This window comes from Synchiropus splendidus, chromosome 18 (genome assembly GCF_027744825.2).
Source record: "Synchiropus splendidus isolate RoL2022-P1 chromosome 18, RoL_Sspl_1.0, whole genome shotgun sequence".
NCBI lineage: Eukaryota > Metazoa > Chordata > Actinopteri > Syngnathiformes > Callionymidae > Synchiropus > Synchiropus splendidus.
Genome location: NC_071351.1, coordinates 12,701,357 through 13,149,545, shown reverse-complemented (window position 1 = coordinate 13,149,545; position 448,189 = coordinate 12,701,357). Strand labels below are relative to the sequence as shown.

The following is a 448,189-nucleotide window of genomic DNA, read 5'->3' as shown; positions in this document are numbered from 1 at the left end:
TTTTCACGGAATTCATTGTGTGAGAAACTCAGTACTGTCGACTGTAGTGAGCACACAGCCACGGGTGAGAAAAATTCTTCTTTTTTTTAAACGGAAAAAGTGTGAAGAAGAGAGTCAACCTTGTGACTCGTAACAAGAGTGTAATAAACAGCATCTTCTCACTCCCGCTTTCACACTTGGTGATCAACTCCACCGTGTCTGTAGAGGACGGGAAGAAGGTGTCACTGTGTGGTGCTGAGGAGAATTTTCTTTTTGTGTCGCCTCTGTTTCTATGGCAACGCAGCTGTGACCTCCAATGACCCGTAAAGAAGAAGGGAAAAAAGGATGAGAGGTGAACGTGTCATTTATCGTCAGGTTGTCTGATCCATCAAACGCACCATATTTGACCCGGTCAAAAAGAAAAGAGGTCAGAAAAGAAATATTTTCAATTGACTTTTGTGTCAATTCCCTGGTATCTTAGCAGACACCACTGACCACCACTACCCCGATGTGACTGTCAACTCAAAAATTCAGATTAACTTTTGAACAGTCTGGATTTGGAGCTGTAAATGAAATGTAATTCGTGGCCTCCAGCGCTTAAAATGTCAACATCTGCTGAGGTTACGAAGGTGTTGAGACCAGTAACCACTTAAAGAGCAAGTCAACAGCGAGCATCTAAATCTTAGGTTAGTAGATCATGTGTCAAACCGGAGGCCCAGGGTCAAATCCGGATCAGCATATTCTTCAACGTGGCCTGCAATGCTTTAATTTAATTTAATGTGCTGCAATGACTTAGTAGGAAATAATACGTTTTTCCTGTCAACTGTCTCTCCACAAGGGTGCGCTAAAAATTGTTGCTGAATTTGAATAGAAATACCACAGATTTCAGTAGGATATTAAGATATAAACATGGGATGTAATAACCAATGGGCGGTTGCAAGCATGTATAAAAATATTCAGTTGTTGGGTTCGGAGCCTATTTTTTACAGAGCAGAAGTTTAGTTACAAAACGTTGATCAAACCACTATATTGTGTTGTATCTGAGATCGAATCCACCCACCTAAAAACATTGTATTTATATTTGTAAAATACTGCATTTCAGTTCAGTCTTTCCCTTTACATGCCACTTATCCGTTTGGAGTGGAAGTCATATTGAAATGTGTAATTTTCAGTATTGACACTGCGTCGAGACAACAAGACACCAAGGTAATATCTCTGTCTCTTCATGTTTGTCCCTTTCCTTTTTTTTTCCAGTGCCTGCACGCCGCCTTGCTACCTGTGCTGCGCCGGGTCTCGTTGTCTCATTATCAGGGTGACATTTGTGCAGCCCTGCAGAGCCATCTGGAATCATCCCACACACATGTGAGAGAAACCAGCCTGGGTTTGGGTCTGACTCACATCAAACAGCCTCTCTGCCCACACACACACACACACACACACACACACACACACACACACACACAAACGCAACAACATAAACACTCAATTCAGACAACCTAAATAAAACCAGAAGCCTTATCTGACATTTAACAAAAAAGGTGAAAGTGGAGTTTTAGAAAGAAAATCACTTCGTGAGTTTGAATTTAAAGAAAGTTTCCCAAGGCTGTCTGCTCAAGGTAAAGTTTATTTGAGATCATGCACTTAACATTATGTTTAAAAACATGGAAAATAAATGCAGTACTTTAACCTAATTTTTCAAAATGACCTTAAATGTATCAATAGAGTTCTGAGGCCATGGATCATAAACTGAAATCTGATTTGAAATGAAATGATGGTATTCAATATTGCATTTTACAAATGACATGCTGGACACTTTTCTCAGTGGAGGCGAACAATTCTCGGAGTGCATTATCCACGCAGGTGGAAGCAGGCCCCTGACTGCCACTGTGCTGTTCATTGACATGCTAACACCGCTGCATGCAAGGTGGGCTCCCTTCTTCTCTCTTCCTCTGCCCTCCACTCCTACCTACACTCATCTATAATTGATCGCTCCCACTGTACCAACTTCATTTGCTGCCCGTGAATAATGAATGAGACATGCAGTGGAGGCACTTTTTTTTCTCTTCCTCTCCACTGGTTTGATACCCGATTAGCCATTTACAGCGTATCTGTGCGATCCGTGACCAGGCCTGGTGTTTCCAATGTAGGTGAGCTGAGTGGAGAACTGCTGCCCTTGTGGCTCGGAGAGACCTGAGGGGGTGAACATGCGCCCCGTCTCAGCCCCGGGGCCGAGAAACTAGTCATCGGTAGCTGAGCAACAGGCACGTGCCCTCTGTGGCTTTATGATGTGATTCATGTGAAATTGTTGAGACGCCTCGTGGAAATTAACCCTGTGGTGAGTGATCATTTCCCACTGTATCCTGAAGTGAAGTGCACTGACACGCACATCATTATCATCAGCATCGCAGTGCTCTTGTCGGCTCTATCTTATGAGGTGATGCCATGTGACCCCTTTCACATCAGCCACTCACTGCAACGGACATCCATCACACTTGTTTTTGACATGACTGCTGACACTTCATGGTCCCATTGTATGCCTGTGGCCTTGTCTATATCATTGTTATCATTGTATTGTTGCCTAAAATGACAAGCAAGTCTCTATCAACTTGCCGTGCTTCAGTCAAATCTGAGGAGTCCCACAAGTGACTCTCGATATCCACACAATTTCTAACCTTTGACCCTCACCGTTATTGAAAAAAATGTCGAATTGCGTGTTAAATTATGCAAAATTTTCAGACCTGCTGTTACATTTTCTGGTTGTTATAATTTTTATTTAGAAACTGTAAATATAGTTATTTCTATTACCACCTTCTAAATAAAAATGAATTTATATCAAAAATATAGATGTATATATATATATGTGGGTGTGTGTGATTGTTATAATTTTTATTTAGAAGCTGTATATATAGTTATTTCTATATCCGGCTTCTAAATAAAAATGAATTTATATCAAAAATATATATGTATATATATGTGTGTGTGTGTGATTATTATAATTTTTATTTAGAAGCTGGATATATTTGGTTATTTCTTTTGCCAGCTTCTCAATAAAAATGAATTCATATCAAAAACAATATATATATCCACTTCTAATTTTGAGAAGCTGTATATAGTAAATACTGAATATAGTATATAGTTATTTCTCACAAATGAGCCCCAGTGGAACTTGAATAGTTAACACATTACAATAATAATATCTAGATGAGTGGTCATACGGAGCTTTGTATTCCAATGATGAGTGACACCAGACGCTGCTATGACTGTCAACAACTAGTCTGAGTCAATAACGTTTTTGCATGATAAAAGCATTTTCCTTTGGATACTTCTTTCAAACACCACAAGCCGACACAATTCATCTCCCAAACAATTCTAGAGGAGACACATTGTTGCGCATGTGTTGTGGGTTTGGAAAAAACTTGCAGATGACAGAAGGGTCCTTGTTTTTGGAGACGGAAAGCAGATGAGACAGCAGCTGCTACGAGTCTCTTCAGCCAGGGAAGATGAGTGTGTTTGAAAGGACGGCCATAATGATAATGGTCATGATGAGGTGTGGGGGTGTGGAGATGGAGGAGGAAGGAGCGAGGAGATGATGAGCGTGAAGATGTCTGTGACTGCGAAGAGAAAAAGGCTGCTATGGAGCTATACAGCGATGCAGTTCGTACCAAACTCAGCTGCGAATTAAAATACATTTGCAAACTCAGAGATCGATCAAGATATGTGTTCAAAATGATACTTCTTTTTCTTGCCCACATGTCCAGAGCTGCATCCAGCAAAGGAGACACCATGTGGCTGCCTATGCCTGAGCTGCCAATGGGTTATGAGTTGGAAATAAAATTACATGACATCACATGCCTTCAGTTTCACAGTAAACCTCCAAACAATTCTATGAGTCACATCACCATATTCTACAAAATTGACCAGTGTTGGTAGAGAACTTATAGTTGCTGAATAGGACTCAAGAAACAAAAGCTAATGCCCCTGTTGGGAATGATTCTGAATAAACTTGCTATCAATGACTATGTTTCGACCTTGAAAGTGCGCTGCATGCAGTGTGTCACGCTCTTCACAAAGCAGACCTAAGTAGTTTGTGGAGAGAATTCTCATTTGTTCTGAGCGGCTCATTGGAGATAATCGAGGCGGCAGAATGGGTGGTAACGTGTCTACACACTGTCGGGAGATCACTGATATGGTGAGGCGCTACTGAAGGTTATCAAGACTCTTAAGGTAATCCGACAAGTTTTGACATTGAATTGTCGAATCTTTGGCGTTTTTAAGCCGGCTATAAAAGTGATGAAGGAAGTCCCTGAATGTTGAGCTTGTCTGACTCAGATGCATCTTGATCTGTTGACGGAAGAGAGTGGCAAGAAGAGGCTGAGGAGGAGAAGAGGACACAAGAGAGTGCGAGTGCGTAAGAATAAAAGAGGAGCTGGAAGGAGATGTGGAGAAAGCAGGAGGGATACGGAGGAAGAATAGATGAGAGAGAGTGTTAGAGAGATAAATAGAGAAAGAGCAGGAGGAGGAGGAGGGGAGAGTGTAAACAGCAGAAGGTTCACTGGGTTCAGTGTGCAGTACAGAAGCTGAAAGATGGGCGTCAGAACTCAAAGCCCAGGGGGCTGGATAGTGGTGCGTGACTCTCATACTCATGCATACATTCACACTCACACACACTCGCGCTGAGAAACGCTCCAGTTTATTCCAACAAATCTCTGGGTGGTAAACACAGCAGGACCCTCTGAGAAGTGTGTCACATATATACATATATATATATATATGACATATGACATTGCTGAATCGCTCCCTGAATGTCACGTCCTTATTAATACGCCCGACCACACAATTCCGATTTGCTGACTCACAAAATACATCAGATATTACACAGAGAGAGGCTTTGACATTTGCCTTCTCCAGAGGTCACATACAAATTTAAACAGCGTGGTTTTATTATTCTAAACAGGCGCAATGAGTAATATCCATAAGAAGACACTTACTTCAGCGTGGTGAGGCTCGGTGTGACGAGTCAAACTGATACTGTCAGTCATGCACTTCGAGCAGTCTGTTCTCTATACATGAGTCACAACTTCGCATTTAGACACAGAAAAACACCAAACACAAACTTGCAAAACATCAAACACACACCACGGTCTACTCGCACTTTCAAGCTCGTTCATCGAGAGAAAGACTTTGAAAAGCCGGTCGAATGTCTTTCTAATATGAAACGCTTTCACAGAAGGCTGTTTGAACTTCATCAGACAGAAACTTAGTGGATATAATGCATGAAGAGATATTGTTTTTTTACGCTTCAGACTGGACATGGAGACACTTGGAAAACATGAGAGGGGAAGGATGAAGGGTAAGGAGGATGGTCAAGATGTGGTAACCCAGCAGCACTGGCAAAACAAAACAACACTGTTTTGTTTTGCCAAAGTACTTGAATACAATGATATCATGAATATACTAGCAAGGTTTAATGGTCCATCATTTTATAATGAGATTACATACTATACTTGAGAACATGAGGGCATTTATAATATATATACATTAAATCAACAACATCAAAATTGAAAATATTTTCAGTCCCATAATGCACTGCCACCCCAAGAGTTAGACTTTTAAATGTCTTCTATGACTTAATACTAGTCGATTCAATGACTATATATATATATAGTAAGTGGCTTATAGTGTTTTTTTTAATGTGTCACTTAACACTTAAATATAATAAAAATAATCTCCAACAGCATCGTACGAGTCCATTTAAGAATCACTCAAATTTGAATATATATTTTCAGGCTTTATGATTTATAGTCGCTGCGATCTTTAAATGTTCTGTACCATGCAAAACAAGCACGAACCTTCAGGACTGTTCACAGTTAATTATCACCTTAGCAGTGCAGAGAGCAGCTCCATCTGAGAACAATGTGTCTGCGAGCAGGCAGCTCCTAAATACGGTCTGACGGCAGAACCAGGGTGAAACACGGGCAGCCAGGTGCGCGTGTTCTGTATGGCACTTGGATGTCTGTTGCCATGGTGACCCTTTAGAATATCCCAATGCAGCGATGTGATATTTTTAATAAACTTTGATGGCTTTGACTGTCTTGTCTGGAGCTGCTGAGAACAAGTGAGGCCTCTTGTCTGCTCAGCTACCCAGCATGGTGTGAGATGATGGAAAAAGGAACGCGTTTTCATGTAAATTTAAAACACACACTGCCTGATAGCGACTGCTGTATGTGCACATACACATGAGTATATTTACCACAGTGTGACTCACAAGCCACATCAGACACAGTGCTGCAGAAAAGTGAGACAACACAACACTGGTTTTGAGAGGAAACCAACACTCACTCAAACAAACACACACACATACCCACACAAACTGTCGCTGGAAAGCCCCTTTTGTGTGAGCAAAAATGTCCATTAAGTGGTGAAAATGAAATGAAATTCAATTTTCTTATGTCTACTTTCGGTTGGTGACGTCAAATCATCAGATCGTGCATGTGTTCATGTTCACCTACAGTTGAACCACGAGGGCGGAAAACACTGTGATACACAATTGCTTCCAGCAGATGCCACTGTTGTCTCAACATGAAAGTGAAATGTTTGCACTGAATTGACTTTCATTTTAGGATAGTTAAAACACACTTTAAACATCATGTACATAAATGAATTAAAACAGGAGAAAATGTAGAGTATTAGCTGCAGTGTGACGTCACCCGCAGTTCAAAACCTCTCATTAGGGCGGTGGAGCAGTCAGGGCCGGATGGTAAGCGACGATTAACAGTTGCTGTTTGGAAGCATCTGTTTGTCATGTTTATCTTAATTACAAACCAGTTCTCACGAGGTGCGTAGGCCGCCTTGTACGGCCATTGAAAGATCATGCAAGAACACTGAAGATGCTACAGAAACAAGAAACTCAATGCACTCGCATCACGAATAAGGTTGAAAAATCCAATTTATCACAGTCATTTTTGATGTCATATGCACGATGCATGCAGTAAAAATTTTGTCAAATAAAGGTTTCACAAGGTTAAGCAGCACAATGGTGACCCTTTAACTTTGAAGTGAGCAAATGATGAAACAAGGGAATTTAGGGATTAGTTATTTCCCTGTGTTTATTAATGTAATGATATATTTAAAATACAGCTGAGATACATGCAAAGCTTCCTGGATGTTTGTTGTCATGAGCTTTGCATCATTTTAAAATGCTTATATTCATGTGTTTCATTCCAACATTTTCAGATAGATGGGTTCCATCTGGCCCTCTGAGGTGCAACCGATTTTTTGCAACCTGACATCTGTCCATTAAAATTCGATTAACATAAAGCAGACCAATTATGAGTCGCTGTGACACCTCTGTTTTTATGGTGTGCCAAGACTGGCCTTAACAAAGAGCTCCCTGCTTCAGCCGTTTAAATGGTGCAGCACAGCATTTTTGTGAAGTGATTCATTTAATACTGGAGTGTCAAACCTGTGAGGGATCAAAAAAAAAAGGGATTAAACCTCAAAGATCACATGATGGCAGCCGCCTGTGGGAAGCGAGGATTTCAGAAGAGTTGTATAATGTCTTCAGTGAGTCTGCAGGAGCTTTGTCTGCCCAAGAAACTCAGTGATTAGTGGAGAGAGGATTACCTTCACTTCAGCTGGCAGAGCAATTCCCCCTTCATCAGATAGTTCAGTGTCTTGGCGAGGAAAAGAGAGCGCTCAGAGCAAAACCCTGCGGCATGGCTGTCTGGATCTGGAAGGATTGAGCTGCTCTTTGGGTTCATTATTGGAGAGCAGTTTGATAGAGAGCAGCAACATGATGTGACTTGTATGTGTTCCACACAAAACCCCATGAAAATGATGCCGATTTTGTTCAAGCACAGTGGGATGGGCTTATTATTTTCCTCCTGCGGGATTCTGCTCTTGACTCCTCATCTTGACCCCTGTTCTGTCACCACTTGGTACAGGCTGCTTTAGCCTGGATCACTCACCCCCCATCCTTAAGCTGCACAGCTCCCAATAACCCTACTCAGCCTCTCTAACAGTGTATGTGTGAGTAGGAGCGAGGGAGAGGGAGGGAGGAAAACAGAGAGAAGTGGGGGGTAGGAAGTCAGCGAACACAGGCAGTAGGAAATAGCACAGGAAGCAGAAGAAGAAGGCTGATGTGCTGTGAAAAGCCAGGAGATGCAATGACGAAATGAGCGACCAGTAAAGACACCAGCGTCCCGTCCTGGAGTCGTGACAGGGGGGTGGCTGCGAGACAAACTGAAACACAGTCGGAGGAAGTCACTCTCAGCAACAGACCCACGTCACCGGATCATGTCGTCCACTGGGTCAGGCAAGCACAACAAACGTCTGGCATGTGAGTACTGTATGAGAGAAGAGAAACTGACTGATGCAGAATGCGAGTCATTATTTTGTCGAATTGTATATTTAAATGTATTTTAATATCAAAAGTATCAAATGATGATGAACCCAACTTTTCCCAAGGAAGATTTCCGCCACAGATTTGGTGCTCCGTGTTGAGGGCTAACTGGAAGTGTTGCCTTGATTCATCTAAAAGGGTCCATGGGCCGTGATGGAGGTCATCTTTGCATTTAGCTGCCGGTGAAGTGCTCTAATGGCTCTCGGCATGGAGATGGGAATGGCCTGGGAATAAGAAATGTGATCAGGTGGTTGCAGAAGCAGGTGGCCAGAGAGGGTTCAAGTGAGGGATGAAGACATGAAAGTGAGGGGTGCAGACACTCTCCAACAGTCTGGATCTTGAGTATGAGGTTGCATATTTTCACTACACGTATCCACTCAGGCGAGGACAGAGTGGAACAGAGAGTAGGCGAACATTGTTTATGCCACGTGGATCTATGTTTGCACAAACAGGTCAGGGGTGCCAAGGCGCTAATAGCCTTGAGGGGGAGGCGGCTGGTGTGGCGCAGTGATCTCACTCATACATGATTTATGCTTGATAAACCGCTGTGGCTTGGTGGCTGAGTGCAGGTGGTGATTGAGTCTGTAAATAAAAACAGAGCTGGGAAGTTCGCTGTGATTGACAGGTCATCACATGAGGCCCAGCCATGGCACCCGATTTTCACGGCTTCTTACAAATACATTTCCACGAAAACAAAACAATGATTGTGAGTGGATTTTCCCTCCAGGGAAGTGAAGACATGTGACTGTGTTCAATAGGGACATTTGTTATCTCTTTCTCTGGGGAACATCTTTCGCTGTTGCGCTGCTTCTCACCGTGCAGAAGTGAAGACGTGTTTCATGCCTTCTATGATTCATAGCTGTAGCAGTTGTAGTGTAGCTGCATTGTCAGTTATAGAAGGGTGATTTGAGCCAGTAGTAGTGGTTGGGTGAAATGACGGCGCTGCCCATGACACACAAGTGCGCAGTGCTGGTGTGGATGAAGCAGCGGTGACAGCAGAGAGGGTTGGATGAAGTGAAAGGATTTTGAATCCTTGGAGCACAAAGACCTGCTTTGAGTTTGGATTACTTCACAGGGCTGTCGGATGAAAGCGGGCGAGAGTCATCATGTGCCTCAGCTCAGCCTCTGCATCATGAGTTCTACACGTCGGTGCACTTACGTGTATGTGCGACTATACCTTGCTGCCGTCGTGAAAGAGAAATCAAAAGCAGAGCCCTTATTTACATGCGGATCAGATGAGTCGACAGTCACAGTCCAGACTTATCCCCCACATCACTGGCGTGAAACTGCACTGGCTGCTAGCATTGCATAATGTATTTTCTTGCTTGCATCCTCCATGCATGTTGCAGTGCAGTAGTGTGTGCAGTGGAGGGATTGTTCCAAGGTTATGTAACTGTAAGCCCTGGGTAATTATGACCCAGTGTGAGTCGGAAACAGCAGGGATTTGTCAGATCACAAGAGGAGTTTTACAGCAGGAGCCCAGTCGTGAACAAAACGCCCAGATAAAACATATCCATGACTGAAGATTGTGCACCCAGATTAGCCTTATCATGAGATTATATGTCGAGTTAAACCTCTGAAGGTGTGTTTTTGTTGATGAACAAGAGCACAATCCACTAGTGAGGACACCCAGCACTCATAATTCAAAAACCCATTACATTATTTGAACTTATCTGTGGATTATTTCCGTAAAGAATGTTGGATTACAGCAGCATTATTTTCCTGGATCAGCAGATTAGACATCCCAGCACCATGATCTTGCAATCTCTTCCAGCGACTGTCCGGCTTTAAGGATCTACTAGTCTGTTTTTAAGTTTCAGTTTTTTTAAGTTGGTTCGGAAACAAGACAAGGTAGGTTAATGTGGACGGGCCTCTTTGAGTGAGGACGCTGCCCCCTCAACCTTGATGAATCTTGTGATCTTTTTGTCAAGCCTGTTACTGTTCTTCCTCCACTCCTCTGCATTGGACTCTCAATGCGGTGCTGTTTAGACCTTCACTTCTTCTAAAGTTTGCCTCCATCAGACTGCCTCTGGACCTTCAGACGAACAAGAACTTACTGAGTAACTTCAGTCAAAAGAAAGGGATTTCCCCTTGGAGATTCTGAGTGCAATCTCGGTCTGGCAGCGGCCACGATAGTAACATAACCTTCTCTAATTTCCATGGAGTCCTCCTACACATCTTTCACAGCTGCATCGTCGAAAATTCAGAGGTTATCGAGATGAGTCAGCAATTTACATGCATGTATTTCTCCTACGCCGGAGTCGACAGATGGAGACGTGTATCTGCGTGGGTCGGCGGCATCCACTGGCAAGCGGAATTAGATTTTAAAAGGAGAGATTGAGAACGCGGGTGGAGGATGACAACCATGCTGACCGAGAAGGCCGACAGGCAAACTTAACTTTACATAAACTCTGTTGATCATCAGACTCCTCATCGCCGGTTAAGAAACAGAGATTGTTCACTTTGTGTGCCTCAAGTCTCTCCCTGCTGCTGCGGAGCGATGGTTGTTAAATAATGATGGGCACTGACAGGTGGCACTGGGGTGGAAGGAGATTTAATATTTTTTGCTGAGAAGTCAGCAAAATGCCAGCTTCAATTGACAGAACTAAGAAAAAGGTCATGGGTCTTCAGGACATTCTGTTCTTTCCAGGCTTTTGCAGCAGCTATGGAGAGATTCAGGAAACATGGCAAAGAACTGACCTCCGTTGTGCTAGTTTTAAATGCAGTCCATTGCTTTTTTGAATTTGCCTCGGGGTAAATACCGACTCCTTCAGTTTCACCTTTGACACCAATTAAATCCAACATGTTTTGGACGGGTGAAAAATCATTCACTGCAGGCTTCACTGACATCTCAAGCTCAATTAGGAAGAATTATTCACTATATATCATTGAACACTAAAGTCAACATCTTTCTCGTGTTGACTGGAAAATACTGTCTTAGCTTATGATCAAACAATAATACAGATTTACTCATTTAATTTCTCTAGTTCTATACTAAGATCTATGGCTTTCGAGGTGTTGCTCAGCATTTCTTGCACATACATTGAATCACGACTTGTTTTTGTCGAACCAAAAAACGCAAACCTTCCATTCACATTTCACACAGCAGGCGCTGGAACTGAACCACCCGTGTACAACACACGAACAAGCCGTGACGTGAGCCAAAGTGTCAGCTGCAGCAGCCCAGTGGGGTGTGTTCATGGGAGGTTGCACAACAACACTCGTCATCTTGATGCTGGAGGGTGTGTGAAGGGCAGACCCCACGTTAGAATCATGAAATCCTGCTGTGTCTGTGCAAAATGGCATTTGGAATATGCACATTATATATTGGCCACTAGAGGGCCCACCAATACAATGCTTTATTTTTAAATCAAAGACATGAATTTTTGACTGTTAATGCATTCTTTTTTTCTGAGCAGCGGACACTGATCATTCCCAGAGAGTGTTGGACAATGAACACCTGAAGTTAAAAGAGAGACAGCGCTTTTTTGAAGAGGTCTACCAGCATGATGTGGACAACTACCTTCCCTCCACTCACCTGCAGATTGACAGCAGGAAACGTGAGCATTACATCATCACATCCAACATTTGCTTCATCTTAAATCTTTGATTTTCTGCCTTTGCAGCCCCCATGGGGAGCATATCCTCCATGGAGGTGAACGTGGATGTGTTAGAGCAGATGGACCTGATGGACATCTCGGACCAAGAAGCCCTGGATGTGTTCCTCAACTCTGGCCCAGGAGCAGATGAAGGAGCTCTGGTCTCTTCGATATCAGGTACATGGCTCAAGACTGAAAAAAAAAGTTTCAGATTTTGTTTTAGATTATTTTGCGGCCAAATAAATCCCTGAATATGATTCCCGCTTACAGTTGCGGAGGAAGAGGAGGATGAAGACGAGGATGAGGATGCCGAGGTTGTCTACAGAAAGTGTGAACCTGTGAAGAGACAAAACGAAGTTCACCAAGTTCACAAGTCTCGCGTGTCGTCGACATCTTCTGGTTCCAGTGACACCAGCGGGGGAGGAGCCGACACCCCAGTGATCCAGTCAGACGACGAGGAGGTGCACGCCGATACCCTCCTCCTGACCACCATCCCCCAGGCCCGGGATGAAGACACAGAGGATGAGGACGACGAAGAGAGATGCCTTGTCACAAAATCCTAAAGACTCACCTTGTTGACTTGAAACAGTGTCTCTCCAAGAAACCCGAGCATGGTTTGCTGTGACGTCTGTGCTGTAACTTCTCAATCAACGTGTGTGTAAAGCCTCTCTTTACATCTATTTTTTTTTTTTAAATAGGAAGTGAATGAGAAGCTTCCGGATCTGTGGCAAGGAACTTTCAAGTTCGCTTGCATTCACATGCAAATAACTGGAGAGGATGCCTGAGTCATCACTCAGCCATTGTCACGTTATGTTTAAATCTGACTGCCGGAGGCGAATATGAGCAAATACTCCATGTGAAAACAGAACTATGTTCTGTTGCAGACTTACTCAGAAATCCACAAAATCCTGTTCAGCTCTGACCGGCTTGTAATTGAAGGTGGTGCGGAAAGATTACCATACATACAAAAACACAACTCTTTTAATGGGTTTTGTGAAACGGAAAATAATCCACAAAACAGGATCTATAACTGCATGAATAAAGTCGGATATCTTTAAGATTTAGAAGGCGATCATTGGTTAAAGTGGATGATGCACAAAGAGGTAGTATTTCCAAATAAATCGATCCATTTCATGACACAGTAACAGGACTTCATAAATGGCTTGAGACCAAAGCTGAGACGCCACCACGTTCTTTCAGTTTGACTGGGCAAGACTTCAACATGCGTCCACAAGTGAATCCTTTGAAATGAAACAAAGCGTGTGTCAACTACTTCATCGAGCACGTTGAAGTGGCCTCGATTTTCCTTGTGAGTCTAACTTCCTCGGAACAACTGAATGGGTGTGTTATTGTCTTTTGAACAAAGTCCACTTCTAAGTTATTAATTATGTTGTGCTGTGGATTAAATCATAAGGTCAGAGCGATCCTGACTGACGGCTTGAAAGAGAAATCCAAGGAGGGATTAGCGGCGTGAAAAATAAGTTGTTCTTCAGCGTTCCTTCTTCATGACACATCTATGCAAACCCCACTTTGAAGTTGATGGTTATGAGAGTTTTAAGAGAGGAAGTCATTTTATTTTTACATGTTTCATTTTCATCTGTTCTGTCCATCTTTTTTTGGACGATTAACTTGCCAACAACAAATGGAGACCATATGTCGACAACACACAACTGTGGAGAAATGTTATTATTGTGTCATTACTTTGCAGGAAAGTTGAGTAGCTTTTTTTTTGGTGACAGTTATGTACAGTACTACTGGTTGTCCTGTCATTTATTGGTGCCATTCAAGTGTGTGTGTGTGTGTGTGTGTGTGTGTGTGTGTGAGTGTGTGAGTGCTTGTCGAGAACAGCATTAATTATTAGTCATTAAATGTTTCTAATAACTGTTATCTGGAACAAAGATGTCATCTGCCTTCTTGCTTGAGGCACTCGTAAAACAAAATAAAGTAGTTTTTTGCCCATGGTTATTTTTTTATTCAATATAATTTGTGGATGAATTTTGTTGTCAGAGTGTGATTTATTAATAAACAACTATGCAACCTATTAATGGAACTGTAGTTAAGTGTTTTACAATTGGATGTCTTTGAGTGAACGTTTTTATTCGTGTATATATATATATATATATATATGTGTTATTTTTAATTTGGTTTTGATTTAGTTTTGAAAAACACACACACTATAAATAAATACAAATAAAACGTATTTAATATATATACGTTTTTATATATATATATATGTAAAAGTACACTTAAAAAATAAAGTGTGCTCACTTGCACATATATTAAGGTTTTGTTGTCATCCTCCACATTTTCCAATACTGGCTGATAGAACAGGTTTGCAAGTTCACGAAAAAATGCATGAGCATGCTGTAGCAGTTCCTTTCTTTAATACATGAATATGTTTCTTCTGAATTTCATTATTATTCTGATTATTAAATGAATTAATATTTTATTAAGATGTATAAGTATTATTATTGAAACAAAAGGATGAATCCATGCTAAGACATAGAAAAAAGTTCACATTGCACTACAAACATAAATAATTTCAAAAAATAAATAAAAATAGAAAAAAGGACTTTTAATGCGAACAACAAAGATTTAAATGTTTCGTGTTTTAATAGTCAAAAAAAAAAAAGTACATAAATTGAATTTGTTTTTCTGATTAAAAAAACAAAAACATCAAAAAACAATGACAAAAACAAAACTCATAGGTCAGGTGGGTTGTTGCGACAAAGTAACGCAAAGTTTTTGTGTTGGTTAAGTGGCATTTTGTGCCACTAACAGGGAATTTTCGGTGATGTTTGAAAAGATGTCGCCAGGGGAAACAAAAATCGAGCTGCTTTCAACTTGCTTCATGAGCGAATTATTGCCTCAAATTCGCGACAGACTCAGACGACAACTGACAAAAACCTAAAGGTGAGTCTAATGTATTATTCATCAAAAGTTAATGTTGGAAAATATGAGAAATGTTGATCTGTATCGTGCATCACTCTTTTTTAAGGCCTGGTCAGTGCAACCAAACCATTTTCAGACCTAAGAACAGGTATGAATTTAGTCGCAGTTTTTGCCAACATGTCTAAAGAACTTGAATTTTTAAAAAAGTCAATAATAACACTGATAAATTGCACCCTTAAAATAACATAAAACATAAAATGCAGTTATTAATAAACATGAAGTTTTAACACGATCAAATCTCCATCATTCATAATGTATTTTAGTTCTGGGGAGTTTCCAAACAAAACCATTAAAAACAAAATCACATTCCTTAACAGCTCACTCTGTTAAAGCAATCGTTCTGTGAGTGTTTACACACACATGCTGCCAACTCGGGATGCATACTGTCAGGACATGATCAGCCCACACAGAGAAGACCTTTCCACTGTCATTACCTGCCAAGCCGCCAAAAAAAAACAAAACCAAAAACATCTGTTCTACGGTCTTTCCTTGCTCTATGCTGAAGTCCTGAATATATTATAGTGTTTTTTCCCTAGGAGGACTACGGCTACACTTCATTGTCTTTGTTGTCATATCAAAAGTGGGAAATGTATTGTTGTTATACTAGAAAACGTGTCAGTGTCCGCTAACCGCTTTATTGTATGTCCAAAAGTGTAGTATCGACTCATCCAGCCAAATGGATTCCTGCCTATATCTGCTAGCCATTTTATTTGTATGGTGATAACCACATAAAATTCATTACAATTGTATTCATGATCTGACTTGCATCTGCTATCACAGCTGTTTCTGTGCGGTTCTGTCTGGTACACGATCATCCAGCTTGGGGCCACTGAGGGATCCAGTCCAACATCGAGGACTATCTTGTTGCGCTGAAGTCTTTCGTCGCTTTTATCACAAAAGAATTGTTTTACGACTTTTTGGTGATCACTCTTTGTTTGCTCATGTTTTGAAAATGCTCAGAGCCTGTTGTACGGGGGGATTACGCATCAGGAAAACTGCACCTTGGTGTACTTTCTTCCTGTGACTTGTCTTCCGTCTGTGAAGCACTTTGAACTGCGTCTTCAGCCGATCTCTTGTTTCTGGTTTCCTTGCAGTCTGCAGTGACGCAGCTCCTTTCATAAGGTAGATAATAGCCTAGCAATTTTAACATGCAGTTTTGCAACTATACGGTTCATGGCAGGATGCACAGTAACCCCCTGCAAAGACATTTATTGCTGTTGGCTGTCCGCGGTCTTTCCGAAATAAAAGTCCACATGTGGACTGTGTGACCGGACTGAGACCCAGTTTTTCTTTTAAAAATAATATACCACAACGACGAAAAGCTGTGTTAAGGTTTCACATTGTGTATGTTTTTAAAGGGGCCCTTTTGTGTATAATTTCATGTCTACAGTAACTGACTCTGACATACTGGTTGAGTCGCAAAACTTTAAACAGAAAATACTAAGTTTAGTTTAAATAGATTTTTTTTTAGATCCTTGTCAATAGTTGAACACCTTTTTTCCCATACCAGTGTATGTTTCATCTCAATGTATATAACCTTTAATGCATGCAAAGGTGTGCAAGTCCGGGCTTCTTGGATTCATGTCTGAAGGTTATCGTAAAGGAAAAGAATGTTTGTGAATCCCCCACTCTGTGTTTAAAACAGGTCTGGTTTTCAAATGGCCTCTTCAGGTCTTTATACGTCTCATTCGAAGAATTAAAAGGCTTTTTATTTTGTCCTTATGAATCTTTAATGTATTTCTCTTGAGCAAGCATTGCAGTGTCGAGAAAGGATTGCTCAAAGTTGAAACTCGAGCTGCCCTTCCTCGTGATGTCAGCAGTACATAAATTAAACACTGTAACCTGATAGTTAGTGCTGCGGGCCTTTTCGAGTTTCATTTCAAACACAGAGCAAATGTTTACGTTCTCTTAAGTCAGCTCTTGTGAAAAAACGACTTCTGGAAAGGTCTTGGTTTTTTAATTTTTTTATTTTCAACATAATGAAAGCAGCATTCAGATTTGCAGAATTTGACACATCCATTCCCACAATGACACAAACCCCCTCTTTGTTCGATGCAGAGGAGCCTACCTGCTCTCAGCAGGTAATGTGGGCTGTCCTTTTGTGAGATAAAGCTCCTCTGAACTTGAGAAACATACCACTGAGTTCTCGCAATCTGAACCAGGATGTGGACTATTTCCTTGCTCATTTTGGTAAGCACATTTAAATTTATGTATGAAAACATTGTATGTGATTTTTTTTTCATTTTATTTATTTCAACTAGACATGATTTATCATTTAGCCACTTTCTGTACAGTCAAGTTGTTTTTGGCTTTACGTGATTTTGCACTGTACTGTGTGTTATCATTGGGTAATTCTGAGCCATTTCGCTGGATCATGTTCCTCGCATCATTGCCGAGGGTTAGAGAAAAGCAAGTTTGATAAAGCAAGCTGACACCCATCAGAATAAACATTTGTGTGAGCGCTAGTTTATAATGGAATCCAAAATTCAATGGTACGTTAATGCAAATACTGTATCTGAATGTTCATGTGAGCACAAGTGAAATGAGTGAATGAGTTAAGATGCTTGGGCTTATCTGCTCTATAAAACTACTGGTAATCCTTGTGGTTCTATAATGGGACTTGGGGGTTTGTTTCATACTTGGTCTGACTGCAGTTTGTATTCCAGTTGAGTTGTTCATGCGCTAGGAATTGTTAGAAAAGAAGAAGAATAAGTTGAACACGTATTGCTCTCAAAAACTATGGCCACATTTTACTGACCTGGCACAGCTCACCACATTGTTCGATCAAGTCATCAGAAGACATTCAGATGCTTGACATGAGAAGTCCTCTCATGCACGTACAGTGCTGACAACATTCCATACTAATGCTGCGTTCTGTCAGAATTGCTGTCATGTTTACTAGTTGAAGATTACAAGTACGGATTTTCCACTGGACATGTGAACGCAATTGCTCTCACTCAGTCATGCTGTGCCAAAGGAGTGTTTTTTTTTTGTGTGTGAAATTTGGATATATTCATTTTTTTTTATCATCCAGTGCATCCGATTTTTCATGCGTAAATATATTATACAATGTATTTTAAAATACATTTAAGAGTGGGAAGGAATCCCTTGAAAAACCCAAGGGATGCAACACTCTCATGTTTTAATGTCTTATTCCATTTCAGTTAAATTTTCACCGTAAGCATAAGCACAAGATTATTAATTTACAATTCTACCCAATGAATTTGGCTCACACCTGCATCAGACTTCGTCTTTTCCCTCTCTCTACTCTGTGCCCTTACGTCGAGCTTGAGTTTTCATGAGATTAGATTTACTTTTCTGTTTTGTTTGTCTCCCACAGTGTTGTTTATCAGCGCAGGCAGAATCTCTCGGTCGCCGCGGCAGCCGGTCCAAACGGGTAACATCAATGCTCTTGAATCTGCGAACTTCAACCTTCATCTTCAAACCAATATGTTCCTATGTTTCCCGTCCATTTAGGAGATTCTGTCGCGTTCCAAAAGAAGGTGGGTTTTGTCTACAATTGAAGTTGTTGAAGAGGATCGTGGCCCGTTTCCAAAAAAGATATCTCAGGTGACATCATTTTCAAAACTGACACAAGCAGGAAGGAAAAACAGAGACTTACCAAATATGTGTCTTTGTGAATTAGATGTTTAACAACAAACTGGATCGTGACAGCACCGGCCACAGCTTTCGTATTATGGGGATGGGAGTGTCGCAGCCACCCCTGGGAGTCTTCAGAATCGACCCACACAATGGAACGGTCTTTGCCCTTCAGTCCATCGACAGAGAGTTGCATGACAGTTTCCACGTGAGTTTCATTGGATCACTATTTGGTGATCGTGACCTCTCACTTGCATATGCTCTTGCTCACAGATCAAGTTTGACATTTTGGATGAAATGGGAAATCTAATGGACAAGGAATTGGCTTTTGACGTGGAAATTAAGGACCTGAATGACAACGCGCCGAGATTTAAGGATCCTAAAATGACAGCAAACGTGAAGGAGAACTCGATTGAGGGTGAGTTTATTTGGTCTTCTTTGTGCACTCAAACTGGCTGTCCCACTGGATTCAAATCAAACAACCATTTAAATATTAGTTGAAGATGACAAGTAAAGCAGAATGAGGGTTTTATTTTAAAGATGCAAGATAAACTCCCTGTGCGAAGTGGTGTTTGCCCCCGAAACATAAGAACTGGTTGCACCACCCTTTGCAGCAACTACTGCTATCACATTGTATTTTACGACGCTGTGGAGGATTTGTTTTTTGGCACTCATCTTTTTTAACATGAATTAGGAATTTTCCATGGGAATTTGTGGAAACAAACTGGGAATATTTGAGCATAAACATAAGCAGATTGGAGCTGTGAGAGCCCCGAGCCCCAAACCCAAGCTTGTGTCTTCCTGTTTTTGATAAAAATTGCATTTTGTTTTTGCTACTTCTGTTGCTCATAAAGTGTCTGTGCTTCTGTCCTCTAAAGAGGATGCGCTTGCAGTAATTAATGTAGAAGACAGGGATCAGCGAAACACCCCCAACTCCACTGTTGTCATGAGAATTGTACGACAGGAACCGAAAACTCCTCCTATCGGCCTGAAGCAGATCAACAACGACATGGGTCAACTTACTTTTACTGGATGCTTCAATTATGACGTAAGGCGAAGTTTTGATCTTCAGACACAATATCCATTGGTGTTTCTTTTTTAAATCTAACTTTCACCACTCAGCAAATCAAAAAATACGAAGTAACCGTGGAAGCCAGGGATAAAGGTACGCCGCCCTTGTCCTCCACTGCTGTCATCACTCTGAACATTGTCGACGCCAACACTCACCCAGCGCAGTTCAAGCAAAGAAAGGCGAGCATTTATTTCATATGATTAATAAATGAATTTTCGAGGCACTTCACGCTGAAAACGTTTCTGGTTCTGCAGTATTCAGGAAGCGTGATAGAAGGGGAGACCAAGGACGAGATTTTTCGAGTTGGCGTTAATGACAAAGATGACCCAAAAACACCTGGGTGGGAGGCGGAATACACCATCATTCGAGGGAATGAAATGGAGTACTACAAAATTGTCACTGATCCAGAGACCAATGAAGGTATTTTGGGTGTCATTAAGGTAATATATATAACAGCACATGTCAAAGTTGGATGGAAACATTTGACAGCAGCATTGATCTGATGTGTGAATGTGTTTTCAGGGAAAGGATTTTGAGCGCACCAAAAAGCACACGTTGGAAATTGGGGTGAGAAACAAGGAGCCCTTGTTTGTTTGTGGGAAGACGATACCACGCGGTGCACCTCGTCCCTTCGACGACATCATCAATGTCACCGTTACAGTCATTGATGCCAATGACGCCCCAGAGTTTGGCAAAAAATTGGTCATAGTGCATCAGAAGGAAGAGGAGGAGCCTGGGAAGGTGCTGCTTACTCCAAAGATCACGGACGAAGATTCGGATCTTGACCAAGTCAGGTGATTCTTTCCCTCTTGCTCATGTGTGTCAGGGACAGTTAAGTTGTCAAGCGACCACATTTGAGGCCTACAGTAGATTGTAATAGTTTATACCTCATGACTTCAAGTGACCAAATGTGCTTTTAGATTTCTGTTCAGATCATCTTGCTTGATGATGGAAAACCAATGCTAGAGTTGATAGTATCCAGTGTTGTCCGCCATTGTTTCAGTTGTGTTCTCAATGTGATCAGATTTGTGCTGCTGGAGGACCCGGCTAAGTGGATGACCATTGATAAAAAGACGGGTGCCATGAAAGCAACGAAGAAGTTGGACCGAGAATCCCCTTTTGTGAAGGAAGGCGCTTACAAAGTCCTAGTTGGGGCGGTGGATAATGGTGAGTTTTCTGGCTCTGTGACGGACATGCTGGGCTCATTCATTCATTCTCTTGCAAGGTGAGCCACCAGCGACGGGAACGTGCACGGTCCTTGTTCACCTGATGGACATCAACGACAACAAGCCGCGGCTGGCGAGCAACGTTGTGACCTTGTGTGCGAACAAGGGCGACAAAGTCATGGTTGCTGGCAACGATTCAGACGCTCACCCTTACAGTGGACCCTTCACTTTCTCCTTGTCGGGGGATGACGAGGCTCTGAAGCAGCGATGGAAACTTCAGCCGTCCACAGGTCACTCTCTTGACACCTTGTTTAACACTGAACATGGAAGCCTGGCCGGGAGTTAAGTAACGTCTGCGTAATTTTCACCAGGCGAGGAAGCTGGGCTTATTAGTCTCAAGTCTCTGGCCTATGGAAGTTACTTGGTGCCACTAGAGATCGAAGACCAGCAAGGCCTCTCTGCAAAGGAGACCTTAAAAGTGGTGGTGTGCGACTGTCAGGATAAAGATGTGTGTCGTGAGAAGCGTGCAAAGAAGCCCTACCTTGGATCCGCTGCTATCGGAATACTCTTTGCAGCACTGTTTCTGTTTCTATGTGAGTCCATGTGAAATTGTGTCAAAGTTTCAATGCATGGCTTTTCTCAAGCTTCAACAGAAGGACCTTTCAGCTGTTCTGATGATTAAATCCAGGATTTGTGATGTGACATCAAGAGTGACAAGGTGTTTGTTTGACAGTGTTGTTGCTTGCCCTCGCTTGTGCGTGTGGAAAGAAGAGTTTTGCGCACATGCCGATTGCAGAAGGCGAGGGCAACCAGACCCTCATGAAGTACAACCAAGAGGGAGGGAGTGCAGCAGTCAAGGTGAAGCATGCTTTCACTATTCTGAAATTCAACAGAAGAGGGTTGTTCCTGACACACTTCTGTTTGGTAGGATGATGCCAGTCTTTATTTGATTCCTCCGTCTGCTCCCACACTTGTGGATGGAGTCAAACTGGGCACCGTTCAGGTAAATCACATGCGATTTGTCTGGTGCGCTCTTGACTATCATAAACCTGTTGCTTTGCTCTCGCAGAAAATTCAGTCACATCCATCCATGAACTACAACTTGTCAGCACAAAAGGTGAGCATAAGCTTTAGGGTAAACAGTCAATATGTTCAAGAGCAACTGCAGGAGCAGAATTGTTTTGCATTTTTATTTCTAAACAGCTTAATTGTCCATGTTTGAGTGCTTCTTCACCAGTCAAATGTCACAATATTAATCTTAAAAAGAAGGTTCTTTGAGCTCAGCTGCTTCTGATTGTTGTTGCGCTCACAATTTTTAAAAATAGAAAGACTTCCAAAAGACCCTAAGTGGTTAAGTCTGACAAGTTGATCATTTGCTGTCGTGTCGTTTTCTGCGTCTTGCTCTGTTGTGACATGAATACTATTTTCCCCTGCAGTCAAACTCCATGTCTGTTAGCAGACAGGTTTACCGTGAAAGTTCAAGAAGCTACGGGCAGAGCATGGTAAGTCACTTTTTGTCACTGTTCTCAGTGGACAAAAAACGTTCATTCACGTTGTGTCGCCACGTTAGCCGCTAGAGGACATTATTATTAGGTGGATAATATGATCAACACTTGAGTTGGAAAAACCTTCCACCGGTGTCAGAGTTCTGAAGTGTTGCAGAAACGGTGACATAAAGCCGATGTCAGTGGAAAAGTATTGATGTATTGACTGAACTTTCAGAACTCGGAATGGACCAGATCTAATGGCCAGATGGTAAGTTCACTTCGAGAACTTTTTGATTCCAAAATGAAATTGCTTGAAGGTGTTACATTATTGTCATTAAATCTCATTTCAGTACTCTGGATGGGCTGCAAACAGATCAAACACCTTGCAAGTAAGTCAGGAGGAACGTGCTACTGCACTGCATGAAGTTTCAAGTCTCCCTGCTGACTTACCCGGTCACCCCCTTCTGTCATGGGTGAACCTCTTTGGTTGTCCTTTTTCATCCAAGTAGTCCAACTAGCCTCGCAAACTCTCAGATCCAGGAAGAAGTCTCAGGGATAAAGTGGAGTAAATTAATGTTGCAGTTTTGTTCAACTGACAGGGTTCATACGGGGATCATTGACTCACAGTCATCAATAGTTTGTGTCGGTCGCTTTCACCTGTGTGTGAGTGCCAAGAATGTTTTTATTTAATGACGCATTGCTCACAACGTGACTTGATTCTTCATTTCAAAAGGATACAGTGGAAGCCACTGGCACTTGCTGCGTGGATGAGTCATGACCAAAAACACCTGTCACTGTTGCCGTTGAGACAGATGGCTGAAAATGACAAAATGAAACTCACAAGTCCGTGACCCAGCATTTTCACCAGCACAGTGTGGGCAAGGTGATGGGTTGAAAAGATAAAAAAGTAGTGACAAAATGTCAAAAAGAGTTATTGTTTTCAATTGCAATCTTCATATTCAAGCCCTTACATGTTGCTAATTCTCTTTGGAACAGGGGGGGGCATGGAGGAACCAGTCGCTCAGCGCTCGCACCAACCACCACATTTCAGACTTCCTTGACCGGGTTTGTCATTTTCTGTTTTACTGCAGTATAAATACAGTGTAGTACACGCTGTAAGTTAAACTATTTACAACATGTGCTCTCACTTATTGCTTCAGTCATGACAGATGAATTTAGCTTGTACGAGGCACCAGGTCAAACACGCACACAGTTTCCTCCATGAAGATAAATAATCTGGATGTGAGACAAAAAGTCAATATTGAAAGAAGATCAAATGACACAAGGGGTACAGGGAGGAGATGGTTATTTTCAGATCACAGTCACGAGAGAACTGATCCTTCTGTTTGAGTTTATCTTTTACATTGAAGTCCTGTCTTGCTCCGCAGAGGCTGTACACTGTTGACGGACAGCTTGAGGAGCACACCTCCTACAAGCCGTGTGAGTACTCTTACGAAGGACAGGGGAGCAAGTGCTACTCTCTGGACGAACTCTCGCTCAGTCACCTGGGGGACGACCTGACTTTCCTCAACGATTTGGGTCCCAGGTTCAAGGCCTTGGGCAACATCACTCAGCAGGCCGTTGCAGAAAAGAAAATCAAACTGTAACCATGTCCCAGCTGAAAGTGACTGTTGCTTTTGTTGCGTGGAAACGTGTCACACACCTGGTGAAGGAGGTTAGAATCCATTCTGAAATCAAATGATGGCTTAATCCGATTCAGTGGAATCAATGCACTGTGCAAACTTTTATGCTCTACTTAATTTCAGTTGTTAGAAGGGAATTAAAAACATGTGGGTGTGGAAAGCGTGGCATCAGTATTATTTTGATAACGTCTCAGTCACAAATGTTTTTCTATAGCTTGGATGAACAGCTCCGTCGGACACGCCAGGCTGTGTTCAACTCAAAGAAACCCCGAGTGACTCTCACACTACTGCTGAGAGCATTTACATAAAGCTGCGTTGGGGCTCGACTTTAGTGTGCATTGCAGAGGAGGGAGTGGTGTTGAATTGTGGGAGTGGTGCATGTGATAAATGTCAAGGAGCCTGGCAGGAAACATGTCAACTCAGTTCACTGTATCTACAGGGCATCAACTGACTCTCACACTATAATTACGCAGGTGTGTAGGCAGTTGTGTACATGCAGTGATGCATCATATGAAATACACTTGATCGTTGCCGTGGTACGCACAACCAAACCGTGCTTCACTGACTGCAGTGGGGCGAATCAGGACAAACACTTTGCTGTGATTTACTGTCGGAGATGAACACAATACTGTGCTTCTGTGCACTTAAGAATGGCATCTGCACTTGTTGCTGTATATAGAGTCTTAGTTTATAATAGAGGTTTGTTGGTGGGGGTTTGAGGGAACAAAGCTAGCCTTGAAACAAAAACTGTGACCATCTAAAATGAGGTGACATGAGACATCCAAACAAGAAACGATGGCTCTTGTCATCAGCAGTAAATATTCATGTGTGATATGAGCGACGGCTGAACATACCTTGGCCTCAGACAAACCTATAATTTGTCGGTGTCTCCTCAAATTGCCTGCACTGTTACAGCCCTGACATGCTCTGTGCCAACGACAATAAAGTTTCTGCATGTCGAACAGGTTCGTCTGTGCGTGTGTTTTTCAGTGGATGCTGGAATTTCCAGCAATTGTCTTTTCTGTCAGCAAACCAAGTCATTGAGTTCTTGAATGGTCTCCAGACTTTCCGCTCTTCATCTGACACTTGAAATGAGTTGGAATTGTAGCTCTTGTGATGCCTTGCCAGCCTGGCAAGGCATCACATCACTTGTCACTGCTCTTAGTTAACACGATTTAATCATGATTGACAGGAAGACAAGCAGATGTTTGGGACAGGTAATAAGAGCATGAAAATACTTGGTGACTCTTGAGAATTCTTGTCTTGCGTAGGCATCATTGATCTGGTTCAGAGTTTTGGCATTGGTTGCAGCTCAGCCTGGGTTGATCTGAATATGAGTATTAACTGGACAGCCTGAGAGCGTCTATCCGTACAGCATGTCAATCCAAGTGAGCTTTCCCATGCTACTTTTATAGCTGAGGCCCCAGGGCCAACCAGTGTTGCCACTGTTACTTGGAAAGAACAACTACTCCCTTAAACTCCTTCTTTGGTGCCTTGATGTTAAAGTTATTTTCCTTTACATGTCAGCGAAAAAAACGGTTTCCCTGAACTGACAACTGTTTTTCCACCAAATACTGGCAGGCAACCAAATATGTTGTGGTTGTACCAGTGTTGGCGACATTAAAAAGGAGAATCGAAATGTCAAGGTCAGTGACATGTTTGGTGTGGTGTTTATTCTTCGGTGTGTGCGCCTCGCCGCTCGACCTTTGGATCGTCTTAGAAGGAGAAGTTTGTTTGAACAGTGACTGCTCCCCTGTTGAGTTCCAGCTTGTCGCCTGGCTGGCGCTGTGTTTGTGAAGAATGCTGGTAAGTGCTGAGAAGCAATCTTGCCGATCTCATCAGGCCAACTCGCCGTCTATCTGTGGATTCAACGGAAAAGGAGGAATATGACTTCTCAGGAACTGAAGCTTGCTCAACTGGTTGGATGTTTGTTTAGCGCCATTAAAGAGGTGTGTGGCGCCAAGCTGACAATGTTGACAGTCGTTACACTTGAACAATAAAGGGTTTCAGCGTGTGGGAAAAGGTCCATCTCAGGTCGTTGGTTTTCTCCAATGATGGCTGCATCGACCCGCCACTCCTTAATTTTGGAAGCCCATCCGTGTTTGCTTTGTTGGGTCACAAGACAATGAAAACAAATATCCACAAATATGTTAAATAGAAGTGACAACTGCACACTTAAGTATCTAAATATTCAACACTGTTACCAATGTAGGGAGTCCAAATCTGAGGTTGTAAATGGCTCCCAGGAAAATTCAGAATCCAAAGCAAACATTGAGAAGATTTGGCTCTTTGTTTGGTGTCATTGCTTATTGATCATTGAAATCTTAAAATTCATGACCGTCACAGCTGCATGCTTTATTTACAACATGCTCGGATTGTTGCTCTGCTCATCATACATGTGAGACGCATGAGCGAGGAAGCAGTTTGTGACTCCTCTAACAGTATTTCAAGATCAAGGAGAGACCACTCTCGAGGTCCTCACTGCTGTTGAGGCTCCACTTGTTTCATTGAACCATTGTTGGAGAACATAAACATTATTGTCATATTTCTGTCTCTCTTCTTGTCAAATGTTTTATGATGACAATATCGTCTTAAAATGAAAAACACTGCTGCAGGTTGACTGTGTACACGCAACTGTAGAGAACATCGTGTTCCCAGAGAAAATCCATAAATCTTCACGGACAGCTGGGTTTTCGTGTTCTTGGTGGTTTCTGTGGAACATATATAGAGGCTCATCACAGCATCTCAAGAGCAGTCTGATACGATTATGAGTAATGATCTTTAATACAAAGTGGTTGTGATGAAGACTCCAACTGTTGAGTCTGAGGGTGTCATGGGTTCCTCTGCAGCGTCTCTCACCTCTTGACCCCTGACCTGCTCCTTCTTAACTATTTCAAACCAGCCAATCAGAACCTTCCAAAGTTTCCCGCCAATTTTTTCACTTCCCGCCCCTTGCTTCCCCTCTCAGCCAATCAGCATCAAGCTTCTTCAGCAGCTCACCTGCTTTGCGTTTGCTCATTACGCTCTTGAGTTTGAAGCCACCACAGCCTCTGCTTGACTTGTGGGTTCTTTGTTTCCTTTCCCACCTGTCGTGTATTTGACCTGACTGGACCGAGCTCTCGAGGATCCCTGGAAGCTGAGCTAAGTGCTTTGTCTGGTCAAGCTTTTCTCATCTCAAATGTCTCCTAAACTGCACTCGACTGACTGACTGACTGACTGAAATGACTCATCATAACCTCCGTTGACTCGCAACACTCGGCGTGAACGTCAAACCGTTACCTACACAAGCGAAATATCAAATGAAGCTTCATTTGTTGTTAGTCACGTGATTTCTTCCGCTTTGACTCGCGCACCGAAACCGTGCTGCGCTGTCACTGGTGTTGATTCTTCTTCATCCTGTTTGTGTATCTGCTGGAAGATGTTGGCTAGTCTCCCTCTACTCCATAGCTGCCAGTCTGCTTCCTGAGAGACCAACTGGACCAACTCTCCCCTGCCTCTGGACCACCAGGCTCTGACGGTCACACCAGACAGCTCACCTCACGCTGGGTTTATCTCTAGAATTCTTCCTGTGAGGCTAATCTGTGCTGCTCTCTAGCAACCTCTAGATCCTTCAGTAAAACCTCCTGCATCCACTGAAGGTTCTTCTCTCCAACATCCCAGGAATCAACGCTTCGCTCGTTCTCCTCAGTGACTCCAACACAGGTGAGTCCACCTTTCACATTCCTTCCTTTCCTCAAACTCTCGGAGCGAACAGCCCAACTGCTTTTCTTTGCACAGCTGCACCGATGAAGTGAAGGTCATCCTCCACAGCTCTCAGCTGAGATCTGGATCATCTGTTGCTCCAGAAAGTATCTGCCTTCAATTCAATTACTTGTATTGAAGTTGGAGTAGAGTAAAAGTACTGAAGCAAGTGTCCTTCAACCTACAGGCTCAAGAGCACGCTGGAAGAACCCAACACTGATGCAGTTCAGGATCCACTGTGGTTTGATCCTTCACACACTACCAGTACTAGTGTCTCAGCAGCAGACTGGTCTCTCCCTCTTCTGTCATTGCAGACGCCCAGGTCAAAGTTCAGCTGACCAAACTGCTGGGAGATGACTTGAGGCACCTGGGGCAATATTCTGTTCATTTCCACAGTGAAACTATTATTCGAGTTTCAACCTGATCTATTTCCAGGAGTCCTTGGATGTGAGTCTGTGACATTCATGGGGAGTGAAGAGCGCCACCAACTGCACTCTAGCAAGACCAAGGTGGAGTCAGCTGGGAAAGGAGACTTTGTCCCCATCAACAACACATCTGCTCACCGACCTTCAGTGACGTATGATGTTGATGCTGTGAGAAGTTTTTCTTGCTCATGTCAGCACATTTCAGATACTTGATCTTCAACACCTGTTCCTTCAGTGACTCTGGACTGCAGCCAGTCCTGGATTGGTGACCTGAACCTGGAAGTTCCCAGTGCCTTCAACGCCATCCAGGCCGTCACTGCTGAGTGTGGAGAGCAACAATGTGGTGACCTGCATCATGGAGTCCTCAGGAAACTCTGTTCATTTCCACTCTGATTTGAGCTCATGTTTATTTTCAGTTCTTGGACCACTCGCTCTACTTCTCAGCAGTGACCCAAGTCTCACTCCAGACCTCCTTGGTGGCCTACACAACTGCCAGTCTGCTTCCCATATGACTGAGTTCGAAGCTAGTTCTCAGCATCAAGACAAAAATAAATAAAACAATATCTGTATTTTCCTCCAGAGAAGGATCAGGATGCTGGAAGGTGGCAGTGAAGGTGAGTCCATCCTTGCTTCCTCTACTATTCTGTCTCTTGTTCCTCTATTTGGACGGTGGTCCACACATGGCTCCTCTCACGTCTCTTTGTTACAGAGGAACAGGTGGATCCAAATGGAGTCCTGTTTGACTGCCAGCTTCAGCAGCAGCTTCTGTTTGAATAAAGGACTTTGATTCTGAGGTGCACAGGTCTGTTACTGTGGTCAAATGTCTTCATGTGTTTATCTCCAACCACCCAGTACTGGAGTATAAATCCTCACTTCAGTTGCTTCTGTACTCCAGTACTGTTGTGACAGAGTTGGTCAGGTTTTGGTCCACTTGAGGTAATACTATGATCCATCTAGAGTGGATGGATCATAGTAGACACAAGATAATCTTCAAACCTTCTGCGTAATGACCCGGGTCACTGAACTCTCCAAAACATCACCTGTGTTCCACTTTGTTTCTTCTGTATTCAATGATTTGTGTATCAATGATATCAAAGGTTTGTGTCCCAGAGACTGAGCCTTGTTGAACTCCACTCTCATAGTTCTGGTGCTGCTCCATCTGTTTTAAGGTCGAATACAGTTGTAGTTCTGCTCTGTTCCTCTTGAGCCACAGCCATTTTCAACACAACACACTCATGAGGTCGACCTCTTCAGTTACTCCCTTCATGCTCTCAGGTGTTCAGTGAAATTTTTTTTAATTTTTTTTTATATAAACACTAACACCATTTCACAACTCCTTACACTGAAGACTTGATACTGTATTCAACATAGCTACTCTCTTCCCTCTGTGGTAATATTGTGCTTTTCTGTTTTAATGCCTCTCACACCTTCACATCTTCAAACATGGTCCTTGAGACTCTCCTCTAACCTCATCACCACAGCAAACAAGAGCTCAGCTCTGTCCTCATCCATGTTCTTCACTTCCAACAATACTATACTTCCTCTGACTACTGACATCGACTTTCTGTACATTGACAACTGCTGCAACTCTCTGACCTCCATCCTGTCTTTAGCAAAAACCCGCCTGTTGAATTCTCAACACTTCAACTTATGACACTGATTCATTTATGTAATTTTGCCTCTATTTTAACTTCAATACTGTTGCTGCTGGAGTTTCCCCAGCCTCGGATCAATAGTAACGTAAATTTGTCTTTGAACCGTACTTGTTCCTCTGTACTTGTGCATAACACATGACCATTTTGGGGAGGTTCTTATCCTCCTCTATAATATCTTGTGTAAAACTGAATTGTGAGTCAGCTTTTAAATCTCGATCATTGACAATGTCATGTCTCAAAAATAAAATCAGATTACACTCAAATGTTGAGGTTCAAACTGTATCTCCTTAAACATGTATTTACAGTTAATTTCATTTCAAGATCTGAGTCATGAATGACTTGTCATTTTGGGGAGATGAGAGCCATTGCTTTGGTGGTCTAAATAGATGCTTCTGTGCTGCTTCTATGTACTTCTGATGCTCCTCCCTGAGTGCCAAGTCTTAACCAATAACTATGTTCAAATTGTATTTTTCTGTTGAAATAAAGTTCACTTTATTGCTGTGTTTCAGATTGACTTGTCATTTGTGTACAGTGGGGTTCATGCGCATCTCAGTCTTATAACTCCAGTTCACTTCTCACTGGCTTGACCCATGAGAACACAGAACCTTTGTACTGTTCCAGAGTTGTCAACGTCAGTTCAGATTTTCATTCAACTCCCCTTCACTGATAAGTTTTCAATGTTACATGCTGTCGAGTGGGTTGAAATAAATGTTATTTGTCCATTGTTACCCGATGTATTTTTATCAACGCAAGTGGCCAGTAATGCTTCCTCATCTAACCATTTGTTCGCTACCACAACCTGACATGGGTACTGTCAGGAGCACGTTTGTTTCTCCTCCGTTCTCGAGTTGTCTGCTGTTCTCTGGATTGGTGTGGGTCAAGATGTACAGTAAGTACGTAGCAGGGTCTGAGTCAAAATATTGAGTTTCTGAACAATAAAATTGACATTTGTTTTCCTTCCAAGTGAAAGGCTGAAGGCGTGTCAGGGCAGTGCGCTGTGACCCTTCCGACCCATCCTGTCTTCATCATGGTGGCGCTCCAGCTGAAGCACCCTGCACGTGGCCCCGGCACAAAGTGAAAGCTTTGAAGTGAGGCAGCGACCGTCGTCTGAAGTGCGCCCGCTCTCTTCCTTAAATGACAGTGCTCAACTGTGAGACATTTCATTTATGTATTTCATGTTAAATTTAATGAGTGTAGTAAGATCAAATGGACAGCAGTTGGCAGTATTCCAACAGGAGTCCAATCAGACTCAGTCTTGGTCATGTGACACCTGGCGTATGGAAAAGCAGCAACGGTGTCACAGGCGTAGCAAGCATGTTTGTTTATTTTAATCTGCTCTGAAACATTGTCAATGCCCTATGTGACAAGTTATTTGACACTTGGAAATTTGTCAACCCAGAAGCAGCTCCTCACGCACACTGATGCATGACGAATGGAGGATGAACAAGTGTGAGTGAGGAGTAATGACTGACAGTTACACAATCGTAAACCTACTGATGACATGTCATTCGCGCAGAAGTGTCATGACTCATCTCTGTTCTTTGAGCCTTCAGATCAAGTCAAGATTAAAAAGTTGTTTGATATTGGACTGAAATAAACTACTTTCGTAACTTTAATACCACATGGCTTCTTGTTGCATTGCATACAATATCAGCCAGTTACAGCTAGGTGTGTAGCCAATAGCAAATCCTGTTAGAGGGAATCACACGTATTCATAGAACTGAAGTTACAATAGGTAACTTCAAAGGAGGACTTGTACTGGCCAATCAATCGATACTCAGGCGTGAGGCGGGACCTCAGAGTGGCCGTAACCAATAGCAAAGGCCGTTGCATCTATTCATAGAAGTTACATTTCGGTAAGTAACGCATCCAATAATTTTTGCCCCTCAACAATCTTTTTTCCAATATTTTTCCAACAGTGGTTGTGTGTAGCTGTGTAAAGTTGTCTGTGTGAGGTCCTTCATGAACTTCCAGTTCCTTTGAAGTTTTCTCATCTTGCATTTTCTGAGTCACATACTTGAAAGCCATCGGCTTGTGCAGTTATTTTTCCCCACTTCCTTTGTCAGTGAGTTCCACGTTTTCACTCCCACTACTGTCGTGTACATTTGTCTCTGTGTGGTTCTAGCATATGGGTGGAAGAAGCTCCCTCTTCTTCTCTGCTCCTCCTCATCGGGAGTTAGTTTACAACAGTCTTTGGAGATGATCTGCGACCTCTCAGGTAGCTGGAGCACCCTTGCTTTAGCAAACAGTTCATTGGTCTGTGATCTGCCTTGTACATGATTCTATCAGCCTTCTTCTGTTCCTGAAGCAGTGATCTTGTGTCACTTTGATAGGTGTTACGCCTCACCTCCACTCCGTAGAGGAGGTGTGGGAGTACAGTAGGGTGTGCTCAACAATCTCTCATTCAAGTAGTGTTTCTTCATTGTATGTTTGTACAGAGGTTACAGATGTTCTCTAACCTTGGCCCCATGTCCATCATGTCCTTGTCGACCGCTCCGCTCTGGAACATGGATCAGAGGCTTCGTCTCTCCCTCTCTGGCTTTTCACCAGCCCTTTATTCTGAGCCTGCACTTGCTTGTGTTTTTACTCTTCAGGTACGTGAAGACGTTGTGGATCATCCTGGTTGCAGTTCTTCTCGTAGGTTTAATGGACGCAGTATCCAGGAAGTTGGCTGCCAATAGTCTGTCATATCACCTTCGATCTTCACAGAAACCGACCTGGTGAATTGATAAAAACCTGTTACTTGACTGTCCTGTCTATATTCTTCAAACACCGCTGCTCCACTCCAGTTTCCCAGCCTGTGCTAAATGAATTGAACTGTCTGACTTCACTTTCTCCTCCATTCTTCGATGGTGATGGAGCGACTTCCTTCTCTGTGCCCTGATCAACAAATGCTGCAATGAATCAGGAACTTTAATGTTCAAGTTTTGAGTGAAAATAAATCTTTAAAAAAAAGTGTAACCACTGGCAGCCCTGACTCATAAGCTGCAGTCTTCTGGTGAAGTGGTCCGATCCCAGCAGAAACGAGCACCGCAAGGCTCCGATGGTTTCTACTGTTTATGAAAGCAAATGTTTTTTTTTTTTTTTACGAGGGGTAGATACGAACACTTCAGCCTGATTTGGAACAGGAAGTTCAGGGGGTGGGAATGCAGCTGAGTGATTTGAAGCGATGGTGCCGGTGTCATTGAGCCGCCTCTGTGTTCCAGCAACAGATAAAGAGAAAGGAACTGCGGTTCCAAGCACCTCGCCAAACTGGTTGGATGTTGTTGGGCGTGAGGTGCCAACCTGTCAGTGTTGACAAGTGATGTTGAACATTAAAGTGTTTTGGTTTGTTGTGTGTTCTGTCATGACTCAGAAGTGTTCAGACGCTCTGTTTCGATGTCCGTACTTATAAAAGCACCTTTCCCCACACACTATCTGGAACATGGGTCGCTGACCTTTTGTGCTTCAAATGATCATTGAGATACCTGATAAAGCTTTAAACATGAATGTGAGGTTACTTTGAGATGGTTGTTGAAAGCTGAAGATTGTCGAGCAAAGAGCGCCATCTTGTGGACTTTAAAAATAAGGACACTGTCCCAAGATACAGGTGATGTTCACATGGTGAACTCTGACTCATCCAGTCACTGTCAGAGCCGTCTCCGTCCTGCCGGGCTGGACACCTGTCACGCCCGTCCTTGGTGACTCCTGACACTCCAGGTCGACCTTGGAAAAGAGAGTGAGACGTGTTGATCTCCATGACTTCACTGAATCACAGGTGAAATGTACAGCGCTCAGTCAGCATCACTTGAGAATAGAAACCCTCATTCTCATCAAAGCTACATCTGAATCACCTGAGTGTCGCTGCCAGCAGACGATGGCGTCGGTTCTCTGCAATTCTACATGTTGACCACAAGACGAGGTTAATCCAGTGAGTGGCTTTGGTTGACTGAATGTGCAGGACAAACCATAATGTGGAAATCTGGATGAACGCACAAAGGTCAGGCAAGCAGAAACCGCCTGGGTTCAAATCCCACTCATGTCTCAGTGAAGTTTTCCAGGTGCAGTTGTTGGAGAGAAACGTGCTGGCAGCCCAGCGTGAGGTGTGAAGGTGAGCTGGTGTAGTGGTGGCTTCAACCGAGTCCTCAGCAGGCAATGCAGCAGTGCTCGTACGCCTCGATTGGTACCGAGTTCGAATCCCACGCTCCCCCGGTGATCTGGATCGGCCGTCCTGGGCGCAGGTCGGGGTGGGGGCTGTGTCCCCACCTCGGGGTTCAGCTGGGTGCTATAAGGGCTTATGACAAATACTTCCATCCTCCATTGGAGTTTTGAGAGGCTCTGACTGTAAAGATCGGTTGAAAGACCCGCCGTGACTCAAATCTAGAATTTAGTTTAACTTTATTTCACAGCATGTAACAAGGATTTTTTTTTTCCCTTCACATAAGGAAAAATTATACCAATTGATACCCAAGCATCCCAGAAATGACCAGCCATGACTCAAGTCTAGAATCTTTTATTTAACTTTCATGAAACAAAGTGCAGTTTGGTCATTGGAGGGGAGAAATCTGTGGATGACAACCTGCTTCAAACATGTTGATGGAGAAAGATAAGCAGAGGAACAGTGCGTTAGAGACATGACAAAGCAGCTCAGCCGATATTGAACAAATGAGACACCAGGAAGATGCTTTAAACTCATGTTAAACTACTCACTGAAAAACAAGACCAGAACCGACGAGTTCAAACCGGAGACCAGACTTGACAGTGAGGAAAAGTGCTGCAGGAGTTCTACACAAAGTCCATGGCAGCAGTGAGAGAGGAAGTATGCTGAAGCATATGAAGGCAGAGGTGAGGTGGAGGGATGAGACTGAATGACTAGTGAATACATTTCAACTGCAATGAAGCAGAAGAAATTCACAGGCAGTTGAGTTCTGTAGAGACAGATTGACTTTCTTGATCCCAGGCTGGGAAACTGAAAGTATAAAAAAAAAAACACATTGAATATAAACAGGATCATAGAAGGAAGTGTTTTAACTCAACAGGCAGCTGGAAGATCACATGAGACACTTCAGTTCATTCAACTGTACAGAACAAAATGCTTAGAAGCAGCAGGATGAAGAAACCAGGACTTAAACAGGCATCAACAATACAGGGAAGGAGAACACGTCAACGTGCTGCAAGCATTAATACATTTGCTGAGAGGATGTGTAGCGGAAGTGCACCATAGTTGGAGGACTTTAGGATCATCAGGAGCGTGTGAGGGTAGTTCAGAACATGAATGAGTACACATGAAACCAGAGCTCAGCTCTTGTTTGTTGTGAGAGATTGGATCAAGGAGGAAAGTCATAAACGTTGCTTAGAGGTGTGATGAGAGGAATAGAGACAGATGCAGAAGAAACTACATGAACAGATGACAAAAAACAAACACGCAATTCTGTTCTCTTCAGTTCAGTTTCAGAACGCTGAAGACAGCACAGAGGTCAGAGAGCTGCAGCAGTTGTCATTGTCCAGAAAGTCTGTCAGCAGTCAGAGGAAGTGACTGTTGGAGGAAGTGAGGAGTACGTGAGGGTAGTGAAGAACATGAGGACAGTGCTCAGCTCATTTGCTGTGGTGAAGAGGTGAGAGGACCATGATGTTACTATGAGGATGGGATGAGAGGACAGGTTGAATGCAGTAAAGTCTTCATTTTCAAAACAATTCAGACATTTTGCTCTGGACACCAGAGAGGATGAAGGGAATGAATGTACTTCAGTGTTGCTCCAAGTCTGAGACCAGGAAGCTGTTGTGCAAACCCTTTGTTTCGGAGCCAGAGGTGACCTCATGTGTGTTGAAAGCTGCTGTGACTCAAGAGGAACTACAACTGTATTCAGACAACCTTAGAAGCAGATGGAGCAGCACCAGAACTGAGAGTGGAGTTCAACTAGGCTCAGTATTTGGGGCCCCAAACCTTTGTATCTCATTGATACACAGTAATAAAACACTGGATACAGAAGAGACAAAGTGGAACACAGGTGATCTTTGGAAGAGCTTAGTGACCCGGGTCATCACGCAGCAGCAGGTTTGAAGATGGCAACCGGACCCAGGTTCAAACAAGTGGAAATGGATGGATTTAATGAGGATAGTGTTTTTAAATGCTGAATCAGCACTTGAGTTTTACACTTGAACACAAGACATTGATAAACGTACCATGGAGGTCATGTGCAGAACCCACGGTATTACACCACCAGAACAGGTAGACTGATCTGTATTTACTATAGTCCATCCACCCTGGATGGATCATAGCAGTACTTCAAGTGGACCAAAAACCTGACCAACTCACAACAGTACTGGAGTACAGAAGCAACTGCAGTGAGGATTTATACTCCAGTACTGGGTGATTGGAGGTAAAAAAACAAAAAAAAACAAAAACACATGAACTGTATTCAGACAACCTTAGGAGCAGACGGCGCAGCACCAGAACCGTAATGAATCGTTGGATATAGAAGAGACAAAGTGGAACACAGGTGATGTTTGGGAGAGCTCAGTGACCCGGGTCATTACGCAGCAGAAGGTTTGAAGATTATCTTGTGTCCAAGACCTGAAACCTGAACAACTCCGTCACAACAGTACTGGAGTACAGAACCAACTGCAGCGAGGATTTATACTCCAGTACTTGGTGGTTGGAGGTAAAAACACGAAGACATTTGACCACAGTAACAGACCTGTGCACCTCAGAATCAAAGTCCTTATTCAAACAGAAGCTGCTGCTGAAGCTGCCAGTCAAACAGGACTCCATCTGGATCCACCTGTTCCTCTGTAACGACAAAGAGGTGTGAGAGGAGCCATGTGTGGACCACCGTCCAAATATTGAATAACATGAGACAGAACAGTGGAGGAAGCAAGGATGGACTCACCTTTACTGGCGCCTTCCAGCATCCTGATCCTTCTCTGGAGGAAAATACAGATTCTTATATTTATATTTTTGTTCAGATGCTGCTGAGATCCACCTAAGAACTTGGTGGTTTAGGAAGCAGCACCCCAGTTCTGTAGGCCACCAAGGAGGTCTGGAGTGAGATTTGGGTCACTGCTGTGAAGTGGAGTGAGTGGTCCAAGAACTGGAAATAAACATGAGCTCAAATCAGAGTGGAAATGAACAGAGTTTCCTGAGGACTCCATGATGCAGGTCACCATATTGTTGCTCTCCACACTCAGCAGTGACGGCCTGGATGGTTGTTGAAGGCACTGGGAACTTCCAGGTTCAGGTCACCAATCCAGGACTGGCTGTAGTCCAGAGTCACTGAAGGAATAAAATGTGCTGACATCAGCATGAGCAGGAAGCAACAACATCCTACTTTACTGTGGAAGGTCCGTGAGGAGGTTAATGGGGACAAGGTCTTTTCCAACTGACTCCATCTTGGCCTCACTGGTGTACAGTAGGTGGCACTCCTCACTCATGAATGTCAGACCCACGACGTCCAAGAACTCCTGGAAATGGGAGATCAGGCTGAAGCTCAAAGTTGCCCCAAGTGGCTCCACATCACTGCAGACTTGAAGTCCACTTTAATTCCAGTCTGTTGGCGAGTAAACCCATCAAGTCCATGGTCGTCTGCAGTAATAAGTTCAAGCACTGGAGAAGCAAGAGAAAAGGATCTTCTCACTCAAAGGTGCTGAAAGTAGCTGAAATATTTCCATGACATGCAACCAGACCTCAATGCACTCAGTTCTGGCTCAGGTGACTGAAGATGGTGCATGATGCTCACCAGCATCACGAGTTTGGTCAGCTGAACTTTGACCTGGGCATCTGCAGTGACAGAAGAGGGAGAGACCAGTCTGCTGCTTCGACACTGGTATGTAGAGTGTGAAGGATCAAACCACAGTGGATCCTGAATTGCATCAGTGTTTGGTTCTTCCAGCGTGCTCTTGAGCCTGCAGGTTGAAGGATACTTGCTTCAATACTTTCTTCTAACTTCAATACAAATTTGAAGCCAGATACTCACCTGGTGCAACAGATGATCCAGATCTCAGCTGAGAGCTGTGGAGGATGACCTTCACTTCATCGGTGCAGCTGTGCAAAGAAAAGCAGTTGGGCTGTTTGCTGCAAAGGAGTTTGAGGAAAGGAAGGAATGTGAAAGGTGGACTCACCTGTGTTAGTCACCGAGGAGAACAAGTGGAGCATTGATTCCTGGGATGTTGGAGAGAAGAACCTTCAGTGGATGCAGGAGGTTTTACTGAAGGATCTAGAGGTTGCAAGAGAGCAGCACAGATTAGCTTCACAGGAAGAATCAGTGAGGAATTCTAGAGATAAAGCCAGCGTGAGGTGAGCTGTCCGGCGTGACCGTCAGAGCCTGGTGGTCCAAAGGCAGGGGAGAGTTGGTCCAGTTGGTCTCTCAGGAAGCAGACTGGCAGCTGTGGAGTAGAGTGAGACTAGCCAACATCTTCCAGCAGATACACAAACAGGATGAAGAAGAATCAACACCAGTGACACCCAAACGCAGCACGGTTTCACAGCACGAGACGAAGCGGAAGAAATCACGTGACTAACAACAAATGAAGCTTCATTTGATACTTCGCTTGCGTAGGTAACGGTTTGACGTTCGCGCTGAGTGTTGCGAGTCAACTGAGGTTATGATGAGTAATTTCAGTCAGTCAGTCAGTCGAGGTCAGTTTAACAGACATTTCAGCAGGAAAGTTTGAGGAACATGAACCAACTTTGTTCAGCTTCACTCCGACACACAGCAGCTACAAACACAATGAGAAAAGCTTGACCAGACAAAGCACTTAGCTCAGCTTCCAGGGATCCTCGAGAGCTCGGTCCAGTCAGGTCAAACACACGACAGGTGGGAAAGGAAACAAAGAACCCACAAGTCAAGCAGAGGCTGTGGTGGCTTCAAACTCAAGAGAGTAATGAGCAAACGCAAAGCAGGTGAGCTGCTGAAGAAGCTTGATGCGGATTGGCTGAGGTTTCCTGCAGAGGCGGGTCTGGGGTGTGCGGCACATGAAAAATGGCGGGAAACATTGGCAGGTTCTGATTGACTGGTTTAAAATGGAAGGAGCCATTCGGAGATACAGGACAGGGGTCAAGAGGAGACCCCTGTCCTGTATCCAAGATCCAAGATCATACTCAGCTGGTCGTCATGTGACCTGCATATTTTCAAAGGCACTGACATCATGGTGGAAGCCTTCAGTGAAGAACAGCATTCCTTGAGTTCCCAGTGGCTCAAATAGCATCAAGCTTTCACACGTGCGTCATCAGGATGGACCTTCTTCCAGTTGGAGTTTAGTCTTCATCACTTCCCAACCTCTGCCCTCCAAGAGGCTCATCAAACTCTCCCAGACTGGATTGGGTGTTGGAAATGCAGGGTTTTATTTGTTGCTCTCCACTGAAGCAAGGCATGTTTACACATGTCAGTTTATTTGTACCGGGGACAGTGAAGGGCAGACTGAGTATTTTTCAAGGAAAATAACACACAATTACGGCCCTTTGTCGACAATTGGAGGGTTACAAAAATGAAGGCAACAGTGGGACATCAACAACAACCTCTGTGTCACAATAGCAATCTGAATTGACACGTCATGAACGCAGCAATTTCACACATTAAATACAAAGCGTCATCCAAGTTACTACATGGCTCTCTGCTGCCATCGTATGGCTAGTAAAGGTCACTGCAGAAAAGCGGGAAAAAATTTATTCGACGCAAGTCATACAAAGCATGACACCGAATTCATATGTGATCTAATTGAAAAAGTTAAAACAGTTACAGTAAATTGAGTTTACATAAATTGCAGACATAGCATCTATTTCCATCACCTGCGTTTATTACCACCTCACGATCGGGTGTCTCCCTCTGCCCCCCTCTCCCTGCACATAGCCATCGTACAGCTGTCTGAGGTGCAGGATGAGCTCCTCTGTGTTCTGACCCGTGAGTGCAGACACGGGTATGACCTTGTGGGTGACCCTGCTCTTCAGACTCACTAAATTGTCCCTTGCCTCTGGGAGGTCCATCTTATTGGCGACGATTGCTTGAGGCCTTTGAGACAGTCCAGGCTCATACTGGTCCAGCTCGAAGCGGAGTTGGTCCAAATGAGTCCATGGTTCTGGAGCCGACAGGTCCAGGACAAAAAGGAGGAAACGGCAACGTTCGATGTGACGCAGAAATGCCATTCCCAGGCCGCGATTCAGATGAGCTCCTTGGATGATGCCGGGGATGTCGGCAACTGAGCGCAACAGAAGAAGGGTTCAGTTGGAATCGACACTCACGAGGACCTGAAGCACTCGGTTTACCTGCGACCTGCTCGTGATCCCGGTACTGCACGATGCCGACGTGAGGATTGAGTGTCGTGAAAGGGTAAGCAGCCACCGCCGGCCTGGCATTGGAGATCGCTCGCAGCAGCGACGACTTCCCTGCATTTGGAAATCCAACCTGAGGAGTGTAGTTTTCAGAATTAAATGTTGAAGACACACCAGTAAGAGATGCACCTCTCACCAGGCCTGCATGTGCCATGGTACGCAGCTCCAGCTGAAGGACTCTCTCTTCCCCTGCTTCCCCAGGAGTCGACATCACAGGAGCGCGGTTCTCGTTGGACAAAAAGAATCTGTTGCCTTTCCCCCCAGCACCCCCAAACACAGCGACATACTCCTGGCCGTGTTGCGAAAGGTCCACAACAGTCTTGCCCTCCTCCTTCACCACTGTACCGACAGGGACCTGGAAGTTGACAGCATCACCCACCCAAGTGCTCCACTTCATCAATCACTTGGTTCTGGTGGACTCACACTAATGTAGGTTGGGCTGCCGTTCTTCCCGTAGCAGTTCTTGCTCCGACCCGGCTCCCCATCTTCTCCTTTATACATAGGGACTATCTGAGCCAACGACTTGACAACTCGGCACGCTGGAAAAAAAAACGGATTCGCTCAATCGACCGCAACACACGGTCATTTGAAACTCACCTTTGATGATGACACTCCCTCCATCTCCACCGTTGCCTCCATCAGGTCCCCCCCATTCTTTCCGGGGCTCACTGTGGAAGCAGCTGGCGCCCTTCCCTCCGGATCCAGCCACAAGCGTCACCCGCCGGTGATCCACAAAGTGTCGGGTCTTTTAGGAAAAATAAGGAATAATAACCACAAAGATATCAGCCTTCATATGTGAGTGAATGGAAACAACCAGAACGTTATTGATGGTCTCAGAATAGGCAACAACCCCCGTAATAAAAGCCTCATAAACCGCATCTAAATATTCCCTTAAGACTTAAACAGACCCTGAATAACTTGAACGAAATATCAGATCAAAGACAGAGTGCTCCTTTGCCAATGGTGCTGCAGTAGGATGGACGAATGAAGGTTCAAACTGAAACAGTAACAACATGCATATCATGATTTACACACCAATTTCTTCTCTGACAGTTGCTCTTTGCGGGATCCTCGGGCTTTGGCTCCAAGATTCGCCGAGGTGCAGAAGCGTCCGACCCGATCGGTGACAATCACTCTTCCCGCATATGAGGATAAACAATCGCCCACGAAGACACTTCTATATTCTCCCCTCACCCTCTGAAACAGTTGTCCAACTACAGGATCCACGAACACTGAGCGAGAACACTTCACTCCAAACATCGCGGCGGTCCCAAAACTGAAGACAATTAAGCTTCAACACATCGTCCTCGCTGGAAAAAAAAACAATTATTCAAACACCTGACCATCTTTAAAAGTGCTCATGAAGGACATGTGCGGCTTCAGTAACGCTACTTAGACTTCCCTGGCAAAACAACTACGGGAAGTCTGACGGGACAATTATAGGTTTAAAGAGCGCTTGGCACTCTGCTGCCACCTTCCGGCTTGGAATCTGTATGAGCGCGAGCAGCCGAGACGGAATACAACACGATTCGACTACAACTCGGGGCCCACAAACGAGGAAAGTGCTTCGAAATAAAGTGTAAAATAAAATCAAATAAAATAAAATAGAGGGACACCACTGACAGATGACACATCGCTCATTGAGAACAAGGTTTATTTTGTATAACAAAGTAACCAAATTTACAGCATCAGACATGAAGGCCCAACAAGTACTTCAAAATATGATACAGCGTTCTGAAACAGCTCTCAAATGAACAGTGAAGGATAAATAAATGAACAATGGTAGTCGCCTTCATGGCACAGAAAACTTTTCATAAATACTATGGTACTGAATCCAGGCTTCTCTGGGTGTGGAGGAGCAGCAGTTCTGCTTCCAGTCCAGTTGTTCATGACACCAAAACAAACCCTCCTCCTGAAAAGCTAAAGAGTCTCATGCTGAATCCAAGAGGGACCAGCACCAGTTAAGAGGCTCTGATCCTCATCTCGGACCCTCCACTTAAAGCCAAACGGGAAAAAATGTTTTTGTGAACTTGTGAATAGATTTTAAAACCAATGCAGAGAAACCTGTCAGCTGCTTATAATAAACATTTCAAATACAGTATGTTCAGAACCACTCTGTAATGAAGGACACAATATATTTCAGTGCTCTGAAGCGGTTGTCACGAAACCTCTCTGATGAATTATCCCTTGTTTTAAGTAAACTACCTTATCAGATGTTTCCAGTGTGCTACCACTTTAGAAGCAACAAGTAAAAAAGAAGGCCGAACTCTGAACCTTTATGAGATACATTTGAGTCCTACTAGGAAGACCTACAACCCCGAATTATTTATTTAGATTCAAACTAGTAAAAGCCAAGCAACACCTTCATAAGGCTTAGCTGAGGCTTTAAGATCCAACTGATCCAACAGAGCTTCCATCAACGGTCACACAGGTTATCAGGAACCACTGTGCTGAGTTGATTTAAAGAGTGAACGCTGAGTTTTTCTAAGCTGCATTATTGCTGATAGTTCCCATACTGACCCTGCAACACAAACAAACAATATGTAGAGCAGATGATTCTACAGGAAACATGGGTGAGAGTCCTACCTGCTCATATGTGTAGGACCTTGGCGCCTGCGGTCCAGAACCAGACCCTCGATAGGATCCATACTGTTGGTTTGGGGCGGATGGATAATGGGAGTACTGCAGAGATCCACTCTGGCCTGGTCCTACAGAGAGAACATGACACGTGAAAACATCAATCTTAATGCAAGGAGAGCGGCTCCCACCGTATCCCTGTCCGCTGTAGCCTTGAGAGGCGAAGGGCTGCTGGCTGGGCGGCTGATACGCAGCGGGCTGCTGACTGTACTGGGGGTTACCTGAGGTCAATGACAGATGAAATGAAGCTGAATTGAACTGAGAAAAGCAACAGCCAGTACCTCCTTCGTAGTAATGTGACGAGTCATCGTAGGGCCGCTCGTAACCCTGCTCTCCGTACGAGCACTGCTGATATGAAAACTCGCCGGGGCCTAAAGACATACCACACCATATTTATTTATAAAACACTTCAAAAAGCAACACAAAATTGTCACCAAGCGGTGTACAACTGTAAAATCAGACATTAAAACAGACATTAAAAACAATAAATACATCAAATTGAAACAGGGCAGATTCACAAAGAATTACTAAAAAGATCAACTGTGCACTTGTATAAAAGCCAAAGAGTAAAAGTGTGTTTTTTGTGTTTTAAAAGTGGACAGTGATGGTTGCTGTCTAACATGGGGAGGGACGGCATTCCATAGTCGGGAGGCACAGACTGAGAAAGCCTGGTCTCCTCTCATCTTCCGCTTAGTTTAATGTACCTCCAGGAGCAGCTGGTCAGCTGACCTCAAGGACCACGGTGGAACGTAGCGGGTGAAAAGCTCCACAGAAGAACTTTAGAATCAATTCTAAAAGTCACAAGCAGCCAGTGGGGAGAAGCTAAAACATGGGTGACGTGTCACACATGACAGACGCATGCTCATTTCGGGGTGAAGCAGCGTTGCGTGTTACCTTCAGGATAGAACGACTGGTTCAAAGGTTCGTTGGAGCTTTTGATGGATCCATACTGGTCTCCGTAGAACTCATCCTGGCCCACATACTGCTGACCAGAACCTGCGACACAAAGCTAATTGCTAGCTGATATAAAAAGCCATGAAAGCTTCGAGGAACAATGAAGACCCGGACCACACAATTAGACTGGCAAGGATCTGGTGAGGTAGGAAAAGTTCCTATTCAAGGCATGTTCTAGAGAGAAGATACAGTGATAGAGACACACCCTCAGCAACGGTCCTGTCTTCCCCCCATCACGTAATTGTTTCCTCAGATCTGTGACATCAAACAATCTCACCACCAATGTGCTGAGCCAGCAGTGGCGTCAACAGCAAGGCTGCAGAATGAGAACCTGTGAAGAGACCACTGTAGCTCCTGATAAGGATTCCACTTGTTCTTGTGTAGCAGCGCGGCGACATGCCCGGCTTGCACATCCGGGACTAAACATGACAGGACAGGCTGGAGCTATTATTAGGTCCAACAACAGTGACGGACAGAGGCGAGGACCTGCTGCGAAGCCTGGCTGATTGATACTTCAAGGTCATCAGGAGCACCTGAACAGAGCCAAAGGACTCACAGCCTCCTGAAGCCATATGCATCAGGGCTTCTGTTCAACTGATGCAGCTGATTCTACAGGTACAAATACTCTGCCAAATGACACAAAAGTGTCCCAGCTACTAGGGGTGACACGCAGGGGGGCAGTCCATCACAAGACACATGAGAGCAAACCTTTTCAGTTTGGTTTGAAATCTTGAAATTTGAGTAGAAATTATTCCGTTTTTAATCATCTTTAAGTGTATGTTTTTCCATTTATTATACATTTTATTTCACCATCCCCAGGCTTAAGAATTGCTTCTTGAGTGATGAATTATTCATACTGAAATTAGGAGAAAAACAAAAGTACGCGTGAGCAGAACGCTTTGATCCTTTGAAGTGAAACGCCTCACCCTGCGTGGCGCGGTACGTTCCTGTGCTCCTCTGACCGCTTCCCTGAGCCATCACCGACTGGCCCGGATAGAGGGCTCCGGCCTGAGCGGCTGAGCAGTGAGGACCCGACTGCTGGTGCAACATGGAGGCTAAAAAGAATCGGAGTGCAGAGGAAGGAGTGGATTAAAGCTACTAAATGACAGAAAAGACTGGAGGAGAAACAGGGAATTGAATGTGCTGATGCGTCAAAGCACAAAAAGGCACATTCCCTGTGGGGTTCTGTTTCAGATGCATTTTATTTAAACACGCTCCTCTTAAAAATAACATTTGCCAGAACAGCAGCTCAAAAATAAAGCCATTATATTGAAAGGAAATTCACAAGTGATGCACAAGTTCAGTCTGCTCATCCGGTCAGGCGGGAATGCACACAACCACACAAGCTTTCAAGATTTGTGGTGGCCATTTGTGACTCCATCTTACCGTTACTCAGCTGACTCGGAATCATGGACGCAGGGGGCACGCCGGCGAGCATGCTGTCATTCATGTTGCTCGCAGAGAAACCTCCACCCATGTTGGACGACGGAGGCTGGTGAGAAAGCAGAGAACTTCAGGCTGCCAGTTCACGCCTCATGAAGACATTCGGCTCAGACTTTGAGGTCTGTGTGTACTCACCGCAGGTAGAAGAGACTGTATGTTCTGATTGGAATCTGCCATCGTGGCCAAGTACACAAGGTTCCGGTGCAAGAGCTGCTGATATCTGCCCCAAAATAAAAAAGTTATCCAGGTGCCTTGTCCTGAAACACATGAGCCCAGTGCTACTTACTGTGCACAGTCAGCAGTCTTGCCTTTGCTCTGCTGCTCCATTATACACTGAATTAACTGGTGATTTTCGTCCAGCATCTGTGAGGAAGAAGACTTCTCTTCACAAGGTCGCATCACTTGTCAAAGCTGCCCTGGATTCTCAAAGCTTCATCACGCCTCTGATCATTTTTTCTGGGTCAGCTATTTTTTTTTTACTTTGAGTTGAATTAGAGCAACTATTTTAATCATCCTAAAATGAATTGAAAAACGCTGCTCATATCACCATGACAAGAGATAGGAAACTTAAAGGAGATATGTATTCCATCCGATCGGACTGAAAAGTGATTATTATTATTATATTCCTCTGTTAAAGGAAGAACAGCAGGTGAGTGTATTTCAATAACTGACATCCATCACCTCAGGCGCACGACTGTTTATTCAAACAAAAATGCGATGTTAACTCACCTTTTGAATGGCCTGAGGAGTCACATCCGCTCTGCTTCTTGGACGCGCCGGAGACAGCGGCACCGACATGCTGACATGTGGGAAATAAAACGGCGCTCTTTTTTTTTATTAACTGTTTTTAGCCCTGTGTTTGGTTTCTCGACGGCGCGTCCATTCGCAAGTGCAAGGGGGGGGGCACACTCGATGTAAGATTTTCAATGAGGATTTGCTTCCTTAAGAGCGACGAAAATACTATAATAATACAATAATCAGTATATATATTTCTTCGCTCATGATACACTGCAACTTGATTGACTCAATAAGGAAAAGAGCAGACGAGTACTGTGCCCCCTCGGGGGAAGTGGTTGCGTCCAGAGTCGCCTCCTGAATCCTCCGATTCAAGAGGGAACAGCCTTCAAGTGGTGGCGATCAGAGCCTTAAATCATGTCTTTGATATTTAGTATTAGGACGTATTTACGGTCAAAGAATCTAAAACTGTATATATGGAGTTGAAAAAGCTCCTCAAGCTATTATAAACGTACTTGTGGCCATGCAACCATCTGAATGGATGAGAGTGGAATTATTGTGGTGAATGTAAAGGATGATGGAAGGAAAGAACCAACTACAACTCACTGCCTTCAGTAACCCCCTGAAAATATGTCTCTCTTTAAAGTACATCTAAAAATATCAAGTTTATTCATTTCAGTACAGATCCACACACTTTCATGACTCAATGTCTATGTTTATATTCTATTATTTGGTTCTCCACCAACTATCTTCTTTGCAAAACAAAGAACTTGGACTCCTTATGGACAATTTCAGTTTTACTCATAATTCCATGCAGTGTTTAGAGGCTATGTACAATATAAAGTAGAGAATCCCAAGCAAACAGCTTTTCACAGACGCCCATTCCTGGTTCTCTGTGTCAGTCTGGCAGCTCCCCTGCCTCTGCGTCCGCTATAGCCTCCTCTGAAGATCTGGCTCCTCACAAAGCGTCCAGGCACCCCAAAAGTCTCCAAGTTCCGCTTCCTTTCCTCAGCCCACGTCAACCTGGAGCGATTGTGCCGTTACATGTGGATGTGAGCCACTTACACTCACAAAGTCACGTGTTTACCTGACTTTATTATCAGAAGAGATTTTGTCAAAGAAGGATTTTGCCTTGTCGTAGTAGCAATTTGGTCCCAAAATGTCAAACTCAGAGTTTGGGTCGGATTCCTCCCTCTGGGTTTCCAACAAGTCAGCGTTTTCATCTACAAACAGAACCACTGTTAGCCACAAAAATCACCTCTTTAAACTACCGACACCTCAGTTAGTCTAGCAGACCGTTCTGCTTTGTGCCGTCCCTCTCCACCATATTCAACTCTTCTTTGATGAACTTTGCATTCGAAGAATCAAAATCGAAATCCGTGTCAAACTTCAGAGTGGCAGATGAAACTTTTGGGGCCATCAGCTGACCTCTGCGGGGCCGACGTCGGCGTGCTCCTGTAAGTTTGTAAACAGTAAACAGCGGACCAAAGACTACAGCCACGGAAGGCGACAGTAACCTTGTCTTGACGCAGGCGGCCTGTTCTCATCACTGGGTCGAGCACCAGACATGCCAGGTCCAGATCTCACTTTTAAGAGATGAGATGGAAGCTGAGGAACTTTCAATCCCGAAAAGAACTTGGCGGCTGCTTACTCTGAACTCTCGCGCTTCTTCTGGGCTGCGTGGTCTCCATTGTGCCACGTTGAGGGTGGACAGGTCGCTGGAGTTGAAGTCTTCTGTCCCAGTGCTGCTCTGGTGACAGAGCCACACCTCTCTGCTGCCTGTCCACCTGTTGTGTCTGCACAGCCTTCTCCACCATAGGCCCCCGCCTCACCTGCATGCCTTGAGGGAGACATTCAAAACACCACAGCTTCTCCTCTCACTTGTACACACTTACCGAGGCCAAAGGCCGCGGCGTACTGCTGACTGAGAAGAGCGGCCAGCTGGTTGTACGGAGACATCCTTAGGGGCGAGAAACTTCCATGACTACTGTCAACACAGGGAGCAGCCACTCTAGAAGACTAGAGGAAAGGGTTCAAGTGACACTACAGTTTGGGGAAGTTACAAAGTTACCTGAATGATAGCAGGGTCCAGAGGAAGGCCACGGTGTGGAGGCTCACACAGAGCTATGTCTTTTATATCACTCCCCCGGAAGGTAATGTACTCATACACGTCATCTTTAGGTGGGGTGGGGATGGTAGTGGGACGCCCCTCAGTCCCAAAACATTTCACTGAAACAAAACCAGCTCCAGTCGGTTTCCGTGCGTGGTAACTTCTTGGCTGCTTGCTCACCTTTCGCCAGCACCACGGTGGAGTTGACTTTGTCCAGCGTGTATAAAATCCCCTCGTAGCGATTCTGAGCTTTGGAAATTAGCCGCATTTTACAGCCGATGTACGGCATCCCGGAATTCATGGTGGCAACTTGCTGAGCAGCAAACCCAGTGAGGAGACAGGACGGGGTTGATGAGTTTAAATCCACAGGTGAGAGGAAGACGCGCCCACTCAACGCACCTGTTCATAAAGAGGCGGCCAATCAAACACGTTTGATGTCATTATTTTTGTCATTTACGATTGAAGACACCTCATTTTATCAATAACGGCGCCGCAGAACTCTGTTAAAGCCCCAACAGTGGTGTTTAAAAACCAAAATAGTGACGCTGACTTGACTGTCAACACGCCTCGCTGCAGGACCAAAACATCAGCGCAGGTTTGTATCTTCTCCGGGAGCCAATCAAATCGCTGCCCGTGTCTACGTCACAACAAATCCATCCAATCGGCGCATGCGTCTGGCGAAGCAGCGTCGCTAGGCAAAGATGGCGGCAGGCTCCGATTTGGAAGATGTTTTCACCGCTGCACAGCGATCGAAAAGTACCGAGTGATGCAACTTCACCGGCGAGTCGACCACGTCAGAGCAAAGGAGTGACTTTTTCCACCCATTCGCGTCATTAAGTCCGCTGCCTTTAGTCTGTGTGATGTTCAAAGCATCGCAAAAAGCACTTTGAAAACAAGGAGCCAGGTAAGGCTGGAGCTCATCTCAGTCTGCCAGCTTGTCGTTGCTTTCCTGACTTGTTTTTAAGTGTTACCCGGTGTCGCGTGTAGTTCAGGGACTCATGGTTGGAGCATGGATGGACCGAACATGACAGCCACACAGATGACGAGCGGGTCGTCTGTGTGTTGTCAACTGTCACGGTGACGGCTGAAGCGCGGACCGGACGGTTGTCACCAACGATTCCGTAAGCGTCGACAACTTCACCGGCGGACCCGTCCTGAGGACTTCAGACCGCAGTTCACCACAGCAGACCCTGGAGCCTGAACCGACTGGCAGTCTCGTGAGACCCCCGGTCCAGACTGCCTCCACCTACGCTCTGGCGAACCGAACCGAACCCATGCACACCCATCCCATTGTGCCTTCCAGCGTTGCTATGGGGACGGCGCCAAACGGGAGGAGCCCGACTGTCGCCCAAAACATTCGGACCTCCGCTGTCCCTGTGAGTGTAATACAAGCCGCTACCCCCCAGAACGTGGGTCCGAGACCAACCCTCGGACAGCGGAACGCCACAAGCATCCAGCTGCCTCCAGGTAATGTTGAGAAAAGGACTCTGTTTGAGTCAAACAGTGAAGCAAATAGAACTTGTCAGGAACTTTTCTTGTGCGTGGCTTCAATGACGAGCATTGATAACTGTAAGAGAACTTACAATTCGAATCAATCATGAAGCATCAAGATGTCATTTTGAAGAATAATGAAATCAAACGTGTGATATTAATACCACTGTTTTGATGGTTTAAACTGAAAAAGTGAGCCACACAAAAATAGCTGCACTTTCTCACATTTAATTCATGGTTACATTCAAACAATTTTTGGTTTTTTTATGTGGAGTTGCTGCATTCTGAAGAAAGGCTTGAACAAAAACGAATGCTTCAAATGAAAAACTATTTACTTAGAAGGGCAGATCGAGGAATGGAGTTTTGATGACTAATATTTGAACACCAGCGTCTCTGCGACTCGCCGGTCTTGAAATGTGAACCTATTCCCTCCTGGATATTAAAAGCAGATCTGAATCTTTAAATCGATATATTCTTAGTCATCAGTTAGCCACAGCTTATTGTTGTTGTTGGTCCATTGCAGGCATGGTGCTAGTTCGCAATGAAAATGGGCAACTGCTGATGATTCATCACCAGGCCTTGGCTCAGATTCAGGCGCAGTCTTCCGGCACGATGACACCCCGACCTGTTGTTCCCACCAGCCCGGCCCAGATGACTCCCCTACAGGTGACCTGTGAATTCCTCTTAGAGAGCTGCTGTTTCTCTGCACTTCTGAGGTTTTTTTTTTCAATCCTACAGACACCAAATTTGTCACCACATGTCCACTCCACCACCCACACGGCGATCGGCAAACAAAGCTCTCCAGCACCACTGCAGAGACCTCCCTTACTCCAGGTACGCCCTGGTCGACCACCACTTATTCACTGTTGAGGACGTCAAATCTTGAGTGTTTGATGGTCATCTGAATGTAGAACACAGTCATGATGGGAGGAGGAGTCCCGCCCACCAGGCAGCTCCCCGGGGCCCCCGTCCAGCCAGGCTCACCGGGAGAACAGAGGGTTGGACCTGCTCCACCAATACCAGTCACAGCTGTGAGCGTGATCCGGGCTTATTTGTGAATATTACCACATGTTTCAAAAGAACGGCAAAGCAAAGGTCTCTGAAATGTGTTTGCAGGAGACGCTGGAGAACGTTAAAAAGTGCCGGAAGTTTTTGTCAACGCTCATCAAGCTGGCGTCAGGCGGAAAACAGTCGCCGGAAACCATCGCCAACGTCAAGCAGCTGGTCAAGAACCTGCTGGTGATTCTATCACGTGAGACGATGACTCCCTTTTAACGCCTTTTTATTGAGCGTATGCTTGTTGTGGAACTCAAGGAGTCAAAGCTGGAGCCAGAAGAGTTCATCAGCAGCCTTTACAAGGAGCTCAACTCTCCACCACAACCGTACCTCGTGCCTTTTCTCAAGGTGAGGCAAGCTTGTGGCACCTTGTTAACAAAGAAACTATTTCAAACGGAAGTGATTTTCCGCTGACCAGCGGAGCCTCCCAGCTCTGCGGCAGATGACCCCCGACTCTGAGGCCTTCATCCATCAGAGCTTGATGCCTCTGAGCAGCACTCAACCTCCCGCTGCCACTGCGCCGCGCCCCTCTCTAACCACGGCCGCCACCAGCGACTCCGCAGCCATCAAAACCACCGGCATCAGGCTCACGCAGAACTCTCACAATAAAGCTGGATTGGTGATTGTCCCGCTTGTTCTTTGCTGCTAGATTTAGCATGATGCATTTCCACTCTCTCCATTTGGGTGCAGATTGTAGCCCAGCAACCTGGGGCCATGCTGAGGCCGCAGGTGCCGCTGGCTCAGTCGTCTATGTTAGGACCACCTCACAGTCGGGTCATCTTGGGTCAACAGCCCACGGTCCATCAGTTACATTCAGGTAACAATTCACTTTTATCTTGATCAACTTTCACGGTTTAGAGACGTCTAGCCAATGAAGGTGCTGGCATCTAGTGGACGATGCGAGGAAGTGCGTTTACCTCTAACTAGAGCGCTTGTCTCCGTCAGTTCCTGCCTTGAAGTCGCCATTCGGAGCCAGAGTTCATCTGGTTGACCCAGGCCCTCCGGGCGCCGCTCCCAACGCCAAGCCGAAAGATCCCGCGTCATTCAAGTGAGTCACATGTTTATTTCCCTGAAAACGTTCACACATGCAGGTTTTAAGTAAAAAAAAAAAAAGTTCAGAAAGTGGCTTTGTAGGGTCAATTATTGATGAATGAATTTGAGTTTAACGTTAAAATGATAGATTTAAAGTCATAAAATGTATATGTGGTTGTTTCTACAATTCACACTTTTTCCTCCAGAGAGGATGATGACATCAATGACGTGGCCTCCATGGCAGGAGTCAACTTGTCGGAGGAGAGTGCTCGTATCCTAGCAACCAACAGTGTGCATGTCGGGGCCGTGACAAGATCCTGTAAGGACGAGGCCTTTTTGTCCACATCCTTCCTCACACGCAAGGTTCTGGAGATTGGTGAGGCAGAGCTGTGAACACGCAACACCCCGCAGCGTTCTTCTCCATCCTCATTTCATAATCATCCTCAAGGAAAGCGCTTTGGCGTCACCGAGGTCAGCTGCGACGTGATTAACTTGGTTTCTCACGGCGTGCAGCAGAGGCTCCGAAACCTGCTGGTAACGGTGTCTCGTGTGGCTCAGCAGAGAAACATAACCTTTAAGGTGATGTCTCATGTTAACAATGTTGGAGGGCCTGAGGTGGACAGTGCTCCGCTTCATTTGTCAGGAGGACGGGGAGCACGAGCAGAGCAGCGACGTCCGAGCTCAGCTCAAGTTCTTTGAGCAGCTGGATCAGATGGAGAAGCAAAAGAAGGAGGACCAGGAGAGAGAGATACTCCTGAAGGTCGCCAAGGTAAGTGAAGAGAGTTTTGTCAGAATACAGCCAAAAATGAAGTCCTTTCATGAACATTCAAATGCCTTTCAGTCTCGCGCACGCCAGGAGGACCCGGAGCAGCTCAGGCTGAAGCAGAAGGCCAGAGAGGTGCGAAGCTGAATTCAATGTTTCTGTTCTGGAGGAGCTCTGAGCACGCTGTTGTTTGAAACCCAGATGCAGCAGCAGGAGCAGGCTCAGATTCAGCAGAGGGAGGCGAACCAAACGGCGCTGGCGGCCATCGGCCCCAGGAAAAAGAGGCTCATTGATTCTCCGTTCCCACGATTCAGCGCAGAGGTGTGCTGTGAGAATTCACACTTGAAAGAATGCAAGAAAAAGACATGTGTTTTGGTCGGCAGGGCGCGGGGTCGAGCCCCACCCGGCGCGACAGCCCCGGCAGCGGAGCCTCCAGACAGTTCACCCGGCAGCGCATCACTCGAGTCAACCTGAAGGACCTTCTGTTCTGCCTGGAGAACGAGCGCGTGAGCCGCCACTCGCACCTGCTCTACAAGGGCTTCCTCAAATAGCACCCCGGAGCGGGATGCCAGCACTGATCCCTTCTTTATCGCCCTCTGCTGAGCGATGGAGGGAAAAGTCACCATCAGCTTTTCTCCTCTTTTAGAAGCCTCTTCAACCGTGAGACCTTTTTTTTTGTTCATTTCCAATGCAGAAACGGAGCAAATGTCATTACCGGAGCCTGATTTTGAGCGTGCCCTTCAGCGCGCTCGCACCCAGACACACTTCACCTGCACTGCACTCAAGAAAAATCTCTTTAACTCGACTGAGTGCTCAGAAAAAAAAACCTCAGTGTGTCTGAGATGTAGCTGCAAATCCCAGTGAAGTGATTCCATCTCAGAAACATTCGTCCTTCAGCATACTGATTCTCAAGAACATCGGCGCCGCAGGACTCAAACAGTGCCAATATTTTACTGAAGTTCAGAACAGATATTATAATTTATCACTATTTATACACAAATGAAACACCTGTGTGTTTTAAAGATGAACTTTTGCTGCATGGCCTTGGAAAGAAACTAAGCCATATGGATTAGAATGTTCTCACCATCTCTATATTTTGTCATACCAATACTAAACACAACTATTGATATATCTTTTACTGACTTTATACGTTATTCATATTTTGAATTTATAGGCGCAATTTCAAAATTGATGCCCGAAGTATCGGCTGTTTTTTGCACAGAGCTACTTTAAATATCGCTGCCAAGGTACCTCTCTTTTCACATGAATGAATGTAGGATTATTTGTGTATTTAAACACACAGTATGTGACTTCAAAAGCTGCAATAGTAGAGTATGAAGAACTATAATCCAATTTTAATATATTCCTTTTTGTTTTCTAGTGGCACTTTTCAAGATCATCTTGCAACATTGGAACATAAAAAATATTTTCTGCCTTCTACTGTTCATATATGACAGATACACAGCAATACTTTGCACATTTGGCTCACATTTGTTTTATATGTTGATACCTGACTTTTGGAATGTATTTTTGAAAGAGATTGAAAAATATAAATGAAAATAATTTATTTGCTTTCCTGTCTCAGTGTGTCTGCAGTATAGTGCTCTTGGATTTATTTTAAAAAACGGCAAAATGTTTTACTCACCCCTGGTGTTGGTGTTTTGGGGGAAGGCATGCTGGGAAGACTAGGCATTTCCGGAGAGGAGCTAGGTTTTTGGGCCTCTTTTGTCCAACTGCTGCTCCCATGACTCAAGCTTCATCTAGAAAATACATGGAGCCAGTTAAACATCGACATAGATGAAGATTAATAAACTCATTCAGTCGCCTTGTCTTGTAATGAGCACCAAAACCTCTGCTATGGAGTGATGAATGGTGGCAGAAGATGAAGCTGTTCATGGCACTATAGTTACACAATTCCATTATCATTATTCACTTCCTGCACTTGCGTTTTATGGGGGATTCTGGAGTGATTTGCTGCGTGGAAGCCTGACTACTTTACGTCTTCCTGGCAGTGCCGCCGCTCTGGCGTATAACTCATCAAAAATAACACACGTTTCTTGTCGAAGATGTCAACAACAAGGACACTGTTTTCACTATCGCACATTCACAGTCGCTCAAGGCGAGTGCTGAACTTCTGTGGTGGATTAATAGTGGACTGTGACTCATGACTGCGTTTGGATGCGCGTCACTGCACTGCACCATCTGTCCACTAGAGGACTCTAGCGCGCCACCTTCAACTACTACCGCACAACAACTACTAAATAGTATCTTCATTTAAGTTCAAGGATTTTTCATGTTCCAACACAGCGTTCCATTGTGTTTTGATGTTTGCATCAGTTCCTTCCCCCTTCGGGATTTAGCTTCTTTGACTATTGACACAGATACAGCGCGCCGCTCATCACCTTTCTTAAAATTTGGCGGCTTAAAATATGAAAATAAATCGACAAATAAATGCATAAGAAAGAAGTGATCGCTCGGATTCTCGCGCACATGCTTGCCTAAACCGTTCTCCGTTTTATCAGGCAAACTTTGAAAAACCTTCTTCAATATGAGTCTCCATTCTGTGTTTGCTTTTGTTTCTCTGGGACACCGAACTCAATTCCACAGTCTTGTTTGATTTTGCATAATAAGGCGCCGCCTGCTGCTCACAGGATAATATCCTTGATTGACAAGCGAAAGAGATTAGTTTTTCCCCTTTTCTTTTCAAATACGGAAGAGAAAAGTTGGACTGCATTCTCCTTGATTTTTGCACTGGAGACTTTGGTGACAATGAAAGGAGGAGGAACTTCTACAAACACTCATAAAGTGACTGACTTTATTTGTAACTACACTTGTTCCGAAGCTTCATGAAGCAATGTCATCATTATCAGAGCTCAGTAGGTGGCGCTGTTGCCTTCAAAATGAGGCGCGCTTCCATTAAACTAGTCGCACAAAGCCATTAATGACAGTGCAGACACTGTCATCTAGTGATGAGAACTGGGCTCTGCGACCGTATCAAACTGTGACAGAAACGCCTGTGTATTTTCTCCAAACACAGACTTAAGACCGTTCTGTTCATCTGGTCCTGGATCAGCCCGTTTCACTCTTCTCTCTCGATGTAGCTGAACTGACGGTGTAGGTACCAAATGTGTCCGACCTGCCGCGGAGTGATGACGTCACATCCAGCATATACGATATATATATTTTTTTTTATTCGATATATGTTTTATTGAGCCAGAGGACATTGAAATAAAGGATTTCAAGGCGATTTCTGCCGCATGCGTAGCATTTATTTCCACAAAATGCGATGTTTGTCATCGAATCGTCTGCGAAGTTTATGTCCGTTCTTCTCCGCCGTCTGCGGAACAAGGCGTCGTGATCGGCTGACATGTACGGAGCTTTGTTTTTCTTTGATACCGGGCAAGAAATCACAATAGTCTCCACATATTAAACACATCCAGATACATTTTTATTCATTTGCCAGGGAAAATATGCATCTATGAAGGAGTGTTCAGCTCTACTTCCGCGTTAGCTAAAAGATTCGTCGTAATTTGCTGACACGTACGGGATATTGTTTTTATTTTATATCTCACAAAAATTACAATTAACCCCATAGTAGTCACTTATACACCCCCGGATATATTTGTGTTAATTTACCAGAGAAAATGTGCATCGATGAAGGAGTTTTTCAAATCTGTCCTACCACTTCCGCGTTACATGTACGTGACATGCACGGAGCATTGTTTTTATTTTGTATCACACAAAAATCTAAATCGACTCCACAGCAGATAATTATGTACATCTGAAGGTATTTTTAGTCGTTTCTTCAACAATAACCCGTGCGTGTCAGCCAGTCACGACGCATCTTTTAGCTAACGCGGAAGTGGTAGGACCGATCTGGCAGGGGTGAAAACACCTTCATAGATCCATACTTTCCCTGGTAAATGAATTAAAAAATATCTGGGGGTGTATAAGTGACTACTGTGGAGACAATTGTGATTTCTTGCGCGATATGAAAGAAAAACAATGCTCCGTATATATCAGCCAATCGCGACTCCTTGTTCCGCAGACTGCAGAGAACATAAACTTCGCAGACGATTCGATGACAAACATGGCATTTTGTGGAAATAAATGCTACGCATTTGGTAGAAATCACCTTGAAATCCTTTATTTCAATTTCCTCTGGCTCAATAAAACATTAAGAAAAAGATATTGTATATGCCGGATGTGACGTCATCACTCCGCGGCAGGTCGGACACATTTGGTACCTACAACGGATTGAAGCAGATGGAAGAAAGAGCTGAGAAATATGGCCGAAGGACGCTTCTAGGAAGAGGCAAGTCTGGGCCTCTTCGCGGAGACTGCTGCCCTTGAAACCCAAACCTGTATTAGAAACGCAAAGAGAAAAGTGACATGAGGTCAGAGTTCACCCAGGAAACAGCATGTAATTGCTCAACTGGAGTTGACTCACGTGTCCAGGTGAAGCAGATGAAGCTCTCTCTCGCCTCGAAATGAGGTCAAAGCTGAGTCGACAAGAGACGAGCAGCGAGAGGATCACTTACCGCAGGTCGGTTTCAAAGAAAATGTGACGGCTGCCTGGCAAAAAAAAAAAAAAAAAAATGAAGAGAAAATTCATATCTGAAATTGAATTTGGACGTCGGAGCGTTGAAAATGAACAGATCGTGTCAAGATTCTCCATTATCTCGCCGCATCAAAGACGCCAGATTGATTTCAGAGTTAATAAATCAGCGGCAGGGGAAAATCCAGACTGTCCTGACATTCTCCAGCTATCAGCTCGCAACAGTGTGTGTGGGATTAAATCACAAATAAAGCTCTTTTTTTCCACTTCACACTGGTATCTGCGCTCCATAGACAGCCATTATGAGCGTTTTAGACTCGCACTTTTCAATCCCAAAATACAAAAGCTATGATGTTTAATAAAGCAGCCAGTTACGCAGCTTCGCTTTAACCCTTTTAAGAGAAGATTTCATTTGATCAACGCCTTATTAGAAGAGATTTAAAGTCGGTGCGACCCTGGAGGTTACTGTTGGATATGAATAACTTGACAGCCTGTCAGCAGCAGCTCCCTTCTGACTGAGATCTGTCCTCCTGGTGCATCATCCAGCTCGCGCGGGGGGCAGCTTGAAAAATCGGCACCGCAGCACATTCCCTGGAATTTACAAATGGCAAGACAAAATAAAAAAAAAAAACGACTCGCCTTGCATCAGTGATGCGACGTTGCAGAAACCAACACGCTCCAATCTGTGTTTGGCCATATGCAAAGTTATGGATTCCATTATTCAGCTGGTTCCGGGGGAAGATGGGGGCGGAGGCGGGGAGAGCAGAGGGGGCTCCCTGGAGGCTGGGACTCAACCACCACCCGCATCCTCCGCGCTTAATTGAACAAATTAGCGGTGAGCAGCTGTTACCTGTTACAATGACCTGCTGTAATTTTATCGCCGTGGACAAGAGGTCTGACAGCATCTGCATGCCGCATCTGTCAGCCGCTCGGATTAGCTCACCGATTCCTGCGTTGGATGTATCATGACAAACATAATTCCCTCAACATCTCTTTTTATGGATTCTACAAATGGCCGCCGCACGCCGAGCATGCCAAGTGTTCCATCAATTACAGCCACGCTCGGCTGCCGGCCCGTCCGCTCGGCTGCCTCCACTTTGTTAAACCACTTTCCTGTGGGGAAGGGAAGGACTTCGATGTGAGTCAGAGGCCAAACGCTCTTTTCGAGATCAAGGCCGTGATCATTGTCGGAGCGCACCACCCTGGTTTGACCCCAGGTCTCGCCAGACGCCGGGCTTCGCCCTCAACCAGCCACTCGGAACCGCGTCAGGCTGAGGAGAACTTACTCAGAAATTTGTGTGTTTTACCTCAAACGCAACAGAGCCTAAGCACTTTTCTGTGTGTTGAAACACATTACCATAATGGATGGTCATAATTACAGATGAAAAGATGGGATCAAAAACATTTAATGAAGTAGACAGAGAGAGAAGGGCTCCATCAACTACCATGTCTGAAGTCACGGTAAATTAAGTTCACTTAGCCCTCAACGTCATGTGAGTTCGCGGTAAGTTGCCGCCGTGGAAGTGACATAACAAAGTTGGAAACACATGTATCATCGCTCTTGACTGTTATGATGACAGATGAGTTTGAACAAAAGCGGCTGCATGTGAAAACACACACTCGTCACTGAGCTGTTTGTTTAGCTCGGCTGTAGAGGGAAGACAGATGTGACTCACAGAACAAAGAAATGTGAAGTCACGACTCAGTTATTCATGACTCCTGCCCCAGTGGTTGTACACACAGTTCAGGGAGAGGCTCTCCGGCGGGTCCGTGATGATCAAGTCACACAGTGAACTGACTCTTCAGGAGGATGCACACGGAGAGCAGCGTCGTTCAAGACTGTTCTTAAGAGTCAGGAAAGGAGAATTTAAAGCGACTTAATGGCAGTGTGGGTCTTAGGAATGATGATCGCTTCTTAGATCATAAAGCATCAGTGAATCCAGGAAAATACAATGTCGACCTGCCAACAGGCTTTTAGCTCGGATTTTGAAACAGGGCGTCCATAGCCACGCCCACAAGCCACGCCCCCAACCCATAACTCCACCCCCAGCCCATTCCCCTCCACGACACACCAGGACGAATGTTGTCCACTAACATAACTGGCTGTGTAAAAAAAAAAAAAAAAAACGCTGTAAACAAATATTTGTACAAAAGTAACTTTATAAAACCAAACATATTGCGTCAAATATCACAAATGTTGTCACAATAACAAATTCATAATGCAGAAAACGCCTGGGGGTCTGGAGGTTTCTCGAGCAGCTGCAAAGTCAAAATCAGCAAATCCACTTCTTCTTCTTCTTCTTTCGTGATGATGGCGCCTCTTCCTCGCTCTCCTGATGTGATGAAGGGATGGACTCTCTCCTTCTGACCCTGAGTAATTAAAAATAATATTAATTAGTCCTTCTACATGCGATCTCATAAACAGTTTTGTTCATCTTCCTTCATATCGTGATGCAAGACAAGCACAGAGATGTATCAGCTGTGAATCTGTGATGGTTTTCTGAACTTTCACACATTTAAATATTCAAATAAGAAAACAATTCTGACCTGTTTTTCCTTCAGGAAGAAGCTGAGTGTTGTCTGTCTTGTCTTTTGCGTTTTGGAAGAGTTGGTTTGGAAAATGTTTTATAGCCAATACATGGAAAAGGACAGCAACAAGTGTAAATATTTCTCTCACAAGTTGTTCATATGTTGTTCGGCAAAGGCTGCATAAACCCCCAACAGCGCTGTCGGCATATGACTCATCTGATTAAAAGACTTTCAGTTCGTTTTGTAAACAATTGTTTAAAGTTTTAAAGTTACCCGGCTTTTCCTCTTGTATTCAGCGTCAAACAGCCAACTGAGAGCGTTGCTCTTCCATGCTGCATCGACCAATGAAAATGCGAGAGTTGCAAATCGCGGGATGTGAATAACCGCGAGATTTGGCCGTAAACAAACATGGCGTCCGCGGTGGCCAAGGTTCTCGGGCTGGTGCGCAGTTGAGACGCAGGGAATTTATCATATTCAGCGAAATTACTGCACGGAAACTTCCTTTTCATGGAAATATGATGAGACTATGATTGGGGCATTACGCAGGCACCGATAAAAAATTCAGGGCGTCCGTCTGAAAGAGAAATGTGCGTCCAATTTTTCACGTTTTGCAGTTCAGTTCAGTTCCTCGGGACGCCCAGACGCCTCTCTAACTAAAAGCCGACCTGCCAACATCAAAAATTTCACTGTATAGTTCAACTGAGATTTTTGTTTTTCGATTATATAATTGCTATTTTCGCACTAAAAATGACATTCTTTTAGTCACACTTCGTGCGACTTGTTGAGGCTGAAAGGCCAACAGTACGACTTTAAGTTCAGCACCACCCATGGTTGATTCCCAAGTCAAAGAAATTCCAGAAGGAAAGCGCATGGCGTGATGTCATCAACAAGCGACAAGACATGTTTTCGAAGCCGGAGTCATTCTTTTGTAACTGTTACATATGAAGTCATATAATACACATATTAAAAGTTATTTTTTTCTTAAAACATTCTGTTATTACACTGTTGTCACTTGATAACAAGTTCACAAACAATGGTCGCGTCAGTCGATGATGAAAGGCAAAGACACCTGGGTTAAATTTGGCCACCAAGTGGTGAACCACGTCATAGCATCTGAATATCACCTGCAGCTACGGCTCACGACTGATACTATTCTTTCCTGAAAACCTGGTCTTCAGCAAGAGATTAGCGCTAATCGTTGCATCATGGCTGCTGAATTTTTTCCATTCTGCGGCTTCGACATGGGACAGCAGCAGAAGATGATAAAGCAGGAGATAATGAAGGCCCTCCATCAGGGCGACGTCCCAGGCAGGTAAGTGCTGGCAGATGGTCAGATCCTGTTGACAGTGTGTGTATTTGAGAGATAGATGGCTTCTCTGTGAATCGCTGTGGAGTATAATACGATTTTGACACGAGAATGGAATCTAAATCTGATTTCTGACGCTACTATGGGCCCAGAGCTTCACTCCTTTATCTCTGTCCCTCACCAGCCGTAATGTGGTCAGCTGCAGCGCGTCTCTCTTGGCTGTGGTTTCCCTGACCCAGGAGGAAACACTATCTCCTCCGATCTCAGCTTTTAGATGCCTCTAACCAGATTATTAGAGTTTCCTGAGCAAGGTTTTGTCAGCAGGCTCAGGATACAGGGCCGACTGGTGACCAGAAGAAAGGCCACTTCCCCCACTTACTTCAGTTTGACCCCCGATTCCTGAAGAGGCCGCTTCTCCCACACAGATGAGGGATTAGTCGAGGGGTTCACTTCGGGGTCGCCCCACTGTGGAGAATAAGTCAAGGCTGATGTGAGCCCATAAAGCAAATATAGCATGATCATTTGTTTATTCTGAAAAGCGTGATTCAATGGTACATTTATACTAAATGCACGACGGCTGGATGACTCACCAAACATATTTCCGGCACCATCTCTGTCTCACAGCTCGCCTGCTATGTCTGGGTCCAGAGGCGCTCCACTAAAACAGCCATTAGATGGAGACCCAATCAGACTATTCAGCTATTCTCTCGCCCTCAGGCCATTAGACATAAAACGAAAAGCGTTGATGGATAGCACAAGAAGCAATATATGATGATGTCGTGAGTCACATTTGTGCGCCTGCTGTTTTGTTCCCTGCATTCTTGTGAAATTAACCCCTAAAAGTTGCTTTGGAAAATCTTATTTTTCCGCGGCGGTCGGCCTTGAAAGGAACGCCTCAACAACCATCAGACTGCTCTCTGCGTCCGATACCTCACTGGACAGAGTCCATGTCAGCTGTAAACCATCCACATCAAAATCCATACACAGTCGAAAAGCAGCATGAAGCAGTTTGGCTAACCATGTGACTGTTACCGGCACTAATCTATTCTGACCTGGCCTGTCAAGTCGGCAGGTCACCCAGCAGGAGCGCGGGAGCTGCCATCCTTTTACACTTGGATGCTTCCTGGTTTGAAAGAGACATTTGAGCGCATTCTGTCGACATGTATGTGTATTGATGCGCTCCGACAGGTCAATCAATGAGGAGGAACGGCCTCTTACTGCTTCTGCGTCCTGCTGCGATGAAAGACAGGGGATCCTACTCCAACTTACCGTTTCATTTCAATGCTGACCACTGATGTTTATCGAGTTTGGCAGCGATTCATTCCGGAACTAGTTATGTGACGCTTCAGTACATGATATTTCTAACTATTTTGGAATCCATCTGAAGTTTATTTTTGGTACTTTCATTTCATCCCTGGTATGAAGGTGAACACACATATTATGAGCAAAACATATTGTGAGATTAAAACTAATAACACCTCATATTTTTAAGTGTATTAGACAGAGCTTAGATGAGACACATGACGCAGTAAACAGTAAAATATCACGCTTAAACTGAACGAAGCAGCAATAATTTGACTTGAAACGAAGGTAACGCTCGTTCGTTGTAGCTGTTTTATATTCAATGTCCACTTGGTGGCACCATCATTGCAACTTAAGCCTCAACCATGTAGCTAACTTTAGCGCTTAGTGGAGCTCCATTTATCCATCGCTATTTTTTTCATGGACAGTAAATCATGGTATTTGACAGGACAGCTTAGTACGGATTTGTTGGATGTGACATGCATGACTTTATTTTTATTATCCCGAGATATTTTTTTATCTCGTGATAAATTTTATCACCTGATAATTTGTATCTCGAGATCATTTTTATGTCGGGATAATAAAAAAGTCATGCATGTCACATCCAAAAATATAAACACATGCATGTCACTTCCAGGGCTCCGTAGTTTAGCAACTAAATTGGAAAAACAACTCAAAATATGCGACGTACTTACAGGTGAATAAGTCGATTTGCTGCGTGAGAAAAATCCGAACTTGTCGCTCGCGAAGCAGTGGACACTTCCGGTGTATCTACGGTAACCCCGTATGGCCAAAAATATAACCCAAAACAGTGCAAGCGCAAAATAAATAAAACTCCAACAAATTCAACAATTCATAATGGTTTCACACGATTAATTTAAGACAACCTGACATATTGCAAAATAATATCAGTGTGTTGCCTTTGTATTGCTAACGTCCGGTACACAAACATTTACTAAAGTTACTTCTGAATGCGACGACAAACACAGAGTGACTCACATTATTCTAGAATCTACTTTCGAGACCTCGGATTTCTCTTCCCACGGACACCTTTGTGGCCGAGTGGATGTGTCGCTGTTGCGTGTCATCGTCGTTCTTCTCAGGTCATTTTCATTTCTGACTTCATTTACCGATTTCAAACTCAAGCTCTGGTGCGGTGTTGCTGGCTGAATACTGCATTCAAGAGCGGCTCAGAGGGTCATGCTCCCCAACTGAGGTGACTTCCACTTGAAATGTAGTGAGGAATTTGTCACTTAATTGTTGAGGTACTAAATGTACTACAAATTAAATAAAATACAGGAGCCTGATAAGGAAGGGGACATTTTTATTTTGAACACACGATGCCGAGTCACCACCTCGGCGTCTCTATTTTACAAGGTTCATCTGCAAGGCTGCGCATGTACAGTATTTGGAAACCAAGAGAGTGGCACTATAAACACGCTCAAAACAAACAGCTCCTCACCTTTTTTTTTTTTACTCTTCTCTTTTCTATTTTTCTTACAAAACAGTACAAACAACAATACAAAATATTTGTGCTGTCAACAATTTACAAAAGAAATCTTTAGGCGTCAATACTGTGCAGTTTTTTTTTTTTTTTTTTTTTCTTTTCGTTTGCAACTCGGTAGCTATGGTACACCAGAACCGGTTCTGGACTGCAGCCTCGGTCATGCGGGCTGCGATAAACTCTTCTTATGTTTGATAGAACTCATCTCCCTGTTATAAAAAAGACACATGCAAAAAGCTTGAATTGTACAATGCACTGTTGCCTAACTTGGTCGAATGAGCTTCAAGCAGAGTTTACATTATGTACATCAGAGCTCCACTGCAGAGCAGCGTCCAGTGCGAGAGCCCGGAGTGATGTCATCAGCCGCCGTCGACTGCAGCGGTGCAGTACGTCTCTCTCTCCGTTCAATCATTTGTTAATTCCCTCCCAAGCCTTAGTGAAAGTACATGGAAAAGACAAATGGACCACATCTGTCACCAGAAATCTCTCATTTCTCCTCACAAATTGCCTTTAATGGAGGACACAGATGAGCCGTAGCAGTTTGTCATAGTAAGTCATTGATAACATTCAACATTGTAATGGCACTGTGTCATACGCTTCACGTTTGTTTCCAGTTTGGCACTGAACGCCTGCAAGGATTTGAAGTCTCAGATCGGGGCGGCCTTGGCTCAGCCACTGAAGGAGAGCGACTATCACACCTGACTATGTACAGTATGTCAATATACAGTAAGGCCTAGAGGCGTAAGAGTGTGCTAGTATCGACTCTACAGGATGGAGTGGTGGGCTCACTCACGTGTTGACAGCATCTGACCAGTGGCGGTGAGAACATGCCTGCACCTCAAGCATCACTTCACTGCTTGCGCTTGCTTGTTCAGTGAAGCTGGTTCCCTGCTGGACACAATCACGACTTAAACCTTAAAACTAAATGTATTTTTACGAACAACAAATTCATATTTTATGACAGCGATTTGGAAGACTAGTTGATTTCACGCATCTATTTATGCATTTTAACTATAAAGAAACCTTAATATCCGATTATCATTTTGTTTAAGAATAATTTTTAACTTGAAATATTTCCTCCTTGTAGACCAACCTTAACCTGAGACACTGAGGTTAAAGATTTCCAGGGAATCATCTGAACTCTGGAGTTCCGCAGGGGTCAGTACCAGGCCTCCTGCGACTCACTGATGCTTGAAGTGTCAGCGTACGCTCAAACTTGAGCCACTGGAAAGACGCCACTAGTCAAGCGATGCGTGAGACGTTGCTGAGAATGACAACGCTAACCTTGAACAATAACATGAGTATGGCTGTACGCAGTCAAATAAGCATTTGTTTTTAATGGCTTTCATCATAAAAATGAGTTTAAAAAAAAGAAAAAAATTTTTTGGGAGGCCTCTCCAAATCCACAAGTGTATGTATTGCATACTTCAGCACGGGCCTGACAGCAACCATCAATTTTAATAAACAATTTTGTCTCTGTTCTAAGTGCTTCAACTGTTGCAGTGCATTATGGGATTTGAAGGATGAGTGTGGAAATAGTTTTCACCACTTGGACATTAGTTAGTTCATGTCATGTGATGAGTCAATCTTTTGGTTCTAGCTTTTGGATTAAAGATGCGTGAGTTTCAAAATAAATCCAGCAGCAAACCTGGTGACAAACTCAGGCTTCACCTCTTCTCCATACTGTGATTCAGGTGAAACGATAACGCACTGCTCAGCTTCACTCTCCTCTGCGGCGCCGGCCGACAGCTGCGATGGCGAGAATAGGTCTGACTTAAAGGGTCGGGGTAATGAGAGGGCGTGCGAGCCCAGAGAATGGCAACCAATCCTGAGTTAGCGGCAGCCTGTTAAAATATGCACCACTGAAGGCACTTTTTTTTTTCAGACAACAGTGCTTCTGTTCTAAGTAATTCAAGTTCAACAAAGAATAAGCCAGTAACCTCCACGCAGGGCCGACTCTCCAATCCCCACCCTCTGTTTTCCACTCAAACAAAGCAAGCTCGTACAAAAGCTCCAGTCAGGAGGCAGAGGGGGTGACGATGAAAGAAAAACCTTCACTGTAAAGAAAGACGGAGAAAAGAGGAGATGTAACATCAGACAAAGTTCACAGCGGCTCACAAGGAACAGAAAACCGGAACGTGAACAAAAAGCCTGCAGCTTCTGTGTCAGTCAGAGCCCGGGTGCAGAGCAGCCACTGGTGTCACTGGACGGCTCGGTGGGTTGCGGTCAGTGTTTGTGTTTTCAATATATGTTCAAAGTTCGGCTCCCTGTTTGGACAGACAGGGCGTGGCAGGCTAGCTGACGGGGGCGCGAGTTCGCGTGCGGTGGATTTAATCGTCGTTCCCTCCACCGTACATGTCGGCCAGCTTTTTAAAACGAGGACCCCAGTCGTTGAGGTAGTCGTAGTCCTGGTCCCCCGTGCTGGACGAGTTGAGGGAGCTGACGGAGCCCGCGGTGGAGCCGCTGCCTTCGTAGTCGAACACCAGCAGGGAGTCATAGGGGGGCGCTGTGGGGTCGTTGTCTGCTGCTCGCAAACCCTGGAGAGGAGGAGGAAGTGAGCACGGAAATCACACAAATCAAAGATAAACACTGCTTTTTTTGTCGATGATGATGGGTGGGTGAGTTCCATCCACGCCTACATCATCTGGTGCAAGTTTGTAGCTTCAGTTTTTGAGTGTAAGTCTGAGTAAAACATGAAGAAAACACAGTCCATTTCATGAAAAGCTAAAGAATTTCCAGAGGTCATATTGTGTGTGGCCCATCTGAGACCTGCTTGTGCTGAATAATAAGAGACATACAGTGTTTTTGTCAAAGCTTGAATGAAGCTTGTTGGACATGCTTTCTTTGTCATACAACACAAGCTGCAGAGTTGAATCAATGCTGGAATGGTGGAATTTAAATGGTCACCAAAGCATGGAAACGCTGTGAGAGCAACATGTTAGAAGGTATCTGGCCTGCTGGGCTTCGGGTCTTGACTCCAGCTGTTGTTGTGCAGCTGTTCATCATGAACGAAGCAAAGAAAGTGCACTTTTGAGCTGCAACCGTTTTCTTTTCTCATTTTGTTTACATCCTTTTGGTCAGGAAACAAGAGTCTAAACATAAACGTCACTGTTCATGATGTTAGCATTTAGCTCCTCTGTTGCTAGCGACCCTGCAACACGAGAAACATATTTATTTTGCCTAACCTACACCAGCCTGTGAGCACCATGGCTCCTGACATCAGTGTTTTCAGTGAGCTTCACATTAGCAATTTCTTTGAGCCAACTGTAGCTCTTGAGGGCCACATGCAATGACTCATAAGTCATATTTGGCCCCCAGCAATTGAGTTGAAGACCTATGTTTGAGATAGTGGGCTGAAAACAGAGCATTGTTATTCAGGATATTTCAGCGTCATCACTCCCATGTGTCTCAGTTGTGTCACACAAAAGGCGGCGGGAAAAAAAGAACCCGGCGAGAGCCGTCTCCTGGAGTGACGGAAAGAGGTCTCGCACAGCCGAGGCCACAAGACGATGGCGAGACAGCTTCCTGACAGCTGTGTGAGCGGCCGCTCGCAGAGCGTCCGAGTCAGCGAGTATCAGTATCAGCCAGCAAGGGACACTTGCTACAGGTGTGGTGAGTGGCAGCGACAAGGGAGGCGACCGCATGGCTGAATGTTCAAAACCATGGCGGCACTTCTTGGAACAAAGATCGATAAATCACTCAACATCAAAGGATGGAAAAGAAATATTGGGTCAGCATTGGAAACGGTAATTATTTTTATTATTATTTTGAAAAGACACCTTCTAGTTGAGCTCAGCTTTTATTCTTGGGATAATGAAAGAAAAAAAAAATCATGAAAGATAATTTTGAGGAAAAACCCTAACCCTAACCAGCATGAAAAAAAATAAAAAAAGAAAATTAAATAATATTTTAGGTGATATTCCTATATACCTAGTGTATAATAATAACATAAAATAAATAAAAAGGAAATGCATAACAATAAAACAAGAATATAATATATATATAATAATATATAATGTAAACATATACAGATAATATATTTATACATAATAATAAATAAGAATTACAATATAATGACGACAACAATATAAGAACAAAAATAATATCTTTCATAAGGGATCACAATTTCACATATTTTCATGAGTAGTTTTCACGATAATAATCGTAGTAATTGGAATAACGTGAGAGTTGAAAACAATTGACAGTCTAATTGTCATACGTCAAGGTCCTTCTGCTTCTGGCGAGGACGGAGAAAAAAAAAAAGACAAAAGCTACATTGAGAAATACAAAAAGATCAAAGATAAATGATGAAATTATTGGACATAAAAAATACATTTAATTTTGCTACATTTTCTATTTAGCTCCGTTAGAAAACACAAGGAAAATAATGAAAATAGAATTCAGTAAAAATCAATATTTCAGACTGCAAAACAAAAATAAAAAACAGTGGAGGTCAATAATGTTTTGACGCCCCTCCATCACTCCATCAGTTTCTCAGAACGCCAATAGAGCCCCGCAGGTGAGGCGCTGGAGGGAAGAGGACTTCCTCCGCTTGACTGGAATACAAAGAGAAGCTTCTGCGAGGAATCTAAAATGTCTGAACCCTCGGGGGTGCGGTGGGAGGAAAGCTCCAAATGTTTGTTTTGTATGTGTTTTACCAGACTGCTGAAGCGCGATTAGGTGAGTGTATGTTTGAGGAGAACGTGTGTGTGTGTCAAGGTTGGGTGGACCAGAGCCGAACAGCTGCCAGCGGCTCTGGAGTGTGAACGCGTTGTCACAAGTCTGTCAATCAGTATTTTCTCGCCTCACTGTGCCAAGTGCTGCGTGTGTGTGCGAGTGGATACACAACTGCACAGTGAGTGAGCTGTGACACTCTGTAAAACTTTGTTCCGTCGCAAGGGTGCGACAACCATCAGTGAGTTTAGATTCACCTCGTGGATGAAGTCCCCGATGTCTCCAGGGTGAGGAACAACAGGTCTAATAGGGTACTGAGACTCCGGGATGATGGGTCGTTCATCTACCCTGCGAACTCCAGGAGGTTTGCTGATGATGTGCTCCAGGGAGTCGGGCTGCTGCAGCTGGCTGAGGTCATAGTCCTGTGTGGGTGCGGAGGAATACAGATGTGAGCAGGAGAGCGCACGCGTGCGTCCCGTCGAGACCTCACCTGGTCCTCTTCTCCACCTCCCTCCTCGTCATATTTCAGGATGTTATCCCGCACGTCGTCTTCTGGGTCGATCAGAAGCTGCTTGGTTTGCCGCTCCTTCTCTCGCCGCTTGATCCAGACAACAAACAGCAGCACCATACCTGCAAGTAGTGATGTGAGGTTTCATGAAGCAGCGCACTGGAACACTGAGGCCACCAGATGGCACTGTCGCTGTCAAATCCAAAGAAACCTCACCTCCTTTCTAAACCAAAAGCAGCATCTAGTGGAGTCCTAGTCATCACTTCTCGTCCTTTCGACTTGGATCATTCCACAGCTAAATTGGGGCCACGTGGTCTGGCCCTTTGCAAAGCCAGTCTCGGCCGCCCACCACTCACAGTCTGCGCTTCGCTTTGATAAAAACTGAACTGCGTCTCATCTGAAAATGTATTCAGGTGACGAGCGCGGTGATGAAACCTGCTTCAGAGCGGATGACCTTGGTTCAAGCGCCGTCACGACTTCTCCACTCACTTTCCAATGATCTGATCTTCAAATTAAAAAACTTCAAATCCAGACTCCTGTTTTCACTTCAATCATACCACGCACTGAAAACACCAAACGGATAAGCTGCTGTCGTCTGTGGAAGAGACTGTTTGCTTGTTTTAAGCAATTTTCCAAGTAATGGGGAAGATAATTGTTTCCTGACAATGGCACGGAGGTCTGGCTTGTTTTGACGGCGGTGGAGAAGATGGATTGGCCGCGGCGAGACAGGTGTGACCAGTTGTGTTGCACATCACAATTTTCATTCCAAAATATCTCCCTGCCAAGCGAGAACGACACAAAAACAAAGCAAAACACAGTTGCTTTTTGGGTAAACTCACTCAGCCTTCATGCACCAGCGAGTTGGATATTAAAGTTTGTGGTGCGGCAGACAAACCCACAACAGAATCGACCGCATTCAGGAATATTTGGACTCCATTTCAACCTATAGAATTCTTCAAACTTTGGCTCTTTGCAATTCATAAACGGTACAGATCTGGTGGATATTTATCGGGTTGCTGTGCTTGAGAGTGCTTCATCATTGGTCTGATGACTTACACAGCAGAATGATGATGCAGATGAGGATGGAGATGATGGCGCCGGTTCCCAGGCTGGCCGCCGCCACCGCCCCGACAGTGGTGCAGTCTCCGTTCTGATCGCACGGACACACCTTCACCTTGATGACGGACCTGTTGGAGAGCGGCGGATTCCCAGAGTCCGACACGAATATCGGGACCTCGTACACCCCGGGTTCCAGATAGATCTGGTAACTCAGACCCAGGCGAGCGTAGTTGCCTGAAGAAAACAGAATAGCTCAGAAATATTGATGCCAAGTAGATAGTTTGGAGGAGGCTCCCTGACTCACCGTTGATCCGAGATATCGTCCAGTTACGGCGGACGCTGCTGGGGGAGTGAGGCAGCTCGAAGACAAAGGGTCCAGCGTTGGGGTCCATGTCCGCATCAGACGCAGTGATATTGACGCCATTGGCGTTCTTGTTCATCTGCTCGCAGATCTGAGACTCCTTGGGCACCAGCGCCGGCGGGTTGTCGTTAATATCTATTAGATATATCTGCAGCGTGCCGGTGCCGCTGGCTGCCGGGGAGCCTGGGAGCAGAAACAAGGAAAATAATATCATGACGGGAGGGGAAGATGACAAGAGGAGATGTGCGCGGTAAGAAGGGACAATTGAGAAAAAGAGGAAGAGGAGTTGAAGGGCAGCAGAGGGAAGTGAAGTAATGAAAAATAATACGGAGAGACACAGAAACGAGCGGGAGATACATTGTTCATCCGGACTAGAGGTATTATAGATATGTGAGCTGCAGAGCTGAGGTGGGACTTTCGCTCCCAGACGGAAATAGTTCCGACAGTTGTGCTCGCCAGCTCCTCCTTTAGCCATGAATGGAGGTGCTCACACAAGGTGAGCGAAGGAGCAATAACGATGAGTGTAACACAATCGAACACACAATGCAATATGGATTGTTATTATAATCCACTAATCTGTCAGTTAGAGTTTGGTCCAACAGCTCCGACATCTGAAGAATGAATTTAAGGGCGATAGATTGGAGGGAAATGACTGCGTCTCAGCTCCTGGCTGCCTTCAATTACAAGACAATTTTGGGCCTGGTGAACTGGCGGAGACTTTTGTGATAATCGAGCGCCCCAGGGGCCAACGGCAGCCAGAGATAAGTGCAGTGTCATTTACAGAGATTTATGCTAAGCCGAGAGATCCGCCAATTAATTACGGCAACAAAGAGAAGGCTTGTGACGGACGGAGAGATATCGGCGCAGGTTATTTGCGCCACTTCATGACTAAGGTCGCTTTATTTAGAGGGACGACGGTAAAGACCAGCCCTCATGATAAAACTATAAAACAGATAGTCAAGAGAAAACTAGAAAAAATATTGTTTTCAATTTTTCCCATCACACTCTGGCTGTTTATCTTCGTCCCTTCTTTCATTTGGCTCCTCACATGCCACTCCTTGGAAGGCTAGTTGACCCTTAAACCCCTGTCTAAACAGTTGCAGAGCTTTTGTTTCCACTATAGGACCTCCTCCACAATCCGACCATCACTCCAGGAACACATTTCCCTTCCTTCTCCAATGGCAAAAAACATGGTCTCAAACCTGAGGAGCTGATCCTCTGCCTGAGCGATTCACACTCAGCTGGTAGACCCTCACTCAGATCATCAAGAACAGATCCTCTCGAGTGCCCGAGGACTGAGCTCAAGACCAGTCCAGCGAGAACAGAGTCTTAGTGAAGTGAAGGTTTCAGAAAGTTTGAGGTGAAAGGAGGATTGATTTTCTTTGGGCATGTGTTGGGAAGCCTGGCGAGTCGCAGGGCAGGGGCTGGGCAGCAAACAGGTCTGGTACAATGCAACGCAAGCTGTGAGAATTCAGATCCAAGCAGGTTCACATGAAGCCAGGAACACATGCTTGGAGAAAACTCTTTTTCAGTGAGAGGCAACAGCAAACCAATGAGACACAGCAGCGCTGGACAAAAGGAGGCTGCAGTGGTCGATGCTGCTGTCCCAAGTGACACCAACATCAGAAAGAAGAAACACGAGCGGCAGGAAAAGAGTGAAAAGAAAGGCTTAGCTGAATTCTCTGAGGTGATCTGAACACACGGAGCAGAGACCCTTGAACTCAGAGGACATCAAACAGAAGCAAAAAAACATCTTATGTATCTGCTCCTGATGCATTTTTTTGGATCAGTTAAATGTTGTTGTCGGATGCGAGGAAACCTCACTAATACGCTTTGAAAAAAAGCACACTTGTCTGCAGTGCTGTTAATCCCAACATGTATGGTGGACGTGTGGAAGCAGCTTGTCGTGGTTGATAGCAGAATTATGTGAGCTTTAACCAGCTAAATAAATAATTATCTGGACAAATTCCTCAAAAAGGATTTGTATTAAGTTCTTTTTTGGGATGGATTAGAGATGAGAGGCGCAGTCAAACAACGCGCACCACAAGAACACGCGGACAATAGGGAAGGTGTTACAATAGACAATAGACATGTCAGAAGGGTCTGATGTCGTCAGATTGTGGTGAAGTGTCGACATGAGGATGTGCTGGCATCGCCGGCGTACAGCCTGTCAATGACTCTGACTGCACTTTCTGAGTCACGCCGCTTCTTAACATAATCCTGCTCGCGGGATGACAGCTGGCACTCCAGCGCCACCCACATAGTCAGATTGCAACACAAACATAAACATGCATGGAAAATGGCTGGCTTCTGGTTTTCTGGCAGGAGCGCACGGGCGAACCGCGCCAAATCTCGGGGTTATTGTAATAGAGCTGCAGGAGAAGGCAGCTTGATGACGATGGCATTTCTTTTTTTTTTGTTAAAGAGCCTTTAAAATGATGCGGCCAAATGTTGTCAACTTATAGAGAGGATTGAAAGTGTGATATGCTCTGGGTTTATTTTCACGAGGAGGGTATTTGAGAAGTGTAAGTAACCTGCTTCAAACAATACAACGGCAGTCAATAACAGTGGAGAGACCATAAGGCAGCTCACTTGTACAACAACCCCTCAATATTTCACTCATCCATTGAAAAAAAAAATGCTGAATAATAAATGTCTATGCGTGAAACTCATCATCTCTGGCATTTTCATGTCAACTAGTCATGAGAAAAAAAAAAAAAAAGCAGAAATGGATTGGATTCTTCTTTTACAGTTGAAAAATCCAGCAACGCTTCTTGTATTTTTTCCCATTTGCAGTGAGTCAAATTAAATCTGAAAATGTGTCTGGGACAAGAGGACAGAAACAGCTGCAATAAAAGCAATAAATAATTTCATATCTGTACCATACTCTCACATCAGTGAGGATGATCATTCCCTCCAATTCAAGTGCTGGCCCATAAAAAAGGAACTGTCCCAGTCAAGGACACACTTTGAGCGTAATGAAATTTAAGTGTATGCAGACTCTTAATGTGCTTTCTCCTCCCAGCCAGCAGCTTTGAGGATCAGCGCTGTTTTCAAAGGAGCACATTTTTTAATCCAATTAAATCCATTTCTGATTTGTTTCCCCCCTCGGTGCAATTTGTTTGGGCAGGTGTGAACACAATAATCACATTCAGCTGTCGACAAAAACATCTGCACGGAGACACTTAAAGCCCGGATCGCTTGCTTTCGGGGATCTTTTAAGATGATTGACAGCCACTCTCTGCGACACGGACTGGATTTTATAGACTTGTGCTGGAGTTAGACACGCTGCTCATTTTGTGGTTAAATCTGTTATAAGTCGAAAAAGTCAGAAAAGTACGAGGTGTAGTGGAGCCCCTATGTTATGATCTAAAACAGAAACCAGGACAGAAGATGTGCCTTACCGTTGTCTGACGCCAGAAACGTTGCTTCATATATATTATTTTTCACATAAGCCGACTCGCGGTCGAGGATGGCTGTGGTCACGATCTGCCCGTTGGTCCTGTTGATGGACAGCCAGTCCGCAGGGTCGTTCAGCTTTGAGTACCTGCAGAGAAACACAAGCGCCTGAGCTCGCGCGGCAAACAAACATTCTCCCCCAGGAGCGTGAATGTACACTTCTAATGATATAATCGGCTTGACCTTTCGTGTTTAATTCTTCATTGACTTGGTGAAGCCCGCGGCTCCAGTTAATTTCCCCTCATTCTTCATTCGTCTGTCAGAGGAAAGTCAATTATGTTTCTTGTTAACAGCTAACATTTTGCATCCGGGGCCTACAGGAGGAAACTTCTGAACATCAGACATGAAAGAAAAAAAAAAAAAAAAAAAGCTATCAGTGCTCTACAGTTCCTCCAGTTAAAGGCCAGAGATCATCTCTAGGATTGAATCCACTTCTACCTCCGATTTAACTCTTCTTGTTTTTTCTTTCACGATTCGGGCATCCTCCATCCTTTCAATTCTATCTGATATCCCTCAACCTGGCGACCTCACCTCATCCTGCTGTGATTTGTATTCATACATTTTCTTATCCCCGTCTGAATCTTCTCATCCTCCTTCCATTCCCCGCTGTGATAGAGTTCATCAACTGCCACCTCTGTGGGCTGCAATCTCACTTTCAGACATGTGCAACAACAACCGTAAACATGTGACCCTCCTGCCCCCACGCAGTGAGACCAGCGCACTGCTCACATCCTATTCACTGAGAAAGGCCGTGTGGCTGTGAAACACACACTCCCAGCTTTCATCCATTCAAATTGAAATAGGTTCGACCTCCACCTTGCTTTTATACTTATTGAATTACAGTGAACTTATGATCTGAGTTGTTTTTGTGTTGAATTAAAGGCTTATTTAGAAAATCAAATAGGTCTGGAGCTGCATGTACAGCTTGTCATCTGGCTTCTGTGAGTGAAATTAAATTGGATATTTCTTCTTATATCATGGGGTTTAGGTGGCTGCCATGCCGACCTGCTCCCACTTGTCATCGTCTACAGGTTCGGAGACGGAAGCTCAGCCCTGAGGGAAGGGAGAATATCAACTGGGAGATGTTGAAAATGCATAACAATAAAGAATAAATCTTGATTTCCCCTTCTTTTCTGGGGTTCTACTGATGAATTTATTTTTGCAAATGTGGAAGTCTATGAGTTATGGAGCGCCTGCAGCCATAAGATAACCCCGGACACATGAAAGCTACCGCTGCGGTAATGGAGACAGGATGCGTCCAATCGGAGGTGGTGCTTGATCTCAGATGAAGAACAGTGTGAGGAAAAAAGATCACAGAGTCGAACATTCCCACACTCCCAGGGCTTTACGCCGGCCACTGGTGGGCAACTAAATCACCACAATCAGTTTAGCGAGATCACCACGGCGAGCAGATTGGATAAAAAGATGAGCCACGCTGCCTGGAGATGGGGAGGCAGCGGCAGACAACATCCAGACCCAGCAGCCCCTCTGAGTGATGTGGTGTAAAATCCTACTGACAATGGATTGATACCTATTGCCGCCCTGTATCAAAATAGATTGCTCCCAGCGTTGCTTCGACAAACCTTAAAAAGGGAGCAGGGTGAAATTACTTCTGTCCTCAATAATAGGCAATAAAATACCCGGCAAATCCATTATTTCCTGCCACACTGCATGAAAAGTCTGTCTCTTTCCGCATGAAAGCACCCAGGTATTCACCGAGAGAAGAGACTTGTGTCCAGCGATGTTAAATGACATCTCCTAAACAGAACTGGCTGCAGATGTGATAAACCTATAATGCTCCGGATGAGAAGTTAAAATCCACAAAGTTGAGCTGCGGTGTCGGATTAGTGAATGGTTGAACGTGAATGACTACAGAGAGCCTTTTAGGGTGATTATTTTCATATCAGAAATTATACAGTGGCTATTGTCAGGATGGCGTGAAGCAAGAGCCCATCGCCGTGTTTTAATGAGGTGTAGCACCTTGTTAGAATGGGAAGCAGTTTTGAAGTGGTAAAACTGTTTTTGCTGCTGTAGAAATTTCACTTCGGTGCCTGAATATAAGGCGGAAGACTCAGTCCTCAGTTTGTTATTAATGAATTCACCGTCTTGTCTTGACGTAAGAAAAATGTTCTCTAAAAATGTGTCGGCAGGACGTAAATGGTCCGATCTCAGAGTGTCCACTCCACCTTATGTAAATATTTACCAGCACCCTGCTTCTCTTGGAGGATTGAACCTTTGACAGGCGGGAAAACTCTCCATTGTCAAGCCAACCTGCCCAATTCGTCGACACCATGTTGGCAAACTGAGGTGGAAAAAATGTCAAACCACTTCTAATTCTAACATTCCTACTCCCCATTACGGCGGACTGGAGATAAATGTAAACAGCGCTAGCTCATACTTATTTATTATTATTATTATTTTTCAAAATCTAAACATTTTAGCCTGCAGTAAATTCAAACATATCATCTCTTTTGAAACACTGTTGGACAAGAACCAATGACTGAGTCAGGAGATTTTAAGGTTGCAACTTAGTGACTACAAAACCTCTTGAACCTAAACCAAATTAATCCGCAGTGTAGTGACTACGGCATCTATTTTCTTAAGTTCGATGACCTTTATTTCAGAGACAATTTATGCACGAGTGTGAGTCTAAGACTCTTCTGCTTAATGAGGTTCTTCGTCAGTTTGTTTACTGACTAACAGACTGTGCCCAGAGACTGTGCTTCCCAAATTCAACGCGCAGGAAATAACCATTGCAGGAGCATGCTCAGTTTGTACCTGGGCTCCACCAAGACTTGTGTGGCACCATAAGGAAAATAATAATAATATTCAATATGAACCTGTAAAGCTGCGGGGGAAATGAGAATTTCAAAAACAAAAGCAGAAAACATGGTCCTGTTCGGCCTCATGAGGGCAGGATTGGTGCCGCATGTGGCTGGTGCCACAACTGAGTGTGAAAATCATAGTGATTTCAACCTTCCCCTGAGCCCACGTGGCTGTGAAGAGACTCCTTATTAGCTAATAACCTGACCACCTCGCATCCCTGCATTTAATCCTCCTGCATTATTACCTTCCTGAGCGATTCTTTACCGGAGACGGTTTTTCATCATTTGGGCGCGGGACGGCATGTCGGCGCGGGCATCTGGATGTATTAGTCCTGGCAGGTTAGTGATCTTTGCAAGCAGCGGGGAGACGTATGACATTTATTTTTCAAGCCCCCGACCCTGAGGATGAAAAATGCATGGCTCGAGCCGCGCCAAGGTGGTTTGGGTAATCATTTATGCCAGAATTTCCAGTTCTGTGTGCCGACCTTTCTGGTCAGGTGCCTGACAGGTGATGCATATACTCCCTATACCCCCCCGCCGCGCTCATGTCCACATTACATCCCTCGCATCCCCAACAAGACTTCTAGAATCGCTCACTTCTTTGATGAGCACCTGTCAAACTCGAACCTTGACTTGCAGCCAGTTGGCAAACCCCAGCTCCCACCGCCTTTCTCCCCTCACACCTCAGGGCTTCTCTCACCTTCCTTTTACAGCGCCTCGCGTTCGCTCTTTTACTTACCGCGCTCTGTCACACGAAAAGACAAGCGACAAGAATTTCACCTCTCATAAAGTCAAATTTGTGTCTCACCCGACGTCCATGCAAATGTGTGTCGGTTAACTGTTTGATTGAAGGCGGGCCCTCCGGCATCCCAGTTGAAGTCCTGACAGCCGGCGTTTCACACAAGACGTCTTGAGAATGAAACCCAAAATGTCTGATTCTCAGCACAATTACGAGGGCTGCAGTGACGGAGCGAGCAGCAGTGATTAGTGTCCCTGCCTAAGAGTCAGTAGCTGATAGCTTTTATGGAAATTGAGTCATGCAGGCCGACTGATACTGATCCCATCCAGATGTGTCCAAATGAATGAGGTGGTGGATTTGCTATTCCTAGAGTGAACGAGATTTGAGGTTGTCCTCCTAAAAAATGTCGAGCTTGAGCTGGGGTTTTCATCCTCTTAGGGAATGTGAGACGCAGGAAAAAAAAAATCACATTACAATTGTCCAGTGCTTATTTTAATGGATGGAATTTACTCGTGGCTTACTGGCAGCCGCGGTCAGGTGGGGACGGAACTGGATAAAATACATTTGGGAAGAGGCAGATCTTATAGGTGATAGGTTTGTTTGGATCCCGATTTGACTATATGTATCGGAGTGTCCACTAAACACTCATTTCAATCGCACCAGAAAGGCTTCCTTTATATCCAATCAAAACATCGTACTGTAACTAGAAAATTTATCGTACGTGATATACGACCAATCTCCACAATGACAATTCTGCATCTCACGATAAATTCGACAAACACGCGACTCACTCGCTGTATTGGACTAACACACATGAACATGGCGAGACCGTGATGGTGCGCCGCACTCTCCAGCTCCGCAGCATTTGACAGCCGACACCACTGTGTGACAGTTGTGGAGAGTGTGGTAGCAGTTTCAAACTTATTTTTAATACAGGTAAGCTATGAAACACCACGGTGAAAATAGTTGGATATCGGACGGACATCCGCTCCAGTATTGGTGGCGGCGTCCTCTTCCGCGTCCCCATTAGGGTTCACTGAAAGAGGACACACTCTCACAGGCAGCGCTAATGCTACAACCCGGCATCAGTTAGATAAATAAAGCTGGCAGAGCAGACTGTCAGACACCAGCGGCTTCGACCAGAGACGTGACACATTGAATTTCTCATTATATTTGAACATAAACAAATAATGAGGTTGGAGACAAACTCCACAAATAGGTTTCATCATAAAACGTTTCAAGAGAGACTGTAGCATGTCCAACACATGGACATTTATCACCGAAATTACATTTATCACGACAACTTTTTTTCTCCATAACGCCCATCCCTATACTGTACATAATCTCACATGTGATGCAGCCACTTTGATAGTTTGGGGTTTCAAATAACCCTGAATAACCTCTAAAACTATCATATTCCAGGAGAGTCTCCCCTCCTGCTGTTCTGTGCACCGTGGCGGTGTTATTTCTGGTGAAGTCACTTTCCATTTGCACAACAAACACCCCCAAAATCTGATCCCAACCGTCTTCATACGTGGTTTTTCATTCACTTTCAGACATCCGGACCATTAAGGATTTGGTGCCAGTGTGCTGTCCGGCTGACAGCAGGAAGGACGAAAGGCCTGCTGGTCTTTTTAAAGTTAGTTTACATCTAACATCAAGAGAAGCTGAGTACAATGAAAGAACACTGCAGGTGGGCATAATGCTGTGTCAGGGGTTTGGGCAGCAGCCAGCTGGTCTTTCTTTTCATCCTCTCGTACCATGTGTGTCTCGGTTTGTGCATACATCTAAGACTACAGCAATGGAACACACACACATCTGACTACCTGAGGGGTTATTACTCCCGATTAACCTTCATACCTTCCTTGCTCAGATATATCCACTGGCTCATAAACTTTGCACAGTAAGACTTTAAGTGACCGTAAATGCCACGTGAGGTCTCCTAGTTGAACTTCCAAACACTGGGCAATACTACGCAGTCCTTTGTTGGATGTTTAAATGTTAGGTGGAACAAGGTGTGGCCGCAAGGGGCCCGTTCTCACCTGCAAAAGGGTTGATGCTGGATCTTCTTCGCGACTCAAGAGGAGTTTATTATAGCATCATCTTTTGTCTTTAGATGTTAGCAGTGCACACGAGCAGGGAAACTAAGCTGCAGCCATGTATGTAATATACATGGCTACAGCTCCACTATTAAAGCAGCTGTGCAGACAAAGACTGCTGTTCTGAAATGGGCACCGGTGTGGCTGTGCAGAAGGACTCCAGCGAGGACCGGACTTCCCACTGATTCTTCTAATGAGCATCAAACGGACTCCTACCGTATTATTTGCTGCATCTGCAGTCGGTCCGGATCAGAGGCGGAGAAGGTTGTCAAACTGGTGCCAGCAGGGACTCCTTCCTCAAAGCGAATGTGTTTGGGGTTGGTGGGGAAGTAAGGGGGCTCGTTGACATCCTGCACAGATATGGTGACGCCGGCTGTGGACTGCAGCGACGACTGGATCCCGCTGGCCAGGTGGGCCTGGTTGGACACCACCACTGTCAGCATGAACGCCCGATTCATCTCAAAGTCCACGGGCTGAAAGGAGAGAACTTCAATGAGATCGTCCACATGTCTGAAACATTTCCAAAGAGGGACTAAAAAAAGGCAGAATTATTAAATATACACAGCAAAGCATGACAAACAAACGCTCTGTGATGTCCCCTGGCATCACATCATGTCTCTAAACACACTCGCAGCTGAAGCAGAACCAACTAATCTTCTTCATGGAAGTGCGTTGATGAAAGTCAAAGATATGGATTACCTGTTTCCCTCTGTGTCGGCGTATTTATGAGCCCCGGTGTGTGTGTGTGTGCGTGTTTGTATTCTCTACGGGGCCCTTTGCTAGTTGACTCTAACCCAGAGTGACAGTTTCTTGCTCTCCTAATGACTACATGATCAGGTTCAGGTGACAACAACAACAAAAGAAGATGCGCCTCTCGCTGCTACTCAGCCTCAGTTCTATATTAGTGAATGATGTTCGCTGCCTTAAAACTCATGGTGTCTGGTCCTGACGCTAGACAGCGAGGCTTGTTAGTGACATAAAAAACTAGTATGTGATCTGGAAGTGATGCCTCACTTTGGTCGGGAGAAAGTGTTTCGACCGCCTTCTATAGTGAATTCTACTTGACTGCCTTTGTCATTTTACAACCATGACGTGCGAAAACCAGACACCCAGCCTGTCTCCTCCACTTCCGGCTCATACACTAAGAGGATCAGCAAATTCATGAGGAGCAGATGGAAGTCGGCGGGTCATCTGTCGCTCACAAAAAAAACAAAAAAAAAAAAACTTCTGGTTCTAGGTTTGAACCCTGATCTACTTATTGTGAGTCACTTTGGATCAGTGTTTGCTAAATGACATGCAAAGTAATGTAATTGGAGTGTAAGATTGGGATTTGATCTGTGTGTGGTCCCAATCTGGAGCATGTCAGAAAAAAAGACAATCTTCCAATTGTTTCTGTGTATAAAGTTTCCACAGCTTATTAGTTATGGCTGATGGAGACGATCAGAACCAGGATGTTGGAAGACATTTCGCGCTGAATATAAAGTGAAAAAGAAAGTTTAAAGCTATTGTTCAAGAGACCTGAGAACAGACAGAATTGTCTGCTGGAAATTTACATTCCCGTTGAAAATGTGTGTAGGAAATATAGATAAATGTGAGCAGACAGAGATGTGAGTATCCGTGTGCGACCCCGTGGTGCAGTGGGAGCCCATTTACAAGCGAACCACGCTCCCGGCTCTTTGATCTACAGCCAGTGGGATTCAGAGCACGCCGCGGTCTGGAGTTTTGCTGTGGGCTTACCCAAACACACATGCACGGTCATATATGCAGCCCGAAGGGAAACAAGGGCTAAGAGGTCAATAACACGGCTTCCTTCTCTCGCCCATGAGCCATCACGCCTTGGATTTCCTCTTGAATCGCTTCACTCATTCCTTCCTTTTAGCTAATTTGTGGCGCTCCGACCTCCCGTCCGCGTCTCACCTCTGCCAGCCAGCCGTCTGTGATCGCGGCTCCCCGCCTGCTCCGGCTTCAGTGACGTCATGATTCACGTTTAAGCAGGCTGCTGCTTCTTTGTTTTTCCACACTTGTTTGACTTCTAGTGAATCTATTCCAGTCTGCTCTCCAGGGAGCACTGAAAATGTGCAACATGTTCTGGCTAAAACCCCATCTTTTGTTTGCGGGGATCCCACATGGCAGATTTTACACACTTGCTAAAAGCTGCACCGTGTTGGCGAATAATTCCAATGAGACACTGCCTGTTTATTTGAGACACGCTCCTCCCAGGAGGCGTCCCATCCTGTACGTATCGCACCCTCCCCCGGGGGCGCCGCCGTACCGTATGGCGACGGCTGACTTTTACATCCAGAAGTGAGATTAGAAAAGGCAGTCATCTAGAGATAATGAAGAGAAACAACATGCCAAAGCTAAAGGTGCAGTGGGAAAATAGAGTATATTATTGTCAATCCCAAAACATTATCACACAATATAAGGCGGTATTCAGAGGCATCCGGGAATAATGATGCCGAGTCCTCCGGGTCAGGACCATGAAGACGTTTTCCTGAAGTGCAGGATAATGATGGAGCCACTTACAGATTCACGGCAGCCAGTCATCTCCCATGTATGAGGCAACACGCACATGGAAAGAGACAAACCGAAGGCATCTGCTGGGCGTATGAGCAAACATGTATTTCACACTGATGAAAATGGTTATGCAAAGTCCCGTCACATCCGCTCGCAATCAGAGACACGGTTCTGTTCAGGAGGGAATTCACATGGGGCACCTCCAACCTGCGCTCATCACTGCTTACTTGTCACTTCCATGTCACTTCCATGAAACTGCTTAGGATTCAAACTCATGAAATCATACTACACTCAAACAGTTTGAGCCTTATGTATCGCCGATGTGTCATAAAAAAAAGACTTAAGGAGTCATTGAAAAAATATATAAATATAATTAAAATAACAAAGGTGGCAAAAAAAACAGAATAACTGAATAGCAGCTATGTAACTTTAACAATGCCAAAGTCAATATAAACAGCACAATGGAAGTATTTTCGCTGAGAATGGATGGAACAGCGCTTCATACACAGTCGCTCTTGTCCACTGTAGTTGTATCAAATTAGCACATGGCTGATGTACTTTCTGACCATCTCCCACTTAGTGGTCGAGAACAGACTTTTGCAGAAGATAAAGCGTTCATACGGCTGCTTTTATCACGGCAGCAGGGGCATTATAAGCAGATAAAACTCGTGTCTGCGTAATTCAGGAATCAATATCTAATTTGCTACAGCATGTATCCAGCCATTTAGTTTGCTTCTGTGTGAGTGTGAAGCGTACGGCGCGGGCGATCCCTCAACTGGACATGAAGGTACAGCTGAAAGTCAAAAGCCCCATCTGTCTCTTCCAACATGGTTGAGGCCACCTTCCTTTGTTTCCTATCAGAGTCAGCCACTGAAAGTGCGGTAGACGTTCGAAGCCACTCTTCAAAATCATATTCTAGCCGCACAAAAAAAAGGTCATTTAGAGGAGTTTCACTTAGGAGTTCAAACACATTTCACACGGCTGCAGTATCTTTGAATTCCACTGAAATTGGTTTGGCTTTTTTAATTAAAAGTTTTTGAACTCGTGGCTCATAAGAAAGTGACTAATTTCTCCCAACTGTCATCAGTGTTTTCCTGTGTGTGTCGTGCTTCCAGACATTGGAGCCAGGAAGTCGTCTTTTTTGGGGAATGATTCAATATTCACTTGCACACATGGACTCTCCCCAGATCACTTCTGTAGAAGGAGCCTTCACAACACATTTCAGAACGAAGATCTGGTTCTGTTATCGTCCTACCTTGACTACAGTGATCATGCCATCATTGGAAACCGGGTCTGTTCGGATGGTGAAGTGTCCATTAGGATCCCCGCTGATGATCCTGTAGATGGCGTTCCAGTTGGGGGAGTGCGGCTGGTCGGCATCGATCACTGTCAGGTTAGTCACCACCACATCCACCCGGTTCTCCGGGACCTCACCGGAAAACTGTGGAGGTGAAACAAGTTCTTTGACTTTAAAAACGTCTTTTGTGTTACCGCAGAGCAATTTACAAGACAAACATGGAGACAATATAAAGGTAGTTAGCATCCAGCTTTTTAAATTGTATACTTTCGCTTTTGGCTGCTGGGTTTTGGCGCACAAACATGTGCTTTGTCCTGATAAGCTGCAAGTGAGTTGAAGTGTGTCAAGTGTCTGCTATGGAAGGGATTTATCAAAGTCAGACAGGCTGAGTGGATGTGGACTTCAAATGAATCCAAAAAACACACCAAAACATCACCTGTTTCCAACCCAAAAAGGCAAGGCACCACGGGTAAACACGTGTCTTTAAATTGTCTCGGGAGCATGTCGCGGCGAATCGTTGCCATGTCACTGCGAGTCGCAGGCGCAGACTGAGCCGCTTATATGAGTGTACAGTATCAAAGAGCAAAGCCTCAGACCAAACACCCAGAGGTGTCATAACAGCCTGCTTGGTAAACCTCACATCACCAGAACACAGCTGACAGCAGTGGGAAGATTAGGGGGGCTGTGCAAGGATAGCAGCTCCCAGACTCAATGACATTCTTAAGACAACAGATAAGTCCTGGTGGTCCTGATTCCTGGTCGCCTTGGATAAGACGGCGTGCCGTTGTAAGTCTGTGTCATGCTGGGTGTGTTTTGCACTTTATTACCGCCGTTTTCAATTGAATGAAATAAAACGTTGTGGCTCTCGAGAGCCGGAGACCCCCGGAGTCTCTTCTTTCTTCAGCTATTGACTGAGGGCAGGTGTTAACCAGAGCTGATGGAAGCCATGAAGGATGCGCCACAGCTCGCCTTGTTTTTCAGTCTCTCCTTTTATTGCTTTATCGCGATGGGAATTTGGGATTTTCAGGTATGATTTTTTTTTTCTCCCTCTCCGTCAAAAAGCTTGGCAAAAAAGGAAGTTGACTTTAGCGCCGCCGGATGGCTCCCTTTATCTCGATGTATCTGTTCAATTATTGAAAAATCTGATGACTTAAAATGGGATACCAAACCTTTTAACCACTTGAGGTACATGTATGTGGCAGTCCCGGGTCCAGACATTGGACACCGCTATACACTGCACTTCTTTTGTCAACCATCTGGATAGTTTTCCCCAAAAGGACACAAAGGATTTCAGCAAGGATTCTTCTCATAGGATGTCCCCACAAACCCCCATCCAAAGCCCCCCACCCCCTCTCCACCAAGGTCCTCTGCCTCACTGACCCCAGTACTATCAGTGTACATCTGAGCTAGTTTCTCCATCTTTAAGGCCCAAATCATCCACGCCGCATCACAGAATTTTGAGCAATAAAACGCTTACTCATCTACTTTATCATGCATCCTCATGCTAACCCAAGTATTCTTCACATGCAGAAGTGTAAAGATGTAACAGAAAACATGGACACTCTTCCATTGTCACTGTGAAACATTAATCTTAAACATTAAAGTAGGACTCCACGGACCTTTTTATTCCAGGGACACGCCGAAAGATCTATATTGCGGCCGCTAAATATTAGCATAACAGCCAGCATCCTCGACCAAGTGGCTTCTCAGAAGCTAAAATGAGTGATTTATGACCAGAGATTGCTCAGCGCGTCTTGGCTGCAGAACCTCCTCTGTAGTTTATCATTAATATCCGCCATAGTATTAACTCTCTCCTGCAGCGATGATGGAAATGCACTTAAAGACGGCCCAATAGAGTTGGAGGGTATTAATCTAATGCTGGTCACAATCATCAATATGCCGCCATAATTTGGGAAACTTAATGTAAAGAGGGCGGGGGGACAGGAAAAAAAAAAGGGGGGGGGGGGATTCAGGAAGCCTCTGATTTACAACAACATGTCTCCGCTTTATCATTGCCGCTGGAGAAAATAGATCCTGAGGACAAATAATCCTTCATTCTTTCTCCTCTCCCCATTATTTGCTCATCACTTTTCCATCCCTACATTTGTCATCCCTCTCTCTCTCTCTCCACTCTGGACTGAGTGGTCACCTCCTCTTCTGCTCAGCCTTTTTCTTTGTAATTTCCTCGTGCAGCGGCTCTCCGATGAGCTCTGCTGATGCATGCTAAATGCCATCGCTAACTCCTCATCGCTGGGGTTTTTTCAAAAACGTGCTGGTGCTGCGACTGTCTCACTCACTGTGCTGGCCCCGCCAACATTATCTGCTGAGTCTCCTCGCAAACATGCGTTTAATCCGACACCTGCAGCACCTACCCTGCTGCAACACAGTGACGCCGCCGAGATATGACGCACTTGGTTTATGACTTTGTCACAGCCAAACTGCACAGAAGCGCACATTCAGAGCTGGACACGCACCGGGCACCTCTTCACTTCTGGAGAGACGTCACTCACTCGGCAACCCCTCCCACATGCAGCGGCCACACACATAGAGGAACAGCGCACCTGCAGCAGACACTCTACATTCACTCCTACAAAAGCCTATTTTAAGGCTTGGAACACATTGTTTCTTTTTCCATTAATTGTAATGGGATAAATCGATTCAGATTTCAAACAAATCACTTCTAGAACGTTCGTCTGGAAGGGATTGTGGTGGAGAACCAACCATCTCACTCACTGTGCTGGCCTCCGGAACATTATCTGCTGAGTCTCCTCGCAAACATGCGTTAAATCCGACACCTGCAGCGCCTACACTGCTGCAACACAGTGACGCCGCCGAGATATGACGCATCACCAGCAGCACATTGCTAAGACATCGAATTAGTACCCCCCTGCCACTAATGACCTTCCGTAATGTAATCATTATTCACAATATCACCATCATGACAACAATCATTAACACTTTGCTGGCTCTCAGATTCTGCGCTGATGGAAGTCGATGATATAGATTAGCAGGTCTGAGTGTGTGTCAGTGTGTGTTCTCATTCTGTTGCTCATCTCTGGCTGCCATTATTTCCTACACTTTATCCATAAAAAGACTCCTTCTAATCTCGAGTCTAAATCGCTGAACAAGTTTCGTTTTTGGAGCAGTAAAATGATGTTAATTGTTGCAGTACATTATGAGATTCGTGCTTCAACTACTGGCAGTGTTTTTACAATAGAGAGTCAAGAGAACCCTCACAACAGCTGCCTGAAATACCGCAGCCTGAGGAGTGAGGTGGAAGGTGTGGAGGGATGATACAGCTTCAAGGTGCATGCTGGGGTGCCAGTTCCCCATGCGCCCCCCTCTGCGATGCTACCAGTGCGTCGCTGCACAGACAGCAGGATGTGCTCCGTGGCATTTGCTCCAAACACCATGATAACAAGTGCGCTTTGATATCCGCACTGACTATACTGTTTGTCTTGACAGAGAAATATAAGGGCGTCTTATAATGCTATGGAACATTTAAATTCCTGGCATGATTTAAGTGCGACTACAGTATTTTAAGGCAACAAAATTAATACGATTAATTAAATTATTATTTTTTAAAATGTAATTTAACAGTTTGCTCTCCAGACAACATGGAACCTTTGCAAGTGCACGCGTTCCACTGATCACACTGGAATCCCTGAACTAGAAGCAAACAAAAGCATTCTGTTTGCTCTTGTTCAGGGATGTTTTTCTCAACAAAATGGCCAGGGTTTCCACTACTCTGAATGTACTTGAAATTTTTATAAAATTGAAATTCTTATACAAATATTTTCAAGACAATAAAAGAGCTTTAGTTTAAATAAGGTGATATAAAAACTTGAATATAGCCACCATCGTGATTTATTGTCAAACTAATGCAAAATAAACAATATTTTGTTGTGTAAAAGTATGTATGGGTCCAACATTTGATTCAGTAATATACCATACCAAAATGTGGCTTCTTCTGGCAAATATTCTTATTCCATTAAACTGCGATTAATTGAGATTAATTCATCGCAAATAATCTTATTGACTAGATGATTTTTTTTAAATCATACCCAACCTGAGTTCAAATAGGAAACTATCACAGAAAAAGAGGAAGGCTGAGTGACTGAGAGTGACATGTAAACAAAAATGTATTTATTCCCACTTTTCAGTCTGAATTTCTCTGCTCCTACTGTAATATTCCCTTACACACAGTTGCAGACACACTGAAGCTTGAACTCACAGTTTTGGAGGTCAGCATGGGCGGGTTGTCGTTGATGTCTGTGACAGTGATAATAGCAGTGGCGGTGTTGGACAGACCGAAGTTCAGGTTGCCCTCCATGTCGGTGGCCTGCACGATGATGGTGTACTGGGACACTTTCTACAAAAGAGAAACAACGGAGTGAGCATCAATCCAGCAGTCCGGGGGGTTATTTCAAACACGAGCCGGGCGTCTATTAGCGAGCTGATCTGAGGACTATACGCAGACTTCCCACCATCTGAAGCGCCGCGATGAAGGCTCCCCTTGGGTCTGCCTTCAAACGCATCTCTTATGCGGAGCCACTTACGGGCCATCGTGGAGACAGTGATCGAGCAGGCAGAGATTAATAGAGTATTTATGCGGTAAAAAGGCGGAGTGATGGATGTCGGGAGGCTCCTTTTGAACGACAGAATGCTTGACACCGGAGAATACGCTTGCTTCTTTTCTTACATTTTCATGTACATGCATCTCCCATGGCAACCGGCTCCCACTCCTTGTCCCGTGGTAGCTAATGGGCTGGAGGAAGGATGGAGTCTGGGTAATGCGTCTTGTCACCGAGAATCACAATTACATTCCCGGAGTCTCTCTCAGCTACTATTCACTGAGTAAATATCCCAATGAGGCCACGTCAGGTGGATGAGACAAGCAGCTCTCCTGGCTTCCTCTCATCGTGACGCTCCACCAGACGCTGAACTCCAACCTTGTACACGCTCCCTCATTAACACGGATAGACAACATGCTTGCCACACACACACACACACACAGACTCGCCTCCTCCTCCCTCTGTATCGTGCTCAGCAGAAGCGCGAGCTCGGCCGCTCCATCAGCCAATGAACAGCATGTACACAACACTCACACTAATTAGACAAGGGAGTAATTATGTAGAGCTCCTCACAAACTCTCACTGTAGCCAAAGCAGCGTACCCAGCTTCCTCTGGAGGACTGAGGGCTGTTACTGTCAACAAGCCTTAAAGAGTCCACAGCAAACCTTTAGAGAAGAATCAGCGTGGGAGTGTATGAAGGCGAGGAAGAGATGCCTCAGAAGTATAGAACAGATGAGAGGATGTGAGACAGCAGGGGATGCAGCTCCGGCATGAGGCGAGGAGTCCACCAAAAATAGATGCTTTTTCATTTTTTTTTTTTTTTTTGGATTGTTTGTTTGTATACATTTCAAAACCTCAGTCCAAAGGAAGAGACTTGGAAAGTTTCAGAGGCCCAAAGTGCAGACCAGAGGTGTGACATCTTCCCGGTGAATTTTCCGAACACGGCAGAAGTTTGTTTTACAACTTGTCGCGGTCCTTGTGAACGCCTTCAAAGCAGAACGTGCGCCTTACAGCAAGAGACACCAGAGGGAAAGATCTTCTCTGCAAATGCTGATTTATATGTATTATTCATTTCATTCATTTTAATATTGCCTTGTATTTGTGAAACATATATCACCATAAATAAACCACATTCACATGTGTACAGTGGTACCTCGGTTCTCGACCACAATCCATTCCAGACAGCCGTTCGAGAAGCGATTTGTTCGAAGTCTGAATTGATTTTTCCCATTACAATGAATGGAAAAAGAAACAATGTGTTCCAAGCCTTAAAATAGTCTTTTGTAGGAGTGAATGTAGAGTGTCTGCTGCAGGTGCGCTGTTCCTCTATGTGTGTGGCCGCTGCATGTGGGAGGGGTTGCCGAGTGAGTGACGTCTCTCCAGAAGTGAAGAGGTGCCCGGTGTGTGTCCAGCTCTGAATGTGCGCTTCTGTGCAGTTTGGCTGTGACAAAGTCATAAACCAAGTAACGCTCTGTCCCAGACTCGCCTCATCCCTGTCCCAGCTCCAGCCCACAACAGGACATCAAACCCTGGAGTGTTGAGAGCGAGCACCTCCCCTGTGACACTCTACCACGGTCCAGTGTGGAGACAGGAAAGGTTTTACACCTCAATATGAAGAAAAGCAGTCAGTAAATGTAGCTAACGGGACACGTCTGCATACAGAGGCTGTGTTATACACAAGAACAAAGCGCGTCGTGGGTCAGCTGATTGGTCCGCGCACGTTATGGTTTTTCCAGCTTTTTTTGGCGGCGTTCGCGTTCTGGATTTTATTTCGAAATCCGAAGCAAAAAAATCCCGAAAATTTTGTTCGAACTCCGATTTGTTCAAATTTCGGGACGTTCGAAAACCGAGGTACCACTGTATTCGCAGCATACTGACCTGTTAAAAATATTCATTATAAAGTAGTTATTTGCATCGTGTTGCTTTGCCTCACAATTCCCCCAGATTTACAGTAAATGACAAAGTAACGGTTAATCCGTATGCAGATAAAAAACAAAAACAATCATTTAACCTATAAAATGATGCTCATTTTACTGCAGATATAATCATAACAACTCAAAAAATTTGCGAAAATTCTGCATTATAGCCGAGGGTACAGTGGATGCACAGAAGGGTCGGACTGAACTTATCCATTTATAAGCTCCTTCTGCACCAAACAGCTCCACTTTTCCCATCTATTTAGGTATACTGCCGTCATTAGACAGGTTTTGCAATGTACTTTTTAAATAAAGGTGATTCAATCTCACACATTTCCAGACACTAAACAAGTGAACAAGACCACTTGAGCACGATGTGTTCTTAATAGGTCTGTCAGCGACGACACCTTGGAGGGAAGATAAGATATTTTCATAGAACAGCTGTCACATCCCGCCGAGAGCGTACAGACATTTTGTGTCACCGTTTTCATGGCTCCCGAAGCAAGGTGACCGATTGAGGCAATTTACTGTAAAACGTGTGAGGGGACAAATTGCAACAAAGCACTCTAAAGTTATTGTGAGTGTCATCAGGAAGAACAATGTTGGCCATTGAGCTCTGTTATCAAACCATTTGACCACACTGGACGCGGGAGTGGCGATTATCCTGTCTGTTGTGCTGGACTCACCTCTCGATCCAGGCCTGGCGCCACCGTCACGATGTCTCCCGTCTCACTGTTGATGGTGAACATGTTGGGGATGGGGCTGTGCGGCGTCTGAGACAGGATTCGGTAGCGTACCATGCCGTTGGCTGTGGTGTTGTCGTCGGCATCGAAGGCTGAAAGATGCATCACGTACGTCCCTGATGGAGAGAAGATTTTTGACCTTCATTCAGAGATACATTTAACACAATTCAAAATTCAATTTCAAATCCAAAGCAGAGAAGCGGGAGAATGTCAATATCACTTCTTTGAGCTGGAGAAGAAGGAATTCTTCAGTTTCTCATCAGCTCCCGTTCCATAAGTCGGTCTTTGTTTTCTCCTGCACGCTCTCATAAGCGCTGGATGGCTGCCTGTCAGATATCTATTCATCTCCCGCTTCTCTCTGCACTGTCTGTCTCGCAGCCAATTCTAATTGCCAAAGATAGTGATATCATCCTAGTGACAGCGCCTGTCCGAATGTAATTGTAACGGCAGCTCCCGTTTTCAAACTTCATTACATTTCAAAGCAACATTTGTCTCTGACTCGACCAGAGGGAGCAGGAGCGTGGTCTCCCAGCAAGACCCGAATTAAAGCAGTGAGGGAGAAGAAGAAAACCGGAGGATAGGCTCCATGTTTGGGATTTTTCCAAGGCATCCTTGTCGTAGCGATGGAGGGATAGAGAGGAGGATGTGATGAATTTCATGTGTCACACATCGGCAGGATAATTTCATTAAGCTGCACTCTTAGGGGGTTTAATATGGGCCCTTTGTACGGGCGTCCTAAGCTGTGCCTGACAGGATTAGGTCCCCTAAATGACTCCTTAATTTGCAAACTAATTCAAGTCTGTAATTGGCCTTCCATGGAAACCACTGGAGCTCTAAACTCGGAAACTCTTCCTTTTTATGGTTATTGTTCGGCTGAATGTCATGCATGCCATTGAGGGTTGTAAGTGTTGGGCAGGAGGGAGACCAGTGCAGTGCGGAGGGAATGAGACAGAAGGAGAGATGAAACGATAAAATGCAGGGCGGCACGACTCTTAAGGCGACGATAAAGTCGACATTTCATCTGAATAAACGTTCAGTTTGGTGCAATTACCTCAGGACTTGCCAGTGATCTGTTTTTTGTCAGATTATTTTTGGCTTTCAACAGTTTAATTCATTCAGTCACCGCTAATCTTCCGCTTATATCTCTATTAAACCAACAAAGTATTTTAAAATTTAGGTTACATCACTTAATTTACAGTAAAAATGTACATGAAATTAAATATTTAGTGGGCTGCATGTGACTCATGGTAAAGGGCGAGACGTAAAACAACAGCAGCAGTGTGACAGCGGGTTAAGAGACCGATCCTAGCTAATGGTAAGACACGCCCACAATGCAATGCAACAACAGATGGAATGCAGCAAACTGGCCAGCATCTGCATCTATTCTCTCTTGGGCCATTCTAAAGCTAGAATACTGACAAAACTAAGGAGCTATGGAAGCAACAATATTGTGAGACCATGCAGCTGCTCTCAAGGAGTATAAAAAAGTACACTGGACCAAACTAGAGGCAGATAAGAGGCAAAATAATAAACAGTGATCATCTTTCAGATGGAAAGTATGGCGTTGACAGAAGGCTTATGAAAAAATGTGGAAAAGAAAATATGATTTATGAGCGCTACACACTGAAATTGCGTTCTGTGCAACAACACGTAAAGAAGCAGTTGTTTAATATCTACTAAATTATTGCAGCACCTTAATACCAGACTTAACCGCATTAAACGCTTACTTTCCCAGACTCTGCAGAGCGACAGCAGGAACCCTTGTGTTTTTATTGTCCCGGAAGCTTCCAGCCACATTTTCCACTGGTATTTCCAGCAATAAAAATAAACTCCTTGAATTATATCATATAAATAAAACGGAGTTCCCACCGTAAAATAAAATGATGTACATTATAGAGACACAATTGACAGAACTCTCATCTCCATGATTCCTCAGCCCTGAGGTGAGGTGATAAAATGACCCAGTGGTGCTACAGTGTGGTACATTTAATCCTCAATCTTCTCTCCAGCCTCCTCTCTGGTTTATGGTCCCTGCTGCACACCAACAAATGAAAAGCCGCTGCTGGAGACTGATTTCCTTGTCTGTCTGTTAAATCAAGGGGAATGGAAAATCAGCTATTGCTTCAAAGATTCAGCAGCGTGGGGGTGATTTAAATGGCAGAATGTACGGTAAAATTAAAGATAAATCTGCCACTTCAAGTCCTTGAGTCAACAAAGGTAGCCGCTGTTTCTAAATATCTGACGGCTCTATAGACAAAAAGTTCACTCAGCAGACCTCCATTACCTGGTTTGGAGCCTTCGTCCACCGAACCATTGTACACCTGGTTTTTGAATTCCGGTCGGTTGTCGTTCATGTCGATAACAAAGATGTACAGATCAATAGGGTTTTCCACTTGGTTGCCGTTCATGTCCACAGCATGGGCTCGCAGCTGGAAGACAAAAATACATCACGACCCTTAAGTATCCGCTCGATAAAGAGAGAGCAATAAGCTGGAGAATAACGATGAGTTCCATTCTTGTGTGACACGACGCCTCTTTTTTTTTTTTTGCGATCGATTTCCCAGAGCTGGTGTTTGATGCAGAAAAAACAGATTTTGTTTATTTAGCATATCTGTGGTGAGGCGCAGACAAGCGAGACAAAAGGTTGATCACACTTTACTTGGAGCTGAAAAACTTTCCTGGCCTCTGCATATTTTTTTGTGGAGAGAGAGAGAGAGAAAAAAAATCAATGCATGCATAATCTAGATGAAACAAACTATGGTTATGAATGCTAGGGGAAAGTTATCGATGGAAACCAGAGCACAGATGAACCCACTGAAGGCTCCTGAAAGAAAATAAAAAAATCGGGCAGCGTAATTTCCGGACTATAAACAGCTACTTTTTTCTTGCGGCTAGTATATGAATTTTTAGAGACTAAAGAGCTGCCAAAATATTGAGCGTTGTCACATCAAACATCACAAGCGTTTTATTTGCCTTAAAGCATTCGAAATGCGCTAATTTCGCCTGCATGTCCTCAGCTCCGCCAACAGAACCGATCTCTTGGAGGACCAGAGACAAGAAGCAGCAGTTGAAACCGAATGTGGTGTCAGAACTTCAGATACGGAAGTGAAAACAGCGCTTTTTAAGCGCCTAAATGTCAGTAAAAGATGTGAGGAGTTCATGATTTAAAGTTCAGAACATTGCTTTCTTGAGTCAGTCTCGAGGCTGGACCCCGTTTTAAAAACTAGTGATCCTTGTGCGTTTTTCTACGCTGCAGACAGCACCGCTGCGCCCTCTAATGTACAAGATCTAATTTCCTTCTTAAATTTAGTGGGTGCGTCTAATATTCTGGTGTGCTCTATAGTCCTGAAATTACGGTATATTTACTGTACAGTCAAAACAGCCAGGACAAAAGTGGTCTATTTTTCACTGAGCTAAAACCTCATTCTCACAGTTCTTAACATCTTTACAAAAGCTTCAACTGTTGCAGTGTATTATGGGCCTTTAATAATCACCTGCGGGCCTTGAGTTGGACGCTCCTGTTTCAGGGGCCACTCACCCATTTTAGAATACAGTCAGAGCTTGAATGATTTGTCAAGATCTGGGGAAGATTTCTGGCCTCTCTGGAAAAGTCCAATTACCCATGTTCCTCAGTGGTCGGCAGATTAGGTGCCTCTTGTGGCAAAGCAAAACCAGATCAAGTGATGGCATGTTTTATCAGCCAGGGACCAAAGGATTTGCTGAAACTTAAAAAATCTCATCTTGCTTTACTGGTTTATAACCGCAAAATAAACATTCCAGGTTCTTACACTCATGTTGGGTTTCATATCGAAGACGCCTGCCAAAGATTGGGCAAATTCTAAGAAGAAAATGTGACAAAACAGTAACAACATAACTTCCACCCCCCCCAATGGATGGTTCCCTTTTCTTATCATCCCAACTCAATCCGATCACACTTCCAACAGAAACAGCGATTTGGAATCAGCCTGTCTAAGACACTCACTCACACCTACTGACTCTTCTTGAGGGTATAAATCCATTTTTCATCAACTGTGTGGTCAGACATGAGCCTTTACAAGGAGAAGTATAATTTCCTGGGGAATCTGAGAACCTTCTCTTTATTCTTCCTTTCTTTTTTTTTTTGGAAGGAAGAGAGTCCTTAACTCTCTTCCGTCTCGGTCTTCAAAAGCAGTCAGCTCATCACAAATTCAGCTCAGTTGTGCTCAGATCAATCAAATCAGAAACTTGGAATTCTACCAAGGACTGGACATAAACTTGCTAAACTCAATAAATAGAATAAAATATGTCCTGACAACTTGAAAAAAAAATGTGTGGAGGAAAAGTACAGAGGATAAATCACAGGAGGAAAATAGTCCCACCAATCTGACAGCGATTGTTATTCTAGTCATAAAAAGTGGTAATTTTAATGATGTAAAATGAGTGAAGAGAAGAGAAAATGTTTTGTGAGTGGCGAGAGCTTAAGCCAGAGGAGACTTGGGAAGTCAAGCTGCGACTTTAATTTCAAAGCATGTGCTTTCTGACGTATCTGGGTTCAGTCGCTGATGAGACAAATCGATTTGGAAACCGTGAATTTCAGAAGAAATCACTTGTTTACTTTTAAATCATCTTTGAAGCTTGACAAGACTGTTTTTTTCCGACCAGAAAACAGTTTGTTTTTTTTCAGCATTTCCCATCAGGGGTTGCCATAGCAGGTCGCTATCATAACACCATCGCACTGCGCTCTCACGGTGGTCTGTTTCATTTTGGGGTTCATTGGAATAAAAAAAGTGGTGACAAAAATGTGCTGTAGATATTCCCAATAACATCAAAGCCTGTTTTTTTCAATTCCGGTAGAACGTAGATATAGGACTGCAGGAAACCCCCTAAAGCAAAGGTGTATGAAGCATGTACACATGCTCTGTTTTCATGATACAATGCTTTGATTTTAGAGCTCAATGACCTACTACATCTTCACAGTTTTTAGGGGCCATATATAGCACATTGCCGGGCAGATTGGGCCCTTGGGCGTGGGGTTTGACACCACATAAAGAACGCCCCACAGAAGACTCCGCGAAGGAAATAAATGAGACAAGCATCTGCACTTGAACTGAGGAAACCGAACGTTTTCATCTGACTGATTGGAAAAGTGTTCCCCGTCCACTGCAGGACCTTGAGAGCCAGATAAGTGAAATAGACTGCAGGCTCATTGTGACAGGAAATAGAATAAGTAACATCCTCCCAAAGGCTCCTCACTCTTCTCCACCGCTCCCATCCTTCCTTCCAAACCCTCTTCCATCGCACACCTACGCTGAAATTGAGTCTACAGGTCTCTCTGGGGTTAATTTGACTTTACTTTCTACCACTGCATTGTCTGATCCGTCTCGCACCCAATATCTGTGCACTACCCATCAGTTCTCGCTGCAGCGGCCGGAGAGCCAGCACGCTTATCTCCAACCCCCTCGTCCCACCATCACACACGCTCCCACCCCTTAATTCAATAACAGCAGGAGCTGGAGATTACCGCCATGTTTAAAGAACTCATAGCGTAATTCTCCGTCCACATTAAAGTTATTATCTGAAAAGACTGAGAGGAGAAAACACTGAGGTGTCATCGTGATAACAGCAGACGCTCCAAGGTTTCTCTCTCATATCTGGTATTTACACCGCCCGGAAATACACAAGTGGCACGGTAACTTTGTAACGTCCTTGCTTGAGTTTGGGAGTAAATAAATGAACACCACCTCGCGAATATGACTCATAAATAAATTAAAGGCAATCACTTTTCTACTTGATTAACATCTCAAGTTTGATCCCACGACTCATCTGCATTTCCAACGTTCACCATCCGGAATACCTCGTCCGCACTTGACACGCCTTTTAAAAACACATCAATGAGATGCATTTTCTCCCACAATTCACATTTCTTGGGCATTATTTAAACCGACTTGGAGGAGCTGAAATGGGAAACATGGCAGCAGCGAATCCTCTCAATGCAGTGTTTTCGTATAAGAAAGGCTTTTTCATGACAGCATCTGATGCCTTTGTGCTACTTTTACTTTGTAGTTGTGGCAGCAATAGCAGAGAAAGCCTCAATTTTTCAGGCTGCGGGCATCTTCTGCCATTAGTCGTGGTGACAGACCTAAAAATGCCACTTAAAGTCAGATGTGAAAACCTGGCTTTTACTTCCTATTTGCATGGGGGCATCACCCGAAACAGCATCTTTGTATGGAGTCACAAGTCTATATGTTGTAGATTTCACTTTTATTTTTTTTAAATTGCATTTCCCATTTCCTGGTTTGTACATCTTACATTTTTAAATTGCATTCTTGAATACTCTTTTTTTGTGTATGCCTCTTATTGTCATACATTCATTGATAACTATAATGCAAAATGTCCCAAAAAAAAAAACATTTATTGTCACAGATTAAACAGGAAATAAAAGTCACTTGGATGCAGCGTGTGTTATCTCATTTACCACCATTTTTTGTAGGATATCGGGCCAATTTCTGAGCCCAGCTCGGTGATAAATAGCCTGTGGAATGATGAAGCGTGAAGTATAATCATAGGTCACGGTTTGAACACTATCAGCCAGGATGCTGCATTTGTTGTGGTTTAAATTAGCAAGCTTTGGGCCAAATAAAATGATGTTTCAGGCTTGTTTTAACCCCTGGGCCTTGAGCTCTAAAAAGCTTACACATGTATTGTCACAATATTCTCTATTAATAAATGTATAATAAATAAAAAAAATTATAAATGTCTGTTTTTTTCTGCATCTTTTCAAGTAATTGTGTAGAAAGCGTGGCGCCCCTCAGACCCCCAAATTATGACAGGTGTACCCCCACTCACGTGGTAAGAGGAGCGATGTTCCCGGTCTAAGGGTTTGGTCACAAACATTTTCCCAAGCACTGGATCGATGTTGAACACTTCATTGGGCGGCTGATCTGCTCCCACTCCAGTGATGCTGTATCGAATGGAAATGTCTTGGTCCTGATCCGAACGGATCTGTGAGACACAAGCAAACCACGTGTTCAGCCGATCCAGACACATAAGTCAAACCTTGATACAAAGCTCAAAGTAACTTAACAATGCAATATTTCTTTGATGAAATTCACACACTTCAGTAGGCGATTCAAGCTATGGTACTCAAGGATTCCATTCGCGCCGCCGTGAGGAGAGCGGTGCATTCTGCTTTGCAGAACTGAACTGCCTCAAAAACAGACATTTTTGAGTTCAATAATTTCTGCCGAGGAAAAGATGATGGGAAAATCTGCATACAATTACACTTGGCTTAGACGGTCGGGTAGTGCCCCAAATAAAAAGCCCAAAAACACAGGAAGTGGATGGAAATCAATTTGAAAATGACATCATGAGATGCTTGCTGTGCATTAGCGGAGAAGGCTGCACGACAATAACAACATTTGCAGGGAGGCAATTCAGCGCTGGGACAATAATTGTTTCATGGAGGCTGGATTTGAGGCTGAGATTAGAATTATTTAATATCTGTGAGAGATGGGAAGTGGAGGGCTGATTTACATGAGTACCAGTGTTGGAGTCAGGCACTGGTGTTTTCAGGGACGTTTTAGCTTTGAGAGGTGGCTGCGAGAAAAGAAGAACACGTGTCAGATTGCGATGTTATTTGAATAATCCATTAGGGGGAATTATACTTTCAGGGCGACTGGGATGGCTTAACCTGAGCTGTCACATATAAAAGACGGTTTGTCAGAGCGTTATGAAAAAATGATTTAAGGGAGCGTAAAAGAGAAATGAGGCAACAAAAACGTGAAAAGATTTAGAAGATCTAGTTATAAACATTATGAGGAATGGTTGGCGGGGATCTTGGAAATTACAATACAAGTAACATCCGACTTACGACCGAGATCAGTTCCGACCAACCGGTCGTAAGTCGGACTGGACAGAAGTGGAATGCCATTCAAAATAGCCGACGCGAGGGTTATAGGTGCTACTGTAGTGGTAGATGGCTGTGTGAGAGTGAGATGCTGGGATACTGTGCTGCGGTGCCAGACATTGAATAAAAGACAACAAACAAATAAAATAAAAACAATCTGCTGGCATCTGCTGGCCGTGGTCATAAGTACGGGTGGTTGTAAGTCGGTGTTACTAGTACATTACATGCCATTAGCAGGGCCAAAGTGGTGCACAGGCATCATTATTGACGCTCAAACCTCTGTTGTGTTTGTCAATATTTTGGAAAATTGACACCATCAACACACATGCTCAGCTCTTGTTTCCCATGCAGATGAAGCAGCAGACCAGATTTGGCCCTCGGGCCTGAGGTTTCACCACCGCTCTGTCCCTGTCTGTGTTTGGCATGGCATACTCAGGACCAGCCACTCTGATCCTTCTCGCTCCTCTTCACAACTTGGGGCCACAGCCAAACGCTGAACACATTTTATAGACCATGAATTTAAGTTGAAAGCATAAAGAGAATCATTACCAAACAAATTCTAAATCCAATTATTGTGCGCTGCAATTGCAAGAGAGAAAATCTCATCAGAAAACGGAGCCCAATGAGAGCTGTAAGTGCAGTGTATTATGGGACTTGGATGGTCGAGGGGTGTCATTGCTTTTCACTATAGCGAGTCTGATGCCTTCGGGGTCGATGAATTTGCATTAATGGAACCTCCAGCACTTTGATAAAACTTGGTTTATCGTTCACTTGTCTGATCTCTTCAAGTGAAATGTGAGAGAAAGAATTTGCAGCGTAACACTCTCCTGGCTGCTGAGCGTGTCGGGAAAGGCTCCCAAACGTCTTGCTTCTGTGTGCTCTTATATGAGTGCTAGCTGGATTCAGGACCTGTTTGAGACCCCTGGGGAGATTGAACTATCACAGACTAGTTTGTGAGTATAAAGTAATAAATCGATTGCAATAATCTGTGCCTCAGTGAGTTTAAAAGACGAGTTAATCCCAGCGGAATTACCGGCCGCACCTAAACAAACACCAGCCTCCTAAACAGCACATAACTTGAAGCAGAAAGTAAACTTTGTAATAGCCATTAGAGCTTTGCACATCACCGAGGATTTATGCTTTAAGCTCCAGACAGTGTTTTGTATTTTAGTAAAATGTGGGAGCAGGTGAGGTTAACGTGCACCCATGAGGACCACAAGTATGTGCTGAGACACATTTTAAGAGCTTTCTTTTGTACAAACTTGCTGAATCGGTGGACGACGAACTGCAAGTCGGTGTAATGTTCCACTGAGCTCAAAACCAGACGAGCTCCCTCGAGGGCCCGAATGTCTGACCACAGAAAGAGTGTTATTACATATTTCCATGCGGCCTGTGGTGTTTTATAAATTTAAACTGCTGCATAATTTGCTTCATAACTAAACGTTTTTTGTTTTTTTTTTGCTTCAGAAGCATTCCTTCCTCCTCCTCCTGCGACAATGTTCAAGTGGTGAAACATACTTGTTTTTCTTGGCTTCACCATTCACAGTCTCCTGGAGTGATTTATTCGGCGCAGGAAGTGGGCAGTTGCATTGATTCGGTGCTCGGGACGGATTGTGAGGGAAGAGGAATCGCCGGGAGCAGCTCATTACGGGGGAAAAGTGAGGGAATGAAAGGGGCTTAGTTAATTTTCTGAGGCCATAAACTTAATTAAAATTCCCAACAATGAACATGGTGTTTCAAAATGTGACGTAGATTGTGGACATAATAGAATATCAGGGCGTGTTAACCTCCGTACAGTAGAAAACATCTAACTCACTTTGCGCCGCAACTATTTTCAGCGAAATTTTGCTATTATTCTTCTAAGAACTGTTGTGCTGTGTGTTTGCACCCATTCTCATGCACCTCTAGTTCAGTCAGAAATAATTAAACAAAAATAATTGTTGCAGAAGATGAATCTGCCGTGGCATTTCTATCACCATCTTCTATTCATCTGGGGATATTGTGACAAGTAGGATTGGAAAGTGATCCTGAGGACCAGGATTTACGCCGCCATTTTTGCCTGGATTTTGTAGAACATCAGTCACTCAGAACGTCCAGTTTGGGCGCGATCATTGTAGTTTAATTCATCCCCGACCCACTACAGGACTGTAAACATCAAAACCAGACGTGCGGGCAAAGACTTGCACACAAAGTGAAGCGTCTTTTGAAAAGACTCTCCTTCTTTCAGGCACCAAATTAGACACACTGCGGTTTGACACAGCGGAGACCTGCTGTGAAAAGAGTTGGCGCCGCGACACCGACAACAGCAACGCAAGGACACCGCTTATTAGACAGGTGTCATCCCCACGCCGCCCGGTGTCGAGGACAAAAACACATCACTCACGCCGACTGCTGCTACTACTGTCCTTTATCTCAACATCTCAAATCTCTCAGCGCCTCTTGAGGGGCTCAATAAGTTGAAGACGCTCCATGCAAATAAGTTACAGCTGATATTCCTTCAACTCATCCTGTGAAACCCCCAGTCATCCAACAGCCACACAGCTGGAGGCCCAGTAAAAGCCTGCGTGGCTGCAGCATGCTGACTTCAGCTACCTCTCCTGTCGCATTAGCAAATACAAGCCATCATTACAGTCTCCCACACTCACTCCACCCCAGCTTTTCTCCACCCCTCTCCTTGTCTTGCCTTTCCTTTGCCCTCCCTTCTTCCCTTAACTCCCCTGCTCTCATTTCTACTCCTCCCCCTTTCCTCTCATCCCGCCGTAGTTTCTCTCTCCGTCTTTACGAAAGGTCTCTGCGGAGACTGAAGGCATGCATGAAAAATAAAATTACTTCAATCCGTTGGCCTTGGCAGTGGTGTATAAATCCTCACCAGTTAGGAAGTGATAGCTCTCTATAATTCCATTTGGGTTTTCCCCGCCCCCCTGATTTCTCACCGTTCGCTCGGAGCGGAGAGAGATTCAGCCGCACTTCTCCACAGTAATTCCAGCCAATTAGCTTTCCCTCCCACAACGTTCACCGAGGCACTTTTAAAACTGTGCAGCGGCAGAATCTCCAGTCCAATCACTTCCTGCAAACTATTTGTGAGCTTTGTTGTCTCACACTGGAGGATGCTATTGAAACGGCTAATGTGCACGACCTTCGCGTGAACACTTTTTACTGTCGGGGGAGAGAATAAACGTGGCGTGAGCTGAGAAAATGTTAGCATGTCGGAACTGCGACCTCTCCACCAGTGTTGGTCTCTTTCCCTTGAATGACAAAGACGCTCAAAGCAAGACTAGTGGACGTCATTCAGAACTGCAGCATGGACACAATGCGTTCAAAGTTCACAAGAAAACATCTAACTCACTTTGCGCCGCAACTATTTTCAGCGAAATGTTGCTATTATTCTTCTAAGAACTGTTGTGCTGTGTGTTTGCACCCATTCTCACGCACCTCTAGTTCAGTCAGAAATAATTAAAAAAAAAGAATTGTTGCAGAAGATGAATCTGCCGTGGCATTTCTATCACCATCTTCTATTCATCTGGGGATATTGTGACAAGCTCCGTCGCTGTCATTTCCCCCGTATTTACGCGGGAAATCGAGGAAATGTGTTGAAGAATTCCCAGCATGAAAGGGACAGACCGTCCTCTTTTCATACAAGCACGTTTCATCTCCACATTTTCTAACATAACACATTGTGAATTTTCATGAGCTCTAACAATCGCATACATCTATTTTCTCCTTCCCGCAAATGTCTTCTTTTGTGTTTCTTTTTTCTTTCCACACTCATGTTTTACAGATGGGAAGAAAAGAAGTAATGATGAACAGCGAAAGGAGAAGCCAGCTTGACAGTCGTGACTGCAACACCCGGCATCAGAAACTAGACAGCGTCGTAATGACCCATTTGTTGACGGATCAAAGTTGTTCCCTTCATTACTGACAACTTGTCTGCCTCTTAAGGAGATGGTATCGCTGAGCTTAGCCGCCTTCTGCCTGGCAAAACTGTATCGAATGAGAAATTATCATGCCACAGGGTCTGCCGGGAAAAGAGATGGCGAGGGGCAGGAAACAGAAGCGGCGCTTGCTGGGGTGTGGAGGAATTAATTCTCGCTTTAATATTAATGGAAATGCTTGAAAGTATTCAAAGAACTGCTTAGATTTGAGATGGCACACGTCTGTTTGAACATTAGTGGGAGGAAAAAAAAAATCACTTATTTAAAGTCAGATAAAATGTGCTGCATAGTTGTTACTTAAAATTACAATTGTCCATTTTTATATAGCTGAAGAACGTTTTTATTGATAATTTACCGGATTAACACAAGGGGGGAAATAAGTCTTTCTGAATGAAAGCAGTGATTTGTAAAACAGTTGAAATGGTCCTAAACCCTCCCAGATATTTGACACTTGGGAGAGTGAGGTGATCGATGGGGAGGTGAATGTGAGCCGGCTAGATTAATGGTTTTTAAATGACTGACCCCTTTCGCTTTTGAATTTTCCTTTGCTCATCCATCACATTTAAAGCTGCGCTTTTCTTTGGAAAAACATTGCGGTCAGGAGATAATTCATTGGCTGGCATTATGGACATGACATGTGAGGGAAAGCTCAGCAGCTGCAAGTGTCTTACTGGATACGGATTAAAAAAGCATTTTCAGTGTTTTTTTTTTTAAAGGTAACTACAGTTAGAAGTGGAAAAAACAAAGTTCGAAGGGGTTTGTTTACATTGGTCAGCTTTCATTTGCTAGCATTAAATCAAGGGTCAAACTCATGGCCTGGGGGCCAAAGTGTAAAACTAATGTAAAGTGCCCCAAAAACTATAAGGATGATCAACGTCAAGAATTAATCTGGAAAATTCCTGAAAATTAGTTGCACTTAAAGGAAAATTTGAAGACTGATATTTGCGTTTCAAGAAGTAAACAAGACCTGCTACTGTGTTGTGAGTCCGTGGTGCCTTTAATAGTTATTACGGACACTAATACAGGATCAAGCTCACCAATAAAAAATGGTACTTACAGATGGTTCAGTAAAAATGAGATGAGACACATCTTGCTAGACGGCGTCAGTTATGTTCGTCGTGTTTGAGCTTTTCGGTCCAGTTAGCCTTGTGTGCTGCGGTCAATTCCTGTTGAGTTTTTGAGATGTTTTTTTTCGTCTTCCTGTGTGCGCTTCGTCTGTCTTGTTTGCATCTCCCCATTGGATGAGCAATTCTAACCTTCCTTGAGAGCACTTTTGACCCGTTTTGTTCTCACCATTATTTCCCTCCCTGTGAATCTGAACCTCTCCCGCGTTTGGGTCCTTGCCGAGACTGATCACACCCACAAAGTTCAATAGCCCTGTTGTTGCTTCTCTTCCAGCTGATCAGCTACTCAAGTAGTTTCTGTTTTTAACAAAAAAGTGTTGGATTCCGCAGCAAAAATGCCTCGAGCGCTACTTACCACTCTTCTCTTCGATTTCTCTTTAAAAGGAACCTCAGTGAGTCCTTGGTGAAGTTTACTCTCCTCTACAACAGAGAGTGAAGGGAAGAGACAAAAAGTCCCAGCAAGCACCAGAATATTGGAGCTCACCAAATGTAGAACCAGCCCGAAACATTTGCTCTGATCTCCAGCTCCATGCAGCAACAGCAGCGTCCAAACTCACCATCAAAAACGCAACTCAAACTAATAGTTTCATCGATCTTACTCCATTCATTATTGAGCATTTCTGATCGCTCTTTACTTTGAAGCGCAGATGAGTCATCTCTGTCCAGTTTGACAATTACTCACATAACTCGGAATGCTGGCTCCTTTTAAAGATATCACAGCCAACAAAAGAAAAGCCTCCAGCCAATTTTTCTGTCTTAGTGTTCTGGGCTCTTAGCCGGAATTTTCTTCATAAAGTTTTGTCTTTTGTGTCGATAAAGTCTTGTCAGTTGGCGAATGCTGTGAACTTAAGACAGTGATAGCTTCAGTTTATGCGTTTGGCTTTGACCCAGCACGGACTGGAGGGGCATTTCAGTGGTGAAGGCGCGCAAGATGGTTTACCTCCTCAAATCATTGTCATCTCTCCATCATTACAAAGTAAATACAGTACCTCCAGTCATGTCTGGCCTTTATGTACAAACAATTTGGCAACTTGGCTTCTGAGGAAACACATCTTGGCAAGACACAATCCTTCAATCTTCATTCAAACCTTCATTTGATTTGGTTTGAAGTCGGTTCAATGGACACAATCTTGGACGGATATTTCCCTAAAGATGGCTCCAGTCAAGGTCGCACCAAGGCTTTAGTGGGGGATTTATCTGCTGTTTTTATTGATGTGTTGACAAGTGTGAGGGCGAGTCATTAAGGAGGCCTTAAGGGCTCTGATATACCATTGTGGTGTCTGATTTAGGTAGCTAAACTAACACACAAAGTCCTCAGTCTAAATCCAGCCTGTGTGTAATGCATCCATGCGAGGGTCTTAGAAAACAACTGGCTTCTTGTTGAATTAAATGGGAGCTCCAGTGTGTGACGTGTCTATTAATATCCCTCTGCTCCTCACCACACCCAAAAAAATATTTATAAAAAAACATGTTGACTTCAGAGAGATAATGGAGAGAAAAAAAAAACACTGCATACCAAGGAGTAGACCAACAGCAGCAGGACATGCTCCTAACATTTTGATCTTAAACTAAGCAGAGACAAACGTAAGATTCAAAGAAGAGAAATAAAGACATGATCGGCAGCACGCACTCGTGTATCGATCAGGGCACTCTATAAGGACGTCATCCATCGCCACCTGACAGCTACAAGCACTTCAGAAGCTGAATCTTAGATAATGGTCAACAGCCATTTTTTACTGACTTCCATCCCATCTGTCTCTCCGAATGATTCCTTAATCCAGACCATTAACTTGCACTCAGGAGCCACTCAAAACAGGCACTTAAGGGATGGTTTCCATCTTGTGCCACCTCAAAATTTGGGAGAAATCAGTCCATCTTAACCAGCGCGAGAGGCTCTGGGTAAGAAAATAACAATCCCCCGCTGGTTTCTTATGAAGTCTGATTCTCACTTGAACACTTGTAACACCTGTTTCTGGTTAGAATTGACTCCTTTGGTGTCAACTTCCTCCTCCTCCGCTTTGAAAAAAGTCGTTGAAGAACTTCTGGCTTCTATCAAGGACAGAAATGATTAATAAATCTTGCTATATCGCAGCTTTAATTTAATATGATGTTGTTTAATGTCTCATATTCATACGAGTCGCTTCCTGTTGTCAGGACCCCGCAACATCTATTTACTGTATTGACTTTGTTCCCTCGCATGCTTTGACTTGTTACTAAAGACTGATGAATACGTTTCCATCATTACCAATTTATTTACCAAGAAATGAAGCTTGTTGAAAGTGCATCAAGGCAACCTTCCCTTGAAGGTAATGAATGCCGTGCGCTTTCTTGAATTCAAGCACGGACTGAAGTGCCTGAAAAAGTGTCGCAACTTTCATGAATCCCTCTGAGATCAATAGAAATCTCTTCTACTTTCTTTCAATGCCATCTGTCGTGACACGTACATAACCACACCTGCGCATGTAAAGGTGCTATCCACTGGAATCACTTGTAGATGTAAATGCTAGAGAGCTAATCTGCTTTTTAGCATGCGTCGAATTACTTTCATCTCCATATATATGACTTATTTGGGGGGTAAGGAAATCAAGATTTGAGCACAATGTTGAGACCATTGTTCTGGAATGAGCATTTCCAACAGCATGCAGATTTGACTCACCGAGTGTTGTCGACGGAACAATACATAAAGGAAGACTGATGTCAAAGCAGCCAGCTATGTGTCAAACGCGAAACGTGGGCTTCCCATATTTCAAGCTCTGTACATAAGCCTGTTTTTTTCCCCTCACAAAAAGATGCCTCAGTGAGCAGGACGGTACGAGCAGTCTGTCAATTTCAGACAGAAATTCCCTAAAGACTTAAAAACATGACCTTTCATGACTCTGGATCCCATCAAACAAGCACGCCACGTCCAAATACAACAACAAGCAGTAACAATCAGAAAAGTGCTCCGGCACGCTACAGCGAATCAGACAAGAAACCAAGGTGTTGGACAACAGGCCCCAGAAAAAGGCTGCCTATCTCTGCAGAGACAGAGCTGCGGAGAGAAACAGTTCTGAGGCTGCATATCTCAAACCCACTCCATCTGTCAAACACACAGCGAAAGAAATAGGACAGCTTGCATGTTTCGCTGCGAGTCAGCAAAGCAGAGCATTAAGAGTTTTCTTGTGGCATTTTTAAAAACACACACACTTGAGCTCAGACTTTGATGGAGTTGTACAATGTCTGAGATGCAGGTCTGGCGTGATGTTGAATTTATTTTTGTGACTCTAAAAGCATGTGTGAGTTGCTCACACTGTACAGCTGTTTAGTCCACTACTTTAGTCCAATGTCCACTAAGACATTGGTCCCAAAAACATACAGAGGATCCTCATAGAGAATGTGAAGGCAGACCGCCTTAAGAGCACTGTGAGAGTGGAGCGGGACCTGACAAGCTGTCTGGATTTCAGGGAAGTTATGTGGAGCAGCCATGTGCGGCAGCTCGCTGGTCTCTCTACGTGGACCATGGAAAACGGAATGGCTTCATAACGTACAAACCTGGTAACATCTGAACCCTCCAACATCTTTAAACACAAGTGAAAGACAACAAATTGTCTACGACACAGTACTGCTGTATTTCCACTCATAAAGTTGGGGCGAAAATAAATGCTTCTCTGTTGCATTAAAGGCTACATTTCAGAAGATAGGAAATAAAGACAATCGATAAGGACGACAAATGTAGGGCTATCATTTTGGCATTTGGAAATATGAAGGAGACTAAATAGGACAGTGATGATGGATGTGATCATTCTGGTGTCAAACATTATTATACAGTACAGCCTGTGTTTTTCAAATTGATTTCCACCTCCAGTCAAAACGAAGAAAAAGAGACAGACTGGAGTTGTTCTTCGAGCAAGAACAGATGAGGTCATCTGACAAGTCACATCAAAATTAGCTTTTATTTTATTTTTTTCCAGCGTTGACTTCATTAGTTCTGGAGCTGTTGTTAAAACTGTAAACCCTTCTACTTGGCAGCAAGAAACTGGAGATGAACGGATGCCAAAATGGATGTGTGAAGTTAACTCAGTGGTCTACAGCTGAGTCAGCCGCACAGCAGTTGCGATGACGAATAAACAACTGACTAAAAGCGAGCTCGGATTACAAACAGCGAAACATAATCTCACGTCCAACTGCTCCACAATATTCTAAATGGATGGATCTTAAATAATCGGTCTCTGTCCATCGCTTTCTCTTCCTGCTTCGGTTTGTTTTGTGAATCCGCATGAGGCAAGTCCTCACTTCATCAGTCAAACTTAAGCTGCGTGACATCGGCAACACATCGACGGCGGACACATTTGTGACAGTGGCATTTTCTAATCTAAAAAAAAGGGACAAAAGAAAAAAAGATGCAAATTCGATCTGAACCAGCTTAGTCGATGCGGCTCAAATGAAATTGAGAGATAACACCGTCAATACGCTTTGGTGTCAGTTAAACGGCGGCTGAAATGACGTAGGTGGGATTATTGAAAGACCTTCCTCTACATTAGTGGAAATAACACAGAGAAATGGGAGTTAAGAAGTAAATGACTTTTCCAATTATTACAGCGCTGAAAGAAGTCGGATCTTTAATAGCACAGACTTACAGCAAATTAGAACGACCATTCTTCCTGCTGCTAACAATGGAGCCACGCGCTCTCCTCACTCCCTTTTCTTCCAGCAGGAGAGAATTAAAATCAGGCAGCCATTGTGGGGGCAGACAAAGAACAGCCGCACCCCCTCCAATGGCTGAGTGAGACTTGAGCGCGCGGGCTACTATCTCAATGTTATCCCCTAATGCTGCTCTCCACCAGCTTTTATGCCACTTTCCTTTCATTGAAGGTCTGATTAAATTGTGAAATTGGTAGTGTGATGGATGCATTCACCACTTCTTCAGCCTCCCGCGGCTCTGACAATGAAAATATTAAAAGCCCTTGTTACTTTTTCCCTCTTTTGACCCCCTCACTCCCTGAAAATTCCATCGGAATAATTACTGCTGAAGATTTGTCGGGCTGATAGATGGTATCCGAGCAAGGCGTATTAGACCATGCTGTTGCAGTTTTCGCCAACCTTTTCTCGCACTTCCTTTTGTCCACACTCTCCCATAATTTTCTTGGAGAATGCGCTTTATCCGGAAAACCCGGTTTTCAACTTAATTGCAAAGTTGTTTCTCTCTTTTTCTTCACTTTAAATACACTGATCGCATTTAAAAACCACTTAGTGTATAATTATACCACGACTTTGTCTAAGCAGTTCTAATGACGACTGTGTTCACATTTTTCAGTCTGTAATTCGAATAAATTAAATGTATTTGTCAAGCAATCCCTGAACAAATCATGTTTTCACTGGATATTTTTTTAATTATTTTTTTACTGAAACTATAATTTTCACAAAAAACCCACAAAAAAACAATGTGAAAAAAAATATATATACAGTGGTACCTCGGTTTTCGAACGTCACATAATTCGAACAAATCGGAGTTCGAACAAAAAATTCGAGATTTTTTTGCCTCGGATTTCGAATGAAATCTAGAACTCGAACGTCCCTGAAAAAAGCCGGAAAAAAACATAATGTGCGCGGACCGACCAGCTGACCCACGACGCGCTTTGTTCTTGTGTATAACTCAGCCTCTGTATGCAGACGTGTCCCGTTAGCTACATTTACTGACTGTTTTTTCTTCATATTGAGGTGTAAAACCTTTCCTGTCTCCACACTGGACCGTTGTAGAGTGTCACAGGGGAGGTGCTCGCTCTCCACACTCCAGGGTTTGATGTCCTGTTGTGGGCTGGAGCTGGGACAGGGATGAGGCGAGTCTGGGACAGAGCGTTACTTGGTTTATGACTTTGTCACAGCCAAACTGCACAGAAGCGCACATTCAGAGCTGGACACGCACCGGGCACCTCTTCACTTCTGGAGAGACGTCACTCACTCAGCAACCCCTCCCACATGCAGCGGCCACACACATAGAGGAACAGCGCACCTGCAGCAGACACTCTACATTCACTCCTACAAAAGCCTATTTTAAGGCTTGGAACGCATTATTTCTTTTTTCATTCATTGTAACGGGAAAAATCGATTCAGATTTCGAACTAATCACTTCTGGAACAGCCGTCTGGAACGGATTGTAGTTGAGAACCGAGGTAGCACTGTATATATACAGTATATAGATAGATAGATAGATAGATAGTTTCTCGAAAGAGCATTTCAGTCTCGGATCTGGACCTTCAAGCGAAGAACCATGAAGAACGATTGTAGATGAAACAAGTGGCGGGTCCCAAATGTAGAGAGAGAGGGGTGGGCAAAAAGGTGTTCAAGCAGAGCAGAGCGCATGTTTGATGTCGACTGGAAGCCCGACAATGCGTGCCGCTCCCTGCCAATCGTAATGTTGCCAAGCGCTGCAGCGGCGGGGCCGGACCTCGCTGAGCTGCTGTTTTGAAGAGTAGCCCGTCCACATACATATGCAGACAAACTGGCTTGTACACACACGCACCACACAAACAGCATCGAAGTGTGTGTCAGAATGCTTCCCAGGATGTTCTGGCTCCAGCTAACCGAGCAAGGGAATCAGCTTGGCAAACCCGGGCTCAGCACGAGTCCAGCTGTCACACTGACAAATGAACCTTGGAAGAGTGAGACACGGATGTTTGTGCAGCCATGCATATGCGTGGTGAGTCCATGTTGATCATATTTCTGTAGCATAAGCATCTTACAAAAAAAGCGTTATCTTTTAGCTTCACTGCTCATATAGAAAAGGATCCATTGTTTCCGCAAACAGCAGATGTGGTCAAGCAATGAAGTGAAAGTCAGTTACAACGTAAGGTGTTGCTATTATTCTCATAAAACAGTAAAGTGGTTTTCAGGCTTCAAAACTTGTTCCAGGAACATTCTGAATACAGAGCTGCAAATCACCTTACATAAAGAAGTGTTATATAAAAAGGCCTCAAATGAACCGTAACATCGGCCTCTGTATGCCGCGGTGCCAAGCGGTGTGCGGTGAGCAGTGCATCACGCTGGTTTTATGAACAACGTCAGATGCTTTAGCTTTTATTGGGTATTTGGAGGAAATGTCCTTTTCTCCTCAAGAAAAAAAAGAGCAAATAAAAATGTGTAAAGTGGCATTAGAGATTATTGGCCAGAGAGGCGAGAAGTGAGAAGCCGCGATTGGATGAGCGATAAAACACTGGCGACTTTTTATCTGGCGCTAAATTGTTTATTCTTGGGGAAGATTCATATCGAAATCTCTCTGTGCAGAGAAGGGAACTAGTAAATGCTTTCACAGGACTCCACTTTCAGGGGAATGTTTAAAGTTTTGTGAATCACACTGGAAGACTGTCACCTGGGAGAGGCTCAGAGTAGAGCAGGCATGGCCGCCTTACTGAGCGAGGATGTCCCTCGACACGCCTTACACCAAAGAGATACCCGAGCGACTCTTAAGCTGGATGAGAATTACCTCTGCTTCACAGGTCATTCATCAAGACTGACACGCGAAACTACACTGGCGCTATTACTTGTGGACGACTGTCAAATTCAATCACGCAATGGGGGAAACTTAAAAACAAATAAATGGATACAATTTCCCTTCATTACAGAGTATATATCTCCTTTAACAGGACTCTAAACAGTGTGATGGATTTAAGCATCTCTGTGGTTAGTTCTAAAATGCACTCCATCACCCCGACTTTGCCTCTTTTCACAAGAGACTGAGAGTCTTCCCCTCCCTTACTTCCTTACAAACACACACCCGCTTTCCCATATGCATGTATTTTCCTTTTTTTTGGACATTTATCATCCCTGCTGTCAAACAGCAAACACTGTTGTCTTCGCGCACAACATGACTGGCAATAGTTTGTGGTGGAATCTAATTAAAACTATATCCTTCAATCCTCTGGTGGGCCATTTACAGTGACTCAGAGGGCCGGATTTGACACCCTGGCCTTGAATTTGACACCCGTTCGAGGGAAATGTATCTATAATAAGTACTTTGCACTGCTTAGTAAACCGATAAAAGCAGCTCAAGGAAGTTTTGCTTTATTCGCTTAACAAGTGTGAGTCAAAAATAAATATTCAAGTAACATCCGACTTACGACGGGGGTCGGTCCCGACCAACTGGCCGTAAGTTAGATTGGACATAAGTCGAATGCCATTTAAAATGGCCGATGCAAGGGTTACAGGTACTGCTGTATAGGATACACAATGTCAATCTGTTGTGTTTTTATGTGTGAGAGTGAGATGCTGGGATACTGTGCTGCTGTAGCTGTTGTGCGCGTTGCCGGGCTGCGACGTGCTGCGGTGCTGGACATTGAATGAAAAAAATAAAATAGGCATCTGCTGGCCGTGGTAATAAGTACAGGTGGACGTAAGTCGAGCAGGTCGCAAGTCGGATGTTACTTGTAAATGATATATATCTATATATATATCTGATGTTGCTATTTGTTAGTATTAAAAAATTCCACTTAATGTCAGTGTGAGCCACTTGAAGATCTATGGAACAAGCTTCTTTAAAAAAAGACCAAAAGTCATCCCACAAATGTCCGGCATGGTTGCGAGACATGCATTGCAGGACTAAAAAAAGTCTCCATTTGTGCAAGGTTTGACTGCTTTTTTTTTTTTTAACCCTTCTTTCTGATAACAATGAAGGTGTTTCCAAGGTATGTGGCAGGCACTCGGACCTGTAGGCCTCTCCTGTTTCCTCAGTCTACCACAGGTAAAGCTTAAATGTCACCCATATGTTTTCTTCAAATCTCACTTGGCACGAAGAGGGGGTGCCCAGTCAGAGTCAAAAATTGCGGGCCTCAAAACTGCATCGCCAGGACCTCAAATAGTCCGCGGGCTGCAAGTTTAGGTCCTCTGTACTACTCATTTTTAGCATCCTGAGAAGAAGAAGCCTGTAATATTAGCGAGACCTTTCACCTTCACCTCCATCCTGATGCTCTTCTTGATAACGGAAAGCCTCAAACCTTCTTATTCAGACGCTAAAAGAGCAAACTTTCACGAGAAGAAGAGTTGATCCAAAACAATATTTTCTGCTCGACAATAGCAGATGGCACTTTTTGGGGGCATTCCCATTAAAGCTACAGTCAGGAACCATTTTATTTTGACCAGGATCTTCCCACTCAATCGAGCGCTGAAGTTCATCACCCCATCAGGCTCTGACAAAACTTTCTGAAGGCAGTGAGCTTTCTGTCCGTGTAGTTCTTTATCACACGCTGCGACCAGGCGAGCGGCAGAGACTCTCCCCCGGCTCACATTATACATGCACACATTGCTCTTGACTTCTATTTTATAGTAAATGGCAGCGTAAACAGGATTACTCAGTCGCAGGCCTCGATCTTGATTTACCTCCAGTTCCAGCAGAAGACAAGAAAATGGAAAAATATAAGCACATTAAGAAAGATTAGGAATTTACAACACACGACTTGCATCCAAAATAGCTCCAATTAAATTGAATCTCGTGCCCAAGGACTTTTCCACTTGTCATTACTCCTTTCTTCCACTGCCTGCAACTCCGCAGCCTTGTTTTAAATCAGATTTCACTTTGTTTGTTTGCCTCCCTGACACACATGCACAAACATTATTGAGCAGAGGTGGGCGGAGGGGATTACCCGAGAGTGTGACCGCAACGTCTGCCTGTCTTCCTTCCTCTTTGGCTGTTTTCCTGCTTTATCTCTTTGCATTATTTCCCTCCTTTTTTTTTTTTTCCACTTTCAATCTGTCCTTCTGATTTGACTGACCTTGTCTCCTATCGCCAACAATCACTGCCACTCTGGCCCCCACTTCATTTACAGTCCCCACCTCCCAAAGTCCCCATCCGAATATCTTTTTTCCAATTTCACTGCACATTATTTTTTCATGTCTTCAGAGAAATGGAGAGTCTTGACTCTCCTTCATCCCACTGATCCACCGGGTCACTCAAGCTAACCTTCAGGGAACTGCAGAGGTTGTTTGTAAAGCTTTTATCTGCCTTGTTCATAAAGTCCCCCCTCATCTCATATTGAAGGCCCCCGAACTGCTCCTCTTGACTCGTGCCCGACTTTTGAAAGACGATATACTAGTGAATTCAAGATCAACTCCACCCAGAAGGGCGCACACATACAAGCGTCAGATCAGGAAGAAAGTTGGGAGGCTGTTGTTTAAACATGTGTCTCCGAGTGAGTGGGCAGCCAGGCCAGGCTTTTGTGGCCTGTTTGCTTTGCTTTAATAAATCCTCGGAAGAAGCTTTGGCTCGCTGTAGGTGGAACAAGTCCTCCTTACAATTATGTGAAGCTCCTTGTCGCTACATATTGTGGATATAGATTTATTTTCATCTGCTGATGAATATTATAGTATAATATACTCTAGAATTCTGTTTATAATGAAGCTATTTCACCATATGTTCATATTCAGATCAGAATAGAGGGGAGGGAAATGCCTAGTAAAGAATAGCAAGTTGCCAAAAAACACTTTTGTAGTTGAATTTTCCTTACTTTTCTTTATCAATTGTCATACTTTACCAAAAATAATTGAGAATGTAAACGTTAAGATACTTTTGCTGGTTCCCTTAAGTGTCCCTGCAATGTTTTATGAATATAATATATGAGTAAAAAGAAATAAAATGTAAATATATTGTGAGAGAGACATTTCTATGCACCAAAGTTTGGAAACCACTGCTAAAAAGCACTAAAAAGTCAAGATCTAATAATGAATAATGTTCTCTGATCCCAATGTAATGCCATTTTTCCTCATACTATGAGCAGGTGGCGAGTCAAATATGACTTCAATTTACTCACCATCGTGCAAAAAAAAATACTTTTCCCCTTAAATTTAATTTCTTCTCCACATAAACAAGTCACAGCTTACAATAATAATTAATAAAATGGACCCGTTTTTGCAAATTCTGTGGCCCAGTTCCAGTTGGAAAACAAGCCCTGGAAAGCTTCCACTTATACTAATAATTTTGATATATACAATGACAAATTGGGAAAGACCGAAATGAATATGAGCAAACAAAACAATGTAGATGGTGGAGACGCCAAAGAAGCATATCTGGTGTATCTGAACAGCCCCCGCAGATGGAGAATTATTTGTTCTGGAAGAAAACTTGCAGATGGTTTTAGGAAAGGAAATACCTCTGCGAATACGCCGTGCGTCTGAAATCAAACAAAGAAGTAAGAGTTTAAAACTATCCAAGATGTGTTTGAGAGTAAAACAAACAGCAAATGGAATGCTGACAAGAGTATTCCGGCTCTCCCTCGCGAGCCGATCAAGGTCTGGCTTCCCTGTTTTGCTTCCTATTCGCACTCTGCAGGAGGTTCACCCGTCTTTGAAAGAAGCCCATTGTCTCCTCTTTTACTTTCATGACTCGGCGCCGGGTGTGGGGGAATGTGTAAAGTCGTCATTTTGGGACAGGAAATTTGTAAATAAGTGTTAAAAAAACGTCGAAGATTGTATCACGACCTGTGTTTGTACTGTAAGTACAGTATTTGTAGGTCAAAAAAACAGGCAGTAAGAGATTTAGTGTTGTTTCATTGAAATAAAATTCTACATTTATGTCAAGCATAGTGTTTTTTGTGACCCATAAAGATTCCAGATCAACTGGTAAAGAATGTAAAAGTACACTGAGAAACCAAAAGGTCCAGGAAGATGGAATAAATGATAGGATGGCAAATAGCTGTGCTTGAAAAAGACGCGTCTTTTGGGTGTCGATTGTGAAGCAGAGCTGCTTCCGCTGCCATTTTGAAACACAGAAACTTCAAATTCCAAAAGTCAAGGACGATTCAAGTATTAATTCTGCCTGGGCCGCCACTACCACACTTTGATTGACACGCCAGCACTGAACTCAAAGCAAGCACCGCAAATGACGCTCCATGTGGGCCTTGTGATTTCAAGCTTCCCTTCTCTGAACCCTCCTGCTGAAAACCACGTCAGAAAAGAAGCTCCTGTTTCTTCAAGCTTACTTCTCTTTGCTCAGCGATTCAGCTGAGATGCAACCAAACAAAACCCCCAACAGCTCGCACACAAAAGCAGGACTGAGGCACGTGCGATGCTGATCTTTTGTTTGCAGACTGTGTCGGACAAGTCATTCCACTCTGTGCCTGTGTATGAATATGTTTGCTTGTTTGTGATTAAGAGTGTTTGTGAGTTTACGCCTCAGCGCGAGGAGGAAAAGCAGCGCTCTGGAAAAAAGACGTTACAGTTGCAGGGGGATTCACGGGGAGGAGAATGATCAGGTGCTGAACAGCTTGGAAGTCTATCAGTTATCTCCATAAATCCCATTCTTCGCCACTGCTGTCCTGAGTCGTCTCTCTATTATTTAACAAGACATAGAGCGGTTGTTAAAACGGCCTTTTTATGGCCATTTAGTTCATGGCCGACCCATGGAACTGACAGAACACACTAAAAGTAAAATGTACTTTGACCTCTTGGGTCCTGTCAAAAGGCTCGCCCTGCAAAAACCCTTTGAATTTTGTGCATCTTAGCTTGGGTTGACAAGATATCTGAGCGCCTTTATACCACCAATTCACAAGTCAAACCAAGTGACTACAACAAAACTATGTAAATATAATGTGTCATAAATATCATCAACTCATATAGAAAAAAACAGTTGGGAATAGGATGACATTAGACAGTGTACAAATAATATTTATGCCTTGCTATATTCACACCTGTGTCGCTGTGAAAGTTGGGCTCCAATTGGTCAACGCACCACAACTTGTTGCCGGAGTTCAGGCACAATGCGGCTCCAAATGTGTCGTTGGTTGCGATCGTGTCTCCACAATGACATATAAATCACTAGCTTTTGTCACTTATATTGCATTTGATGGCTGTGAATATACCTTATTTTACTTTTTCTTTATGCTTGTGTTGCGGGGGAATAAATGCAGGCAGCAAATTGCGAACCAATACATGGCAAATTCTTCAGAAATTGATGTCCTCAGCATCAGCTGGGGTGTTACAGTCACGTGGGCAACAGGATTTCACAGGATCTCTGGTCATCGCCGTTTTTTCTTCAGGCTCTAAAACTGTGGTTTCATCGCAGCTTGCTCCTTTCGCTGGTTGTTTCTAATAGGCAAAGCGAATTGGAGGAGAAGGAGGGGGGGTAGCTGAGTCTTTATTTACCCCTGCAAAAGAAATCAATGGCTCTCCTGCAGTCGGAGAAGTGTGGATCAATGCAAGGTTTCAAAAAGCCTCTGTGAAAAATCAATGTCCCTTACATGCTATTGATGGCTGTATCGCTGCAGAAGAAGGGGACCGACAAAGAACACCTGTTTATTGTGAAAAATTACCCCTCTCGTTTTGCTCGCACTCTTCCTCTCGGTCTCCAGCAATTGTTTCCTCCGTGTGCTCTCTCCGCTGGCCCCCGTGACGTGTTGGAGCTCCGCATCACTCAGAGAAAAAACGTTTCCATAAAAGGCTGCTGTTTAGCTCTTACCACCGCGCGGCGTTCAATTCAATTAGACCCAGCGATGGGGACTGGAAAGGTCAGAAATTTAGCCTGCGAGTCGACTCAAGTTCATCACACATTGATGTGCAGTGAAAAGCAGGGGCAATTATTTCCACGCAGCTATTCATAAAAAAGCCGTCCACGTTTCTCTGACGGCTATAAAGAGCAGGGGAAATACAGATCTGGCTTTAGTGATGTGCTCAACATTTCCCTCAAGCCATGTCAGGCCATGAGCTCAGAGGCCAGTCACTAGAGCCTCCGCCCCGGCCTGATCAAAGTGACAGCGCTGCCGACCAGAGGGTTGCAGGTGAGGGCTGCTGTCACCGCCTGTGACGTCCACTTGGTCAAGGAGAGGGGAAAAGCGGCAGGATGGCGAGAAGACCACTGCTTGCATGTCACTCAGTGCCATGCCGGATGACAGAGAAGCCCATTAGGAATGGGACTGACTTCACAGGCCATTAGAGGAGGCATCACACAGCCTCAGCACACAAAACACAGAGTAATGGCACGGGGGAGACGGGGAAGAGACGCGCAGCGGGAACTGTTTACAGCTAACTTTGTATAGGGAGATGGCGTTCTCAAATCGCTCCAACTGTGAATGTGAAATGGGAACTAGATTGAGAAATCGCTTTGACATTTTAACGCTGTGGAAATGTTTAATATGAAGAATAAAGGAAGGCTCTTATAGTGCAGCAGGGGCGGCGGTAAATATCCAGAGAGTCACACTATATACTGGTAATGTGCCACAAAGTCTGTTCACTTGCCTGCAACATGACTCCAAAAGTAATGGACATATTTTTACAATGTTTTTCAGGACAGGTCAGGAATGGTACGAGGAATACGTGAATATATTTTGGGGCTGATGCATAGGTTAAAGTGTTCCAAAGATTCCCCCATTTACTTCTCTTAATACCGTAAACACAAAATAATATAAATCAATGTTAAGGTGTCTCCTCTGAATATATTTAACATAATGAATCATCGCGTTAAAATACATGCAATGCAATGATATCAGTTTGGGCGGAAATGAGAGGCTTATTATATAATATTCCAGGGCCTTTAAAGTTGATATATCTAAAAATATGTAAAAAAAAAAAATGAAGAAACTTTATGGTACCTGAAGAAATGATTTTCTACAACAACAACAACACAATAATAATAACAATAATAATAATCACAACAATAATAACAATACTACTACTACTACTACTAATAATAATAATAATAATAATAATAATAATAGAAGTAAAATTATAGTAATAGTACAATAAACAACCACATTTGATCATAAAAAATGATTAAAAACCACCAACAAATCCAATAAAACAATAACATCAGGGAAAACAAACCTAAATTTGTAAAAAAATAAAAAATAAAATAAAACAAAAATAGTATTACATATTTTATGTATTTTTTATTAATTTTTTCCCACTTTTTTGAATGAATTTCATGAAAAATCTATATTTTATATTGGCTAGAATTACATGAGATAATAAGTAAAAATCATCTAAAATATAAATCATACAGTGCTGTAATAGGTCGCTCATATCACAGTCATTGCCACTGAACTACATGAGCACTTGTATGTGGGACATAAGATCATGACCAAGCTACAGACTGTTCAACATCATCACTAACTTTTAATTGAGTTGACTCTGGGAGAGTTTCCATCCTGACACCGGAGTTCACTTCACTTTTGCACAACACCAGGTGCATGATCAATGAATGCAAGCGCGGCATCAACTAACTTGTCGCCTCGGATTCTATTGATATTGTTCAAAACCTGAGAACTTGTTTACTCAGTGAAGCGACACAATTGAACAGCTTCCAATTCCATGGAAAATAGTCCCATGAAACGTGCGGTGGACACCCACTCGCTCAGCGTGGGAGCCACTGCTATACATAGCTGCGCTCAAAACGCACGTTCCCCACTCATCGATCACTACGATGAGAGGTGGTAAACATCTTAACCTTTCTCAGAGCGTGGATAATCTGGACATCCTCTCAATTATTATTTTTTTTTTTTCTCGCAGGAATATGTGGAGGAAATAATTAGCAGCGCACAGGATTTCAAGAGAAAGGAAAGCCTCAAATCCCCAAAGTTGAACCAACGTGGACTAAACAAATAAACAATAAGTACAGCAAAATCATCCCCATGCCATCCACTTTACAGAGATGTCTCCTTGTTAAAATCTCCACTTCTCAGTCTGGCCTTTCCTGCCCTCCAGTCATCATTAGAGAGACGGGCGCCCGAGAAGCCAACGGAGGCATCAACACGCATCACTTCTCTGCGGCTCCAAACACTTTCACCGATCCACCAGCCCCTGACGGACCTATTTACTGCTCCAAGTGGATTGTGTGTGTCTGTATGCTATATTTTTAAATGCTCCTTTAAGTATTCTCTCTGTTTCATTTTTGGCTGCTCCTCTTGCCCTTCTCTTTTGCTCAGGCAACTTCAAAGACAGTGCAACTTTTGACTGGACGAGCAATATTGGAAATTCAGAGGGAAAATAATGGTGAACATTTCTGGAGCAGATTTTCTTTCTAAGAGAAACTAAACTGACTCTTTCGTCTTTACAGGAAGAGTTTTGAAAGTTATTTCAAGCATCTCCCCGGAGCTTTGATGAACCAGTGTTGGAAATAAAGTTTACACTCGTTACAGAGGAGGTCAACAATGAGTTGACATTCAGGATAACAAGAGGAGGAAAGCAAGAAATGCTAACCAGACTGTTGTTCAGTGAATCAAAGTCACTATTGTGCGCTGAAATTTGTTCGCATGAGATCAAAGGCAAAGACTAAATCCGTTTCTGGACCTGGTAAATAACCATTCTGTGGTGCAAAGATGTGACCATAAATTCATATTCTTGTACGCATCGATCACGCTCCATCACAAACACAGCGATTATTAGACACCAGGAGCTTCGAACAAATCCCTGTAGTAATCCCATCGCCTGAGTCATTGATGCAGCTAATGAAAACTGTCACTTACGCTGACAAGCATCTGCGGGAAGGGTCCTCTGGAATTCTCTGCCACGTTGATGGGTGGGATGACCCAGTCCCTCTTCAGCCGCCGCAGACCTTTGGACCGGCCCAGACCGGAGGTTGGGAACCTGATGACGGCAGGCGGAGCTCGGGCCGACTCCTGCGCTTCTGCTGCCGCTCCATCTTTACTGGTGACCTGTGTGAGAGTATTTGGATGATGTATTTGGGATCAGTTAAGGTAGATTCAATTCTCAGTGACTATTGTTCAGCCATGCAAACCTCTATTTTGTTCACACTTTATTATAAAGCTCAGTTCATGAATCAGTTTGCTCGCAGAGGAACTCCAAAACTTTAATATGTCGTTGAGTGCGCATTTTTTCCTCACAATTTTTTAAAAATTATTTCGCTTCATTTTTTCCCTTTTTTTTTCTTACTTTATTTACATGCATTGTTTTATAACGTTGGGGGAGGTATGCACTGTCTGAGTACTTTCGCAGTGAATAGAATGTTGACAACAAAACAATAACAAAACAGTTATAAGGCAACAGATCAGAATAAAAATAAATAAATATGACTGACTGATGATTGAGTGAGGGACATTAATTTGCATATTAACTAATTATAAAGATGAAAAATCCATAAAAATTGATATATCTATTTCAAAAAGTATATCAAAATCCGCCATGACTTTTTATGCTAGTTCCCCTCGTAGGCTAAGGAGTTCTAAAAAGCCACAGAGCCCTGCAGAGAGGTCAGACTTGTGTGTTTGTTTATGCCTGCAGGTGTGTTATATGTTCATAAATGTGACAGTAAACAATGGAGTGTGCCATTTACCACAGTGATGAAAAGCTTATTAACAGAAAAGCCAGATTTACAACCTCTTTTACTAGGCGGCTGATGACTGATTCACAGACGTGCACCTCAATCATAAAGCATCTCCCCTTCACGCCATCCCTTTGGGAGGGAGGGACAAAAAAAAGACCCCCACAAAACTGCCCTCCGGAGAGGCGTTTGAGTGAGAGACTTAAAAAGACACTTTGCTCATCTGCGCAAACACGCCCAGGAGCCAGGAGAGATGCTGTGATCTGTAATAATTGGCGCTATAGCGTTTCCGTGCGGTGTACATTATCCCACATTTTCTGAAAACAAACTCAAGTCATTTATAATACAGCGAGAGCGCTTTAATTTACCACCTCCGGCTGCAGAAGGCAATAGACTGTGCTGGATATAATGTGTTGCACCTTACGTTTAAATATAGTGCACATACTAATGCTGATGTGTCAAGGTTACGGGCAGTTTGTTATCTCCGCTCGTACTTTTTGGCAACGCAATAACAGTGTCCTCAGGGCTACAATACATGCGTTATATGTGAGTGATATATAGGTTATATTAAATAGACAGTCTGGGGATTTATTCCGGGGGAAATATGAACAGGCTGGTCGAACCATGTCAGGATTTCAGTCACGACCATCATGGCTTAAGCAATGCATCGGTTGCGTTCGGTGTTTCGGTCCTGTTCCCTTGAGCTATCCTCTGCTCTTCCCTGCCCTTCTCTCAGAGTGTTATTGTTTTTCTTCCAGTCAGTTGATCCTGACAGCTTGTCTCAATAACCGTGATTCCTCAAGCACTGAACTCGCGTGATGGAGCACCAGCAGGTAAGACAGCAGCACGGCAAGTCGCTTAAAAAGTGGTGCTTACTCTGCAGGGAATGCAGATATTGATGAACAATTTGCTCATGCCTGGTAAACACATAGATTCTAAAAAATGCCTCTTTAAAACAAACGTTTTTAGCGCAGTAAAATTCACAATGGACTCAGTCAGATCCAGTACCTGATGTACTTAGGGTGGAAGTGAGGCAGCGGCCTCTGACTCTAAAGTGTGCATTGTAGTCTATGAAGTGTTTTTGGTCGTGGTCTCTCTCTCTTTAAAAACTGTTTGTTCATGCACAGCCAAGGTCCCTCAGAGGGTTGTCTTGTATCTGCCAACAGAAACAATGCTTTCAAGGCTGACTTCATTAGACAGATGCCCAGGAGGAAATGCTTTTGAGGCAGCTTTAATGGAAAAGTGTCAAGCATCACAGCATATGGTGAGTTTGTGTTTGTGTGGATCAGCGGCGGTGCAGGGCGTCAGGGAGCCGAGGTGAAGGTGGAAGGCTTAATCCTGTCAACCAGCCATATTTGTATATCACATGTAGGGATGGTTGAAGAATAATTTCTCTCACCAGGTGTTGTGATTTGCATGTACAATGTGAACCAATTCATTGTGTGCATTGTATATTGTTTTATTTTGTCTTTTTCCCCTCATGTTGATCAGCTTTTGCAGCATGGAGCTACATCTTTTAGTGCCATTGCAGCGACACTTTTGGGCCATTGTGGACATGACCCCAGCTGAAACACCTGCATTCGCATAAATTGAGCTTTTAGCCACAGAAAACGATTCTTTTTGAAAGCTCTGACATCTCTTCAGGCTTTTAAACGTCACACTACACCCTACAAAACGCATCATTTAAGAGCCCTCTGTTGCCCATCACGCTTCCACCACTGAATCCTGGACTCAACCCTGCCCAAATATGCCACTTTAATCCTGTGTCATCTAACCCTTTGTCACAGTGATATAACTAGAGCTGTTAGCATTTAAGGCTTCACATTTTGGTCTTTCCAGTAGGGGAGCTATAAGCTGCTTCCAGACAGACCAGAGTATGTTTCTCTGTGGCTGCAGCCTTCAGTCGTGCCACATGAAACAAACAAGCGACGCAAACATAAATACCGTCGTGTTTGCGCTGGTGTGTGACACGCTCTCTGACACATGCACATGATCCTTTAGCACACGGTGTCCATATTCAGAGGAGCCACCACACGCCTCTGTGCACAACATTTGCCGCCACACCAGGATGAGACAGATGTGAGCCGGGGTCTGCACAAATGTTTTATTCTTCCTCGGAGAAAGTGAGAGGTTCGGTGGTGACTACAGGGAACTGTTGCCCTACATCCCACCAGAGCGATAAGCAGAGTCGCAGCGAGTCGTGCTCGGGATGAAGCAAAGTGGGGTGAAGCGAAGCAGATGTGACCTAGCAACCCTTCTGTTTCCTTACTAGGTTATGCTTCAGATCTTTTTAGATACACGTGCCATCAGGTACAGGGAGCTCCTGAGGGAAAGAGAAGAAGGACCAGCGCTAACCTTTGAATCTGCAAGTGGCTTTATGACTGAGATACAAAGAGCATGAATCAGTCTCACTATAAACATGACGTGTTTATTTCCATGCTTTCATAAGGCTGTGTATCCTTATTATGTAGTTATTACTGTGTAATGGTTAATGGTTGGTTCACACCAGGAGTCATTATTTTGGAATATTTTATGTCTTTTGTGCTGACTGTCTGACTGAGCTTATTGTGCTCAATGACATTTATAATATTAAAATTGAATTCCATCCATAAATAAAGTTGATAAATAATACAGTGTAATAACAAAAGTAAACATTCTCAAGCTTTGGTTTGCGGCGATGAGTTTCCACACACATCAATCTGCTCTGTCTCGACTAAATAATTGTGGCCAGCAGTTTCAAACAGAAAAGACAGCAGCGGAAATCTAATAAAAAAAGTGCCCGGCGTGGCCTCAAAGATCGTATCCCCCAAACATAAGTTTTGTATTTATGTGCCCTGGTGTTATGTGAGCTGAAGTCATGCAGTGTGAAATACATGCAGAGACCCCCACAGACCCCTCCCTCTCCACTGCCATCAGTCTCAGCCAGCTGGCTGCGGTGCCAGTCGTTCCCCCATACCACAGTCTCCCAAAAACCCTGCACACTTTGATATCAGCCAGCCCCTGGCTACCCAGACATCTGGAAGTTATTATTCAACAGGAAAAAAAAAGGCTCCACAAAGCACCATTTCCATAATGAAACATCATTTTTGTTTCAGTGCCCTACTTTCCACTCCTGCAGGATCCATGTTTGTTGCAACGTGGAGCGTTTGATTCCTGCACTAATCGCCTCTCTGCTCAGATCCAGAGGACATTCTTATTGCTGGACTCACTAAAAACACTTCCAGTGAGTCGCATTTTGGAGAGTCACATGATAGATGTGTGAGGTTAAACATTTCTCAGCCAGGGAAACCACTCTTTGTAAAGTCTGCAGACAAACTCAAGGTCCTAAGGTGAAGTTTAGGCCTCAGTGTCGGTTCCACTGTCGGGAATTGGTGTTCAGTGAAAGGTAACACCTTCCCTGCCGCAGTTCTCAAACAAACGCGCACTTGAGTCTATGCTCCCTTTTTTTTAAATGGCGGAGCGGATTTGTCAGAACTTGAAAGGTCCTATTGAAGAGAAAAGCATTTATAGTAGAGGGAAATAACTGATAGCTTATAGCGCCTATGATATTGCCGCACATTACTTATTTTTAAACATAAATATTCACTGATAAATCCATGTTACATGAGTAGGATAAGTAACAATGTAGCACCTCAAGTAAGAAACTTTGAATTCTCAAGCATAAAGGAGGGTTTACTTTATAGCAAATTCAGTTTAAAACTCACCTCATTTTGTTGCGGTGATGGTTGGTCGATCACCGCCAGCTGGACCACGGTCTCCCAAACATGCGTGTGGGGACCGCTGGCCACCACCTTAAACTGCACCGGTTCACCCAACATGGCTCCATCTCCCTGGGCGAAGATCGACCCGTCCCTCCGGACGCTGAAGTCGGGGTTGCTGCTCTTGAACGTCACGTCTTCGTTCCCCATGCAGTCATCGAACCTCACTATCAAGAGAACGGAGGGAAAAAAACACATTAAAGATAAAAACTTTTCATGAATCCCGCACAAACTGTGCTTAATCACGAGGGAAACAATAAGTGTTTTCCTCCGTAAACATTGTATATTAGGCGAGCGAGATTTCCCGAGAAGACAATGGTGTTAATGACGCTCTCCACTGAGCTGATTGCAGCCAAGATAATGAACTGGTTATTAGCACAATGATGTTTTGTATAGAAAAGGAGGCATCATTAGCACACAAATGTGTGGAAAATATCATAGCTAAACGAAAAAAAAATCATTAGTGGAACTGCATGTAAGACGATCCTCAACACTTATTTCATTGGAAAACTATACACTGTCAAAAGGGAATTTGTCATTGTGGCTCCTAGTTTTGCTTCTTGTGAAGATGGTCAGAAAAAAAGAGGCCAGAAGTGGATAAATTTGACCTTTGGTGTTGAAGAAAGTCACAGCGAAGAGCTCCTCTGTGGCATTACATTTAAATATGGCCAATGAAATGCATCAGAGCTCATTCAGAGCAAGGTCTTTTACAGTGGAATTCGCTGGGCAGGCGAGCGCAGACAGCAGGCGGAGAGATACATGGGAGGTGAAACGGAGACTGGGTGGTGGAGTGGACGGGCCTTGGCATTGGAAAACTGGCTCAGTGAACTGGCATTTGCTCACACAGCCACATTGGAATGGATGGGCCGCTCAGATGGCTGTTTAAACAGGTTAATTGGGCCGGACTCCCGAGAGATCACGACAGATGGATGGAGGGATTGAATGAGAGAAAGAGAGTAACAAAGGCAGAGTGCCGGAGCTCAAAGTAGGGTGGTATCAAGAGATGGGTGGTAAAGGGCTGCTGATCCCGTGCTCCGCGGGGAAGTCTGTGGTCACAAAACTGACACCCTGCGTTTGGCTGCGTGTTGACATGTCCGTCCCTCATGACTCGGCAGAAGGGATTAGACAGAGAGGGGTGCGTGTTCGTCGTGCCAGACCAACCTCACCAAATCCTTCAGTATTGATAAGCTAATGCCTCACCCTGTCACACCAACTCAAATCTTAGCACTGCAGCTACAAGGATGACTCTCAGAGTTCTTGAAAAAAAAAAGCCCTTTGTGGTCAGCGACAGACAGGAGGATGCAATTAGCACTGAGCAGCAGGTAATTACCCGTTGGTACTGTTGTCTTTCAAGTGTTCACCCCGCCATGTTGTGGGAAATGATCACAGAGTAAAGCATGACTGTGAAAACACTCAGGTTTAACCAAAGCAGCCTGGATTGAGCCCATTAATCCACTGGAGTCCACGCCAAACTAGGATGTGTTAAAACATGAAGAGGACACATATGAGCCCAGCAACATGGAGCGGAAGAAACAAACAAAAAAACACACGCATAGGAACAGGTCATGAATAAGGCCATCATTGGTGCCTTCCTTCAGATGTCACTTGGTAAATATAGGCCCTCACGTCATGAGGATCTTGACTCATGGAGCTGAAAGTTGGTGCCACCCCACGGCTTAACCCAGGCCCTATTGTTTATAAAGTCCGCTGCAAGACTATCCATACTTTGCGACACAGCGTTTTGTCGTAAAGTGTGAAGCTTGCAGACGAAAATGGTCAAACAAACGTATCATTTCAATTGCTATGTTAAACCCAGATCTGAGTAAACCTTCCTGGTTCTCCACAGAAAGCGACTGCTTTGCTCTCTCCTCCATTTCAAACCTTGCTCAGTAGCATCTCAGCTACGTCTCAACAGTTCATTAGTATTCGACTAACCAAGACATACACGCTGGACCTCTAATATCTGCCAGCTCTCGCAGTGAGAAGAACTGGCTTGATGCACCAGCTAGCACCAGAAGCCCAAACACACGCAGCATGTCGCTGTCTGCTAGGCGGACACCCAAAATCAAGTTGGGATCGGCAAAGCTTGTGAAATGTAACAGGCACTAAATACAAATGAGAAGAGAGCAGCAAAAAGTTTCTTCACGGAACACAATTAAATAAATAAACCCCCTGGCACTGTCTCAAACACTTAGTGGCTCAAGCTAAGATGAATCTTCCACAAATGAATTCAGCTCCACTTGTTGGAAAAAAATCATCAAAATCCCACGCGATTGCTTGTTTGACATTGATCAAAACAGCAACTATTAGAGAGACGTGAGCTTAAAGTCAACGTATTTATCAAATACCAGTGAGGCATCCGAGTGAAACCAATTCCAATCACAACAATGCTTGGGATATTGAGCCAAACTTTTCATGCTTTTTCAGCGGCGAGCAGTGGCAAGTTTCAGAGAGACATGGGTTCCACATTTGCACACCACAACTCTGCGGGTAGGTTGAGCAGTGACAGCAGCGTAGCAGCTTCTCTCAGCTGAGTGTAACCATTCACTACGGTCTTGATGAAACAGAAACTCGGGTTTATCTTTGAGCTCTCGATGTAATGATGTTTTGTTTGGCCTTTAAGGGTCACGATCTGTCCCCCAGCTCTGCATGGAACCCTGTTTTGGGAACAGCTTGGGCGGAAAAATGGAAGAAAACACTGCTGTGGGTGTGACAATGTGTGTGTCACAATGTCGTGTTTTGTTGTGGTCCTGACGGTTGTATGTTTCAGGCAGCTGCTTGTATTAAAAACAATTTTGAGCTCCAGTTAATCGTAGACCTGGACCCCTTCAACTGCGCAACTGAAAGGCGATACAGGAATCAGATGCTCAATAATCTTGTGGAAAAACTCAACACAAATATATGTGTTGTTACAGCTAAGATTTTAGGAAAACAGAGTCGCTCTACAGGAAGTATAGACAAGCACTTCTCACCAGAAAATGGAGTGAAATCAGCATGGATCAGAGTCAGCAAAGTCAGAGCTGTCAACAGGAGAACAGAGACTGGCAGTTGTACGAAGGTGAGCAGTGATGCTGGCAGGTGCAGAGCTGCTAATCTCTTTGAAGGCAGATGGTCTCTTTCATAATCGTTCGGTTCAGCCTTTACAAATTACAAGGCTGTGGTCTTCTGAGCTTGTGTGGCAGATGCTGAAAAGTAGAGTTGCCAGTTGAGACACCCGGTGAAGTTTCAGCCAGACAGAGCAGCCAGATGATGCACTGGGAAGAGAGGATTTGGGAGGGAAGATGATAACTGTACTTTGTTTAGGACATTTTTACCCCGTTTTCCGCAACTTTTTCTGTGTAGGTGTTGACTGGTTTTAGTAAAAGGAACCTTGAGTTATAATAGGCTTGTTCCTGTTCCTGAAACAACCCATAGCTGGCACCATTTGGCTCCATTAACAGATGATAATGGTGGTGTAAGAGATATGTAAGTGGAACTGGTTATGAGTCTCTACACACCTAAGTGTGCTTTCCCATCATTATGGCAGAGCCAATATGGGCCTCAATGTTGACCCAAATTGGATCTAGTTTTTGGCATGTTTTCATTTAATCTCTTGGCCTGCTGCTTTAAACATCATTTGGCCCCGGGGCCTTGAGTTTGGCACCTGCATAGCACAAGGTAGAGACCTCTGTTTGCCTCTCCATGTTGTCAAGCTTATACACATTATTTCTTTGCCGCATTACATACAGAAAGATGTCAGTTTCAGGTCGCTGTTTTCCAACCATTGCCTATAAATTGTCGATCTGACTCAACACTGCAGCTCAAGGTTTACCTGGAAGCTCACTTACCCTGCCTGTATAGCGACTATTCCACATGGGAGTAGAATAAAACATGCAAATACACGACAATAAAGCAAGCGTAAGGCCATAAAATCAAAGGAACCAACTTTGCCTTTATTATATTGCTTGCCCGTGAGCATCAGATACGCTTGTTGTAAAGAAAAATGCATTATTTTCATATTGTTCCTAAGCTTCCCCAAGGAAGCAAACAGCATAAAATTGCTTTTCTCAATCGCTGGAAGGGAATAAAAGCTGTATTCCTCAAATCTAATCAACATCTCTCCATCAAAACTTTACTGAGATATTCTGTGTTTCCAATTGCAGGGGTCAGAATATCACCCAGGAAAAAAGCCGCCCGCCCCAGGCTTTAAACTGAGGAGGAACATACAGTCCACGAGCTGCATGGCGGATAAAACCCAGGGCTTTTCAGGGGAGAGAAAGAAGCTCAATCTCTGCTTTTCTCCCGTGAAAGATGGTGGTTAGTTTGTGATCCCTGAAATCTGAGGGCTGGTTCAGCACCCTGACGGTTGAACTGTGCAATTAGTGGCTGTGAAGTTTCGCACAGATGAAAAGTCTGAGCTAGAAGTTCAAGAAACGCGTGTAGGAGTATCGCAAATCTGTTTAAAAAAAATAAAAAAATCAGAGGCATTGAATGGTAATTACTATCCTCAAGCTTTGACAGACGGACGTGTTGAAAATATAACCACACATCACTTCCAGATTTGAACGTTCCTTCCTTGTTTAAATGGACTGCGAAATGCAGTTTCGCCCCGACGGTTGAAGCAAGACGCCGCTGCTTTTTTGTCAAATAAAATCAGTCTAATGTGGCAGTGAACTGAAGAGGAGTTTTGTTCGTTGAAAATGTTTCAAGAGCAGCGCATATTTTCTGTTTTTTTGGAGTTGAGGTGCAAGAGAGACCTGCATCCGTGGGCGTCCGTTCAGCAGCGACGACCATGAACAAGAGCAAGCAAAGAAAGTTTGCTATTACATGTAATAAGAGTTTCTGAATCCACTGTTGTTTCTCAGAGACAGAAAGAAAATAATCCTTTTTTTTACGGTATTCTGTTCACACTCATGCCGGGAGGCTTTTCCACCAGGGTGTATTGAGAAATAAAACATGGATAAAATGCATTTGTCTCTTCAGATATTTCCCATTGTAAAATGAGCACTACTTTTTCAGACCATGAATAATGAATATATCATACAGTATCACAAAAACCCCAAATGAATCAACCAAAGTACAACCAGAGTGGCAGCATTATGAGCAGTTTGAAACATAGTTGATAGCAGTGAGCTCAAATGGGCAGCAGGTGGCAGAAGTTCACCCATAAAAACAAGATGATGCATCATATTCAGTTGAGGTAAAATATAGGCTCCTAAAAGTAACTAATATATACTGTATATACAGAGCATATTTACTGACAAAGGAACTGCATGGACACAATCTGATATTTCGTACTCAGACTGTCCGCACAGTTTAAAATCCCCCCCTGAGGCTGTGAAGTACAGGGATGCTTTGCTGCAGGTGTTTGATAAGGTCCACACTGATATGACAGGTCTGTCAGGTAACAACCGCACACTGGCAGATACCCTTAAACTATTGCTTTGAAAACACACACACACACAGTGTGTAGGGAGCACAAGCGCTTGGGCTGTAGGAGGCAAGCAGAGAAAAGCTCCCAGAGGTACAAACACAGACGGCAGTGAATCAGACCACCCCCTTTTTCCCCCTCAAATCCCTAAAAGAAACCCCGCTCCAAGACGTGTTCTGCAAACTACTGCACATACATCAGCTGTCAGACACCCAGAAACGCCGTGCGTACCATGAATGCATCTCATTGATGCGCATTCCAGCAAGAAAAAGACCCAGAGCTCAGTTGGGAAAGCATGTGGTAGCAGACATAAATATGCACCTGCACATTAGTGGGAGTTAAACGTGAGCATTTAAATCGCTTAGAGTAGCTTTTGTGTGTAGGAGCGAGATAAATTTGCACTGCTAGCAGGTTGTCCTGACAAGTCCTGTTAATGAGAACATCCGACTGCCGAGGCTGCTGGGCCAAACAGAGAGAGAGAGGGAGAGAGCGAGCGAGCCCAGGCCCGGCGATCATCTGCTCGGGCTGCGAGATGACACGTTGGGGTTGACGCAGGAGACTAGAAAGAAGTTGCACAATTAGGCCAAACCATCTGCAGAGAAACTGTGAGTTTGTACAGTGAGCGGGAGCTAAAGGCACAAGAAAACTGGCAGCAAAAACACTTTCAAAGCTTAGTTTGTATCATTTAGAATAGTGGCGTCAAACCCAAAAAATAGAGTCGTGTCAAGATCGATCCAGCTCGGTGGCACTGTTTCATGAGGCAAAGTCATCCACAACTCAATCCATACCAACTTTAAATCGCATGGCTTATCCTCCCTCAGTCACCATTCCCATTTACATGCATCAGTTTTAGGATTTTTTGGGGGTTAATTATTGACATTGAGGGAAAAAGGAAATGCTTCAGCACTACTTTTCATGATTTTATTGCAACTCTAACTATGTATTTATGGCCCATATAAAATGACTTGACGGACCGAATTTGGCACCCGAGCCACGCTTTAGACACAGGATTCCACATAAGATGTCTGATATATAACTATATAGTACAATAAGAACTTCAGAAGTTGCAGTGCATTGTTGGCCCTTAAAAAAAAAGATTCCATTGTGACCGACATTTTTCCTCATTTTTTACGCTTTATTTTTCATATTTATCTTTCTTGCTTTTGGCTCCAACATCAGTTCTGGCAACTGACTACAGTACAAAGGTCTGATTGTGTGCTCAACAATTTGGGTGATCAGGCATGTAAAGCGCCCTGAAAATACAACAAAGCACATATGGAATACAAGTTGGAATGAAATGTAAGTGCATGCAAACTACACAGCAGACTTTGAGTAACTGAAACTATGAGACTGTAAAGTTGCTTCGAGCAAATCTGAAGCTACAGGACTTGTGGAGATAAAAACAAAGCACTGGTCAGCGACTGTGTTGCAATGCTCACCATTCTCCACTTGCTTAGCACATGACAAGTCCTGGTTGTCAAGCAAGAGCTTGAGCTGAATTCATTTTGATGAACTAACAAACTGGCAGTGGTTGACTCACCTGCACCTGGCGAAGGAAAAGCAGAGGCAGCTGTCTCTTGGTGAGACGACGACTCACGCAGATAGGTTTGAAATTGGACCGAGTTGCTTTGCTGTGTAGCATTACCATGATTCATCTTCACAAAACTGCGAAAGCTTGTGATAATCGCTTTAGCTAATCCTTCAACGCTTCGGGCAAACAAGCATGACGAGAGTGACAGGGTGGTTCTTTTAACACGCTGTGAGTGAACTGTGGGATGATGTGGGGGCTGCAGTTTGACTTATTTATTTATTTATTTATTTTTAAGTGCACGCACAGAAATACATCCTTTATTAAAAAGATTTTGATGGGTCCAGTTTCCGTTAATATTAAGTCTTATATAAGTGTCCGCCTTCAGATTCTTCAGCTCAAGGGGAGGAGTGTGCAGCTTTGTTCGGGTGTCGGACTCACGCAAATTCAAAACAGCCTGTCTCGGGGGCAGGAAATATGAGCCCAAATAGGACGCGATATTCATCATTTATCTATTAATTCTTAAGGTTATTCATTAGAATGGTTTAGTTTCAAGACACATAAATCATACTCTGGCACGACCACTCTGGTTTCACTGCTATAGGCACAAACATGCATCCTCTTTTCCATCTTAATCTATCCTTTTTGAGGGAAACAATATCAACATATATTTTTTTTTTGTTGCCTGCTGGGGACAATATGGAACGGTTTGGCCCACAAACCTTGAATTTGACAGAGGGTTTTAATTCAGTAGATGTTTTAACTACACAAATAATAATTTGGGCTGTTTATAAGCAGCTTCAATCGTTGCAGTACATAATATGAAAGGGAAGGTGTCCGAAACCGTGGTCAGGCCAGCAATGTTGGATGGTTTGGAAACAGTGGCACCAAGGAAAAGACAGGAGGCAGAGCTGGAGGTAGCAGAGATGAAGATGCTGAGCTTCTCTCTGGGAGTGAGCAGGATGGATCAGGAAGCAGTAGATCAGAGGGACAGCAGGTGTTTAGGAGACCAAGTCAGAGAGGCTAGATGGAGATGGTTTGGACATGTACAGAGGAGAGAGAGCCAGTACATTGGGAGGAAGATGTTGAGGTTGGAAGTGCCAGGCAGAAGGTGGCGAGAAAGACGTGGTGGAGGGGGGCATGAGGTTTGTAGGTTTGAGAGAAGAGGAAGCAGAGGACAGGGTGAGATGGAGGAAGATGATCCGCTCTGGCGACCTCTAAAGGGAGAAGCCGAAAGAGAAAGTAGACGAATCGTTGCAGTGCATTATGGGCTAGTGGGCTGTTAATAAATGTCCTCTTCACCAGGGATACTTTTCCAGTCAGAAGTAACTGAAACGTGACTCCCTCCTGATGAAGACACGCAGTCCTTGTCCTGCAGTTAAGACGTTCACACCCAGTCACGGCTACTTTGCTTGACGCTGCACATCTAACTATCCATTCAGAAGTTTCTCCGCTTCAAAACGATAGTGTGTTTGTGCTTTATTGGCTCGGTAATAACTTAGCATCTGCCTGAGATCTGATGCGCAGCATGGCCGTTTAGCGCCACAAATCACTTTCCAGCAGGACCCAAAATAAATGAGGCTCATGCAAAACCCATGGAGAATAAATTTCAATATTTGCTTCTTGTTTTTCACCCATATAACAGCAGTGATAATTATCAGCTGTTAAAGCTTCACTGTCACATTCCCCTCCTCCTCCTCCTCCTCCTCCTCACCCCGAGGTTCACCAGGGTCCTGTGCTTCTGCAGGAATGATATCCATCTTCAAAAAGTTCTCATTACACCCTCTTCGTGGAAAACTTTTCCCTTTCGCTGCAATTACTCACAGCTTGCCCTAACTGTGGTGCGGATGGAGAGAAGCAATTGAGGATTCTGACCACTGACACTCAGGACACAGTGTGAAAGCTCTCACGGCCTATTATCTGTGTGTGAAAGGATCAAACAGCTGAATCAAAAGCCCGTCTCTTCTCACCGTTCAGATGACTCCAGACGAGAAATATGCACTCTCGCTACCGCAACCTTGTAGTCCTGGCTCCATGCTATTGTCCTTGCACCCCTCTCTCTTTTAATGTGTTAAAGGATAGAGCTTTAGGCCAGGACTGACAAAATGGCACCATTATTTTAGCGTTTGCAACTGCCCACGCGTTCGCTCTCATTCACTTCACAGCTAGCCTCCTGGCCTGGAGGTAGAGATGGCTCATGTTGGCGAGAACAGAGATCCTCCATACGACCCTTCTTTTGTCATCTTCCTTCTCTGCGGCTGCAGCTGGTGTCCACTCTTAGCATAATAGTAACAAACCCAGAGAGAAGAACAAGTGACCTCACATATAGGCGGTGCTTTATAGGTCGTATTGGAAGCAGAAAAATGTGCTTAAATAATCCAATCTTAATGGCAATGGAAACTCCTTTAGGCTCAACAAAACCACCAGATCTCTGGGCTTGTCTGATGAATGGAAGGTCCCCCAGCACACACACACACACACACACACACAACGCCAGCGATCCAAACATTTTGAAGTCTGTCTTCACTCAAACATCCCTTTCAAAAACGTCGCAGCAGCCAGGGCAGCAAAAGTGACTGGCATTAAAGTGTCGCAGCATCAAGCGTGGGCAGGAATGAGGAGAATAGGGCACAGCAGTTGCAGCCCTTGAATCCAGCTGTGAAGGCTGAATCATTTGCTCTTTAATGGCAATCATAACTCATTGTGCAGTTGTAATGGCTTCTACATTAACAGTGTGGGAGCTGGCTGTGGCTCATCTGTGCCTAATGCACTATAGCCACAGGCTAAGAGCTCTCATCAAACACTGTTCAACTGTCACCGACTCCTTCTAAAGTCTTCTGTTTACCTTGTGGACTCTGAACATCCACATTACAATGGAACTTTGGTAGGCTTCTTTTTTTTTGTGGGGGGGGCGACAAGTACTGAGGGACCAGCAGGAACTATTTTCACCCACTAAAGGTTATATTTGCTCATTATTCTAAGCTGAGAAGGACAGGGACTTGTCAGGGAGCAGAGCTGGTTCACATTCTAATGAGGTGATCTTGTGGCCATGTCCCGGCCACACACTGGGAATGTGTCAGTCTAGCCCAACGTTGGGAAGGCTATGGAGCAGGTGAGGACCAAATTTGGACCTTAACTAGAACGTGGAGTCAAAAAATTCATCAGCACGCTCAAGATTCAAGAGTTTATTCGACTCGTAGGGTGAATGAGTTTCTGCATTTAATGCGAGAAACTCGGAAATGAATGGAACATTTTGTTTTTTACTGAAAAAAGTGGGTAAGAGCATCCATCGATAACACAAATGCGGCCAAAAAGGGGCGCAATATTGCCTGAAACAAACTAAAGTAATAGCGGCGCATCAAAATGTTCTTTACTTCACTTATGCACTCACATAAAAAATACGAAAATCTAAATACAGATCTGGTTCTAGCAAAAAGTGAGCTCTGCTGTCGCTAAGATACACATGAGGTGGCGAGAAGCCACTTATGGCGAGGAACATGGGAACATCAAAATTGATCAATCTATGTCGTGAATTTCCCGTGTTGGGCTCAAAATAGGGTTTTAAATATTTTATTAAGGGCAGTCTGTCCCATAAGCCTGCTATTATAAGATAACAGAGATGGGAGCTGGCCGCGGTGCTGAAGCAACACCTGCAAGAGCCGCTCCGTTCAGACGTTTTACTTTCGTTTCTTTTACATAGAATAGCACAGGTTATTCCAAGGACTTATATATAAGGCAATTGGACTCAGGATGAGAGCTTTAGAGAGATTTCCCTGGATTTTTTTTCAGAGCAAAAGACGGCAAAATCTCAAAAATGAAATCCAGCCTCTCAGTAAAAACGTCTGACATGCATCTTCTTGTTATTCAAAGCCATCTGAAGAAGATTATGACCGCTGGTACCAGCAATATTCAAGTCCAGACATCACCATCTTCCCGACTTATTGTATTTTAGGAAGCAAGTTGCAATAGGAATTAGAAGTAAAACCAGCGTGAGGTCAGAGTTCTTGCTCAAAATTGTACTCACAACAGAAGACTCCATTGTGTTCTGTTACTGTTTCTAGTTTGTGCGATAGGTCCACAAGAGGTTGAGCAGCCAGAAATATAATGAGCATGTCTCAGCGGGCAGATACTGGCTCGGATGTACAGTAGCAAAACATGGGTTGATACGTTACAACCACAGACAAACAGTGGGAGCAGGAAGTATAAATCGTTCTCATATCATTGATCTGTCCTTTCACTGTCGTCACACAGCAACACTGTTGTTGCTTCCAAGAGTGCGCTGGGTTGATGGAGGGCTGCATCAATACCTGCTAAATTAAGACTTGTTTTTAAAGGGAAAGCAAAGGGAAGCATCTATAGAGTAATGATACAGAGGTGAGTGTCAAAACACCTCAGGAACAGAACACTGATGTCTATACTTGATGCACCAGGTGTCAGACTGAGCACTGCGAAAAATCCATCCAATATAACTAGGGTTTACCATCTAGTGTCCAATAGAAATGCAAGTAATGCAAATCCAAACACGCCAAGAGCAGCAGAAAACTTTCTTTGAACTTCTGTTGCATACAATTTAATATGTCTTCGGAGGAGTGATGGACGGAGGAGGCTGGATACGCGGCCTATCTGTGGGTTAGATTGTGTAGGAGACGTAACCAGATTGAGGCGGCAGCGCGTCATTATTCAGAATAAGAGCAAGTGGGAAGACGCTGAAGACCAAATCGGATGATTGAGAATCTCTCCGTCTGCTGGAATGAAACCAGGAGCCAGACCACATACATTAGGGGCGTTTTCAACAGAGGTTCCAGTTAACAAGTACATGCATTTATTGGAAATGAGGATGATTGTGTAAATGACAACATCTGCAGGAAGCAGCTGGATTGAATTAAGTGTTGGTTGGTGTGCTGCACATCTGCTCCCGGCTATACCATGAGCTTCGACTGCAGCGTGGATCATTCTTTTAATGCCCCATATTCAGCTGCAATTGCTTCCCACCAGGATCAGCTGGTGTGTGCGAACGAGGCAGCATGACAGAGCTGCGCCTCACACACCCTCCAGGGGTGACAAATATTTTAGTGCCAAAACTGGTGCCTGTCAGGCTCGATCTCGGTGTTATCTACACTGGAAAAACACCCACCGGGGTCTGCAGGTATAAATGGCAAATTGATTGATACAGGCAGAGTGGAAATGTCATGGCGGCAACAGCGAGCTGCCCACAGACGTGCCTGACTCTTCATTGACAATCGACCAATTTACCGAGAACAGCATCTCTCAGCAGAATCCAAAATTTGCTTTTTGACAGGCAGAGACAATAAGAGTGCAAATATAGGAAGACCTCCGCGATGCTTTGCTAGCGCACTACGCCATCTTAGACTAGCATCAAGCTCCAGACACTCACGCTGCTACTGGCCTTCTTTTAACTGTGCTAATACACATGGGAACACCAATTATTAGTCATGAAATTGAAGAACAATGTGGAAGAAATAAAAGCTGTATGCTAATATAAGCTTTACTCATGAAGAGATATTTTGGTGAAATATCATCATGAGTGATCATGAGTGTTATGTGTGTTTTAGTTGTGTGTGTGTATATATATATATATATATATATATATATATATATATATATATATATATATATATATATATATAGTGGATTAGAGACCCTTGATAAATATCAAAGAAAAAACACAAGAAAACACAAAAACAGTCAGAATCCATCTTTTTCCAACTATACTTACCTGTTATGACATCAGTCTCGACTGATCTTGAATAATGCGAGTCCACCCAGTCCAAGGCCGAGACGAGACAGAGTGAAAATGCATTCAAGACCAAGATGAGACCCTAAAAAAGTGGTCGTGAGACCAAAAACACTGAATTGATATTTTCAACTGACTCAAAAACTGATGCACGAAGCAGCTTTCCTGCCATCTATAGACCCCAACACCTCACCGGGGTGGCATCCAGTGGAAAAACCTGACATGGCTCTCCTTGAATTCAAAGTATCACCTTTCGGCATGTCTTCATCAAAAACCTATTAAAAACTAAAAGGTTTATCTGTTTATCTTAATGGCGGTTTTGTGTTGTACCTCTCTTTATGAGAGGTCATGTCTTTCTCAAGCTAATGCAAGGCCTGATAAATAGCTCATTGTTACCACTGGTTCCGAGAGAGCTCATGGTTCTTACGTCTACCATGAACGTCAAAAGGTCAGCAGTGTCAAGGTGCAGTCTTTCCTGTCTTTTCAGACCTTTATACAGGTAGCCACGTGAGGACTGTGTTCAGACAACTCTTGCCATTAAAACATTCCATATATATATATATATATATATATATATATAAAACTCAAGGCCCACCAATTGTCATTTTAAGTGGAACTCAAATCTACCTCCCAGATGATTATAATTCGAAGTAAAGCAACGCTTCTTTTCATCTATATGTTGAACACGAGAGATGAGATCACATTCATTCCTCACTTGTCCTTGTCCCAGCTACCGGCTACACCAGAACAATTAAGTCTGGCGGCAGATGATATCTGAGCTGCACATAATAAACTGAAGTAGATAGTGCCTGGCCTCAGGAACAGACATGAATCACAGCCCTTGTCTGATCCACTCCTCTGTTCCTAAACACAGATACACAAAAGCACCATAACTCACAAGAGCAGAGGACAGCGCACTATCTTTAAGCAATTGTATTTTTCTTGTAGATGGGCTTGTTTATGGATGACCACTAGGGGAGGGAATCATACCGCTGCATGATTCCTTGACCATTTTCGGGGTCACGATTGCATTCAAAATCGACTTGATGGTTTCTTCTCATGATCCAATATTATCCGCTTTGCAAGTGTGTGCAATGAAACTTGAGTGGCATGCTAAATAAAGGCACGATTTCTTAGTTTAAAAAGCTCGATAGAGGGAAACTAATGACACGTAAACACCGAAACTTGAATTTTCATTGGAGCAAAAGTAGCTGGCTCTTTAGACGTCCCTTTCCCAACATGCACAAACTGGTTTGCGCGTATTGTCGTCCAAGCAATAATACACGATACACAGTTTAAATGTTCACCAGTCTCTTGTTTCCTTCTGATATATTGAATTGTATTCAGAATAACAAGGTATTTTAGAGAGCATTCTGAAGTCAGGGTATACGTACCTGTGTTCGCGAGTAAAAATACACACTCGCATACAAATCAGGGACTGAATTTTTAATGCGGTAAGGTTGACGTTTTCACAAAGCAGCCAAAAATGATCCCAACAGAGATCTGGAACAGAGCTGTAGTCTGTGGTTCGTGTCTGACAACAACACTTCATGAATAGAGTAATGTCTCATTGCTGTTGTGAAGAACTCTTTGTGTTACACCCCAGAACTCCCCACAGTGTTGGCGGGGAAAAGCTGCAGTTGTAGACCTGTGAACTCTGTCATACTTTATTGAAAATGACATGTACTTTTAGCACGCATGGCTCCCAGGCTTCCTCCCCAGCGCTGTCAGTTTTAAACACACTACTGGGAGCGTTCTGTGGAAAAACAGCAAAAACAAGGTTTTCATCTTTGAAACTGAAAGAAAGCTACAATAGATTTTTTTTTTTTTTTTTAGCTGCAATTTCATTTAATCTCAGCATCTTTATTTGGTGAAACACTGGCCTTGCAGTAGCCTTACGCTAATACGCAATTTAACCTCCTGCTTGTTTAGAATATTTTTGACAACAAGGTTTCACCCTCAACTATTTGTTTCCTTTGCTGTTTACATTTAGAACACACCTCAGTACCCCAAAGGTTCCCTTGCTCTCTTACCATTTTGATGTAGGCGACACCTCAGCGCCCTCTACTGACAGTCAGCCAGTGCATCCTCATTAAATGAATAGTTGAATCCGAAAAAGGGTTTTAGGGAAAACAGCGCTGGTTATGTAGATCATGTTGACAGGACACTCCTCATCGGAGCCTCGCGCCTGGCCGCTGGCCCAATATTTGCTGACATGACACCGCGGTGAAGGACACTCTTGCGTTGGTGGGGTGGTGATTGATGTCACCAGAAGGAATCCCAAATCTGTCCAGGGGCTTGCACTTGTTAAATCCAGCCTGGCAGCAGAGAGCTTCACTTCAGGGACGCGATTTCCATCTTTCCAGATCCAACCCTTTATCGGAGCCTACTCCTCCACGATATAATCCACAAAACCAGCTCTGTTCCCAGGCCACTTGGGGGAGTGGGCTTTATCAACGCAGGTGCTCCGACTAGAGGGAAAGTCGGAGCAAAACTCAGCCTCGATCTGCATGAGTGTTTTGAACCAAAATGCAATTATAGAGAGATTAGTGCTGATGAGACTCTGAGCCTTGAGTGAAAGAATCATACACACACAATTTAAGGATTAAATCAGACAGTGGAAAATTGTGTGAATCTGTGTGTGTCCACCCAGCCGTGTTTACGGGCCTTCCTGCATCACATTTTCCTTCCCACTCAAACGTCTCCTGGATCGTAGTTGAGACACTTTCCGCTCTCTACTTTTTAAAGTGAGGTGGCCATTTAGGAATCCGACTGGATGACCAACCAGAAGCCCCCCCCAGTCCCTCCCTCCCTCCCCCGGTCTGAGATCGCTCTTTAGTTGAGTGAGGCATTTTCATGTGTGGAAACTGTTTCCCTGACCAGGAATGGATGTCAAATGTGAAACACAGAGTGGGAAATAAAGACTCAACATGTGAAATAGAGGTTCATTACCTCCAAGCAAAATAACTGAAAGCATTCTCAATGTATTTCAACTGTCAGGAAATGTTCATAGTGACGTCATGAATTTTGGTGGTGGCTTCCATCACCAAGAAGGTGTTGAAGGATTTGCCACAGGCTTGTATGACAGCAGCTCATACAGCCAGCTTCATTCAGAACAAGCAATAAAAACATGGCTCATAACATTGTTGCACAGTTGGCAGGTTGACAAAAATGTTGCTGTGTCAACACAATGACAACACTCTAATCATAAAGTCATGTGATATTAGCTTCTAAAGTATGCACTGTCACAGTACTTTTACAATAAAACACATTTTAAAAAAATGTTCAGAAAAAGATCTCTGATGACTCTATATTCATGGTTCTTTACGAAAAGCATTATGCAAAAAAAAAAAAAAAACACTGAAAGCAATGCGACTGTATATTTATCACAATATTTTACGTATTTTTCCTTCTCATATTTCACAGCAAGGTTTTCCTCAAAAGTCCAAACCATATTCTAAAATTATTACCCCAATTTTAAATTGAAATATTTTTCCCATACTACTGTCAAATTTCTAGTATCTTTCCATACAATTTTTATGAACTATTAACAAGCCAATAATCTTTCATTAAAAAAAAAAAAAAAAATAATATTCACCCTTTCATTCAGCCAAATGAAAGAAACAATGAAGAGCAAGATCAGGACATAAAAAGTAATACATTTCATTTCATTTACAGGTCCGTGAATTATAGGTGGTGTCAGGATTCAACGATTAAAACGTCCTGACAGGCAGTAATTAAACTGGCAGAGCCGCGGTGATCTTCTTTGCCAACCGGCGAACATTTTGTAACTATGACGCAGAAATTGCAGGTCATTTTTGAGGGGTGAGTCATTCAGGGTTGCTTGAGAGGCTCGCTGCCAACCTGCTTAATAACTTCACCAGAACATGGTGTTCAAAAAAATAACATCAGGCCAAGCTTTTTTCAATTTAATCGCCAAAAAGCATGCGCAGCTGGTGAAGCCGGAGCTAAACATTTAGTCAGTCTCCACTCACCAGCATGTTATTGAAGTTCCATTTTCCACTCCGACTTGACCCTGTAATTTTGGTTTAAATTATTGTGTTTTTTTTGCTTTACCTATTGCATCAAGTGAGCCGCTCCACCGCTGCGTCCAGCCCCAGGTCGATGGGCTGCGGACGGAGAGAGAGACCTCTCGACAGAACTGAGCAGATCTTCCAGCCAGCCAGCAGGGATGCACATCCTTACAAAGGATTTTTGTGATGTGAAATAGTATTTATTCAGCACGGCAAAGGTGCATGTTGTGCCTCAGGCGGATCCTGTGAGCGGCAGAGGAGCGATCTCAACTCTATTTGTGATGTTTAAAATTCATCGCTGTTCAATTACAAGCCGGCTGATCAATAACGGTGAATTATAGATAGAAAACCGGCGGAGGAATGATCCGTCCTTCTCGCAAGACATTAGCATAATATGCTAAAGACGGTTTCATCAGACAATCAGGGTGGAATTTACAAATGAAACTCCCCGCAGACCTTCTTTCAATACACATGCTTCAGCTCAAACAAGCCAGGAGCGGCTCTGACTGGAGGAGGCAGGAAGATGGAAACAACATATGAAAACGATTATTCTCATGCTGAGGCGTTGTTGACATAAACTGTCAGAAGAGAGTGTCGACAAATTACGCGAGCACAATTCTCTTCTCCAAACTCTGCCACGTCTTTGAAGAGAGTGCTTTGTTCACTTGTGTTATTACATTATCAGCTGACACACAATTTGTTTGTCAGTGCTTCCAGAAGAGAACAGCGATGCGTGCTACACACCTCATTCCCATTTTCATGGATTCAATTAACAGGCCAAAACCATTTCTGTACCTTTTCCCTGTCAGTTATGTTTCCAGTGCGTCGCCCCAAAGTTGGCTAGTTTCATTTAATACCACACAGTCATACCTCAAATTGAACAGGGAGTGTCCTTGAGAGACCAACACAGCATATTTTAAAGGCTAGTACTTATATTTCAGTGGCAAGAGAACGTTTTTATGATATGATATTTCAAGGTGAAACATTTGCAAGTTTTACTCAACTATTTTTTTCTACTGAAGAGCTGCTATTTATATTTATTTCATGTTTGATGGCAGAATGATAAAATTTAAGTTGAACCTGTGCACACAGGCTTAAACATCTAAGACATGTGAACTCACTGTGCTCTGGTCCTGGAGTTTTTTTACATCTATATTTCCGTGCCCATTGGTGCACTGAAAGATGCTTAACTTTAAATACAATTAATCTGTGTTATTTGCATCACTTCAGTCCCAGTCCTGCTTTAAATATTGACGGTAGGCTGTTGCTGTTTACTACGTCACTAATGCTGCTCCTTCAGTGACAAAAGCATATCCTCAGCTTGGAAGTATGGAGCCATAGGGATTAGATGGAAGACCGTGAGCTTTCATTTCTGTGGTTCTGGCTGCAAAGAATGGTGAGCCACAAGCTGATCAGTTTTATGTTTAACGGTTTTCAAAGACCTTAAAATGCCCCTGAAAGAAAGAGCAGTACTCAGCAGCAAGTGAGAACCAAAAGAGAAAACAGAGGAAGAGACAACAAAGGGAGGGACGGTGGCATATTCTGCAGCTATACATGAAGCAGGGGATGAGGCTGAAAGATGCACATGGATGGGTCATATGAGGAAGGCCAATCATTTGAGGGCGGATATACCCTTTGTGCGAAATGTCTGGCTGGGTTCCTCTCAGTGGCAGCTTATTAAAGTTTCATGCTAAAATGAGTCAATATTAGAGATGACATTTTCAGGGTGAGCCCGTCTGGGGCAGATGAAGAACTATGATGAGGATGGGAGGAGAGAAGGGATGTTAGAGGAATACACTGTATGAGGAGAGGAACAACAGCAGTCAAGTTCGGAAGTCTCACACATCATCTATATTGTCAGATATGTATGTTCATAACTCAAAGAATTTTTCAAAAGGTAAAGTGCAATACTGATGATCTGCACATGAGATCAGGGAGAAACTGACAAAACGTTCTTTTTGAAAGCTCATCATCGAAGCTGAAGGAAAATTCTAGGAATATCAGAGTGAAAAAAGGGTGAAAAATCTTGAACCTTTCGGAATCTCACGAACAGCTCTTTATGTCAGAGCTGAAACGGTTCACCAAACAGGCAGTTTGAACTGGAAGCCACTGTCGACACGTTACACTGGGTAACCTTCCAAATCCTGCGTTTTAGAAGACAATAAAAAAGCGGGAACAAATCGCTCAAAAAGAGGCGATGGACAAAGGGAATTTCAAAAGGGGCAGGATGAAACGAAGGGGAGCAGAAGTGATTGACAAAAGAAGAAAAGCGTGGAAGAGATTCAACGATGAAACGCTTTATTGAATGTTAGAAGTGGATGAGAGGCACATAAGAGGAGGAGCAAGTCAGAGAAATTGCCACCCGCAACAGGTTAGAGGGCCAACTTTCCACCGCACACCCTTTTGTCAGTTGGTGCTTTCATCATTCCTCAGAGGGCCCATACCTTCAGAGGGCATGGCACACAGCAAAGTTTGTAAGACTCCACTGATCACATGAAAGGAACACATCGGAAAATTAAAGGACACATTAACAACAAGACGCCACATGAGTCACGAGGTAGAAGCGCTCTTGAAACAAAGGTTCCTCGCGCCCTAAAAAGTGCAACGATCCACCGATATCTTTCAAGATGATGTTCCAGGGAACATAAATAAATCAGGCCTGCTTTTATATACGAAGCGTTTGATCTGTTCGTCGGCTGGTCCAAAATAGCAACTGCCGCTTCGTGCTGCCTTTAAATTCAACACCTACAGTCAAACCTTATGTAGCCAGCACACATCTAAATACATCCTCTCCTGGTGAGTTTTGTTATCAGAGAGCTGGATATGGTGGCGCACAACAAACACTTGCCCTCCTTTTTCCTCACAGCAAAAACGCGACAAAGTGACACGACGGATAAGATGAATCCCAAAACTATTTTTATCCCCCAAAAAGAGGAGAATTGCTGAACAACAAGGAAAGAAATTGAATCACTGCTGATGAATAATGTTTTACACTGCTATCCCTCTATTCAATTGAATAACTTCAATATCGGCATCTGCCCTTTGAACTTCCGAAGTAGCAAGTGCTCGGTCTCTCTGCTAATACCGCTTGAAGAATCCCTTGTTTGACTCATTAGTTCTTCTGAATCGCTTAGCGTCTGAAGCTGGCTAACAAAAAAAGGCCAAAACTGCTGTGACTGGGTCCTTCACAAAGCCCCAGAGAACAATCGCTGCACATGATTATTATGTTTACTCTAAAGCGCGAGTGGTGGCGGGGGAAATCATCTAATTTTCCCCTTCAGTGCCAACTTATCTCCTTCCCTGTGTTGCGCTCCCTCATTTACCTTTGTTCCCCAGATTATAGATATGGAGCTGCTTTCAAAGGGCTAAGTAGTCGACATAAATCTGGGTAAAAACTTATAATTCGGGTGAAACCCAGGGGGGTGTATAAAGCTCTCCCATGGCCTCAACATTTAGTTGAGTTGCCAAACTGGTTTGAGTATTGAGCGACTCACATAGCACGCCTATGAGAAGCTCAAGATGGCGGTCGTAGCTGCTTTTTGTGTTGCACTGAAGTGCAACATGAGAAAGTATAAAAAGGCTGAGGAGTAAAAGAGTAGGAGAAAGAGTTCACCATGCAATGCATGTGTTGGTTAACCTCGCTCTTACAGCAAGGATGATTAGTCTCACTGGGTGGTCACTCCTCGACGGAGAATCACGCACTCCATATAAACAAACACACAAGGCCATTGCCCACCTCCCACTCCCTTCACTGGGTTTGGTGAATCAGCCAAGCAGGAAGAGATGGGAGCACTAAAGTTTGTGGACCTCTAACCATTGGAATTCCATGAACGAGTGTATCTGAAGTTTGTTTTTTTTTTTTTTTTCTCCCTCCCTCTCTCATCATAGCTCGCCTAGGGCGGCAGGGAGCTTTTCTTACTGAAGCTGACACACCAGAAGCTGCAGTGAGCCCTAATTGCTTCACGGCCTTCATGTGATATATTCATTCTGAACATGGATATCTCACTGAGAGGAATTAGAGTTTGAAGAGGGGTTGTTGACGGTGTCCACACGCAACGACGACGACGCAAGTTGGCGGCGAGTATTCACAGGCACACAAAGCAGACGTCTAAACAACAGGCAGAAAACATGGTGATCTGGCCCGATAAAATCCTGCATTAACTCAGATTATAGAGCTGTTTGTAAGACGACGGCAAACACTCTCGCTGTGAAGAATTGACACATTTTTCTGGTCAGAAATACCCTCCATATAACACTGCAATGCAAAGCAAAACACTTTCAGGACTGTAGTTTGCAAAGAAAAACCACTCAGCTGCACTCAGCTTTGAAAAGCTACTTGAAATTGAAAGGGCTTATTTAAATGGTTTAAGGATACACAACCATTCACGCCACAACAAACACACAACGCAAGCAATATATAGATAATAGATACCTTAGTCAGGGGTAAGTACTGCACACCCCGCCATGTTAATTACTGCAACGAAGAAGAACAGCATCTGACAGACTTATTAATAATAAAACACTGACTGCAACCTGGAATTCTTTCACCCCGAAATAGGATTTCTATTAAAGTAGATTGACCTATGCTGACTCGCTGCCACTTTGGCACAGCTGACTACAACTCGCTGATACATGAATAATTCCCAGCGGACATTAGCAGTCAGAAGTAGGGCAGAGGATTCGGTGGAGTGCCACACTTCCCCAATCGGCGCCCTCAATCTGCTCATCAGCAGCCAGTTAATATTTAATTACACAACCTTCATTTCACACCAGCCGGCTCCAACTTTGAGTTAGAGGTGGAGGTTGTCGGGTCCACTGCGACTCATGCAGAAGGGGGACGATGGAGTCACCAAAAGAAGGATGAACACGAAGGAAGGAGGCGGCGGAGTAACTTAAAATCAAACTAGAAATGATTTCGCTGGAAAACTAAATTAAGATGAACAATTATTGCTGTTAATAAGAATAATAAATATTATTATTTGCCCTGAGGGTTGCTGTTTACTACAAAGAAAAAGCTTAACAGCAACATAACTGACAAAGCTGCGAGGCAATGAGTAAAGTATTAGCAAGAATGAATCGTAACATGAAGCCTTTTGGTCCATTCCATATTTTATAAATCGCAAGGAATCTTCGCCGGAACATTAACAATTTATGCAGGAACCTTTTTATAGTTCATTGCCCTTGAGATTTATAATATGATTCGCATTAAGACTTCAAGGAAAAAAAAAACTTGAAGATCTAATAAATGACAATAAAAAAATTTAGCTGCGACTGTCCATTAAAAGAGGCGCCGCTGCGTTCAAACATGTCAAATGTCACGGGACGTGATTCACTCACATCGAGAAGTGAACAGTCATCTCCATTCAGTGTGAGGACATTTTCCTTGGGGTGTAATGAGAAAGTGATACTAGATTTGTGATGAATGATGACCAGCACTCCAGGAAGTGACAGATGATTCGAGCCAGAACTGCGCATAGCTGTGCAACAATTATGAAGCAGAGATTAATGAAGTCCATTGTCGGAATGTTCTCGATCAATTCACTGACCAGTCTGACTGTAAAACAAGAGCAGTCACCCATTTGTGACCTTGATTTATGAGCGACATCCCCCACATCATTGTTTCCACTTTCGACCCAGATCAAGTCCCTGGATTTGCACGAGTGATGGCGTGGTTAAAGATGGATCAAGAAGGTAAAGATTTCATTCGTTTTTCAGCCCAAGTGCTGCCTGCATTGTGAGGAACAAAATAGCACGCACCTGAGATATGCGTGGAAATAAGGGGCGATAAAAAGAGAATCCTTCAAGACAGAGGTTTCTCCTCTACGCTCCGACGATCCCCATTGAAATTGATTCCTATTCCTCTGGAGATCTCCCACTGTTCCTCTTATCCTTCTCCGTCCTGCCTCTATTACATACCTGTCCGGAGAATGAATGATCTACACATTACCCATGAGTACCACTGACCGCTACACGCATCAGCAACTTCCAGCGATCGGGGACTAAACAGGCACACCACGGAGAAGCAGGTGAGGAAGACAGAGATAGAGAGAGGAAGCTGTGTGTGGGAAGGCAGACGAACAATACAACAAGGAAGCAAAATGCTGGGTGTTTTCTTTTCTGATGTGGTCAAGATGCATATGAAAACTCTTATTTTGACTGTCCCTCTTCGAATGAAAGCCCTTAAAGAGAGGCAATAAAGACAGATCGTGGAACCTGTAATCCTTTCCAGAGAGTTCCTCGCTGATCTCCACGGGGAACGGAGTCACTGCAGCGCGTGAAAAAAGCAGAAACTCTAATGAATGGAGCCCTTTATGTGGGCCTGTATCGCAAGGTATTACCGACTGAGTGGAAGCGCAACACACCCAGAGCTTTGTTTCAACAAAGGTGATCCCTGGAGGCACGGAGTGGAGGCCAGGAGAGTTGGGGAACAAAGAGAGGAGCTCATCCTTGACTGGTCTCAGCGCTATAAGGAAGCCCTCAAACACCACTGACAGAAGGAGCATTACTGTGGAAGGAAGCAGTAAAATCTCACAATAACAACATCCACTGGGAGGCATCAACCTAGTGAAACTCTACTCCGCTTTTATGTGTGTCGATTATGGGACTGAAATGTGTCTTTTATTTGGGGAATTGAACCATTAGATGCAATATCACAGTTTACAAGAGGGGGGGCTGGCGCTGGAGCTGATCCTAGCTGACCTTGAAAGGTTGAGCCCAAACTGGTCATGAGTACAGAGTGGATAGCCCAGTATTTGGGGATAGGAGGTGGAGCTTCAACCCAGGATTCGATGCCTAGAGTAAAGACGTTATGCTCCACAAAAAGACTGAGACATGTTCAGAAGTGGATGGAGATCACCCCCTGGACAGAGGAGCTCTTTGCCACACATATATCAACAGAGGAATCTCCTCAGTAGTGAGGTATTGCCTCAGGACTACTGTCACCGATGGGCTTCAACGTTGAGCAGTGACTGAAAAATACTCCTGTGTGGATCACCCCAGTCATCTCTAAGCGACTCAGAGCAGAGATGCTTTCTTACATCAGTCTGGAGCCACCTTAAATGACTAGAAAACCCATGCATACAAAGCAGATAAAAAAAAAAAAAAACCTGCCTAAGTGATGACATTATTAGAATCTGTTCCTGTAATTGTTGCAGCGCCTTCCTGTGCGTCAGTACTGCAGGCAGTGGAGAACTGGAGCCAGTCTCAACGCTCAGTTCCTCAACTCAGCAGGCTCCGAGAGCAGCTACGCTCCCCCGACGCTGCCTGATGGCTTTAATTGGTCTCCGCTGGCTCCAAGCGTACGGCGAGATTCCTCCTTACTAATAAACTCAGCTTCAACCTGAGGGATCCGTCCTGACTGCACAACCATGCATACACTGTAAGTAAACTCGCGGTATTTAGCTTACGCCTACACACACGGGTCTGTCTTTGAATTCACCCCAGAGCTGTTCGCACTTGCACCAGCGCCTGTTACGTTACGACCATTTACAAATGGACAACAATGAAAAAATTAAAACAATGGCCTGGCGTTTTCATTTCTAATACGCATTTTCAACGGCCACTCCGCTTTCTCCTTCCCAACCACGCAACAGTAAATTTAAATCAAATTTCAAGTGCAACAAGTTAATCGGATCGATGGTTCAGGGCCTAGGGGATTGGGGGGCACATATACATCGAGACCCGCTCGCAATGTCGGGGTGAGAGTACATGAATCGGATCAATACATCATTTGCTTCATGTATATTCAGCAGGAATACATTGCATGTGGTGAAATTCAATAAAATCTGGACATTGATCTGGCAAGTGAGAGAACAACAAGCTAGTGCCTGACTGTAGAGGTGTGTAGGAACAAGGGTGGACAGGTCAATCCCACAGTTGGCCAACGTGGCGCCAGCTAATTCCTACAGAACCACCTGTAAATGGTAGTATTTCATTGGACAGCAGATTCCGTTTCATTGAACGCCAGTAAGCTAGTAACACAAACTGTCCTGAATCTCGACCGACTCACAACACAAGGAGCGGTCCGATTCCCCTTTTCAAACACAAATGTTAATCTGCTTTCCCCTTTTTTTAAACCAAAATTTTAGTCAAATCTCTACTTGCTTGACTTTAACATGCTTTGTTGATGTAGTTTTCGCTATGCCTTTTGTTTATTATGACTAGTGGGCCACATAAAAAAATTCAACAGGCCGGATTTGGCCCATGGGCCGTGCGTTCGACACATGGCTCACAGTGAAGGACTTCAGAGGAGTGCAAGAACACTTCAATGGAGCCCAGTTTCTAATTGAAGGCATTGCACTGCGATTGTAAGAAGTGCAAAAAGACAATGTTTGACTGACAAGTTCTGTCCACAAAACAGAACGCTTTGCCACCAGCTGACATGCTAATTGCTGCGTTCTGCGCTCATGTTTAGCATCAGATTCATGGAAGCGCCGTAGGTATCACGTACAGTCGGAGACCCATCTAATTAGAGCCACATTTCCATATGGAGCTCAAACAGGAGCGGCAGGTATTGCATTCCGCCGGTGCTAAACAGTGTTTGATTTCATAGATTTCCCCATGAATTATTGATGTTTGCCGTGCAAACACTCCAAACTTGCTCCCTCTGTGCTGGTGGATGATCATTTTCTTCAGTCAAAGTCATTTCCTCGACCACTCCTGATGCAGGTAACACCTTAAATTGGTAGGTTTTGCTCAGCAAGGCTTTCAAATTCGCTGAGTGTGTTGTTTGGTGTTCCGCTCTTTTCTTTTTGAAGAGCTGCCAGCTTTGTGCTCAATGAATGTCTGCTAAGAAAGTCGTTCCTTCATCTTCCATTTCAAGGTAGATACTTTCACTCCTCGGAGCAGAAAAAGCAACAGTATATGAACAAGATGAAGGCTTGCAACTTAGGGCACGGACAAAACACGAGCATCAATCCATGAGATCAAAGCATAAAGAGAGACTGGCAGTTGCCTGTCTACTATAAGACATAAACATGTCTGGCCTTTGCTGCTGCCCTCCGAAGAGAAACGCTAAATCAGTGCTGCCGGCGACTGGTTCGTGCAGAAAGAGCCCAGAGATTCCAAGAGGAAATAAAGGAGTTCCGGGAGCTCCCCAGGGGCAGTTGCGAGTCCCGGTACTTGTCAAATGAGGACTTCGCTGGTGCCATACAGCATGATCCACAAACACACAAACCAGCTGCTTCAATTTCGTGTTGGAGGCGCCGCAGGGCTCAGCATCATGACCAATGTTTTCCATCCAGACCCAGCGCCACTTGTTTTATAGTCCTTTATCCCCATAATAACTTTGACAGGTTTCATAAAAGTGTCGAGAAGCCCGGCTCACAAGTCACCTTAAATCAGGCTAACATAGCACAGCATAGCCGCTGAGAGTTCCTCAAGTTGAGAGAAGCCGCTGCTTTTCCTCTTGTTTGTCTCTGTTACCACTTTGTACCAAACAAAACTCTGCCACATCGGAACAACAACCCCGCTGCCCTGATCTGGCTCCTCACCTCTCACCAACCTGATTGAGGAGTTGCAGTATTAACCATGAAAAATAAAGGTGTGTTTTCAACGAATAAACAGAGCAGCTCCAGAGTCTGCAGACAAGTGAAGGGTTGACCTCAGGGCCACCTGAGAATGAATCAAATGACCCTGAAGAAGATGAATGGGCCGTGGCTCGGGATCCACAGCAAATATAAAGCACAAGTTCTCCTGTACCTCGCCTCCATTTTTTGAGCCATCAACGTACCGAGGATGATTTATTTACTCTCGTCTTCCAATCCCTGTCCGCACCCCTCTGTTTTAGCCTGCTGAGCCAATTGAAGCAGGCCAAATCCCTGTTCCTCACCGTCCAACATGGATGTTGTCCTGCTGGGTGCAATATGCCACCCGTTTCTCTGGCAGTGCCCGCCTTGTCGAGCCAGCAGCCCAACTGTGGTGTCTTGTCAGTAAACAAACAAAGGTGTATCATTCATCTCAAAGACTTGGAACAGGTATCCCGGAGACTTCAAATTGGACATTGTGGCAAAAATGGTTCTGATGCTTCACGGCGGTGTTGACAGGCCTCTTTCAAGCCGAGATTGACTTTTAATCTCTAAATCCTTGCTGTGATCTCTTGTTCTCAACCAAAGGAATAGCACTATTTCACTGCACGCTGAGGCAGATATGTCCTGAAGGTTGAAAACGACAAATGCCTGCAATATAAGTTCTATTCTAGTTCACTAAAATGGTGTGGCATCATCATTTCATGATCTATGAAGGCAGAAATCCAAGAACAGACTAAAAATGCCAGGATGAAATCTATTTCCAACTGGTTAAGAGAGTTTTTAGAAACCCACAAGCATGTTTTAAGAAACTCACTGTCGCCAGACTCCAATTCCTTTAGCTGAACCAAAGCCGTGCCAGATGAAGCATGTAAATAAAATGAGACAAACGTGATAAATTATTTATTCCATCTCAATTTCCTTTCCATCTAAATGAGCCTGGACTAAATACATTACACAAGTCTGCATTAAATAAACCTGGATTAAACAAGATTGAATTAAACAAGTCTGGATTGGAACCCACATTTATACAAGCCTGGATTAAACAAACCTATATTGAACAAGACTGAATTTAAAACTAGATTCAATAAACCTGGATTACACAAAACTGAATTAAACAAACCTGCATTAAATAAACCTGGTTTAGGAAAACCGGAATTAGAAAAAAATATTGAATAAACCTGGAATAAAAGAAACCAAGATTAAATAACACTGAATTAAATAAGCGTATAAAATAAATCTGGATTTAACAAGACTGAGATTGAATTAAACATGCCTGGATTAAAAAATAGAGTTGAGTCAATACATTTAAAAGAACTTAAGAATAATAACTAAACTTAAATAAACTTAAAACAACTGAGTAAACAAGCCTGAATTAAATAAATCAGGATTTAATTAAATAAACTTGGAATAAAAGAAAATGAATTACACAAACATGCATTAAATAAACCTGGATTAGAAAAGATGATTGAATAAACCTGGATCAAAAGAAACCACAATTAAATTAACCTGAATTAAATATAAGTGGATAAAATAAACCTGGATTTAACAAAGCTACATTAAAAACTAGATCCAATGAACATGGAATAAACAGGCCTGGATTAAATAAACCTGGATTAAACATGGCTGAATTAAACAGGGATGGATTAAATAAACCAGCAGGACTAAACATAATGGATAAAAAAAATGATTCAACAAACCTGAAATTTGTGATTTATTTTTTTAAAGTGTGAAAGAAATTCACATTCAAGACATGAATGATGCCAATGAATGATTCTGTATTCTTTCATATTGAGCTCAGCCAACAAGAGGCATCGTTGTCCTCCTGTCCTGTAACTCCATGAGCTGCACATCACTCGCAATGAGACACTCTCAAACAAACTCTTGAGATTCAAGTCCAACCAACAATCGTTGACATTTAAATTTGCTGTTGTAACTCAGAGATGGTGACGGGTAAAAGATCATGTTTTAATAATGGCTTTTGTGTCATGCACTCCCCTCGAGGTGGTTTAAAAAAAAAAGATAATGAAAGGCCAAAGTAATCATTATTCCCCTTTGCAGGGATCGGAGGAGAAACAGACCTAGTTAGCGACACAGTGTTGAAGAGAGAAAAGAAGCTGGACCATATAAGGCAAACCAATGACACTTGGGAGTCTCCAAACACTGCAACCATCCATGGCATCACTGAGTCCATTAGTCTGGCATTGACGCTCCGAACACGAGTTCATTCATGACTTAAATGAAACGGCAAAACATTCATCTCCCAAAGCAACAAAAGACGTGCTGAAAATATTACTATTCTTTTGACTCTTTTTGGGATGATATGCTCGGAGAATATTTGTTGGTATTTCTCTTTGCAGCAACGCCATTTCGCGTGATCAATCCAGCGCAGTGTTGGAGGAGAATCTCAGTGAAAGGAAAAGAGGGTCTTGTAGGGACAATGGTGGAAGAGGGAGTCTTAACTGGTTCTTTGAACTGCTCGATGAGATGTTGCGAGGAGGCGCCGAGCTGTGTTGCTCTTTTTTAAAGTGCCATCAACTTAATCCAGTGATAACCCAGCCACTGAGGGACGGGGCTGACTTCACTGGCCGTCATCGCTGAGCTGACTCGAGCTCACCTGACCTTATTCACAGGCCGAATTGAAACAGCCTGAACCTGTGTGTCCGAGGCGGCCGAGAGCAAAGAAGAGATTGAGCTGACAGAGAATTTTAAATGAGTTTAACAAGCAAAACAAACAATCAATTGGCTTTTTCTAAAGAGTCCCGATGGCGGAGCACCGCTGCCCCAAGTGTCTGACTCAGGTGGATCCAGCATCGACACCGACTTCTTCCCTGCCACACAAATCAGCTGCAAAGATTTTTCCTCATGAAGGATTCCAATGTTGCCTCTCGCCAGCACAGGTTTTTGGCTGGCTTGACTACAACCACACATCCCTCAGGGACGGCCCTTGACAAGTGCGATTCAGTTCAGGCCATTTGATAAATTTATAGCTGGCATTCTGAAAATGAAATGAGAAGGATGTCTTCAAGACTGTTTCTTGTGCAGGTGCCATAAATATCCTTCATTTGGTGGAGTGCATGAAAGTGCTGGGGAAGGAATTGAAAGGTGGTAAGTGAGATTCCTCCAAAGCAGAGAATTATCAGAGGATGAGTATTTATGGCGTCCAGGATCCGACTGCTTTCTTCCTTCAGCTCATATAGTCTCTCAGAGAAACTCTCAGCAGGTATTTAAGCAACATCAACTGGGGATACGACAAAAGCACTCAGAGAGGGCAAACCTCCACCGAGCAGCTCACATTTGAAATCTAGTCTCAGTGGTGAGTTTGGGGCTATTTTAAGCACCAATTGAGTTGTTTTGTCATATCAAGCCAACTCTTCTGTCTATTTTCACGTCCTGTAAAGTGCTTTGGTCAGCACTAACGCTGGAAATGTCGTATATGAGTACAGTTAACCTTGAATTTGGACGACTACCGGAATTATCATTGCTGAAAACTGCATTACTTCACATCCCCGATTTGCCTCACAAGAGGGTTGCATGGGCTCCTTGGCAAAGGTAATAATAATAATAATAATAATAATAAATAAAGGACATTTTATTTCACAAAATAAACCGTGAAATGACAAGCAATTGAAAGATAAGACGCACATTACACATTACATGCTGTTTTAAAAGAGCAATGGCCAGATCTGAGGTGAACATTTCGATATCTGAAAACAGTTTGGAAGAAACACTGGTGAGTCTCTTGTGCAAGCAGAGTGGGACAGCAGCGAGGGAAACTTGTTTTTTTACCCATTTTGACACCAAAACCATGTGTTTGGCTAAATTTAGCTTCCAAGACGAACATTATAGAAGGTAAACAGATGTTGATTTCTGTTGAGTTACAGGAATCAATGCAAGAAGGAAAGTCTGAAATGCGCACACATTTTAGGTCACATCTGTTTGGTCACATTCAACAGCCGCCTCTACTTTGAGCATCTGTGTTTCTCTCTTTGAGAAAGAGCTGACAGATGAAAACTGTCATATCACAATCGCAATCATAGGAACGTTGTAGCTCGTGGTCAAAGCATGAAATCAAAGCGTGCGCTGTAAACAATCCTGAATGTATCATTGAAAGTGGATGTAGAGCGTTTTCTCTTGCCCTACAACTGGGAGAATGACACAAGAGCTTCAGAGTCGACGGCGCCACCATGACAGCCATTTATAACAGCGAACGTTTAGCCCTGATACTTGCAATGATGGGTTGATATATCCAAACAAACAGATTGAAATAAGATGCATTGGATATTTACGAAGGCAGAAGTCCGACAACAGGCCTGACACTGGCTAGCCAACGCTAGGGAGCAGTAACTCACTCCTGGGATGATGTGGCCATATTTATCTTTGGCACATTCAGGAGCATATGTGAGCGCGGCAGAGGAAGGGATGATATACACCAAACAAGCCACCGCCCCCTCCTCCATTCATCAGAGAGCAAGGCTTTGGCAAGGCACATCACTTACCTTTATAGGGCTTCCTGACAGCACTGTACACTGCATAGTCATCAGATACTGTCGGTAGGAGCCGCACTAGTGTCGGGGACTTATGCAGCACTGACAAGGAAATTTGGATTGAAAGAGAATTTGGAAAGTCAAAGGTTGAATATTTATCAGTTCATTTATCTGTGGCCTCGAATGTCTGATCATTTGACTAACTTTGTTGTCCTGAAAATGTTCAATTTTATGTCTGTTCTATTGAAAATGATTTGCCTTCATATCCCACTTTATTGGTCAATTTTTTTCTCATAGTATTTTGAAAATATATTAAAAAAAATAAGGCTTAATGAGGTTCACAATTCTAGCTAACAGACAGGTGTTCAAATACTTATTTGCAGCAGCATCATACAAATAAATTGTTAAAAAATAATACATTGATTTTTTTTCAGATTCTGTCTCCCACAGTGGACAAACGCTTAGTTTCCACACTGTATTTGCTTCCAAATTGATTTTTAAAAATGACAAAAAAAAAAAAAAAACTGACAACACAGATGAAAAGCAAAGATGTTTGTTTAAAGGTTCTAAACACATGACTTTGGGGTGAACTTTCGTGATTCCTGGAGGAGAAAATGCATTTATATATGGACCAGTGGCAGAACTATTCTCTGCCTACAAATCTTTTTCAGGCACCGACAGTGTGTCGCAGGCACCAATGATTCATTCATTCTCATCATGACACAAAGCTCAGTGGCGGCTCAACACTGGACTGTCAGACTCAGGTGTGTGGAAAGCACTTGAACTCAGCCTCAGTGCCCGTGTGTGTGTTTGTGGCACGGATGTTTTGAAATGACTGAAATTGTCTCTTCTGAACTACTGATATCACTCTGCATTTTTTGTTTACAGCCCAACCACCTTTAAATAATCTTGTTCTTTAAAGTGGCGCTGTCCCTGGTGCTGAAATCCAGGTGGGAAGCCGAAGTCAAATAGTGGCTTCACACCACTATTTTCAATGAGAACTTAACAACCTTGAGAAATCAGAACTCATGTTCATGCAACATATGAACGCCACACAAGCACGGGGGAACACTAAAACTACACACGGCAAGGACACACGTTCACTCGAATCCCTGCGAGATTCTTTCTTACAATTGGGTTCAGCTTTGATTTAAGCAACTTTGATCATAAAAGAAGGGAGGGAACCTCTGACTTTCATTATATCCAGGAAGAGAGCTGCAGAGCATTTGGACTTTCCACCAAACCACATCGAAGACCGCAGCAAAGACACCACAAAACCCATCATCTAAGTAACCGTTGACAAAAACGTCTTTTTTAGCGAAGCGCAAGTCTATTTTCCAAAATCTAAATAAACGCGGCGAAGACAGACGCTCACCTTTCCTCACCTCATATTTCAAAACTGAGGAAAGTGCAGGGTAGTCAGGGAAGACAACATGAGAACACACACAAATGTAGACTGTGATCTCCACAATAGCTTGTTTGCTGCATAATTCCGCTTGAGTGTCGGTGGGTGGATGTGATTGACACCGCAATCAAACTTCTTTTTGGAAGCGAAACAAAAGACAGGATCAAATAATCACCATCAAAGATTTTCTTGTAAAATTACAAAGGCGCCCAGGTAATAAAGCCTTCTCTTACCTTTCTGTGATGACACGGCGGTGTCTGGAGATGAAAGAGAGAAGAAAGTCAGGGAAATGGATTCAACAGCAACACGTTTTGTTCTGGGTAAAATATACAAGAGGCTTCATGGGAATTTGTGCACAACACATGCATGTTTGATGATCAAAGGAACTGCGTAGATCATAAATTAGATATATCCTGACACCAAATATTAGACAAAGGGAAATAAAGTGAATGTACCTCAAACATCCCCACTGTGTTTAGAGAAGTGTCTGGAGCTCCCTCAGATTGTTGTTGTGGCCTCCTCACTGAGTCCCCTCACTACCTTTAATAAATTCAAACACTTTTTGACAGCTTTATAGTTTGCAGTCCAAAGCCTGGACCGCATTGTTCAGCTGGCTATGAGCCCAAAAAGCCCAAACCGCGGCGACACTGAAGAGTAATGATTGAATCCGGGTGGATTTGTGGCACACTGGCCTGCGAAAGCCTTAATCCTAAGCTTTGCCTAATTGTCAGCGTGAATATGCCGTCGGTGTTTATCAAATCACGACAGCGCGCACTGGACAGAGCATTTAGGGCTTTACACACTTTGTTATGCGAGGTGTTAAGAGTGGATTTTAGGAAATATTGAGGGCGTAGTTACAGTCCGATTGTCTGCTATGCAACTCGTCGGAGGCTTTTGCGAGTCCGGTCTAATCTGAGAGGCTTTAAATAATGAGTTAGTGAAGCACTTCCAAGACCCTGTGCTCTCAACCTTATCACAGAGAGAAAATCCTTGGTCCATTTCTGAGTGGACCAAAAGTCTCTTGACTCTTAGGTGAATAAATGCAGAGCTGCTTCTTAGTGTATGAACGCTGAACGGAAAAAGGATGTATTTGTTTAGTGGAAGATAAAGAAGATAGCCACCCTATATATATATATATATATATATATATATGTATATATATATATATATATATATTGTACAGTACAGTGGAGGCAAAAGTTTAGACACACTTCGTATTCAATTGCACAACTAGTTACATTGTGGCAGAAAAAACTATGAAGGAACACATGGAATTATGTAGTAAACATAGAAGTGTGTCATTACTCAAGACAAGTTTTATATTTTAGATTCTAAACATCCACCTTTTCCTTTACTTATGAGCTTCATGATGTAGTCACCTGATAAGGTTTTCCAACAGGTGATTAAAATAAAATAAAATAAAATAACTGAAGCCTCCTGCTATCATCTAAAATATGAAACATATTTGGAGTTATTCAACATTTTTTTCTTTGCAACATAATTCCATACATCCTGTGTCATATATCTGATGTCTTCAGTAGGTATCAATGCGGAAAGTAGTAAAGATAACGAAAAAACATAAACATCAGAAGGTGTGTCCAAACTTTTGGCCTGTAATGTACAAAGTTGAAACACTCGCTTCTGCAACACAATGAAAGTGGGGCTCCATAACTTCATAAACTACATCTCTACTAGGAAATGCTTGATATTGATGTTCAACTAAGGACACTAAACAGTTTTCATGACTACAAGTGAGTGGCAGCATTTGAAAAGGAGGGCTAAGTGGTGCGAGTTTGCAGTTAAGCAGCTCGGGGAGGGAACGTCGATGATGGGTGGCTTATGTGGATTTGTAGCATAAGTTGCAGGAAATATGGGAGCGACATGGCCACGTGCAAGGCTTTGAGTATCTCCCTTGCTGGTCGATATGACGGAAATATTGACATGTCTTGTTATCAAAGAACCAGGAGGCTCATTCAATGAATGTTAACATAAGTTAGAAATGCAAAGAACTCACTTACACTATGATCTTCTTTATTTTATTTACATTAACTAACTTTTTTTTAGCATTTGAGACTCAAACTTTTTTAGTCAAAATCGAGCACAAGGAAGCCAGACAGCAGCGGTCAGTGGAGACAGCTCATTAGCTTCACAATGCCTTGGTAAGCATAAAAAGCACTTTAAAATGAACCACAAACAACTGCTTGTATCCGATATTAGATAACCTGCACGCGTCTGTCTTTGAGAGAGGGAGGCATCAAGATGAACTTTCATGCACAAGATAACAAATCCAGGGTTGTTGTCAGACTAACAAAACTGCTGCGTTGCGAGAAAGAAAATGTACAATAAGTGTCTGTCAGCATGTATTCCGTCAGCACTCTTTTCGCTGTTTGGCACATTGTGAGCCATCTGTCGGACGTTTGCGTCAGAAAACAAAGCATCTTGTTCGGAAATTTCCTCTTTCATGTCAAGCACTGCTTTTTCCTTTTTAAACGTGTGGGTTTATATCAGAGAGACGAGCCTTTATTTCCACAGCATGTTTGATCCGGACTCACCTGGGGATGATCCCCATTCACCCTTCAATATCACCTGTTGAGCCGGACTATCTGCGCTGATGAAAATAGGCAGCTATTAGAAACCTGACCTGTGAAGTCGAGACCTCGCCGCCAACCTGCTCAGCTCAGCTTTTAATTACAGGCAGATATTGGGTTCAATAAAAGTCCCATCATGAAGTGAGTGCGAGCTTATCATCAAACGACAATTGAAGAGGACTTTAAATGAAAAAAAAAAACAAAAAAAAAAAAGACGCCTTGATGAGCTTATAGTCGGCAGTGGTTGAAAAAAGCATATTCTGTTTGTCATATTTTGCGCTTATTATTGTGTCACTCAACTTTCAAAGCGTTGTGTGTGATGCAGTGAGAGCGCCGTTGGTAAATTCCTCAACTAAGGCGCAGATCTCGACTTGTAAAGGTTCCTTTTATCCTCCGATCTTTCAAATCGATCGGCTTCAAAGAGCTCCTTCCTGCAGGAAGAGTTTTAAGTTGTGTGTTGTTGTGTGCAATTTATTTAGCCTCGAGGAGATTTTGGACTTCAATGCAATCCTTTGCATGACTTGGTAACCCCTTTGGTGCCGTCTGCTTTTGAACCATAATCCCTTCACACCCAAAATTAACTCCTACAAGGGCATGTGGAGTTCCTTCTCAGCAGAGAAATCTGTCTCTGGAACTCCCTTTGAGCAGGACGTCAATACAAACATATAGCTAGAAACACTTGAACTGCTGCACTGCAGGATGGGACTAGATGTGGGAGCGCTTTCTTGAAAGTACCTCCGGCACGGTGACATCATTTGAGCCGACCAAAAACCTACACAAACCAGTTGCCATCACAACCGACGTTTGTACACAGCAGGCGGAAGAGCCGAAACAAAGATGCGCTTCTCAGAGATGAAGAACGGAAGACAAAACACAATGGTATGTTTTAATTCGTTGAGAGCAGCGCTTGCTCTTCTGCTACCTACTGCACAGGGAGTACTGCCTTCTTGCTCATTACGTACTAATGAGTTGTCTATTAATGAAAATGGAAAGCATTTATTTTGCCGGCACAAAGGGTTCAGCTGGATTAATTACTGCACTACAGCAACAAAATGAAAACGGTAAGTGCAGCATCACTCTTGTGTGGCACATTACCCATTAACCAACTGTTATCAAGGCCTGGAGAATGGTGCAGTGACACAGTAGGAGCACAAACTATTTGCAGAGGCACCAAAAACTTGAACCACCTTATGGATATTCTGCTCACGCTTCGCCCTTTGCTTATTTTGCCCTTAACTTTTCTGTTGCGGTCAGGCAAACAGTTGTTTTCCAGTTCTACTCCCAAATGTGCCACAGATCGTGTCATAAAAACCAGAGTAAAGCAAGCTTGTATCTGCAACACATTGTCATGGCAACTGCTTCACATAAATCCTATGAAACGTACCTTGCTGTTGGATCAACACCAATAATCTCCCAAGCCTTTTCTCAAGTATTTTTAGGACCTCAATTGACAGCCACTCTAAAGGAACTGGATCCAAGCTGAGCAGAACCAGACGCCTTTTAAATTAATATCGCAAAAATAATCGGTTGCCGTAATGCGGTTGCGACACAAACGCTGATCGCAGAACGGCCTTCTGTACCATCGGGTTCTCCTTGGAGAGGTCAGTGTGAGGAGAACCACTGAGGGGTGTGCAAACTCTGGCAGATGGTTCTTGATCAGATATTAGAGGCTGGGCAAAAGGGTCATCTGGCCGAATGTGTCCTGCTCTGCCTGGGGAAAACAACCCCATCTGAACCTTCGGCTCTGGTTCCAGCAGGGTGAGACAAATAGTCGGCACCAGACTTCCGGAACACTCACCAGGATTCTTGCTGATGGCATTCAAGTTCATAGGATAATGGGTTTGTCTCCCAAAATAATGCTGTTAATGTGTTGCTTTTAAACCGGCTTTCTATGAATGGAGATCTGCGAGAACACGGACACACATTAAGGAGCCAACTACACTTGCACTGAGATTATGGCCATCCAATGGACGCATATAAATAAATAGATAAATCCTATCCTGCTGAGTGAACGCCTCAGTCGGAGTCCTATTTATCCATTTCTTGGGGACGTTTGAAGTGTCACATGGCAGTTTCACATATGACCTTCGGTTGAAGTGGCTATTCATCAGTCACCACTGCCGCGCACAAATCAGACGCTGGATGAAAAGTCGGCTGAGCGTTACCCTTCATCCATCCACAGACACATTTTCCAAATTCCTGGATGCTGCTTTTACTCCTCTAACCTTGCCATTTTTTTTCTTGTATCAACAACATCGCCAACATGTGAAAGTGCTTCATGTTAAAGGTAAAACCTTTAAGGTGTTTGGAGAAGTCAAAGTGTTTATTATCGGAACTGTACTGCCCTGGCTTGGCCAAACCATCCAAGGTACTGTCATGTTTCAATGGTTCACTCAAGGCCCTCAAATTGGGGAAATCCATTTCATATATTGTGTAATACACCATTTAATATACTTTATTAAATATAATACTGTTCAATTTTCATTTCCCCTACCTGCTTGAATTGTTGCAGTACACTATGGGTTATATAGCAGGTTACAAGTGGTAGAAAAACTATTTTAAGAAGAGTATATGGCAACAACAAGGGTTAGACCCACCGGCTTGTTCCACCACTTGAACTCATGCCTCTTATCACAATTATTTTGTCAGGGATTTTTTTTTTATTATGGTGTCTTTCCAGTTGAAATCACTTCCCTAACATTTATATGATGCTGGCTGCCTTCAAATGAGACCTTTTTATTCCAGATGACATCACAAATAGTAGTCATTTTCATGAAAATAATAATGCATTCAAACTCTATATAATAATTATGTTAATATAGTCATTCCAGACCTTTGTTTCTCACTTTATTTCCTTAAGTTTTAGGATTATTTTGGGGTTTAAAATAAACTTTAGCTGGGGTTCATGAAAATACTGTTGAAGAAGCAGAACAGGAACTGGAGCTGAACTGAACAGGAACTGAACTGAAGTGTCAGGTGCAGCTTTACATGTTTGTTTGCCTGTCTCTTGCATCACGCTCGATGAAACCCTCAATTACCACAGTTGTCTTGTGACTAAATGGCTACATTTGCATGCATTAGCATCGAGAATTCTCCGAATAATGCGGCTCAGACGCCGTGTTTGTTTCAGGATTTTTTCGATGACTTATGCAAGCAGAATCGCTGAGACAACAAATGATGCAAACTCCTGTTAAATGGCAACAATTTCAGTATTGACTGTTGTTCAGCTACTTAAAAAAAAATAGCCACATTTCATTTCTTTCCAACTATGAAAACTTGGCGCAGCGGGTAATTTTAGTCGCCACATTAAACTGTTCTCACATGCGCGTTAGACTGTGCCGGCGTATCCAGAAGTGCAGCTCCCGCTTTTAAGCAAATGACAGTTGAGTCAACTCAAATGTGGACAGTTGGCTCAGTAATTGCAGAAAGCTGTAGAAACATTGTCATTAACAAGGTCCTTTGAAATGCAATTAGACCCACTCTCATTGCTCACAGCTGTAAGCAGCCGCATTTTCACAAAACAGAGACCAGCCTAAAGAAAGCAGCCGCGCATGCTGAGGAACCGGGGGGAGTTCGGGTTGGACCGTAATGTTATCTGATGGGTTGATATTGGCACTCACTGGACATGAATTATACAAACTGAAAACGTCTCTGGATGCTTGATCAGAGGTGACAGGAAGGAAGTGCCGGATGCCAGCGACGGTTAAAGGGGTCATGATTATACCGCAACACCTATTCGATTCTAGAACAGTCCTCGAGATGGAGAAGCGGGATGGGCTCACAATTTAGTGAAGGAGGATGAGGTCGCCGTTACAAGAATGATAGGCATCGCTGTCAGACGTCCAGCAGGTCTCCTTGGAGATAAGAAGCAGCTGTCTGGACCCAACACGCTGTTGTCAAGGTCACTGCGCTTGGTTTCCAAACACAGCAGTTGTGTTGCTTCAATGACCTCCATCATTCTTAAGATGCAAAAGTCACACGACACGGAGTAATAACTGGAGCACATTTGGAAACAATGAAAGTGGCACATTTAAGCGATGTCATCTTCAATGGTGTTACCAGGGGCATTCACTGTGTTTGTGTTAGACGCTGTTGAGGGAAAGTTGGCCGCCACTGACGTCCCAGCGCAGCACAAAGGCACCAGACGGAAGGGTAATGAGGAGGCAAACATGATTAAAAACCATCTCCTCAGGCTGTCTAGGACCTGCCATTAAACCAGTGGAAGCTCCTCTTCTCTCATCCATCACGCTGCTTAGTTCCCTCTGAGTGAAAAATGACAAGAAACAAACCCCAAAAAACTACGCCATCACTAAAATTCCAACTCACATTTAAGGGGATCCAAATTATAGGACATACCTTAGAAGCGGATCAGTCAACGTCCCATCGGCGGGAAGATGGCAGGCGCAAACAGGACATGGTTTGAGGGACGCGATGACAAGATAGAATTAAAACAATTGTCCCAATGACAGTTGGCTGTCAGAGCGCGGAGAAATAGTTTATTTCAGAAGCTTAATTACACCTTCATATCAGCCTCCACGTTCCTCTGACAGATTAAAGAAGTGGGAAGAGCAGTGAGGTGGAGAATTTAAAGCAGTTGAGGCAGAAGTAACTTAAAGCCACATCCTTTACAAGAATGCTTGGCGTAATGATGGAACATGGGCTGCTGGCTTAGGGACAAGTGGACAACCTGACGGCAAACCATCTTCGCTCAAACAGCTCAAAAGTTAGAGTCTTATTGGAAAACAGCATCTACAAAACCTCAGTCACAAAGGAATGGGTGAAAACCAGCAAAAATGAAAGGCTGACATCGTGCAGATTTGGAGTAGGGGTGACCATAAATTCAATTGTGGGGTGACCATCATGGATTAGACTAGGGGGTGTCACCAAATCACGCAGTTGTCAGTGTTTATAATCACTGCTTTCTTCATAGGACAAGATATCAACAAGCATCTGAGGCGATCTTGTTGAAGACAACTTTTTTTAAGCTCTTACGGGCCATATAAAGCAAGTTGACAGGCAGGATTTGGCCCCCAGACCTTGAGTTTGACACATGATTTTCAAGCACTCTTGTGTACAATGCATGTTCTTTGAAGAAAAATGAAGCCACAAAGGAATGAAAATGCTGGGAATTGATTCATGGACTCAGTGCTGTTCACGTTTTCGCGAGATATTTCACATCACATTTTTAGAGTTTCAGATGCTTGGCAACAATGGCAAGAAGGTCAGAATCTTGAGTCAAATATGTGTGTAGACTTTAAAAACAGTTGCCAGTGCTTTCTGTGTGCAATGATTCTGCTCACTGAGCAACGTTTCGAAAGGTAGGAAAGCAAAATGAGATCATCGTCGATAATATTGACGGCACTCCTCATGTCTACTTCAAAATAGACCAAGACATATCGAACTCCCACAGACATAACTCAGAAAACAAACACCGCAAACAACCATTCCATAGGACCAGCGATCAAAGCAGCTTTGCTGAGACAATTGTGACAGAAATAAAAATATGTTTATGCCGTTTCTTTATTTAATATTGGTTATATATTTGGGATTATAATGCCATGTATTGACACATTGCGGCAGTCAACATCACTGAAAATATATCCCGGCGAAGCTCGGATGTGTTGGATTAGGACCATCCCAGGGGGGAGACAATTTTGCTGGAACAGAGAGAGATGGTGGAGCCAGATAAGTACGAGCACCTTAATATTTTATGACATCCAAGGATGCTTTCATCTCCACCGCGCTGGCTCATACAAATTATAAACACTCTTAGAACTGCAACATGTGTGCTCAAGGAAAGGAAATGGTGAAGACTCCGACGGACAGACCAGTTCATCATTTCAGCCGAGCAGAGCGCTGTGTGTCCAACCAAGCATATCTCGCCATCTCCACTTCACGTGGATGAAATTTCAATTTATGCAAGCGTCTTCGTCGCGCAGCGCTGTGTGTGTGTGTACTTCCTGATTCTGTTGCCATAGTGACTGTGACGGAACGTTTCCCCCGCAGTGATGGATTCTAAACGAACATAGCAGTCATGATGACACACGGATCAACTCTGCTGACGGCAGAGATAGAGACACTCTCCCACTGCCTTTCCGTCTCCCCTTGTGTGAAGGCAGTTCCCATGTAAATATTTCTGCTGGTGATTTTAAAGTTTGATAAAGAGCGGTGCTGTGGTACAACATACTTCGCATTTCTATACAGCAGAGGAGTCAAGCTGAGTCACACAAGGGCCAAAGTTTCAATCATTTATTGTGTACAGTGCAGAAATTATATTTCAGAGTCAGAACAGGAGAGACGTGCCTTGTTGGTTATCAAGTGTTTGGCTTTGGCCCCGAGGCCTCAAGTTTGACACACACACTGCTGTATATGGGTCATAACAAACCTGCAGATGCATCCGTTTTCTCAAGAATCTGGTGTTCTACTCACTTGCTCCGGAATGACCTCACAGCATCGACGCATCTACATACATTTTAGTCACTTTGGCGATATGCAGACTGTAAAACATGCTGCCAGGCTAATGCAAAGTTCCAATTAAGACGGCGGCGGTGCATTGTGTGCTTTGGGTGTTAATGCAAAGGCGACCTCTTCTCTGTGCCTTTTGAAGTGGTGAAGGACTTAGGGTGCATGTAATTCGCCTCAGTCGCGCACACACACCGGAGAGAGCCACACCTCGGTGCACAGGATAGGGAAGTGGAACTGGATTTTCTGCCATCGGCACCGCTCGCCATCCTATCTCTGTAGCCGGCAGAGCAGCAGGTGTGGCACCGAAGTGGGATACTGATAATTCCAGCAAAGGGGCAGCCGCTAAACCGTGACGAGATAAACTGTTACATTATTGCTGGAATGCCTTGGGATTGAACTGGTGGTGGATCCAGTTTTGTCAGCGGCAGTGCACACTTCTTAAGAGCGCGTGTGTTTAAGTATTCAAGAGCCGAACCCTCACGAAAACTGGCACACAGTGAGCGACTACACCAGAGAGAAGTTGGGACCAAGTTCAGGAGGTTTGAGTGTGAGTGGACGTGACAGACACTGAATTTAGGGGTGCTGAAACTTCATATAACAGACTCAGAGCCCCTCGAAAAATGAGAAGTTCCTATTTTTTATACATTTTTTAGAGGGAATCAAAGTGCTGTTGTGTTCTGCTTCTGGGGTGCTAAAGCTGTCACGAACAGTCTGCACCTCGTAATCTGTCTGAAGGTATTTGTTTCCACCTCTTAAATCATGTTTAAAAAGTAGGTCAATCTTTAAGGGGGGGGTCTAAACTTTGGGGAAAGTCAACATGGTGGATTGCAGTAGCAAGAACATACTTCGACTGTTAAAGCTCGGATTGGCTGACTGCATAACTTACAGGCAACATGTTCAACTTGCTTGAAACACAGGGACTGTGTCACCCCAAACATGCTGCAGCCCCATAGTGGAGCAGTTTGTTGCGTGTTATCTTGGATAGATCAGGTTAATCGTAGAAATTGTGATGAGCATTTTCATAACCTAGAAATGGCACAGTGTATAAGCAAATGTCTTGGAGAAGTGTAGTCTCAATATGTGTTGCCAGATTCCAGCCCACTGGTCTTTTGCTGTCGCTCAGCATTTAAACAACTTCCAATGCGAAGGTCTCACCTACAAAAACCTTTTTCTCTGTTTTGATGAAACAAGTAATAAAATATTTGAAAAGACCATGAAGCTTCGGAATAATTCCCGGTGCGACAGTCCAATCCACAGTTACAGGTTGTACAAACAATTGCACTGGGGCCCAGAACACGCAGAACCGGCAGAGTTTCCAGTGGAGGGTTAGGCTTGTGTAGGTGGCTCGCAGGATGGATGGCAGCCTCCGTGTCCTCTAAAGCCTCCAGTAGGCCAATGGCAAGTTCACCTTCATCTATCAGCCCCAGCTTGACTGCGACCACTATAACTCATCTTCACCTACACAATAAGGAGCGCAGGGAGGGGAGATGGCGAGGAGCTTTCCCTGCATTATTACTTCGAATACTGCTCCTTCCTTTTGCATGTAAGACACAAACTATCCAGGCACTCCAATTGGATTACCTGAGGACATGCTGTCTTGATCGCAGAGGTCCTTGTCGATTAATGCAGCTGATAAATCGATTATTCCTGGAGGCCACCTGCTGGGCGCCGTCTGCCAACAATCCGACTCAATAATGGTTCAATATCACATAAACTACTGGTCCATGGGGACTTTATAAAAGGTTGAAGGACCAAAATCGGAGGTGTTTGTGTAGGACCAGCTCAGCTGGTTCTGTGCTCCCATCTCAAGAGAAGTGTTCTAGATGCAGTCACCTTGCGTTTGTTTCCGTCCCGGCGCGCAGGACTATTGGGCTAGTTTCCAGTGCTGCAGATTCAGAGTACAGCTGACGGCATCAAGGAGCAGAAGTGGCCTTGAGGATACAGGGAGAGGCGGGGTGTGCGTGCGCGCGCTGAAGGGGATTTGGGCCGTGACACCAATCCCACCAAAGCTAAGGGCTAAAATTGAGTTAATGGAGCATACATCGAAAGGCCAGGACAAACACTAGCAAGTGCCACTTGGAGTGACGCCTAATTGTTGTTTTGGATCTCAAGAATGATGGAAGATGTGGCGAGACCAAGGTTGAGGGAAAGACATCCAGGAGCGTTGGAAGGAAACAGAGAAAAATAGGTGTTGAAATGGGCGCAATCCTAAAAATCACCTGGGTTTTCTAAGCGATTGAAATATCAGTTACACATGGAAAACTAACTTGCTTTAATAAAATGAATGTAAATAAAATAAATAGATAAACAGAGGTTGTATTAAGTTCTTCTGACTTGGCAGGCTTCAAGAGCGGCCACACACTTCATAAAAACCCATGCATTTATTGCCTTAAACAAGGTCAGAGACCGTCTATGTAAACATCAAAGAAAACCAATTTATAAAACAGACAAACAAACCGCCGGAGCTTCTGAAGGTCTTAACTGAAGCTGTAGGGGTGACGGATTAAATGCAATGTTGGCCCCTGAGATATCCTCTTTAGAGGATGGTGTTTCTGAAGATGCAGAGATACAGTCTGCAGTGTTGAGATATGAGCGGGGAGATAATACAGGGGAGATCCCTCCTGTTATCATGTTTCAGATGAGTGAGGGATGAAAGCCGTTGTCTCTGTGACAAGACCTATCTGCTCAATTGTATCTGTAAAGAATGACACAGCAGCTGTTGCGTGATGCTCCCTGCATTCTTGATCTTATACTCCCGAGAGTCTCGGTTGTGTTCCATGTTGTCTTTGCAGTCAGAGAAATAGGTGCTTCGGGGCTTTGTGAGATAAAAAACACCCTGCAGAGATTTCCTTGTATGCTCCGTTTTAAATGCGTCTTCCACACATACATTTGTAACATCACACATTCCTCTGTACCTGGGCGAAGTACAGCCCCGTCCTACTGTTTACAGCCCTCACAAAACAAGCGTGAAACTGTCTACAAATCTTTCATTAAAAGAAGTGTTTTACTGGACGCGCAACCATATATTTTTTTTATCATTTATTGATCCTAGAAAAAAATAAAGTGACTATCATCGTGTGTCTGTGATGGCCAGAGTGAAGACCTCGTAGCTAAAAATCCGCAGAGAAACCCGAATGATTCGGCACCAAACTGTATCAAAATGAGGGCAGCTCACAAATAGGAAATAGATTTTGGCTGCCTCTTATTTTGTGTCGTGAACCAGCGTCGAGAGTGACGATGAAATTGAGGAAAAAAGGGGTTGTTATATCACTTTTTTCCCCCCGTTTTGGTTAGCCCAACCTTAAACAGGCACCCAAATTGAGTCAGAATTGAAAGCTTAAAAAGAGAGCCTGAGGCTGAAGGTATTCCTGAAGAAAATTGGCTATGATTTAGGATTTTGCAGATTATCTCTGCCCCCTCGGAATGGCTGCGGAGCACAACATTTGCCTTTTGTTTTCCATTCACAATTCCATTAAAAGTGACATTTCATCCGGGCTGAAGCCCTTCAGGAAAACTGGAGGGGGAGATGAGGCAATAAGGGTCCGAGCGCGGCTCCGTGTCACGCGCGCATGCCGATGAGAGTTTGGGGAGAGACGGGAGAAGGCGATGGTGAAGACAAATGCCTCAGATGTTTGCACGCCGCCGTGATATAATGTCTTTAAAGAAGCGACCAGGGTGGACGCCGCAGCACAAACAAGATCCTGGATCTTTGCCCTCCAGCCACAGATCCTACCCTGCTGTCCCACAGGATCAAGCCAAATACCATAAATTGTCATCAGTGAGAAATCAATGCAATTATATTTCAAGCCTCCTCTTGGCTCGGCCTGTAATTTGCAAAGTCATAAACAACATGAGTACACATTTCCCCGGAGCTCTGCTCGTATTGGCCTTGATGGCGAGTTTTTTTTTCTTTCTTGTATTGGCTTCTGGCAGCGTCTCTGCAGAGTGGAATCGGGGCCTGACTTTATGATAATGTCTGTGTCAGCTTTTGTACGGCGATAAAGTGAATGACAGCCGATGAAATGTAACAAATATATGCTTTATCTCCGCAATGAGACACAAACACGTTCAGCATGATCACGTCAGACATGCAAGAGGAAGTAAAACTATGAGTAGCGTGAGGCTGTAATGTCATGTCTTGTTTGTGGCCCCAAACTTTATTAATGAGGCCGAATCAATCGTGTTTTTTTTTTTTTTTTTTAAATACCACTATCTACTTAAGACGTCCCCAAGACGGCAGCCGAAAAGTTGTCATGTCGGAGCCGGTGTTCATTTGATGGTTAAGCCTCCCAAGGATATGAACCCGTCAACGCCAGCTCTTGTCGCCAGATGGTTGCTTCGCACTCCCTGACAATAAACTCTTCCAAGCTCTCGATCCATTCCCTGACTTTTCTAAATCCTGTGCGCGCTCGAATTCCAATTCAGCCACTTCCTAAGTTCCTCGTTCCTCCACGCTCCGTTTCTGTTTCTTCCCTTCGCTATTCAGCCCGCATGTGAGCAGTTTTCCAGTCTCACTTTTCATTTCTCCTCAATGTAGTTATTTCCTTGTGTGTGCGTGTGTGTTTCCACCACAGAGAGCTTTCCGTTTATTGAGCGCCATGATCTTAACTCCGAGCGCGTTTTGTGATCTCCTAGTTATTCAGGCTTGAATTCTAATTCGCCTCTCTTGTGTTTCAGATTCTTCCCCAGTCCCTCTGTGTAGTTCCTGGTCCACGTTCTGGTTCTGGCGCTTTTTGTTCTTGTTATTTGTCTGTCTGATTTATTGTTTCATTTATCGATTAAGTTCTTTAATCTACTCTTGTCTCCCGTGCCTTCTGTCAACCAGCACTTGCAGCACTTGGGTCCCTCCTTGAGAAACAATGACAAAAGTTCAGCGAAGAGGCTAATACCGCCAGCTGAAAATGCATCTTCTGAGGCGACACCCGTACAGCCCACTAATGTGCGGAGCACAAAAGTCTTTCAGAGGACGATGGTCATCTCCTATAAAACATAACCCAATGTTTTCGGCGTCTTCATTATGACAGGCGGTCAAAGCATCAGCAGGACTAAATGGAGAGAAAGGTTGAAAAGGGCTGCGAATGCTCAGAAGTAGAATAACAACGTGGGAGGGAGTCGAGGTCTTTCAGCGAACTCTTAATGGGTGTTAAGTAACTGGTCTAAGGGGTCAGCTAATTCATTACCGAGGCTGAGATATTCCAACCATTTCAATGAGTAAATGAGTCCTCCTGTGTCAAACTCGAGGCCCGCGGGCCAAATCTGGCCTGACAGGTCCCTTTACAGGGTCCACATGAAAAGAAAAAAAGAAGAAAAAAAACCTTGTTTTCCTCCACTCCACCGTTTCCAAACTAGATTCCGCGGCGACACGCCACACGTGGATGCCTCCGTAGCTCCCCTGTCCCCTTCCCGCTGACACGTTGCCACGGGTAGGTAATGTAATCTCCACAAAGGGGAGTCAAATTAAAAGCCGAATGGATACATAAAATCAAGGGCTCATAGGTGATGATGAATCAACTGCTGAAAAGCACTGGATTTAAATCCGGTTAGACGGAATGAATCCCCCGCCAGCCACTGCTCTTCCCCTCGGGGCAATTGAGTGAGGAAATAGAATTACAGCTCATGAGTTACACCTCACTGATTCATCTCACCTTTGGACCCCTCCATTGTAATCCACAATGTCCACGAAAAAGCACAGCCCTGTTGCTATAAACCCGGCGACAGATCAATAAAGCATCCACTGCAGTTTTCATATTTTTGGGCGACTGCATGTGAATTTTTATTTTTAAATGGCTGAAACTAAAAGCCATCTCCACCTCTTTTTTTAAGTCAAGGCAGCACATGTGTGCACGCAGGAAGTCACATAACAGAGAGACGCCGTCGCCTGTTCTTTTGAAGTGTGCAGAACAGTGACTCATGTCGGGGATTAAACAGAACTTGTTTTGCCCCTGACTCAGCCTTCATGCGCGCGTTGGCCCAGGTTCCGGCGGTCTCTGATGAGTCCGAGCGTTGGAGCTACACTTTTCAAGACAAGACGCGGAAAGGAACACACGCTGGGTTTCATTTCATCGCGCCCAAGGCTCAGTTCGCTGTATTTAAAAAGCATGCCGCAGAGTTCAAGGGAGGGTGTGCGTGCATGCAATATCCCGGCACCTGGGCTGCACATTTTCTTCATAAATTCCATGACCATAAATTGTGCTGACTTGACCATATACCTACACAAATAGTACAGGAGCCATTACTGATTAAATGTCCCAAGGGTAATAAATTACAGCATAAATATTTGCATTTACAGCAGGATTTATCGTTTACAGTTCTCAGGCCAGACACTAAAAAGTTTTTCTCACAAAACACACAATTTTTTTCTTTTTTCCTTTTAAGCCACAGATCCTTTATTATTATTATTATAAATTCATATTTAATTTCAAAGCATACAGTACTTTTTTAAAAATATAAGTAAAGTCAAAGTGATGCATGATAATACAGCAGACTCCACCACTGAATGTCGCCAGAAAAATTCTGCTCACAGTGTATTGATTCATGAAAAGACAGCGTCTGAATATCTGATTTTTAAATCATGTTTGCTGGCCTCTACTTCCTGGAAGTCTGTGTTCTCATTCTGTCATTCTGCTTCCCGTAGCCTCAGATTCCCGCTGAGAGAAGTAAATCCACTCAGAGAAACAAATAGTCCCCCTGTCGTGAGTGTGAAGTGGCCATAAAAAGAAAGGTCCACCGAGAGAGTGAAAAAAACAAAGCAGGAGATGCAGGGGTTCGGCGCGAGTATTTGTGGGGCCAGGTACAATTTGTTCTCTGCCTCTTTCATTTACATCATCCATTCATCAGCGGTTTACAGGAGAACTGTTCCTCCAGGTTTGCCTTGGCTGCCAGTTACAGTTTGCACATTCCTGTTGAGGGATCATGCCTGTTGTTCATGAACTGTGTTTTCACAGCGAGGGGGCGTTCGCATGCTTGTTGTTGACGACTGTTTTTAAAGAGATCTACACTGGTACTGAAGCCCCTGCACTTTCTATTGACGTATGCTGGCCATGCTCCTGAACCATTCTTCCCAATATGGACTGAAACACGAGTCAAGTGGTCCAGGTTTACACGTCAAAATGATCTATTGGTGCGGCCCGTCTTGCTACACTTCAAATCACATGTGACTCACGCACAAGCTGCATGGTTAGCATAATGCTACAACATCCAGCTTGTCTCCGTTTTAGGGTGCAGCCAGGGGCCCCAGGGCCAAATCCAGTCCATCACAGATCACATATCGACAGACAATATTCCTCCCTGAACTAGCCTCCTAATTCAAGTCCCGTCTGCTTATAGACTGCTCATTTCTTTTTCATTCCGTCGGCGGTATATTGCGCACCTTCTGCACCACGTCCCAGATTTGGACCAAACTGCCATCTTAAATTATTAACTGCTGCTGTCTTGGCTTTTTCCACTAATTATATTTGAGCTCCTGCGATTCCTATCCCAAACATTAGCCGTCTTGCACCTTCCATCCCTGCAAGTGTACGTTCAGCTGAGTAATAACTGGTGAAATGCCATTAAAAATCTCATTAATTTCAACTTCTTATGCGGCGGGTTCCAAGATACTCAACTTCTTACAGCTACTCAAACAACAGAAATAGCTTTTGTTTTCAAAGGAAAGAGGGCAAAATTGAATTATACTTTTCATAGCTTTTTGAAAAGTGTATCACTTCGCTTTATATGCACAATGCAACTAGCGCAATAAGGCAGTGAAATGGGACCAAAAACAGCATGACAAACAGCTGTACTGGGTGCTGCGGTGAGCAACTCATGCTACAAGAGACTGAGGAACCCTGGGCTACAAACTCCAGGACCTGGACACAAACTTCTTCTTCAATTAAAGATGCTTTTTACATAAGAACTATGAAGAGAGAGTCATTAACCTGGCGGGGTCATTGTTTCACAGGGCGGCAGCTGAATAAGTATTTCCCTAATTTACATTCTCCCACCCACTTTGTCATGCACCAGCCATAGCCATTTTAAATATTAAACCCAAGTGTCAAGTAAGGACAACATGTCCTTGGTAAAATAAACGTGTATTTGACTCGAACTAAGGCGGCAGAGTCTTTTATCAGGCTTTGAGCGGAGTGGAGTTTAGAAGCAAATTTGCGAGTGAAGAACGACTTAATAGAGAAGAGTAACTCAGTATGTAAGAGTTTAGAAAGCCCAGTCGGTTTCATCTAGCCATGTACATGACTCCTTCTGTCTGATGGTTCCTGAACAAGACAGGGGAGTGTGAAGGAGTGGGAGCCTGAAATTGAAAATAAAGTCCCTCATTTGCAGTTAATGACTGCACTAAATGTGGTTACTCCAGAGGATTCCTAACCTTTATACCTCCCCAAATAATAGCTCTTACAGCAGCTAGTTCTCGCTCTCTAATCTAAATATAATTGGAGGGGGAGAAACACTTCCTAGCAGGGAATACGAGCCTTTATAGCTATCTACAAATTAAAACCTCCCCGCTGCATATCTGAGCAATATTATCTCCATTACAGCCAGTGCTCACACTGCTGTGATAGCATTGATGGGATATTTTTTTTTGCTTTAGTCGGAAGTTAAGAGGGAACATTTGGGCAAAAATCATTTTCCCTCCTGCGAGGGGACAGGAATTAATAATAGCAAGGGGCCACATGTGAAACGGGAGATTGAGTCTGGAGCATGCTGAATGTTCCAAACTCAAGACAGGTAAGACGGCTCAAATCTCCGGCATAAATATGTCGAATAATCTGCCACATGCTGGCTGGGTGGAATATGCGAGTCTTACCTGGTTTGAAAGAAGCCATGGTGTGTTGGAAACAGATACATGGGGGAAAAGCAGAAAAAAAAAACATTATAAATACAGGCTTTAAATCATTGATAAATGTGTTGCCCCACTTGCTGTCAGTGGACAGATTGTAAGTTACACCATGAAGCACCATTCTCCAGCCAGGACAGAGGGCTAATGGAGGCATTCACGCTACTTTTATTAGCTGTGAAATCCAATGGCATCAAATATTTAATACTTCATTATGGAGCGCTGCTTGTCTTGTTCCGCTGCTACTTAAATGTGAAAATATGGAGAGTGTGTGATGGGCAGTGTTTGGCACCAGTGTATCCTCCGGTTTTATATCACTTGCAATCGAGCATGTGTCACGTTGCCAGTGTCCAAATCTACCATGCATGATGTTCTTTGTTAATAATGTATGAAACAGCAATTGTTTTCCGATCGACCCCGTGGAGCGCTTGCCGCGGCTATTTTCCACATTTGGAGCAGCATATTATTCAGTCGCCAATTTTAGACAATTATTAATAGCATTTGCAGAGTCGATAATGGAACACAGCACCTGATCATGCATCCCATTGTTGCAAGTGGTCTGATGAAAAGGTGTTTCTAATTAAAGTGCTTTTTCTGAAAGTAAACAATAAGCAAAGGATTGGAGGAAAGAGAGCTGGAGATAGCGGTCCACTTTAATTATTCATCTTCGTGATAAGAGGTTTTTGCTATGTGAAAGCGTGGATGTGTTTACAAGGGAGAGGAAATAAGCCAGGTAAAGATGTGTTCTGTTTATGTTACGTTTCAGCCCCAAAATATGCCTTGTTTCCTCTATTTGTTCCCTCTTGTTCCGCAAACTTCTCTTCCATTTTAAAAAGTGGGGCAACGCGTTCGCCTTTCCAATTCGGCAATTCTTTGCTCCGCTTCATAGAATCTAGCGCTTTGGCTAGTTAGCTCTCTGGAACTTTCGGCTAGTTTTTCATTAATATCACACTTAAAGGCTTCGAGTTCAGTCTGCATTTCTGTTTTGATATCTTCATTGAATGTTGAGAACTCCTTTTTAAAATCTGACTTAAAAGTCCGGGCCTTTTGACAAATATCTTTCAGAATGAAGCATGCTGTTCACGTCTTGTTCCGTCATGTCGGTTTCATCGGTCAGGTTCAGAATCTTCTGTTGGAGTCTTGCATGTTCGTTCATTTCCTTGAGTTTGTGTTATGTTTATGAGTAGAACTTCAGTTGTGGCTTTGCAGGAAATGTTTGGCGCTGAATGGTCAGGGGGTGAAGAAGAGAGTGGAGGCGGGGATGACAAGCAGGGGGAAGTGCCGTGCAAGAGGAGGAGAAACTAGGGAGACAAATGGTTTTCACACGTGAAGAAGCTGTAGATAAGACAAATAGTGAAGAGGAAGACGACCAGCAAGGTGCATGAATGTGATAGGGAGGATGATATAGCTGAAATGTGGAATGGGCTTGATGGAAAAACTCAAAAGAAGAGGCTCATACATGAAACATCCTGTTTTTTTGTCCATTATTCTGCAGCAGTGTGAACTCCATATTTAGCATGCACCCAGCATTTGAAGGGAAAGACTCGGGGGTTAAACGCTCACGCGAACAGCAGCATGACACTTCTGAGACAGTGAGCCCGCACCTCTCCGACTACCAGGTCTGCATGTATTTACATTTTTCAACTTGGATTAGGATGCTGTTTATATAGCAGTCTCATTCCGATTATCGCCTTAGAGGGATTAAAATGGATTAATAGTGTATGTGTGTGTTTTCCGAATGTAGAAATGGAAATAGCTCCCAATCTGCCAGTTCCTTACACCTCACTTTGCCAACAGACAACTTAGACGTTAATTGAGCAACATTTCCTCACAGCCCACTGCAGCGCTTTCATGAGCACTGCATGGGCAAGCGGAGTCACAGTGGCAAGCACCGCACAAGCAAACTCCCGACCTGTCTCAAACATGCACGGACTCTTTGAGCTGGGCAACTTTAAACAAGTCTCATCTTCCCGAGATAAAAAGAATCTTAATTTGCAAGGTTGAAATCAAAGTCTCGACAAACATCTTTCTATACTTTAATGTGACTGAAAGTTCCACGGCCCTGCAGTTTTATCTTTCCTTTTTCAAACTTCAGTAAGCGCTTTGGCCTTTAAGCCCAATAAACTTCTACAAGCTGTTCGCAGATTGATAGAGCAACCTCCAACAGCTTCTGGAGCAAATCACTGACAGCCCACTTAGTTTGCTATGAGTCGGAGGAAAAACACAGTTAAAAACAGTGCCGGGCAACATCTGTTGTTGCTTTGAAATAAAATGTTTCACCGTCATTCTTCTCTTTTATTCAAGTCACTCAGAGCGAGATGGAAAAAAATAACATCATAAATAACAGCAATAACTAAATTGAGGATGATCTAGGTGTTGAATTAAAACGCATGACCAGATTAAGAGGTGACAGCTACGAAAAGACATTGAGGAGCAGCCAGAATTGGTGAGTGAATTAGCCTTGCCTTCTGTTGTTAGATGAGATCAGGGCTGACGTGCAGTGAGGCAGGCAGGTTGGCCGATAGAAACATACGTTACTTCTCCACACTAGCGGCCGACAGCAAAGCCGCTTGCTCTTCATCAATTAGAAACTGAAAGCTAGAAAGTTTTTGTAGTTAGGATGTCTTCACTTTCTTGGTTTTGCAAGTTTATATTGTAGAATATTGAGATCTAAGATTCTTCAATATTGGTGATATTTATCGGAATTTTTGTCTCTTTGTAAGTACCTAGAATTAGTCCAATTGGGTGTCTTCAAGCTGTACATCTCTTTTGCAAAACAAACTCAACTGTATGTTCCTGCAGAAGTCTTCCTAGTCACTTGGTTGTTTGGATAAGGACAGCCCAAGCTATTTCATGTTTTTAGAATCCCATTTCAGTTTAATTTTCTCGATCATTTTTTTGGGGGGGAGAGTAGCTCAATGCCAATATCTGTGTTTTTGTAATATTGATTTCATAGCAAGACTGTAGGTTAAATGTGTTGATCAGATTCAGCAACGTTTTAAAGCTTTGGATCTGTAAAGTATAAAAAAATGTCATCAGCAAATAAACTAATTTTGTGTTCATTTCCTTTGATAGGCAAACCTTTTAATACCTGCTTTTGACATACTGCCTGTGCCAGAGGCTATATATATATATATATATATATATATATATATATATACATACATACAGAAAAGCAAATAGGACAGGCGACAAACAACATCCCTGGCGGGTGCCTCTTTCCAGTTTGATTCGCTCAGTCATATTGCCATTGTTCAAAGCAGCTCATAGAATAGTTGGTTGGACATCTTCATTATTTTCTTCTGCTGTATATATCTTTATTTCATTTTCATGCGTTTCATTTTCATATGTTCTTTTATGTCTCTGTAGTTTAGAATGTCAACATATTGTGTTTTTTCCCACCGGTTATTTAGATTTACTGTTCATGAGATGGTACTGTGGTCATAGACATCTGCTACTCCAATTTCACATTCTCTCACCTTGTGCAGATCCCAACTGTTAGTAAGTGCATAATGAATTATGGAGTATCATGTGCTTCAGAATAATGTGTGAAATCTTTTCCAATGGGTGTAACTCCCTTCATATATCCACCAATCCTTGCTCCTTCTAGAATGTATTCACAGTTTTTGTCAGGTGTATCATCTTTCTTCTCTTTATGCTTGTTGTGCCAATTCTATGGTCTAAAACAGTGAAGTCTGACCTAGAGTAGCGTACCTTCAGATTTGGATGCAATTTATGATATATATATATATATATATATATATATATATATATATATATATATATATATATATATATATATATATATATATATATATATATATATATATATATTTTAGTTTTGAAAAAAGTTTTGTGCATTGAAAGTTCACAGTATTTTTCACAAGTATCATCGCTCCCTACTATTTCTGTGCGTACTATATGTATATATGTGTTCTTCTTGTGAAAGATGTATTTCTTGTAAATAGATGATGCATCAACCAAATTCATTGGGTTGTTAAGGCCATTCACATTCATTGAAACCAACTTGATTATACTCATCTATTTGAATCTATTTACCACTCATCACACCCCCCTTCTGCTTGGGGCCCCCTCCAATGAGAGTCTTCATTTAGTCCTGTTACAAAGTCCCCCAATAAGTCAGAAAAAAAGAAGAGACGTCAGAAAATGATCTACCCATCATTATTTCCTCTGGAAACTTTGAAATCTTTGTTTGGCCTGTTCTGCAGTGTGCTCCGTTCCTCCTGTAGATTGCCATTGTGATGCTTTCTGTAGTCGCTCCACTAGCTCTGTCAGGTCCAGGTTCCTCTTCGGCAAGTCCACCTTCATTCCTCTCCTGTACAGCCCTGCAGCAGCCACCGGAGCACCCAAACAACCGAACCGAATGTTCCCAGTGGATTCTGATCTTAGTAGTGTCCGGAAGCAGATTTGCTTATCTTTCAGGGCCTTTGTTGATGTTGATATACTCCTTTCTTTTCAGATGCGTCGTCATGATCAAAAACAAGCGGTCAACTATCGTGCGTAACTTTTTCTTCTTTTTCCAAGCTGACTTCCGGATCTTTTTTTTAGTTTTATATTGTAGAAAATTCACCACAACTGACCTTGGGGGTTTTTCTGCACTCGGTCTCGGAACTGGCATGCGCGTTGGATGTGTAATGAAATGCTGCATCAAGTTTCCCTGGGCTCCTTCTTTCATCCCCAAAATATGCATTGTTTCGTCTATTTCGTCCCTCTTGTTCCGCAAAGTTCTCTTCCAATGCTTTCTGCTATTTAAAAAAATGGGGCAACGCATCTTTCACCGCCACGTTCACCTTTCCAATTCGGCAATTCTTTGCTCCGCTTCATAGAATCTAGCGCTTTGGCTAGTTAGCTCTCTGGAACTTTTGGCAAGTTTTTCATTAATATCACGCTTGAAGGCTTCGAGTTCAGTCTGCATTTCTGTTTTGATATCTTCATTGAATGTTGAGAACTCCTTTTTGAAATCCGACTTAAAAGTCTGGATCTTTTGACAAATATCTTTCAGAATGAAGCATGCTGTTCACGTCTTGTTCCGTCATGTCGGTTTCATCGGTCAGGTTCAGAATTTTGTTTCCTTGAGTCTCTCTTTTTCAGTCATACTAATATTGTTTTGGACTTTTAGTTTTTTTTTTCCAAGTACAAATAGGGAGCTCTGGACTTATGCAGTCAGCTTGTCCAATGCTGGCTCCGCCCCTGATTGTTTTTTAAGTGCAATGTCCAGGTGTTCTCGGCTTGTGTGGTGGGGCGAGCAGCCAAGTGGTCTTTCCACTCTCACTGACAAGAACAGCATGGATTTCAGCGATACTGATGTCAAAAGATGCACAACACTACTCCTCAACCGGCCTTCTAAGTCAACCATTTGTGCTCCAGACAGTACTCCAGGATCTCACCAATGTTTTCAGAATGTGATCCCACCAATATATGACCCGTCTCTTCAATGTGTAGTCAAGTGTCACTGGCAACGTTGGGTAACCACGTCATCACATCTCATTTTCGTCAAGTCACTCCTCATTACAAACACCAAAGTTATGAGCGAAAAAGTCCCTTTAGTTAACATCAAATTTGTGTATCTTGATGTTAAGGGAATATGTAGTCCACTGTTTGATCCCTGCTTTAAAGCAGTCAAGTAACTTCTGAAGCTCTCGCTGTCGTGCTCTGCTTTAATCCACAAAAATGTAATCGAGCTGTTATATTTTATCAGTCTGGCCTGGTTTAGGAAGATTTGTAATAAATGACTCTTAAAAGTCTCAAGAGAAAACTGTGGAGCTGTGAGCAAAACTGGATTATCATAGTGTTTGTCAAAGAAAAAGTTCGATCACGCTGATAATGAAATGATAAACAGGATATGTCCTTTGCCCTCAGATCAGTTAGAGCAAGCAACGGTGGGAACCATTGATTTTCGTCACGGCCCTGGATGTTCCGTGGATCTCGTCTGCAGACTGCCAACTCTGTGCATCAATACATACGTGCCCTGCTTAGCCAATAGCACCCTTCAAAAGACTGAGGGGGAGGAGGCTGTCTGTTTGTGCCCAGGGGTCAGTTTGTAAGATGTTACTTGCCTGGGCTTGCAGTCGATCACAAACTCTGTTTCAGGGTTGATAAGGACAAATCTTTGCATGATCTTTGCTTCAGAATGTGGCGGAATAATCTCATCTAATTTCATATTGTGACATTGGATTGAATGAAAACAGATCCTTTTGTCGAAACGGCGGTCGACTTTAATAGAATTCAGAAACATAAGCAGCAACATTTATCAAAGATGCTTTCACAGTCGCCCGGAAAATCATGAATAATGTTGTGCTCTACTCGTAAATAAATGTTTCCATTCCATGTCAAGGTCTTCCAGGTCCATTCAGATTGAATATCTCGTCCACTCATTTGGTGAGTGAATTTGAAGTCGAGGGAGTTTCATATTGCCAGAGAACTTCACAGCCTTTTCAGTCACCAATGCTTTTTAAACATTCAGTTTTTCATCCAGACTTTACATGGGAGAAACCAGTCAGCTGCACATCAATCCCATAATACCATAGCAGCGATTGACACCAATTACAAGGAGAAACAGAGGCAGGTGACAAAATAAAGCCCCCGCTAAAACCTCCAGAAAGAGGTGAGGCTCCAGCGGCCCCTCTGTGGCACCACCATTGACACAGCTGCACACATCCGAAACGACACGACCAAAAAGCTCTGAATGCGGCCTGTAAACCGACCTGTCCATGTGCGCTTCCACAGCCTGTGCACAATGACAAACAAGTGTGTTTATAGAGTGTTCCTCTATGGACATGAGCGGCGTTTAGGGAAGCGCCTTTGACTATTTCATTTGCCAGCTCTTTATATTACCTTGTCAATGTCAGTGTTTTTGCCAGCACCGACATCTTCCATTAGATCTGTAATAAAGCCCAACCAGGTAAAAGCGTCCCGTCTAATCTACCCTGTAACTACGCACATCAACGCCTCTGTTTACATTTCCAATTAGATTTCTCAATCACCCGCTGCTTTGGCTGTGTTTGTGTGTGTCTGAACTGATCACTCACAGATTCATTTGCTTAGTATTCAGCGAGCAATCGCGGGACCGCCAGTGACTTGCTGTCGGTGATGGGCATCCACCATTAATATTAATGCCGCTCCGAATCAGCCCCACACTGTGTACCCTGACAGCAATCACCCCCATTTTTTTTTTTTTTTTTTTAATACCCCCATCCAGATCAATTTAGATTAGCATTTCAAGCGCTTAGTGGAGCCACAAAGTCTGCTGAACCACTCATTGTTCTGCAAGATGAAAAGAGACAGAAGGGGAGCGAGAAAAAGGCAGTGAAGCGAAATGCAGCTGACATCAAGTTCAACCAGAAATGAAACATTTGCCATCAAATATGAAAAGTGGAGTGATACTGACTTGTTGTCTCTTTCTGATGTGAAAGAAATGAGGTTTGGACTGGTTTTCTTTTTAAATGGACGCTCCGCGAAGCAGACACATGATTGAGTCTCATGCTGGTGTGGAAATGAGCTATGATCAGGGCAGACATTTGCATGTCTTAATCGGTGATCTGGGAAGTGGCATTTTCAGACGCTACAGGTAAAGGCTTTTTCCGCCGAGCTCCATCAGTGCGCTGGAACCATTTTATAAACCTTTGTGTGGACTGAGCTGCCTTTGTCTTCAACTAAAGACAAACCAATCTGCTTATCTCGGGAAGCAGAGCGAGCAAAGGCCTTTGTTTTCCAGGTAGGGAAAAAAAGAGAGAGTAACATGCCTGACAAGTCCGTCGCAATGAGTCGTCCTCTGTTGGTCTCCCTCCCTACCAATAATATCCATTATCGCCACCAACTTCTACTGATTTTACAGCACATTCCGCCTCGATTTTTGAGACTATTAAATATGAGAGGGAAAATTTTAGGCCATGATAAAAATAAAAATACAAATAAAAAATGCTAAAGTGTGAGTGGGACGGTTTTAAAAAGATGTAAAAAAAAAATGTTTTTTTTTTATTAAAAGGTCTGAGGGAAAATCTGAAAAGATGTAATATAAAAGAAAATAGAAAAATAAAATTTTGTGGGAGTGAAAATTTTAAAAAAGGAAAATAATAAAATGTAAAGTTTTAAAGTCTGAACATTTTCAAAGGCGTAATTTAAAAAAAGGAAAATAACACAAAAGTAACATTTAAAAAGACGTATTCACAATTAAGAAAAGGAAAATAATTCAGTAAGGAATTATTTTTTAATTGCAGGCACTTCAACAAGGTCAATTTCTGAATAGATAATTTGACTTTTCCACTTCAGAAAGCACCTGACTAATGAATGAAACCTTACCTCAGGGCTGATTAGGGGCCACATGGGACCTTTTGCCAGTAAAACTGATCAAACAAACAAAGGACTTCGTTTTCTCCATTTTCCTTTGTGATAAATAAAAAAGCAGAGTCAATGTCAGGCCTTTGTTTTGTACTTTTACACTAAACTCTAATATTTCACCAATATATTCATTTAGTTCAACATTTATTTGGATTTTTTAAGATGAACTATCTGTTTTTATTCCTGAAGTTATTACTTCGACTCATCCTCGTGCTTACTGGCTGGGCTGAAAGCAAAAATTTCAAATTCATTTTCAGGACATGTTGACTAATGGACCTGCTAGCTGTCCTTTTGAACAACTTTCTTCTTTCTCTGTGTCGTCCAAGCGACTTTGAGAATGCTACTGCCGCCAACTGTCGCATCGAGCTCATTGGAATTACTGCGATCAAGGGTATTGCGAATCATAAAAAAGATTTTCTAGTGCAGAATACGGTGTCCTTGTTTGCTGAAGTTCTTTCATTCATGAACATTTTCCTCTCAAGTGAAGGATTCCTGTCTTTGTTTCTTTTGTCTCCAGTCTCTCATTGCACTTCCAGGATTCAATGTGGCTCCTAAGTAAATGTAATTTCCCATCCCTCAATTAGCGGGTGTGAGAATTAAGACGTTTGTGAGTCAATGTCTGTTTGGCTGTTATCGGTGTGTGCGAGAGAAAGAAGGCCCACTTGCCCTGAAGCTCCCCGCAGATGTTTATTTGCACTGACAGGAAGGTTTGTTCTCTGCATCATCCTGTTTATCACACTGAGCTGATTGTATGGCTGCGGACGGATTCCACAGACTCACCACCTTAACACGTGCACGCATGAGTAAGCAATACAGCTCTGTAAAGCATCCTTCAGCTTGGATCAACGGTGGCAAGAGTCATTCAAGGTGGAGACTGTCCAGAAACAGACAGTGGAATGATCATTGTGCTCATCATTATTTATGAAAAACCCACTGATGTGGGGTGTCGGGTACCCCCCCAAAATACTCCCAGAGCAGCAGGTGTGCGCGAAAACTCATTTAAAAACCAATGGCACGATGGAAGAAGAGGCGGGTGAGAGTGACTCCTTTGGGGAACAAGATGCTCTTTGCGGCTTTAGCGAAAATAATGACTCACTAAATGGAGCACTTAAAGGAAATTCACACTCAGCTGTCTTGGCTCACTCCTCTTCTCCGTCTCACTCCACAATGTTACATTGTCTCTCCCTCCCCTGAGGACGATCCGAAGGCATCCAAATACCAGCGGAGGGAACTCAATCGACAAGCACCTAGCACACATGGCCACACGCAAGATCAGTGTCATACACCAAATTCCCTGTGTGAATCTTGACCTTTGCGTCCGTGTCCTGTTCTTTTATAAATATCTTCTTTGTGTGCGTGCTCTTCAGTGTGTCTATATGTGAGCTTATCATCGGCTCCATTGTGCGTTCGTGTGTCTGTCTGGGTTTTGGTGCAGGGTTGACCTTTCCATCCCTTCCATGTCCCAGATTAGAACTGACACCGCCCTCTGCTACACACTGACCTGACACAAACACAGTCACACATATACACAAAACCAACACACACATGGAGGAGGGAAAGCATGGCCGCCGAAATCCCTTGGCAGGTGAATTCTCCAATATCAAAATGTCAATTGTAAAATGTATCCTTTTGAAACCATAATCCGGAACAGTAAAGATACTTCATGAAAGCTATTCATACGACATATTTATATGTTAGGGGCTCCGCGCTTTCACACCAAACTCCCCACTAGAATTACAGCGCAGGGTCTGAAGGCCACTGGACTTGCTCACCCGTGAGGATAAGAATCTCCGGAGTGTTGATACTAGAGCCGGCGTCTTTCTCAGCAAGAAAGATACTGGAAAATGAAGCTCACTCTTAGCTGAGCAACACTCTATTTCACTGATCGCTGAGCAGCCACTCAGCTTCCGCCCCGGGGGGATAAGCTCACTTACCTAGCGCCAATGTGCAAATCTGTGTGCATCTACCTTTCCATTTATGCCCGATATTGTTCGCCATCTTCTCACCTGTGTGCATATCGATGTGCAATCTGTGTGAAAGAGCTCGACTGGAAAGACTGTGGTGGCTTGTTTCTCGGGACAATGGATTTGGAGCCCGGTCACTTAACCTGAGCGCTGACCCTCATCACTCATTTCTTCGGTGACAACCGATGGGGTGTAGCTGTCGAAAGTTCAGGTCAACGAAGAAGCTCCGCCCACACCACCCTCAAGTCGAAATATGGTCCTGTTTTCATTGCAATCCTACCTTCCCCAATTCGGTATCGATTCAGTGAATCCTCAGAAGCGATTCACTACCTGGCCAGCGGGGGTGCTGTGTGCTAAAAGTCGGCCTGGGAACGCCCATGTGGGACACATATAAAAGATAATGGGAGCATCTAGAATCAACAACCCTTTCAAGTCAGACAGAGCTGATCCCAAAAGCAACATATTTTGAGGTGATTTCATTTTTAATGGCTTCAGCTGGAATCTCAACAAACCCACACAGACTCGATCAAGCGCAGCTGTGACACACAAATATTTCATAATTCGCCACAAACGTCGCCAAGCTCGTGTTGACATGAGAGGCTAAGACGTGAAAATGAAATAAATCAGATACAAATGAAAAGTCAAAAAAAAAAAAAATCGTCTGGTGACTGAAGAGAAAATAGATTTAGAGGAAAAAGGAGTTGTTTATAAGTGAAGTATTCCAATAAAGATCAGTCACTTGGAAGGAGATTGTGTTCAGCAAATCACATTTTTCTCTGAACCCCAGAAGAAATATGATGCACTCTCTAATAAACATGCTGATGTATTCGCCTGCAAGTGTGTTGAAGCACTTCAACATGGAGGAAAGGGTCAAACACATTAGCTTCCAGCACTCAGCTTTCTTTTTTTTTTTTTTTTTTTTTTTTTTTTAGGAGGGGTACTACGAGTGCTCGTCTGCCACACACTTGTTATCTCTACCTCTGAAAGTCCTTCACAACGAATGACAGAAATGAAGTGGAAGGACTGGAACTGAAACAGACCAATATGAAGTGTGAGCAGTGATGACCAGTCGAGAAAGATCCTGCCGTTTCTGAGTTTGGGCCTGTGTGGCAAACAGAAAATGAGCTTCTAAACCAGCAATTCTAGATGCGCCGCACCGCTCCCTTACACTGGGAAGACCTCACACACGCCCCAAAAATATCACAAGACAAGCTAACTTTGTAGTTTGAATTAGAAATTGATGCTGAAAAATGAATTCAACCCTAAGCTTTCAATGAAAACAAGTCCAGGTTAAATGTTTCCCCCCAGGATGTAGACCACATGTAGCAGAATTAATGTCCAATATACAGCGGAATTAATATGTGAAATCTACCGGGAGGTAAACATGTTTTTTTAATTACAGACAGCTCGCCGTAACCGCACGTGCGCTTGCCACTGAAATATTTATCGTCGGTAAACATTTCATATTGCGTTTCATGCATTTTTCCGGCAGAACCTCCGTTTACGGTGTCATAAGCTGAGACCTTCTTTTTTATTAAGACATCAATATCACAACAGAAGAGCAAATTCAGCCAACATTCATGTACACTTGTATGGAGCTGCGTCGTAAATACAGCAAAAGATTACAGTTTAAACCGCATACTAGTTTATTCCTGAACAGCGTGAATGAGCTATTATTTGCTAGGGAAATAGACATTTGTGTTTACTTTAAGATTGCGATGTTGCACTTTGACCTAACAAAGCTTTGAAGAGTTTAGAGGTGAGCGCTCGCCTCCATCACTATGTGGTATTTGGTGGCAATAGATTGGGCTCTGCTTTAAATTCTGTCGTCTGTAACGCTTATAATAGCAAACTGACCTATCGGCTGTAAACTGACTTTGGTCATAAAACAGTCCTGCTTGGGTGAAGGGTTGCCAGCATTCTTGCACACAACACTCTCAAGTCAAACTAGCTATCCAAGAGGAGCAGCCTTCGGGAAGACTCCGATCAAGCAGATCAAATGAGAGACAAGGCACGGACACTCCGGGTCGAGGCTTGCGGCGGAACTATCATTATTACAACGTGACCTGAGGACTGTGAATTTTCCCAGAGATGGAAACGTGCGATCATCCTCCACCACGTCATCCCATTCATGATGTTTGTATTCAAATATGCCTTCATGCCCATTTGGAAACCAGAGCTGTAATGTGGTCTGAGCTCGGAGCTGCTGCTGTCAAAACAGCTCTCAGGGGTAACGTTGACTCTGAGCGCAGAGGCTTTCACATCTGTCTCATCTTCACTAGAGCTACCTGGGCGTTCAGTTTCTCAGGTTTAAATGTTTGTTTATAAGAGTGTGGAGTGCAGTACATAAGAAAGACTGGACGCCACGAAACCATAGAAAATGAGATGTTTATTATTTATGCATTCTATTGGGCAGTTTTCAACTTTCTTTAACTAGCACAACAAATCTAGCGTCTTTTATCTGGTTCTGTGAGGGACCATGGATGATGGGGCGATCGATAATCTCTGTCCCTGCGGGGATATTGATTTGATTTGAAGCAGAACGGAAAAGACCCAAGCAACGTTTTGCTTGACCAAAAGATAGTAGCTAATGGAGAGTAGATGATGCTGTGATGTGGGCCTTGTTGAAGTGATTCGATTGTTGGCAGGGCAGGGCTTTCTCACACAAATTCAATATCTGGCAGCAATATGGCACGTAGGACTGTGGAGCGGTGAGCAGAGCAGAGCTTTCAACCACAGAACCGTGTGTCAAAGTCAAGGCACGGGGGCCAAACACAGCCCATCAAGTAATGCTATGAGGTCTGCAAACTTGTTCTTTTGGGAAACTGCGACTGCTCAGCAAATATTTATTAAAGTTTGACACACCAAGCTTTCCGTCATAGTTCTAGTAGTCAAAATGATTGCTAAAATTGTAATATAAATACATGTCATTACGGCTGATGTGTCTTTCTGCTCTTCCTTTGACATCACCTTCATTTCACCCCATCCAAAACCAGTGGGATTCTTCAACGCCCCGAAAAAGGCAGCAAGCATGGGAAATTTATGGAACGCACATTGCCAGTCTGCGCCTTGGCTTATTGGTGGCTAAATGAAAAGGTATGAAATTAAATTATCGCCGCTCATTTGTTGGCTCAGAGCATCACCGCCTGCTGCTTCTGTTTAGTGGGAATACAGCAACAGAAGGAAGCCTGCAGTGGGTGGGAACAGCCGAGGCTGGACACAATAGTTACTGCGGTTGGAAAGCTAAGAGAGGGGTTGGTCAATGAATCGCCCTGATGGGACGGAAAAGGTAAAATGTAGGAAATAATGATGATTTATATAGAGACTTTAAATCCAAGTTTGGGGGGGCGGAGGAGGAAAAGAAAATAAGACACTTCAAGGGAGACCAAACCATTTAAATCTGAAGACAAAAGTGAAACAGCCAATGGGAATTTAAAGTAGCAGGTGTGACTTTTGGGGCGCAGTCAAAGCCCTGGATTTCATAGCAAATAACTTTTTTTTTTTCCCCACTGCTCTGCAGTTTCAATTACACACAGCACAATTCCACATCTCTGGAGCAAATTTGTCCCCGTCAGCATCACTTAGGGTTCTGGCTGCTCGCTTCTTCACACCTTCATACGCTTCCTTCACTCCAATCAGCCTTTCATCCGTTTCTCTCGCCACCGTTTTCCCTGTTTATCTCATATCTATTTTAATGTCCTTTTAAACGGTGAGTCCGCAGCAGACAGACGGAGAAAAAGGAAGCAGTCAATGAGAAAGGAGAAAGCTATATTTTACTGTCAAGGAGAGAGCATCACACTGAATAACAAGGAGGGTGGGGGAGAAGAGTCATTTAAAGATACAGAATGTTTTTAACTTTATTTAATTATTTGTTTTTTAATTGTCAAGCCACAATATATTCCACTGAAAATCTGTATTGCATGACTCGTGCATACAAAATTAGCAAGAATATCCCGCCACTGTTTCCCATTTCTATCTCACTTTTCAGAGTTCTTTTCTCCCAAAATGCATATGACCTTCTTTATGGAGTGCAGAACTCATAAGTTCAGTCCAACAGTTTCCCCGACTGGAGTCAGTATAAGCAGAGTCTGCAATGTGGTTCACCACAGATCGATTATTACTGGCTACTTCTACAGCAACAGCTACAGCACTGGCTGTTTCGCCCCAATGGCAGCAAGATTCAGTTCAGGAATCAGCCTGAGAGTGTGGAGCACACAGACAAGCAACACTAAAGACTAGAAAGCAGCGAAGGGAGGAAAAGAGGAAGCCTCCACTCTATCTGCAACGGTTTGATAAGAGTTATTATTTTATTATCGCAGCCTCAGTCGAGTCCTGGGCTGGCAAAAACATACATCTATGGAGAGATGGAGGGCGGAGCCAATGCAGATTGACGATTTTAGTGGCAGGGATGAAAGATGCAGCCTATAGAGCGCTTATCGGTGCATGAATGAAACACGTTTCATGCAGGTTCTTGGGCAAATCTGGCCTCCCTATACTGCTGTGACCAGAGCTATATATTGTGGTAGGAGCCCGATGACTCCTGGTATTGTCGTTTTGGACGTCAGTTCTTTCAGCGGACACATTTTTAAAGCTTGCATCTACTGTGTACTTCTGACTCATAAGTACCTCAGACCAGATGATCGATATTCTTCAATAAAACTCTGATGTACTGCCGGATTGTTTGGGCTTTGAAACATTTTGCGACAACCACATATGTTTACTTGAAGAAGGGGGGCTGAGGAGGGTCATCCAAGGGACACATCCAAACAATTCCAGTCACCTCGCGCTGAGAGGCTGGTGACAGCAAAAGGCCACGCTCCTGACATGCTCAGGGCATGTCAAAGCAAAGGCCTGACAACAGATGCAAGCTCACTGATGCATATTGAAAGCAGCGTCTTCATTCATCCAGGAACAGCTGTGTCAGTTTTGCAATGAGTCTGCCAGAGGTGCTGACGGCCACTGTCACGTACCTGTGAGTCCGCTGGCTGGGTTTGCGAGGAGGAGAGGAAATTGTGAATAATCTGTTTCTGATGGAAGGTGGTGTCAAGCTGCACAGAGCAGATCAAGTCAGCTGGAGTCAGACACAAGAGGGCGAACTGATAAACCAGACACTTTTCAAGATAGATGCCATGCAAAGTGACTGATCTTATTAATCCACCTCATCATAGCCAACGGCACCTTCCCACCAATCACAAGAAATGAAAGATGGCTTATATTTACTGGAATATCAGGGGAAGCAACTGACAGCTCAAGACCTATGAAGCTCTGTAAACATGCCTCATATGTCCAGGGATTTTTAGGGAATATGATTGAGTAAACAATGTTAGTGTTTACAAATCCACAGCGTGAAACAATCTGAAAATTGAAAGAAGATATCAGGCAGCACAAGAGCGGTATTCATTCACTAAACCACCCCCCAGGTTATTCTGGTATGGCTTAGGGGGATTGAGAAATGGGGCTAGAGGTGTGCGCTGGCAGCCAATAGCAAGAAAACTATCAGACCGCAGAGGTGGCGATGAGCAAATAGGGGGTTCTGGAGTTCAGCTGGGAGGTGTTTGTTGCAATGGAGCTGTGTGCTTGAACAGGAGTCCAAGCTAAAAGGGTGCCGGTGTCACTGGGGTCGTGGAGACATGAACATTCTTCTCTGCCTCACTGAGTGAAACCGCTTCCCTGGAGTAGTGGACAGAGCGAAACAAGGTGGCCATGTAAATGGCACTAGCGTAAACGTAAATCCATTCATGGCATATATGAATACAGCACAGTGATACTGGAGTAAACTACTATTTTCAGAAGCAGCTTTCACCCAAGGTAACCCTGGCAATGCCTGCTGATCGAGACTGTCGGTTTACATCGCATCATTTTTCTGAAAGAGTGATACAGCACTGTGTGTGGTCTTCATGCTGACCACATAAATATGAGGACTATCTGACTTTTAATTCCATAAGCGCAGACATTTTCAACAAGGTTGGCTGCCTGTCACACCCCCGACGAATAGAAAATGAAAGGACCCCCAACAATTATCATCCAAGTCTCAAATTGGTATCTTTTTCAATCAGCTTTGCGGTCTTTCCTGTTGCGAAGGTCCTCCATCTCTCTCGGGTTCCCTGCAGGGGAGGGAATGGGGACTTGGCAGTAACCATACGGCCCTGCTCAGCCCTTCATACTTCATTAGTGTCTCCTGTTTGCTCCCTACAATCCACCCTGCCATCCTGACCTCATTTATCGCTATGGTCTCATGTGGAACCGCCGCTCCCTAAGGGATGTCCAAGACGGAAAAAAAAAAAATGGTGTAAGTGCGACTGAGCGCGTCTGTTTTGAGTGTGGAATCAAAGCTACAGTAACACCACATCGTGTGCGAGTTCCACACATCGACCGCCATTCCTTGATCAGTTCTGAAGGTCGTATGGATGAGGCTTCCCTCCCTGATCGATCCTCATGTCTGCCAATAATATGAATTGTCTTTCAAAGCATATTGAACTGGCACACAATCTGGGGTCACTCAAACTCAGTTGCCGCCTCCATTTTAGTGTAGGTCAGTATTAACATTAAGACAGGCCATTTTAGAAAGATGAAAAACTGTCTTATTCTCCGTCGCCTGTGTTCGCACCACACAATATTTACTGAATCTCAAATAAATTCGATACGCTACCTCAGTTCTCATCGCCTTTTCACAGCATGTCTTCACTTCCTATTTCAGTCATAAGGAAATACACCCAATGACATTTTCTGTGCTGCAGGTCTAACTGAATTAAAAGCCCATTGTGATCAAAAAAAGGACCAAGAATTGCTATTTACTCTCTTATCTTTGGTAGAATCAGTCTGAGGAGCATTTGCAGAGATGGTAATTAAGGCGTGTGTCAGCTGAATGGTTTCACTGAAGCCTTGTGATCGTGTCTTCCTGCTCTAGAAATATAAATACACTCTTTTAAAGCAGTTAATTTTCGAAGACAAGCGCTCATCTTGATTTAAAATCATGCCGCGCCCAAATATATCAATGAATCTTGTCCAAAGTAGACCAGAGTCATTGCCCAGGAGGAATAAAAACGTCCACAGAGGCAAGATCAAAGATGAGAGACATAACTGGAGAAAAAGTGAGAACACTATTGGGGAGGTGGAAACACAGAGCCTCCCAGATTGAAAGAGTCAGCGCCCCACTTCACAGCAGATGGGGATTTCACGATAGGCCGCGTTCCCTATTTACTGCTCTTCCACTTAGGCTGAGCGCGATGTTACTTTTAGTGAGGCCGTCGTATCTCTTGTCTAAACACGGTGCACAAATAAGGGCAACACAATTCAGTGAGCGATCCAAGGAACCATATATGATTGCCAATGTCAATATACACAAACAACTTGGAGATGAGAGAAACCAGAGCGCTGCTGGCTTTAATTCACACACGCCACTACCTCCATCCTTGAGGACAGCTTAGGGTTCAAGCATGGACCACCACGCTCGGTAATGAGGGAGAAAACTAATATTTGGAGTGAATTAATATTGTTGATCTGCGGTGGCTCAGAGGGTAAGCACCTCAGCCAGTGTTTGCTTGTTAAATCCGCTGATGCTTGGAAGGAAAGGGAAGGTGGTTGAAAGAATCAATCTCCAACACCTACACTTGGTTTCAGCAAACCTACTTTTACCGCTTTCTTTAGACAAATACGGATACTCAATAGGTGCTAGCTAAGGGAGAGTACAATACGGCTATGGAAACTCATGAACTACTGATATTTTTCAGTCAGAGTATTGAATTTTTGCCGAAGTTCCAAGGAAATAACCATTAATTCCACGGCGTTTTAGTCATTAGCGTGTCATGAAGCGCTGCGCCATGTCACACACACTCGGATTTGTCTTGAGCCCGTGCCAAAGCCAGGGTGACAGGAGCAGCACCTTAACTAGGCTGACTCATTCTCTCAAGTTAAGACTTGAAAACAGCAGGCATTAGCATTCGCCTGCTCCAGGTTAATCTGTTTTGACGGGCAGTGCAGAAAAAAAAAAAAAAGAAAAGGTCTTGCTGTTGTTTTTTCACAAGCATCCCTTGAAATCAGGGATCTAGATCGTGGTGGACAATCTGAGTCACAATTAATAAATCTTCTGTTAGCTTGTGCACCTCATTTTGCTCTGAGTGGGAGGGTTCATACAACAGTCGCCTCTCATTCTCATCCACTTTTCACCCAACTGAAGTCATGTTGGGGGAGACTTGTCGCAACTGGGAGTGTGAGGCAGGGAGGAAACCGGAGAGAAATGTATGGCATAAAATCCATACATACATTTGAATTTTTTCCATGTCCTTAAGTATGTTTTTTTCTTTTTATCATTCAGTATTTTGACTCGAAGACAGGATCATTTGAGGGAGTCCTGAGTAGTTCCGTTAAGCGCACAACAAACAAAATTATGCGAGATGAAACAATACATTTAGCCTATTGAGCCACAGTGGTGAAGTGGCTAAACTCTACACATACTCGATTCAAACCTGAAAACACCAACAGATTGAAGCTAATAAATAGCTGGTTACAAGTAGGAATTAAACTTAACTGAGAAGAATACGATTCACAATGACTCACACACGCACGTCTTTTCAGGGAAGCATCGAGCACTGTGCACAAATAATCTTGTCTCTCTACTTGCTACCACTCACAAGGTGCAACGCTCCTCAAAACAAAGTTTGGATTTGATAAATGCAATTCGCAAAATCTCGGAACCCACGCGGACATATTGATGAGAAAAGTGCTTGTGAATGTGAAAAATTTAGCCAAGCTCTGTTATTATAGATCAATTCTGTCTCCAGACAAAAAAAAAAAAACATGCTGAGTGAGGACGTGCGTTTGAGCAAGAACAAGACGCTGAGCACAATCCATTTCTGCTCCAGAAAAACACTACTCTGAAAACCCGGAAGGAAATCGGAAATAATTTCCAAAACTAACAGCTAAATGTCAAACAATGTGTTCTTTGATAATCACTCCATCCATCTTTCCTTTTCACCGCAGTGAGTGCTCGCAACATGACAGAATCCAATCTGGTAATACCTGCTTCCTGGATGATGGTTTTTGTTCACAGGCATCTTTGAGGAAACAAATGCAGTGGTGTTCTGTAGCAAAAAGTGTGGGAGGATTGAGAAGTCATTGTGCGAGTTGGAGAGAGAGAGAGGCTGAAGAGCCGGTGTGTGGCCGAGCAACTTAGTTAGAAAAGAATGGAATGGTGAGAAACGAAAGGGAAGCAGTTGCAGGAAAGGTGAGGGAAACTTGGAGCTGAGGAAGCGGCATCCCAGTTTAGACAGCAGAGACAATGAGGTTAGGTGTATTTTTTACAACACCCACGCCTGTAATTGAATTAAACAGAGGCTCAGTCCTTATTGCTGTGGATGTTACATCAATACATAATGCAGTACACAACATTAAAACATTGAATAAAGGGCTCGGAAGAGCACCTTCACAATAGCTTCTTCACAGCATAATTCACCTGGGGGAAGGATGGTGAGGCGAATTATAGATATGGAGGAGAGACGCTCCAATCGCTGTCACTTAGCATGCATTATACATGAGCTGTAGTTTTAACACGGCCGGGTTTGTAATGATTAAATATTCACACCAACATCTTTGTAGGCTGATGTTAATTACTCATCACCACAACAAAAGGCCTCATCTGGAAATTGTTGGTGTCAAACTTCATTAGTATGTGTACGCCTACAGATAGAGCTCCAGTGATAAATTATGACTCACGTTTACTTGCTCAACTTCCTGCTCCGGGAGAAATTCGGACTACCGATCCAGCAAGGCTTGTCTTTAAGCAAAAAAAAAAAAAAAGAGGGCGAACAGATGTATTCTGAAGCTTTTGGCTCACAGAACAGCCTTCTGTAGCATGGGTGTAAAGACATTACCTGCTGACCTTTGAATTTTCGAGGCTTTACAATGTATCCCACTCAACTACAGACTCAGCTCTTACCTTGACAAAATAAAGTAGTACTTTGAATGAATCACTCAGAACCGCTGACCCAGCTCCATTCAAGGAGTGTGGTTTTCTATGTGCTGGAAAACTAGATAGCGGGTATAGACGCGCCGGTGTTCCTTATTTAGAAATCTCATCCACATTTACACCAAAGTACGACAAGATTTCATAAGGCCCCGGACAATGTCGTCCTCCCTGTCAGCTGCTGACCAAACTGCAGAGATGTGCAAGTGCCTTTGTGTGAGTGGGTGGTGGAAGTGGTGGGGGATAGATGGTGTAAACATGCCAGCCTACATGGATCGGGCTAATATCCAGTTTGTTCCCCCTCGCTGCAGCTCCACAGTGGGTGCAACACAATTTCTTCCAATTGACCTCCTTGCCACTGGCACAATCACTCTCCACCAGAGGCACAACATCCCCTGAATACGGAGCAGCCGGCAGCACTCGTCTGACGCTGCGGAGGCTAACATAGGAAAGCGGGAGATAAAAGTAACCCCCAGACGGAAATGAGATGAATTAGCCAATGTGCGGATGGAGGCGAGAGGAGGTGAAACAGTGAGTTTACTCGTTGGTATCGTGACAGTGATAAAGTACAAGTACTTAAAGATCAGCTTAACAGGAAATTAGAGGCATTACGGACAGAGTTGGTTTCAGTTTGACTTTGGTTGTTTTAATCTGAGTTAGTCAGGAAGGAAACATCAATCCTGTTTTTGGTTTACATGCTGTTTTGGTTTTGAGGCGCAGCTCTGGTGGGGAAAGTTTGCGGTTTGGTGACCTGAGGATTCAGTCACTGCTATTTGCAGATGATGTGGTTTGCATGGCTTCATCAGGGTGCGACCATCAACTCTCGCTGGATTGGTTTGCATCTGAGTGTGAAGCGGCTAGGATGTGGATCAGCACCTTGAAGTCCAAGGCCATGGTTCTCAACTGGAAAAGGGTGGATTGCTCTCTCTTTGAGGAATGAGTGTCTTGTCTTGTCTGTCTTGTTCTCAAGTGGGGGCGGTAAGGGAGTTCGAGATTGGTCAGCGACACAGCAAGGGCAGTATTGCAGTTGCTCTACCGCACTGTTGTGTGTAAGAGAGAGCTGAGCCAAAAGGCAAACCTCTCAATTTGCCGATCAATCTCCGTCCCAACCCTCAACTATGGTCATGAGCTGTGGGTCATGACCGAAAGAATAAGAACCCGGACACAAGCGGTTGAAATGAGTTTTCTGCGACGGGTGGCGGGCGTCTTCCTTCGAGATACCATGAGAAGTTCAGTCACTCGGGAGAGACTCGAAGTAGAGCCGCTGCTTCTCCGCGTTGTCAGTTGTATAGTTTACAGTATTTTTACAGTCTGCTATACGTGTATATTTTTGTTTATAGACTCAAGTGGAATGCTCACAACAAATACGATGCACGCACCAAAAGCAACTGATATACAGAAAGCGCATGCAGCGGTGCAATTCCGTGTGACCAACTGTCACCCGACAACATGGGATGCAACATGTTTCTGTGCATTTCCAGTGACACATTTCAGCTACTTCAAATGCTCCAGTTGAAGAATCTGATCCCTGGTGTGACATGTTAACCAATCAGAGCACAGATTTGAAGATCATCTCACATTCAAGACTGAGCTGATGGCACCTCCGAATGATCTAATGGAGCCAGAAAAGGCCCCATCTATAACATTTTTGGATTTCAATAGACAATTCGGCCTCACTGAGCCGCCATGTGGACTTTCCACTAGCTTAAGTCCCGCATATTATTTACTTTTCTAAGGCGACTTGAGAAGCTGGAGGGAGTGACTTTAGTTGCAGGAGACTAGGCACCACTCAGGTGTGAGGATGACCGCACAGCATGTGCACTCATAGTGTGTCAAAAAAAAAGCCTTATGTTGCATTCTGCTGTCACATAATTGTCAGAACATCACTCCAAATGTGAGCTTTACTCAGCAATTATTGAATCCTGCGTCACACAAAGATGTCACCCACAAGGACTCTGTCAGTATATGAAGGGAGTTTACAGTTTAAATAACACTGTGATGGTACAAATATGAGGGAATAGCTCCAGGACTTGGAACTAGATTTACGAGGGCAATAGCCCGCCAAAGGCTAAAAGGCTTTATAACGCCAGAGGATTTCCAATAAAAGTAAGGTTGGAGCCCACTAAGAGCAGCACTCACAAGTAATAGGATTAGCAGAAGTCAAGAGCGGAGCCATCTTAACTCTTTATATGGCAGAAATCGCTGAGAAGCATCTCTGCCAGAGCCAATATAGCCCTGCTGATGGTGCAAGAAAACCCTGAACCTGCTCCACACCCTGCCCCTTTGAACTCCCAACACACGCACGCATGAAGTCTGACTTGTCAATAAGCGGCAGGAAACATTCGCTCAGCGTGATTTGCAAGACTCCTCAGAATCCAGGTTCATGTTCAGCAAGGGAGAGATCAAGGAAGAATTGATGGAGTGGTGTTACAGCGATGTATAGGGAGAGCAGAAAATGAGTAATACGTGAAGTAATGAATTGATGGCTTCTGGCTTATCTCTCATTTTCTCACACGCTGTCTAGTCAACGGAAACTGCTGACGATGCCACGCCGCCGTTTTCTCCACCCCTTTTCAATCCCTCCTCCATTGTGCTTCTGGCAACTCTTGCAGACTGGTTCCTTTAAATGTTACATTAAATGAGCGTGATGCATCAGCGAGCTTTTGCTGCCCCCCACTCACCCGTGAAAACGTCTTTAAAATCTACAACGCACACAAAAAAAGGCGTCAGAGCGGCTGAAGTTGGGAGAGTTGTGTGTATATATATTTGCATAGTGCTACACATCCACTTTTAAACGGGGAGTCCAGCTTCTATTTTTATCAAATATGCATTTTCTGTCGCCACCTTTGTTCAAAAGCTTTTAGTGGAGCCATTTTTGACTGATGTTTGATCATACGAATCCTCAAACTCTGTGCTTTGAATAAAGCGTCCATAAGTGTTGGGAAGCTTTGGTGGAGAACAAATGCTGCTGACTTATTCTAATTTAGAGAGTGAAGTGCTGCCGTGTGCATCGCGGCTGGCTCCTCAATTCCAGGATAAAGGGAGAAGGTGATGAGCGACGGATGTGCGCAGACTAAATTCATGTTGAAGAGAAGAGAGACGATGGCAGGTTAATGTATATGCAGGTGCAGCATAGGAAGAGAATTAGAGAAGAAGGCTCAGCTCGAGGAGGATGTGAGAGCGAAGGGGTTTAGACACAGGATGACTTAATTCAATATAAGCTTTCAGGTACATCAGCACTGTGAGCATGCGACATGACGCTGGACCAATGTCATGTGACAAAGACTGAAATGAATATCAAAAGCCTCAATTATATTAAGAGCTTTGTCTATGGAAAAGGAGCTTTAAATAAAAAAAAAAAAACATTCAAATCTTTCATAGCAATTACGTCAGTGGTACTGCAAGTGGCTATTCCGGAACTTGCTTGTGCCACACACAGTTGTATATGGCGCATCACCTATTCTAGCTCCAATTTTCAATGTGAAAATTTCATTGAACCACATATTGACAATTATTAAGTTTGCCTCCAATGGGGTATTAATGGAATCAAATGTCTTCCCTGAGTTTGTCAGCATTTCCTGACATTCAAAAACAATTGTTCAGGTGAGAGGATCATGATACAGTGTCACTTGACACATGGAGTACCTTGTGTGACTATGGCACACTATATATTCCGTCACTTATAATACAATAAGGGGTGATCCACATCCCCACCTGGAACAATTCATGGGAAGGAAAACGTATTTTTACTCCACTGAAATGCCTATGTGTCAACATGCAACATGGACGGCTACCTTTGGCGTAGGACGCAAACGTCCATGTCAATGTATTACGCCATGGGAGTGAAGAAACAGTGTCAGGAAATGTTGCAGGTGGGGAAATGTTTGATTCAAATTCAGTTGCCTATAGCATCAGCATGCAACTCAGATGGCATCACCAGCCACACACAAAAGTCCACTTGACACCTTCGGTAGAAGAAATGGTGATTTTAAATGCTCTAGTAAGTGTCATATGATTTTTGGAGCTCTGGCTTGTCCCCAATTGTGATGTTGCTTCGGTAGACTTTTTTTTTATTCCATCAACAGCCTTCAGCCAGTGGCCATAGCTATGAACTCCCTGTGTTTTAGATCTCACCGCCGGACTGGCACTTCGGGAAGGCTTTCTTTCCACCCTCAGACACTTGACGCTTTGTTCTCGGTCACTCTCCACCAGAACGTGAGGGGAAAACAAAACCTTGACTGTTGGACTTGTGTCCATATGTACGCACAAGCGCAAACAAATCCACCCATGAACTGCACCGGCGATCACTCACTGGAGCTGGACAAGGACTGAAAGAGAAAATAAGCCGAGATAAAGAATTGTAGAAGTGTAGGGGAGAATTCAGGCGGAAGGCTGCATGAAAGATTTCAGGAGACTGAAAGACGGAGAATAGAGAAATAACCAGGCAGCAGACAGACACAGAATGACAGAGGAAAGAGCTTGACAGACAAAAAAGTAATGCAAGAGCCTTTGCTAAAGCATTTGGCATTCTCTGCCATCTGTCTTTTCCAGCTACTCCACTGTGAAGTTCTGAAGGCCTTTCTTTCAAACAGGTTGTTTCCTACATTTTCCCTCAAATCTGTTATAAAACTTTGTTTTATTTATCCCACTACTTTTCATCCCCTGGAGATCCATTGAGTCTTTCAGTGCATGAGCACTGTAGTTTCATGCAGTCGGATCCTTTCTTAGTTGCAGACACGTCGCCTCAATATCAGGCTCCGACCGTCATCTTCCACTGACTCGCCGGCGGTCACACATCTTCTCTTGATGATCTAATAAAATGGACAAACAGCATCGCTATGTTTTAAAAGGCGTGGGGTGAGTTTAATTAAACAATGCTAATGAGCAACTAATTAAAGGCTTTCCAATCAAAACAAGGCTGTAATGACCTGGTGAAGAGTTGGATAATGAGAGCGCTACAAACACTGGCAAACATGAAACCCATAGAGACCTGAGCAGCACAATTCCCTCAGTGTAAAATGGCCGCTCACTTTGCTTATATCCCCAGTGCTACAAATGGTCCAATATGTCAAAGTTCAGTGGGTGCTGAAGCGGGAGTTGAACTCCTTCGGGATAAACAGAGGCTTGCTTGAATCCTAAAAACAAACCACCAACCATGGCACTGGCAGTCTCACTCATACACAGCCCTCTGCATTGATCGCGGTGTTTATCCCCTGGCGAGGGTATCTTTGATGTTTGTGGCTGACACCGCAAGCTTTGGTTCTTTTTCCAGATGAGTTTGATATACCTGCCACTGGTTTCTTCCCTCAGACTTCACATGAAGGAGAAAAAAAAACTGCTGACTGGGGCTCCACCAAAGAGACAGGTAAGACAGTGAAGCTACCCCACAGTGATTTCATGGTTGGGGGAAATCGAGAAGGTCAAAAGGTTCAGCTTGTGAAGACAAACCGCAGGAACGATCACGGAAAGAATCCTGAAAGTCAACTGCTGCAACAAGACGACCTGAATGAATAAATAGGAGGAAAGCGTTTTGTATAAGAGAAGACAAAAATAGGGATGTGAATGCAGGAAACACAGAGATTGATCTAGAGACAGCCAAGGCCAGATGAATAGAGGGATGGCGCTGGTTTTTTTCCTCCTTTCGTTTTTGATCTCCTTTCAACTGCAGAGATTATTGGATTCTCAGAAACGCTGCAGTCAACAAGGAATGGTTAGCGACGACTGTTTACTATTGGCTGTCAATATACATGAGATGCAAAAACTTCTTCTCCCTCAGCAGGCTATGAAAGACTGGAAGCTCCAGAAAGGCCCAGGTTTGACAGTCAAAAAGTCCAGGGTGAAACTCAGGGAGGCCAGACTCAGGTGGCTTGGCCATGTGGAGAGGAGCAAAAGGGAAGACATTCGGAGGAAAGGAAAAGGAAGGGTGTCAATATGGAGGATGCTCAAGGTGAAAGGGAGGAGAGCTCACGAAGAAGAAGTCGTCGCCCTAACAAAGCATGCCCTCATAAATAACCACTGAAACTCATCACCAGGGTGATTCCAACACGGCGGACGCACGACTCCCGCCCAATAGTTTCTCAGCTCAGAAGCCATGACTTTGTTATCTAGGAATTTTTGCAAAAAAGGACACCTGTGATATACTTGATGTCAGGATTACGGTGTGGAAGGAAAAGTGCCATCGGCTGGGAGTCATGAGAAGTCGCACGCCATATAGATCTAAAGGTGACTTGGTGACACCTGCCAATCTAGAGGCGGGTCTCAAGTTAGATGAATCTTTATATGGCGGATTGGAAACGCCACTTGACTTAAATGTAACAAAAGATTTGGATGAGTATGGTAAGAATGTAAGCAACTGCTAGGATCAGCATCTCTTCCGTTTAGCTGCCCCTGCATCCGTAAAGTCTGTGCTCTGATTGGTTGATGCACTGTAAAACATGTCTTCATCTATTCAGGTTTATGTTCCAAATCCAGACGTTTCCAACATTGAAAACATGGTGAATTATTTGACTCACAATTGTAAATCAATCCCACAATAAAATGAAGCTACATTTCATGATTTAATCGCGACACAGTATTTCTCTGTGAAGCTGCAAAAAGAAACAAACTCGAAGCGAAAGGAAAACAAGATACAGTTTGAAGCGTTTCCGGAGAAAAAGAGCTTTGCATGAAAATGAGTCACCAAGGCCAAAGACTTTGCAATGACTCCCCTAAAGTGGCAAGGCCGCACGGAAAATAAAAGGAAGTTGGAAGTGAGTTAACACGAGGATTCTGTAAACTGCTCCCCACACCTCCAGCTACTCTCTAAAATGTCAAACCAAATTAGGAAATTATACGCTACGGCTAATTACAATGGTATTTACCAGAGCAAATTAACTTTTCTCAGACCCTCGCCATCCATGATTGCGCGTTTCTCCTTGTCGGTTATCTTAAATTTCCCCAGGCTCTGAGACGTTTTATCAAATGATGTCACGATTACTGCGGTCACAAGGTAGAAAAGAAAAAAAAATGCACGACCAAGTGAAGTGAGGCACTGAAACAGCTGCTAAAAAATGAACAGAGTCAGAGTAATAATTCAGCCGCTCTAATGGAGTCAAACATGTTCACTTCAATTTCACATAAAATCCATTCATGACTTCCTGAAGGCTGTTTTTTGCTGATAAATGAGTATTTGAAGGTGTCCTTTGAAAAACACTTCCGTCTTCAACAGGTTGCTTGACACCCCGAGGTCATTCGGGAGGTTATGCAAAGACATTTTTTTTTCTTTCAGTCTCCAAAACCCACTGGGTAATACCATGATCATTAGAGTTGTTTTTTCACAACACAGCCTGGGGAAACAATAAATGAGTCTTAAGACAGACCATGACTATTGTAAAGAAGAGCATGAGACATGACGAGTCCCTGGCCTCCATTAAAGGATGACAATGTGATTGTGCTTTGTGGCCTCCCTGCAGCCTTTCTCCATTTGAGCCGCCGCAGCCACCCGACTGACACGCAGAGGCAAATAACCATTTCTAAAACCACCTCATTGGGGCATGAATAAAGGAGCAGTGCAGTGCAACAACGAAAAGGCAACGAAGCTCTCGGCAGAATCATGCATTCCATTAGCCTTTGAGTGTGAACGTCTGTTCCTGCTGGCCGAGTTTAGAAGGCCGATATCCCAGGAGGTCGTGGAAAATGGGGAACAAAGGACAAATGTTTCATCAACACAAAATACAGTTTGCACGCCGCGGCCGTTCTTTACAAGCACAGTCGTAGTCCCTGAATGACAACCAACTAATCCAGGAACCTTTAAAGTGTCCAGCAGCTCGTGTTACTTGCAAGGCATTTGACGCAAAGCAAAGTGCGACCCCGGAGCCCGATGCTGCCCTTCTGACCTACTATGATCCATCCAGCCGTCGCAAGCCTGGCTGGCTTTTAGCTAGGAGGGCATCTGCAAAACGTGAAAAAATGGACGGCCGATTTCCGACCATAACTTGGCCACCAGATTACGCTGGCATATGGCGGCATCTACGGTCGAGAATCGGGTGTCCATTTTTTCATGTTTTGCAGACGCCCAGACGCCCTTCTTGCTAGAAGCCTGAAGCCTGGTGTGAAACTATGAAACTGAACATGCAGAAATATTCTACTGTTGGGCATTACGACTTCCATATTTTTATAATAGAAACATTTCACAAGTTTAATTTGCTTCTTTTCATTTTTTAAATTTCATCCAAACAGTTACAGGAAGTGCAATTAGAATCGCTCCTTCTCAAGCCTTTATTTTTAATAGTAAAGTACACTCATATTAAAAATTATGTATGGAGTTTCATAACATGTTGATCATATTCATTTAAGCTTCAGTGGGTGATTGACTCCCTATGGTTCTCAACCACATCAAACAATTGGATGAGGCCAAAACTGACTCTTGCCGTTGCTTAAAAGAGGAAAAAACAACATTCGGGGTGTCATTTCCTTCCTCCTCTCAGAAGTGCTGTAGCAGAGTGACTGTACACACAGCTGAAGGGGATCCACGTGGCATTTAATAAAAAGAAATAAGAATGGTGACTAATTCGTTTTCCAACTAAAACGCATTAAACTTTCATGAAGAATCCTTCCAGCTGAAAATTTGATTAGGCTGCTGTTAGCCACTTTCAACAGAAGGCACTATTGAATTTCAACGCAGAATACATGGATATTTTTAAGAAGTTTAATTACACCTGGAAGTACACAACTGTGGAGGTGAGTGAGAGGAAACAAGGCGCTGCCTGTGTCTTCCATGTACAGAGAGACACAATGAGTTCAGCTTCATTGACTTCAACAGAGGCAGTGAACCACAGTAATTACCAGGGCTCAGACAGTGGCGGCGCTAACACCGCAAACTCCCAGTGTGCTGAGCGTGCACACACACTTGGATGCGCGACTTAAATACATTTCCAAGTAATCCGCAAATGCACAATGAAAATAGACAGAAACAAGCCGGAGATTAATATCCTGTCCGAGAGGCTGTTGCCGTCGCCAGCTGTATCAACACAGGGATCGGAATGTGCACGGGAGTTGGCGAAGTATGAAAAGAAAGTCAGGAATGATAATCCTAATCTGTCCTTGAATGACCTTCCGTCGCAGCATTGTCCTGTCAGAGCCAGGTAAGTTGAGACGCTCCGCAGTGAGTGACCACACCAAAGAGAAAATCAATAAGATGAGTGTCCACTTGTGAAGGGAAGGGGGTGAATGTTTACTTGATAAAAGTCTTCACATGAAGTGCAGCTTCCATTTCCATGATGGATGAACGCCCTCTCCCTCTGGTGACTTGTCGTGCTTGAATTAAGGACAGTCTATCAGATAAGTGTCATTTATGCAACCTCTTTGTCTTCCGCTGCGGGTCACCCATCCAGGGACTGTTTAATTCATTAAAAGCCATCTTAAGTAGCGGAAATGACTTGGTTTATTATTCATAAAACTTTCATGAGTCAACGGGTTAAATTATCGCCTGGCAATGGAGTTAAATCCAAGTGCAGAGATGCTCTCCAAAGAGCTTCAGGAGGGATGAACTTACATGTGTGTTCATTTAAAAACACTTCAGTCATTCTGAAAACAGAGGATTTAAACGTCAGTTTTCAGGTTCATTATATAGAGGTAGTGCATCTCGAGTACCAACTCTTTCGCCGGCAGAAATATGATATTGAAAAGCTGCACAAGTCTTCACTTAAGCCATTCCTTCTGACGCGTGGTCATCACGACATTTACATCCACGTGAGACACTTCTGAGTCTATCATATGGCCTGAGAGACCGGAACACAACGGAAATACATTGGTAGCTCGGTTCTCGACCACAATCTGACGGCCGTTCGAAAAGCGATTTGTTCAAACTCTGAATCGATTTTTCCCATTACAATGGATGGAAAAAGAAATAATGCGTTCCAAGCCTTAAAATAGGCTTTTGTAGGAGTGAATGTAGAGTGTCTGCTGCAGGTGCGCTGTTCCTCTATGTGTGTGGCCGCTGCATGTGGGAGGGGTTGCTGAGTGAGTGACGTCTCTCCAGAAGTGAAGAGGTGCCCGGTGCGTGTCCAGCTCTGAATGTGCGCTTCTGTGCAGTTTGGCTGTGACAAAGTCATAAACCAAGTAACGCTCTGTCCCAGACTCGCCTCATCCCTGTCCCAGCTCCAACATCAAACCCTGGAGTGAGCGCTCCAGCCTCGGAGGTGTGGAGAGCGAGCACCTCCCCTGTGACACTCTACCACGGTCCAGTGTGGAGACAGGAAAGGTTTTACACCTCAATGTGAAGTAAAAAAATGCCAGTAAATGTAGCTAACGGGACACGTCTGCAAATAGAGGCTGTGTTATACACAATAACAAACCACGTCGTGGGTCAGCTGGTCGGTCCGCGCACGTTTTCGTGGGCGTTCAAGTTCTGGATTTTGGTTCAAAATCCAAAGCAAAAAAAAATCTAGAAATTTTTGTTCGAACTCCGATTTGTTCGGGAAGTTCGAAAACCGAGGTCCCACTGCACTGTACGCAGGTGGACTGCCAAAAAAACACTTTGTTCCTTTGCATTCTAAAATACGTGCTTGACAATAGAAGCGTTGAAACAACAAATCAAAGCACTTCCCAATAACCGTCGCACACTGAACACTTCAATTTTCCCTTCCAAACATGGGACGTCATGTTCGCTGGTCACAAAAATTGCTCCACCCATTGACTCCAAGCATCTTCTGCACCTCTATTGTGGCAAACACAACCATCTTGGAGCACTCAGGCATTTCACTGACTCACGTGGCCACAGTTCAACAGACAGTCTGAGACGTTACAAAAATGACAAGGTTCTGACCAATAGGAGAAATGAGCAGGACATGCAAGATAATAAAAATCTGTTTTTGAGTGTTTATACAACCACACAGCTGATCTTTTTAATAATTTGTTTTTGTTGTTTTATCCGCCCTGTTTTAACTTTATGTATGTATTGTCTTTAATGTCTGTTTTATCCTGACTTTACTGCTGTACAGCACTTAGTGACAATCTTGCATTGCTTTTTAAGTGCTTTATAAATCAACTTGGCATGGTATGTTTTTGAGTGTCCTAAAGGTGGGGGTTGTCTTTTGAACCGCCTCTGCAAATTGATCAAGAGTCAAGGGCCCCTGACAGCAAAGGTTAGTCTCAATTGAGGGACGAATAGCAAGGGCCTACCTCAGGATCTAAGCGTGCTAGCTTGCTGGTGTGGGTGCAGCATTTCTACAGTGTGGAATAGTTAGCAATAGGCTGATGCACTTGCCCTCAGTCAGAAGCCTCACTGTCAAATTCAAGTAGGATGGATTTAGGGCTACTAACAGTTGTGTTTTTGACAAGGGTTTCATGATGGAGAGACTTGAGTGACTCAGCTGAAGGAATGCCAATGCCAGAGAGACTCCATTGTTGGTGAGTAAATCTGTGTATCAGTGGAAAGATACAGTACGTGAACGGTCACCAGAGCACGTAGATGTGAAATAGGATGGGACTTGAAAAAGAAAAAAAACAAAATGATAAATTGCTTAGATGAATTTTAAACTTCTGAGTATGAACAAAAGTTGAGCTTTAACAATAGCCTCTCAACTATGACTGGAGCGCCCAGCCTCATCGTTTATCACCGAATGTTTACAAAGAAAGGAAAAATGATCTTTGTAAATCAAATAAATCGGCGGCGGCGTCAGCGCCAATCTGTCGGACGACACACGGCGCTACAGTACATGCACATGCGTCGCCGCGTGATCCATTATGAGGAAATATTGGGTTTTGTTCTTGTCAGAGAGCGAGTGTTTGGGCTGCCAGGACGGGACAGCCCAATTTGTCAAGAGAGAGCGCGGAGCTAATCACATCAAAGGAACTGCTACCCAGGCTAATATCAGCCCACAAGCAGGACACCTCATTCATTAGTCTGCATCTGCCGGACAAATCACTTCTTTGCTGACATGCAAAGGCAACACACACTCGGCACGGTTCCTGGCTCTCAGACGCAGAAATGCCATTCCGACACACAACACAAAGACGTAAAAATTAACAAATATAATGTGACACTATATCTGGACTCGCCTGCATTTACATACACTGCCTCACTGTGCGAAGCAGGAAATGGTAATTCACACTCAGGCAATCATGCAAATGCATTCTGGGTCGAGTAGTTCCATTCATGCATTCTTCCCTTCCTTTTCAAATGTATGAATACATGTACACCACAGAGATCCATGGTTTGAATTAACTTTCATCCTGAAAAATACGTTTATGAATACATATTTTTCAATGATAAAGACATATTAGGAAAAGTTGACTGGTCATGACTCCAAAAACAGACATTTCGATACCATCAGTGACAAAAAAAAGATCACCTTCCACTTATTTTCTTAACAGGGTCACAGCAGCTACAGATTCTCTCCGCCACATTGATAAAGCAAAGCACCATTCCAGGGTTGAGTGAGAGGTCCCTTTTTACTTTACTCTATAAAACCCACTGAAATGTAACCATAGATGAATATGTTCCATCGAAATTCGGAGTCTATTTTCTTTTAAAGCTTTCTTTTTTCTTTTTTTTATCTTCATCCTTGGGAGAAAAGAACAGCATGAAATGAATTTTATTTGCGCTTACTTAGAATGCTAACCCCCAAACAGAAGCAAAAAAACAAAACAAAAAAATACTCAGAATATAAGTTCATGTTTTGGGAGAAAAAGGTTCAAATATGCTGAGCTGTTTTACATTGATTCATTTCCATCTTATCCTTGCTTGCTGTACAAACAAGTACACAACAGCAGCAAACATAAACAAACCCATCATCATGGAAAAGGATATCAGAGGGTTCGAAAATACATTGTAATTTTCTGCTTTCATGAACAACACCACTGTCACTGATTTCAAACTGTATCACGATGAGACCTTCAGTCTGGCTTTCCACTTTCCTTCTCTGTGATCATCTTATTCAGAAAGGGTGTGGAGAAACAACAACACTGTGGAGAAACAACAACACTAACTCCACTCGCACGCACGATTTGATGACAAGCAAGGACTACAACAAACATGACCTCATTTTAAATCCATTTCCTTAAAACACAACAGGAGCCGTCAAATTGTTGTCGCTTAACTTCACCAACAATGAATAATTTGTGCACAGTTTGAGGAAAGCGATGCTGAGAAACGTGTTTCCTGATGAAAGAAAACCATCCTGCACAGATGAAGCGACTGAATCAAACACAATATACCATAAGAAAGAGTGACCACAGTCTTCCTTGACACGTGGCATGAATGAGGAAACATAATGTGCAACTTTAACTGATACAGTTAAAGAACGTGGATGTAAAAAAAGGGGGTCAGCTTCCATGCTCTAGTCTGGGCTTTGAACTGTCATTGCTTCTGATCTGTCACTTTTTTTGAAAGACATCATCCACGATGAGAGGGAGAAACCAAAAGAACCACACCACCAACATAGTGCATCTTGTCAAAGCCAACGCCCCTTATATTGCAATGAAACAGAGCTGCAAGTCACTGCAAGATAACTTCGAAGGGAATGAAACTACAGGTCCCTCAGTAATACTGCCACCTAAGCCAACAAACTGTTTGCTCCCGCCTATATTAAAGTTTAAAGGAGGTGACAGAGGGGCAAATACAGGTCACAGCGCCTCCTGTGTTTCTTGAGCGCTGCATTTTGTTGGCACGTCAATCCAATTGGTCACATTTTTTGAATGACGCTGTGCGGCGCCAACACGCCTGAAATCGTAAAAATATCGCTGATCTCAGTCGCGCTGAAAAACTGGAGAACTTTTCCGGTGGTGTGACAGTATCGCAATAATCTCTCCACGCCGCCTAAGGTGGCTGCCTGGGAGGCACATCACCATGTATCTCCCTACAGCCCGTCTCTCTGCCACTGTGGCAAATCGATTCTTAATAAACCATCTGAAGGCTTCCTCAGCTATTCCTTTCATTTCCCATTCTCAAAGCTGCAGGGCAAATTAGCCTGCCAAGCGGATGAGAGGGAGCAAGAGGCAGAAGAAAGCGAAGCGGGGGGGGGGGCATGAAAACACCCGACACCTACAATTAAATTAACAAATCACTGTTCTTAATTAATCGGGGAATTACAAGCAGATATGTGGGTTTGAGACGTGACTGACATGGCTAGCACTTGCTGCATCTGCCTTTGTTATTGCTGCTGGGGCAGAGGAGTAGCGAGAGGAAAAGGAGGAAAGGAAATGCAGATGAAAGCTTAATAAAAACTCTGTGCAGAGGCCCCTGAGCAGAATAGCAAGCTGCTACCTCAACTGCTCCTCCCCCCCTTTTTCTCTCCTTTCCTCTTCCTCCCGCACCCTTATTAACGCCATCATCCCTCTTCTACTTCTTTCCTCTCCCCACTCACTTGGGCACTGGCCGCTGCCAACCTATTCCCCATTGTCCGCTCCTTGCCCCTCACCTCCCACTCCACCTATGATGAATAATGAGGTGCATGATTGACAGCTGGATTACTATATTGCTTTGTAATCCTTTCCTTTCTGGGGATACGATAATGACTATCCTCGGCTCACGCACCAACAATCCCACCAGAACCTCTTGTCTCTCGGGACAATAAATAAGTGAGCGTCCATCCGCCCGTGTGCGTTCGAAATTTTGCCGCTAATATATTTACAGCAAGACAATTCTGCACGTAGTCACAATATGTCAATCTTTCCCAAGACCACCTGCACTTTGAGTTCTCACCAGGCTTAACATGTCACTCCGTCCACCTAAGTCCCAGCTTACAGCAAGAAAAGAAGAAGGCCGTCTGCATCCTCCCAACCTGCATGCAGCTCCTCATCTGCACCAGACGAGAGCAAACATCGTTTTCTCTCCCCAGCGTGACTTCTCCTCCAGCCCTCCTCCTTCTCACTCTGTCTCTCTCCTCTCGATACCCTTCCCTCCTTCGCTCCCTCACAGCAGCTCATTCCCTCGGCGGCCACCGGATTTACTTTGTTTTTGATCATTCTCAGACTGCGAGCGAGACAACTTATCAGCTTCTCTACATTCTGCAGGGCCCAGAGGAGAACGCAGGGCCTTTTATTACCCTCACTCTTTGGCTCTTCTTCTGATGTGCTGAAAAGACAACAGACACATGAGGAGAAGAAGTAAAAGATTCTGGCCAGCATGACTTTAAAAGCTTGTCAGCCTAATCACGCAACACAAGAAGGCGCTGCATTTTAGTCATAAAGTTTGACCACACCGAGGCAGTGACATTTCACCGCACTGACAGCAGGGCCACACACCTTTTTTGGAAAATATCACTTCCCCTTGAGGCTCCCCCAAACATCATGGAAGCAGCCAACTGGTGGCTAGGAGGGCGTCTGGGCGTCTGCAAAACATGAAAAAAATGGATGCCCAATTCGACCATACCTTGCCCGCCAGATGCCGCTATATACCAGCGTAATCTGGTCGAGAATCGGGCGTCCATTTTTCATTCAGACGCCCAGACTAAGTGGTAGAACGCTATTGGCATTTTGGACCTCTCCATGTAAAGAATATACAGAGCCATAACATTTGCGCTTAAAGGTTTATATTCAAGAGATTTAAAATTAAAATCTACATCATACTTTGTTCACCTCTCTTCTCCCACCAGATCATCCTAAAGGCTCTTGGGGGTAGGGTATCTTGATCCACGCCTCCAGGCAGGTGATGTGTCAGCGCCCTGGCATTCGCCTACTCAATTGATAGACCTATTTTTATCTGTTTCAAAAAACAAATGATCTTCCATCTTCTACTTATACACATAAAGATCTTCTCTTTTATATCTGTCACACAAAGAGCAAGAAATCGGGCGGTGATTGTAATGTCTCCCCCTCACACACGAAAGCACTGTCCATCTACCACCTAGGAGGTTGTCTACCGGACAAGAACAACAGTAAAAGTTGTGCATGGACATCCGGACACTTAAAGGAAGCGGACCGCACCTCGGACCACAGGACGAAGGTATGGAGATATCTTATTGGAGATAACACAATCAGGCATTGGCCACGCTGGGTTGAGCAAAAACTAGGACCAAAACATCCCTGTTACCCTACTGTGTGTAACCCACGTAACGCTCACCAATACCATCTAACACTTGTTCATAGGATCCGATTGAAGATGAAAAAACAGCTTTACCCAGGACGAATAGGCTCAGACCAACAACTGCCTGATACAATAGCAATGAAGATCAGGCCATCCATCTGGGCCCTGAATCATTGGCCATTGTTTGCACGAACAGAACACACCTTTGTTGAACCCTTATTAGCTTTCACCCGCTTGAATGGAATTGACCCAGACACAAGAGACTCATCATTGTCTTCTGATTAATTAACATTACTGGTGCTCTGTTTGGCGACCCCCAACGCCTTCATCCTTTACTCTCTCTCTCCACCCCCAGTGTTCCAGGGAAACTCGCCTGTTTGAGGGCAAGGATTCGACTGTGTGCTGAACTGAGGAACGTAATGGGGAACATTCACAGGGAGTTCAGGACACAATTAGTGACTCGCAGGCAGCTAAGTCTGCGGAGAGCTTCCGTCGTTTCATCCTCCCGTAACAAAGACGCTGGATGTCTCAGCAAAGGGAATAGTAGATGAGGCCGTAATTCTCATGGATTTGTACTCGGTTCGCTCTCAGAGAGATCATTTACTACTTCAGCTTGATTACAAGGTTCTAATGAGGAGAAGTCTTTTCATTAAGAACAATCATCTGATCTCCAGCTCGACAGAACCAGACGAAGTCAAGAGTTAATGAACAGTTGGATAGCGATACCCAGCCCACTGCTATAAACACACGGTTGAGTCGTCTTCTCTCTGTTGTGATTCTTAGAACCAAAATGAAGGGTCCAGAACTGAAGACTTTTCATTCACTTGAAACTTCTGTGTTGGTGAACACTTCCAAAGTCTGACCCCATAAATGGGGTCAAATGCAGCGGGGGGCTTCAAGTCTTTCTGATAATCCAAATGAGAAATGACCAGAGGTAAACTGAGGAGAAAACGTGGACAGGGATGAATTTGCTGTGTCCTTTTGGCACCTTCAGCCTCACATCTCTACAGACCATCTGTGTTCAAGCAAAGCATTAAGGCAGGTTTCATGCTTTCAGAGGAGACGTGACCCTTGTGCAGTAGGTTACGAGGAAGCCCGTCAGATCGAGGCAGGTGTTTGTTTATTTTTTTTTCTTTAAGTTCGCCAACAGATGACAAGGGAGCAGAGTTCGCGCACACCACAGAGAGACTCCATCTGCAGGCTGTCTTTAAAGCCTCCCTTCTTTGTCCCACATCTGAAGATGTCAAAAATCTCATTAAAGTAAAATGACCTCCCCCTGCTTACATTATTATTTCCGCTATTTTTTTCCCTCACATATCCTCTCATGCTTGCCAATCAAATGACTTCACGAAAAGCTTGTGGGACGCCCAGAACCATCAAAGCCCACTGCCCATTACACCACCCATCGAGCCGGTCTAAACAGATAATTGTTCCGCGACATGGTTTCCCAAAACTGTATCAATCAAACTGAACTCCAACAGATGAAGATAAATGAAACCTCAAAATGCGATTATTATTATGACCTTAACAGGGAAGATGATCCTGCTTCAGCTCAAAATGCACCTCTTTGAAGCAACTGGATGAGACATGTCGGGGAATATTTCAAGAGCAGCACACTGGTCTCCCTGCCCGGTGAATTCCTCACCTGAGTGTTCTTTGTGATACCAACAAGTACCTTGGTGTGGCCTACACACGGTGGCACAAGCCACAAAGATCTATGTACCCAGACATTTAATTGGAGAAATCCCGTGGAATTGGAGTTAAAAAGATATCACTAGTACTAGTAGCCATGATGGGACGCGCGGCCCTGGAGAACTCTACCACTGCATCGATGGAGTCCATGACCTACAGTAAAGACTTAACTGAGACAATGTTGAGTCTCAATGAAGTTCTCCTGAAAGGTGACGCACTTTGTAACGTTACAAAGTCAAGTGGAAGGAATCAAACCGATGTCTTGAAATGATCCCTAACAACATTGTATCAAACTTAGACACATAGTTTATTACTTTTACCTTAGTCAGTGGTGTTCCAGACTGCCAATGGGAACCGAGAATCTTATGGAAAATTTGTTACGCTCATTTGAGATTCAAGCTTCAGCTGGAGAACCCAAGAAAGAAGAGAGGAATTGACTGACAATGGTTAATTCATGTTTCAAACACTATCTAATGACTGAAATAAAATAAACACAAGGGAACAATACTGCATGAAGGGTGTCGCTCTCTGACGGCCTGTCAAGCTCACAAACATTTCGCTCAAAGCTCCTCTAAATGCAACAGCAATTCATGTTTTCAGTGGACTCAATAGACTGTTGGGAACTGCCTTTTCAGTGAAGCAGACATTATAGTAAACTACATTACTCAATAAACACGTTCATGGCTGTTTTGATGCTCAGATACTCAGTAGGGACTTGAGCTTCCGTTACAATTAAAAAAAGACATGATAGGTCCCCTTTAACAACATTCCTAAAAGCATGTGCGCCCATGAGAGAATGTCTGTTTTATATACCGTTGTACAGGATGAAGGGATTTTTTTTCCAGCCGTAAAATGTCATACATCAATAATTCCCCAGAAAAACAAAAGATAAAGGGAGGCATATATCACTGGGGTAGATGTGTACCCGGCACCACAGCAAAAGGTAAAGTAATAAAGAGAGATTCAGGAAGGAACACGATGAAACAAATTAGACTATATATTCGCACAATATCAAAAATCCATGAGAACGTCTGGCTGCGATCGACCCAGATAGCACTGTAGTTTCTGTGTTATGAGATTTGGGGCAAAAGGTAAACAGGAAATGAAAACAATCTAATTCTCTTTAAATGTGCTCGAGGAAGGGAGCGGGACAACTTTCCTTTGCAAATGGACTTGTTGCACCAAAAATATGGGGGTGCATTTCATTTTAAGTGCCATGAGAGGTGGTCATTGAGCGTCTTGCCCAACTCTGATGAGAGATGTTTGAGGGTTATACTCAGTCATGGAAGGCAGCAGCGGCTGAAATGAACAAACAGTTAGATGAGTCACAGAGGAGTTCTTGCTAATGTGCACTCATGGTGTTCAATAAGTAAGGTTCTGCTGATTAAGCATCCAGTTTATAGCCACCCAAACCAGATCAAACATATCTCAGATTAGAGATTAGACAGCTCCTGGGCACATTTGGCCCTGAATAAAACCGCTTAATAATTTAAAGCAAAGAATGAATCCGTTTACTTTAGATTATAAGGTTTTAAAGTGTCTCACTTTCAAGGCTGGAAGGAGAGCTCCGATGAGGCGGCGAGGAATCCGATGCACTGATCTGCCGATGGGAACGGTTTATACGTTCACAAGAGTGCTATAATTACGAAACTGCTTTCACAAAGCGAAAAGGAAGCAACAGATGGACTTCTGAAAAAGCAACACCCTGAAGCAAAAAACAAAGCTTCTATGGCAGTGCAAGTGAGACGACACCCCGGGCCGTGGAGATTCCTGCTGCACGAGTGCACAGCTGAAAACCTCACATCTTCATGCGAGCACTGGGGTTCGGTACTCCGAGCAATGGGCGACAGCGAGAAGGAATTCTGAGTGGAAAATGAGAGGAAACAAGGTGGCAGGAAGGGTACGCTCAAGTAATGTGGGTCACAGACAGTGTGCTTTGATTTAAAATGGCATCATTTGCCTGGCGACTCCTCTGGAACGGAGTGCATTTGCGTGTAAGACGGTAGGAAGGCGCAGGTCTTAATGCGACAGATAGGGCCACTTTATACAAATCATTAATTCAGGTTGCATGGCTTTCTAAAATAATAAAAAGTAGATGGCTTCAGAGTACCCAATAAATGGACTCTTGACAACTGTGTTTGTGTTTGTCCAGCGCTCTCTTTTTATCTCTCTTTTAACAGCTGGTCATTCGCAAACTATGTCTCATTAGACTGTGCCACTCTTGCGTGAAAAACAAAAAGCAATCCCACCACCATTAACTTAAATTAAATCGTATCTACCTCAGGATCTCAAGAGACATTCTGCCTCACACCTTGAGCCTTGCAGATTCTTAATTAAGTTCTTAGCTTGAGGGATATAAAGGCGTCATCAGATCTGATAGTAGCATCAGAATCTCACTTCAAAAACAACCAGTATGTCAGATGATGATCCTCTCAGGCACCACCTGAGGTTGCTTGAGTCACGCTCCTGGGACAACTGGCTGGCTTGTTTCGTGTTGCCTCACAAACGTCCCGGACATTTATGCAGAGTTGGATGGTCATGTATCATCAATACCTGCCAGCTTCAGTCTCCATATATGTATATCATAGTTTATTCTCAGTGAAAAAGTTGTATTCTGAAAAGGCAGACAAACGTAGTCTTTGTTCGGTGACCTTGAGTCCCACCCAGACATCCTCCCCATCACAGCCAAGGTCCTTGATCTGCCTGTATTCCCCTGATAGCCAGTACATACCCACATAAATGTCTCTCCGTCTGGCCGCACACATAAGAGGACTCATTGCTGCCCTTGCACTCCATCTGAAGGTTCTGCGTTAAACAATGATATTATTTGGGCTCTCCAACAGCAGCTATCCACCTCCCTCGAGTGATATACTCACCCCTCATAAATCAACTGCCGGAGCCGTGTTAATCAAGCGTGACACACGTGTAAGTGTGTGTGTGTGTGTGTGTGGTACACACATGGCAACACTGCCACAGACAAGATAATCCAGTGTGACTTTGGCTAAATCCTTCAAAAACAAACAGCGTAACCATGATAGCGTAGCACATGATTAAAGGGGATTACTTTACACATAGTTATTGTGAATTCAATTTTAGGTTATTTGAATGAGAAAACTCGATCCTTTCCATCGCTACACACCTGCACTAATATCAACACTTCAGTGCAGCAGTGACAACTCATTGGGATTGTATTGAGACACCCCCTACTGGGCTGATATTTCCACTACCATGTGATGAACAACCTGCTCGTGCACCATTGTTCCAAGCCTGATACGAATCTTTCAAAGACAAATATCAGTGGAGAGCAAACAGAATCAATTCCTCACTTAACACACACACACTCTGACAGAGCATAGCTCTTTAAAGTGTGATGTGTGTGGGGAGACAGCTGCCGCTTTTCTCACAGCAAAGGGGAAATATATACTGTACCGCTGCCCAGGACAGTGTCAACCCTCAGAAGAGCCACTGTGAACCCACAGCCAAACAATACAGTTTAGCTGAGCAGTGAGAAAAAAAAAACCCATTAGATCAATGGAGAATTGCAATTAGCTCACTTTGGCAGGAGCAGTGCAAGATTGCCGCAATGCAAGACACAGGATGTCGATTTCATTTCCTGCACTATTGGGCCCTAAAACTTGGTTTGCTCACTGTGTAATTGGAGCAACATGTGTAGGGAGCCGGCGTGTGTGAGGGTTTGTGTGTCGCCCGTTTAAAAATGAAACATTTGTGGCAGCTGTTGAGCATAAATGAGGTTGAAGAATACTAGTATTGCATACAGTGACGGTTCAAAAACGGGTGTGGATCTTGTGTGACGCCTTTTTAAAAAAAGTATTTTGATACCATGTTGTGCAGGCTGGTGTGTTGATGCTTCAATACATTTGAGAAGAGAAAATACATCTGTGATGGAGCGAGTCCAGTCGGACTTCAAGAGACAAGCAATCTTACCTTTCAGATTGACTTGACTTTGCAGTAAATCCTTCAAAACCGGAACCGAGTAGAAACTTTGAGTGAAGCCAGGGCGACAGGGATCTTTAGACGCTTGCGCCCCGTTATTCCCCTGGACCAAGACAACACAGATATTATTAGGCTTCACTGCGCCCCATTTGTCGCAGAAAGGGGGGGCACAGACATATTTGCAAGTGGACATTTAAGCATCCTGAATCCAAAGGATTTTGCCTCTTGAAGTAGCTCCGAACAGCTTGTGGATCAACACCAAAAAGCACCTCGGGTGAGTTCATAAACGGTTATTGAGTGGGGCTCAAGGAAAATTGGATGAACTTTGCGGGCAGTGCTTAGGGCTTTATCTGATCTGGGACTTTCGGCTCAGAAATGCGGCTATTGAAGATGCCAAATAATGTTTGCGTAAAATCTGGACGCTACTTGATGCGCAAATGGAAGCGGGGACACCTTTTCTTTTCAACGGGCGACATGGATTGACATTATTGGAGGCGACTGGGATTCATTTTACTTTCTTGTTCTGGTTGTCAGCAAATGTACGAGTGGATAGAGGTTCAGTCCCCGGCTCCGACGCGCTGGTGCAGCTGCGGACTGGACCCGCATCCCGTCACGAAACTACTCCCGGCAACCTTTATGTTACATTTCAGACGCATTTAAGGCGATGGATCGCGGTTCATATATAAAATAGCGTACCGTAAACGAGTCCAGAAAGAGGGCTGCTGCCAGGACCAAAGCGAAGTCAGTTCTCATGGTGGCAAACAAGCGAGCAGCCGGAGTGAAGAACCAGAACCAGCTTGCTCTCCGGAGTAAGTTCCACACAGTCCGCGTCGGCGGTTCGGTTATGTCCCTCCGTGAGTGTGCAGCAGCAGCTTTGGAGTTCCCCTCTCATGTGCAGGTGAGCTCTCAGCTCAGCACCACGGCGCAGTCTCTCTCCTCCCTCCCATCACCCGCAGGAAAACTCCACACACACACGCTTAAAGAAACACTCAGTGGAACCCGGGCAACCTGCGCCCCTCCGAGGATCCCACAAGCCCCGTTCTGCTGCTGATGCCAAGCCTTTTAACGCCTCATACCGGACGCGTATGCGACGAATTATATCACCAATCGTCATCTTTGATCTCATTGTGCCAGGCGAGTCTCCGTGAAAAAAAAAAAAATCTAATTTGTTCTCCGCTTTGCATGAACATAACTTCAACCATAGGGTGAAAGGGCATGAAACGGGGGACACCCTGAACAGGTCACAGACAGACAACCACACACAGGCAATTTGGAGTCACCAATTGACCTCTGACTGTGGGAGGAAACCCCTGCAAACTCAACCACACCACACCGGGTTGACCTTCACCCCATTAACTCAACAGGAAAAACCTGAATCAAATGAGTGAACGCATATATATATGAGGGTGGTACTGGCCCACGGACGCTCACTATTTCTCCAAATATGTCGACATCCACTTTGGTGAATGCAAGCTGAAAAGATCCACCGTATTAAACGCCATTTTTATGATCTCAAACTGCTTTTAATTGGTGAGTAATTCTCCTCAAAACATTGAGGACGTGACCTTGCACACAGCCCAGACACAAAAGAGAAATGAGGATAAACAAACACTTCAGACTGAGATCACATGTAGCTCAGTGTGGATGGAAAAGCTGTGATGAATTTGCAAAGACATTTATGATTGCGGTAGACTGCTAATATCAACTCCCGAAATGGAAGGTTCCATCAACCAGCAGCCTTTGAATAAATACATGGAAGCGAAAAAACAGATCGTCCACGACGTGCCAAGCTTTGTAGAAGTGATTATGCAGACCTCTGCGCAGGTATCGTATTACCAGCCTGGCCAGTAATGAGCCATGTTGGAATGAGTTTGTGGTTCCAAAGTCAAGCGCTCCGAGTGTGATTGCTTTTTGGTCTGCCTGCGAAGCTGGCTGGAGATTCTGGTGATTTCATGTTGCTTTTTTTTTGCCCCTGCGTTTCACTTTATATAACTCAATATATCATGAAACTGATTAAAAGGAGGACGGCCTGTTGAAATCCACACTGCCGGTGGCTCTGTTTCCATTATTCATGCAACAGCACAGATTGTACACAGGGAATATGCTCCACGGAAAAATCTATATCTTGAATTCATATGGAGCCAAAAGAGGACCCTGGCACCCCATGATTTTAAGCCAATTGAAAACATCTTGACTATAAACTAAAGAATAGTTGGAATGCCCCAACACGCTACATTATTGCTACACAATGAAGTAAAAAGCTCAGTGGATCCATGCAAACAACACAATGGTCAACTTGAAGGGATGAAAATTATTATTTTATCTCATGAAATTTTTATGTTTTACTCATGAATCCCAGCTAAAATGACATCGTCTTCCAGCTCAGTGAAGTTGGTGAGCGAGTCCATAAACATGAAGCGACGCTTTCATGTGCAGCAAATAAGATCCGTATGCTTCGGCCTATAAAAAGTACATACGTGAGAGCTATGAGACTTGACACGGTAAAAATATTCCAAGGAATTTTAAATTTGTGTTAGCCAGGCACGCTGGAGATGCCCCCAAGGCTGATGGGATGCTTTGATCAGAGACGGAGGGACATGCCTGTTTAAAATCAGCAGCCAACTGCTTCCCTGCCATCACTTCACTTCTCCCCTGCTCTGTTGTTGTAAAAACAGTTTTTAGGTTTCCGGCCTGTTTCCCCATTCGCATCACTGTCTCACGACTGGAAAAAAAAATGATCTGCTAATAGCTCCTGGCTTCCTCAAAGGGTTGTCTCAGTCTATTTATTACGATGAGAGACAAAGTGTGAATAAATGTACAGATAATTGCGAATTATATTTGATTCAAATGTACAACAGAAGCAGTCGTTCAATATCAGAATTCTACAGTCTAGTGCACTTGAGGCACAGACAAAGTTAAAGACCTTTATCTGAGCCACTTTTCTTTCTCGGGTGATTACGAATTACTAAACCGGCCGTTCGTAAAGAGGGGTTGACAGGTCGTCTTCCTTTTCCTATAAACACACACATCGCAAAATTCCCTGTGACATGATACATAAACCAGCTGTTGCACGTGGGATATTCCCCTGCTGTATGACATCATACCTTTCCCAGTGAAACTCTAGCTTTGGTGACTCAATCTTGGAGTCAAAAGTTAAGCTCGCGATACTCATAGTATTTTGCTCAGAATAAATACCATCTGCTTCCCTCGAAATAAATCAGTTTAAAGCCATGCTAAATTATTGAACGACTCCTTGCGAACAAGTCCCCAATCCCCTTTAAATGAGGCAGACTTATGGGTTGGAATCTGGGCCTCTGGTCGTCCGACGCACTCAGGAGTTAAATTGAATCTGTCCTGATCGCTGTGACAGAATTCCCAGCTGGTTCTAAAAATGGAATTCCCAGCTTGACCTTTCCTAAATAAAGAGGCACATATTTAACATGGCTTATTCCACTATCTTCGTTGTGTTTTCTCACGAGATTGTTCCTTGTTCCTTCCTTGTTCTAAGCCCTGTACTGTATTGGTCCATCTGAGGAGGTGTTGGTGCTACAGTGGGCAACAGTTTGGGTTCCATCGCACAGTCCAAAAAGGCAAGTGATGACTCAAAATGACCAATAGGTGTCAGTGATTTGGCTTGTCCACCGGGGGTTCCAATTTCCTCCCAAAAGGAGAGGTAAATAATTGGCAGGCAGTGTGCAATCTGATGCTCCGCAAACTTTACTTTCAAAGTAAAGTTGGGATTACCTCCACTAGAGAGGTATTGTTTTTGCCAGTGCTTATCTGCCCGTGTTCACAAAATCATTCCCAGTCAGCTTACATTGTTTGTGTAAAGTAACCCCTTTATCGGCCCCGCATTTCAAACCTGTGGCTCCCCATCATCGCCTGAAGTCGGAGGAATACAAATGAAATCCATTTTCGGTTCTGGTTTGCCTACATCTCCGATCCAAGCCCTCTCAGGGCGAGCATTTAGATACTGTACTTACCCGAGCGGCTCTGGAAGAACGGCTTCATTGCACTGCGATTCCATACAGTGGGGCTCAGGTGTCTCCGACCGAGTGCACTTCAGGGAAAGATCGTGACTCATCACTTTGATGTAGCACACTAATGAAACATACAAAGAAATACATTTGACTAGAATTTGGGCTGGAGACACTCCATCAAACAGCACATTATCAAAATACACTTTCAAAGTAAAATGACTTCCACCATCACAAGAGTCATTTTTCAAAGACCACGTATATGAAAAAGCAATTTCACCCATGGATAGAATCAAAGTGAATCAGCACGATTGTTGCTGTATCTAGCAACAAGCACAGCTCCACAACCCAACACGTGTCTGAAATGTCCACGACGCTGTCAAAACATTAGCTAACAGTAATTGTCTGCAGAATGTAAGACGAAGCCCGCACAGTTGTTTGAACTACATGCAGATAAGAACCCTTGTTACCTCGTGAATAATGAATATGCATGTAATTATAAGGACACTGCTTCCTCTGCTGCTATAATGGTGCAAAAAAATGAAAAGTTGATTGAAAAAAAAGCTATATTTTCATTTTTATTTATTAGAGTCTCAACAGAATCACGGCTTTCCCATCTTTGTGGGCATTACAATCTTGCGTGAAACCAGTCAGCCATAAAGTAAGCACTACTGCAAGATGGTGACATGAATTTGATGTAGTGTTTGGTGCACTTTGGGCTATGATTAAATATCATTTTAATTTGTTGCGGTTCACATAAAATCATTTGGCGGTCTTAAGAATGCCTCGTAATCGGAAGGCAATTGGAAAATGAAGCGTACCTCCTGTGTAGACACTCACCCTCTTCACCAGTGTGTCTTATTAACACATCAAGTATCCTTCTAAGCTTTGAAGTAATAAAACCCATTGACAGTTTTAAGTGTTTCCTTGGCTTGATCTTTGCCTCAGTTCCCCGTTACGAGTCCATTTCCACCCCGCAGGGTGAGCGACTCCCCTCAGTTCCGAACTCCTGTCAGATATTTTCCTCTCAGAAGAGATTTTATCTTCCACCATTAAAACATCTCCTCCAAACTGTCAATGTTTCCAACAACATAAGTCCATTTTATCTGAAGCAAGTTTATTGAAGTTTCTGCAAAGGTTATGGAGAGAAACTAGAGGATAAAAAGGTATGTTAGTGTGAGACCTCTTGAAGTCAGAAGTCAAGGCCCATGAAGTAAGTTGGACTCCATTCACCGATCTACTTGACTGACAACTTTCAATAACTTTAGGAAGCAGGGTCAGATGGACAAACTTTCTTTTACAGAATGAAATGCTTCAATACTGCTGCCATGACTGTAGGGTTACAGCTCGGGTCATTATTTCTTCAACAGTTTCACCAGCCTCGTATGATCACCAGTGATGGGCTGATGAAGCTTCATGTGTCCTCATGTTTTGGGCTCAGTACGTCTGGCGCTCTGTTTAAAAATGCTGGGCGGATCCAGTCACAAAGTTGCACGACGCTAAAGAATATAGGGCCGAGAGTGCCATCTAGTGGGACCCCAAAATCACTACAGTGCTTCATGAAGCTTCATCACTAGATCACTAACTTATATAATGTTCTTTTTATAATGGTGTCAGTGGCGATCCTGGAAAAGGAACATGTTATGTTAATGCTTTAGTTATACTTGAGCTGTGGGTGGAGCTGCTTTCACTCATGGGATTTATAAGACCTTTCGTAAGGCAGCGTTCAGGGACACAAGGACAGAGTGAGTTAAATGATCAGCTATAGCTTGGAGGCAAATCATTCAGGCCTTTAAATGTCAATAGCAAAGCTTCTAAATCTACTGCAGGTTCAGGATCCTCCAGATAGAGTGAAACTGCAGCCGGTGACCCTAGCTAACTGGGAATAAGCTGCCGGTGTGGATAAAAAAAAAAGGTTTTGGCTTGATGCATCATAAACGCCATGTGTTTCTGCTTCATTTATAAGGTGAAACTAGAAACTTCGTGAGAAATATTGGGTACAAGGTGTGCCTTTTGTTCCCATTTAATCATTGCTCCTTGTTTCTCCATCCAAATGTTTCCTTCTCATTTGGATTTATTTAACTTCCCTCAGCTTTTGCAATGTTTCGAATGGCTTTGTATTTGTAGTTCTTCTCACACTGATGCTGGGAAGTTTCTCCAGAACGAGTTGCAGTGTGAAGTGCTTTGGATCAGGCCTCAGTGATAAATATTTGATTCCTCACTGCTTTATTAATGGTAAAGGTAACTTTAAATGTCACGATAGATTGGCCACATAAAAAAACCTGCATTATTGAAGAGAAAACCAGAAGGAAAAAACAAGGTTTGCCATATCAACAACGGAATTTTACAATACAATGAAATCAATAAAACATTTACTTTCCACTGGATTACACTTTATAATCACTCATACTTGCGTGGCGAAAAACAAAAACTTGTGGTATCTCAAATTAAAACTCAATTTACAGACTTGTTCTCATGATTTGGTGGCCAAGAAACACCCTCACCGGTCTTTCTCACTGCACTGTTCCTATTTAAATCGCTGTCTGAATCAACATAAATTTCCACACGAAAGAATCTACATCTCACAAGGTCTTCACTGGAGTCCATCCACATTGGTGCCAAATCGCTGCTCTTTTTTAGCATCTCAGGGAAGGTTACGATTCTTGGCAAACGAATATTGCTTTGGAATACAAAGAAAAAGTTAAAGATTTGAAATGTTGCAGCTGAATTCCGCTCCAGTTTGTTGCAGGAAGACGTTTGGTTTGCGGTAATACTTGTGAATGGGAGTAAATACATTCCGTAATCCCCTGGTAAATGAAAAGAACAGAAACTAAACCAGCACTTAATCCCACCGCTGCAATAAGGGAGGATGTCTCTCCCACTGTGGAAGTGCTCGCTCGCTTTAATGAATCCCACATTTATTAGTTTAAAGAGACCGAAACAGGGGCGCAGGAAATGCCGCTGCTCCGTTTAAACGGAAAGGATGGCACCATTTGAAGCCAACAATGAAACCAAAAATAATTTCACTTTTTTTTTTTTTTGAAATTGATACTTTTCCAAACCAAGTGAAACAGCAGCGTGTCGGAAATATCAGGGGATTTTCTGTTTTTCGGAGACCATCTGCTGGTGCTGGTTCAACAAACTAGTAAAGTACATGGGATGAATGCAGACGGATGCATAAATGTATGATTTGTATGTATGAGCGGAGGAGACATTAGCGCTTGTTAAAAACGGATTGTTGACCCCACCATTTTAAAGCAGTCTAAATGGCTTTCAGTTTAGTTTTTGTTACAGGACTCGATTCAACATGGAAGATTAGTATTCATCCATTCATCCATATGTGCAGAAGATGGAGATGTCTGCATGTTGATAAGGAAGAATTGTGATTCTTCATGTCTCTTCTATAATCTGAACACTTCTAAAAGACATAAGTGCAACAAACAGACTTTGGTTTGGCCACAACGTCCCTTTCCTCATTGAGATGCGTCAGGTGATGCAGTTGTGTATGGCGGGTGAGATTATGAAACATCCAGGATGCTGTTCTCTTACTGTAGCAATAGTTCATTAAAACATTCATTAAACATGGCAAACATTTGAGAGTGATGAGGAGGTGAAGCGACCGGTTTCATATTTATCATCTCTTAACAGGTAAGCTGCCGTTCGCAGAGTTGCTCTATCATCATCCAGACATCTGTTGCAAGGGAGTCGGCACCAGTTCCAATAATCAGCGTGGTTCCGTTTGCACCTCGCTCTGGGCAACTTTGATAAGGAGATTGAAGAATGGAGTGTCATATTTATTCATGAACAGATTTGAAATTCCATATTCTTCCATTTTTCAATGAGGCCATCGATGGGCTGTGCATCCTGCTTTGCTAGAGTTGTTCTGCGATGGCCAGGTGTTATCTGTAAATATCTTTATGGTTGTTCCACCAATACACTGTACATTGTCCAGAGACCTTGAGTGCTTTGTTACTGACCTCTACCATTGTGGAGAGTCTCGACTTGCAATGCTTTCATGGGCGAGATGACGTGAACACTTATCTTTGCTGCTGTACATCTGAAGGTCGAGTCACATGAAGAAAAGAAAGCGATTAAACATCTGAGTCGCAATAGCAACATAAGATTCATCATATCAATGAGCTCATTTTTTTTAACAATAAAATGTAGATTTTTAAAATAAAAAATGGGTCCACAGAGTGAGCCATAGACCAAATATATAATATAATGATGGATGCCAGACACTGTTATTGATGTTATTTAATATGTTTGTGTGATGGCTTTTGTGTGTATTTTAGTTGCTAAGAAAAAAAAAATCCAGTTCGGTTTCGGTACACCTCTACATTGATGTACCAGATACATTTAAGCACAGGTGATGGTACTGTTAGATCGCTGGGTTATCAGCCAGGGGTCACCCTCTACTGTCCAGACGTCTCCCTCCCAGGCCCAGCAGCCTCTTGTTTTTCCTTCCTTTGGAGTGGCAGACACAGTCGTGCCACCACTTGAAGCTGCCCTTGGACACTTATGGGGAGCACCTTGCCATAACTTCAAGTCAATTTGGGGTATAACCAAAGCTTTTGCTGCCATTTATTAGAGCGATGCCAGTCTGTTTCCATGGCCAGCATATACAGAAATGATTTGTTTTACGGCACAGGCAGGGGGATCAACTCCATTGTTCCAACTTAATATCGTTCCCACCTTCTGAAAGGATTTTCCAGACATTTCCAACTACTTTTTATGCTGCACACTGACATGATCCAAGTTCTATTTCCAAGGTTTTAACAACCAATTCACCTGCACGCACTTTAAGATCCGCAGGCTAAGGTCTTTTGACAATTCCGGAAACTCAGCTGAAAACAAAAGGTGAATGGGCCTTGGCAACGAGGGCACCAAATCTCTGGAACAACCCGCCTGAAGAGATCAGGTCCACCGAGTTTCTTTTAAATCTTTCAAAGCCCACTTATATCAGAGGGCTTCCCTCGTCTTCAACTTTCACCTGCTTTTTTCTTTCTATCTCTTAACATGCTGCGCTTTTATCACCCGTTTTTGTTGCACCAGAAGGCACTTGGTGACTAGATACGTATTTGAATGGCCAGGAACTTTGTTCATCCTTGCTCACATAAGATTAGTGGCTACGTTATAAACCCTTTCACCATCAAAGGATTCAAAGAACTGTATTCATGGATGATTAAATTCTAACTTGCATTTTGGATGCCTTCTGGGTAAATGCCAATTTAGTTAATTCATTTTTTTTTTCTACAAGAACTGCAGTAGCAATTACACACTTTTGAAGCACCACATAGAACGTTGCTCTTTGGCAGCAGCCATGTCTCCTCCTTCTTTTAAAAGGCTTGGCTAAACTTAAAAAGGCTTCTTTACACTGGATGAATAATTAATGTCTCAGCCAGACAGTCCAGAATGAATTGATGGTAATAATTTCTCATCATAATGTTTTCTTTGGAGGTCAATAATACAAGGAAATAGCAGCAACTGATGCCGAAAAACAAGCATAGTCAATAGACAAATTCACCTCCCAACTTCTTGGTCATATAAAGAATTTGAGATTGATGCCTGATGCCAGGAGGAGTTTACCACACCCTAAAAACACAGTCGACCCCCAACACCACATCTCAGGATGAAGACATTGGCACATCTGACCTTGTTAATATCGCGATTCTCTGAAGTTTGTTTTTTCTTGCTCTATTTCCACATATTAAAATGGACCACCATTGTATGATGCCTTTATTATGCGCTGTCCCCGCTTACGTATCGGACTTCGTTCACATCTCTCCATTCAATATGGTGCTGGAGGAAGTAATCTCCTTTCTCACCTTTGCCGCAGCGGAGCATATTTTATTTATGCTTAAAGAGAATGCGAAGCTTGTTGGAACAGAGTGGAGGCCATGGGCAGTATCTGGCTAAAACACTGAGAATTGCTTTGTGGCCAAAACAAGTCCTTGTTCAAACTCATTGCAGCTGTGAGGAGAGAGTGAAGTCATTTTATGTTTGTTCACAAGGCATCGTGCCACCAAAGGAGAAGGGGCATGGCAAAGCACTCACTTCAGAAAGATGCAGACGACAAGTCAAGTATAAAAACCATGTCCTGTTAAAGAGATTATTTCATCATGGCCACCTCAGAAGCTTGTCAATATCCACGCCTGAATGAAGAAGGCCTGATAAACATCTGAGATAAACATAAAAATATGAAAGCCTGGGATGACTGGAAGGTAAATCATATAACTGGCGATCGAAAGCTTCCTAGCCAACGCTTCATTTCTGGCATGCAGAGTAAATTAAACAAGGCCACACTTGCAGAATAGTTCTCCCTTGTTATTATTAACTTCAAATCTTGAAGTGGACTTGATGCAAAACACAGCATTTTCAGCATACTTTCTCTCATAAAAATCCATGGAGACCCTGGAGAGTTGGGAGGATTGTTTGAATACGCTTACAACTTTATATTATGATTTTGCGGTAAAAGAACTCAAACATGGAGCAACACAACAAGAATATAAAGAATACTGCAGGGGAAGATATTGTAAGAAATGTCGCACCACATCCAAATCAATGATAGCCTCGCCAATACTTGACACTACTCAGAAGGTTAGGCACCAGATCATAGAGCCGTTGCCTGTGCGCTCTGAGTTCATTCAAATGTAATTTATTTTTCCATAAAGTTGGCTAAAATCGACTAGTCCTTTGGTTTGACTCATGTTCTCATGCTATTGCTGGGGAGGTCACACATGCACACAGAGGAGCACTTGTCCGATTGGCTACTTATCACCGTGACATCAAGACGTTTCACAGGACATGACTGCTGTCAAGTCAATTCTAGCTGCCGACTCTGCGCAAAGAGGGACGTCTGCGGAACAATCACAAGGGAATAACGCTGGGCAGAGCCCTGAGAACCAAGATTGGTTGAGGTGGTGTTTTTTTTATTCTCTCGGAACGTGTCCCGTCTAGCATTCCCTTCCCTCATTGACTGATGTGTTCATTTATTTATGGCTCTGGCCAACGACGAATTCACATTGGAACGTTCTCACGAGGCAGCTTGTCATATCTGCATATTTTTATACCTCATAACTCAAATAGTCCTGGTTTGACAAGTCCTATCAAGAAGACGTAGCATTTCTTTTGACATCCAACTCTCTCCGTGAGTCCATCAACTGCAGTTCCCAGAAACCACTGACACCTCCTTTAATAAATAATATTCTTCGTCTAATAGCCTTATGTTGAATTGGTCAAACTTTGTCAGTCCCTGAACTAAAAAGTTAAAGTTATCCGTCTATTCAACACGGAAGAGTTATGTAGGGTTTTTTTTTGGAGGATGTTGGAGGGAGCATGCTATGTTTAAAATGGCTGACAGTTATCTGTCGATACAGACCATAGTGGAACTCCACTTTAGCTACAGAGCTGCATTTAGAGACTATTGGTAAGTCCAAGTGCCGAGGCAAAGTTCCAGAATTGTCTAGAGGGGAAATTCAAAACAACTTGGCAAAAACAAGGCACTAAACTGAGCATGATCAGGAGGCCAGGAATGGACCTCGGGTGAAACCCACAACTAAACCTACAAGTAAGAGCATGTGAACGGTAAAACAACAAAGGTGTGCGCTCTGTAGCGACATATTTCTTCGGTTTGTAAGTGTGGCCTAGGTCCCAGTGGACAGCAGTTCTCTATGCAGGAAAACCAGTGGGCTGCTCATATCAGTAAGCATTGCATTATAAAAGAGGAAACATGATTCAAGTATAATTTCTTTCTTAAAAAATTGCACGCAAGTTGGACAGATTCCTGAGGTGGTGTGAAGGTTGGTGCCTGCATGATTAATTCATTCATGGACAGCCGAATTAAAATTGGCATCACGAACAGCCTGAAACTTTATTAGTGGCAATGGAACTGTGCGAGTTTAGTTCAGTCCTTGATTCGGTGGCCATCACAGAAAAAAACCCCAAATCTTTTTAAAAGTAAAATCACTAACAAAAGTGGTGAGAGTCTTCTGACTTGTTTATTCATAGCGTGAGGATCATGCGAGAGGCAGATTTTTCTTAGATCGACTTCAAGCACTGAGATAGATTAATAATTCCATAAATGAAATGATACATCGGTGTCGAGGATTGTGAAGTAACAAGGCCCTGGAGTGAGCAGAATAATTCCACTTCATTTTGCAAATACTCAAACCACAGCGGCATTCAAAAACAAAGTTAAATATATTTGTCAATTTTATTTCAGTTCCTGAATGGCCTTTAAAAGAATAAAAACAGAGGCTGTCATACAAGGTGAAAGTGTCCCCATCAGATGAGTTTACTTGATGGCTCACATACTTTTAGAACAAAGACGATTGAACGCTGGGTTCACAATAATTGGCCCGGTGCTGTTATCATCCTGCCAGACAACGGCTTTTATCAAACTCATTATTTCCAATAGCTAAAAAAAAAAAACTTGTCAAAGCTTGCAAAGGCAGTGACAACTCTGAGTTCTTTTCATGTAGGCTTAAATGACCCACTTCATTTTCCTCCTACACCCTTGCTGAATATAACACAACCCTGCACTCCGTTACTCAACAAAGCTCAGATGAAATGGGGAGAAATAGAGCAAATTAGAACACTGGAGCAAGTGTGAAGGTTCATCCGTCGATACCAGCCCACCTACTCTCCTTGTAACTATGCATGACCCCATGTCAATCACAGCCTGGTCATTAAATCACTCTCAGGCTGCCCTGCCTTTGAACCTGGCAGTGAGGTCACGGAATATAAAATACAGCTGTGAATTATGAATAATTGTAATGCTTCCATTTTTCCGAACAGAATCATTCAGGTTTTTTGTTTTTTTTTTTGCCCCTCACAAGACTGGTGCATTTTTTGAGCAGGAAACCTGAATAAGGGAAACTGGATTTCATATTTTAGGTAATAAATGTGGAAAGGAAAAGGAGGCGAGTTAAGATGATTAAAGTCAAGTAGCTACCATGCCGAGAAAGAAACTGTGGAAATGTCGGCCCTGCAGGACGCTGGCAACCTGCCCAACGTGAGCACTGATTTTAGCTTTAAATATACGTTAGCGCTCACTGCGGGAATGGAAGTGCAGTGTAGTTTGAGGAAGTTCATGGTGCGTGAACAGCGAACCTAATTATGTGGCACATACATGATGGATGAAAAAAATAATGAAGAATGTCCATTTATTACTACGATGTTTTTTTACTTTTATTCAAAAATGTCATTTGTAGCAGGAGACATTGGAATAAAAATGACTTCCACACCTCCGTAACAGTAGATGGCGCTGAAAACCTTCTCCGCCTGATGTTACTGAGGCATATATTTTATAGCCAGTCAAAACAATTTAAAGCCGATATTTGCACCCACAGAACGTTAACAGGGTCTCAATGCTTTTCTACTGTGACGTTCAAAGAATATCCAATATATTTCCCGTGCCATCCAGAATCATTGTGCTACTGAGCGGGTACCAGTGTTCACGGACATCTTCAATGCTTCCTTGGTGTCCTGTCATGTTACTGCCTGCTTCACATCATCCACTATCATTCCTGTTCCCAAGAAGGCCAGGATCACAGGGCTGAATGACTGCAGACCGGTGGCACTGACGTCTGTGGTCATGAAGTCTTTAGAGCGCCTGGTTCTATCCCACCTGAAATCCATCACTGCTGCCCTCCTGGTCTCGATGCAGTTTGCCTACAGAGCCAACAGATCTGTGGACGATGCAGTGAACCAGGCCCTTCACACAATTTTCCCAGCTCTGCTAGAAGACAAGCTTCGCCAGCTCAACGTGCCTGACTCCCTCTGCAGATGGATTACAGACTTCCTGACCAGCTGGAGTCAGTGTGTGCGGCTGGGGACGACTGTCTCCGACACTCGGACTCTCAACATCAGGTCTCCACAGGGCTCTTCTCCCTCTACACCAACTGCTGCACCTCCAGCCACCAGTCCGTGAAGCTGATCAAGTTTGCGGACGACACCACCACCATCATCGGGCTCATCTCTGATGGAGATGAGATGGCTTACAGGAGGGAGGTGGAGCGGCTGGTGTCCTGGTGCAGCAACAACAACCTGGAGCTCAACGCTCAGAAGACAGTGGAGATGATCATAGACTTCAGGAGAGTAACAGTTTCTCTGTCCCCTCTCATGTTGGCTGGTTTACCCATTCCTATTGTGGACTCCTTCTGCTTCCTAGAACCCACCATCACTGAGGACCTCAAATGGGAGCCCACCATCAGGTCCCTCATCAGGAAGGCCCAGCAGAGAATGTTCTTCCTGAGGCAGCTACGGAAACTACGACTGCCGACGAAGTTGCTAGTGGAGTTCTACAAGGCCATCATCCAGTCCATCCTCACCTCTATCACTGCCTGGTACAGCACGCCACCTCCAGGGACAAGAGCAGACTGCAGCGCATCGTACGTTCTTCTGAGAAGGTGATCGGTTGCAGCCTGCTACCTCTTCAGGACCTGTATGTCTCTAGGACCCAGAGACGTGCAGGTCGGATCAGAGCCGACCCTTCTCACCCTGGACATGGACTGTTTGTTCCTCTTCCCTCTGGCAGGAGGCTACGGTCCATCAAGACCACAACCTCCCGTCACAGGAACAGCTTCTTCCCCTCAGCCGCCAGACTGTTGAATTTGTGATCAGCCTTTGTTGGGTTATTTTATTTTATTTATTTATTATTTTATTGACAGCACTTTATGCTGAAGCACTTTCCTAGTTGGTTCCCCACTGACCGTGGCAATACATTTGATTCAGAAATTTCTAAATTCTAATATGGCTGGTTGATTCGTGAGAAGTTGAAATGCATGTCTGCTTGTTACTCCTAATTTTTCTGTTCAAGAAGTCACTTTAAATGATCAGCGCTAACATATCGTATGTATTTACAGATAGGATCCTCTTCTCCTCTCAGCAGAGTGACGTTCCTCTGCATTTCGGCATTTACACATCCTGAGAGAGAGAGAGACACTTGAAGTGGACCGAGCTGAATTAACTGCGAGCAGTTATATAAAAAAAAAAAAAAAGCTCATAATTCAGAAGACTCATCGCTCACTTTTAAACCAGACCATTAGGGACCTCGTTCGAGGCAGACTAAAGGTTCACAGTTGGAATCTGAACTTTAAGCTTTTATCATGGTAATGGACAAAACATTAAACCCCTGCATTCAAAAGTCGCCGCAAATGAGAGCTTTAAAATGCAGCAAATGCATCCCACAGGAATTCGGCAAATAAAAAGAGAAGAAAATGAAGAGGAAAAACTGTTTTTCTCCGTCTTCTTTTTTTTTTTTTTTCACATTTAACCAGGCCTGTCCACCTTATTTTCCTGACTGCTTGAGACAATGGGATGTAAGTCATGCTTCAGCCAGTGTCATTGGGAGACTAATGAGGTGGCACCTGGCCCGTGAATGGCTCATTGGCATGATTCACATTACTGGCTGCCTGTGTTTCCTCATCCGACTTACCCCCGTCTTGCAGTAAATCTCCTTGAAGCTTACATTTGTGATGAATAACATGCATTCTTAACCTGAAGCCTTACACCTGCGACATTCTACATCTTGTCCCACAAATATAAACAACCTCTGATGGACCAGTGAAAATGGGTTTTGTGGAATCCTTCTCCCCGAAAAACCCATTTAAGGCAGAGCACTGCCTGTTCTCTCTTTAATCTGCGAGCTGACCAACGTGACGTTGGCATAGTTTGTCGTAGATTTGAGTGCACCGCTTGGAGTTAGAGGAAATTAATTGACTTCCACAAAAGTCGATTACAATGAATGGTCAGCTATAATTGTGACGGTGAGTCAACATTTTTTGTGCCTCGATTTTCTGTTCTGGGAAAAGAATGAACAGCGTATAATAAGGAGAGGATAAGTATAATGTATGATGTGGTATTCCAAGAAAAACCTCAGCAATTTGGAGCTATGAAGGTCTTATTTTAGTTTATTTATGTGTGTGTTGGATCATAAATTATCGATGTTGAAGCGAGGGCCAGTATGAAAGTCCTCTCCAGGCGCTGTCGTTCATGGAAACCAGGGCAAAGAGATAGCCGTTTGGTGCACGGAACAGAAAATGAGAACACAACATTTGGTGGTCTTTCAGCGCGGTGGGGCGCGCTCACACTTCAGGGAGGTCATTAATTAACAACAAAAATGTCCCGCCAAGACCTCCAGGGTTTCCTTTTCTGATCTCCGTCCAATACATCCGCGGAGGGGGGGGAGTGGTTTTATGTAGAGCAGGGTTCCATCTTCAGGGCCGACAGTCAGCGAGCGAGACAAGTCAAGAACCAGGGCCCGGGGCTGACAGTACGACTTCGGTTCAAGCAAAATCAAAGGCTCTTCAGTTGGTGCCATCAGGGTCTAGCCTTTATTTTCAATGGCCACTGCCCAAAAAAAAGTAAGACATAGAATAGACTCCTTTAAAGTCTCATTAACAGTCTCTTTAAATGACATTTAATTGACAAGTTTTAAGACATTATTTTATGGAAATGTTCTGATTGTTTCTCTGTCTGCGAGGAAGAGTTCTTCCTGAGCAAATTATACAAGCACATTCAGTCGCATTAGTCATCAAGCAAAGTCTATAAATACATCTCCTCATCACGCTTGGCTTGTTTGCTAAGAAGCTGCGGTGTCTTATAAGTGAGCTAAGTTTATTCTATTAGCTCTCTCACACTCAATTTCCATGCAATTTGTGAGCAGCTTTCCGGAGTCTTTGCCTGGCAGCCAGTGGTAGCTGGCCTTATCTTGGCCTTGCATGCAAAGTTCACATTCTCACACCCGATGCCAACAACAGATCTATAATTCATGGTCCGGTCCACCCACAGTTTTGGCTCCTTGTGTATTAATAAATGTAACAAATGAGAAAGAATTCAGCGTCGTGTCATCCAGACGGTGGAGGAGGCAAGGGTTTGTTTTTCTCCCGAACCATGCGACGTACAGAGAGGGATGGCGGGATACAACTTTTACATTGATATTCATCGGGGCGGACTGAGAGGATCATTAGTGGGGTGTTAAGATCAGCATGACCCACAGGTTGGAGAGTTTAGTCTTTGACAGATTGGGGATTTCTCACTCAGTTAAGCAATTAATTGGATGAGACAGGTCAGGACTGAAGCACGGTAATGTCAACAAAGTTGGTGAGGTGTTGTGTTCATCCTATCAGCACCGGATGATGTATAGTCATGGGGAGTAATGGGACACAATAACATTAAGGTTCTGTGGTGGCTGTGCTGCAGAACCTCCTGTGATGCAGGAAATCCAACAACCGTATATATTTGTTTATTTTAGCTTTAGACTAGGGAGCATATTAAATATTTCCAGGGTAAAATATAGTTACTTATCAGTACTTAGAGTAATTGCAGGCCAATATGACATAGACATATGTATTTTATTTATGGTAATACAGCACATATCAAAAGTGAAGCCATTTTTCATTATTTTTATAAATTTTGATCCATTAAAAACCATGCCCACTATCATATAAACGTCTCCCACGCACACGTCCATAATGGCTACTATAGCTACGGCATTAACTGCAACAAACTCATTGAGGAAAGTAGGACTGTGACAAAATATCCATATGGCAAACTATCGCGATATTTTACCTTAAGATATATTATCGATATGCTCTTTACGGGTATCCATTATTTATTATTTATTAAGTACAGCCGCTTTACACGCATTCGTCATTCCGTAGTCACTGAGGGCAGTGGGGACTGTGTGTCACCGTCTTAGATGCGGTCCAGCGTAGATGAAAATTGGGGTGAAGACAAGATAAACAGCGGCGCTATGGTGGACTCGAGTGAGCAAATGAAGTTGAAACACGCTCCAAGTGTGGGCTCACTTTGGTTTTTATTCTGTGGATGGTACAAAGCTGGATCAAGAGTTTGCAGTTTGTAAGAACTGTCATACAAAAATATGACACACTGGCAGTACGACAAACCTGCACCTCCACCTTGTTCACCACCACCCGCAGCTCCTAGCAGAGAAAACGGTGCCGAAAAGCTCATCGTCACAGCAAAGTGTGGACTCTTTTTTTTTTTCTGGGTGGAGCTAGCATTTAATTCGCCCAAGGCAAAAGCAGTTACAAATGCCATTTCCGTGTTTACGTGCAAAGACCTTCATCCATACAGCGTTGTTGAAAACGAAGGGTTTCGCTTCATGATGCGTATACTGGAGCCTAGGTATGAAATACCCAGCCGCAAACATTTCGCTGAAAAAACTGTTCCAGCAATTTAACAAGAGGCAAGAGCTTTTCTTTTTCTACTGCAAAATACAAATGGCATGTTGAATCTATTTTAGTTCTTCTGATGGTTTTTGTTTCACCTCCATAAACACAATTATTAAGAGCAATGTATTGGTAAGTGCAGTATATCAAAATATTATTGTTAGCGTGAAGCGTTTATCGCATATCGTATGGTATTGTGAGGTACCCTAAGATTCCCAGCCTTAGTGGAAAGCATTTCGCCCCTTAAGCAGAAGCTCAGCATTTTTTTTTTCTTTTTTTGCAACCTAGTGTGTCGTCAAACTTTCCCGCTGCCACTTTTCAGAAGTCTCGCTGTCTGCAAATTTTGGATCATTTATGATGCTTGTCTGCATGTGGCACTACAATTTTTTTTAGTGCCGCGAAGTGAACTGATACATTGCAACAGCTCCAACTGAGCAGAAGTTGGATGCTGCTTTGCTGAGCCATTCACTCAGGATCCCAGACTGTGTGCTCTGACTGCAGTTTGAATCCCTCAATACGAGTGTAAAAAGTGAAAAGTGATTGTTATTCAGTTTATCTGAGGCAAGTATCGGGACAAAAATCACATCTCAGATCGCAGAATTATGTCTTGGAATAATCTTGTGAAATCAGGCGTTTGCATCCTTGGCAGGAAAGGGGCCAAATCGGGTCAAAACAGCTGGATTGTTATGTGTTTATAGCCACTATATTCCGAGCATCATATCCAGAACGAGTGAGCTAATCCCCCCACCGAGCCCCGACCATTTCATTCAACCCAATTAAGCTAACCTAGAATCACACATCAAAGAACAAACAGTCCCAGCGCCAGTCGTCCCACCTGTTTTCAACTGACAGGAACCGGTATCACTCTGAAAAGGACCATGTCAGGAAGGAAGAGAGACCCTCCGTGATAAAGCAAAAGTCTCGTCCCCGCAGGGTGCTATGAAACAATCGCACTCGCTCACACTGAAGTGCTTATACCTCCCAGTCCATGAAGGACCTTCTGCAGCGTGCAACACACAGACCTCAGCTCCTTCAGACAAAAAGGTAATTAGAGCATTCAAGATAAGAAGCAGAGAAGGAAGCCAGTCGCACACAACTTCCCCACACATCTTTGTGGTCATGATTGTTTTGATATCTGTGCTAACAAATGAGCACACTACCTAGAGGACCTGCGTCTGAAACAAGGGGCCAAAACCGCATCTTTGTTTTATGTTGTTATTGTGCAGCTGGAGGCGACTGCTGGGAACATCGCAGCAAATTCCATAGACTGAATGAATGCTTTTGCTGGGGACAGAATGAGTGGCGTTCAAACGCGTAAGCAAATACCTGCTGTGCCAGTCGGCATATAAAAGAACGTGCCATCAATAATACAGGACGCGGTACAGAGCTGTCACCAAATGGGCTTCAAACGCAACGGATTGAATCGAAAAACAATGTACATGAAAGAGATCATGTTTGACTAATTGAAAATTAACATTAGAGGCAGATAATTCGTGTTGAATATACATGATGGTGACAAAGCCTTGCAGTCTTTGCTACAAGTGACGCTGCTGACAGGTAAAGAACAGGAAAAGAGATGCCCCAATGAAAACATAACATTAAACATGAATGAAAAGAATTATTCGAGGTTGATAAATGCTTGTGAAAATTAGCAGGTGTTGTTAAATAAATAAATTATTGATCCAGTGGACAAAATCTAAAAATAATATATTTTAATTAATGTGCATGTACTTCAAAAATCATTTTATATTGTGAGAAAAAAAATAGTAAATACTTAAATTAAATGGTGAAAAAGATATATGTAGAATTGCCATTGTCGGGTGCATTCAGGACGACAGAGAGGAGGAGTATCGGAGACTGGTCAGGGACTTGCTGCATGGTGCCGCACCAACCACCGACAGCTCAACACCTCTAAAACGAAGGAGCTGGTTATTGACTTCGGGAGGTCCAAACCAAGACCGCGACCAGTCATGTTAGAGGGAGCTGAGGTGGTGGCTGTGGACTGTTGCAAATACCTTGGCTGGACAATAAACTGGACTGGACAACACACACCAGCCACCTCTATAGGAAGACACAGAGCAGGATGTACTTCCTGAGGAGACTGCAACATCTGCAGTAAACTGCTGCAGATGATGCAAGAACTCTTTTGTACACCATGCCATCGTACTCCACAACTCCTCACTTCGGGGGAGGAAGTAGCAGGGTACGCTACACTACATAGTAATGGACACTTGTTCAATTTGCAATAACCGTCTCTCTGGTGCAATAAGCTATTTTAATCAAGTTTCATTTTAATTTAAAATTTATTTATTTATTTTATTATTTTTATTCTCTGCGTGATGCTCTTCCTGACTGCATGCCCTTTCTTGCAAAGGGATCAATAAAGTCTAATCTAAGTCGAAGAATATATGTAGAAGAATCTAAACTATATCACATGACTTATGTATGAAGCAGGTCAAATTAAATACATGTGCACGACCCAGTGAGATGCTCTCCAGAAGTGCCTCCCTGTCTTGTCCATTCGGACCTCAGTTCAGGATATCAAACATTACTCTTGCAGCCGCACACAAGGTCATGCGGCGTGAGTATTGAGACTGTTTGTTGTTCGACATACATAAAAAAGGCAGTTGAGGCACAGCAGATTTTCTTTTTTATTTAAATCAGAAGTGAACTGTGAAGGCCAGTGAGGCTAAAATGCAGATTCCACAAGCACAAACGGAACACTTGAAGCTGCACACCGAACAGATGAGTCGGAAGGTAAAGCGGGAAAATAACATACGCCGATGAATAGAATGAAAAGATGTCCATGAACCCTGACTCTTGTAAAATGAGAGGATCTCCATGAAACAGGAGATAATCATTCCATCCATCAAAGATCCCGATGCATCCACAATTGAGCCGCAAAAGTCTGAGTCACCCACAAGCCACTGAACTGCAATAGAACCTCAATTAAAGGCGACGGAAGACTACATCTGACCTTCAACGACTGTGAAACTATTTTATTCAACCGATTAAATGCTCAGACATGGAAGCTGAGGTTCACATTTTTAAATCTAAATCAGAGAATTTTTTTATTATTTTCGATTTTAGGTTCCCAGAGGAACACATTTATTCACCCTCAATAATTCGACTACCCGACGCTGCAGATGTTGGAAATGCTCACCTTCTTGCAAAAACACTCGCACCTGTTCTGCTTTTGCTCAGAGCCACAGAGTCCCTCACACAGATGTGTCCTGTCAATCTTCATAAAGAGGAACACGGCCAGTTAATCGCCATGTGGCGACGCCTTCACTGCTTAAAAAATACATATCTAAGAGGCGTTTATTTATTTATTTTGATGCCTCCTTTTTACTTATGAGTAAACATAAGGCTCTCGGCTCATAGTGCCGGACATTTCAAACAATACCGAGGGGTGTAATAAAGCAGGTTTACGGCCGCACTAATGTTAGTCAAGATCATTGAAAATGTGAACACTGTTAAGCAGATTAAGCCGTAAACATCAGTGTTGGAGTCGTGGGGGGAGGGTTTAAAAAACCCCTGTGGGGACAATGATGTGTTGTGCAGTATATCATTACACTCTTGTTGGGTAAACGTTGTAAACACTATGATTAATATTTCAAGTGCTGAGATTGCTTGAATGGATTATTATGATGCAAACAAGAAGGGGAATGTGTTTCATCACCATTGTTACGTTTGATTTACAGGCGAGGTCAAGACATGATGTGGCAATTTAGCTTTTTATGATACTTTGTAAGTACGCCATTGAGAAAGGGAAATTGCACCGGATTTATGCTTATTTTTAATAACTACATATGCTATGGAATTACACAATGACCTTTTGCTCCTTCAGTTTAATGCTAATGCTACTTTTGTGAGGCTAGTTTCAGCCATGTTGTTAATCCATCATGTAGAATAAGACTGCTAAAAATGTGGCGTTGCTTCGCCACATGTTCTGACTCTTAAGGCGTCATTGAATTAAGAAGAAACGTTGCCATACACATGCCGTCGCTGACAACACCGACTACTGCAGTTTTCGCTTGCTCTCATGTGACAAAGAACGATTGTTTTCAAGTCTTCATCTCTCTCCGGCTCCTGAAAGAATGAGGGAAGAAGAAAGAACAGACGCGATAGGCCGATACACTCTTATCAAAGCGCTCCATCATTGTTCCTCCCTTTCATTTCTCCTTACCTGTCTGATCTGTCCGATCCTCCGCGTGCCGTCTCCTAATCTACGGCTGTCGATTCAACTCTCCTCTGATTCTAAAAAGTAGTCTATACTCCACCATCCGACACTCAGATCAGCCCTTCAAAGCTGAGAAAGAAGCAACACGTAATTACATGTGCTCATGTGCACACGCTTATGCTTGGGAATGAAACAACATCAAAACTGTTGATCGCTTCCACTAGCTGTTGGTAGAATCTGATGAGGGAAATTATTATCATCCACAGCAGACTTCAGTCACACCAGCTGGCAGCCCTGATTTCCTCCCAACAGTCTGATCTGTCCAGTCTGTCAAAGAAATAACACGGTGCTACAAACTGGTAACACCAGTCAGAAACAAACGTGTGCTCATGAAGAAGTAGTGACAAACAATCTTCGGGATGATTTCAGTGCGCAGTGACAGAAGATAGCCAGCGATAAAGTGGGAGTGTCTGTGGAGGTAAATCTTTTAAGATCATCTGAGACAGTGCTGGAGGAAGAATGAAGAAGAGGAAGCGGATACAGAACATGTGAGAAGGGAGGATGATCCAGTGCATGTGGAGGATGCTCACTTGCCGTGGCAATTTTTTAAAAACATACGTCATTAAACCAACTTCCAAGATTAAAGAATTGTCCCAGTAAAAATGATGGAAACTAACTGGGAATAAAACCTAGACTCATTACACCAAGGTAACATTAGTTTAACAATATTAGCTGGTATTTTAACACTGCCAATAAGATCGAGTGACGTCGAACAACAAAAACAACATTCCACTACCACAGACACATATTTCAGTGATTTCACTGATATACTCCGCTTCATAGTCAAGCTCTAGATCCAACAGGACATGTGTGAAATCCTGCAAAACCCCACATGGAACTGCAGAACATCAAGAAACCAGTCAATACGTTCAGAACCTTATCAGCTATTTTGTGCACAGACACCCACCAAAGAACTTATAACCTCTGTGGCAAAGGTCAAGGACACTTTACTCGAGAGGTGTGGAGTCAGTCAGTTGAGACGTGAATCTGGGGACAAAATGTCAAGTCACTCGCGACTTCACTTGCACCCTTTGCCTCAAAAAGATTTGTTCCTTGTCCCAAAACTGTGGTCAATACGGAGACTGTCATAGTCACTCAAGTTCAATCTCAAATTGGCCGGTCATCCACACAGATGCGCCGTTGACATTTACTGCGTTGCAGGTCTCTGAGTGAATATATTTGAAAACGCCGGATCCATGTCAGTGCAAGTCATCACAGTGGACTACAGAGTGGAGCTCATTTCTCAACAGCTGTTATTGCAACTTTGAATACTACATCTTCAGTTTCACAATTATTGTGAACACACACGTGCTGCTGACACAGTTACATATCCTGCTCAACCAAGGAGCCAGTATAAGAATAAGAAAAGTTAAATAGGATGACTTGGAAATGACTTGAGAGTTGACTTGGATTTCAGCTGTCTTGACTTGAGACTCACTTGTTACATGAAAAACAATGACTTGGTCCCAGTACTGTAGGTCGTATGCGTAAAACAGTAGGCGAAGCAGTCAGATCTTTAAGTGTATATATATCAAGCATATACAGTCATCCAGTAGTAATACAGTAATAGATGACGTGTTACTAGTATCAGGATCAAGATTTGTTTTGTCACTGTATACTACAATTTGTTGCAACGAAATTTCATCACTCCCGTCCAGGTAGACATACATGACATACAGGGGGGACGGAAGCTGTGTTCGTAGATAAGATGAGAAAAGAAAACTCAAGGCAGGAAGAGTGAGAAAACAGCAACTCCCAAACTAAGCTCATGTGAGGGGGGGACACAGTGTGGGATTTGGAAAAACACCTCAGCACATGAGTGACATCGAAGACATAATAACATAACTCAAGAACTGCACATATGTGGGATGGGAGTATTCCCAGTGCAGATACTGAGTTAAGATATCAGACGAACCCTTCCTGTGCTCATAAACCTTTTCCACACTGTCCTTTCCTTTCAAACATGAGCACGACTATATCACATGGATGAGATTTTTATTTTTATTTTATCAAATGTCTATAATCCACTTTTAATTCCCGTCAAGGTGCCAGCTATAGCTCACACTCCTTTCTGTATAGCCTTCACGGCTTATTTGAATGGCGAGTACCTCATCGCAGTGTTCTACGCTTTACAGTCAGCTTACATCTGATACGCCGTCTTTCAGGTCACAACCTCTTTTACATCTACCGCCGGTGAACCAACGTTCGAAAGGTGAACTTCTTGAAGTCAACTGTTGTTCAAGTTCCATCACAGTAAAAGCTGGAAAATGAAATAGAGGAGTGTCGTCGCTCCCTTCAAATGGAGAAGTAATTGCTTGACATTTTTGCTCACTTAGAGAATTTCAAGCTGAAGGTTTCATCACTCTTCTTTCTTCCAGAATGTCTGATTCGAAACCCTTTTTTTTCTAGATCATCAATACTAAATTTATGCTGTTTTGTCTTGTGCTGTGCTGTGCTTTGATGTATTCACGCCTTCTTATCTTGGTTTCAATTTCCCTCAATAAGGCATTATCAGTGGCCGCTTCTGATTAAAAATTTGGTGCAGCACAATTTCTTATAGTGAAGAGAGAGAGTGGCGGAGGAAGATATGAAAATCACCTTCTGGATTCTAATTATTTTGCACCAATTCTAAAGCTAGTTTAGCTGCAGAGGCAAAACAGATGAGGTACCCCTGGACACCCCACTCTCATTCTCAACCTGACCAGCTCTTACATCTCACAGAACAGAAGGAGGCGACTGATGATGGGACAGAAAATTCACCTGTGCAGAAAGACATTTAAGAGTCAAACTTCTAAGTTGAGCAGAGCGACATCTGTTTGTGCCGCATCACAGGGGCTTAAGCTGTTGATTTGTGAGTCAGTTTGCAGAGATAGCACTGCATCTGTCTGCTGACAGGTAGGTGGAAAGCAGTTTTAATCACCCTCGCACATTCGCTGACAGTGTCTGCGAAAACCAAACTCATCACCTCGCCATGATCTGCCCCAACGGCTGTCATCTTATCCCTTTCATTCATCTATTTATTATTTATTTACCTCCGCTTTACGCGTTCTCCAGGGATCATATATTCCTAGCACTCCTGACTGCCTCAGCAGACGAACTTTCTTCACAACCATCGTGTAATTTGTAATCCTCTGGCACGTCTCCTTTCACACTTGTTAAATATTATATTTATTAGAATATAAACCGATTAAAAACAATTACATTGGGGATGTATAGGTGCTCCCTCAGAGTTTTTATTTCTGTTGTTGCCCAAATCTTTCAACCAAGGAGCCAGTATAAGAACATGAAAGTCAAATGGGGGACTTGTGAATTGAAGTGACTTGAGAATTGACTTGGATTTCGGCTGTCTTGACTTGAGACTCACTTGTTAAATGAAAAACAATGACTTGGAGTATTCGAAACGCACCCATGCATAACTTGGATTTGTAGTGTCTTCCTCGATCAAATGTCTCAAATGAGTCGAGGTGTTCATGCATCGCACAAGTGCAACAATCTACATAGGCACTTCTGGATTGAAAGCATCGGGAATTACACCTTTTCCAACACTTCCTCAGTAGACAATGAAATGAAGTGTTCAGTGCACGCTTGGTCGAATCTCCACTGAAGATGTTCCTGAGAAATTACAGTGCATGCAATGAGTCAGGAAACATGGTGACACTGGCCAAAGTGGAATCCAGGGAAGATGAATTATTATGATATTTTCGCCCTGGAATCTGGAATTGAATTCTGATTCAGTGGAATATGATTTTAAAGCCAGGTCGTGCTATCCCTTGATAGATGATACAGAGGGAACAGTCACGCTACACAGAGTACTGCAATAGATAACTGAGTACAAAGCTGGCCGTGCACAACACCAGTGGGCTGCATACTGATGAGGTCGGCACGAATGAGATCACTAGAGCTTAAACACAACAACAATATATTAAAGGGAGGAGAGTCTACCCACAGAGAGCCGTCGACTTGGGTGAAAATAATGTTTTCACAGCAACCAAGGAATAAATAAACCATGAATCAATGATGCTGCTTTGGTCACATCTATGTCCAGGACAGGGTTGTGTTCTTATGCAAATAATCAGTCATCAATTGTTTATGAAATTCTGTCCATATCCCAAACAGCATATCCCTCTGCGTACCGACTCACTGTGCTAGAGTATTACCTCCTTGACTTACAGTACCAGAGTGAAGAGGAAGAGGTGTGATACTCCGGGTCTGTGTCAAAGGAGCGAACCAAAGAGATCGGTTTGTAAACAACCCGTCAATATCAAAACATAAACACATCCAATTCTGCTTATTTGATTAGACAATGTCAACAGCGTACAAGTCCCATCACGCAGTGCTACAATGATAAAGATGCAGTTGTTGAAATCAAATTGCAGTGTTCAGAATGTTCATCTTGTTTGCCCTTCCTGTCTGCCCTTAATAGAAAATGGGAATTCGAAATTGGAACTAAACTGATGGTGATCATGGTGGCTCAACAGGAAAGTTGAGGGAAGGAAAGGTGCGGAGGGGTTACTATTGTATTTTTTTTAAATCCAAATAGATGCCTAGTTTGTATATGTAGAGATTAAGTGGAGTTCCTTCATGGTTCTAATGCGGGTTGCTTTATAACATCTTGATACAATTGATCAGTCATGTTCTCTGATGGGGAAGATCATTTGGATAATCGCAGTAGGTGCAGTAGAATGCGATGAGCGGCAGACTAGTCTCTCCCTGGCACTTCCAAGTTTTTTCATGATGTTTTTTCTGTGTTCATCAGAAAAATACAGCCAATGTGGAGGCTTGTTGTTTGGCTATGCTGTAGCACTGAGGTATGAGTTTGTTGCTGTGAACATTTTGTACAAATTGAAAGGTTGGGCGATGAGTTTTGCCGTCGGTCCAGTCATGTGACCCTGCCCATGTATTCATCCTTTCAGTGAGCTTCAAATGATCACAGACTTGATGTCAGAGTTGGTTGCACCGACAAGACATGAAGTGACAAAAGTAAACAGAAAGTCGAGCTTGACTTGTGTTGCCTCACAACACCACATTGAATCTGCTCTTGAACCAACCCTGAGTTTCGCGAGGTCACGGCACAGCAAAGCTGCGGCGCACCAAGAATAGTCATGATGACAGGTTTCACCAGGTGAATTATGCTATTTAAGGCAGATCTGTCCGGGGAATCTTGGCCAGTGAATCACACGCCGGTGAATGTGGTCGAAGCAAGAACTATAAGTGATGAATCTGTAGCGAGTACTCTCGGAGGTCAGCCGTGTGACACCAAGAGTGATTCGGGGCCTTGTCCCCAATCTATCAGGGGACAATCTGTGTATTCTATCATCACATCCACCTCATTCTTTCCTGCTTGGCCTCCCACGGGAACCTGCAGATATGAAGCTCCAACATTTAAGTGGGTGGTCACGACAATGTCACAGCTCAAAGGTATGTATATTTGCCTTCGGTGTGGAGGTGTGAGCGTTGACGACACCGCAAAGACGTCGGGAGAGAGAGAGCGCGAGTGAGCGCATCAACCTTTTCTCGTCCCGAAGGAGCCATCTTTCATGAGTGGAAGTGACCCGGCAGAAAGCATGCAGTCAGTACCTTCTTTCCCTGGAGCCAAACTGAAGGAGAGGTAAGACTCATTAAGTATCATGAAATTCTGACAAGAGTGGGATTTGAGGGCCGGCATCACACTGTCCTTAACTTAGACAGCTTCAGTCACGCTCCCCACTTATTGGACGTAGATGCCAATAATGTGAAAATGTTGCTCCATCGGGGGCCTTTTATGGCTGCACGGTAGCTTTCACCAGACCTGTCCTGGAGAGTTGGTGTGGTGAAAGGCATTATGAAGAGTGTTTTACATGGTCAAAACATCAGTGATCAACTCCTCTGGTAAACAATGCTTGGGAATTTTCTGCATGAATTTGAACGCGTCAATAGAGCAGCAGAAACGATACAACCTGTGCCCCTGAACAAATGGATCAGAGACAGACAGAATAAAGTCACGCTGGCAAGAAAAAACAAGGCACGAAAAATTGACTGTGCAAAAAAAAAAAAGCACATTGCCAAACTGTACTTGAGGCACGATAAAAAGAGATGTTGGGGTATCCGGCCACGATAAGAGGGAGACCTCAGGCAACACCTGGATATATTAGTTGGGGAATTGTGTTGCCAATCCGGATGAAGACACTCTCCAATAATGCTGCTGTATTTAAAGGATATCACAGACAGCAAAATGGCTGGTCGTGCTAAAGGCTGCCACAAGTCAAAACATACACATACACAATCATGTGTCAACTGCATTGTAACACTAGATAAATGCTTCAAAAAGATTGAGTCTGCTGTGGAAAGTCCAGATAAATGCAGTCATATTTCTGAAATAAAAACATGCACGCACACACCCTGGTCGCACCCACTGTATGCTCTTCACGTCTGCTAGTACATTGAATCTCATTGCAGTGTCTCTCCTCCCGAGTCCAAAACCATCTGGTGAACTAAGGAAATGAGAATTTAAAAACAGCAGAAGGAAGTCATCATAGAGCGGTCTGGATCATCATAATGTTATTACGCAGTCAGTGCATTAATGGTGTAAAAATGGCAACAGTATCTTGGATTGTTGCTTCGGATCCAAAAGAAGATCATCTGGAGGAGCAGGGCTCGCTAAACCTCTCAGCCCCCGAGGACACGCTGGCTGCACGCATGCACACAGAGGCACAAGCTAAGCTAGTTTCTCACTTCATCTCACACGAGCTTATCCTCCAAGTGTGCAGGCGGGTTCAAGGTAAGGGCAGCCGTTGGCCAGACACTTCAGCTCCATTAAAATGCTGATGAAAACATCAACCCTTTTTTTGCTTTTTAGACGTCAATGACAATCTATATTGAGGCAAACAGAACTTGAATCGAAATCGATTGATCAATTCATGCTGGGGATAATGACTTACTGCAAAATATTTGTGTTTCCACTGATAGATGAGCTGATGTGAGTTGAGAGAAGTTTGCCGTGAGTACTGCATTTTGATGCCTTGCTTCAGCCAGATGATGACAGTATGTGTTTTCCTGCATGAACTCATCCCACTCTCCAGCTCTCACTGAGTGTTGCTTCATCCCTGAGGGCCGATCAATAAACAGCAACAGCTTTTCAATGATATCTCCAGCGTTCGGCAGTAAAGGGAGAGAGAAAAAAAGTGTTCAATTGAACCGATAACTCTTCCCCTGCCTACCTTTTGATCCCACCCTCTCTCCCATGTACAGTCAGTCTTGCTCTCTGCTTTGTGTCGGAGCAAAGAGAATGATAGACAGAGAAAGCAGGCAGTGGTCAGAGGTCATGGCTGGAGGTCATTTTGTGGGATATTAAGGAGCCATTATGCCTCTAGCTTTGTAATTTCCATCCGAGTGATCTAAAACATGGTATTTGGGAGGGGAGTAAAACCCAGTGTGGTGAATACCGTCTATGTGAGATGCCTCCAGCTTGTGTTGGAAGAGAAATATGATTCAAAAAAGAAGTCGTATATGAAGCTTTTTTTCTTTTTCCAAACAGCCATCTGAGAAACTTGTTTGTTAGAAGATAAGAACAACTTCTTTGGAGCTTCACCAAGACTCTACAAAACACCAAACTGGGTTTATAGCCAAAGTGAGAGACAGCAAGTATTATGGTCTTCATTTACGTGATTGGCGTTGCTCTTGTAGTTTCTTGTTTTGCGATGACCAGGAAGAACAAACTAGTGTCTGAAAGCGGGACAACTTGACATTTGTGGACAGTGAAATTGCATCCACCTATCACATGACTGAACCGTGCAGAACGTTCCATCACCACAGATGAGACTGGAGAAGCAACATTGTTGAGAAAAACTAAATATAACAAGTGTGAAATTGAGGAAACATGACTCATCATAATCTGTTTATGAAATCCCACTTTATCTTCCTGAATCTTTAGCAGGAAAACAAATTCACTCAGATTTTAACAAAGGAGAAATTTACATGAAAGTGTTTGATATTTTGACAATGCCTTTTATGAAGTCACTAAAATCCATTGATTTAAGTCAGGATTATACGTGTCACGCTGCGGGGACTTCAGTCAGATGAGGACAATCCTGGAAGTTTAAGACAAAAGCAGTGGAGCCGAGTCGAGTGAGTCGCACCAACCAGCATCGTGATTCTACTTAACACTAGAGCAAGTCTGATCTCTTCATTTAATCATACAAATTTGAACAAAACACAGCAATTATGGAACGTTTCACTCACTTATTACTGATTTGAATTATATTTTTTCAGTTAAGCCGAGTCCATGCTCTTTGTTTTCCCTCAGTCACTCAGCTGAGAGCGTGGGTGGAAGCAAAATTACGATCAAATTATGTAGATTAAAGACAATGTGGGAGCTTAAAAGTGATTTTTTTTTGGAGTGAAATGAGAATGTTAACATGTTTGTCTGCTTTAAGTCTGTTACAGTCACACTTTTATTGTACCTAAAGTACAATACTGAGACCAAAAACCATTTATTTCATACATGAAACTGCATATAATGCTTGGATATTTGTTTTTTTAACTAGTTTGAGCTTTAATCTGAGCTCAGCAAATCCTTTCGTCTTATAAAAGGTCATTCTAAGTAACTGTAAAATCAGATAAAAATGTTTCTCCACGTCTCCAAGAATCCCAAGCTCTGCCGGCAACCTCGACGTTTCCAGCCGAATATCAGCTTTTAGCTTGTCCCAAATTATTTCCCCGACAGAGGAGGTTTCACATTCAGAATCAGAGGTTTCAGCACATGCTATGATTTACAGCTCACATTTCCACATGAACATATTCACTGTTGCAGGTGCCGGGTCACAGCCCAATTATTTTTCACCGCGGTGCGGAGACACACAAGTCAAAATGCCGGCGTGCTCATTCGCCTTCGGGGCGTTCTCGTCATCTCGGCGGCAGAACTTTGACATCCACGCTCACACTCCCCTCCTCGACAAGTCTGGAGGCACTTTTTTGACTTTGCTTTTTCGCACGAGGTCTGTCCATGGATCTTAATTTCATTTTTTTTTTTTTTTTGCTGACATATAATGACCAAGCTATCAGGAACATCTTCTTGAAACAGCTCAGCCAGGACACGCACCTGTGAGGTTTTTTTTTTTTTTTTAGCCCGACATAAGTTGTTAAATCGCTCTAGTTTTTGGTGAAATTATATACATTTATGACAACAAAACAACACGTTTGCAACGCTGTCAGCCGTGAACTCCAACTCCTCCAGTCCATACTCTGTCAGATACGTCCCATGTCGCCAGTCTGACAGCAGCTGAGTGTCAGCGAAAGACGGTCCGCTTCCTCACACGCCAATCGTCAGCCATCTGCTTTGGCTGCTGCGGCAAACAAGAGCCCAGCGGAGAATTTCATCCACAGGAGGCCTTGTTTGGACGAGTAAGGTACAGGCAAGATGGTGAGAAGCTCAGCGATCTAGTGCCCAGTCATGTGTGAGACAATCCTTCAACTTTATATGTGAACGATGATGCATTGCTGCTGTTTGGAGCCATCATTCCACAGAAAACTGAGCTTGACCTGGATATGACTTGACTCGCTGGAGAATGGAGCATTATAGGCGCTCCACGGGAGGATGCGGCAGATTTGACTCCAGTAAATATAGCGCCAACACAATTATGGATTTGTTCTGTTCTGCTTATGTTAATTTTCCAAAACAATCAGACAGTAAATTCCATGAACGGCATGGGCACACAATGGCGCTCTGTTCTGCTTCCTTTTACACAAACCTGAGTCGGCACATGTGCTGCAATGTGCAAGTTTTGTATAATAGTTGAGAATGAAAAGAGGCTTCAGCGCAATCAGCAGCGACGCAGGGGGAGATTCAATTAAATTCCTCTCAGCAGAGGAAATCACAATATAGCCAGTTCTGCTCATTCCCATTATGTTGTCACCTACTATGAATCGCCAAGCAGCCGACTCGCCCGAAATGTTGTAAGCTATGTTTTCATTACGTGGGCATTCTCTTTATCAGTCTCTTATTTTAAACCTGACAATGTTCATTTTGACTCATCGGACGGTGAGACCCTTCTCCCCTTCTCCCCTCACCCACATTTCAACATCTGGAGCTTCTTTCTCGCACAATCCTGTCATAAATTCCAGGCGAAGGTGTTTCTCTCCCTGTTGAGTAAAGAGAGAATATGTGGGGAGTATTTCAAACACGGAGAAAGAGACGTCCCTGGAGACCATCAGGCAGAAGACTGCAGCACTTAGGAACTAAAATAGAGCCAGGCAGGGAGCATAATTAGGCATTTTAAGTGTTTTACATAATATAGTCAGTCATAATGAAGGTCCGCTGGGATCTGGTAGCTACGCGGTTATTGTCACTCTTCCGAATATGAGCTTTCTGAAGATGACAAGGTATGGAACAAGCCCTTGCTATGGAGAGGTGCAAGGGAATGGTGCGATTTATGATGACAGTGGGGTAATTTATGAAGACGCTTACGCACTGTGGATATAACTTTCGTGCATTGTAGTCAGGTTACATCAGACTTGCCAAACAAGAGATCCAGCAGCATCCTGGATCTCCGACAGAGGACAGTTGAGGAGCCCATGTTGTGGCGTGATGATGTGCGACAGACTGTTGCGCCACAAGCAGCAAGTTCACCTCCAAGTCCCGGCTCACGAGCCAATCGGAGGTTTTACGGTGACATATGTCGAGAGGGAAAAGATGTGGACATGGAAGAGAAGCTGATCGTAGCGACTCACTCAGACAGCAACGTTTTACGTTCAGCTGTGAATAACGTTTGGCCACACCCCCAGCAGACTGGCCCAGTTTTTTACTGCAACTTGACAGGTGGGAGGGTGTGAACGTACTGTGACAGGGAGAACAATGTAATATTTAGACATTTAATCTAAACCCGATCGTAGGTCACCTTTTCCACCGCCATATAACACAGATTTTTTTTTTTTTTTTTTGCAAAGGTATGGCTAGTGAGGAAGATAAAAACTGGCTTCCCAGTCAGTCAAGTAGATAGAATATTTTACCAGATCACAGGATTGTTTTCGGGCTACAAAAGTACCGTATTCTGATCAAGAAAATGGAAAACATACAAATATGATATAATAACTATATATATATATATATATATATATATATATATATATATATATATATATATATATATACAGAATACAAGTTCATCTGTAACTCAAGAATTTCATTGAAAAAGGTTTGAAAATGGTTTGTACATAACGCGTTAAATCCATCCACAAAAGATGTCCTCCTTCATCATGGATGTCTGATGCTAAGTCCACTTGCATGATGATTTGTTGACTTTACAAAGATAAGTTGGGGCAAGTCTCTAGGGTCCTTGTCGATGCAAGAGGTCAGACCAATCATTAAAATATTAACCCCTGAGGCTCCGACAGTGGAACGACAAAGCACCAGCTACTTGTTAAACAGTAGCAACATTTAAATTTGGCAGTTGCAGCTCAGCGTCATTCAATAAAAGGATGTTGACCCTGCGCTGCACGGACAAAATGTGATCAATGTTTTCAATAACTCTCACAGGAGTGCGTCGGTTGGAATCTTAACTCATTTCATTGATTCATGATGCGTAAGTTACGACTGTCCACGTAACCCGGAGACGGTCATAACAGAAGACTTACTATATTAAAGTCAGTTTTACAACCTGAGCATATTTCATACGACCACTTTCATACATTGTTTCAGTGGTCCAAACATTGACGTTTATAGCAGAGTAAATCGGCTATTCTGCCGTGATCTGGGTTTGATTTATGGCCGAACGAGAAAAGTGCTACAACTGTCCCTGATCTCCACAACATGGAAATCATTCTACGGGAATATGAAAAATGAGACGCTCGCCGGACCCCCTCCTGCAGCACTTTGCAGTTGGCAGAAGGAAAGTATACATCAGATGTGAACTTTTAAAATGTGATTTATGGAAGTGCTGTGATTGAGGTTTTGGAATTTATGACCAGAGTCAGTGACAGCAATTACTCCCCAAACACTAATGTAACTGAAAACTCCCCTTTGATAGATCTACTTATTAATCCAACTACACAGGTACGCGGGCTCTGAGGTCTGCCCAGAAAGGTTAAATTTATCACGGTGACATTTCCTCCTACGGTGCATCTGCAATTTCTCAATGTGGCCAGAAGACACGCAAAGGAGATGCATGATGGCATCACACTAACTATGAAAATGTGCCGCAGTCAATCATGACCGGCGGCTGCTCTCATCTCCTACCATCGGATTTGATAACTTCTTTATCATTTACAGAGCTCACGGATTAAAAAAAAAAACTGGGGAAAACTGGGTGGAATGAACAAGGTTTGTTCCCGGGATAAAGAATTACCAACAAACTCCACAGAAGTTTTCATCAACACCTCCATCGCCGCCTCGTCCTTCACCGAAACATAGCACCCTGCTAAAATATTATAATCCAATTTTTTTAAGAAGCAAAAACAACGATAGTGTTGTAAGGAAACCACATCTCCAATCATCATCAGTATTCCGGGGGAAAGGCGTCACCATAATGAGGGCGCCGTCTGATGGAAATAATGATTTTCATCCATCTCGGAAAAGGACATAAATAACCGAACGTGTACAGAAAAAATGTCAAAGACCAAATGTTCTCATTTAGTCATTCTGAAGTGTTGCTCTGAAATAATCGTTTTTCATATTTTAATTAAATGCTGTTGAAATTGAATCACACCGGTGTTCACCTCGGGACACCAGACTGCTGTCACGAAGGAGCACGTCACATTATTTATCCGAGAAGACACGCTGGATGGTTGTCAGAGCGGGTTCGTCTGAGTGCTTTACGAGTTTGTTTAGGATCATTTGGACACCATAGTTTTCGAATAAAACCACCCTGATTCAGGGAGGTTGTTTGTCAGTGACTTTTTATGATCTAATGTTTGAGAAGAGTGTTGGCCTGTTTTCCGACTCACCCCGCACCTTAAGGTTGATATTTTAATGGAGCGGGGAGACAGGCTCCCAGGTGTTTCCGTATGATAATCTGGATTCACTGGAGCTTCTCTTGACCTTGTGTGTCGACTGCTAATGCAAGGTGAGGAGGAAGCGGCAAGATTATGAAGTGCTACTGCAAGGATTTATTCACTGTTGACTTGAAGATGCATTACAGAATTCTGCTGAAGCATCTTTGTTGTGCTTCACAGATAGCAGTTTAGGTGCTTCACAACACAACGCACCCGACGATTGATGTTTCAGTTCACACTGGGGTAAGATTTTTAGCTAGCAGTGGACAAAAGCAAACTTTTTTGTCCTCACTGACAGTGGAATTATTGCATAGTAAGCAGTAATTTTGTGTTCAACTCATAACCCCAAACTAGTTTAGACAGCTTAAAGAGGGTAGAAAACTCCAAAATGAGTGAGTAGTGAAGGAGGACAATATATTATTTTGAAGCCAACTACAGAAAAGCCTCTGCTAAAATTAGTCTCCAACAATTAGAACGGGCAGTGATGTCAACTTTGAACTGAATTCCATGCAACTAGTACGCCAGACTAAACCAAACATTCATAATAGATAAACATTTTAAAGGATCAATGGCAGGTTAACAACATTCTATTTAAATGTTGGTGGTTTTAATAAATATTTTTACTTTATTCCCCTCTTTTCTAGTGTATTTTTGGATTAATTTTTTAGATAAAATATGAAGTGGTTGCTGAATATTGTCTCTCAACTTGAGCAAGCTGGGATCATAAAAGTGCATTGCCCAAATCCCGATGAAAAAAAATGATGTTTTATTCGTGATATTTCCCCTCTGAAACAATATGCACTGGGCGTTCTGTAACAGCAAAGCAAAGAGGAGTGAATATTCTCCAGAGACGCATCACTCTCATTCCCCACAGGACTATACGTGGAGAGACATCCATGCGTGTTCACTCCCGCAAAACAAGTGAAATTCCCAAGTAAGACATTTGCAAAGACGTGATGTATGAAAATGAAAAAGGAAGTTAAAGTCTCCCCAAGTTGTCATTCTACTGTGTAAGCATTTACGCAGTGCAAGCAGAGAGAAATGTGAAAGGAGAAGACACTCAGAGCAAAAAATGCTGGCGGGTGAAACACCAGTGCAGGTGAGAGTCGTGGATTGCAATAAGAGATAAGGTAGAAAAGATGAATTGGAATGAACTGTCTCAGAAGAGTCAACACTAGACATTTAAACCTCAGAGATAAGGAGGCTTTTTAAGTGATAATTGGTGGTGGGCAAATGTGTTTGCACTTTGCGAGTAACTTTTTGTTGCGAGTTTTGTTTGGCATGTGAGCTGACACGGACTCTTGGATATCAAGTTCGCCCACGCGCTTTAGATTCGCTGATCGTGACGATCTCATTGCATTCACTCATTGCTCAGACTGTGCCAGCGCGTCTGCGGAGATCAACCCCTTCCGACCAAGGGAGCTGTCCAGTGCTGAACCAGTCAGGCCTGCCAGAGGTGGTGCTGCCCAGCACTGACTCCGTGCTACACAGCAATTCGGATCTCATCTGAGATTGGTGTCAGGTCTTCTTAAAATATGCGCGATGCATAATTTGAACCCTTAAAATGAGCGTTTAAATCTTATTGGGTGAAACTAAACCAGTAGGCTCATCTACAAAAGTCTTGGAAACCAAGTGTCAATGCAAGAACGTGGAAAAATAACCATTGATGTGTTCAGCCGTATATTTGTGTGGATGCTGATAGCATGCGCATTAATGTTTGTTTGTGTTAATTATGGGACACACTGAGTGTCTCAGTGAAATGAAAATCCTGATGAATTACATCAGGCAACAAAAGCACTGCTTCCAAGGTCCAGTCTTCTTTTCGATTGTGCGTGGAATGGCGTGTACCGTCTCTGCCTGACGAGTGACAATGTAGTAAAAGAGACAATTTACATTTCTGCAATAACAGCTTAGCTTGAGCAAAATACGATTATGTGCTGCTCAAAGGTGATGGTGATTTAACCTTCATAAGACTCTGTGTGCATACATATACGGAGAGTGCCATAAAGGTGGGTGTTATTTATGCTAATAATAAAAGGTTGGTGGAACGCTTGATGTCAAGTCTTGATTCAGAGTGTCGTGTTTATATGGCCCCAGTGGGCATCTCAGTCCTTGTGATATTTGCGTCGGGTTAATGCAGCGATACCGACAGCTGAATCCAGTTTTCTGATCTTCTAAGCCTGGATGTTGATCAGTGTGGTCAGCTGGACCTACAGAAGCCTGTCAGCTTGCAAAAGCAGGGTGAGGAAAGGTGAGCCACAGATGTATCAGCCAGTTATGACCTTGATCTGAGTGATATCAGGGGCCTGTGGCAGCAGACAATTATCACTGTATAGTCCAGTATAGAGGCAAGTTCGTAATGTGCAAGATCAGGTTATGTCAGCAGGGAATTTCAGTGGATCTCAGTTAAAGTGACTGTGTGCTCCCAGCAGGACCCCATGGACGATGCACGACTCCTAGCTGGGATGATCTTTGTTTTGAGCTTTTGCATTTTGTAAGTTTATCTCATAAACTCTGAAAAAATACAGACATATTTGAGCCGATTTACATTCACAAAACACACACCTATTGTTTATTGTATATCAGCTGCCTCTTCTACCGGTTTAAATATGCAACAATCACGGTGCGACTTTGTACACCTACTGAGCATCTGTTTCCTCATCTGGGAAAAATGAACCTCAAATGCATTTCCAATAAACATGAGACTCTATCTTTATAAGCATGAATTCATGATCACAATTCGCCGCAGTATGAATGCCAAACGTTGTGAATATCAGTGTAGGAGGTAAACTTATTGAAGTCAAGTGAAACATAATGAACAAGCGTTTCCAAGTAAAGGTTATTTCCATGAGAGAAATAGTGTTACTGTGGGCAGGTCTGTTTCCATATGCATCTAAATAAGATCTAGTCAGGAAACAGACAAAGCATGGTTATATAGGTTATTGCATCTATAGGCACAGCAAGCAACAGCTTTTAATATGCGTAGTGAGACTTTTAAAAATCTTGTTCTTGAGATGACACTGTTCAAACCGGATGATTTGTGTGGGGCATGTCCACACTTTGCTAAACCATAAGTTACATCCACAGCAGCGGATGCGCTTCTTAAAGACAACCATAGAATCAGCAGGATTCCGCAGAGGATAAAAAATCATAAATAAAATAAGACAAACGACAAACAACAAATCAAGTGTGGCATGTTTTTCCACAAAGTCACACAAACAAGCCACTTTCCTAATGAGGACGTCCCACCGCTTGATAAAATGTCTGTTAAATTAGTCACATCCGAAAACCTACACAACAACTACGAACCACACAACTCGCTCACACATGGCTTGATATTAAACTTTCAGAGCCCAGTGAATTAATGTTTAATCCACGAAGTGTTAGGCAGAGAGAGCAATATGTTCTTTGTCCCCCCCAAGGCTGTTTGGCAGCTCGCAGAAGCTTGAGTCAGGTCCTGTTTACTAGAAGGGGACAGAAGTGGGAGGAATCCAAACAACCCGAGCAGACAGTCTTCCAAGACTATCTTTGTTACCTCGGAGGCAGATTACATCCCGGGACAGCAACTCCTAGAATATGCAAGAAATACGTGTGTATATGGGTTTATACTCTGCAACGTTTGCACACGTTCACACCGAATGACTCTCAAACGGCAGTTGAATACCAAGTGGCTGTCGATGAAGATCACTTTCCTCTATCTGTGGCAATCAGACAGCATAAAGACAACCTTGGCTTGCTGATCTGAGAACTCCAGCATTTGAACCGTTTGATACTCCGCATTCCATGCGAGGTCAATAAAAAGACGTTGAGTAAAGTTTGATAAGATTTATTAAATCAGACAGCTCTTTTCCTTTACCACCATTCATCCTGTTTTTCTCTGTCCATTACAGCTCTCATTTCACTCGTTCTTTTTTTATACTTTCTTTCATCCACGTCCTCTATTTGAGCACAAATACACGCTGTTTCCCTCTTTTTTATCCAGTAAAAGCTTATCTCTAAACGCACACCTTCCTTTCCCAAAAGAACAAAAGACAAAGTTGTAAGAGATTAATTCACAATCATTGTGACTCCCAAAGTACAGTAGTGTCTTGAAAGTAGATTTAATTCCCTCCAGCAGGGGAATCAATGATGTATGAATAAAAGGGAATAAGAAATGCTTGTTTGCTGGAATAAGCTGTCATCTGGTTGAACATGAACGCTGTCACGTCCCAAACTGTAACCGACGCAGCCTGAAGCGGAGCGACTGTTTTTGAGTGATGCAAACAGTAAACAGATCAAGATTTGGGGGAAAAACAGAAGCGAAAAAAAAGAGTCGTTCTTTGATGAGGAAAATATAAGTTAAGAGTTGTCTTATTTGATGAATGTTGCAGATACTAGGGTTTCCATGCGTGATCTTTTGCCAAATATCACAATAGTTGATCATGTGATATTGTCTTGACATTATATGCCATCTATATTGATGTTTAATACAGAGACAGTCGCTTCTGCATTTGTGACATGTGTTTAATACAATGTGTCAGACTGAACTCACATAACACTTGTTTTTATCCACATAAGATTGTATTGTATTATCAGATTTCACCCCTAAAATGATGGCTCTTATAGACGAATATTAGAATAGATTGCTGAACTCACAGTACAGTAGTATTTTACAAGTATCATATCAGCAGCAAGATATTGTACCTGCCAATAAACAGCCATAATGTGGACCAACACAATGGATGAACAACGGACAAAATAAAGAGCTGGTGTGTGCATTTTGTGCGAAATACTTCAAAAATCTCATCAGCACATGTCAAGGACAGAGACAAGTGTGGAATCGTGGTAGTCAACAATATCAGATTGTTATTATTATGGCATTATTAAAATTAACAAACAAGTTATAACTTAATAAAGAAATAAATAAACAAAGAAAGGCTTTCGCAGCACTTTTGCAATAAGACGTTAAGACAAGGTCCAGCGCTCTGATCTCAAATAATGAGATTAAATTTTCAATCCAAGGACGTCGTAGCGCTATTTCAAGTGAAGAAGCCTTTTTAATAGCCAGAGATCTGCACCCCAAATCTCCCATTTTCCATGTGTGCCTTACAAGTGAGCCTTAAGAGGATTACATCTATGATGCTTCATTTTCCGTCTGCGTCGCAAACCATTTACCATTGAGGCTGAATATAGTGCTGAAAATCTGTTAGCCAAGCATGTTTTCTGTGCCTTGTGATCAATAAGGGATAAGAAGCGGGTTTGGTTCTGTGTGAACAATGGGCATGGGGATGTGATTTACTGTCATGGCTGTCGGATTACCAGCTGTAGTTCTAAGAAGAAAAGATTGAAGTCGCCTCACAAAACCATCGCTCTCGATAAACAACCTTCCTGCGATGGTCTTCTGCTTTTACTTTCACCTTAAGCGCTTATCTCAGCTCAATTAGTCTCGAATGGCTCAGTGACCCTGAAAGAAACTGCTGCGCCTAATCTTAACCAACAGTTATTCAAATTAAAGCCACTGAGCGACGGTTTGCCATCCAAACTCCATGACTCTCTCACCCCTATCCATCAATTTCAAAGGCGACCGGCACATTCAGTCATGTTCTGCAGCAGTGGAAAGAGCAGGCCGTGCAATTTTAGCATCTCACAGAGTTGATGTAAACAGCACATGACTTAAAGACCAAGCTCACAGCGTGCAGTACGTTAATCGGCCCGGACATGACTGGTCAAACTGCACAGGGCGACATTAACACTGTTGCACCTTTGAACACAGTCATGTGACCAGGAGAAATGTGTTGAGAGCAGCAGCACAAGTATGGTTGGATCACAGATTGATGCTGAGTCTGTTTGTCACTGAAGTTAATCCGTTGATTTTTAAATGACAGCTGCTGTATCTGTCATAGTTCGTATTCTTATGTGCATTAATTTTGTTACTTCCTGTGTTCCAGTGCCTTGTTTCCTGTTTTCACTTCACTTCCTCTAGCTTAATGCTGCCGATTACCCCGGCAAGGATTTCTACCCTTGAGTTCCAGTCTGCTCTGCCAGATGGTCACTTCGTGTCTGATGGTAAAACTCTCCCTCTCGACCCTCTCATCTCTTGTTATTCCGATTTTGATTCTTCTTCCCGCGTACGCCGATTTTAGTTGTTGTTTCTCATTGCATTCTTTTCATTCCATTGATCGCGTGTGTTATTTTGTACTCGCCTTTTCTGTTTCTCCGCGTTACTGTTCTCCTTGTGTCTGTGTGTGTGTATGTGTAGAACCACCACCGAGCGCTTTAAGTTGTTTGGCCCTGTGAGTTAAGTGTCCAAGTGCATTTCAGTTGTCCCGGTTATTCAGGTTAGAGCTTTGTTCACCAGTTCTGTTTTCAGGTTTTCACCCTTCCCTACATGTGGGTCCTCCTCGCTCCGCTTCTGGTGTCGACATCTTCTTTTGATTTTTACTGTTACTGTTTTATTTGTTATTTGTATTAAACCATTGCTGACTTTTACTCTCGTTGTTCGAGTCTTCTGTAAACCACCGTCGATCTGCAATTGGGTCAGACTCCTTCAGCGATCATGACAGTATCTCCATAACCATCATCTGAATGGCCTCACAAAATGAGTTTTATTTGCTCATGAGAAGTGCTGCAAAGTGGGACGACAGCATGAGCATGAACAATTTGTTTTATTTGGAAAGGTAACCGTAAGCTTTCATTTTGTTACTGTGCTCTGCGTCACCCTGCATTCGCACTGGGCTGAATCCATGGGTCTGTGCTCCGACTGTGAGAAATAGTCGCCAGCAGCCAGTATAAATTGCTGCCATGATTTTAACAGTTTTGTATCCGCCATGGACCCACAGCGCTACCCAACACATTTGTTGAAAATTGGCCCAAAGTTTGAGTCCATAGTTCTGAGCAGGAAACACACTAGATAACTTTGTTGTGGATGGACTTGCCACCCACCTCAACATAATTTGTCCCAAACCTTAAAAATCCAAAGTGTTCCATTTAGATGGCGCTCTGGTGCCTTTCTTTGATGGGTTCTAGGCATGACCAGCAGGTAGAAGAACATAAACCAGATCCCCGATCAAGCCCTTCATATAAATTTCTTAAGTCCAAAACCAACTCCTCCAACAATTCCTTAAGAGAAAAACACTGACAAATTCATGAGTCAGCTAAATGATCACTCTGTTTTCGACTCAGCCACACATCTTCAACAGTTAGTAAAACCGTCAATATTAAAACCCCAGGCCCAGAAGCTGAACAAGACTGGTTATTATGTGGATGCATTCTTTGTGCTGTCTTCTGCTTTTCATACAGCCGCATAAGAGGGCAGGCCAGATATGGAGATGTCTGTGAAGCAGTCATTGTGTCAAAGTAATAATGGTGCGTTTGAGTTATGTGTCTAGGGAACACAGAATGGCGGCCCCCCCCATTACCTTCTCCCAACCATCTGTGCCGCCGCTCACTCCCGGTAATAATGCATCGCTTCTCTCGCTATCTCTCTTTCTGACTTTCCCTGTCGCTCACTTCCTCTTTGTTTCCTTTACCCACACAAATGTTGATTCATTTGTAGGATAGCGCGTGTCTGCGGGGAAACTACTTATCGAGTGTGACAGGTATGATATTAAACTGCCCATGGCCAAAGTTATGCTCACGACAATTCTTCAGACAGGCAAGAAATCATCCGTGACATGTGCAGGAGTGTGCAAGGCAAAGGGGTTTGACACTTTTACATTCTTGGATAATGTTGTCATGATATGGCGGCAGTTTGAGAAGCCAAATTCTGAGAAAGGAAGATAATTATAGACAATGTCAGCAGGCTTCTCCTGATGTAGAGGAGAAGCTACTCGCATGGAAGTATCCTGTTCTTTCACTACCGAAAATATGACAATAATTGTTGAGCTGAAAGTGGTATCCCTCTTCACTTTCACAACTGTTGTCCAAGGGTGTACTCTTCATCCTGTTTCCTCCCAATAATGGTGCCGCCCTTCAAGTCTCCAGCCTCTTACCCCGCATATCACCCCGAAAAACAGTGCGCTATACCAAGATCCCAGGTTCAACATTAGCTCCTCTTCAGTTCCCCGCTTTATTGTCATCACTGACTCATCCAAAAAAGAGCGGAGCGAAAACAGTGCCTTGGGGAGCCCCATTATGACTCAACTAAGGCCTTCATGTTGTTATATCCGACAAATCATTAACCAAACTCCTCTCTTATCTACCAGTTTCACTCCCCCTATTTTGAAAGTTCCCTGTCGAAAGTTTTCAGGGGCAACAAAGTTTATGTTACATAATGTTGCTCAACTTGTGCAGAGGAAGCAATTTGATTTGAAAGTCGAGGTCCCTCCAGGCTGCCTGACACTGGAGAATCATTTTGCAACCAGCTAATTTCACTCAACAGTTCTGTAGCCAGCAGCATTTCAGGCCATTATGTGTAATGTAAAGCAGATAGCGTGCATGTTTGATGAGAGGCTCTGCTATCGCGAGTCCATTTTAAAAGGCTATATTAAGTACATGGAGATGATCGCAGCTTCCATACATCCATTCTTGTTAAAATGACTGTCACAGCGTCTCCTTGTCAGCGTATGTGGTGTGCAGTCATCTGTCTTCCTGGATGATCTGGGCTGGCAGACGCTCTCAATCTCTCTAAGCTCAATTTGATCGCCAAGATAAACAAACCCACAACAATTAAAACAGATATGGGGGTTGACAATATCATTAACATGGGGCCAGCATCACTCTCGGGGCTTCGGGGATGGGTGTAGTCAACAATAAACAAATAATCACACGGGTGGTTGAGCAACAAACAAATTAATTGCGTTTGCAGCAGGAGCAAAAAAAAAAAAGACTCGCCTCGTACTTTACACTCGTCCCCAGAAAGAGCCATTTTGGAAAGTAAATCATTAGTCTCAACTCATTCACTTATTAATTTATCTCGAATGATAAAACACGACTTTGCGAAAACAGCAGAATCTCGGTGGCGCGCTCAGTCGAGCGGTAGATGGTTTTAATTGCCAAAAGTATCTCTATTAGAAAGTCATTTGTTGGTATTGTTTTCATGGAGGGGGGATTCAACTTTGGGATATCACAGACTGGAGTGGTTGAACAAGCATTCGACTCACTTTATCTATTTTTTTTGTGGGGGGAGGGGTAATGATTCTCCTTTTTCTTCTTGGAAAGACTATTTTAAAGTCCAGAGGCCAAACAACATCGGGAAGTCAGCACTCCACTTGAACATCCAGAGGCAAATTTTTGTATAAAGCTGGTTGAAATGCGACTGGAGATGCTCTAGTTGAACTTGAACTTGCTATTGAATTTCATTTTCAGTCTACTGTCTGTTTTTAAAGCTCTTGCAGGCTTTTTTCCTCGCCTTCTCCCCAGTCTATTTTTCCATATAGATGAGTCATGTGCTTAGACTACGTTCTGCCTCAGTGTAACAAATAGGCAGGAGGTCTGTAGCTTGTCTGGAGGTGACACTACGCCCCTAATGGCAGCAGGAACTTGCATCCCTCACTTCCAAGCTTTCTGCAGACGCTGCTCTTCACCTCCTCCATCACTCATCTGCAGCAGATCATATGGTATGTGCAGAAGGTGATTGGCTGCCCCCTTCCAACTCCGCATTACCTGGATGCAACAACAAACAAATCCCCTCCAGCAGAATGTTGAGGCCAGTAAAGACCTGAACCTCCAGCTTCATCAACACTTCCTACCCATCCGCTGTGAACCCCGCGTCGACCCACTACTGACCCTAACTCTTGAACACAACAACAATCCTATTGCACAGTCCACTTTTGAATATTTTTATAAATGCATCATCTGCTGAGAACCAACAAGCAGCCGCACCACCACAGACTGACTGGAAGACTATCATGCATATTCAGCTGCATGAGCAAACAAAGTGTTGCAGCACTCACACTAAATATATTTCATCTGCGCAGCACAGAGGTGACAGTCAATGGGGAGAAGCTTTTAGCATCTTCAGCGATAAGAGCAGAGGCTGTTCTGCCGGATATGTGCCTGATTGCAGAGGTCCGGGTGACCTGAGATTTTACATTTCACACTCTACAATCACAAATGCTGTGATTTTTCTCAGGGATTTTGTGCAAGTGATAATTAAAGATAGAGCAGATTTACAGGATGTTAATGCAAGAATAGGACTGAGTCACTGTTGTACCTGCGAGGAACATTCCTTTCTCTTCCATCCCCTGCATTACAGAAGTTGGCCAAGACATGATGGATTTCCACTATTAATACCGATGTCAAACTTGGCTTTGATTTGGTTGTCAGCCTGGCTACATTGACACACTAAATGTTCACTACAGTGCAGTCCTCCAGCTCCACCCTGCACTCTTTCCTCTTCAGTCCCAGTGCCATCGATCATCAACAATTTTGCCCTCTTGTGTCCTCGAGGGTCGACAGTCTCTGATGGGCATACCCTACATTTCCCTCTGCCAGATCTAGGCCAAAGAGCCACAGCCCCTCCCCACTGGCGCTAGAGACAAATTATGGTGGCGTGGGGGACGGAGTTCAGCACTGGTGAGACTTAACCGGATCCTGCGGGTGACGACGTATCTGCAAGGTCAGGTAAAGTTAGCTCATCCCTCCCCACCATAAAATAAAATAAGAATAAGATGTTTTTTGTAATATTATTAAATTTTCAACTGTATTTATTTCATTTTCTATCCCGGAAAAGACTACATTTTCCTCCTGAGCCGACTGATATACTGTATTTCTCGATGGGTTGTGACGGATTATCACCAAAGTGTAAATATCAGCCCTGTCCTCAGGAGATCACGCCAAAGTCTGGAGCTATTCTCGCTGCTGTTGTCTGGCAGCAGTGTTTGCCACCTTCCCTTCCTTCCCCGCTTCCACCCCTGAAGGCTTCGGCCCCAGCCGGAGAGCCAGGGATCAGGCCAGGCCACTAGAAGAGCCCCCTGGAGGGGTGAAGTGGACCAGGGATCAGCTGGAGCGTATGCTGCTAAATACCCGGGGACGAGGAAAATCATCTAACAGGTTGGGCCAGAGGAGGAGAGGAGGTGGGGAATGTCTCGCAGTTTGTGTGTGTGTGTTGCTGCATTCCAACAAGTAGGTCATTTACAACAGATGGCTAAAAATTCAATAAACATCATTAAATTTCACGTTTTTCCACCCAAAAATGTTCACCACAGACAAGACAGAAATGAACAAAATCATTGAAAAACCATTTTAATTTCTTCCCAACCTCCAAAACAGTCAATCTTTTCACCGATGAAAATCATGTGATTTCAAAGAATCCAGACCAGAGAGCTGCAGGTAAATGGAATTTGTAATTCTTGTAATTCTTAGTTCAGCATGTCCACTTTTGTTTGTGGGGTTTTTAGGTCACCGGGGAAGCGGTCTTACCTGCGCCACTGCTCTCCAGAAGCTCTACTCAGATGCTCTCCTGGATGACCAAGCCACCCTAAGATGCAGTGAACTCCTCCTTCCGAGGCTGAGAGCATCATCTACAAAAAGCAGATATAAGAGAGAGAGATTACCAACGACCAATGCTCTTCAGGGAGTTATCCGAAAAGGAATTACACCATCAAATCCTCCAAAACTCTGATGTACAGTATGTAGTGATGACTTGAAATTAGGCTCATGTAAATATGCGGGAGTCATGATTTTACTCCCCAGAGTCATCAGATGAGTTTCTGAAAAGCTGCTGCAGGGTGGTTGATGCTTTCCTTCATGGCTTTGTGTTGAAGTGAAAATGGAATATAGAAGTTGTTAGAAGTAATCCATCAAACATGGACTATTTGGTTATGAGCTCTGTCCAGAATGATTATTAAACAAACAAAAAAAAAATGTTGTCATTCGTGTGTATAAAAATCTGATGCTGAAGCGGTGAGGCAGGAAATGAATTTGGCCAGAATAAATTATCTCCAAGTCTGAGTATTTTCTTATCATCCTTTTACCTTTAGGTAAAGCAGGTAAGAGGAGAGGGGTTGTGGGATGTTAGGTGGCGGAGAGGTAGGGGGATGGTGGAGGGGGGAGGGCTCATTTCATTTCCTGAAATTTATACTTTGATCTCTAAACATTCTGCACTCCGAGATGAAACTATTCAATTTCACACATTTTAATCATTCAGTGCTGACTTGCTCATGGAGAAATCTTATTTGTGGAAACAGGTCAAGAACGAAAGACTGGAGCGCGTTGAGAGTATGACAGGATTCATTTAAATCAGTACATCAGTCAGTTGTGTGTCAACAAGAAAATGCTTGGGCTGGAGTTTGCTCTATCCTTTTATTCTTTGGAGGAAAAGACACTGCGTAAATACACCAGCTTGAGATCTGCTCTCATGAGTGTAATTCTGCATGGAACACCAAGACAACTGTGACACCAATGTTAACCAGGCGTACTGTTGTACAAAAACATTTCTTATGACAGATTAAATAAAGATAAAAACACTGAAGTTATGAAGGTTAATTGCCTTTTTTCTGAGGGCTGTTGAAGTCCAGTCAGAGGAGGGAGAAATGAAAACAGAACAAGAAATGAAAACATCAAGTGTGCACATGTTGAAGGGAGATAGATAGATAGATAGATAGATAGATGGATAGATAGATGGATGGATGGATAGATGGATAGACAGACAGACAGACCCAAACTAAAGAAAAAACTTTTGCCATTTTATTCAATAAAAATAAAAACAGCCCTCCATTATTTTTCAAGGCTGCAAAGGCAGCAGATGACTTTAATGAATTTTAAAGCAACTGTTGTTCTTTGTGAAATCTCCCTGCCATTAACCTGACAACTATCTTTAATGTTATTTTATTAAACCCAAGAAACATTGTAAAGGACAATGATAGAGAACTAGTGTGTGTGGTGTGTGATATCGCTTTAAATAGAGGGCAACAGAAAATGTTAAAAGAATCATGTTAAGAAAAAAATGTTATCTGATGAATGCTTCACTGACATGATAGAAATGAGAAGGTAGCAGTTGTGGTGGGCTTCACATCGAGCCGTAAAACCAAGCTTGTTCAAACACAATTTCTTAAATCTTCCTTGACCTCAGTGAGATGATCCCTCTGTCAGTTCCGAGACATATCAAGCCTGATCTCCGCCAGGTTTCAAAGAGTGTGTAATCCCTTTCTACACCATTAGTCACATGTCAGAAGACTGATGGTTTCAGACCTAAACCAGGGCCTCACCTGCGCCTCCCGCAGGAACTCTGTACTGAACACTTAACTCAGGGTCGCGCAGCAAGAACAGAACTGACCTTCCAGCAGCCTCAGCCGTCACCCTCCAGGGGACAGTCCTTGGAAGCGGCCGAGCCTCTCTCAACCTCACATCCCCAGATGCTCCGCCGTGAAAGGGGACCGTCCTGCCAGGAACTGTGATTCTGCTAAAAGCGAGGTCGATGTGAAAAGAGGTCTGTAATAAAGAGAGAAACCTTGGTGAGGAAAATGAAAAGCATCTTGTAAAGTTCTGTGCTAAAGTTTACAAAAGCTAATAACTCTGAAGATTCAATGTGATGAACTTTGTGTACAAGTCTTCGACAAGGCTGTCTTTTACACACTCTTTTCTCCCTGAAGCTGTTAAACCAAGCTGTGAACGAAAATATGTGCCTGAAGTGGAATATTTCTATATGTTGGCGCAAAGCTTAAGCTGGAATTAGACAACCTGCGTGCACAGTTGTGTAAAATGCAGAGCGGAAACACAGGTACAAGCAGGAGTCCTTAGTCACTCTCAAAAGATTTTCATGAGAATCTCATAAGACATGAGACTAAAAACCTAAACAGATAAGGCTAGGAAATACAACTTCCGTCTGTTACTAAATAAGATTTTCCCTCTCTAGATGATATAACCTGTGACGTGTATCTGATATTAAAATCAGTCTGTCCGACTGATGCAGATTGAAAAATGCTTGAAAATCTGCATAAAACTCCCGTGACACTGCGGGTGCTAAGGAGGCATTTATGTATATTAACCCTGTAAAGTAGCCTCTTTAAATTCATGAGAATTCAGCACGTTTTTTTTTTTCTCTCCATCGCACCTCTGTGCAGGTGCACGCAGGGAAACACACAGACACACACAAACTAATTTCATCCCACCTTCCACAAACACTCCAGCTTCACATTCGCTCTGTGCTTCAAATGGAAAAGTTTTCCACTTCTCTGCCAAATTTGTGCCCCCATTGTCGACGATTTTCCTTGGAAAAGGGATCTCACGAACACAAACGTCTCCAGTCCTTTCTTTTCATTGTGTAACTTTTCACTTTATTTGCAAGGGTTTTAACAATCTCATTACTGAGTGGGCGTGTTTCCTGCAGCAACACTGACCATTACGTATTGTCGCAAAGGTCGACTTTGTTTGTGGGCAAGAAATAATGAGATACAACATGAAAATAAATAAAGCCCACGACCAAGCAGGATTCTTTTTTTCCCCTTGCATGTTGTGTGACTTCAAGAGCGAGTGCTGTGAGGGTCGACTGCTCTCACTGATAATTACAGCATTGTGTCGTGTGTGGGCCATGAGGTCGCTCTTGTGAGGAGATCCAGTGTGATGCTTTCATGCTGACATGATAATGATACTTGCAAACAAACACTCTGGATATGTCTTTGTCTTATGGGCAAGACAGCCTTAAAAAAAGTATTGCATAAAAGCATAAAGCCATCCCATGTCGGGGGAATTGAGATGCAACTTAATGTCCGTGTTTGTTGCCACAGAATTCTTAATGATATCTCTCTGTTCAAAAGCACAAGAGAAAGGTTTCATGAGTGTGTGTATGTGTGTGAGGAGTCGAGCCTCAGTGACCTTCAGGGACCTTCAGGGAACAGGTGTTGTCAGAAAAGACCCTGTCACACCACATTGAACAGAATCCTCTAAACACACCTGAGATTTGAGAGCAAAGACGGTGAGTGCAGACGGCATCGAAAAGAACACTTTGGATGCAACGACTTTGAAAATGGAAAAATGTTTGAAGCAGGACGTTTGGAAAAGGTGCATTAGAGATTAAGAGAAATCAAACTTCCTCTGTGCAACAATGAGTCCATACATCTGTGATATTAGTTGTATCAGTTAATGATTTATGGCACAGACTCACTCCCATCCTTTTCCAGCATTTCAATTTGCCACACCTTCAGCAAGGCAATCCTTGGCACGGTGCCGAAAACAGGAGCAACTCTTCTTGCTTTCGTGCGGCCATCACATAAAAGAAACAAAAAAAAAACCCTCCAAACTCAGCCCTCCAGCTGGTTCAGCTGCTCACTCTCTTCATGGCTCAACAGTTGATGTCACATCATTGTGGTTTTACCTTCATCTGTGACCAGTATTTTTATTTGCTTTATTGGTTGATCCAGTCTCATGCATTGAGATCACCCCGTTTTCTCAAAGCATCCATCACATGCGTGAGTTGCATCATTTTTCCGTCCAGTTTTGTCTTTACGAAATGGTACATTGCCACACCTGAGGTCACCATTCCATCCAAAGCCAGGTTTGGGGCACCAGTATCACCCAGTCCACCTCAAAATTCTCATGCAACCATTCTAGAATTATCCCTCGACAAGACCACAATGCTTGCTTATGTATAATTTTACTATATCTATATGCTGCACAATATGGCAGATTAAATCCCAGATATATGGCAGAGGGCTCCTGGCTATATAATTATTTACTGATCATTTCGCAAAACCAGATACGTGCTGTGTGTTTGATTTATTCCCAGAGACAAACAAACTGAACAGGAAATGCAAAACAGTTCACATGAGCAGCAACTTCAGATTAACAAAACAAGTTTCTAAAACAATTGGAGAAAAGTTTTTTCTGCCGCTTCCTGGGGTGGGATTTCGCACCACGGACCTGCTTGAATCGACTCCGAAACATCCTCTGGTGACCAAGATACGTTTTATCTCTGCTGGCTGTTCGGCTTCTCCAGCTTCTATTTGCCTTCTAAATAACGTTTCATTGGCAAACAAAACGTAAACATGGCCGAGCCAACACTTCCAAGCTCATTCCAAACACGACACGAGTTCGAACATGAAGCAGTCTTCCTTAAATATAAAGTCCAATTGACTTCTTCAAAAAAGAGCATCGCAAATTTGAACCTCGAGAACTTGACCTTCTTTCATTCTTCAGGTTTTAGCTTTAGCTGAAAAGGTCAGCATTCTACATGACAAAGCTCCGGGTATCTAGATAGTCATCGTGATTCCTTGCATTCCGGTCTGGAAGTGACATCCACTAGAAGTCTGAAATGTTAAAAGGATAACTACAAGTGACCTTTCTGATATCAAACACATTTTTGAACATATACTGCAGTAGATAGTTTTCTTATAAGGTTATTAGTGATATTAATACACCTGTGAACTCTGAAATATGTTGGGAAACTTTATGTTTTCAAAACTTCTCTGTCGGAAACAAAGGAAAAGAAAAGGTGTGAAACCACTTCACAATAGTTTAGACCTCTATCTATAAATCCTCCACTGAAAGAGAAGCAATGAAAAAGTCTAATAACAGACAACCTCCAGCTCTTCTCTGGAAAAAAAACTATACGAGGTAAAGCTGCAAGTCAGCAGACATCTCTTTCTTATAAAGTCCACAACCTTCACATAGTGCGGCGGCCTCACTTTTTGACTGGAGGATCTCCAGAGGAGACCCACCCCTTAGGCCATAGAACACTCAACAAGGAAAAAGAAAATGCAGTCTCTCCAGCCCCTTCTATGTTTTATCATACTTTACTTACTCCCAATATTTAGTATTTCATGTGCTATTGTCTATAAAGTGTTTTCAAGCAAATGTTCTGAGCTCCGTTTGAGCAAAATGAATCATCATTAGCAAGCCATTGTTCCTGCTGCCAGGGCTTATGAGGAGGACAACAACCTGTCAGCAGCAATAAGAAGGCTCTTAAAACATTTAACACGACGTGCCAAAAGTCCTTGAACGCAGATTAGTGCGTAATAGAATTGCCATTCACGTTCTCTCTATTGAGTGAGTTGGGTTTGATGAGTTGTGCATCCGAGCACAGGTGGTCTGTGGGGGAAGCAGCCAAGCTTCTGTTGAATCTGCGTCGAGAATCAGGCTCAAGTTTAACAGCCATACTCAAACATTTATCAAGACTTTTAGAGACAGGAAGATCAATGTGTGTAAGATGCAGCGACACATGACTGACCTCTTAATATCACTACTATCAAAGTGGGACTGTGCAGTACAGTAGCAGACATAAAACAAAATTCTGACTATTATGATAATAACTTCTGTGCCTCATTTCCGGAAAGGCTCCATAGTCAGATAAGATCTTTCAATTCCACCTGCTTTTTTTGAGTTTGAAAACAGTGCAGTATCCGATAGCAAATCCAGTGTGTCCAATTTGAAGTCCAGTTATTATTGTTGCTTCCCAGTTCTCCAATCTGTCAATCAATACTGCTGTAAAAGGTGGTATGAGTGAGGTCCAAAATGAGCTGCCACATTTTTCAGATGTGTATCTAAATTAAACTCATTCCTCCTGTGAGTGGAACTGCTTTCAGAGCGCTTCAAAGCTGATTCAGAGTCTGGATGCATCTCTAATATAATTTGGGAAATAATACAGAGAGCGAATGGCTGGAGTGATGATGGAAGGACCTCCTTAGTTCCATATCTACATGCATTCCATACATCTGGATTCTTTACTGCAACACCACAGCTGTATGTTCAAGAGCGATTTTGTCTGTTTATTGATTTATTTATATTGTAGCTCCCCATTTAACAGACATCTGACGATTGTTTAAATTTACCTTGTTGAGTTTTTCATCGCATAGCAGCACTGTTTCAGTACGAGAAGCACATAGATAATGATCATTTAAACCCCAACATTCTTCATGTTTTCCTTTTGCAGGGTGCATTTCTGGGTTTTTTGAGGACTCACTTTAATCTGGATTTGAGAGCTGATCTTAAGTATGTGTAATCTCCGTGGTTTAGAAGAGCAATTCTGGTGAAAGAATGTACTCCTTATGCTACACACTCATTTCAAAAGGTAATTATCACAAGCTGCGGGATCTAAAAGGCACCGTGTTGTAAACCAATTAACTTAAGTATGGCTAAGAAAAGGCTTGGTATAAATCCTTTAATCCTTAAAAGTATTATATATTTGCAACTTGTTTTAAGAGACTTGAGAATGCAGCTTTCTTCTGTAATCCAGTGCAATAAAAGTTTCAGCTTTAGGGCGTTAAAGCTTTTCCAGGAGATACAGTATGTAAACTTTGCCCTCAGTGTGGAGATCAACCACCAAGTCAATGTGCTGCGACAACATGACCCAGTCAAAAAAGATAAGATCCTCACAAGATTTCATTTTTAATTTCTTCTATTTCTTCTCCCACGCGTGATCGGATGTATCAACTGGGATCATCAGGTGTTTCAGGTCTTTAGATACTTAAGGTTAACAAGGTCCCACGAGGATGCAGGATACGCGTATTACGGTTTCTTCGGGGCCATTTCATTTCTACACACAGACCTGTTGAGGTCAATATTGAAAAGGAACTCATAAAAAAGGTCTATATCTCTCACTTTGTGACATTTCTTAAGCTTCTTTTTGGCGTCTTAACTCACAGTATTTTGGTATTTGCTTGCTATACGAGTGATACTTCATGGAGTTTCCTCCTGCAGGAGGTGCAGTGCACATGTCGCACCCATTCCAAACTTCAAGAATCGCAGAATATGACTTTGAAGCCCCCCACAAAAATCTTGCTACCTTATATTAATCACCCACTCTCATCTCCTATTCACTGGGGGAAGAATAATCTAGTGATAGATTTATTTAAAAGTGCAACCACTGTTCGGATAATTAGCTCCCTCTTCAGTTGGAAAAATCCAATTAAGTGGATCTATAACCTCGGGTCACTTTTTGAACAGCCACAGGCAGGAGTAATAGTATGGTGGCGCCTAAAACGCTCTCCTGAGATGTTTGAACGTCCCTCATATGCAAGTGATTATCTTTCATATATAACGCCGACATCTTCTACAGTTGAATTTTAACAACAGCACTTTCTGGATCGATAGTGCCGTCCCGACGGTGACCTCAGAGTCAGTCCCTCTGTGTTTACCAGGCTCTAAATGTTCGCCGCTGCGCAAGTGTCTCAATTATCGCCGATGCTATCGCAGTGTAACTGCTAGTGGGGCGTTTGCTAAGTGGGTCATTGGTGTTGATTTTTTTAGGGGGTTAATGTGAAGTGTGAGCTAATCCACTTGCCACTCAATAGCACTAACAGCGCATGAAATCTCTTTTGTTGGTAAACCCAGAGCTCCTGGCCATATCTAAAATTGATCACTGTTCCTTGTGACTTCCTCTTGTCAGGGGGCTTTTCGTGGAGTATTGACAGACATCTCCCCTTTGGGGAAATCGGGGCGTGAGCGATAAAGGACGAATGAGGAGGTGAGCAATCTTTCTGTGTGTTGCTTAATAGATTTATAACTTTGCTATCTAACTGCCCCAAATTGAAAAACGGAAATGCCTGTCAGAATGCGCAGCGTTTATGATTCAATCCAGCGTCATGGAGGAACAAAGATGTAAGAGTGCAATAGAGCTTGACATTTTCTGACTTTAATATCCTGGTATGCACATCTATTATCATCAGACCCTTTCTGATCTGGTCGTGGTTGCCCACAACTTCGGAACCCCAGGCGCCAATTATAGCGGAAACTTTTTATTGAGACAGTATTTTCCAAGGAACAGCTGCGCCTTCTGTGCAAAGTTTTGAACATGTAAAAGCTTGGACATCAGTGTAGGGATCATGCTGTTCTTGTTTAGTAGCCATACTGCTGCAGATACTCCTGCATATGCATGGCAAGTTTAACCCCTTTAATGAGATATTTTCCATCCGAAATGTCTGCAATTGCATGATATACGTTTTTTTTTTCTTGCGTGAGAACATTGCCTGATGGCAGCAACAACTTCATTGCCAGCAGCCTTTCAGAAGGAGCTGGCACTGTTCTCCATCACAGAAGAAGCAGTGAAGAAAGCCAAACAGGACGTCGGCTCAGAAAAAAAAGAGAGAAAATGTGCAACCCATTAGATCACTACTGAAGTGAGTATAATTGACTGACTGACTTTGATATTCTGGCAAACACGTAAAGTGACTAACTTGCTGTTGTATGCTGATGGGTTTTTTTCTGCAAAGAAGATTTGTATGTATTTTAGTTGCGAGCAGAGTAAAGAGATGGACACCATTAGAAGAAAAAATGTAAAAATGTATTATGTCCACAAAAATGAATTATTAAACTATGATTTCAAATAATATAAAAATAATATTTCAACTAACCATTAAGATCTAGTTGGTGCTTTTATTTGATCCTGTCGTTCCCTTGTGTCTCCTCCCTCCACCTGCTCCCCTTTTTCTTTGGAGTTTTGATACAGACAAGGCAGACACTGGTTTGATACTAGCAGCAAGTCGCCAAGTCGCGAGATGGCTAGTGCCGTCGTGTGGGTCAGAAGTGGACACATCCTTCTAATATAGAGCATCATAACTCTACAAAAGAAGAACTTTTCCACTGTTTCCTTTTCTCTTGTCTGGTACTTTCAGGTCAGATTTTTAATCACTTGTCTTTTAGTTTTTCCAGCTTCTCTAGCGGAGTTGTCTGCCCCCTCTGGCATATTTGTTTGTAAAGATGAAGCTCCATATTTTCTTGAGGTTATGTTGGTCAAGTGACGCGTCAATTTAAAGAAACAACAGAACCTTGTTTTTGAGTTCGATTTTTTTTTTTTCCCTGCCACTTTCTCCCTGTTTTCCCGACGGTCTCGACAGATGTTTCTAAAGTTACTGAAATGAAACATTTCTGGAGCATTCCCCATATTTCGGCAGAGTTTAAAATAACACGGAAAGAAACAGGAAGTCATGTGGCAGCTCTGAGCGGCAGGCACCTGATGGCTGCATGTCAAACCTTCACACATCTGTCAGCTTCTCAGTATGTACCTTTCTGCTATCTTATCTCCATTCGGCCACGTTTCTGACTATGATCAATCAGCATCAGCGTTCGCAAGACTCCCTCTCCCCGCGCCTCCCCCGTCTCTCTCCTCCACTGATCACTGGCAGGCTAAGAATCTCTTTCCGTGCGCGGGGTGAGCAGCTGCATGGCTCTGTGACACATGACGAGTGCTTCAGCTCTGATCCATTTCCCACAAAGAATCATTAGCTGCAAAAAACGCAGCTGTGTCGCTCAGGTTCACAGCTCAATCGCGACAATTCATCTCTCTGGCGTCTTCCTAAAAGCCCGGAGTCAAGCGGAACATCACTCGCCAACGTCTTTTCCCTCGCAAGCACTTTTCCATTAGCCGTTTATTTATTTCATTCCGTAATGAGCTGACCTTAACCAGCGCTGACAGCGCGTCTTGCGTCTGGTCTTCCTCGTCACTGTCACTACACCGACCTCTTCCCAGGTGACAAGCCGGCATCTAAATGGGGATGTGAGAGGCTGCTGAGCTATGTTTAACTAGGAGGGCACCTACAGAGACAGACTTGGCTTCAAATATTCTCCCCTGCCTCTCAATTGTTCTTGAAGACGGCTGATTGTGGAGAGATTTGGGGTATGGAATGAAAGCTACGTTGTCAAGCTGTCGGTTTCCCTGCCTGACACACACTTAGAAGTTGAGTAGGTGCCACGGGGGGAGCTCCTGTGATGTTACAGACAATTGCACAGCTCTGCTTTCCAGTGTCATCCATCCCGCTGTTCATAAAGACTCTGTGACCTGATCGTGATTCCACTGGGAGACAAGGGACTTGATGTGCAATAGCTCCTTTACACAGACAGAAAAAAAAAGTCCCAATTTTCTAAATAAACAGAGCAGCGAGATGATACAGCCATGCCTGCCAGCAATCTAGCCTCTTGTTGGAATCCTGAATTACTCGGCGGGCTCAGACAGGAAGTTGTGGCGGTCATCTTGTCATGGAATCTTCCCGTCGAACGTAGCTCCCAGTGAAAAAGTAATGATCCTCCTGGTCGAATTAGAACGATGAAACCATTTATTGTGTAAACACAGATTGCGCTGAACTTTTCAAATCTCCAGCGAACTGAGATGGCAAACACTAATGAACAATTTATCTCGATGAATTCATTTGTTTCTCATTAGTCAGCACTGGAGTCCGTGTTTTGCATGTGCATTGTGCGGGTGGCTCTCGGGAGTATTGGCAGAAACCAGGCACATTTTCCAGCTCGGCTTTTTATCAGCAATGCCGTTTGACAAAATGTCTCTTCGCGCTACGGTTGAATAAGTAACAAGTGATGTGCCTCTGAAATATAAATCGTTCGCGAGACTGTGTCACCAACATAGTTATTCAAACCTCACCGCTGTCGCCCGAAATGTGTAGAGGATATCTGGTGAAGGACAACAATTCTAAACTTGTGCCTTACTTACTGATGTCTGATCGCAGAAGCCCATCTGACGGTGCCTATTCAAAAAGAGTTGCTAACTGGCATTAAATTTTTAAACTTCGATTGTTGCAGTGCATTATGGGACTTCAATTTTCAGTCGCAGGCCATTCAGAAAAGCCTAAGAAATTTTGTTGTGTTCGAATTGTAGCAGCAGCCATTTTAGATCTTCATTTTACTTTGTTGTTTTACTTTATTTTATATTATGTTTATTTTAGTCCCATTGTTAAATTTATTTAATGCGTTTTTTATTCTGCTTTTTAATATTTATTCATATACATAATTTCTCACAGAGTTCCATTAAAATGTACAGTATGTTTACTGTATTTATGCTTCTTATTTGAATTAATATGACAAAAATATTTCATTATTTCATTACTGTTGTAATTATTTTATTAACAATTTGACCAAGCCCCTCACAGCAGTGGCAGTAGGGGGGATGCCCTCGAGGGTCACACATTCCTGGTTTCAAAATGAAAGATAAGTGTTTGCATCAGCTTTGTGGGGGGAAAAAAGTGCTGACCTGTTCAGCCTTCATTCAACTGCTTAATGACTTGCAGTCATCCATGACCATATTTTCAGGACAATACATAATGGATATATCAATACCACAGTTGCTTAGGAGCCATGTGACTGCCAGTAACAATGGTCTTATATATGAAATCAATAATCAAGAAAAGCCTGCTCAAAGGATATCCAGATAACATTTGATAAAAAAAATAAAAAATTCAGATACGATTAAGAATTGTTATGAGAGGATATTATTCATATAATAATGTGAAAAGGAGCGCCTCAGGCTTCAAATCTAGGTGTTTTTTCTCTTGTGTATCTGTTATATTTAAATGTAGTCCACACTAACAAAAAGGGGTCCCATTGTGTGTCACTTCTGAGGCCATAAGTACATTCATCAAATTGCACAGCAATGTGTACATTAGCATCTAGCTCGGAAGTTTACATCTGAATGGCTCTTCATTTATTCTCGGTTCAGTCTGGCAACCTTGAGATCAAGGAAGTGCTTTTCCAAGAGGGACCGGAGTCAGAGCTGCATGTTTAATCATATGCATATGATTATACAGGGAGCATGAAAATATTTGCTTTATCTTGGGCTGTCACAAAACCACTAACAGGAAGTGTCTGCGAGCATATTCAAATATATATATATTTTAAAACTACTGTGCAGGCACTTGTCGGTGGAGACATGAATTTGCTTGTGATCATTTCTTTCCATCATGAACACTGGCGACGCCTCTCCCAAAATGCTCTACCCCAAACCTTCTTCCCTCCCTCGGAAGCAAACCTTTGATCAAAAGTTTCATCCCTCTTATTTATTTCTGCATGCCGATGACTTAAAAGTGCGCGTCTGCTCTTTTAAAACCTTCAAAAGAACCTTTTGTAGGACTTGGCATTTTAGGTTTATGTGATTTACCCCAGAAGAAAATCTAAAACAAATCAATTTTAAACCAAACACCACAGACATATTGCATCTCTTCTCAGATAATGCCACCGGGTTATTGGGCGGTGTAAGGTAATATTTCATAAGCTGAGGCAGCAGGTTGGCATTTATGTGGTCTGTTTGAGCTGGCAGAATTACTTTTAGGATCACGCTGGTGTATAAATACGCACCTTTACAGACCCTAAAAACCGGTATGATGAGATACATCCTGCTTTTTTACACTGAACCTTCCACCTCTCTTTTAGTTTTTACCTGTCAAATATTGTACTTGTATTGAATTCCTTATATGGTGACGGGGGAATCTTCAAATCGCATTCACGCATGAGGAAGATTACGTCTCGGCAACAGAGTCTTAATTTCAACCCAGCAGCTTGTTTGCCCATCTGTGTCTTTCATGTCATTCATTTAGTTGTTAGTTTTAGCTTTGTCAGATACAGTTGTTCGAATACGCCTGAGAACCCTGTCGTTCACCAGCCTGAGTTGTCATGACTAGTCTCCATTTTTTATTCAATCTAAATGTTGCTAACTTTGCTTCTGTAGCGTTTGTGACCGCCTGTTCTCGTCACCCCTTGTCACGGTGTTTGTGTTGCTCTGCTGCCTCTGGATCTTTATCCGTCAAAGAGCCATGACCTACTTTTGAAAGTAAGAAGCATAAGCGTCGCCTCAAAAACTGTTGGACGCTTCAGGATGTTTTGAACTGAAGATGTTGAGGGCTGTCAAGGCTGAACTTCTTAAATGCTAGCGGAATATCAGCACTGCCAGGGCTATAAATTAAATTGTGTTGACACCGCGACGGAATCTCTGTAACACGCCAAAACAAAAATGATGAATGAGTGAATGACGGGACAATTATAGTGTTATACCATCTCTGAAACAAGAGGTTGAATGGCATTCCTTTCGCCCTCACCCCCTGGCTGAAGTGTTTTTGGCTCCTAAGTGGAATCATCGACACACACTTGTTGTAACGTGTAAACTAGCAGGAAGGCTCCACAGATTCAAGGGCTAAAGCTATTTCTCCTCAACAGACTGAATGAGTCAGTTTTCGATGACATTGTTTAGAGTACAAATACAAACATATACAATAGGAATGCAAAGTGTTTCCCCTGGCTCTTTAATGTTTGGACAGACAGTAGCACAAACACACAACCACCCATTGTGCAGTACATCATCTAATTGTCCTTGCCAACCAAAATGATTTCCTCTTCTTCAACTGCAATGTAGTGAGAGAGTGACTCTGTATAGTGAATCGGAAAGGACTTTGGAATGAGATGATTTGAAGTCGGCAAGCAGAAACCCTCAATAAAGTGTCTCATGCACCATCTAGTCTATTGATGTTGCCATTAACCAACCAGCTTCTCTGGCCCATTTATCTCCATCTTAGTTCGACCAACTAAACTCAATTTCTACCTTCAAAAGTAGCCTAAAATGAGTCCCATGATGCCACTTCTAGAAGGGCACAGCGTAAAGCCAGCTAAGGCGGAGTTCCGACGTCAACACCATTGAAGTATACCTCATTATACCGGAACTATTGTGAAAGTACTACATGAAGAATTCGACCAGCCTCAGCACAGGTCATTATGAATCGAAGTCTGTCGGCAGAAGACGAAGTCGGGTCCATCTGCCGCTCACTTGCAAACTCTTACCCAATTATATTTCCGAGGTTGGATCGGAGGAGCGCAGAGAAGAATCTCCGCATGTCAAGGTTTTTTTTAAATGAGACCCGGAGCCAAACAAAGCATCGTCTGGGGCTTGATAATTGACAAATCAGTCATTATCAGCTACACGGAGGAATTCCTCAAGCATTCGGAAAGTGTCTCTCCTGACAGCATCTGACAGCTCGTCTGTGCATGTTTTACACTGCGATTAATACAGGATTAATACAACACGCCGGTGCTTTTTCAACGTTAATCAGGACACCTATTCTGCCTTGATCACTCTGCTGAATTGAAACAGTTTCGCCTCGAGGGTTCTCAAGGAAGTTCAGGCCCAGGGGCAGATTTCAAGCTATTTCCCTGCCAAAATGTCACTTTCTACAACCCATAATTCAGACTGAATTTCACACCAATATGCATCACTTTTTAATCATCATAATGCAATGAGATCAGCCATTCGTGACTGTTTAATTTCAGACAGTTTAGATCAGGGGTCTCAAACTCCACTGAGTCTAATAGTGACATATGCATTTAGAAATGGGGCTGTTCTTGTCTTTCTATGGTCTTAGTTTTTGGTTATCTTTGGTGTATGAATGGATCCATACTGGTTTCTTCTTCACTACAATTCTTGTTTTACATTACATTCACATTTACATGAACTGAATCATGAAATCAGCTACAGCGTCAAAGCAAAATGATGAGCAACATCTTAAAACTACCGACTATCCTGCATTATGGAGCCATCAACCTCCTTCTGTTTGTGGGTGAAATCTAATCTTGTTGCAAAGGTAAATCTTCAATGAGGTTATTTGCGGTGTTCCGTTGGCATTAGGTTGAGTTCAAGGTGATAAGCACTTGCTTCCCACGTTGCAGAAGATGAGAGAGCCTGAGTGTTTTCTTACTATGGAGGTGGTAACTATTGCCTGTGAAGTATCACTGGTACAATGCCTGCACTCTAATGGAGTTCTACAGGGTGAACATCAGTGGTCCTCAACTGGTGGGTCTGGATCCTATAGAAGGTCGCAAAGTCACGTCTAGTATGCCTATTCCAGGGCAAAACATGATCTACTTTTCTGTTATTCAGTCATGTTAGGTTCAGATCAGGACAAGGAGAGGAATGTATTCCGATAGAGGTTGTACTTGTGTTTCTTTATCATTGTATTCACTTCCGTTCTTACAAAGAGTTTCTTGGCAGGAAAGTGAACAGTTGCCGAACGAACAAAGCAGAGCTGCTTTATTCGAGAAAAATAGTTAACAAGGCTCTTTGAAAAAAAAAAAAAAAATGTAAATAAGCAGCACTCTATGAATAACATTTGCTTCATAATGACTTCAGACTCTCGACACATTAAAGATGACCTTTATATTGCTCGCTGTTTTTCCTCTTTCCTGTATTCATCAGGTAATTATCATCAATTACGAGCCGCAGTTTGGGAAAACTGTACTAATTTATATCCAAATATCTTGTTTACGCTGTTTTTCTTTCATATTTGAGCCTTTTACCCGGAGACTTTGTCAACAAATGAATGCTCGGAATTAATCACAAAGAATTAGAATAATGCACCACTAAGAGATTCAGAATAATTACAATAAATGGCTTTTACCATTGTACTATGCTACAAATGGGACAGATGTGGAGCAATTTGCTGGTTTTGTGATAAGGAAAAGTTTGTTAAGGGACTGGCTTCTGGCTGGATTGGATGCTGCGACAGGGATACCTGTGTTTAACATAATCAGAGTTTTATTTGAATTGTTTTTTATGTTACTTGTATTGATTTGAAGCCCGATTTTCAAGGTTGGGTTAGATTATGTTCCACTGTCTCTGTACGAAAGATTTGCTGAATCGAAGGATAGGAGAGTTTTTTGTTTTTGTTTTTTTTTAAGTTTAAAAATCATCTTTGTGTCTTGGTAATTGAGATGATTTTTAAGATTTATTTTTGTTAAAAAATAAATTTATAAATCGCAAGACCCTGAAAGTCGTGTCCCATGTGGTCTGTAATCACTCTGCCTCTCTTGTGCGCAACCTTAATTCTGAACCTGTCATTTATGAAGTGTTCCCCATGGCTGACGCACTCACTGCGTGTACAGTAAATTGATGTTATCCTGTGCTGCAGCTGGGTCACCTTGCAGGTGCACTTAAGGAATTAAGAAATTACAGGCAGCATCCTGCTCCGCCGAAGGCTCTGGCTCGTGTGCCACTGCAGGCTAAAGACATGAATTGGCACTCGTGGTAAGGAGGGTCCTGCTGGTCCTGAGCAGTGTGCCGGTCAGGAGTCTGGTCAGCCATCCTTCCTGTGAGGTCAGTTGAAGTTCATCTAGCTGTGCTTTCTACAGGTATTGAGGAAAAAAGTTTGAAAAATTAATCTAGAAAAACAGGTCCTTTAGTCCTTCAAAAACATACTAGATTTAGGGAAGTGAATTATTCAGGAACATTTGACAATTAAAACCCAAGGCTGGCACACGTGCCTGAGGCGAGAAGTGCAGGTACAAGGAAAAGAAGAGGAACGGAGGACAAAATGTCAATTTAAGATGATTCCTGCTTGAAAAGAACAGAATAAAAGACAAGCAGCAGGGAGAGCAGTCGTCCCAGAAGGCCTACAAAACTTAATTAGGAATTTCTAACAATGAAATTATAGTTTTTTAAAACCGCGCCAAGAGATTTTTTTTTTACCAGCTGCTTCGTGGTTCCAGTGACTGCAACTTGATGAAGCTTTTTTTTTTCAATGTAACTTCTGATTTATGGAACAGATGTCGAGAAAATGTCTTCAGAAGAGTAAAAGACGTCTTACAAATCGTATTGTTTTTCATTTTGCTCAGTTTTGCAGTTCAGTTGTGAATATTGCTGAGCATTCAGTACATTCCAGTTGACATTGTTAGTTACAGTGTTTTGCTGCTTGGATGTATGTCAACAGTGGTGTCTCACTGTGAGCTGAGATGGACTAGTGACCTGTGTGTCCTTCCCAACTGGCGACGCGCCCAGTGAAGGTCAGATAAGCTCCAGCAACTCCGGTGAAACACACATACTCACACCTACACAGAAGGAAAGTGAGATTGGATGGATAAGACCAACAACATAATACAAGCGGATGCACAACTTTTTTTAAAACTGCATCCATAGCAGGTATAGAAGCCACCAACCTGCAGAATATTCTGATGTTTTCAGAGCATCCGCCTACATATAGATCAAGCTCAAAGGCTCCTCGAGATCAGAAATGTCCAGACTAATTGAGTAGCTCTCTCTCCTATTCACTGTGCCTTAAAGGGCACATGCTATCTGCAGTTCTCTTCAGGATCCCAAATTCCCAAAGTGGTAGTGGTTTCCACCCACCAAAGCGACCTCTACCTGCCTTGCAAGGAGCGTTAAAAAAAGTAGGTCTATCGCCTGTGAGCTGGTCTGACTAAAGTTAGCAGGAAGTCAACATAGTGGATCGGAGTTCAGCGTTTCATGTGACAAAAGCCAGATGCTGCATCAGCTGCAACGCTGCGATAATGGCTCCATGGCAACCCCAAAAGTCTTTTATTCAACTGTTGTGGGCAACACTCCGCTGACCTCAGTGGTGCTCCAAAGTAGGTATGATTGATTTGCGTCTGGTTCGCAAGTCCTATTACAAAAGTGCAGCTTTTGCAAACAAACAAATTCAACTCAACTTCCATCAATTCCTTTTTTAAATTTTTGCTTGCTTGAGCGCTTGGTGGAAATGTGACTTTGATTATCATGCCACAGCACAAACGTGCAGCTGCGAATTTAAAATGCACACAGTGAGGCGGAAAACAGATTTGTTACAAAGTTGGCTGTTTTCTGGGGAAATGGTTTTGAATTGCAGCTGGACAATTTAGCATTCATCATCGCCGTTAAATGCCTCTGAAAGATGTATGAGTAAATCAACTTGTTTTTTTTTGTTTTGTTTTTTATAAGTGCAATTATTTATAGTCTGTCCAAGAAAATTAGCCACACAATATTTCATTGGCTGCATCTAGATTTACTTATGAGACATAATTCCTGAGGCGTTTCCAGATGCTTTTGCAGTGCAACATCTATTCAGATAAGCGATGGGAGAATCAAACTCAGTCTTCTACAAGGGTTGTGTTTGGCTGGCGTGAAAAATAAGTTGCTTCCTCATGCTGTAAGTTCGCGTTAGGGTCAATAATGTGTGGAACTATTCTTAGAGTTGACTAAGAGATCAAGGAAAGGTGGTATTTTGAATGTTTTACACTGAAAAACAAAAGAATGGATTCAAATGAAAATGTTTATTTTGACCTGACGCTGAGCATCTCTTGCTGTTCGACCATTGAGGAAGATTTTTAATCGGTCAAAAACAGTTCAAGGTGTTCGGGTTTGGGTCGTATTCAGCTTCATTTGCATGGAGCAAATAATAATGAACAGACATCCATGTGAGTTTCAGAATACATTCACAGCTTACAGTGATAAGGAGGTTGGATGGCTATTCAATAAGCTTGTGTCTCGGTGATGAAGACCGAAAGGCAGACTTGGACTCTGTCTTGAGAACATCTCTGTCACATCTGGCTGAACTTGGATTGCAAACCACAGAAAAGCTGTTGAACTAAAGAAAGCTCACATTAATTTCAACTCTCGGCAAGCATCAGAGTTCAAAGGTCCAAAACTTCATTTAGGATTTGCCCAGAATCAATGCATAACAAGGCTTGTACCTAGCAGCTGACAGTTTCAGTGAGCCCACCGAGTCATTTTCTTCTGTTCCCACAGTCCTAATTCATATCATTTCACAGACAGAAAGTCATTTCTTCAGAGACGTCAAAGTATTCACTTCTGTGTCCAACATTCTTTCGAGTAATACCCATTTAAAACCAAGTTGTCTCCGAAGACTTCTCCGATTCAAAAAGGTGTAAATCATACTGCCTCTTGAATCGTACATGTATTAAAACCTCCATTTTTTATGGCTTTTATCGAGTCTCACTCAGCAGAGCTCCACTTTACAATGAAGTACCAGACTTGTGGAATAATGATGTCGCTTCTCTTCACTCTCTCCCAACACTTATTAGATGCATCACGGAGGAGATAAATTGACAAAATCACATGTCAGACGTGTCAGTCTTTAACAGCTCAGCCAATGAATTATACATTAGATATTCCATTTTGCCAAAACGGATGAATTATGATGATTGGAGCTGACATTTAGCATCCCGGTAAACACACTTACTGCACACAAGCAAAGAAATAAGTCTGCAGTTTTACTCGGTCGTGCATGTTTAGCTGCACATGTGGAGTTTGTTTGGCAGTTGTAGTAAATAATAGCACTTAACCATTTATATGGAAATTTCACATTTAAATCTGAATGTTTAAAGCCCAGTCATGAAGTCATTTATAGTGATTACAAATGTCACATGCAAATATTTTTAGAAGATGTTTTAACTCAATATTTTCACAGAATAAATGCATTTTAATGAGCGTATTACCCCGCCGGGAGGTGCGGGAGTGACCGAAGTGAGCAATTCCAAAACTTCTTCTCCCTTCAGGAGTGGCCACAGTGGATCATCCTCCTCCATCTCACCCTGTCATCTGCTTCCTCTTCTCTCAAACTTACAAACCTCATGTCCTCCATCCATAAATCTCCTCTTTGGCCTTCCTCTTTATCGCTGCATCCTGTAACTTCACCTCCCTCTCATTCACACACATGTATTCCCTCTTACTGCGGCTAACCTTCATTCCTTTTCTTTCTAAGGCACACCTCCACCTCTCCAGCTCAATGGAGCTCCTTCTGACCTTCTCTGTACTTCTCCATGAACATCCTCAAAGCAAACACTGCATCTGTGGTGCTCTTTTTTGGCATGAAGGCAAACAGTTGCTCACATATGAGCAATTCCAAAACTCTAGCCATCACATCGGGGAACCTTGTGCCGGTCCCAAGCACAGGAAACCTAAAGGGTAAACCATAACCCAGGATCGTATCGCTGACAACTGACTGGAATAATTTTAGCACACAATAACAGTTAGGGACAGCGCTTGGTATCAAGCTAAAATTAAATGAGAACCAAATGTCTTTTAACATGACCTCCACATTTTGAGCTCAGTTAAAGTATCACTCATTCTTCTTTAAGTTTTTGATAACAGAACATCTATGACTGCTCAGATCAGACCATTGGTTATGGACACGTTGCCCTTTGACCACCCTGTGTGTCAGTATCCACAGTGTTTAACATTATGCTGTGCAATTGCGGGCTGTTTAAATAATCTAAATCGGAATATGTTGTAAAAATAATTATTTTTTTAAATACTATGTCTTTTTTAAATAATCAGTGTCTCATTTTTCACTGTGAAAACAAACCCCCCGCCCCCAAAAAATGTGTATTCATTAACTGACACATATTCTTGGACTCTCATTCTATAGCACAACTCCTTTTTTTTTTTAAATAAATAAAATAAATATTTTCAGGAAAATTGTATTCCCATTTTTATGACTGAATAATGGCGCGCCCAGCATTCCAAAATCTATCGCAGTTCAATTTCCATTGGGCCAGCCCACCAAGAGCTTTCATTTGGAACTGTCTGACTAGATTCCCCCTCCTCGCTGATACACAGTTCATAGATTTTTGCATTGCATTAGATCGAATCACGTGAATGAATTTGGGAGAGTGTGGGGTAGCTTTCATCTCTTACTCTGTCCTAATATGAATTTCATAAATGAACACAATTTGCTCAGCAGTTTATCCGAATCATTTCCCGTCCCAAAAAAAAGGGGGGTTTCTTCTCAAACATAATGATGTGGAATTTCCTATTCAGCCTGGCAGCAGCTGCAGGGGGAAGTGAAAGTCTTAACCCGCCCAGAGCCCTCCGCTGCTAACCCCACCCCTCCACACACACCCCCACCCTTCATTCTTGTGTTTCATTTCAAGATTATGTTTGGGGTGCATAATTCTGACACTCATTAAAAGCTCCTGTGCTGAACCAGCATCAAATGGTGGGAAATATCCTTGGCTTCAATCCAACTCATCAGAACCCCCAATGATGCTTTACAGGATCAGGCCTTTTTTTTTTCTTCACGACTATTATCGTCTGCTATTTACTATACAGCAGAATTAAAATACCACTATAATAACTTCTAATTACTGCTCATCTGAGTTAGCGAGGGGAGGGCAAATTAATTGACGTGCTCCGCCACACAAAAGTCAGGAGGGTGAGCAGGATTTGAAGAGGACTCCGCTCACATCGACACAGTCGTCTGTTATTTTGGCTGAAATATTACAGTGTTGAACAGGAATAATAGGAGAGTTGCTCACAAACAAAAGGCTTCTCTCAGCAAGGAGACACATATATATATACAAGTCAAATAAGCAAGACATGATGAATAACAAAGACCCTGACCCAAAAGTCTTCCCTGAAAGTCGCCCTCAACAACCATTAAGATCACCATGGTTTGGGACTGAGAGGAGGAAATTCTTACAGCATCGACCGCAGCACAACCACGCTACCCTAGTGTCTACCTACCGTTTCAAAACTGCAGTGCATTGTCAACAAAAACCAACACATTTGACAATCAACCCACTGTTCCAAATAGCAACAGCCGAGCAAAGCCAATCTTTTTGTGGACAAGGAGCAATAAATATTTTCCGGGAAGAAGACAAAGCTTGCTGTAGTATATTCTCTGCCCTGGTGATAATAAACAGTGCTGGGATCTAGGATTGGCTGGCGCTCAAGAGTCTAGTATCTCATTATAAAATGCATCCCTGTCTGCAAAGCCCTATCGAAGTTTGACGCAGAATTAAGATGAATATCTCCATATGAAGTGTTCTTGAGCCTCAAGAAATTCACTTAATATAGACCTCTATTGCACATTGGAGTCTCACAAATCTCCATTGTGTATTAAATAAGTTATAATGATGCGGGAGCCTTTTCATAAGACAATTATCATGCTGTGGTGGGAATGATTCTCCAGATTGGTATTCTGTGCGATTCCCCAACATTAATTGCAGCAGATGAAACTTTGAAAGAAAAGAAAAAAACTATTTAGCCCGGGTATTTTTCAAAGGTGATATTTGACTTGACACTGTGAGTGCTACACATCTCATTTAAATGTTTGGCACAAAGCACATTCCTTCATTAAACAGACGGGACTCAACGAAGCGCAGTGATCATCAGAATGGACAATGAGAACGGCAGCACTGTGTGTGCGCAGATGTCCGTTCTGTGTGTGAACTGTGAAGACGCTTCCACTGCCACCGTTTCTCCAAGCCTGTTAATGAGGCCCCTGGGAACGGCCCCCAGGTTGTGTGTCCTCACATAAGTCCTCAAAAGATTTACAGATCTGTTCAAATACAAAAGAAAGACAGCGGCAGGATTGTTTTTCCTTCAGTTTGCAACTCATTTCATAACTTTAATAATCACCATTCACTTGAGAAATGGGAGACATCATAAACTCAAAACTTTATTTGTTTACATTCTTGGTACACTAAACTAACACACAGATTAAGCGATAATTGTATGAGCACATGTTGTTAAACTATGCAAAAACAATCCTAAACAGTACTTGCTAAGCTCTATCTAATATTATTATACAAACGTTAACCATATATTTATTTATGACTTAATTGAAACCACCATTTGCTGTTCGCATCGTTTCAGGACCATGGACAGTTTCCACAGACGCCTCCACACAAGTGCTGGTAGGAACTGTCCTTTGTCCCGAAACACCGCAAACTCGCCCACGAAAAATAAAGTGAGTCTCTACCTGCTTCAGAGACTCAGCAATTCATACTACGCGTTCGAATTGTATTCACATTTGTATTCTTTCCAATAAACCCCAAAATAACACAACTTGTAAAATTTAAATCCTAACATTTCCAACACATTAGTTGCAAAAACAATATTAATAATAATAATATAATTCATCCATTTTGGCTTCTGTGTTGGGAATGAAAGCGCACAAAAGGAGACAACAGTGATAGAAAGAGAAACTCAACCATGTTTATTAGCATGTTTTTTGATGTGTGCATGAACAATAGTCTACTATTGCTACAAATAATTCAAAAAATCTGCGATAAAATATTTTGTAAAAATATGTTTAAAGTAGTTTTAATTTCGATGAATGATGATGACAATGATCAATCACATTTCTGATACAATTCTAAATGAATATTTTATGGGTACTATTCATTATTTGCTGCAAAAACTTTTAAGTCACAGGCGTGTTATTTACAAGGTTCATCAACTTCTTTTTTTCCGAATGATGAGTTATTTGTCTTCATTACTCACTGATTTATGAGGGCGTATGCTGTCCCCTCAAATATCAAAGTGATCCATCAAAAGCTTTGTGCATCTGACATTAACATCATCCTCTTATTTTTTAGCATCTATTTTATCATGAAGTGAAATAATTTTGTAAAATATAATTTCAATGGAGTTTTCTGGCCATGAAAGCTAAAGAAAGATGACCAGCAGGGAACTTCTAAATGAGCATACTGGCTCAACTTTTGTTGTTGTCTGAAGGAGGAAAAAGTTTCTGTTCAAAGGGAGAGAAGGCACAATAATGCTTTCAGTCCAGACCTCTGCGAGTGTGCGGGAGGGTTCTCAAACGCCTGTCACAATCTCAAGAGACCAATTAGAATCAGAGCCTATAGTCGACAAATATAGTCGAAAGATCAATGCACTGCTGTTGAGTAAATGTCACCTGTGGATCAAATTGTCCTTTCATTCCTCTATTGATCGTTTTCCTCAGCTTCTATATTACAGACAGCTTGGCTGTCTTCCTTTGGTCATATTCCCTCAAGCGTGCATCTCGCGGCAGCAGCAGACCCGACATGACCGCTGTTTTTCTCCGACTATGACTCGGTCACTTCTGTGATGCGCTGCCAAGGAAGAGAGACCATGTTTTCTCTGTGTCTGTATACTAAACACTGCAATAAAAATGAAAGTCGCAGCAAACACACGAGGGCAGGGGGAGAGCTGGTGACCTTTTACAAAGAAAGAAATGCATCTGCTGCACTAGCCTGGCTCTGACTTCACAGCTAGCTTGCACACACATCGGAGGCACACAAACTTTCTTTTGGTGTACAAATTGACCAAGAAATCAATATGGAACAAAGCAGTTGTCTTGCCTTGTGACGTGACTTTTGTGATGCGTGCTAGTTCATACGACAACTTGGAAGTCAGCAAAGAGTCATGCACTAATTTGCACGGACCAAACTCGAGGTATGTGTCAATAGAGAACACCCAAATTTGAGACCAACAACTGAAAGTTATGTAGCCCCTGTCCTGATTGGGAACAAAATACAAACAGGGTGTTGGAAAATTATTTAGCTTCTCAAAACAGCAAGTTCTAAGATGCTTTTGTGGACAGTTTTCACTCAGAAAGATGACAAAAAGGAAACATATTCCCTTTCTTTTAATGCTATTTAACATGACGGATCACAAATTAAAACTCCCTTTTAGCGCAAGTTAATCTTTTTCCATCCATCTGCACAATTAAAATTCCAGCAAACTGAGCCATTTTAATGCCCGCGCCGAAATAGATTTTATTCAATCGACTGCAGCTTGCTTAACTCTGCCCTGGGAACTTCCTAAATTATTGAGGGACGAAGAGCGAGGCTGGTTTTAAGTAAGAAGAATGAGCTTTTTCTTTCACTCTACTCCACCAGAATAAAGTTTGGTCACACAGACATATACATCTATTCAACATTAGTATTTTATTTGTCCCTTTTTTCTTGTTTTTTTTTTCAGTTTTGCGCATTTTAAATCAACGTGATTTCATGTTTTCCCTGCCAAAAAATATTCAGAATTTTCCTAATTGTCAGATCCCAAATATTGCGCCACATGCTTCTGCTTGCTCGATGCCCAGATCTACATTCGCTGGCTGAAGCCGGTATGATCAACGTCTCTACAATGAGCTAGGGAATTGACAGAGATCCAGTCAGACAACACATCTGAGATCGTCTTCTGACACTCCAAATTTCCCCCATCAAAGACGTCTGATTAAAATCATAATTGTCTGCCCATAATAGAATTAACATGCAAGACATATTAATTATGCATTGCTTTGATGGGGTTTTTGCTTTTCATCATGATAATTTCAAGCTTGAAGAAACTTGGATTGGCCAATTTAAGAAGAGGTTAATGGTTCCAGCAAGGGGTTAGATTTCTTGTTGCAGCGAGAGCGTGTCGCGTCACCAAAGCCAGTCCTTCAACATGAATTACAGAGTTTAATTTTCTCTAAAAGTAGCGGCGGTGTGGAAAGCAGCAGGGGTGTTGTATATTGTATAATATTAAGAAGAGCCAACAACACAGGTTGAACCTCAAGCCACCACTTTAATTAAAAACCCGACACTGGGAAAAGAGCCACTCACACTAACCGACCCCAGAAGCGCTTCTACATGCATCAACTGGAGCAGAATATTAGAGTTAAATCCCAATAAAGGTCTAAAGCTAGAGTCACAGAGGACTCTGGAGCAGTGGTGACACTCATCATCACAAGGACCTGCGACACACTGCTAACATTAGCCCAAAAACAGCATATTGCACAATAAAAACAAAACTAGGCTACTTCTTTGACCTCGAGTCTAAACCTCCAAAGTTCTTCATCCAGCTCCTCACTGAACGTTGGAGCTGCTTGATCAGCACAAATGAGTGAGACACCATCTCACTAAGAAGAAGTCATCTTCTTTCTATTCAGCACTCAAACCAATACACAGAGATTTTTGCTTTTAAGCCGGCGTTCAAGATAAAGTATAAATAATATCCAAGTAAATGAATTTTGTGGACTCCATGCAACTTACTAAACCCAAAGACGTATTCATGAATTGTTAACTGAGTCAATATTTAATGTGTCTGCTCTGTGTTGAGGTGAAAAGAGAAGGGAGAGTATTGGAAATATGCAGATGAACGAGGACTTAATGTGGAAGTGTCCTGTAGCAGGTTGTTGATCAGAGCTTCCGTCTCTAAAATTGTGACTAAAACAGTAATGCAAATCTTCTCTTACTGTGATATTGTATTTAGCTACATAGCTATCTGTAGCTGCTGTACTCCCCGAGACTCTGGGGCAGTGGAGGACCTTGTATATACACGTATTGAACAACCTGAATATAAATCCTTCAGATTGTGTTACATTAAAAGAGCAGCTACTTTCAGAAACTGAACGTAAAACACGGACACAACACGGAGTGTAAGACTTGCAAACCTTCCAATGATTACATTAACATTTTTGGCATCGTAATGTTTTCACAGATTTTTTTTTCTAATCAAGAAATGTTAAACAGCTTGTTTATAAGCAAGAGATAATGAAACCCATTAGTTAAAACCATCTGTGCTTCAATAGGAATATTTCTTCTTTGATTTACAGGTTCCCATTAGCGTAAGAAACTCATTAAAAGGACACCAAGTGCATATAAATATATTTATTTTTTTGATGAGTAACGTTCGTTTCCGTTGCCCACCAGCTCAATTGCATCTCAGAATATTCCAGGATTTTAGATCTTGCCGCTGGGTTGCATTGATTTTGTCCTGAGGAGTGCATGCATTGGTTGGACGCCATCTTCCATGAAAGGTAAAGGTAGATGAGTTCCATAGTGATGGCTTCTTTTATGCTAATATCAAGCACTTCAGCTGAACAATCAACAAGCACGCATAATTTGAAACTGTATATTATATTTTCCAGCTCTACACAAACAACAATTATCCACCCACACACGGTGACAAGGTCACATACGTGGTACAAGGAATATTTAGCTCAAAAACATCCAAACACTGCATGGAAATGACAAACAACCTCACAAATAAGGTGTTTAATCCAAGTTAAAGAGTCTGAACATCCACCATTTGGTCATAGGGAAAGATTAGTCATATGTTCTTTAGGAATGTTTACATTTAGGGACAAAAAAAAAAATCAGATAAAAAAAGTCTCCTGTCTTCCCTGAATGCTAGTTTCAAGACTATAGACACACTTGATACTTTGGGCAGTCGCACCTTTTCCTCATCGCTTAGGGAGTTGCTGCATAATATAAAACAATGAACGAGTGGCCCAAAATGGAGTCTTCCAGCTCCAGTTCGTCTAGCCCAACTGGGGCCAGCGCTGCTCTCCCAGTTCCAGTCCACCTAGGCCAGCTAGTGGCCCAACTGAGCTCTCTGAGCTCCAGTCCACCAAGCCTAACTATGTCCCCAACTGGCACCCAACAGGAATCTCCAGCTCCAGTCCACCTATCCAAACTAGGGCACAACACATCGCAAGTCTGTTTACATTTATGCTTGGATAAAACACATTCCCAGTTAGTTAAATCCCCTTAAATTCCCATTGAATCCCATTCATTCCAATTATTTCCATGGAAAGTTTCCATTAATTTTCCATCTTAAATTCTCTTTTAGGAAATTATCGGCCCATTTGCCACAGCAGTTGACCCCACTTCATCAAGCCTGAGTCCAATTTTGCAATCCTATGTTTTACAATAACATGAATACACTATACATTTCAATGGCTTCAGACTGCTGCATCTGTTGAAGGGAATTATAAACCATAAATCAGGTAACAGCACAGACACAGACTTGTGGACACATTAATTAGCTTTTTATGATACATCTTGCAAACAAATTAATCTCGGAGAGATTATTCTAAGAAGGCTCCCGTGCTGCTATTTTTCGTCATAGACACCATTAAATTTGTGCAAATAAAATGGATTCCTTTGTTCATTACTCTTTTTCTGATTACAAAAACCACTCTGAGCATTCACGCTCCGACTGGCAGGGAAGTATGTTGTGATTATTTATATTTCTGTGTGTATTATTAAACTTTTGGAGTCAGTGGAGCACAAAATTGCCGCGCAAATACATTTTACTCTATATGCAGCAGGAGCACCGTCACCAAGGAAACAGCATCCTATGGCCTGTCACAACAACAATTACCAGACAATAAGGTCAATTGGAAACACAACGGGAACATGTAAAAAAGTCGTGCATGAATAAAAAGACAGAGGCGGCTCTAAGTAACATTAACAGCCTGTCCTATAAGCGCTCATATAAAGCAACTTCCTAAGCACGTTGGGAGCTGTATCATTGTCTGGAAAATTGAGCATGGCAATAACACAATTTACAGCGTTTAACTTCAGCCGAGGTGACATTTCGGCTCCAGCTGTTTTCTATTAGCATCATTCCATGAGGTACAGGTGCACATCTTAGTGCAAATGGAGAGTTTTTAACAGACAGAAACTCAATCCTGCCATTTGTTATGCTCTATTTTCCCCCAGCAAACCCTTTTTACTTCTAGTTCACACAGCTGGCAGTTTATTTATATCAAGAATTCCTCCTTTTTTAATGCTCCTTCACTAGATGGTAGGTAAAGCAAATAAGCCTTTGACGGTTTTTCCAATTATTTGTCTCCTTGAAGACATTTAATATATCAGGAAGGCAAATCAACGTTTGATGCATTGGAATGTGGCGGGGGAATTACTTTCAATGTAGATGACAAGCTGTAATCTCCTTCATCTTTTCTTTTGTGTTTATATTAATCTCCATCCATTATTTTTCATGCGCATCTGCTGATGTTTGTTTACGTTTATACGTGAATACTATCAAGCGGTGCTGCTCCTGACACAAAAAGTTTTCTGACCTTCTGTTTTCACACATTTGGAGAAGACAATTAACCTCTGCATGTTGTAAGACGGTGAGAAGAAGCCCAGGCAAGCATCTCCTTGACTCTATCAAAGGCCAGTTCTGACTGAAGGTTTTGAAAACATGGAGATGAACTAATGTATCAAATAAGTCAGCTTGAATTTGTTTACAAAACCACGACCCTTCTTCAAGCCTCAGTTGGATGTAGACGAATTTACTCACATTAAATGAAAGAGAATCGGCTATGATGGCAGAAATCCTTTTTAGTCATTATCCTCAGGACAGAGGCCACATGTTTGGGTCATCCCACTGTTGCTTCTCTTTCAAAATTGCCCTGTTTTTTCTCAACTTGCAGCTTGGAGATGATCCATTTTCACTGTGCTCAATCCACCATTAAGAGAAGAGTAAGCCACAAGGCGAGATGTAATGTTGAACCGTGCTGAATCCCACAAATGGACCTCCAGGTCGACATGTTATATGGTGCAAAAGGAAAATACATTTCCGTAAAGCTAAATAACGGCTCTCAGTCTCCAATCAATCACGCTCCTCAAAGAACCTGCAGTGTTTTATTGGTTAAAAATATTAATCGTTGGGAAATAATTTGACGCCGGAATGTTACATGACCATCATCCTGCCCTCGTCCATTTTAACAAAAAGCTCATGACAAAGAGCATGACCCATCTTCCCCAGAAGCACACATGCTTTTCTCACAAGTCGAGGCTCTTAACACAAAGCTCCATTAACGTAACACATCCATGCTTTTGTAAATGCTTTCCAACGGAAAGCCGTCTGCCTCGCCGTATTGTCGACAGGTGAGAAAATATAGATGGATGCTCCTGAAAGATCCTCGACAAGGACTGATGATGAAGACCGGTCAGGGAAATGCGTCTGCTCAGAAGCCATTCATTCCCCAATCACACATCCTTCACATCTGCTCAATTTTGCTCCATCACCAACCAGATGTATCTCCGAGTGTGTGGAGCTTTTGTGTCATTTCCCTCTGACACTCTGCACTTACCTTTTTGTGTCACTGAAAAATTACAGAACGAGATTCCAAGAAGAACTTTCTGTTCCAAACACAGTATGAGGAAAACTGTGCTCTTTTCACTCTGAGAGCCTGTCCTGCACTATCACAGTATGCAGCGAATATCAGTGCCTATATACTTAAATGTACGCTTGAGGCGGTTTCTCTGGCGTTGTAATGAGATCTGAACTAATGATCTGATCGAAGCAAATCCATGTTTTTGTGCTATCCATTTCCAGGAATGATACTACAGAAGGTGTTTGAAGCAGAATTCAAAAGAGGTGAAGTTCCACGTGTGAAACGAATAAAGGTTTCATTTGAGTGTATTCTAGCTTTCAAAATCTTTCTTCGTTGTCACGACATAAGTGTCAAAGAGTCTCCACATGTGAAGTCCACTGATCAAGACCTTCCTGTGATAGCATTTGTTTTCTGGCAGCCTGGTGGCACACATACAACTTGGTTTTTTAGCTCTATTCATGAAAATTGTACAGTTAGAAAACAAACAGATGGGTGACAGCTGTCGGATTACGAAACATTCAATCTTACTTTGTCAAATAGTGTTTTACTACAAGGCTCATGGGACACGTTTGTTTTGTCTTAAAGCAAATCAGGAGCTATATGGAGTAGGAGTGAGCCAAAAGACAAAGCTCTGGATTGACTGTTCAATCCACTCTCACCCAATGTCATGAACTTTACGGAAAGAATCTCCAAGCCAACAATGAAAATTAAGGATGGGGACTGGACTCTCCCTTAGAGAAAAGATGAGGAGCTCAGTCATCCAGCAGACACTGTTGAGAAGTCAATTGACTTGCCATTTCTTCTAGGAAGCTTCAATATTGCTCCTGAAGAGTTAGCGAAGGTTACTTTGTCCAAGGTCTGGGCCTCTTTTCTCAGATAAGCCTTGGAAGAGGAATGATTTGGTTTTTCTTTCTCAGGGTCATTAGGAATGTTTTTAATCCTATGCTAGAGTTTTTGGGGTCATATATTTGTGATATACCGTAATTTACAGACGATAAACTGCTAAAAAATGTCAAAATATTGACCCTTGTCACGCCAGTGAACTCACAGGTGTTTTATTTACCTTAAAGTGCTCAAAACACACTGCTTTTGCCCGTGTGGCTGATGCTCCGTCAACAAAGCTCCTGAGGACCGTAGAAGAGAAACAGCAGCTGAGACCAGCTGTGGTGTCAGAACTTCAGACACGCGGGCGAATACAGCGCATTTTGAGCACTTTAATGTCAATAAAAGATGTGAGTAGCTAATCATTCAAGTTCAGAACATTGCCCAGTTTGTTTCATGAGAATTTTCAAACCTAGTTTAGAAGTGATTCTCTTGCATTTTTTAAGGTGACAGCAGCATTGCACCCGCTGAGAAACCGGTGCAGTGAAGTAGGTGTGGCTAAAATTCTGCTGCACTTTAGCCCGGAAACTACGGTAATAGAGCCTCACTTGATACCAACGTAGAACAAAAACAACTCACATTTTTCACACTTTTTCCCCAGCTACCCGCTTCAATATTGTTGAGCCTATGTCAGAGTCTTTTCAGAAAAGCTGGCAACGTTTAGAAGTTCCAGTGGAAAATGCAACTACCAGGAGTCCTTCATTAGTGTGGAATACCTCCACCATTTAATGACAGAGACCTTATTTGCATCAAGCTGATGTCACAGAGTGATAATCCCGTTATGAGGCAATTTGTAATCAAATAACAAGAGATGTTATCATAATTTGATGATCAGAACTTTGCAGCGTTTTATCGCTTATTACAGACACACACAGGCACAAATTGGCCCTAAATCAAATCAGAGCTAATAAACAAGAGGAAACAATAAAGATGCCAGAGGATAAGTAGAAGGAACACAGATTACTTTATAATGACCGAACAGAAGGGTATAAAAAAAAATAAGTCCAATATCATATTCATTGACTGAAAGATGTTTTGTGAAGTTCCCAGAACTAATTAGAGAGTATTTTATTTGCAAAGATTTATAAGATTTCTTCAGCTGTGATTGATAGGTTTGTTCACTCACTATTGATTTGTTTTTCTGGCCTCTAAACCTTCCGTATCAGGCTTGTTTTGACTACATCTGATGGCGAAATCTAAGGTTTGATATTGTACGTTGTTGAATATTGTAAAAATCTGTTAGCAGCAACTTAAACTGTATATTTCGTTTCCAGTCAGAGTCAGAGCATCAAAGGCTGCCTGACTCAACAAAGAGAACTGAACTTTCGGGATGTTTAAATGATAATATGCTGCTGTGGGTTATCAGAATAAGTGACATTTCTGTAGCCAGGTTTTCAACAGGAAGTGTGCTGTGACTGCTGCTATCGCTCTTCTACTCCCTCACAAGCAGGTTTACACTTTGATACCCTTCAGGTGTAAAGGCAGCTGCATCTCATGAGGCTGAGGTTCATTCAGGCCACTGCAGACAAGGGCATGTGAACGCTGTTTTCATGAAAGTCCAGCCCTGCTGATCCTCACACACACCGAAACGTCTGACACGCTACTGTTGCTCTCGGCTGACAGCACTCGAGCTCAGAACCATCGGGGATGATTCCCCGTCTGTAGCTGTTTTCCATCTGTGGATCAAACTACTCAACCACCTGAGGCCACAGCAGATTTTGAAACGCCTCAAACTATTTTCAGAGCGTGGCTTGCTCTCCATGTAGAACAGTAAAAATGTCTCCTATTGTATTTTTGGTCTCTCCACTGTTTTTTGTCACTACACTTGGAGCAAAGAATTCAACCCCAGGTCTCACTAAAATATGATTTTAATGCTTCTTTGAGTCTAATTTTGCAGATTGAATGAGGCGTGACAGAAATTAAATGGAGGAGACAAGGTATGAAAAGAAACAGTACCGTGCATGGGAGGCGACGTTCTGACAAAGGTGAAGCAACTTTGTCTCCTGTTAAGTTTGACTTATTAGAGAACAGGCCGCAGCTGTGTAGCAGGAAGCCAAGTGAAAACCACTCCCTCATCTCTGGAAGAAACAAAAGCCATGATCAGACCAGGAAGCCAGACCTTCACAATAAGAGAAAGAACACAAGTGAATATTCCTCCAAACTGCCCAAGAAAATTCAGCATTTAAAAGTGAAGTAGCTCATGCTGCAGCTAGTTTTGAAAGTCATGTTGCCACCCTCAGATGGAGCTACAGGCTCTTATCGGCTCCCGCTTTGATTTAATCCCACAAAAGTGAGAGGGAAGCCAGAAGTGCCTCAGTGAAGCCGTTTTGAGTTACGGTCACGTCCGTAATGGAAACCAGGCCTTTGGGTTATATTGGACACATAAGTTTTCTCATCAAACCGGATAGCATGGTAATAAAGCTGGTACGGACAAACCTGGAAGGGTTGTGGGAGAGTGGGGGAATCAGTTAGGGTTTGGTGATGTGAGCAGCAAGAGGAAACACTACGCTGCAGGATCAGGAGTGATGCTGCTGTCTTTCTGAAGATGAGAGAGTTTTTTTTTTTCTTTTCCTCACCGCACTTTGTTGAATATGTATTTCAGGGAACTGGATTGAGCCTTGACTTGTTAGAATTTATAATATCCATTAAAGATCAGGTGTTCTGTGAGACGTGTTTATGTAGAAATGATTCAAGCTGCATTTCCCGATTACTTGAGGGCTCTGATTAGGAAATACAAACTGTGTTGACTGCGGTGCGACCTCATCAACACTTGTACTCCATGCCAGATGGTGGCAGAGGTTGGATGTCCACGTGAGGCAGCAGAAGCTTGTGAGGTTGAAGGTCATAAAGGACTATTTGGACCAAAATGATTTTGAAGGTGGGTGAGTTGTTGATAGTTCATATGCTACAAAGACTAAAGTAAAGTGGTTAACTGCTCTAAAAGAGTGTCGCTTTCTTTGAATCTATGAGTGTCATAAATAATATTCTGATAAACATTTCAACTATATGTCTGTTTCCACGACAATATTGCACATTTTGATTCCAGGGGAGGGGAATCTATTTCGAGTTTGTCACAGACACATAGCTTTTGGCTGTTGTTGAATCGTTCTATTTCTGACTGTCTGCTTCCAGATCCAAAAAAAAGAATCCTTTGCCTTGTGGCTCAGCTCTATTTTAATCACACGCAGCCCAAAGCTGGCACAACACAGTGATTCTAAAATGGTGGGTCATAAAGCCACTTTCAATAAATGAATTTTTTTTTTTCATTAATATACACTTTTATCTCGATTTTTTTGGCTTTGATTATTTATTTTTATTATAGTTTTGAAGCACATTAGTGGTGTGTTTTATTTGGTTGTGAAGTTCAAAGTCGATCTTTTATGTCTCAACAAAGTGGAGAAACTCATGGGCTGCACATCAACATGGCGCAGTCATTCGTGAGGGTATATAGAATATCTCCAACATTAGTTTGAAGCGAATATCGTCGCATCCATTAACCGATAACATTCCGCCTAATGTGGCAAAGAGACTGGAGGAATGCTTTCAGAGAGAAATGAACACAGACGCACCAAGTGCACCAGTCAGCCAAGCGTTGATAGTCTTATCAGAAGCCTCCACAGAGAGCTTGCAGCCAAACTTCTCACATCAGAGCTTCTGTTGTTTTTCTGTTGCTGAACGTCTGCGAGACAGGCAGAGATAGATACCCCGTAATGAGTTTTTATAAAGCACCCTCTCCGCTATCATTGTCATATTTTTATGAATTCATCACAAAAGAGTGAGTAAATGTCAGAGCTGAAGGTAATAGGTGGTGTCGTTTGAAATGAAAGAGGAGAAAGGGAGAAACACAATGGAGCGAGGGGAAATTGTCGTGATTCTTGGGCTGATACCAAAAAGGCCCCGCTGATGATGCTCATGTGTGCTGTCTTCACCCAGAAGATACAGAAGGTTCACAGGGAGAGAAGCGGTCTGGTCTCTAAATAAAACACGACATTGATTTATGAATGCGAGTGTGATACAAGTGAAGCAGGTTTCTGCACGCACACACACACACATCAAAACCAGGAGACAAAGACAGTAACTGAACTCCTTCACTCTTTCTTGAGAGTTGCAATGTGTTTTAAACAGAGTGAACAACAAAGTTCCCCGAGACTTGATGCTATTAATACACATTGTTTGAATGTATCTACACATCCAATCATTCATTTGGCTTGTGTCATGTGCAAATGTAAAATTAATTGGAAAAAGATGTGTCACGGAGCAAGGTTGAGTGTCGGTGCGGCACTGCTCTTGAGAGAAAGGAATTGATCTTGAAGGAGGAAACCGTCATCATTGTCTGAGCCTCCTGTGGTTCAGACATGTGATGTCAAGGGTGAAGAGGGTAAGGAGGAGGTGATGATAGACTTTGGAGGTGCGGAACTTGACAATATCGTCAGGTGAAAAAAAATCTATCTCAGGACCTCAAGAGCAGGATGTGAAGGTGGCCACTGACTTCTAACCATTCAAGTGCCACCTGTGGTCTGGTGCTTAGTAATTATTTCATATCATTGCGCTAACAGTAAACCTTTTTTTTTTCTGAGACACTTTTCTCTCCATTCTCTTACATTTGCTGAGAATCCGAAACATTGCGAGGCAATAAAAAATAAAACAAAAAAGGACATATTTTTACTGTGAAGCCGTTTCTATTGTCTTTTTTGATGCAATGTAAGACTCCTGCAGGGAGCCCTGAAGGAGTTAATACAAGAAGACAGTGTCTACTCCTCAAAAGATCTGTGAAGATACACAGTTGCAGGAACACAGGGATGATTCTCCTGCAGAAAATATCATTCAAATTTAATAGGCTTCAGGTGTGCTGAGTGACAACGAAGCTCTGTTATGATATATATATATATATATAACATACAAGTTCAGTAAGAAGGGTTTGTAATCTTACCACAATATATTCTCAGCAATGAGAGGTTATTTTCCACAGAGAGAGTTTTGCCGCTTCGTGATGCAGAACAAAAAAAAGAAGAGTTTGAATCTTGTAGTTTGAAGATATTTCGACAGAGGAATCAAAGCGCAAGACAAACAAACCAAACAGCTTGTCAGTGATCCCATGATCAGTGGAGAAAGAATGAATAATTATCTGCAGAATTAATAGGGGACAAAGCAAGGTGGAGTTATTCTTTTAAAGTGCCAAGCCTTTTTTATTGCACATTTACCTCACAAGATGGCCGAATGACAGATGCGTTTTAATGAATATTATCTCGGCACGCTTGGTTTATCACATTTTGCTCCAACTTAATAGTAATGGCTGTTCCGAAATGGCATACGTTAATATGTGATATTTCAAAGGCGTAGCCAACAAAAGATTCTATTATCACAGGTTCTTTTTTAGATGAAAGAACTTTGAGGGCTCCACAATGGCACCGAAAGGTCCACAGCCAGACAAAGACAGAGACAGAGCTGTGAACCGTCTCCTGAGGGAAACACTGTCCTTTCTTTATTCCTTTTTTTCCCAAGGAAAAGGTGAGGATCATTGAAGCTAAAATAGATGAGTAATCAGAATCTAGACGTGAGAAAGTCACTCGTTTTTGGTCATTGAAAATGTCCATATTATTATATGCAAAAGTGAATCTAACAATTGTTGTTTAAAGACTTTGATCAGGGGCAGGCAATAAAATGTCAGGTGGAGCCACATTGTATCGTGTCAAAAAGAACTTGACAATTTTTTTTTTTAAATACGGACTTGATGGAGTAAATAAATAGAAAGGCTATGATAACTTGTGTTAGTTTGATTGCATACAGTTAAAAGATGATCAAAATAAATCATTAAATACTGTATAAAAATATGTGTATGTGAAAATACATGTATACATGTAAAAAAAATTGCTTTTCATCAACAATAGAAGACAAATATTGGACACAGAAGCATTAAGACATAAATATCTAACCCTTAATATTGCAAAAAAAATTAAGAAACAAATTTCAAATAAATACAACTCTTAGGCAACGGATAGGTATCACCATCTGTTTTCCACCGTGCAAGTTTCCGCTGCATGTAAACAATTGTGGTGCATCGCCACAGCTTAAATGAGAGCTGCCACACCTTCAGAAAATCTATCTCTTTTTAAATATAAAATCTCACGTGATCGTAGTGAACATATTTAAACCAAGTAGAAACATAGAAACAAACAGAAAACACCAAGCTTATCATGGAGGTGGACATAAACATGACGGTTTTCTGCATGTTTTTCACAGAAACATCCCAGAAGAAACATCATAATGACTGAAGTCATAACTTGTCGTTACGGCCAGACATGAGAACAGACGGAGCGTGTGAGGTTGGCTGCAGATTGGAAAGAGACTTACTTTTCATGATTAAAAACTAGCGTTTTTATTGTCATCAATTCTGTAAATGTCACAACTTTCCACTCTTCCACATTCTCTTGAGTTACGTTGCATGTTTTTCTTTTGTTTTTCCCAACCTGGATGATCATTCAGTTCTTTACACTACATTTTTCACATCTGGATTGTCAAACGCTCTGGCAAATCTTTCAACCTGGTTCAAGCTGACATAAATTATTTAATTCAACGTGTGTAAGTGCAACTTCCAGCACTGTTTCATCTTGTTATAAAAGGCTTGCTTCGGTGGATCTGTACACAATAAAAGACGGAATCCTCTTGAATGCTGCCAAACAGGCAGCAATGTAATATTTCAAATTTGATGGCACATCAAACTTATCTCATATGTAATCAGACAAGCGGTGCTAACAGCCACTGTGGGAGCGAACAAACAGCTCTCGTGTGTTAAACTCAACGAGCACATCCCATAAACATAATCACTTGATCGGAGCTTTAATAGCACACCGGTAAACACAGTATAACACTTAGACAATCTCATCGTGCTCAGTGAATCCACAGTCAGAACCAGTCGCTCGAACATGATGTCTCTCCACCACCACACACTGCTGCCAACGCTGCGCCGTCATGCAAAGTGTTGCCAGCATCCATGCAGTATTCACAATCTTTTTGTTGACAGTCAGATTCATGGTCCTCATCATGCAGGAATCAGTCAAGCGCATGATTCAAAAAGGAAAAAGCGTTTCAAGGTGAGAGATTTCACACGATGGGGAGCATTAATCATTTAAAAAAATGTAATTAGTGCGGTTGCATTTGCATGTTTTGATGGCTGGTGACACATGAAATGTGAAAGCCACCAGCTTCTCCTGAATATGAACCCGTGAAGGTTCACTAAAGATCACATCTGAAAGGGAAGTCACTGGTGCATACGCTATCAGGATCCTCCTTGTGTGTGGAGACATGGCATTTGAAAAAAGATGAGGTAGCTGTTAAAAAAAGGAGATGGCGAGATGGGGGGGCAGCAGAGCGACAAGAGTACACCGAAGTGGCGAGTACCAACAAAGTGCCTGGCGCCTGGCTGCCGCCTGGTTGTGAGGAAGGAGACGCGACCTGTCAGCGAGTGCTGAATGACTTCACATCAGCCTTTCAGCTCCAACAACTTCCCATTTATATTGTAATGCAAATCCATGGCCTGTCCCAGATGGTGCTTTTCCAGCATAGTGGGTGCAGCGAAATATGATTATTTATCCTCAACCCTCCTTGTCGTCCTTCATGCCCCCTCTTCGCCTGCCTCTGTCCCCTCCTTTCACTGGTTTAAACTCAGTCTTGACGTGTTTCCTCCCTCATGGTAGAGCAGTTTTCGACTTGACAACAGAAAGAAGACATTGAATTCCCAGGTGTGGCGCAGCAGTTTTAGAGGAAGACAGTGAATAAAACATCAATCATCAAGAACTCACGGTTTGTGATTCGATCATCTGCGTTAATGACTACAAAATAACTCAACAAATAAACAGATTCCAATGACATTTTATATACATATTATCTGGATCTCTGGATCCAAATCTCTTAAAGTAGAGAGAGCTGCAGCATAACCACTGCACTACAACACTAGTGTGTACAAATGAGTCTCAAGTAAATGTAAGCAAATAATATTGGGTGAATATAAGTGGTCTACACTGGCTTTGGGTTGTTTCACCCATAAGTACACTTTTTAATGTCAGCTGTTTTGTGTTCCAAATTCATTGTTGGGCACAGAATCTCGACAGGAATTCAACATCTGCCATGATCAACCGGCACCTGGCAATCTGTCAGCTGTTGCGGTACCTGTTGCAGCTTCTATCACCATCCACATTCATGCATTGACGGAACAGGACAAATGAAGAAATATAATCCAGGAAGTCCTGTGATTTTAATAACATCATCCATAAGAAATCACTGTCGCTGAAGACAACCTGTATCCCTAAATCAAACGTGCTCTTATTATCCAACACAAAGCTGGCTATCTAAGTGTAGCAAAAGAACCAGTCAGCTCAAAGCTCACGCACATGTCCTCAAGAAATGTATCAGCTGTTATTTCACAATGGAGGAGGGGGACGCGACAAATGCTATTACTACTTGCAGTCTTGAGCTACTGCTTCAAGCTCCCCTTCAAGAGTCCTGCTGAGCATGAACACTTGCACGTCGGAGATAGCAAGATAAAAATAACACCTGAGCTCTTCAGCCTTTTTCTGCACTTCAAGCAAATGGAGAAAGAAAGCAAGAATATGGCGGCAGACGGGCGCTTTAATAAAAGAACACAGAGCAAAATGAATAAGCATTGAGATGATATCATCATTATTCAGAAAATTGAACCAAATTTAATTCAATTTTAAAGATATATACAGTATCTCACTTCTCTTTTGCTTTTTTTGAAGACATTAAAAGAGAACATGCAAGAACACAATCCAACTCTAAGTGAATGTAAACAGCTTAATGGGGCAATTTTCAGTAATTGCTCTTCTTAGCATTTGTTTCCCACTCAAGAAGCTGCCCGCTTATTACGCACAATTACCACAAGACTGTCTTTTACAGCATCTTGTGGGTTCAACGCTGAGGTTAGACAGCAAATTTTATGATATTATTACGTTAAATGGCACTCAAAAAAGTTCACGGGAATGACAGTAAAACTTGACTTCAGCAATAAACTCCACCAGATTCTCCATTCTACAACCCCATATGAGATGATTCTTCACTGCCAACTCAAACACACTAGCTTATGGCAAACTTTGTTGCCCGTTGCAGTATGAATAAACATCTTAATCGAGCCATCAGGAGATTAAATTCATCATGTCAGATGATCTGCAGTTGGCCAGACGCCTGCTTATTTCATTGTTCTCTATCATTCAGCATCTGTGCTAAAGGCTAATTCACCCTGCAGTCACAGTGGAGAAGAGGTGACCTGGGGTTTATGACACGCACTGTGGAAAAGTGGAACAAAACAAAATGGACAATTTCGCACCTGAGTTTTTTTTACAACTTTGTTTTTGCTGCTTGGTATAAAAAAGCAATGTTGCATGAATTATAAAGTTTCACCATGAAATTAGCAGATACACTGAAATCATTGTTCTGCAGAACAATGGGGCTCTGATTTCTCTCAGAAGTGAAGCAGGTGTTTTCATTCTCAACCACTCATAAAACATCTCAGCTCCTTAGAGATTGACAGAAAGTTTTCCAAACCATACATCATGGTAGCTCACACTTCCCTTTTATTCTCCGACACAGTAGTCACCAACCACTTCCGCCTACACTGCATTCTCTTCTTCACCACCCTTCATTCAAACTGTTTTCTCTATCTATCTATCTATCTATCTATCTATCTATCTAACTTCCAACAATGTATTCTGGGTGAGTGCCCATTCTACTCGCAGTTGGAATCTCCCTTAGCATCAGAACAACCGTGAAAATGATTGACCTTGTTCTACCATACATTGCTCAGACCACCAACTTAAAAGATACTTTTGGATCAAAATAAGTTGCCCTACCGGAAGGCAATACATCTCTTAAATAAATAAATAGTACTTATATTTGTCATTCAAATTTGTAATTACAAGGGTCTTGAATGTTTTTGCTTTTACAGAAGGAGAGCAGTCACAAACATCTCATAATCTAATGGGAACCATCGATTTTTGCCTCAGACAGTCAAAATTCGATGTGAGTTATCGGCTGAGGCATCAGCAGCTTCCTTACAAATGCAAACACTGCTCTGTTATCTGGGACAGCTATTTAAATGCACTGTAAAAGTTTGTGGAGACGGTTCAGGGAACTCATGAGGAAGCCTGAGGGGCGGCTTCCTTTGAAGGTTTTCCAGGCAGATCCTGCTGGTAGGAGATCACGGAGCCGACCCAGGACGAGATAGAGAGATTAAACCTCCACTCTGGGCTTGGAACGCATCAGAATTGTTCTGTTAGTGCAAGCTGGGGCACTGAATTCTTTGATGCTTCTGCTCCAACAACCTGGCAACGGATACAATGTGATGTTTGAGTCGCCTCATAGCTTCACTCTTTTTTTGGTGGATTGCAACCTCCTTATTAAATGCATTAGAAATGTAATTATCAATTTGTAACACATGCATTTATGCATTTCAGTTCAACAATCTAAATGTAACTATATTTCCTTGTTTCAAGATAAGTTCGTGATAGCATCACAATGTTACACACTCGATTTAGATGTCAATTGTGACATGGCTAGAACACAGTAATGAATTTTGCACAGCCTCATTTGTTTCTTGGAACATGAGGAAACAAATAATTTCCACCCATACAGGCGGAAAATAGACAACATTGCAACAATGGATGGATAGTGGAGGACAAAATATATAATGAACAGAATAATCCCCAAACACAAAAACCCTTATCTCACAGTGGGTGGACACCTGCAGCTTAACTGTTTATTTTTGGAGGATGGATCAATCGGACCAAAGGGGGAAAAAAAAGATGAATAGTTGCTGTCTGTCACGGTAAATTGAAGAGCAACATCGCCATCTATCGGTAGGAGACGCAATACATTCCAGAGCAGCAACAACAGCTGCTTCTTCCACAGAGTCTGCTCAGCCTGTGCCCACAAACACTCTTTCAGAATCAATTGCTCACACACCACAGGTCACAGAACAGTTCATTACTGTTCAATTACAAGTAGATGTTCAATAAAGAGCCCATTACGGGGGGAAAGTTTCAACCTCGCAGCCAAGAGAGCACAACTTTGACATTTTAATGATACTCTTCATGATGCACCCGAATGGACTGAAAAAAAATGAATTCAAGCTGGCGACCTCTGTGGAATAAAACTAGACGGGAAAGTCAGCAGACAGCAGTGTTTGGCATTAATGTAAGTAACACACTCTAACTGCATTGATCCACTGCATACCCCATTAGCCAGACGTGCCATTCGTCTCACTGAGCCCCCGAACAACACCTTGATCTCTCTCGATGCTGTTTTACAGACCCAATATTTTTAAACTACAGGATAAATCGTGAAGCATCAGGTGGTGTTTTTTCACTAGTTGACTTATAAAGGTAGATCTCTGCCTTTGATTGCACTTCATTTGTGAGTCTGCTGCAGCAAAGCATCTGCTGGTGTTAATTAGCGCACACTTGACATAGCTTTCCACATCGCTGTAATTATTCAACCTGTGACTATTCAAGCAGGCACTCGCGGTAAACAGAAAGTTTACTTTTGTTCCTCGCTTATAGGTTCCTTTATTGAATCAATTCCTCCCGCTTCGTGGTGCTTTCTAAGTCAAGTTGAGATGCAACAGCAAGCAGCGCTCACAAGGAAAAGCAAGACATACATAACCTGTTGTGAGCACCCTCCTGGTTTCTCCATTCCACCTTTTCGTGTCATCTCTTCACTTGAAATCAGATACTCTACAGTGCAACAAAATCACATTTTTGTTTGCTATTTTGTTGCCAATTTGTGCCTGTAAATATAAGTTATTTAATGTGGAAGGCACCGCCACATTTGGGTAGTCACTGTTTTACACTAACAAACTTGAATCTGCTTGAATAGCATTTACATTCACTATCCAGTTGTAGCTCAATTTAAATTCTGCAAATGTAATGATCCTTGTTAAATTATGCTATTTCACAAGTCTGTCAAAGGCAGTGAAATCAGGTACAAACTTGTCAAGAGTGAACAGGTTAAAAGCTCTTACCGCTTGGAGCTGCTGCACTCCCAGTGGAGGGGGATTCGGGGCAACAAAAAAAAGTTCTCAAAGGGAATTTTAGGAACTGTGAGCAAAATCTTTGACTCATGGCTGCAAACTGTTTTCGCTGAGATGAAATAAGAGATGTGAGAAGGAAGCAGATGGAGGATGGACGGAAACGTGTGCCAACGCTCCAGTCCTAGACCGGCGCTCAAGTTTGGCACGCAGGGTTGAGCGTTGAGTCAGTGGGTGAAGGCTTGTGATAAACCTCAGGGCGCTCTGTCCTCAGCTTCCCATCTATAATTGGCTCAACTTCACACAACCCTGGAGCCCTGGGAATAATCTGGGGGAAATGGATAGATGGATTTTCAGTAGTATTTATATTAATTACTTAATTTTTTTTTCCAACTAAAGTAATGAATTTCAAGTCATCCAAGTTCACTGTGAGACAGTAAATTCAATTCACATCAGGAGTCAATTTTTACTTACAGAGTGCTTTCCACAAACTTTGACAAGTAAAGTTCCTGACCTTGTGTACCCCAATATCTACATTTACTTGATCAGCGTTCCTGTCTGGAGAGCCTTTGAAAGCCTACAAAAGCCTGGAGGGATACAAATGGATTCTTGACGGGTATTCAGCTGGAAGTCAACTGGCTAAGAACAGCTTTGTTGCCAGTGGAAACTGTGAGACAAGTTACATAAAAGAAAAAATGTATGTTATCATAAAATCACTCAAGTCTTCAGTGTGGTTTTTCAAAGCAAATTCTTAAAAATTAGATGCTAATTCTGTTAAGTTTTTTTTTATTGATGACAGGGGTTCGCTGTTTTTAGAACTGCTTTACAAATTAGTCACCATTAAGGCATCTTTCGAAACCGTTATTAAGAGTAACAATAATATCCCCAAAAGATCCTGTTATTTAGTGGGCTGGAGGAGCCATCAAAAAAAGGCTATTATTTCTGGTTTGTCGTGGTGATTCTTTTTGTCATGTATTCTTATTCCAACACTTAACCACAATATAGTTAAAGTCAAACTGTAAAGAAGCAAACAGCATTGTGGTCTTAAGTCACATGGATGCCTCACATTCCTACAGGGAGGTGTCACAAGCCACTTTCTGAAGTGTTCATTTTTATTCCTGCATGGCAGGTGGTCATTCCCGGGTCACCCGAGCTCACCCCATGCTTATGTTGTCTGTTTTATCTACCTCTGTGTATCTGCTTTATCTTGCGGTTCCTGCCAATGTTTCTGTCGTCCCCCAGCTCTCGCCTCACCTCTTCTGTAGTTATGTTCATGTATAAGACATTTTACCGTTTAAATATGTTTTAAAATGTATTTTTCCTTATGAAATCATTATTATAGACATACATTCTTATATCTATAACACTTCAAATACTAGCTGGAGACTACAAATACCGAAACTAATGATTAAATCTAGACTTTTCCTGGCCAAGTTCACGGTAGATGTCGTTCGAAATGTAGTAGTGGAACACATGAAGTTAGGTTGCAGGTCAGCACTTTGAGAATAAAGTCTAAACCACTTAGTTTTTTAATCTATGAAGGTCATGACTGGCAGCATTATTAATCCCACCAATGTATACAGTACACAAAGCTGTTCTTCCACTATGAACAGATCCATCATTTCTCAGCACATCATGGAAAGCTATCATCATAGTTCCACATGATGCCGAGCAAATGAATACTTTGCCGCCAAGCTATTCATTCAACTCACTTGCCACACTTCCTTCACTTTCCTAATTTACTCTGCCATTTAAGAGAAACAATTAGACTTGCTGGAGAATAATTACAGTGCAGCTCTTTCATGTCGGAGCCAGCTCCTTGGTCGGTTCATGAAAAACAATTCCACAGCTGCCCACCTCGCTTGTTCCTGCTTTTTATTCGTTCAGGGATTTTTTTTTTCACGCCACTCCAATACATGTCTAGACTTTGGCGGTCATGCTGCCTTAAGCTTTGGAAAGTGACATTTAAAAGACAGTGTAATGGGCATCACAAGGTTCTGCCTCAAGCACAGATGGTGAGCCACATGAAACTATGGGGACCATCCAGGCTTTAGGCCAACTGCTGCTCTTTGTGTGGGCAGGTAGACTGTTTGGAAAGTGATGTGGGATGACAACAGGCCAGAAATGACAAACACAATATCTGCTGATGGCTGGATCATTGAATAAAGATGCCCCATCTACTTTGGCCATCCTCACGGAGAAGCTGTCTTCGCATCAGAAATGATTCTGGTGAGTTGATGTAAAGGCTTGACTGGACGCCGTGAAAAGCAACAGGGAAATGTTTTTTGTCAGATGATATCTGATGCCTTCGGCCTTTGTGCAACCGAAAATCACCATGGGTGGATGGGCTAAATCATCCAAGAAATCTGTAAACTTTTACTAGATTCCAACCTTCACTCTGAATTGCCCACTCATATTTTAATTGAAATCCGTGAGGCGATGCTCACTGCCTGTTGAGTGTGACTTAATTTGTCTAGTAGAAAATATCCTGAGAATTTCTGGATATATTTCACTGAAATTTTCAGGAAATGTTGCTAAAGGCACAAGAAACAGATGATTATATTTGGGTGGCGTCTCGGGAGGATTAGTCACTGACCTGTACGGCTTCTTCAGCTGTAGCTCGTGAGTCGTGGGCCCCTCTAGCAAAAAAAAAAAAACACAATATAAATCACAAAAACTCCAATTCGAGTCATTGCCTGCTCCAGTTAGGCGCTTCATTTTTTTGTTCCATACCAAGAATTTATTGACAGATAATTCTGGAATCGTGAGTCATTTTAGTTGTTTTATTTATTTAGAAGTAAGTCGAATGCCATTCAAAATAGCTGACGCGAGGGTTATAGGTACTATTGTAGTGGTAGACCACAATGTGAGAGTGAGATGCTGGGATACTGTGCTGCCGTAACTGTCGTACGCGATGCCGGGCTGCTACGTGCAGCGGTGCCAGACATTGAATTAATGCTGGCCGTGGTCCTAAGTACATTTGGATGGTTTACTTGTCGTTTAAAGGGGACTTCAAAGTACCACGTTGGCGGATGTGTGCACTCACTGAGCACTTTTCCATTTACTATTTTACAGCCATTTTATTTGTTTTGATTAGCAGACAGATGTGCCGAGGGCTCACCAACAAAAAGCCAGATGTGTCCATATTCAAATTTAAAGTCGCTGCAGATGTCCATCTTTCATTCTGTTTTGTTTGCACTCAGAATTTGAAATGATTCCAGCTTTGATGGAGCAGATTTATTGTTCCAACATTAATGTTTCTGACAGCTCCTATTGTTTCAGGGGAGAGTGGGGTGACAAACAGAGCTCGCAATAACAGCAAATAATGCAGCTATTATTTCAAGAATAATTGCTTTTGTTTGTCAGGGCTGGTTGTACAAGCAGGTTGATTGAAGTGAAACATTGTGCAGATAGATGTATTCACGAGAAAAGTTGTAGGGTAACCAGAAAATATTCATCTAGTTTCAAAAACGACTGATCAAGAGCTTCAAATTCCCGGTATTTGTTCGCACACAAAAGAAGCTGGCTTGCGACTCCCTTAACATTTTGTCAGCACACAGCCAAGATGGCCATATTGTTTCTCAAAGCAAATCGAAGCATTGGAACAGTGTCAAGTCAGCGACTGTGGAGTCGAGTTTCGGCAAGTCAGCATGACCCCGGTCCCTCGTTCCCGGGTCACCACAGAAAGCAGCCAGCGGGAAGTCTCAGACGTGTTTACTGCTGGGTGGCAATTTCGTGTTTTGGCAGCAAGTTTCAAAGCAATGACAGAAAAGAAACCTGATTATTTTTGTTGCACAAATTAAAGCCAAATAACCTTTTCTGCAAGTTTTCCAGAGACACAAAATCCCTGCTAGAAGGAGGCAACATTGAGAAATATCTATTTTAATTTATCTTTGAAATGTGATTTGCATTCATTGATGGATGGGGTAAAGTTTGCCTCACTGCATTGACTTTTAAAGGAACTTGACAGATGGAAAGGTGCAATTGACCGAACCAGAAAACAGAACTTCTTGCAAGCGTCAGAATATTATAATTCATCATTACCATAAACCAAAACGGGGAATTAATATCAGCAGATCAATGAATGCAAATGAAGCTTCTCTCACCTCTGCTCCTATTACTAACTCCTATAACATCAAATTGAATTTTTTAGGAGTTCTGCCAACCTCATATGATTTCTGCGAGGCCAACATTTAATTCCTCGCATCAGTCGCCAGTTCTGCGCACAAGCATCCACACCGTCTATTCTAATTTAGCTTTAAAGTGATTTCTGAGGCTGTTATTTGTAAACCTTTCAAGTGGTTTAAACCTGCTTTCTGCGAACCCCTGCTGTGCTTTGTTGAATTTATCCTGGCAAATTAAGACTGCAACAACATGTTTTCCTGTATTTACAAAGAGAAAGGTTTATTTAACAAGGACACTTTTTTGAGGGTTTTAAAGCGTGTTTTACATGACCTCCCAGATATTAGAAAGTGTATTCAAATTGGCACTCAGTTGATCTTAGCTTAGGAAATGAGGATTTATGTATAAACTGTATTCATGCTTCCAATCTGAGCTAAATCTCTGAGTCGGGTACAATGAATGTCCATGACGACAAAGCCTCAGAGACAGCATCACACCTAAATACCCAAACACACAGTGGCCGACAAGCGCGCACGTCCATTTGTAATGACCCAACAGAAGACATTTATCAGACAAATGAAGGAGATTAGTTTGACGCAGTAAAACCTGTCACATCTCAGGGGAGTCAATGCAGAAGAGAGGGGAGGTAAAGAGGGAGAGATAAGAGCGATGTCGACTTATTGCTTAAACTGACATCAGCGGCTGTAATTGTGATTCATGGCGAGATGGTTATTTGTGTTCACCGGCAATAAAGGATGATAAACTGTTGTCAGCAGTTGGAAGAGTCAAATGACCATTAGCGATGTGACATTGTTGAATCAAATTCAATTTCTTCTTTCAGTCTTCTTTTACATGACCTGTCACTTTTCATTTTAGGGAAATTGTTGTAAATGTATTCAAATGAATAAAGTACTTTCATCTACATGTCAACAAATTAACTGGAAGAATGGTGGTCCGGGGCCACATTAAATTACATAACGTGATACGGTTTGGTTTCTCTGTCTTGTGTTGCAGCATCTAAAATTAAATTTTCAGCATCAATATACTCATCTTTTCACCTTATATCCAGAATGTTGTTTTCCATTTTCATCTATTGCTTTTCTTACCTGTTGAGGTTTTTTTGTTTGTATGTTCGGAAAGGTTCGGAAGGTTGAAAATTTGCTAAGTTCGAAGTTATTGAATTTAGTTATGCTCTGTTATTTCGTTCGGATACAGTTCTGTCATCACGAATTCCGTATTGACTTCCAATGGGAATAAAGCACATCCGGTTTCATAACAAGCTGCGGTTAAAACAGGCAGAAAGCGGATATTATATAGATTTTGGATTAAAAACAACATACAATCAAATCAGTGTACATAGTCAACTGTCACATGTACATGAAAAAAATATGATTTACCTACGTTTTGAGGATTTTCTAAATTTGTTAGGGAGCACGTCTTCTTCGCGTCTACTGGGAGTTTGTTTCTGAAGCTTAGCGACGCTACTGCCACCTGCAGTCCTAAAGCGCGCATTGCACTATTAATGGAATGAACGCGAAATATTCAGATAAAATCTGTAATGGGCAATAAAGTTAGAGTGTAAATGGGATTTGAAAGATTGGAGATTTATTTCTTAAAATAACTATAAAAATTATTTAAATAGATGTGTATTACAGCTAACTTATCAATGTCCTCAAGTGATGTTTCATTCCTAAACAACAAAACCCTGCTTATTTGCATGAGCCTGGACATGAAAATAAATGATGATTCTTCACGGACAGGCAGAGAATGTCACGTTTCAGTTGAAGCCACAGAGCTGTGGACAAATGAGGCATCATTTACCCTGCAGGGCTGAACAATTAATATTCACAATAAATGATTCCACTTGTCATCCACAGCCACTTAATTCTGCTTCACACGCGGATCTGTTGTGTCTGTGGCAACTTGTCCTCATTTGAAACCATTAATGACTTTCCTGAGGAGAATTTAGCTAAATAAATGCGACCGCTCGATGCGTGTGGATGTCCAATTGATTTACTCACACCTCAGTTTGAAGCAATTAAGATTGGGCCTGAGGTGCGCTGCGGTATGATTTGTCAACATTTGCACCAGAATAAAGGATGAGAGATGTGTATTAACATATTATATTGGTTTTGGCCTCCTCTTTGCTTCCCGTTCCAAAAGATCCTAATTGTTATTCATCATCTCTCGCCACCATCTCCCACCCAAATCAGCCGTGGCGGTTGTAAAAAAGGAAGAGGAGGATGGGAAGGAAGGGTGTGAGGAGAACAGTGGAGCCTCAGTGTGCTGTCTGTGACTTCCCCCTAGCGGCAATAATAGAAAACCAGAAACAGGTGTAGGCACAACAGCAATTCACACTAATTCTAATTCATTGTTGTGTCCTTTGGGTCCTGATTGATAGAAGTGTTTGACTTGTTCCCATACTTTCACATTGCTTCACTACAAAAGGCAAGCAACAAAAGCAACAACTCCTCCATCTATAGCCTCCTCCGACCATTTACTGCTCACAAGAAAAGCAGCCCAGCTTTTTGTTCAAATGACAAACCTTCTCCAAGTTATGTTTAAGGTCAAACAGTCTTGTGACAGTTCTTATTTACATAAAGATTTTCATGTCATGAACAGCGAGGGACTTATCTGGCCTTAAGTCGTGCCATGTCTGTTGGACTTTGAAAAGGAGTTATGTAAATAATAATCAGTAGAGTTTCCATATTGACAGTGAAGGTGATGACGTTAAAGCTGAACACAGCTTATGTAAGTTGTCATCTAAGACTGTTTTGTGGAGCTGCATGAAAGCTTTTTTCTAAATTTATTCGATGTGAATATCTAAAAATAGATGAGGCAATGTGATCAGTGTATAACTGAAAGTAGCTGGAAACAGACTGGGAAAATCAAATTGGATTTTACACTGCTTATCTTACATATATCTTGAGTAGATCTCTCTCCTCCTCCTATTCCTATCTTTGCATCCAACCTCAACTGGCGTCCATCTAGCTATTTCCGCTCCAAGATTTCCTTCCCATGGGTTTGTCAGCCCCAGCACAATGTCTGACAGCAGGTTTAAGTTCACGATGCCAACCTCTGACGTAAAGCCAACAATGGGGGTTGGAGGGCTGGAACTTCACTGCACACATGAAGTCTGGCCTCTGCTTCAAGTGGCTTTCCAAGAGCCCTTGTGTAATAGCAAAGCATGTGCCTCTAGGTTTCAAGAGGCATTCCTCAGCTTTAAAAGGATAAATAATACCCATAAAAGGATTGTATTTTTTTATATTTCGGTAAATCGAAACACATGCTGTTGCAACAGCTAGTGTGATCCTTCCAAACACCCACTGAAGACAAAACAAATTCCAGTAGTATCTACTGATTACAGGGAAGAGTCTCTAGCAAGTGTATCATGCTGCTCAAGGTTGCTTTCTTTTCACAGAAAATCTTAAAAACAAGCTTGTTTAATGTGCAATCTGCGCTCATCTGACCCTACTGTTTTGTCCGCTTGCAAATGTAAGACATGCTGGTGGGCTGCCGTGATTCATTCATGCTGTTAATGTAAAGATATTATTCATGGAAGTCGCGCATTCTCTGTGTAGGAGGGAGCAGAGCCTTGTTGACATGTTTTGGCAGGCAAGCTGGCACCTTCCTCGCTCATGAAGTGGGTGCAGCCTTTCACTCGTTCCATTCATCACTGCAGCTGATTGTTTCCCACCATTTCTGCACATTCATGTGACCTTAGAGTGGATTGTGGAGATTCCTTGCTGAGAATGAACGCGTTATTATTCTTTGAGGGATCGCTGGATGCGTAACGACGTGTTGATGCAGCAAGAGCAGAGAATCTGAACCGGAACAGGAGAGACCGTTATTTCAAAGTAAAATTACGCTGCGACGTTAAACGCGTGAAAAATAACGTTGACACGACGAAATATGTGTGTATGACGTTACTCTTTGAGCAAAGAAAGATTCTGCATATCTATAAATGGTAATCTTTGGTAATTTGGTGAGCTAAATGGCTGTGTATTGTAATACCCATATGATCATTTTCGGACTTATAATTAATCGTACCAACTCATTAGCTTCACTATTAAATTAGCATGAAAAGATGCGTTTTGATTTTACTTTTATGCTCCTGTTTATACACGGGTACGCTTTATTTTTAAAGCGCAACCGGTTTGAACATCCGCAGAGTGATGATGTCATGACATTGTTGTAATTTACAAACAAGTCGGAGGCTTACGGGAGAAGAGAGGTGGAGAACTTTCACTCTTCCTGTCTTCTACTGCTCACCATGGAAGCTCCGTCGCATTTCACCCGGGAGGAGATCAATAGCACCGTGTGGGAAGTTCCGGAGAAATACACCCGACTCAAACAAATCGGAACCGGAGCCTATGGATGCGTATGGTGAGTCCCAAACCCCGAGGGGAGTGACGGTAGCTGGGGCAGAGAGGGTGAGCTCACCTGCACACAGAGGTGGGCCTGGCTCACAGACATCCTCTCGGGAGGGACACAGGTTATAACAGTGTCGTAAACGAGTTACACACTACATATGCTCGAAACGCATGCACCTAGGTAATATAGTGAAAACTGCATTTTTATTTATGTTTTGTCTGTTTAAGATATCGTTGCTGTTTGTTTAGAAATAGGTCTATTTCAGCCTCCAAATGACAGATTGTTTGTCCAATAATCCACCTTATAGACCGGTGAACAGCCATAGTGATACCATTTTATGTTTGTTAGGAAAGTAGGTTGGCTTAAATGCCATGCTATTGTCTGCAGTAGCATCCGTAGGTAGGTTTTCTTCAGGTATTCTAATTGCACAGGTTGGCAGCCTAAAGTGTGTCACTTTTAATACGGTTTGTTTGTGGTTCCTCCAGTCAAAGTACACTCAATTAAGGTTTGAGATTTTTTTTGTCGCTACCATGTGTGCCAAAACAAACTATCCATGCAGACAAAATAGACACAGAACAAAATATCACGACAGAATTCCTTGTGAATTCCTCAACATACACTTGTTTACATGGAGGATGTCCCCGCTTTCAGCCCACTGTCAGTTGTACCCCTTTTTTTCTTGACACACACCTACAAGGCAGAATGACCGAGCATTTCACATTTTGTTGGTGGGTGCCATGAGCGCTTCCCCATTTCTAGCTCAGGTGGGTCACACATCAGTAACTGCCTGGGTTATTACTGTCAGTTCTGTGTTTTAAAAATATGTTTGTAGCATGATTATCATCAAAATTTGACCATAAAAAACAGACCACTGGTTCTGTCAGTGGTTCTTTGCATTAGTGGTGTTTGGCCATCTGTGGCTGCCTTCCATTAAGCATGTATCGATTCAGAACATTTACTGAATTGCTAATGAGTTGGAGGTAGAAGGTAGAAATGCACTTTCTTTTACCCATCCTGACTTTATAAACAAAACAAAACACTGCTTTGATCAGAACAAAATATTTCAATGCGTATGGCTGCTGTTTTCTTTTGTTTTCCAATCGCTTTTGTCTTCAAACTGACTCTCTACAAGTACTCATTCTGAATTATATCCTCCTATTGTGAAATTTATTCCCTGCTTTCCACTTAAGACCAAACAAAACCCTCTTCTCCGTCGTAGCAAATCGAAACGGAGAGTGCTATCTGTTGATATGGAACTCTGCCTCTCAAGTGCCTTTTGTTGAGCCCGGTGATGATATTTTCAAGATTGATGATCCATTCACGCTGGCCACCGATGCCTGGCAGGTGAAGAATGAATCACAGTGCTGAAATTGCATAACATCTATCATTGTTGACTTTATATTGTCTGAGCCCTCAGTGTGGTTGCCAAGGTTTTCACCATCTGAGTTTTGCTTCTTGTGTAAACTGCATGGTCAGTTGACTTAATGCAGCCTATTGACCCACAGATATATTGACAACCCTGAACAAGATGTGGGACAAGAGACTTTTTCTCTTTATACTCCTCTTGAAAATCTTCAATGACGTCCACTTGTGAAATATAATCTGTGTTGGTGGATGTGCCTCCAAATAGATTTCCCTCCTACAATGTTTTGCCCTCTCTCTCTCTCCAAACATGCAGATCAGCTGTTACTGAGCTTTACTAAGCAACACAAGACCCCCCCACTCCCCGCTTCGTCTCAACCTCCTTCTTTGCAGGAACCGAGATGAAAGAACGGAGAACACTTGCAGACACTAAGTGCAAGGCTGATTTCCTTCCTCTCCATTATCCTCCGCAGTTCAGCTGTCAACCAGAAGAATAATGAGAAGGTGGCTATCAAGAAGCTCCACAGGCCCTTTCAGTCAGAGATTTTCGCGAAGAGAGCATACCGGGAGCTCAGACTCCTCAAACACATGAAGCATGAAAATGTGAGTAGCTCCACGGCTTCTGGGAAGACGAGTCACTACATGATGTCTTCAAACCGCACGCCGTTCTTGATAAACACAGACTTCCGGAAAGATGAAGTAACTCTAACCAGTTCATTCCTACCAGGTGATTGGACTTCAAAATGTGTTTACACCTGCCTCAAGCCTCGATGACTTCCAGGACTTGTAAGTACTTCCCCTTATTTCTTAAATGCTGTGCTCTACATTTAAAACATTTTGCCATTGTATATTCATCTCTAGCTCTGTGATACTTAAAAATCATTTTCCAGTTTACTAGTTATTTTGATACTTGCTCAGTACTGCGAAAATGAACCTATTTTGTTTTTTTGTTTTTTTCTGTTGGCGGTCGAGGGTGCCACAGTCTTATCAGTGACTCGCAGAAACTCTTGCTGTGCTGGCAAACTACAACGGAGATGTTTCCAGTCCATAACTGCATGCCTTTTTCGACTAGTTTGTAATACTCTCAAGCCGTTCGCATAGTGGAAGTACTCTGAGTCTCTCCCTGAGAAGCTCCTTGCCCCTTCCTGACACCAAAATCAGAACGCCCTCCCCCAAAAAGCTAGTTTTGCCTTGGTTTTAAAGCTCTTGAGAATTGTAGGAACCAGAAAATCAAGAGCTTTGCCTTGTGGCTCAGCTCTTTCCTCACCAGAAGCGACCGATGCATATTCTATTACCTATGCAGACCCATTATCCCCCCTCCCGTCTCCAAGTCTTCTGTGCTTATGATGTTAAAAGGTCTTCTAGAAACATACAAATGCTCTGTAATCCCTCCAATTGATGGGGAAATGTAAAGCTAATAGAGTGATTGAGCTGAAGAGGACGTGAGGTGAGTTATCCAACAGGACTCCAGTGTGCATTAGTCAGTCAATACTGTTGCGTGGATAGTTTGGAGCACTTAGTCAGGGTTATTATTTTTCCAGTGAGACTGAGTGGCTTTCAATTGATGCAGGTTCTTGGCCTTCTTCTTTTTAACAGCTACCTGGTGATGCCGTACATGTTTACCGACCTGTCAAAGGTCAGAGGTCACCTCTCAGAGGACAAAGTGCAGTTTCTCGTCTATCAGATGCTGTGTGGACTCAGGGTGAGCTCACACAGTTGGAATGAAAGAAAGGCTTTGTGAATAAATCATTAATGTTTTCCATCTTTTTTTATTTCGTCCTGCAGTACATTCACAAAGCTGGCATAATCCACAGGGTAAGTCTGCCTCGCAACTTGTGTCATTTCTGTGACACTGATAATGCTTTTTCATTCCTCAGAATTCTCACACTTCATTCATGATTGTTCTTGCGTATGCTCCGACTCTTAACTAACTGGTAGGATGAGTTCGACGTCTGATGTGTAGCTGCATGTCAGCAGAATCAGGACACACCCTTTGACAACAGCACACAGGCTTCTTACCAGCACACGCTTGAGTCACTGCAAGTTACTACTTTCCGTAACTTGAAGGGACTCCTACGAAGACATTTTTGGGATCATCCTAGTGATTTTGTCACGTATATATTATTTTAAACCCAAACAACACAGTTAACAGTAGAGTTTGGCAAAACAAGCATATTATTAGTCTTTCTTTCAGAATGAATACTGAATTGTTTGTCTTTTAGCCACACAAATATGCAATAACTTAACAGGTATTATCATCAATAAACTATTTATTCACTTAGTTAATACTGGAAAGTGTCTTTTTCAGCCTTTGTCCAAGTTTCACTCGAAACACCACTATTATTGCTGATAATTAATAAGCAAGTGTATTAATGGTTAATAGGGGTTCCCCATTCTGAAGTGCTACCCTTCAAGCTCGCTTCAGAACAAACACCTGCTCGGAGTTACAGGAAATCCCCTGTGATCCTTTGTGTGATCGTTGTTTGCCGTTACAGGACCTGAAACCTGGCAATTTGGCGGTAAACCAGGACTGTGAGCTGAAGGTTTGATTCTCACTCTTCGTATTGTTTTCATAATTCATGATTGATTATACTATGTGCCACTGCAACACTAACAGTAGAAGCCTTGTGATTTATGCTCATAACCAGCATAACTGAGGAAGTGAGATGTCTATTCAAAGAGCTTTATTTTTCTTTTATCTTTTTCTCTCTTTTAATTTATCCTTCAACAACCATTTATATAGTGAATCATATTTCAGAATTCATTTCTCAGCTCAGGTTATGCACAGCTTTGCAGTCTCTAATGTCAGGATTTTTAAAACAGTGGTGGATGCTATAAGGTTTACATCTTTATTCGGTCGACATTTTCAGATCCTGGACTTCGGACTGGCTCGGAGCACCGATGCAGAAATGACAGGCTACGTGGTGACCCGGTGGTACCGGGCGCCTGAGGTCATTCTGAACTGGATGCATTACACCCAGACTGGCAAGACAATTATACCTGTTCTGTGCTTCATCTCTGCGTTACAGCATTTTCTTTAACTCCTGCTTGTAAAATCTGGACCTGCTATATGTTTGACATGCATTGATTGCTCTATTCATTCTGTTCCTATTTGCCCTGCTTCCGCCTTTAACCTGGCAGTTCTATTGACATTTTTCTCGGTTGGTTTCCTGTAGTGGACATCTGGTCTGTTGGCTGCATCATGGCTGAGATGATCAACGGGAAAACCCTATTTAAAGGAAAAGACTGTATCCTCTGCCAAATGTGACACCATTTCAAATATTGCATCACAAAGCCGATGTAGTGTTTAAGGTTTGTGGGAGTCCACAGCTGACATCTTTATTTGTAGATATAAAATTTAAGTGTTACAAGCAGTTTTTTTTGCCCAAGGTGGAGTTTTAGGAATGTTTGGCTTGTTGTAACAAATATATTCCAATTGATTTTTGTGCCCGATACAGTCAGTTAATAATTCTGAGCTAAGGTTTTCCATGCTTTGTTTTTTTAAAGTCTGTTACACACCTTCTTTAAAAAGGGTTAAATAAGCAGTGGTATTTCAGTTTAAGGTTCCTTGACTGAACTTGTTGCGAGCAGACATGGACCAGCTGACGCAGATCATGAAGGTGACGGGTGTTCCAGGGCCAGAGTTCATACAGAAGCTGGATAGTCCAGAGGTAGGTTCCACTACAGTACTCACCTGTTCAGATTTTAGTTCTCAAGCTAAAGTATTGAGACTATATATCATACATTTAATTCCAACACTAAGCAAGACTGCAGGATAAAATAATGAGATGAGTAATACCATTTTGTCTCTTTTAAAACAGGCCAAAAGTTATATAAAGTCACTTCCTCGTTGCCCGAGAAAAGACTTCTCCACATTGTTTCCTCGAGCCAGTGCTAAAGGTGAGCTCTGGCGAATGTTGTCTCTCTACTTTGCTGCTTCATAATGTTACGTGATCTACATATTTATAAACAAGAAGTAGTCAGTTACTGATAAGAAGAAATAGAACGTAACAATATAACATATGCAAACACCATTCCGTGCATTCATCATTTCAAGTTTGGCAATCTGCTCCCTAGAGGACTGGTCTTCAGGGCAATAGAGAAAGATTAAATTCCAGACGACAGTCCATTTGTTAAACCTCAGTTGAGCACAGGAAAGGAAGCACCATGGTGTCGCCCCCAAAGGTACGACCTAATTATTCAAATGAGCTGCGACTTTCCAGTGGAACCAGTCTTTTTTAAAGTTGTAATTAGCCCTAGGGGTAAAGGAGCCTTCCCAAATTTAGTGTCAAAGGACGTTTTTCTTCTGTTTTTCTCGGCATTTCACTTTGGAAGCCTGCTGTTTCATCATTGCCGTTAGTGACTGCTCAGACAAGGCGGTCAGACGGTGATCAAACACAAGAGCTTGACAGAGTCTCTGTTTCTTGAGGCAAAAATAAACATTAATAAGAGTGACCAATCTCATCGGCAAACACCTGAAATGATCCTTTTAAACTGAGTTTTCGAGTTTCTTGTGTCAGTTGGAGCTCTAGTTGTTGCTGTAATATTGAGCTGAGACTGGGAGACTTCATCTATTCAAGCTTGTTTTCCAGAAACAACCAGGTAAGACATGCTAACTTCGCTTAACCTGGTCCCACATACAGGCATCGACCTGCTTGAAAAGATGTTGGTCCTCGATGGAGATGAGAGGCTCACTGCGGAACTGGCTCTTGAGCATCCATACTTTGACAGCCTGAGAGATCCCGACGACTTTCCGGAGCCCACGCCGTACGACGACAGCCATGACAACGCCACATTGTCACTGGAGGAGTGGAGACGTAAGTCAGATCGAATATAGGCCAGGTTTTTTGATAAATATTCAACATTTCACTTCAAAGTATTTGTTTTTGTTTTCACAGTGATGACAACCAGAGCAGACTTTTAAACAAATGGTTTTCTTTCTGGTCCGCAGGGTTGTGTTTCAAAGAGGTGAAGAACTTTGTACCGTTCCCACGGAGGGATTCAAAGAGGAAAAACACTCTCACCATGTCACCTTGACTCGATAAGTGTAATTATTGAAGCCCAGACTCTCAAGGCATGCAGCCAATTGTGCCCTTCTATAGCTCAGTTGAGAAATTTTTTTCAACCCCTCTGTTTACATCTTGTCACACTGGCGTTTTTTTTTTTTTTAACTGTCGCATCTTATCATGAAAGATATTTGGTTACACTTGTCTGCCATGATTATCAGGGTTCAAGCTTGTGAAGCAGTTTAATTCATATCATTTTTCAGCCTGTAATTGCATTTTTCAGAAACTTTCTGATTCGTCGTGGAACTGTTCAGTAGATAGCATAGATTATTATTTAATTTTGTATTTGTTTTATCACAGTTACAGGTCCAGGTCAAACTCTATAATGGTCATTTCACCAAATCATTTCTTGACATTTGTTTTGCTATGTCGAGTGTAAAGCTATGAGATTATATGTATGCTGGTTGTTAAATAAGTTGTGCTGGATCCAAGGGACAGTTGCGTCAATAAACTGCCTTACAGTTTACTAAATAAAAGCATCTCAACGAATGCATTGTCATTTTTTACATTGTTTGATGTATATTTGTTTGTGTGTTACATTATTCCCTTCAGTAGAATCCCTTCTGAAACACTCCATAAATATTTTATTTCAGTTAATTTCAGTCATTTTAGGCAATTTTATGTAAAGAAATGCATTTATTGTGGGTTGAACATTCAACAGAATACCAAAATAAGAGGCAGGGAAGTATTCACTTTTAAAATGCAGTGCATACGCTTATATTTAATTGACATTTAACAATCAAAGACTCTGAACCGACCCAAATCATAGTTTAAATATCTCAATGATGTCAATATGACAGTCAACAGCCAGCGCGCGAAAATCAGGCTCGGTCGATGCTGGAGGGGCGGGGCTAAACGTATCAACCGGATGTTAGTCTGTACGAGATTATTAATGCAGATACAAGGGATGTCACAATAAGAGCGGAACTTCATGTAATTTGGTAATAATTTCGTTTCATAGCAACAAAATAGATATTATTCTTGTTCCATGTCACATTTTGAAAAGTCCGATACCATTTGTGTGTGACAGTAGGTAATTTATAAACATGTATGTTTCCACAAAGTTCCCATGTCTTTGTATGTTGCAAATGAAAATAAATATTCCAATTCATTTTCGTCGATTTTATGATTAGATTTTTACACGTTTAATAAAACCGCAAATCGTGGCATTTTATTTTGAAGCGTGTCAACGGAAGTCATGCATATCCTCCAATTTGTGTTTCGTTAGCATAACTCAGGTCCAGCTAGCCGGAGGGAGCTAATATTTTTCTTGCTATGCCAATTGGGTCACCGACTCGTTGACTCGAGAACTACTCATGTGGATTTACACGTCTGTGTAGGCGTTTTGTGAACACCGTTTTCCATGAGTAAAAGCGGTGTTGCTGAATATCGAAAATACCGGCTTTACCCAGCTGACCAGTTAGCTTAAGTGAGGCTGTCGCTCAGGCGGCCAACGTTGGTGCTTAGCGGCCGCCTGCGGATCGACTTAAGTCGCCGTGACAGGTAAGGTTGATTCTCCGGTTCCATTTTATCCAATTTACCGACTTTACTTGAAACTTTGAATTGTTTTAACACTCTACGCCCTGTAAGTAGTGCAATAAAACCATGGCAGCTACTGCTTGTAACTATAACATCACAAGCATTGTCCCTTTTAACGTAATAAAAGACAGTCTGCCATTTTAGCAAGTCGTCGTATATTACCAGTTGATATGTTGGCATCGAAAAATATTTTATTAATGTTTGCAACTGTAAATATGGCTGACATTTCACTACGGAATAAGGACACTGATCTGTCGTGTACACCGCCTCCATTGGCTCGACTATGTGTCAATCAAACTTTGATCGCAGCTGATTGGACACGCGTTTTTGTCTTCGGGCTAAGCGCAATAGAAAACATGCAACTGTTTGACAAAGTAGTATTAACCTTTATATTTCGGCAGCTGCAGGGACGTGCTCGTGGTTGTCATATACAAATGCAGACGCCATTAAGAGCCCTTAAATTTGATTTCAGATGGAGCGATTTCTGAAAAATTATGTGAAGGAATGTTTTGATTCTATGTGGAATTTTTAAAACAACTTTGTTGTGACTGATGCAATGAGATGTCTGCACATATAATTCATACTCCATGAGTATTTCAAGAGTTCTTCAAAACATTAAGACATTAAGAATTGTTTACCTTTTTAATCTGAAGTTGCCATGCTTTTGACAAAAATGAAAACCTGCTGTTTACTTTTTCCAAACCAGGAGGAAAAGTGTGATCAGTGGCATATGAGGACACCACGCAAAAAAGGCCAAGTGGCCACGGATTGTTCAGCAGATGTCAAGAAATCTAATGGGACGGTTGGCGGGCGAGGAGCCCGTCAGCGGTCTCCATCTCCATATAGTGTCAAAACATCGCCCAGAAAAGATGCGCTGTCCTTTTCCCAAGCGCAAAAAGTGGTGGAAGTGGAGTTGGATGGGAGGCTACATCGGATTTCAATTCTTGAGCCCCTCGAAGTCATCACTGATGATGAGATGATGGCACAGGACATCAGTGAGTGCAACAGCAATAAGGAGAACAGTGAAGAGCCGTCATCTCCGCCCAGAAGCGTTCAGGCTGTGCGCAAGTCTACAACTCCCAGAGGTCGCCGGAATAACTCCAAAAGCCCTGTGGTGAAGTCACCACCACCTAAGAACCACTGTCCCAATTCACCGCCCTATTCGCCTGAAAAGGTCAACTCAGTTCAAAATCACCACTTACCCCTGCCTGAACCTAGTTTCCGTGTGTTGGAGACATTCATACCAGCTGAAGCGCCTCCCCTACCAACAGCTTACTATCGTTACATTGAATGCTCAACTGATGAGCAAGAGTCTCAGGCAGAATATGACATGGATGAAGAGGACACAGCATGGTTGGAGATGGTCAATGCTGGCAGGACAGCTGAGGGTTATTCCACTCTCCCAGCAGACACCTTTGAGCTGTTGATAGATCGTCTGGAGGAGGAGGCGTACCGGGAAGCCCGCAGCAGAGCACCTTCACAGAGTGCTATTGACGATGATGCCTTCTGTTGCGTGTGCCTGGATGATGAGTGCCTCAATAGCAATGTGATTCTCTTCTGCGACTCCTGTAACCTGGCTGTTCATCAAGAATGCTATGGTGTTCCCTACATCCCTGAAGGTCAGTGGTTGTGTCGCTGCTGCCTTCAATCTCCTCAGAAACCAGTCGACTGTGTTCTTTGCCCAAACCGTGGTGGTGCCTTCAAGCAAACAAGCGATGGACGCTGGGCTCATGTAGTCTGTGCTATCTGGATTCCAGAAGTCTGCTTTGCCAATACAGTGTTTTTGGAACCAGTGGAGGGTGTGGGAAACATTCCCACTGCACGCTGGAAACTGACCTGCTACCTGTGCAAGCAGAAGGGCCGTGGTGCGTCTATACAGTGCCACAAGGCCAATTGTTACACTGCATTTCATGTCACCTGCGCTCAGCGTGCTGGACTCTTCATGAAGATTGAACCTGTGCGAGAGACGAATATGAATGGGACTACTTTCTCTGTAAAGAAGACGGCTTTTTGTGAGGCTCACTCTCCCTCCTGCCAAGACACGCTATCGGATGATGAGAATGAAGGACGAGTTGTGGGCAGTAAAAAGAGGGCCAGTCGAGGACAGAGCGCCTACACAGAGGGTCCGTCAACCCCCAAAAAAGGCAGGAAGTCAGAGTGCAGTGCAAAGATGGACAAGAAGAAAGGGAAGAAAGGCGAGGAGACAACAGAGCGAAATTCCACATCACCACAAGTGGCAGTTCCTCAAATACCCACAAACAGGTTTGAATTATTCATTATTCAGTTATTCGTTATTACTTTTCTGCTGCTTTCCTAATATAATGTGCAGTTCTGTGCATGTTTATTTCCAGTGAAATGTTTTGCTTACTCCATGTATCCATGTTTAAAAGGTTGAGTATCATCTGCAAAGGAATCCTCTTCCAAAAGAAAAACCAATTCATGCAGAGGCTTCATAGTTACTGGTTACTCAAGCGACAGTCAAGGAACGGTGTGCCACTCATCAGGCGCGTGCACTCTAACGTCCAGTCCCAAAAAAATACTGAACAGGTCAGGATGAAACGACCACTCCTTTCGCTGTTTGATGTATGATTTACGCATCCTGACTCTTTATTTTGTCATTGACAGCAACCAGAAGTGGATGAAAAGGTTTGCGCAGCCCGGGAAGCATTGAGATATTGGCAGAAGTTACGACATGACCTTGAAAAAGCCAGGCTTCTGGTGGAGCTCATCCGTAAGAGGGAGAAGTTAAAACGAGAGCAGGTCAAAGTTCATCAATCCACATTGGAAATGAAGTTGACTCCAATGTTGATGCTACTTCGCTCCACCTTGGATCAACTCTTGGAGAAAGATACGGCCGAAATCTTCGCTAAACCTGTTGACATCAAAGAGGTTTGAGATCAGTCTTTCCAGTCTTCGAGTGTTTCTTCTGAAAAAAAATCAAATTAAGTGTTTCCTCTCAGGTGCCAGACTATCTTGAGTTCATCAGTCAGCCCATGGACTTCTCCACGATGCGCTCCAAACTTGAGAATCACGCTTACCGCTCTGTGGCAGAACTGGAGGCCGATTTCAACCTGATGGTGTCCAACTGTCTCCTCTATAACTCCAAGGACACAGTCTTTCACAAAGCTGCATTGCGCCTTCGGGACCTGGGTGGCGCTATACTCAGGCATGCACAGCGACAAGCCATCAGCACTGGTCTGGACCTGGACTCTGGCATGCACCTTCCTGAGTCTCCGCAAAAGAGAACCTTCAACAGCTGCACGTGGGAGGATAGTGAGTGCAATAAAAACATAGTGAATAAGATGTTTCATTGAAAAAAAAAAACCTTGATGTGCTGTGTGATATAAAAGTAACCGCAGAAGATTAAGAGGAAGTGGGAAGTAGTCATTTGTTTTTGTAAACTAGTATTAGTTTTTGTCTAATGCCTCCCTGCTTTGTGCAGTCGACAGCGTTTTGGATCCAGCAAACCGACTTCACATGTCTGCGGATGAGCAGCTGAAGGAGCTTTTAGAGAAACTGGATTTTGTCACCTCCATGAGAAGCAGTGGTGCACGGACACGTCGCATTCGCCTCCTTCGCCGTGAGATCAACAGCATCCGCTACCGGCAGGGTCAGCACCGCAACAGCCTTCACAACGGACACTTGAAAGATGATGAGGACGACGGAGACGATGAAGAAGATGAGGACAAAGACGTCAAAGCTGAAAGTGTTTCGTCCTCTTCAGATAAAGGTACTTGAAGGCAAAGCGTTTGTATTCACCGTTGCCAATGCATGTAGATTTTGAAGACACTTTTTACCAATGATAGCGGTGTTGTACTTGAGCTAATGGAACATTGTCCTCAGGTAATTGAGCCAGGGTCCCCCCACGTACCAACCCCAACCACCCCACTGACTCCAGTCTAGTAAGTAGGGGCCCACAAGAGTCTCGTTAGCCATGGTTGCCTCACAACTCCTCTCTTCAAGTGCACTCTATGTCTGCACCTCTTCTTTATCACTGTCATGGTCTCACCACTGTCCATTGGCCATGTAAAGTCACGCCATATCATCCCACCTCTGTCCGCAGGACAGTCCAGTCAAGCGCCTTCTGCCTCAGGAGCGTGATTTCTGTTGACTTCCGTTGTGAGAGCGAAGATCGATCGTCCGAGTAGAGCGCTAGACATTTAGAGAGTTTAGTTTTTTGATCGGGTATCAAAGATGAACCATTCTGAATTGACACCATTTCCAGTGTGAATACAGCACCACTACATTACACTTACGAACTCATCTCAGTTTGGGGGAAGAAAATCCTGAAAAAAATGAAACATTTCTCTCTTTGCCTCATCCAGAAGAGCTAAAATCTACTTCGCCTCCAACACTGGAACCCACTGGGCCAGCGCCCCCTCCGCGGCAGGAGGACACATCACTGGAACCTCCGACCCTGCGACCAATTACAAGAGAGGCTCCGGCTTCAAACTGGCACTGCAAACGTCTGAGGCTGGACGAGGAGCCTTCGGAAAAAGCCACTGTGGATTCTATTTGCACTAAAGAGCAGGATCGGCTGGTGCCGCTGCCTCCTATTTTGCACAACGAAGGTCAGGCTGTAGCCAACGGTCTGCCCGACCTTTGCACCCCGACAAAACCTGTCACTGGTGGAGTCGGCCGACGGACTTCTGTGCTGTTCAAGAAAGCGAAAAATGGGGCCAAGCTTTTTCGAGGGAGAGACACTTCTTCAATGAATGGAAAAGCGCAGCAGGATGAGAGTATAAACACAACCACGCCCAACTCGGCTGCCAGCACGCCATCATCGACCCCTTTGCCCACACCAACCAAATCCCAAGAAAAACATTGTGAACCCCCTGAGCTTGTTCAACAACTGCCCCTCTCTGATGATCTGTGTCACAAGGCTGAGGTGGATAAAATGAAGATTAAGAGTGGTAAGATTGCTGTTTTTGTTATTTTTGTTGTAAATGTTGTCACTTCAAAATGACTACCTTGATTGTATTGTCAATTCCATTTATGTGTAATAACTTGTACTGAATATAGGGTTGTCGACTTATGTAATATTTTTTATTTTACCTATTGGAAACGCTGAAGTAAATAGTCAATTGTCATGATGGCCAGCTGTTCATGTTGTGCTAGTGCTGACAAAACAACAAAGCCCACCTCCTGGAAGTTGATATCACCGCTGTGATTGAGTGAAATTTATTGGACAAACATATAGTGTCTGTCAACATAGGACTTATTGTTTTCTAATGTTCTCCAACTTTAAAAGTGCACAATGAAAATAAATTCCATCTCAAAATGTAGCGATAAAATAGCTTCATCTCATATGAATTAAGTTTCAGCTGGAAGGACTCGGGTGTAGGAAAATGTATAGGGAAAGAGATTATTATTTGGAACTGCCAGGATAGAGAAGAGGGAGCAGGAGCGTAATGAATTTGTGAGGGAAGACTTGGCAAGCAAGTTTATCTTATTTACGATATGTACCAGCTTCTATTGTTATTGTTTTATATCTCTCTTTTGCAAAGGTTCACACTTAACCTGAACAAACAGAAGAATTGGTATTCATCTTATCTTAGTTTCAACTAGTGTAGTGCAGGATTTATTGTATCTGTGTTCGTCTAATGTGTAAAGTCTTCCACCTTATTTTCTGTATCTGCTCTTCCGTCTCAGGTCTGACTAATGGTTTCAACAAACACCTGGATGATTCTGACGACAGCCCGTGTCCAGTTCTCCATAAAGAAATGTTAGTCTGGCTTCTCCTTTGCTGAAACTTTGCCTTGTCTAAACTTTATTCCAATGTAACATTTTTTTTAAATATCCTATTCCAGCAACTCACTACCCAAACGCAGCCTTGGAAAGCCAGCGCTCTCTAAAGTTCCCTTCCTGGACATTGTTAACGGAGACTCAGATTACACTGGTGCGACACTTTTAGAGTTTTGTCTGTAACGTTTCTAGTTCAGCTGTGTAATATCTTCTTTTTTTAGGTAATACAAGCCAGACGTCAGAGGATGAGCTGGAACCGATGGAGCCCCTTGATCTGGTGTGGGCCAAATGTCGGGGTTACCCATCTTATCCTGCCCTGGTAGGCGATCAATTCAGTCAGAGTTTTAGTTCTGCTTCTCTGCATGAACTGGGAATGTCGGAAACTTTTTTGCAGATCATCGATCCAGAAATGCCCGAGGAGGGTCTGTTGCACAACGGGGTGCCCATCCCTGTCCCCCCCAAAGATGTCCTCCTTCTTGGAGAGCAGAGGCAGGAGGAGACCAACTCAAGGCTTTACCTGGTGCTTTTCTTTGACAACAAGCGGACCTGGTGAGTTTAATATTTAAAGAATATGCTGTGATTAAACTGCTGGTAACATTTCATAAATAATTTTTCACTTACACTTCTAGAGCTCTGAGCAGAGATATTGTTATATTGAATATTGCACATCAGTTTTCAAATATTTTGCTTCTTTATTCCTGTAGGGTAAGAGTCAAATCCTGGTCCAGGTTTACACAGTTTAGTTCCGCGTGCAATGCTTCCGTCCAACGGTCTGATTTGTGTTTGTCCTGTGCCGTCCAGGCAGTGGCTCCCCCGGGAAAAGGTGACCCCTCTGGGTGTGGACGACACGGCCGACAAGCTGCGCATCATGGAAGGCCGCAAGTCTAGCATTCGCAAGTCAGTCCAGGTAGCGTATGACCGCGCGCTGATCCACCAGAGTCGAGTCAGCCATAGCCAAGGCTTTGTTGCCTCGAATTTAGGACTCTAGGGGGCAATCCTGAGCTCTTTTCGCATATGCAGTCAGCCCTTAACTGAAGGTAGGAGTCAAGGCTGTGGCGACAGGAGCCTTGTGTCGACCGGTATGAAGTCTCCTTAATACATCCGCCTACTCAGTTCTGCAATCGAGTTTTGGGATCAAATGTAAAAGATAAACTTTAATGTATCTTGCTACTGCCAAGAATCAAATATCCATAAAAGAGATTCGACACATGAATGGATCACTGCCATCTTTTATATGAAAGCTTTTTACATTTTACACTTTTTTCCGTGGCACTCTTTGTGTACATAGGTGTGTGTAATTGAACGCAATTTAATTTAATGTTTTGTTTTTTTCCCTAATGCGTATTTCAATCAACCCACAAGGGACAAAGCAAGGCTGTGTATCGTTGTGAAGTTTAATAATGAACTTGCTGCAAGTGTTGCTGATGTATTTTCACCGTGTTGCATCGTGTGTTAATGAGCGTGTGCGCTCCAACCTGAGAGTGCATTCAGGTCGACACTCTTTATATTTGAATTCTCTTTTTAAACAGAGATAAATAATTTATTTATGAGAGATAGAGCTATTCAAATGACAACTATATTAGTTAAAGGTGACGTTGAAATGTTATTTAAAACATGTTTTGAGAACATTTTAACCGACGAGTTTCCGTGTTCGGCTTGATGAATTACTGCCTGACCCCAATTCATTTTTAATCCATTTTATTTATTAAAAAAGTCCAGCAGAGTCCTGTTTTTATCCCGCTAAAAATACACCTCTATAAGCTTGAATTGTATATTTTATCTGCTCACCAAACATTTTGTCTGAACCAGTATTCCCTCATTTTGGAAAACCAGTACTCTATTAAAACCTTTTGAAATATGGTGCTTCTTTTGTGCTCTGTGACATTTGAAATGTAAACAAGCTTGTAACTCTTGAAATGGTTTGTACTGATCAAGTTCCTAAAAGTCGCTGCGACAGTTCCGATGTCTCATGAGCAGGAGGTAGTTGTGACGAAGAGTCCTCAGTTCGGTCAGTCGTCCAAGGAGGCAACCAAAGCGCTTAGGTCCTGCTCGCGCAGCACCGGTCTTGGACCAGCATAGCCTCGACAGCAGGTCCAGGATCAGCTCCTGCATCTTCTCCACACAGCTTGGAGCCAGCAGGGACAGGCGGTCTGCAGGAGGATGAAGATGTTTTTGACTTTCAAGTATGGAAAACTGGAAGTGACAACATCAGCATCCATGACCCTTCTGACCTGAGCAGAGTAAAGCGGTGGCTGTGAGAAGAGTGAATTCTGCTTCTGTCACCCGCAGCGCCCCCATGCTGTGAAAGAAATTAATGACAGGACCCAGAAGATCTTCGCTGTGTCCTGAGACAAAGTTAAAGTCAGCACTGAAGCCAAACAAATGAAATGCTATCTTGACTCACCAGAGTTAGTGGATGCTCGACTGTGGAAGTTTTCCTTCGACTCATTGTTCCTCCGCCATGCAGACAGACTGAACAGCTGCAAGGCTGAACAAAGTGTTAACATGTCAGACCCTGATCTAGTTCAACTCCTGTTGTTTCACTCACCTGGACTGGGACCCGTGGGGTTATTGGAGAACTGCTCAGCTGAGAGCAGAAATATGAGCTCTAGAGAAGAGACTGACAGCAGCGAGCTCTGATCAGCGTAGTCAAGCAAATCAAACCCTGGAAGATTTAAACAAAAAACCAAAAAACATAAGCCTCATTATAGAGCGTAAAATCTGAAGAACAGAACCAGTCTTCTCTGACCTGGAATGGTCCTGGCGAACTGCAACAAATGAGGAGACACAGTCGCAGACGAACACTCCCCGTCTTCATCGCACGGCCAGTCGAACAGCTGCTGGAGCATCGACAGAGATGAGAAACTGCTCTGCACACCCCTCGAGCTGATGAGGATTGTACCCTGCTGTTGCTGCTGTCCTCTGCTCTCCACAGACGATGAGCCTCCACCATTCTCTCCACAATGAAATGCTGCTCTTGAGTTAGACTGGATGGAGTCTGGATGAGGGAGAAACTTTGATCAGAAATCTTTGTTGTTGGCGGTGGCACTCTGACCTCCTGACACTTAAGATTGCTCAGGTGTCCAGTTGAGGCACCGGTCATCCCCCCGGTGATACTGAAATAGATTGTGCCCTGTATCCCACCGAGGGAAACCTTCAGATATCACAGGTAAAACACGACAAGGACACCACTGAACATCAGCTGGATGTGTATTTTATCTATTTCTGACCCGATCATCCGATCTACTCCTGCTTCTGTCAACGTCCTTCGACCAGCTTTGACTGAAGCACCTGCCCAGGTTGTCTGCTGGTCGAGGTCACCCTCCTGCTGGTGTCCTCATCCTGCTGGCATCTGCTTTTACCGCCTTTCCTCAACCGCTTGGACTGACACTGCACCTCCGTTAGTAGACCTGGAACAGGTAAGAAACCTCCAATTTATATGTGTAGCTTGTGATGTCAAGGACGAAGATGTTCACCTACACTCAGCCAGCATTCCCACAGCACGACACTTCCTGAGCCGACAGTCTTGGCACTTCCTCCTCATGTACATGTCCATCTCACAGCCGCCTCCGCTCTTGCAGTGATACACAGCCTTCTTGGTCACACTGCGCCTGAAGAAACCTGTGGAGGCAGAGACCTCTGAGACGTGTGAAAAGAGGAAGCAACACTGCCGTCGTACCTTTGCACCCCTCACAGGTGAGAGCGTTGTAGTGATACCCGGAGGCTTTGTCTCCACACACCACACACAGCTCCTCTTGACCTTTACTCCGTCCTCCAAAGCCCACCCTCGACCTCCGCCCAAGGGGCAGTGCTGTCGCTCCTTGCCCTGGTATGAGACTGGGCTCCACATTTGGGTCACAGGGACTCTCCTGGTAATGGTACTGGTACTGGGGATAGCAGGGCTGCGAGTAGGAGGAGTTGGAAGAGGAGGACGGGGAGCCGTAGACGGAGAAGTTGGAAGTGTTGTACTGTTGAGGGCTGTACGGGAGGAGCTGGAGCTCAGGGTCCTGGAATGGGTTGCTGAACGGGTCAGGCAGCATGTCTGTGGAAAAATACAAAATGTTGACTTCAGATATACAAATTAGCTGTAACATTATGACCAGTTACGGCCAGTTGAGCCAGAACTGGGATGTGACTTGTGTTAGTTCCCTGTGTTAATGAATCTTCAGGGCATTTAAGAACCTACTGGGATTGCAACCTCTTGAACTTCTCTGGGAAGGAACACAGCTGAAAATCTCCGTTTGACTTGTGTTTGATCTCCGCTGACTGGAAACTTGTTTTGCAACTGACATTTAGAGTTATGATGTACAAAAAACATGCATGTCCCCGTTGGCCTTTGACAAAACATCTGGCCCCTCCAAGGTCTGAAGAAGATGGTCCAAACACACCAGCAGACTTCTCGGCCCTGGTGATCCAGCGTGTGGTAAAAATAGATCCCCAGCCCACATTTAGCAAACATCCTTCCTTTTGAGTGATATTTAACTGTATAGTGACCAATCGGGGGCGTTAATATAGACTCCCTTAAAACTGAGTTCCTCCTCAGTATTGAATTGTTTAGTTGCATGCAGTGATAAACCTTGAACTGCTTCGGTGTCTGGTCAGTACTTCATCAGGCTTCCTCCTGAATCCAAGCGACTTCCCACTGTTTGTAAAAGTACTTTAAATTTAGTGCTGAGATGATCCTGAACTCACCGTACAGAGGAAGTTGCTCCGTGGAGTCGTATCCATCCGTGGAGGAGAGAAAAGCGCCGGCTGCAAAATTCATCTCAAACTCGCTCCACTCTCTCATCTGGGCAGAAGTCGATGCGGCTGGGAGAACTGGATCTGGCCGAGAGCGCACAGGCACTGTTGATTACCGAGAGGATTCACACAGATATGAAGTGTCTGGGATGTTTGGAGACATTCCTCAACCCCCCGAGTGCATCCAGGCCCCTTATGACATATTTCAGTCAAGAGGAAAAGTAGTGGTCATAAGCAAGAGGAGGTCCTTGCAGTCTCACTTGGGGAGTGGGAACACCAGGGGTGGGAACAGATGGGACCCCAGTGGGACTCACTTGAAGGAATCAAGTTGTTTTTTTTTTTGTTTGTTTAGTTCCCTGTTATTCAACATGAAAATATGAAAAATAAAAACTGGAAGTAGCAGCTTGACCGCCAGTGTGAGGGACCCTTGCAGTGTTTTTTTTTTTTTGGCGTTTGTCTTCTTTAAGATGGAAATTGCGGACATATTTTTGAATTTTTTTATATTTAAAGAACATCCCTGACATGCTAACACCTCAACTATTTTAAAATTCATGTATTTTACAGCCAGAGGATTCAGCTGGAGTCCGACTCTGGCAAGAGGATGGCAGGAGAGCCTCTCGGGACAGGTGTGATGTTTCACATTTTGTGCACGTTTTTGGTGAAGGTTTTTGGTGCCGTGTGCTGATAAATGTGCAACACAATTCCAAATATTGTAATCTTCTAATCCATTGATGATGAAGTTATTTTGTCAAGTGACATATGAACCTTTCCCATCGATCATTCTGAAATTATCTGCAAAATGTGGGGAAAAGAAGGAAGACCATGAAAATTGTGGTTCAAAAATATGATAAAACTAGGACAAAATGGAGGGAAATTGATTTATTTTTAATGCTGTCTTTCAATAAACTAAGCAGAAACTACATTCAATATTGACATCTCCAATATAGTTTATAGATTATTCATAAATAAGTGGAAATATAGAAATTAATTTATCTTCAAATACAATGTAACAACCTCAGGAAAAATCATGTCATTATTTGTGGGACCAAAGTCCAAAGTGATTTTCATTTTTGTCAATAAACATGAGAGATGGGAGACTGACAAAATGTGTAGAGAAATCTGGAATGTTTAGGGGGAAACATTAAAAAAATGGAAGTCAAAATAAATTAATGACATTTATGATGAATTCATGAATAAAAACTGTTGTTTTATGAAATTAAAAATGTAGTTTTATGATGTAACTGACTCAACAACCCCTCAATCATCAGAAGACACTATTCGGATTCCTTCATGATGCTGATGCAAATATTGAGGCTAAAATACGTCCAGCAAGATGAAAGCTTCACTGTCATTTCAGATGTTGTAGCTCGCCTGTTATTTAAAGCTCATTGTCGACTACATTGTGAGATAGCAACTAAAGTTTTAGGAGTGTGTTTACTCTGTCATGCTTGAGTGAATATTGGACAGCAGCAGTGTGGTCCCAGCGTCCCGGGGTCCTCCTCAACCCCTGGAGACAGAAGTGACAGAGACCTCGCCGACAGAGGAGTCAAAGGAGTGTGACCCCCACTGTTGGTCAGCAAGTTGCTTCTTTTGACACTTTGTCTCGCTGACAGAGGAAAAACACGGCCTCCCACGTGCGCATGGTCACTCGGCTGCTTGTTACTGGAACACCAGAGGAAGCTGTCACAGTTATTATTTGAGGACAATAAATGATGACAACACTGACACCCGCGCTTATTTTTAGTCATCGCCAGTGTTGAAGAAGAGACGCACTCAAGTTGTGTGTCAGCAGAAAATGTTTCGCAACACAAGACAGCTCGCCATTTATTGACGTGTCCATTTGCTGATCTGAGGCTTTCTATGTCCTCAAATACGCAACTTATTTCCGTTCTTGTTGTTCTGAGATTGACCCTCCAGGATGTACTTCATTGGATGATAGGAGCATGTGGCGCAGGGGGCGTACCAGCCCAGCGATCAGACCCTGAAAACTCTTCAAAGGTAGAGAGATTTATCTTCTGAATAAGAGGTTCTCTGCGCAGGGCGACCACACATGCATGTATTTGTTTGTCGTTGCATTGTTAAAACAGGACCTGAGCAGCATCGTCCTCTAACCTCTGGAAGGAACCAAAACAAGTGGATTGATGGAGAGAAGCGCTGGCGTCGCCATGGATCATCCGGAGGCGAAGGAAGGTCAGTGTTTGGCCTCCTGGGAGGCTTACAGAAGAATGAGAGCGGGACGCCGTGGTCACACCGAGTACGGTTGGTCTCAACGCACAACTTTTTTATCGTGAAACTCAACGAAAACAAACCCTCTCATTAGTCCGGAATCACTCAGTCTGGAGATAAATGCAGCACGTCATCAATCTTCTGCTTTGTTTTCATCAGACGGCCACGGCTCGATAATGGCCTTGACTGTTTACTGATCCGTGCGGGAAACCTCACAATAACGCAACCGCCAAAGTCTGTGAGTAAAGTCCAGAATGTGTGCGACGTTTTTGTGGTCGCATCCTCGTAATTTCACGCCGGAGTCTCAGTTTAGTGCGGAAAAAATAGCCTGATGTGTCTGTCGCGAGCTCGAATGTCAAGTGAGAAGTTGACTCCCGGAAGGAGTTTGTCGCCACTCTGGCTTTGGGATGGCTCAGAATTCACTCTTTCAATGTCAAATAACTTCAAATGTTTCATTATTGTCTAGTGTTAGCAGAAGTTTAACTGGAATTGATGGATAAAATGTTTAAATTCATATGAATGAAGTAGAAAACTGACTACGGATCAGAGTTTTGTCACTCACCCTCGTCCTTTCGTCTCATCTTCCCTCTGAGCTGCCGGCGTGACACACTCGCAGAGTAAACAACAGCTCTGATAGTCACTCACCTGCCATGCGCTCGACTAGGATCTTATATAGGTCAATGATTTGAATCTGGACAAGCGACTTTATGGTTCATTTTTCCGCCCACACATGATCCTGTGTGGGATTTGAACTGCCGCGTCTCATTAACAGATTCCCAGTGTTTATCTGTGATGGATGGAAGCTTCCTATCACCAGCTCCTAAATCCTTTTCATAACAATCTCACTGCCACCGTTTCACAACTCCGAAGGAACTTGACTCGACTTGGGTGGCCACTCCGCAGCGTGTGTCGGGGGAGTGAGCCGTTAATGAAGAAAAACAACACTCTGGGTTAAAGGTCAGCGTCGGGGTCCTGGCCACTGCTGGACTGCAAACAAGCGTGGGCTGAGCTGCAGGGGAGGGACGGCTCCAGGACTTATCGACGCAGTGGCGAGAAATGAAGGTATGATTCATAGAAATGGACATTTTTGCATGATAGATTTAGTATTTAATTCCATCTGGCGTGACTTTTTAGAAAATATTTGGACTCATTCACGGGTCTTTTTTTTCATAGCATGCTCTTTTTTTATTTATTTACAAGCACCAAAATGCATCATTTCATAGTAAATAAACAGAAATCTGATGTGATTTTTCTCAGTTGGGCTGAGACATATTTTTCTTAAGAACACAAACTGACACACTGACGTCAAAATGTGCAAGAGCAGCGAGTGGAATTTCAAAAGTTCAAGTATGGAGGTACAATGATTAAAGCACTTGATTTACACTGTTCAAACAAGACCATAAAACATCACTTTAAGATACTATTTACACTCTTAAAAATATAAACCGAACGGTGTGGGGAGCTAAAAATAGTTGTCTGAGGCGTCGTCGTAGTGATGGCCGCTGGATTGCTCAGCTCACGATCAGTGGCGTCCTTTCTTCGTCGGTGCCCTTGTGGGACGGTTTGCGGTAGGCGAGGAACTGGATGGAGATCTGAAACAAAGCGTTAAGGAAACTTCGAAGAGAAACAGAAGTGGAAGTCATTTTTGTTGCACTATATTAGCCACAAGTGGGAGCTCCTGATGCGATTCAGTCACATCATTTCAGTGAAAAGGATACGATCAGATCCAGCGTCAGCGTGCCGAGGCTGCCGATGAGCCAGGGCAGGTGATGGACCAGGTAGCTCTGCTCGCTGTGGCCATCTTCGGGGTTCTTCAGCAAGACACTCAGGCCGTACGTAGTGTTTCCCACGATGATCAGAGCAAAGAGGAAGTAGGAAACACCCTCTGTTGACTTCCTTTTGAACTGCAGGGAGAACGTGTTTAAGTCACATTAGTCTTTCCACAGTCACAGGAAACATTACAAAGACCATCAGCTACTTTGGGACTTGAACCCAGAACCATCTCACACACAAGTTCTTCTGAGCACAAGCTCTTATCACTGTACCCTTCACAAACACAGGAAGCGTTATAGTAGCATGGTCGTGTGTCACGATCATATCACTCACATTAGTGTACATCTGCGGGAGTCTGGACGACAGGTAGAGCAGCGAGGAGATGGATCCGATGGAGAAGCCGATGATTTCTTTCGAGGTGAAAGGCTGAGGAGACAAACGGACCATGAGAAGACAGGGCTGTGGAAACCTAGAGCAGGTGAACTCACCTTAATGCTGAGCAGAGCTCGTCCTCTCAAAGTGGAGGAGTAAACTTCCTGGTGGCTTCCGAGAGCCGGGAAGGTGAGCGTCCCGGTGACACCCAGGACACAGATGGCCCCCACCACATTTAAAGTCGTCGTACCTAACGGACGAGAAGACAGTGGCGGTCAATAAAGACACTTCAATTCACATGTCAAGACATGAGGTGAGATAAGATGTCATTTGTTTACAGGCTGTTTAGTATTGAGCTGTTATTGAGAGAGACTCACGTCGATTCAGCTGGTTCCTCAGTTTGTAGTAGAAGTACATGGCGAGCATCAGCAGGTCAGCGAGGACGTAGTAGACGGCCGTGTATGTCTGGATTTAAAGGAGCACAAGGCATGAAGAAGGTGCTTTCTCTCACTCACATTGGGGACCTCTGTGAGGAAAATACCTGCAGGGGAAGCTGATCCGCCAGAAAAGAGCCCACCAGGTTGCAGCTGTCACCCCCGAGCCACAACAACAGAAACCAGATGGAGAGAGCGCTGTCCATGTTCCCCGTTTTACAGGAGCTGTAGTATTGACTGAAACAAAACATTTAAAATATGATTGTTTATAATCCAGACACTGCAGCGAACTTATCCCCCTTCTGAGAACGACTTACGGTAGTGAGGACACCATGAAGCAGAGGATGGAGAACAAGCCCAGGTAGACGCTGGCCATGTCTCTGCCGTCCACTGCACATTCTCCCAGTCCGTCCCAGACCCACCGGGAACCGTTGGGACACAATGTGGTGAAGTTTCCATCAGAGGTCCCTCCGAAAAAATGCTGCGGAGACAGAACAGCCTTTAATGTCTCTTTACTTGACTTGAGGAGGCAACCCCAGATCATGTCCCACCACCAGCTCCTGCCATTCTGAGGTGCGTGGAGTCACTTTAGCGACACAGTTGAAACAGAACAGGATGTTGACACGTCTTCAATGAGGAACTTTTGATATCATCCGTGGGTTGTGGTTTCATATTCAGGCTAACCTTTGCTGTATTATCAGTCATGAGACACAACGTTAGCATTGTTCTGTTTGCCATTACGCTATTTGTATTTTTTTTTTAAAACACGAGTTATCCGTCGTATTAACTAAAGAATGCACGTGATCGATGTATTACAAGTGTATTCCCCGGGTTCAAAGTTGAATCTACGTCTTGAGTTAACATGAAACCACATACCGAGGCTAATCCACGGATTACATCAACAATAAGACGAAAAAAAAAGAAAAAAATTCTACATATTATACCACATCACGACCCACTTGCCTTTTACAGGACAGTTTAAAGAAGAAATCAGCTGTAAGATACGGCACAAACTGACCGGTTTTACGTCAACATATATGAACGGAAGAAAAAAAAGCGCCGTCTCGCTTTAGTCTGTGTCTCCTAACGCTTTCTTACCTGCAGGGAAGACGACATCGCGCTGGGCTCCGATGGAACAACACTGAGGAGAAACACGGAAGCGGACGGTAAACAAGCTCTCTTGTCAGCGCTCTGATTGGCTCTTGTCTGACGTCACGTGGGCGGGCAGTCACGTGAGCTCAGCACTGCGGTGAAACTCAAAAAAAAAAAAAATCACAGCGTTATTTGATTAAATATTTCCATAACACAATATTTCTATGGGAGAATAAAACTCTTGTTATTTAATGCGTCTATTTTTGAAAAATATTTTTTTTAATTTTATGCATCGGAAATGCTTTTCTCGGTGAAAAGGAAAGTTGGACCGAAACCAATTAATCATCGCTAATCGACCGATGATTAGAGGACGATAATCTGCTCAAATCATCGTCGGCCACTTTTCACACCTAATCCCGAGGAGAGTCGCGCTGCTAACTGGCAGTGATCGGATCGTCCTTTTTAATGGATTGCCTCTTCAACCGTCCTGAACTTCGCTCTCAGCCCACATTAAAATACAATGGCATCCAACACTTCGCACGCGGCCCTCACATGCCGCAGCTCGTCACTTCCCGCTCTCGGACCAACGTTCCTCCGGGAGGCCCCAGAGGTTCCCTGCAAGAGCAGCATTTTTGTGTGCAGCCGTGAAGGCGGCACGTGCAGCAGACATGAGCATCTTCAAGTTCAACCAAGTGCTCTTTTCAAAGCGTCATTTTCAATACAAACGAATTATAATTTTATCAGATCGTATCATGAAGCTTCTTAAAATTTATATTCGATCTTTTTTATATGTCTTGTCTGCTATATGCAGACACCTAAGAAGCTCAATTTAAAATGTGTGATACAACCAACGATACAAGAGCACTTACAAGAAGTCTCCCCCCCACATGGCTGAACCAAGACGGAACAATCAAACCTATCAAGAGAGGAATCCAATGTCTGCCTTAAGGAGAAAGATAAACCTGACTTCCTTCCTTCAGTGAAGGAGTCACCTGACCAACTCAAACCTACCACTCAGCAAAAGACTGCGCTGATGTCAGCGCCGAACTTTGAAGTCACATGTAGACGGTTCACAGACGATGTAGGAAGCCCTTTGAGACAAGTCAAATAAGTTTACAGGTGACCTTTCCAGGGTGTCTGCCGCCTTTGGCCAAAACGGTTTAAGAGACACAGATGCTCCCGGAACTCTTCACAATCTCTTTAATATATTTCCGTGGTTGTATCCATGACACGCGTATACTGCAGGAATACCTTCAGTCAGCTAAACTCTTATTTACACTCGTCCATACAAATGAGCGGCAGGTTACAGTGTTGAGATATTATACATGGAGAGGAGGGGGATGCTTTACAGAACACATCGAGTCCACAACAAAACGGGCGATTAAAAAAACCCAACATTTGTTAATTTAACAAAAAAAGTCCAAACACAAAGTATGTACAAGAGTCCATGGAAACGATGCAGGATTTCAGTGAAGGCAGCTGTTCTTTGACCTTGTAGTTTCCCCTCCTCACACACAAGTGATATGGGAAGACTGCTCTGTCCTTCCTCAGGTTCCCTCACTTGATGTGAAGCACGTCCTCCTCCTGTATGAGTTTTAACCGTTTGCGCCTGGGCTGAACAAAGTCGTCGCCGGAGTCGTCAGATTCCACGTCCTGCTTCTCCTCGGTCGCCGTGGACTCGGGCTCGGGGGTTTCAGGAAAGGTCTGCCCCGGGAAGATGGCCTCCAGCTTCTCTTCAAAGTAGACGCTCACCGCTTTGCCGGTGTTGGCCATCTCGGATCCCACCTGAAGAGGCGAGGAGGAAGGTCGTGAGGTGTGGTTGAGATCCAGGCTCTCCAGGAACCCCCCCACCGTCAGAGGTGATCTGTCTGCTCCGCTCCGCCGAGGCTCCAGGAAATGTCGCCTGGCTAGGTGACGCTTACATTTCTTACAGATGTAAAGTGGGTCTGTGAGCAGAGCAGGAACATTTCGTGGAGCCTCGCGGAACGTTCAAGTTCGCTCTCTTCCAGACTGCTTACCTCCATATTAATCTTTCTCTCCTCATCATAAACCTGGATTATTCGTGAAATCTAAAAAGGGGCAATGATATTATCAACAAAGACAGTGGCGCAAGAGACGACAGCAGAAGCACCGTGTGCGGTCTCTCTTGCTCAACGACATGAACACAAGCAAAAAAATGAACTGGATTAAGATATCAATATGAACGCCCCATTTAAATGTGCAGATGATCATTTCTGTTAGATGGTGAGTTGAAGCTGCAGTGATTCAGGATACACAAAACTAGTGGGGGTTAATTCACGTGTTAATGAAATATCATTCATCGGTTTCTGCATTATCTGTAAAATTGGTTTCTTATAGGATGCATTTATTCATCGGGTGAAAATCGTGAGTGACTGTTTGGAATGTCACGTTTTGATTTCAGACATTCACGCCATGCGCCAAGCTGGGAGGCGAGGCAGGACTCATGCGACCTACCTCGTTGTACTTGGCGCAGTTTCGGAAGACTGTACGCATGTCGGACACAAACTCCTGCAGGGACTGATAGTACTGGGAACTCCGCATCTGAAGCTTTTTCTTCACCTTCTTCAGGTCCATGGGATGCTTGATGATCTTATAGTAGTTTGGCACCTTTGAAAGTGAAGCGGAGGGCAGATGTCTGAGTCAGACTAGCAGGAGGCAGTTGGCACCAGAGATGAAAGCATCACAACTTACAGAGGTAGGAACAGGCTCCCTGAAGCTAACGCTGAGCTCGTGGCAGAAGATGTACAGAAGGAGGCGCTCACATTTCTGAAAATGTCGCAAAATTTAAACAAAAAAAATCATCAGAACAAATGCAGTCCACACGCACCCTTTGGTCTTCAGGACTCAGGACTTGATCTCCTTTCATTCTCCTGCTGTTGTCACAGTACTCGATCTCTGGACTCGTCAGACTTCGGCAAAACGTGCAGAGGAAGTCGCCCCTGGAGGAAAGCAACATGTTTACATGGGATTCTGGAATAGTCCTGGTGCAGAGCAGATTTTTTTGCCTAATTTACGGAGGAGAAACTAGAGTATTTCTGATATACCCGCTAACTCAGCCAGTAAAATCTGAACATGCTGGGAAAACAAAAAAATGTTACGTTTTTAAAAGGCCACTGAAGGGATGAGGAGCAACCGAGTAGTATCTCTCCCTGTACATTCCCACCAGATAGATAGATAGCAAAGTCAACATCTAGCCACGTTTATGTGCAGAATTCTCTTCAATTTTTGCTCCCCTGTGAGGGAACATTTCACAGAACAATTCACAGACTCGACGAGTTGGTACAAATATCTTGCGTTATCTGAACCGGACGTGACAGAACAACGTTCTGGCAAACGTCTGGACCCCGATGGTGCAAAGTTCATGATGATGTGTTTGAGGTCTGGACTCACTTTCACATGTCCTGCTAGACTGAATGATTATCAGATTGACAGCGAGGTTCTGGATTACTGCAACATTTTGAGCCAGCCACGAGTCAGTAACAGAATAACTTGGGTGTGTGGTGCGTTAAACAAGGAAGCAGTTACTACTCACTTTGGAAATATTTTGATGGTGGGCACGTGGCACTTCATGTGGAACACTTTGGGGCAGCGGTCGCAGCACAGCAGGTCGCCTCCGTTGATGCACACAGCACACCAGTCTTCGTTGGGGTCGTCCTCCTTCCCAGCTGAGTTGCCAGTTTGTGTCGACGTCTGGTTCTCCGTTGGATTGCTTGCATTTCCGTTTGTGAGTCCGGTCACCGTCGTGCCGCCGGCGCTCTCGGCGTTCAGCAGGTTGTGGAAATTAAAGTCCATAGAAGACGAACTGGAGCCGTTAAGTCCGGAACATCCGAGTTCGGTCAGCGGCTCCGTCTTCATGTGTTCCCCTAGGATCTTAAGAGCATCTTGACCAGCTGATACGACTCCTAAAACTGGCAAAGGGCTGTTCTCGGGGCTGCTCATCTGAGGAAGACACCGTTTGTTGGCCATCAAATCAGACAAGGGCTTGGGAATTGAGAACAAACTTATTGGACTCTCACCATGCAGGCGCTCCTGCCTGCATCCTTGTTGCGCTCCGTTTTCACAGACGAAGTCGTGCACGTGGAGCTATCTTCAGTTCCTGGTTCTTGCTTTACCCGCACCGCCTCCACCCCGGCTCCGCTTCCCGTCCCTGCTTTTCCTGCTGAACTAGAGCTGAATAAAAGAACCGTGGGTCAGACAATATTCTGAGCCATAGCACCACCTGCTGGCAACACTCCGCACTGACGTCTTCCTACCTGCCTCTGCTGCCTGTGCTTGATGTGCTGGAGGGTCTCGCAGGCGTGTGTGAGCTGGACAGACCTGCGACACAGTGTGAATGTTTAGACTTAGAAATAACAGTGTTCTGATCACTGAGGGCAGAAACCTGAAGATCCAGGCGACAGACCAGGGGAGGCGATCATGTCCAAAGAAGCTTGTTGTGTGCTTGCCGTAATGTAGCGAGACAAGAGGTGTCCGAGGTTGCTTGATCCAGCATCTTCCAGCTAGAAAAATTAGATTTAAAAAATGTATATTTTTATTTAAAGAAAAAACAGATGAAATCGGAAGTTTGAAAGTCAAGTTCACACCTGGATGGGCGGGATCTCTGGAAGGCAGGGGAGGTTCTCTGGGTTGGTGACAGAGGGGATAAGTTCGATGGGGCCGATGACTGGGCTGGCTGGGCCTCTGTGAACATGGGCTCCAGCCATGCTGGCACTGGTGGGACTTGTGGGGTTGGCATTATGGAGAGACGCCACTGGGAACGGGCCAGCGTGCCCGGGGTTAGAATGCTGCATGTGACAGACGGGAAGAGCGTCGGGGGGGAAAGAGGACGGGAAAACAAAAGGAGAAGCCACATTAACGTCGTCTCGGGCGACCTCTGACAAAAAACAGCATGTCAGTTGCATTACCATGCAAGTACGTGAGAAAACATGCTTGCACAAGACACACACATAAAGTAAGAAAAAAGTGCCAAACCCCGGATTGCAGTAAGAAACGAAACCTTTGGTGGCTCATCTCAGATTCTATAGACATCTGGACACAGAGACAAAAGGGGCTGGATATAGTCGTGTGTTTTTTTTTCTCTCATCTAATCTCACATGCAGGCAGTCGAAGCACCATTGAATCAGTGTGTATTTTAAGGATCTCCTTCATATGTCAGGAGGAAAGGTGAATGCGGTAGAAGCAGAGTTAAATACACATGAGATGGGCTGGAAGACTGCTGCTTTTCTGTCTCAAAAAGATAATCCTGCCTTCAAACAATCCCTCAAGATTCACAATAATACAACATTTATTTTACTTTCTCAACATTTCAATCCCCCAAAGAAACTCCATTGGGTTGCATGGAAACATGGTCTTTTGGTCTTTTGAGCTGAGTACAAAACACTCATTGTACTTAAGTTAAAGTTAACTTAAGACAAATCATCAACCATGCAGGTGTTCGCGACCCAAAAGAAGCCTTAGCTAGTTTGGTGTTCTTCAGCCGGCTGCGACAGTGAGCCACTAAAAAAACCACGACACTGACTGGAATACTGAAAGCAGGTACCCACCTGTCTCTGCATCTGCGGCTGCATCATGGGAGGATACTGCTGTCCATTGAGTCTCGGCTGATTACTGGGCAGGCGACCCTGCGGAGAACCTTGTAGCCGCAGCTGCTGCGGGGACGGGTACATGCCGTTTATGCCCGCAGGCCCTCGCGGCATCTGCTGCATACTGATGAGTCGGGGAGGCTGAGAACAGAGATGGAAAATGAGCTCCAAGTACTAATAAAAACGAAAGGTCAACGACTCGCTCACACAAAACCACACGTTTCTGACCTTGATAGTGGAAGAACTTCTAAAGTTGAACTGACATTGGTCGTCATGTTATGCTAATATTCCAGTCCCTGTGTGTTGTATTATGCAAAAATGTTTATTCATGTTTGACCCTTCTGCTAAACAAACCCCCTGAACAGAACCTGTCGGCGAACCACTGACTTACTATACACAAAAATATTAGGGGTGGGATTCGACTTTTCAATTGATGATGGAACCATACATGCATTTAAAGAACAAAATATTGTTCATTTTGCATCAGTTTGACAATAGCACAATAAATCACAATGGTGACTATCTTCAAGTTTATTTAAACTAAAGCTCTTTTAATGTCTTGAAGATATTTGTATATGAATCTCAATTTTATAAGAATTTCAAGTACATTCAGAGTTGTGGAAACCCTGGCCATTTTGTAGTGAAAAACCTCCCTGAACAAAAGCAGATGCTTTTGTTTGCTTTTGTTCAGGGATTCCTCCATGTTTGTTGTTGTTGTTATCATCCTAGCTGCCACGTGTCTTGTGCATCAGTGTGATCAGTGGACCAGGAACTCCTGCACTTACAAAGGTTCTGTGTTTTCCGGAGAGAAGAGCTTCAGTTAGAGGAGAAGTTCATGAGGAGGAGGAGGAGAATAGAGGAGAAGAGAAGAGAAGAAGATAGGAGAAGAGAAGAGAAGAATAGAGGAGGACGACAATAGAGGAGAAGAGAAGAGTAGAGTAGAGAAGAGAAGAAAAGGGTTGGCTTTTCCTACCTGCTGCTGGACCAGAGCGGGACCGGCCTGTCTGGGGTGCTGCTGCGACATTTGGGATGCGATGCGCATCTGTTGCTGGATTTGCTGTTGGTGCTGCTGCTGGTGTTGGTGCTGCTTCTGCTGCGCGTAGGCGGCCTGCTGCATGTGCTGCAGCCGCAGCTGAGCCAGATTAATCTGCCCTGGATGCTTTCCTGAAGTGAGGGCCGGCCCGCCGGCCATGACGCCGGGCGGTTGTACCGGTGGGGGTGGCTTCTCAATCACCAAATTCCCTAGAAGTAGAATAGCCTGAATGAAATGAGTGCGCTGACAGTAACCATCAACTCCAGCTCACTGAAGCTCCATTTATTAAGGGTGACTCGGCAAATCTAATACAAAGACACACCTAGGTTGACCACGTTTTTGGCCCAGAAGGTCGGGTCACAGAAGAAGCGCACCACTCCGTTGGCTAGAGGCGCTGGTTCTAGTCTGGCTTTGAAGAGCTGGCGGAGTTGGAATAGAATCTGCGCAGACATATACATTGAGGACCACAAACATCTGCTGAGGAATCGGAGCGCTGCATGAACCAACCAGACGTTTACTGTAGAGCAGAGCGGTGCTGCTGCCGGTGCTGATGGCCCAGTGGCAGAACTTGAGCACGTGTTGAATCTGCTGCGCCAGCTGAGCGGTGTCTTTATGCTGAGCGACAAGTCGAATGCTGCGCTCCTTGGTCACATTCTGCAAGGAAAAGGCAGGATTGAACCAGCGACAGAACAAACAAAACAGGTAGTAGTAATCGTCTTACCTCAAGGTTTTGGAGCAAGGACTTTCCCTTCTTGTTAATTTCATTAATAAGAGTGAAGACAGCTATTTTGATCTCCCGCTCCACCTTCTTGTGGGTTTCATTCAGCTCCTTTAATCTGGATTTGACAAAGACAAACACCTCAATTAGGAACAAACCGACACAAGTAAAGCAGCCGCCGTGACGTTCATGAAAGAGTCACCTGCTTTGCACTTGAGAGACAGAATAGTGGACATAGTTCTTCTTGTCTTGTAGCTTGGCCATTGTGCTCTCAATGATTCCCTTCTGATTCTGGAACGCTTCCTCTAAGAACTGATACCTGGGCATCAACAACAGAAGCTTTAAGGGAGCTGACTCCAAACCAGGTGAGGTCAGATCATTTGAGGCTGTACCTGTGTTCCTTGTGTTCCAGCAGCTGACAGTCCCGACATGTCAGGGTGTCGCACGTTTCACAAAAAAGCTTCAAGGGCTCCTGCCTGTGGATGGGACAGAACACGGGTCTCTGTCCGGGCGGGCCCGTCGTATCTGAAGTTATAGAGCCGCGATCATTGCGAGGTAGAGACACAACCCATAAGAAGTGATTGTCAATAATATTCAACCACACATTAGACAGATGAGGATGAAGCACAACCTTCGACCAGAACATTTTCTAACTGAAGCACACACACCCCCATAAACAATCTCACCACAACACACACGCTCATCTTCAACCACTACCAAAACGCACCACTCATCTATTATACCTGACGCTGCATTGACTTCCCGACTCAGCCCATTCAAGCAGACGTACCCGAAGCTTTGTTAGCGTCCTCTTTAGTGCGAATCTTGTGGTCCTTCGTAATTTTGACTCGCTGGTGGGCTTCCACGCAAGTTTGGCAGAGCCACTCTCCACATTCTACACAGAAGCCTGTGGTTCCAGCATTGTCCTCGCAGCTTGTACACACCTGGGCAAAAACAAGTGTCAGAGACGTCAAGTTCAAGCTAAATAAATAATAGTGGGGTTTTTATAGGTTAAATTTACTTCTGTCGCAGTATTTAAGGCATATGAGCAGGTGGCTTCACTTCAAATACCACTCGGTCCTACAACCAACCGATCAAGAGTCTGACTCTTCAAGTATGCTGTTCAGAGCACTTAAAAGGTTTCCTCCAAGGAAGCATGCTCTGACCTCGTGCATGTGCAGAGGACGCTGGTCCAGATCAACAACCAGAGTGATCTCAGCTGGTGTGTTCAAGTGAACAAGACATCTGGCAAAACAATGACGATCACTCTCCATATATCAAGTCTTGGGATAGTCAGTCATATGACTTCCTTCACCAGTTCGCCTTGTTTCTTGGGGTCAAACCCCATGAACAGTACAACGGTGTACTTGAGTCAGTGCTTACCACAGTTGGACTGAACTATATTGGTGAGCACACATTTGTCGACACAGATTTACAAAGTAAAATAGCATTATTTTTTCCACACTTAAGGAGCAAAACAAAGCGCAAACATCCTCAAAGACCCATCAACAAGGGTGCGACTCACCTGTGCAGACTTCTCGTCGGACGTGTTGGTCGACTCTGAAGTGTCTTTTACAAAGTAATTGTCGATGATATCGCTCTGTTTGTAGTCCTGGTGGCACACGGCGCAGCGCATTACATTCACTGGCAACAGAAAAAGTGAAGCAGTCAGTGCAGGGTTAACTTTCCAGCCCGTTCATGAACATGGAGAAGAAGACGCCCTCAGCAGATGGTCCTCAGTTGCATTGAAATACATCTCTAACCTTCTTAATAGTTCCCCACAGCCAACGCACAAGGGCTTATTTAAAGGGTTCAACCAAGTTAAATTCAATCTCACCATCCTCTGCATTGGGAATATGAAATCACATGACGGCCATTTTGATTCAATCATCATAGCTGGCAGCGGAAATTATCAAAAGTTAATTACTCCGGTAATTCAATTCCGACACTTAATAGGGCATGAAGATGTTTTTTTATTTCTTTAAGACAGATGAATGGAGAGTCACACCTCCCACCCCCTGCTCCCCCATATCTCCCCACCAATAAATCACACAGAGGAGCTCGAACCAGTGTGAACCGGTTGGAGCTGGCCTGCGCTGGTTTGAGCAGCTCACAGCCGGTTTGTGTGATCTCCAGCTGTGTGGGTCTCTCGCTCATAGGTTGTGGGTGCAGCTGGACTGAATGTGTGGTGATGAGAGAACACCACCCCCCACCCCACGTATGTGACCGCACATGCACCGGCCTGCATGCAGCCAGACTCATCTGGGAAGTACACAGCACTTGCTCCTGCCATCATCTGAAGGGAGGAACCCTCAGAAACAAGTCCAGAATTTCCTTTTCTATCTGAGCACCAGATTAAAGATTAACCAAGTCGACATATAGGACAAGTGATAATGGATGTAAACGTTGATTTCGCAAGGGCTTTACGTTGGCAGAAAAACTGAAGAAGCGTGCTCTACTTCACGGTCATCTGTCCTTCCAGCTCGACAGTTCCAGCGACCTCAGCTGTCTACTGTTTACAATGTTCACCTTTCAGAACGGAAAACGTGCAACCATGTATAAGACGAAGAATCACAGTCCAGCGCAAACCACTTCTCAACTCAAGTGAATTTAGATTCAAACTCAGTTGGAAAGATAAGAACCGATGTCATTGTTCAGTACGATTCCTGACTATAATATTGAAGTTTAGACTCAATAAAAATGCCAGTGTGCTGCAGCTCAACTTCAAAACCTCAGTCAGAAGAAAGGCTGCTTCCCTCTGGAGACTCTCTTTAGATGGAGAACATCTGAAGCATTTAAACCAGTGAACAAATGACGCAATTTTTTTTTTTAATTGAGGAGGGTGATCTATTTAACCTGGAGAAATCAACCCCCATACATGTCATTTTTTACTTTCCTCAACAGAATCACTTCAAAAAGGCATCGATTTTCTCCATCAAACCCTTTTATCCGGGGCCTCGCACCTTCAGTGAGGGACCATCACACTTGCGTAATCATATTTTTCAGCACCCTCTGATACAGCAATTGTGTTAGAAAGGTGTGAGCTCCTGGCAATAGAGAAGATTTGAGGGAAATAATCCACTCCGGTGATGCTTGGTGCAACCTAAGAAAGAGGTCTTGAAACTCTCAGTAACAAGGCAGTGATAGCCATCATGTCCAAATTAAAGTACTGGGCAACTTGCATTTGGATCATCATCTACCAGTTAAATGCTCTGGGCCCAAGATCTTCATCTTTCACTGTCAGCACATTCATGAGGCTTTCCCTGTCTGATCCATAGATAATGCCAAACTAAAAGTGTCAATATGGGCCAGAATATCTCTTCAGCATTTACATCTTTAAACCTCCCGATATCAAGTTGAATTCTCCTGGTGACAGCACTTTGGCACAGTGGCCCCTTCGCTGCATCTGTCACCCGACCCGCACGTCGGTTTTGCAATAGTCCCCAGCCATCCTGTCAGCTGGGCTGCACAGGGGAAGCGCTCGGGGCACAAGGTCAGCGAGTGGCTCAGCGGTCTGGTTCAGGTGTCTCTTCACCAAAACAGGAAGCCGATCTGAAACCCGTTTCAGATGCATATATTTGAAAGAGAAAGGCTGTCATTCACCTTTTTACTGACTGTACGGAAATGTCATCTGTGCACACACCAGCTTCCCAGACGTCTAATACAGAATTGATGATCAGATGGTTCCTCTCGCTGGTGCCAGAAATCACCAAATTGAGTGGGAAAACGTGAGAAAGATTGAGGCGAAGGGAACACTATCACTTCTGTCCACTGGCACAACAGATACCATTATACTCACTTTCTCTCACCAGGGATCATGTGAGAGACACCATTCAAGTGCTTTCGTCAAACCTAAAACTAAAGCCAGGAAATTGTATGGAGAACCATTCCACACCACCCAGAACTAATGGAAGGTCAGAGGTCACACAAGTCCGTCGTGACTCGGATAGCTAACTTCAGTAGTGGTAGTCAGACCGCATTGATGGCAGGACTGTTCATGGTCAACAATAATGGTGGGTTGGAAATAACAGCTCTGGTTGTGAGTCAGACCGGTCTAAACTGACTCAAGCGTTGAGTGTTGTTGAGTTTCTGCTGGACAAGCCGTCAGCCTGGGTCAGGAATCAGGTGGCTCTACTGGTGGACAGACAGGCTGAGTTCCTCCTCACAAGTCCTGATGACCAGTCGGGATACAGATCACGAGTCAGAGGCTTGTTAGTCAAACCTTTGTCATAGTGAGTGGGCGCTAGTTCATCAAACTTTTATGGTTTAATAGACTTATTTGGACAGTAATGTGGTTATGAGTCATGGGCATGAAGTGGTGAGTCATACTTTGAGTCATCCACTTGATGACTCACACTTCTTGAGTTGTGAGTCATACTTTGGCGAGTCTGGGTCAATTTAAAAGTGAGTCAAGGCTTCGACTTTGCAAAATTGAGTTGTTTCGGGATTGGATTCCATTCAACTTCAGCTGCAAAGAATTTCAAACCAGACGAAGGAGAGCCTGATCTAAGACAACAGCTGGTAAAACAGGAGAAGCAGGAGACTTTAGGAGGAACAAGCGCTCCAGAAAACAACAAAGGTCATAGTGACGATAAACAGTTGTCGACATCTCATCATGAAGGGGCTACGAAAGTGCTCTGCAGCTGGCTGTGCATAGACAACTCTACTAACCCTTGACACTGCTACGTTTTAAAGTTAGGATTTAAATTCCCAGAAACATCCTCCAGGTTTTCCAAGGACACCCCCAAGACATCAGCGTCCATCAGTTGGGCATGTCTGCAGCACCTCATAAGCCAGACCGCCCGAAACACTGCAAATGGCTTTCGGAAAGGTGGTGGAGCAGCGATTCTCGCTCTGCCAGATGGATGAGACTCTCACCTTATCTTGAGGTGAGACCAGCCACCCTGCTGAGAAAACTCATTTCAGCCCATTGTAGCAGCAAACTTGCTGGCCAAAGCTTGATACTGTAGACTAGAGTGGGCTCATACATCAACCAGCACATTGTGAGCTTCGCCTTTCAGTTCAAGTTAAGACACATGCAACTTCCACATGGCTGAATAGGACGCATCAATCTAGCCTCATATTGGAAACCTGTTTAAAATTTGAATGGTTCGAATCCAGGGTGAAAAAAACCCCAACAAACTGGGTTAAAAATAATGTAAATCAAGTGCATAAAGGCAACAGCATTTACTGCTTTCATGTACTTCTTGACTAAGCTAAACATCCGTGCGCACTTGACTCCACTCAGGCGCAATGTCACGCTCCAGTATACACCTTGGTTAGGACTCACTTTTTTCTCTCTCAACAGTAAAAGCTCTTTCACGTTCTCATTTGGGGTGACATGATGACAACAGTCAGAGGAGGACGCACATCGACGCACGTATCCCGACACAGGTAAAACGAGTGGTTTGCATCTCACCTATGTGTGTGTCAGTTTGTCCGTGTGGTCCGGGTACCTGCACGCTTATTTGTCTCTCTGGGTGGGGGATACATTTTAGGCAGAACGAGTGCAGACAGGGGAGAAGTTTGGGCTCACATTCACGGCTCTGAAGACTTTGTTTACATACTGCGCATGTATCCAGCAAATTAACGGGGGTTACCGCCGGAGCGTTAGGAGGAGGGGACATTTCGGTTGTCAGTCCGGCAGAAGGCGCATCCCCGGCAGTCAGGGGTTCAGCTGTAGCTGGATCCTCGGTGTTAGCCGCGACCCCGGCCGGGCTCAGAGCGTCCACTCCTGCGGCAACAGTGCCGCCGCCGCTGCTGCTGCTCCTGCTATCGTCTGCTCCGTCTCTGGCGGGAGTCGGTGCTTCGTTAACCCCATCTCGGGACTCGGATTCGTCTCCCCGCTGTCTATTCTCTTCAGCGACTGCGTCTGCAACATCTTTCGGCGCTTCTGGAAGGTCGCCCACCGGCGCCGAAGGCACTGGGTCTGAATTTGCAGGCGATTCCATCTCTCCCTCGTCTTTGTTATCCGCCATCTTCCTTCCTCTTTGAACCACTGCACGTCCTGCGTAACTTCTGGAAGCGGGGTGTGCGTGATGACGTTACACGTGACAACCAATGACAGTCACGTGACATGTCGAAATGAAATTAAAGTCATAATTGTCGTAACAATACGAATGCAATCTAGTTTTCACATTCCCGAAGAATTTTGTGTCAATGATTGTCAAAGTAAAGATAGAAAAATAATATAAATCTTTTAACATGACCACCTTTGTCAAATGTGTTCATACAATGATGAAAATCACATTTTACTGCAGTTCAAAACTTCTAATAAATTATTAAGTTGAACATCATGGTCTCATCATTCTGATATGTGAAAGATTTTATTAGCATTATTATCATTGTCATCTAGGGGGCAGTAAAGCTCATAAACTCACTTATGACTCAAGAAGAAGAATGTAACCCGGAAGTAGTTTGATCGCAGTCAAAGCGACGTGTTTAGCCAAAACTGAACAATAATAACAATGGCTGGGACAGCTTCAGTAGCCGGTGAAGTGTTTGTCGACGCGCTGCCTTATTTTGACCAGGGTTACGATGCTGCCGGTGTCCGCGAAGCTGTAAGTTATTTCTTCCCATTCAGGCTACGAGGGATTGATAGCAGCATGCTATTTAGCATCATGGACCCACACACATCGTATTATACAGTATTCCTCGGTCCTTTGCGTTGTCCTATATAACTACTTATAAGTACTTGCAATGATTTGTTATAAGATATTTTGCGCATAAATAACCTCCTTTCTCACTTGCGATTGCTTCAAAACGGCGTCCTTTCCACACACCGCCAATCTGCCCGTGTTTTTCAAGAGCGTGAAAGGCAGAATGGCTTTTAAATTGATGCGCAAACCACCCTATCTGGCATTGCCTACTGCATGGGTGGCCAACCAGTCAGAGGCTAAGAGCCACACTGTTTCACTGTGTTGCTGAAAAGAGCCACATGCTACAAATATGTAAGGCTGTAAGGCTTGCCTGAACAGCTGGTCATGTGACTTAGCGGCAGTATAGCTTTTAAAGCACATGCCTGTGTGTTACAAGATTGCTGGTTTGCGTCCAGCGTATGTCTCTTCAAACCTTTGACCATGATCATCCTGGAAATATTAAGCCGTGTACATAGAAATGTGTGCGCCATTTATTTTACTTGCGTATTTTCTTACATGGCTCATGCCACCAATAACATGGTCCCAGTCTGTGTGTGTGAGCGATGCTGCAGACTGGAGCATCTCATCTTTACTCCACTGAATTAAACAGACTTCACGATGATCAACAATGAATGATAGGTGAAACACATGCCCTACATTTAGTTTAGGGAATGACAAAGTGAAACGTGGAACAATGTAATGTAAATTGTGTTGATCGTGGATATGATGACGCTCTTCGGACCGCGACTCGCATTGGCGACTCACATTGCGTCTTATTTCCTCTATAAACAACCATCTCAATAGCAACTTCACCAAATTTCCAGCTAGTTCATTGGCTCATTTGGTGAAGAGCCGCGTGAAACTGGGGAAAGGAGCCGCGGGTTGGCCAGGCCTGGCCTACTGTGTGTGGGATTTAATCATAGAAGGAGACACCAGTCCCTTGCTCGTGTTATTGAACATGTTGCTTCAAACCAAGCACGTTTTTTCCTGGTTAAAATAACCTTAATGTATGAGGACATATGATGTTTTTCTGGAATTGGATTGTGTTTCTCCAACAACAGCATGAGATGCAGTTACCGTTAAATTAAAACCAAAACATGAACTTTTCTTTTTTCTGACTGTACATTTTTTGTCTGAGGTCAGTGTGCAGTCATTATGAAGGCTGTTGTGCTACAAAAGAGGTGGTGTATTACTGACGGTGGAGTAACCAAAGAGGTCAGAGAACTGTTGCTTAGTTACAGTAGAGGTGAACTTGAATACTGTGTCCACTGCAGTGACAGTCTATGTAACATATGTTGCCATGAAACAACATTTCTATTGCACTCCAGACTTGCTTTGAACTTAAACCCCTCATTTATCATCCAGGCTGCTGCGTTGGTGGAGGAAGAGACAAGAAGATACAGGCCAACCAAAAACTATTTGAGCTATCTACAGACCCCAGATTTCACTATTTTTGAGGTGAGGTCTTTTTTTTTTTTAGAAAACCTTTGCAGTAATGAAGTGCTAACTGGTCTCTTTTGATGGTTTTCAGACAGAGATAATGAGGAATGAGTTTGAGAGGCTCGCAGCTCGACAGCCCATGGAGCTGCTGAGCATGAAGAGGTAAACTAAAAAGCGGTGTAGTGTTGCATGCCTTCAGTGAGTTAACACAGTGACCTAACTGTCCAGATATGAGCTTCCGGCGCCCTCATCAGGACAGAAAAACGACATCACAGCCTGGCAGGAATGCGTCAACAACTCGATGGCTCAGCTGGAGCATCAGGCTGTTCGCATCGAGAACCTGGAACTCATGTCGCAGTATGGAACCAACGCGTGGAAAGTCTATAACGAGTATGACTCATTTACATTTTTACTGAGAGTTTATCAGCTGTATTAACCCACCATTTTGTTGCTATAGTAACCTGGCGTTCATGATTGAGACCGCTCAGAAGGAACTTCAAAAATTCAGGTGACAGATCCCTCCTTGTCTGTATGAATGAGATAGATCTGACTGTCGGTGCTGATTCGTTGGTGCTGTCCACCACAGGAAGCAGATTCAAGACTTGAACTGGCAGCGAAAGAACGATCAGTTAGCGGGAGGAGCCAAACTACGAGAGCTGGAGTCAAAGTATGTACCGAATGTGGACTTGAATACAAGGATGATCCCTCCAGATTCCCCTGTAACCATGCTATTCTTTGCCTCACAGCTGGGTGTCACTGGTGAGTAAGAACTATGAGATTGAGAGAGCCATCATCCAACTGGAGAACGAAATTGGAACGTTGCGTCAGCAGCAGGGAGACGAGAACAAGGAGAACATTAGACAGGACTTCTGAAGATATTTCTTCCTATCATTTCGCCCGACCAGTGACTGAGCTGTAGTGTCCTGTCAAACGTACAGAGTCGGTTTCTTCAAGACCATGTCTGACCGTCACATTTTTTTCAATCATTTATTACGTTTCTTTTTTAAATAAATAGTTTTTCAAAGTGAATTCATGTGGAGCCACTTTTCATCCCCACCGTGTGAATAACAGAAGCTCATGTGTCAGGTATTTAAAGATCGAGTCAGAGCTCTGGTGCCAAGTGTCTGTTTCACTTGTGATTTGCACTGGAACATGTATAAACTTGAGTGTGCCAACTGAAAATAGTACAATCTGACAAGAGGAAATAATTTAGAAATAAGTCACAGACGTTAAAGTGCAGCAATTGAATTTGATTTGGATGGTTAACAAAAAAAAAATCGGATCAGTCCGATGTTTATTTCGTTGCAAATACCTTCAACAGGTCTCGACATAAACCCTGTGGGTGACGACATGGATGGCGAGGCATCTGGTTGTTGATAGATGTGTGCGTGTTTGTGTTACAAAATGTCAAAGGCATGTGTCCGTCATCAGCCTGACAGGCCAAGGAGGTGACATTGCCTGCAGACTCAAAGCTGCGAATTCCACTTCCATATGGACTGTAATTGTGCCTGCCTGTCTACCAGCTGGACACTGCTGATGTGCCCCTGAGCAATGTCCTGTTCATGGCAGAACTCATTCCGAGCCCGTGACCCTATTCTCATGGACATTCTGCTTCTCAGAAAGAGAAGCGAGGCTCACACTCTGAGTCTCTTCCGGGTGGTTGATTTCAGACTCGGAACAGCGCCGTCTACTGGAGACAGTGGGTGCGACAAGAAGTAAAACAAATTCAGGGAAAAATGTGTTGATGCATACTTTATTAGAAATTAACAGCTTCTTCCTGCAGATAGATCCCGATTCATGTTCCAAGTGGTGAGTATACACACAACATGACAGTCTAACAAGTAAGCAAAAGAAATGTATCTGTGGATTTTCTTTGACCTCAGTGGAAAGCAAAGCTTTGACTGACTAAAGAGCTGGGTTGTTCTACAACCAGGTCACGTTTGATTAAGTCATGTAACACTGTTACATATTGGATGTTCTTTCTTTATTGCCACGTCCCTTACATTGTCCCCGTTCTTCGGTCGGAACCTCTGGATGAACTCAAGAAACTGCCAGCGTGAAGCCCTTGGCCACTGGAGGCGCTCCTACACACTCAAAACAGCTCTGGTGCATCTCTCATGCAGCTGCAGGCACAGGGTTCCTCTGACCGCCTGCTTCCTCTCGGACCAAAGTCTGTGCAAACGTTATAGGAAGCTTCCGTAAACGGCAGCTGAAGCAGCAGGAGATGATTTGGCCCCCTTCTATATACTGAGAGTGTTGACAGCGTGTATGATGGTAACGTTATCAGGAAGGTTTTGGTTCTGATCCTGGCCTCCTCTGGCATCCAGAACCTTCTGTCTGTGTCGCTCCTCCTGCCGTTTCTTCTTCTCCAGTCGCTGATGCTCTTTCCTTTGCTTGTTGGACATCTATGTTCAGGAAAATAAACAGATATTTCATTACGCAATCGAAGGCCTTTCATTTCAGCACAGAATTGAAGGTGGGACCTTAGGCCTCGGTGTGTTGCTGTTCTCTGCCGGTGGCTTGTTCTCACTGCACTGTGCGGAGTTGGCCCTGCAGCTTGACCCTGAACCACAGTTGGCACAGGAACCAGACAGCCAGTCACTGTTGATGGTTGCTGCTGTGAGCTGGTGCAGGTTCTCCTCATCACCTGCAGCGCACGCGAACACACACAGGTTCAATTCAGTTTGAATTTGTCGCATCCAAGGTTGAGTTTTGTAGATTTAAAAAAGACGTTATCAACACTCACTGTGACTTCCTCGATTCCTGATGGAGCTCAGGATCACGTTGTCGTCTTCTGCCGATGGAGACGGGGAGTCTCGCTGGTTGCCGCCAGAGTCATGCAGGTGCTGGAAGTTTTCAAACACAAACCTTGATGATAAGCGAAAACAAAAGCATTGCCACATCTTCAATTGCTCTAACAGTCATCATCCCCCAACACGAGGACAGAGGTGATGCAAGCGGAGGGCAAACACTGCACCTCGATGCGAAGCTGTGCTGGTGTCTCTGTGTTGTCCCCAATCCGCCGAACACTGTCGTAATGGTCTCCGTAGCGATAGGCGATGTGCAGCTCTCTGACCACAGGCTTGTCTGTGCCGTTAATCTGACATCAAAATAAGGGAAGTCTGTTTTAGCTGGGGTTGATGTAAGAGGAGTCTGTCTGAGCTGAGCCGTACCTCCCACAGTGGTGTGTTCAGCTGATGGATGACCACTTTTACTTGCTGGCAGCGAGCAAATGCCACAATGGCATCATTGCCAGCAAACGTACCAGGCTGAGACAGGTTGTGCACTGGAAGGAAAGACGCAGAAATGTCACAAAAAGTTATCACAGCTGTATAAAAATATGTGTCCACCAGCTACTTTCATGCTTCATAATTTGCCTAAAGCTCTCTTCTTACAGTGTGTTGCGAATGGCAAGCTGTTGTCAACAAATGGTTCAAAGTCCTGCCGATGGTTCCCCATATACTGGACTGTTTCCTGCCTCAGCTGCAGGTGATTCCGAGAGTGGCCTTCCAACTGGTCATCCAGAGCTCGAAACAGGCAGTTCCTGCACGAAGCCAGCAGAAATAGGAAGTTGTACGTACATACAGATGGTTTTCAGTTAAATTAGCTGAATGATCTAATAACTATTTTTAATAATTACTGGTAGTTATGGGTGAAATATGATAGGTGACGATGCACACAATTTCCTTTCATACACCATCAATTGATGATCTATTCTGAGCAAGAGCGACATCATAAAGATGGATGTTACTCAGGCTAGCACTCACCCATCTCCTGGGACTTCTCTCAGCCTGAGCCCGAGAGCCAGAAGCTGATTGGCTAAACTGAGGAACTCTGCTCCTCCGTTGCCAGAGTGAGGCTGGTTCTTACGGTCTTTCGCGATGGCCTTGCGAGCCGCCCTCTCATCCCTCTTGCGCTCCAACTCCATCTTCTTGTTGGTCTTCTGAGGTTTTGACGTCTGTTTTCTTGACATGTTTTCACAGTTCACTGTCACAATAATAAGATAGTAAGTAAGATGTCAATATATATATCTATATATAGATATATATATAGATATAGATATAGATATAGATATATATATATTTTTTTTTTTTTAGAATTGTGAGTACCACACATCATGAAGTAATACTAACAATAAAGACAACTCATAATGAAAATGGTATTTACTTTTGTACTTTTCATTTAAATACAACAAAAATCTGTACGTAACATACAACTTGTGTGTCGGGATTTTTGTTATACAGTATTTTATTTTATTTCCTATGTGAAACTGACATAACTTGGTAAAACAAGGAAGTTCTCTGCGCTGTTCGACACAAATGTATCCATAACCGTAAAACTATTTCATAATCTACTCATACTGAGTCAAATAATAATAAACTAATAATCGCCGGGGAAAACGTGAATACAGTCACAGGGGTAAAGTTGCTAACAACGTCGAAACACATCAAAATCATGATTGAAACACAATGAAAATGTCGTTTAAATAGATGTTTCACCACGCAATTTCATTTTAATCCGCTGTTTTCATTGTTCTTGACACCGCTGTTTAGAGGTTACCAAGTATAACAGCAAAATCTTATGTTTCATGAAACTGAAAACACTGTCGGAAGCTAAGCTAGCAGCTAGCATTAATGGGATGACATAACACTACAGAGCCATTCGTCTAGTATCAACCAGGACCGGTTAAAAGTAGGATTGACAAACCAATTGATCACAGTTACTTACCAGAAACACGCTTTGTTCTCAATAACACACGAGTTAGTGTTGATTCTTGACTGAAGATTCTATTTACAAGTGACGTATTAACCAAAGTACGGCGAGTCTGAAGGGACATATTTTATTTTTAGCGCATAATTAATGTTTCAGTTTAAATCCCTGGATGAATTCATTTGTTCAAAGTAAGCTGTGCAAATACATTCTTAAATTCGTCTTTTTTTATTGAGTTTTCCTCAGTACAATGTTAGGGAAACGATAATGACCGGGTCACTGACTGAGAGTTCCAGCAGGGGTGTCCAAACTGGTCGGCGAGGGCCGCAGTGGGTGCAGGTTTTGGTTCCAACCCAACCAGCTCACACAGCTTCACCAGTCAGGTGTCTGAAGACTGCAGTCAGTTGATCAGGTTCAGTCAGGTGCTGCTTGTTCCAGCTGACACTGTGCAAGCTTCGTGGATCGGAACAAAAACCTGCACCCACTACGACCCTTTCTGGAAGAGTTTGGACACCCCTGAGATACCGTAACTGAAACAAACAAAGGTCATTTGTTGCATCTGGAATGCCATTTTGAATATTATTTATCATAAGTTTTCTTTCGTGATGAGTCATAATCAAATGATTAATACAGTAGATATTTATTATATACATATTATTCTTGTGGTGAGGTGAACAGAAAATATATGCACTTATTTTTATTATTATTTTCAGCATCAGTGTCTGTCACAGTCTTATCTATCACAATTTAATTTTATTTATTTATCTATTTATTTTACCGTTCCATTGGGTTTGAGTTTCAACTTCATCTAAATGTATAGTATAAATTATACTAATCAGAAGGATTACTTTATCTACCTGCCTGCTGCCGACTCATCACCAAACTGAGCAAAACAAGTAGAAACACGCTGAGTCATATTCACACTGCAGACTATGACTCAAACTATAAAACTGTAAACTTCTCCATCCTGACTTCTGCACTCGGGAAGTCTGCACGACAGCTTCGTGTGACTTTACCAACCGTTGGAGATGAAATCCGAAGGTGACTGAAAATACAGCTATGTTAAAAAGAGGCACCAGGAGCTTCACTGAGAAAAAAAAATGAAGAAGAAATAGCCTGAGGACATGAGACTGCACCAGAAAACAATATGAAGCTATTCCTAGAACTAGTGCACCAGGTATAAAAAATAGTGCCTTTATCTGCAGAGGTATGTTCTGCTTCTATATGGACTTTATAAAGTGATGGTGAAAAGATGCCGCAGCCTGAAGGCCATGCGTACATGTGTAGAAATCAGTCACCTGAGAGGAAGAAAAGGGCAGCCATCCGAGTGGGGAAAACAGAAATGAAATGTTCAGAATGAAATGTTCAGTCCCCCCCCGCCCACAAACAAATTGTCAACTGTCCACAATCTCCTGTGCAAATGGCATGAAACAATAAAAACAATGTTTACTGCTTCAATAAAGTGGAAATCCCAGCTGTTTTGTCCCAGTGAGGCAGAGCCATTTTGCCAGGCAGTTAGAGCATGCATTTTTGTAAATGCTGCGCTCCCATTTGAATCAACAGATGTGCCATAAAAAACACCTATATGCTTCGGCCGTGCAGTAGATATGAAATGAATAACCTCTCACCTACCTCTCGCCACCTTTACTGTTGACAAACGCTGTGTTCTCTCTGCTGTTATTATACAATTAAATGTTTACATTGCCCTCCTTCCACCCCCTGAAGATTTTAATTAGCGCCTGCTGCACTGGGTTCCAGCGCCGCTCTGTTTTCACACCCCATGAAGTTAAAGCAGCAATGGTGCTGATGCTCAGAGACATCCACTCCGGCGAGAGGGTTCTATTAGCTTGTGGCGAAATCTAATTCAGATGTTTAAAATCAATGCTTTCAATTGGCAGTGACATCTGGCGAGAAACAATTTCTTATTTATCCATTTGTTTTCGACTCCTCTGTCGCACTCTAGACACCATTTTTTCACCTGATTAAGTTATTAAGTTATTTGATCCAACACCACAGAAAACACCCTGTTTTGCATGATAACAGCTAAGTGTGTATTTCCAATTTTAGCTTCCACAGTCACTTGCTTCTCTATAAATTCTTTTTTATTTCATAGTGATAGTGATTGTATGTATTTTATCATGGTGTCAAACCGAACGTTTGGACCTATACAAACCTTATGCAATTCCCCAAGATGTTTATATCTTGATATTAAGTAGTTTTTGGGGAAAAATGTGACATATTTTCATCTATTTTGAAATTAGACCCATTGTTGTGCATGCATATAGACTGGTTACTTTCTGAAAAAGTCGATACATTTTTGTCAATAAGCTTCTTTAGGACTCCTTTTCTAACATGGCAGCCTTTCTGCAGTGGGTGTCATACATTACAAGATGCTGCAGGTGAAGTCTAAAAAGTGCACTAACATTGCATCCCCCGCAATGATGCCGGTTTAATTTAACATTTCAGCACCCCCAAAAATGTATCTGTGTCAAATGCAGCAGTGCTTGTGATCTACTGATAATAAAAATAATTTCTTGAGCATCCATTTCTGATTCAGAGTTTGAATCGTGGCTCTACAGGTTTGAGGATTCAAGCTTCAAAGCTTTTGTGACACTTAGTTTTGACAGGAACAAACGTTTCCATTCCGGCAAATTTCGACTTTTCTAACATTGTTTATTGAAACTCTGGACTACTTAAGGATTTGCTTCAGGGAGAACTTGGTGCATTTGGGAAAGCGTGGCCTAGATTTCACTGGTTCAAACTTTAATTGGCTTCCGGGTTGGTTTGAATAAATAACGTGCAGCTGCAGTGCAGACGGGAAGCTGTTATTGGTCTGTGTGGAATCCCAAATTTAGTTTTGCTATTTTTAATAAAAGAGAATGCAGAAATCGAATGAGATTACAGCGCCAAATATCTCCAAATCTCCATCTGTGGCTGTCAGTCCGACTTGTTGACCTTGTGTGCACCAGCTTTTTAAAGACACGTCGATCGATGAGAGGAGAATTTGAGGTTTCAGTGAATGACTTCCCATCATTCTCATGATGAAATGGCAGATAAAAAAAGAATACTTGAATAATAAAGGTACAATTTTAAATCATGTTTTAATCATCCTCACGATTGTTATATTGTTGTTTTGGTTGAAAAAACAAATAATGGGTTGACCTAATGCCCCCCTATCGAACTTGCTCTGGATCCACCACTGCTTCTCATCCTTGCTCTCTGGTTCATATTCATGTGAAGGGGCAGTAGTTCTACACAGGGCTTCACATCCTTTCTCAAGAGTAGATTCTAGAACGCACTCGGATCTCAGTTATCAATGAGATAACCTGGACCTCAGACTCGTGTACCTGCCGGTGGACTTGAAGACAGTTCGCAGTTCTGTCCACTCACACTTCGCCCACTGTACACTATCTCCCTCTGTCGGTGGCGCGCCGGCGTGCACGCGCACTGTGCTGGGAGGCTGCCGGTGGATCTGCTGGAGGACACGATGGGATAATCACGCGTGTCTGGCTCCGGGCGTCGATGCAGCTGCTGGACCAGGACTGGACTCGGGACGCAGGGTGGGTCTAGTTCACGGACGGGAGGCGTCTTGGATCTCGCGCTGATGCTCTGGAACAATCCGGGAAAGACGCGGTTCGTTGGGCGTGAGGGGACTTGGTGCAGATCTTTGACGAGACATCGACCCTAATGGAGGACAGGATCCACCGGCGTTACTGAAATAACTTGGAGGAAATCCACTTTGAATGGTCGGCAAATCGGGATCTAGCTAGAACGACTTTCCACGGGTGGGAGCGGTGGATGGCGAGGGCGCAGTGAGGGCTCAGACCGGCTCGGACGAAGGGAGGACTGGGGCGGTGTGAGGCGGCTCCATGAGCGGCACCTGCCGGGACCAGAGCGCCCAGAGCCCCGCCGGAGCGTCCCTACCACGGCGGCCAGTTTGGAAGTTTTGATGCATATGATCACAACCACCATGATTTTTATGATTCTTGGTGCTTCAGTTGTAATGGTAAGATCATTCTCTAAATATTTAGAGTGAAAACAAGTCAAAGAAGTCTTTTTAATGTGAGCCGCTCATCTGGAGCGATGCAATCCAACCACTTTGATCCTCTTTTCTGTCACATTTTTCATGATATAACGGTGAAGATGATTCGCTGCTTCCATGTCTTGACATGTCCCAGCTGACTGCATGTTTCCTTGCAGGCGATCGCCTGTTTAATGGACATGAACGCACTACTGGATCGCTTTCACAACTACATCTTACCGCATCTGAGAGGGGAGGACCGGGTCTGCCACTGCAACTGTGGAAGGTAAACACCACCATCCTGCATGCTTCTATATTTCACATTTATTATAAACACGCCGCTGTCTTCCCTCCTCCCTCAATTCTCTGTGAGAGGCCTGGATGGTCGGTGATAGCAGCAGCCCGGTGGCTCCTTTTCGACGCGGTTCTATCTAAATTTCCACCACAGCAATGATCAGAATGGCTCGAACAGATGGTTCAGAGCGCTTTTTTTCTCACTAAGATTGACGGTTTTTGCCTCTGCTGCACAAGCTGAGGTGTGCCATAAATAGGTAATGAGCAATCCGAGGATGCTCAAAAACAATCTGAGCATCAAGTGCGATTCGTATGGGCCTGAAGACCAGCCTGATGCTGCTGGATCAACATATGGAGGCTGACAAGTGCCTCTGGAGGTGCCTCAAAAGTCTCAATAGAAGCAGCGAGAGGCTCATTAATACATTCATTTAGTCTGCATCGTATGGGATTAGTCAGCGCCAAGTCTCCGAAGACACACTAAGTAACAGTTTTGCTGCAATCCAATAGATGCTGCTTAAAACAAAGCAACAGTGTGATCGGCGTGTGCTGCAGTGAGGGGGTTGAGAGTGTTTTTACTCCCCAAAATGTGTCATGACGACAAGTTCGAAAATGCCTCCGATTTGCTTATGATACACTTCAGGCAGCGGAAAGCGATAGCAGCAATATTTACAATCGTATCTCCATCTGATCATTTTGCGAAGCCTCTATCGTTGCTGCAGACGCTTGCAGCCTGTCTTGATAGTTTTTAGGTTACTATAGCAACAGTTCCCCCCAATTTAGATCACCAGACGCAGTGATGTATCCAAAGCCATCATTTTTACAACAGATCTCGCAAAACTATAAGCAATTTCTGACGGTTTGTTCAGAAACTTGGCTCCGAACGAGGCGCGGCCACCATAGTCGCTGTCCGTGGTGCTGAAGTTTAAGGCGACCTCGCTTGGTTGTTTCCTGACTAAAGTGCAATAGTTTAAAAAAAAATAAATACCCAAACCTCAACAGAAGTGAGTTGAAGACAGATAGGCGACATTATGGACAGGTTGCGAGTCCAATCGCAGGGGTTTGTTATGCATATACTCCAGCAAAGTATTCAACAATGATCGATGTATTTATTTTGACATGACATACAACATACTCACCATAAGGACGAACGAAACATGTATTGGAACGAGCTCATTCTGACTGCTATAAATGACGCACAAAGTGATGTTTACTAACCAGAGAGGAGATTTAAATCCTGGGTCAGGCCAAGAAAACCACTCAAAGAAGGTGCCACACTTACAATACTCCCAAATGACCTCCTTTCTACACAAATAACTTTGAGCCTCTGATGGGTGACTTTGCTCTCAAGGACACTTATTTTAGATGTTTGTTTACTCTTATCCATTTGGTTGCTACGGGGAGCTGATGAAGTGTCCTGGTTCTGAGAAGTGGACCTACAACATGAACTAAAATATGAATCAGACAAGCTGAAATTTAATGCAGTATTGACTGAATTAAATGTAGTATTTATATGTGAATTAAATGTAGTATTTATATGCTGAATATCATTCCTGTATTAAGTCATATTTACACAATGATATGCTTTAAAATTAATTTTGAAATTATATTTTTAAATAAACTATAATCTATATTCTATATTCAAAGGGATAGTTTGGGATCCTCAGGACTGAGTGAGATGCTTCCTGGCATTTCTGCATTTGTTGTACAAGAAGATGCTTCTTTTTTTTCTCATTTCATTTGTCGTTTGAAGATCCTCAGGTACTCTCTACCTATCAAAAGGATTTCAGATGAAGCGTCTGTCCTGGCAGGAATTTAAAAAATGAATCAACACTCTCTGAATTAAGTTGTCTCACAGAGAAACGTCCCCAAGGAGGAAGAGTGTTCTTTCTTCCAGCACTTTCATCTCTCTCAGTGTGTCCCCTTACTCTGCTTGTTAGCTTTAGCAGAAGCTCTTGTCATCAGCGGCGGCTCCGCTCAAGTCTAGGGAGGATCGCTGGAACAAGCAGACGTCACTTAGGAGAGCTGAACTGAGCTGAGCGAGGAACTTGGTGTTTTGTAGTACGGACATGGATTGATGTCCACATTTAATCCCAAATATGTTCGTACATTAATGTTAACACCATTTCACCAGAGTAACAGAGAAGCTGGCTGTGAACTCATGGTGTTAGTGCTGCTTCTTACCGATATGACTACATTGTCCAGCAATTTATCTCAATGTAATTTCATCATGATAACCTTTTACTAATGTTCTTCACTCCCATCACAAATACAAGCTCCGTAATGCGCTCCGACAGTTTACTACTTAGCAGATGAATTAATATATCTGCCTCAACATAATCTGTGTAACTTCATTGCCTTTGTTCAGTCATAACAGATGTTAGATCTTGCCCTCTGACCTTTGGCTGAATTAATGGGATTTCGATTCATGCATTCATGTTTGCATAAGTACATCTTCTTGTATTTATATGGTAATATAATATATGAAATAAAGGTAATATATGAAATAAATGATCAACAAAATGTATGTTTTGGAGATCAAACACTGCGATACAATGGTCTGAAGTGGCTTATTTGAGTTATGAAAAATTAAGTACTGTATTGTCATGAACATTTAACAGTTAAAACAGATGAGGAAAAACTGCAAAATGAGAAACTGTTCAGTGTCCCCCATCTCTTGCTACTGAACCCCATAAGAGAATAAGGGGAAGCAAACGGTCGTTGCTCCAGATGGCATCAGAAAAATGGTCCTTATGTCTCTGAAAATCTCAGGGTAAGAATAGAACGAAATGAAAACAAACAACAGAGTTGAAAAAGGCAGACGTCCCAGGGGGCAACAACATGCAAAAACATTTTTGCTCTATTTGTCTGTGTAAACAACATAATATCTGCGCAGGTGCAGTCGTGGGGAGTTCGACCCGGAGTTCATTGACCTGAGAGTCGGATCACTGGTTCCACGGATGTTTTGAGGCCATGTCTGTCTGATTATTTACGCTCCTTTAGCCCGTAAGAATGACCAAACAGCAGAGGGTGAAGTCCTTAGGATGAGGATCAGCACCTCAAAATTAAATTAAATGCCCAAACTAAACTTCTCATCCAATTTTCCATCTCATGTAGAAAGTTAGTGTTTGTCTTTCTATTCCCTAAATGTGAATAAATCCCTTGACCATAAGGAACTTTACTGACCTAACTGCAATTTCTCACTTTTACTTACTTAATAGTTGTTGAATTCTATATTCTAACATATTCACAGTTACACATGCAGCTTCATTGAAACCTTTTTTTCGCTTTGCTCTCTCACATTTGTCTGCTCCAATTATGAAGTTCCCCACCTATGAGACCAACAAAAGACTTTTTAATTAAAGTTAAGCAGCAAACTTGAGTGCAATACAAACAGCAGTAACACTAATTCCCACAAAGTAAAGGCTCCTCTGTACTCCAAAGTGCAAAGCAAGGACGACTGCATCTTTGAAATCCTTTCTCTTTATTATATAAACACTAGTTTCTGTACTGCGTATTGACAAATTCTCACTCTAAATATAGAGATTCATACACCAGCTGCGGCGTCGCCTGAAGGCACCAACAGACCCCCCAGGGCGTCTTGAGGGGTTTTGGCAAAGGAACAATAATAATAATAATAATAATGCTGAGCCACTAGTCAGTTTGACTGAAACCATAAGATAAGAGGCTCTGCACTATAATGTAACACAGGTAAAAAAAAGCCCTTCAGTTCCCTTGCTCAACCTCCTGAAGATGATCCATGTCAGCTACTGAAAGAAAATGTGAATTTGACCTGACTGTATCCATCTCCCCACCAGGCATCATGTCCACTACGTGATCCCGTACGATGGCGACCATTCCCTGGTGGACTCGTCAGAGAACTACTTTGTGAGTGACAGTGTGACCAAGCAGGAGATGGACTTGATGCTGGGCCTGCTGCTGGGCTTCTGCATCAGCTGGTTGCTGCTGTGGCTGGATGGAGTGCTACACTGTGCTGTCAGGGCCTGGAGGTCAAGCCGCTACTACGGTAAGATGAACCCAAATACCGAGTGGGATGATTGACAGTTCATTGCAGCAGGGTTGACTTCCCTGAGGAGGGAAGTGATGCTTCAAAATTCACTATAACATGTAACTATCCATGTCTCATTTATGTCCTAACTAAATGGAGTCACATGCTGTGGTATAGAGTCATGCATTTTTAATATCGCAGGAGTTAAAAATACAGTTCTAATGTCAGCATGAGGGCAGCACAGTGGGGTAGTGAAGCCCCTAGTACTATTGCGGGCTTGAATGCAAGATACATTCACTCACACAATGTTTCGATTTCAGCGACAGATAAACAGCAAATTGGCTGAACCCTTCTTGTTTTGCTAATACACACACCACTTAAAAGGAATTCATGAAGGCTGGAACATTTCAGGGATACTCCTCACTTAGGCTCCAAAAATAGCAGCCTACTTTCCCTCTCTCTTCACTCTCTGCCACCTGTGTGAATTCCAGGGATGAGAGAAAAAGAGCTACTGCAAACCCAAGTAGGCGGGACCGAAATAGCCCGGAGGTCCGTTTTCATTGCCAGCGTTGCTCCATGCCGCACTGAGGACGGGAGCGGCGTGTTTTTACTCAATTTAAAAGTCACCCGATTTGTCCTTTGCATTGATATGTGAGTGGAGCGATGCACATCAGCGTCACGCCAGCACACTGCAGAAACCAAAACCATACCTCAGCATCGACAAAGAACAGAGATTCAATGACTTGTGACAATGTTTTTATTTATAGAAAGTGAATGTGATTATGTGAAAAAATTTCATATTGTCATATTGTTTCATGTTGTATATATATAAAATCCTTGTATTGCTGAGCTGATATATATATATATATATATATATATATATATATAGACAACAAGAATTTGTTTTAAATAAATTGAAAATAAATTAAGGTCAGGAAATATGAACATATATCATTTTTTTTAAAACAAAGTTGTGCTTAAACACGTATGAGATGAGAGAAGAAAACGTATTAACATATAAGACATGGTGGAGGAGATAGGAGCCCGGGTTTACAACTCAATTGTTTACGAATATGTGAATCGAAACAAAAAATTGGTTCTGCAGTCCTGACTAGACCCAGACCCCCACTCTGAGCCCATAGGATCCACCAAATATATATCAATCCATGATTTGAACGCATCATTGAGACAGAGTGGAAGCTTGCTTTTCAGAATCTGCGGATAATGAAACACCTGTGGGTGGTGGAGAAGATGCCGTCGTGGCATTAAATCAAACCTTCGCTGCTTCAATCTGAGACTGGAAAACAGCGTACAGTAGGAGGCTCGCTCCTGTGCACTCGAACGCAGCCAACTTGGCATAAATTGCAACCTGCTGAAAGGAAATAGAGTAGAAATGGAGGCCAACCTGCACAAACCAGCAGTAGGATTTTTGGCTCTCGCTCGGCTATAAAGGTCCGGCAGCCTTTGCATCTCTGAAGGTGCAATCTGTTTATGTTGCTGGCCTCTTTTCAAGCGCTGGTGATATATATATATATATATATATATATATATATATATATATATATATAGTAAGCGGAACTATTTGAAGAAGCTGGTTATGATTAGTTCTTAGTTCACATTTGACTGGCAACTTTTCAGGTCAAAAACCATTTAACATTTCAAGCAAATGATTGTGTGCTCGTGTGTTAGAGGATTTTGGCAACTGACAACTACATCTGTTCTTCACATGGAGTTTTAAAGAGCTCGTCTCTGGATTGTTTCCAATCAAAAATAATTTTTCTGGAAAATTTGCCATATGTGCGGATGACATCTGTGTGTCAGAACAAATCTGCATGAGGTTTATTGGTGCGTCATCATTATAACCTGCTCGCAATGATGTGGAGGAATGCTTCAGCCCATTGTTATAAACTCCAGAAGCTGAGAGCGAGGGATGATTTATCTTCAACCATCTGCTGTGCTACATTTACACAAAACATATGTCAAACCCAGTGGAGTGTGATAGTAGCTCCTACATTTCCTGCCTCCCATCAACGCCACCTCCAAATGTGGCAGATTCAATGAGGTCCAATGGATATGTTTGGTGTGGAGGTTAAAGTAAAAAGATTAGATGAAGATAATATGAAGATTTAGGTTGCTAAATGGCTGAAAAAGCCATGAAATGTATGTGAAAATACAGACTGTCTCTGGTGACTAAGGGGAACTAGCCAGAGCAGTAGCATTAGTTGATGCCTGAAGATGTTCCACAAAGTAAACTCGGGAAAGCAGAAGCTAGAATCGTCGTGTTGCAGAACAATGCCGCTCCAGGGCATCACAGTAAAATACATCATGACGAAACACACCCAGAGAAGAGGAGGCATCCATATTCATCAGGTGAGAGGGGGGGAGACGGCGGAGGATTCTTTCTTTTTGTGCTGGGCGGGAATGCCCCTTGCTTCCATGACTGTGATGCTGACGCTAGGTCAGGATCATTTAGCCTCCCTGAGATGAGGAGTGAAGGTGAGGCTGACAGAGCAGTCACGGGTGCAAGGTGATGGTGTTGGAGAAGGGGGGTTCGGGATGGAGTCACATCCCCACCCCCACTTTCACACACGAGCTCCCGCCACGCTCACACACGCTCTGCCAGAGCTATAAATAGAATGAGAGAGCAGCTGGAATGGCAAGTGAGACACACATGCAGCATCATTGAGATGCACATTGATTCTCACTGCTTTTCCCTCCTTTCATAAGGAGCTCCTCCCACTCTCCTCCCTCCCTTGTCTGAAGACAATTTCCTCCATAATATATGTTTCTATGATCACTGTCTTGGCTAACATAATCCCATCACCTTCCTCCAAAGATTGTCCTTTGTTGAAACAAGTCTATTTTTGTGACCCCCTTACTTTGGATACCCTTCAGATCAGTCCTTGTGGACAGCATTGCCATTCAGGGCTATAAATAACTCCCTCTCCCTCTCCTCCACCCAGCCTCAGCCACACCAGGAGCACCGTGCCACCCCTCCTCTATCTCTTGGTTTTGCTGTCTGGGGCTCTTCCACTCTTCCTCTCGCCTCAGAGGACTGTGGTGCGCCTCGCCAGCTCTGATTTAGAACCTGACAGGCTCACCTTTTTCACTTACCTTGCTCTTCATTCATGAATGAGACCTGCTTTTTTGTCAGGTCAACAGGAAACTTATTAATGTTATAACAGTAGGAAGTTGGAAACATCTTCACTCCTCATCACTTTTACATGTTTGGGTACTTCTCTTTGGTCTCATTTTTACATTTTACTAAAAACAAACCGTGTGAAATGAACCAACTAGTTAGAGACTCTAGCTTATTGTATTGCATCTACAAGAGGTTCTCACACGGTTTGTACCCTCGGTAAAATATTTTTTTTCAGCCCCTGACAAACACCAAAGATTTTTTGACCTGAAAAAAACTGCAGGATGTACTTAACTTTATACAAGCAAAACGTTGTGTTCTCTTGCCCATTTACTGCATTGTCATTAGTGATAAACGATTTAACTTGTAATTCATAAAATATATAAACAAAACAAGTATTCTTTTGAATTTTGAAGTTATTCCAAATTTTGTCTGAAATGATGATTGTTGATGTCTGTGTTTTTGCCATCTTTCTCACCTTGTTCACATGTTTGGTTGGGGTTTTTGAAGAAAATGAAATAGAAAATACAATATTTTTTAAGAATTAATTTTGAATTTACGCAACACAAAAATCAATATACATTTTTCAATCTCATGAGACCTGAGACTAGAGAACCACTGACCTACACTCCGCCTCCCAAAAATTTGTCTCCACTGTACAAATAAAAGCTTGACGTCCTCTGTTGGGTTCTAACTTGGGTTCCCAAGGTCTGTCTTGTCTCATGCCAATTCAAGTCAAGGAAAATGGTTGCATCTGAAACAAGGAGTTGCTGTGAAGTGAACCCACTTTGTCTCTTCCAGACACTCCGTCCTGGTCCTGGCTGCCTCAGTTCTGCAACTTCCGAGAGCTGCGTCGCCGAGCCCAGCTCAGACAGCTGGACGACTCCAGCGGCAACATGGTGCACATCAAGCAGAAGCTGTACCACAACGGCCACCCCAGCCCTCGCCACCTCTGACTCCCCCAAACTCTCCCCCTCGTCCCAAGTTTCTCCTCAAACCTGTGCCAAAATCTGGTTGCTGCAGTTGTTGCCTCAGAGACCCTGAAAACTGCCCTCTAAAACCACACGACTGGAGTTTCTTATGTCACAACTTGGCCACCATTACCACTGGAAACAAAAGAAGAAAAAAAAAATCCCGAAAATCAATGATTTGTCGCCACTGTCGTATGTCTGCCGTCGTGGGAGGAAGAAGCGAAACATTTTTAAGGTTGTTTTTTTCTGTATAGAGACATTTTCTGTGTTCATTGTTCAACTTGGCATGCTCTTTTAGAACAGGGTACAATGTGGGCTGAGTGTTGACGGCAAGGAGGGGTCTTTTTGTTTTTTTTGCTTTTTCCTCGTTCGGGTGGGTCTGTGCGGGGAGGGGGTGAATGCGACTGCAGGGTGGGTGGTTTTTTTGTGATGGTTAGAATGCTGCTTCTGTAAATAGTTATACATAGTTGGAGGATTTTTGTGAGTAATAAAGAGGAAGGCTTGTGTAGGAATGGATCAGTGCGACGTTTTAAAACTGGATGTGATGTGATTTCTGCTCAAAACACAAATTAGCTTTGTTACTTAGTGGATTAACTGAATGTATTAATTTTACCTGTAAATATGTGAGGGTGAGGGGGAGCAGCAGGGGTGTGAGCGCTTCTCTTTGCCACGTTTGGAGACACAGGAGGAGGGACGCAGGAGCCACACGCCAGCCGGGATGAGTCAGTTCGACGCCGTCCATCTTCCACACACTGAGCTCAACAGCAGAGTTCAATTTGCTTTATCCAATTCCCTCTCACTTATCAGGAGCAACCAGCCTATCGGCGGAGAGAACGCCCGCCCACCCCCCCCTCACCCTCTCTGTCCAGACATTGCTGTTGTGAGGATGAAATGTCTGTTTTATTAAATGTGCCATTGAAGCACAACAGTGACCTCTGATGTTTGAGCGTTGTCATTTTGATCGCGGCTCAACACCGCACATGCTGTTATTGAAATCTTAGGATCAGATGGACACACAGAGTCCCACAGAAATGATACTGCATCTCCTGGAATGACTTGGGATCTTATCACCCAGTGGAAATTCTGCGAGTATTGTCTTGAAAATATTTTAATCCCATGTAGACAATGATACGCGTGACTCACTCCCTGCAAAGGTAACTCAAAATATTTCACTTGTGATACACACTTTTAATGTGAACACGCAACTACTTACTGCACCTTTTAGCTTTAAGTATAATATCGCTTCTGTGGTGGCTCTTCTCCACTGAATTATTCAACATACCAGGCCGGTTCTCTTCTCCCTGCAGAGGAAAAGTGCACAGAGTGTGTCTTTAAGGCCCTCACTGATTACTCTTGCAGGCTAAAATACAAACCGGAACGACAGAATGTGGGATCAAAACATGGTCATGTTCATTATCACACACGAAACTGCAGCTGACCTGGGGCCCAATTATACGCCGCAGCTCGTGGATGATGAATCTCAAAGAACATCCTGTAGGAGAGCTGTTCAGAGCATTTACAGTCTTCTTTTCCAGAAGGATATTAGCAGATAAAGAGAACAAGATGTGTCGCATAATGAGGATTCAACTCGCTCTGAGGCGAAGTCTGCAGCTGCAGTCTAGTTTTGCAGGTTTACACCACAATTACATGGACGAAATACAGTGTATTTTTGTATTATTGACCACTCTTATGACTGTCAAAAGTCAATGATCATGTAAAAGTAGACTTGACAATCCTGTTATCACAGTTTAAATCGACAAATCAGAAGTAGTTAAATTAATAGGACATCAGGATATTTGTTGCATCAGTATCCAAGGATCACAACAGCGTCATCTACTGATCAAATCGGAGAAACTCTCTTACTGAGAAAAAGAGTTGACATCTGAAGCCATGTGCAATTTCACCATAAGGACCGCTAACCTCTTTTTCTTTTTTTTTTTTTTTTTTTACTGACTGACTCCAAAAGGTCTACTACCAGATTAAAAGCTCTGCAATCGGTATTTTTCACATATAATAGATTGATAAACAGACCTGATGTATATCTGAATGTATATTGAGCGACCCATGTGAGTCAGTGTTAATGTTTGTGACATTTCTTCGCGAGGCGCTGATCACAGTGACCACTTGAGCTCAGCTTTAAATGTTCTTTCCTTCAACCTTGGAGTTTACTCTTCAGACATTTATTCTGAAAAAAAGATAACAACATCGACATTTGAAAGACTTGCAACATCACTTTTACTGTGTTTATTGTGTAATAACACCCATGTTGGAATATATTCAGCGTTTTTTTAGAATATATATGAGATCAGACAGTTTATATCGTTTTTTATATGGTCGAGAGTGCACAAAAAATACGAGAAAAATAGTATACTCAACACACATAATTATATATAAGTTTTGACCACTAAAATGTTTCCATAAATGTTCCGAATCTCAAACACTGCGTTTTCAAAGGCCAGCAAGACAGTTGAGTAACTGACCGGCCTTCAAAGTCCAATTATCCAACTTCTGTTGAGAAACGTGAACGCACCATTCTGACGTACTTTGACGCGCTTACGTCACAGAGTAGGCGCGGTCTGTGCTTATATACACTGGACCACTGCGTTAGTATCGCTATCGTCTTCTAAACTCTATTGGAACAAACTCCCGAGAAACAAAATCATGTCTGTGGTGTGTTTTTCTTTGAGTCGCAATGTCTTGGCTTTCAGGAACGCTGGCGGCATGGTGGTGAGTAACGTGTTTGTTCCGTGCTACGTCCTCTGCAATACTTGATCGTTTCATCACTCAGGGAATAGATGTATGTGCTGGAAACTGCTGCATTATTCGGCTTGAACTGCACCTTGTATTTAGCTATGAAGTACATTATTGTATTTATTTCTTATTCACTTATATTCGCATCTTACAGCAAAGAATGCACGTGCTGTTTTTAGTAGGATATTTCGTCCGTACCATCTTATTGGGTTGCAACAAGTCGACCGTACTGTATTAATCTAATCGATATATGTTGAGATTATTGTATGTGAATGTGGTTTCATTGTCAGAAGGAGACACTTAGGTAACATGGGTGAACCATGATGTAACACTTACATGTAATTCACCCAAACGACCACTAGGGGTATAAGATACAATTCAAAACAACACTAAAAATTCCTGAAATGTCCTGAAATAACTTAAAGTCACCAAAATAAAACTAATTCTGTGATTTAAGCTAATGATCATGATATGCCCTTATATGTGCCCAATATATATTTGCTGCTGCACTTTGACCTTGTTGACTGAAAATTATAATTTGACTCTTAAGTTATTCAAACTTGCAAGTAAAAATAAAAGAGAAAAAAATCACACCACATACAACCACATATAACAACCACATCTAACTATAACATGACTGTTTTCCTCCCGTAACTAAGTGTCACTGACAGTGTTGGTGTTCAGCAGGCATTGAACAACTTGACTAGCGCTCCCCTTTTTAGCTTTGGTGTTGTAACACGCTGCTGGGTCACTCTGTAAATGTAGTTGTTTACATCCCTTCACAGTTTAGCATAATACTGCTGGGGCATTAAAGGGTAGCTGGACTTCTAAAACTTTAGACAATTAAATGAATAATAATAATCGTTTACATGTCATAATTATATTTGCTTATTACTACTTGTTGTACAGATGGTCCGGTACGCCCAGACAGCAGCTGCTCCAGCTCCCGAACCCAGAATTAAAAAGTTCCAAATCTACAGATGGGACCCCGATACAGCAGGAGACAAGCCACGAATGCAGACTTATGAAGTCGATCTCAATACGTAAGTCACAAAGAATGATGTGCGAAAACAAGCTTCATTCCTCAAAAGAAATGTCATCTTCTGTTAAAAAGGTGTGGGCCAATGGTTCTGGACGCCCTCATCAAGATCAAGAATGAGATTGATCCTACGCTCACATTCAGACGGTCCTGTCGAGAAGGTAGGATTTGTCTTTTTCTCTAAAGCTGTGGTCTCATTTCAAAGAGGTGGTCTAGACTTGTTTTGTTCTTTCAGGTATATGCGGTTCATGTGCCATGAACATCAACGGTGGCAACACATTAGCATGTCTGAACAAGATTGACGGCAACACAAGCAAGCCAACTAAAATCTACCCCCTCCCCCACATGTACGTGGTGAAAGACCTCGTCCCGGTGAGTCCTTGTAGCTAAGATAAAAGCGTGTTTCGCCACTAGTGATCATGAATATTTATGTGTTAGTAAAACAGCGTATGACAAATATAACCAAATCAAATTGCTTCTGTAAACTGAGGTGTGACTTCACAGAGCTTTGAGTCAACAGCGATATAATTGATTTAATCCTCTGTAACAATATTTTCACCGATCAGCTCTCTGAATGTGTTTGTCACTGCCCTGAAATCTCCTTCAAATCTTTAATCTCTTACATACACTCCAGTTGAAGAACTTCCTGATCTTTTGAATGTCTGTTGTCTGACTAAATATTACAAAAAGCTGCAAACACTTTCTGCTATCCAACGCAAATATGTAAAACAGGAAACACGGAAGGAAACGGAGAAGGTATGAATGAGGACCTAAAATTAGCCTTTATGCCAGTAAATGAAGTGATCCATAATGATATTGTTTGAAGAGTTAAATAGTGCGACCATAACTATTGAAAGTGAAGCATCATTTCTTATTTTCCCACCAGGATATGAGCAACTTCTACGCGCAGTACAAATCCATTGAGCCTTACCTAAAGAAGAAAGATGAGACCCAGGAGGGGAAGGAGCAATATTACCAGTCAGTGGCAGACCGACAGAAACTGGTGAGAAAATTAATCTGCACTGAAGCCCCTTTTATTTTTTGGATATTAATCTGTGAATTTGCATTGAACTTGAATCACCTCAGGACGGCCTGTACGAGTGCATCCTTTGTGCCTGCTGCAGCACCAGCTGTCCCAGTTACTGGTGGAATGGAGACAAATACCTGGGACCTGCCGTTCTGATGCAGGTAAATCCAGTATTTGCCATGAATGTTCTTAAACAAAGACTGACTCTCACACACTTTGCAGGCGTACCGGTGGATGATTGACTCTCGTGATGAGTTCACTGAGGAGCGTCTGTCCAAACTTCAAGACCCTTTCTCGCTCTACCGATGCCACACCATCATGAACTGCACTAAAACTTGCCCAAAGGTATTTTAAATGTATATGAATTACATTGCTATTCGCTCATGTCTTGGTTCTCACGTCCATTCTTGCCTCACAGGGACTGAACCCTGGCAAGGCCATCGCAGAAATCAAGAAAATGATGGCGACATACAAAGAGAAGAAAGCTGTAGCAACATAACTGGATGAATAATAAATTATTATTCACTTCAGAGGGAAATACTGTTCATTAACTCGGGTGTTGAAGGATCTTTTTTTTATGATTTTCAGGAGTGTCTAATTGAGATGGCGTGTTCAACATCTTCAGTGGCGCAGCACCACACATCAGTGCATGTTAGTGAGATTATAATGTATCCATAAGTTATAAATCTACCTCTGACTGTAAATATTCATTTTATGTCTACATTAAACATGTAAAGTGGTTAACTGCTTGTGTGCACTGTATATGTAAATAAAGCCCAAGGAGTACCAGATGGTGATGAAAATTTTTTGATGATATGATATTTCACAAAGGAAAAAAAGATGTTGTCTCAAGAGATAACGTTCACGATGTTTACTAAGTTTGGAACGTGAAAATCACCAGACCGTTACAACACGAGAAGGAATCCAGCCTGCTGAAGAGGACCGGGCGGCTGCCTGTTGAAGACGTCACGCTGCGACGTTTTTGGTGGATTTATCTCCTTTTTTCTAGTCAAATAAAACATCAATGTAATATTTACAAAGTAAACAAACTATCACTACAGCATTTCTTCAACAAAAGGTGAAGTTTGTGGGGGTGGAGGGATTGCCGGAGTGACGCGACATTGCATGACGTCATCAACAAGCGGCAGTCGAGACACATTTTGCAAGCCGGACTCATTCTGTGTCAACACACCGGCTTCTACCATGGTTTGTTTGAGAATGTAAGACTGAGGAGTCGCTGTGACCAGGGTCAGGATGGACCGAAGCAGTGAGTTTTTCTTTTTCCTGTTGTCCATTATCCCTGCCGCCACTTGAGCTCCCTTTATGATGCTAGTTTGCGAAGCCCGAGCTAATATCCCTCACGCTTATCTGATCGCTGCTCCCAGTCAACAGGGCGAACATTGTTGTTGTCATTTAACATGAGGATTATAGCACTTTTCGCAACAGTAAATACAAATATGTAAGTAAATTCCGTGTATTATTTACAACGTTAAGCAAGAAAACTGAAAGATGAGTGGCTGGTACTGTGAGGAATGTGACATACTTTATCATATTGTGTGTAATAAAACAATGTAGCTCGGAATTTCGACGAGAAGTGCCGCTGGCTGTGGCTCACATGATTGTCTGATGATGAAGTGGAAGTGTTTTGGACATGCAGTTTTTAGCAACCACAAACCAACAGTCAAGCTGTCTTCAGTTCTCGTTGAACAAAAGTTACATTACATTATTTGCTACTGCCTATAAGTAATTTGGAATCCATACAATACATGTTGTCAATCGAATCATTGTCGATGAGAAACCTTTTTTGTTTTCAATCAAAACAAATATCAATCTGTGTGGGATATAGGAGTGGCCCATTGTAAATATTGATACAGTATTGCTCCTTCAGTCCATTCAAAGCTGACATTTGTTTTTGTACTTGGCTGAGCACTGCCTTTTTTTCCCAAGTGCCTGTCTGATGTTTCACTGAAATGACCATGTCACGTTTATGTGTGGTCTGCTTTGGCTTCTCATTTCCCCTTTTGAACACGTAAAGACACTTCAGATTTACGAGACATCATGTTTTTTTGTTATTTGGAAGAAGATAAGGTGTTTGTTTGAAGGCTATCAAACTCCTTTAAATGTTCATTCTTAAAAGAGATTCATCCCCCCTTTTTTGCCAGTTTGTATTACATCTGATGTTCATGTTATTAACATTCTAAAACTAGCAATGGCAATTCTTGGGGGCGTTAAATTGACACCCCTGAAGGTAGACTGATGTTTGAGTCCACAGGAAGTTTTAAGTTTGTCCAGGCACTGAACAAACTGTGGTTCTGTCTTGCAGCTCACCCTTAAAATAGTGCTTTTGAATGTCACATTCAAGCTCACAAAACAAGCCTTGATAAACAATGCAACTGTCCTACAATGATAGGTATATGTTGACTGTTCCCAGATATCTCACAGAACAGTAATGTTATCTCTGTTCATCTGTTTGTTGTTCGTGTTCCTGCAAAACTATTTGAATTAAAACTATCCAGTTCAATGAGTGTTATCAGGAATTATTTCTTTTTAAATTAAATTCTAAGTTTAAAAAAAAAACAACTTTATTTTGAGTACATTTATGATCGCAGTTGAAAAGGTCAAAAGAACAAGTGTTGCAGTTAAAGATAAGCGAAATTAGATTTCACATTTCGATGACCTCCTCTTTTTAAAGGATCTGTCTCATCTTGGTCTTCCAAGTCAAAACACTCTGGATACGCCCTTTATTGTCAATAAGGAACAATCGAGCGCCGCGCGCTGGAACTCTCTGTTGCTGGAAGCGTTTGGAAGCCTGTTCCACAACTCCTCAGGTGTCTCATGGGAAGCGAACCCTCGCCAGGTGGAATCGCCATTAAAATGCACTTTGTCGCAGTGGATTGTTAATTCGCTGAACTGCCATCGACGGTGAGCGAATTCTCAGTGACATAAAGCGTGTAGACGGTGATGTTTTACGCGACGTCGTTTTATAGTTGCGGAAATATCGCTTTGTTGGGCGAACATAAGGTGAATGGTTTTATGAGTTTTTCTTTTTTTACATGGTCTGTGGTTGAGTTTACGTTCGTTATAGGTTGAGTGTCTTGTTTTATGGAAGGTTTATTGCGTTTTTAAGTCTTAAACGGCAACGTTTATATGGCGTGTTGACTCAGGAATTTGCGACTTCACTTAGAATTGCTATTTTCCTGTGGTATTTTGCATTAGGTCTCAATTAAATTCCCGTGATGATTAATTTTAAACGTATCATAAATGTTTTTGTAACTCAAAGAAATGACACGCCGAGTCACCCTTTTGGCCAAAAAAAGTCATTTAAATAATATGTATTCTGCTTGTAAAATTAATCTAAACCCATTCTAAACGTTTTGGAGCGTGCTTTGCTTTTCTTCCCGTAATTTTTCTAAAGTATCATTCAATGCAATCGAAATCGAAATGCCTTGTGTAGAACTTTACGTGTCCGACTCTCATTATTGTACTTGAATACATCATACAATACGAATTGGATAATTAAAAAAAAAATCATATTAATATGTCACTTAAAATACGTTTTCTGTTTTGCTAAAGGACATTTTGCATCCAGATGATATAAAAACATAAAATATTGACACCCACAAATCAAATACGAAATGAAAGCAATGCCATATTGCACTCAAGATCCCGGCATTTGAGAATATTAATGTTGAAAATGTGTTAACATTTTGTTAGTCTAAGATAAAAACAACCGACTCCTGACAAATGAGTCGACTGACTGGTGTTTAAAGTTGTCATGTACACATGGCACTTGCTAAAACACTGTTTGCTGTCCTGTACTGGTGCTTCTCTTGATCATGTCACTGCTATATTTATAAGGCTTTTTTGTCAAACGGTTGTTAGTGTGAGCTCTGTCTTTCAGGGAGCGTTGTGGATCTGCAGAGTGGACTCCCCTCACCCAATCTGCACAACCCCCTGTTCAGTCCTGACTGTCACATGGTCAGAGCTATTGACTGTGCTGCTCATAAACAAATGATTTCTTTTTAAACACATTTTTTCTTGCCACCAGGATGTACAGGGGTACAAGTGGGTGCAATGGCGTGTTTGGATGTGCCGTCTTGCAGCACTGCTGTCCCTAGGCACACTGCTGATCATTTTCCACTGGCGGCCGCGACTGGCCGTCCGTGCTCGCTGCTGCTCCTGTCCACCAGCTCTGGCCAACATTCTGCTCATTAGAGTGAGAAGTCTACTGCCTTCTATGTAATTTTCATGAACCACCTTTCAGTAACCACCGAATACTCTCTTCATATATTACCTTCAAACATAAATATTCATGCTATAAGAATGCAAGTTGTTGTGTGTTATTGGCAGTTACCTTTATTACATCTTATAGTTTTTTTTTTCAGGATAGTTTTGGTCGACAGCATGTGGTCGAGGTCCAAATCAAGGAGATAGAGGAGGGAAGGTCAGCATGCGTTGGCAATAAAATCGTCGACGTCTTAGTGTTGTCCCTGCGACTCATTTCTGTTGTTCTCCTTTTCAGTTTGGAAATTTCGGGGGACCATGGTGACACTGAATGGCGAGACACAGTCCAGCTGAACAGAGAGGATGTAAGACAGATCCGGCGGCTGAATATTTATGATGAAGGTCGCTCAGCTGAGGATTTTTTTGATGACTACTGTTTTTCAGAAAACTCTGCTGCGCTACTACATTCACGAAGGGATGCGCTACGTCTGGTTAGATCGCAAGGGAGCTTTCTGCTGCGTCAGGTTCAAAAACATGCCATGTTGCATGTGTTGTCTTTTAATCCAGGTGGTGTCATTCAGCGTTTTTTCATTTCTAGTGTCCTCAATGAGGACTGGACCTGCGAGGACCTGCACAGCTTCCAAAGAGGTTTGAGTCATCTCGAGCAGAGCTTGAGGTCAGAAACCACTTCAGCTGGTAAGTCTGTGGGTGAAAAAAGGAGTTGCCATTCACCCTTTTACTGTCCTTCTCTCATCCAGGAGACAAGTTCATGGCCCCAACCTCATTGACGTTCCTGTGAAGTCATACCTAAAGCTGCTCTTTGAAGAGGTGAGATGGGTGTTACTGATTCATCATGGTTTTCAGTGACTCAACATGTTGTTTTTGCTTGTTCTGTTTAGGTCCTGAACCCGTTTTATGTGTTCCAGATCTTCAGCATCACATTATGGAGCTTTGATAATTATTATTATTACGCCTCCTGTATATTTATCATCTCAGTTCTCTCCATTAGCATCTCACTTTATGAGATACGAAAGGTGAGTCAGTAATGATGGAGCTAAGTTAACTAGTATTTCACCGACCTAAATTTGCAGCAAAGTGTGACTCTCCACAACATGGCCCGTTTGATCACAAATGTCGTGGTGCGCAGCGACTCAGGAGGTTGGTTTAAATCTGAAGCTTGACCTTTGATCATGTCACTGACTACCCTTCTTGCGAAGTGGAGCAGAGCGTGAGCTCCGTCGAGCTCGTGCCAGGCGACTGCATCATCATTCCTCAAGACGGACTTCTGCTGGCGTGTGATGCTGCCCTGCTGAGCGGGGAGTGTCTTGTCAACGAAAGCATGCTCACAGGTGATGAGAAATCGCCTGGAAACATTTTCACAAGTGACTTGCTTTGAAGATTGTAATGTGCTCTGACTTTATTTGTATCTCTGCCTGATTGTCCTCCAAGTGTGAGTAGGCAAATTTTTCTGCCGACATTGGTGATGCCACTTTGGCATCTCAGAGTCAGCAGTTCTTCTCTTGTTATCTGTTGGCCAAATGGCAAAGGGGCACAATTGTGTCACATTAGAATGGTTTTCCTCTTCCCTCCTCTTTACCAATGTCTCTTCTTGTTCAGGGGAAAGTGTCCCAGTGCTGAAAACTCCGCTGCCGACGAGCGAATGCAGGTATAGCTCTGAGACTGAGCGTCGCCACACGCTCTTCTGTGGGACTCAAGTCATTCAGGCCAAAGGAGGAGAACTAGGAGGAGCTATTGCCATAGTAACAAGAACAGGTGAGATCAATGAATGATTCCAGGTTTTTCACTTTTAATTTTGATCAATTCTGTGAAACATAAATGTACTTTTGCAGGCTTCCTGACAGCCAAAGGAAACTTGATCAGCTCCATCTTGTATCCTCAACCAAGCAACTTCCGCTTCTATCGAGATTCCATGAAGTTTCTGCTCGTCTTGGGCTTTTTTGGTGAGATGCCATTTTAAAAAATGTTGATTCAACACTGACTATTTTCTCCCTTTTTTCAGCATTGATTGGAACGCTTTACAGCTTTGTGACCTTCTACAGAGATCATGTACAGATGCAAATAACCTTCTCTGGTGCGGCATTTAAGAGTCCTGACTCATCTTGTTGTGTGACCAGGCATCCTGGCGGGAGGTGTTGTTTAAAAGCCTGGACATCGTCACCATCGCTGTGCCTCCTGCTCTGCCTGCTGCCCTCACCACCGGTACCATATATGCCCAGAGACGGCTGAAAAAGCAGGGCGTATTCTGCATCAGCCCACCACGCATCAACGTGTCCGGAAAGGTGTCAGTGTTCTGCTTTGATAAGGTAAGGACGTGCAAGACGAGCATGTCAAGTCTTTGCTAAAGAATTTGTCTTCTCAAGACTGGAACTCTGACGGAGGAAGGTCTGGATGTGTGGGGGGTGATGGAGGCCGGACCTCTAGGCTTCTCAGATCTGGTCTCAGACCCCAGACTCCTTCCTGCTGGGCCCACGTTGTCTGGACTGGCCTGCTGTCACACGGTGACCCTGCTGAGAGGTCAGCCACTGGGAGACCCCCTGGAGTTGAAGATGGTGGAGTCCACCGGCTGGGTAGGTTTTTGATCAACTAAATTTCAGTTTCAATAGATGATGAGTGAAACTGTAGCCGTATTCTGTCTCCTTTCTGTGGTCTGAAGACTCTTCAGGAGCCGGAGGGAAATGGAAAAATGTTTCATGAAGAGTTTGGGGGTCACAGAGTGTTAGCTGTGATGAGACCAAGCAAACCCCTTCAACACACAGTGAGTTTCTGTACCATCGGCTTGCGGTCCAAACCAGCAGTTCCAATCACCTCTTTTTTTCAGAGTTCCAGCGAGGCAGTGGCGATCGTTCAGAGGTTTCCCTTTTCCTCGGCCCTACAGAGGATGAGTGTGGTGACTGTGACTAGCAGAGGTCGCTCTGCTGTCGCGTTTATGAAAGGCTCCCCGGAGATGGTGGCCAGCCTCTGCCTGCAAAGCACAGGTACATCACATGATAAACTCTGGAGACCGATGTCAACTTTTAACGCTGAAACTGACCACCACAGTGCCGCCACAATTCTCAAGCGTGTTGAGGAACTTTGCCAGCGAGGGTCTCCGAGTTCTCGCTCTTGCTTGTCGAGAACTGGACAACAGCAGTGACCTGACCGCCATCGAACGGTAGGGAAGCAAAGTTGCTCCTCGATCAACATGGATTCACAGAGGAGACTCCTCTCCACAGGGTGGAAGTGGAGAAAGACATGAAGTTTGTGGGCCTCCTGATGATGAAGAACTTGGTCAAACCGGAGAGTGCTGAGGTCATCAACGTCCTCAGATTGGCACAGCTGCGCACTGTCATGGTGACTGGTGAGAGAGCTGTCTTTGTAACTCTTAAAGACTGTCGTTATTCAGGCCCAACTACACATTCTATCGTCCATCGATCCTCAGGCGACAACATATTAACGGCCATCAATGTTGCCAAGAACTGTGGAATGGTTGGGCCTGACGAGAAGGTGGTGTTTGTCAGTGCCACGTCACAAACTGCCCAGTCAGTGCCTACTCTGAAGTTCAGCCTGGAGGACGCAGGGTCTCCTGCCACTCAGGGTTCTGTAGAAATCTTTACACAGGTCGGTCACTCTCTCTTCTATTACAATAATACAATAAGCGGACTCATTCAACACATTTCTCCACAGCATCTCTACCAGGGAGGCTATGGATACCACCTGGCGATCAATGGGAAGTCCTTTGCGGCACTCTGTGATCACTTCCCAGAACACCTGCCAAAGGTGAAAGAGATCAACATTGACTCCAATACTTAAAACTATAATACTATAAAACTATACTCTGCAGGTTTTGATGAGAGCTACAGTTTTTGCTCGAATGGCTCCGGACCAGAAGACCCAGCTGGTGAAGGAGCTGCAAAACCTGAAGTGGGTTTCCAGATTGTTAGGGAGTTGTGAAATGGTGAGTGATGAATGGAGATTTTGTTTTTAAACAGTTACTGTGTGGGCATGTGTGGAGACGGAGCCAACGACTGCGGCGCTCTCCGAGCTGCTGACGTTGGCGTTTCTCTGTCTGAAGCTGAAGCGTCTGTAGCGTCACCTTTTACCTCCAAAACTGAAAACATCAGCTGTGTCCCACTGCTCATCAGGTGAAAAGAGACAAAGTGTTTTGGGTTTAAAGAGCAGATATTCAATATTCCCTGACTCCACAGAGAAGGCCGGTGTGCCCTGGTCACCTCGTTCAGTCTCTTCCGCTACATGGCCATGTACAGTCTGATCCAGTTCAGCTCTGTGCTCATCCTCTACTCGGTGAGTTGCTGTTTCCTCAAACAAAAGATGATCGACTAAAAGTTCTCACCTATCTTCAGGAAAGAACTTCTCTGGCCGACTTCCAGTTTCTCTACTGTGACATCGTCCTGGTAACTCTGCTGGCCATCGTAATGGGACAAGGAGGTCCCAGCAAAGAGCTCTCCGCTCGCAGACCACCGGCCAGTCTGCTGGCGCTGCCCGTCCTGGGAAGCATCGTCATCCACACCTCGATGATTTTAACTGCTCAGCTGGGCTCACTCTTCTTGATCACCTCGCAGGACTGGTCAGTAGAGCATCTGCCATCCTCACACAGGTCAGATGAGTCACCTATGCATACTGTTTCAGGTATGTTCCTCTGAATTCCACCGTGCTTGGAGCAGAGAACCTTCCTAATATGGAGAACACAGGCGTGTTCACTGTGTCAGGGTTCCAGTACATCTTCATAGCCGTCGTGGTCACCAAAGGATACCCTCATAAGAAACCGCTTTATAACACTGGTGAGTCAAGTGAACTTGGGTGAGTGTGGGGTGAATTCTCATTGGAATTAATGGACCTCTGATTCCTGCAGTGATTTTCCTGGTCTTCCTCATTGTCCTGTTTGGGATAATGACTTGGCTGGCTCTGTATCCCGGTTCATTTTTCCGGTGGGTGCTTGAACTTTCCGACATCACCGATTTTGATTTCAAGCTGCTGTTGGTCGCGCTGGCTGCTCTGAACTTCCTCGTTTGTTTTGTGCTGGAGGTGAGTGGAAAAAAAAACTTCCAGTAAGTAGACCTTGATGTTTCTTCAAGCCAAAGCTAATGTCTTACGATCTTCATCCAACTTAAATATTACATGGGTTCTTTTAGCTTTTCATAAAGAATGCATTTTCTTGTAGGTTCTGATCGACATGGGGATGCTAAACGTTTTCCGCTGTCGACGGAGTCGTCCGTCGAAGAAAGCGTACAAGCGTCTGAACACTCAGCTGTCTGACTCGCCCTCGTGGCCGCCCCTCAATCAAACCCTGATCCCCTCACAGCACACAGTCATCAACTTAAGCTAGCACCAGCTACTTCCTCTTCCTCCCTGAGAAATCTATAGTGCAGGATGGAATTGTTTCAACTTGAAGCTTTTTTTTTTAAACGTGCGTGTGTGTGTGTGATAAAGTGAAGCAGGCTGAAAATTGTGACTGATTTTTTTATTAAATCTGTTTTGACAGGCAGTATACCAATGACTCGGTTTGTCTTAAAGATTTTTGTGCTGGTCTTCAAGAACAAGCAGGAAGTAAAGATTCAGGAGGCACAACCATGACGGAGCCTCTGCGACTGAATATATGGCTTTGGGTTCTTTGATTTAAAAAAAAAAGCTCTTATTGACCAGCTGAAGAAACTGTTGATCTGACCACGAAGGAGATGATTTTATTGCGATTTTGTGTCCTATGACAAACGTGGAGCTGATCAGAATCCAACTTTCAGATCCACCAGTTAAAAAAATATACAATCTTGATTCATTTCATTCAGTCTGGTTCACATTCACCGTTCTTCCCAGCTGCCACGCAGCAGCACAGATCCTGATAGCGAATCAGTAAATCCTCCAAACCTTTTAAAACTTCCAAGAGACACTTATATATACAGTTTGACAGGTTTTGGTTTGTTAAAAATACCCCCCAAAAGGCAGAGAAGCTAGACAAAAAAATGGACATTTAACCTCATTTAAAAAAACGTATCTGGAACATCAAATAAAATAGACGACAGCAGTCTTGGGGACTGCTGATAAAGCACAACTTGTTGAGAAAAAGAAAAACCCGTAAACATACGCAACTTGACACACAAACCCTGTCGCTCTTTAAAAACAAATGGCAGCTTGATTATGAGGGATGCGCTGACACTGCACTTAAAAACACCAATAGAAACGCTCCCATTTTAGAAACACAGCGGAGTTGAACCCTTACACTGACTGGTGGAGTTTTTTTGTTTCAAGTTGCAGCTTCGATGACGACTTGGGTTTGAGATTATTGCTGAGAAGCTCTTCCCATCGCTCCTCTGTTAGTCTTTGTCTGCTGCGGTGATGGATAAACAGGGGCAGAGCTTTTTAAAGGGGCCATCACAGTGAGTCCAGGTAAAGTCACAGTGTCAAACAGAGCAGAGAGAAGAGGGCAGTGAGCCTCTCAACACAGTCCGATCTGAGGAAGTGAACCAAAAAAAAAAAAAAAGATGCTGCTCGCTGTCCCTCCACTTTGCTGCTCTGCGGTCCAATTATCTGTGCTGCCGGAACCCGTGGTTGCCGTCGGACCCAGCGGGCTGTCGGACAGTGTGATTGTTTGATCTAGTGTCCTCAGATGCTGACGAGGGGTTAACTCTTCCAGACCTGCAGGGAAAACACACTCTGTTCAGTTTCCTTATTTACACAATGGCAACAGTGGTTACCAGCCAGCTTGCAAACAGTAGTTCATAAAAATATGAATTTTAATTAAATATTCATGCACTTTGTTTATTCTGTGATAGATTAATTTAGCTTGCAACCGCAGTTACCTGTCATGGTTGGTTTTATTATCCTGAGGCGTGTCTTCTGGACAGGCGCTGCCCAGTATTCTCTTTCGGGCCTCAGCATACTCAGCTTCTCGCTGGGCCAGAGATTTGACCTGCGGCGTCGGTCTGTTTTGGTTGAGGGGAGACCCCAGCGACCCATTGCTTGTAGGGCGCTTTAGTATCCTAATCTGAGGAGGCGGTGCCATTGGGAGAGAGTCGTCCTGGATGACAAGTGATGCCTTTAGAGGGGGGCGTGGATGATTGTTTGAGTCCCTTGGAAAACAGGGAAAAGAAGCATGTTTGAATTTTGGACGCCAACAACCCGATGCGAGAACAACACGTCACATTCTTACTTTTCTCTCTGACTTATCCGTAGTTTCTCCTCTAACCGTCTTTCCATTTCCTGAAATGGAAAAGATGTAAAACAAACAAAATCACCTGAGTGACGACGGAAACCCAAGGTGGTGAAGCAACCAGACTGAAGCAAAAACAGGATTCAGTTACGGAGTTAAAAATACACAAAGGCAGCTGAGCCAAATCGAGTTCAGCAAGTCAACATCAAATGGCTGATCTCCACACACAGAGGTTTAATTTCCCCTGCCGATTATGTTTATTTTAAATCAGGACTCTGGGTTCGTTTATTTCGTTTATCTGCGATATTAACGAATTATTTTATTCAATAATCACAACAAGTATCAAATAAACATCAAGACTCAATTTATTTAAATAAAAAATAACAGGTTTGCATATTTAGAATTAATATTTATATTAGTAAACTTTTAGTAAACTAAAATCAAGGAAACAGAATGCTGGATTCATGATACAACTCGCATTTTACAGCGAAACAAAAAGTGGATTTCATTGAACCGCGGAGGATCAAAGAGCCGAGAATCATTCATTGAACAAGCGAAGACCGGAACCAAACAAGTCACCTTTCGAGTCCAAGGTAACGTATATTAACAACTTATTTGCAGAGAATGTACTTAAAGCAACTCATATCTGTTGTTTACCTAACAAGCAGAAGAACAATTGTTTACATACGAGGTCATAAATGTTACGAACCTGATACTTTGTGAGCTAAGTAATAATTTAGCATCAGCTAACAACTTTGAGCTTTAGAATAGCGCGATATTTCGTTCCCTGACCACGTTAGAGCGACAACAGCAAGTTTTATATCGTTTAAATTAGCTACTTAAAACATGGACAATGGAGCGCCCGACTAATATTTGTGTTTTTAAGGCTCGTTAGCAGCTAACTTTCTCGACGCTAGCGAGTTAGCATTAGCCACATTGTTGGCCCGTGAGACTTGTTAAACACGAATAACGGCTAAATCCGAAACAGCCGAACTTGTCAACAAGCAGATCTAACAACATATATGACTGGAACACACGGTTGTCGTCATTTACCCCACTATCAGCTGCTTCCTCCCAACTTTCCGCGACCTCCTCATCCATGTTTCATGTTGCTTAAGACACGCTGGAGAGTCGGCCGGAATGCTCCGCCTCCGTCGCCGCGTCACCTCCTCCTGAGACCGGCTTTCCCGGAGCGCGAACCCCGCTGCTCCCATCTCCACCACTCAGGTGAGTGGGGACACATAAATCATGTATTATACTTTTAGAAAAGACGACTTTCTACTATGATCGTACTGTTTGTGTCTATTTCACAAAAGACAACTTTCAACTATGAACCGACTGATGGACTCTTGTGTCCACTAATGCTCCCTAGAACTCAGATCCCAGACTGGATTTGTAGTCTCTCCGTCGACTTCTGGATCTGCCTGGTGATCTACATCCTGTTGTCCTCATTCCCAAAGGTAAATGGAGGTAAATGATCTGGCGACTGTATTCATCAATCTCCGTAAAGATCTCCAACGTTGTCCCACTGCTTCTTTGTAACTACAGCCCAATAATATATAAGAAGCTGATAAAGATTTTACCGAGATTATCACAGACATGGGTAAAATAGAATATGGTCTGTTCAATTTCTACAATACCATCCATCCATCGTTGAGGAGCCCAACTGGGGCCCACTTACCAGAAATGTTCAGCCCCTTTGCAAGCTTAGTTTAGATTTAAACCCATAGAAAAAGCGCGTACACAGTGTGTGCACGGGCTTACTGGTAATACTGACTGTGTTTGTTGTCATCTCTTGCAATTTTGGGGGCGATCAGATTAGTAAAAATATATATATTATACATGTCAAAAAATAACTCAATTAAACAAGAGAAGACAGCAAAAATAACTACGAATGAAAAACGTCACCTATCCACTATGCACAAAAACAAAGTTGGCTAGGTCACAGAACGTGGGACATTTCACGCGAAATTAAAGAGCAATTGTATAATGGTTAAAAACTGTATTAGCTACAATCTATGTTTTATCCAGTAGAGGGTGTCACTGACCTATTCTTGCACAAGTTCATTTGCTGCAGCGTTCAGGTGACTGCTGGCGAGACAGCTCCCTGCACCATGGAATGAGTCATGAACAACTCCTCAAATCACGGGATTGGTGGGGCATTAGCATCATTGAAACACATCCCATCCCCTGCTGCATCCATCAACATTATGACTGCAGTCAAAAGTAGGAGTTACATTAAAGCAATGGTTTATGTTGTGTATCTGTTGGCGCGTTACTTTAAAAATATTTTTGTAGTCGTACATCCACCTTTATTGGCTCTGTTTCTCTTCTTTGAGGCAGCTTAACAGGGCAGCAATGTCTGCCTGGTGAATTCTGATTCTGCCTGTTAAACACTTGGCTGATGTGCTTCACATTCTAATGTCTCTCTTGGGGGAGATCAGCTGTCTCATCCTGACAAAGGGTCCTCTGAAGGCCCCCCAGAAGGTCTGCACTGATCACCACCACCCCGCCAACCTTTTATACTCTATACTCGCACCACCCTCGCACCCCATGTATTATCTTGGGCTTGGCGTTCTACATTAGAATCCTGTTTATATCTTGAATTCATGTAACCTGGTTTCTGTTCCCTGATTCAAACCGAAAAGATACCAACACCTTTTTATACTCATTGCTGAACTGCAAGCTGTGGTCTTGTCTGACAGTCACCACTTCCTGCCATGCAGCACAGAACAGCACAGTATCTCTATGTCCACAAACATTTCACGCACCCTTTTTGATATTTACAATATTTTGCATCAATTAAAAACCCTGTTTATCTCCTCCCCCACTCAATATAATTCTTAATGCAGCATGCTTTAAAACATCCTTACTTAAGAAAATGACCACATCACGTTGACAAATATCACTTCCTCTGTGGTAAAATGGTTTGTTGACCTTTCAAAAATTCGTGCACATATTGTTTCTTTGTTTCTAATCATACATGGCGGGACAGATTTTCCAAGTCGATTTATGATTTGACATCCGAACCTAGCGTCGACGTTTAACAATGAGGCTGGCCTCCAACACCATCATTTATCTCAGACCTTTTGTGTTTATACACATTTGTTCGAGCAGATCGAAGAGAAAGAAAATGGCTGACCGAAAATGTAGTATACTGTACATATATATAATAGACACAAAATGGCGTTAGACAAAGAAACATCCGACCGATCAATTTCAGTACGACAAATTCGGAATCAGAATTATCTTTATTCCTGAAATAATTTGACTCCGGGTTCAATTAAAGCTCCACGGAAAACAAAAATAAACCAACGTGAAATGACGAAGTGCAATAAACTGTCCACAGTTGCGCGACAAGAAAAGAGGGCTTTGCATATTTCGGTAATGATAATAGTGTTCATTGTTCAATGCCGTATGTGAGGATCCAAATGCGCCTTAAATGTAGTAAATTTTAAATCCGCATCTGCTTTCGACACTAAAAATCATTTCTCGCCATGACAGAACGTACAGGATCGCACATTTCGAAATGTATCCACATTATGACGCCCTTTTTCGTCCGTTATCAAGATGCTTTCTGCTTCACTCTGGACCCCACTAGCATGGCAGTCCACGTCCCCAAAAGTAATCCAGAACCACGGACGATGACTTTTTATTTGCAGTTCACCAACACATGAAAATTGTACTTCCACTGGTTTATTGTTTTTACGAGATCCACAACGAGAAGTCACACGTACGCGCTCCGAATGGACTCCGCGTTTATCTTCCTTTCTTCTGTGAACAGCCAGACCCTTGTGTCCCTTTCTGATTGGCTCAACGGACGCATGCGCTTGTTATGTTACCGCAGTGGCGCAAGCGCACTTCTGCCCTGATACAAGGCTAAAAATAGCAGCAGGAGCAGAATAGAGTTGTAGCATGGAAACACGGAGAAAATATAAATGCTATCCCAATGTATCGATTTTTATTTTGCTGGAGTTTACATAAGATACTAAATATAGAATGACAACGTAATTATTAGCCTTCTGTTTTGCAAATTATGCAGAGGGAACATTTCATTTGAATAGCAGGCGTCTTTATTGACACTTATTCTCATGCAAGGAATTTGGCTGTGGTTTCATTCATTTTTATTATTAAATAGAATTCAAGATAGGTTTCAGTATGTTTCATTCAACCTTAATTTTTTATTTCTTTGTAATGCACATTTTACTTACACATTTCCTGGGAGGCTAATTTAGACACAAAATGTATGAATGAGTGCAATATTTGTTGGAAAATATTACTTGTGAGAAGATTTTAGCTTCTTGTTGTTAGTTTGCTTGTAGTTATTCAGTGCAGCTATGGGAAAGAAGCAGTTGGCACAGGATGGCTGGGATTTGCGTTGATGGTGTTGGTAAAAATTATCCCTGCTTTTGCTTCCAGACTGTCCATCACAGTCTGTTCTTGTCTTTCTTAGTTTCCGTGCAGCACCAGATGGGTGTGTAGGGAGTATACTAGATTTAGAATTGCAGTGTAGCTCCTGGAGGTGTGTATGCACTTCCGCAATTTGTTCTTGGAGATGGTGGCACTCGTGTTTGGAATCCACTACAGTCTTTGGGAGATTATGCAGGCCAGGAATTATCATTGATCTTACCATGCTCAAGGCCTCCTACCTGCAGGTATCTGCATTGAATTATCCCTACATGGTTTAAGAACAACCTAATCATTTGTCAGTTCTTATCAAAGTCCGTCCCTTGGACTTTGTTCGGAAGACTGATTGCTGAAGTTACTCATTATCTAAAAACAAAGACCAGGTTAAAGTCTGAATGCTATTATCCCACAAAGGAGGACTGAATGGGGACTGAACAAAAGTACACACATGACCACCCATGTTTACCATTCGCAACTCCAATGATATCAGTATATATACACCAAAATCAGTGGTCTAGAAATATATTGTAGCTGTGATGCTGTTAGCCTGATATTCTTTATATACCGAATATAAGATTCTCAATTGTTAATCATTTATAAATTTTAGGTTTGATCGATAGGACGAACTCTGGAAGCTGTGGCAATTAATTTCATGATCGTTTGTTAGCTTTGATTTTAAAAAAAAAATCATGTTAGGTTGCTGCTTTACTTTGTTCTGTAAAATCGTGATAAATAAGCTGTGCCTTTCTTCAATGTGCAATCACTAACTGCTCAAAATTCCATCAATATTTTCTGTGTTTCTGTACCCAAACAGCACACCTACATTCAAGAAATGATTTTTATATTTACATTTGAATACATATGAAGGAAAAATAGTGTCATTTTTATGACAGACAATGACGCTTGTGTTTGTGAAAACGGCTATTTTTCTATTAAGGGGGAAGTATTCGATTTCTAGTGCAAGCTATTTTAACTAACATCCACGGATGAATCCTCCTGTGAATCTTTAAAGTCAGACGCACAATTGCCACAGGGCTTTTCTCACGCATGCGTGGTGACAGAACACTATCTCATCGGGTGAGAGAAAAAAAAAACTATTTCGCACACACAAAGCCACGCCTGCGCGGTGTCGCTTCTCAATACAAACTTGCTGCATCTTTTTAGGAAGCCTCATGCTTTCTCTCGACAGGCAAAGGTCGCATGGTGTCAGGGGCGCGCCTTATCACGGGAACAGTCCTGGAGGCGCGTTCACGAGGAGCAGGGTCGCGCTCTGAAACAGCGGAGAGTATCAAAAAGGGGATCCAAACCTGGTGATTTACACTGGGTCACCACGACCAGTCAATGATTTGCACCGTGTTTTTTTGCGCTGGGATTTTTTTTGCACTGGGATAAACTGACATAGGAAACTCATCTGTATGATCGCGGAGCAGGAGCTCACATTATGGTCCGGGAAACCAGACATTTATGGGTGGGAAATTTACCCGAAAATGTCAGAGAGGAGAAAATAATCGAGCACTTCAAGCGGTGAGTGGAACCGTGTTCCATTTGTGTTTTGTATTTTCTCAGAAAAATGACGGGTGCACGAGGAGCATCACCGCTTCTGTTGTCACATTTTAGTGGGATGAAGGCTGTCTGTCAGCTCTCCATAACACTGGATCCTCCAGCTCCAATCACGCTCCAGCTAGCACACACATGTTTTTGTCATTCTGACATTCACTTAGATGATTTCCTTCCTGGACAGAATCTCCTCAATATTTGACTTTCCACGTCGCTCCACTGTAAACAAAGTTACCGGTGTGTTGCTCAGCTAGCTGTTGTTTTAATACAGAATATCACCCTCCGTGCTTCTGAAGGACTCTATATGAACGCGAACACCACTATTTTCAGTAAACAGATGTCAAGTGTTGGTGTGCGTGTCATCACATTTCTCCTTCGGTTATGAACATAATTGAGTCCTCTGTTATGAAGCAGATTCCGAATAGCTTTGAATCGATCACTTCTAGGTTTTACCTCATCTTAAAATGCGGTTATTTATTTATGTCCGAGGAAACGCAAAGCCATTGTCATTTTTCATTTTTGTGAATATTATTTGTAATCCGTGTGCGCGCTCTCGCTGTCAAGGAAATAGCAGCCCGCCTCTCCGTCCATATGTGAGCAGAACATCAGTTTTAATGGTGTGAATTCGCATTTAGGAGCACGAGTGAAACAAATGCGTCGTCCTTTTGTCACCCTCGGCTCACTTTCGCCTGTGTTTTGCAGACGGATGCAGCGAACATGTCTGATCCCTGCAGTCGTGAACGCACCGACTCGTATTTTATTTACAGTGCTCAGGGTGATATTTTGGCGGGGATGGCGACTGGCAGCGTGTTGTTGCAAGGAGCGGGGCTCAGAAATATTCAGCGTGTTTCGCTTTCGCTGCTTCTTTGTAACCCCGGAGGTTGTCCGAGTATGCAGGTGCATGACAGCCCCGATGTGTGATAGAAGTCATTGAAGATGGGGGACGGCAGAATGAGTAAGCAGCAGTGTGAACAGCTTTTCTAAAATGGCGTCCAAGCTATTCAATGTTGTAAGTGGCATGCCAATAAATTTATGGGCAGCCTGCCGCCTCTTGTCTGTCCGACAGAGGAAATGATTTCCCCAGACGGTGATGGTAAAACCTAATTTCTACAGTCATAGCTTTCTCTGCAGCATTGCCATCCTTTTTTATGCATTATACCAAATAACACCTGCTTTTAGCTTATGAATAATGTATTCCTCGCCGCTCACTGCAGATTGTTTTGGACAATGGCAGAATTATCTCCAAGGAAATATGTAGTAAAGGCTTGCCTTTTATTATCGTGCGAAGTTTTTTTTCATCTAGTTGCTGGGTTACAGATGCCCTGTAAGAAGGTACTAGGCAGCAGCACACACACACACAATGATGTTACATGTAAATTCAGTATATTCAAGCCATATGTAAAAAAAAAAAAAAAAGGATATTATGCACCTCCACCTGAGCATAACAAAAATACACATTATTCTGGAAGCACACGTTAGTTAGTAGTGAGTATTCCAGTCTTACATACGGTGTATCGCTATATATATATTCACAACACAAATGCTAATAGCTTCAAGTAGAATGAGCATCACATGGCATATTTGATCTGTCCGAGCATGGAATTACAGAGTAATTACCGTGGTATTGATTATTCACATGAAATACTACCTTGAATATTCAATGTTTTCCTTATTACTGTTGACGTCAACTTCTTCTTTGCCACTGGCGGTTCACTTTCCACAAATGCTGAAGATTTTTCTTGCTAGAATATGTAGAATTTATGGTAGATATTTAATTATATTGTGGTTTTCCGTGCCTCAATGTATATCATTTTCTTGATTTGGCACTCTATTGGCCAATGTATGAGACAGTCAGTGCAAGTTGCTCTCAGCATCCTGCCTTGTGTAGTCCTTTTAGGGAATCTTAGAATCGTAGAGACAGTAAAACCCCTTGATATTTTAAAGGAAGGAGCGTGGGATAGGTTAGTGACTGTTGGATGGGTTTTAGTGCCAGAAATTAGAGCTTATTACATATATTAAAAGCTTGTTACATGTGTTATTCTCATTATAAAATCAGTTTGTCAGTCTTCCATCAATGAATTTCTGAACGCCATAAAGTCATTTGCTCAAATGTCAAAGCAGGACTACAAGACGTCAGCTCTAGACTGGTTTTGAAACTCAGGGGTGTTGAACACTGTTCCTGGATTTCTTTGTCTCTGAATGTCCAGCTGAATTGTGAAAAATCAATATTTGATTTTTACACCAGATCACAGCAGGAATAACATTTGCTGTCCTTATAGGTATGGACGTGTGGAGAGCGTCAAGGTCCTCCCCAAGCGGGGATCTGAAGGAGGAGTCGCAGCCTTTGTGGATTTTGTGGACATCAAAAGTGCTCAAAAAGCTCACAATGCTATCAACAAGATGGGAGACAGAGACCTACGTACTGATTATAATGAACCAGGCACAATTCCAAGTGCCGCCAGGGGGCTGGACGATAGTCTATCGTTAGGCTCTCGTGGCCGGGATATATCAGGGTTCACAAGGACAGCAGGGGGGGCTGTTTATGGGCCCTCTGCGTCACTGCACAGCAGAGATGGACGCTATGAACGGAGACTAGACGGGTAAGTGGACCAAGTTTCTCTAAAGGCAGAGAAATCAATGGTTTGTGACAAACACCTCACCTCCAAGCATCTTTCCACCATCTTTTCATTTACGTGTTTTGGGGTTAAAGATGAGATCAGAGGTCATACTAAAGCGGTAAAATCTGTCAGCGATTGTGCGTCATATACAAGATAGAGGATGTTGGGGATTTTCTTGTGCATTTAAGGAGTCTAGGGAGAGTTGGGGGCGAGTTTTGATGGGGTAAAAATGGTCCTGGAATATGACTAGAGAGAGAAAAAGAGAGAGTGGTCCGAGCCATCCTTGGGATTCCCTTAATCTGGAGTAACATTCCATGCCTGGTGGATTAATATCACCCCCTTTCCTCATCCAACATAACCAAGAGTGCATATGTATCAGCCCGGTGTGGATTAGCCTAATTTGATTTTCTGCCGTGCACAATGTGATCCCTCAAGGTCTGGAGTTATGTGGATAACCTTCCAAGGATATTAACTCTCCACTCTTGGATTATATCTGGTCACAATTGGAATTTATAATATAATTTATCTGGGCTATCCCTTGGTTTGGTTTGTGTTGTTTTATTTGGAATTGTTTTTAAAGTCAGGGCATTCAAATTTGAGTACTGGGAGACTTCTACTGGTCATTGGACTGATAGAGACAAGTGAGCAAAAAAACTTTTTTTCTGATTTTTGTGGAGATTATTTTTTTTAATTTTTTTTTTGCCTTTCAACAAGCAAGAACATGGGCTGTGCTTGGAATGTACAAGGCACGCTGCTGGAAAAAGTGACCTGAAGGCCCTTGACTCTGGAGATAACCTACCTACATGAGGCTTGTGGATTAATCCCTCCCGTCTTGGAATGAAACTGTAACGCAACCTTGGATACAAATGAGAAACTGTATAAGAAAACATGCCAGTTATGATTTGACTCAGCTTTAGTTTGTACTATGTCAACCTTTTTTTGGCTTCTAAAGGAAATTCTGAGATTGACATTGAGATCCACAAGCCAAGCTGGGATTGGTTCAGTGCCACTTAAATGAGGAGTTGTCATTCACTCTCATCCTTCATGGAAAAGAACTGGACTACCTTGATGATGTCTTCTGGAATATTCGGGACAGTACAGATGCCAATACTCAAAAACCAACTCCTACAATTTACTGGTCACAAGAAGATTGTCTCTTGGATATTTTTTTTTTGCAACTTTGGACGCAATTCTGGACTGCACTTGATATTTTCCAGTTTACAAAACATCCGGATCAGTACAGCACACAAGTCTTCCCGCTTATAACAATGAGGATTATGCTTTTTTTTCCCTTTTTTTAAATGTGAAACCTCTCATCTAACTCCACTCATCATTTTTGCCCACCTTTTTCTGCTCACAAAGTTCTATCTCCCTAAATTGTATTTGGAATTATAGGTCAAGTTACCACTCTCTCAAAAGGTTGGTATGTTCTGCCCTGTGTATTTTAGCTGTCCTCTCTAACCCCCTAGTTTGAACCCATCTCTCTCCATTCCCCCCCACTAACCGTAGTAGGTGGTATGTAGTTTTATTTCTGCCTTTAAATGCAGATGTCTGTATCTTACCTTTTGTTGTTTTCCTTTCTCTCTCACTTACTTGGACCCACCTTTTCCCTTCTTTCCTGAAAATCAATACATTACTATGGCAGCTGTTCTTCAATAATGCTTTTGTACTGCTACAACTTGCTGTCTTTTCTTGTTACACAAAATTGCCAGCACTAAATTACATTCAAAACAGTGGAGAAATGTACACATTTTGTTGCAATGTGGTTTCATCACCATTATTTAACAGCCAAAACTCCCTTTATTAAAAAAACAGACCATTTAACACAATTTTTACACACAATAATTCAAGCCTTCTGTTTTAGCGCCATGTGTTTTCTATTACATAGGAGGATCCAACTTCTATTGCTGTTTGCTTTCAGTGTTGGCTGTACAAAGCATGTTTGTTGATTGAGATAAAGTGAATGTCAAAGTGCCAATGGAGCGTTTAGGAGGGATGTCAAAAGTTCACCAATTTACTCTCAATTCAACAATATTTTCATCTCAAAAACGACAGGCTCAGACAGGATACTGTAATTTCAATTGCTTAAATTACATTTAGACACCTCAATAAGGCCTTTTGCCAATTCCAACAGAACAGAGAGACGTAAACATAAATTGAATGTGTTCAATTTAACATGAAAATACACTGCAAGTAAATCCAGACGTGAAGAATAAGTCAGGCATATTGTCACTCGTTGAATCAAATTCTATCTGGTCCTTCTTCAACATCATAGCAACTAGCAACATATTCGTCTTTTATACAGCCTTGATTCATCATCTGTTGCCTCTGGCTAATTGGCATATTTTAGCAGTTCCATTAAAAAAACTGTCCTCAGCTCACCTATTGTGATAAAAGGTAAAACCATTCTTCAGAAGATGGCATTGTCCAGCAAATGATAGGCATTTTCCTCTGTCACTTTTGCTTTTAGTAAAATATATGAAGCATTTCTTTTGATTCCAAAAGAGCGTGTGATGTTTCTCTCACAGTGACGTTCGATATATGTATAGCACTGCTGTTGCTGGGAGACCGCAGCACATTTATGTTCTTTTGAAGTCACTGCCTTTCACACGAGTGTCGTTGAAATATCGGTCGATGAGCAGAGATTTGAACCCGCTGAAACCATTAACTCCTTTGATGTGTGTGATTACCTTCAGTTCAGTTAAGGTTAATTATTCAGTCACTCAGAAATTATTGATATAAAAGTGTGATAGAATTCACCAAAAAGGGTTTTGTAAAATTGATGCTGTAATTTATGGTGGAGTCCTCACCAACAGCAAGCAGGAAAGATAAGGAAATGTATTGTTAGTTGGTTTCTATAAGGCATAAGCACGTGCACTGAAATGAACTGCAGCGAAAATCTGAATAAATAATCATTTTTAATCTCGTGTGAAACACCTGAACTGCTCTATACTTGTTCAATTAAACATAGGGGTGTGTGAATGCATGGGCGGCTTGTCACAAGTAACCTGCCTCTTTTTCTAATTGCTGCTGGAATGCCTCCCATTTTAATTAAAGCAGAAAGACATAAGCGCCAAACAGCAGATGTGCTTTGCATGCACGGCGGCGGACTAATAATCAAATACTGATGGAAATTCTGCCAAAAGAACCAAATTGTTTTCAAGGCCCATGAATAATGGAGCGCTTGTATTGTGCAAAGTGAAATTGAAGGCTGTCTATTGAGCAGTGAACCTGCGCCACGGAATTAGCATTTTCGAGAGCATCTAGGGGTCAAGGTAATCCATCAATTTCTCAGCACGCGTCATTATTCCAAAAATGGGATTCATGAATCCTGCGCCCACATGATGGATGCCTATAAACTGGAACAGAATGTTCCCTTACATCTTAAATGTATGTCACACATTCTTAGGGTAACGTTTGATGGCCAAATTATTATTATTATGAATACTTTGTACCTATTATTGTTATGGTTCAGTAAATGTAAGCATCAACCAAAATAAACACCCAAGAGATTGCTTATATATTGCTTATATTATGTATTACATATAGTGATATGTAGTATTGTATAGAGCAAGATTGGGTTGATGCGATAAGTGTGACAAAGTAACTAATTCTGATATGGAATATTTCAATTAGAAGAAGATGTAATAAAGACACAGAGCTGTTTATAATGGAATTAGATGTTGAAAAGTTGTAATAATTTGAAACAATTTTGATTTATGTTTTAACCTGAGTAATACTAATCTAATTCACTGCCATAAAAATTTAAATTGTGAAATGGTCACAAGATTAAATATGAACCCTGAAGTATATTTGGGTTTTTTTCCTTTGATCCAAGATGGACAATTTATTGTGTATGATTTTCTCGCTGTTCTGTACCGTACTGCAATGACCTGCTTCCCTGTATCAGAAATTTAAATGTTTCAAAAACCCATTCTCAGAGCAACTGCAGATGGTGCAACATGGTAAATGCAGTCAACCCTGAAAGCAAAAACCAAATTATTAATGATACCAATGTGGCTTGTATGAGCTGCTAGTTACAAAGTTAAGATAGCCTCGATAAACATCCATAACCATCAGCTTTTGAGATGCTCCAGCTTGCAATCTCAACAACTATCACTGAGCTACTTCACTTAAAGGCCTCCTTGACACTTCACTGTAAACCCCTTTCTTAAAAACCTTCAATTCCTTGTTTAGTCCTACGGGTCTAATGATGGAAAAACCCTCCAAAAACACAGTTTGTCCTCTGTCTGATGCCAGCAGCTTTCTGAAACCATGATATGATGGTTCTTCTCTTCTTCTCGATAGGACCACAGACACTCGAGAGAGGGCCTATGATCACAGTGCCTACGGACATCACGAGCGACCTGGCAGCAGTTTTGAGCGCCAGCGTCACTATGAAACAGACTATTATCGTGAGGCCAGAGAAAGGACTCTGAGCGCACCTGGGAACGGGTCTGGTACCTCCAGTGGAAGCAGTACCACTGTGTCCTCCGGCAATGGTGGATCTATTGGAGTTGTTTCTGGTTCTGGAACTGGTGGATCTGTGGGTACCACAAGTGGAGTAAGTGGCGGTTCTGTTTCCAGTGGTGTCGGGTTCTACCGCTCTCACAGCAGGAGTCCATGTCGTTTTGAGACACCAGAGCCTCGTTATGAGTCGCGCACACGGGAACCTTTTACTTTGGCCAGTGTGGTTCACAGGGACCTTTACCGGGAGGACCGGAGTCGACGTGGGGAGCGCTCTTATCGCCACAGTCGCAGTCGGTCTCCTCACTCGACACATTCACGTAACCCCTCACCTCAGAGACTAGCTAGTCAGGCCACCCGGCCACTCCGCTCTCAAAGTGGGTCTCGCTCCCGAAGCCGTTCATCCAGTTCGGATTCAGTCAGCAGTACCAGCAGCAGTACAAGTGGAAGGTAAGTAAAACTTTTCTTGTAAAGACTGTGGCTAACGCTGATGTATTTTATGTGCTTTTGATGCATTATGGTGCAGTCTGGTGTTGTCTGGTGACTTCCACCTCTGGTAGAGTCCGAATGGTCATAAAAGCGAACCTTGGTTAGTGTGTAACAATTAATGGCTGACTGCTCCAGGGTGTGTCACAACTCTCTGCAGTTACTGACCTCGCTGGACCCAAGATATGCTGTGAATAAAAATATTGCTTTCGACCTCATCCCTGATGATCACATACCCTAGCCTGCAACAACCAAGAGCGCCACTGGCAGGGATAAATGAAACTGAGTAAGGGTTGACGGTGTCGCACTGGAATCAAGACACCAAAGACAAGAGATTTTGCTTTAGAATCTGGCAGTTGAGCCAACCATACCTGCTGTTTCTGACCCAACTTTGCTTGTCATCTGGTCTGTTTGCTTTCACTGAACTGAGTTGCATTAATGAGTGGCCTGACTGAATCATATAAAGCCAAATCCCATTTCATCATAAATAATTATCCTCTCATTATAACATGAGCAAATACCATGCTGTATTTTGGCGACTGAACAAAGGGTATGTGAATGTCCTGGTGGTTTATGATTAAGAAGCAAGGATTCCAATTCAGTCTCCCTCCCTCCTTCATTGTATCTTTTAACCACACCGCCTTAGAGCGTCACTGCACCGAGTGATCCGGAGCATCACATGTGGTCTGATGAGGTAGTGTTTCAGGAGAAATTTCAGGGGACGGTTGGTATTCCTTTCTCACTGCCTACCTCTGTGTGTATGGGTATAGGCTCCCCCCCTCCGTGAGATCCAGTTGGAACTGGAAATTTCTGGCCAGTGCTGGCTTCATGCCCACTCCCACAGGCCAGGCTCCGTCAGCAGCACTTCCGGGAGTGTCTGAGCTCAGGAGGAGAAAGTGAGAGGGAAAACAACAGAGTGCTTTAAAAGCTGAGACAGGCGCAGGAATGGGTTGAACAAAACTGTGAATGAGGCTGCAATGATGCATGAAGCTTTTCTTCTGATATCATGGCAACTATTAGAAGGTTGTCTTTTAGGATAAAAGAAGAGTTCTGCTGTGTGAGACCGCAGGCTGATAAAAACTGAATAATTTAATTTGATCTAATATTAGCGTTGCGATGGGTATTTTCATTCATACAGCATAATAAGAGACAAAATGGTAAAATGATCCCTTAGCGTTTATTTTAGTATTTTTGGTGTGTTTAGCAATTCTCAAACCGCTTGAAATATCCTCTTTATAATGGGAAACCATTACTTGCATCTGCTAGGCTTCCATTCAGTCACACTTCCAATAAAGTCCTTCTTCTTTCAATGGAAACTGAAGATGTGAAACGTGAAGTCACAGTCAGCGTTATGTTCCCTCTCTGCCTCAGTGATTCAAGCAGCAGCTCAAGCGATGACTCTCCGGCACGTTCCGTACAGTCTGCCGCTGTACCGGCTCCCACCGCACTTCCATTATCCTCTCTTGACAAGGAGGAACCTCGTAAAAGCTTTGGTATCAAGGTCCAAAATCTTCCTGTGCGTTCTACAGGTTAGTTCATTCGAGGTCATTGGTGTGATACAACTGGGGTTTCTTTTCTTGAGGTCTAAACTGAACAATCAATACTCTTGACTGCAGATACAAGTCTGAAGGATGGATTGTTCCATGAGTTTAAAAAACACGGGAAGGTTACATCTGTGCAAATCCACGGAGCTTCAGAGGAGCGATACGGCCTTGTGTTTTTCCGACAACAAGAAGATCAAGAAAAGGCTCTTAGCGCATCCAAGGGGAAGCTCTTTTTTGGGATGCAAATCGATGTCACTGCTTGGAACGGACCCGGTATATTCTCAATCTGTTGGATTGTCTTACCAGAAAAGGTTACTGAATGACTAAACAAGGTCCTTTCTTTCACAGAGACCGAAAGTGAGAATGAGTTCAGGCCATTAGATGAAAGAATAGATGAGTTTCATCCTAAGGCAACAAGGACGTTATTCATCGGCAACTTGGAAAAGACCACCACCTACCATGACCTGCTTAACATCTTTCAGCGTTTTGGAGAAATAGTTGTATGTGCATTATGACTTGACTCTTCTTTTCAATTCTAAGATAAATACTGACCTCTTTCTTAATACACCAACTTAGGACATTGACATAAAGAAAGTAAATGGAGCTCCACAGTATGCCTTTCTACAGTACTGCGACATTGCCAGTGTCTGTAAAGCCATTAAGAAGATGGATGGCGAATACCTCGGTAACAACAGATTAAAGGTGAGGAGCTGAGAGAGTATAGCACATTTCATAGTTTATTCTCTCAGTTAAAGTAATCATTGTTATTTGTACCCTGAAGCTGGGCTTTGGAAAGAGTATGCCAACAACTTGTGTTTGGCTGGATGGGTTGGCATCAAACACCACCGAGCAGTTTCTTACCCGCCATTTCTGTTGCTATGGACATGTCGTGAAGGTAAGGTATTTTGCATGTATTTTGAATGTACCCTGTGTGAACCCTCCTGCTACAATCACTATCCTGTCGCTTTTAGGTGGTTTTTGACAGAATGAAAGGAATGGCCCTAATCTTGTACAACAATATTGAATATGCACAAGCAGCTGTAAAAGACACAAAGGGATGGAAAATAGGAGGGAGTAAAATCAAGGTATATCAATCAAGCTTGAAAATATCAATGATATTCAATATGCTTGACATTTTACTGTCTCTTCTTGTAAGGTGGACTTTGCTAATCAGGAAAGTCAAATGGCTTTCTATCGATCAATGCAGTCATCTGGTCAAGATATTCGAGACTTTTACGACATTCTGTCTGAAAGGAGGTTTGTTGTGTTCTTCCTTTGAATCGAATAAAACAAAATCTAATAAGCCATTACAATAACAGCATTGTGTTTCTCTCTCACAGGGAGGACCGTCGCTCGACTTATGAGTTTCAGACTGACAGACAATACTATGAGAATGTACGAACCACAGGAACATACACTGAAGATCAACGTCGGAAATACACTTCCAGGAACCGTGAATTCTACACTGAGTGGGATCCGTATCAGGGAGACTACTATGAGACTCAGTACTTTGAAGATCCCCGGGATTATCGGGAGTACAGAGCTGATCCTTATGAGCAAGACATTCGTAAATACAGTTATTTGCAACGAGAACGTGAACGAGAAAGGGAGCGCTTTGAGACTGATCGTGGACGTGACCATGGGAGGAGGACCATCGAGCGAAGTCAAAGCCCATCTCATATCACCTCCAGACGTGCGGCTAGTCCCACTGCATCTCCTTCACTCTCTGAAAGAATAAATAGCGACTCAGACCGTCGGATCTGTTGTCGATCCTCTGAAAGAAGCGGTAGTTGTAGCTCAATGTCTCCACCCAGATTTGAAAAGCTGGAAAAGGTTCGGAGTGACAGGTATATTAAAGCTGACAAGCTGGACAAGGAGCGGATTTTTGAAGTTGAAAGAAGCAACTTGGTTGAAAAAGAAAAGAGAATGGGACGAAAAGAAAGAGGGGACAAAGACAAAAGTGAGAAACAGAGGCTTAAAAAACTGAAAGTTTCATCTCCTGTTTTCCAAGCCTGTGAGGCAGAGTCTATCCCTGATAGAGGTATCAGCCCAGAGGCTGTGCTTCAAAATAAAATTAGCAAAATTCCAAAGGAGAACTTGGGCAAAGGCAGGTTAGACCTTCTGCCTTGTGTTGTTCAGTTAACAAGAGTGAAAGAAAAAGAAGGGAAATTGGTTTCCCATGCGGGGCAAGATAAACAAATCATGAGGTGTGGGAGTGATAGTCCAAGATTAGCATCACCTCCAACTGACCAGAGGCCCAAGAGTCCACCCTTTCTTTCTGACCAAAGGACTGAAATGACAAAGCATGGAAAGGCTCATAGAGAGAAAAATATATACACTTTACTGGATTCAACAGACAAAGTCAATAAAGTCAAGTCGAAGAAACATGGAAAATCTGACGTTGGGTTGGAATGTTCTCTATCAATTGATAAAGATCGCTCTGCTGCTAGAAAAAGGCGTTTCGAAGACTCCAGCAAGAGTGATCGACAGAAGAGAACAAGCGAGGATGACCTTGGAAGACTTCATAGGGTATTGAACAATTCCAAGGACCCAGATTTAATCCGAGGGCTTCGTAAAAAGGAAATTCACAGGGATAAATGTGACCACATGGCGTCTGGTCATAGTCCCAAAGAGGGGCCTGATTGTGAAAGCAGCTTTATGCAGCCACAGCTTTTGGAACTGCCTGATGACTCTTCGAATCAGTTGGATTCCCCGCAACCTAAAATGGATTCAGAGGCACCACAAAGTGAAAACTGCTCAAATCTCAGAAAAGCCTCAGATGATGCCTTTCTTGATTTGGATGAAATTCAAGAGCAACAGAAGCTGTCTGAAAATGAACAACGCAAAAGAAAGCAGAGAGACTTGGATAATGCAGATGACTTGTTTTTGGAAATTGACCTGGCGAATACTTGTTCAAAACAAATTGAACAAAGTCGTTGGCACAAAGCCAAGCACAGTGAACTTGACAGTTTTTTTAAGTACGATAACCCATCCTCTATCGAGCCTCGAAGCTATGAAAAAGATTACATGGCGTATGATGTGGCAAAACCGGTTGAAGGCATGACCAATGAAGACATGTCTTGTAAACGAAAACAAAAGGAACACTTTGATTACGATTGTGCCAGCGAGGGAAGCGAGCGGAAATTGTGTAGTTCTCTAAAAACAAAAGAAGATGCTTATCAGAGAAGGTTTTCATCTATTGATGAGGAAGAAACCGCTCAGATCTCTGTGTCAGTTACAAAGAGGGAAAGAAAATCCCCAGCTTCAGACTTGTTAAAAAGCAGTTCCAGTCTCAGACCGTTTCATTCACCCGACATTGAGTCCACCAAAGTGAAGATGCAACTGCTTGACAGTAATGAAGAATTCATGCACCGCTGGGAGACGAGGATTAAGTCAGATTCACTGAGAATGAATATGAGTTTCCCTAACTACCTCGGAAAGCATGATAGCTGCAAAAGCCAGGAGCAAGATTTGGAACCTGGGGAAGTTCAGTCAGATTCAGAAGACGACGATGATGGAGAAAGTAAACACATATCTTCCAAATCTAATCGTGCTTTGTCTTATGTTCTTAGGGAGCATGAAGAGAGGGTGAGTGATCTGAAACTTTCTGGCTCTCTGGAAAAGAATAAGTTTTATTCTTTTGCATTGGACAAAACCATCACCCCTGACACAAAAGCACTGCTTGAGAGAGCGAAAACGCTCTATTCCTCTCGAGAAGACAACTGGTCATTTCTTCCTTCACGCTTCCCTACGTCCCACAGCTGTACAGATAAGGACAAGGTTGAGCTAACACCGAGGCCTATTCCCTCCTGGTACAAGAAAAAGATTCGCACAAACTCTGATGACAAGATACATGACAAAAAGGAGGAACATCAGCACCAGGACCAGGAGCGACAAGAGCTTTTTGCTTCCAGATTTCTACACAGCTCAATATTTGAGCAAGACTCTCGCAGATTGCAGCACCTTGAACGTAAAGTCCAAGATGATAAAAGCAGTGTATGTCGAACTCTGACGAAGACAGAAACACCAGAATTACAGCCTAAAACCTTGGAAAGTAACAGCACTCAGGAGCCCATCGTCTTATTCCATAGCAGGTTTTTAGAGCTGCAGCAGCAGAAAGACAAGGACCTTTTCCCACCTGATAGTGATTCAATTACAGAGGAGACAGACCAGAGTGACTCACAAAATTGTGATAATGGGCCGTCTGATAAAATGTCTGACACGGCCCCGAATGTTGAGGACAAATCAGACAGTCCTCCTCGAAGCTTGTCAGTTTCACCACCGCTCCCAGTCCATAAAGAATTAATAGAAGTCGTCACACCTTCTTCAAATCAGCCTTATACATGTGTGCAAGAAGATAAAGCCAGCCCAGTTCAAGAGGTGTCGGAATCTGAGTCTTCGGCTGTAGAATCTGGCAAACCACTTTCTCCGAAACTCATGACTGCACCCCAACTCATTTGTTCAGAAACAAAAACTGAACCCAAAACGGACGTTGTGATCAAAGCCAAAATTAAAGATAGTGTGGCATTGGACATCAGTATTGAGAAAGAGAATCTCCTCTCCACTAGTTGTGCACTGACTGCTTTAGAAGGTGGGAATGTAGAATCATCATCCTCAGCTGGTAAAATCACTGAGGAAATTTCTCACAACTTAGAAGAGAAACCCATCGACATTGATCAGACTATTTGTAGAGAAGGAGAGTACATTGATGAATGTCTGAAAAATGACACAGACAGTGACTTATGCATGCCACTCTTAGAAGTTGAAATCAAGCCTTTGACAAATCGCAGACAGCCAAAAAGTAAAAGGGCAAAGCCACTGTCCATATTGCGGTCCATACAGTCATTCCAGAGCGAAGCAGCTGAGAAACCTGCCACGAGAAAAAGTGAGCGAATTGACAAAGAGAAACTCAAGAGGGCCTCGTCTCCAAGGGCAGAAACACCGAAAACGCCTGACGCTAAATCAAATCTCAACAAGTCACCGATTAATGCATCTGATTCCGATCATAGCCTTGAATCCACTTTAGTCCAAGGACGGACACGTCGCAGGAATGTGAGGTCTGTCTACGCCAAAATAGGGGAAGAGGACCAAGCAGGCAAAGATGTGGTTGAGCCACCACGGTCTATGCGCAAACGTGGTCCTGATAAGGATCCGATACAACAAGAATCTCAGGCTCCGCCCACGCATGCTAGACGAGGACGTCCACCGAAAAGAGGTGTGAAAAGGAATCAGCCGGTTGCACCAGTAAAAGCGGAACCACAGAAAATAATTGAAGGCGATATGGAGGAGGTAGACATATCAGTCGAAACAGAAGCTGTGAAAGGCTTTGAGGGATGGCGATCACCACGGAACCAAAAGTTGCCCCCGACGAACATCACCAAGAAAGCAAGTAAAACTGACAAGCAGTCTGGAATTACCAGTCCTCAACCTGAGCTGACCGATCAAGAGGAGTCCGAGACAAAGATAGATTTGGAAGTACTTGGCACTCTATCTGAAAAGATTGAAAGCAGCTCTGCACCTTCAATCAAGAAGGAAAAAGACCTAAAAGATGCCTGCGGGAAGAAAACAGTTGAAGGGACTGAATCTTCTGAAAGGAAGCTCCCAGAAAAGTGTGTTAAATTAAAAAGTCCAAGATTAAAAAGGAACAGCAAGGCAGTCACAGATGACAAGTCACATACACTAAAAAATCTTGAGATCCGGGTCAGCGTTGACGATGTTAAAGATTTACTTCGGACTGAGAATGATGAGCCTCATTCCTTCCAAGTTTCACGGCTAACAAAAACAAAGGCATTGGTGCAAGCTGAAGAAACAAAAGTGACTGGTCTTAAAAAAGAGGCAGAAGAACCTGCAGTCCTCCAGGATGCGGACCAATCCTTGTCTGAAGATGAACTTCCTGTTGATCCAGCTGCTGCTCTGTTAGCACGACAAATGGAGCTTGAGCAGGCGGTCGAAAACATTGCTAAACTGACTGTCGAACAAGCTCCACGTGCTTTTAAAGAACCGCCAACTGAGCAACCGACCTTGTTGCCTCCTGTAATCGTTGAGCAGGAAAGTGAAGTTGAAGAAGAAAAGAGGGAGAACCCTGCAAGTGAAACAGAACTTGCAGCTGCGATTGACTCCATAACTGCTGAAGTCACCTGCACAGATACCGATGGATTCACAGCCTCGCCGACATACACTCCGCTCATCTCTACACCCGATTCCTTGGTATCCCCCTCCTCTAATGAGATTATGGAGCCCGAAACACATATGGTTATCAACAATATTCTTGCTGCCAGCTCCGACGATGATTCTCTGCCACCCAGCCCGAAGAGGGAAATGCCTGAAACCAAGAGAGATGAAGAAAGGCTTATTCAGGAAGCAGCAAGAAGGTTGAGTAAAGTTAAACCCAAAACCGCTCCAAAGAAGCCCAGAGGAAGGAGGGGCACGGCAAACAAGAGAGGGGATGCTTCTTCAGACATCACTCTCCCAGAGCCTTCACCTGTGAAGTTACCTGAGTCGATACCTGACGATCCAGAGACTGTAAAATCAAAAGCTACCACTATTACAGCTTGTACAACGATTGCAGCCTCTGTTGTCACTGCGGTTACAACATGTAGACGGGATGTAACAAGCGCTATAACTGTTAACGCTCCAAGGGAGGCAGAGCATCCTGAAGTGGAACAGCCAGTTCCAAAAGAATCTGCCTTCCACTCTGGTCCAATGAAGACACCAGATTTATCCTTCCCAGTCCTTGCTCCTGCCAATCCTCAACCTTCATCCCAGTTTAATGTGCCCCCACTTCGGCCTGCCAGAATGTCTCTTTCCCCAGAGTGGCCTCCCAAAAGTGAAGAAAGTAAATCTGCTGCTGCTTCATGTCATGTCACAGTCGTAACTCCTACGAAACAGCATCAGACATCAAATGTTCTCGGAAATCCATCAATGAATCCCACAATGCCGCCTGACACCAAGGCTTCAGACCTCGACACCAGCTCCAGCACCTTACGAAAAATCCTTATGGAGCCCAAATATGTCACTGCGTCTAACAGCAACTCCATACACACGACCATGGTGACATCTTCCCTCACAGACCTCACTCGGATGTCTGAGAATGAAAACCCCTCTGACACAGTGGGTTCAAGTCGGCTGTATCCAAAAGAGCGATCATTACCACCTCAGCCCTTACTGCACAAGCCATCTCCCTTGACAGAGTCTCAACAAAACTGTGGAGAGAAGCCCCAGCTTCAGTGTATTTCTCCTGCTACCTCAGTTATAAGTCGTATCCCAATGCCTTATGATACAGAGGAGACTCCACGGATTTCCCTTAGCAACCGAAACACTGGTGTCAATATTTACAAACAAAGATTTAGATCCAACTCCAATGAAAACAGTCGATATCACGAAGTTGCTGAAGATGGGGTGAGAGGGCACTCGGCTGTTGAGAACAATCCTTACAACCCAAGTACCTCATCTGGTTTAAGACTGAACACGTCAGAGGGAGTTGTTGTGTTGAGTTATTCGGGTCAGAAAACAGAGGGCCCCCACAGAATGAGAGCCAAAATAAGTCAAATCCCCCAGGCCAACGCTGGGGATATTGAGTTTCAACAATCAATGTCCAAATCCCAGCTAAAGCAAGAGTCTCCAAACTCATCGTCACAGTCTCCCTCTCCGAAAATAGCCTCCACTTCTTCTCTTTACGGGCATACAGGAGTTCTCTTGACCAATCAGTCTTACGTCTCTCCACCTTTCATTTCAAGTACCAACCAGGAGAGTGCTGGTTGTGACAACTCAGAAGCCTTACATCACTCAATGTCACAGGGTGGCGTTGTTAAAATGTTTCAACAGCCAATCAGCTCCCCGCAGGTCTTGATGTACAACCAGGCTGTGATACAACAGCATCATGCCAAGAGAGGAATAGTCACGGACCAGTTACCAAAAAAGGTGGACGTTGCCATTCAGCAGTCAACCCGTAGTCCAGTTGTCAATCATCCACCCGTGGCCAGTTCTCATGCCAGCTCCAATGTTGGCGATCGGTCGCCTCATCCCCTGAAACAAGACCGCCAGTCTCCTCAAACGACTGCCCACTCCACTACTTTTGTTAAGTCAAGTAATTCAACCATGGGTACTTCAGTTCTGAGCCACGGCATGCCTAAAACCTCAACATATCATTCTCCCATGCATCACTCTGAGCAGTCCTCCGTCATAATTCAGCCTCACAGCATCACCCAGTCTATTGCGCACGAAACAAGGACGAACACCTCCCACATGGCAGGTATGAATCTTGTGAGGAGAAGCGAGTCCATTTCCTCACCAAGCCCTGGACCTGCGCAGCGCTCAAACACGCCTCAGCATAACGTTATCAGAGATATTGTGCTGAAGAGTCACTCAAGCCCTCACCGCTCCATGCCGACCATTGACAGTGGCGGTAGTCTTTCAGAAGAGGACATGAGACACTTCAACCAAACCTCTGGTCGACCCCCTGTGTCACCATTCCAAACCGATCTTATGATGATCCACGTTGATCAAAGGCGCCACTCGACGATGCGCATGGACCAATACAGAGACATGCACCAGCGCATTCTCATGCACCAGCAGCTGGGCGATCAGGCTGCGGCAGAGTCCAGGCAGGCGCGCACCTCAGAAACCTCAAGCAACATCTTAAGTCCTTCAAAAAGTTCTGTCGTGAGAAAAAGTATGGAGTTCTCAGCGAAAGACTCTCTCAAGCTGGAGGGGAAAGTCATACATCAAACCAGCAACGAGAGCAGAATCATGGGGGTCCACTCGACCAGCCCCGTCATGGTGTCCCCTCACCTTCACGGTACTCCACTTGTGCACCCAGGAGGAACAAGTTCATTTCCAATATATCGGGATATCAGAGGCTTTCCATCTCAGTTCCCTGGACATCCATCTGGTCATGTTTCCAATCCTGGCCTTACGTCACCACAGGTGAGTCAGAGTGATGGTGTCTTCAGGGTCAGCCGGTCTTTAAGTCGTCTAATCCTGTGTCCATTTCCAGGTGTCTGCAGAGCATGAGCTGGCTCAAAGAGGGAAACCAGTTCAGTCCAGTCTTATCGACACCAAGATGGAGAGTTCTCATCTTCGCCACACGACGTCCTCGGAGCTCCCTCACTTATCCAGAATGCCCGGGGAACGGGTGTCGCCCACATACCCGTCTCCCATCACCTCCCCGATAGCTTACACCCACAAGCCAGATTTATCACTCCAAAAAGCCCCTCCTCCCTTCTTGCCCACGACTCAATCGGCTACAACCTCGCAGTTTCACCCCGACCCCAAACTGGAGCACGTCGGACACCATTCGGTGGACACGGCGCAGCTGCTGACGGTAAGACTGCAGTTGTGAAAACCTCAGGATCGCTCTCTAAAGTAACTGATTGTTCCAGAAATATCCAATCGTGTGGCAAGGCCTGCTGGCGCTCAAGAACGACCAGTCGGCTGTCCAGTTGCACTTTGTCTCGGGGAACACCGTTTTGGCCCAGCGGTCTCTGCCGCCACCTGAGGGAGGCCCACTCCTCCGAATTGTTCAGAGGATGAGACTGGAAGCGTCACAGTTGGACAGTGTGGCCCGTCGAATGACTGTAAGCACTGTTCTCCTTGTCATTTTTTAGCTAGTCATATGTCCTGACAGAGGCTCCTGTTCTCTCAGGTGGAGAATGACTACTGTCTGCTCCTGGCCCTACCTTGTGGCCGGGACCAAGATGACGTCCTGAATCAAACCCAGGCTTTGAAAAGTGGCTTTATAACCTACCTGCAAGCGAAGCAGGCAGCTGGAATCATCAACGTGCCTAATCCTGGCTCCAACCAGGTCAGTGTTCGCCTCTCTCAAAGCATCCTCCCCCTCTCATTCTCCTGTCTCTCCGCAGCCAGCCTACGTGGTACAGATTTTCCCACCCTGCGAGTTTTCAGAGAGCCACCTTTCTCGTCTGGCCCCGGACCTTCTCAACAGCATCTACAGCATCTCCCCTCACCTCATGATTGTCATCGCCTCGGTTTAGTCCCCTCCATCACCGGGAGAATATCAACACCAGCCCTCTTGTACTCCTCCAGTTTTTGGAAGCTGGAGTTGCCTCATGTTTTTACGAGTAAGCATTTACTATTCTCCATCACCTCACCATGTCCTTAAGAAAAGACTTAACAAAGGGGCGTTGAAGCGTTCACCAGGATCTTTCTTTTTTTCATTACATTTTTGTCATCGAATCAGTGTTTTCTAATTTGTAGCGTTCACAGAGCTGCAGATTTAGAATGTTCCTACTGGATATTTTTATCTTCAAAGAAGTAATTGTGATATATTTTGTCTTTTTTTAAGGAAAAAAAATGTGATACATCATTGCACTATGTTGAGGAAGAATTGTGAACTCTGTACAGATTTGAGTATATAATGTAAATGACCTGTATTTAGCCAAGCTTGTGAGTTAAAAGAAAAATAATCGCCCTCAAATAATCTGTTTGACTTCCTTAATTCCAACCGTCCAACCTGAAACGCTCCTTACAGAAACGTTCAGTTGTGGAGTTTACACTCAATGCCTCAAGTGGGACTATATTTCTGTTGTGCATTTGTGTCTTTTAACTGTAAATAACACACATATTTAAAGCAACAAGAGGAGACCAAGTGAATTGTTATCAAGCTGCAGTGGTGGTTTGTCTTGTTCAGCCCAGGCTGATACAAAAAAAATATTTTTAAACTGAATCTGTGCCAAAATATGTCAATGTATTTAAAAAAAAACATATTTTCTTCATTTTTTACGGAAGAGTTTGTATGTTTTCTTGTAATGGTTTCATTTTATTGCCACTTCTCTGCTGCCCCCTGCTGTATGAAAGCAACAGAACCGTCGAGCTCACGCATGCGCTGTTTTTGTTTTTCCTTTATTCCAGGGGATCATAAAGAAAATGAATGTGACTTGAAAATGACATCATGCCGCTACTGGATGTGTTGATCGTCTGTCTCCAATTCTCCCTCCTTTTCACAATATTTGAGCCAAGCTGTAAATACGGTCGTCATTTTCGTGTGCGCTTGTGTGAACCCCATGTCTGTCCTTACATTTGTTTTGTGTGACAAAGCAGAGCAGTCTGACAGAGACGAGGTCGTACCGATGCTGAAAGTAAACCGCGCTTGCAGGTTCTGTGTTGTAAATACTTTTCCTTTGCAAGCCAAAATCCTCATGTTATGTTGAAGGCACTTATAATTTTTTAAATAAACAAAATAACGACAAAAAAGAGATTAAAAAAACTAACTTAAAGCGGTTATTATTATGAAAAAAAATGTCTTTTGATCGATCTTCATTTTAAGTGTATTTTGCTGTTCCTCCATGAGGACATTTTAAACTGTAAAATAAATGGTTGTTTAAATTCTGAAGATCATTAAATGGTCAATCATTGATGTTGTTTTTTTGTGACTCATTTCAAGTTAAAAATGAATTATATATATATATATATATATATATATATATATATATATATATATATATATATATATATATATATATATGAAGATTTTTCATAAATCAGCAAATATTAGGAAACAATAAATCACAAAATGGCCAACTTGCATGCTTAATAATTAAAAAAAATAATTAAAGAAAATTAGAAATTGAAGCGAAAATAATACGTACAATCAGAATGAATAAATAATTTTACGTAAATGATTTAAATTGAACTCGAAACTGCGAGAAAAACGATTTAGTTTGCAGACGCAACCTCTATTTACCAGGGATTTACATTTTATTTCGAGAGCATTTGTTCATATGAGGTCTTTGTTGACAATATAAATCGTCGACCAAAAGTAAACGCGGTCTGTTGTGGAAAACGCGGTGATACAACTTTATGGCCGGTAGAGGTCAGTGTTTATCAATAAACGACGCCTCTTCAAGCAAATACATATTATTATGATCATACCCTTTTATTATCGGATAATAAATGAAAGATAAGATAACCCACTTTGCTCGAAATAAATGCATTAATTACAACATTCCAGCATGACAATGTGCTTGATCCTGTCGCCAGTTCCGCCTGTCGTAGTGCTGACTCAGACATTTGTGAAATGACAAACCTGCATTAAAATAGCAGGAACTATCACTTACCGGCTCATCCTAGAACACAGCGGCGGCATGGTTTGGGAAATTTTAAGACTGCGGCTGGAACATTAGGGTTTCCGGTTGCACCCATGCAAATTTGCCCGGAGGGATCCAGACTGGAGTTTTTGGTGGCCTTTGGCATTCTGCAAGGGAACATTTAGTGGTCAGATGAAGAGGGTGCAGTTCTATTTGAAAATCAGAGAACGTGACATTAATATGAATGAATATGAGAGAAAATGATGAGAACTAGAAATCACAATACATATTTAGAATGAACTCTAAATGAATGTTGTTAAAGTAGAAGTTTGTTTTCCTTTACAAATCATGACCTGGACTTCACTGATCATTTTAAATCTTCCACCAAGCAGGCGAACAAACTCCACAGCGGAGGTGAACTGAAGGTTATTTATGGTCTCCCCTAAAAGCCACTCGGAATGTTAATTGGCGCACTTTTCGTTGCACAACGTGAAGCGGAGCAGTTGGACCTCTCCCTCCGTCGCTGCTCGGCCGTGGAAGATTACGCTCGGCTCTTACCTCATCCACCGGCTCCTCGCTGCAAGGTTACATTTTTTTAATTTTAGCCCGAGAAGAATGTCGACAATTCACTGGTTGGGTTTTTCCAGACAATGATAAATGCATGTTGTCTTGTTTGTGTCCTTCTGGAGCTGAGATCACAACATTCCACGCTGGTTCTGGTCCAAGAGAAATCAGGGAATGCCAGCGTTTGGTGGGATGTAGTATCTCTAATAAGACGCCTTCCTCTACAAGTCAAAGGTCAGGATGCCATTTACCTGTCGACTTGTTCGACGGGCAAAAACGTTCCTGATCATCTTGTGGCCGCCAGATGGGGAGCCAAACTTGACCCCATGACCCCTGAGCATGAAGAATAATGTGAGTCTTTTTCTCTGATTCCCATTGATGCTATAGCATGCAGCAGATAAATCCCACCACCCAATAAACAGACTAGATGAAGTGCTCAAGGCGGGAAGTGAAGTCGCCTCTGGGGATTTTACGGCAACCTGCTGCTGAGCAGATGTTTCCAGTCTGCTGCCACTGTTGAATCAAGCCTGCAAAGGTGAGCGTCGCTTCATTTCAGTGGTGAGCTGACGGCAGCTAAATTTACCGGCGGGCACCAGGACGCATCCGTCACCGGTTTGGATGGACATGAATCGGAGTCTGGCTGTATAAGTGTAAACTGAGGTCCTCCACCCTCCATCCTGGTAACATTTCAATCCTCCTCCTCAGAGTGACCGGGTTCAAGATCAGGCTCCAGGGATTTGATTTGTGGTTTTGCTTTTTTTGGGAGAAAAAGTTTTGTATTTTTATTCATCTCATTTCAGCGAAGAGTGCGCCGCGGGTCATTCAAGGTGGGCGTGGGTTTGGAAACAGGGTGTACGCGCCTCACTTACTCTGAAGTAGGCGTCCAGCAGAGACCATTAGGAGCAGGACAAAGAGCTTTTCTGTCCTTCAGGCGGTGACGAGTGTTTCATGAGCACCTACAGGAATGCGCTTCTCCACTGGAAAATAGTGGGATTAAAGAAAAATGAGGAAACCTGTTTACACACGCCCCAGACCTTCTCTTCTGAGGAAGAGCTCCAACTGTTGCAGTGCATTATGGGACTTGGAGTTGTCATTAATAGTGTTTTTAAGGTCTATATACAGTCCCTACTTGTGGATTTCAAACCCTCTTGTGACCGCAATGTTCTGTTTTTTGTGCTGACCTCATCACATTCATGTGCTCGAGGGTCATAAATGAGTTTTGTTTTCATTGTGTGACAGATCATGGGAGCACAACGGATCAAAAATTCATAAGCATGTGACGGATGCTTTGGAAATATCTGTGCGTAAAGTAAGCTGCCGGAGCTGTGCCAAGCCCTGTCAGCCAGACTCATATCCGATTTGCATTGCCGAGTGGATGAGCGAGGCCGGAGCCTTCTCGAACAAGGAGCTGATCTTACCTGACATCTGGGCCAATCAGACGGCCGGCCCCGGCGCCAAAACGCAGCAGTTACAGCGCCCAAAGTTGGAGGACTCGTAATGGCTAACAGATGCAGGAGGAGAAAAAAAGAAACCTTCAAGCATCGAAATTTGTTAAACGGTCGCTCTAACACAGAGAAGTAGGCTGTCAACAGTTTGCCGTAATTGAAATTCTTCTACCCGCAGAGCTGTTGGGACACAGATACAGAGCTTTTACTTCCATCACAATGAAGAGAAACTATTTCTTTGTGCATGTGGGCCTTGCAGCGTCTGGTGTGGCCTTCAGTGAGTCAGAATTTAAGAGTCACTTCCTTGCAAGGAGACTTTGACTCCAGGTTATGTGGACAATTCAGGTCGCCAAGGTCGTAAACTAAGAGCCGAGATGTAGTTACTCTATAGAAAACTGAACGTGTCAGTGGGTCAACTGCATAAATCGATTGTCACAGCTCATGTTTTTGCAAAAGAAACCCGATATGATGATTGTGTAATGGCTGCCTTGTTTAAATCCATATCTCTTTCAGATTCTGACCCACTTTATCAGACGATCAGCACCATGATATTTTATTTTCTCTTCACCAGTTTCCTCACAGTTTTATCTTGCAGTATAACACTCAGTCTGACGCCAAAAATAACATGAAAATAATGGATATTTATTGACTGTAGATCAGCAATGAATGTAAATCAGTTTGTGTTAGCGATAACAAGGGAATGGTGCGGGTTCATGTCGCTGTCATGGAAGATCTAAAGGTGAGCCTTCAGTGAGTCCTGTTGAGTAACTGCACATGTGACTGTTGAGTCATAAAAAGTCCTGCAGGAACATTCATTAAGAAGACAAAGACAACGTCCCACTGCAACAGCCAACAGCAGCCTGCAGCATTCATTGCAACACTTCTTTGGTCTTGAAGCTGCCGGCCGCCCCCACAGGTGCAAGGGAGGAATAGTTCTGGTATTTTGTTGAAAACCATCGACAAGTTCTAACAGGCTGTCGCAGCAGAAGACTTGACAGACCGGCAGTGAAATGAGCCTCCATTCCACGGACAGCTGTCGCTGTTCCACTGCAGCGCTGTCCACTGCAGCGCTGTCCACTCTGGTGATTTTCAGTGGCAGAGGTCCCCTGCAGTGCAAGCAGGTACATGAATACACCTGTTTGCTCGATTCTCACACACATCCAGGCACACACTCCCACTCGTGTGTGTGTGTGTGTGACAGCTGTAGACAGCCTGTCTAAACACAGGAGCCTCCTCTGACTGAGCTGCGAGTGAAAGTGTGTTTTCACCATCTGGAAGGTCACTTTAGGTGTCTTTGTGGAGGGAGGAGGTCACCACCAGGCTGATAATGGCTCATTGTTTTACTGCGCTGGGGTTTTTAGATTCATGCGATTCTTCTAAAGTCAAACCTCGACATGTGTTAGGTCACGGCCTCTTCTTGAACTCTGCCAAATAAACTATGAATACGATTCACAGTCACACATCCAGGTCGGTTAAAGACACTAAAATAAACTCTCAGACTCAAGCTTTTGTGTTATTAATGATATTGTTGCGAGCAAACCTCTTCATTCTTTACTGTTTTTTCATGTTCAAAATAAACTGCTCAAGTACAGCCACAATAGAATACAAATAAGCCGGAAAAAGAGACGGAATTTAAGTGCCTGATTCATTCCACATGGCATTAAACACGCTAACAATCACAAAAATATTTATTGCAGATAGCGCTTCCTCCTTAATTCGCTCAGGATAGGAACTTTTATTTGATTATTTGTTCCACTGGGACATTTTATTGCACGGACAAGAACATTGTTTTGTTTTTTTAAATCACTAGACCCTCGTAAATACCGAATTGTTAAATGTATTACCATCGAAAGGAAGCCGTGAGGTATTTTTTGGACATATTTTACCTTGTTTTATTTTCATTTTATGTCAATAATCGCCCTGTTCCTGTTCGAATGTCGGTTAGGTGCAAAGTGACGCGAGGGAGAAATCGAGGCGCAAACTACTGAATGTCGTCTTGGGAAGCGCGATATAAAGGTAAAATTTAATAGCTTTTATAATTGTGTTTGACTAGTTTGCTATCTAAAACGATGACAGTGACCCATTCTTGCACATTTGTGCGTGTACTGTTTTGACGTACATGACGCCAAAGTTAACGTAAGGAATTCTCAGGATGTTTAAAAAAAGCTGAACTTATTCATTAAATACATAAGAAGTAATGCATTTTTTCTGGCTATATTGGCTTTTTCAGTAAGATTTCTGCCAAAAGAAAGCAGGGTTACTGTCTGAGAGTTTGGAGGTACAACAGTGAAGATTTATGAGCAACGAATGTGCAACAATAAACATTCAAATGAGTGTTTGCATTGCATGTCACTCCCCATCAGTGTGTTTGTACAAGTGCCCTTGAAAGTTGAATTAATTTCAATTCATTATCCTTTACAAGATCCCAAAATAAGCTTCCTGTGAGAGAACACACACTCAGCTGTCCGGCACTTTCATTGGCATAGCAGCCGTCTGTTACTGTTGGAGTCACAGTCAGAGATGCCAGACATGCCGACATCAGCAAACCACAAGTTTGGGAGGGGAGGCGGGCACCAGGACCACCGGGACAGGTGCTGCTCCAGAAAGTAGCCGCGATGACAGCAGCCACTGCGAGATAATGGAGTTATTACAGATCAGGACAAGCAGCAAGAGTGTCTGGAGTTTTAGCAGTGACAGAAATGAATCATGTCCAAAAGTTAATGACAAAACCTGTTCAAATAAACTGAGCTGGGATTGTGCGGCAAGTTTAAACAATGTAATGGTTTATGTGAGTTCAGCAAAGAGCCTCCCTGCTTGTGCGTATTAATAGTTCCTCTGATTTGTCAGATTCTTGGCAGCGGTGACGACATGCTGTGTGCTTTCTGATTAACTCTTTGGGATTCTGACCAACACAGAGCTTTGGTCCGTGTTGTCAGTCAACTCCTACTAATTGCTGCCGGCAGGGAATGTGGACGGAGGCGGGCGGTGGGATTGTTTATCTCGCTCGGTACTTTGGGGAATAATTATTTCTGGTAGTTGGGTCCGTAATGACGTTGGTGAGGCAAGCTCAGGGTTGCTGGTTCATACCCCCCCACATGGACCGCATACACAGACTGTATGAACATATGTTGGGAGTCATTTTGGGGCTCTTTCATTTGCCCGGGAGCAATTTTTCTCGAAAGCTCTGTTATGTCTTCTGAAATGAATTAATAGTGTAGTATGTAGGTCTGCGTATTTGTAACCCCCCCCCCTCCTCCAATCTAAACATTGTATGTCTTTGTCCATCTCGTTCGACTCCAGTGGGGTCATGTGGAACTGAATCAACAGGTGTTTCTTTACGTGAAGCCCCTCCCTTTCCCCAGCTTCTTTTCTGTGCTCCCTTAAAGGTCCAAGAATGGCCTTTGGGTTTCTCGGTCACCTGATATGGAAGGAGGAGAGGATGTAGGCGCCTTAAGGAGCAGGTCATTCTACTTCAGTGAGCAAATGGGAACATCTGCCGCTCTGCTCTGACCCGAGTCTCCAATAAAAAAACACTGCAGGCGTCGTCTGAGAATATGAGCACGTTCCAGCTCAGGGCATCGGAATGCTGAGATAATGTTGTGATAAGGTTTGGATGAATAGCGCGGTGCATTTATTCTGCTCCCCAGTGGTGCTTTCCAAGGACAGATAGCTCTAATGAGTGCAGAGGCAGTTCCGGCCAAGGCTGGAGAGCAGCTCAGCCTGGGAGTCGCTGTTGGCATTCAATAGGACGGCTGAGAATTTTCAACAAAAATAGGTGTGAGAGAAGTAGGAGGTCAGTTTGAATTCGCAGGGCTGCTATCTTCTAAGAGCTCTGTGGGCAGTCATTTAAATCATCTGCCACGAGTCCTCAACTTTTTTTGCTGGAGTAAAAGTCACTATTTTTCACATTTTCTCTTTCAAATACTTTTCTATCGTATTAAAGCCAACTTGCTCCAACAAATTCTCGACAAGGCCTTGGTCTAAGCCCAGTTTATTTTTCCTGAAAAATATGAAAGTCTTCTTCTGACTTCTGTGATTTGGCAGTTTCATCTTTTTGCCTGAAGAAAAAAGAAATGTTCACCATCCAAAGTGTAAAAATATGGGTTCATTTTTCTCTTTTTCTTGGGGGATTCCCATGACATGGTCGCCTCTATTGACCTTTTATTGATTTAAAAAAATAATTCTCCTTAAATTTTAATCTGGATCTGTGAAATAAACTCTTCATTCATAAAATATCTGTGATTTTCAGTAAAGTAATTCAATCCACAGCTGTAAAAGTGTTGTAAGCTTCAAACATGTGCTGGTCTTGAAGCATCATAACTTGTTCCAGTTTGCCTGGAACTGAGAGAACCAGTTCCTGTGAGTGAGGCTGACAGGTGCAGACAGGTTTGGCAAACCATTGTTCATCAATAATTGTTTGAGAACTGATGAACATTGCAAGAAGAGGAAGTTTACATTAACACAACAATGTATAAACTTATTTGTCAAACAAGCTTTCCTGTTTGTCCAAGGTTTGCCTCCGAAAAGGATCCACCAACCCTCAGGTGAAACTGCTCTTGAACTCTGGGTTGATATATGGTTTACACGTTTGTCAACATGTTTTTAGGGTTTCTTTCGGCCAAAGATAGTTCAGCAACAACGTTTTATCACTTTTATATACATAAAAAGGTCATAATAATGACGTCAAAAAACACCAAAAAAATTGCATTTCTTCCCAATAATTTGAACAAAAGGATCAATATGTTTTAATTCCCTGTGTGATATGAGGTGGAGATTTGCTCATGAGCACTTCAAATACCGTGACTGGGCTCAGCAAATCTGAGCGCTGGGAGCTCGACGTCCGTGCAAACCAAACTTACCGAGAAGCATAATGTTGGACTCAGTGATGTGCTTTATTCCGGCATGGCGATCTCTTACTTCTCCATCCTTTATCTTAGCAGTGCAAACAACATCGACTCCATAGCACAAGCATGTGGGATGTTTTCAACACGTAGGAGATTAATCTTCAGCCTCAGCTGTCGCAGGATGTTTCCTCTCCTCTACTGTGTGAAATACAAACGACCACGTTCAAACCCGCCTCGGTTTACATTACAACTCAGCAGCAAGGTCACACCAGTCGTGGCACACACACATAAGCCGACTGTATCCCCAAATCTTGGACCTTCAAACACGTGTATGCTCGAAACAATGTTTCGTTTTAGCTCCTGCTTTTATTAAGGTTAGGCTGAAAAGAGGCCGAGAATTTGTTATTTTAGGATCAACTGAATAAAGCAGTTAAGATGTGTCACACCCTTCTACTAGAAGAAGAGTTCAACAGGTTTTAAGTGTTGGGTTTGTGACAAAAAATGATATTTCGTTTGTAAATCCTGAGGGTGTGGACCCAGGATGGGCCCTTGTCCAGGCAGTCAAGTTATGGGGGAAAATAAGGTGTTAGTGGAATACAGTATGGAAAATAAAATAGTTACGTAATTTATATAATTATTATAGCTTTATTTTATTTGAAAAAAAATGTTGAATCACATAAAATATACCCCACAAGGACCGTGTGAATGTCAACAGGAGACCTCACATGGCCCACGGGCCCCATGTTTCCTAGCTGTAGCCTTCAGAGCCAAGCTGTCCCCCTTCTTTTTACTCAGGAAAACCCAGAGAATTCACAGTTTTATGGGGCTTGAGCTCAGGATTAGGACAAAACATTAAGACACTTTTAAGGGCCAAAATGGATCAAGACCGAGTTTAGAACATGACCAAGGCCAAAACCAAGACTAGTTAGGAACTTCAGCTTATAAACTCGTGGCATCTGTTTGCCCATAAATGTGACGGCACACATGGGACTGTTTTCTCACGTCAGGTCACGAACACGTCGGATCAACAGGATCAGGTGTTGTTTTGATGGGGTAATTTGTAGAGGATGGAAGTGGAGGTCTGTGGAGCTCATCAGACTAACAGATGAGCCTGTATCTGTGTGTGTGTGTGTTTGAGAGGAAACAATGGTCCCGCTGTTTGCCAATCACCCACTGTTGCTAGAGTTGCCTTACACCTGTGCTTGGCTGCTATCCTGTCACCCCAACACGCATATTCTCACACACTCCTAGAGCCCCTAACCACCCCCTCAGGCCCTCCGGCACACACCCTGATCCACTTTAGTTCTCAGTTTACAGCCTTACGTTCGCTCTTAATGCTGCGCCACTAAAGGGGATCCATATTCAACAGCTCACAGGGTCAGATCATGCAAGCAGGCCCCTTCAGGCGCGTCTTATCGCCACATATCAACGTGGATGGAATCAAAGCGTTCTTCAACTCAACCATGCTGTTGTTAAGTGAACCCACAGCTCCCCATCACTTCTGCTCAGAGGTGACTGAAGTAGAAATGAAAGGCGATAGGTGAGGACAGTGGAGGGGTGTGTTGCATGTGATATTCGGAGGAGATTTCTCACATATAAAGCAGAGTTCTATGTCACTGAAACCCTCGGGTTGATGGATGGGTGGTTGCAGCCTGGTATCCCGACAGCTTTTCCCGCAGAGTTAACATCACAGGTGTGTGAACACCAGTGCATGTGTGTGTTTCACGTACAAACCATGTCAAATCAATGACACACTGTATTGTAATTATCCATTGTGTTTACCAAAGAAGCAGGAAGAGCCCTGTGGCCGCTGATAGAGACAGGAGGGGTGGGTGGGGGGGTGAGTCCTTATCATTTCCATAGCTATGGCTCACCATTTTGTCATAGTTACACTGAGCAGCAAACAAAGAAAAGATAAGCTTTACACAGAATTCCACTCCGCAGCAGTTGCTAGGATTTCCCCTAATTCCCATATTCATACTGGACTCTGCAGGCCCCGCTCCCACACTCGCCCATCAGCTTCAAAAACTTGTCTGGTCCTGCTTTCTTTCTTCATAAATTGTCCGGCTACTATCTACAGGATTGGCAGGGCGCAGCATTTTTGGGATATTTTCCATAAATTATGACGGGCTATCAGTGGGCCGAGCACCGGCCTTCACGCTCGCTTTTATGCTTTTATGAATACATTTCTCTTCGCTTGTCACGTCCATTTACGCATCTGTATGCAGAGATGGCGAGAACAAAAGGACGTCCAGTAACGCGGCTTCTTCTCCCTCGCCGGGTTCCTTCAACAATCGTGAATTAATATGTTGATGCAAATGATTGTGCCGCTCTGCAGGCAGCTGGACGGGTGCAAACTGGAGTCGTGGTGCCTTCAAGTGCTCTGTAGAGTGCAGTTCATGAAACGTGCGTGAGATACTCTCTGGATTCGGTGTCACCTGAAATATACTTCTAAACATCGAGGTAATAGGAGAACGATTATTCTACAATAATATTTAAACTTAAGTTGATTTTAATCTAATAAAACACCATCATTAAGTGGACATCATTACAATCCAAAATGTAGTTTTACGCACTCTGTATCTCCTCGGAGAACTCTCCCTTCCTCCCACATGGACTTGAATTTCCATTAAGTTCTGACTATTTGTGGTTAAAGGTCATGGTCACTTTGACTTGTTCAAGTAAAAATTCTAAATCTTTAATTTGTTATGTCGATGTTGTTTTTAAGTTATTATGCTTCTGTTTGTTTTGTTATTCATGAGAATAAAGTTTTATTTCGTTGCAGCTTTGAAGTTAAAATCATTCGTAGGTGACATGTCCGTCAGTTCCTGGGGGTGGCAAAAGTTTCTCCTCACGCACACACACACACGCACGCACACATTCCAGCAGGCGGGGTCGCTGCTGAATGAGCCGCTGCAGCAGCGCTGCACTCCAGAGTCTCCGCGGACACACACAAGAGCACAAGTCTGCCAAATGGATTTCTTTACCGGACTCAGACCTTTACTATTCTCCTATGTCCTCATTAACGGAATATTCATCACTTTGCAGTCGAAGGAAGGTGAGAGACCGACTTTTGACCTTTGTTGCGTTCAAACTTTGCGCGCAGTTTGGAGAGACGCGTCCACGAGGAGTTTCCTTGAAGACGCAGCACGAAACTTCACCACGAGTTCGGTGGCAATAACAAACTTTAGCTTCGTGTTCCGCTCAGAAAATGCAGAGTAATGCTCCGACTTTTAACGACAAGTGCGGTATTTTCTGGTGAACTAAGTGACTCACAACAGGTGAATCACGTCTAACACTTCATTCTTCTTGATTAAAAAAAAAAACGAATTCGATTGCCCTTAAGACAAAATGATAAGAATTGAAGGATTAATCTTATTTTCTGATGATTTATATTTGCTCGATGAACCCAGAATGGTTCATTTTTAAGCTTAATAGTCGGCTATTATTATGCTAATATTTTAAGATTCCATTGTAATGCAGATTAAGCTTTCTTCAGTTGACTGGAGAAAATAAACTAAAAATAAGTTGATGAAAGTGTCAATACACCACAGTGATTATTAACGGCTGGCAGTACATTTTTTTTAATAATTTGTGATTTATCGCAAATTTAATTTCTTGTGGGATGAAGCAAGATTAGAAATTTAAATCTGTTGATAGCCCCAGTTATTATACATAAAACTGCATTGCACTATTTGACTCGACAAACTGTGTTGATCAAAAATATATTCTAAACATTATTTATTCCTCAGTAATGATCATGCTCTTTACATAAGGTGTGCCTTCCTGACTGTGAGAACAACTTAATGTGAGTTTATATGATGGATCCATTTTAACCGTGCATTGATGTGCTGTTGGCAGAAGTTCTCCTGGACATGAGGGCAGCAGGAAGTGAACTGGGCTGGCTGCCTTGGCCTTTAGATCAGGGAGACAAGTCCGGGGTGAGTATTGCTCAAGCTTGACGTTTGCTCTTGGAATTTGCCTCAGGATTACAGGTCCAGTGCTGAGGAACTGATCTATGATGCTGAAGTATTTGACTGTTTGACTCGTGCGCTTCGCTCCTCAAGTGTGTGCGTGTTAGTCTGCCGGTTGCTGGGATATGTGGATGTGAGATTGCAGGCTCCTGTTGGGAGTTGCCTGCCGAGCATGTCTGGGCTGCGCCGGCACCCCGGCAGACACCAGAGCTCCTCGCACCAAACTGGCGAATACTTGTGGCTTCTTGTGGTTTCAAGGCCTCCACTCCTGAATAGTATGTTAGAGCACAATTAACCTTTTAAAGTTTGCAGCATGTGATGCTGCTTTCTGGAGACAAGGGTGGCTCACTAGTGAGGAGACCAACTGACACTTTTTATGTGTTTTAAATCCTAAAACTAGTTAATCCTGACTGTAGTATTTTGCACAATCCAAAGCTAAATAGATTAGAATATCAAACCAACCTGAGTCAGTCTTGTAGTTCTCTTTTCTTCTGTAGCTTCTTCGCTTCACAGCACCTCCATTCTGGCGCGTGTGAAGAAAAAAAATCCCAAACGCAGGTCGTAAAGTTCTGAAAGTTCATTCCTAAAAAAACCTGTTTTGTGAAGATATATCTTGATGATAAAATGTTGTGGATTATCTTCTGAATTATATTGCCGCTATCATGTTGCACATCTGACGCCAAAAATAGTGCCATTATCTGAGAGGATTTTTGCTTTGGCTAAGTCACTTTCAACCCTATCTTTTATTAGAAATGACCTCGTGGTGGTCAAACTGTCCAATCCTCAGTGGACACACCAACAATTCAAAGCCGCCAATCAACTTGAAGATTGTTTTTGGACTGTGGCTGGAAACATGGTTCTCTGGGGAAACCCACCAAGCACAGGAAGAGCTAGCTACACAGAAAAAAGGAACAGATTTGTTCCATTTGAACCAGAAGTCTTCTGGGTGTGAGCTTCTCTGACCGCTTGTAGCTTTTATGTCCCGAAACAGACTTGGTAGTAAAAAGTACGAGCTGTTAAACTGAGACAAGTGTGATGAATGGAGAGAGTGGTTAATTTTGGCATACTTGATCCCTTAAAAGGTGAAAACCTTTTTGTGTCTCTCTGAAGATAGAACAAGAGTGTTGGGTGTTTCACTTAGCAACGCTAAGGTACTTAGCATAACGGAAGAATGTGGTCAATTATTGGCTTGTATGATGACGTTTTATTCCCAATTGTGGTTTCAAAGTACTTGACCAGTGGCACACATGCAAACTTCCTCATTTCATGTGCTGGTGACTCAGAGGCATGTCTGCTGCTCAAGACTGCTCCAAATTTCACTTTTGTTTTTGGTCCCATTTTAGCTTGGAAACTTTTTTTATTACACCAATTTTCTCTGGTTACCACCATCAGTAATGATAATTATTATTTTAAGTTTTACACTCCCATTATAAAAAAATGTTCCCCAACAGTTTAACAGCGGTTTTCGCTGCCTACGTCCCGGCGCTGCCAGCAGAGCAACAGGGGCTACAAGCAGCGAGCAAACCGCAGCTTCGGACCCTGAGGGGGACCGCTGTTGGAGAGCTATGTTGAAACACGCTGTCACATTTTTTTGGGGATGTTTGTGGGAGCGTTTAAGATCGCCAAAAAGGAGCAGCGAATTGTAAATAATTTGGTAATTTGAATATCTACAATCATGCTTCAAGTTTATTCACTGCCTGATGACCTGGGGCCACAAATAGTTACCCAGAAGGCATCAGTCTTAGCAGGTGGCCCTTGTTGCCAACATTCCACTTCCCACACATCTGGATTCCTTCTCACCTTTTCGTTGCTGCAAAAGCATTCTGCGAGTTGGAAGCAGAAAACCATGCTCCGTGAGTGGTTTTCGCTGCGACTTTGTATTGCTACGACTTCAAAGCCGTTCAGCAGCTACATTTCACTGGCATTTCCAAAATCATTTGTGTTTTCTGGATACTTACAAACCCGAAACATTTTTTGTGGGGTATAAAATTGTTTCTCGGTTATATTGGAGGGATACAAAAGGCCGCACAATTGGACCGGAATGTGCTTGTTGTCGCTTGCAATGGTAAATGCGACAACAAAAAATGTCAGATCAAAGTCTCACAACGTCGGATTCTAAAGTGAAGTCCAAGCTAATCTGGATGCATGACCTTGATATGATATTATATAGAGTGGTTTCCATGGCAAGAATCAAATGAGCTGCTACCATAAAGTTAGCTAATTCCTCATGGATCACGTTGCTACACAAATAATCCTTTCATGTCCTTATAACCCAAATAATTTTAAGGGCCAAAATAAAGTTAACGTTGGGCAAATAATTTGGGACTTAAGTGGCCCATGGGACCAGACTTATTGCTGTCGTTGGGAATCATGTTCCGCGCGAAACCCTTGAGTTCGGCTCTATAGTTACACAGCTCAACCTCAAACTGTGCGTGCATACTTCGGGGTAATTGCTTAAGTGCGGTGCCATGAGTCCTTCAGCTCTCAGGCTGTTTTTACTTCAGGTTCAGGTTTCAGCTCTTGAACCCCTCGTGAAAAGTGCAGAGGTGCCTTCTTATTTTTGCCTCTTTCACAGCTTTGGTCCGGCGCTGAGGATGCGTTTCTGACTTTGTTTTGGTTTTGTTCAGTGGGAGGTGGCCCAGAAGGCTCTGAACGGTTCACAACTCTACACCTACTCCATCTGCAATGTGGGAACACCGGATCAGGACAATTGGCTCCGCACCACCTTCATCCAACGACACCCGGCCGCCTCTAGGGTTTTCGTTGAACTTCAGTTCATCGTGCGAGACTGCAACTCCTTCGGTGGCATTTCCATGACCTGCAAGGAAACCTTCAACCTCTACATCTCCGAGTCTGACGCAGATGTGGGCACCACCTTCCGCAAGGGTCAGTTTAAGAAAGTCGCCACCATCGCTCCGGACGAGATCACAAGCAAGAACGAGCTGCACATCAACACGGAAACTCGGGTCGTTGACAATCTCTCCCGGAAAGGCTTCTACTTGGCATTTCAGGACATCGGCGCCTGCGTGGCTCTTCTCTCTGTCAGGGTCTATTTCAAAATGTGTCCAGCCATCGTGGCCAATCTGGCTTCCTTCCCCGAGACTGTGGCTGGTGGTGAGAACCAGAATCTGATGAGAGTGAGTGGGGTCTGTGTGGATAACGCCGTCAGCGAAGAGCAGCCTCTCATCTTCTGCACCGTGGACGGAGAGTGGGTGGTGCCAGTGGGGCAGTGCAAGTGCAAGCCAGGCTACGAAGAGGTCAAGGATGGCTGTCAAGGTAGGACCTGAAGCTTTCATATATCTTTGGCTTGAGCACAAGTATGCATGTGGATATAAAGGTGGTTCAGACTGAAACTTGAAGATTAAAATCAATCAGGTGTGTAAAACAAGGGCCCGCGGCGTCCCTTCTGGGTGTGAAACCTGGACGGCGTTCTCACGAAAGCCATCCAAACCAACCATTTGGCGTCCTCCACCTCTGATTATCATTGGTTGTTGTGAAGTATTATCATTGTTCTGAGGTATTCTGCCCTCGGCTTGCAAGGCCGCTGAGCAATGGAAGGAATGTTCGGTTCTGGTGGTGCATGTCTCGGCATCATCCCGGACCTGGAAGCGGGTTGCTGAATTAGGTAATGTTCAGATGGACTCCAGCTACTTCACTTCTGGTTGCTCCCTCCTGAATCTGTTTGATTTTTACTTGACTTAATTTTGAAAACTTTTTTTGAGCTATAGAATGGAAAAAAAAACAATACAGTTAATATACTGTGATTTTATAACACCACATGATCTGAGGAGTTCAGGACATTGAAATACATTTTTCAGAATTTTGAAGCTGAAACAATCCGTTTTGTGGAAGACTTTGCTTCCTGTCATTTTATTTTATTGTCTCTGTCAACATGACTTCAGAACAGTCCTTTCTAGATCTCATAAAAAGCTTTCATTGTTGTGGGACGAGCTGTCAGGACGAATGAGTGATCAAAGCAGTTTGGGGGGGCTACTGTACTCTACTGGATTAGCATCTTCAAGGCTCCTCGGGGGGCAGAGGAAGCGCTTGAGCCTCTGCCACTTGAGAATCATCCAAGAACACCTCCCTCTGTGAGCGGACTTGTCTGCCCTGGAATCCCCGTCTTACTCCGTCCCCACGATGTGCAGATCTTCGGCTTTGGGCTGTTTTTCTATCAGTGCGACGATATTTTTAAACACACAACAAAGGCGTGCTGGGACGTGTTGTGATTTGTTCCAGAGTGTCAGCAGACTCTCATCAGTGACTGATCTTCCTCCACCTACGCTGAAATTGTTGGCTGAAAACAAGAGTTTGAAACCTTATTTTTTGTTCAGAGATTAATGATATTTTTTATGGCCACCTTCCTAATGCTTTCCCCACAAGGTTTTTACTTCTCAAAAATCTTTAAGGGATGTTGCTTCTGTCTTCATTCTTCTGCTTGGAGCTCTTATTATAAGTGGACAGAGGTCATTTCGGTTCAATATGCAGCGACTCATGTGCTGTTGACTTTGTGACTCGCTCCGCGCTTTCTGACGTGAATTTTTTTCGGCTGTATTATGAAACGTGTCCTCTATATTTGTGAATCCTCAGATAATGGATCAGTTCCCTCGCTCCCACTGACCGTAGGGGGAAAAAAAGTCTTGTGTCAATACGTCATATTTTTCGCGGCGGGAAAGTGCGGGGTGGGATGATGAAGAGAAGAAGGGAGGAGAGGCAGGAAGGAGTGAGAGAAAAGCAGCTGTGTGTTTAGTGGCGGGGTGTGATTTTTAAACACACAGAGGTGAGGATTGGTATGTAAAGGTAGGAGAACAATGACGCTCTGTTTCTACGAGAGCCCAGAGGAGCCCATCTCTATCTCCACCTCCTCTCTCCCCCCTGTACATTCCTGATCAGATTGCTCCAGAGGAGACTCCTTCCCATGGGTGGGGTGGAAAGGTAGGAGAGGGGGCAGATCAGGGTCAAGACCTCACATAAAAACGACTAAACAAAGAACAAAAACGACCAAATTAGAGGTCGGAGAGATGAAGGAAGTGGATGATGGTGGAAATGAATCAGGGGGTTGTGGCGGGTCAAGATGGATGGTTGGACGGGCTTGAAGCGGAGTCTCCTGCAGACACGTACTTCATCATCCTGCCGACTTCTGTCCACCACTCTTCGCTGCTCGAGGAGAAACCACAGAACTTCAATTGTGGTGGGTTTTTTTTCTAGCCGATGAAGGTTTCCACGCTGAGCGATGCCTTCACTCACTCCTTTTACGACGCCTCACCCCCTCAGGGAACCGTTAAAGTAGAAATCGCCGCTTCATCTGGTTTCAGTCTCATCAGCAGCAGCCGCTATTGTTGCCTTCTGTCCGTCAAACTGCGCTTCGATATTTTCCTTTTTGACTGCACTTCTGTCGTCGCTCGTGTTCAAACTAACAGTGAGGAGGAAAACAAACACGACCCAGACCCACCAGAGAGTTTAGAACAGCAAATAGAACTTTTTCTTGTCAAGCAATTATGAATTATTTTTGGTTCTTGACGCCCAAAATCAATTTCCGACGTGAACTTAACTTAAACTGGAATGTAAATTGAAATGAGCTGTTGAAGCTTGTATTATTATTTTTTGGTTACTTTTCATCAGTGTCGTGTCAAAATAAACTTTCTTTTTTAAGTCCTGGAAAAAAAAAGTGTGCTGTGAAGTGGTTGGATTTGAAAGTAGCACTGTGGCTTTCCCACATGTGACTCACTGTTGACACTGGGAGTCGATGGGAAGGTTTTTGGTTTGGACCCCAGATCCTCCCTTGAAACGTCGATGATGAGTGAGTGCGTATTATGTACAGTGCTTGGTAGTGAAGCCGTTTCCTATGTCGATGATAATGTTTCAGGTGGGGAAGAGAGTCACGTATCTCTTGTTTCGATGCATCAAAACACGTCAGCCTTTTGCTGCTAATGTAGAGCTCATGCATTGATTTAAGTTGAGGTATTTAGAATTGATTTAACCTTCAATAAGGCTATTTCTGCGAAAGGTTCCCATCAGAATACTGTAAACATTCTTGATTAGGGCTGAACAGTGGTGCTCCACCATTAGCTCTTAATATTATGGTCTGTTTACCATGACATCCCTCACTGTAGTAGATTGTAGTCGGCTTCCTGATCTGTTATTAGAGCGGATAAACCCACATCTTTCCATAAATCAGTGAATATTTAGGGGTCCTGCAGAAAATGGCGCCTCGGTGGAACAAGTGGGTTCCAGTAAAGTTATTACCTCTCTCTCCAAAAAGGTTCCAGTAAGCTATTTTCTCCCCTCCTTCGCATTCCCAACTCATCCTCGGCTGATGTAACAAACAGTTGGTGAGTTGCAGCGCAGCAACTGAGCGCTGCGGTGAGTGATTTGTATGGGTAGTAATTGACTTGGGTGTGTTTGGGCTTTTTAAGTGAAGTAACTACTGGTTCTGCATGCTTCTTTGCCTTTGTGTAATCCCGTCTTCTTCTGCTCTCCACATCCTCCCTGTCTTCCGCCCACCATTTCATATTTATTTGAAATAATCTCATGTCAACACATTCTCCTCCTAACTGTCTTCAGTCCGGCTCTTGTAAGATTTTTATAAGCTGTGCAAGATTCCCCAAGAGCATCTAAACAAAACAAGTTTTCCCTCTGCGTGCAGTTTCTTGTTGTCTGTGAAATCACAGAGTGGCTGTTATTTTTGGCCCGTCCTGAATACGACACCCATGGAGTTGAAACATCCCGGTTGACATGGTCTCATGGGTGTATTCGGGCTCTACACAGTTTTGCTTTTACTTGCCGGTGTGTGCATATCTGCACGGCCAATTTGAGCAGAAGCCGTGTCTATATTTAACTTTGAAGGGGTGAATTATTGTGTCCATTTCTTCCGGCTTCTCTTTTGTTCCTGTGAAACAGTGCTGGGTATTTTTATTTTTAGAGAACCAGGGTTTGTAGCTTGCCTTCTCTGTAGGGCTGGGAGAGTGAAAACTTCAGATAAAAGTAGCAGATAGCATCCTACTGGTCTCCCCTGAAATGTGGATCTGGATGATAACAAGACGCCTCGTCCCACTGCACTGTCACGACATAAACATTGGCATTTCTTGCTGCCTGTCACTGTGCCATGCATGGTCAAATTGGGTCAACATGCAGTTTGTTATCGACCGTATCCTGTGCCCCGTGATGCAAATATAGTCACCATCACAAAGGTTCTACCCCTTAACCATCTTTAAGTGCTGTCATTTTTGCACCAAAACAACAGGTTCATTTCCAGGCGGTACCTGGAGCCAAGTGTCTCTCAAAATCCCCTTTAACCTCTTCAGTCTAGAGTCTTGTGCAAGTCCGGCTTATCTGATGGATGTGTTCAAAGACACGTGAACAAACCTCCTCACCGCTGGATCCGCGTTACTTGGCTTAAGCTGGATTTTCCATAATGGAATCGTCCCTCTTGTGCAAGGTAATCCTTTGCCAAACTCCCTTCACTCGTGATCCCAGTGCTTGCTTCAGATGTGAAAAGGTGTCTTTCGCTGAAGATTTATTGAACACCAGTGTGAAAGGGGAATAGAAGTTTTCCTTGCTCATCACTAAACCACTTTGATTAGTTTAAATGTGTGTATCCTTCAGATCTGCTGCCAGGGGAACGTCTGCCCGCCAGGCTGAGTTTGAGGGAGTTGGCTGGATAATGGGGGTGACGATGAAGGTCCTTTCAAGTGGTGTCTTGCTCCATCTTGTCCCACGTTCCTTCTGAAGTCAACTCTCGTAATTGCTCTGAGGGAGTTGACAGGAAATGTTGCAACTTTGCCGTCCAAATTTTGATTTCTCAATACACATAAGAGACTATGTGGTGGTTTTGAGGCGACACGTCGGAGCCCCGAGGGTGTCCTGAGTCAGAGTGAAACTGTTTCTTATCAGCTGCAGACCTGAAACCAGATCTGAGAAGAACAAATGTGCTTTCTTGAGCACATCTTCTTGTCAGTTTAATAAATTGACTCCTCAATAAAGCCACTCAGAATTCAACTTGATTCGGCGTGAGATTCCTGACTCTGATGGTGGTGTTGGGATTCATAGCTTTGTGAAACGCATTGTGTTGTCCTGCTGGCGTGTGAGGTCAGCACTTTCCTCACTCTCGCCCCCCACCTCCGACTCTATTCACACACAGGCTTCAGCGCTAACAGGACGGGCCCACAGCGGAAACCGGAGGTCACCTAATCCCTCTGTGACTCCCCAACCCGTCAGCTCAGGCCTTTCCATTGTCGCTCAGTGCTCGGCAGCCTCGCTCGGCCACTTTCTATTTTGTGGTTCTGTCTAATAAGTCGTTTTGTTTATTGGTGCATCTGGTTCCATTTGGGCCCCTAAACCAGGAAGCAGACATTTGTCGGCATCCAGTGCGTGACCTGTGCTGTGAAGTGGTGTTGTGTTTGCCACCTCTGGTCAGAAACGTGACCGTGTTGTCTGGAAGCCTTCTGTCAAGCATGAGAAGCTGTCTCTAGTTCTGCAGCTCCTTATGGGTTTAAAACCTTTCCCGAGGATCTTCAAAACGTGATGATTTTGCAGGAGAGATGTTGCATTTTTCTGCCCTCACCCCAATTCTCATCCTAATTTCTCAGATGGAAAAGGAGGATGTTTAGAATCAGCCTAGAAGCCTGACCTCTCTAGTCGTTCCTCCTCCAGGTTCTATATTCCCCTAAACACTTTGACAGTGCAACAATGAGCGTCTATTTAAGTTCTACTCAGTGCCTATCATGGTTGACTGAGCTCCGATACTCTCCATAAGTCACACGAAACAATGATTCTTGGTTCATTTTAGCAGAAAAGGTTTGCCTTCTGGCTCAGCTCATTTTGTAAACAACAGTGCTTCACTCACACTAACACATGACTAAAACAAACCATCATAATAATGTGTTTTATCCAGAGTTTATAACTTCCTACTTAGACTAAACTCACTTTTGGTTTGCAAATGTCTGCGGTTTGTGACGTCCCAGCCTGACTGTGACTTTAAGTTATCCTGAAGTAGGATAAATTGCAGCCGATTTGAAGGCAGAAGCTGTCAGAAGATCTAGGCTTGACAGTCAGTAGGACTGTCTTCTGAACATGGAGTGGTCAGAGAATTCATTGTCTTGTTAACAAGTGCAGATGAAAGCCTGGGTGCAATTGTAAAACAGATGTAAGGGCCTCACAGCTGCTCCACCGGTCAGCTAATCCTTTTGACTAATGACCACCTCCCCTTCACACGAGCAGCCTTCCATCAGCCCTGACACCTTGACCGCCGGCCTCGACGACCTCCTTCCTCTCTACCTCCCTGACCTCTTTCACCTCCGCCATCACAGTCCCCCTTTGTCCCAGCTCAACCTCGGCAGATGAAGAAATGACTCACTGGGTGTGGATTATGTCGAGAGAATATTGGCTTTCTGAGTCATGATCCGGTCCTAAATGTTGGGATATTCTAACCCTGATAAGAGAATGACTCGCGTGGGCCCTCAGGCAGGGTATTTAAATTCCATTCAAATGAAATTATTCTGGAAACGGTTAAACCAAAATGATGCCTTGAACTGCAGGGTTTCAGTTTAGGGTACACTTTAACTGCTCACTCATCGTCCCTCCAGCTCTGTGATGCATCCACTGACCAAAGCACTCACCAAATATTATTGCAAAAGATGAACAAAAAAATTGACCTCCAAGTTGATACTTCAAATGAAATATGGTTTTGGTCTTCAGCTTTAAATGGAGCTTTAAAAGTCTTCCTCCTCCTCCTCACTCCATCCATGTGTTTGTTTTACTTGGCCAGTGACTCTGCGTTAGCCATGCACAGTTTAACTCACAACTACCCCGAGGCAGACATGACCTCTCTGGCTCGTAAAAGCTCAGTGCCCAAGTCGATTGTAGGGGCCCCTCTATTTCTTTCCCCCCTCCAGTCCTGAGGGCCATTTCTGTTGTCAGGCCCTCATGTTTCCCATTCATCCCACTATCCGGCCGTGCATTCATCACTGTCGCCATCTCATCCATCTTAACTTCTGCAGACAACCCAGGCGGTGTGGAGGGAGGGGGGCCAAGAGCCACTGGGGCTCCCTAAATGTAATGGACTCTCAATAAACAAACACAGAGCCACTCCAGGCGTGTGGGGCCCCTCGTATGACAAACAGTACTCCACTTTGGAGAAGCAGAGCAGCGGAGTTGTCAGATGTTTCCGTCTGCAGCGTTCACATCACGAGCTCATGTCAGCTCTAGATAATTTAGTTTCCCTCACGTGTTTTAGTCTTTTCTTTGCTTTGAAGCTCACTCTTTCTTGTCGCCGTCCAACGTGTTTTCAAGGTTTGATTGGCTGCTGGAGGAAGGAAGGTGCTGCGTCACCCGGCACTTCCTGCTTCCTGTTGTGTCCAGCTACAATCTAGTGGAACCTGGAAGTTTCCTTTCACTGCGACGGAATCATCTCCCCGGAGCCTTTTGTAATTCAATTTAAACAAACACAAAGTCTGTCAGAGACGCAGAAAAAGTTTGAAGGAATGTTGTCGGGAGAGGAACTGAACGTAAAGAGCATCATGCATGGGTTACGAAGTTGACCTCACTGGAGTCAGACGGGGACAAAACAGCCTGTCTCTCTGCTCCTGTTGTGTCATGTGCGCTGGAATGCGTCTTGATCACAGGGTAGGATTGAAAATGAGACCGTGGAGTCCGCAGACTTGACCACGACGCATCACAGCCGACACTGTGCTGCCTAAAAGAGGCCAGTCCTCTATTCGGTTGCCATGTGGCATATCAGCCGTTACCATCTGCAGCAGTGTGTGTTGCTCCTGAATGGCATTCTCCCTGCCTGCTGGTCAGCAATGAATTACAATGTTAATGGGTTAGCGTGGAGCCGTTTCAGTAAGGAGAGAAAGGAGGGGAGGAAGGAATTTAGGGATTACGAGTAAGGAGAGGTAGGGAATGAATCGGGGTTCGGGGCAGCAGCTGTTCCCCCGTTCTCAATAGAAGAATTGGGCTCCTTGCCCCCCCTCTTTTGCTCCGTCCTCAGCAGGGTACAGTATTCCTCTCTGGAACCTTCTGTCCCAAACCATCTCTCCTCTGGCTGCGCACTGTTAATGAGTAGCAACGTCTGCTACTGAAACATCTGGACAGAATGGTGAGGAGATGATGCCTTCTGGGACTCATTACACATCCTTCTGTTTGTTGTTGTGCTGTAGGTTAATAAACAACTGCGTCGCAACGCCAGTGATAAAGAGCTATTGTGTCATTTCTTCACCAGCTTGTCTTTTTTATTCCCAAAAGTCGAATGACTTTCTGCCACCTGCTACTGGCATTTTCAAGCTTTACAGTGTGTAAAACTGAACATTATAGAAACCTATTCTTTAGCGCCTGTTATCTGCTTTTGATGACTGAATATCTTCAGAAAATAAAGTCTTCTCTTAAGTGCTTTTTAAAGTAGTGTTACTACAGTTTGATTTCCTGTTTCCATAGTCCATCTCCTGTTATTTCAACCGCCATGTTCATCTGCATTGTCAACATCTCACGACATCTGTGCAGAGCTATTTAAACACTTTTGAGTTGCAGGCGTGGAAAAGGAAAGTGTGAATGGATATGGTTGCGGCTGAGTTGAGTTGGAGCGACGTGAACAGGTGACGGGCAGCTCGTAATCCCTCCTCTGATGTCAGGTTTACCAACGTGTCCATGCATACATGTATGTGTGTTTGCTGCACACGTGTGGCTGTGTGTGTCGCGCACCAGACGTGTGATGGTGTGAGCAACAGCCGTCGGAGTGCTCAGGAAGGACGGCTCATTTTCACTCTCTTTTACAGCCGCCTGTCTCAGAAATTTCACACCGTATTAAGTTCATATTTCACCACAGCTGGATCTTCTACCTGCTCCACTTTAAGATGTCAGATGCGGGTGAAGAAGTTTCACAAGTTCTGGGAGGGGAAAAGGATGCTCTGTTGTCTTTGACTTTTAATGCTCTGACTTGCTGCAGAGGAATGTGGGACGACTGGTTGTGTTTGTTGAGAGTCAGAGGGGGTGGGTGGCTACAGGAACTGAAGGAGTGCCACTTCACTGTCTGTAGATTTATTCTTTCGCTGGCTGGTCAATGTTGAAGAGACTTTTAATGAGCACCTTCAATCGTCCTTTTCCCTCCGCCTATCTGTCATGAATTTGACCTTTACTCTGCACAAACTAGCTGTCTCACACAGACACAGGAGGTGAAAAGTTCAGAGGATCATTTATCATGCAAAGTGGCTGGGATCTGAACCAGCGCTGAGGTCAAACTCACCATGCTCTACCTGCTCACGTGTTTTCAGAATGTACGGCGGGATTCTTCAAAGCCGAAGCGTCCGGTGAGAAGTGTGAGCCGTGTCCTGCCAACACCCAGAGACTAGAGGCGGGTGCTGTGGTCTGTCCATGCATGGACGGATTCTACAGAGCCCCGACTGATCCACCGACTGGACCCTGCTCTGGTAGGCTTCTGATATCATGACTCAAATTGAACGTTTTTAAGCATGGAGCTAAATTTCAAATGGTGCTCCTCAGGTCTCCCTTCTGCTCCACGTGACCTGGCAGCCACCACCACCCAGCTCTCTGCAGGAAAGCTCCTGCTCACCTGGAACCCGCCTGAGGACACCGGCGGTCGTGCTGACATCACCTACAGCGTGGAGTGCCAGCGCTGCGATGGATCTGCATGTCAGCCCTGCGGAGAGAAGATCCACTATGACCCGGCAAACGCCGGACTTACAGACACCAAAGTCTCCGTCAGCGACCTGGACGCTCACTTCAACTACACCTTCACTGTGGCGGCTCACAGCGGCGTGTCTGTATTTGACCCCGAGGGGACCCTGCGGGCAAACAAGCCATCGACCAGCGCACTGACCACCTCTCTGCACTACACAGGTGCCGATTCTGGAGCTGGACTTTCATCCAGATTGCATCTTCAGTTTTTTTTTTACACTGAATAAATCACCTGTCTGTCTTCAGATCCACCAAAGATAACCTCCATGTGGCTGGTTGAGAAGACCCCCACTTCTTTGTCCCTGTCTTGGGATGTTACCCCACGGCACAGAAGTCCACACAAACCTTTCCGCTATGAACTCACCTACCGGAAAAAGGTACTGATATTACTGAGTTCACCCACAAATGCATGTTGACCTCAGTGGAATCCTCCCGCCACTGGAAGGCAGTATATGTCCTTTGTCTTATATATCTTCTTAGATAGTGACTCAAAGACCCATGTTCTTGTTTCTGCTGCAGGATGACAACCTGGATGCGACCACGTACATCGTCCGCATCTTGGAGAAGACTTCGGTGCAGATCTTCGAGCTGTCTCCAGGGACCTCCTACTTGTTCCGAGTCCAGGCGCTGACCAGCGACGGGAGTCCTGGGGGATCCAGCATCGAGGAGCAGTTTGAGACGTCTTCAGATGGTATGTCCTGTGTGTCGTCCTCACACAGTCCGCTCTCTAACTCGTGTGCTTTTTCAGGGACCCCCAACACAGCAGTCATCCTTTGCTCAGCAGCTGGAGCCGCCGCCGTGTTGTTCGTTATAGTTCTGGTCCTTATCTTGCGCCGACGGTGAGTAAATCCCTCTGCTGGTTTCCTCATCCATTCTTCCTCTCCTCCATTGTGGGGGCCTCCTCGTGGCCTCTGCTTTCACTCCGTCCTCACCTCTCCTTTCTCTCTCCGTTTGGACGACGTTCTCTCCTTCCTCTGATGAGGATCTGTGTCGTCGGCCTCCTCGAGGGCCCGACTGTGTTCAATGTAGCTTGTCAATGCTTTTATTCTGCTGGGCTCTGAAAGGAAATTGGCTCAGAGTGCTACACTTATACACTCAGCTCGGTACAGATCCTGAGCTCTCTGTTTTAAAGTTGACCCGGGCCATTGGCCTGTCTGACCAACCCCCTCGTCTCTGCTTACTTGTCAGTCTTTCACAAGTTTGTATTCAGTCGCTTTTATTTGAGAGACACTTCTATCTGAATGGACTCTTTTGAGAGCTTCCTCTTACGCAACCTCCAAATATAAATGTACAACATTCTCCCGATATTAAAGGGTTTGATATTTTTTCCTCCAGGAAGAGGAACTCTCACACCAGACAAGGACCGGAGGACACTTACTTCTCCAGCTCAGGTGAAGATTTAACCCTCACTCGAGTCTCTGATGTCCCTGTGTTCTATTTAAATCAGCTCTTAGTGCATTTGTTTAATTTGAATTTGTCTGGAGTCACCAAGGTCACTTTTCCAGCTGCACTTTAGAACCTTAAGCATTCAAACTGAAACAATTTCTCGCCTATTTGCAGAGCAACTGAAGCCCCTGAAGACCTACGTGGACCCCCACACCTACGAGGACCCCAACACTGCCGTCATGAAGTTTGCCACTGAAATCCACCCGAGCCACATCACCAAACAGAAAGTGATCGGAGCCGGTGAGTGACATCATCACTCTGGGGTTGGGGGTGGGCTTCACTGTTGACAGATGATTCCAGACCCTGAATTTGCTGTTTACACAGAGCACTTCCCCCCCACCCCCGACTCGCATTTTGATTGACGGGAGTTGCTTTAGCGAGATTAGCATCTTTCTGCCAGCAGTTCATGCAAAACAAGTCCAGGCATTTTTTGTGTTGTGGAGCAGATCTTGGCAGCCAGCGGTGAGTTTTGGCTCCAGATGAAAAAAAAAAAGTTGATTCACAGCAAGAAATCACTGTGATCATTTCTTGTTCTGAAATATATTACGAGGTAAATGTCTTTTATCGGTTGATTATAACAGCTTTACCCTTCGACCTGTTTTCTTTCCAAGCCCCAAGTCTGTTCCCACAACCGCCCCCCCACCCTGCCTCGCTCCTCATGTGACAGCTGATTCCCATGTTCCCACACCACAGGCCACACACCAATTATCCTCCTTGTTGCTCTTCTCTAAGCACCTCTGTGAGAGCTTCCTGATCTATGCTCCGCTGCACCTCCGAGCTCCCGCAGGCAGAAACCCAAACCCACGTATCGGATGTTTTGGTATCAATCGTCTTGTTCATGCTCTTTCAGGCGAGTTTGGCGAAGTGTATCGTGGAATTCTAAAGGTGCCCGGGAGGAAGGAGGTGGCCGTTGCGATCAAGACACTGAAACCTGGATACAGTGAGAAGCAGAGGCAGGACTTCTTGAGCGAGGCCTCCATCATGGGCCAGTTCTCCCACCAGAACATCATCCGCCTGGAGGGGGTGGTGACCAAATGTAAGGACTTCTGTGAGTCCAGTAACTTTTTTCCTACTCCTCTGACATCTTCTCCAAACACGCCTTCATGTGGATTTGAATGCACTGATTTTGATCTGCAGTTAAACACGCCATGATTGTGACTGAGTACATGGAGAATGGAGCTCTGGACCGCTACCTCCGAGTAAGTTCTTTATCGTGTTCTCATGAGCTGGACACCTATTGTTTAAAAGAGTAGGAAGAACCCACATGCGTTGTCTTCTAGGATCACGACGGAGAGTTCTCCTCCTTCCAACTGGTGGGAATGATGCGTGGCATCGCGGCCGGAATGAAGTATCTGTCCGAAATGAGCTACGTGCACCGCGACCTTGCGGCTCGCAACATCCTGGTCAACAACACGCTGGAGTGTAAAGTGTCCGACTTTGGTTTGTCTCGAGTGCTGGAGGACGATCCAGAGGGGACCTACACTACGAGTGTGAGTAGTGTTTAGCTAAATACTGGTCCAGATTTAGATGTTTTCTAATCGTTGCGCTGAACAGGGAGGGAAGATTCCCATCCGCTGGACGGCTCCTGAGGCCATCGCTTACAGGAAGTTCACCTCAGCAAGCGACGTGTGGAGTTTCGGGATTGTTATGTGGGAAGTGATGGCGTTTGGGGAGAGGCCATACTGGGACATGAGTAACCATGAGGTGAGTTTGAGAGAGTCCAGGAAGTCGGTTTTCGACGCTAAACTGAAAATAACTTGCAGGTAATGAAAGCCATCAACGAGGCGTTCAGGCTCCCGGCGCCCATGGACTGTCCCTCGGCAGTCTACCAGCTCATGCTCCAGTGTTGGCTGCAGGACCGGTCCAAGAGGCCACGCTTTGGGGACATCGTCAGCCTGCTGGACAAGCTGCTCCGGAGCCCAGACTCCCTCAAGGCCATCGCGGATTTCGACCCACGGTAATGTTTGTTTACACTTCAGAGTTGTGCATGCGCCTTCATACCGCAGTAAACAAACACTTCATCCCAAAATACACTCCGATTTGAGTCTGCTATGCTTGAAAGCCAAAATGTACGTATTGAAACCATGGAAACGCGTAAAATAAATATTCAGCCGGAGGCTCAGTACAGACAAAGGAAGTGAGAAGATTAAAGCATCTTCGGTGAACGTAATGCTCTCCAGACTGAGTGCCATTAAGTTGTCACACCTCAACATGTGACTCAGACTTGATTGTCTTCAGACTTGGAGCTACTTCAATGTAGCCCCCATTTTCCTCCCATTTGTTGCCGTGATTTGGAGAGAACAGGGTAAATGGCTCCAAAAGAGGCTCTATTAAGGAGGTGCAGACACCTGCCCTGCAGGGAGGAGGATGATGATGATGATGATGATGGCGTGCTGGAACTCTTCAGATCCGGTGTCTAAATGTTGACATGAGGACTTCTCTGCTTGGTCTGAAAGTCTGTCACACTCATATCAGTCGGCCTTTTTCATGTGTAATTACACGGCTCTGATGTGGGTACGTTTCTTCCTCTCATCTGGATCAACTTGTTTTGTCTCTCTCTAGTGTTTCCATCCGCCTGCCAAGCACCAGCGGCTCAGACGCCCCTTTCAGGACGGTGTCGGAGTGGCTGGAGTCCATCAAGATGAACCAGTACAGCGAGAACTTCACCTGCGCTGGGATCGTCACCATGGACCAGGTCCTGATGATGAAGAACGAGTACGTTCAGTTTTCTAATCCAATGTTTTCTGGGTCAAATGTTTTCTGTTGATACTTTTACACAGGTTTATACTTATATACTGGATTTGTTTTTGACTTTATGGCTTTATACTTTTCACTTTTAAACTTTAAAACATCAAAACTGAAATGGGTTTAAGCTTTTTTTCCATATTTACAATAACACCCTTTCACTCCTTGGCTTTTATTTATTCAGTTTGGCTGCCAATTGATGAGAGCAATGTCCTGGCGTTTGAAGCTGGTGTGGTAGCGGTGAGCAGCCTTGTGGTCTTTCTGCTCTTGCTGACTGCATGGTTTTGAGTGAGACTCATGTTAAAAAACTATAAATATAAAATCCCCTTCTGACACAGTTTCTAACTTCATAAATACTCTCCAACCTGTGCTACCGCGATCCCTGATGCAGCCTTCTCTTGTTGCAATACACTGTGGGACTTCAGGGTTCTCAGCAGCGCAAATGAGTATATAGACCCCTTAGCTAAGTTTGACTCACTGCAAACCTTAGCATGTGCCATGGCATCTTCTTTGTTTGTTGCTACAACATTACAACGCCACCTGTAGGCCTGGCATGTGTACTACATCATTGTACATTGACCTGCTCCAAGCATGACCTTAAAGTCAGCCTCAAATATAAATTAAAAATAAATAAAAATTGTGAACTATAAATGAGTCAACAGAATGCCGGATGTGGCCCACAGGACAGAAGTTGTATTGCATGAAGTTGTGCTGATCTACGCATTCTGAGTCTGAGTACAAATTCAGGAATAATGTCAGATAGGAAGTAAAACTGTAGCAGTGTTTGCTAGATCACAAAAATACTGGCCTATTGTTTCAGTCCGAGATGAGTCCTGCATACTTTTGTTTTCCGACTCCAGTCTGTGGTTTTGTGTTGTTCCCAGGAGAGTGTGTTTACTGCCAAACAATAACATTCACCTGTGTGCTATTTTAAACTAGCTAGGACTGCGACTGAGTTTATTTTGGCGCGAGCGTTGCGCAGTATTCTAAACAGACGTGGAATTTGCGGTCACAGCCAATGACACAAAAATAAACACACAACTTTATACAAAATTAGTCTGATTTTGGAATGTGCATGCAGAGGCCAGATTGGGAGTGTGTAAGGGCCCCATGTGGCCCCTGAGCCGCACAATGCCAAGGTCTGGCTGAGGCCTTGAAGGAGAGAGGTTTGATGGAGTTGCGAAGGTCTGCAGACGACTGAGAGTTTTTACATTTAAATCGCCCAGACTTGTCATTGTTGAGCAGATGTGAGTCTGAGGATGTCGGTTTTTTTCCCACGAGTCCCCAAAGAATTTGTTTTTAAAGTTCCTCCCAGCAGCGCTCTTGTAAACCTCAACATGGAGGGAAAAATGGAGGAAATAAGAAGAGGGTTCATCTGTGGCGGGCCGGCGATAGTGGCTTGTGGTGTTCTCAGTTCTTATTCTTCTTTCCTTTCTTCATTCTTTCACTCATCCCTTCATTCAGCCACACACTAGCAGCACTCTCGCTTGATTCCCCAAAACCACCAGTTGAGTCCCTCTGTGGCTTCAGGGAGGAAAGACAGAATTCCCAGTCAATAAGCAGCGACGATTAAGGCTCTGAAAAAGATGGATGAGTTTTGAATCCGTAAAGTGAGTTGTTCTATTAGAAAGATTGAGGAGGTGAGATGAGAACGGAGCTCTTAAACTTATCGGGCAATTGCCGCTGGTGAGATGTGCGCTGAGCATGGCTGAACTTCAGGGGGAAAACGGCTTAGTGATGCTCACAATAAAAGGTGGTTTGGTGCTATAATGAGGGCCAGAGGTTTCTGTGCCCCGCCTCGGTCTTTCACTATCACAGATTGGAAGACGGCAGCGTGCAGAACAGAGGAGGAACCTTTTGAAGATTCTGTCGCCGTCTGATTTAGCGCGCATCCATCTGGTAGCACTCTTGGAGAAGTTATTTACAAGCCGCTCTCTGCGCGCCAGGCGAGCGCACATGCACCGGGGAGGATCCTCATTATGTTGTTAGGGTCATAATGAAGGGGGTGATTGATCTAATTTCCTTTTTAGGTTTGGGTGCAATTTTCAATATTTATTTTCTATACTATCAAAAAGTGCTTATCATGCTGTACCTGAATGTGTCAGCAGGCGGCGTTTACCGTGCCAAACAACATTAAAGTTTTCAGTCGATCATAGTTATGATGTTGAAATGAGGAGTGCGCAATGAAGACACTCAGACAGGCCATCATCCTACTTCTGATACCATTGTACCATTTGTTTTCCGCAAGCATTGCTTCGGCCCTCAAGCTGACGTGTCACCTCTGTGTTTCAGGGACATTAAGAACATCGGCGTGCGGCTGCCGGGACATTTGAAAAGAATCGCCTACAGCATCCTGGGTTTAAAGGACCAGACCAGCACGCTGAGTGTGTTCGCAGTGTGAACACGGCCGTGGAGCGAACTTAAGTCAGGCACTGAAGCGAACTGCCCACTGAACTCTTAGCGTGGAGCCCCACTGCAGAAATGGCCCTCAAGTCGGCAGAACCAGGACAATCATCTCGACCGACCCAACTGGAGCCGAAGAACTGAACGTCCACGTGGGAATGGAGAAGACTCTGCATTTGTAGATTTTTGTTTTTACTATAGTTGACACGTATTCTCTTCGTTTCATTCCTGTTTTGTAAAAATGAGTCAGACGGGCTCTCAAATCAATCTTGGGCATCTGAAACGGAAAGGGGGAAGAACTCCCAACTCGGAATGTCGTTGGTGGCGATGCTTCAAGCGGGACTTTGATTCTTATTTAGCCATTCAGGAAAGAGCGTCAGGAGGGCTGGACTCGGCTTGGGTTGGCCCACCTCACCACGGACAGGATCATATGTTGTAGAACTTCTGCTGGCTCCGTTCAGAAATTAAGCTAGGATCATAAGAGGGTCTGTAAGGTACTCTGTGTACAGTTTGTTCCAAAACCACTGGGGTTCCTCATGTAGCACTTGGATCAAGAAGCAAAAATCCCCCCCAAAAAAGTGGTGTTTTTCCACCAAGCTGCAGTGATTGTAGAAAGTTTGCTGTTCATCAAATGCTGGTGTTGTCTTTGGAATATTTTTAACTAGTCAATTTGCTCCTGACATGTTTGAGAAGTGCCTTCCTAAGATGGTGGAAAGTCACCAATGCGCTTAAAATACGACTGCAAATCATCCCCACCATTGTTTACTTGAATGACAACTGCATCTTCATCAATCTATCGTAGCTCGCTTTTGGAAAAGGGGTTGATTTCTAATCTGGTGACATCCGTGGATTCATATTCTTCAAAGCTCCATTTTTTTTCGTGCCTTTCCAAAATCCACAACTCCTTCTTCAGAGCTGTTTTATACTGTATTTAATAGTCTATTTATTTTATACTTTTATTTATTTATCCTGATAAACACTGAGCTGGGATTGTTAAGTGAAGGCTGTTTTCTCTCAAAATAATAATAAAAAAAAGCTCAAACTTTCACTCGCTCCTCTGCTTATCCCTTCCATTCATCCCCGTCTGACTGTGTGTTCGTATTGAGGAGCAATTTGGGGGAAACCGCTGAGCTGCTGTCAGACCTTCTGCGGAGTAATTCTCGGGCTCAGATTTCTGGCACACCTGTGTCAAATCAAACTATTAAAATGTCACGATTATTTGGAGCAAAGCAGCCAGGGACGGTGGAAGAAGCTGGCGGCTCCTTCTGGCACTTGAGTTCATTTGTTCGCTGAGGTTTGTGTGTGTGTGTCTGTGTGTGTGTGTGTGTATCTATATATGAAATTATTTAAGTATTTTCACATCACATTCTTTTCTTTTTTTAAATACTATAGTTTGCCACATTATGTTCATGTGAATATTTTTTTTTATTTTAGCCATATATATATATGAATTTGGTATATTACTGAATCAAACTATGGACCCATAGATACATTTAAACAACAAAATATTGTTTATTTTGCCCCAGTTTGACAATAAATCACAATGGTGGCTATATTAAATTTTTATATCACCTTACGCTCTTTTAATGTAATGAAAATATTTGGATAAGAATTTCAATTTTATAAGAATTTCAAGTACATTCAGAGTTGTGGAAACCCTGGCCATTTTGTAGCGAAAAACCTCCCTGAACAAAAGCAAACAGATGCTTTTGTTTGCTTTTGTTCAGGGATTCATCCATGTTTGTTGTTGTTGTTATCATCCTAGCTGCCACGTGTCTTGTGCATCATATATATATATATATATATATATATACATGCCCCATGAATGCCCCACTGGTGGTCAGAACCAGAACAAATTCTTGATGAAAAAGCCTCATTTCTGCCTCTCTCACATCAGCAACAATTACAACTGCAACTCATAGTCACGTCCCCACACACCAGGACAGAAACACCAACGAACCCCTTTGGGCCAAATCCATTTACCAACAGTTACTTTTGTGGTTTTGGTAATCTGGTGTGGATTGCACGCTGCTCCATTTGTCCCGCCTGTCTGGTCTTGTTGCAGTGAAACGTCTCAGACTGTAATGAATCACCTGGAAACCACAGTCATAATAAGACTAATTCAAGCGACATTAGGAAGGAGGTTGAACTGAAACCAAACATCTGAAGGTCTTTCTCGCCTCTTTGAGTCGCCTCTTTTACACCAACCAGCCACCACATTACGACCACCAGGGTTTTCTGCTAATGAGGCTTTGTATCCGGGTCAAACATGGAGTCCACGGATCAGGATTTGTTTCCGGTTTCCCTGCTCTCTCACTGAGTTTATGTGTGCTGATGTGCTTTATGACGTCCCACAAGGGGGCGTTCTAGCAAAAAAGCGTCTCATAATATGGTTCATATTTTCCGACTTATGTGCAATTCGCTTGTGAAGTTGCTCTCGGAGCTGAAGGGAATGATCCCATCTGCGAAACAGTTGCTGTTTCCTGCGCTTTATATATAAAAATAGCATTAAAATTACATAAAAAAATGCAAATTTTAAAGATTTTTTTTGGATAAAATCAGTAGCGGAAATAACAGGAGGAATTTTTGAAGAATAATACATACAATAAATACATTCAACACAATAAAATACGCCAGAAAAGCACTGGGGCAGCACATACCTCCGTCAAGTTTGTGGCTTGTGCATGTCTTTACGACATGTTAGTGAACTGTCTTTAAGTGTTCTCATTGATTTTCACATAGCGCTGCTCCTCATGTGAGAAAGGTGTGTTCATGACGCCTCTAATCTGGCGCCACATTATGACCATGAGCTGCAGTCTGCACACTCAGGACAATCACTGTTGTTCTTCACCTTCACTTATCTCACCTCCTTCACAGTGACGCTCTCAGACAGCCACCCGCCTGAAGTGAGTGACAAAGCCTTTAATGGATTCTGCAGATAAGGAAGAGGAATGTCAACATTTCGGGAATCAATTCATCTGCGAGGGAATATTCCCAGTGAGGCGTGGGAATGTCTCTGGTGAGTGTTGAACTCGAAATAGCTCCATCCTCCTGCGGGGTGGAGAAGTTTGTGTTGACGGACACTAGGAGTTAGTTTTCGGCTTCGGCTCCGGCTCAGTCAGGGTTGCGAGCGTGGAGGTTTCGTCTTGTCATTAGGACGGTAAATGACAGGGATGAGCTGGGAGAGTGGGTGCAGTGTGGACTTGAGCAGCAGCAGAACTTCCCTGCGGGCCACAATAGCTGTTCAGAGCCCCCCCACCCTCCCTTTTCCTGTGGCCAGCGCAGCTTCTTTGTTCTGAGTTTAAACAGCAACACAGAAAACATCTCTCCATGTGCAACCTCTCCCTTCACCGCCACCACCGCTCTAGTCTTTTTAGGTTTTAATGTTTTCCCGGCAGCTCCCTCTCGCTCATGCGTGGATTTGTGATCCGCCATCGCTGAGGAATTTACATCCTCGCTAATTTTAGCTTCGGTTCCTGACCAGAAAACACATCCTCCAATTTCTGTCTATATCGGTCCTCCTGCGTCTTTCCGTTTTCGCTTGTCGCACCAGCGACGGTGAGCTATATTCTCCTGGAAGCTGGTCTCTTACTGGTGACGCAGCTTCTCATGGCATCTTGAACATGTCGAGGCTCATAAAACGGCGTAAACTCAACTTTTAAAATCCTAAATCTGCTGACTCATCGACAAAGTACGGACCGAGGGCCATGTCGTGACCTTTTTTGACTCTCATGAGGACCATGTTGTTTTGGCTTATGTCAAAATTAAACTTTTTTTTTTGTTTGATTTTTCCTTTCAGCTTTTTTACGATGAATATGTTTATTTATTTATTTATTTTCAATGACGCTTCTGATCATATAATTACATTTCTTTTTACCTTTCCTGGTGGTGATATTTATTTTTTGAATGCATTT

General features: G+C 43.4%; 20 protein-coding genes and 3 long non-coding RNA genes across 52 annotated transcripts; 13 read left to right on the top strand and 10 right to left on the bottom strand.

The window, feature by feature from the left end:
* The first annotated feature begins 7,990 nt into the window (after nucleotides 1-7,990).
* Nucleotides 7,991-14,011, top strand: LOC128749687 (dysbindin-like). The gene is made up of 4 exons (XM_053849535.1): nucleotides 7,991-8,317; nucleotides 11,800-11,940; nucleotides 12,007-12,156; nucleotides 12,250-14,011. Exons 1-4 carry the CDS (start codon nucleotides 8,275-8,277, stop codon nucleotides 12,540-12,542), a joined length of 627 nt encoding a protein of 208 aa, XP_053705510.1. The 5' UTR covers nucleotides 7,991-8,274; the 3' UTR covers nucleotides 12,543-14,011.
* A 3,048-nt stretch (nucleotides 14,012-17,059) lies between these two features.
* cdh26.1 (cadherin 26, tandem duplicate 1) lies at nucleotides 17,060-24,861 on the top strand. The gene is made up of 20 exons (XM_053849656.1): nucleotides 17,060-17,121; nucleotides 18,272-18,328; nucleotides 18,409-18,501; nucleotides 18,578-18,739; nucleotides 18,805-18,949; nucleotides 19,410-19,579; nucleotides 19,654-19,782; nucleotides 19,858-20,043; nucleotides 20,126-20,397; nucleotides 20,628-20,770; nucleotides 20,829-21,059; nucleotides 21,141-21,362; nucleotides 21,503-21,627; nucleotides 21,698-21,772; nucleotides 21,839-21,886; nucleotides 22,206-22,271; nucleotides 22,492-22,524; nucleotides 22,607-22,645; nucleotides 23,253-23,321; nucleotides 23,645-24,861. Exons 1-20 carry the CDS (start codon nucleotides 17,095-17,097, stop codon nucleotides 23,861-23,863), a joined length of 2,511 nt encoding a protein of 836 aa, XP_053705631.1. The 5' UTR covers nucleotides 17,060-17,094; the 3' UTR covers nucleotides 23,864-24,861.
* Nucleotides 24,862-37,405: 12,544 nt separating this feature from the next.
* On the bottom strand, nucleotides 37,406-38,555 carry LOC128749979 (uncharacterized). The gene is made up of 3 exons (XR_008412996.1): nucleotides 37,818-38,555; nucleotides 37,673-37,740; nucleotides 37,406-37,601 (listed from the first exon to the last, which is right to left on the bottom strand). It is a non-coding gene; the product is annotated as an uncharacterized LOC128749979 (long non-coding RNA).
* Nucleotides 38,556-39,083: 528 nt separating this feature from the next.
* On the bottom strand, nucleotides 39,084-41,437 carry mtg2 (mitochondrial ribosome-associated GTPase 2). The gene is made up of 6 exons (XM_053849791.1): nucleotides 41,059-41,437; nucleotides 40,621-40,768; nucleotides 40,447-40,562; nucleotides 40,160-40,378; nucleotides 39,958-40,096; nucleotides 39,084-39,890 (listed from the first exon to the last, which is right to left on the bottom strand). Exons 1-6 carry the CDS (start codon nucleotides 41,281-41,283, stop codon nucleotides 39,493-39,495), a joined length of 1,245 nt encoding a protein of 414 aa, XP_053705766.1. The 5' UTR covers nucleotides 41,284-41,437; the 3' UTR covers nucleotides 39,084-39,492.
* Nucleotides 41,438-41,669: 232 nt separating this feature from the next.
* LOC128749642 (calcium-responsive transactivator-like) lies at nucleotides 41,670-46,112 on the bottom strand. Of its 4 annotated transcripts, XM_053849434.1 has the most exons (10): nucleotides 45,787-46,108; nucleotides 45,344-45,420; nucleotides 45,193-45,277; nucleotides 45,001-45,106; nucleotides 44,541-44,669; nucleotides 43,555-43,656; nucleotides 42,942-43,031; nucleotides 42,792-42,881; nucleotides 42,610-42,731; nucleotides 41,670-42,544 (listed from the first exon to the last, which is right to left on the bottom strand). In XM_053849434.1, exons 1-10 carry the CDS (start codon nucleotides 45,853-45,855, stop codon nucleotides 42,518-42,520), a joined length of 897 nt encoding a protein of 298 aa, XP_053705409.1. In that variant the 5' UTR covers nucleotides 45,856-46,108; the 3' UTR covers nucleotides 41,670-42,517. The 4 variants fall into 4 exon arrangements, with proteins under 4 accessions (XP_053705409.1, XP_053705411.1, XP_053705408.1 ...); XM_053849436.1 differs by lacking the exon at nucleotides 42,792-42,881 and having other exon boundaries at nucleotides 45,787-46,111; XM_053849433.1 differs by having other exon boundaries at nucleotides 42,610-42,881; nucleotides 45,787-46,109.
* A 280-nt stretch (nucleotides 46,113-46,392) lies between these two features.
* On the bottom strand, nucleotides 46,393-62,669 carry LOC128749641 (protein LSM14 homolog B-like). Of its 4 annotated transcripts, XM_053849429.1 has the most exons (13): nucleotides 62,635-62,669; nucleotides 61,228-61,295; nucleotides 61,017-61,102; nucleotides 56,786-56,819; nucleotides 53,890-54,004; nucleotides 48,083-48,301; nucleotides 47,864-48,021; nucleotides 47,688-47,811; nucleotides 47,444-47,632; nucleotides 47,310-47,378; nucleotides 47,089-47,247; nucleotides 46,880-47,015; nucleotides 46,393-46,815 (listed from the first exon to the last, which is right to left on the bottom strand). In XM_053849429.1, exons 6-13 carry the CDS (start codon nucleotides 48,201-48,203, stop codon nucleotides 46,662-46,664), a joined length of 1,110 nt encoding a protein of 369 aa, XP_053705404.1. In that variant the 5' UTR covers nucleotides 48,204-48,301; nucleotides 53,890-54,004; nucleotides 56,786-56,819; nucleotides 61,017-61,102; nucleotides 61,228-61,295; nucleotides 62,635-62,669; the 3' UTR covers nucleotides 46,393-46,661. The 4 variants fall into 4 exon arrangements, with proteins under 4 accessions (XP_053705404.1, XP_053705406.1, XP_053705403.1 ...); XM_053849431.1 differs by lacking the exons at nucleotides 56,786-56,819; nucleotides 61,017-61,102; nucleotides 61,228-61,295; nucleotides 62,635-62,669 and having other exon boundaries at nucleotides 53,890-55,238; XM_053849428.1 differs by lacking the exons at nucleotides 53,890-54,004; nucleotides 56,786-56,819; nucleotides 61,017-61,102; nucleotides 61,228-61,295; nucleotides 62,635-62,669 and adding an exon at nucleotides 48,302-49,402 and having other exon boundaries at nucleotides 48,083-48,215.
* Nucleotides 48,604-53,806, top strand: LOC128749812 (transcription initiation factor TFIID subunit 4-like). The gene is made up of 16 exons (XM_053849731.1): nucleotides 48,604-48,665; nucleotides 48,993-49,369; nucleotides 49,917-50,059; nucleotides 50,132-50,227; nucleotides 50,305-50,424; nucleotides 50,510-50,632; nucleotides 50,708-50,797; nucleotides 50,868-51,068; nucleotides 51,140-51,266; nucleotides 51,395-51,497; nucleotides 51,688-51,857; nucleotides 51,930-52,060; nucleotides 52,125-52,250; nucleotides 52,323-52,379; nucleotides 52,446-52,565; nucleotides 52,628-53,806. Exons 1-16 carry the CDS (start codon nucleotides 48,604-48,606, stop codon nucleotides 52,793-52,795), a joined length of 2,214 nt encoding a protein of 737 aa, XP_053705706.1. The 3' UTR covers nucleotides 52,796-53,806.
* A 442-nt stretch (nucleotides 62,670-63,111) lies between the features above and the next one.
* LOC128749131 (cadherin-4-like) lies at nucleotides 63,112-310,958 on the bottom strand. Of its 8 annotated transcripts, XM_053848402.1 has the most exons (20): nucleotides 310,944-310,958; nucleotides 308,017-308,059; nucleotides 295,340-295,461; nucleotides 264,682-264,836; nucleotides 262,827-262,927; nucleotides 156,524-156,547; nucleotides 124,094-124,314; nucleotides 119,575-119,763; nucleotides 97,041-97,196; nucleotides 92,500-92,644; nucleotides 90,159-90,331; nucleotides 87,216-87,353; nucleotides 82,940-83,125; nucleotides 79,384-79,640; nucleotides 73,450-73,592; nucleotides 69,989-70,228; nucleotides 69,682-69,918; nucleotides 68,608-68,747; nucleotides 68,375-68,539; nucleotides 63,113-65,980 (listed from the first exon to the last, which is right to left on the bottom strand). In XM_053848402.1, exons 7-20 carry the CDS (start codon nucleotides 124,295-124,297, stop codon nucleotides 65,774-65,776), a joined length of 2,580 nt encoding a protein of 859 aa, XP_053704377.1. In that variant the 5' UTR covers nucleotides 124,298-124,314; nucleotides 156,524-156,547; nucleotides 262,827-262,927; nucleotides 264,682-264,836; nucleotides 295,340-295,461; nucleotides 308,017-308,059; nucleotides 310,944-310,958; the 3' UTR covers nucleotides 63,113-65,773. The 8 variants fall into 8 exon arrangements, with proteins under 8 accessions (XP_053704374.1, XP_053704377.1, XP_053704379.1 ...); XM_053848404.1 differs by lacking the exons at nucleotides 308,017-308,059; nucleotides 310,944-310,958 and adding an exon at nucleotides 298,314-298,454; XM_053848403.1 differs by lacking the exons at nucleotides 308,017-308,059; nucleotides 310,944-310,958 and adding an exon at nucleotides 296,953-297,065.
* Nucleotides 310,959-313,747: 2,789 nt separating this feature from the next.
* Nucleotides 313,748-320,825, top strand: mapk13 (mitogen-activated protein kinase 13). 2 transcript variants are annotated; one of them, XM_053849789.1, is made up of 12 exons: nucleotides 313,748-313,928; nucleotides 315,752-315,881; nucleotides 316,006-316,064; nucleotides 316,875-316,980; nucleotides 317,064-317,093; nucleotides 317,774-317,821; nucleotides 318,149-318,263; nucleotides 318,455-318,526; nucleotides 318,870-318,949; nucleotides 319,100-319,178; nucleotides 319,922-320,095; nucleotides 320,230-320,825. In XM_053849789.1, exons 1-12 carry the CDS (start codon nucleotides 313,816-313,818, stop codon nucleotides 320,313-320,315), a joined length of 1,092 nt encoding a protein of 363 aa, XP_053705764.1. In that variant the 5' UTR covers nucleotides 313,748-313,815; the 3' UTR covers nucleotides 320,316-320,825. The 2 variants fall into 2 exon arrangements, with proteins under 2 accessions (XP_053705764.1, XP_053705765.1); XM_053849790.1 differs by lacking the exon at nucleotides 320,230-320,825 and having other exon boundaries at nucleotides 319,799-319,923.
* Nucleotides 320,826-321,568: 743 nt separating this feature from the next.
* Nucleotides 321,569-329,838, top strand: brpf3b (bromodomain and PHD finger containing, 3b). The gene is made up of 12 exons (XM_053849224.1): nucleotides 321,569-321,847; nucleotides 322,590-324,145; nucleotides 324,274-324,430; nucleotides 324,509-324,772; nucleotides 324,844-325,156; nucleotides 325,326-325,613; nucleotides 326,209-326,796; nucleotides 327,536-327,608; nucleotides 327,694-327,782; nucleotides 327,850-327,947; nucleotides 328,023-328,177; nucleotides 328,430-329,838. Exons 2-12 carry the CDS (start codon nucleotides 322,614-322,616, stop codon nucleotides 328,614-328,616), a joined length of 3,744 nt encoding a protein of 1,247 aa, XP_053705199.1. The 5' UTR covers nucleotides 321,569-321,847; nucleotides 322,590-322,613; the 3' UTR covers nucleotides 328,617-329,838.
* On the bottom strand, nucleotides 328,878-335,279 carry nr1h5 (nuclear receptor subfamily 1, group H, member 5). 3 transcript variants are annotated; one of them, XM_053849227.1, is made up of 11 exons: nucleotides 335,157-335,244; nucleotides 332,321-332,452; nucleotides 331,308-331,670; nucleotides 331,109-331,249; nucleotides 330,920-331,038; nucleotides 330,531-330,626; nucleotides 330,378-330,468; nucleotides 330,177-330,293; nucleotides 330,033-330,116; nucleotides 329,860-329,973; nucleotides 328,878-329,778 (listed from the first exon to the last, which is right to left on the bottom strand). In XM_053849227.1, the coding sequence occupies exons 1-11, from the start codon at nucleotides 335,173-335,175 to the stop codon at nucleotides 329,567-329,569; spliced, it is 1,488 nt and encodes a 495-aa protein (XP_053705202.1). In that variant the 5' UTR covers nucleotides 335,176-335,244; the 3' UTR covers nucleotides 328,878-329,566. The 3 variants fall into 3 exon arrangements, with proteins under 3 accessions (XP_053705202.1, XP_053705200.1, XP_053705201.1); XM_053849225.1 differs by having other exon boundaries at nucleotides 328,879-329,778; nucleotides 332,321-332,473; nucleotides 335,157-335,279; XM_053849226.1 differs by having other exon boundaries at nucleotides 328,879-329,778; nucleotides 330,378-330,465; nucleotides 332,321-332,473; nucleotides 335,157-335,279.
* Nucleotides 332,636-335,656, top strand: LOC128749533 (uncharacterized). 2 transcript variants are annotated; one of them, XR_008412942.1, is made up of 4 exons: nucleotides 332,636-332,994; nucleotides 334,273-334,366; nucleotides 334,456-334,558; nucleotides 335,552-335,656. It is a non-coding gene; the product is annotated as an uncharacterized LOC128749533 (long non-coding RNA). The 2 variants fall into 2 exon arrangements; XR_008412941.1 differs by having other exon boundaries at nucleotides 332,980-334,366.
* Nucleotides 335,657-335,771: 115 nt separating this feature from the next.
* slc66a1 (solute carrier family 66 member 1) lies at nucleotides 335,772-338,392 on the bottom strand. The gene is made up of 8 exons (XM_053849228.1): nucleotides 338,272-338,392; nucleotides 337,491-337,654; nucleotides 337,281-337,410; nucleotides 337,117-337,204; nucleotides 336,856-336,989; nucleotides 336,701-336,793; nucleotides 336,313-336,498; nucleotides 335,772-336,186 (listed from the first exon to the last, which is right to left on the bottom strand). Exons 1-8 carry the CDS (start codon nucleotides 338,287-338,289, stop codon nucleotides 336,106-336,108), a joined length of 894 nt encoding a protein of 297 aa, XP_053705203.1. The 5' UTR covers nucleotides 338,290-338,392; the 3' UTR covers nucleotides 335,772-336,105.
* Nucleotides 338,393-339,065: 673 nt separating this feature from the next.
* trim33 (tripartite motif containing 33) lies at nucleotides 339,066-351,733 on the bottom strand. 4 transcript variants are annotated; one of them, XM_053849982.1, is made up of 21 exons: nucleotides 351,039-351,733; nucleotides 347,145-347,263; nucleotides 346,410-346,563; nucleotides 346,012-346,144; nucleotides 345,822-345,938; nucleotides 345,623-345,737; nucleotides 345,409-345,555; nucleotides 345,224-345,341; nucleotides 344,842-345,110; nucleotides 343,830-344,009; nucleotides 343,258-343,314; nucleotides 342,870-343,070; nucleotides 342,689-342,785; nucleotides 342,540-342,603; nucleotides 342,303-342,456; nucleotides 341,819-342,225; nucleotides 341,114-341,225; nucleotides 340,978-341,052; nucleotides 340,741-340,893; nucleotides 340,284-340,334; nucleotides 339,066-340,050 (listed from the first exon to the last, which is right to left on the bottom strand). In XM_053849982.1, exons 1-21 carry the CDS (start codon nucleotides 351,595-351,597, stop codon nucleotides 339,823-339,825), a joined length of 3,510 nt encoding a protein of 1,169 aa, XP_053705957.1. In that variant the 5' UTR covers nucleotides 351,598-351,733; the 3' UTR covers nucleotides 339,066-339,822. The 4 variants fall into 4 exon arrangements, with proteins under 4 accessions (XP_053705957.1, XP_053705956.1, XP_053705958.1 ...); XM_053849981.1 differs by having other exon boundaries at nucleotides 339,067-340,050; nucleotides 342,668-342,785; nucleotides 351,039-351,728; XM_053849983.1 differs by lacking the exon at nucleotides 340,284-340,334 and having other exon boundaries at nucleotides 339,068-340,050; nucleotides 342,668-342,785; nucleotides 351,039-351,725.
* A 278-nt stretch (nucleotides 351,734-352,011) lies between these two features.
* Nucleotides 352,012-356,273, top strand: bcas2 (BCAS2 pre-mRNA processing factor). The gene is made up of 7 exons (XM_053849322.1): nucleotides 352,012-352,179; nucleotides 353,623-353,715; nucleotides 353,789-353,859; nucleotides 353,926-354,087; nucleotides 354,155-354,205; nucleotides 354,284-354,364; nucleotides 354,444-356,273. Exons 1-7 carry the CDS (start codon nucleotides 352,087-352,089, stop codon nucleotides 354,568-354,570), a joined length of 678 nt encoding a protein of 225 aa, XP_053705297.1. The 5' UTR covers nucleotides 352,012-352,086; the 3' UTR covers nucleotides 354,571-356,273.
* otud3 (OTU deubiquitinase 3) lies at nucleotides 355,444-358,511 on the bottom strand. Of its 2 annotated transcripts, none has more exons than XM_053849321.1 (8): nucleotides 358,426-358,511; nucleotides 357,465-357,684; nucleotides 357,093-357,241; nucleotides 356,871-356,983; nucleotides 356,675-356,797; nucleotides 356,444-356,543; nucleotides 356,181-356,344; nucleotides 355,444-356,102 (listed from the first exon to the last, which is right to left on the bottom strand). In XM_053849321.1, the coding sequence occupies exons 2-8, from the start codon at nucleotides 357,668-357,670 to the stop codon at nucleotides 355,938-355,940; spliced, it is 1,020 nt and encodes a 339-aa protein (XP_053705296.1). In that variant the 5' UTR covers nucleotides 357,671-357,684; nucleotides 358,426-358,511; the 3' UTR covers nucleotides 355,444-355,937. The 2 variants fall into 2 exon arrangements, with proteins under 2 accessions (XP_053705296.1, XP_053705295.1); XM_053849320.1 differs by lacking the exon at nucleotides 358,426-358,511 and adding an exon at nucleotides 358,197-358,390.
* Nucleotides 358,512-361,843: 3,332 nt separating this feature from the next.
* Nucleotides 361,844-371,770, top strand: tmem240a (transmembrane protein 240a). Its single transcript, XM_053849755.1, has 4 exons — nucleotides 361,844-362,413; nucleotides 362,608-362,714; nucleotides 366,538-366,746; nucleotides 370,669-371,770. The coding sequence occupies exons 1-4, from the start codon at nucleotides 362,357-362,359 to the stop codon at nucleotides 370,821-370,823; spliced, it is 528 nt and encodes a 175-aa protein (XP_053705730.1). The 5' UTR covers nucleotides 361,844-362,356; the 3' UTR covers nucleotides 370,824-371,770.
* A 1,639-nt stretch (nucleotides 371,771-373,409) lies between these two features.
* LOC128749736 (succinate dehydrogenase [ubiquinone] iron-sulfur subunit, mitochondrial) lies at nucleotides 373,410-376,436 on the top strand. The gene is made up of 8 exons (XM_053849613.1): nucleotides 373,410-373,565; nucleotides 374,499-374,632; nucleotides 374,704-374,789; nucleotides 374,864-375,000; nucleotides 375,515-375,631; nucleotides 375,715-375,816; nucleotides 375,878-376,000; nucleotides 376,074-376,436. The coding sequence occupies exons 1-8, from the start codon at nucleotides 373,500-373,502 to the stop codon at nucleotides 376,152-376,154; spliced, it is 846 nt and encodes a 281-aa protein (XP_053705588.1). The 5' UTR covers nucleotides 373,410-373,499; the 3' UTR covers nucleotides 376,155-376,436.
* A 354-nt stretch (nucleotides 376,437-376,790) lies between these two features.
* Nucleotides 376,791-385,400, top strand: atp13a2 (ATPase cation transporting 13A2). 5 transcript variants are annotated; one of them, XM_053848312.1, is made up of 29 exons: nucleotides 376,791-376,922; nucleotides 379,557-379,633; nucleotides 379,704-379,871; nucleotides 380,041-380,099; nucleotides 380,178-380,244; nucleotides 380,324-380,403; nucleotides 380,478-380,555; nucleotides 380,638-380,707; nucleotides 380,779-380,913; nucleotides 380,971-381,037; nucleotides 381,097-381,228; nucleotides 381,497-381,652; nucleotides 381,730-381,840; nucleotides 381,900-381,946; nucleotides 382,015-382,203; nucleotides 382,261-382,467; nucleotides 382,554-382,655; nucleotides 382,719-382,875; nucleotides 382,940-383,051; nucleotides 383,113-383,237; nucleotides 383,319-383,497; nucleotides 383,564-383,656; nucleotides 383,721-383,800; nucleotides 383,869-384,021; nucleotides 384,085-384,181; nucleotides 384,241-384,464; nucleotides 384,527-384,678; nucleotides 384,750-384,922; nucleotides 385,059-385,398. In XM_053848312.1, the coding sequence occupies exons 1-29, from the start codon at nucleotides 376,910-376,912 to the stop codon at nucleotides 385,221-385,223; spliced, it is 3,468 nt and encodes a 1,155-aa protein (XP_053704287.1). In that variant the 5' UTR covers nucleotides 376,791-376,909; the 3' UTR covers nucleotides 385,224-385,398. The 5 variants fall into 5 exon arrangements, with proteins under 5 accessions (XP_053704287.1, XP_053704286.1, XP_053704285.1 ...); XM_053848311.1 differs by having other exon boundaries at nucleotides 382,554-382,875; nucleotides 385,059-385,400; XM_053848310.1 differs by having other exon boundaries at nucleotides 383,319-383,656; nucleotides 385,059-385,399.
* Nucleotides 385,344-388,212, bottom strand: szrd1 (SUZ RNA binding domain containing 1). The gene is made up of 4 exons (XM_053848315.1): nucleotides 388,095-388,212; nucleotides 387,042-387,091; nucleotides 386,692-386,961; nucleotides 385,344-386,527 (listed from the first exon to the last, which is right to left on the bottom strand). The coding sequence occupies exons 1-4, from the start codon at nucleotides 388,140-388,142 to the stop codon at nucleotides 386,416-386,418; spliced, it is 480 nt and encodes a 159-aa protein (XP_053704290.1). The 5' UTR covers nucleotides 388,143-388,212; the 3' UTR covers nucleotides 385,344-386,415.
* spen (spen family transcriptional repressor) lies at nucleotides 387,577-413,474 on the top strand. 3 transcript variants are annotated; one of them, XM_053848307.1, is made up of 17 exons: nucleotides 387,577-387,634; nucleotides 388,160-388,268; nucleotides 388,414-388,501; nucleotides 395,285-395,605; nucleotides 399,932-400,540; nucleotides 401,948-402,105; nucleotides 402,193-402,393; nucleotides 402,469-402,620; nucleotides 402,697-402,822; nucleotides 402,902-403,015; nucleotides 403,092-403,205; nucleotides 403,277-403,377; nucleotides 403,461-411,045; nucleotides 411,116-411,442; nucleotides 411,501-411,695; nucleotides 411,764-411,922; nucleotides 411,981-413,474. In XM_053848307.1, the coding sequence occupies exons 4-17, from the start codon at nucleotides 395,406-395,408 to the stop codon at nucleotides 412,110-412,112; spliced, it is 10,173 nt and encodes a 3,390-aa protein (XP_053704282.1). In that variant the 5' UTR covers nucleotides 387,577-387,634; nucleotides 388,160-388,268; nucleotides 388,414-388,501; nucleotides 395,285-395,405; the 3' UTR covers nucleotides 412,113-413,474. The 3 variants fall into 3 exon arrangements, with proteins under 3 accessions (XP_053704282.1, XP_053704283.1, XP_053704281.1); XM_053848308.1 differs by having other exon boundaries at nucleotides 388,414-388,511; XM_053848306.1 differs by lacking the exons at nucleotides 387,577-387,634; nucleotides 388,160-388,268; nucleotides 388,414-388,501 and adding an exon at nucleotides 392,595-392,972.
* Nucleotides 413,475-417,937: 4,463 nt separating this feature from the next.
* LOC128749321 (uncharacterized) lies at nucleotides 417,938-419,392 on the top strand. The gene is made up of 3 exons (XR_008412922.1): nucleotides 417,938-418,037; nucleotides 418,119-418,189; nucleotides 418,596-419,392. It is a non-coding gene; the product is annotated as an uncharacterized LOC128749321 (long non-coding RNA).
* Nucleotides 419,393-422,892: 3,500 nt separating this feature from the next.
* Nucleotides 422,893-445,323, top strand: epha2b (eph receptor A2 b). 3 transcript variants are annotated; one of them, XM_053848793.1, is made up of 17 exons: nucleotides 422,894-424,075; nucleotides 424,879-424,958; nucleotides 427,619-428,267; nucleotides 437,258-437,413; nucleotides 437,487-437,843; nucleotides 437,928-438,058; nucleotides 438,201-438,372; nucleotides 438,430-438,520; nucleotides 439,017-439,072; nucleotides 439,242-439,367; nucleotides 439,978-440,163; nucleotides 440,265-440,326; nucleotides 440,408-440,617; nucleotides 440,682-440,831; nucleotides 440,891-441,084; nucleotides 441,690-441,842; nucleotides 444,165-445,323. In XM_053848793.1, the coding sequence occupies exons 1-17, from the start codon at nucleotides 423,751-423,753 to the stop codon at nucleotides 444,271-444,273; spliced, it is 3,207 nt and encodes a 1,068-aa protein (XP_053704768.1). In that variant the 5' UTR covers nucleotides 422,894-423,750; the 3' UTR covers nucleotides 444,274-445,323. The 3 variants fall into 3 exon arrangements, with proteins under 3 accessions (XP_053704766.1, XP_053704768.1, XP_053704767.1); XM_053848792.1 differs by having other exon boundaries at nucleotides 439,978-440,175; XM_053848791.1 differs by having other exon boundaries at nucleotides 422,893-424,075; nucleotides 438,201-438,520.
* Nucleotides 445,324-448,189: the final 2,866 nt, after the last annotated feature.

Bases quoted from the DNA above. Each gene is read 5' to 3' on its own strand.
- LOC128749687 (XM_053849535.1), top strand. From the start codon at position 8,275: ATGTCGTCCACTGGGTCAGGCAAGCACAACAAACGTCTGGCAT. The intron at 11,941-12,006 runs GTGAGCATTACA...CTGCCTTTGCAG, and splicing joins GCAGATTGACAGCAGGAAAC to CCCCCATGGGGAGCATATCC. The intron at 12,157-12,249 runs GTACATGGCTCA...TCCCGCTTACAG, and splicing joins TCTGGTCTCTTCGATATCAG to TTGCGGAGGAAGAGGAGGAT.
- cdh26.1 (XM_053849656.1), top strand. From the start codon at position 17,095: ATGTGGACTATTTCCTTGCTCATTTTG. The intron at 21,887-22,205 runs GTGAGCATAAGC...TTTCCCCTGCAG, and splicing joins ACAACTTGTCAGCACAAAAG to TCAAACTCCATGTCTGTTAG. The intron at 22,525-22,606 runs GTAAGTTCACTT...ATCTCATTTCAG, and splicing joins CCAGATCTAATGGCCAGATG to TACTCTGGATGGGCTGCAAA.
- mtg2 (XM_053849791.1), bottom strand. From the start codon at position 41,283: ATGTTTGGAGTGAAGTGTTCTCGCTCAGTGTTCGTGGATCCTGTAGTT. The intron at 40,379-40,446 runs GTGAGTCCACCA...GTCAACTTCCAG, and splicing joins GCAGCCCAACCTACATTAGT to GTCCCTGTCGGTACAGTGGT. The intron at 39,891-39,957 runs GTAAACCGAGTG...TGTTGCGCTCAG, and splicing joins GGATCACGAGCAGGTCGCAG to TTGCCGACATCCCCGGCATC.
- LOC128749642 (XM_053849433.1), bottom strand. From the start codon at position 45,855: ATGTCGGTGCCGCTGTCTCCGGCGCGTCCAAGAAGCAGAGCGGATGTG. The intron at 45,421-45,786 runs GTGAGTTAACAT...TCTTCCTCACAG, and splicing joins CTCCTCAGGCCATTCAAAAG to ATGCTGGACGAAAATCACCA. The intron at 45,278-45,343 runs GTAAGTAGCACT...ATTTTGGGGCAG, and splicing joins AAGACTGCTGACTGTGCACA to ATATCAGCAGCTCTTGCACC.
- LOC128749641 (XM_053849428.1), bottom strand. From the start codon at position 48,355: ATGACAAAAATAATGACATCAAACGTGTTTGATTGGCCGCCTCTTTAT. The intron at 48,022-48,082 runs GTGAGCAAGCAG...GTTTTGTTTCAG, and splicing joins CACCGTGGTGCTGGCGAAAG to TGAAATGTTTTGGGACTGAG. The intron at 47,812-47,863 runs GTAACTTTGTAA...CCTTTCCTCTAG, and splicing joins TGGACCCTGCTATCATTCAG to TCTTCTAGAGTGGCTGCTCC.
- LOC128749812 (XM_053849731.1), top strand. From the start codon at position 48,604: ATGGCGGCAGGCTCCGATTTGGAAGATGTTTTCACCGCTGCACAGCGA. The intron at 50,425-50,509 runs GTGAGCGTGATC...ATGTGTTTGCAG, and splicing joins CACCAATACCAGTCACAGCT to GAGACGCTGGAGAACGTTAA. The intron at 52,061-52,124 runs GTGATGTCTCAT...TTCATTTGTCAG, and splicing joins AGAGAAACATAACCTTTAAG to GAGGACGGGGAGCACGAGCA.
- LOC128749131 (XM_053848399.1), bottom strand. From the start codon at position 216,858: ATGAGAACTGACTTCGCTTTGGTCCTGGCAGCAGCCCTCTTTCTGGAC. The intron at 97,197-119,574 runs GTAAGTGACAGT...TGTGTCTCACAG, and splicing joins TCCCGCAGATGCTTGTCAGC to ATCCGTTCGGATCAGGACCA. The intron at 69,919-69,988 runs GTGAGTCAGGGA...TGTTTTCTTCAG, and splicing joins GACGATATCTCGGATCAACG to GCAACTACGCTCGCCTGGGT.
- mapk13 (XM_053849789.1), top strand. From the start codon at position 313,816: ATGGAAGCTCCGTCGCATTTCACCCGGGAGGAGATCAATAGCACCGTG. The intron at 316,981-317,063 runs GTGAGCTCACAC...TTCGTCCTGCAG, and splicing joins AGATGCTGTGTGGACTCAGG to TACATTCACAAAGCTGGCAT. The intron at 317,822-318,148 runs GTTTGATTCTCA...CGACATTTTCAG, and splicing joins ACCAGGACTGTGAGCTGAAG to ATCCTGGACTTCGGACTGGC.
- brpf3b (XM_053849224.1), top strand. From the start codon at position 322,614: ATGAGGACACCACGCAAAAAAGGCCAAGTGGCCACGGATTGTTCAGCA. The intron at 325,157-325,325 runs GTGAGTGCAATA...TGCTTTGTGCAG, and splicing joins CAGCTGCACGTGGGAGGATA to TCGACAGCGTTTTGGATCCA. The intron at 325,614-326,208 runs GTACTTGAAGGC...TGCCTCATCCAG, and splicing joins TTCGTCCTCTTCAGATAAAG to AAGAGCTAAAATCTACTTCG.
- nr1h5 (XM_053849225.1), bottom strand. The intron at 331,671-332,320 runs GTGAGTTCAGGA...ATTTTTCCACAG, and splicing joins GGAGCAACTTCCTCTGTACG to ACATGCTGCCTGACCCGTTC. The intron at 330,117-330,176 runs GTGAGTGAAACA...CACTTTGTTCAG, and splicing joins CCCCACGGGTCCCAGTCCAG to CCTTGCAGCTGTTCAGTCTG.
- slc66a1 (XM_053849228.1), bottom strand. The intron at 336,499-336,700 runs GTGAGTGATATG...TTCTCCCTGCAG, and splicing joins TCCCGCAGATGTACACTAAT to TTCAAAAGGAAGTCAACAGA. The intron at 336,187-336,312 runs GTATCCTTTTCA...GCTTTGTTTCAG, and splicing joins CGCTGACGCTGGATCTGATC to ATCTCCATCCAGTTCCTCGC.
- trim33 (XM_053849981.1), bottom strand. From the start codon at position 351,597: ATGGCGGATAACAAAGACGAGGGAGAGATGGAATCGCCTGCAAATTCA. The intron at 342,604-342,667 runs GTTTCTGCCCTC...ACTGTGTCGCAG, and splicing joins TCTGTCGCCTGGATCTTCAG to GTCTGTCCAGCTCACACACG. The intron at 341,226-341,818 runs GTGAGTAGTAAC...GCTTTCCTCCAG, and splicing joins ACCATCAAAATATTTCCAAA to GGGCGACTTCCTCTGCACGT.
- bcas2 (XM_053849322.1), top strand. From the start codon at position 352,087: ATGGCTGGGACAGCTTCAGTAGCCGGTGAAGTGTTTGTCGACGCGCTG. The intron at 353,716-353,788 runs GTGAGGTCTTTT...GATGGTTTTCAG, and splicing joins CAGATTTCACTATTTTTGAG to ACAGAGATAATGAGGAATGA. The intron at 354,088-354,154 runs GTATGACTCATT...TTGTTGCTATAG, and splicing joins GCGTGGAAAGTCTATAACGA to TAACCTGGCGTTCATGATTG.
- otud3 (XM_053849320.1), bottom strand. The intron at 357,242-357,464 runs GTGAGTGCTAGC...GGCTTCGTGCAG, and splicing joins AGAGAAGTCCCAGGAGATGG to GAACTGCCTGTTTCGAGCTC. The intron at 356,345-356,443 runs GTGAGTGTTGAT...CGTGCGCTGCAG, and splicing joins CAGGAATCGAGGAAGTCACA to GTGATGAGGAGAACCTGCAC.
- tmem240a (XM_053849755.1), top strand. From the start codon at position 362,357: ATGCATATGATCACAACCACCATGATTTTTATGATTCTTGGTGCTTCA. The intron at 362,715-366,537 runs GTAAACACCACC...TCTCCCCACCAG, and splicing joins TGCCACTGCAACTGTGGAAG to GCATCATGTCCACTACGTGA. The intron at 366,747-370,668 runs GTAAGATGAACC...TGTCTCTTCCAG, and splicing joins GAGGTCAAGCCGCTACTACG to ACACTCCGTCCTGGTCCTGG.
- LOC128749736 (XM_053849613.1), top strand. From the start codon at position 373,500: ATGTCTGTGGTGTGTTTTTCTTTGAGTCGCAATGTCTTGGCTTTCAGG. The intron at 375,817-375,877 runs GTAAATCCAGTA...CACACTTTGCAG, and splicing joins GACCTGCCGTTCTGATGCAG to GCGTACCGGTGGATGATTGA. The intron at 376,001-376,073 runs GTATTTTAAATG...CTTGCCTCACAG, and splicing joins GCACTAAAACTTGCCCAAAG to GGACTGAACCCTGGCAAGGC.
- atp13a2 (XM_053848310.1), top strand. The intron at 381,038-381,096 runs GTTGGTTTAAAT...CTTCTTGCGAAG, and splicing joins GGTGCGCAGCGACTCAGGAG to TGGAGCAGAGCGTGAGCTCC. The intron at 381,229-381,496 runs GTGATGAGAAAT...CTTCTTGTTCAG, and splicing joins CAACGAAAGCATGCTCACAG to GGGAAAGTGTCCCAGTGCTG.
- szrd1 (XM_053848315.1), bottom strand. From the start codon at position 388,142: ATGGATGAGGAGGTCGCGGAAAGTTGGGAGGAAGCAGCTGATAGTGGG. The intron at 387,092-388,094 runs GTAAATGACGAC...TTTCCATTTCAG, and splicing joins AGGAAGCAGCTGATAGTGGG to GAAATGGAAAGACGGTTAGA. The intron at 386,528-386,691 runs GTAACTGCGGTT...TTTTCCCTGCAG, and splicing joins AATAAAACCAACCATGACAG to GTCTGGAAGAGTTAACCCCT.
- spen (XM_053848306.1), top strand. From the start codon at position 392,890: ATGGTCCGGGAAACCAGACATTTATGGGTGGGAAATTTACCCGAAAAT. The intron at 402,823-402,901 runs GTGAGGAGCTGA...TGTACCCTGAAG, and splicing joins TCGGTAACAACAGATTAAAG to CTGGGCTTTGGAAAGAGTAT. The intron at 403,206-403,276 runs GTATATCAATCA...TCTTCTTGTAAG, and splicing joins TAGGAGGGAGTAAAATCAAG to GTGGACTTTGCTAATCAGGA.
- epha2b (XM_053848791.1), top strand. From the start codon at position 423,751: ATGCTTCTGTTTGTTTTGTTATTCATGAGAATAAAGTTTTATTTCGTT. The intron at 428,268-437,257 runs GTAGGACCTGAA...ACGTGTTTTCAG, and splicing joins GGTCAAGGATGGCTGTCAAG to AATGTACGGCGGGATTCTTC. The intron at 438,521-439,016 runs GTGAGTAAATCC...TTTTTCCTCCAG, and splicing joins GTCCTTATCTTGCGCCGACG to GAAGAGGAACTCTCACACCA.